Raw genomic sequence first — 576,716 nt, 5'->3', positions numbered from 1 at the left:
CACCTTCTCTTATTTTTTGGTAGTAGCTAGAGATGTCAAATCCAACAGCTTCTTCACTGATTGTATGTGGCCACTGTGATGACACAATTTCCAGTTTCACACATCCAGGAATGGAAATGAGAATGGTGATACCATCAAGTCATATCTGCAAAGGAGTTCCCACGATGTTCCTAAATTCTAGGGAAGATATTCTCTCTATTTAACTATTGATACAACATAAGTGCTTTTCCTCACTGAATCAGCAAGAGCAATGGAAAAAAATTAGTCATCCTCCTCCACACAATAAGCCAACATGTACTTCAAGACAGTCATCAAATAATCTTCTTCTCCCAAGTGAACAATCAAAATATGTATTTGCATAGCTAATATCACAAACTGTCTAGGCAAACAGACAGAGATGTTCTCCTGTGACTACTATTAACTTTGTAGCTCATGGTTTAGGCTACTGTTTTGGAGTGAAGCAAAAACATCTTTAGAGGCTTCTACTGGTCAATCAACACTTAAGATGTTTTTTTTAAACTGTTCCTAGTAATTGGACTCCTTTAAGTATTTATGGAGGCAAAATTTTAAGGTTTAAAATAATAAGCAGTATAGATATCCATTCATCAAACATTCATTGAACACCAAAGTAAGTATGTTGTGTTGAACAGCACAACATCCAACATTTTGCTAAATTTTTAGGAGGTTGCCAAAAAAAAAAGTTAAAGAAATAGCTGCCATTAAGAAGTTTAAAGAAAGTATAAAGTTGTACTGAGAGCTTTTCATGAACTGGGCACAAAATCAATATTACAAAGATAAAATTTCTTTGAGGGCCTGAGTGACAGTACAGTGGGTAAGGCATTTGTCTTGCATGTGGCTGACCTGGGTTCGAATCAGGCATCCTCTATTGTACCCTGAGCAGAATAATTGCTGAGTGCAGAGCCAAGAATAACCCCTGAGCATCACCCAGTTGTGACTCAAAAAGCAAAGAAAAAAAAGAAAATTCTTTAAGAAGATCATGATCTGGAGGGGAGTACAACAGGCTTGTATGTCCAATAGAGTCTTGTAAGTGCTATGAAAGATGTTTTTGGAACTGGGCACTCTGGTGGCAAAGAATACCACTACCTAAAGCTTCTTTTGTGTTTGAGCAGAGCCTTGAAGAAAGAGTAATACTTGCCTTAATAAAAGGAAAACACCTAAAAACATTGAGGGGGTTCAGTTCTCTAGATTGAGAAAACTTATGGGGTAACTGAGCATATGGGCTGAGCACATGGAGAGCATGCTTGGAGTATGGGAGGCCAAGGTTCAATACCCAGTACCAATTGGTCTCCCAAAGGCATGGAGGAATCCTCAAGCACAGAGCAAAGAGCAGCCCTCCAACACCAACAGGTGTGGGGGGAAAAATCCCTAAATATATAAATATTTTATCAGAAAAAATAGTGAATGGCATTTCAACAATGGCAGAAGTGTAGACAAAGGCAACAGGGTAAAGAGAGATCATACATATTCTAGAAACTACAGGGAAGTTGCCTGAAAAAGACTGGGTGTTTTAGTCCTTGAATATCTTTGGGGAGCCACTGAAAGATTTCAAGCAGAGAAATGACCTGATCAGACTTGCAATTTAGAAAAAGCACTCTGAAAGTTGTGAGAGAAGCAGTGAGATTATAAAGGGTCCAAATAAGAATTAATAATGGAAGTCTCAAGACAATAAGGAATGGAAAAGAGAGAATGCAGAAGACATGGTCTGAAAATGGAGAAAAATGAAAAGTTCGGGCTACAGTGTGCCCATTTCAGAAGTCTGAGCAAAGTTGATCTATTTAGCCCACTTCTTGGGAGATTTATATTAATTAAATATCCATGGATCTCCCATTGACAGAGAGAATTTCAAATATTTCAGACACTCTAAATATAAATTACTTAAAGTGCTAAAACCAAGTATTTTTCCCAGTTTTTTTTATCAGAATACATCTTTCCAATAACAGAGGAAGTTGATGAGAAAATCAGCATTTTTACCCTCTCCAGGTTTCTAATATATAAAGGGCTTTTCCTATAGTTCTTCCTAACAAAGATACAAGAACAATTCTCCAGACAAAAATTAAATAAAGATTAAAACTATAGTAGAACAAAATAAATTTCAATAAATAAATACTTACATATAGTATAAATAAGTAGATAGATTCATGACAGGAAACATTTGGAATCCCTTGCTTAGATCAGTCAGCGAGTCTAACGAAGATCAGCTTCTGGAGAAGCTTCCAGATACTGTACAAAGTGCTTGACATTGTAGGTTGGGTTCTCTGAGAACAGCCTCTGAGTTTTGTTTGGAACTCATTACAATTTTTTCAGAGACTAAGGCATTGAAAGGGAAGGAGACAACGTTTGGACAAAGAAAGATGCCACCACCTGTTGTATATGCCTGGCATACAAAGCGATGGTCAATCTGGCAGAGATGACTGGGGCAAGCATCATCCATTCAAGTGGCCTGGGTATGGACACATGGCCTGTTTTTATATATAAGTCCCACTGGTATGGGTTGCCTTGGGGAGGGTGTGATTTCTATGGAAACAGTTCTTAGTAGCTGAGGCAGACCTTTAATACATGGTAACCCTCAATGACAGCAAGCATATCCTTCTTTAAAACATGTTCCTTGCAAAGTATGAGATTAATACCCAAGAATAGCTGAGATCAGCACCAGGAGGATTACTCCATAACTTAGAGGCCAGCCGGGTATCCTAGAGGAAAGGGCAGTTCAGATAGAGAAGGGAGCACCAAATAAAGGATGTTTGGAGGATCCTCCCAGGAGGGGAGATGCATGTCGAAAGTAGACTATGGACTGAACATGTTTGCCACTCAATGCCTCTTTTGCAGACCACAACACCCAAAAGGAGAGAGAGAACACAGGGGATTGCCCTGCCACAGAGACAGGGGGGATGGGGGGATGGGGGTGGGAGGGATATTATCCATGGTGGTGGAAAATGGGCACTGGTGGAGGGATGGGTATCTGATCATTGTATAATTGAAACCCAAGCACAAAAAATTGTAAATCTACAACTGTAAAAAAAAAAATTAAAATTAAAAAAAAAAAACATGTTCCTTGTTCCTCATATCTCCCACCCTGAACACAAGTGACTGGATGAAGCTCAAACACAGAAGCAAATTCTTTTCCTGCTTGGGGCAGAACTGTGTCTAGTTTGCTCCAACCACAAGACGAGACCTCCTTCCTACAGAAGTGCTACTTCTGGAACTATAACAATTCCAGGATGAAATTTGAGGAGAGAGTTTGGGGGCAGTGGGCACATCTGGCAGTGTTCAGTGATATCTTCTGGATTTGCACTCAGAGATCACACCAGGTGAGGCTTGGGGTAACATAAGTGGTGCCAGGTCAGCTGCATACAAGACAAGAGACCTACCTGCTGTACTATCCCTCTGGCCCCATCAAAATGGAATTTTAAATCATTTATTCATAAGATACTAGCTTTCACTGAAAGAAGAAAAGTGGAAGAAATCAACACTAATACAAGGACATTTCTCTCTTACCGTTTTGTACATGTGGAGGAAGTCACAGAATTAATAAATCACACAAAGCAATCACGTGGCCTCAGAACAAACAACACTAGAACTTACTCTAGATCATTCCTACAGTGGAGGAGAAAACTGTGACTTGTTTTCTTACCCAGTCAGGTATCGCTTCACCTGAGGCACATTTGCCAACACATTTCAATTCTATTTGCTCGAGTATCTAAAATCGAAGAGTATTCTATCAGGAAAACCACTGTGTAGAAATTATGGCATAAGGGGCAGGATGGCAGGAGAGATTATATTATAATACAGTAGAATGACTTAAAGAATGGCTCACCAGATTTTTTTTCAACATCATGGCAGAGCAAGGGGCAAAAAGAGCAGGAAGACCTTTAATTGTGATTTCTGTAACTTGTACTACATGTGTTCATAAATTCCTCATCTCCAGGATTTATCTCTATGGTTAAAAGTTATTGATTTAGATCCCATAAATTTGTAATGTAGTTGTAGTGTGTTACTCTGGCTGAAAAAATATTTGACAATGATGTTTTCCCCCTGAAAAGCATAAAATATTCTTGAGAAAGGGCTAATATTCTCCAAGCCCATCTTCAAATTCCAGGTCCAGCAACTGCTTCCATCATGTCAATAATCCATGACCACAGAGCAATGCTAACTTGCATTTTTAAAATTAATTGACCTATTGTTGATAGATATGTCATATTGTACAAATAGTTTGGAAAATAGCAAAATGGGATTTAATTCAACAATTCATTTTTCACCTATTTGAATGTAGTTTTCTGCTCCTCTTTCACAAGACAGTTTATTACAGTCACATTGTAACTTCTCCCTAAAGGAGATTGTATATTCTTGTTAGCCTAGATGTCATGCTGTGACAGCCACCTGGGTCCATTCAGCCTTAAGAAAAATCAGATTTGGATTGGAGAAATAGTGCAAAGATTAAAGAATTTGCCTTATGGTACAGCAATGGTTTGAATACCAGGACAGACTATGGTCCCCTGGCATCTTTGGGTGTGGCCTCTGAGTACAGAGCCAGGAGTGATCCTGAGCACAGAGACAGGAAAACAGAGTCCCTGAGCACCATCAAGAAGAAAAAATCATATTAGAGCAATAACACTGATGTGAGAGAAAAAAGCAAGAGAAAGGAGAGTAAAGAAAGAAAAAATCTTGGGGCTGGAGCGATAGCACAGAGGGTAGGGCGTTTGCCTTGCATGTGGTCAATCCAGGTCCGATTCCCAGCATCCCATATGGTCCCCCAAGCACCACCAGGAGTAATTTCTGAGTTCATAAACCAGGAGTAACCCCTGTGTAATGCCGGGTGTGACCCAACAAACAAAAACAAAAACAAAAAACAAGAAAAAAAATCAGAAATGGGAAAATGCTAATATCCAAACTGAATGTAACCTCACATTTGCCCCACCCCAAACATCTGAAGGGTCACTATGTCACATGTGTTTCCTACAGACACTTCTTTTAAAAGTTTATTTATGTCTAATTACATTGATCTTGTTTATGGAAAAGAATATGCTTAATTACTATCATCTTAGGCCAGAGAGCTCAACAGGTTGAGTGCGTGCTTTGCATGTCAGGGGCTTGGGTTCAGTTTCCAGTGCCCCATAGTTCCCTGAGCACAGCATAAAGCTAGGAGTAGCCCTTGAGTATCTCTGGATGTACCCCCTCCAAAGGGAAAAAATCAGTTCTCATCTTAATAACTTAAATAATATTCCAACACATCAAGTTAAACGCTTTGGTTTGGGGACACATGTGCCTGAGGAATGACTGCTTGGCTAGCGTTAGTTTTTGTGTTATTGAGAAAGAATCTTGGTTTTAAACTTGTCTTCGGTCACAATTGCCACAGGAAGAGCACACAGCCCCACCCCTCCCCCCAACCCTGGACACAGGGGCCAGGAACCTCCACTGTCCTCCCCCAAACCCAGAAACCTCCACTGCCACTTTTACCAGAAAAGGGATCCTGTGAGGCACCTCCTTCCTCTTATTGTTCTCTTCCAAAACAATTTCTCCTGCGAGCACGTCTGCAGAGCCTAAATCACACATGTGTGCCCTGGCTTGGAGGAAGCTGGGAAAGTGCACTGGAGGATGCTGTGTTGAGCAGGCCAGACCTCGGCTTCGGGGAATTCTTCAAACATATCGAGGGTCTTCCAAGGGGAGCTAAGTGACCACAAAAGCCGGACCTGAAATGCAGCCAAAGACAGAACGCAAAACTAGTACATTCAATTACCTACAATGACAGTTCAATTTCACCAGTTGGGGAAATGGGGGGAATATTGGTAATCCGGGAGGAACTGAAGAGGAGTCACTTGAGCGCTCTTACTGACATCTGTCCTTACACTTCAGACTGCTCCAGATGGCAGGAAGTCCCTGCCTAGGCCTCTCGTTGGGCCTTTCTCCAGGGGCTCACCCTCAACTATGTACAGGGCACATTGCCAGGGCCCAGGAAAGTCGACTCACCTACACAGCTCCATGACCATTTAAAAACTGAACTGATACACAAAAGGGAAAAGAGCAGAGTTTTGGGGCTTGTTACTATGCATATGCTAATTATTAAACAGAGGGAAACATTAAAATTGAGTTATAAAACAACTAAATAAAAATAAAGTACCCGACAGCTTCTTTACATGACATTTTTACACAAGAATTAACAGTGTGTTCTTTGTAAAGCTTCGAACAAAAATAAAAAGAAGAAAAAAACGGAGTTAGTTTTATTCTGTAAAAACTACAGTCCCTCATAACTAGTCTGGTGCTTGATTGATAAAGTTCAATTTCAATCGTTCTTTTTGTTCCGGCAAACCACAGAAAGAGGGTTAGGGGGAGATTGATGTCTCCTCCCTCCAACAGAAAGTGGCATATGCAAAAGCTTTAGCATTCTCTTTGTTCGACTCTGGATCAGATTTCATAAAAAAGCCCTTTAAATTCCTTTTGCTTTCCACTCCTCCCTGCGTGTGTGTGCCTGTAGGGATGCTTGCGTTCCTAAGGCACACCCTTCCACACCCTTCAGCTTTGAACCTGTTCTTAACTTTTTCCATCCTGTCGCTGTTTCGTTTACATTCCCCCCCAAACAGAACCACAATAAAGAATGTTAATTAATTAACTTTTGAAAAATTCTGTCTAATGCTTAGAATTGGAATGGTCAAAACAGAACGTGAAGCAGGAAAATGAAAGCAACTATTATGATTTTTAAACTCTGAATCACCGAGGGTAAAACAAGAGTCACTGTCCCTATAAAATGGCAAGCGAGGGGCTGGAGCAATAGCACAGTGGGTGGGGCGTTTGCCTTGTAACACGGCCGAGCCGGGTTTGATTCCCAGCATCCCATATGGTCCCCTGAGCACCACCAGGAGTGGTTCCTGAGTGCAAAGCCAGGAGTAACCAACTCCTGAGCATCGCTGGGTATGACCCAAAAAGGAAAAAAAAAAGGCAAGCGAGTGGTTCATGATATTTTCAGATTAGATTAATGAATTGGTGGGATGTACTTTGAGATCCTTTGTTTAAAGAGAAATGTCATAAAGATAAAGGTCTGGAGCGATAGCACAGTGGGTAGGGAATTTGTCTTGAATGTGACTGACCCATCCCTCTTGGGGAGCCTGGCAAGCTACCGAGAGTATCCCACATGCATGGCAGAGCCTGGAAAGCTCCCCCTGGCATATTAGATATGCCCAAAATAGTAACAACAAGTCTCACAATGGAGACATTACTGGTGCCCGCTTGAGCAAATCGATGAACAATGGGAGGATAGTGCTACAGTCATAAAGATATATAAATAAAGCAATTTGGAAAGAGTCCCACATAAGTCCATTCTGTTTGAATCCAATGATACAAGTAAAAAGTGAGAGGAATGTCCAAAATATGCTTTATGTTAGGAGAAAGATGTTAGATGAATTAAACAATTACCTGGGTGCTAGAGAAATAACATAGAGAGTAAGGGACTTGCCTTGAATATATTGGATGCTGGTTATATGCAGCTCTCCAGTGATCGCCCAAGGATCAGCAGGAGTGAGCACTGAGCACAGCACCAAGAGTAATCCCTGAGTTGGGCCGGGTGTAGCCACAAAGCAAAACAAGAAAATATCTATGTATTTAAAAGTTAAGTTTTTTTCCTGCAAAGATATTCCCCTTTATTAAGTGATCACTAACCCTTATAAAGGCCCTCCCGTTGATCGTCGATTTGCTCGAGCGGGCCCAGTAACGTCTCCATTGGAGACTTTGTTGTTACTGTGTCTGGCATATCGAATACTCTCGGTAGCTTGCCGGGCTCTCCGAGAGGGGCGGAGGAATCGAACTCGGGTCGGCCATGTTGGCCGCTTGTAAGGCGAACGCCCTACCAGCTGTGCTATCACTCCAGCCCTTATACTGTTTGTGTAATCCACCTTCCTAGAATCATCCACTTCTATCATGAAAGTTAAAAAACAATTAAGATACTAGTATGTTATTTGAAGGTATTCTCAAAATGGAATTTTCATCTACTTCCACTAAGTTCCGGTTGAGAACAATAGGACCAGAAATTAGCCAAATAGTTGGTTAAGGCTTAACATAGTTTCATCTTTCAGCTAAATGGTATTTTAACTGGTTACTCAGAGTCCTGCTCCTGTAAATCATCTCCTCAATCGAAGAGACTAATGAACAAATAAGCAGATATTGCCATGACTCTGGAAGTGCTGTCCCATTATGTGAGAGGATGTTTATGTGCAGTCAATAATATCCATACTTTTCTATGGAATGAAACATTTGAGGTACCTCAGATGATTCCTTAAGGCTTTGACAAGTCTTAAGAGGCATGCCTTGGATTTTGCCAATGCAAAGGTTAAGATTTTTGCCTTGGTTTTCTTCAATGCTTCAACATTAATAGTTAACCACATTAACCTAAAGTTAGTAGAATCGGAAGGAATTTTCTCCAGTTGCATTGTTCCTAAGTTAATCAGCCCACCTTTGAAGTGCAAATGCAACCATGATCCATCTTATCTTGATTAGCCATGTTATTAAATGCCCACTGTCTACTTCTTTGATTCAAATCTTACTCTTGGCCACTGCCGTGCTCCTTCACTAGAGAGAAGATCTAGAAAGAGAAAGAAGGGAAATCAAATTTATAAATTGTTCTTTATCATCATTGTTCGGGAAAATCATTTTGATGAGAACGCTTTTGAATTATAAATATATTTTGAAGGTTATGTATGAATTGGCATTCTTGTTCTTGTTTCAAAATAAAAATCACATGGAAAACTAACGTGGTATTTTTTTACAAATATCCATTAAGAAAATCCATTAACATTTTCAAAGCATATCTTCATGATTTCATTAGATTCTCCTAAATTCTCCTAAGATGTATAAGTCAGTTGATTTTTATTTTCACTTTAACATCATTATTTAATATCTAAATTTTTAGATGAAGAAACTGAGAGCAAAGATGTTGAATGATGCTGAGGAATATATAGTCATGGTTAATTTGAGACTAGCCACCAGGTCTTCTAATTTATGGTACCAGTACTTTCCACTTGACCATCTGCCTCTGCTCTCTGGTCATTCACATGGTTATTGCAAAATTCTTACCTGTGGTTTCCTACTTCACAATTTGATGTGTTCCAATAATACAGTGGCAAAACTGGGACAATACACCATCCCATTAGAACATTAATGCCTATGTTTCCTGCCAATTCCCAAGAACCTAGGCTTACCCCAGAAGAAATGAGTATATTTCTTTAATATAAAACGTGTTTCACAGAATGATAGTCTCTCAAGAAAGTTTCAAGGAAAAAAAAACCCCAAGGTCAAATAAGTTTGGGAAACACAACATATCATATATCCCCCTCAGAGATTCACAATGTACATTTGCATATTAAAGACTTTAAGAAATTCTGCAGGAAGAAAACTGCTTAAAATTGTTCCACTGAGAATTCATCAACCTTCCTTGACTTTGAAACCCTTTTATTCCATAACAGATATTAACACCCAAAACTTGAACTCACCAAAGCATGTTATGAAGATGACTGTTACAGGGAACTATATGAAGTTTCAATTTGAGGGTGTAGGACCATCATTGCTGCTCTGAGACAGGGGGTTACTCTGAATGTAAGATAGAAACTGAAGATATCAGTCTGGGCCCAACATTGGCAATAGGTATTGGGATATACAAAGTGGAGTCAGGCATTGAAAGTAAGGTCCGGAACAATAAGAAACAGAAGTGAAACTAGGAACATTGAGATGAGACCAGGATGATAGGACTGAGGACACAAGAGGGTAACGGGGGAAAAAAATACAGTCAATTTAGAGACTTGTTCTGATTTACTCATTCTTCTTCCTCAAATCCTGCTACTGTAGAACCAAATTAACAGTAGGAAGTAGAAATATAGCTGAGAGCAGAGGTGGACCCAAGCATTGATGGCAACTATAAAAACACAGAGAAGAGTTGCATTAGCATGAACTGTGAGAAGCCACTTGTTTCTAGCTGTCTTTCTCAGGAGAGGATGAAAGCAAGACACCGCCTTTATAACCTCTGTGCTCCCTAATAGTCAGAAGGCAATCCAGAGTACCACCCATAGTGGGACACTTTGGGGATGAAAGGGTCACTGCTAAAGATGAGGAAAAAACAACAAATACCAAAATGATACTGGCTACACCAACACACGTATATTCATCTATCCACTTCCTTCTTTCTGAGAGAGGAAACTTGGCATTAGAAAAGAATAGGGAGGGGCTAGATCCATAGCACAGCACGTAGGGTGTTTGCCTTGCATGCAGCTGATCAGGGTTCGATTCTGAGCATCCCATGTGGTCCCCTGAACATCATCAGGGGTAATTCCTGAGTGCATGAACCAGGAGTAAATCCTGTGCAATGCCGGGAGTAACCCAAAAAGCAAATAAATAAATAAATGTAAAGAATAGGGGGAAAAAAGTAGATATGTACTGAGAATGTGAGCTATAATGGGATCAACTTTACTTTTTATGTTCTTTAAAATCTTTTATTTTTTTAAATTTAATTTTATTTTTATAAAGTTGTTCACAATAACGTAATATTCAAATAACGTTCCCACCACCATTACACCTTCCCACCACCATATTTTAAATGTTTCCACCCTGAACCCCAAATCATGCACCCAAAGCAGGACCAAATAATTTATCTTGTATTGATTGTTATGAATAAGAAGCTACAAATGATCCAAAAAATTTCCTTTAGAGGAAAGTGTGAAGATTGTTGCATTTCACTGTGAAGCCATTAAGCCCTTGTATAAAAGATTTCTGACATGTTGTTAAAATTTGAGCTTTGTGTGCTCATATGTATATAAGCACATATGAGGAAATATATATACATATATATATATATATATATATATATATATATATATATATAACCTCCCTGAGATTGGTTACTTCTACTTTACACCCCATCAAGTGTGGTGTGCTACTCTTGGTACATCAGTGGTGTAGAGTATGAGATATGAGTGAGTCTGGATCATGACCATTCATGAGCTTATGTAATGCCTTGAGGCAGCTGAAGGGCATGACTGCCAGGTCGGAAGCACAGGGAGATGGGGGAAGGTCGCTCATCTCTGACTGTGTGAGCCTGCAGATTTCAGTCACAAGTCCCACATTCCTGGGTTTTCCAACAGAATCACCCATGGATGAGGCTTATCTGAGCCTATGGAGATCGGCCGTGAGCATGGTGGTGATTGAGTTCTGGTTTAAGTGGAGGTTTTCAACTTTCAGGGCTCTGTTGTGGCAGGGAGAGGAACTCACCCACCCCCCATAAATAAATAAATAAAGTGGAGTTGATGGCTCCACTTTATTTATTTATTTATTTATTTATTTTTAATGTAGGGGTATTGCTATTTATTCAGCTATTGATCAAGCTGATTGAATTGTGCATGAACTCCACCTTACTTTTTTCCCCTTTTTTTAAATACATTTATTTATTGAATCACCGTGAAAGCAGCTACAAAGTTTTTGGGTTTAAGTCTCAGTCATACAATGATGAAATACCCTTCCCTTCACCAGTGCCCATTCTCCACCATCAAAAACCCAGTATACCCCCCCATCCCACACCCTCCCACTACCTGTGGGGCAGGTGGTTTCCACATTACTCTCTCTCCACTTTGATTTCATTCAATATTTCAACCCCAGAGTCACCATTATTATTTGGGATTTTACCCCAACACTCAGATCTGCCAAAAAGGCAACCATAGACCATTTGTTTTCTATTGCTGGTTATGAATAACACATGATGACACACGGCTGCAGTAGTGGCCACACGACTTTAGAATTCCGAGATTTTAACAATTAAATCTGGGGGGATTTCTACCCAAACCTGCTGGGTTCCGAGATTTGTTCCTGAGACTCTGGGATCATGACTATTAAGCAGCTTGATCAGGAGACAGAGAGGTCATTCGTGGGCAATGGATCCACTTTAAATAAATCTTTTAAGGTTGGAGAAACAGTGCATGGTTAAAGTCTTGCCTGCCTGTTTTGCTTGTGGTTGACACAAATTGAACCCCAACACCACATATTCTCCTCCAAATATTTTCAGGGATGATCCCTGAGCACAGAGCCAAGAATGAACTCTCAGCACCAACTCTCATTTGGTTTGGCCCCCAAATGAGACTTAACCAAAAGGATTGAAATAGGTTGTTTAAGCAAAATGTTTTCATGGCACCATTTGACAAACCTGCCCAAATAATCTGTGATATAGGAAGCACCGGGCTTGGAATTGTGGATGTTGGGGAACAACACTTTTTCATTCCCACAGGAAGCAAATTTATTTATTCCAGTAAATACAGGGCCTAAGGAAATCTCAGATGGTCAAGCAAGACAATGATTACAAATTGTCACAAATAAGGGTCACAAATGAGTTAAGAACCAGGGACAGTATAAAGTGGACAAACCTAGACTGGAACTTTTGGAATTTGGTGACATTTGAACTAGGCTATGAAAAACAAGGGGATCATTAGCAGGTTTGAAGTACAAGGAAGGGAAGCTGATGCTTTCCAAGTAACACACCAGCACCAAGAGGAGTGCATTTGAGGTACCAATAGTTCAACTGAAAGTAAGTAATACAGGGTTTAGGAAAAGAAATTAAGCGAGAAAAAGCAGCAGAAGGGGCAGCCTGCATGTGGATTTCTGATACCAGAAATCAAGTGGAAATAATTAATTCAGGAATTTGGCCAATGTTTTGACTCTGTTGCAGCCCTCTGTGACAACCATTGCATAGATGTCAATGCTGGATATTTTGGAAATCTTGGGGCCAGCTCAGCTCTGTCATGGGGTTAAACCCAGAGAGCTGAAGAACTGGGAAACAGGTAGGTTAAAAATAAATACGAAGCATCTTATCACATCTGAATTAAGCACCTACATTAGTTTTCTATTGCTTCTCTAAAACACTGCTGAAGCTTTAGAGGCTTAAAACAACAGTAATGGATTATCTAGCATTTCCGTAGGTTAGAAGCCCAAGGAAAGTATGTGCAAAAAGCAAGGGTTGGCAGGACTAAACTGTTCTTTCTCCAGAGTCTGTGGATAAGGCCTGTTCCCTTATTTTTCCTAGCTTCAAGGGTCCACTTCTGTTTCTGGGCGCCCTCAACTTTTAAAGCAGTGGAGGTTGCTGAGCACCTTCCCTCCTGCTTTCCTCTGGGTCTCTCTCTTCAGCATTTATGCAGAGCTGAATCATGGGAGCAAGCTTTTCCTTATCTTCAGGTTAGCCCAACTTCTCTCTCCTTTGTCATGTAACAAATACTTCATGGGGTCCTGAAACTAGGACAGGGACTTTGTCAGGGAGAAGGACACTCTTCTGCCTTCCACAGCTACAGAGGGGTCAGGATCTTTCATGATAGTTATTCGCTCCACAATCATTGTTGCACCTAACAATAATGTGCTAAAGATTTCTGAAACCTGTGGCTGGAGTGATAGCACAGCGGGTAGGGCATTTGCCTTGCACGCAGTCAACCAGTATTCGATTCCCAGCATCCCATATGTTCTCCCAAGCACCACCAAGAGTAATTCCTGAGTGCAAAGCCAGCAGTAACCCCTGAGCATCACCAGGTATGACCGGAAAAGAAAAAAAATTCTGAAACCTGAGGGGTGATCAGGGTATTGTCTACAAAAGTGCTTAAGATAAAACAGGAAACTTTGTTTCTAAAATTTGGGGGTCACAGGAAATTCCTCCCCCCCCCGCCCCGCCCTCTGTGGTTGGCCTTCTCTCCCCTTCTCCAGAAACCTTCCCTCCATCCCCTGATCAACTTTTCTCTCTTCTCCAAGCCCTGGGCCTGCCAAAATACTCCCTCCCAATCCTCACTGGAAATGGAAAATTCCTGTTACTTTATTATTAAAAGCAATTTGGCTTGTTTTGTCTGAGCCTTTCCCATCCAGGATATGTCCTGGACCTTTCCTTTCATTACCAAAAAGATCCATCAGCATCTTTACAGACAAATTCTGTGTCGGCAGTCTTTTTCAGTTCTTTTTAAGAGCAATAATTTCTTCTCCCTATGTGCTATTAGAGAAGACTTTGATACCTATTTTAGAAAGAACATTCCCTTTTCATTACCGGTGAGCAACTTTTTGCTACATAGAGACTAATTGGACAGTGGTTTGCAAAGAAATTAAACCAACAGGCATACTTTCTTTCACCTGGGATATTGAAATCAAGCTAACTCTAGGAAGCAGGAGATTGAGGTGCTGATTCTTGTGCCTCAACTGATCTGATGTCTTTGGGCAAGGTCCGGTCTCTCTTTGCTATCCTTGTTTTAAGTATAAAAGAGGAAAGTGAAATTTATTGTCTTTCTCCCAATTTTAGGATAATTCACAAGGCAGTGACCAGGGGTTACTCCTGGTGGTACTTTGGGAAGACTTGTGGTCCTGGGGACTAAACCTAGGAGTCCGACATGCAAAGCAAGTACTCCAGTCAGTAGAAGTAGCTCCCTGGCTTTAAATTTCATCTTTTCTTATGGTGGAATGAAAAGCTAGAAATTTGTTGAATATCAAGTTCCACTTTTATGAGTTAGAGAGTTAGTCAGGGAACTCGTTCAAAGGGCTGCCACATAGGTTTTGCATGGAGAGGGCTGGGTTTGATCCCTGCCACCACATAGTCCCCTGAGCCACACCAGGAGAAAACCCTGAATAACAAGTTGAGAGTAACCCCTGAATACTGTCATGTATGTTTACTATCTCACCCCCCCAAATAAGAAATTAAAAACATATGAAATAAAAAAAATAAAAGATAAATTGAAAGACAAGAAAAACCATATGAAATCTTGTATTGCTACAATAGGAATAGGACTAGAGGGGGCCAACCAAAATGAACTAAGTCAAAATAGAAAGACAAGTATCTGAATGCTCTCATTTATTTGTAGCAGAAAAATAAGCAAGGAAATAACAATGGTCAATGAGACCAAATTCTTAGACTTTGACAACAGAGTTGAGATTACCAAGGGGACTGAGAGGGTGTGGGGAAAACTGGAAGGGTCTCACGGTTCGAGGTCATGGGAAGGGCATCTTGGTAGTGGATGTGGTATAGTTACATTATGTTCCCCAAGCATAAATATTCACACTCTTGTGAACCAATGTTACAGCTATATAAGTGAATGAACATAAATATCTCAATAAAATTCTAGTTCTCTAGAAGCTACACTTTGTACTTTCTTGATGGGCAGTGTAGGTCCTTGGAGACATCAGCTTTAAGTGAACTGGGTATTGTTCTGCCTGTGGACCCCTTCACAAACTTAGAGGATTTTGATGAAACGATGAAGCTGGAGTTGTATATTAAAGACATACTTCCTAGTGCCTCAGGGATCTCTGATCACACTGTAAATACCTCATTGAATTAGTGGAGTTTATATTTGTAGCCTGGGGAGTTTATTTGATATAATAAGCAAACCAGAGTCACAGGAGGTTTTGAAACTCTTAGAAATTCTACTACTGTGATATCTGGCTTAATCTGCTGGGATTACAATCAATTTGAGGACCCTGAGCTTTTAAAAAATTTTTTTTGAAAGGGTTGTTGGGCTGACAGCCAAACTGTGGAAGCCACAGTGAAAGACCAAAGAGAAATATGACAAGCATCAGTGTTTTAAAAGAAAAATTAATCTAAGAGTTAGGTCTGGGGTAGAATAAGATAGTGGGCTATAGGCGGCAGGAAAACCAATTAAGAGACTGTTGTAAAAGTTCGGGCATAATAAAAATGTAACAGGATGCTAGATGAGACTTTTCCTGTTGTCTCAGAGTTTCCGCCTTCGAAACACCAGAGCTGAGGACAATAGGCTGTAGGAACCCACACATTCTAAAGACAGTTGCTAAACACATTTATGCAGGATTTGCTGACTGGTTCTTTGTCCATTTTGTGAGGTTACCCTCCTCTGTCAGGGAAGCTAGTGAGTCACTGAGAAGAGACTAGGATTTGGCAAAATGTTAGGGTTTTTCTCTTTTCCCAATGTACATATTCTGTGGAGGAAAGGGAAGAGAGGCTGATGTCTGACTCTCCCCAAAAGACGAGGCGGAACAAACAGACCAGCAGTGGGAGAGCTTGTCCTCCAAGAATCTGACAGGAAAAGGGTGGTGAATTTCCTATAAGCCACATGGACAATATGGCGGTAGCTGGACATCAGGGATGAGTGTTGGGTCAGAGCAGTGATTTCTTGAGAGAACAGAGGAGTGGTAGACCCTTGTGACAGAGAGGTAGTAAAGAGGTGAGAGTCTCAGAAGAGCCCATGAAAGTGCTCCATGTGAAAAAGGCCAGGTTTAAACAGTTGCTAGAACCAAGGTCATTTAACAGTATCAACAGAGGGACTGGATAGCACAGTGGGTAGTGCGTTTGTCTTGCATGCGGCTGACTGGGCATCCCATATGTTCCCCTGAGCACCGCCAGAAGTGATTCCTGAGTGCAGAGCCAGGAGTAACCCCTGTGTATCGCGGGGTATGACCCAAAAAGAAAAAAAAATAAATATGAAGAGGGAATTGAGTAAAATACAAGGAACAGCCGTATCAGCACCTCTACTCCCTGTCACTCCAGATGTAGCTCCCCCTTAAGGGAGCCAGAATCAATTGTCAAAGAAAGCAGCAAAGTCCAACAGATCAGTGGTCATGGTCTAACTCTCCCCACCAATCTGCTGTCGACTTTCTGGTGGAGGGCATAAGGTTTAACCTGAACGAGGAATACACATTTTGATTTAGATTGTGCTATATATTTTTTTAATTCTCAAATACAAAAAAGCTGACAATGTTGTCTAATTTGCTAAAGGAACAGGAAAGTACACATCTGCCTGAAACATAATCCAGGGGCAGGAAAGGGAGATCAGCCAGAAAGCATTTGAAGGCTATGAAACTTAAATAAAAAGTGATTTCCGGTTTGCATCTCATAGAGTTGGGTTCCTATAATAAAGTAATATGACAGCAATAATAAACAACAATGTAATAAGAGCAATAACAATAACCATTTGTTAATGTTGGCACGGTATGCCAGACTCTCTTAGGTACTAAAGATGCATTGTTTCATGTAATCCTTATAATAATCTTGTGAGGAACATATTATTGAATTTAACCTCGTTTAACACATGCCTAGACTGAAGGCACAGCAGCATTTAAATAATTTGCCACACAATACACTTAATAAGTCGCCAATTTCTGACCCCATAAACCACTTAGGACTAGAATAAAACAATAGCTATAAATGAGAAAAGTAAAAGCATTTAATAAATCAAATACCTGTGTTGAGCATCCTAATCCAAGAATAACATCATTGACAAAAAATAATTATATAATTTATGCACATGGATCAATTTATATACACTTCAATGATCACATCCCCTACACAAAGCATTTGTTGTTAAATATAAAAGGCGCAAGTGTATATCTAAAATAACTAATAACTTTCGTTGTGTGTGTGGGTCACTTTGCTGTTGGTTTTTATTTGAAGAAATGTTGTCTGACCATTTTGAAATTATTTCTCTGGAATACAACCAACATTTAATCAGTCATTTGTGTCTTATAGAGGATTTTACTATGCTTAACATAAATGATGGAAGAGACTGATCTCACTCTCATTGTTTTAATGATGATGTAGCTGCTTAAAACAAACACCTCAATTTAGGAGTAACTTCTGCACTGCAAACTCTGTGAAGAAGGATTTTTTGTTTCTTTTTGGGTCACACCCAGCGATGATCAGGGGTTACTCCTGACTCTGCACTCAAGAATTACTCCTGGCAATGCTCAGGGTACCATGAGATGCTGGGAATCGAACCTGGTTTGGTCATGTGCAAGGCAAACCCACTGTGCTATTGCTCCAGCCCCACGTGAAGAAGGATCTTATCTCTTCACTGTGCTAACACTCCTCTGTTCAAAAGGTAAGCATGTGGCACGTTGTTTATTAACCACAAACAATTTTATTGAGTATCTACTAGGCTCTAAGCACTGGGAAGAATGTTATATGTACATGACAGAGCAAACTTCTAATATGTGTTCACAGCCCTAGCCACAGTTTCTCTGACTTTTCTTTCTCTGAGGGGAATTAGACTTTTGCGCCATGCCTGGATATTTGTGACACAGAAATGAATGCCTGGGAGAGAGAGAAACAGAACTAATAAGGTGGAAGATTTGGAGAGAGAAAGAAAGCGTAGCCCTAAGAAGGCAAGATTTGGGGGAGAAATTTGTAGGGGTGAGTATTTTAGGGAATGTGGTTGTAGATCACAAACAGAACTGTCTTTGTTGTGCCCTGAGAAACTCAAGTAAAGGATACGATTTACCTCTAACTGCTTTCTAGCTTCTGTTTCTTCTCCAAGATAGGGGCATACGGGGTCCAGATTACATATATATTATTTCTAATCCTTAAGACTCCCTGCCAATGGAGGCATTATTTTCTTTAATTTCCAGGTGAAGAAAGAGCTTTAAAGCAGATAAGTAATTCTCTCAGGGTTTCACCACTAAAGCTAGGATTTGAATCCAGTTCTGCTGGACCCAAAGCTTGCTCTCTTTCTACAATGCTGTACCACGTCTCCATAACCATCTGTTGAACTGAGCTGAGTCTCAAGGCTTCCCTTGTGAGGGACCTCTATTTATTCTGGTATCACACATAAATGGGAAAGGCTTATTTCTGATATTTGATTCAGAAGAGAAGAGCTTAAATAGGAGTCCAGACGCAGGCCTGCTTGCTGTACTAAGCTTGCCTGTGGGCTTGATGGTTCATTTTAAAGTCCTATCATTCTGCACCCAGGAAATTGCATTGTTTACCTTAAAGGTTCAGCTAAACTGTTGCTAAAATTACTCTGCAGCCGTTTGTGTTTCTGGAAATCCGTTTTCTGACCAGGTCACTATCTGATGCAAGAAGTAAGGAGTAAAAGGTTCTTCAAACTATCAAGTTACCCCCGACCTTTCAATTGCCATCTAGAAGGCAAAATCATATGCACTTGTTTTGGTGAATTATCACCCTAAATAGCTTGGAAAAATGTTCTCATCTGCTGTCACCATAGAAACTGTTATAAATTTCCTTACAAATACCTCAGAAACAGGACTACCTATCCCCATGGAAATGGATAGTGGGCACAATGGACAGCCAAGGGAAAAAATGGCTGTCTGACAGGAAATAATAGAACCTTTTCAAAGAAATCTCATCATGATCCAAGTGCTAATGTTGAGTGTCTTTAGAGGGAGGAAAGGGTATAAAGTGGCTTTGAATAGTTTGTAGATGCCACTTTCCAAACTTGAATAAACTTTTTCTCTCATGGAGGGAACATTGTACTAGAGGATTTTTGGCAGAGTGGTTTTATTTACATTCAGAGGACACGTGCCACTGAGCCACTATGGACCAGACCAGCATTGCGTAAAAATGTCCTGACAAAAAGAATAACCAGTCTGCTATGCCAAAATTCAGGGTATTATTCTTCAAGGTGAATCATACTGTATTTCAAAATGTCAAGTAGAGTTAGTAATTTTCATCTTTTTGATTAACACTTGATACCTTTTTTAAAAAAAAAATTACAAGAAATAACTGGAACATTGAGCATCTGCTGAGAAACTGTGTGCTCTTAGCAAATTTCTCAGCCTCACCCAGCCTCAGTTTCCTCATGGCAGAAATAACTAAAACAACAAAACACACAACACTGTCTTCAGTATTTAGCAAGCACAGGATGACAAATATTAGAAAGTATTATAAAAAATGTAATGACTGGCCATATTTTCTTATTATTACATACTACTATTTTTTATGGTGATCTTTCCTTTGTACCTATAGACAATATCTGATCTTAAACAATTGAAAAGTGTGAAGGGTAAAGAAAACATAGATATGAAAGGCAGAGTCCATGCATTTTTCTGCATGACTCAGACAGCTCCGGTATAGGTGGAGGTTTTCAAGTACCACGGGCACCTTTCTTGCAGTACTTCCTCCTGAAACTTGAAAAGAAAGTCTGTTTTCATAAGACCTTGGGCCTGATTTCCAGTGGGAAAAAGGGCTGGAGAAATTTGGCTTCATTTTCAAGTATCTTTGCACTTTTCCCAATTGCACAGAACCTCCGAGCTTCCCCAGATTACCTCGTTTCAATGACATCGAATCTTTCAAAGGGAATGTAATAATTCCACAGAGAACTTAGCATTTCTGACAGCCTACCTCCCCCTGTCCTCAGTGCTTCATAAATTATGCTGCCTCTGAGTGTGAGCCGGGCAGCACCATTTTCCTGGCCTTTCGTGATTCATGGTTTCTCTTAACTATGTCAGTGCCTCGTCAGCAAAGCTGCTCCTTTTGGACAGAGTGTGATGTGAGCTGTTTCTTGGAGGGCAGTTTGCTAATTATGTCCTGATTTTGTATACTGATTTAAAAAAAAACCAATTTCAAGGTAACTAATAACTCTTAACTTTAAGAATCACTTCCAAATTCAGAAAACATTGCTATTTAATTAACAATCTGCACTCTGAAATACACTCTGACCTGCGAAGCCACTCTAATGGGAATATTCTGTTGTCATTCAAATTAACTAACAAACCAGAAGACTGGCACTGTTCTCTGGTCAGATATGGAGAGGCCATAATTAAAAGAAAGTGAAACTAAAAACAAGTATCAGATCAAGAGATCAACATAGTGTGTATGTCCAAGGAGCCGTCTTCTCTGATTTCCTCTGCTAGAGTTTTTTCCTCTGGTTTGTTGCCCCCCAGAACTCCAAACGCAACCCCTTTGGCATAGGACTGAGCAATCTGAGGGGGTGATTTAATAATCGGGACATAAAGGAAACAAGATGAAGTCTCTTTAAATAACCTGCCTGTAGAAAACCTTCTGTAGGGATCTATTATCATGACAAACTCAAGAATAAAAAAAAAAATCCATTCTTATGAGTGGTTTGTCTTTCCCCAGCCTTTCTGATTTCTGAAAGGTCTTCTGAGACTCAGGCTCTTTCTGAGTTAGGAAACTTCTTTCGTTCTGCTTCGGTAAAACTGGTGGAAGTTTTACCAGGAGGCCTTTCCAGTGTTTCCTCTTGCCTGTCTACTTGGGGATGGTTTGCTGTTGCCAGGATGTGCCTCTGGACTCCGGAAATGCAGAACGTGGAGGATGCAGGTGGGAATAAAAGAATGAAAGTATGTGTACTATGGTTGGAAAAAAGTTTTACAAGACTTGGGAAAGGAAATGAAGCCAAAAGGGAAAGAAAAAGAGAGCAAACGTAGCAGCAGTTCTGTGATGTATTGACAACACAGTGTTTGAGAAGTAAGTCTTGAAATTATTTCTGAAATTACCTCTTAGATAAAAGGATATTTTTTTTGGACAGCATGCATCTGACATCGAACCTTCTGAATTTCAGCTTGGGAGAAAAACTTTGGGAATGATTAATATGCTTACATAGTTGCTGCTACTAAGTTCTACTTTTGCTACTAACTTTCACCTGACCTCTGAGGGTCACACACAGGAATCCCAAGTCCAATCTCCTGCTAAGACTTCTCCACTGCCCTAACTCCTTGCTTTATTCTGTGTGTATTTTTAGGCTTTTAAGACCTTACAGGTAATAAAGGTGCAGATATTATTCCCCTGTAGGAGGGTTTAGAACCAGGCTCAGATCACAGGGTTAAGAGCCATTATGGATGATGCAGGTTAGTGATGGAGCAGGGATGTGACTCAGTGGTAGAGCACAACATTCCTTAAATGTGTGAGGCACTGAGGTTAATCTCAGCACCACAAAAGAAATAATAGTATGAATGATGATATGTTTGTTTTGGATTGCTTTTATTTGCAGCAGGAGTGAGGTGATGAAGGTGTACTGACAGTACGTTATTTAAACACAGTGTTGACATCATGTTCTGATGTACAAACATGAATGTATATAAAAGAATTTAAAAAGAGACATTTAGGTTTGCCTTTTTCTTGAGTTTTATTGGTGTTAGTTTAGTTTAAATTCTGTTTTGAAAGAATCACTATTTGTAATTGTAATTTTTAAAATATGCATATGAACAGGATTATTGAATGTATGTCAAAATGCTAATAATAATTTATCTTTGGGTGTCTGGAATACAACTAAGAGTTACTTCTCTAAGTATTTTTATATTTTCCTCAAAACAAAAAATCAGGATTTTTTATTTCTAAAACAGAAAATAGGCTTGGAAAGAAAGTACAGAGAATAGGGTGCTTGCTTTGCATGTGATTTATCATGGTTTGATTCCTGGAATTGTGTGTAGTCTCCCAAGCACTGCTACGAGCACAGATTCATGAGTAAGCTCTGGGCACTGCTGGGTATAGTAAGAAGGAAAGAAAGAAAGAAAGAAAGAAAGAAAGAAAGAAAGAAAGAAAGAAAGAAAGAGAAGGAAATAAAGAAGGGAAGAGAAGACAGAAAGAAAAAAGGAAGGAAGGAAGGAAGGAAGGAAGGAAGGAAGGAGATAAGATCAAAAATGAAATTTACAACACCTAAAACAATTGTGCTGAAAAAAATTCCCAATACTGCTGAAAGAATTGGATGGGCGAAAAAAGCTACATAAATAAAGACAAACATGTAGATACAATAAATATTGTCGAGTTGTCAATTATTGTCAAATATTCTATGAGTTCAATGCAAATCCAGTCAAAATACCATAAGGGCATTTTTGTAAAACTTGATACATTGCTTCTGATATTTATGTTAAAAAAAACAAATCAAAGGATCTACATTACCAAAACAATTAGAAAAAGAAAAAAAGGATGAAGTTGGAAGACATGTCTTCCATGTTCTGGATTATCCAAAACGGAGTAGCACTATAGCACTGTCCTCCCGTTGTTCATCAGTTTGCTTAAACGGGCACCAGTAAGGTCTCCACTGTGAGACTTGTTGTTACTGTTTTTGGTATATTGAATTCGTAATGGGTAGCTTGCCAGGCTCTGCCCTGCAGTCAGGATACTCTTGGTAGCTTGCCAGGCTCTATGAGACGGGCGGAGGAATTGAACCCAGGTCAGCCACGTGCAAGGCAAACGTCCTACCCGCTATGCTATTGCTCCGGCCCTACAAAAATGGAGAAGTATTGACAAAAAGAATAGACAGATAAAACAAAGAAATACAATAGAGAAGTCTAGAAATAGACTCAAATTGATAGGTTTAGATGATTTTCAACAATAGTTCCAAACAAATTCAATGAAATTGAAAGCATAATTTTGTTCAGAAAATTTTCTGGGCAATTAAAAACCCCATATGTTAAAAATAAACCAAAAATGAAAGAAAGAAACTTGATCCCTCTCTTTTATTAAATGTGGAAAAGTTAACTTAAGGGGCTGGAGCAATAGCACAGTGGGTAGGGCATTTGCCGTGCATATGGCCGACCCAGCTTCGATTCCCAGCATTCCATATGGTCCCCCAAGCACCACCAGGAGTAATTCCTGAGTGCAGGGCCGGGAATAACTCCTGTGCATCACCGGGTGTGACCCAAAAGAGCAAAAGAAAAATTAACTTAAGATGCATCAGAGACGTAAATGCAAAACAAAGTGTATGAAGTTCTTAGAAGAACGTAAAGAAAAAAAAATTTTGTTCTTTGTTTTCCAACACCTGTACCTGACTAGTGTACACTTGCTACCACCTATGTTCCCAGTTTCCCTCCTGAGCCCTTGCCTGTCTTTGTGGCAGGTATTCTCTCTCTCTCTCTCTCTCTCTCTCTCTCTCTCTCTCTCTCTCTCTCTCTCTCTCTCTCTCCTTCTGTTTAGGTTCAGCCTTGGGAGGTTGGAAAATTATGGGAATACAGGAATTTATGCATTTCTTCGAAGATCTCTTGTTTCATGTCATAAAGATTCTCAAAGTAACCTCTGATGATCCTTCAAATTTCTGTGGTTTCTGTTGTGATGCCTCCTCTTTCATTTCTGATTCAGTTTATTAGTGTTCTCTCTCTGTCTCTCTCTGTCTCTCTCTCTCTCTCTGAGTCTTGCTAGTGGTTTATTGACTTTTTTTCAAAGAACCAGCTCTTGGCTTCATTGATTATTTGGATTTTTTTTTTGGCTTCCAACTTGTTGTTAATTTCTGCTCCTGCCTGGTCCAGGCTCCCTTTCTTGGTCATTTTCTAAGATCTTAAGCTGTGAGTCAAGTTATTTATGTGGGCCCTTTCTTCTATAGAAGAAAATCTTGATGAGGACTAAGCAAAGGTATCTTGGACTGGGCAGAAAAAACACTAATTACAAAGGGAAAATATTGATTTTTTTTGCTGTATTAAAATTTAAAAAGCATTTCTTATCAAAAGACACTGTTAATGAAAAGTTAAACATTTTATTTTTTTTCTTTTTTTGTAGTAGTACTGCTATTTATTCAGCCACTGATTAGCTCATTGAATTGTGCATGAACTCCACCTTACTTTTTTTTTCTTTTTCCATTTTTTATAATTTTATTTATTGAATCACCATGAGAGCAGTTACAAAGCTTTTGGGTCTAAGTCTCGGTCATACAATGAAACACCCATACCTTCACCAGTGCCCATTCTCCACCACCAAAAATCCCAGTATACCCCCATCCCACACCCTCCCCCTGCCTGTGGGGCAGATGATTTCTACATTACTCTCTCTCTACTTTGATCACATTCACTATTTCGACACCAGACCCACCATTATTTAAGATTTTACCCCAACACTCAGATCTGCTGAAAAGGCAACAATAGACAATTTGTGTTCTATTGCTGGTTATGAATAACATATGATGTCGTGTGGCTGCAGTAGGGCCATGTGGTTTTGAAGTTCTGAAATTTTAACACTTAAATCTGGAGGGATTTCTGCCAAAAGCCACTGGGTTTAGAGATCTGCTCCTGAGTCTCTGGGATCATGGCCGTTGAGCAGCTTGATGAGGAGCCAAAGAGGCCATTCGTGAGCGATGACTTGGGGTCTCATTGGGGTGGGGAAGACAGGCCCGGCTCCACCTCCCCCCCATCCCGTGAGACCCAACAAGTTTCGTCACTGCGGGTCCAAGCCTGACTGTCCAATGGCCTCTGGAGGATGACAGCCACCAATTCGCCAAGAGGGAGCAGGCGGGGGGGGACAGCACCCATTCCCCCCTGGGGTGGCCCGGCGACAGTAACCTACTGCGGGGTCCGGACACATTTCTGACAAAAGCCACTGGGTTTTGAGATTTGTTTCTGAGTCTCTGGGATCAAGGCCGTTGAGCAGCTTGATGAGGAGCCAGAGAGGCCGTTTGTGGGCGATGACTTGGGGTCTTGTTAGGGTGGGGAGGACAGGCCCGGCTCCACCTCACCCCCCCCACATCCCATGAGACCCAACAAGTTTCGTCACTGCGGGCCCAAGCCTGACTGTCCAATGGCCTCTGGAGGATGACAGCCACCAAGTCGCCAAGAGGGAGCAGGCAGAGGGACAGCACCCATTCCCCCCTGGAGTGGCCCGGTGACAGTAACCTACTGCGGGGTCCCGACACATTTCTGACAAAAGCCGCTGGGTTTCGAGATCTGTTTCTGAGTCTCTGGGATCAAGGCTGTTGAGCAGCTTGATGAGGAGCCAGAGAGGCCATTTGCGGGCGATGACTTGGGGTCTCGTTAGGATGGGGAGGACAGGCCCGGCTCCACCTCCCCCCCCCATCCCGTGAGACCCAACAAGTTTCGTCACTGCGGGCCCAAGTCTGACTGTCCAATGGCCTCTGGAGGATGACAGCCACCAAGTCGCCAAGAGGGAGCACGCGGAGGGACAACACCCTTTCCTCCCTAACGTGGCCCGGCGACAGTAACGTACTGTGGAGTCCGGATTCATTTCTGTCAAACACCACTGGGTTTTGAGATTTGTTTCTGAGTCTCTGGGATCATGGCCGTTAAGCAGCTTGATCAGGAGCCAGAGAGGCCATTCGTGAGCGATGACTTGGGGTCTTATTGGGGTGGAGAGGACAAGCCCGGCTCCACCCTCATCCCGTGAGGCCCTGTGTGTCTCGTCACTGGGGACCCAAATGTGACTATCCAGTGGCCTCAGACGGATGGCGGCCACTGGGCCACCAGGAGGAACAGGTCAAGGCACGAAACCTATTCCCACCTGGGTTGGCCCAGCACCGGTAGCCTACTGCAGAGACCAGACACATTTCTACCAAAAGCCACTGGGTTCTGAGATTCGTTTCTGAGTCTCTGGGATCATGTCCACTAAGCAGTTCAATCAGGAACCAAAGAGGCCTTGCCTCCAATTATATAGCTGAGCCAGAGGTGGTTTGTGGGTGTGTTTCCCACATACCTAACTTTTGACCGTTTACTTTCTTGGTAAACTTTGCCCCAAGTTTTTGGGGTCTGGCCAAAGGCACAGCAGCACTTTGGGGGTATCTGGAAGTCTGAAGGCGCCATGAGGCTGCTGATGCACTCGCCTCACAGGTACAGATTGACCTGCTGGCGGCACCATACCCCCAGAAAAGTTAAACATTTTAGAGTGTGAGACAAAATATTCTTAATACATATTGGGCAAAAAGGTATATCTAGATCACATAAAGCACTTCTACAACTTAAGAAGTCACATAACATCCTAAAAATGGATAAAATACTTGTCACAAAGAAATATGTAGTCAATAAGAACATTAAAATACACTCTAGATTATTTTTTTGTAGGAGTACTGCTATTTATTCAGCCACTGATTAGCTGATTGAATTGGGCATGAACTCCACCTTACTTTTTTTTCATAATTTTATTTATTCATTTTTTTCTTCTTATATTTATTCATTGAATCACTGTGGGAAAAGTTACTAAGCTTTCAGGTTTAAGACTCGGTCATACAATGATCAAATACCTCTCCCTTCACCAGTACTCATTTTTCACCACCAAGAACCCCAATATACCCCCCTCCCACCCCTCCCAATGCCTGTGAGGCAGATGATTTCCACTTAACTCTTCTCTACATTGATTACATTCATTATTTCAACAAAAGATGCACCACTATTGTTTAGAATTTACCCCCCAACAATCAGAATTGCTGAAGAGGCATTGTGAAATGTTTTTTTTTCTATAGCTGGTTATGAGAATTATATAATCTCGCATGGCTGCAATAGCGGCCCCATGATTTTGGATTTCTGCAAAGAGCCAGATAATTATGAGATTGGTTTCTGTGTGTCTGGAGCCATGGCCATGCCAGAGAGCCGCTTGTAGGGGGCATCTTTTGACTTCGGTAGGGTGTTAAGGATGAGCCGGTACCGTCACTCTTCCCATGAGACTGCAGTTGCCCTGTCACCACCAGCTCATAGCTGGCTTTCCAATAAGCTCTGAGGCGGTGGCCACCTTGCTGAGGGGGTGGGGGGGTGAGGACAAAGGATGTGGAAGGGAGCAACACCCATTCCCTCCCGGGGAAGCAACACACCGTAGTTTAACGCATGGTCCATTCACTTTTCTGCCGCAAGCTGCCGAGCTCTGGATTAAGTCCTTTTGCCTCTGGAGCCATGGCCGTGCTGGAGAGCCACTCGTGCGGGGGCAACTCATGACCTTGGTAGGGCGTGAAGGACGAGCCAGTACTGTCCCCCTTCCCATGAGGCTGCAGTTGCCCCGTCACCACCAGTTCATACCTGGATTTCCAATAAGCTCTGAGGCAGAGGCCACCTTGCTATCAGGGTGGAAAAAGGCAGAAGGGAACAACACTCTTTCCCACCTGGGGAAGCATGGCACCATAGTTTAACACATGGTCCATTCACTTTTCTGCCACAAGCTGCCAGGCTCTGGATTAAGTCCTTTTGCCTCTGGAGCCATGGCCTTGCTGGAGAGCCACTTGTGGGGGGCAACTCATGGCCTCGGAAGAGAGTGAAGGACGAGCCAGTACTGCCCCCCTTCCCATGAGACTGCAATTGCCCCGTCACTGTCGGCTCAACCTGGTTTTCCAATAAGCTCTGAGGTGGCAGCCACCTTGCTGCCGGGGGGGGCGGGGGGGGGGATTGGGGGGGAAGGTGGAAGGGAGCAACACTCTTTCCTTCCTGGGGAGGCATGGCGCCATAGTTTAACGCATGGTTCATTCACTTTTCTGCCGCAAGCTGCTGGGCTCTGGATTAAGCCCTTTTGCCTCTGGAGCCATGGCTGAGCCACTCATGGGGGGCAACTCATGACCTCGGTAGGGCATGAAGGATGAGCGGGTACCGCCCTCCCTCCCATGAGACTGCAGTTGCCCCTTCACCACTGACTCATACCTGGCTTTCCAATAAGCTCTGAGGCGGCGGCCACCTTGTATGTGGTCCAGATGAATTTCTGCTAAAAGTCACCGGGTTTTGAGATCCGTTTCTAAGTCTCTGGGATCATGAACGTTAATCAGCCTGATCAGGAGCCAGAGAGGCTGTTTGTAGGCTGCGACTCGGGGTCTCACTGGGATGGGGAGGAAAGGGCTGGTTCCACCCCCATCTGGTGAGGCCCCGCGTGTCTTATCACTGCAGGCCCAAACCTGACTGTTCGGTGGCCTCTGGAGGATGGCAGTCACCGGGCCGCCAAGGGGAACAGGCCAAGGCACGAAACCTCTTCCCACCTGGAGTGGCCCAGCTCCAGTAACCTACTGCAGGAACAGAATGAATTTCTGCCAAAAGCCTTTGGTTTCTGAGATTCATTTCTGAGTCTCTGGGATCATGGTCGTTAAGCAGTTCGATCAGGAACCAGAGAGGCCATGCCTCTAATTATATAGCTGAGTCAGAGGTGGTTTGTGGATGTGTCTCCCACATACCTAACTTTTGGCTATTTACTTTCTTGGTAAACTTTGCCCCAAGTTTTTGGGGTCTGGCCAAAGGCACAGCAGCAATTTTGGGGTATCTGAAAGTCTGACAGTGCCATCAGGCTGCTGATGCACTCGCCTCACAGGTACAGATTGACCTACTGGTGGCACAATACCCCCTACACTCTACATTATTAATCATTATATGCAAATCATTTATGTAGCACCATATATCCTTTAAAGTGATTTAAAATTTTCAAGATTGGCAATGCACAATACTGGTAAGGCTCTAGAATAACAGTAATTCTAAAAGAAATTACTAGTGAGAGCTACAGACACTCTGAAAAATTGCATGCTATCTCTTTTAGAATCATTTATATATTTACTCTATGATCTGGAAATTCCAGTTATAAATGCTTATTCAAGAGAAATGTTTAATATGTTCATAAATGACGTTAGCTATATTCATAAGAGCTTTAATTATTACAGTTTTTAAAATGTGGGCTTGAGAGAATACAGAGGTAAGGCATTATCTTTCACATAGCTGACCTGGGTTTGATCCCTGGAACCCCATTGGTCCCCTGAGAACCATCAGGAAGGATCCCTGAACAAAGTCAGGTGTAAGTCCTGAGAATAGCTGGGTATGCACAAAAACAGAACAAACAAACGTTATAACAAATTAATTAATATAAAACTGGAAATAATCTAGATAAGAGTTTTTTCTTGGTTAGACCCTAAACTACCCATCCTTAGTCATCCTACATAAGTCACTTCACCCTTTTCACCCTCTGACTTATACTCACAGACATACAAGTGTCTATCATTTGCATTCATACCTTTGATACAGGGCACTTTCATCCATCAAAATTCCCTTCTCCACTGTTGTTTGAGCCTGTCCTCCCAATTCAGTCAAAGTTCTCCAAGGTTTTTTTCCTCCTTGATCCTCTTTTCAAAGCAAGTTTGACATTTGCTTTCCCTTAAGGAACCAAGCGACGAGAGAGTAAATCTTCCTGTAAATGAGAATTGCAGAGATACTTCAAAGGACTAGTGAGCTTGCTTGAGTTTGATACCTAGCACCACATGATACCCCAAGAATGCTGGGAATGACCCTTGAGCAACATGCCAGAGGTAACCATTGAACACCTTCAGATGAGGTCCAAGTTCCTCCTTTACAACATTCCAGATAAATAAAATCTAGAAATGGATCTATGCTGCATTTTAATCCCTTCTATCCATGTTCAGTCCCCCACCATCTTACAAACTTTTCTTTATATCCTTAGTACCCACTCTTAAATCAACACACAGTAGGTACTAATGAAAATTAGTTAAGTATATGCCAGAACTTATCCTATTTTGCGCCCAATTCTGAAATATGTACTTATCATTGACCTCTATTTCCAAATGCAGGTAAGTTTCATATAGCATTGGCAATGGAATACTTTGCCTGGCATGACCCCCTACCCACTAATCATTGCCTGTGGGAAGATGAGTAAATACTACTGTGATGTTATTAGTCAATGTTTGTACTGTGCCAATTACCACAAGTTCTTACTGTATTTTACCAGTCGCGCTTATCCTTTCAATTCTTTAATGATTTACATGCTAGTGGAAGATCCTTAAGTAGACAAACGAGAGAGGGGGAAAAAGCACCCTAAAACCAAAAACAAAAACTGTGCATTTTGCTTTTTTTGCTTTTCATAGTAATCTGAGCATGTGGGTCTCAGTTGATTGTAACCTACAAGTGTCCAGAAGCAGAAATATCTTTAGGAGCAGATGCTTTTTAAAAAAAGAGTTTCAAAAAAGGGTTTTTGTTATTGTAGGGTCGTCCAGGGTATTGTATGTGATTCAGCAGTCAAAAGAAGCCAGAAGCATTCCAAAATTGTGACTAGCCTACATTTCTTCACACATTGCCAAATATCCCTTGAGACTCAGTCACCCCCAGGTGAGAACTATTGCCCTAAAAGTGAAGACAAATATTCATGAAATCAGAATTTGGTTCCCATTCAAGCTCTATCATAGGAAGTTCCAGGGTAAGTTATTACCTACTTTTGTTCAGTTTCATAATCTATAAAATGTGAGTTGTTGGGAAATTGTGAAAGGAATTTTTAAAAAGTAATCTTAATAAATCCAATGATTACTGTCTTTAGTTGAAAATAAAGCATACACATCTGACACACCCTAGGTTGTGTGATTCCATGGGATCACTTTTAGTTGTCTTTGAGTTACTTTCTATTTTTGCAATTTATAGAAAATTGAAAATGTAATTCTTGATGATGAAAATTCAAAATGTCTGGGGTAATGCAATTATTTGCCAGTTAATATCAGTCTATCTTTCTTGTTTTTGTCTTTATTTTAAAATTCATTGCAGCATATTTTCTTTGACCACGTGTGATACTGTGAACTCTCCTTTGAATCCCAATAAATAAATATTTTACATGGTTTTAAAAAAGAAGTGATTGCTTCTACAGTGATTTACTCATTCTTGTAGAGAAGAAAACAGGAGACACTTGCCTGAAGCCATCAAGAGCAGTTTGTAATGTGCAAATGGCTCCAGTCAATCCACTCCTTCCTTGATTCCTTGTCATTATTACAGTTTTTGTATGCATTCATCAAATAAATGAAGGAAATGAAGTGAGTGCTTGGGAAGCAATGATACTGTCTAAAATGCTGCTCAATTCTTCTGGATTTCTTGTTTTAACTGTAGAAATTAGCCAGTTCAAATGTTAATTTATGCTGTGTAATGCCTAACCCGGTTGGTGACAATATGTGGAAAAGGATTCCTGACATCCAGCAGGGACCCAACTGCCTCATCATTTGCAAAGCCAAAAATGTACTTCATAGGTTAATTGCTAGAAGTCATATTTCCCATAAAAGTCATTATTTATAAAAACCAGTTTTATTGTTAATATTCTCCTAACATCTCATATCTACCTATTTACTGAAATGAAAGGGTTCCAACAAGATTCTGTAGCTAAAAGGGTTTTAGGAATATGAAAAATTTTGCTGAAACTCCAAAAAGCACTGATCTGTGATCTAAGAGAATTTGACTTGACTTCCATTCTTCTGCCCCTATTTTGTGAGTAAGTTGGGACATCTTTTTGACTCTCGCTTCCTCTGTCTGTAGGTGCTTGGCCTAGAATGCCTTACAAGGTTCTCTGATATAATTATTTCTCTGAGTGTTCTCTTGAGAACTATGTAGAAGCTATATTTTTCTAAGGGACAGGAGAAAAATAATAATAATTTAAAAAAACCTTGTTCCCTAAGTCTGCACTCCTCCCACCTCATGATGCCATTTGTTCCTTTTGACTGGGCCCTACTTTCTCTCCTTGGTCCCATAAGAAGTGCCATTTGGGACCTGATTTTCAGTCTCAGCTCTCTGGTCAGGACCAGCCTTGGCAAAACTCCTTCTCTTTTACCTTTTGTTCCATGAGACTAAATATTTTTTTGAGAACATACTCATGCTATAGACAAAAGGAACTTTGATTTGGGGGAGGTCCATGATTTTCAAAGGGATTTCTCCTTTATTGCTTTCTTCTCCTCGTCCAGCATCTGTTTCTCTCTCATAGTAACAGGTCTCTTCTTTTAGTTCTAAGGGCTAGGTCAACAGCAATAGGAGGACTTGATAAGTGTCTCGGCCCTGTGCAAAGGCAATTCCCCCACAGCCAAGATGTCAGGCAGTTTCTCTTTGGAGGCAGCTTCCACTGAGGAAGAGCTAGTGCTGCAAAGGAAGTGTGTGAGTTTTCACAACACCACAAGAACAATGAAGAAAAAGGTTAAAGGGTGGAAAGGTTTGCGGTGGTGTGCCCACGCGAGCAGGTAGGATACAGTGGTGGCGTTCGGTGGTCTGGAGCTGCCTCCTCAGGCTCTTCCCAACAACAGGCAACCAGGAAATCAGCAGCAGGCGTACGCTCCAGGGTCGTCCCATCTCGCCCTTTCCACCGCAGGCATAGTCGTCGTTAAGGCTGTAGTCGTGGTCATCAGAGTTCCATCATCCAAGTCTCCTCGCAGACCTCAAAGTCTACAAAGTCTCAGTTCTCCTCCTCATCTTCAGCATCTCCTCGTCAACCTTCTTGTCCTCAACATCTAGTCTTCAGCATCTTTTCCTCACTCTAAATCCTCGCTCGGTGTCTTCTCTTTCCCCAAGTCTTTGTCTTCCCCTTCAGTCTCCTGCCTCTGTCTTCCTCAATCTCTCTCTCTCTCTCTCTCTCTCTCTCTCTCTCTCTCTCTCTCTTTCTCTCTCTGTCTCCTGGTCTCTAGTCTGCTGCCCTTGTCTTCCTTTTATCTGTTGTCTTTCTCTTTTTAGTCTTTTGCCTCTATCTTCCTCAGTAGCTGTTTTCAGACTCCTCCCATCTTCATTCTCTGTCTCCCATCTTCAGGCTCTCTCTCTATCTCTACAACTCCTCTATTAGCCCCTTACACTACAGTTATATAGGAATCATGCAGGGTGGGGATACAAAGGTGGGATTGAACATTAACAAATCAACAAAGAGAGGTAAAGGCTATTCCTTCTCAAGGACAAAAATATCATCTAAGGAGATTACTCAAGATTACTAGGAGATCTGCCCAAGGGCGGGATTTCATCCAGGGTGTATTGCATTCTCTTCAGCTAGTAATCCATTTAAGCAGTCATAGTAAATTTACTTCTTATAATATTTTGTATGGGCACAGTAAGAGATACATTACGCTTAAAGTTTGGTTCTTCCTGAGACATCTCATTGTATGCTCCAGACCACAGTCCTCAGGCCAGGTTAGTCTTCCTAACCCCAGCAGGGTCCTTATTCAGTCACCTCTTTTTGGGGTAATGGCAGAATTTGTCCATGACCATGTTCTTATCTTAGAGTTAAGTATCATGGTGCCTGGCCTGACCCATTTTAATACCAGGGTAGCTCACAACTTGCCCTGGGTCCATCAGTCCCTCATCGGGACCCTGCTCTTGGAGTCTAGGAACTAAGGGCAACTGAGGCTTAAGTCAAGTAAATATGGATGCCCAGAAGTAAACATTATTTTGGAGTCAGTTAACTCCCTTGTTACATAGCATAGCATCAATTATCTTCCTGTGTCTATACAAAAGACATTGCTAAATAAACCATACAAATGATATAAAGGAAAGGGAAAAACAATATAGGATTATTAGTTGTGCCTCAGTTGCACTGTTGTAGGAGTGGTTCAATAAATTCTAAGCTCCTTGCGGGAGCAGCAAGGACAATCCAGTGTTATCCAATAGAGGTGGACTGCTGTCTGGTTAAGGTGAATTTGGGGTAGGTTACTAATTCATTCCTCTTCGCTCAGCTGTTAATTTGGTTTAAATAGGAGCTACTTGCAGATTTTTATTTAAAATCCACAGCCTGACTGAGACCTGGGGGTGGCAAGATTCAAAGACAATTTTTATTGCTAAGTTATTAGTCCTCTGAAATAAGGGAAATTTGATGTTTAATATTTAAACAGTTTCTATTTTGCTGAATTCTTTGATATCTGAATGTTAACTGTGTAAGGACTGAAGGTCCATTTCTAGACATTTTTCTAGACATTTTTCTAGACATTCAAAGCACTGCAGGAATTTATTTGTAATGTTCTACAGTGAAAAACTACGACCATTTCTTGCAGCGGTGGTCATTGCCAGCAGATAGATCCATTAGGAATAAAATAAGGAAACATCTTATATTTTGATACATTTCAATTTCTCCATTATATTAGATTGTTCTTTCTTTGAAGACAGGAATATATTCCTTACATCTTTAAAAGTTTGCTTATTTATTTATTTATTTATTTGGAGTTTTCAAAAGATAAAGTTTAATGTGTAAGACTTAACTTCAACTTCTGTAATACTAAATCTCCTTATACTTAAATAGACATATGTAAACACATACATATGCAGTGCCTGTTTCATAGATTGATAATATTTTATCCAGGTTTTCAATAAATATTTTTTAATCTTTTAGCATATGACGAGCATTATTCATGGAATTGGGTGATACATGGAAAAGGTGATACTACTATCAAGCATTCTTGTTGGAGAGACTAAGTATAAACAAATAACTAAATAAATTTTACTGTGTCATTGTAATGGTCAGTTAAACTTCTCTCATTTCTTTTCCCACCTCACTCTTAAAATTTTTTTTCATTCCTCATTATCTTCTGTAGTAGTCTAAATACTATATAAACAGAGTTTAAATAATAATGATTAATGGCTTGTTCTGATACAACCCCTGCCCATAGATTCACATTTTTTAATGTTTTAAACATAAAATTTTATTTTTTTAAATTTAAGAAACAATTATTTGACACAGGGAACTTGTGTTATTTCTGGGCAAAAATAACACTCCAAGTATTTTCATTCCCTTTTTCTTTGGTTTGAGGCTTAGGTGTCATTGGAAAAAACAGGTACGATGTGTCCAGGAACAGCTCTGACTGGGGCTTCTTTCTCCACACACTTTTTATTTTTATTTTGGGTGGGGTACAGGAACTATTCCTGGCACTGTGCTCAGGAGTGACCTCTGGCCATACTCGAGAGATCATGTGTGATACTGGGGATTTGAATAAAAGATGGCCGCATGCTAGGCAAGTATCTTAACCCCTCTTCTGTCCCCCTGGGCCCCTCTCCATGCACTTTAAAGATTGTCTTTCAGGACATTCCTCCTTGCATGGAGCAGATGCCTCTCTTAATCAAAATATTCCAGGGTATGAAGCTGTCACATGATGCTTTAAAGGACTAGGCAATTATTGAACAATAGCAAGTACAATTACCCTGTGGCCAAACAACCCACTTGTCTTAATCTTTTAATAATAAACATAATTCCTACAAGTTTGTCCCACACCCTTGTAAGAAAATGAATTCACAGGCTTCTTATGGGGTGCAGTACTAATTTTTAGGTACAACAAAAAATGTATTTCTATGAATGGAAGCTCAATCCCAGGTGTGACCCAAAAAGCAAAGTAAAAAACTGTAGCACTGTCCTGTTGTTCATCGATTTGCTCGAGTGGGCCCAGTAACATCTCCATTGTGAGACTTGCTTTCAAATTCATTCATGAATGCTAACTGTAAATTAAACCATAGATTTAAAGTCACCATTAAAACATCCCCCCCCAATAAATTATATCCATTTATATGGACAAAGAAGTCTAATATGGTGGAAAGACCTAAACTTTGTTCTCTAGTCTTTGGTTTGACATTCAATAAGTCATTTGACCAGTTAGTCATAGTTTATTTAAGTTTATTTCTACTTTACGTAGAAACAAATAGATCTGGATTAATGGGGGTTATAGGAATATACTCTCATGACTGTAAGTGATAGTCATATACACTTTTTTTGTGGGTGAAGATGTATTTGAAATGCCTGCGTCAAATAGAATAGGCAGAGAATTATGTAGAAGGGAAATGATATAAAGAAAAGCAACAACATGGGGCTGGAGCGATAGCACAGCAGATAGGGCATTTGCCTTGCACACAGTCAACTGGGTTCAATTCCCAGCATCCCATATAGTCCCCCGAGCACCGCCAGGAGTAATTCCTGAGTGCATGAGCCAGGAGTAACCCCTGTGTATCGCCAGGTGTGACCCAAAAAGCAAAGTAAAAAACTGTAGCACTGTCCTCCCGTTGTTCATCGGTTTGCTCAAGCGGGCCCAGTAACATCTCCATTGTGAGACTTTGTTGTTACTGTGTTTGGCATATCAAATATGTCACAGGTAGCTTGCCAGACTTTGCCGTGCAGGCGAGATACTCTCAGTAGCTTGCCGGGCTCTCTAAGAGGCGCAAAGTAAAAACCAAAAAACAAAAAAAACAGTTGAAGGGAGTGGTGTAAGAAAAAAAGAGAGAGTTCCTTGGTCTTAGGTCTAGTTCTAAATCCAGCCAATGAACTGTACATTGGATTTTTTTCCTAGGATGGCTCCTTTTAATCTCACAAAATTCCTGTTGGGTGGATTTCGATTCCTGGCAATGAGTTGAGCTTAAGTTAAAACTTTAATACCACAATTGAAAGTAAATGTAAAACTCATTATGTAAAACTCACTAGATTTTGTTATACTAAAAAGTTGTCAACTGGGGCTGGAGCAATAGCACAGTGGGTAGGGTGTTTGCCTTGCACGCAGCCAACCCGGGTTCGATTCCCAGCATCCCATACAGTCCCCTGAGCACCGCCAGGGGTAATTCCTGAGTGCAGAGCCAGGAGTAACCCCTGTGCATTGCCGGGTGTGACCCAAAAAGCAAAAAAAACAAAAACAAAAACAAATAAAAAGTTGTCAACTATCTCTTATAGCTATCAAGATGAAACTCCAGATTGGTTTTTCCAACTGTAAAATGCATATGAATAAAAAAATTGGCAGATTTTGAAGCACAAATATAAGTTATTTGCTTTGAAAATTTACTTCAACAATATGAAGTGTTTTTCTTCTAACTGAACTTGCTCTCTTGGGTTTTCACCATGTGAAGGAGCGGGTTCAGATTCTAAAGAAGGTTCACAGTATTTTGGAAATGACAGAAAATTTAGATTCAGATCTAGAAAGAAGTTCTGACTACTCTCAGTATGAGCTCTGTGAGTTCGGTGACATTATTTAACCTGTCTTATCCTCTGTTTCCTCCGCTATAGGTTGAAAATAATAATATTCCCCTTTCAGTCTGTTGCAAGGAATAAATGTCATAGTTTATAGAAAGAATTTAACACACAAGGGAAAGAGGGCTCCTATCTTTTCCTTAGCTTAGCATGTGAATCTTTTTTTTTTCACAGCATACCACATAATGCCACTCCAAATTCATAAGCAAGAGATAAACGCTTGAAGGGAATAAAACTTTATTTTGACTTCTTGATCAAGTCAACCAGAATTTTTTTTTATATTATCAAAAAGAAGAGCTTATGTCAGAGCTTGAGATATGGAACTGGAGAGATAGTACAGGGTGTTGGACTCTTGCCTTGCACTTGGCCAACCTGGGTTAGACACCTAACATCCCATACAGTCTCCTGAGCTTGTCAGCAGTGATCCCTGAGCACAGAGCCAGGAGTAAGCTATGAGCACTGTTGGGTGTGGCCCCAAACCCAAAATCAACAACAACAGAAAAGAACTGGTGCTGTTTTCTATAGAAGTGTGCTTACAGAGAGGTGTGGGGGATGGTAACTGTTAGGGGTCCTTTGGGCACTGGTAGAAGAAAATGGTACTCTTGTAGTAGGTGTGTGTTAGAATGATGTATGCATGAAAAGTGTAACGAACAGTATTGTAAATCCAGCTACATCAATAAAAATGATAATTTTTTAAAAAGTATTTTTTCAAAGAGCTCATAGAAATAAAAAAATACCCCAACAACTAAACACATGAGGAACATATGGGCTGGAGAGGCAGCATGGTGGGTTGGGTTCTGCTTCTCATATGGCTAATCTGTGTTCAATTCCCATCACCACTTATTGTGCCCTGAACACTGCTAGAAGTTATTCCTGATTAAGTCCTGGACATGGTTAGGTACACACCCCCCACCACACACACACACTCACACCACACATCTCCTAAAAAAGAATATATATAGGGGTTTAAATCGGACTTTGGCAGAAAAAAAGCAACACAGGAATTGATAAGAGCACCACTCATATTTCCTTGAATTCCAATATGCATATTTTTGTCAACAAATTACTTTCTCAATACAATGACATCTGATGACAATACATGTCCAAACTAGTGTGTGCCTGTGTCTACATGTACTAACAGGACACAGATGATAGAGTAGCTTTTCTCATTACATGAATTCAAGATTGACTTGTTAAGCATATCTGTTCATTTACATGAAGAAAGCTAGCATGCTTCACATACCAGGCATACTGTTTCAATGTTCAGTAATAAAACCTATTAAGCTCCATAAGTTATTATTTCACTTAAAAGAGGAATACTCTTGACAAGGGAGCCCTATGAGAAATGGACTACATGATATCACAGGAAATGATTTCTGGAGGACGAACCAAATCATTTCAGACATCTCCAGTCCTGTTAGTCCACAAAACACTATTGGAAAACATGTGTGTTCATTAAAATGTCTCATCTCTTATGTGACAGACACAGCCAATAATCTCCTAGAAGTCAGCCTAGGATTCAGCATGCATGTTTTCAAGGGAGAGCACAAAAAGCAAGGAGAGCAAAAGAATCAGCACTGTTAGCTCCCTCCATGAATAATTATTCTTCAGGTAGGCTGATGGAAAACATGTGAGACTCATAGCATACTTTTCAAAAGGGCAAGACCCAGTCTCTCTCCATCCATCCATGTCTAGTTTTGGTGCCAGGTCCAGATAACCTTAAAGTGGATATAAAATTTAGGGAGAGATATTTCTATTCTAAAAAAAAAAGAACTTTATTTTAAATAGATCAAAATATCAGCCATACTCTAGTATATTACATTCTTATATTAATATTCTTCCATGGCTATGGCAGATCAGAACTCCCCAAAGAATAAGAACAATGCACTTCTGTTTATGTTATTATTCATATGCGTTGCACATGCCAATTCAACATTGTAAGAGAAGTACCAACAATGACAAATCAAGTTTAAGCAGGTTATTTAAATTGGGAAACTTGATTGCAGAACAAAATTTACAAACCACAATCCACCAATCCATAGTTTGTACCAACCTCTGCCTATTTAAGGTCAATTTAGAAAAGTTGTCAAGCAACTACTCCAAACTTAACCCCCTTTTCTATTTTGCTATTTGATTAACATTTAACTAAGTACATTTATAATATGAGCATTATGACTCTCTGAAAAAGCGCTCCCTCCTCAGCCCTCAAAAAAACCCCTCACTAATTTAGGTTAAAAACAAAGTAATGGCAGTAAAAGTGTCTTTAAGTTTTGCAATAATCCTTCCAGTACTTTTGCATCCCAAAAGGCTCCAGATGTGACCAGCCACTGCAAAATGGTAAGTTGTTTATCAGCATTCTACACTGGGAACTGGCACCTGTAATTTTACTCTTATTTTGCATCAGCATTATTAAAACACCTAAAAAATGACCAAGTGAAGGTTTTGTGTAATCACACATACAGCTTCAGGGTGGAACACTGTCTGTCTTCGGGAAGGGCCTGTGGTTCCAGCAAGCAGCTTCCCTCTCTGCCCTCTGTTGCTGCTAAGAACCTCCTTCTACAGGGAGTTTGTGCTGGTAGCCCAGGCTGAAAAATCAGGCTGAAATGTTGTTCTTGCCGTCATAAAGACCTGGTTGTTGATCACTCTTGATAATACAAATAATCACAATCCTTTCCTTTTATTCTCCCCCCCTCCCGCCTTTCTTTCCCCTGCTGCTTTGATAGCTGCTAGGAGGCCCCTGGCACAGAGAAAGGTAGCCTGAGAAACACTTAAGAAAGAAATGAATTTGAATCCTATGATGCCGATTAGCCAGTTTGTTAAGCCATCCATGGCACTTTACCCTTCCCTCCTCCTTTGAACTGTGGGCTCTGTTACATCCTGCCTCAGGTTTTCCCAGCTGCCTGCTTCAGCCTGCCCCAAGCCTGCCAGTGGTTTAGAAACATGACAAACTACCTTTTGCTGCTGGCACTTTAACAACACGGATTCTTGGAACTTCACTTTTGCTTGACTGCTAATTTCTAACCCTATATGGCAACAGACTGCAATTTGGTATTGATGTAAAAATCAACCCAGGCTAGAAGTTGGCCTTAAAAAAAAAAAGTTTCTTTTCTTTGTTCCTGGAAAATGATTTCTCACTCGGGCTGAAAACAGGTCATTTAAAAAAAGTCTTCTGCAAGGTCTTTGCATTCATCTGAAAGGGAGACAAAGGGAGAAACAGAGGGGGAAATGGTTCTTGACTCTCCTGGGTTTGCAGAATGAGTCAATCCTGATGAAGTTGAGCTAGGAAAGATAGTTGACGGTTAGTACAAGTCGTGATTGTATTCTCTCTGGAGTTAGAATATCACACATTTTTCCTTTTAGTTTAACTTGGGTTTTCACTAATTTTGCATGCATTACCTTTTGGTGGGCCGTTCAGCAAATATTGATCCCAGGAAATGACCACAAGACCTAGAGTAGTGTAGGGAAGGTCAGACAGAAACTTTCATTGCTGCTTGCTGCACAGAAGCACCCTAAAGCTAGAGTGCTAAACCGAAAAGCCATCTTTATTTCCTTGAGTTCGTTGTTAAATAGCTTTCCGAGTGGGTGATGGTCAAATGTTTATATCCATCCCAGTGACTTACTATAAAACAAATCTTACAGCCAGCACTTCGCCCATTGCTCAATGTTAGGGGAGTCTTGTAACAAACAGGCAAGGATGTGAAATGCGTAGGTGTGTGGGAAGGAAGAAAGATGTGGAGCGGATACATTCCTCCTCTAATGGAAGTCACCTCATGCATGACCAGCCAGAGGAGAGTGGCCACAGGGTCCCTGTGACAGCTGATGGCATCATATCTGCACCTTTCATAACTGATGGTTATGAAAAGCAGGAAGCATTCCTTTTCTCAACAGCAGGCAGATGAACCCTTTTCTTGTATAAGTCACTTCATTTTTCTTTTTTTTCTTTTGCTTTTTGGGGGCCACAATCAGCAGTGCTCAGGGCCTACTCCTAGTTCTGTGCTCAGGAGTGAGCCCTGGCTGTGCTCAGGGAATATATATGGTTCCTCGGATCAAATCAGTGTCTTGGCCTAGGCAGCCACATTCACGGCAAGTGCCTTACCTTCTGTACTGTCTCTCAGACCCAAGACTCTTTCAAAGACTTCCATCAAAAGTCTCAAAAGATAAGTTCTTCAAGGAGAAGTAGAGTACTTATAAGTAATAGTAATTATTTTCAAGAAACAAAGTAAGACTTTCAAGCTGGTACCAGATCCTTCTGAATTAGACACAGATGAAAAGACCCAACCTTGTCCATTATAAACTCTCAGAGTGTCTCTTGGGAACAAAAAGAAGTCTAGAGAGAACCAGTATCTCCCCCTGAATCAATCAGAAGCCCTTGGAGGAGTCATAGAACCACCTGTCTCTAATTAATCTCTTCCATTCTATTCCCTCGGCACTTACACACTCGTAATTATATTTATGATTATAATTGTATTATATTACAGTTCAGATCCCCTTACAATAAATACCATCATAATGAAAACCTCACTATTATTAAAAATGATGCCCTGGTCTTAGTCAATAACTTATTTTAAGAGTATTAAATGCAATAAAATTCTAGTGAAATAAAATAATCTGATGTTCCTTCAATTGCATTGTGATGGAATTTGACTCTTACTATAACTTTATCTTATGAAAGTGCAAAGATTTTTGACTAGGTCATGAGCTCCTTAACCAAAAAATCCTTAACAAAAATTGTCATACAAAATAGATGCTCAGTAAACACCAGAGGAAGTGAAGTGTTTACAGTGGGTGTGAGATGAAACCTTGTTTCCCCAATAGACAGCAAAGGCACATCTAGAACTGTTGAATTACAGTTAGCATAGCCTTCATCTCATCCTTCATCGCCATATTTATCATTATTTGAAGGAATTAAGAGTGAAGCTGTAAGTTATCTTATGAAATCTTTTAGTCTCTTTTATCTTTCTCTAAAAGTGATAGCAGCTTAATATCAATCAAGTAATACAGAAGAGCTTTTTGTGCTAACAGAGGGCATTTGCATTGGCATAAACTGCCTAGTAGTCTTCATGCCTGGGACACTCATGGTTTCTTGTGTCTGTAGCTATACTAGTGAGAGAAGTTTTTATTAAGAGTGGGAAAACAACTCTACACGAATACTGCTGGCTCACATTACTCAAGATATTATGCACAGATGATGGTGCATATTGTTATGTTTTCCAAAAATATTCATTTAAGAAAATAGAGCCACAGAGTCTACCACCGAAGAAAACATTTTAAATTTGAAAAGTTAAAAAAGTGGGAGAAGCAAAAAATGAATTAGCTTTTCCCAAGTGTGAGTAGGATCACTGAAATAAGGGAGCAATATGTATAGTAGTACTTCTTCCTCTACTTGATTAGAAAACATAATAGTGGAGAACAATGGAGTTGGGGGACTTGAGTGCTGACCTCCAGAAGGATATTTTTCTGGGTATATGAGGCATATACTCATGAAGAAAAGTACTATATCAAAATGGAAGAAATACACACATGAGTTAAATACTTCACAACCATTTCTTTCATTGTTGGAGGTGGCAAAAACATCAAAATAAAGAGGAGCATGTTTCTAATTAATATTAATGATTCACTTTAATATGCAAACTGAAGTGATTTGAAGAGCAAAGAACTGCAATTAGAATTCTGAATTTTTTTGCACCAGCAATCTATATAGAGTTAAATTGATATCACACAATTATGTTTTTCTGCCACCAGGTATAGGTATTTGGAAAAGGAAGAATCATTAGTAGTCATGGTTATACCAGTGGTTACATCAGCTGGAGAATATATTAATGATCATTGAATTGTACATATTGAAATGGTGATTTCATGACATGTGAAGTACATATCACTATCAATATATCACTACCAATATTAGGGCTAGAGTGATAGCACAGTGGTAGGGCATTTGCCTTGCACGTGTCCGATCCGAGCGACCCAGGTTCAATTCCTCTGCCCCCCTCGGAGAGCCCGGCAAGCTACTGAGAGTATCTTGCTCTCACGGCAAAGCCTGGAAAGCTACCCATGACGTATTCAATATGCCAAACACAGTAGCAATAAGTCTCACAATGGGGAAGTTATTGGGCCCTCTCCAGCAAATTGATGAACAACGGGAGGACAGTGACAGTGGTGTATATGTATATATATAGAAAGAGAGCAAGAGAGAGAGAGAGCAAGAGAGAGAGAGAGACAGAGAGAGAGAGAGATTGGAGGGGGGCAAAGTTGTCCAAGGATAGGGATACTGACTTTTTCCACAGATTCCAGAGAAGAAAACCTGACTGATCCTGAGATACTTTTGTTCTAAAAATCAATTAGTTAACCAATAAATAATGTAATTTGTCTGAGTTCAAGTGTGTGTATTACTCAGATTCTTGACACTGTCTAAAAAACAATCCATTTCCTTACCTGTAGAGGCAAATACAACCTTTGCGTTAGTGTACAGGTTCAAGACTAGAGTCAGATCTGCAAACAGAGGAGTAAGAGAACTCCAGCGTTTTAAAAAAAGATGTATGAAAAAGAAACCACCTGGTTCTTGGGCCACAGAGAGGGCTCCATAGCCTGAAGCACATGCTTTGCATGCAGGAAGGCTGGGATCCATCCCCAGCACCCAGCACCCCGTGCCCCATCCCCCATGCAATGCTGGGGTGACCCACAATCACAGGATATAGCCCCTGAGAAATACTGGAGTGGTTCAGAAACAAACAAACAAACAATCAAACAAACAAGCCAACTGACTGTGAGCATGAAATAGGGTCAAGTGGGAATTTGATTCCTACAAGCGCATTTCGCAGGTGGCAGTTTGAACCAATGAACCTTGCCCCCAATCATTACCACTAAAATTATCTACCCTCAAATTCGACATTTACTCAGAAAGGTTGTGCATATGTTGCATATCAGGGAGATGGAATATTCATGAGCAAACTGTGCCTGAGCTGAGAACTTAACTGTACAAACTTAACATGAAGTAGTATTAGAGGAAGCTGACTTTGCTATAAATAAAGGTATTTATGTTGTTGTTTTGTTCTTGGGGGCATGCCTGGTGGTGCTCAGGGGCCACTCATGGATATGTGCTCAGAGGATTTTGAACTGAAAATGTGGTTATAGGCACATGCTAGACAAGCACCTTAACCTTTGTACTATCTTTCCAGTCACTGAAATAAAGGTATTCTTTCCTGAACACTTGGTAGAAGCCTGCAGGTGCCAACTAATCAAATCTTTAAAAACACTGCAGGTAGGTATCATTTTTCCCATTTTAAAGAAACAGAAACTCTGGAAAGTTTAATTCCTATAACACATGCTGCTAGGAAATGTTAGAACTAGAATTCAAAATTAATACATCATTAAAGCAGTAGACCTCCTACTACAGAAAAGTACCTCCCAAACAACAGAAAACAGTTCCTGTCTAGACAGGTAGACAAAGCTGAATAATCAATAATGACCCACAAAAAGATGAAACATAATCTAATAGGGAAGAATGGTATAAGTCTAGGAAGAATAAGTTAGGGCAATACCCATTATCAATAAAAAATGATGGGGGTCTGAGATAAAGGAAAACTATGAAGGTTAAGGTCAAAATTAGATTATAGAGTTGTTGATAATATTATTAAATAGAAGTTATCCTTCTATACTAGCTTACATTTCACTGAAGCTGATGTCTAATATCTAGCTCAAAATATGTATGTGTCTGGTATTGGGCAAGGGAGAGGGGTCAAAGCAGACTAAAAGTCCAGCAGAAAACAAAGAAGAGGAATTGCATCAACAATTCTTTAAAGAAAAATAAATAACTTCTAGAGAACATTTTATTTATTTTTAAATTTTTTTGGCTTATTGGGTCACACCCAGCAATGCTCAGGGATTACTCCTGGCTCTGCACTCAGGAATTACTCCTGGTGGTGCTCTGGGGACCACATGGAATTTCAGGGATCAAACCTGGGTCAGTCGTGAGCAAGGCGAATGCCCTATCCATGTACTAACACTGTGGCCCCACTGGAGAGCATTTTAAAGCTCATCTCTCCTATCTTGTGATTGCGGAACCTTAGGCAAGCTGCATACCCTGTATGAGCCTCTGTGTCCTTATTAGCAAAACAGGAATGATGGAACTAGTCATAGATAGTTCATAGGACAATTTTGAGTATTAAAGCAAAACACACATGGCACATAATATTTTGTTCAGTAGTATTGAATCTTTCTGGGGGAGGGCTGAGTGCAGTAGTCCACACACTGGGATCCATAAAGCAGAGACATGGGGACCACATTCAGGCATGTGGAGCAGTGCCAAGAATAAAACACTTGAATTCTCTGACTTCAAGACTTAACAGGCAGGAGCTTTTGCCCTGAAGTTACCTCCAGACTCCAACTTAAAGACAAACAAACAAACACAGTTGTCTGTTGACAAATTAATATTTGACATCCATTTCTATCAAAATTGTATTTTTATTCAACATGTCCATATACCTCCCACCCCCCCCCCCTTTTTTTTTAGTCCAGTTCTAGGAATTGAACCCAGGACCTCAAACATGGAAGCTCTCTCCTCCCACTGCACCACATCAGTCCTGAAATCCCTCTCACTCATGCCAGTTTTAAATCACACTGGCCTCATTAGAAGAGAAAATATGTTGAAGAAGAGAAAATTCTTGAAAAAGAAAGATAATACTCATGCAAACTACAGCCTGAAGCATTTTGGTACAACTTGGGAATTTTGTAGGTTGTTCATGAAATAATCTCAAAATTAAATTAAGGCTCCTAACATTATTATTCTAGTTGATAATTTTTCTCAAATTTGAAGATTTTATAATTACCTATTCAAAGACATTATGATTCGGGCTCTGAAATTCTTTCGTATTTGTAAGCTTGAACAGAAAGAAAGGCACTGGGGGCTTCAGATAAATAATAAATGGATAGGGCTCTAGAAGATGTTTGAATAACACCGTCTTTAAAGGACATGCATTAGAACAAGAACAGTGCATTTAGGAGATGGGGTATTTGCACTGCAGAAAGGCGCCCTCACTTCCCAGATAATCTGATCTATTTGGAGGGAGCTGTACCTGGTTGTGCTGAGGGGTTACTCCCAGAACATCTGCTCTATTGGCCATGTCAATCACTTCCCAGAGCTTTGTACACAATTCATAAGCAGCAATGATCACATGCATACTTTGTTGGTTTTTGCTTTGATTTAGTTTGGCTTATAAGGCATCAAATAAGAATTTTTTTCTAAGGACATATAACCTCAAATTATGTCTTATCTGCTCAAAATATTTTCCACTAACTTTTAGCAAACTGTTCCCATTGTTAACATGAAAGTGGATTTTTCTTCACTAGTGGATTCTTCAGAATTGTTTAACAGGTTTGTATACAAAACCAAGAAAGTTAAGAAATTAGCATTTATTGTATAGTTCAAGGAGATGGGTCTGGGTCTCTCTCCAATTTCCAGGTCTTTCTTTTTACCTGTGTACTATGTCATTCATCCTGTCCCTCAATGCCTGGGCCAGTATATGTCCTGTCCCTCACCACTTGCTCACCTCCAATTTATGATGGCCTGGTGTTGTCACTATGTCTTTCTATATCCAGTGGACACTTTCCTAATCTGGGCCTACTTAGGACTATACTCCAGTGATTTCCTGGTGTCCCAGTTCTCGTTGAGTCTCTAACCACAGTCATACATGGTTGGGTGAGAGCCCTGTGCTATGTACCTGCCACTGGGCCTCTCTCTGACTATACTCCAGCAATTCCCTAACATCTCAGCTTTCCTTAGCCTCCAGCCTCGGGCATGTGGGTGAGATCCCTGTGCTCTTCCCGGCCATCTGTCTGTACAAAAGCCCTGACTGATTCTTCTGTCTGTCCAGGCCTAGGAGCCCTAATTCATTTTGTGTTTGTCCCAGTATTGAACCCTACCTGATTCTGCAGTTAACCTGGACATATATGAGTGTGTAAAGAGAGAAAGAGAACCTTGCTAGAAAGTGGAAGCAGGTCAAGGGTGTGGAGGAGAGGGAGGGGCATTCCTTTTACTTTTATCTGCTACTTTCTCCCACCCCCAACTCTCCTATAATGTTTTGACTGGATATTCTTTCAGTGGACAAGATTTAAACTGACCAACTAAATTAACTAGTTCACCCGGCACTCCACCCTTCCACCACCAGTGCCACCCTCCACTACACACCAACTCTTCACTGACTTTGCAGGCTTGCTTCTTTCTCCATTTCCAGCATTTTTTACTCTTTCCCTCCCCACCAGTTCTGTTCTGCCTCCACAGACAGCAGACTAGTGCAAACCACAGTTCTTTTCCACTCTGGGTCTCAAGTCTGTGATTTCCTTCCTGGAATGCCGCCTTGCCCAACTCTGCCGTCTGGCTGGCTGCTACCATGGCCATTTTCTCTAGAAAGTCTTCCTAGACTTCCCTCCTTCGAAGCTGGGTGGAGTAACTCTTCAGCATACAGCTAGAAACCAGTGTTTTCCTAAAAAACAGTCTATACCCGAATATCACACCACCACTGAGTTAAAATGTATGTTTTCTTCACCTTCTAAATATCTTAGCGTATAAGCTCTCTAAGGTCACATTCTGGGACTTGCTCATCATTACAACCCCAACCTCTAGTCCATTGTGGTCCACACAAAAAACCCTAGTAATCATTGTAAAGATGAATCTGAATCTACACACTCAAACTCAACAATATTATCTCTCAATGTTTAGCTTTTATATAAAAAGTTTTGTGATTGGGAAACTTATAAAGGACAAGAAGAAAATTAGCAGATGCTTATTACATGTTTTTAATATAAACTATAAAAATGTATGTAACTTACTGCAAAAATGCTATTTATCAGCTGGCATGAGAATGTTATTTATCACTTTCCTTTGTAGGAAAAGTCTCCTTTTGCTATAAACGCCTGGATGAGCCTGCTGTGGTCTAAGGCAAGGATTCAGCTGGGTTCAGGCTTTGCACCAAGAAAGACTCAGTCCAATAGAGGAGAAAATCATTGTTTATTTTAATGTAATAAAATATACAATAAATGGTAAGATTTTTGAGCAAGATTTAAGAGGTAAGGCATGGAGAAAATGTTAAAGCAAAGAAGTTGTGAGTGCATATCAATCAAGGGATTTGGGAGGATGTACCATTGGGGCTTGATTGTTTTCTATGTGATGTGTGATGAAACTCTTTTGCCCGTCCTATCTCCTCAATGTTCAGGAGGACCTATTTTGATAATGCTCTTACATAAAAAGTTTTGTGATTGGGAAACTTTAAAGGACAAGAGGAAAATCAGCAGATGGCTATTACATGTTTCTAACTTTCCCTCTTCCTGAGTTGTCCTATGGACGTCCAAGTAAGTGCATCTCCTCAGAGCTTATACTATGAAAATCTGGTTGTCTTTAGATCTTGTCTCTCTTTCCTTCCTTGAGAGGCCCGATTAGCAAAGATCAGCTGGCTCACTAGCTCCCACCTTGAGGAGACAAACCTGGGCTGTCATACATCCAAACTGGGAGTGGAACCTTTAATCCTCAGCCTAGCTTTATCTCCATTAGCCTTGTCATTTCACACAAATCAATGAACAAATCAATAACTATAAAATTAAGCTCTATGAATGTCAAATGAGTATGAGGATAATTAGAGACAGGATTGTTATTCATGGCTCCACCTACCTCTTCTGTCCCAGGGTTACTCTGAAGAGTTATTTTGTGCTATACCCATTTAACGAAGCTACGTTTGGTAAAAGGGACTATGCATCGAGCAAGAGTAAAAGATTGAAAAGGGGACCAGGGCAGTAGTATGACAAATGGAGCATTGGCTTTGTTGTTGGCCTATGTTTTATTCCCAACATCCATTTGGTTCCCCAAGCACTCCCAGGAGTAATTCCTGCATGCAGAGTCAGGAGTAAATGTTGAGTATTTCCAGGTGTGGCCCTCCCCAGCCCTCCAAAAAGACTGAAGGGGTAGGTAGAGATTGGTGGTAAGGTTAGCACTAGGTATGTACAAAGAAAATGAAGGAAACAAAGTCTGCTAGCTGATCTATTGGTTTAACAGATAGACTTCGACAGAGAAGTGCTCCTGAGGAGAGAGGGCTCGGAAGAGCATATGAGCTAAGAAGTTGTATAAAGCCTTTCTTGGTTTCCTTTCCCAAAACCTTAGTAAATTCATATGACTGATTAATAATTTTAAGTTTTAGTAGATACTTTCCCACACCATCAATGTTTAAGAGACTTGAGGGTAACTGTAAATACTGTATGGAAATCTTGGTGAGGGGACGAATTTGTAAGAGTATTTATTCCATGATTCTTTTTGGTTCTCAGATGGCAGAAAATGAGTGCTCAAAGTTCCCTGCTTTTCAGTTTGTCCTGAAGACTTTTTCCCCCCAGGAGTTCTGATCATTCTTACTCTAGACTTTGTATTGTGCAATTTCAGAATCAAGATTGCTCTCCTTCCCACACCTAGCTGGGTGGCAGCTAACAGAGCTCAGATATTGGAGACCCTTTAGGGATAGGAAATAGTTACTCTGGAAATATTGCTTGCTAAGGGAAAAATGAAGCTAATATCTTTTTCCTAACCTGGAGTCCACTGCCCATGCTTTTGCCATATTTAACCTAGATTTTCCACATTCAAAATCCTCTAAAAAAATGAATAAAGTAAACACTAATACATGGTGAGAATTTATGATCCATTATTTTGCTAAATACTTGTTTGAACTAACCTGGTCATGTATTTTCATAGGTATATATCAAGGAGACAATAGGCTAAAGAATGTTACCTGATTATGGGTTATTTGGAATATTGCCTGAATTCTACATTACAGCCATAAAGATTTGCAGTCAGATTATTTGAGGTGTAAAGAGTGATCTTTTTTAGAGTGAGTTTAAACTACTGGCTTGATTTATAGACATTCTTGAGAACCTAGTTCAAGTAACAAATCAGGGGATTAGTATGTTGGGGGTTTTGGGGGATCAGGGCAGCTATTGTTTATTTAAAAACTTTCAAGTAATATAGACTATGAATCTTAAATATCATATAGAAACCCACTCCCAGGATTTTAGTCAATTTAGTATGCTACTTGGGAAATAGGAAGTGGTTCACAGAGGAGAGCTACCTCTTCCTCCTGAATGATTTGAAACCATATCTTTAGGGCAGAAGAGATGATGGAAAAGTTTGTTGTGTTTGTTCATGGGTTTTCTTTAGTCAATAGAAATCAACATGGGTGACTTCAGACTGCAATGATATGCCCAGATATAAAACAATATAAATTTAAGGACCCAAGGAATAGAATAGTGTAAGACAAGGTAAGACACTTGCCTTGCATGTGGCAGACCCAGGTTCAATTTATGGAATCCCATTTGGTCCTCCAAGTACCACCAGAAGTGATTTCTAAGTACTGAACCAGAAATAACCCCTGAGCATTGCTGATAAAAAACAAAAACAAACAAAAAGAACCAAAACCCAATATGAGTTTAAATTATAAACATATCTAAAGCCATCAAGTTAGTACATATAAGACAGAAAGACAGGGAACACTTTGGTCCTGCTAATTTCCTTGGCATCATTTGACAAAGGACAAATTGATCATGTAACTTACATAATGTTATGTTTATGACTTCATTGAATACCACTGCTTATTTTAATTTCAAATCTATTTCACTGTGGAGGCTCCTGAGCAGTGCTCAGAAGGTCTGTGGTTCCCTCACAAGGATTCTGGGTCAATTTCTTTGAAGTTTACTGTCACGGTACAAGGATGCAGTGCTGCTCCAACCCTATAATGCCAAGTATTTGGGGTCCTACAAGACCACCTCTGACTGAGTTTGGGAACCCTCTAAAACTACACCATAAAATGTTTAAGGGACCATGTGGTGCTGGGCAAAACACTGCGGTTTGCAACATGCCCCTTAATCCCTGTACTGTCTCTCAAGCGGGATTAACACTATTTAGAAAGTAATTGACATGTATATTTAAGGCACATCTAAGAATGTTAGAAAAATATTTTACTTTTCAAGGATAGTAAGACCATAAAAGGGTTAAAAGACTTAAAAGTGGGACCCAGGAGAGAGCTCAAAAAGCTACTGTGCATGCTTTGCCTCCAGGAGGGCTGGGCTCAGATCCCTGAGCAGCACAACAGAAGTAGCCCTGTGCACCTGAGTGTGTCCCCAAAAGAAATCAACCAACACAAACAACAACCTCCAAAGTGGAAAAACAATATTAAAACATAGGTAAAGTAAAAATCAGGTGGGCTTTTGCTTAGGAAAAAAATTAAAAAAATAAATAGCTTTTGTTACAAAACAGGACAGTGGGTCCTAAATGAATTCACTTATGCCAAGACACACATCACCAAACTGAGACTTACAGTTTTGGCTCTCCCAGAAATGGAATCTTTAATCAGTCAGTCAGGAATTTCCCCATCAGCATTCATTAGGTAACATGCCTAAGAGACTCCTCCAGTCCCCTAAAGGAAAATAACCTTAAGATAACCATCCACTTAATTTTTCCCTCCAGCTGTTTAAAACATTTTTAAATAATTGCTTAGGTAATATGGTTATAATACCATTAAAGTTTGTGGTATTGATGTGTAAAGTCCTGGAATCCACTACCACCAAAGAGCCTATATGTCTCCGCATTTTTTGCCTACCACATCCTCCTAGTTCCTGCTCTCTATTGCCTATAAAATCTTTTGCCCAGGGACAGAAACCCTGGACTTATCTATGCAGAGAGAAAAGATATCTAAACCACTAGATACAACACCACCCAAACCATGAATAAATTCAGAAATACATCTGCCAAATAATCTGGTTGAGGGTGGAAAAGAACCTGGTGTCATTGGTGAAAAAATGGGACCCTGGGTTGGCAGAAATGGATGTGGGAACACTGTATGCCTGAAACTCTACTGAAACAACTTTGTAAATCATGGTGTCTAAATGAAAATATTTAAAAAGAAAATTAAAAAGTAAAGTTGCTTGCTTTTCATAGTTCTTCTGAGAATGTATCTATAAAAAATCGGAGAGAGCCCATTTCATGAATTGTTGCATAAAATCAATAAGGTCATTAAAATAAAACTGGTTTAATTATGATTTTTTAATTAATAAATTGCAATTCATTGGCAATTTTGTTTAGTATTATCAAAATACTTTAAATTTTTAAGGACAAGGAATATCATGCATCTGGGATAAAAATAAAACATGACTTACTATCGAAAAGTGGCTTAATGAAAGGTTATTTGTTTTTATTTTAAAATCTTAAAGCACATAGTAGCATTGCCTTGAATAAACATTGTTATTAACCTTCAGCTGTAAAGTAATTTTCAATAATGAGAAGCATAATGCCAAAGAATATCTCCTAATGCAAATAAGAATGTTTGGTGAAACGGCATAAAAGGTGAGACTTCTTCACTGAAACTGGCCAAAAGAAGATGCAAATTAAGAACTTACCCAAAATAATGCAGAAACCCATTTTACTAGAAGTAAAGCAAACTGAAGTCTTCTACATCCAAAGTCTCACACCAGTGATTTAATTGGAAAGGTCTTTCCTTATAAACAGGATTAATTCCAATTAATGGAAAATTCAAATTTAGGTTTTAAACACAAACAGAATGCTATCATTCCATAGCATATTATTTGCACAGCACCTTCCTGATGACATTTTATGAAAGACAAAGGTTCATTAAGTTTGCTAATTCTCCACTTTATAGATTGAAAAGACTAAAGCATAAAGCATTTAGAAGACAAACCACTGCAAATTTCCAGAAAAGCTAAAGAATTTTCTCCTCTTTGTTTTTTGTTCGTGATAACCCAACCCCCTGAAAAAAATTAAAAGTAAGTCTTACATAGCCCAAATTTAAAAAGGGAAATCTTTGTATGGATCTACAAGAGTAATCCAGAAGAAATGTGGACCTGGAATTAAGAAATACATATTTCAAATTTAAAAGGCTTAAATTCCCTTCCCTTGGACCTTTCAAAGAAAGCATGAACACAAAATTCAGCCTTATTCATAAGAAAAACATCTTGACACAAACTTCCTTGGGTTTATAGTTTCAGACATCATCTTCGCTGGAACTTTGAAGACATTTAGCATCCTTGGAGAAGTCAAGTTCATGCTATTGTTGACATCACCAGTCATAATGTGACCAAGCAAAATAGGGCTCCTTTATAGAGGTCTGCCCTCAAGTTATACAGCTAGCTCAACCCCTGACCTGCAGTACCAGGACTGAGATCTCAATTAGAAAAAAGCCCAGAGCCCAGCAGGTAGGAGCAAAAGGCTGTGTGACAAACTTGCAGGGAAAAAGACCTGCTGAGATTTTCTATGAGCAACCCGGAATCCATTGTTGTGTTTATGTGTGTACTGTATGGGGGGGTGTGTGTGCGTGGGGGTGGGGGGTGAGTTGTTGCTACTTAATTTACTGAGAAGCTTCTGCTCTTGGTCAATAAAGGCTAGGGCAGGGTAAGAAGACCAAAACATTGATAGATGAGAAAAGAGAACCCAGGTCGCAGATTTTGCTACCATACTCCATGCCAGAGAGGTCAGATTTTGTTCAGAAGGTGTTTGAAAGCTGATGCAGATTAATAGAGATGAATTTGAGAAGGACTATGCTGGTTGGCTCTACTGCAGAGTAAGCAAGAACAGCCTGCTTCATCATAGTAGTAGCCCCAGGCTCAAAGTAACAGAGCAGGGGCTCAATATTGGATGACTGGAAGAGTGAACAAATGAGTGACTAACTGAACCATTTGAATGATGTAGAAAGAGCCTGGAAAATTGTCCACTTTGCTCAAGGTTGCCAATACATCTTAATCATAGACCATTGCGATTTATTTATGTGTAAAAGAAAGCAATGCCTCCTTCTTAGCACTAAATATGTGTTTTGGATGCTCTCATCACAGTAGAGGAGACAGAAATAGACAATGAAGTAAACTATTAACAAATTGTAGTTGGTATCAAGAAACCATGGGCCAAAATGGAGACTTATTTTAGAGAATATAATTGAGGAAAATATTCCTGAAAGAGTGCTATTTAGCCTGAGCCTCCACGGAAGAGAGAGAACTTATCCTTGGTTATGAAGAACACAGGGGAAAATTTCACAGGAATAAGAATTAATACAAAGACTGGTCCCACTCCCTTTCTCAAACTGCAAGGAGATCAGCATGGAACTCAATGGTTAGGCAAATGTGAGTAGGAACCAGCCCATTCATCCAAAGAGACCAGGGATTGGCAATTTTTGGCAATTTCATCCCAGCACACCCCTTCTATTTCCATCAGAAAGAATAAAAGTAATCCAAGAGGTTTAATGAAATAAAGGAGCAAGTAGAAATATTTTAATAAAGGAGCAAGGGGAATTTCAGAGTAGGTGTATTCTAAACCTTCCCCAGAGCGATTGCCAGTTTAGAAACACGAAAGGCAAGGAGGGCAGTTACTAAAGATAAAGAGTCTTAGCTGATCAGAGCAGATGCAGAACAGTCAGTTTCCTGAGCTATCAGTCTTCCTCCCCAGGAAAGGTTTCAGTTCCCTGTATCTTAGAAAGAATAGATTTTGCTTTTGATTTTTCCTTCAAAAGAGACCAGCTTCAAATAAGATGGACAAAGGGCAAGGATAAAAGAAACATACAACAAGGTGGCAATCATTGGTCATTGGTGAGAAGGGGTGAAGTGTGGGGAGGTAGAGAGGCAAACTGGTAAAGAAAGAAGGTAGATAGATAGATAGATAGATAGATAGATAGATAGATAGATAGATATTGCCCTTGGCTTATCCTCATAGAGACTGAATTTATTCATTGTAGGAGTCAGTGGCCTAGAATGAAGACAGTTTTTTTTTAACTTCCTTGAAAGCAATGTTATGTTTGTCTGTTTTTCCTTCTTACTAAGGCATACCTACATATGAAGTGCCCTTTGCAATGGGAAGACTATGCATTTCTTTTATTCTCTTTGATAATTCCCGATGAACTTTTTTGAGATTTTCGCCTGTAGCTCTGTAGTTCCATAATTTGTCTGGAAGAAACATTTTGTAGCTAAAAGCAGATGGGATCTCAGTAGTAGGAGGAAGAAGTGTTTATCCCCTATGAACTGGGAAATTCTGTGAGCCGAAAAACTGGTGGTCTGTTGGTACCTCTGATTGTCACTGTCGGGAGGGGGCTCTCTCCTGAAGCTTATTCACAATCTGCAGAATACACAAGAGGTAAATCCATTTGACCTTGGAAAATTCACTATGTGGGTTTAAAAAGAAAAACTCTTTGTTTTCAAGGTTAACCACCATTAACAGATCATAAGCTCTGGAGAATTGGCTCAAAGGGCTAGTTGCTCTGCATGCAAGAGACCTGGGTTGTAGCCCCTGCACTGTTTGGTTCCCTAAGACCCCAAGCACTGTGACTGAAGTATACTCTCTGAATACCGTGGGCTGTGATCCCCAAAACAAATCAACACACACACACACACACACACACACACACACACACACACAAAGAGGATCATAAAATTAATTGATGGGTTTGGCAATTTTTAAATAGAAATAAAATAAAATAGAAAAGAATAGAGTTCCTTGCCTAAGGTAAGGGTTGAATATCATTCCATGAAACTAATTTCAAGTGAGTAAATATATATATGCTAACTGTCACCATGTCAAATGCATTGCTTATTTTGGAAAGTCATCAAAGAGGTTTGAAAAAATACTGATCACTGAGTTTTTATCTCCCGTTCCCACTCAGAAGTAGGAAAAAAGGTTAAAACTGCACAATCAACACTACTCAGCATCCTCAATTTCAAATGGTCTATTTTGGGAGTTTTTATGTCCATCTCCCCCTCCTCTTTTACTTCCTTCTCCTTCTCTCACTCTGGTTCCTCCTCTGTTTCCTAGGCTGCTCACCCTTAGCCTCAGTGTTTAGACCAAACAGTATTAGAACTTCAAGGGGACCAATCATGCAACAATAAACCCCTGATTTACCAAGTGGGAGAAAGATAGCAGGAAGTGCTTTCTAAAATAATATTCCATACACCAAACACAATTTAAGATTCTTGGGTTCCATTATCTGTTAAATGTGCTGAAAACCAGATAAGTTTAGTATTTAAATGTCTGTCACATTTTCAGTATTGGATGAATAAGAAGTCTTTCCCTCTTTAGGTTCTCAGGGTGCTCAAAACAATTTTTCCAAGTCAGCACTTGGTCTCTGGGAAGGTTGGCTGTGCTAAGGATGTGTACAGAACACAGACACAGTGAAATGAAAACAAATCAATACATCAATGGAGTGGAAGGTATTTATATCATTCTCAGGTCAAGTGCATTTTATGGCCCAGGGCCAAGGGTCTAAGATACTGAAACTGTGAATCCCCCAGGAAACTAGTTCTAACATATTCATACTCAAAACAACAAAAGTGCTATATATAAAAATAGCAACAAGATTTAGGCAGGGATTCCCAATCCCAAGACAAATTGAAAGTGGAGAAATGTATGTTTCTGAACTCTAGCCTGCCTCTACCATCCCCTTATTTAAAACCTGGGGACAATCCTCACATTGGCTATATTCATTCTCAGCCTCTTCTCACATGACCAGAAATTTCTGCGAGCATATGAAATGATTGGCACTTTAACTCAAGTGGTTTCTCACTAATGTGTTCCTAATACATATGCATATATAAGACATATAAATAACTGTTCTTTTAAAGAAATTTCCAACACCTTTAATTTCAAAACTGAGATTATCAGGCACTGAGGGGAGAGGGGAAGGAAGAGGAGATGGACTGGAAGTGACATATCGATGGTGGTAAAGGGTCTTGGAATTTACCTTGTGGAGATACTTCACTTTTTACATCAAAACCATACATGTTAAACTGTTGTACCACATTACCTAAACTACAATAAAAAAATGAAATAAAATAAAAGAAATTTCCAACAAGACCAAGGACCTGACAGAATCTTAATATAGCTCCTTCTGTGGGTCACCAGCAGTAGGGGGTGGGTGGAAACGGGAAGAGGAGCTAGCAGAATCTGTCCTTTCTCCAGAGAACCCCATCCTCAGCTGAAGACTTTCTGATCTGGATCTGAACTCTTTCCTTTGAGACAGAGAAAGAGACTGTACTGAAGCTTGCCTGAAAAATTGGAATTGACAGAACTCAGAACTCCCCTTTTAGATACTATCTATGTCCCCCACTTTTACAATATGTTGATCATGGAAAAGGAGCAAGCAAGGCTGAGGGTGAGAGTGTTTATTTACTTTGAGGATCTGACTCAGATGACTATGGGGACTAGTAAGTCTAAAACCTACAGGGTAGAGATCCCGGGAACGGTTGGTTACGTTATGAAGCTGTTGGCACAGACTTCCTTCCTGCTCAGGAAAGGTCAACCTTCTGTTCCATTCAACCTCACTGGTTAACCACATTATGGAGGGTAGTTAGCTTTATTCAAAAGTCTACCAGTTTTGAAAAAAGTTTATTCAAACATCCTCCTGGAAATATCCAGAACATCTGACCAAATGTTGGAACACACTGACTTAGCATTCACTGCTGAAATCAGGGGACAGTCCTCACATTCGTTATATGTCCCCTAACAAACCAATTAGAATCAAACTACTTTCAAATCTGGTACTTTATAAAAGTCCCCAGATTTATTTTTTTTATTCTTGTACATTTTAAGTTATTCAATAATGTAAAGGTTATTTATGATTGTGATTCCTTCTTATTTGATATACAGTAGCAGAATATTTGGGGGAGTAGTTTATTTTCAAAGTGTTTCCAATTTTGGGTTTTTCAAAACCACAGTTTAATCCCCTAAATCACCTTGTCACCTGAGCTGCACCTGGATGACCTGGGAAGTCCTTGGTATCTCATGACTTGAGCAATGCTTCATTCTCCAGCCCTCACATTGAATCGATGGCTTGATTGACTGAGAATCACCAAGAGGACTCCAGCATCATTTAGCACTCCTTGGGAAGCCCACTCTGCCCCAAATTAAGAACATCAGGCACGGAAAGGGAGTACAGAGTCTAAGGCTTGTCGGGCATACAGCTGACCCAGATCTCCAGCTTCATATGGTTTGTGAGCATTGCCTGGTGTAGTCTTAGAAGCCCCAATACTTCTTGGGTGATGCAGATAATCCCCTATAGTGTGGAACTCAAGCAACACTGCATCTTCAGTTCCTTGCTTTGAACCACCGTCCAATTAACTAAGAATTACTGGGAAGGGCCCTCAAAACTCCTAAGCACTGCTTGAGAGAACCCCCATAAATTAAGAATATAAAAGAACTCTGGTTCACAATGGATTATATGTTTAATTCTTTTTTTTTTATATAAGTGTACCTAATTCGTGGCAGAGCCTAGCAAACTACCGGTGGCATATTTGACATGCCCAAAACAGTAACAATAACAGATCTCATTTCTTTGACCCTAAAAGAGCCTCCAATATGGCAGAGTTGGGAAAGATGAGTAAGGAGAGGCTGCTAAAATCTCAGGGCTGGGAAAAAAGTAGGCATGGTCTTTTGTGTGGCCGTCGGCCCCTCAAGTGGCTGCAGTTATGTTCCCTACTCCCAGTACTCTCGACTCACATCTCAGTCTTTTTTTTTAAATTTTTTTTGAAGCATGTTAATTTTTTTTTGGCTTTTTGGGTCACACCTGGCGATGCTCAGGGGTTACTCCTGGCTCTGTTCTCAGGAATCACCCATGGCAGTGTTCAGGGGACCATATGGGATGCTGGGAATCGAACCCAGGTTGGCCACATGCAAGGCAAACACCCTACCCGCTGTGCTATCGCTCCAGCCCCTCACATCCCAGTCTTTATCACCTAATTCTGTGGGAAAAGTCCTGGCTGTCTCAACCACAATATGACAAAAATCTACCAGCCTACTCCAATTCCATCAAAAGATCAGTACGCAAAGAAGCTGTACAAGCCCAGTATAAAAGAGCACCTCCTCCGACGCTTCAATAGATGCCTGTCATAAGCCACAGAATAATTCCTGAGAGGAAAGACATATTCTAGAAGGGGAGAAGGGTGACCACCATCGACCAACCGTATTCAGAATCCTTTCCCGCAATAAGAGGGAACAGTGCGAGTGAATTCCAAGATTTTACCTCTAGACAACCACAACAACATGGGGAAATAGCGCAAACCTCCAATACGAGAAGACGACGAATAAAAGGAGTCTCGAATCCTCAACAGGGGTTACCCACAAATATGTTCTTTCCAATAAAGAATTCTGAGATGAAATGCTGAGGATGTTCAAGGAACTACTCAAGAATAAGTGGAGCAGACATCCAGAAAATTAAAGGAAGAAATGAAAGAAGCAGTGGAATGGATAGTCGAGAAAATGCAGGAAGAAACAAGAGCAGAAATAAACAAGCTACAAAAAAGAAGTGTCACAAGTATGGATGATTCTCAAAAATTAGAAATTGAGCTCCCATTTGATCCAGCAATACCACTCCTGGGAATATATCCCAGAGAGGCAAAAAAGTATAGTCGAAGTGACATCTGCAATTGTCTGTTTATTGCAGCACTCTTTACAATAGCCAGAATCTGGAAAAAACCTGAGTGCCCGAGAAGAGATGACTGGTTAAAGAAACTTTGTACATTTACACAATGGAGTACTATGTAGCTGTTAGAAAAGATGAAGTCACGAAATTTACATACAAGTGGTACTACATGGAAAGTATTATGTTAAGCGAAATGACTCAGAAAAAATGGGATAGACATAGAAAGATTGCATTCATCTGGGGAACATGAACACCCAAGAATGGCTGAGATTAGTACCAGGAATTTTACTCCATGACTTGGAGGCCAACCACACATACTAGGGGAAAAGGGAGCTCAGATGGAGAGGGGAACACCAAATAAAGGTGTTGGGAGGATCCTCCCAGGATGGGAGAAACATGCTGAAAGTAGACTATAGACCAAACATGATTGCCACTCAATGTTTCTTTTGCAAACCACAACACCCAAAAGGAGAGAGAGAACAGAGGGGAATGCCCTGTCATAGAGACAGGGTTGGATGGGGGGGTTGGGGGGGGGTGGGAGGGATACTGGGATTCGTGGTGGTGGGAAATGGGCACTGGTGGAGGGATAGGTGTTTGATCATTGTATAATTGAAACCCAAGCACAAAAATGTGTAAGTCTGCAACTGTACCTCATGATGTCTCACTATTAAAAATTTTTTAATTAAAAAAAAGAAGTGTCACAAATAAAGGATTTGGTAGATGAAATTAAAAACTCAGTAGGTGCCCTTACTAGTAGAATTACTGCAGCCAAAGACAGGATCAGTGAGCTTGAATATGAGGAACAGAAATCGTATAGGGAACAACAAACAATGGGAAAAGATGTCAAAATAGCTCTAAGGCAAATCAGAGACCTAGGGGATGACACCAAGAGGAAAAACATTAGAATCATCGGAGTACCAGAAGGACAGGGAGACAACCTCAATGAAAAAGCCACAGTGAAAGAAATTATTGCTGAAAAGTTCCCAGAGTTAAAGAATGCAGACATACAGATCCAAGGAGCCAGAAGGGTGCCAGCTAAAAGAGACCCTAATAAAAACACTCCAAGGCATATCATAGTCAGAATGGTGGATGCCATGGATAGAGACAAAATACTGCAAGCAGCAAGGTCAAAGAAGGAAATCACATACAAAGGAGCGCCCCTTAGATTTACAGAGGAAACCCTTTATAGACTCAAAACCAAACCTAAAAGAAGGATTAAAGGGGCTCCTGTAAGATAAGAAGGAAAGCACTTATAGGCACAACCAATCCCTACAGAAAGATAGCACAAAACTCCATGACAGTAATGTCTCTCAATGTCAATGGTCTAAATGCACCATTTAAGAGACACACAGTGGCAAAGTGGATCCAGAAACTGAAACCAACATTCTGCTGTCTACAAGAAACTCGTCTGAACAGTCAGAGCAAACACAGACTCAAAGTTAAAGATGGAAAACAATCCTGCAAGCAAACAACTTCCTCAGAAAAGCTGGGGTGGCCACACTAGTATTCTACAACATAGATTTCAGGTTGAAAAAGAATAGAAGGGACAGCGAAGACCATTTTCTATTTATCAAGGGATATGTACAACAGGAAGAAATCACACTCTTAAATGTATATGTACCTAATGAGGGACCAGCTAAATACTTAAAACAAGTGCTAACGATTTTAAGGAGGACATTGCTAGCAACACAATAGTAGCTGGAGACTTCAACATCGCCTTATCCTTCTGGATAGATCAACACGAAAAAAACTCAGCTAGGAAACATGGCTTTGAAGGAAGAAATAGAAGAGAGAGGACTAATAGACCTACATAGGGCTTTATATCTCAAAAAGAAAGAATACACATTCTTTTCCAGTGCACACACAACATTTTCCAAAATAGATGACATGCTAGGCACAAAACATTCCTCAATAGAGTCAGAAGATAGAAGTAGTATCAACTATCTTTTCAGACCACGGTGTGCTGTAAAAGTGAATCACACAAAGACACCGAAAAACAAATTAAAACCTGGAAATTAAACAACTCAATGTTGGACAACGAGTGGGTCAGGAAAGAAGTCAAGGACGAAATCAAAAGATAACTGGAAACAAATGAGAATGAAGACATGAGCTACCAGAACCTATGGGATGCAGCTAAAGCCCTGTTAAGAGGAAAATTTATAGCTTTGCAAACATTCCTAAGGAATAAAGGGCCTACATAGATAACTTGCCCTCAGAGTTCAAGATCTTAGAAAAGGAACCCAAATTTGGCCGAAGGAAAGAAATAATAAAACTTAGAGCAGAAATTAATGACATGAAAACCCCAAAAAACAAACTGAAAGGTCAATGAAACCAAAAGCTGGTTCTTTGAGAAAATAAACAAGATTGATAAACCACTAGCAAGACTCACAAAGAGAGAGAGAACTCTAATAAACCGAATCAGAAATGAAAAAGGGGGCATCACAACAGAAACCAATGAAATTCAAAAGATTATCAGAGACTACTTTAAAAGTCTGTATGCCATGAAACAAGAGAAACTAGAAGAAATGAATAAATTCCTGGATTCTTATAATCTCCAAAGATTGAACCAAGAAGATTTGGGATACCTGAATAGATCCATTCATATAAAGGAAATTGAAACTGTAATCAAAGTCTTCCCAAAAACAAAAGTCCAGGACAGATAAATTCACTAGTGAATTCTTAAACATTTAAAGAAGACTTGTTGCCAGTTCTACTTAAGCTTTTCCAGGAAATTGAAGAAACAGAAACTCTCCCAGACAGCTTCTATGAGGCACATATCTCCCTAATATTAAAAGCAAACAAAGACACCACCAACAAAGAAAACTATTGGCCAATATCTCTGATGAACACGAATGCATAGATCCTCAACAAAATATTAGCAAATAGAATCCAACAACTCATCAAAAGGATCATACACCACGACCAAGTGGGATTCATCCCAGGCATGCAAGGATGGCTTAACACTCGGAAATCAATTAACATAATCCATCATATCAACAAAAGTAAAGATAAAAACCATATAATCATATCAATAGACACAGAGAAAGCGTTTGACAAGATACAGCACACGTTTATGATGAAAACTCTCCCCAAAATGGGTTTTGAAGGAACTTTCCTAAAGATAGTCAAAGCCATCTATGACAAACCCATGACAAGCATTATCCTCAATGGGGAAATACTAAGGGCCTTTCCTCTTGTCCCTTTCCTCAGGGACAAGACAAGGATGCCCAAATCACCACTTCTGTTCAATATAGTACTGGAAGTACTATATATCCAGATTGAAAAGGAAGAAATCAAGCTCTCACTATTCACAGATGATATGATACTATATCTCGAGAATCCTAAATCCTCTACCAAGAAACTCCTACAAACAATAGACCTGTATGGTAAAGTCGCAGGCTATAAAATTAATTCCCAAAACTCCATGGCCTTCCTATATGCAAATAATGAGACAGAGAAAAGTGACATGAAAAAAACAATCCCGTTCACAATTGTGCCTCAGAAAAATCAAATAATTAGGAATTAGCCTAACTAAAGAGGTAAAGGACCTCTACAATGAAAACTACAAAACACTACTCCATGAAATAAAAGAGGACACAAGGAAACATATCCCCTGCTCATGGATAGGCATATTTGATCACTTGAACACTTGACATCCAATTACTCATCAATTTGCTCGAGCAGGTGCCAGTAATGTCTCCATTTGTCCCTGTCGAGTACTAGTGTAGCCTAATGGCATCTGCTCAGTCTAGGAATACAAATAGCCTCAAACCGATCATTCAGGGTCTTTACAAAGAAGTCTGACCATCTCGTAGGTAGGCAGCTATGCGATCTTTTGATGTCCCGTGGAATCCAGTCAGTAATGGCTGTAGTCCAGCAGTCATCTCCAAATCGCATTACATGTCCAGTTCATCTGATTTTCGATGCCTTGGCAAACGAGACAGCGTCCCTGATTTTTGAGCATTGACGGAGGTCAGAACTCCAGATTCTTTCTCTCATTTGAATGAAGCGTGATACTCCAAGCATAGCTCTTTTGATTCCTCTTTGAGAGACCCGAATAGCATTCTCATCCTGTTTTTGTAGGGCCCAGGTCTCTGAGGCGTATGTTAATGCAGGAAAAACAGTGGAATCGAAGAGATGTGCCCAGAGCCGGAGGTTCTTCGTCCTCTTAGGTATTTCTTCGATGCTCTTGAAGGCATTCCAAGCCACTCTCTTCCTCCTGCACAACTCAGATGCCAGGTCGTCTGTCATGTTAACTTCTCGACCTAGGTACACATAACTGTTGCATTCGGAGAAGTTTGTTCCGTTGAGAGTTGAATGGAATGTCAGGAACGAGACCATTTCTCATAAACATTATCTTCATGAGATTTAGCTGTAGTCCAATCTTTCCACACTGACAGTTGAAGTTGGCCAGCATTTGTGCCACTTGGCTGATGTTTGGTGTTATTAGAACAATGTCATCAGCAAAATGGAGGTGGTGTAATTGCTGACCATATATCGTCACTCCCATTCCTTTCCATTCCAGTTGTTGCATGACATTTTAGAGGGTTGCACTGAAGAGTTTCGGTGAAATGGTATCACCCATCCAAACCCCTCTCTTGATATCAATGATCACCTCCCTGTAGAATGGTGAGATTCTGGTAGTGAATCTGCAATACAGCTCACAGAGGATTATGATATACTGAGTTTGAACGTCCTGTTTGGCTAGGGCTTTGATGACCACTTCAGTCTCAACAGAATCAAAGGTCTTTTTTAAATCAATGAACGTTAGACAGAGCGGCATCTTGAACTCCCGAGAAACCTCAATGCGCTTGGTTATTGTGTAGATATGGTCGATTGTGCTGAATCCTTTTCAGAAACTGGCTTGCTCTCATGGTTGTTCTTCATCTAGTGTTCTGCCAATCCTATTCAGGATGACTCGAGTGAACAGCTTGTAGACGACAGACAACAGACAGATCAGGCTATAGTTGCCAATGTCGTGGATGTCTTCCTTCTTGTACAGCAGTACAGTACTGCTGGTTTTCCACTGGGATAGAACCTTGCATTCAAACAGGTAGCATGTGAAGAGCCGAGCCAGTGTATTGATGAGTATTGACAGTAGGTTCTTTAGGTGTTCAGGTCTGACATTGTCTGGGCTGGGTGCTGTTTGCTTCTTTACCAATGAAATGGGGTGTAGGATTTTGGAAGGGAGAACCTTGGGAATGACATATCTATCCTGCAGAATTTGATATGTAGGCAGGTGGACGTGGCTATCAATGAGATCTGAGTAGAAGTCATGTATAATCTTCTCCATTGCCCTTTTGGAAGATGTAATAGATCCATCAGGATGTCGGAGGGCAGTCATCTTGGTCTTGTAGTAGGCGAAGGACAGGCAGGCATTGCGAATGCTTTTCCCAGCTTCTGCCACATCTGCCAGCACTGCTGTTCTTCTCTCTTTGAGGTCTTCTTTTATCACTTCTCTACACTGCTTTGTTACCTCGAACATTCCCTTGCTCTTGCCTGAGGCTTGCGCCAAGCCACATTGGTGAATGAGCTCGAGAGTTTTCGAAGATAGGCATCTTTTTGTGGCTATCTCTCTCTCGGTGTTCTTAGCACAATCATGGAGGTGCTGAACCAGTCTATCCTATTCCTTGACAATGTTGTCAGTGATGTTATCTTCCCATATTGCCACAATAGAGCCAAAGAGCTCCCAGTTGGTGGTCGTTCTGGGAGTTGTCTTCTTAAACTTTGCAGTCCTTTCTCCACATTCTGTGAAGTAGAATTTGCATAAAGGAGACAGTGGTCTGATCCCGTTTGGAATTTTGGGATAACAGCAACATGAGTCAGGTGAGACTGTAGATTGAATATAATGTGGTCACTTTCATTGTGGAACCATCCACGAGGAGACTCCCGTGTCCACCGTTTAGATTCAGCCTTTTGGAACTGTGAGTTACCATGGATGGTCTTGGTCAACATGATGAATTCAGACAGTCTCTCACCCTGTTTATTCCTTTCTAGGCCATGGGTCCTGATGTGGATTTTTTCAACTGATATTCTCGGTCCTATCTTGGCATTAAAATCACCGACAATGATCTTGTAGAAGGTGTGGTCTTTTTTATAGAACTTCTCCATCTCCATGTAGAACTTTTCAGTTTCTCCTTCATCATAATGGTATGTTGGTGCGTAGACAGTAAATATAGAAACTGCCGGCAGTGAGCCACATCTATTCAAGTGTAATCGTCTGATTTGGGTTGTTAGGCATTTGAATGAATCAATGCTCATGGCTAAGTTCTTGTTGACAAGGACACTGACACCACCAATGCCTCTTCTGTCGCATGTTCCTAGGAACAGTTCTTCTCCAGTGTCGAAAACAGTGTGATGTGATTGATGCCTTCTCGTCTCGGCCAGACCAATGATTTCGTACTTGATCTTTCGTGCTTGCACCATCAGGTCCTCGATGGATGCATCAGATGCCAGTGTACATGCATTGAAAGTACAGACAGTCATTTTTGTCCTTCTTCATTTTGGCAGCTCCGCCCCTCTCAGAGAGCCCGGCAAGCTACCTAGAGTATCTCGCCCGCACGGCAGAGCCTGGCAAGCTACCCATGATTGTATTCGATATGCCAAACACAGTAACAACAAGTCTCATGATGGAGATGTTACTGGGCCCGCTCGAGCAAATCGATGAATAACAGGAGGAGCGTGACCGTAACCGTGAATTCAGCCATGAGATTTTATCAGCCTCTCCTTTCTCATCCTTCTTAATGCTGCCGTATTGGTGGCTCTTTTAGGGTCAGGGGAATGAGAGCCATTGTATTTACTGGTTTTGGCATATCGAATACACCACGGATAGCTTGCCAGGCTCTGCCGTGTGGCAGGATACTCTCGGTAACTTGCTAGGCTCTCTGATAAAGATAGAGGCTCTTAGGGTAGCTTCTGATCACCCTTGCAGGTGTTCTAATGGTTCAAACCATATTTGAATCCCATTAAATATGGTGCGGTAATCTCGTATTAAGTGATTTATGATGTGTCATGTGGCCGCAAAGCATCCTGGAGCATGGCAGCTGCTGGGTAGTGGAGGTAGTGGAGGTCTGTCGGGCTGCTGGGAGCAGGCAGAGGATTCCTGTTCTTGGGTCCATTGAGCCTGGAGTCCAAGGTCACAGAATTCTGCTTCTCTGGTTCTGTGAGGCTTCACTTGTGCATGAGTCTTGGCCCAAGTGTTCCTAAGGAAGAATTAACATTGATAAAATGGCAATACTCCCAAAAGCATTATACAGATATAATGCGATCCCTATAAGGATACCCATGAAATTTTTCAAAGAAATAGATTAAGCACTCTTGAAATTCATATGGAACAACAAACGCCCACAAATAGTTAAAGCAATTCTTGGGGAAAAGATGTGGGGAGGCATTACCCTCCCCAACCTCAAACTCTACTACAAAGCCTTAATAATTAAAACAGCATGGTACTGGACCAAAGGCAGGACTGCAGACCAATGGAACAGGGTGGAATATCCATACACACAACCCCAAATATATGAACATCTAATCTTTGATAAGGAAGAAAGAAATGTGAAGTGGAACAAGGAAAACCTCTTCAACAAATGGTGCTGGCATAACTGGACAACCACATGCAAAAAAAAGGGCTTAGACCTCGACCTAACACCATGCACAAAAGTCAGACCAAAATGGATTAACGATCTCAACATTAGGCCCAAATCCATAAAGTACATTGAAGTCAAGGTCGGCAAAACCCTCCACGATATTGAGGCTAATGGTATCTTCAAAGACGACACTCCACTGACCATCCAAGTGGAAACAGAGATAAATAAATGGGACTATCTTAAATTAAGAAACTTCTGCACCTCAAACGATACAGTGACTGAATACAAAGACAATCTACATATTGGGAAAGGATATTCACCCAATACACACCTGACAAGGAGTTGATATCAAGGATATACAAAGTACTAGTTGAACTTCACAAGAAAAAAACATCCAACCCCATCAAAAAATGGGGTGATGAAATGAACAGAAACTTTCTCAAAGAAGAAATCCAAATGGCTCTAAGGCACATGAGAAAATGCTCTACATCACTAATCGTCAGGGATATGCAGATCAAAACAACAATGAGATAGCATCTCACACCACAGAGACTGGCCCACATCCAAAAGAACAAAAGCAACCAGTGCTGGTGCAGATGTTGCGAGAAAGGGACTCTCCTTCACTGTTGCTAGAAATGCCAACTGGTTCAGCCCTTTTGGAAAACAGTATGGACGAGTCTCAAAAAATTAGAAATTGAGCTCCCATTTGATCCAGCAATACCACTCCTGGGGATACATCCCAGAGAGGCAAAAATGTACAGTCGAAATGACATCTGCACTTCTATGTTCATTGCTTCACTGCTCACAATAGCCAAAATCTGGAAAAAATGTCCCAGAGTGTCCCAGAACAAATGACTGGTTAAAGAAACTTTGGTACATCTACACAATGGAGTATTATGCAGCTGTTAGAAAAGATGATCACTTGATCACTTGATATCTTGTTACTCATCGATTTGCTTGAGCAGGCGCCAGTAATGTCTCCATTCATCCCTGTTGTAAGCTAGCATAGCTCAATGGCATCTGCTCATTCTAAGACATGAAGAGCCTCAAATCGATCGTTCAGGGTCTTGAAGAAGTCTGACCATCTCGTAGGTGGGCGGCCTTGCGATCTTTTGACGTCCTGTGAAATCCAGTTGGTAATGGCTCTAGTCCAGCGGTCATCTCTAAATCTCATTACATGTCCAGCCCATCTGATTTTTGATGCCTTGACAAACTAGACAGCGTCCCTGATTCTTGATGGTCAATGGGGGTCGGAACTCCGGATTCTTTCTCTCACTTGAGTGAAGCATGATACTCCAAGCTTAGCTCTTTCGATTTCTCTTTGGGAGACCCGAATAGTGTTCTAATCCTGTTTTCATAGGGTCCTGGTCTCTAAGGCATATGTTAATGCAGGAAGAACAGTGGAATCGAAGTGATGAGCCCAGAGCTGGAGGTTTTTCATCCTCTTAGCTATTTCTTCGACACTCTTGAAGGCGTTCCAAGCCGCTCTCTTCCTCCTGCACAACTCAGGTGTCAGGTGATTCGTCATGTTGACTTCTCGACCTAGGTACACATAACTGTTGCATTCGAAGATGGTCATTCTGTTGAGATTGAATAGAACATCAGGAACAAGACTATTTCTCATGATCATTATCTTTGTGAGATTCAGCTGTAATCCAACCTTTCCACAGTCACGATCAAAGTCGGTCAGCATTTGTGCCACTTGGCTGATGTTTGGTGTTATTAGAACGATGTCATCAGCAAAGCAGAGGTGATGTAATTGCCGACCATCTATCTTCACTCCCATTCCTTCCCATTCCAGTCATTGCATGACGTTCTCGAGGGTGGCACTAAAGAGTTTCGGTGAAATGGTATCACCATACCGAACCCCTCTCTTGATGTCGATGATTACTTCCTTGTAGAATTGTTAGATCCTTGTAGTGTACCATAATATAACTCAATGAGGATCCTGATGTATTGAGTTTGAATGCCCTGTTTGGCTAGGGCTTTTTGATGACCACTTCTGTCTCAACAGAATCAAAGGCCTTCTTTAAATCAATGAATGTTAGACAGAGCGGCATCTTGAACTCCTGAGAAACCTCAATGAGCTTGGTTATCGTGTGTATATGGTCGATGGTGCTGAATCCTTTTTGGAACCTGGCTTGCTTGCATGGTTGTTCTTCATCTAGTGTTCTGCCAATCCTATTCAGGATGACTCGAGTGAACAGCTTTTATATGACAGACAATATGCAGATTGGGCCATCGTTGCCAATGTTGTGGATGTCTCCCTTCTTGTATACAGTCCTGCTGGTTTTCCATTGGGACAGAACCTGGCATTTAGACAGGTAGCGTGTGAAGAGCTGAGCCAGTGTGTTGATGAGTATTGACGATAGGTTCTTCAGGTGTTCAATCTGACCTTGTTTTGAGCCAGGGGCTCTTCATTTCTTTACCGATGCAATGGAGTGTCAGATTTTGGAAGGGAGAACATTGGGAACAACATATTCATCCTGTGGAACTTGGTATGTGGGCAAGTGGACTTGACTATTAAAGAGATCTGAGTAGAAGTCATGAATAATCTTCTCCAGCTTCTTGAAGGGCAGCTGTAATTGTGAGTTACCATGGATTGCTTTGGTCGACATGATGAACTCAGACAATCTCTCACCTTGTTTGTTCCATTCTAGGCCATGGGTCCCTATGTGGATTTCTTCAACTGATATTCTCGGTCCTATCTTGGCATTAAAATTACTGACAATGATCTTGTAGAAGGTGTGGTCTTCTTTATAGGACTTCTCCAACTCCATGTAGAACTTCTTAATTTATCCTTCACCATAATTGGATGTTGGTGCATAGACAACGAAGATAGAAACTTCCGGCAGTGAGCCAATCAAGTGTAATTGTCCGATTTGGGTTGTTAGGCATTTGAATGAATCAATGCTCATGACTAAGTTCTTGTTGACAAGGACACTGACACCACCGATGCCTCTTTTGTCACATGTTCCAAGGAACAGTTCTTCTCCAGTGTTGAAAATGGCATGAAGTGATTGATGCCTTCTCGTCTTGGTCAGACCAATGATGTCGTACTTGATCTTTCATGCTTGTACCATCAGGACCTCGATGGATGTATCAGATGCCAGTGTATGTGCATTGAAAGTACAGACAGACAGTCATTTTTGTCTTTCTTCATTTTGGCAGCCTAGTTCAGCCCTGAGATTTTATCATCCTCTCCTTCCACATCCTTCTCAACGCTGCCGTATTCAGGGTAAGGAGAACGAGACCCAGAGTATTTACAGGATTTGGCATATCAAATACACCACGAACAGCTTGTCAGGCTTTGCTGTGTGGGTGAGATATTCTCGGTAGCTTGAAAACACAAATAAACTTTACAGGTGTTCCTATTCAGGCATATGTGCTGGTATGATACTCTCAGTAGCTGCTGGGTTCTCTGAGAGTGAGAATTAGAGAATAAGAAGTCGCGTGGCTGCCAATGAGGCCGTGTGCTTCCAGGAGCTTGGTGTTATAGTCTCTGGGTCCTGTCCGTTGATGGGCTTACACGGCAGTTGGTGGGTGTAACTATCTAGGTACTGGAAGGCCCAGTCCCGAACCGTGCAGGCTTGGGATCTCAGCCGCGGGTCTCACATACCTGGGTTCCTCTGCCAATTTCTTTATGCGTGAGGCTCATCCAAGCATGTGGAGAGTGGTCTCAGCATGGCTTTGGCTGGGTCCCGGAGGTCTTCAGCTGTCGGGCCCTGGTGAGGACAGTCAGGCACGGGGGTAGGAGACTCTGCTTTGTTCTCTTCCAGGAGCTTGGTGTTATAGTCTCTGGATCCTATAAAAGATGAAGTCATGAAATTTACATACAAGTGGTACTACATGGAAAGTATCATGCTAAGTGAAATGAGTTAGAAAGAGAGGGACAGACATAGAAAGATTGCATTCATCTGTGGAATATAAAGTAACAAAATAGGAGACTGACACCCAAGAATAGTCAAGATAAGTACCAGGAGGTTCACTCCATGGCTTGGAGGCCAGCCGCACATGCCAGGGGAAAAGGCAGCTCAGATAGAGAAGGGAGCACCAAGTAAAGAGTGTTGGATGGATCCTCCCAGGATAAGAGATGCATGCTGAATGTAGACTATAGACTGAACATGATTGCCACTCAATGCCTCCTTTGCAAACCATAGCACCCAAAAGGAGAGAGAGAACAAAAGGCAATGCCCTACCACAGAGGCGGGGTGGGATGGGGATTGGGCAGGTGGGAGGGATACTGGGATTATGGGTGTTGGAGAATGGCACTGATGGAGGGATGGGTACTCGATCATTGTATAACTGAAACCCAAGCACAAAAATCTGTAAGTCTACAACTGTACCTCATGGTGTTTCACTAATAAAAATTTTTTAAAAATAAAGTAAAAATTAAAAAATATAAAATTACTATTATACCTTAAAAAATAAATAAAATCTCAGGGCTGGGACGAATGGAGACATTACCAGCACCCACTCAAGTAAATCAATGAACAATGAGATGACTGTGATATAGTGATGAAAGTACCTAATTAACAGTGAAAAAAAATGCCATATCATCAATGAAAAAAGATTAAATATATACATATTTTAATTTTCTTTCACAATAAGAGCATAAAAGATGCTATCATAGATAATAAATTATCATAAAATAATATAATAATATTTAATAATAATAGCATTATGTCTAATCACTGTATCACTGTCATCTTGTTGTTCATGAATTGACTCGAGCAGGCACCAGTAGATCTCCTTTGTCCTAGCCCTGAGATTTTAGAAAGTGTCACATTCAAGACTCTTTCAGGGTAAGGAGAATGAGATCCATCATTGCTACTGGTTTTTAGCATATTGAATATGCCATGGGGAGTTTGCCAGACTCTGCCGTGTGAGCAGGATACTTTTGGTAGCCTGCCAGGTTCTCCAGAGTAAGAACTAGATAATAAGATGTGGATTATGTCTAATACCATTAAAAAAAAAAAACAAAATAATTATGAGGAGTGCCACTCACACATTGCAGATTTCTTTATGTTTAGCTGGAACGATAACACAGCAGGTAGGGTGTTTACCTTGAAAGCGGCCAGCATGACCCGAGTTCAATTCCTCCACCCCTCTTGGAGAGCCCGGCAAGCTGCTAAGAGTATCTCGCCCACAAGGCAAAGCCTAGCAAGCTACCTGTGATGTATTTGATATGCCAAACACAGTAACAACAAAGTCTCACAATGGAGACTTTACTGGGCCCGCTTGAGCAAATCGATGAACAACGGGAGGACTGTGACAGTAATAGTGATAGCTTAATAGATGACAGAATTTTCATATCTACTTAAATTTAACTTATGCTATACTTTGGTGAAAGTATTTGAAGAACACCCAGTGACTCATACAAACATACATATATCACATAAACACTACATGTATTTCTAGCTAAGTTTATGTATATAGAAAAAACAAACTTGAGCAGGAAAACTTGTGCCACATGTTGAGAACCACTCGTCTTATAAAACTATCCCATCAGAGAGTGAGAGGTCACAGGTTCTGTGCTCTACTGGTTAACCAGCTGTGAAGCCATGTATAAGTCACCATTCAGAAATGCAGCCTTTCATCTTAACAGAGAAAGAAAGAAACTTTTGAATACCTACTATGTGTCCTGCGCAGCACAGATATCATTCAGTCATCTCTTTTTAACAGTCTGCAACATGAGCAGTTGTATGGAGGTAAATGTTTAATAATCTGGGAGAAACTGGTATTGGTCCAAAATGCTCTCATGGATGTGACTTACATTGGAGAATTGAATATCAAGGCCCCGAATTTAAATTCACCATTTGATTTAATATATTGTCTGTGTAGACCAGTGCACAACCTGCTTACTTCATCCTAATGAAGGATGGTCATTGGATGCGTGATGCTGACCCAGGCTCATGCTTTTCCTATAAACCTCTCTGCTGAATTAATAGAACTTTTACTTAATGAATGTTGTAAAATATATTCAGTAAAATGTGGTTGAATAGAATGTGGTTTTCTGTTTTCACCTTTTTATTTCCCATTCCTCCACCCCAAGGCACATGGGAAGTAAGCAGGAAGGAGTGTATGTCTCCTGAGACCAGAGCCAGTAAGGAAGAGAGAGGAAGTCCAAGAGTGCTGCAGGGGCACACCCAGAAGCAGAAGGGACGGGTTCTGGTTAGCCACTCCTACGAGGGAGTGTTTTAGAATTAACTTGCTGGTTTAAGATTTGTAGTATTTAAAATCTGTAGATTGAATATGCTGGTTTAAGGTTTGCAGTACTAACCCATTCTGATGACACAAAACCTTCCACCAAGGTCAATTTTAAGCTACCAACTTGTTATCTGCACAAAGAACTGGGATGTGATGGACATAGTTGACCTCCAATGACAAAATTCCTGTGACCCTTTCTGTTTATAGTAGAAAGAAGAAAACAAGGTGTCTGAGATTTGAGGACTTGACTGGGAGCATTCAGCACAAATATACTCTGGTAAACTAAACTAAATTTTATATTATACTTGTATAAACTGTGTAAATTCAGTCACATAAAAAAATTATCTGTGAATAAATTAACCATATGTAAGTGATAGAAAAAGGTCCAGACAGCTCCACACCAAATGATGGATGCAGATTTATTTGAGGGAAAGGAATAAAATAGAAATAAAGAACTTTAATTTTTCTCTTTACATATCAGCATTATTTTGTCTCTGTACTATGAGCCTATAATTGTGCATTCCTTTTATAATTTCAGATAAAACATTTTCTAAAGAAGGGCCAGAAAGATAGTACAAAGATTAAGGCATTTGCCTTGTACCTACTGCCAACTCAGGTTCAATCCCCAGCATTCCATATCCCAGCATCACAAACACTGCGAGGAGTAATTTCTGAGCACAAAACCAGGAATAACCCCTGAGCATTGATGAGTGTGGTCCAAAAACAAAAAAGAAGCAAAAAAAAGTATTCCCAAAGAGATTTAGTAATATCCTAAATTATTCAAAGTTTTAATTAAATTAATTAATTTTGGTTTTGAGGGGAGACTTATTCCTGGCTCTGATAGCATGGCTCAGGGGACCATATGGGGTATCCAGTATTGAACCCAGACTGGCAGTGTGTAAGACAAGTGTCCTACCCACTGTACTACCCTTTATACCCTGATTCAAAGTTTTTAGTAGTAGACTTCTGAGTGGGTCAACATGTGTCCAAAAAGAAGAGAAACAGAGAAAGAAACAGGAAAGGGTTGAGGGAGAGAGAAAGAGAGGAAGAGAGAGATAGTGCCTCTTGTAGGGGTCTTAGAGATACTTTTTTCAAATAATTTCTCCCAGTGGCTAAACTTAAAGTATCAAACATAAAATGTCTTACATTCTCCGGCTAATTTGAAAGACTGCTAACTTTTTTAATAGACTAATTTTAAAAAAATGAAAAAGAAAATTACTTCCATGAGTTTCTTAGATAAACCAAAGTTCAGTTCTTAGTTTCTCCTTACTTTCTGAACCACTTAGCTCAATTGTCTAAATCTAAGATCAGCATAAAACAAGCTTCAAATTATTGATCTTTCATTTAGTGTGTGCATGTGTGTGTGCGTGCATGTTTGTGTGCGTGTGTGTGTGTGTGCTGTTGGTGATCTAGATTAAAGGAAGGAAGAAAAGAAAGGCATCTATCCAGAGAGTTTTCTTAGAGTATTTTTTCTAATTTGATTTTTCCACATTATTAATGATAAACTTGAACTGACGTATTCTTTCTCTAAGGGTAATTCTCATCAATGACAACAAAAATTACTTTAATTAGACAGTTGTCTTTTTTATCCTTACCACAAAACTTTAAAGAATAGGAAAATTAATTAAGGAAAGAGGAAATGTTTTTGTAGTGGGAGTCACCAAATTTGGGTGGAGTTTCTGAAATGCTTTAGTGGACCAGAACTTTCTGCGTATGAATCTGGGCTTCATTATTCACTAGTCTTGCTTCCTAGAACAAATTTCTCAACCTCTTACATGCTAAATTTATCCAACCATAAAATAGGATTGTGTGAATGTAGGATTATTATATAGACATGTAGATAAAGTAACTGGTACAGAGCCTGCTGCAGAGTAACTGCAATAAATGGATTATGAAATGATCAAATAATGAATTAGCAAATAACGAATTAGATAATTGAATAATACATATGTAGTATTAAGAGGATAAAGTAATTTGGGCAGCAAGAAGGGGTAGACGTGAGGTAAATTCTCTAAACTGAGATTTATTTATTTATTCATTTATTTGAAGGTGGGCCACACTGGCTAGTGCTCAGGGGTATTTGAATGTACTCCTGATTCTGTGCTGAGGGGTTGCTTTCAGTGGTATGACCATACAATGTAAGGGATCAATTTGGAGCTGGTCATCTGATAGGCAAGCATCTTAATCCCTGTAATATCCTTCTGCTCCTAAATTGAGACACATTTAAATACATGTTAACTTCATCAATATCTTTTAATTTAAGCATCTACAGTTTTTATTTTCTCTCAGCCATTGAAAGTTAGAGCCCACCAGTTTCTGAAAACGGGTGACTTAGCAATCGGCTTATGAGAAACGAAACTGAGAGGTACAGAAGGGGTGTGGAAAGAAGGCTCACTATTTGCTGAGGACAGACGAATGATATAATACATTTTTCTAGTGCACACCTATGGGCCAAAGAGACAGGAGAATATGGGTGTGAGTATGGCTTCTCACATCCTTTCATTCAGAAAACATCCCAGTGGACAACCTAGGGAAGTTGGTCCTTACCTTCTGGAGTATGGACAGGGCATGTTAATGTCTTTTGTGCCTCACTCATCAATATAAATTGCTATTGATAAGGAATTAGATGACTAAAGACAGTTCTCTGGAACTCTCAATTCAAATTGAGGGCATTTACACTGGGAAGAATGGAATGCATGAGGAGCAGAGCCAACAGACAGCAGGCAGAGAGATTAGTTTCTGTCATCAGTCATCGCTGACACTGGGCAATTCTAAGATTGTTGTGATGGTCAAGGAAAAAGCCTTAGAGGAGAAAATGAATCTTTTGGAAAGACGGGAGGTTGCTTAATCTGGAAGACAGAGGAGGGGTTTGAAGGAGAATAGGACTGGAGTGATGGGTAAGAAAGATTACTTAGAGAGGATTTTGCACCAACTGTAGCAAAGAGAGAAGGGAAAATGAGCTTGAAATAAATTGAAGTACAACTTGACACTGGTGATAGTGAGCATGGTGAAGACAGTTGTTCCGAAGATTAAAAAAGTATCACGGATCACATTAAACCTTACTGTTTACAAATTACTTTCCTATCATCCTTTCACTAATTTTGTCCCATGATGCCCTGGGGGACTTCAAGGTGAGAAGCACATCCTCAGAGTTCACTAAGTAAATTTAGTTTAAAAGCTGTCAATAGTAGAACTGGGAGATTAAAGTGGAGGAATGTCAAATTGTCAAACATTAAGTAATAAAACCATTTACTATCTATTGCAACTTCAAAAAAATGTTTTGTTGTTTTGGGGTCCACTCAGGAGGGGAGTATGTGTATTCAGGGCTTACTCCTGGTTCTGTGTTTACTACTCCTGGCAGTGCTTAGGGAACCATATGTGGTACAAGGCAAGTACCCTATCTGTTGTACTATCTCTCCAACCCCTAAATATTATTTTTAGTAGGAGCCACAGCCAGTGGTGATTGGGATAATGATGCAGCCTGACTGTGCTAAAGGGTCATCAGGGCGATATGCTGAGGTACTTGGAGGGCCAGATGATGCTAAGGATGAAACTCAGGGCCTCAATCATATTAGACATGTGATCTGTCAGTTGAACTATCTGTCAAGTGTCTGAGAAAACAAATTGTTTCTTGAGGCCCTTGAATTGACCATCCCCCAAGGAGTCCATTTATATCCATCAGATTTAAACTTCATATTCCAGGTAATAACAGTGAATACTCCAACTCACTCCAAATAGTTACCCACTCTAGGTGTACTGGCCATTTCCTTGCCCCTGCTAAACAATGTTGTAAAATACTTGAAAACCTAAATTTAAATAGAGACTGTGATAGCAGGTATAAAGGATTAAAATATCAATGGAAAGGACAACTGCAAGCAAAAACATTGTAGAGTTGGCAAATATCACATTTGAACATCAATTCTCTGAAGGAATTTAGCAAAATTTCTCCCATTCTAACTCAAAAATTAATTTTTATATATTGTCCTTGAGATTTGGATTGGGAATGGAAAGGAGAAAAACGTTAAAAGTGTGAAGATTTTATATGAATTAATCAAGCAAGAGTTCTGACACTGGGGAATGAAGATTAAACTTTATAGTTTAAAAACTCAAGGATGGTAGTTTTTCTCATGAGTGTACCTTACATCAAAAATATTTCTACTGATATATATGTTTCATTTGCAACAGTCCTGTGAGAAGCTAATCATCATGACATCTCAATGAGGAGGTACAAAGAGGCCAAACAATTTATAGAAAAGTCAAAGAGGAGTTAAAATTAGAACAAGATGGCCCCAGTTGTAGCGTTATCTGTATTCTATACACAAAGATAATTTCACTTTCTATCTATTAATGTTAAAGCCATGGCAGACAAGACATTTAAGTCTGAGGGACTCTTTTTAAAAAGCTGCTTTTATCAAATGGCTTTTAGTATTTAAAAAACAAAGCCAAAAAAAAATAAAAAACAAAGCCAAAAAATAATAATGGTACTGGAACAATAATACAGCAGGTAGGGCTTTTTATTTTTTTTGCATGCAGCCAACCTGGGTTGGATCCCCTGTGTTCCATATGGTCCTCTGAGCACTGCCAGGAATAATTCCTAAGTGTTAGTCTTGGGAAAATGGTGGTTTCATAAAACTATGACCCTCTGATTTGTGGCCAGAAGTGTATTGATACAGTTATTGCTTATAGCTTGATTTGCAAAATAAGATACAAACCTAGGGCTTGCACATAGGTTCATCTACAGTGGTCTTTCCCGGGACCTGTATAATCAAAAATATTCCACAGAACTATAATAAGGACTAGCAAGCACACCTCATAGGATCTTAAAGAGCTTACTTTGTAAACACTTTCTATTCCAAATCCAGTAGCCAAGTTTTTCCCAGAGAATAATCTAAAAAGAAATGTGTGAGCAAATGAACCTATAGACTCTGCCAGCCTTCATTGAATTCAAGCACCAGCTAACTTAGGAAAGAGTTCAGAATACCAGATTCTGTGATTAGAAGTTGAGTTGCATATCCCATAGAGTGAGCAAACTTTTCATTTATGTCATACAAAATCAAGTTGGTAGACTTGACATAAAAGGAATGCCAGTAGTAATTCATTTTGTGCTAGACTTTAAGGCCCTTGAGGATATGATAATTTTTCTCCCCTGCACGTTGGTATAATACTCCCACTTGCTTGGTCTGTGGTAGATAGTCTTTTTGTATATTTGATCAACAGTTATTAGACACCTCCTATGTGGTTAACCAGATTGAAAAAGCATAGCATAAGATGGAGTTTTTGCTGAAAATGTCACAGTAGAATTCAGTTAATGAGAACTACCTAAAAACATGTGCAAAGCATAATATTACAAAAGGAAACTATGCATCTAAGTACTAAGAGAGGTCAGCAAGATTATAGAACCAGAAATCTGAAAGAGAAATCATTGTCTCTGGCCTCTTGAAGCTTTTCAAATATCCGATTCCTTCAGTCTTCCTCTGAGTGTAAAATACCAAATGAAACAGAATTTGTTTACACTCAGAGATGTTGAGACATTCTCACTTCTGAAAAATGAAGTAGACATGATTTTTTCTGTACTTTCTACTAAATACAAAGAAAAGTCCTGCGCACAATGTAGAAAACCTAAGAAGACCCTGAAAGGCAAAGAGAGGGAGGAGTGAAAAAAGACCTCAGGATCCACAGAACAATATGGTAGTATTGCTGCCGTGGTTTCCTTTTTCTGTCCTTGTCCAAGGTTTGCCATCCAGAAAATCCAGCATCTCAGAAGAGCCAAAGAACACAGACACAGATGAAAAAATTTTGCTCCAGCAAAATCCTATTCTCTCTAAACAAAGGGCAAGGGAAAACAAAGCTTTAAGGCAACTATTCTACGCTGAACAAACTCTAAGGAAAAACTCTCCCTCCTCCCCCATGCACACCCCTATAAAAATCAAATGGGATCCTACACTCTCGTCCTGAGGCTGTAATGAGTCACCCAAGCATGCATGCCAGGGCAGCACTGCACCGGAGTAGATACAGCAGGGAACTGCACTTCCGTCCACACTGCTTGGTGACTGGGCGCTACGGTTTTCTAACAAGTTGTCCTGCTTCGGTGGTTGAAAACACACAAGATCCCTCTGTATTATTTCTTGCTCTGCCTAGAAGCTATAATTTCCTCAAAATAAATTTGATGAATATTAAAGAAATCTGGACATTATTAATGCTTACATTTCCTGTATGGGGGGGTGGGTGGGGAATTATTCCTAAATTAATCCTAAACAATCATTCAAAAGCTTGAAGTGGGTATTGGTTTCCCCTTGCTCATGCTAATAAACTGCCACAAACTTGGTAATTCAAAGCAACAGAAAGGCATCATCTCCTTGCTCTGAAGGTCAGAACTCTGAAATCAGCATCACTGGGAGAGAAGCAAATCACAAGCAACCTGTGGTGATCTTGTGGGTAAGTCCCTCCCATTTTCAAATCTCTGCCTCATCTTCACAGTACCTTTGGTACCGTTTACTCTAAGTACTTTATCCTCTTCCTGTCTTTTATAATGATATTCATGGCGATATTTTAAATCTACCTGATACATTTCATTTGAGGATTCAACAGGGTCCCCTGGAAGACACAGACCCAAGAGTTCCTTGAATTTTCTTGGGCTAGCTGAGGATGGACAGGGTTTAAATGCAAAAACCAGTGAATTCTCACCCAGATTTACTATGTAAATTCAGTTTTCAGTCAGCCAAGTTTATTGGACTGGGTAATATGCAAATTAGGGCAAAAGTCTAACAGCCTTTGGCTGAGTTTCAATCCTGGGTTGGCCTTGTTTCAGGCGTTCCTTGAAGAGCCCTCATGTCAGTGTCCATAAGGCCATCCAGGCAGGACATATTAGCCCTCCACATCCTCCTGATTCTCAGTTTAATTCTGACTAGGATGCCTCTTTTTCTGTTTTTTCCTTATTTTTTTTTTCATTCCTTGCCACCTTAATCAAAGCCACAAGATTCCTCGAGCTTGATCACCAGCATTGTCCTGTATGGCCACATATATCCATGTGGCTTGGCAATTTTAAATCCTGAATCTCATAAAAAGTGAATAAGGATACAGCCGGAAGAGAAGGGCCACATGGAGGGCGGGACCCACAGCTCCTGGAGAAAAAGAAAAAAACAGGTTCCAAAAAGAGCCGAGATCATCGGGAAGTTCCAGATGGGGTAGGTACCGCATCCCGCCTCCCCCAGATGGAACCCCGGTGAACAGAAGCCTCTACAAGCACAGCTCGAGTATGCGGGAACTAGGACTTTTCCTCAAAACCGCATAAGCGGCCGCGCGACACCTCTCTATATACAAAGTGATCAATGGGAAGTAAACCACCCAACGTTTTTCCCTGAAAATCAGAGTTAAGTTTGGAGCACGGCCACAGCCCCAGAAATACAAGGACTTAATGCAGAACCCAGCAGCTTGGAACAGAAAAGTGAACGGACTATGCGTTAACCCAGGCCATCATGTCTGCCCGGAGGGGAAAGGGTGTTGCCTATTCGCCCTCTCTTCTATGGAAAGAAGGATGGCACCGCATGGGAGCCTTGTGGACAGCAGGTATGAGCCAGGGGTGTGGGGGCGACTAAAACCTCATGGGAAGGGGGGTGTTCCGGTCTGTCCTTCACTCCCTACCGAGGTCACTAGTTGCCCCCCGTGAGTGGCTCTCCAGCACAGCCACGGCCCCAGAAGCACAAGGACTTAATGCAGAACCCGGCAGCTTGGAGCAGAAAAGTGAACGGACTATGCATTAATCCAGGCCATCATGTCTGTCCGGAGGGGAAAGAGTGTTGCCCCATTCGCCCTCTCCTCTCTGGAAAGAAAGATGGCGGCCGCATGGGAGCCTTGTGGACAGCAGGTATGAGCCGGGGGTGTGGGGGCGACTAAAACCTCATGGGAAGGGGGGCGTTTCGGTCCGTCCTTCACGCCCTACCGAGGCCACCAGTTGCCCCCCACGAGCGGCTCTCCAGCACGGCCATGACTCCAGAGCACAGAAACCAATTTCTTAACTATCTGCCTTTCAGTAGAAATACTTCCAGGGTCAATAAGTAAAATAGCAGAAATCCAAAACCAACATTTAATTCTTGAACCCAGCTGTAGAAAGCAAATCACTTCACAATGCTTTTTCAGCATGTTTGATTTGGGGGGGGGGGTAAACTCTAAATAATAGTGGTGAATCTTTTAATGAAACAATGAATCTAATCAAAGGAGATAGAGTGTTAACTAGAATTCATCTGCCTCACAGGGTCTGGGAGGGGTGGGGGGTGGGGTCTTATTGGGGTTCTTCATGGTAAAAAATAAGTATTGGTAAAGGGAAATGTGTTTGATATTTGCATGACTGAGACCTAAACCTGAAAGCTTTGTAACCTTTCCCACAGTGATTCAATAAATAAATAAATTAAAAAAAAAATAAAAGCAATAGAATTTCGGGCACAAAAAAAAAAACTAAAAAAAAAAGTGAATAAGATCCAGCTCTTATTGGATGTCTCAAGAACCACAACCAATTGTGGGAACATCTCAACCAGTTGTGTGCAATCCCTTTTCATTATGGAAACAACAAAGGGAAGAGAAGAGGGAAAAAACCCAAAATTCAAATGGAAGGGGTACTGAAATATTGAGATTTCTGCTTACTTGAAATATCAGTATTATAATTTTGAGTATAGTACTAGCTGTGAGTTATGTATAGCCTTTATTATACAAAAATGTTTCTTCACCCCTTTTCATTGAGTTTAGGTCATTAATTGAAGCTAAATCTTGTCAAATGCTCTCTCAACACCTATTGATATTAAATGACTCTTGCCTATCCTTTTCATAATATAATAGATACATTGATTTATATGTGTTGAACCATCTTTGTGTGCCTGCAATAAGCCCTTTTTGGTATTAATGTATGATCCTTTTTGATGATGCATTGTTTGATTTGATCTGCTACTATTTTGTTGAGAATTTTTGCATCTATTTTACCAAAAATAAAGGCATTTATTTTTTAAAAAAAAGTCACAAGATTCTTTTTCCATATAAGGTTATATTTGCAGGATTAAGAATTAAGGTTTGATACCTGATTTTTCAGAATAAAATATTATTCTGCCTACCACAATGTGCTAAGTTATGTGTTGTGTGGATGTGGTGCACATATTTAACAAATTTACAATTTACAGAACACCAAGGGTGCTTTGTTTTGTTTTTATTAACTATGAAACTAGCAAGGATATTAATTGCAAAAACAGTTGGGAGGGTGTAAAGGGCATCTATGATGTGGTCAGCACAGCAGCAGGGACAAAGGGAGATGTTGCAAAGGGCTGGTATGTAACATTTGGAATCCCTCTTTATTTATTTTTAGACGGAATTAAAACTGGATTACTAATTTGTGGATTTTTTGCATTCTTTACTTCCCTGCATAGTTTCTGTCTCTAGTTCTCTGTCCTCAACAAAGATATATTTTTCATCTTTTTGGTCCAGAAAGGAGATTTCTCAAGTTGGAGGAGGAAATCTTGGGAAAGAGTATGAAATGGATGTTGTATATAATTCAGTGAGCCTGTTCTGCCCAGGGTGGCTGACACAGAGAGGGATGTGAAATATTTTAAAGTTTCTCTGAACTGTGAACTCATATGAATTGTATAATTTAAAGCACCACTTGGGAATTGGAGTTCATGAGTCCTGGTCTTCCCCCTCCCCCCCAGATAAAATCCTGAAAATTCCAGGAACTAAATTGTAATACACAATATCAAATTTCTCACCTCCTCCAGGAATGTTATGTACTTTTATGTTCTGAACAACAGCACTTGGTAGGGGGCATACCCAGCTGTGCTCAGGGGCTACACACTTTGAGATGCTTAGGAATTCCTCTCAGTGGTATTCTGGGATCCCTGTGATACTGGGGCTAGAACCTAGGTCTCCTGCATATTAATCATGCCCACTAGCTATGTGAGCTACCTCCCCCCACTCCCCATATTAGAACTCTTAACTTGTCAATATGGAACAGGAAGAATGATTTCTCAATAATTGTGCATTTGGAAATGCAAGGGCAAATGCCTTTTTCTATGCTTATTGGTCATTTGTATATTTCCTTTTTGATGAATTGTCTGTTCATGTCCTTTGCCCTCTTTTTTATTAGAATATGCATATTTCCTTATTCAATTTGTTAGAACTATTTGTATTTCCAGGATATTTTGCTTTAGTCTGTAAAATGCTGCAATTAAGTTTGCCAACACATTGCCAAAGGTTCTTGGGTGTGTGCAACAGAAAACAAATAGCTTCTTGCAGCAGAAAGTGGATGTCTTGATGCTTGTCTGTTGCCAAGGTTTCCACTACCAAGGCAAGAAAAAGTGTTCCAGTGCTTTCTGTCTGATCGTCACAGTCCAGATTGAATAGGGGCATACAGGAGAAGAAGAAGGAATGTATGCAACTCAGAAGTCTCATAAACACTAGAAGCCTGTTTTGCTCCAAAGAAGAATCTAAAATTTGAGTTTCCAAAGAGTGTTGGAAAATAATTCCCCTGCTTCTTGCCTGATTGCACTTATAAAAGCTAAACAGTTAAAGGCTAATTAAAAGAAGCCAAAGATTCTTCATCTGGTCCTGTGGGGAAAGCAGTGAATGTTTTGAAGGCATGCACGGTAGACCATAGAATCAGTGGAAAGTTCAGGACACTGAACTTTGATAACAGAGCAAGCAGAGGACTCTGTCCATTCTGACGCAGGCGCTGAAAGCCGCTCAGGATACCTCAGTTCCCAGTGACCCTGGAGATTTGATGCCTCTGCCAAAATGTACGGTTTTGTCCCTGATGCAGCACCCAGAGCCCGTCTGGTTTCTGTGCCTTTGTCAGTCTTTAGCCCACTGGTCAGGGAGCCAAGGAGTAAATATAAGACCTTTCCTCTCCTGCAGTGGAAAGTGACACTGTGTCTCACCTGAGTCTGTGAAGAACTTTCCAACTAGAGGAGGGTGGGGGTGGGGTATCTTAATATCAGTTTCTTGTAAAACTTTTCATTAATTTACAGTGCTTTTAACTTTACAGGTAATTAAGTTTTGGGATGAGAATAATTAGAACCTTTCTTCCTTGATGATTTCTGATCTTAGCACCTCTGCTGGAAGTGACATCTACCCCCACTCCTTGCTTCTCATACCCTCAGACCCTCTGGGTAGATACCCCTGCAACCTGCACCCACACCAGCCTACATTTTTCCTCTTCAAAGATTTTCCCTTCCCATGCTACATGAAAAGTATCATGCTAAGCGAAATGAGTCAGAAAGATAGGGATAGACATAGAAAGACTGCATTCATCTGAGGAACATGAAGTAACAAAATAGGAGACTAACACCCAAGAATGGCCGAGATTAGTACCAGGAATTTTACTCCATGGCTTGGAGTCAAACCACAAGTGCTAGGGGAAAGGGGAGCTCAGACAGAGAAGGGAACACAAAATAAAGGTGTTGGGAGGATCCTCCCAGGATCCTCCCAGGATGGGAGAAGCATGCTGAAAGTAGACTATAGACCAAACATGATTGTCACCCATTGCCTCTTTTGCAAACCACAACACCCAATAAGAGAGAGAGAACCAAAGGGAATGCCCAGCCACAGAGGCAGGGTGGGATGGGGGAGGTGGAAGGGATACTAGGATCGGATCCGTTGGTGGTGGGAAATGGGCACTGGTGGAGGGATGGGTATTTTATCATTGTATAGTTGAAACCCAAGCACAAAAATTTGTAAGTCTGCACCTGTACCTCATGATGTCTCACTAATTAAAAAAAAATTTCCCTGCCCATGTCAAGGGCACTGCAGACTAACCTTCCATCTGTGGGCCCTTTTGTCCCCCGACCCTCCTCCTCTATGAGCTAGGTCCTTGACCCTGAGGCATGCATGCCCTGCTCTGTGGCTGATTACCCAGCTGACCTCAGCACCTTCTAGCCCTCTCAAAAGGTTGGTCACTCTGCCCCTGCAGGCTTGGTTTTTTGTTTTTGTTTTTGTTTTTGACCACACCCACAGTGCTCGGTTCTTATTCCAGGCTCTGTGATAAGCCTTCATTCCTGAGGAGCTCAGAAGCCCATATGGGATGCTGATTGTCGTATCCAGGTAAGCTGCAAGTATCATACCCACTGAATTATCTTCCTGGCCTTAGCAGGTGAATTTTTTTTAACTTATTCATCAATATGCATTCTTGTGACTCAGGAGTCCTCTAACTCTCATGCTGCTATAGGTATATTTTTATTACTCAGTTATTTTTAGTTGGCCTCGTGGAATTAAAATTCTTAACATTTCCATATCTTAGCCATTAAATTTTAAGAAAACAGCAGCAACAAAAAAGTCTTGTGGGTCTTTTTTACACAGTTGACACTTAAGTTCTCCTTTTCTGTACAGAGGGGTACGACTCCTCAGGGCACCTCAAATATTTATTCCTGGTCTTTGAGGAGCTTAGTGATCTTGGCCCCTTTTAGTTACATGATTCAAGGCTTTTCTACACATGCTGAAAGGACCCGGCTAGTTTAGCTTCTGGCTGTTATAAGGCGCACTAGTGTATTTCCCCCAAATTCCAAACGCTGACTCCCTGTAACAGCCACCTCTAGGTTATACTGTGCGGGAGAGGGAGTAAGTCAAGGGGGTTGAAACACTTGTGTCCCATCCTCCCCACCTAGCAGCCCTGGGGCACATCTTGGGAGCTCTGCCTGGACCAGGGCTTGGATGGTGCATTCAAGGTGGATGGGTCAAGGGCTTGGGGCCACAGTTGTTAAGGGTGATGGAAGGAACAGGACCAGAAAGGTGGGGGATTTGGAATGTTTAGGCCGTTGAATGTTTAGGCAGCAGCTCAGCAGGAGTCTAGAGCAGAGAGATCTGAAATGGGCTGGAAGAAACATGACTGGTGTCCTAAGACCAAGGGACTGGGATATGGACCAAAGAGCCCTGATAGCTGGACCCCACAGCACTCAGGTGAAGAGGCACTGCTCTTCTACTATTGATTGTGCTCAGGGGTCACTCCTGTCAATGCTCAGGGGACTGTGTGGCACTAGGGATTGAACCAGTCAAGGCAAATGCTTTATTTTATTTTAATTTTTGTTTGCTTGGGAGCCACACCTGGCAGTGCTCAGGGCTGGGAGCTGGCTCTGTGCTCAGGGATCACTCCTGATGGGGTTCATGAGGCCATACGTGATGCTGGGGATCATATCTAGGTGGACCATATGCAAAGCAAGTGTCCTACCCTTGGTACTATCTTTCGGGCTTGAGGCAAGCACCTTAACTCTTGTGCTATCTCTCTGGATTGAGATTTGATATTTAATGAGGAAACACGCAAAGGACTGAGATAAAGGAATGAGAAAGACACTAACCAGGAGGGAAGCTGTGAAGTGTGGGGACTGTAACTCCAGCCTGCCTGGGTTTAGATCTCCTTCCTGTCCTGTCATGTCTCTCACTTCTGTCAAGTTCCTGGGCCTCTCTGTGCTGTGGTTTTCTCATCAGTACATAAGAATAAAACCGCCTAGTTCCATACACGTAACTGACACATGTCACGTGTTTTGAATGGTGTTCTAAATATTAGTGATGGCTGTTAATCACCTAAAGAACAGGCGGTAGTCATCCAAGCAGAGGAAGCCACGGAGTGGTCTTGTGTGTTTGTGTGTGTATGTATATGTGTGTGTATGTGTGTATGTGTGCGTGCATGTGTGTGTGTGTATGTTTGACCACATCTGGCAATGCTCAGGAATTACTCTTAGCTTTGTGCACAGGGATCACTCCTGGCAGTGGTTGGGGAACTGTATGTGGTTTTGGGTATTGAACCAGGGTTGGCTATACGCAAGTTAAGCACTTTAACCCCCAGACCATCTCTCCAGCCCCTAAAATGATTCATTATCTTCAGTTTTCTCTGAATAAAGTCACGATTTGTCATTGGTCTGGGATGAGGTTAATGACAGATGGAAGTCACTTAGTAGAAAAGAGAAGAAATGAACCATGTAAATTCTTGCAAGTGCCACCTGGAAAGGGGTTGTTCCTTTTTGGGCAAACTGATATGTGCAGCTCCTGTAGCCTACAGCAGCCCAGAATCTCTGGATTTCCTGGGACCTGGGCCAAGGTGAGGAAGGGAGTCCAGATAACTTCACCATAGGCTGGCTCCTCTGAACCTTTAGGGAGTGCCCAAGCCACAAGAGGGATCGTGCATTTATGACCACAGGCCTGTGGAGAGTGGGTCTGCAGGATAAATGAGAGTGTTATGAAATAGTAAAGTACAGACCATATTTAGTAAGTCATGGATTCTGCTGTACCAAAAAAAATTTAAAAAGCAATTTATGGGACCAGGAAGGATACAGGGTTAAGGCATTTGCCTTGTATTCTGCTTACTCTTGCTCAATCCCAGGCACCACAAATGGTCCCTGAGCACCATCAGGGCTTATCTCTAAGCACAGAATGCTACTTGAGCACCACAAGAGTGTGGCCCTATCCCTACCCCCAAATAATAATAATATCTCTTTGTAATTATCAGTAATGGAGACTGTTATTAGAGAAGATGGTGCTGCACCACGCATGGTGTTATGTGTGTATCTGAAGGCCATGGGTTGGTGGCCTCAATTAGCCTCAGAAGCACCTCCTAAACTACTTTGTAGATATGTAGGGTTAATGCAAATGCCTTAACCTCAAGCTCTGCCCTAGGGCTGCTAGGTCAGGAGGATGTGCCACAACTGTTTCAACCCCCTTGACTTACTCCTTCTCTGGCACTGCTTAACCTAGAGGTGGGCCGTTACAGTATTTGGGCAGTCAGTATTTGGACTTTGGGGGAAATACATAAATACTCCTAGTATTCCATGGAGTAGGACGCCTAATGGTTGGGCCCTGCCAGGAATCAAACTCTGGGCCTCTCACATATTAGGCATGTGCTCTGCCTCTTTAGATACTTTCCTCCTCTTCTCCCGCCCCTCTCCCCCAACAACTCCCTTTCAGAGCTTGAACTTCTAAAGAGAAATCACCAAAAATACTTTGTAATTTCTCTCCAAGAGGAAATGCTGCATTTGTGGCAGAATAGAAATATGTGATATCTGTAGCCATCCTTGGTGAGCTGACATCAGCATGAAATGTGCTTCCCCCAGGCAGCCTTGGTTCTGGTTCTCCAAGGACTTTGATTCACTCTGGGGAGACTCTCTCTGGGAGAGGACAAAGTTCCTTCCAGCTTCTGGGATCACAAAGCCCTTTTCAACAAGATCCCTGAGGCCCAGCCCCTAAAAAAACGATATGATAAATTCACCATCAAAACAATCTCACATGGTCCCTCAGAGACCATTATGCTGCAAACAAAGGTAACATGATACTCCAATAAATATTTCTTCTGTGAAGTCATTAGGGCATTCCCCCCACAAGAAACTGTATTCTTCAAATTTAATATAATTTCATAGTTCCCCTAAATCATTCATGGGTATATAGACAACTTTCAAGTATCCCACATCCTGTCATTTAAATAAGAATGATTATTAAAGTTTAGGCTGAGTCTAAAATGCAAAAGCGTTTTACTGTTTTTATTATTAAAAATGCCATAATGAAATATTTTAAAACCTTATAGCAATTATCTTTTCATTGCACAAACCTGCATTGTCAACCATGCCACATTAAAATGCTAAATCACTATTTTAATATCAAATTACAGAGAAAGACAGAGACAGCTAAAAGTCATCTTCTGTGCAGTGCATTTCCCTGCCAGGTTCTGTATACGTGATCTGTCATGATTGAAAGGTGCTACATTATCCAGGAAACTCCTAAGATTTTGGAGGTCCCAGAGTTGAAATGACAAGGCCTAGGGAACATGGGCTTCATTATCATTTTTGTTTTGTTTTGTTTTGGGGCCACACTCAGCAGTGTTCAGGGAATTCTCCTGGCTTTGTATTCAGGACTGACCCATGACTGTGCTCAGAGGACAATATGTGGAGCTGGGGATCAAACCAGGGTTGCCCACATGAGAAACAAATACTTTATCTTCTGTAGCATCTCTCCTTGCCTGCTTCATCACTAAAAATTTTCAGAAAATTAACTATATTTTCTGAGTTCCCAAACCCAAGTCTTCCAGTCAACCATGGGAGTAGACAAAGCCCAGCAGCTAGTCTTGTAAGAATAAAATAGTGGAAGATGTAAGTTTGAGGCATCCGTCTTGTGCTTTCTCTTCCCTGTCATAAAGAATTCCCTCTGGAAGAGAAAGAATAAAATTTAAGCAGGCCAGAGTGATAGTACGGGGGTTGGGGCATTTACCTTGTATGTGACTCATCTGGGTTCAATCCCTTGTCCCCAGAGCCACCAGGTGTGATCTCTGAGTACAGAGGTAGGAATAAGTCCTGAGCACAGCTAGGGGTGAGTTCCCATCCATTCACCCCAAATAATAGAACTTAAGAGCAGCTTTTGGTGGCCCTGGGGCAAGTGTTAATGAGAAAGAGGTTTGATTTGCTGCTGAGAGGATCTTTAAGATCTGCCCTCTCAATAAATTCTGCTTGTTCTCACAATATTATCTACAAACTAACTACATGTCTTAATCAGACTCAAGAATAATTACATAGAGGACTTCGACCAAAGACTTTGGCTCATTAATTTTTATTTTTAATATATTTTGTGATGAATGAATTGTATTTGACCAATTGCTTTTGAGAAATTATCTTGACAAGCTCATACTCAGCCAAGGACTGACTTACTTTAAACCCTTAAAACCATGCAGTTCTATTTATTGTCTCTGCTTTTAAAATGCACACATTATCATCAAAACTGAAAATCATCTGGTTAATACCAACATAATCTGCTTAGGCTATATTACAAACACATTAGAGTATTAATGAGGATTTTTAGTCAGGACTAAGTTATCTTATGGGTAGTTAATAAATACTTGACTAACAGGGTTGTACTGGTGGTGTTACATAAACAAACCAAGTCAGTCTTAAGGGAAAGAAATCGAAAGCTTATAATCTAAAATAAATGTCTTTGATTAAGATTGACTTATCATGAAGTGACTTCAACCTCTCCTCCCCAACCTCCACTTTCCAACCCACTTCCAATGTAACATCTGTGTTTCATTTTTGGGTATCTTGGGTTTGATTCCTCAGGAAGCAAAAAGAGGCAGATAGCATGTACAGAATTTACAAACTGGAATTATATGGGAAAACTACCTTTGCAAGTGGGCAAGGAAAGCAGAATGAAGTAGGACAAGAAGGTCAACTGTGACCTAGTCACAATGAGGTGTCAGCCAATCTCACAGGGAGACTAAAGGCTGTAAGATCTCCAAACTGAAGTAAGGAATCCAGGAATGAGGACCACTCATCACCCTGTCATTAAATGAGGGCAACTTCAAAAGAAAGTAATGCAATTTGGGGAATGACACCCCCTGGAGCTACCATCCCTTAACTAACTGGGGAAATAAATGTCTCGTCCTGAGGACGGAATCTGGAGTACGGAGGGGCAGCCACACAGCATAAGATGCTGGGTTCACCATGTGGAACAGCTTCCTCTTAAGTTTAAATTTTCTTTCTGACTTTCGTCTTTGTTATCCGTCTAACCATTTTTCCTTACCCAAGGTAGTGGAATAGAAATCTGAAGATTTCTAAAAATTGCCTTGGGCGATTTTTAACAGTCTGTCACATTTAATTTCCAGCATATTTATCCTTTTAAACAATTTTAAATAATTCACTACAAAGTGAAATCTGGCATAAGTCCTATCTGTCTTTTACTCCCTGAATTACTGAAGAAGCCAAGACAACAGATTTCAAGGCAGTTTCTAGGACCTGATTGGGGACTGGTACTATAACTAAGGAACAGGGAAGTGGCTGTCTTTTTTTCTTATTTTAAGGATGAAAACTTGAGTGATTAGCTCAGCAAATAAGTACCAACCTATTCTCTTTATAAGAGAATAACCCTGAAATGGTGTGCTGTTGTTTTTAATTTTTTTTTTAAAAAGTGCTTTTTAAAAATAGGAGCTAAATGTTTCTCAGAAATTGAGATTTTTACAATATCTGCCCAGTAACTGTGAGCCTCTCCTTCCACTAATATAAATATCTAGCTGCCACTCCAAACACTGTCCTCAAAGTTCTCACAAAGAAACACAGGGGATATTAAATTATCATGAAATTAAATTAAATTATCACTTTGCAATCCTACCAATAAGGCTGAGAAGGCACTTCTGTTAGGAATTCTTGCTTGCAGATCCTTTTGCTCTATGGATGAGAACTCCATTTTGGCAGTAGCACTTCCAAAAGTGAAATTGTAGATTAAATGAACACATTGGTAACCTAAAGACTCTAAGGACCTAAATGAAATTCAGTTGGTTTTAAGATTAATAAATCTCTGGGTTTTGAATGATTATGATTGCCTAAAATGGATTTATATTGTGTATATCAGTGATTCCACAACAAAATGTAAAGCTTCTTGAAATCATAAGATTTTGGAGGGTGGAAGGTGACTAGTAATTAGAATATTTTGATGTTAGAAACTTTTAAATAGATAAAGAAATACCCTGAGGTTCAGAGATCACCAAGGGTTCTGGGAAAGCAGTTGTGGTGCCAGGGATAAAACCCAGTGGCATGTCCTCCATTCTGAGCCTTATCACTAACTCATCATATACTAATTTATTTTGTTCTCTACCAGACATCAAAATGAGGACCTGAAAGATGAAAAGCACATGATCTACTGCTAAACTACTTCTCCAGCCTGAAACATCTATTTTCTGAATGAGCAGACCATAGTCAACACATCACTGATTTCTTGATGCAAGAGCAAGGGGCCACCAGCACATCTCATCTCTTCGGCACCCACTAAATGCAAGAACTTATAGGATATCGCAATGATGGTCACAGTTCAGAAAAAAACCAACGAGAGTTCAGGTTTCTAATCATATGAAAAAGAAAAACAAGGCAAGAAAACTACGTAGTGCTCAGTTTTCCTCTTTTACACCGATAAGATTTCTTAAGCAAGTCTGGTTGGGTGAAGAGGAAGTTCCTCCAAGAGTCACCCCTAAGGTCTTTGGGGCCACAAAGAGCCTGTGCAGCTGATACAATGACACAGTCCCAAGAACAAACTCAACGAGCATTCTGGTGACTGCCCAGGAAAGTGCATATCCTCAGGCGAGAGTACCTCACTGTGGATAGCCACAAGAACATGACGTTTGGTGTCAGCCGCACATTATGTAGCGTTCAGGTTCTCACTGGGATCTATTTTCATGGATCAGGTGGCAATTGATAGATACAGAAGGTTTATTGCACAGATACCACACAGTATGGTTGACACCAAGAAGCCTGCTGAGAGACCTCAGGTATCTTTGGGTAATCTTCACACTGGAATATTTGGGATAAATCCCTTAAGGATGGGGCTACTGAAAAGATGACAGAATTTCTCCCATCTCACCTCCTTCACCTAAAGAGTTAGTTAAAACACAGATGGCAGGACCTCACCCCCCGGGTTTCTGGTTCAGCGTGTTTGGAGGAAACCCGAATTGGCATTTCTAGCAGGTTCCTAACTAATGTGGATGGATCTCATATTGAACCCTCTGGCATAAAGGGAAGAGGCTCTTTCCCTTCTGCCTTTGGTCTTCCCATTTTTTCAAGTGCCTGATCTGGTGTGGCTGACGAGATGTGAGTGAACATGTTCAGGTGAATGATTCAAGTGTGCTGAGAGGAGTCAACAGGCTGAGAGGCAGCATGGAGTGGGGAACACAGGCAATTACCTCAAGAGAACCAATTTGCTCTTCTACTTTGTAAATGATGCAGCGAAGCTGTATAACTGCCCCTCTTATCAGAGAGGTGTCTGATTCTGTCTGCACAAACTTGTGTTCCCCCACTTCCCCCCACTTCAGTCTTACATTTCTGGTTGCCTTTGAATCAGAGCGTTGTGTTTCCGGGTCACAGGGGTGAGTGTGGCAAATATTCCTTTGACAAATGTCCAAAGCTGCATCAAGCAGAGCTCTTCCCTAGGAAATGTATCAAATGTGACTGGTGGAGAAAGTTCTCCTTCATTTCTGATCACAGGGTCGTAAGAAAGTGATTAAGAGCTGCCTTATCCTCTAACAAGCAGGTGTCAGAGAACGAAAAAAACCAAAGTGTAAGAGAAGATGTAGAAGTGAGCTGTGTCAGCAGTAAACCTCTGCTTTAAGCCATTTAGGGACAAGATCTTTGGGTTATACAACAATTCCTGCAGTGCTGTTCTCTCCATTAACTCCTAAAGCCCACTCCTCCTGCCTCTCCTCCCATGCCCTCTATTCTGTTTGTTCATTAAAGTTGGATTTCTATCATACTCCTGGAAGTATTTCTCTTGTGATCCAACCAGCAAGGTAGATGTTGGAAAAAGCATCCAGGAAATGTTCTTGGACCTTATGTCTCCTTAAGAAAAAGTAAGATCCTGGTGGCAAGATAAAAAGTGAGAGGCCACTAGAATAGAATGAGGCATTCTATGCAAATAATATAGGACCTGAAGCAAGCTATTCTGTGGGTTTAAGCTCCTGGATCCTCCTCCCTACCTGAGGAGTTTCTGAGTTTCACAGAGGGTCTGTTTTATTCTCCACTGATTCTTAGCTAATCAATGCTCTCTAGATTGTCTGTGACTTTTTACAGCAATTTAAAACTGCCTATTTTGAGAGTACTTGGGGGGTGTGTTGCCAGGGACCTTGCACATGCTAGGGTGCAATCTTTGGGGCCCCTGTTTCATTTTGTTTTAAAAAACAATTTTAGTTGGGAAGTGGGGGATACTGGGGATATTGGTGGTGGAAAATGTGCATTGGTGGAGAGATGGGTGTTCACAATCATTGTATGACTGAAACTCAAACATGAAAACTTTGTAACTATATCTCAAGGTGATCCAATAAAAATAAAAGTTAAAGAAAAAAGTCAAATAAACAGTTTTAGTGCTGAGGACCCCACACATACCCAACTCCATCATGAGGCTCCCTGAGTGCTCTCCTTGTACATGTATTCTATCTCTGAGCACATCCCCAAGCTCTTCTAGTTCAAGTCCCAGGAGACCAGTGAATTCTACTGATGGCATGATTAGGGAGTCATCTGTCCCAGCAATTTATGCACCAGCCAAGCTAAGCTTTTTGGAAGAAGTAGCTTCTTTGTTGATATTAGGGTCCCAGCTAAACAACAGTAACAGGAGCTTAGAGAGTTAGGGACAAGGGATACATTTCAGTGTGTTCATTATAAGGAGTGTGTACTCCAGAATGCCAGGCATAGTATGCAAAAATTCATAGTATGTAATATGAAACATTACATAAATACATTCACCCCAGAAACATTCATGTGCATCAGACAGATGGGTATGGAGAAGATGTAAGTCAAGGACTTGGTGACATGATCTGTGCTAGTAGTTCGAGGTCTCTCACAGCCACAGCAAACCTGTCGGCTGCTTCCTAGGTAACCCTCTTCCTAATGAGGGATACTGCATTTCACTAAAGAATCATTTCCACAGCACCATAATCACAGTCTGTGTCTAAGAAACAATAGCCACAACTTCCTAAGGTTTTACATAATTGTTGCACCTCCCACCTCTTAAAAAAAAACTGTCATGGGGCTAGAGAAAGTACAGGAGATTGCACATAGCTCAGCCAACCCAGGTTTGATTCCCAGTGACACATATGATTCCCCCAAGCCCTGCCCGAAGTGATCCCTGAGCACAGAGTCAGGAACACAACCTGAGCACCTCCAAGAGTAGCACAAACCTCTCCCCCCACATTTGCCATAAAATGTGCAACAATTATGCAGTGAAATACAATAATTGTCACATCCTCTTCTCTTTCCACTGTCTCCTCAAAGAAACCCTGGAGTCATATAGACCTAGCGTAGCAATCTAGTAAGTGACCCTGGGCACATTTCTGAGCTTCTGAAGCCTCAGTTTCCTCATTTAAAGATGTCACCACCTTCTCTCATAAGAGTGAGAGCAAATATGACAATGAATGAGAAACAGCCTTGCTCCAGACACAAAATCCCCTCTGAATGCTAGTTATTATAGTATGCCATCATCATCATCATCATCATCATCATCATTTTTATTATAGTACTTTCAAGGTGACTGTAATATAACTCCAGGGACATATTTGCGAACAAAGCTTATCTTTCAACCTGTTTGCATATACTTGTTGCTTTTTCTAACATGTCACAAATGAAAGAAAAATCCAAATGTATTAAACCGTACAGTATTTGATCCAAACAGAATACTGCTTTGTACACTTTAGAAAAAATAAATTTTAAAAAATTTAGGCATTGTGGTTTTCAATACTGTTCATGATAGGTTTCATGCACAACATAATTTCTTATCACACCCTCCCTCAGAGTGCCCACTTCCCTCCGCCATTGACCCAGTACCCCTACCTATTGTAATCTCCCTATAACTAGTCCCTCTCCATGGCAAGCTTTCTATGGAAGACAGGTTATCAGCTTAATTTAGAAAAAATATAAATTAAAAACAATTTTTTATAAATTAAAATTTTTTTGGACCACACCCAGTGATGCTCAGGGTTACTCCTGGGTTTTTACTTATGAGTTATTTCTGATGGTGTTCAAGGACCATATGGGATGCTGGAGATAAATCCTGGGTCAGTTGCAAGTGAGACAAGCTCTCTACCCACTGTACTATCTATACAGCCCAGAATATATTTTTTTTAAAGAGAAGAAAGGTCTGGAGAGAATACAGGGTTATGGTACTTGTGTTGAAGATAGTTGACCCTGATTTGATCCTGACACTGCATGTTTTTCCAAGCACTGTCAGGAGTGATTCCTAAACACAGAGCTAGGAGTAGCTCCTGAGCACATTGACAAATTAAAAAGAGAGGAAGGAAGGAAGGAAGGAAGGAAGGAAGGAAGGAAGGAAGGAAGGAAGGAAGGAGGGAGGGAGGGAGGGAGGGAGAGAGGGAAGGAGGGAGGGAAGAAATTCTATAACTTGTAAAAACTGTCTTCTTGTAAGACACTGCATTATAAAAATAGATTACTACTGTTAACTGAAGTATTCATGCAACCACAATAATAAACAACGAGAAAAAGATACCTAGAAATATTTTTATTCTGTAATATAAAATATGCCCTTATATAAAATTACTGGTTTTATCCTATATGCCTCTGGCATATAGAATAAGTTTACTTGGAAGAGATAAGAAAAGGTAGGGTGTGGTTTAAATATAATATATAATTTCAAAATGCATTTTTATATTTGGCCAAGCTGTTTCATTACATATGCAGGAGAGGGAAGAGCAGTATTCTTCAGACTCGAAAAAATTAATCCATTTTCTTGGCATGGGTAACCAATGTTATGTTTAAAACATACATATATAATGTGAGACCCATTATCTAATAAAAGTCATGAAATCTAGCTAGTTCACTTTTTAAATTATAATAACTGGAAGTTGATCAAAGAAAATTACTTCCATTTTTATTACATTGTTTCTATTTTTATAGACAAAATTTAAAATGCATGACAAAAATCCAATATACAGTAATTGAAACATACAGTCTGACCTCACATTGCTCTGATAAATCTGTTCATTTCTGGCCATTTTCAGTGTTGCTATAGTGAACAGTGTTGACAAGTGGATGAAAAAAGCTTATAAATGGAATTCTGATCACAGATAAAACTGAACATAAACTATCTCCCAACATTTCTGCATGTTGGGAGGCCTGGTTTGTGCCACAGATGGCCATCTCCCAATAATACATAAAACATTTTTTGTCGGAGCTCGGCACACATTGTTGAATACACAGGTCATTTGAACAGAACAATAATTCAATTCACTTAATAATGACCTCACAGAGGAACAAACAGAGACACAGGATGATGCTGTTAGAAGAATAAAATTATAGTAGAGTTTGGAAAATGAAATTCTTAAAAAGCCACCATGTTCTCTTGTCAAAATAGCACTGAAATGTATTCAGTGTTTAGCGACCAGGCAGGCTCACTGGGTTTATTTTAGTCTCTTGAATTTTAGTGCCGTGTGTCTGTGTCTTGATTCTTCCCTCCCTAGGCTGGTAGCTTTCCTGGGAAGGTCAGTGATACCGACTGAGCCCTCTCTTGGCTTATGGGCTGAGCTCATTAATGAAGAAGACTGTTGTTCGTCATTTCCTCTTCTCTAATAGCTGAGATGGCAGTCCATGAAGAGTAACTGCAGAAAGTTTCAGAAGGACACATGGGAATCATTTAACCAGACCAATAAAATCATCTATTTATGAAAGTAATAGTTGTTACAGCCCCAACTATCAAGGCCATATTTCTCTAGAATAATGTTCAGGTTTAGTACCAATTTTGTTTTTAGCTTATAAAGCCCAGGATTTTTTCACTGGTCAAAATGAAGGGACACAGAAAAAATCAAAATAGAGAGTAATCTTGGGGTCAGAGCAGTAGCTCAGCGAGTAGGCATTTGCCTTGCACACGGCCGACCCTGGCACCCCGTATGGTCCCCTGAGCACCGCCAGGTATAATTTCTGATGAAAGAATCAGGAATAACCCCTGAGCATCACCGGGCATGACCCAAAAAGCACTGTCACTGTCACTGTCCTCCCACTGCTCATCGATTTGTTCGAGCGGACCCAGTAACGTTTCCATTGTGAGACTTGTTACTGTGTTTGACATATCGAATACGTCTCGGGGAGCTTGCCAGGCTTTGCCGTGCAGGCGAGATACGCTCGGTAGCTTGCCAGGCTCTTCGAGAGGGGCAGAGGAATCGGCTGTGTTGGCCACTTGCCAGGCGAACGCCCTATCCGCTGTGCTTCAACCCCCCCCCCAAAAAAAAAGAATAGAGAGTAACCTATGAACTATCTAGGTGATTGATAATAAGATAGCTGGATGTTTGGGCACCACTGAGAGACATGAGATCAGATCCCACTTACCGAGAATGTTTAGAGAATAGTTATGCTTATTTCTTTAATTTGAAACTAAGCTTAAATGAGTTCTAAAATTAGACACTTTAATTGTCACAGTTTTAGATATTAGTACCATGTTCTTTTTTTGTCATCATTTACTATAGCTCAGTGGGTAGGGCGTTTGCCTTTCACGCGGCCAACCCTGGTTGGATTCCTCTGTCCCTCTCAGAGAGCCTGGCAAGCTACCGAGAGTATCCCGTCCACACGGTAGAACCTGGCAAGCTCCCCATGGTGTATTCAATATGCCAAAAACAGTAACAAGTCTCGCAATGGAGACTTTACTGGCGCCCACTCAAGCAAATCGATGAACAACAGGAGGACAGGGCTACAGTGCTACATTTACTATAAAAATGCAATAAACATCAGAAACTTTAAATATATTTTGGCTTAACATATTTTATTTAAAAAATCTTTTGAGAACTGGTCTACAGAACTGATCTTACCAGAGAATGGGGCATAGGTAGGAAAGTGGTTGTGGTGGGACTCTCAGGTGGAGGTTGCAGTGTTTCAACATTGTGTGCATGAAACCCTGTTATTGATAGTATCATGATGTCTAAATTTTTTAGGTACTTTTTATTTCTAAAAAGATCTTTAATTTTTAGGATCCAAATCATCAAACCTGCAGATTAGAGGGATTTAAAAAAAAAAGAAAAAGAAATGAAGGCAGTCTATTCAAATCACTATTATTTGATGAGGAGAACAAAGAGAAAATTTGCGTAGAAATTTTGTTAACAATTATGTCATATTTTAATCACATTATTTTTTTCCTCCTATCACCCACTTTTGAAGAATATGAAATCTACTTTCCTACAGAGCAGTGCTTTTATGCTTGGAAAAGATCTTTATGGGAACTAACCCATTAGCTATTTTCCGTACCTGCCTCATCAATATCAGCTGGAATACCTTGTAATAGTGGCAATTTATTAAACTCTACTATAAAAGCAAGAGAAAGAACATATACACTGTTTTCTTTTCCATGAAAATAGTGGTGAGGGGAAGGGTGTTTGGGGGAATTAGGGTATATGGAAGAAAGACACAAGGGCAAAGTTCATTTCTCAGTCCACATATATGAGATTTGAAGATTGAAGGTGAGTTGTCTATAATCCAAACAAGACATCCTTTTTTTCTTCCCCACTTGCTCCTTTTTCACCCATCAATCTCCCAAAAGATGCTATGCTTGCCTCTCAAAGAATCTACTTCAAAAGAGCAGGGAAACACTGAAGGTACATACATACATACATACATAAAAAAGAGGCAAGTAATTTTGGGGCCACATCGCTCTTAGAGAAATGGAGATGAGGAAGTAGAAATCAGGAAAGGTTTCTGCAAAGAACTTCAGAGTGTGCCAGTGAATCGCACCCTTTACTATAACAAAACTTTTTCTGTGATACACAGAAAGTTGCATCTCAGTGCTCTGTGAGGTAGTGACAGAAGGGAGTTCCCTTCCTCATACTACTGTCTCTTCCCAGAACCTTCTGCAGCTAGCTTCCCATTCTAGTGACAACAGCTGCGCTCCTCCGTTATCCTGCCTGGGGGAGGCCCCAGATCTTCTTGAGAGAAAAGGGAGGGAGGGAGGAGAAGGATGAGGGGAACAGAAAGCCACTCTCCTCTCTGGAAGGGGGAGCAGGTGGAGGAAAAAAGCATCCAATGCTATGGAGAATCTGCAGTAGTGGAATAGGCAGGGCACTTGCTGTGCAAGGAACTATTAAAGAGCAATTTACATGGGTCGTTAACGCAGGTGATCCTCACAACCACCCTAAGAGGAAGCCCTATTTATAGCCCCATTTTACAGATGAGACACAGAAAGGCTAATTAACTTGCCTAAGGCCGCACAGCTACTTAATTGGCAGAGTCAGGACTTGGCAGAGTTAGCCCATACACAGCCAGACTCCAGTACCCCAGTTGTTGAATGGTTCACCTCTCAGGCTGCACATTAGAATCACTTGGAGAGCTCTTAAATAATACTGTTATCTGGGCCTCCATTGCAGAAGTTCTGACTAAGGCGTCTGTCGTGAGCCCGGACTTGAGCGCTTCTTCCGCTTCTCCAGGTGACGTTAGGGTCTGCCAGGATGGGTTTCTCTCTCCTTTGCCACCTTACCGTTCCACGCCTCTCCTCTCTTACTCGGGCTCTTCTGCCCCAGTCTTAGGTCCTAATGCTTTCCTTTTTCCTTCCCGTACCAAATAGTCTTGCTGGCGGCTTTAAATATGGATCACAAATTATTGGCGTTTCTCTCTTTCGAAGGGTCTAGACCAGGGACTGGCTTCAAACAGATGAAATTTGGTGGAAGTGATTGTGAGTTTCAAGACTGAAGCCTAAGAGACATCGCCACTTGCTCTGAGAACTGTGAACCACTATTATGGGACAGTTCCTAAATATCCATTCACAGAGCATCATAACTGCTATCATAAAAACTCTCAAACAGGGGTCCAAGAGCTAGTGTAGAGGGTAAGGCACTTGCCCTCCATGCTGCCAACCCTGGATCAATCCCCAGCATTATGTATAGTCCCTCAGCACCACCAGGAGTGACCCTTGAGCACAGAGCCAGGAGTAAGTCATAAGCACTGGCGGGTGTGGCCTCAAAGCCCAAAAAAAAGCAAAAACGAACTTTCAAACAAAGACATCAAGGGCACTTCATGGCAAGGAACTGTGGACTTCAGCCAACTGCCAGAGAAGAACAGAGGCCTTCCAGCAAATACCCATTGAGTGAGCCAAATTGGGAGTGACTCTTCCAGCCCCAGTCAATCCTGTTCCTGACTCCAGCCAGGCTGACATCTTGAATGTCACCTCATAGGAGACCCTGAGCTGGATCCATATTGCTAAGCTGCTCCCAGATTTCAGACCCTCAGAAACTGTGTGATATAATAAATATTCATTGTTTGACACTGATAAGTGGTAAGACAGTTCGTTAGGTAGCAGCAGATGACTAATCGGCCCTCTTCATCCCTGCTGTACCTGCAGGACCTCCTCACATTGACTTGGAAACAGGAAGTTGACATTTCCAAGGTGCAATAGAAAAGTGTGTGCCATGCCAAGGTGGGATTCTGACTGTATTTACCCATGGAACATAGCCCCATACATATTTATATATGTACATCTATGTATGAAAATGCATAGGGAAAGTTTGGCGGGAACCGACAATGTTGCTAATAGGGGTTCAGCAAAAGCAGGAGACAGAGTGGGCATCAAGCATGAGGGCGGAAGCCAAGGAGAGTTTTTCTTTCTGTTCTGTAGACTGCTGTATCCTGTGGAGATTTCACGCAGAGACTCTCTCTGTGCCTTACCTGAGTAGATAAACATATGTTGGGGCTGGAGAGATAACTTGGAGGACTGAGCTCATGCTTTGCATGCAGAGGGCCTGGATTCTCTTCCCAACACAGTATGATCCCTTGAGCACAACCAGGGGGCTACCCTCGACCTCAGACAGGAATGGCCCATCCCCTTCCGGCACCACCAAGTGTTCTTCAACCCACCCCAATGAAATAATAAAAAGTGTAGAAAAGTGAGTGAAGTTTAAAAACAAGAGGCCAATCCTACGTGAGGCTGGATACTGAATGTCCATTATGGATGCAGTGGCATGCAAAGCCTGTCCCGAGGGCCTTCACACTAGTCACAACACTGAATTGTAGTCATCATGATGAAAAATGGAAGAACTATGGATCTTGGAGTGTGATCCTCACATATGTTTGAATTTTGGCTCTAACACTTCCAGTTTGGCTACTCATTCTGAGTCTCTTTTCTCATGAGAATTAAAGAAGTGAAATATGGAAAAGAGGGGTCAGAGAGAGAGCACAGGGGGTTGGGCACTTGCCTTGCACACAGCTGACCTGATCTTGATCCCCGGCATCGTATATGGTCCCCAGAGCCTACCAAAAGTAATACCTGAGTACAGAGCCCTGAGCACAGTCAGGTGTGGCCCTAAAACAAACAAATAAATAGACAAAGAGAAAAATAAAATTAAAATGGAAATATTAGACCAGAGAGATAGTACAGGGGCTTGTATGCAGCTGACCTTGACTTGATACTGACATTTATATGGTTCCCTGAGCACTGCCAGAGGTGACCCAGCACAGAACTGGGAGTAGTCCCTGAATACCACCAGGTGTTGACTCCAAACATACAACCTCCAAAGGAACAAACCAGGGGCTAGGGAGTAGCTCAAATGGTAGATCACCTGCCTAGAATGTCCAAGGCCTTGCATTTGTCTATGGGTACCACATGCCCTCTGAGCACAGCTGAGTGGTGGATGGTTCACGCACCAAATCATTAGGTCCACTTCACAAACCGGTACACTGTAAGGAGTAGACCCTCTTTAAAAAAAAAATTCAACATATCAATGTTATTGGGATAGGATTAACGACTTGTATCTATAGTTATAGAAATGGCCTCAGTAGGCCTTCAACGTAGAAATCACAGATATTTCTCTGTTCACTTTCTTTGGATGGGGGTGGGGGGTACACTTGGCAGTGCTTGGGGGATATTCCTGAATCTGTGTTCAACAATGACCCTGCTGGTTCTCAGGGGACTATAAGTGGTCCTGGGGATCAAACTGGGATCGGCTGCATATAAGGCAAGTCTCTTAAACCCTGTACTATCTCTCCAGCACCACCCCACCCGCTGTACTTTTTAATGAACCAAAAACAGAATAGAAAATGAATTTTTTTGTGCCTCTTTTGCAGACCACAACACCCAAAAGGAGAGAGAGAACACAGGGGATTGCCCTGCCACAGAGACGGGGGGATGGGGGGATGGGGGTGGGAGGGATATTGTCCATGGTGGTGGAAAATGGGCACTGGTGGAGGGATGGGTATCTGATCATTGTATAATTGAAACCAAAGCACAAAAAATTGTAAATCTACAACTTTAAAAAAAATAAAATAAAATAAAGGGGAAAAAAAAAAGAAAATGAATTTTTTTGGTCTCAGAAACAACATGTTTTTATAAGAAAATTGAAAAGCTACTGTTTATAATCTCCTATACATATGTAACAAATTAATATGTATTTGAAGGTCTTCCAGTCTATCATCTGCTGCTGTAGTGTCATATCACCGTCACCAATATTTTGGATCCTTCTTTTTTCATATGATTGACTGACAGGGATACTTTGTCTCTCGCATGTTTGAGTCCTACAAATGGGATCAAAAGCTGAACTATGACCCTTGCCTTTGATATATATATAGAGAGAGATAGTTATCAACTTTTGTGATATTGAGTTCATTTTTAATATCATGGAGTCACTTGTGAATCAATACCTGTCCAATACTTGTCTAATAACTGTTCCTACCTGACCGTTATTAAAAGCAAAGAAAAAATCAGCCCTATTTCCTTAACTCTTCTCAGAGATCACTCCAAGGCAAAGTTATTCCTCACAATTAACAAAAACAAAACATGCATTTGTGGTATAAGTCTTTTATTTACTAGAAATTAAGTATAGCTTCCCCTCAATATTTTATGAAGAAAACTTTCAAACATACTGAAAAGTTAGCATAACAGCATAGTGAAGACATACATTTTGCTTTCAGTCTATTGTTTATTTTGGCTCTATTTATTTGATCACATATCTAATCATTCTTCCATCAGTCTATCAATTTCTCTTATTTCAAAATAACAGACATTAGTGAACTTTCCCCCTTAAAAGAATTCATCATTTTCTTAAGGGTTTTAATAAAGATAATAGTGAGGTAAAATAGAGCATTAACTATTTAAATGATCTGTAAACATAACTATTTAAATGATGATTAAACATACAGTCCTGTGCCATAAGGCATATTGATGTTGTTGCTATCTCTGCCTTCCATCTTCAGAGCTTTCCATTTCCCCCAGCTGAGCCCATTAGACACCATATATCCACTTTCCTCTCCTTGCCAGCCTTTGACACCACCACTGTGCTCTATTCTAGGTCTCTATGAATTTGATTATTCATGGTTCCCCTGTATTGGGATCATACAATATTCTTCCTTTTGTCCCCAGCTTGCTTCATTTGGATTAATGCCTTCAAGCATCTTTCACATTGCAACATGTGCCAAAATTTCCTTTCTTTTAAAAGTTGAACAATATTCCATTGTACATACACAGCATACTTTATTTCTTCATCTTTGCCCTTCTTGCTTGCCTCTACTACTTTCCTATTGAAAAGCATTCTTCTATAAACCTGGGTGTACAACTATCTCTTCAAATCACTGCTTTCACTTACTTTGGGTATATTCCCAGAAGGGGAATTGCTAAATCATATGGTAATTCTGTGTTTAATTCTTTGAGGACTTTGGTTTCCTTTAGACATAAAATTTATACACAGTGAAATAAATACACACATCTTCATCTACTGTTTGATGGGTCATGACAAATGCATGCTCTACTAGATATTTTTGTCTCTTGTTTTACGTCCTCAATATATGAAAGATTTTTTCATTTAGCACCTGACACTTTTCTGTGACCAGTATCATGATGTAAAGAGTCAGGACTGAGGTCACACCATCTGTACATATCTCACAGTTCTCAATTATTGCAAAATAATTGCCACCACACTTTGCTACTAACTATAAATAGTTAACCTTTGTAAGAAATAACTACAATCCTTCAATGGGAGGTTTAATTTAATTTTTTAATTCTTTGGTGTTTGAGTCACATGCAGCAGTGCTCAGGGCTTATTCCAGACCCTGTACTCAGGGATCACTCCTGACAGTGCTCCAGGGATCATATGTGATGTTGGGAATTGAACCCAGGTCAGTTATATGCTAGGTAAGCACTTTAACCTTTGTAATATCTTTCAGGCACTGTTGAATTCAGTTTTTAAGCCCTTACCCATTACCAGGGATAAAATGCTTTTCCCCTATATCTATCATGTATTTTCTGGAATCTATCCGGAGGATCTTTCTAAGCAGGGAGTTGATCAAAGTTTATCTTGAAAATCATTTTTTATAATCTTGAAAACAACAGTAGACATACATTATATTATATATAATAATTTTGCTCTCAGATTAGCAAAGGTGCTATCAACCTCATCGTGAAAGGTAGAGAGAAACAGTCATTCTCTAATATTGTAGGTGGCATTAAAGAATATGGCTATTTGCAATAGCTGGTAATACTTTCAAAAAATCACTTTATTTCCCTCCTACCCAGGAGTTTCACTTCCAGGAATTTTTCTTTCAGAGATGTTTGTACAAGTGCACTAAGATATATTTATACTTGGTTGTTCATTGCCACATGGCTTGTAGTAGCAAAAAATTGAAAACAACCCAAATATCAGCCAGTAGGTAACTGCTAAAGATAAATCCTGATATACCCACATTTAACTGCTATAACTTGCTTTACCAGCTTGGACACAAATAAGGTTACATCTTTTTTATTTTTTCAAATGACATTAGGCCTGAGCATCCATGTGCGGATTAGTGCCAGAGGAAGTCCCAGCCTGTCTTCTTTCTTAAAGCCTCTTCCCTCCCCTGAATTATCCAAGCACCCTGAGGCTTTCCTCTTTACAAAGTGGCCAGTCCTTCTTCAAAATACCTCGTGGAGAAAGAACTAGGGAATCTGATTAGTCTATTTAAAGCCTTATTTTCAGTGTCTGTTGCTTCTGTTTGCCATAATTTGGCTGTTGAAAACCACAGAGTAACAAATAGGATCTAGCATTTAAAGTAAAGAATTTAAAAAATAAAAACCTGTATGCTTGAGACTTTGTTTAGAAAACAAAAAAGTAAAGGTTATTTTTTTGTCATGAGTTATCTTTGAAAACACAGGTATAACAAAAGGGAGCTTATTCTCTAATTGCAGCAATGCTCTCATTTTTAGAATTAAACAAAGAAGAAATCAAGTTGATTTGGGGAGGGAAATAATTTCCTTATAAAATTATCAGATAGCAAATTTTGACACCTTCCTCTCTCAATGACTCTTAAAGCCAAATAATATAAAGGTCATTTAAAAGAAAAAGTTTCATAAGTTTTCCTAAAAGCCTCTCTTAATCCTTTGATATTCAAATAACTCTCTCTTGAAGAACTTATTTTCATCATTCTTGTTGTTTTTCTCATCTTTGACTGTTAACTGGTCTAAAATTGTCAATTACTCATTTGCTTATGGAATTACAAGTTCTCAAAATCACTTTCAAAGGCTTCATAAAGTCCCACATCTTTTGCAAGATTAGCAATTTTACATGGCAACTGAAATGTGTTTTATATACATTGTATTGTTGAATCTTTACTACATTTACAATCAGCAAAATTGACTGGCTGGGTAGAGATAGAATCAACATTGAGTTGAGACGGCTATTTGACTGAGGACTAATTCATTAGTGGATATTTTCTTGTTATGACCAATTTTGGCTTCCTTATGCAACTAAGTAACTACCGGAGTTCAGATCATGATATTCATTATAATGAATAGTTGGATACAAGGCACTTCTGTAGCATGCAGCACTAAAAAGGAATAATGTGTGTTGAAGTAGAGAAACATTCCAATGCATTGTTTAATAATAAAATAAATTATAAGACTATGAATCATATAGCCATGTTTCTATTCACAATCACACAATCACAAATCATCCTGTTATTCGTCTATTGCCTCGAGCAGGCCCCAGTAACGTCTCCTTCATCCTAGCCCTCAGATTATATTCAAGGCTCTTTAGGAGAATGAGACCCATCATTGTTACTGGTATTTGGCATATTGGGTACGCCACGGGGAGTTTGCCAGACTCTGCCGTGTGTTTCTATTAAATATAATTAATATTAGTATATGCATGATAATACACGAGGAAATAAAACATAACACAGTACACTTTAAACTATTAGCAATTCTTCCTTATAGGTGTATGGAAAGTGAGGTAGTCTTACTTTGGGTAAGTACATTTTGCAGTTTAAAGTGAGAAAAAGCAAATGTAGAAGATTTCAAGCTTGGCGCTTTACCTTGCATGCAGCTGACCCAGGTTTGATCGCCAGCAACCAATATGGTCCCCTGAACACTGCCAGGAATGATCTCTGAGCACAGATACATGAATAAATCCTGTGCACTTCCAGGCGGGGCCCAAAAAGAAAAAGAAAAAAATTAAAGATTTCAAACTAGTGTTACTGAGGTAGGGCAAAGGAGAGGAGGAAATAAAAGAAAAAGGAAAGGAAAGGAAAATATGCTGTGGTGATACTAATCAGAGTTTTCCTAAAATAAGTTTTTAAGTAGACCTTTTTTTTAATTGAATCATCCTGAGATACAGTTACAAAGTTTTCATGTTCGAGATTCAGCCTTAAAATGATCAAACACCTATCCCTCCACCTATGCACACTTTCCGCCACTAGTGTCCCCAGTATATCCCCATTCCAATCCTCACCCTGCCTCCATGGCAGGCAATTTCCCCAATACTCTCTCTCTCTACCTTTGGGCATTATGTTTTGCTCCAATTTTCCTGCTATCATTCAAGCCCGTGTGCCTGGGCAGATCTAGATCATACATTGTCCAAGATTCGTTTTGAATATCATGGGTGCTGCAGTTGTATGCTTCTAGAATCCTAGATGGTAAATGGTTGGGTTCCAGAAACATTTCTGTATGCACTAATCCATTTTGGGATTCAAGTGGGTGGCTCTGGACCAGGATTGTTGGTGCACTAAGATGGCGCCCGGAGGCACACTGTAGGTGTGACAGCCAGGCCGACAAGCAGGTGAGTAGCAGGGGAAGGACAGCCCTGTGTCTCTGCCACCCTGCGGCATGTAGATTTAGTCCTGGAACCCGCATACCTGGGTCTTGCTTGTGGAAGCTCTTGGTCACCAGGATTCCATCTGGAGTAGGTGGGGAGACTGCACCTGCTCCATCTGGGGTGCCCTGGTGAAATTGGTTCAACATGGGTTCCGGAGAGATCTTGGGCTCTGTAGTGTCTTCTGGGACTTGCTGCTGTGTCTCTGGCTTTTGATCTCTTTTGAGATTTATTTGTGGGTCCCTGAAGCAAGGCCAGTAATAGAGTTTACAAGGTGGTGCTGGAGTTGGTTCATGGGGGTGACTACCAGTGCTTCCATGTGTATTGGAAAGTGGAGGGAGGGAGCTCACTCCAACTCTGAGAAAGCCTGGAGATTTCAGTAACAAAACCCGCATACCTGAATTTTCAGCAGATTATATCTTAGTGAGATCTGTCCTGAGACAGTTGAGTCAGCCTCAGGATATAGCGGTGATTTTGGATCATGGGAGCAAGCAGCTTCTGGGGGCTCTGCTTGGGTGAGCACAGGTCACTCTGCCCCCCTCCGATTTACCCCAGTTTGTTCAGCCATGCCCGGGTCCGAAATTAATTGTGGCTTTTGAGCTCTTTCCAGATTTATCTATGGGTCCCTAAAATAAGACCCATAAATAAGCTTGTATAGTTGAACTGGAGGTGGTTTGTGGGCATGGCTCCCACATACCTAACTTTTGGCAGTTTAATTTCTTGGTAAACTTGGTCTCAAGTTGTTGGGGTCCGGCCAAAGGCACAGAGGCAATTTTGGGGTGCCAGGAAGCCTGAAGGCACCATCAGGCTGCTGATGCACTGGGCCCGCAGGTACATATTGACCTGTTGTCGGCATCATACCCCCAAATAGGCCCTTTTGGAAGGCATATAATAAGATTCTTCAATGCAAAACTCTTTTAAATTTTGTTTTATTTTTTGTTTGGGGGCCACACCCGGCAGTGCTGGGGTATTCCTGACTCTATGTTTGGGAATCGCCACTGGAGGTGCTGGGGGACTATGTACGGTATCAAGGATCAAACCAGGAAGGCCACATGCAAGGCAAGAGCCTAAATGCTTGCTCTATCTCTCCATCTCCAGCCCCCAAATCTGTTTTTTTTAAAGAATACTCCAGAGCTTATTCTTGAAATCAAGCCTGAAACACATGCTGAGAATCTGCTATTTTTAAGGGACTCTGTTGTGTTTAGTGTTCATGGGCATACAAGAATCAATGTTCATGAGAATACAAGGATCAAGGAAGTTGCTAAAAGCACCTTCTTTAAAATAGTCTAGTCGAGAAGACAAGAAGCGCCTCATTAAATAAGGATGACACTTGATCATCAATGACTAAAGTAGGAGAAAGATGATCTTTCTCCTCCAAATGTGAAAAAGAGGAGAAACTCACTGATATGTCATGTCTTTGTCCCCACAGTTTACTCTGTGTCCAAGAATTAGCTGATTTTCATCATAAGTATAAGATATTAAAGTAGAGGAAAATATAGCCCATTAACCCCCATGAAAAAGGAAATTATCATATGGGCTCAAAGCCCAGTTTATGTCTATATCCACATTTTATAAGACATTTTGGGGACTTCTGATACTTTTAAACTTTAGGGAATACTAATGAAATGGCCAGCAATGGTCTTTGTATTTATTTTTTAGTCTTCCCCATTTTATGAATGATAAACCTGAGACCGACTCAAAGTTACACTGTTGTAAGGACAGAATTAGGATTTGACCCAGCACTGGGACTTTAATGTAGCCTTGCCTAAGTGCTTAATTTTCATTATGTACTTTTTCCTTCTTGCAGATTACAGGTTAATTATCACCTAATACACGTGGAAGGAAGAGATGTTTGGCATGATACTAATCAATGTGTATATTTACTGCTAAGTTTACCCCAGGAGGAAAAAGAAAACCAGCTGTGTGAATGGAATTTGGAGAAAGGTAATATCTTCTGGCAAACAGCAGCACCATCCATGAAATCTCTATAGTCTTCCTGAATAGGAGGTTGCCAAGATTTCTGCCGACTAGGTCTTCCTTTCCACGCCTGGAAATAATCCCTTTAGGGCAGAGTTGAAGCACATTAACAGAGTAACACTTTCTCTTCTGTCTCTATTCTGCCCAAGCAGTGGATAATCAGAGGTACTTCCGGTTCTAAATTCAGCTGCCACACAAACAACTTAAAATTTTGCTGTTGAGATCCCTCAATTACAGACTCACTTTGTGGGTCTTATTCAATATCTCGGATAAAAGTGCTTTATATGGGCTATAAACATAACACACAGTGATAACATAGCATGCCATAATATTTACCACTTGATTATACCAACTTGTTCTTCAGAACTCCTTGCAATACTTGGAAAGCAGGATCTAATTATTATTAGATTTGGCTTGCAGTCGTATACTTTTAAAACCTACATTTTTTAAAAAGAGAAATATTATTTGATCTTTTAGGAAAGAGTTGTTGCAATGTTTACTCTTGTGTATTTGATTTGCAAAATAGAAATCTAAAATCAAGAAAAAATGGTTTGAGATTTCCACTTCCTTGCTGCAGAGTGAAAACAAACCGAGTCTTCCAGCCACTCTTGGGGTAGTACATAAAATGCAAAAAATTTTCCTTTATCAAGGAAAATGTGTGGGAGTCACTACCTTGAAAACTTTCTATAAAGTAGTCTCCACATCCCAAATAAAAGGAAAATAATTTACAGATAGTGAGTTACGCATCCTTTCTTTCCTTTTACTCTGGAAATGTGAGGACTTGGCATTGTCCATGACAATGACTCAAGGACAAACTAAAAAAAAACCAACAACTACTCCCTGTGCCCCACCAAATCCAGTTGTGCTGAGGCAAGCATCAGAATCTCAAACACTACTTCAGAATAAATCACTTAACCAGCCTATGGGTCCACCTGATATTCACATCTAAGCAGATTCTTATGGTTCTTGTCTCTGATTGTTGCATCTGTAATAAATCCCGTGAAGAGATAATAACTTTGAAAAAAACATCCCTGAAAAGAAAGTCAGCTGCTAAGGGTAGGGCTGAAAAGTTACGGCATTATTAATTTGCTTGATTATTTTTAGATAATCACATGATTGTATTTAGATTATATTGAGATTATGATTAGATGCATGATGATGAAGTCCTCTTGATAAACTTCCAAATTTGAAAATTCCCTGTGTACAATTTTCTGCAGACCGAGACTTCTTTGAAGAGAGATACCAAGATAACTTCTGCTTTCACTTGTCTGTTAGGGGTTAGGGGTGGGAGAGAGAAACTATTGTAGCAGTGTGATCTTTTACCAGGCAGGCACCTTTGGAAGCCAAATGTACTGTGTAACTGCTAAGGTCTGAGGTTGTTATTTGGGAACAAAAGCTCTCCTGGATCAGTGAAGTGGTTGCTTTCTCCTACCTCTTGCTTTTAAAAACTCATCTATAGTTGACCTTGTTGTTCACCGCTTTGCAGCTGAGAAAGGGCTGACAACTTTCAGATGAGAGGTCCACAGAGTAATCACAATAATCTCACAGTTTTACAAACCACAAAACTAAGGCGGTGCCCCCAAGCAGATAGCACAAGACTGTTGACCCCACTATCATTAATACTTGGCTGAGTTGATGCCATTTTGATATCCGACCCCCCCCGCCCCCTTGTTCCTGGTAATGTCATTAGTCCTGGTCCATTCTAACCAGTGTACCGAAAGTTGAATCACTTATTATTCTATACATGCCTTTTACTGGTAGTTGGTGGAGCTCAGAATGCCTTGTCCGGGGTTTAATTGTGATGACACATGGCAAGATGTCAAGCATCTCTGGAGGTCGAAGATGTTTGGCCTGTTGCCATTCGAGAGACAGCCTCTGATTTTCATTTGGCCTTCATAGGAATGGGGGGGAAAAATTCTAACCAGTGCTAGATCTAACTCTTAGTAGTTATGGAAAGAAAGATGAATGCTTATACAGTTAGACTGGGAAGACTCTTTGCTGCCTCAGAGGAACTCATGCAACGTTCATTTCCAGACCTGGAAAAGATCCATTTTTGGGGAATCACTTTGTTTAAGCCTTGTTGCCTTGAGTCAAGGAAAGTGAGTTACTCTTTATGAAGCACAAACAGTGCCAGAAAGACATCATTAAAATGTTAATTTAATTTGGCCGGTTGAGGTAAGAATGCAGACAGTTTGGTTCATCTAAAAATGACTGGGATTAATGATACAGTTTTTGATCTGAAATAATTCTGCTCCTGAGCATGAGTTCTGAGGTGAGGAGATAGCCCAAAGGAAGACTCACCTGCGTTGCTGTAGGTTCGAGACCAAGGTATAAAATGTGCTTTCTTCAGAATTGTTGGTATTATACTTTTGACAAATGTTACATTCACTTTTAAGAAGAAGGTCAAAGCTAAAATTTATTTGGATAATGAGTTTAATTTTGTGATCATGGGTTTTTCATTTGTTCTTCATTTCCCTGCCAATTCCTTTGAACCAGAAAGAAAGATGTAAACTCTAAGGCCTTATTTCACAAATCACCAGCAGATCCACTGGAGGACCCAAAACTTTGCAGGCCCAAACATCGCAAGAGTATCCTTTATCTATTTGCCAAGATAAAAATCTCAATTTATGACTTAGGACTGTTAAATGTAAGCCACATTTCAGCGAGTGTTGGAAAGGAAGACGGTGCTTACAGAATCCCCCACCTCTGCATGGCTGCATGGAACTGTACCTGAGGTCCTACTGAAAAGGAGTTTGGTGGTCTGAGCCTCTCTAGGAGACATTTTCCCACATTAGAAAACCAGCACAGGAGTTCCTGCAATTCCCTACAAAGGACAATTGCAGTTCTGCCCAAAACCAGAACTGGAGTGTGGAGGGGATAACTGGAGGAGAAGCTAGAAGAGTAACCACAGGGAGACTTCATCTTAAACAAAACCTCTGCCTAGATTAGGAAAAGATGTGGGGATGGGGAGAAAATTTCATGTGGGCTCTTTAATTTTGTCCACATATGCTGTTATCTGAAAACAACATCTAAAGACCTCCTTGCTTCCACTTCTTTCACTATCCATGTTCTAGCTTGATGAGAATACTAGAAGCATTGTGAACTATTCTGCAACAAGAAATCCAGCACCTGGGGCTACAAATGTGCACGCCTACATCTCAATTAGATTTCCATAGGAACTGTACTTGTGTCTTCCTTTCCCTTTCCCTGAGTAAGTTTATCTTCTTTAACTGTATCTTACCTGTCCCTTAATCCCAACAAAGTTCCCTTCCTACAGGAAACCTGTGTAATGCAAGCACATATCTTCAGCTCTGTTTACTCATACTCATCTAATAGGGCAGTTAATACCTGATCACAGACACTGAGTCCCAGAATTCCCTTTTACTGTTCTACTGGACTAACTATAGATATAAGCAAGCACTTACATGAAAGAGAACATCCAGTCAGAAGTCATGGGGTGTGGCCCTGGTACAAGACAGGTCAGACATGTAAACTTCTCATCAGTTGTCTGTGCTTCTGTCTGTATTGTAGGACCTGGAGAATGGTGTTATAAACACCTAAATAGTCCTTAGCAGAAAAAGTTCCCCATTTCTGAATAAACACGAGAAGTTCCTTTCTTGACCAATAGAGATGCGCACATCCACTAATAATTCCACTTCATTCAAATCTGACTTTAATCCTGCACAATAAATCAAGATTATCTTTTCACCCTCACTTGTGGGGGTTAGTTGCATCAATAGGCCAGACCCTCAAAAGTGCTGTAAAGGCATTTCATTTGGGCATTAGAAGGAAAAAGGAGCCAAGGGGAAGGACTCCTTCAGTTCCCCTGGCTGCATGCAGAGCTCCTTGGGCAGCCCCAAGGGGAGAAGACATTGTTTCTGGTACATCTCAAGTAACTAAATAGGCAAGAAAAACCCCAACGTTCATCCCAGCTCAGAACTTCCCACTCCTGTAACTGGGCTCTCGGTTACCTTTCCACACAAAGATGCCTTTAAGGGTGCTTCAGCAGTCCTCCACACTGGGAATTTAGGTCTGTCAGTCTCCTGAAAAAGGCCATAAAACTGCAGGGGTCATTGGTGGGAAAGGCGGGAAATTACAACTGCAGGATTCCTGGAAGTCAGCCTCAAAGCCTCGCTGGATGTGATATGGGCCTTGGCCTGGACAGGGATGGGGAACAATAAAGCGGAAGGAATTGAAGTCAATTAGCTGCTGGATCATATGAACTGGACAGGAGAAGGGGCACTCAGGCTGTTGGGGCCTGATCCTTTGATTCTTGGCCCTGCTCTTGCCCCAGCCTGGGCTTTGTGCGCGTGTTGGAGGTGGGGGTGGGGGTCCTAGAGTCAAGAGGGAGGAGAAAAGCAAGTCAGGCGGCCTGCTGTGTGCAGACACCCAAGTTGTGGCTGTGTGTGCAACTGCGTGTGTACATCAGCATATTTCTAGTTAGTTATTAAGGACAAATCCTAAGGTCTTAGGGATTGATTACGATGGGCAGAAAACAGGAAATCATCTCAGAAGGTGAACCGGACCCCTTTGCAAAAGAGACCTGAGGAAAACCAAAGGCACTGATAGTGGGAGCTGAGGAGAGAGAGGGGTGGGGGAGCCAGTGGGTGGACCTGACTGATTTGGGGGGTGGGGAGGGGGAGAAGTTCGAGTGGGGGAGAGCAATAGGGTAATGGAGCTGAGAATAGAGAGGCCCTCACGGCCACCTGTCCAGCAGTCCTACTCTTGCCAGTGGGAGGGCCTGCTGGACCCGGCTTGAGAGCTTCCGAAAATATCCTTGGGTCTGATGCAAGATCACTTTGTGATGGCACTGCATTGCGATGTGATGACAGGAGAACCTGGTACCAGGCAACCGGGGCCATTTATATCCTCACGAGCTTGGGTCTGAGGGAGGCCGGGGGAGCCCCCCAACTCCCCGACGAGAATGGGTGAGTTGGATGTGGAAGAGTTTCCCCTCAAAGGGAACACTTTGAGGTGCCCTCAAAGAAGGTAACTCTCTCAGCAGCCACAGCGGCTCTACCAAGCAGAGGGGCTCTGCTCCATTTCTTCAAAAGGAAGAAAAAAAAGTGGCACTTGCAAGTACGCACAGCAGGCCCTTTGGGCGGAGGTGATGGAGTTGAGTCTGGGAGGTGAGAGGAGACAAGTCTGATCTGAAAATCCACCAAAGGGCAGCTTTTTGGGTGATGAGCAGCCAGTTTGGGCCCAGGTCTTCTCAGGAGAAGATTTGCTTAGCTCTGGGCAAGCCCTGGTTTTGCAGAATGTTATGAACCTGGGTCTGAATGCAACCTTGCAGAATGCCACTCTCCACTCCCGCTCCCACCCAGGGGTCTTGGTAACCCCCCCAGGGTGAAAGATAGATCTGAGGAGAAAGGTTTTTAGGTTTTTACATTTTTACCCCCTTTCCTAAGGGTCAACCAAGTCTCCTATCGTCCCCACCCCCAATGCTCCAAGTGTTCAAAACTAAAAGCCACAGCATCTTTTCAGCAAGTAATCAACACAAGTTGAAAGGCACATGCTGTTGCATTTCTGATCAGATTGTATGTTAAGCAGGAAAATACAACCCCCCCCTTTTTTTTTTTTTTTGGCAAAATGCATGTCTGTTTTAAAAAGCCACCAGGCAGTGCCTCTCACTTTGTCTTGGCAGGGCACAACCATCAGACGAAGTGGGAGGAAGAAACATTAACTTCAACAGCTGTTTCTTGACCCCGGCTGTCAGTCTTCCCAAGAATAAATTTTGGAGAGTCCTATTTGAAACAAAGAGGGAGTTTTGGGGGAGAGAAAAGTTGGTTGATTCCAGGGCGGCCGCCCAAAGAAACCGGGAACAAGATGTTTGCAGTTACCACGCAGCCTGCAAGCCTCTGTCGGTTGCAGGGAAGGAGCAAAGTAACTTGAAAGCTCCCCTCTCGGCGCCCTGTGCCTGCAGCTTCCCCCCCTAACGCGCGCCCAGATCCTGCGCCGGTGGTAAGAGCCGTAGCTCGACTACAGTAATTCCCCAGCTCGGGCGGCTTGAAACTGCTCGGGCTGAATAGCATTTGCTGTTCCGTCCTGCGGCCGCCTCCCGCCGCCGCTGCCGCGCTCCCTGCAAAGCAGCTCTCATTATCCCGGAAGTTGTGCTGACACAGTCTCGCTGCCACCAGAAGTTTGTCAACATCAAACTTCTCCTGTGTGGGGTACGATCACCTTCCACGAGTATTTAATCGAGCCAACAAGCAAACAAACAAACCCAAATAAACCTGCCCGTGATGTCATGGTCCTCTCCCCCCCCACCCACCCACTTTTTTTTTTTTTTTTTTTTTTTTGCTTTCCTGGGAAGGCTGGGGCTGTTAGGAATGTGCTTGTGGGCGCGAAGAGTGCCTATGGGTTTCTGGGGGGCGATAAGGGTCGGCTCCGGGGTGGACAGCGGGGATCGGAGGCCGGAGGGGTCGTGCGGGCCGTCGGGGAGGGGCGGTGGGAGCCGGGGAGGGGGGCCAGCGAGTGGATCTTGCAGCCTCTGGGCTTGCAGCTGGTTTGGAGGGTGCTCGGGTTGGGGCTCAGGGTGCTTGGAGTCTCCTGATCCCCCTGCAAAGGTTACCTGGACGCTCGAGGGCCGGGGCGGAAGCGGGGGGCGCCGCAAAGCCCAGGCTGGGGCGCGGGATGGAGGTGGGGGGTGGGTGGGCGGGGTGGTGCTGCCTACACCGCCCGTCTACAGCCTCCTCTCTGGGATCTCGGAATAAAGGGCATTGGGGTCATAAAATGTATTTGGAGGCTTCGACGGCTGCAGAAAGGAGAGGCCATCCGTGGGGCCGGGGCAGGGAGGCGGCACCGTCGCTGCCTGTCCTGAGTGTCCAGCTGCCTCGACGAGACCATCTGGTCTCAACTTAACCGACTCCTCTCCCGAAGTCAGAGCTCCGGGCGTAGTTCAAGTTGCAGCGCCCCAGTGGAGGTGTTTGCGGTTTCCAGTTGCTCCCCCGCTGAGATGCTGCAGGCGCCGCCCCCACCCCTGCCCCCACCCAGGTCCCCGCCCGGGCGCCCGGGGACTCGGATTAACCCCTCTGCTCCCAGATCCTGATCGGGACGCGTTCGCTCTGGTTCACCCCGTGCTTGGGAAGACCAGGCCCGACTTGCAGCTTTGTGATCCTAAGACATTCCTAAGTGGGGCCGTTTTGAGCGGCCACAGGTTTTCAGGGACGGCTTGGAACTTCTGACCCTGCTAGGAACTTTTGGGTCTAGCTTGTAAGGCCCCTTTCAGACCCCGAGATCAGAGGGTTGGAGGCGGTTTCCCCCAGGTAATGTCAAGTCTGGTGTAGGCAGCCGCTGGGGTCAGTAGCCCTAAAGCGAGACCGCCCAGCAGCTGCGACCTCGAGCGGGAAAGCTGCTCACTTGTGGACGCACAGGCCAATCTGTCTTCTTCAGAAGGAAGTCAGGGTGAATAAATATCTCCGAAGAGAACATTACAGATCAGTTTACTAGGATATTGTGGGGGTTGGGAAGGCAGATTTTACCCTTTTAGGGAGACTGGTATGCCATTCACTTTTCTTGTGGGTTGGCTGTTAAGAACCTTGTTTGCTATCTCCATTAATGTATCTCATAACAAGAAGATGCTTTCTTCTATTTTTCAAACTGCCCGAAACAGGAAAATAGTTCATCCCAAGGGGCCAGCTTACCTTAAACAGAAAACAAAACAAAAAGCCAAGTACAGAACCTAACGAAAATGCAACTGATGTGTTTCTCAGCAACTGGAAGCTACTTTGGACAGACGAATCAAATGGATTCAAATGCAGTTAGAGCATAAAGTCCTTAAAACACACACACACACACACACACACACACACACACACACACACAACCCCCCCCCCCACACACACACACGAAGAAATGTGTTTTCTTGAAAGTTTAGCTACTCAGTGAAGTGAATTTTTCTCCTGGCCAAGCCTCAAAAATTGCCCTGAAATTACTAACTTCTTTGGCTGGTATTTGAATTTTAATTAATTTTCTTTATAATCAACAACGTACAACTCAACCTGTTTACTTCAGCGTGGCTGTGAATGGAGCAGGACTTATGGAGGGTTCCATTTCTAATCCCACGCGCATGAATTATTTGCGCTGGTTGTTAATCTGTCATAGTGTAAAAGTCTGATTTACAAAGGCTGGAGAACCGAGCAAGTTCTTGTACGGTTTCTTATTTACAAATACAACTATTTTGCATTTCTGTCCACAGTTTCCTACGTGCACAAGGATGAATTTCAGTTTTCAGCTTCTAGTCCCCGAATGGGAGCAGGAAGCATGAGGAAACAATTTCTTTTTACAGTGATGTGAGCTCTTTGCTCATCTGGATTTAGTTACTTCATAAGGTAAATATCACTAAATGTGCACTGGGATCTTTGGGGAACTAAGGTGCTGGACGGGTGAAAATAGTCTACTGTGCAATGCTAAAGAATGTCAAACAAGGAATTCATTTGCAGAGCTAATTGGGTCAACTATGGTATTGTTTAAAGTGGAGGTTAATTTGAATATTACAAAGAGTATTTTCAGTTTACTCTTGTTATGTTTAAGTTATTTTAGGCACTATGATTTTTAGAATTTTACCCCAGGAATTCAATTAAAATGATCCTTCTCAAAAATATATACCCTCCAATGAATAATGTCTGGTAATGAAAACACAGGTTTTGAATTTCATGCTAATTACATTTTTAAACAATGAAGTTCTTGTAATTATTTTTATTTAAAGGCAAAATATCTATATAGATAATGGCTAAAGCTAACCAAACTGCTTTAAAAAATTAATGAATATTAATGAAGTTCATGAATAGCACAATACTGCCCCTTCCTGCCTCAGGAAAACAAATGTATTGACTTCATTCTCCTAAAATAACAACCTTAGTTATTGATAGTTAGAATAATTTTATTGCTGAAAAGATTATACAGAATGCACTTTTTTGCAATTCATAACATTTGGCTGGCTCTGTTTACTAGATTTAAAACTCATTGCTAAAACCAAGCACTTTTTAATTTTGCTACATATCTGAATGCTATTTCTTTTTATTAATTTGCCATCTCAAGATATTTTGTTATCATCTTTACAAGTCCCATCCTATTTTAGTATCTAACATGGATGACTCAGGATTTTCAGGCCTTCATTTATATTTGGTATGTGGATAATGGCATCATTAGTCAGCTCTTCCATTCATCTAAATTTGTCTAAACACACTGGAAGCTGCCCATGAAATTTTCCAATGAAAGTGATAAATGGATGTCAATCAAGTGGCCCCACCCAGCTAACCTTATTTGTATGATGTGCAAATGTTTGTGTATATATCTTCCATAAAGATAGGCTATTTTTTGATCTGGACATCTGCCTGCCAAGGCAAGTTTCCCAGGCATATCAGTGATTGACATTAGACTAAATCTGTAAAATTTAATACCAAATGAATGACAAAAGGAAGGAAAGACTATATAAAATTAAATAGTGGCAGATCCATTTCCTTAAGATAAATACTTCTTGATGCTCTAAATTTTAACATGCAATAGTTTTTCCTTCAAATTAATTTGTAATGAGGAAGGTAAATCATTCCAAGGAAGCTAGCAAATTTGGGTCAAAATGAAAGCAGGGCTGAGAGAAAAAGAGAAAAAGATGTTCCTGTTTCCCATCGGACTGGTTGGGCTTTTCTCTTAAAACATATACTTACCCTATATGTGTTTGTAATTAAACACACACTATCTTATGCTATGGTGTACTATACTATATTATATTATACTATACTATACTCTGGTGTCCTACTTCTGTTTTCCTTCTTTGTTTTTAATAACCAGTCCAGTCTCCAGCGCAATATATTTGCTAGGTGAAAGTGCTTATTAGAACTTGATGCCAATTTTAATCTGAGATTACTTTGACTTTACTTGAAATCTACTGATGATTTAAAGCCTGTAACATGTTTTCACATGTTTAGGAGAGTGTTACTGCGGTAAAAAAAAAAATCTCTGTTAGGGATATTATAATGAGTTTATATGTTTGACCAAAAAAAGTACAGTATGCTAAGATAAGACAGTACAATTTCTAAAATCTGAAATGGGTTTGTAAACCCTAGACAATAATTGTAGTTTTATGGATAAAATTTATTTTGAACATTTTAATACTGTGTTGAAGTGTAGGGTTTTTTCCCCTAAGGTTGTTAGGGAATTTCTTTGTCTATAAGGAATATTTTTAAAAAGTACATCATTGGAAGTTATTTTATTTGGAAATGCTTTGGAGTGAAGCTAATCTTTATACCTAGCACCACAGATTGTGATTTTATTTACATTATCCATGGCAAGATGTTTCATTTTACCCCTGGGACCCAAGGAATTTGCAGTGACTTTTTAAAAGAGGAATGTGGAAAGTAGCTGGAGTTCATTGTCAGTGCGGGAATTTGGTCAATAATGCTCGAAATGTATGATTTTCATTGGATAGTCCACGGACTGTGTGCTGGTCCCCAGGTTGTAAAAAGCAGTGTAAACCACTGCTCTAATCTGCCCACTCTTTTCCCTCTTGTGACCCCCTTTTTGCCTGAGAAACGCAACAAGGGCCACCATTGCTAGGCACACCTTTGTTTCTTACCCCAAGATTTCAAATTTTTGGTCGTGGTGTGTTCACGACATTTTTACAGTCGCCAGATTTGTTGTGACCCATGCCTTCAATGACTCAACTTCACCTGGGGGTGTCTCAAGCCACGGTTCAGAAAACTGGGTTCTAAAAGCTTTTACTCTGCTCAAAATTCACTGGGGTTAAATGTTTAGAATGTCTTTTGATTGTGGCTGTATTCACAGTGAACATGACAATTACATCCAGCATTAACTCTGTTTGGGGGCTCTCTGGGGCTTTCTTTCCCAAATGTCCTGTCTGTCTATGAAGGTACTAAGGAGAGTTTTCTAACTGCCTGTTCTACAAACTAAACTTTCTTTCAAAAGCCCAGCCCAGGCATTGTGTTTTGTTTACACATGAAAACAAAGAATCCTGAATTGGAGGGTGGCGGGAGTGGGAGGTGGGTATTTGACTCTTTATGATTTCGCACACAAAACATTATGTTTTTTAAATATATAGTTTTATATCGAAGGGCCAACTGCCTTTTTTTCTTAAGCAAAAAAAATTTAAAAATCCATGGTTTTAGGTAATAAACATTACAAACCCAGCTCATAAGTACTATTGGGAATTAGATATGGAAAGGTTCAAGCTGTTCTGACTTTAATTTTCAGATATGTAACATATGTGATGACCACCCACCTCGTGGTTAAATAGCGTGCTTGCTTTCCTACACTGCCTGAGCCCACTCCACTCTGGAGATTTAAGTTAGGCATAAATCTCTGTGCACGGAACCCTGGTGTGGGAATTCTGGATGCCCAAGGTGCTCTTGTCACCTGGTTGAAGGTTCTTCTCTATTTCAAAGGCTTCTCCTGGGCCATCCTCTCTAATTCAGCCCCAACTGAGCCTGCTGAAGCACCCCCAAGTCAGCGGTTGAATGGCTCTATCACACCCTCAGCCTCATATCCAAGGTCTTTAAGGCTAAAATTAGCCAAATCTGTACTCCCCCGGCCTCCCAAAGGGCTATATTTAGCGAAAAGATTTTCAAGGCAGAAGTAAGTTCTAGAAAAGGCCTAGAAGCTGAAACTGCGTTCAGGTTGTTGAAGAATCCATAAACCAGGCCCACAAGGGGCTTTATCTTTTATGGTCACCGGAGGGCTTAGAAAGGAATTCCTAACCGCCTTAAAAAAAAAATCCTTGCTGCTTCCTTCTTTAGAATCTTCCTGTAATAAGGGCATGAAGACACATTTGGGAAGATGTGGGGAAATGACAAGGATGGATGCCTCTCCCACCATTCCAAGTAGAAGACTGGAGGACAGCGGCTGAAGGGGACAGAGACCCGGTCCAGACACTTGACAATTGCCAGGCAGTGAGCCAAGTGGTGGGCCAAGCTCTGGGCATAGCTCCAGAGGCCGGGCCCAGGGCACTCTGTGGTTTCAAGCTGGCACAAAAAGAACACTCCTGCCGGCAGGAAGCCGACTTGAACAGATTGGGAAAGAGCAAAACAGGCTGCCCAGGAGGCTGTCTCCCCAGCCTACAGTTCCAGTTGTCAGCAGCAACCCGGGTAGAGGAACTAGTTTCCTGCTGCCTGTGCGCAGGCGGAAGTGGAGCCAAGCAGAGCACTGAGGTGAGATGGAGCAGAGGCTGGGCAGATCCCCCGCAACAAGGAGAAACTGGCTGCCAGGGTTCCCTGGACAGTTTGCTCTGGGCTTGTGCCCTCCTGGTACTTTGTACTTTCCTGTTTAACTTCTTTGTTCCGGAATTTATCGGGAAAAAAATTCTTGGAGACTATACAAGCTCCTCCTACTTAGCCTGGAAAATTAAGAAAAGAAAAACTGAAGAATGACCAGTTTTGCTTTGTAGACTCTGTTTTGTTAGTTTGTTTGGGGACTGACCATGTGCTCAGGTGTCATTCCTGGTGGGGCTCAGGGCACCATTGGAAGTGCGGGAGATCAAACCTGGGTGTGTCTCGAGCAAGACAATTGCTTTACTAACTGTCCTATTTTTCCGGCCCAAGAGTCATGTTCAACTTTTTCTTTGGGTGCTGGAAATCAAATCCAGTGCTTCACAGATGCAAGGGATGTGTTCTAGGGCTATGTTCCTGGCTCTAACTCACAGTTTTGAGAAATCCTGCAGCCCTCTCTTAAAGGTCAAATATTGGGAAGTCAGTCCCACTTCCCTACTCCCAGAAAAAAGCATAAAGTTCTGGGTTGTCGAGAATTCTGGACTAGGGGAACTCAGGCATTGTATTGGGCCCAGATAGAGAATTAGGGTTTGGATTTGCAGAATTCCAAATAGGCTTCAACTTGAAAGTTGAAGATAATAGTTTGTGACTCATAAATTAACAGAAAGAAAAAATAAAGAGAAACAAAATGAAAATGAACATTTCCCTCCCTCCTTTCTCTTTTTATAGCTGTGGCAGTAAATCTCAGTAGTCACCTCAGGATATGAACCAGACTCTTAAGCAGTGGGGAGGTGGGGAGAAGAGAAGGGAATGGGTTCAGGAATTTGATATTTCAACCTGTGGTACAAGTGATTATCATATATTCTGAATTTTGGGAGCTTTGACCACATAGCAAGAATATTATTCTTATTTTTGGAAGCATTATAGTTGTTTTTTGGTTGTTGTTGTGTTTTGATTTTGGGTCCCACCAATGATGTTCAGAGGTTACTCCTGGCTCTGCACAGAATTACTCCTGGCAGTGCTCGGGGAACCAGATGGGATGCTGGGAATGGAACCCGGATCAGTTGTGTGCAAAGCAAATGTCCTACCTGCTCTACTTTATCTCTGGTGCCACATTATAGTTGTTTTGTGGTACAGTTCCCTTCTTAGTTGTCTTCTCAAGGGCAGAGTTAACTCACTGACAGTTGTCAATGAAGGGAGGTGACATCTTTGAATCTGTTCATTAGTAATTACAGCAGCAAAAAATTGTGCCACCCAGCTTTTCAGTGCTTAGTTGCTTATCCCCATTTTATAGATGGAAAAATTTGGTCATTGAAAGTTCAGACAACAACCCAATGTTAAGATAAGTGGCAACCTAGAGACATCATATAGCACCTGTATCTAATTACTGATCTGGGCAGATTAATAAAGCATATGCAATTTAAAGTTAGAGAGCTAGTACAATGTGTAAGGCAGTAGGCTTTTGTGCAGCTAACCTGGGTTTGATCCTCAGCATCCCATATGGTTTCCTAACCTGACCAGGAGTGATATCTGAGCACAGATAGTAGCCTAGAGGTAGCTCAGAATTTCTCCCCTCCCAAAATAATTTAGTTTTCTTGATACTTTGAAAGATTTATTTTTCTTGTGATTAAAAGTTTTCTTATTGGGGCTGGAATTATAATACAGTGGGTTAGGCATTTGCATTGCACATAGCTGACCCAGGTTCAATCCACGGCATCCCATATGGTTCCCCCAAGCACTGCCAGGAGTAATTCCTGAGCGCAGAGCCAGGAGTAACCCTGGAGAATCACTGGGTGTGACCCCAAAAAGCAAATAATAATAAATAAAATGAAATAAAGTAAATAAATAAAAGGGGGCCTGGAGTGATAGCACAGCGGGCAGGGCGTTTGCCTTGCACGCTGTCGACCCAGGTTTGATTCCCAGCATCCCATATGGTCCCCTGAGCACCGCCACGAGTAATTCCTGAGTGCAAAGTCAGGAGTAACCCCTGAGCATCGCAGGGTGTGACCCAAAAAGCAAAAATAAATAAATAAATAAATAAAATAAAAGTTTTCTTGTGACTAAATTGTGAACAAAACCTTCTTTAAGAAGGTTTGCAAGTTAGATATGTATATACTCTTCCCTCCATAAGAAAGAGTAATTGAAGTTTTAATACCAGCTTCATGATTATACCATATGCGATTCTGCCCATCTAGTTAACCCTGATTTTGTATATGAAAGTCACTTCTGGAGCCAGAGCGATAGTACAGTGGGTAGGGCGTTTGCCTTGCATGCGGCCAAACCGGGTTTGATCCTTAACAACCCATATCCCATATCCCATATCCCAGCACTGCCAGGAGTAATTCCTGAATGCAGAGTCAGGAGTAACCCCTGAGCATCGCTGGGTGTGACCTAAAAAGAAAAAAAGAGTCATTTCTTTGTTTCTATTCAGTGTGATGTTTGAGACCCAGTACATGGGAGAAGAAGGAACCATGAGTCCACTGCTTGTATCTACTACCAATCTGTGTTAAGTCTAGAAATGACCTTCAAACACCCAAGACAAATGGCTGAATTCAGTCAAGAAAACTACATCTAAACCTAAGTGTCCAAGAATGTATGACTGGACAATGAAACTGTGATCCATATGCACAATGGAATACTACTCAACTGTAGGAAAAGATGAAAACATAAACTTTGCTGCTCTCTGAATGGATCTGGAGAGTATCATGCTAAGTGAAGTCAGTCAGAAGGACAGATACAGAATGATCTTTCTTACAAGTGGGATATAAAGAGTCAGAGGAGGGGAATAACAAATAGCCAAAGACAATGGAGTCTAGGAATGAGTCTACAGAATTAAGTTTACCCCGGTGGAGGACAGGAGCTGAGAGGGCAGGAGACAAGTTGAAGGAGGCGCAATCTGGCAGAGGGAGTGATGTTATAACATTGAATGTATGAAACCCCATTATTATTTTTTTTTGTTAAATATTTGTGGGCATTTCTTTTTTTTTTAATAATTTTTTTTGTTTGTTTGTTTCTCTTTTTTTTACAGTTGTAGATTTACAATTTTTTGTGCTTGGGTTTCGATTATACAATGATCAGATACCCATCCCTCCACCAGTGCCCATTTTCCACCACCATGGATAATATCCCTCCCACCCCCATCCCCCCATCCCCCCCACCTCTGTGGCAGGGCAATCCCCTGTGTTCTCTCTCTCCTTTTGGGTGTTGTGGTCTGCAAAAGAGGCATTGAGTGGCCAACATGTTCAGTCCATAGTCTACTTTCGACATGCATCTCCCCTCCTGGGAGGATCCTCCAAACACCCTTTATTTGGTGCTCCCTTCTCTATCTGAACTGCCCTTTCCTCTAGGATACCCGGCTGGCCTCTAAGTTATGGAGTAATCCTCCTGGTGCTGATCTCAGCTGTTCTTGGGTATTAATCTCATACTTTGTTACTTTATATCCCCCAGATGAATGCAATCTTTCTATGTCTATCCCTCTCTTTCTGACTCATTTCGCTTAGCATGATACTTTCCATGTAGTACCACTTGTATGTAAATTTTATGACTTCATCTTTTTTAACTGCTACATAGTACTCCATTGTGTAAATGTACCAAACTAGTCATCTGTTGTTAGACACTCAGGTTTTTTCCAGATTCTGGCTATTGTAAAGAGTGCTGCAATGAACAAACAAGTGCAGATGTCACTTCGACTATACATTTTTGCCTCTCTGGGATATATTCCCAGGAGTGGTATTGCTGGGTCAAATGGGAGCTCAATTTCTAATTTTTTGAGAATCGTCCATACTGTTTTCCAGAAGGGCTGAACCAGTCGACATTCCCACCAACAGTGAAGGAGTGTCCCTTTCTCGCCACATCCACGCCAGCATCGGTTGCTTTTGCTCTTTTGAATGTGGGCCAGTCTCTGAGGTGTGAGATGGTATCTCATTGTGGTTTTGATCTGCATCTCCCTGATGATTAATGATGTAGAGCATTTTCTCATGTGCTTTTTTGCCATTCGATTTCTTCTTTGAGAAAGTTTCTGTTCATTTCATTGCCCCATTTTTGGATGGGGTTGGATGTTTTCTTCTTGTGGAGTTTAACCAGTATTTTGTATATCCTGGATATCAACCCCTTGTCAGATGTGTATTCGGTGAATATCCTTTCCCATTCTGTAGACTGTCTTTGTATTTTGGTCACTGTTTCTTTGGAGGTGCAGAAGCTTCTTAGTTTAAGATAGTCCCATTTATCTATCTCTGTTTTCACTTGCTCGGCCAGTGGCGTGGTATCTTTGAAGATACCATTAGCTTCAATGTCATGGAGGGTTTTGCCAACTTTATCTTCAATGTACCTTATGGTTTCTGGTCTGATGTTGAGGTCTTTAATCCATTTTGATCTTACTTTTGTACATGGTGTTAGGCAGAGTTCTGAGCCTAATTTTTTGCATGTAGCCGTCCAGTGATGCCAACACAATTTATTAAAGAGGCTTTCCTTACTCCACTTCACATTACTTGCACCTTTATCAAAGATTAGATGATCATATGATTGAGGGGAGATGTCAGTGTAATGAAACCCCATTATTAACGGTATTGTAAATTGTGGTACCTAAGAAAAATGATAATAAAGAATTTTTTCAATTAAAAAAATCTAAGGAAAATTTCTTATAGCAGCTCTAAAGCCACATGACCCCTGAGGATCTTTGAAGTCCAGTCTACTTGATTACATCTTTGTTCTGTTAAGACTAAAAATGAGTCATCTTCACCTGAGTTCTCTCCCTCTGACATATGCCCTGCACTTTCAAACATGCCTTTCTACATGTTGTTCTCAGTGCTGGGATGCACTTTCCATTTCTACTTGGAATATTCCAAATCATTCTTCCCAACCACATTTAGAGAATCATGGTTGTGTGCAGTCCTTCTTTCCCACTTCTTCAGGGAGGCTTACTGGTCATTGCACTCCCACAGAATAGTGACTCCTCAGTTTTGTGATCTTTCCAAGATATTACATTGAGCTGTTTTGTCTTGTGTACTCTTCTAGGTGAAGGCGAACATGTCTTTGGATGTCAGGTATCTTCCAGTCGAGGGAGGGCTCATTTGAAATGCTCATAGATGGTTATTAAATGAGAGTTTTCAGTGTTGCAGATTTCTTTTTTAAATTAAATGGAGTTTGGTTGTTCAAAGTCATTTGATTGGTTTTCAGTGGATAAAACTACTTCTTGGTCACTGTGATGGAAGAAGTGAACTCAGAGAACTGATCCTGCCTTTATGCATCAATATTTTCTTCTCTTCTATGAAAGCAGAAGTGAGGCTTGATAATCTGACCTCAGGGTTAATAAAACTAACATCAGCAGCAGAAACAACAGCTGTATGTGCATTTGAGGGATGGGAACCCAGAGTAGGTAACTTTGGTTTAGCATCCTAGCAGAGTGTGAAGTGAAAGATGATCTTGAGATCAATAATGTCTGATTTTCAAGTTTTAGTTGTCCCCTAGTTTGAATTACTCCCAAACTTTGTATAAAAGTTCTACTAATTATCACAGCATTAGGCTAGTGGGCTTGGGGAGGAGTGGTAAGTCAAGTACTCTTTTCATCATTTTACTTTGTTTTTGCTTTTTTAAAACTAGTATTAATATTCAATTTCCCTCTACTTTATTGCCTTTAATTTTTATTGAGATATCATAGTTTACAGTACTACTGAAGTCATTTTACAGTTGCCTCTTTTTGTGTTCGCAGCCACCTCCCCGTACTCCACCCCCCATCTATATTTAATATCCCCCCACCATTATCCACAGTTCCCCTGCCTGTCCTCTCTTGTCGTCTCCTCAGCTTCAAGTTTCTGCATTTGTCTTTGGCTGAGACCATATCTTGGCAAGAAAAAAGAGTGTCCAAGAGTTCCATATGGTGACTCAGGAAGAATGAGTATAGATACCGGGTGCTATGTAGTGTCCTCCCTTCTTCATTTCTGCTTGACCCAGCACAACACACTCTATCTCCCTGTTGCAACTATATAAGTATTGTTTGATTGATTTTTAGTGCTGGGGCTAAAACTCGAGGTCTTCTTTATACATGTTATACATGTATATATTCTACCTCTGGATCATATCTCTGGCACTTTGTTTTGTTCCTGTGCAGAGGTCAGAGGGGCCAAGGTTCACTCTTGGAAGTTGATTCTCCACCAACCAGGCTGGTGGTTCAATAGAGAGTCAGAGGATGAGGAGCTCTTTGTTCCTTATGGTGCCAGGGCACACTGGGACCACCTAAATGTTCTGGGAAGCAGGGGCTGGCCACCAGGGTTACACGCATGCTGGGAGGAAGGTCCTTATTTTTGATGTGTTCTTTCTGCTCTTTCTTATAAAGACTTTGCATCTTTTGTTCCCTTTGTTTTTTAAAAAATAAAACTAATATTTAATATAGATACCTAGATGCCATCATATAAGAATATCTTCAAAGTATATATGTACGTATAGGTACTGAGACCCAGGTGGCTTTATGGGAGAGAGAAGAAATCAGATCATTGTAACTGAATGGGATATCAGGAAAGCTGCTGTAGCCAAATACCACAGACTAGGGGACATCATGACCAAAATCTACTGTCTACATTTTATGTAGGTGAGAAGTCCAAAATCAGGGTGTCATTCATAGATACATAAGTATGCACACATATATACACATGTATTTCTCCTAACATTCTCATTTTATTTTTTAATTTTTAAAAATAAATGTTATTAGATCACCGTGAGAGGCAGTTACAAATTTTAACAATTATGTTTCAGTCATCCATGATTGAGCACCCATCCCTCCACCAGTGCATATTTTCCACCACCGTTGTTCCCAGTGTCCCTCCTGCCACCCCCACCTCATTCCACCCCCTGCCTCTGTGGCAGGTACATTCCTTATTACTCTCTCTAATTTTGGGTGTTATGATTTGCAATACAGATACTAAGAGGCCATCATATTTGGTCTCTAGTCTGTTTTCAGCACATATCTTCCATCCCGAGTGATCCTTCCAATCATTTACTTAGTTGTCCCTTCTCCATCCCAATTGCATTCTGCCCCCAGCATTTGGGGCCAGCTTCCAAAACGTGGAAGCTTCCTCCTGACCTTTATCTCCACGGTACCTAGGTGTTAGTTTCATATGCTACTTTATATTCCACAAGTGAGTGTGGTCATTCTATGTCTGTCCCTCTCTTTCTGACTAATTTCACTTAGCATGACACTCTCCATGTCCATGCACTTATATGCAAATTTCATGATTTCATCTCTTCTAACAGCTGCATAGTATTCCATTGTGTAGATGTTCTAGAGTTTCTTTAACCAGTCGTCTGTTCTCTGGTACTTGAGCTGGTTCCAGATTCTGGCTATTGTGAACAGTGCTGAAATAAACATACAAGTGCAGATGTCATTTCTACTGTGTTTTTTTTTTTTGCACTTCTGGGATATATTCCCAGGAGTGGTATTGCTGGGTCATATGGGAGCTCAATTTCTAGTTTTTAGAGGAATGTCTATATTGTTTTCCAAAAAGCCTGGACCAGTCAGCATTCCCACCAAAAATAAATGAGAGTCCTTTTCTTCCCATATCCGCCCCAGCACTGGTTGTTCTTGTACTTATTGATGTGTGCCAGTTTCTGTGGTGTAAGATGATATCTCATTGTTGTTTTAATTTGCATGTCCCTGATGATTAACGATATAGAGCATTTTTTCATGTACCTTTTGGTCATTTGAATTTCTTTTTTGAGGAAGTTTCTGTTCATTTCTTCTCCCCATTTTTTGATGGGCTTGCAGGTGTTGTTCCCTTTGCATAGAGTTCTTCCATTCCCTTTCTGCAAAATTAATTCCTTCTAATCTTTAATTGAGTTGTCATTTTCCAGGGAAGCTTCCTCTGACTGTCCCAACTAGGCCATTCTACTCTTGTCCTAAGATAGCCCCTCTCTCCTTAGTAGTAAGTATCATAGTTATAAGTTTTACATTTACCTGTAAGATTCTTATACTAATCGCTGTTTCCCCTGTGGTTATAAATGCCCCAAGGGGGGAAAGGCCTTGTTTGTTTTTATATCACTATAGCCCCAGCTCCTAGCTGAGTGGTAGACAAAAGAGGATCTCAATAAATATTTGTTCAGTGAAATCAAGTGAAGAAAGATTTCAGTGTAGGCTGAATCAGAAGCAGACATGAAAAAATAACTGAACTTTTCCTTCCTCCTCTCTACACACAGACATTAGAGGTAGGCCACCCTGAATAAGAGGCAGCAAATAACTTGAGTTGCACCTATTCACTGGGACCTGTGAACAAAACTACTTTAAATCTTAAGGATGCATATGAGAAAAGTTGCTCTCAAGGAATCTTCTTTTATGTTTATGTTAATGCTCATGTTAATGATGATGATAATGGAAAGGTGATGATTATAATCAACTGAGCATCTACTATGTACCAAATAAAGAATACTGTAAGCACCTAATGTTTATCAGTCGACTTAATTTTCACATAATCTATGAGATATGCATTTTGCACCCATAATTTATAGCTGAAGAAATAGGAACTACAGAAAAGTCAAACTTCTTATTCAAGATTTTTCATCAGAAAACTAGGATTCAACTAGAGGTTATAGTCTGGATGACTTTTAAAACTAATTTTTTAAAATATTATGTACTTATTTTTGGACTTGGGCCACATATAGAGGTGCTCAGGGCTTACTCCTGACTCTGTGCTCACTCCTGGCAAGGCTCTGGCACTACCAGATGTAGTACTAGAATTCAATCAAGCTTGACTGCATATAAGGCAAGTGATTTTAAGTAGTTTTATTATCTTCCTGGTCCCCTATTAAAAAAATTTTTTTTAATTGAACCACAGTGAGATACACAGTTCTAAAGCTGTTCACGATTAGATTTCAGTTGTATAATTTCTAACACCCATCCCTTCACCAGTATACATTTCCCACCACCAGTGTCCTCAGTTTCCCTGCCAACCCCCCCCCCCCCCTTTCACCTCCGGCACTATTTTTGAATATAATGATAGCAATGAAAGTTAGGATGAAATTAATCTGAAATACTCAACTATTCAAATATCTCAAGCCCTAGTATCTTCCTCTCTGGCCATACCTCTTTCCAAATCTCTTTCATTTCTAGCCCCCAAAGTGTCAGAGCATCAACTTCCTTTCTATCGTCTTCTTGCAGCCCCACTTCAGTCCTTAGGATTTACAAAGGCTAGATTTCCTCACAAGTCTCTTTTGTTGCATCTAGCAATGAAATCTCATGCCATGATCAACATACTCGACTCATGCACAATTTGATCCTTATACGACTCTTATGGAGTTGTTATGAGGATTAAATGAGTCAGAGCACTCACTCTCTAAGAACAATGCCCAACACATACACAGTACTATAGTTTTTATTTACCTCTGAGTAGCTAAGCACAGGTGGATAAAATCTTGTTTGTGCTTAGTCAACATGAGGTAGATCCTTAATGTTTCTGCCTGCCAATCATGGTAAGGTAAGGCCAATCATGTTACTTGGCAAAATTAAGCTTATATAGGTAGAGTTTACTTACAAAATTATTTTGACTGATTGATAATTTATAATATTATAGAATTTCAGAGATAAAGCTTCATAGCTCTTTGTCTGTATATTATTCCTGCCACCAAAGTTTTTATGCTATCCCACCACCCCAAAATACCCCTCTATTGTTGCTACCACCCCTTCCTTCCCCTTCCCCTGGTAACCAGCTTAGTTTTCTCACAGTCTAAGAGTTACTTCTATTTTCCCTAATTATTAATTAATTATTTATTAGTGCTGCTTTAATTATTCATATTCTACGTAGAAGTGAAGCCTTCCTGCATTTGTCTTTCACTTTACTTATATTGTTTAGCATATTCACCTCAACATCCATTTATCTTTTTCATCTCAAAAGGCATAATTTGATATTTTTTGGGGGGTGAGCGGGGGCTCTGGGGCTATACTTGGTGGTGCTTAAGGGCTATTCCTTAGTTCAGTTCTCAGGAGTTACTTCTGGCAGACTTAGATAACATATAGTACTGGGGATTGAACCAGACTTGTAGAGAGAGCAAGCACGTACTCAGTCCTTCGGGCTATCTCCCTGGCCCTAACTTTATTTTTTAAGTGAAATAATGGTATTCTATTGAGTATATATGTTGTGTGTATGTATATGCATGCACAAATATACTTTATTCTTTATTTAGTCATCTATCAAAAGGAATGTAGGTTGATTCTGCTTTGGCTGTTATGACTGTTCCTGCTATGCATAGAGGGGTTGCAAATATTCTTTCAAAATTAATGTTTTTATATCTTTTAAATATATGCCTAGCTATAGACTTGCTGGGTCAAACAGTGTGTGTATATGCATATATATGTGTATATCCATATATATATGAGTGTGTGTGTGTGTGTGTGTGTGTGTGTGTGCACGCGAGAAGCAAGGTAGTTTTTATTGAAACTTATAAAGACGTGAGGGGAGAGAAAGAAAGAAAGGCTGTGTTCAAAAAAGAGCACAGGCTTCTCCAGAGTGGAAAAAGTGAAGATACAGAGAAAAGCAAGTGAAACACAAATTCAAGGTAGAACACAGGCTTGAGGAGCAAGGTCCACGGGGGCCAGAGAAATGTAAAGTAGGTAAGGTGCTTGCCTTGCATGGACCAACTCAGGTTTGATCTTTACCATCCCATATGGTCCTTTGAGCACCGCCAGGAGTGATTCCTGTATGTAGAGCCAGGGGTAACTTCCCTGGCTAACGAAAGAAAGAAAGAAAGAAAGAAAGAAAGAAAGAAAGAAAGAAAGAAAGAAAGAAAGAGAGGAGAAAAGCAAGCCCCAAATGACTTTTGGGAGGAGCTTTTATATTTTTCTAAATTTTTTTCTAGACATTTGCATACACAAAACTTAATCTGGGCCTTATCACAGGAAAGCCTTGCATTCTTGGTGGTATTCTCAAGTCTCATCTCTTACACTACTGATGGTCTTTCCATAAACTCATAGACTCTTGTGTAGCTTCTCCTTTTCTGAGGGATCCACCTTTTTCTGAGTGATGCTTTGGGTTTCTGCATCTGAGTGGGAATTAGAGTGATATTAGCCTCATAGAGTATATTTGGAAGTGTTCCCTTTCTCTTTGATATTTTGGAAGAGTTTGAATAGTATACTTACTAGTTCATCTTTGAAAATTTTGTACAATTCTCTGATGAAGTCTTCAGGTACTAGCCTCCATATATTTTTAAGGTAAGGTAAGGTAAGGTAAAGGCCCTCCCATTGATCGTCGATTTGCTCGAGCGGGCCCAGTAACGTCTCCATTGGAGACTTTGTTGTTACTGTGTCTGGCATATCGAATACTCTCGGAATCATTCTAAATCTCTACTCTTCACAAGTGTTTTATTGAAATACTAATACTATTGCCATTGGCAAATGACCCTGGCAATGGGCATCTCTTGTTGCTTACTCAGCATCTATTCTCTTTTTATTCTAATATTATATTCCCCATTTGCCATTCTAATTCATGTAGATAATCACATTCTCTTGGCCGTAGAATAAGATTTAGGGTAAGCTTTTGGCCCAGTAGGAACCAATCAAAATCTTTCCTAGAACCCAAGAGTCATGACGATAAAAATGAAACTTTTTTGTACTAGAGGATGTTGCTGGTAAGGAGAGTAAAAATATGGAAATATGGGAACATGGACAGAGCCTGTCTAGAAGTGAAATAGAATCAAGATGACAACAGAGCTTAAAGGCAGAAATGACAGATGTGGTTACTATTACTTGAGTATTTCGTCCCAGCTGTATTGTTGACAATACATACCTTTTAAATTATGTGAACAAAAACAGTTTCCCTTTTGGTTAACTTAGACTAATTTCTACAATTTGCAGTTGACAAAATCCTGATGGCTATGCTCTATCAGTCCTGACTGAAAAATCTACTAAGAGTAATAGCAGAAAAAAGAGGACAATAAATTGCTCTTCTCATGACTGTTTCATGAGTATGTTCCTCTTTATCAAACCATTTCTTCACAGCTCAGAGAATAAATATAACTCTCTAATTAAAGGTTCTCATATATCCCATAGCCCCCATGTTAGCTTCATTAGTGTCTTTCAGACTTTATCTCATATTTTATTCCTCTTTCTCCTCTATCTTCAACTGTTCTATTTCTTTGAGTACTTTACTCTTACCCCAAAATGTACTCATTTCAATATCCTTCTGTAACAGGTCCCATAAGAATCTTTTCTTTTCACCAAAAATATTCATTGAGTTTTTTTTCCTTTTTTTACATTATTCTCTCTACTTCTTACTTTCCATTTTCTTATTTGTTTACTGTTTTACATTCCACCCCTCTGGGTCAATGGTGATTTCATATTGGCAAACTCAATGATGCTATTCATCTATAGCTAATTGGACTTCTGTTTCACATTTAACACGATCTCCTTTTTACCTCAAAGGTTCTGAGATGAAATACTCCTCACTCCCAGTCCCTGTAAAACTTCTTTAGCCTCTCATTTTCAGTCCTCGTATATATTCTTCTTCTTCTGGGTACTACTTTTCTAATGCTACACACTCTCCTTAAGTGATCTACTGCCCCATGGGTTTCATTTGAGTAATATACACATGACATCGCAATCTAATCCAGTACTTAGATCTGGAAATTCAAATCTTTTCTGTACAATTACATCTTGATATTCTAAAGGTATATAAAATTCAGCTTAAAAAAAAAAGCAAAAAACAAGAACTATGGTCATAGTCAGTTCTGCTTTCTCTTGCTACATTCTCTGTCTCAGTTTAGTGCCAGAGGTGAAAGCCAAAGCCATAAACATTATTTTCAGTTTTCTCTTCTGATACTCTGTATCGTTCCAAGCAGTAGGGCGTTCGCCTTACAAGCGGCCAACATGGCCGGCCCGAGTTCGATTCCTCCGCCCCTCTCGGAGAGCCCGGCAAGCTACCGAGAGTATTCGATATGCCAGACACAGTAACAACAAAGTCTCCAATGGAGACGTTACTGGGCCCGCTCGAGCAAATCGATGATCAACGGGAGGGCCTTTACCTTTACCTTCTGATACTCACCTCTAAACACCCTGTTGGTCTTTCAAAATATTTATTGAGTTGATTCATCTTCGTTGCAGAGACTGACGGTCGCCCACTGCCAGTGTCACCTGCTCAGCATTTCCCTGTCCTTTTTCCTTCAGACAAAATCCCAATCTTACTTATTCTCATGTGATTCTGAAAAGACATGGGCTTGCGGGGAAAACCCCAACCCAGCTCCAAGAAGTGAGTTTTGATTTGTTTACTCTAATGTGGTCAACCATAATCATTCTTGTCAGGGAATAAATAAGAAATGTTTAGCTATCTGCACATAAGTATCTGATGTATATGAGAGACACAGACATTAGTTGTTGTCAGAGAACTAAAGCAAACAAAAGGAATTATTGGGTAAAAGAGAGAGGAAAACCTGCAGATATCCAGGAACAGTAAGTCTAGTTTTTATATTTTTATAAATTGATTACCTGGCATCTTTTGTTCATTCTTTTGCCACGTTTTTCAGAATCCTTTAATCTTTCCACCTTCCACTCGTTCAGATATCATGTTTCCTGTACAACCTCTCTAATCAAACCCCTACTACTGCCACTCACTCGAAACCCCCTTTTGTTTAAGCCATGCCCGCACAGCACTGTATACTAGAAGCTGCATTGCTCTGTCTCTTGTGGAGAGTGCATAGAGGAAAGCTCCACAATGTTCTTATTTAATTTTTTGTTTTGTTTTGTTTTGGGAGGCTACACCCAGCGGTGCTCAGTGCTTACTTCTGGCTCTGCACTCAGGGATCATTCCTGGCAGGGATTGGGGAACCATGTGGGGTACCAGAGATCGAACTCAGTTTGGTTACATGCAAGGCAAGTGTCCTACCTGCTGTACTATCTCTACAGCTACATAGTCCATGGTTTAGGAAGTAAAATATGCAGTATGTACTAAATGTAGACCTGATTAAATATGGGGGATTTTTATTTATTTATTTATTTATTTTTATTTTTTTATTAGTGAAACACCATGAGGTACAGTTGTAGATTTACAATTTTTTGTGCTTGGGTTTCGATTATACAATGATCAAATACCCATCCCTCCACCAGTGCCCATTTTCCACCACCATGGATAATATCCCCCCCACCCCCATCCCCCCACCCCCCACCCCCTGCCTCTGTGGCAGGGCAATCCCCTGTGTTCTCTCTCTCCTTTTGGGTGTTGTGGTCTGCAAAAGAGGCATTGAGTGGCAAACATGTTCAGTCCATAGTCTACTTTCGACATGCATCTCCCCTCCTGGGAGGATCCTCTAAACATCCTTTATTTGGTGCTCCCTTCTCTATCTGAGCTGCCCTTTCCCTTAGAATGCCCGGCTGGCCACTAAGCTATGGAGTAATCCTCCTGGTGCTGATCTCAGCTATTCTTGGGTATTAATCTCATATTTTGTTACTTTATATCCATATGGGGGATTTTTAAAAGGCTCATCTATTGCCTCTGATTCACTATGGATAAGGAACTTTGCTACTCTGCCATCCTAGTACCTGGATTATTTCATAGACGTCATATCTGAAATATCTGATTATTAAGGGTTGAGACTCCTGAATAACCAAGTGGGTCTCACTTAGAAATCCACACAACTAGATATGTTTTTATATAGCTATTTATTCATTGTACTTAAAACTTTCATAAGAGCATTGTCAATGGCTGCATTCATTAATTTCCTACTGTTTGATTTTTAAAAATTTTGCAATTACGGAATATTTTTCTTTATTTTGTTGTTATTTCTTGTGGTTGATGCAAAGTCTGTGGTCGCATGTTTGGTTGTAGCGCATCAGAGAACACATGCTTGTTGTGGCTCCGAGAACCCCACTGGTAGTCCCATCAGGATTACCCTTAGCATGTGCAGTGGGGCTGGAATTGAACTTGAGACTTCAAGTCTATAGAGCAAAGCAGTCCACACCTGAACCACACCTGTTGTTATTTGTTTAGGGTTTATTTTAAAGTGGGCTCTCCTGAAATACATGAGGAATAGGATACTGCTGGAGCTATGATGAGGTGTTGAGAGCCACGAACACTTAGGTGGCCACACAGTGCCAAGTGATTGAACTCAGGGCCCTGAGGATGCATGCTCCAGTCCTTTGAGCTATCTCCACAGTCAAACAAAATGGTCAGATTTCAATTATTTATATATTTTCATTAAGAAAATTTTGTCCTCACAGGAAGCAGAATTTTCTGCACAGTCACCTTAAAGCCACAATTTTCTTTTTCTCACATATATGGCCAGCTAATGGCATCTATCATCTTCAATTTAAAGATCAGCACAAAATTTAGACAGTTTCAAAGCTTCCTGGTAAGGGGGAAAAAGAGACAAATTGAAATTTGTCAAACTAGTCTTGTGACCTTGAGCAAATAACAGACTCTTTCTGGGTCTTTGTTTTCTCTGTGTCATGAAGAAGCAGGACTTTAAGATCTTTGCAATTCTATCATTGTACAAGTTTCCCCATAACTGTGGTCAACTGCTATGTACTATAAATCATTTTGACCCCTAATTATAACTGATTATGTCTTGAACAGGATCAGATTAATTTGAACAATATTTTCCTGAAAGAAATCATATACTTAAGAATAAGAAGGAGCTATGGAAATGATTCCATCAGTCCCCATCCTGTCTGATTGGGGCCATCTGGTCCCATCTAACCTGCTGGGTGCTGTGGTAGTAACTGCAGAGGCAGCACTCACCTATGCACTTGAAACGTCTCCCTTCTTCATTGTAAATGTTTTATGATTATCTACCATGTCCCCAGATCGTCTTAATCCATCTGGTCTTTTAAAACAAAATGCCACAAATGTATTCTTCTTCTTCCTCCTCCTCCTCCTCTTCCTCCTCCTTCTCCTCCTTTTCTTTCTCCTCCTTCACTCCCTCTCCCTCCCCCTCCCCCACAGCTGTTTTCATGGGATATTCCTGGCTCTTTCCCCATGGATCACTCCTGGTGTTGCTCAGAGGATCATAGGTGGTGCTGGGGATTTGAACTAGGTCAGCCTTATATGTAAGACAAATGCCCTACCCCTTGTATTATCTTTCTGGTATCCTAATCCCTTCTTAAATACCACGTCTCTTAACCTTCACTTGGGACATTGGAATTTCAACTTATGAATCCAGGAGATCATGAATATCTAATTTAAAGCATCTGATAATGCTTCAGGTATTCCTTCTTTGCACTCCATCAACAATGCACCTGTTGCACATTGACACCCCAAAACTGGTGGTGCAGTGCCTCTCTGCCTATGCTATCTGGCTTTTCAGACTTCTCCCCTTACTATGTTATGCTTCACCTCACCCTCAAACAATGCGTGGATATACAATCCTTTGAGCCCTCTCTTTCTCTCACTAGCCCGCCAATTCCCTAGGACTATATTTATCTCTTGCCCACTCTGGGCACTCCACTTCAGCAGTGCCCTTCCAACTTCCTCAACACCCACTGCAATTCTAATTATACCAGGTGTACTTGAACATTTATTTATATGCCAAATACTGCACAGCATCAATTCAAATATAGAACAGCTGTGTAGGGAAACAAAAAAAAAAATCAACTTGTGAAGAAATCAGCAAGGTGAATGTATACTTTTTACAATAAAAAGTATGTATCTAACTATACTGTAACCCAACAAAGCAAAGGCCGCTGACCAATTCTATACTATCCTTGAGAATAATGGGAAAACGGAGATACCTGTCAGTTTGCTCATTTGATGGCAAAAGTATTACATATGTTATCTTAAAGGTCTTATAATAGGAAAGGCTGCAGATAGGTGTGAGGTAACAAATATTCTTCCTCTTGTGTAGAGTGTGTTCTAGTTTAGGTTGGAGATGGAATACAATGATTATAGATGAAAAAAATGTGACCCTGAGGATTTAGATGGATTTTTATTGTATTTTTTCAAGAGTAAATAAGTACATCATATTTCAAAACAACATGCTTTTAATGCTAATGTAAACCATAGAGGCCTTTTTTTCATATTTTATTCCCAATAGATTGCTTTGCAAGATTTTAATGTGAATGGTTATATTTAGGACTTAGAATGAAGTATTAGCACTAGAAGGACTCTTAGAGATCACTCATTCGGTAAGTGAAGAAATTGAGGCCTGAAGGGATAGAATCACTTTTCCAAAGCTCTGGTGACTGAACCCGATCTTGGGCCTGGTTTTCAAGGTCAAGCTACTTTCCCAGTGATTTTCAAAGTTTCAGGGAGATTCAGCAGTCTCTGAAGACTCATGAGGACTACCTGAGGAAGGAAGAGCTAATTGTTTCTCACCTTCATCTAGAATCACACTATTTCTGAGTGCCTTTTAACTGGGGTCTACATTAAATTTTGAATTAGAGCAAATGATCCTGTTCTAAAATGTGTAGGTCTTTAAAAATTCAGCAACCATTCCTTATCTATCCAAATGGTTATTGAAATATTTCCTTGTGCAGCAGCTATGTGATATGAGGACACAACTTGCATCTCACATGTTTTTATTGAAAGTGCTCTTTTAGCAAATGCACTGTTACTGTTTCTATAGCTAACAATGCAGATGCAGATAAAACTAAATAGAATCCTCTTTTTCTCTCCTCACAATCAACAACCATCTCCTTGACTTTGCCAGCAGGCCACTTTATGATTTCAAAAATGAAGAGAGCTATTTGATGGTAAAAATTATGAAATGAAATTAAAAACCAAGCAAACTTAGGTTTCTATGAACTCAACCCACACCTAACCTAGTTGAGGTCTGTTGTATTGTTTATAAATGGCTAGAAGCCTATCAGATTCATACTCATATGTAGTAGAAACATTTATTTCTTCTCAAGAATTTCTTTCCAAAGAAAATAAATGTTGATTGATATAATAACAGTACACATTTTCCTCGGGTCGGCCGTGTTGGCCGCATGCAAGGCAAACGCCCTACCCGCTGTGCTATAGTCCAATTCCTCTGCCCCTCTCGGAGAGCCCGGCAAGTTACTGAGAGTATCTCGCCCGCACGGTAAAGTCTGGCAAGTTCCCCGTGACGTATTCGATATGCCAAACACAGTAACAAGTCTCACAATGTTACTGCGTTCGCTCGAGCAAATTGATGAACAATGGGAAGACAGTGACAGTGACAGTGAGACATTTTTCTATTCTTGCATGTTACTTTCCTCCCCTCTCCTTTGAGCCACTTGATGTGGCACTGGGGGGATCGAATTAAGGTTTTCCCTCTGGAAAGCCTGCAAATTAGTGCTTTGGACCATCTCTCTGACCCCCTCATTCCTTTTATCCCTAGTTTTGGATATAGAACCTAGGAAGGACCTCATACATGCATTGCATGGTGCTATTAATAGTAGGATTCTCCTTTGACCCCATTGTCTTCTTGGGGTCACAAGATGGTCTATATTTTAGTCCCTGCGAACTTCCTGACATTCTACTTAAATGATATTTGCAAAGTTAATTCAGACCTTTTGTGCCTAAAATTTTTCATCAATTGTTTCATTTCCCTTAACTCTCAAAAGTATTTGAATACTGAAATACATTTGAATAGACTGTTAAAAAATTCTAAGCATGAAAAATGTTTAAATGAATTGTTTTCCTTATTAAGACAAATATTATTGAACACAGAAATTTGCAAACATTTTGGATTTCAGTTATGAGATCACCCTCATCCCCACTTCATTAGCACAATGAGTTCGATGGGGAGGAAAGGATTTTTAAAACATAGAACATGAATTTTCCTTTAAAAGAACAGCTTTGAAAAACTTTCACAAAAGACTGTCTTAACTATAATTCCACTCTCTGGGTACTTTAATAGGTGTATAGCTTCAATCTCTAGCTCCAGTGAGGTGGTTGCAATATTAAAATCAAAGACATGTGCGAAACTCTGGCATTTATGTTTTTAAACTAATCCAGCAGGAGGAGAAAAAGTGATTAGAAATGAGTCAGTTCCCAATAGAAGACAGATATGCTATTTCTAGACTCTACCATTACCACTGAAAAAACAAATTGCTTTCATCTTGTTTTTGGATATTTCCACTAGTTCTAGAGAATGGTTGTTTTGTATAACGTTGCTTTCTTGAAACTGCAGACTTTTGGATCTCCAGATCAATTTTTTTAAACAATAGATGAATGTGCTTTAGAGAGAAAAGATGAGTGTTTCTCTGTATATAAATAATTAGATCAGCAACCCATTGTACATTTAGTAAGTATTATAAAGTGCTTACTATGTAGCCTGTACTATGCTAGACAAAAACAACTAATATAGTTTTTTTTGCTGTGGATAGGCTTGTACTGTGGTTCCAATAGTGCTGAAGTAATAATGGTAAGAAAATTTACTACGTGTCCCAGGAGAAGTGATGGTTCTAAATATCGTCCTTGTGTCCTTTTGGTATTTTGCAAATTGTTTTAAAGTCATTTCTACCTATATGTAACTTAGAGTAGCAATCATTATGAGTATGGCAGATATAAAAATTGTTTTTGAATTCTATCAATTTCAAGGTACTATTTTTAAAATATGAGATCGGGGCAGGGGTGCTGTCTAGGTTAAAAACTGAAGGAAACTCAGAACTGTTCCAGTGACTTTATGTTCTCTATGGTATTGTGGAAATAATATAGACTTTGATGTAAGTCCATGTTCTTCCAGTTATTAATTGAAAAAGCAGTAACAAGTCACTTAGTTTTCCTGTCTAGGTACTCTATGTATAAACAGAGCTAAAAATATATGCCTTAGGAGGTTGTCATGAGAATCAATTGAAGTAATACAAGTGAAAGAGCACTCTGAAAAATTTGAAGTCCAATAAAAAATTACTTTTTTATAGCACACAACAATGTCCATCCATCAAGATAGAAACAATATTGCTGTAGTCATAGTTCAGATGAAGGATGTTTATCAATTTTATTAGAACTGAAGAAAGACTAATATTATTAGTCTTCACAGTTAAGATTACCATGTAGCTAATTAATATTTTAAAGTGAAAATTATCTTATATCACGAAAAGGATGATACTTCTTTCCCTTGAGTAATTTACCAATTATTTAATGTACCTAAAACTGGATTAATACTCTAACAATAGTTGCTAAATAGAATCATCTATATGATAATAGAATAATGAAAACTTAAGTTCTAAGTGGGAAAGAATTTTATTGGTTGGGGTGTTTTTGCTTGCAAATTTCCGGAGTCAATAAACAGTGGTGAAAGTCAAAAGGATATTACTGCTTGTCTAATTAGAGTCCAGTGATAGAAAATCTCAGAGCTGTTCTGTGGCTCAACCATGTTAGGGCTCTGGGTTGGCATCTTTGACATTATCTTCATCTTTTATTTGCTATTGCCTCAGGGGAAGTCACAAGATGTATGTTTTAGCTCCAAGCATCCAGACTTAACATCAATATATCAGATAGGAAGAATAGAAAGAGCAGTCTAAGAAAATGTACTATAAAACATATCTCTTTCTGTCAAAAAGCTGTATATTACCCAGAAAGCCTCTAAAGATTCTCTTATTTACTTGATTGGCCAATAGTGGGTCACATGGTCACCAAAAGAAGCTGAGAAAATAATTATCCAGCAATAGAGGTCATTATACTAACAGGGCATTAAAGTAATCATGCTCTATTTCCTGGATAGGAACATTATTATTAAAACCCTAAACAAAATTCAGGTTTTAATAATTAGGATGAAGAACAGTGAAGAAAAACTATTAAATATTCCTTTATGTTGTCCCTCTGAGATAGTTTAAATGTGCATTATATATGTAGTTAATGAGCTGGAGCTTATATAAGAAAAGAAAATATTGTTCCTTGTCTCTTAAAGAGACTAAAAACCATAACCTGAGTTGTAAGTTTCTGGTAATGAAAGGCCACCAGGGCAGCTAATAGGATATTTTATAGTATAGCAAAAAGAAAAAAGCTTAGACTAAAACTCAGTTGACTCTTCTGTAAAGCATATCTACTCCGATATAGTGGTCACTTTTCCTCTTGTGAAATACTGATCCTCTAAAATGGTTATTTTAATATTTTAAGCAACTATTCATATTTATCCAAGTATGAGTTCTCTGATTAATTACAAGTTATATACTTCTGTCAAACCATCAACCTCTTCTCTTAAGACATTTTGCTTCCTACTTCAGGTTTTGAAAAGATAAACAGGAAATTAACAACCAACTCTGATAGCTAACTCAAATGAAGGCTATTGTAATTTCTCTCTTTTTGTATTTTATCTCATTGATAGCTGATTTTACATCATTTCCTGTCTTATTTAAGAAAGCTCCAAGTTGTGACAAATTGCTTTCTTTTTTCTTTTAGTTTTTTTTCAAACAAATGCCATCTCTTAACTCCTACTGGATTTATCTAGAAACAAAACATCTCATGATTTTACTAAATATTCTCAGAATTTCAGAAGCCTAGAAAGGTAACGACTATGTGCTATGTGTGTAAGTTCAGACTTTAAAATCCTTCTAAATTCTGAAGAGTGATCAGTCCTAGTGATCAGCTTATTTCTTTTGACATATAAAATTTTAAATCTTGCTTTTTTACTTCCTCAATAATAAATTACAATAATATTTTGTCCTACTAGCTATCAGATGCGATGAGCCCATTAGCAACAACAACAACAACAACAACAAAAAACCCAAAGAATAAATTCATATGATTACAATTTCTTCCCTCCCTGTCCTCCTCCCATTCAGCTACAACAACTCTCAGTCTGGTTTCAGATATTAGTAAGTAATGGAATAATACACAGGAAATGAATAGCCCCTCCTCTCCCCTGTAAATCAGAAAAGTCATTTACAGGAGCTGAGTGAATGGAGGGAGAGGTATGTAGCAAGGGAATTGAACCTTAATGGCCCCTCAAGAGCTATAACTGTCTATCTCTCTGCCAGTTGCATGCTCTCTCCCTCTCCCTTGCCCTCTCCCTCTCCTTCTTCTCCCTCTCTCTCCCCCGCTCCTCCTTCTCTTTCTCTCTTTCAGGTTTTTCTCAGTCATTCTCTTTTTTTCAATCTCTCTCTCTCTCAATCTCCCTCCAGTTTGCAGTTCTCTCAGGCTGAGTGCTTAGAGTTATCTTACTGTGAAATGGTTTTAAAACGTTGAACATTGAATGAAAAGTTTTTTTAAGTGTCTTAGTCACACCTTAGAGTCAACTTTATTTTTTTTGACCAGTGGTGATTGGTCCTTCCCAGAAGTCTTTGGGTTTTTTGTTTCTGTTTTTGTAGTTTATTTTTTATATCTGCATGGTTTTCTGCAAGATATGAAAGGTGTGGTTTCACAAAAGAATTTAGTCATGAAAAATCAAGACCAGTAATTGTTAATCAGTTCATTAATAATTAGTAAATTAGGCAATTGAAATATTACTTTGGAATATATATTTATTTTATTGAGAAATGGCCACTGTGACATAATAAGAATTTTCAGAACTTCAAGCAAGATCATGAATAGCTCTATATAGTTCTGAAGCAAGATACATGAAGAGTTATCATCTTTTTAAAGATCTACTTTCCTAATTTCTGCAACTTTCTTTCATTTTATTTTATGCTGACTTAAACTCTACCATTCTAAGATACCAATAGGTGGCCTACATCATCTAAACTTTTATAGTACATTGGAATTACCCAGGAAAATAAACAAACAAAAAAATTCTGATGCTTGATTCCTCCCAGAAATTCTATCATTGCTCTGACCCAGAATCAAGATTTTAAAGACTTCCCAGACAGATTATTGTAATGTGCAACCAAAATTTAGAGCCACTAATCTAGTCCCAACATTCTCTATTCTGTACCAGCTTGAAGTCAAGTAACATTTTGGTGCCATTTTTTTTATGTACAGAGATTTTAATTCTTTGACCACTAATACTTCCTTTTAAAATTTCTGCCATATCTGAATAACCAAAGGCCAATATAGTTAATTTTTCCACTTATTGCTAACATTATCAGTCAGAATTCTCCAGAAAGAATTCTACAGAACATACACATAGAGACAAATGCAGAAAATTGTGATCTGTCAGAGTAAATATGGAAGGCATTAACAGTTTTCTCCTCAAGTGATGTCTTGAGTTCCCTTGGTCAAAACTAGTTGAAAGTAAGAGGCCAAAGGACTTTGGACTATGCAAAACCATATTTCTTCATGTACAGCTTCTCAGAACAAGAATAGGATAGAGAAGGGCAGGGCAGATTTGAAGAGTCACAGAACATATGGTATAACCATGTAAACCAGATAGCTAATGATATTTAATTGTGTTTTGGATGTTGCATAAGGTCTACCACATTGATGTTGGAGGGAGTAGCATGGTTAGATAAGGTAAAGAAAGAGTATTAGCCTGAAAGAAGATAGGAGATACGTGTGAGAAGAGAGTAGAAATAAGAGAGGTAAATAGGATGTAAAAAGCTGTAAAATCAGGATGAAAAAATATGTTTGGTGGGAACCCACTTTGTGAAGGACTATACAAGTTTGGTAGCTGTGACAGAGATATAAAATAACAGCAGCTGAAACCCAGTCAAACATTTCTATACTAGGGGCTGGAGTGATAGTACAGTGGGTAGTGCATTTGTCTTGCACGTGGCCAACCCAGGTTCGGTTCCCAGCATCCCATGTGGTCCCCTGAGCACCACCAGGAATAATTCCTGAGTGCAGAGCCAGGAGTAACCCCTATGCATCACCGGGTGTGACGCAAAAAGCAAAAAAAATAAATAAATTCTAGACTAAAGATGGAATTAGTGGTTTGCACTATGAAGTTATCAGAGGCCCAAACTCCTTTTGGAAGGGGGTGGGGGATAGGGAGGTTTGGACCACACCCAGTGGTGCTCAGGTCTTACTCCTGTCTCTGTGCTCAGGATCACTCGTGGTGCTGCTTGGGGCGCTGGAGATCAAACACAGCTCAGCTGTGTGCAAGGCAAGAGCCTTACCCGCTGAATTGTTGCAACCCCCACCCCAAACTCTTTTTATCTGTTGTTTTCCTTTATTGTACATGGTTTCACCACAACTAACCATGTGACCACAAGTCAGTTAGTTGTACTATATCCATATTCTAGGTTGCAAGATGATACACTCTGTGGGCCACACCCAGCAGTGCTCAGGAGCCATTATTCCTGGTTCTCTGCTCAGGAGCTATTCCTAGTTCTGTGCTTAGGAATGAGCACTGGCATTGCTTGGAGGAATGTATGTGGTTCTAGGGATAGAACTGAGGTCAACTGCATGCAAGACAAGTGCCTTACCCCTATTCTATCTCTCTGGTTCCCTAACAACACACTCTTTCCCTTAAAGAATGTAACTGAGGAATTGCAGAAGTCACTTCTATCCCCATCTTATCTATCATCAGAAATCAGTTGCAAGGCTACACCTTGTAGCCTTTTATATGAGAGGCTAAGTGCTGTGCTAAAGTTTGGAGCTTCTTTTATGAAGAAGAAAGAGAGAATAAATGGAGGAAGCATGGCATTCTTTGTCATGAGCATCTTCTTGTCTTTCCGATGGCATGTTGGGAAGAACCAAAAGATGATGGTTTCACATGGAGGGTAAAATTGATAGAAGAGGAAACAGAACTCTGTGTTTAGAGAGAAAGAGTTCACTGTTTGAGATATTGGAGTAGAGGTTCACCATGATGAGTCAGGAAGTGATAGATAAGAGTTTCAGAGAAAGGAAATTCGGGGCCATTTGATGACAGTCTGACATGTCTGGTTCAGAAGGCTATTGTCACTGATCCTGCATTTCGGATGTGGTTGTTTTCCCCGTATCATGTAATTCATAGCTAAAATAAAAATGGAAAGTATTTCACATTCTGATCTCTGGATGGGTTTAGGAAAAAATAGTTTTTACAATATAGAATTGCAAAAATGGTGCTGGATGAGGAATTTGCACTTTTCTTTCAAATACAAGCTACTGCTAGTGGACATAGAACATGGCTAAAGTGATTTATGGCCATCCCTGTGTATTCAGCTGCATTCTATGACCTTTCTTCTGCAGTGTCCTCTTTCTCTGATAAAATCGCTCTATTCTATGTCAAGTCCTTTTAATTCTTTTTTTTTCAGAATCAAATATGAAACAATTTCCAATGCATTCTACTCTAGCTTTCTGTGCTCATTGTTTATTCCCTGAAGACTGAATAATACATTTAGAAATTGAAAAATTGCAGGCTGATGCTCTGGACACAGTACTTCTAACTTTTTGTCCAGAATTTCTTTCTGTCATTAGATGAACCTTTTTCCCCTTTCTTTCTACACTAAAAAAGTTAAGACTTTTTTCTTTTATCTTGCCTCTTGGCCATACCTAGAAACACTTGGGGCTTCCTTCTGATTTGCACATGAGATGCCAGGAATAGAACTAGGGTAAGCAGCACGCAAATCAAGTGCCTAAATCCCAGATCTGTTTCTCCCAGCCACCAACTTTAAGATTTTAAGTTAATCACTTGGGCGGGCCTGTAATTACTTATTTATATTTAATTTGACACATGAAAGGATAAATTTATATATGAGCGAGCAACAGTGGTAGTGAAATAATTATGCATAAAAGTAATATTAGAGAAAAGTGGAGGAGAGGCGTGTATAAAAGGACTTTAGAACTTTGGCACTGATGAATCTGTCCATCCATCCATCACTCGCTGACAATTTTTTTCAGTGTCAATCTATTTAGGACACACTAGGATTCAGAGATTATTATAATATATTATATATTTCCTGTCCTTGAAGAATTTTTTAATTTTTTTTTTAAATTTTATCTGTCCTTGAAGAATTTATAAGTCAAATTCAGCGAAGACTCAGTTTTGAGGCATGGTGGGGAGAAAGATAGGGAGAGTACTAACTATCACACAAATCACATATTTACACATGTAGGCTTATAATGATTGAAATTTATGTCATGGTTCTATAGAAGACAGGCATAAAAAACTGGATTCCCACATTGGTGGTTATAATAGAAATTCACATAAGAGAGAAGCTAATTCTTCCTGGGATGGGTGAAGAAAATTCCCTAAGGAGCCCAAGTGTCGACTGAATCTTCGCTGAGAATCAAGAGCTCTCCAGGAAGTTGGAAAAATGCTAAGAAAAATATGTGCACAAAATGTGGAGGTGTGAGGAGTGGGATCCCCCCCAGGCAATGTTGAATGGGGGTACCATGTCCCCCTGTGTAATATAACCTCCCTTCAACTAAGAGGGAAAGGAACATCTGAACCAGGAGGAGTGAAGCAGCAAGCCATGTGAATATCTGGAGGAAGAGAATTAGGCAGAAGGAATAGCAAGGTCAAATCTCTCTGTCTACTGTGAAAGCTCTGGAAACCCTAAGATAACAAAAAGACAGGGACTTAAGAATTAAATCCCCATGTTTATATGAAGGAGCACCGAGCCAAAGAAGTACAGATCATCTCATGTATAATTTCAAACCTTTAGCCTGTTATCTAAAAGTATTTGAGTTAGACGTGCCAGACTAGGATCCCCTTTTAAAGATCACTATGGGACCAGGGTTTTGGACCACAAGGACTAAGCTATTTTCTGCTATCACTAAAAGCCAGCAATTTTTAAAATTTGAAGTAGCCAAGTCAGTTCTCACACTAAAGTCAACAGAAAGTAATTCTTGTCTTCTTGGTAATCCAGAATCATTCATTTCATTTATCAGATGCTCAGAATCTGTATTCCACTACCAGACTTGGGTGGTACATATGGAAACCCTTCTGCAAATTATACAATGGGAGTGGAAAAGTGGAATGCCAGGTAAATTTAGTTGATCAGTTAAACCTCACCCCATTGAAAAGGTATCCAATCAGAGGGTCGGGGTGATAGTACAGCTGGGAGGGCATTTGTCTTGCATGTGACTAACCCAAGTTCCATCCCTGGCACCCCATATGATCCCTTGAGTCTACCAGGAGTGATCCTTGAGCACTACCAGGTATGTCCAAAAACAAAGGAGAAAGGAGAGGAGAAGGAGAAGGAGTGAGAGTTCAGTCAGAATAGATTATAGGATGGCTGGGGGTGGGACCTAACAGCAGATACAAGGAAGTCTCGAGCCAGTATTTCCCTCTCTTGGCATTCTCTCTGTTTATACTCTCTTCTCCCCTACTACTCTCTCCTTGCACACTTTCTGCATATCCCCAGGCAGACTGCAGGGGTCAGGCAGGGCACTTGTGGGCCTGGACAGATGGCTGAGTACAAGCAAGGACAGATACTGAGCACAGGAGTTTCATCCATGCTCACCATGCCAGGGCTGGAAAGTTTGGAAAACCAGGACAGGACTACAGGGGTTGTCCTGCTGGGGTACTGTTGAGAGAGACCCAGGAACAGGTACAGAGCACAGGCATCTCGCCCAGCAGGCTGGAAACTAAGGAAAGCCAGGATAGGATATCAGCAAACCATTGAGGAACTGTCCAGAAAAAGCCCAGGGAAACACTTTCAGACAAGAAAGCACGCATAGGCTAGAGAGTGATACAAGGTGACCATCATACACCGGAGACAAGTAGACTCTGTGTGTGTGTGTGGGGGGGGGGGTACAAGGAGAGGCTGGGAGGTCGTGCATGAAAATGGGGCAGCACTAGGGATAGGATGAGTGACATCATTCATGGGTAAAGAGAGGGCTGGGCATTTGGGAAGGAACCCAGACCCATCTACTTAAACTGTACAGTAAACTCTAACTTTTAACCTTTCGAGTTTTGTATGCAGATCTTCCATACAATTCTCAAGAACCCACAAGCACAGGAAAATCCACTTTTATGCTAACACAAATAAGCAAGAGGAGTGAAAGTGGGCCTGTGTCTGGCTGCTGCTGACTGCGCTAGCTGAGTGTATAACACACACCAGAGATGAAAATGAAGCCAGAATATGGAATGAGATCATTAGTGTCTATACCATCCTGGTGCTTGTTGTAGTCAGACCACACACATTTAATGCATTGAACCCACCTTGAAATGCCCCCTCGGTCCCAAGAGAATTAAGTACTAGGAAAAATAAAGGAAGGGGAGGATGCTGAGTGATCCATAATGCTGTCAATGTCACAATCCATCCTGAATAACAAAATAAAGTTAATAGAGAAAATTCTTTAGTGCTTGTTCAGCTGCCTGCCACCCAACTCTGTGGCAGAAAAGCAAGGAGGAAATAGATATATCATTATAGAATGTATCAATAATAAATTACAGAAATGTCTTATATATAAGAAGTAGTTTCCTGCATGATCTGAAGCATTAATCTTTAGGTCTGTTTATTTGACCATTCAATGGCCTTCCCCTCCCCCTCAGTAGACCAGTCTTAAATCCTTTCTCTTCTAAGACTCTTAATTGTTTAATAATTAAATTAATTTGAGTAAAATATATTGAAGATAGGAATTTTAAAATTCCAAGAAAATGGAAGAGGAGCAAAAAATTTTCTACTTTTCAACAAATAAAAATTGCCTTGGAATAAACTCTAAATCTATAGCATCTATAAAGGGACATCTCTGGAAGTCAAATGTTCTCTCTGAATATTTATTTTATTTTTCAGCTCAGAGAATTTCATGGTGTAAGAGCAGAATATTTTCTTTCCTAATTGATGTGCCATTTAGCTCTTAAAAAATATTTTCTAAACTCTCTTTTGAGCACTCAGGCAGCCTAGTGAGAGAGTAAAAAACTAACACAATTAATTCAACAGCTATCAAATATTTCTTTAGAGGTAAAAAAAAATAAATAACCCTAAGCTGTTGCAGAGTAGACCGGGTCAGGCTAGAAATGGAAATGAGGGACAGATCCAGTACCTGCCCTCAGGAAGCAGAGGAGGAAACGTTTAAATTCAGGATACTTGGGCTGGGAATATAGCTCAGTAGGAGCGTGAGGTCTCAGTGAGGACACGAACCCAACCTCCCATCGTCAAAAATGTTCTTCTGCACTGCATTTTGTTCTGAGACACCCGTTCATCATCTGAGACACCGTACCATAATAATGATGAGGGCTCTAGTGGGGAGGAGAGGGAAGGGAAAAAGGAGAGAAACTAAAAGCTCAGGCAGAACACACCCAGTGCGCTAAGGCTTCAAAGGAGAGAAAGCTACTTAAGGCTTAGAGACAGCAGAGAAGGCCTTGAGGAAAAGGCTTACTTAGGTTCATCTTAAGGGTTGGGCAGGGTTTTGATAGGTCAGAGCTGGGTGACAAAGCAATTCAGATCAGTGGGGAATGAGATGAGTTTCTCCAGGGAGGGTGTATAAATATGGGGAAGAGTGGGGCTAAGACTGGAAGTTGGACTGCTGTCCTGGGGTCTCTAGGCTTAGATGTCGGTCTGAGGAGCCTGGGATGCATTCACTCAGCAGTGGGACTCCATCCATGTCACTGTGACATGATGTGACATGACAGGGCTCTGTGTCTGCTCTGATGCCCCACGCTTTTGTACTCACTCACATTCGCCTGATGAAAGGGTGAGAGGCTGGGTCTCTAGCCTGACCCTCTGGGCTGGGAGGTTGGTTCTGGGAGATTTACTTGGAAGGCAAAGCATAATAGGGCTCTAGGGATCCTGTGTGTCTCCCTCCCCCTGTTCCACTAGAGACCATCTAACTGCTGAGTCCAGCCTCTCTGTCTTGGCTATTTAGTTATAACGTGCTCCTGAATATTTTCCAAAGTGAGAAGAAAAAAAATCCTTATCCACAAATACTTGTTAAGTGACTCCTAGATGAATTACGGCTATACGGGTGGCAGCTAGCAGCTGCCTCAGCCAGAAGTCAAAGGTTTCCACTCATGCCAGAACAGGACACTGCTGAAGCTAGTGCGCCCGTCTGCAAGCTTGCCTTTGCAACAGTGCACTGTTATATAAGCTCTTCTCAGCAAAAATTCTCAAGGTCTAATTTAGGAAAGGTAGAAACAGCGTTAAGTACTTAGAGAGGTTGAAAAGAAATCCTTCCTGAGATACAGAAATTCGAGAGAAACTTTCTCTAACCTGTATAATGATGCAAACCATGTAACATGTGATATATTCAGCACATGCAGACATTTTTTAGATAACAGTGACCAGCTGTAGTTTGTCTGGGAAGCGAAAATCCTCAACAATAACAATGCGTGCAGAGACAATATTTTGAGGTAGGGTGAAAGACTTTGTTTTATCCCCCTATTGCAAATCTGCATTTTGGAGATATTCATGATGCAACTATTTGAGTTTCAATTTATTTAAAATAAGGCAGACATTTCAGAGGGAGCTTGAATCTAGACCAGGATGGAGCTTTCATGATTCCTCTTATAGTTTTTTTAATGTTTCTTTCTTACACCTGTTGTAAAACTAATGTTTTTAGTGACTTTGGGATTACTGAGATTCTCAAAACCTTCAACTTGATGTTCAGAATAATAACTACTCTCTTTTTGTTCTCCTAGTTTTTCGATTTTCATAATATTTAATTAAAATACGCTTAATTCAATTAATTAAAGTACTAGAATCACAAGTCTAATTAACCCCAAACAGGCTTGGGAACAAATACAACTGGCTCTGAGTGAGTAAACCACAGCAGAACTCTGAAAGCAGAATCCTTGGGAATATCTGAGAGGAGTTACTGCCCTCAAGTGCTCAGTGTATTGTGCATCTCAGTGAATTTGGTTTTCAAAGGGAATGGAAAACATCTGTGAATCCCGCAAGATGGGTCAGTGGGAGTAGTTGAGATGCTCTGTATGAAGTTAGTTAACAGTTAGCTTGTGTGCATTGAAGATCCTTTGACTTTTTTTTTTTTGCAGTGTCAAGGATGGAACCCAGGACCTCAGATTTGTAAGACAAGTGCACTACCACTGAACTGGCCTAATTTATATGCATCTAGGACACACACACACACACACACACACACACACACACACACACACCATACACAAATACCCATACCTCAAAGCAAAAATAATTTTAGCAGGTGTGGATAAAGGGGATATTGGTTCAGGCCCTGATATGTTCTTTCATTTATTTGTCCACTGATAATCTTGAGTGTTCTACTCTCAGTGTCCATTTATGCCATAAAATCAATATAGCCAAACTCAGCAATTGCTAAATTAAAAAATATATTGCAGTTAAATATCACTTACGTTTTTAGGCTTATGTAAGAATTAGTGAACATAAGAGGTTTATCACAGCCTAGATAGATTTTAGCCTCTTCTATCATACCCTCCCCCATTTTGGGAAAGTGTTTGTCCATAATTTATACTGTGTTTAGTCTTCATCAGAAGCATAACTACCATCTTGAAGGGGTTGACATTGGCCAAATTTGAAACAATCCAAGCATGTCAATGATGGCAATTGATTAAACACATCACATATTTAAAAATAGATCATAATTGGGTACAAGTAGGAAATAATTTAAAGGATAAAAGAAAGGAAAGCTTGCCTTTTGGTGGAAAATATCAGCCAATCAAAACACTAAAGGAATAATAGAGTAAATTATTGTTTCACAATCACTGTAGTAATTAAAATTGCTCGATTTGCTCGAACGGGCCCAGTAACGTCTCCATTGGAGACTTTGTTGTTACTGTGTCTGGCATATTGAATACTCTCAGTAGCTTGCCGGGCTCTCCGAGAGGGGCGGAGGAATCGAACTTGGGTCGGCCATGTTGGCCGCTTGTAAGGCGAACGCCCTACCACTGTACTATATGCCATCTAAAACCATTATGGGTGCTAAAACCATTGGGTAAGAGACAGTTCAATGGGCTGAGCACATGCTTTGCACGCTGTAGGTCCAGGTTACTACTACATGATCCCCAAAGCACTGCTGAGCATTCCCAAACCCTGAGTCAGGATTATCCATTCCTGAACACCACTGGGTATGGCCACAAATAAATAAAAATTTAGGGAATGAAATATTCACAAAATTTTATTTCATAGATTTCTGTTTCCTACGGGTTGGAGCGATAGCACAGCGGTGGGCGTTTGCCTTGCATGCAGCCGGCCATGCAGAGCCAGGTTTGGTTCCTCTGCCCCTCTAGGAGAGCCCAGCAAGCTATGGAGAGTATCTCATCTGCATGACAAAGCCTGGCAAGCTACCTGTGTATTGGATATGCCAAACACAGTAACAACAAGTCTCACGATGTAGATGTTACTGGGCCCGCTGGAGCAACTCGATGAACAACGGGAGGACAGTGACAGTGACAGTGACCACATTCATGACGAGATCACACTTAATGTCACCCTGAAGCACACATCGAGATCATGATGTACCCCGTGTCATATATTGAGAGTTCCTGCATCTCCCTCCAAGTCTCAGTTTAACCTGAACCTAATCATGAGAAAGTAATCAATCCAAATTGAGAAGCACCTGTAAAACAAAACATCATAATCAACAAAATATATATATAGTATTATTTCATCTGAAAGAGAAAGTCTGAAAATTAATTTAGGTTAATAGAGACGATTGAGGAATTTTTGAATGTGTATCTAATAGTCAGGGGCTGGAGCGATAGCACAGCAGGTAGGGCATTTGCCTTGCACATGGCGACCTGGGTTTGATTCCTCCGTCCCTCTCAGAGAGTGCAGCAAGCTACCAAGAGTATCCCGCCTGCATTGCAGAGCTTGGCAAGCTCCCCATGGCATATTCGATATGCCAAAAACAGTAACAACAAGTCTCACAATGGAGACATTACTAGTGCCCATTTGAGCAAATTGATGAACAATGGGAGGACAGTGCTATCTAATAGTCTAATAGCATATAATAAATAACATTGTTATAATGTTAAATTTCAAGTCACATCTATTCTTAGGGGTAAAACATGAGAAAAGTTATGATTACATGTTCATGTATGTTTATATAAAAGCATACACAAATGTGTGTACGCATATGGAAGTAAATATATCCATGTTCTGAAAGAAGTAAAGGAATGTCACAAAATGTTATTGATTGGGCAAATATTAGGTGGGTGTTCCCTGTACTATTCTTGGAAACTTTCCGTGTGTGTGTGTAATTTTTCAAAAATAAAAGTTCAGGGGCCAGAGTGATAGTACAGTAGGTAGGGCACTTGCTTTACATGTGACAGACCTGGTTTTGATCCCTGGCATCCCATATGGTCCCCCATGAACTGCCAGGAGTAATTGCTGAGTGCAGAGCCAGGAATTACTCCTGTTTTTGTCAGGTGGGACCCCAAAACCAATACATAAATAAATATAATAAAAGCTGAGTAAAAGAAAGATATTCTGTTAATATAGATCCTACTCTCCCTCATTAGCTGTTTTACCTGTCTGTGCATTCAGTGAGACTGCAAAATTGTCTTCTGTTATTTAGAAATAGGCCTTTTTAGGAATGTGCCACCACCCATAGCAGTTCTGAGAATTTCCTCTTATGGAATTTGACAGTAGCAACCTCAACAATTTTAAGTTGATATTTGTATAATTAAAAAAAATTGGTGCTAGCAGAGGACATAGTGAAGATCAAAGCTTCTTTTAGATAGGGTCCCCATTTAACTGTTAGTCATCAGGATTCCCTATGCAATATTTCAACATGGGGGGGTTCATCGATGAGAAGGATATGGAATGTCAGCAGGCCACAAAGCTGATGTGTATATGTGTGTGTAGGGGTGGAGTGGCGGGGGTGAGGGGAGAGAGGACAGGGCAAAGAGACCAAAAAAATTGATATGAGACTTGCCCCCTCCCCCCAAAAAAAAGAAATCAAATGGATGTCCATCTTAGGATATGTCACCACTGACTGGATTAAAAGTCTCAAGTTCAATATAAGATCAAATGAGACAAGTAGTTGCTTAGGGGCCTGGAGAGATAGTACAGAGTAAGACACTACCTTGCATGTGGCCAACACAGATTCTCTCCCCAGCGCCAAATACGGTTCCCAGAACCCTGCTAGAAGTGATCCCTGAGTGCAGAGCCAGGAGCATGATCTGAGCACCTATGGATGTGGTCCCTGAAGTTAACCACTCCCAACTCTCCAAAAAAAGAGTTTGCTTGGTAAGTTTTAGGTTTTTTTTTGTTTGTTTTTGGGGTCACACCTGGTGGTGCACAGGGGTTACTCCTGGTTCTGTAATCAGGAATTACTCCTGGCGGTGCTCGGGGGAACATATGGGATGCTGGGAATTGAACCCAGGTCGGTCCCATGCAAGGCAAGAGCTCTACCTGCTGTGCTATTGCTCCAGCCTTGGTAAGTTTTAGTTTTTTGATGGAAATATCAGAGAGCAAGAGAAATAGGGATTTTCCTATTTTCCTGTTTCTGTAATCCACCAAAAGAATCTCTAGGAGTAACTGCAATGACTAGAGTCCCTGCTATGGAAAACTTTCAGCCAATAAGAAAAAGTGTAGGGACTGAAGCGATAGCACAGCGGGTAGGGCATTTGCCATGCACGTGACTGACCCGGGTTCAATTCATAGCATCCCATATAGTCCCCTGAGCACCGCCAGGAATAAATCCTGAGTGCAAAGTCAGGAGTAACCCCTGTGCATCGCCCGGTATGACCCCCCAAAAAAGTGTAGGTATTTTTTAACACTCATAACCAGTCCTGTCAGTTCACTCAGTACCTTGTACCCTAGAATCAAGGGTAGGAAAGAGAGTTCTCACATTGAAGGAGGCTGTCAAAGAACAATGAAAACTCTAAGCTCAGAAAATTTACAGAGACAAGCAGAGGAGGATTGAGGTACTCTAGACGTTACTGGGCCCGCTCGAGCAAATCAATGATCAACGGGAGGGCCTGAATGGAATGAATGGATGGATTTGAGGGGTGGTTGGGTCATGCCCAATGCGCTTGGAAGTCACCCCTAATAGTGTTCAGAAGATCATAAGAAGTTTGATCAGGGTTGACTGAAGTGAGTGCATGCAAGGCAAGTGACTTATCTCCTACATTAGCTCTCCAGCCCCTGATTCTCTCTCCCACCCCCTCTCTGTCCCTCGCTTTTATTTTGACTAGCATCTAGGCAGAGATAGGAGGTTAAGGCCCTCCTCTCTGCAGTGTAGAGGTCTGGAAGTGCTGAGCATCACATGGTGCTTGGGGTGACAAGAGTTTAGCTACTTGAGTTAAGCCCTAGTAACTTTCTTGTTTTTAAAATTTCCTTTGGTGGCAGTAAAAGAGAAGGAATTGGTGACAAATCCTATTGAAGAGCCAAGTCCCCAGCTATATTGGTTGTACCCCACAGTCATAGGATCAAAGCAGTAAGTACTGTCAACATTCTCACTGCTGCTATAAGAGAAGAGTTCTATTTGTTTGAGATTTTAGTAGCTTAGAGAGTAAGATTTTCAGAAAAAAATTAAGTCAGAATTAAGAGAAAAGTAAAATCCAAAAAGCTAGAGTAAACTGGCCATTGAATTAATGAGCATTGAAGCTAATGCTCTGTCTAGTTGGTTGTACTTGGAATTTCTGACTCCAGAATTGGGTCCTACAGAAATCAAACATTCTAAGGAATATGAAGCATCACTTGATCACTTGACTTCCCGTTAATGTCGATTTGCTTGATTGGGTGCCAGTAACGTCTCCATTTGTCCCTGTCGCATGCTAGTGTAGCCCAATGGTGTCTGTTCGCTCTAGGAACACGAAGAGCCTCAAACCGATCATTCATGATCTTGATGAAGAAGTCTGACCATCTGGTAGGTGGGCGGCCTCGCGGTCTTTTGACACCCCGTGGAATCCAGTCGGTAACAGCTCTAGTCCAGCGGTCGTCTTTAAATCTCATTACATCACCAGTCCATCTGATTTTTGGCACCTTGGCAAATGAGACAGCGTCCCTGATTTTTGATTGTTGACAGAGGTCAAAACTCTGGATTCCTTCTCTCATTTGAGTGAAACATGATATTCCAAGCATAGCTCTTTCAATTCCTCTTTGGGAGACCCGAATAGTGTTCTCATCCTGTTTGCATAGGGCCCAGGTCTCTGAGGCATATGTTAATGCAGGAAGAACAGTGAAATCAAAGAGATGTTCCCAGAGCCGGAGGTTCTTCGTCCTCTTAGCTATTTCTTCGACTCTCTTGAAGGCGTTCCAAGCCGCTCTCTTCCTCCTACACAGCTTGGGTGCCAGGTCATTTGTCATGTTGACTTCTCAACCTAGGTAAACATAGCTGCTGCATTCGGAGATGGTCGTTCCATTGAGAGCGAATGGGGCGTCAGGAACAAGGCTGTTTCTCATAAACATTGTCTTCGTAAGATTCAGCTGTAGTCCTACCTTTCCACACTCATGGTTGAAGTCGGCCAGCATTTGTGCTGCTTGGCTAATGTTTGTTGTTATTAAAACAATGTCATCAGCAAAGCGGAGGTGGTGTAGTTGCCGACCATATATCTTCACTCCCATTCCTTCCCATTCCAGTTGTCGCATGATGTTCTCGAGGGTGGCACTGAAGAGTTTTGGTGAAATGGTACCCCGCCGAACCCCTCTCTTGACATCAATGATTACTTCTTTGTAGAATGGTGAGATCCTGGTAGTGAATCCATAATACTGCTCACAGAGGATCTTGATGTATTGAGCTTGAATGCCCTGATTGGTTAGGGCTTCAATGACCGCTTCCATCTCAACAGAATCAAAGGCCTTCTTTAAATCAATGAACGCTAGTCAGAGCAGCATCTTGAACTCCCGAGAAACCTCAACGAGCTTGATTATCGTGTGGATATGGTCGATGGTGCTGAATCCTTTGCGGTACCTGGCTTGCTCGCATGGTTGTCCTTCATCTAGTGTTCTGCCAATCCTATTCAGGATGATTCGAGTGAACAACTTGTAGATGACAGACAACAGGCAGATCAGGCAATATTTGCCAATGTCATGGATGTCTTCCTTCTTGAACAGTAGTACAGTCCTGCTGGTTTTCCATTGGAATGGAACCTTGCATTCAGACAGGTAGCGTGTGAAGAGTCGAGCCAGTATATTGATGAGTAGTGACGGCAGGTTCTTCAGGTGTTCAGGTCTGACCTTGTCTGGGCTGCTGTTCATTTCTTTACTGACGAAATGGCATGTTGGATTTTGGAAGGGAGAACACTGGGAACGACATATCCATCCTGTGGAATTTGCTATGTCAGCAAGTGGACATGGCTATCAAAGAGATTTGAGTAGAAGTCATGAATGATCTTCTCCATTGCCGTTCTGGAAGATGTGATAGATCCATCAGGACATTGGAGGGCAGTCATCTTGTTCTTGTAGTTGACGAAGGACAGGCGGGCGTTATGAATACTTTTCCCGGCTTCTGCCGCGTCTACCAGCACTTCTGCTCTTCTCTCTTTGAGGTCTTCCTTGATTGCATCTCAGCACTGCTTTTTGAGCTCAGATGTTCGCTTGCAGTTGCCTGAGGCATGCGCCAAACCACGTTGGCAAATAAGCTCAAGAGTTTTCGAAGACAGGCGTTTTTTTTTTTTGTGGCTATCTCTCTCTTGGTGTTTCTCGCACAAGCTATCCGTTGTGTATTCGATATGCCAAAACCAGTAATTACAATGGGTCTCATTCCCCTGACCCTGAGGGCTTCACAAATATGGCAACATTGAGAAGGATGAGAAAGGAGAGGCTGATAAAATCTCAAGGCCGAACTAGGCTGCCACAATGAAGGAATACAAAAATGAGCGTCTGCATTTTCAATGCACATATGCTAGCATCAGATGCATCCATCGAGGACCTGGTGGTATAAGCGTGAAAGATCAAGTACGACATCATTGGTCTGACCAAGACAAGAAGGGACCAATCTCATCATGCTGTTTTCGAAGAATTGTTCCTCGGAACATGTGATAAAAGAGGTGTCGGAGGCGTCGGTGTCCTTGTCAACACAAACTTGGCCATGAGCATTGATACATTTGAATGCCTAACAACTGGAATCAGACGTTTACATTTGAATAGATGTGGCTCACTGCCAGCAGTTTCTATGAAGCATCAATATAAATAAATAAATAAATAAAGGAATAAAGGAATAAATAAAGGAATTCTCTCAATATTGCAATATACACAGAACAATAGTGTCTACATTTTCAAGTACTTGGTATGGGCTGAATATTTTATCTCATCTTCTCCAATTTTATGAACTAGATGTTACTGTTCCTGTGTTACTAATATTAGAGAAATGAAATACAGGGATTTTAAATAATCTTCCCAGAGCAGAGCTAGACTTTGAAACCAGACAAACTGGCCACATTCTCTTAACTACTGATTTTTGCTAGAATATTATTAAACCATTCCAATACTCTTTTGGAAGACTCTACTAGCATGGTAAAAAAATTTTTTTTCAAAACAACAACAAATAAACCAGTGGCAAATCTCGGCATGTACCATGTTCCCAATTTTGGAGGTTGTGGTTTTGGGGCAATAGCCAGTGGTGCTAAGGAATTCCTCCTGACTCTGTGCTCAGAGGTCACTCCTGACAGGGTTGGGGGCCCATCAGGGTACAGTATTCAACCAGAGTGAGCTGTGTGCAAGGCCGGTGCCTCACCCACTACACTATTTCTCCAATCCTGTTTACAGACACAGAGAGACAGTGTGCAACCTGTACAAGGTTGAGAGAAAGGAAGGTTACATACACAATATTAAGTGCTTCTCCTGGGAATATATCCCAGAGATGCAAAAAGGTATAGTCGAAGTGATATCTGCAATTGTTTGTTCATTGCAGCACTCTTTACAATAGCCACAATCTGGAAAAAACCTGAGTGCCCAAGAGCAGATGACTGGTTAAAGAAACTTTGGTACATTTACACAATGGAGTACTATGTAGCTGTTAGAAAAGATGAAGTTATGAAATTTACATACAAGTGGTACTACATGGAAAGTATCATGTTAAGCGAAATGAGTCAGAAAGAGCGGGATAGACACAGAAAGATTGCGTTCATCTGGGGAACATAAAGCAACAAAAAGGGAGACTAACACCCAGGAATGGCTGAGATTAGTACCAGGAATTTTGCTCCATGACTTGAAGGCCAGCCACACGTGCTCGGTGAAAAAGAAGCTCAGATAGAGAAGAGAGCACCAAATAAAGGGTGTTGTGAGGACCCTCCCAGGGTGGGAGAAGCATGCTAAAAGTAGTCTATAGACCAAACATGATTGCCACTCAATGCCTCTCTTGCAAAACACAGTACCCAAAAGAAGAGAGAGAGAACAAGGGGGAATACCCTGCCACAGAGGCAGGGTGGGATGGGGGGAATGGGGGTGAGGGGGATGCTGGGACCCATGGTGGTGGATGATGGCCACTGGTGGAGGGATGGGTACTTGATCATTGTATAACTGAAACCAAAGCACAAAATTTGTAAGTCTATAACTGTACCTCATGGTGTTTCACTAATAAAAAAAAATTATTAAGTGCTTACCTCTCAGTGATGGTTACCCAGTATTTTTTTTTTCACTTTCTTCTTCCTATTTTTATGGGATTCAAATTCTTTTCTGTTTTAAAATGTAGTCTTTTATAGCAAAACGAGATATGATATATATAAAAGAAAATATTCTGAAGGATTGAAATAACAATTTCAAATATTCAGTCGTCCCTATCCTTCATGAACACACAGCTTTCTCAATTGTTGCCATATATATTCCATCCCACATTCTTTCTTTTTAATTTTACTCTGGCATCCCTCATTATTTTTTAATAAACCTTTCAATCCACTCACTTAAAAAATTTAGCTTCCTAAGTAATATCTGTGAAATCAGCTTTTTGCAAGTCAATTAATTTTTTTAAATATGCAAATAAAAGTAAGTATACAACTGCTAGAATCTTTTTAGCTACCACAATCTAAATGTCTCACTTTAGCAAAATATATGCTCCTCCTGGGCTGGAACGATAGCACAGCGGTAGGGTGTTTGCCTTGCATGCAGCCAGCCCGGCCGAGCTGGGTTCGATTTCTCTGCCCTTCTCGGAGAGCTTGGCAAGCTACCGAGAGTATCTTGCCTGCACGGCAAAGCCTGGCAAGCTACCCATGACATATTCAATATTCCAAACACAGTAACAACAAGTCTCACGATGGAGACGTTACGGGGCCCGCTTGAGCAAATCGATGAATAACGGGAGGACCATGACCGTGATGCTCCTGCTATTTCTGGGTTCAGAAATTTAAAGGTCCTCAAATAGGAAGCGGATCCTGGAGCTACTCAGGCAGGAAGAGGCCTGGAAACAAACTTTTTCAATGGACTCCCTAAAGATTCTTGTGCAGCCTACTGAAGTGTAAGAGCACTTTTAATGGATTCCCCAAGCAGATGTAAAATCGTCAAGGTTTCAATATTAAATCAGAGGTAATCTGAGAATTTAGTAAGACAATCAGGAGGAAGTCCCTACTGTATCAGGCCACTCCAGAGGTCAGCTCCTGTGGAGTATTTAAGAGACACAGATGACAGTGGAGGGGAAAAGCTAACTAGTGAAAAATAGATGAAATTCCCACTTTCTTTTGTTTCCAAGAATGGCCAACCCCCAGAGAGTAGCTTTGCTGTCTTGTTGGAGCCACAGTTCTTATTGCTGATAAACCTTATCAGAGAATGGATTATGCTCCCTGGCTGTGACAGTTTGGGTTGAGGTTAAGAGATAGAAAGCCGACGAAAAGCCAAAAGTTCAAAAAGGAGGTTGTTACATCTGAAAAGCAACAGAACCCAGTGTGAGGAGGGAGTCAGGGAAGAGCTGGGTATGGTGGACAAAGAAGAAGTTGACAAAGCAGTGGGAATCATAGGTCCAAGCAGAACTTTTTTTGGTCTGAGGAAGAGAGTGGGTTGGGAGGGGTTCTGCATACCCGACAGTGTTCAGGGTTTACTTCTGGCTCCTGTGCTCAGGGATTACTCCTGGTACTTCTCATGGAGCTATATGCAGTACCAAGGAGAGAAGCAGGGCTGGCCACATGCAAAGCAAGTACCTTACTTCTATACTATTTCTCCAGTACCCTCCCTTTCCCTCAAAGCTGATCTTTCTTACTCGGACATCTATGTACTACCAAACTAATGTTTCAAGTGCTAAATAAAAAACAAATTCAACTTTGTCTCTGGAGTAGCCGCCAAAGGAAGAATTTCTCTGTAGGGAAGGACTAGTCTTTGTGGAAAAGATGCTTTGATAAGCCTACTGCAGGATAAAAGACATTTCTCTAGCTTGGTTTCAAGCTGGAGAAACCAGCTTCTCTATAGAATCACAAGCCTAAGCTGGGAAGCCCTGGAGATGGTGGGGGTGGGGTAGTATCTGAGGAAGGGCCTCTCTTGTGACTTCCAGTTGTAGGAGCCACTTGGAACTTGGACAAGGTGCTTCAGGGGGTGTTTGGTAAGGCTGGCAGTGAGCTATGTAACCTTTTCCCACAATTTGCCTATAAAGTCATACATATTCTGAACTGTAAATATGAAAAGACTCCTGGAAGCTAGTAAGGGAATAACTGACAATAGAATCAGTGATAAGGTACAGATGGAGGCCATGGCTATGTGGTTATACAGTTAAACCAGACTTTGCAGGGCATGTGACCAGGATAGACAACGGGAGTGGCTTTGTTTTAAAATATCACAGAGGTTTGTGGACAAAGCAGGTTTATGAAAGTCCAGGAAACATACCAAATGTGACCCAAGATATCTTCAAAATAGAGGTGGGTTAGAAAGAGAATCATCTTAATCACTTAATCACTTAACTTCCCGTTAGTCGTCGATTTGCTCGAGCGGGCGCCAGTAACGTCTCCATTTGTCCCTGTCGCGTGCTAGTGTAGCCCAATGGCATCTCTTCGCTCCGGGAACATGGAGGGCCTCAAACCGATCATTCATGACCTTGACAAAGAAGTCTGACCATCTGGTAGGTGGGCGGCCACGCGGTCTCTTGACATCCCGTGGAATCCAATCAGTAACAGCTCTAGTCCAACGGTCGTCTTTAAATCTCATTACGTGACCAGCCCATCTGATTTTCGACACCTTGGCAAATGAGACAGCGTCCCTGATCCTTGATCGTCGACGGATGTCAGAACTCCGGATTCGTTTTCTCATTTGAGTGAAACGTGATATTCCAAGCATAGCTCTTTCTATTCTTCTTTGGGAGACCTGAATGGCGTTCTCATCTTGTTTGCGTAGGGCCCAGGTCTCTGAGGCATATGTTAATGCAGGAAGAACAGTGGAATCAAAGAGATGTGCCCGGAGCCGGAGGTTCTTCGTCCTCTTAGCTATTTCTTCGACGTTCTTGAAGGCGTTCCAAGCCGCTCTCTTACTCCTGCACAGCTCGGGTGCCAGGTCATTTGTCATGTTGACCTCTCGACCTAGGTAGACATAGCTGTTGCATTCGGAGATGGTCGTTCCATTGAGAGCGAATGGGGCATCAGGAACAAGGCTGTTTCTCATAAACATTGTCTTCGTAAGATTCAGCTGTAGTCCTACCTTTCCACACTCACGGTCAAAGTCGGCCAGCATTTGTGCCGCTTGGCTGATGTTTGGTGTTATTAAAACAATGTCATCAGCAAAGCGGAGGTGGTGTAGTTGCCGACCATCTATCTTCACTCCCATTCCTTCCCATTCCAGTCGTCGCATGATGTTCTCGAGGGTGGCACTGAAGAGTTTTGGTGAAATGGTATCACCCTGCCGCACCCCTCTCTTGACATCAACGATCACTTCTTTGTAGAATGGTGAGATCCTGGTAGTGAATCCGCAATACAGCTCACGGAGGATCCTGATGTATTGGGCTTGAATGCCCTGATTGGCTAGGGCTTCAATGACCGCTTCCGTCTCAACAGAATCAAAGGCCTTCTTTAAATCAATGAACGTTAAGCAGAGCGGCATCTTGAACTCCCGAGAAACCTCAATGAGCTTGGTTACCGTGTGGATATGGTCGATGGTGCTGAATCCTTTGCGGAACCCTGCTTGCTCGCATGGTTGTCCTTCATCTAGTGTTCTGCCAATCCTATTCAGGATGACTCGAGTGATAGCCATGTCCACTTGCCGACGTACCAAATTCCACAGGATGGGTATGTCGTTCCCAACGTTCTCCCTTCCGAAATCCGACACGCCATTTCGTCAGTAAAGAAGCAAACAGCACCCGGCCCAGACAAGGTCAGACCTGAACACCTGAAGAACCTGCCGTCAGTACTCATCAATACACTGGCTCGGCTCTTCACTCGCTACCTGTCTGAATGCAAGGTTCCATCTCAATGGAAAACCAGCAGGACCGTACTACTGTTCAAGAAGGGAGACATCCATGACATTGGCAACTATCGCCCAATCTGCCTATTGTCTGTCATCTACAAACTATTCACTCGAGAATCATCTATGTCGGAAATATTTGGGGGTAAAGTCCTCTCTGGGACAAAGGCTATGTCCTCCCTGGGTTACTGCCAGGAGCAGTGGTATGAGGGAGTTTGTAAGATGTTACTACCAAAAGGATGCCAAAGAAGAAATTTTCCCTTAAGATATGAAAATATCTAAGCAAACGGAGTTGTGTTCTCTGGTGATACCCAAAATATGCATAAATGAATACAAAACAACATATAGAGACACCTCTTCTGGGACAATATAGTAATCATGCTGCAATTTGAAGAGTCTGGTAAAGATAACTAAGGAAAAACATAGAGGAGGAATGAAATAGCCCCTAATCTGTGACCTGGAAGTGATTTCTGTCACAGAGTATCAAGAGGTCCTCAGTACTTGGTATTTTGGTTTAACTATTTCATATGCATTTTCCAAATGACTTCTATTTTGGCGGCGATAGAGAGTGTGACGGGAGGCTCCAAAGCAGAACTCAAGGACTCAAGGGCAACTCCCATTGCCGTGATCCTCAGTAAAAACCCGATTGGTTCATTGGTGGTGGAGAATGGGCACTGGTGAAGGGATGGGTACTTGATCATTGTATGACTGAAACGTAAGCACAAAAGTTTGTAAGTCCGTAACTGTACCCCCACGGTGATTCATTAAAAATAAATTAACAAACAAACAAACCAACAAACCTGATGGTTTAGAACTGGATTTGGTAACGCAATGCTGCCTACTACCTCCCCCAAACCCCCCCCCCCGCCCCCCAACATGACTGCCCCTGCCTATGCCTGTGCGGGAGACCAAAGGAATGTGTAGTGATGAGACTCACACTTGGGCCGTGCTTGCAAGGCTTGTTCTCCAGTCCTTTGAGCTATCTTCCCAGCCCATGTCTTGGATTTATTTAAGTCTGTTACTTCTCTGAAATTGTGAAATGTGAACCTTGTCTTTATTGTTGACTTCCTCTAAACATATATCATTTTGCATATTTTTGGGCTCGGGTGCCACACGGGTGCTTAGGGCTCACTTGTGGCTGTGTACTTACTTGACAGGCTCAAGAAATCACAAGCGGTGCAGGGGTGGAACCTAGGTGGGAGGGGGACATGTGCAAAGCAACCATCTTTCACATTGTACTTTTGCTTCAGCCTTATTCCATTTTTAATATGAGTGGGTCTCATAAATTTCATCCTGTATATTCTTTGGGCTCCCACTTCCCTTGTTTTTCACTTTCAGCCTTTGAAAAACTAATGCCTGTAGCATAACATTGGTTTGTCCTTGCTCCTCCCTCAGGACTCCCCCACAGTGCTCCCAAGGAACACCCAATTTCATCAGGCACTCCTAATCCTATATTGCTTTTCTCTTTCCTTATGCTCTTTGCATGGTTTAGTAATGTCCTTTTTGTATAGATACAGGAAGATAGTTTATGCTATGCTCTTATAACATGGGAATTAATTGACTCCAAATAATATTTACTTCTGGGCATCCATCATATTTATTTAAGTCTCAATTGCCTTTGATTCCTAACACCCCCCAAAACAAGGTCCCAGTGAGGGACTTGGATAGACTCACAGCAAGCTCTAAACTACCCTGGAACCGAAAAGGGACAAGCTAAGTGCTATAAGAAAAATAATGTTTTTATTATTATTTTTCATAACAAATTCTGTCATGAGCCAAAAAGAAGTAACTGAATAAGGACCCTGCTGGGGTTAGGAAAGACTAACCTGACCTGAGAACTAAAGTCTGAGATGTATATCAAGATGTCCCCAGGAAGAGCCACTCTTTAATCTTGAGATATATATATATATATTACTGTGTTCATAAATATTAGTATTCAATATGATAGTTTAAATGGAAGAGTGGCTAAGGAAAGGAGAAAGAAATACACCTTTAGATGGAATCCCACCCTTGAGCAGATGGAATCCCACCCTCTAGCAGATGGAATTTCACCACTAGCAGATCTTCTAGTAATCTGGAGTGCTGAACCCCCATATGAGATTTTTGTCCCGAATTAATCCCCTAGAACTTCCTATGAAGGAGTGGCTTATATCCATTTATCGTTATGATAATGTTCAACCCACCTATGTATACCCCCACCCTTCACGATATCTATATAACTAAGAGAGAAGTAAGGATGAAAATAAATGGTCACTAATTACCAACCAGCCTGTGGCCCTGTTCCCTTGTTCACCTGTCACCTTCGACTGGCCTGGGAAGGAGATTCTCCATCACTGAATGCACACATCTCACACCCACATTGTTTGAACTCACAAATGCTCAGGTACTGGAGAGGTACTGCAGGGGTAAAGGTAAAGAAAGCCTTGCAGTCTCTCAACTCATGTTCAGTCCCTGACACTGCATATGGTTTTCCTTAAGCCAGTAACAGCCCCTGAACTCTGCTGAGTGTGGCCCAACAAACTCCATCCCCCACCCCATATGCATGTTTAAACTAGGGTAGTTTGTCAGCCAGGCCTTGCTTAGAAAAAAAAAAAAAGCGAAGAGATGCTTTGAGTATTCTGTGGACTGGGTTACTCAGAACATGGAGTCTCAGCATGGCTAAGGTCACACACTGTCAGATGCTTAAGAAAACTAACTGCACCTTTCCAAGTCTAAATGACACAGATGTCAAGGAAGATAGGAGATGATATCAAGTTTGTCATAATTCAATATACAAGCATTTATCTCCCCTAATTTCTTACCCCTCAACACTGCCCTGTTCCCCTCCCCCCAGGGAAAAGTGTTAGTGTGGTGCTCAGTCTTGTGCTCAGTCTCAACTGGCCAAGATAAGTGTGAGGCAGAAGGAAAACCAAAAGGGAACTCTTGCTGCATTCAAATCTGCTGTCAGGTCATTCTGCGACTCTGACCAAATTATGTTTTAGGATGTCACATGTTGCTATGGGTTAGCTGGAACCCAGCCTGCAGGTTTCAGGAACAGTTTCCTCTATCTTGCTAACGCAGCCACAGATACAGATTCACACCAAGCTAGTCCATGAACATTTCCACCCACTGGGCCCTGTGTCCATGGAGGTATAAAGTATGTTGGGTATGGAATGGCCATAAGGAAGGTGGGGCTTGTGCTGGCAACTAAACATTCAGCAGGGAGGGGAGGAAGTATTGATGGTTTGAGGAGGAGTCTTCATTTTTTTCCAATGAGTAACCCCTTTGGGTCTGAGGGAAGAAAAGTTGGGTGATGGGTTTGGACCACACCCAGCGATGCTCAGGGCTTACTCCTGGCTCTGTGCTCAGGAACCACTCATGCTGGTACTCAGGCAACCATACACAGTGTCAGAAATTGAACCTGGGTTGGTTACATGCAAGGCAAGTGCCTGACTTTCTGTATTCTCTCCCTGGACTTTACCTGCAAAATGTTTATGCCACCCTGTATATGTAAGTTTATAACATAGGTATACAAATCAAATATTTACCGACAAAAAGTCATAAAGAGATTGATTTCAAAGCACATTGAAAATATTTGTGACCTCCCACATTTATTTGCACAACTTCACTGGGGTCATGATATGAAGTTGTAGAAGAGAGGCTTTAGAGCAGCTCAAACTGGGCTGGGTTCACGTTGCTGAGGATGTGCCCAACGTTCTGGGGCAGCATGTGGATGAACACAATGAGGTATTCTGGGGCAGCTTTTGTTCATCCACGTGTCTCCCCAGAGCACCCACAGTTGGGGGCAGCTCTCAGAACCTCTGGGCACTTCTACTATACACCAGTTGAGTTTTGTACTCACCAAGAATCAGACTGTTTGTGACTTAACTAGTTTCATGACAGTTCAAGCCATTATTTTTATTAATACATTAAATTAAACATTTTATTAATACATTTTAATTAAACATTTTATTAATACATTAAACACGTGAAATATGAATACAATAAAAGACATGTTTCTGTGAAAACTTGGATGAATCTTTTGAAAAGATTCAATAAAAGTAAGTTGTCAGGCAATGGTTAGAGGGGAAGACAATTATAAAATCTGGAAGGATTCTCTAGTTATTTTATTCAGCCGGTATCTTTGAAACTTTTCATGTCTTCTAAAAGAAATGATAACTAGGAAGAATAACCATTGTACAGTGGGTGGGGTTTATGCAAGGAAAATGTGGCAGAACAAACTTTCAAAGGAAAAACGCTGAACCTAATTTCAAAAGCTGGGTAAAATAGTCATTTTATTTTTAAAAATTTATTATACTTTAGTTAAAATGATTACAACTGTGTTTGCATTTGTAGTAAAGATGGAAACATTTACTACTTATGTTAATTTCCAGAGCTATAGTTTAATTTATATGTTAGAAGTGATTTTAATTTGCAGTAATAATTTGTCAATATCTTTCATTAATCAACTAACTTCGTGTTATCAGTGGGTCCTCCCAGAAGTCGGGGGACACCAAGCTACACATGGCAGTGCTTGGAGGGATTGAAACTGGGATGCTGAGCATGACCTGAGGATGTCAGCATACTTCATCTCCTTAAGCTGTCTGTGCTTAGTAAGAGGATCTCGGTGGAATATCCTCTCTATCACTGTTCTGTTGGACTATATTCTAACACTACACAGATTAGGAATTTCTGCTGTTTTTTCCTTGAGGCATAGAACAGCAGTGTTTCGAAAAGAAGGAATTTCTAAAGTTCTTGGATCTTTCAAGTCTCCTTTAATTCCAGCTTGTGCATGACTCAAAAAGTCAGGTCATGATTATTGGTTAAAAGGGACACCCAATCCCATATAAAAACCCAATTTATAAAGTTCCTATATATCAGATTAAAATTAAGATTTTTTTTCTTTTTGGGTCACACCCAGCGGTGCACAAGGATTACTCCTGGCTCTACACTCAGGAATTACTCCTGGCGGCACTCAGGGGACCATATGGGATGCTGGGAATCGAACCCGGGTCGGCCGCATGCAAGGCAAACGCCCTACCCACTGTGCTATCACTCCAGCCCTAAAATTAAGATTTTTAATAGTCATTATAGAATCTGAATTCTTTCCATTTTTTCCATGAAGACTTCATTATTTTATAGTGCATAGTTTAACATTGCATTAGTTCCAATTTACAAATAGAAGGGTAGCCCTGTTTCAGAAGATCTTTTTCTGGAATAAACCTCCAGAAGACCTTATCTGTAGCTCCTCTCTTTTGGATGATGTGGATCTTTCCCATGGAGCCTGGTTTGGTGCAGTGGCTCATTTTAAGACATTCTGTTTTCTCTGCTTTTTTGCTGGAATGAATCACTTGTTTGAGCCTTTACTCTATCCTCATTTGCTAGATGTCTCCAGCATTCTCACTGGGCTTCAGCTCATTCCAGTTCCTCTATAAAGCCTATGAATGACTCTTGAAGGTTGTTTTATTTTAACATACAGAACCCAGATATCTATCTACAAAAGCTTTAGCACCTCAAGGCAATTTGGTTTCTTCAACGTATCTTTCTCCATCAGTAGGCCTCTGACAAGAGTGTCAAACAACTCTAGACCCTTCCTAATCCTTTCCAATGACCTGTTACAGATTAAATATGGTGCACTGATACACATTATCTTGGCTCTACAGAATGTCTTTGACCAGTGTCTCTTCAAATTGAATTTTAGGACAATTATAGCTCTACAGACACTTCTGGAGCATTATAGAAACCCAGGGAACAGAGATAGCTACTCTAACCAAAGGAAGGCTTCTCTTCTGTGGCCCCTGCAGTCTGAATTTCTGCTTTTGTTCTGAAATAGTTCCTTTATCTAGAGCCCCTTATATAGTTACATTAATAAGCTGATATATTTGTAGAAGTTGAGCAAAAAAAGAAAAAAAGAGGGAGAGGAGAGGCATCAAAATTTATCAAAATATATTTAGGCTCTTCTTTTAATAACTGCTTTGCTGAAATATAATTTACATATGATAAAATTCAGTCTTAAAAAGACATACATGTAGTTGTGCCACCATCAAAAGTATATAATTCTAAATGATTTTGTCACCTCCAAAAGAATCCCCAAACTCACTAGCATCCACTTTCCATGCTCTATTCCCCCCTCAACTCTTAAGTAACCACTAATCTACTGTCTGTTTTTAAGGATTTGCCATTCTGGACATTTCGTATCTATATTCGTATGTATAATGTATGGTCTTTGGGATTTGATTTATTTTACATTATATTATTTTCAAAAAATAAAAAAGATTGCCTTAATACTTAATATTTAAAAAAAAAAAAAAGATGTCTGGTTCTTACTCTTGGAGAACCTAGCAAGCTACCGAGAGCATCCTGCCCACACACAGAGTCTGGCAAGCTCCCTGTGGCGTATTCAATATGCCGAAACCCAATAACAATGATGGGTCTCATTCCCCTGTCCCTGAAAGAGCCTCCAATGTGGCACTTGCTAAAATCTCAGGACTAGGACGAATGGAGACGTTACTGGTGCCTGCTTGAGGAAATCGATGAACAATGGGATGACAGTGATACAGAGTTACAGTGAATATTTTCAAGGTTTATTTATGTTGTCTATGTATAGTACAGTTGAATAATATTATTCTGTGTGACTATATGACTAATATTTATCCATGTATCTGTTGATGGATATTTTGGTTATTATCATCTATATACTGGCTATTGTAAATAGATTTGTTGTAAACATTTCTGTACAAGTTTTTATTGAACAGATGTTTTCAATTTTTCTTAGGTGAATGCCTAGAAATAGAGTTACTGGGTCATATAGTAACTTATTGAGAAATTTCCAAGCTATTTTCCACAGTAGTTACATGAAGGGTCCAATTTATCTGCATCTTCTGCAGCACTGTCCTCCTGTTGTTCAAATGGGCACCAGTAATGTCTCCATTGTGAGACTTGTTATTGTTTTTGGCATATTGAATATGCCACAGTAGCTTGTCAGGCTCTGCCGTGCGGGCAGGACACTCTTGGTAGCTTTTCAGGCTCTCCGAGAGGGATAGAGGAATCAAACCCAGGTCAGCCAGGTGTAAAGCAAACGCCCTACCTGCTGTGCTATCGCTCCAGCCCCATCTTCTCCTACACTTATTATTTGGGATGGGGAGCCTTTGTGCCATACTCATCTGGACTTAGGTCTTACTGCTATCTCTGTGCTCTGGGATCACTCTTGGCATTTCTTTGGGGACCATATGTCATGCTTTGATCTAAACAGGGTCAGCAGCATGCAAGTTAAGTGCCTTAATCCTTGTACTAGCTCTTTGGCCCCTGTGCGTACCTCTGACCCCTCCAAAACATCACTACTAATATATTGTGGTTAATTACACTTATTGAAAACATCACGATCATGATCACGATCATCCTGTTGTTCGTCGATTGCCTTGAGCAGGCACCAGTAACGTCTCCTTCTTCCTAGCCCTGAGATTTTAAAAGAGCCATTTCAGTGCTCTTTCAGGATTAGGAGAATGAGCCCCATCATTGTTACTGGTTTTTGGCATATTGAGTACGACACGGGAAGTTTGCCAGACTCTGCCATGCAGGCAGAATAATTTCGGTTACCTGCCAGGTTCTCCAAAGTAAAAACGAGATAAGATGTTGCCCGGCCACACTTCCGGAAGCTGGGTTTTATAGTCTCCGGGCCTTGGCCGTTGATGGGACCACCTGGCGCTGGCAGCAGCTGGTGGGTGTAATGCCTACCTGCTGGAAGATGGGGGATCTGGGTGGAGAAATCCCAGTCCCGATCCAAGCAGGCTTGGAGATCTCAGCCCTGGGACCTTCATGCCTGGGTGCCTCTGCTGGTTCCTTCATGCATGAGGCTTGTCCAGACATGTGGAGAGTGGTCTCAGCATGGCTGTGGCTGGTTCTGGAGGTCTTCAGCTGCTGGGGCTCTGCTGGCGGGGGGGTGGGGGGCAGAGGGAAACTCAACCCCCCCCCTCCAAGGAGCCCTGGTGGGGACAGCCAGGTGCAGGGGCAGGAGACTCTGCCATTGAAAACATAAACCACCAATTAACACACATTTTGCATCTTACATATATCCTCTTAAAATTAAAAAATTGTTATTAATAAATTTATAAAAATGAACAAAACACATTTATAGTTACTGTAATGCTTTGTTAAATGCCATAAGCTTACCTTGTTTGTTTCCAAGAAAATCTGTAAGTGAAACTGCACAGGTCAAATCTGAATCTTCTTAAACCTAAGTTTATATATGCATGTATGTATATCTAAAAAGTATGCTACACATGCCCAATATACATATTATCCTGTTGTTTCTGTTACTCTGCTTACCACTAAGTCATACAATTTGTAAAAGCTCTTCATACATTTATATTTTCTTAATTCTGGACCTTTGTCAAATATAAGAAAACAAAACCAGTGTTTGGTTAAGTTACTTGGGGTGATTTGTTATGTGAAGCCATAAAATCCTAAATGAATTTTATAGGATTTTCTGAGGATCATGTAGGATAATGCATAAAAAGTTCTTAAAACACTGAGCCTTACAATCACTAGGTCTTAAACGTATTACTAGTAAATGATTACAAATCCCTACTATATAAGGACAATGTGGATTATGAAGTGGGGTCAGCTTTGTGACACACAGCCTATGTGATTATACAGGTCCCTGCACTTCGTTGAATGCATCACTGAGATCATCAAAAAAATTTTTTTGAGAAAGGGAGGGGAATAGGGGGCCAAACCCTATGGTACTCCAGGTTTACTTTTCGGCTCTATATGCAAAGATCATTCTTAATGGGCTCAGGAAATACTACTGGCAGGGCTCAGGATGTTGTGTCAGGGATCAAATCCAAGTTGGTTACATGCAAAACAAGTGCTTTACCTGTTATAATGTCACTCTGGTCCAAAACTCTATTTAAATTGTGAACAAGAAGTTAATGTTTTTGTTGAACTAACACCTACACAGAAGATAGCAAACTCTGTGATGAGAAACAGAAAATTCTTTTTACTGAGAATAACAACTGATGTCTCTAAGAATCATCATGTTACTCAGAAAACATTAGTTTTTGTTAAAATACACAAATTAAAAGACTGAGAAATATACATAATTTTAAGAAATATCTTACCAAACATGAGGTAAATAAATGAAGTTTGACACTTAACAGGCGAGCTTTAAGTATTTGAAAAAATTATTTACAACAGCCACGTACCTGATAAATAATAGGATGTTAATATATTTTATAATATTGAGGAAAAGAGAAATGGCAGTCTAAAAATTAAAAACTCAGCAATTATTAGGATTTTGGGCATCTATATTGCTAAAGTTTGAGGCATTGTGAAATATATGTTTTCCACTTTTGCTGAAAAATAATTGCCATGTATGACTCTATCCATTTATAGCATATAGCATGATGATTTTTATTTGCATTTGAACTTCCAGGATAAGACTGGGGATGTGCTTCAATGATAGAGTTTATGCCTTACTTGTTCCAGGTTCTAGGTTCAGCATCAGTAACAAACAAACAAAAATCCAACAACAAATAAAAAGCCTAGATCTTTTCCCTTGGCAGCTTCTGTGTACATCCCTTGGCAGTACTACTGTAGTCATCATTTCATGTACCTATAATATGGATGTTTTCACTCTTTGACAACCTCCCTCCCTTTCTTCTTCCTCCCAACCCTGCATCTGATGACCACAATTCTGTTGTCTCTTTCTATAGTTTTTTTTCCATTTTATTTTTAGATTTCACATGTAAGTGAGATCACACAATACTTGTCCTTGTCTGATTTATTTTGATTTAGCATAATGCCTTGAAATTTCATCTCTGTTGTAGCAAATGGTAGACTTTCTTCATTTCTGTGGCTGTGTAATAATCACTGATGTAAGTATATAAACATGGACACTTAGGTTGTTTCTATGTCTGAACTAAATGTTTTGAAATATCTATATTTTCTCCAGTGATCATTGGTATGGTGTATAGAAATGAGCTGTGAAAAGCTGAACAAAGTGTTTAATACTTCTGGAATCTAGTTTCTCTTTCTATAATATGAAGAGGATATATAATTGGGAAGTCCATGCAGAGGAACAGAGTCATAGTTGTGTCTTATATAAGGTACAATAGGTATCCTTTTCCCCATTCTTCATTCAATGATGTTTTGCATACCTACTATATGCAATTCCTTTTTTTATTTTTAAATTTTTTAATATTTTTTTCATAATTTTATTTATTTATTTATTTTTTCTTCTTACATTTATTTATTGAATCACTGTGGGAAAAATTAAAAAGCTTTCAGGTTTAAGTCTCGGTCATACAATGATCAAACACCTTTCCCTTCACCAGTACTCATTTTTCACCACCAAGAACCCCAATATACTCCCCCTTCCACCCTCCCCTCCCAATGCCTGTGAGGCAGATGATTTCTACTTAACTTTTCTCTACATTGATTACAGTCATTATTTTGCCCAGGCATGAAACCTATTCCCACCTGGAATGTCCCGGCGCCATTAACCTACTGCAAGAACAGGATGAATTTCTGCCAAAAGCCTTTGGGTTCTGAGATTCGTTTCTGAGTCTCTGGAATCATGGCCGTTAAGCAGTTCAATCAGGAACCAGAGAGGCAATGCTTCCAATTATATAGCTGAGCTGGAGGTGGTTTGTGGGTATGTCTCCCACATACCTGACTTTTGGCCATTTACTTTCTTGGTAAACTTTGCCCCAAGTTTTTGGGGTCTGGCCAAAGACACAGCAGCAATTTTGGAGTATCTGATAGTCTGACGGTGCCATCAGACTGCTGATGCACTCGCCTCACAGGTACAGATTGACCTGCTGGCGACACCATACCCCCTATACGCAATTCTAAGTACTGTGATATTTAGCTGATCAAGTATCCTTGTTTTTGAAGATTATGTTCTAGGGGCTGGCAAAGAGATGTGATGTATGCTGAGACCACTTTGGGTTGAAATAGTATTGTACTGTAGCACTGTCCTCCCATTGTCCATCGATTTGCTTGAGTAGGCACCAATAATGTCTCCATTGTGAGACTTGTTGTTACTGTTTTTTTTTAATGTAGGAGTACTTCTATTTATTCAGCCACTGATTAGCTGATTGAATTGGGTATGAACTCCACCTTACTTTTTTCATAATTTTATTTATTTATTTTTCTTATATTTATTTAATGAATCACTGTGGGAAAAATTAAAAAGCTTTCAGGTTTGTCTCGGTCATACAATGATCAAACACCTTTCCCTTCACCAGTACTCATTTTCCACCACCAAGAACCCCAATATACCCCCCTCCCACCCCTCCCAATGCCTGTGAGGCAGATGATTTCTACTTAACTCTTCTCTACATTGATTACATTCATTATTTCGACAAAAGATGCACCATTATTGTTTAGAATTCCCCCCCTCATACTGTTTTTGGCATATTGAATACCTCACAGGTAGCTTGCCCGACTTTGGCGTGTAGGCACGATACTCTCAGTAGATTGCTGGGCTCTCCAAGAGGGGCGGAGGAATCAAAACCGGGTGGGCCCCGTGCAAGCCAAACGCCCTACCTGCTGTGCTATTGCTCCAGCCCTGAAATAGTATTAGGGGAGATAAATGAGTTGGGTGCTTCTTTATTTAAATGGGTGGTCAGGTGGCTGGTGTAGTGGTCCAGCAGGTCAATCTTTAACAACCTATAGGGTCCCCCAAGCACTGCCAAGAGTAAGCCCTGAGTACCTCCAGGTGTGATCCAAAAAAAAAAAAAAAACAAAAAAATGGATGGTCAGGGAAAAGTTATGAAGGTGACATGTGAGTTGATAACTTAACTAAAGGATTTAAATGCAGATGTTGAAAGAGGATCACACACTAGAGTATTCTTGGCAGAAGGCACAAGAACAAAGGCTCATAGAGAGGAAAAAATTGGGTTTGGAGGGAGACACAAGAAATCATTATTATTAGAGCATAAGAATAAATGAAAAGTGTTAGCTGTGAAAGCAGAAGGATGGTGACATTGGAGAGGGTTTTGAGCACCACCAACAGGAGTTTGAATTTCATTCTGCTTCAGGGTGAGGACTTTGGAGGATTTTAAGCTGGGGTAATAGTTAATCTGATTGATTGTTTATAGAGATTTCTCTACCTGGAATCTTTGGAGAAATCAAATGAGAAGAAGGTGGTGATGACTGCGAAAGGGGGATGGGTGAAGGGGTGCAGGAATAATATGGGGATTTGACCATGTTCTTTTCCCTGTTGCGTTGTTGGGAATTGGTGAGAAGTAGTTGGATTTAAAGTTGTATTTTGGAGATGGAACTGACGTGGTATACTGCTGAGAATATTTGGTTCTTTATTTTACCCTGAGGGAAAAAATTAAGACATGTTCACTGCAGAAACTTGAGAAATTCAGGAAAGTGTTCAACAGGCTAAATCATTTAATATGCAAGCCTAGAAAAACCTTGTTTTTGGCTGGAGAGAGAGCGGGTAGGGTACTTGAGCATTTCCTATAATATTTGATCTTTTTCTAGCCATCACACACCCTTCTTTTTGTCTTTTTTAATAGTTAACATTTTCTCTTATTTCCTTTCCTTTTCTTTCTTTGCTCTCTTTTATTTTCCCCTCCCTCCTTTACTTTTTGTTCCTTCCTTCCTTTATTCCTCCCTCTATTCCTCTCTCTCTGCCCTCTGGCCATCCCTGGTAGGTGCCACACCTGACTCCATGTCCATGGTTTGTTCCTGGCAGTGTTCAAGGGGTCATTCAGTACCAGGATCATATCTAAGTCTCCAGCAAATTAAGCATGTGCTCTAGTCCTCTGAGCTGTCTCTTCAGCTCCTGATGGTTCTTCTTTATATCTATTTTGATTTATAGAAACACTAGCATGCACTAAATTTTTTCCTTTTGCTGTTTACTATTTCCCTTAGATATACAATTTAAAGATTCTACATCTTTAATTTGAAGATTCTAAATTCAGGATCTATTTTTGAACTCACCAACAACTCTCTTCATGAGAACTTTAAGATTTAATCTAACTTTGACTTTCATCCATTCTTCTTACCTTTCCAGGAAGCAAATGTCTAAATTGCATTGTTTCATCATAGTTTTAACTGTCTTCTACTGCAGAGCTGATCTATCTGCTAATTATTCTTTTAAAAGGTAGGAAACTTGTGAAATCTTAGTTTAAGGCCAGCATCGCCTCACAAATACTGTTGTAAGCAGAGAGATAAGGGGTCCCAGGTATTAAATATTGGGAGAAGAACATTGTCTGGAACCTAAACTAGTCCAAGGTCATGTTAACCTTCAAGACACAAATCTTGGAATTCCAGCCTGAAAAACCTTTGAGATGCAGAATCCCAAGCCCAGAGCCTGGCTGGACTACTGGTAGAAGAAGTTCCACTGCTGCAAAGAACAAAGGTCATGTTAAGAATATAAAAAGATGTTCTGTCTAGAGAGAACAAAAGGGAATGCCCTGCCACAGAGGCAGGGTGGGATGTGGGGGATGAGGGGGTTGGGGGGGATACTGGGATTAGTGGAGGTGGAGAATGGGCACTGGTGGAGGGATGGAACTTGATCATTGTACAATGGAAACCCAAGCACAAAAATTTGTAAGTCTACAACTGTACCTCATGGTGTTTTACTAATAAAAAAGTAAAATAAAAATAAATAAAGAAAAGAAAAGAAAAAAGAAAAAAAGAAAATGAGCAGTGGGAAAAAAAAAGAATATAAAAAGAGAGCTGGAGTAATATGCAGTGGGTAGAGCACTTGCCTTTCCATGGACCAGGCTTGGATCCTAGCTGCCCTCAGAGAAGCCAGAAGTCTTCTGGGCATTCATAGCCTGGAGTAAGTCCTGTGGGCTCCTGGGGTGGCCCAATAAATAAAACAAAAAGAATAACAAAAGGAGACCATGAGGAACTCCCCTGTTTTGTTTACTGTCCCTGCCCCAAGAAATGGACTTTCTGAGTCGGTTTGGGAAAACTGTATATAAATTAACTTGGCAGAGTTGAAAAGATGCACATTCACCCACATCTCTGGGTGTGTAATTTCTTAATTGAGGATGCATTTCCCCATTCTGGGGTAATAATCCTCAGATTTCTGCTTCTGCCTCTCTCCTTCCCATGTCACATAAAACCACTCTTCTCTTTGGCTGGTGTTAGTCACGTCTCCATGGGCAACATATACACTGATAACATAAAATTAGGAAAGAGGAGGAAGACTAAGTTTTATTTATTTATTTTTTTGTTTTTTGGATCACACCCCGTGATGCATAGGAGTTACTCCTGGCTCTGCACTCAGGAATTACTCCTGGCGGTGCTCAGGGAACCATATTGGATGCTGGGAATCGAACCCGGGTCAGCCATGTGCAAGGCAAATGCCCTACCCGCTGTGCTATTGCTCCAGCCCCAAGACTGAGTTTTAAATCTGAGAATGCATATATAGGTATATGGAAGTGTGTTTATAACAGTTTCTATTTCAATTTTATATTATATTTGTAATTTGGGGGCAGCAACTGTAGGTATTTTGTGAGATTTTGAATGTCCGAGTGTGATAGTATAACAAAACAAATACTATTTTTTGTTTTTGCATGACCAGAAATTGTATACAATTTTAAGAAAGAAAAAGTCTCATTAAAAAAATATTTGGGGGGCTCTGAGTGATAGTACAGCGAGAAAGTAGTTTGCCTTACATGTGGCCGAACATCCCATATGGTACCCCAAGCCCCGCCAGGAATAATTCCTGATTGCAGAGCCAAGTATAATCCATGAGAATCACCAGGTGTGACGCAAATATATATATAGATAGATAGATAGATAGATAGATAGATAGATATAGATATATAGATATATAGATATTGATATATATATAGAAGATACTAGTTAGTAGTAGTGATGTCCATGGACCCCATGGTTGACTTATGTGAAACGGTGAAGAGAAAGACGGTCACTCTCTCCCCATCCGCCCCTATCATCCATCCAGGACCCAGGGTTACTGGCTTCTTGTCTCGCCTCCTGAAAAAGAATTTCAAGAGTAGACGAGCAGTGAAGTAAAACAGATTTTCCTTAGAGGTTTTGAAGGGAAGGAGGAAAAGAAAGTAGGAGAGAGTGGAGAATAACGTGCTCGAGAGAACCCGGGCTTCTCCAAGGGGCAGAGAGAACCCCTACACACATCCCAGCATTAGCCATGAAAGCATAAAAGTGTGTAAACTCAAAAAGACCGCTGCGGTCTATATCTCCCCACCGCCCACATTTGGTATTCGGTAGTCCCACGCCGGTTCCCCCACCCTGGGAGGTCGATGACGATGGGCAGGCGAAGGAAGGAAAGGAGGGCCAGGCTGGTTGGTGTCAGTTGCAGTTATTCCATTCCCATCTCCTTTCTCCTCTGATTATCCTCCTGCTTCTTTTCCCCCCATGCTACTTCATTCTTCTCCTCAATCCCCCTTCATTCTCCTTCTGGCTCTGGAATCTGGATCTGTATCCCCTTTCTCCTTCTCCTTCTGGAGTCTGGATCCTGATCCCGATTCCCTTTCTCCTCTTGCTCTGGAGTCTGGATCCCCCAGCCCATTCTTACAGTCTAGTTAAATCCCAAAGCATGAGGGGTTGGGGTAATAACTACACGTAGGTGTGGTCACAATCAATAGGGGTAAAGTTCTTTCCCTCAGAGAAAGCAGCTTCTAGAACAGATACTCTCTCAGCAGGACAGCCCACCCTAGAACGAAATCCCATGGGTGTGTTTCTCCTCTCCTTGTCCAACAAACATATAAGCATACATAATATAAATCATTTTGTATGGATACAGTAAGAAATATCTTAAAGTTGATAGAATTGCTCTCCTAGGGCCATCTCGATCTCAGACTACAGTGCTCAGGCTAGATAGTCTTTCCTATCCCTAGCAGTGTCCTAGTCTTGTTGTTACCTTTGGATCATGACAGCTTTTGTCTATGACCAAGGTCTTAACTTACAGTTAAGAATCGTGGAACTTTGGCCTGGCCCATTTCAATGCCAGGGAAGCTCACCACTTGCCCTGGGTCCATTCAGTCCCTCGTCGGGACCCTGCTTTTGGGGTGTTATTAGGAACTAAGGGCAACTGAGGCTTAAGTCGAGAAAGCAGATGCCCGGGAGTGAATAATATTCAGAGCCAATTAAATTCTATGTTACAAAGCATAATGTTAATGGTCTTCCTGTATCTATACAAAAAGGGCATTGCATTCAAGTATTCAAAAGACAAAAGGAGAGGGGAATGACAATATTAACTTACAATACAATTTCAGTGTCCTAGAAGGATCTGACCTTACAAATTAACAGATTCTGATTAGGGGGAAAAGCTGGTTAACTGGTTGGGGAAGAGAGCATAGAGAATTGGTTACAGATAAATAAAGGAATGGGAGTGACTCCGGAGCACTGTGATGGGTGTAACCTGATAAACCTAAACTCCTTGTGGCAAGGGAGAAAGAACAAAACAATGTCATCCTACATGAAAGTACACATCTCAAGATGGGAGATGCGGGTGACATATGTGCTCAGGCACTGCTTATGCTCAGCCATGTAGGCAGAAGCAGCACAGGGGCTTGGGCAGCGTATGCGTGCTCTCCTTTGTTAAAATTTCTAGGGTTTCTCCAACCTGACCCATGTGGGTCTTCTATCTAGGTAAAAGTCTGTTGCTAAGAAGGTGGCCTAGTGGGGTAAGGATGGGAGTGGCCATGGTCTTCTTTGAAATTCCTTTCCTGGCCTTTTGTTCCTGCTGGAGCTTCTGTCAGAGGGGGGTCCAACCTTCTCTGGATCTGTTGCTGGAGCCAGATGAGGGTCTTATCAGGCCTTAGTTCCTGTTTTCTGCAAGGTTGGCCTTGGAAACTTCAGGGGTATTACTTCCCAGGAAATTTACTGCCATTGCCTTGGGAGCACTGGCCCCCTATCTGCCTGCCTGTCTACATCAATAGTGAGTAGTAGTGAGAATAATGATAATAATAATGATAATGGTGACTGTGTTATGCCTCAGTTGCAGTTGGTGCTCCTTGTACAATTAAGGTAACATGGTGTGCCTTATGCTTAACTTAATTTTAAGGTTATAATAAAAGAAAAATCTGTAGGAATGTAGTACATTATCATACTTAAAGCAGTCAATTAAATTAGTCTCCTGATACAAGCATCTATATAAACTCATTTATCACACAAGTTAGCTTGGTTTGACCTTTCTACCCCTTTTTAGGTAAGGATGGTAACAATTTCTCAGTAGCAAAATTATTGATTTTATTTTGACAGTGTGATTTTCCTTCTTTTTTGCACTTCTATTACTTTCTTAGAGACTGGACTCTCATTTCCACTTTGGAAAAAAATTAAAAGTTTGAAAGATATTGGAAGCTATATATTATAATATATATAATTATATATTAATGTCCATACCTAAACATCCACACCTAAACAGTTTATGAGGTATTAAGGTCAATGAGTATTTCCTTTATTAATAAAAAAAAGTTTTGATTATCTGTTGAAATTTGACATGTTCTTCAAGTTAATGACAATCTTTTTTTTTTTGGTCTTGAATTATACTATCCCATGAATGCTATTATCTTTTCCCTAATTTTAATACTGATTCTTTTATGTTTAATGATAATCTGTCTTGTGCAATATTGACAGTGATCAGCTAGGTAGAGAATATTGAAAAGACTTCTAAAGAATTGTGGGAAAAACACCTGAAAAAAGTAAGATACTTACAACAGAAAATGAAGAGGAGAAAGGGAGTAATAATGTGAAATCTTAGAATGAGTATTGGATTAACTTGGTTTCAATTTAAAATAAGCTATAAATGTAGGACCTGTGTAAACCTCAAGGAAACCTCAGAACAAAAATACAAAGAAGAAGTAAACAAGAAGAGGAAAAATAGAACCAAATGCCACAAAAAGAAAAACACATAGCAAAATGTATTAAACAGTCTTATTGAAATGGTGTTACTAAATGTGAATGGCCTGAGCTCACCAATCAAGACACACACAGTGGGTGGGTTGACAAGAAGATACCAACTTTCTTACATCTATAAGATATTTATTTGAGATTTACATCTCAAATAAGCATACGTTTAAAGTAAAAGAATGGAAAACAATTCTTCAAGCAAAAGGCAACCTTAAGAAGGCATGGGCAACCATACTTATTTCAGATAAAATAGACTTAATGCTAAAAACAATAAGAAGAAATAAGGATATCATTTTATAATGATCAAAGGATCAATCCACCAGTAAAATATGATAATGGTGACTGTGTTCATTTACCAAATGAAGACACATACAAATATAAATGTAGTTGGAGAGAAAAAGAGGAAATGTGCCTGTCTTGGAGGCAGGGGGTGGGAAGAGAAGGGAATGGAGGGAGGGATACTGGGAACATTGGTGGTGGAGAATAGGCACTGGTGGAGGGATGGGTATTCAAACACTGTTTGACTAAAACACAATCTTGAAGGTTTGTAAGTCTGTGACTGTATCTTGCAGTGATTCATTAAAATAAAAAATAAAAATAAATAAAAATGTAATTGAGATCAGAGTGATAGTACAGTGGGTAGGATACTTGTCTTGCTCACACCAACCATGGCTTACTCATAAATATCCCATATGCTCCCCTGAGTCACACCAGGAGTGATACCTGAGCACAGAGCCAGGAGTAATTTCTGAGTGCCTCTAGGTGTGGCCCCCCAAAATGTGCGTATATATATATTTATTTATAATATTTGAGATGGGCTGGAGCGATAGCACAGTGGGTAGGGCGTTCGCCTTACAAGCGGCCAACATGGCCGACCCGAGTTTGATTCCTCCGCCCCTCTCGGAGAGCCCAGCAAGCTACCGAGAGTATTCGATATGCCAGACACAGTAACAACAAAGTCTCCAATGGAGACGTTACTGGGCCCGCTCGAGCAAATCGACGATCAACGGGAGGGCCTTTACTTTTACTTTTAATATTTGAGATTTACATCTCAAATAAGTATACGTTTAAAGTAAAATAAAAGAATGGAAAACAATATAATATTTATATATTTAATATTTTAAGACTTAATTGATATATATCAATTAAGTCTTAAAATATTAAAAGAATAATAACATTGATAACAATAGTATGCAGGGAATTACTATCTTTTACTCTTATCAATAGAGAAATCAGACAGAAAATCAACAATATTAAATGAGGAATTAAACCAGATAAATTTGATATATATATATACATGAGCCTGTATGTCTCATACAAAGTTGAATATTCATTCTTCTTAAGTGAAAATGAAACATTCTTGAGGTTATACCACACGTTGGAGGGACAAAACAAATGTTAATAGAGTCACAAAAATTGAAATCATATCAAGTATCCTTTCTAGTCACAATGGTCACTGTCACTGTCACTGTCCTCCCATTGTTCATTGATTTGCTTGAGTGGGCCCAGTAATGTCTTCACTGTGAGACTTGTTGTTACTGTGTTTGGCATATCGAGTATGTCATGGGTAGCTTGCCAGGCTTTGCCGTGCGGGCAAGATACTCTTGGTAGCTTGCTGGGCTCTCCAAGGGGGCGGAGGAATCAACCCCGGGTTGCCCGTGTAGGCCACGTGCAAGGTAAATGTCCAACCGCTGTGCTACCAGGAAAAAATAACTCAAATATACGAAGATTACACAACATGCTACTTAACAGAAATGGGGTCAAAGAAGAAATCTCAAGAAAAATTACAAAATATCTTCAAATAAACAAAAATATGCCAAGCACATAACAACAAGTCTCACAACGGAGATGTTACTGGGCCCGTTTGAGCAAATCGATGAACATCGGGAGGACAGTGCTACAGTGCTACAGATGGGCACAGTTATAAGAATTTTATTTTTTTTGTGTCACACCCAGTGTTGCTTAGGGGGTACTCCTGGCTCTGCACTCAGGAATCACTCCTGGTGGTGCACAGGGGACCATATGGGATGCTGGGAATAAAACCCAGGTTGGCCACATGCAAGGCAAATGCTATCACTCCAGCCCCATCTATAAGAATTCTTGGGATGCAGTAAAAGCAGTTCTAAGGGGGAAAGTCATAGCACTTTAGACTTATGTCATGAAAAAGAAAAAATTCTCAAATCAACGATCTAACCTTTACTTCAGTGGTTTGAGAAAGGAGAAAGATCTAGACAAAACCCAAGAAATAATGAATAAAATAATTCAAATGAAAGTAGAAAGGAAATGAATTAGAAATCTAAAAGACCATACAAAAACTCAATGAAACCAAGAGCTAGTTCTTTGAAAGGACTTAAAAAAAAAAAGATTTACAAAACTTTTGTTCTGTGTTAGGCCCAACTGGTTGCTGTAGAAATGAGATTGTTCATGAAACCATGGAATGTGGTGCTGATCCTTGTCAGATGCTACTTAGGACACAAAGCTATAACCATAAAGAACGTTGCTGATGGCACCTCAGACTGCCCCCACAGCCATGCCCTGGTGGCTGGAATTGATCACTATCCCTGCAAAGTGACAGCTGCCACGGGCAAGAAGAAAATCACCAAAAGGTTCAAGATCAAGTCTTCTGTGAAAGTTTATAAGTATAGTCACCTCATGCTCAAAAGGTATACTGTGGACATCCTCTTGGACAAAATCATCCTCAACAAGGATGTCTTCAGAGACCCAGCTCTTTAATACAAAACCCAGGAGAGATACAACACCAGCAAGAACAAACGGTTCTTCCAGAGGCTGTGGTTTTAAATGTTGCTTCCATCAAAACAAAAAACAAACAAACAAAAAAAAACTTATGTTAACAAAAGAAAAATAAAGAGACAACTCTGACCAAAAAAAACATAAATAAGAAAGAAGTGTCAGTGACACTCCAGAAACTCAAAAGATCATAAGAGGCCACTGTGAACATCTATCTGCAATAAACTGGAAAAATTACAAGAAATGAACAAATTCTCAGAAATATACAACCTTTAAAGATAGAATCAGGAGGAAGTAGAAAATCAGAGCCAATTGCAAGTAAGAAAATTGAGAGAGCAATAAAATATATCCTTCAAACAGAAGCCGAAGACCAAAAGATTTTACTGAAATCTACAAAATCTAAGAGGATCAATTACAGATCATTTAAAAAGATCTTCCAGAAAATTGAAGAGGGGCTTCTACTAGGCAGATTTTTGTCAGGTAAATATTACCTTGTTATAAAATCAGACAAAGATATCACATAAAAGAAAACCACAGACAAATATCCCTGATGAATTTTAATGCAAAAGCCCCTAACAAAATCTTAGAAAAGCTAACACAATAATATATTAAAAGGATTATAAAAAATGGTCAGTTGAGTTATAATTTAATTTAAGGAATGTAAGAATGGTTCGACTACACAAACAAAGAAATATACTACACCAACCATAAGAAAGATAAAAATCATATAATCTTGGACTGGAGCAATAGTATAGCATGTGGGACATTTGCCTTGCACACGGCCAACCTGTATTTGATACCCAGCATCCCATATGGTCCCCTGAGCACCAACAGGAGTAATTCCTGAGTATAAAGCCAGGAGTAAGCCCTGACCATCCCCAGCTGTGGCCCCCCCCAAAAATAAACAAAAAACATGCAATCTCATCAATAGCTCTGAAGAGGGCACTTGCCAATATTCAGTATCCATTTATGATTTTTAAAAACCTCAATAAAATTAAGATTGTGGAACATTCCCAAATGTGATTATAAAACCATAAAAACAAACTTAGAGCTAAAATCAACATTAACTAAAATACTGAAAGATTTTCCCCTTAATTTTGGGCTGGAGCGATAGCACAGCAGGCAAGGTGTTTGCCTTGCATGAAGCCGACCTGGGTTTGATTTCTCCTCCCCTCTCGGAGAGCCCAGCAAGCTACGGAGAGTATCCTGCCTGCATGGCATAGCCTGTCAAGCTCCCTGTGGTGTAATCGATATGCCAAAAACTGTAACAAATTTCACAGTGGAGACTGGTGCCCACTTGAGTAAATTAATGAACAACAGGAGGACAGTGCTACAGTGCTTGGATACAAGACAAGGTTGCCTGCTCTCAGCATTATTATTCAAAACAGTATTGGAAGGTCTAGCCAGAGCTATGGGAAAATAGGCAGGAAAAAAATAAATACAAATTAGTTGAGAACTTGTACTTTTAAATTGAGCTTATTGAAATATAGTGGAGTAAAGTGTGGAGTAAAGTTCAAAAAAATTCTGAAACAATTCAGAAAAGAAACAAAACTGTGTGGGGGCTGGAGTGATAGTACAGCTGGGAGGGCATTTGCCTTTCACGCAGCCGACCTGGGTTTGATCCCTGGCATTCCATATGGTCCCCTGAGCACTGCGAGTACTAATTCCAGAGTGCAGAGCAAGGACTTACCGCTGAGCATTGCTGGGTGTGACCCCCCCCAAAAAAGGAAAAAAATACTGTGTCTATTTATAGATGATGCAATACTAACATAGGAAACTTTAGTGCTGTCACAAAATAAACTACAAAGAACACAGAATCATTACAGTAATATGGTAAGTTACAAAATCACCACACAAAAATATGTTGTGTTTCAGTAGTGAATAATGAAAGTGGGAAAAAATCAAGAAAAGCAACCCATTTACAATTTCTTAAAAAAGAATTACGTACCTATAAACAAACTTAAAAAAATAATGTAGGAGTACTGCTATTTGTTCTGCCATTGATTAAGCTGATTGAATTGGGCATGAACTCCACATTACTTTTTAATTTTATTATATCACCATGAGATAGAGTTACAAAGCTTTCATGTTTGAGATTCAGCCATACAATGATGGAACACCCATCCCTCCACCAGTGCACATTTTCCACCACCATTGTCCCAACTATTACCCCCTCTCACATACGTACACATTGCAGTCCTCACCCTGCCTCTATGGTAGACAATTTCCCCAATATTCTCTCTCTCTAATTTGAGGCATTAATTTTGCTCAAATTTTCTCACCACCATTCAAGCCTACCTGCCAGGGGCAGACACTAGATAATATATTTTTCCATAGCTCATTTTGAATATCACAAGAGCTCACGCAGGCATGAATATAATGTAAATTTATAGATTGTAAATGGTTGGGTTCCAGAGACATCTCTGTATGGCACTAATCCATTTTGGGATTCAATTTGGAGTCTCTGGGCCAGGGATGTTTGTGCACTAAGATTGTGCCTGGAGGCTAATTGTGGGCATAGCAGCCAGTCTTCTGGGTGGGCTGGGACCCGGGGAGGGACAGTCCAGGTCCTCTGCCACCATGAGGCCTGGAAATGTAGTCCTAGAACCCACATACCTGGGCCTTGCTTGTGGAAACTCTTGGTCACTGGAATTCCATCTGGAGTAGGCAGGGAGACTGCACCTGATCCATCTGGGGTGTTCCAGTGATATTGGCTCGGTATGGGGCCCAGAGAGATCTCCAGCACTGTGGTGTCTTCCAGGACTTGCTGCTATGTCTCTGGACCAGGGCTGTTGGTGCACTAAGATCCACATTACAAAATTTTCAGCAGATTCTATCTTGGTGAGGTCCATCCTGAGATGGTGGAGTCAGGCTTGGGGTATGGCGGCAATTTTGGATTGTAGAAGCAAGTGGCTGCCGGAGACTCTGGCCAACCTGTCCTCTCCAACTTACTTCAGACCGTTCAGCCATGTAGGGGTCTGAGCTTAACTGTGACTTTTGATCTCTTTCGAGATTTGTTTAGGGGTCTCTGAGGCAAGGCCAATAGTAGAGCTTACAGGGTGGTGCTGAGTTGGTTCATGGGGGTGAATGCCAGTACTTCGATGTGTATTGGGAAATGGAGGAGGTAGCCCATTCCAACATTGAGTGAGCTTATATAGCTGAGCCGGAGGTGGTTTGTGGGTGTGACCCCCACATACCTAACTTTTGTCTGTTTAATTTCTCGGTAAACTTGTTCTCAAGTTGTTGGGGTCTAGTCAAAGGCACAGTGACAATTTTGGGGTATCAAGAAGCCCGAAGGCAACATCAGGCTGCTAATGCACTCTCCCCGAGGTACAGGTTGACCTGTTGGCAGCACCATACCCCCATCTATAAACAAACTTTAAGAACGAGGTGTGACAAAAATAAAAAACTCTAAGATGTTAAAAGAACAAATATACATAAACAATAGAAAGATAATCCATGTTTATGGGTTAGAAGAATTAACATTATTAAGGTGAGCATCTTACCAAAACAATTTACTAATTTAACACAATTGCTATCAATATTTCAGTGACATTCTTGTAGGAAATAGAACAATAATGATTAAAATTTGTATTGAACTACCAAAGATTTCCAAATAATCAAAATATTCTCAAGAATTAAATAAGAAGAGACAGTATGCCCCCAAATTAAAACTCTCTAACATCTGACTCCATAATTTGAAGAAAACATAGGCAAAACCCTCAATGACATCAAAGCTAAAGACATCTTCAAAGATGAAACACCACTGATCAAACAAATGGAAGCAAAGATAAACAAATGGGAATACACTAAACTAAGAAGTTTTTGCACCTCCAAAAAGGTGATCAAGATACAAAGACAGCCCATGTAATGGGAAAGATTATTTACACAATAACCATCTGATAAGAGATTAATGTCAAAGATATATAAGTCACTGTAAAATTTTACAAGAAAAAAAATCCAATGCCATCATAAAATAGGGAGAAGAAATGAACAGAAACAGGGGAAAACATAGGCAAAACATGTCTCAATATTACTTTAGTGATGTCATTAGGGACTTCACTCCAACAGCAAGGGTGAAAAAAGCAAAAATAAATAATTGGGATTGCATCATACTAAAATCTTGCACAAAGAAGTTATCAGTAAAACAAACCCCACTTGATCACTTGACTTCCCGTTAATCGTCGATTTGCTCGAGCAGGCGCCACTAACGTCTCCATTTGTCCCTGTCGCGTGCTAGTGTAGCCCACTGTAATCTATACATTCTAGGAACACGAAGAGCCTCAAACTGATCATTCAGGATCATGATGAAGAAGTCTGACCATCTGGTAGGTGGGAGGCCACGCGCAATTAACCCCACTTAATTGAAGAAAATATTGGCACATCATGTATTTAATAAGCATCTTATATCCAAGCAATACAAATAATTTATAAAACACAAAACCAAATAACTAACTCTATTTAAAAAACATGTAAAAGAGGAGCTGGAGCAATAGCACAGCAGGTAGGGCATTTACCTTGCACTTGGCCAACCCGGGTTCGATTCCCAGCATCCCAAAAGGTCCCCCTGAGTACCTTCAGGAGTGATTCCTGAATTTAGAGCCAGGAGTAACCCCTGAGCATTGCTGGATGTGACCCAAAAAGAAAAAAAATGTAGAAGAGATGAATATTTTCAAAAGAAGATAGCAACTATATGAAAAATAATATTCACCCGCACTTATTATCAGGAAAATTTAATTTGCACTTAGTATCAGGAAAATACAAATTAAACTAATAATAAGATGTCACTTTATACATATAAAAATGGCCCATATGAAAAAGTCCAGAAACATCTAGCACTGGTCAATATATAAAGAAAAGGGAAGTTTCATACATTATTGGTGAGACTGCAAAGTAGTCCACCCTCTATGGAAAGTAGTATAAAGATTTCTCAAAATATTAATGATAGATCTACTGTATAAACCAACAATTCAACTCTTAGGTATAAATCCAAACAATATCAAAATAGACTCCTATGTTCATTAAACACTATTTCAATAGTCAAGATATATAAAGCCCCCAGATGTCCAATGAAGATTAAGTAAAGGGGGTGTGACACGTATAAGCAATGGGCTACTGCTCAGACAGAAGATAAAATCTTGCCATTTGTAAGAAAATGGAGGGAGTTGTAGGACATAATGCTAAGCAATTTTTTTTTACTTATTTTAAGTAGGATGGAGTGAGTGATAGAAGAGTGGGGAGGGCCTTGCACGCAGTTGACCCAGGTTCGATTCCTCCGCCCCTCTCGGAGAGCCCGGCAAGCTACTGAGAGTATTCCGCCCGCATGGCAGAACCTGGCAAGCTCCCTGTGGCATATTTAATATGCCAAAAACAGTAACTACAAGTCTCACAATGGAGATGTTACTGATGCCTGCTCAAACAAATCCATGCACAATGGGAGAACATTGCTATTTTAAGTGAAAAAAAGAAAGATAAATACTGAGTGATCTCAACTCATATGTGGACTATAAAGAAATGAAGCAAAGAAGCAGACAAAATGAGTAAAAAAAAAAACCAACCCTTAGATTTAGACCACATAACTGAGGTCACCAGAGGATAAAGCAGTCGGGGGCACAACGTGTGGAGCTGGTTCAACATGCAATGGTGAAGGAACAATTTTGGCACTTTAGTGGTGGCTGTGGTGTGAAAGCTTTCTTTTGAGAAGCTACGCAAAAGCACTCCTGAATCATATACAATAATGTAAGCTAAGTAAAGGATGAGTACTTAAAAATAATCCATGTAAAATAATGTTTAAAATTTAAATACCAGCTCTTCTAATCACTTAATCACTTAATCACTTAACTTCCCGTTAGTCGTCGATTTGCTCGAGCGGGCGCCAGTAACGTCTCCATTTGTCCCTGTCGCGTGCTAGTGTAGTCCAATGGCATCTGTTCGCTCCGGGAACATGAAGGGCCTCAAACCGATCGTTCATGATCTTGACGAAGAAGTCTGACCATCTGGTAGGTGGGCGGCCACGCGGTCTTTTGACATCCCGTGGAATCCAGTCGGTAACAGCTCTAGTCCAGCGATCATCTTTAAATCTCATTACGTGACCAGCCCATCTGATTTTCGACACCTTGGCAAATGAGACAGCGTCCCTGATTCTTGATCCTCGACGGATGTCAGAACTCCGGATTCTTTCTCTCATTTGAGTGAAACGTGATATTCCAAGCATAGCTCTTTCTATTCTTCTTTGAGAGACCTGAATAGCGTTCTCATCCTGTTTGCGTAGGGCCCAGGTCTCTGAGGCATATGTTAATGCAGGAAGAACAGTGGAATCAAAGAGATGTGCCCGGAGCCGGAGGTTCTTCGTCCTCTTAGCTATTTCTTCGACGTTCTTGAAGGCATTCCAAGCCGCTATCTTCCTCCTGCGCAGCTCGGGTGCCAGGTCATTTGTCATGTTGACCTCTTAGAAGAATGAGCTCTCCTAATACATTAGCATTTCTCTTACACTCATACCTGTGAGTTACCAAAGCCAAGGTTAAATTAATCAGGTAGCTTATTCTGATAGAATCAAAATGGAGTCTACTTGACTAATCAAGTTAATTGTTTTCCAGTAATTGAGGATATATTTAATCCAAAGTGGTTTTAAATTTTGAAACTTCTTTCTCAGGCCAGATAGACAGTAGTAAAGACCTTCCATGCACCTGACTCCAGTTAGATCCCTGGGACCACTATGGTTCTCTGAGCACAGACAGGGTCACCCCTCAGCACAAAGCTAAGAGTAGACCCAGAGTACTGCCAGGATGACCCAAATTGCTCACCCCCCACTGAATAAAACAAAACTTACTCCTCTTCTAACTACTAAGATAGTATCATTCTACTAAAAATTATAGAAGATGTACATAAGAGGAAAGGAGAAAATGAAAATTATCTGTGATGTCACACACACGTAATTATTAACATTTAGTACATACCGAGTCTTTTCATTTTAAACAACATTGGTATTTTGGTGAAGAGTCCTAGCTGCAAGCTACAGAAAGAGCTATCACTTCTGTTTGAAAAGAGGAATTTATTGAAGATATTTGATAACTCAGAAATTTGCAGGAAGGTAGAGAACCTGTCTTAGAAATGCATAGCAATAGAAATGACAAAGAGAGGTTGATAAACCAGAAGCAGAAGCAAGATAACACTCAGTACCCCAAGTCACTCTGGTAAGACTCCCATTCGGCCTCCATAAAGACCTCTCAGAGCTTCTAGCACTTCTTCATGGCCAGCCCTCACTCCTATGTGGGCTCTGCAGGTTTTGCTACCCTGGAAATTGTGCTGCCATCCTGGATGGGGTGGGGTTTCCACTATTCTTGCTTGTGTGGGTCATTGTCTGCTATTCCAAGTCCTGGGTCATTGTCTGCTATTCCAAGTCCTGTGTGTCTGGGTTTATTGGAGTCTAGGACACATACCTGTTTTAATGGTCAAGGAACAGTAACAGTAAGGTTCTTAGTCCCACCTCTGTAAGGGTAGGAGGTCCTTCCGTGCGCACGGTGGGAATTTTCCCAAACTTGGGAAGAGAGTTTAGATGCTGAGCAGCCAAAATCCCACATGATGTCTGCCACAGTGAGCTCATACAGCTTTATATAGCTCTGTATCCTGCTTTTCCCTCAAACATTAAATCATGACTATTTTCCTAAACCATGAACTCTTTTCTAAAAAGAAGATTTCCAGTGACTCTGTAATAACAGTCTCAATTCGGTCAGTAAATAACATGAAGTGGTATCAGCAGTCTGGCAGCACAAGAGTTGAAAAATATCGATCTTGATGGTCCTACAGGGGTTTCAGAATTGTTTTCCTAGCTTCAGTTAGCACTCAGCAGGGAGGAGTCAGCCTCTGAACTCAAACCTTCTTGTCTGGGGGCACCGTCTCAGATGGACTGGATAACCTGAGCGAAGCAGGCAGGTTGGGAAAGGGCAGGTTCGGAAGATACCTCTGTCTCCCAAGGCTCCGGCAGGGAGTGGGGGCACATATTCAGCTGCAGGAACTGGATCAAAGCTCAGCCAACAGCAAAGGAACTCTGTATCTGACCTGGTTGGAGTGCAGTTGAGAGTCTGCCAGCGTTAGGGTCTGACATCAAAGGAAGAATCCCGAAGCTCTCTGGTATTGAGATAGCTGCCAGCCCTTGCCCTGAGGTTCAGGAGCAAGTTGGGTGTTGGAAGATAGGAACAGGGTGGACTTTTGTTCTGAAAGACTTCATAAAAGATGATTTAAGTGATGGGTACTTTATGCATGTGAAGCTTATGTATAAGACCACGGAATGGGCTGGGAGTGAATGAGATTTTCTGGTATAATAACCAAAGCAGATATTTCCCCCCACTCTGTGAGCATCCAGACAGTGGATGAGCATCCAGGTTCTGTTTCTATAAGCCATTCCTGACTAAGGTTGGACCCAGAGGAGTTTGGGTGTAGGAAAAGTTGAATAACTGTTGCAGAGCCATCGAGGTAGTAGAGAGATCCAGGTGCTTGCCTTGCATGAAGTATATCTAGGTTCACCCTGGTTCCACATATGGTTTCTTGAGCACTGCCAGGACTGACTCCTGAGCACAGTGCCAAGAGTAAACCCATATATGGTTTTCTGAGTACTTCCAGGAGTAATCCCTGAGTATAATGCCTCTGTCCAATAGTTGAGTGTCCTCATCTTCAGGTTGTGTCATATTTGCCCTCAACCATTGGATGGAGCTACCTTTTAAAAATAGATGTGTTTTTGCACTCTGAACACCTGACCCTAAGCCTACCCCCAAATCCTCCCTAACTAAAAGGAACCATTCCAGATCAATCCCAGGGATACTTTAGGGGCTGGAACCAGACTGTGCAGTTAAGCTTGATGAAGAGTCTTCACGACTGTGTAAGAAGTCAGACTAGAGAGGGGGGCACAGATACTGCAAAGAAGGAATTGAAGGATTATATAAATTACTTCTCTGCTTTATACTCTGACTTTCTGAGGTCAGGGACATTTCATCCTTTAGTCCTCCCTGGGACACTAATGAAAGATTAGATCTCTTCCTGTTCACTTTCTATGTTCACTTTCTATACGATGTTCCCCATTGACACTCTGAACTGTTCTCATAGGATTAGAGCTGCCCTGTCCCAGGTTCCAGGGTTCTATGACTTGGCCTTGGAGAGGCTTTAGCTTTTAGTGGTTAAATGGTGAAGCTTCAGCATAGCAGTGCAGACCCAAAGCCATGCATGCAGTAGAACACTCCCCCATCCCCCCCCCACCTCATAGCAGAGTGGGTTGACTGGAGTAGCAATTGTCATTCTACTTCACAGAACTGTGTTTTAATTCATGGAAATGTGTGCCACAGGAGGATTGGTCACAGAATGTGGGATGGCATGCTTTGTATTGACTGGTGGGAGAGAATACTGCCTTAGCTCTAATGAAATGACTTGATGTTACATAGCACAACTTCGTCCATACAGGACACATGGATTGTTGCCCAGGATAGATGCAAACCCTGCACAGCCTCTGTCCAATAGTTGAGTGTCCTCATCTTAGGTTGTGTCATATTTGCCCGCAACCATTGGATGGACCTACCTTTTAAAAATAGATGTGTTTTTGCACTCTCAAAACTACTTATTTTCTTACTCTTTGTCACAGCCAGCCTAGTTTAAGCTGACGGTAAAAAGAGGTTTTGGAGGTTTTCCACCACAAGGTTATTTAAAGTTCTTTGAGCTGCCGCCAGACCTTCATTTAGCATTTTAATAAACTTCCTGGGCCAAGGAGTAATTTTCCTGTATCCTCTTTGTCCTCAGCATGAAGTAATAGTACAAAAGAGGGTCATCATTTTTAGGCCAGTCATCTGCATTAATTATAAAATTATCCTTATGAATAACCAGAGAGAATGTCTGGAATAGAGAAAAGGGGGAACAGGCTTCTCTCTTTGGAAAACATTAAAAAGTAGGGGCTTGGGAGGGGCCCACAGACACATCAAGGATTTTAGAAAGTGCCAACCGAAATATTTTTTCACACAGATAGCTAGAAAGGGCATTAAAAGAAACTGCACAGAGAGTCAAGTTAAAGTAAGATAAGTACAATTAAATTGCCTAAACATTTGCTTACTTGTGGCCTCCTTATCTGCAGCCTCCTTGAAGGTGAAAGGACCCACAGACTCCCCTGTTTACATGGTGATATGGGAATCAGCTTCCAAGACAGCTCCTTGTGAAGATCCCCAGAGGATTTTTTGGAACTGCATCCCTGGGTACAGTGTGATGTCACTTTTCAGTGTTTCTAGGCATTGGGCCAAAACTCAGTTTCAGGAAAATAATTGCAAAAATGTTTAAATAATTTGCATGAGGCTTGTGAAAGCAATGGAGAAGCTGCCTGCTCCATTCCCAAAGGAGACTTCAAGACACAATCAATGTTAGGCCGCAAAACACTGTTTAGACAGAATAATTATCAGCCCTTTCCCTCCGCTTTCATTATTAAACTGAGGCGTATTCCCTCTGAGGGTTTCACCTGGCATATGGAAAGACTGCTGTTGCTAAGTCCCCTTTATGGATGCTCAAATAGGCTCAGCAAATTCTGAGTTTACTAAATTGGTTCATTCATGGACGTTATTTGACATGAAGTTGCTTCTATGTCATGATTAGCGGTTTTGTTCCCATTCATGTTACAATCAAGTATGATGGAGTTATATAGGATGGCTTCAAACGAGGTGGAGTATTCTCGAGAATGTCTCCCGATGCTGAGTTCATTTCCTTCTTTGTTGACTCCTGAAAACAGTTCAAAGAACCCTAAGTGGCAGGATTATCAAAACAACATACAGAAGGATGCAGTGGGTGGAATCCTATTAAGACAAAGAAGCAAAACGGTGTTAAAATCATGTTACAGCTATCAATGGCCAAATTACAGTATACTTATTTCTTTAGGGAACTACTTTGAGTATTGTTTGAATTGAATCAGAGTTATTTTTACAGAGATTCTTGAAATGCCATTATCTGATTTAAAGAGACATGGCTATTTTTCATATTGTAGTTTATTGATTTTGATAGTTCAGAAATGAAAACAATGAACAAGTATCACTGCTACAGTGCTCACAAATACAATTTTGCTTCCCTCCCACCCATACAGCCTTTTCAAATCCATTCTGTGGACCCGGCCTTTTTTTTTTTTTTTTGCTTTTTTGGGTCACACCTGGCGATGCACAGGGGTTACTCCTGGCTTTGCACTCAGGAATTACCCCTGGTGGTGCTCAGGGAACCATATGGGATTCTGGGAATCAAACCCGGGTTGGCCGTGTGCAAGGCAAACGCCCTACCTGCTGAGCTGTTGCTCTAGCCCTGGAATGCTGCCTTTTGAGATGGAATTATTTTATGCATATGTGAATAGTATATAATAATATTATGCAAATTATTGTTATGTGCATAATAATATGTAAATAATATATACATGCAAGTTCTTCGCTAACTACATGTCTACTTGACACTTTTAATCTGTTTTAAAAAATTTGGTTGAGGTCCTGTGATTTACAATACAGTTATTGGTGGTTCCCCTTGCACATCATTTCATCACCATATTCATCACCAGTATACCCACCTTCCTTCCCGAGGATCCCAATGCCTCTTCCTCTCACCTTTCTCCCAGCAAACTCAATTGTATGGATGTCTTCCCTTTGTGTTGCCTTTGGCCCTTTGTTGCTACCTTACTGTGTGTCTTTAGATCCTATATATCAGTGAGATCATTCTGTATCTCTTTCTTTCTGACTGACTTCAGTCTGCACGATATCCTCTAGTTCCATTCCATTCATGTTGTTGCAAATTGCATGGTTTTGCTCTTAGACTTGCGTAGTAGTCCAACTTCTTGATCCATTCATCTGTAGTTGGGCATTTTGTTTGTTACCATATCTTGGCTATTGTACTAAGAGTGGGAGTAAACATATTTGTGCATTTATCTTTTTGAATTAATGTTTTGTATTTTGAGAATAGATACTAAGAAGTGGTATTGCTGGGGCCAGAGTGATAGTACAGCAGGTAGGGTATTTGCCTTCCATGCAGCCAACCTGGGTTCAATCCTTGGCATCCCATATGGCCTCCCAAGCACTGTCAGGAGTAATTCCTGAGTGCAGAGCCAGGAGTAACTCCTGAGCATCACCAGGTGTGACCAAAAATGCCCCAAAAAAGGTGGTATTTCTGAGATGTATAAGAGTTCTATTCATATTTTTTGAAAGATCTCCCTCCATTTTGCTTTTCATTGAAGCTAATGTGTCAGCAGTGTATGAGGATTCCTTTCTCATAGATACTTTTAATCTTAAAGATACTGTTGTTAGTAGTTAATGCTTAGTTTTATATTATAGTTAAAATTTAAAACATTGAAGTTTAAGTGTCTTTTGCTACTTTGGGCATTCAGTGGGAAATTGGGATAATTAGCTTTTTCTCTAATCTGTCTTCTCTTCCCAGTTCTCAGAAACTGAGACTTCTGACCCTTCTAGAGTTGGGATGTGTGAATAGGAGAAAAAGGACACAGAAAGAGGCAAAAGTTTACTGTACTGGTCTGCCCATAAGCTGGCATTGTCATTCTTCAGATTTGGTTATTATCTTTCTTTCATGATCTTGATGTTTTTCTACCCATCTTCATTTTTGTCTTACTTTTTTTTTGTGATTCTCTCATCATTGGGGAATCACTCACCTGGAAATTTCTTGGTAAAAATGTATTTTCTCCAGAGGGTCAGTTCAGTTGCTTCTATTACCTCCTAAATATTTATCAGTAAATTTGTACCTCTTTGCTTGAGTTTCATCCTTCCAAGTGGTCCTTCTGGGCAAGACTGTAGACAACTGCTTTCTGACTGATTCATGGCTTAGTATACAACTCAGGACACAAATCTTTTGCCAGTTATAATTATTTTCCTCTACTCCGTGGCTGGAGCTGGAGCGATAGCACAGCGGGTAGGGCGTCTGCCTTGCACGCAGCCAACATGGCCGACCCGAGTTCGATTCCTCCGCCCCTCTCGGAGAGCCCGGCAAGCTACCGAGAGTATTCGATATGCCAGACACAGTAACACCAAAGTCTCCAATGGAGACGTTACTGGGCCCGCTCGAGCAAATCGATGATCAACGGGAGGGCCTTACTCCGTGGCTATAGGCAACTAGAGAGAGCATATAGTTTCCTCCACCAGCGTCAGACATGCAGAAGCCATTGTGTAAAGCCAGAAATTGTGGCTTGCGACCCCATATGGGGTCATGTAACCAAATATGGGGGAAGGGGTTAAAATTGTTTGGCAACAATAAAAGGTTTCTGAAGGTGTGGCAATCCAAAATGAATTTAAAATCAGCCATTCTATGAATCTTGAGGTGTTTCTGGCTGTGCCAAACTCTGTTGGCATTTCTCCTGAGAAAAGAGGTCGCTAGCCAAAGGGGAAAAAAAGCCCTGTTTTAGGGAACACAGGACACATTTTGGATGCTCCCAGCAAGAGTCCTCTCACATTTTAAATAAAGAAGTATCTTCTACTCTATTCCACAGTTAAAGGAGTTAAATTCTCAGCACTCTTCTAAGATAGCTACATGCATATGAATGTCCTTGTTTTATATCTTATCACTTGTATCACTTGTCATCCCATTGCTCATTGATCTGCTCAAGCAGGTGCCAGTAATGTCTCCATTCATTCCTGTCGCAAGCTAGTGTAGCCCAATGGCATCTGCTCACTCCAGGAACACGAAGAGCCTCAAACTGTTCATTCAAGGTCTTGATGAAGAAGTCTGACCATCTCGTAGGTGGGCAATCAGGCGTTCTTTTGATGTCCCATGGAATCCAGTCAGTAACAGCTCTAGTCCAGTGGTCATTTCTGAATTACATGTCCAACCCATCTGATTTTCGACACCTTGGCAAAGGAGACAGCATCCCTGATTCTCGATCTTCAACCGATGGAGGTCAAAACTCCGGATTCCTTCTCATTTGGGTGAAACGTGATATTCTGAGCATAGCCCTTTTGATTCCTCTTTGGGTGACCCAAATAGTGTTCTCATCCTGTTTTCGTAGGGCCCAGGTCTCTCAGGCGTATGTTAATACAGGAAGAACAGTGGTGTCAAAAAGATGTGCCCTGAGCCGGAAGTTCTTCATCCTCTTAACAACTTCTTGATGCTCTTGAAGGCATTCCACGCCGCTCTCTTCCTCCTATGCAGTTCTAGCACAAAGTCATTCCTCATACTGAGTCTCAACCCAGGTACACATAGCTGCTGCATTTGGAGATGTTCGTTCCATTGAGAGCAAATGGAACGTCAGGGACTAGTTCGTTGAACAAGTGAATGATCATTGTCTTGATGAGATTCAGCTGCAGTCCGACCTTTCCACACTCACGGTCAAAGTCAGCTAACATTTGTGCTGCTTGGCTACTGTTTGGTGTTATTAGGATGATGTCATCAGTGAAGTGGAAGTGGTGTAGTTGCCAACCATCTATCTTCACTCCCATTCCTTCCCATTCTAGCTGTCGCATGATGCTCTCGAGGGTGGCACTAAAGAGTTTTAGTGAAATGGTATCACCCTGCCAAACCCCTTTCTTGACATGGATGATCACTTCTTTGTATAATGGTGAGATCCTGGTAGTGAATCTGTAATACGGCTCACAGAGGATCCTGATGCATTGAGTTTGAACGCCCCTGTTCGGCTAGGGTTTCGATAACCACTTCTGTCTCAACAGAATCAAAGGCCTTCTTTAAATTAATGAACGTTAGACAGAACGGCATCTTGAACTCCTGAGAAACCTCAATGAGCTTGGTTATTGTGTGGATATGGTTGATCGTGCTGAATCCTTTTTGGGACCCAGCTTGCTCTCATGGTTTTCCTTTGTCTAGTGTTCTGCCAATCCTATTCAGGATGACTCGACTGAATAACTTGTAGACGATGGACAACAGGCAGATAGGGCTATAGTTGCTGATGTCGTGGATGTCTCTCTTCTTGTACAACATAACAGTCCTACTGGTTTTCCATTGGGACAGAACCTTGCATTCAGACAAGTAGTGTGTGAAGAGCCGAGCCATTGTATTGACAAGTACTGGTGGCAGATGTTCGGGTCTAACCTTGTCTGGACCAGGTGCTTGTATGCTTCTTTACCAATGAAATGATGTTGGATTTTGGAAGGAAGAATGCTGAGAATGACATACTATCCTGCAGAATTTGTTATGTGGGCAGGTGGACATGGTTATCAAAGAGATCCAAGTAGAAGTCATGAATAACCTTTTCCATTGCCCTTCTGGAAAATATGATACATCCATCAGGACGTCAGTGGGCAGTCAGCTTGGCTTATAGTTGGCGAAGTACACACAGGCATTGCAAATATTTTTCCTGACTTCTGCTGCATTGGCCAACACTACTGCCCTTCTCTCTTTGAGGTCTTCCTTTATAACGTCTTTGCATAGCTTTTTGAGCTCAGACATTACCTTTTGATTGCCTGAGGCTTGCGCCAAACCACGTTGGTGAATGAGCTCGAGAATTTCTGAAGACAGGTGTCTTTTTGTGGCTTTCTTTCTCTTGGAATTCCTCACACAATCATGGAGGTACTGAACCAGTAGATTGTATTCCGCATTGATGTTGTTGTCAATGACGGCATCTTTCCATATTGCCGCAATAGTGCCAAAGAGCTCCCAGTTGGTGGTCATTCTGGGAGTTCTCTTCTTAAACTTTGCAGCCCTTTCTCCCCTTTCTCTCCTCTGTGAAGTAGAATTTCACATGAAGGAGATGGTGGTCTGATCCCATTTGGAATTTTGGGACAACAGTGAAATTGATCAGGCAAAACTGTTGATTGAATATAATGTAGTCAATTTTGTTGTGGAACTGTTCACCGGGAGACTCCCATGTCCAACGTTTAGATTCGGTCTTCTGGAACTGCGAGTTACCATGGATGGTCTTTGTTAACATGATGAAACCAGAAAGTCTGTCACCCTGTTCATTCCAATCTAGGCCATGGGTCCCGATGGGGAGTTCTTCGGGCGACCTTCTCGCTCCTATCTTGGTGTTAAAATCACCGACAATGACCTTGTAGAAGGCGTGGTCTTCTTTATAGAACTTCTCCAGCTCCATATAGAACTTCTCAATTTCTTCTTCGTCATAGTTGGATGTTAGTGTGCAGGCAACAAAGATAGAAACTTCTGGCAATGAGCCACATCTATTCAAACATAAGCATCCGATTTGGGTTGATAGGCATTCAAACGAATCAGTGTTCATGGCCAAGTTTGTATTGACGAGGACACCAACACCACCGTTGCCTCTACCGTTGCATGTTCCAAGAAACAGGTCTTCTCCAGTGTTGAAAACGGCATGATGTGATTAATGCCTTCTCATTTTGGTCAGTCTAATGATGCCTTACTTGATCTTCTGCGCTTGCACCATCAGGTCCTTGATGGATGCTTCCAATGCCAGCTTATGTGCATTGAAAGTGCAGTCATTATACTTCTTCATTTTGGCAGCCTATTTTAGCCCTGAGATTTTAGCAGCCTCTTCTTGCTCGTTCCTCTCAACACTGCCATACTGGAGGCTCTTCCAGGGTCAGGGGAATGAAACTTATCTTTGTTACTGTTTTTTGACATATCAAATATACCATGGGTAGCTTGCCAGGCTCTGCTGTGCGGTTGGCACGTTGGTTTGCTCTTCGTCGGTTGGAACTATTGCAATCCCCTCTCTATGATAAGGTGGTGAACCATAGAAGGGGTTTATATCTTATACAAGAGTTAAATCAAAATGGGTCATAGGCCAGAATGTTATGAGTAAAAACAATAAAACTGACTCTTATACAGCATGATATACAGCAAGGAGGGCATTGCTTTGCATTCAACACACCCAACTTTAATCCCCGAAAACCCACATGGTCCCATGAACCTGCCAAGAGTGATCCCTATGTGTATATAGATCCAGGAGTCAGCCCTATGTGACTCCAAAACCAAAACCGAAACCAAACAAACAAACAAAAACTACAAAACTCTTAGAAGAAGATGTAGGAGCAAATATTTTTGTGACCTTGGACTAAATAAAGGCCTTTGTTTCTTCTTATTTTTGTTTCTATTTCCTTTTTCTTGTTTTTTTAGGGATCAAACTCAGGTTCTCACTTTTGTAAGGCAAGTGTCCTACCACTGAATTATGTTGGTGGACCTGGATAAAGATTTCTTAGATGTGATACCAAAAACATAAATAACCAAAGTAAAAATTAGAATCAACTGGACTTATTAAAAATTGGAATTTTTGTGTTCCAAAGGACACAATCAAGAAAGTAAAAGGACAAATATCTATAGGAAATATGAAAAACTCAGAGCAACAAAACACATCCTAACGACAAACAGAGGGTCTGAGTAGATTCTCCAACAAGTATACTCAAAAGACTAAAAATAGCAGTTGCCCATTAGCAATCAGGAAATGAAATTAACAAAGAACAAGGATGAAGACAAGTGGTGGTGGGGATGTAGAGAACTCAAAACCTTCATCCACTACTGGTGTAAATGAAAAGGGTACAGTCACTTTGGGAAACTTTTTGACAGTTCCGCACAAAGTTAATTATAAAGTTGCTATGTGATCCAGAAGTTCTGTTTCCAGGAAAATTTGTACATGAATTTTCATTATACTATTATTTAGAATAGCTAAAAAGTGGGGGAGTAAACGTTAGACACATAATTAATAAACAAAATATTCCATGTGCGTTAAATGGAATATTATTCAGGAAAAAATCCAGACAAGATTCATACCACAACATGGAAAAACCTTGAAAATAGTATGCCAAGTTAAAGAAAGGAGTCAAATTATAGTATAGTCTCATTTGTATAATATCCCATATAAGCAACTTCATAGAAAAAGTAGATTAATTTTTTTGTAGGACCATTTTATGTTTGGATTCTTTATAGCTGATACATAAAAATAAATTGAGGAGCTGGAGCAATAGCACGGTGGGCAGGGCGTTTGCCTTGCATGTGGCCAACCCAGGTTCGATTCCCAGCATCCCATACGGTCCCTGTGCACCACGGGGAGTGATTCGTGTGCATTGCCAGGTGTGACCCTCCTCCCAAAAAAGCTAAATAAATAAATAAATTGATTATTTTTTGTATGCTGGTCTTTTATAGTTTGTTTTTCAGTTTTGTTTTTGGGACTACACCTACCAATGCTCGGGGATTACTCCTGGTCCTGCACTCAGGGATCATTCTGGTGGATCATATGGAGTGCTGGGGACTGAACCCAGTACAGCTGCGTGCAAGGCACATTTACTATATCTCTATATTACCTCTCTGGTCCCTGTATGTTGGTCTTGCATCCTTCAACTTTGTTTAATTTACTAGGTTTTGACAGATTCTGTAGGATTTTCTGCGTACAGGATAATTTCATCTGCAATAAATACATTTTTATTTTTTCTTTTCTTATTTAGTTTTTAAAACAATTTCTTTGCTTGCTTAACCTTGAACTAGAACCTCTAGTACTATGTGCAGTAGAACAAACATTAGACACCCTGGATTTGTTCCTGATAATAGGTGAAATGTTTAGCTTGTAACCATAAAATATGATTTTATTATAGACTTTTGTAGACGCTTTTCATATACTTGAAACTTATTTTCTTCTATTTAATACTTGCATTAGATTGTGCATGGGTGTGGGGTGGTCTTTTTGTTTGTTTGTTTTTGTTTTGACACCCCCAGCAGAGCTTACTCCTAGCTCTATGTATTTTTTGCCCTTTAGTTTTATAATTGACTTTCATATCTTAAACCAACTTTCCATTCCTATAATAAGATTTACTTGGTAATAGTGCATAGAGATTTTAATATATTGCTGCACTTGGTTTGATAGCTTTTTGATAAGGATATTTTGCATAGAAAATGATAAGACTTTTATATTTGAGATACTTCTTTTCAGTATGTTTCTCTATTTAGCCTTGATAACATTCTCATCCCTTAACTCAGAGCTTCACATTGTTAGTCTATGGATTAAATACCATTATTTGTTTTATATCACTTGATGGAATGTAGGTTGTTGGCCCAAAATTACAGAATTGGTCAATGCTAGATTCAGGATCTGAACCCAACTTGCTGCTTCCAGAGCTATGTTCTTAGTCACTTTTACAGTCTGGCAAGAAGAGCATGTGGATGTGCTTGAAAGGTAAACATTAGAAGAAAAAAAGAAATCATAGGTTACGTTTTTTGGATTGAGTACCTTGGTGGATAGTGGTGTAATTCACCAAGACAGAAATATCAGAGAAGCTATAATCTAGGGATGAGTGTACCTTTGATGGAGATGATATTGAAAAGATAATTGCTTGTTCTGGCTTAGAGGTGTTAAAGTTTTAAATATTTCAAATAGATTATCAAGTAGACATTTTAATGTTTGATGCTAGGATTTAGAAGTTAGGTGAAGGCAAGAGAGTGTAATCTAAGATTCACTGGTAAAGAGCTAGTATTTAAAGTCTGAGTTCTAGATAAGACATATCTCAAAAAAGAAAAGAAAAGGGTCTATGTTGAATTTCTGTTGTACTTAGCTGGAGAAAAGATGCTAGTAAATGAATTTTTAAAAGAAGAAAGCAAAGAGCCATGTGTTAAAAGTTGTAAAGTTTGGTGTCTTGGAAACAGGGAACAGCTATCCCAAAATAAAATTTATTTTTCAAAAAATCCATGCTATTCTTCATTGATTGTAGGTGCCACTTTTATCACATCTCCTCCATATTTACCCAGGTTTATGTCCAGATTTTTCCACTCTACTTGTCTCTTCTGCCCTAAGCACAAGAAAGGGGGTGTTTCAATCACAACCTTACTGTAAACTGCAATTTTCAAGATGTACTGGCTCCAGTCATGTATTTTTTTTCCAGTTTGCTCTAATTGTCCATCATTCACTATTTTCAATGCCATTGCAGTGGCATTGTTTACACAACCATTTAGGGGAATGGTGGTCAGACCTCACCCGGAAAAGGGCAGGATTCTCTTCAGTTCAGGGTTTTCCCTATATCCTCAGCAAAGATTTATAGTTTTCTTCCTGGAGGTCTAGTCTGCTTGCTCATAAGTTTGCTTCTATATATTTTATGGTTCTCATTGCTAACGTATATCAGCTTCTTTTTATTGCTCTTCCTAATTGATTATTGCAGAGTTTATTAGAGTTCTTTGTTGTAACCCACAGACACCAACTCTGATCAACCAAAGCCAAAGGGGCCTGAAAGAAAACAAATAGAGTTGCTTATCTGGCTGACGAGAGACTGAAGAACCAGAATGCTTTTTTAATAATGAGAGAAAAGGCTTAATAAATTTATTTGCAGAACAAAATATAAGTGTAGTAAAGAGGTATAAAATGGGAGCATATTGCTATCTTTATTTTATAAGTAACTCCTAAAATTGAGAAACACTCTATGCCCAAAAGGTAATTGTACAAAGGACAAAATTAAACAATTTCAAAGGTTAAAAAAAAGCAGTTAACAAATATGTAAAAAAATTAGCCTCACTGGCAATAAAATCTATCATGTAATTGCCTTTTTATCTATCAGATAAATTTTGGGGGGAGCAGAGATGTGTTGTTTTATAAGTATTTATTCCAAGGATATAGGAGAATTTTATTTCAACTCACGTAAAATAATATAATAAGTGTAAAGTCTTTAAAGATGTTTCCACTAATTACACTCATTAGTTGACTTAATAGTCAATTAATACTTCAAATATCAATTGGCACTTTTAAGTTTCTATCTTTTGGCAGTGATTATAAATTTGGAGTGAATTTCATGTGAAAATCACTGTCACTGTCACTGTCCTCTCATTGTTCATCAATTTGCTCGAGCGGGCCCAGTAACATTGTGAGACTTGTTACTGTGTTTGACATATCAAATATGTCAAGGTAGCTTGCCAGGCATTGCCATGCAGGCGAGATACTCTCGGTAGCTTGCCGGGCTCTTTGAGAGGGGCAGAGGAATTGAAAATATGTTTAGTAAGTAAAACAGGACAGCATTCACTAAAATAGTAAAATAGTGAAAAGTTGAAATTGCCTCACATATGAAAAATGGTTCAATATATTATAATACAGGTACTTGGTAGAGAACTTGAGATGTGAGCCATATAGCCAAAATAATAACTAGATTACAAATGTTAATACATGGAGAAAAAAATTACACACTTGTCTGGAAGGAAACACACTGTAGAGTTTTTGTTATCGTTGCTTCCTAGGATTTAGCTGATGTTTCTTCTACTTTTCTGAAATTTCTATAGTAAGTGCATCTTACCTCCATAAAATAATAAAAATGGTTTAAATTTCCAGAGTGGCCCATGTCTACTTTGCTTTTTTAATTCTTTTCCCCTAAAGGTAAGATCTCAAATATTAATTTCCCCATGTTTCCTATTCTCTTCCTCTGATTGTCTCTGTATGCCATCTCCAGTGCTTTCCCTTCCCTAAGCTAACTTCTGTGGAATCCTGCCGCACAGTCAATTTCCCCCACTCTCTAGTATCTTCAATCTCTTCCTCCTCATTGGCTCCTTTCCCTGGAGCAACAATATACACAGGTCTCATCTTTCTTGAAATAATCATTACTTGACCCTGTTCCCTTTAATACTCACAGTTCTTTTTCTCACCTCTCCTTTTCTTTCATTATCACTCCCCACTCCCCCACCTCTATCTAAAAATCCATCCTGGAAGGCCACTATCATCCTTCTAACTTGTATATACTAAAATAGGAGAGCTAGAAAATTCTCCTTCACAGGTCACGCTGGGTCAGCTTAAAGATTCTGGCACTGCCATTTGCAGGCTGTGTCACTTTTGGCTTTGGCGATCTCTCTGCAATTTGATTTTCTTTGTAAAATGGGTATAATTTTGAAAATCCACCATAAAGTTGTAAGAAATAAATGTATTGATGCCTATGATACTTATATTCCTGTTCAGCTCATAAAATCATTTTTCAAAAAGAGGACTTTTAAAATTTATAATGATCCACAGTTAAAGATTTTACTGATGTGAGGAGCCTTGCTTAGGCAGTGGCCTAGAGGCCAATTCCTCAATCCCAGCTCATTCCTCTTTTCTGTATTTCCTCTTAAATTCTTTTCTAAGTTCTCCTCCTCTACGACCTTTTTTGGTAAAATTTGTGATATTGATCATTTCCTCCTTGAAATCTTATTTAGCATGCACTCCATTCCTCATTGTTTGTTAGTTTATCTGCCTCTTGTATTTTCTCTAATATACAATCCTAGCCTTATGCTTCTCTCCTGGCTTGCTCTCTCTCTCTCTCTCTCTCTCTCTCTCTCTCTTTCTCTTTCTCTCCCCCCTTAGTCTTATTGAATCTTAGCTTCACCTATTTTCCCCACATGGCAATTCCTTGCCCTGACCAAGATTGTACCCTTGTACAATTAAAGGGGAAACCTTATGTATTCTGATATCTTCACATGCTATGGGCTCTGGTGTTAAGCAATGCATGTCTGTGTGTTGATGTTCTATGATTCTGGTGCTAGTCTCTCCTTAGCATTTGGACAATGAGGCAGTCTGCATGTTGGAAATGTCACTTTGGATGTTCCATCATTATCTCTAATTTATATGTAGAAAGTGATGATTTACCTAACCTCACAGACTAGTAACTCTCCAGTCAGACCCCTGTGTCGTAAAACTCAGGATCAGATATGCCCACCTATCTTATCATTCATGCTTAAGTGGCTTGTCAGGTGATTGATTTCTTTTCTAATACCAGCACAAACATACATAGAAAACTGATTGCAATGATATGAGCAGAGAGAATGCTCGTTGCAATAGCATGAGGTGAGTTGGAATCTAGAATAATGCTTGGCTGGGTAACACAAGGGAACTCTTCATGGGTCAGAAGCTAGCTACTTCTGAGGTCAAATTCAAAAAGTGAGGAAGAAATATACCTAGGCAGTAAAGCAAGATATTGGTGCTGGAGACATTAAAAACAGGTCAGAAACAGAATAAGGCTGACCAAATACTCCAACTATGAAAGAATTTATGCCTAGTACTGAAAGTTACTGCTTACTTAGCATGGAATGGTTGCATAATCCCACTGACAATATCTTTTTTTGTTGTTGTTAAATAGTGGTAATACTGGTTTACAACACTGTAAGCATTTTAGGTGTACAGCTTCACTTCTCAACAACTGCCACCTCACCATCCTTTCCTCCTCCCCCGACACACACACCAAACCTTTGATTACCAACCACCAACAACCAATTGATGCCTTCTGACTATTGTATCTTCCTACCCTCATTTTTCTTTGGCAACCACGATTCTGTAGTCAGAGTCGTTTGATGGTTTGATTTGCTTGCTTGCTTTGTTGTTTTGCAGTCCACCTATACAAGTGAAATCATACCTGTTTTTCTTCTTCTGACTTATTTCACATAATCCCTCAAATTCACTACATGTTGCCAAAAATGATAATGTTTCACCTTTTTAACCAAATAGCAGTCCACTGTTTATATAAAACACATCTTCTTCATCCATTCATATGTAAATGTCCGCCTGGCATTGGTTCCCTATCTCAGTTATTCACAATGCACACTGAGATGCATATACCTTTTAGAATCGATGTTTTCATATTCTTTAAATAAATATGCAGAGCGTAATTGCTGGGATTTATGGTGGATCGATTTTTAAATATTTTTATGAACTCCATAATGTTCTTCAAAGTGAGTAAACCAGGTTACATTACCACTAACTGTGCATGAGTGCTTCTTCTCTTTCATTTTCTCTCCAACACTTACTGTTTCTTTTCTTTTGGATAACAGCCATCCTAAGAGCTGTGAGATGAAATCTCATTGTAGTTCTGATTTGCATTTTCCTAAACATAAGCAACAAGGAACATTTTTTTACGACAGACAGTTGTTGATTTATGTCTTCTTCGGTGAAATGTCTATTTAGATCCTTGGTTCATTTTTAGTTTAAAGTTTGTAAGAATTTATTACAATTGCAGATAGAACACTAGACAACAATCAAGATAGCAAATCAAATTAATTTTTTATTATTTTGATGAATAATTGATATACATAGTTAAATGTTGTTCTAGAATATCTTAATTCTCTGTCTCTCACTTTTTTTTTTGGTCGGGGGTGGTGTTTGGACCACAGCTGGCGCTGCTCAGGTTCACTGTTAGCTGTGCTCAGGGATCATTCCTGGCAGAGCTCAGAGAACCATTTATAGTACAGGAATTGAACCAGGATCAGTTACATGCAAGGCAAGTACATTAGGCCCTATACTATCCTTACGGATCTTTAATTAATTTTAGTGGAATTCTACTCCACTTTAACTCTGAGACTTTACTTTGTCAAATTAAAAGAACATTAATAATTTATGAAATATCATAGTTTAGAAAGTTATGATAGTATTAAAATTTGTGGTTTTAAGATACAAAATTAGTACACTCAACCACTACCAAAATGCCCACAGTCCTCCTCCACTCTCCTATATCCCTTCTAGTCTGGTCTTTCTTTCTTTCCTCTTCCTCTCACCATTTATTTAGTTGGTATATTTAAAAAATCAGTTTGTGTGTGTGTTCTCTTACTTAGTTGTATGAGTTGTTTGCGTATTTTGGATATTAACCTGTGATCTGATAGATGGATCTTCTCCCATTCAGCAAGCTGATTTTATATTTTAATGATGGTTTCTTTTATTGGGCTGGAGTAATAGCACAGTGGTAGGGTGTTTGCCTTGCCCGCAGCCAGCCTGGCCAACCTGGATTTGATTCCTCCACCCCTTTCAGAGAGCCCAGCAAGCTACGGAGAGTATCTCGCCCACATGGCAAAGCCTGGCAAGCTACCTGTGACGTATTCAATATGCCAAACACAGTAACAAGAAGTCTCAAAATGGAGACATTACTGGGCCCGCTTGAGCAAATCGATGAACAATAGGAGGACAGTTTTTGTTTGTTTTCTTTTGTTATCCAGAGCCTTTTAATTTTATGTATTTCTATTTATTTATGTTTTCATTTATTGCCTTTGATGTTGGAGATGAAGCCACAAAGACTTCACTAAGCCAGATGTCAAAGAGCTTATCACTTATATTTTCTTCTATGTGTTTTATGACTTTCAGATCTTATATTTAAGTCTTTAATCAAGTTTGAATTTTTGCACATAGTGTAAGATGGCTTGGTTTCATTCTTCTACATGTAACTGTCCTGTTTCCAAGCACTACTATTGAAAATACTTATTCTGTTTGTTTGTTTTCTGCATGATATACTTTTGGCTAGTTAGTGTTAAATCAGTTGTTCCTATACATCTGGGTTTATTTCTGTTGCTCTCAAATTCATTTCATTTTGTCAAATGTCTGGCTTTTGTTTGTTGGGGTTTGTTTGTTTGTTTGTTTGTGGTTATCTTCAAATTATAGGATTTTCCTTTTCTGTTTTCATAAAAAATGCCTGGAGCGATAGCACAGCGGTGGGGCGTTCGCCTTACAAGCGGCCAACATGGCCGACCCGAGTTCGATTCCTCCGCCCCTCTCGGAGAGCCCGGCAAGCTACCGAGAGCATTCGATATGCCAGACACAGTAACAACAAAGTCTCCAATGGAGACGTTACTGGGCCCGCTCGAGCAAATCAATGATCAACGGGAGGGCCTTTACCTTTTACCTTATAAAAAATGCCATGAGATCTTAATAGAGACTTTATTCAATCTGTATATTGCACTAGGTAAAAGTGCTTTAGGTAAGACTAATTTAACAGTGTTGATTTATCTAATTTATGAGTATAGAATATTTTCCCAGTTCTTTAATTCTTCAGTGTTTTTCAACAGTGTTTTAGAGTTCAGTGATAAATCTGATCACAGAGATAAACATATTCTTAGCTTTTTTCCTTTTTTTATCATAGCACTATTTTTTTCTTTATTTTTCATTCTACTAGTTCTTTGCATATATAAATGGGACAGATTTGTATATTGATTTTATAATCTGGAGCTTTATAATTTATTATTTCCAGTTGTTTTTGGGTCTTCAGAGTTTTCTATGCATAATATCATTCCTCCCTTACTTATATAGTGAGACCTTAACTTATTTTCATTTATTTTTCTTTTATTTCTTTTTCTTGATTAATACTCTGGTCAGATTTCTAAGATTATTTTAAATAATATCAATGAGACCCACTACCATTATTTTAATTTACTCCCTTCATGATCGTGTGACCTATTAAATTTCTTTACTTCTAATCTATCTCCCCCACACCTGACATTAAATTAATATTTCTGTTTTGAGCATCTGTTTAGTCAATTTAGAATCTCATAACATTGCCCTCAGCTGGTTTGCGTATAAGCAACAGACTCTTACTTATCTAAGTTCCCTAGTTTAGGAATTTCATGATCAAGATGCTGGTAGACTTGGTGTTTGGTGAAAACTTTCTTCTGGGTTCACAGAGAGCATCCAGGGGTCATATACTAGAGAAAATATGTCACCCAAACTGTATATTTAAGTGGATGAGGGTACTGTGTTCATTGAGGCTTTGTCTTTGATATTTGCTTTTTGTACTTTGCTATTTTTACTGTTCTCTAGGTTGTTTTTTCCCCCTATTTCTCTTTCTCCAAAGCAGGATGTATCAATACAGGCATGGCATATGATAAGTGCTTGTGGAAAACAAGATCAGGATCTTTTGAGTGATCAAGTCATATAGAAGAAGTAAGTATTGGGATCCAGGATAGATGCTTGTCTAAAAAAGGTCTCCCAAGGCTTCTCACATGAGTTCCAAAAGGCAAAGCCCTGGAAGAACCATCAAGGTATTCAAAGGGAAGCAAAAAGAGCCAGTTGAGAAAAGAATGTGAGCAAAAGTGGAAAGTAGGAGGGTTAGGCCTTTATGAGACTCCAGCATCCCAACAGCTGCTGTCACAACAGTTTGCTGTCACAGTAAGACATGCAAAGACTTTCAAGATTAATGACTCCTAAGTCTGCACCTCCTCATAAAGCAAGACTCAGAAACTTCTGGGGCTTTTTGTGCAGTTCTTTATGCTCTCTCTCTCTCTCTCTGTCTTTCCATGGCATAAGTGGAGAAACAAGATCAGGATCTTTTGAATGATCATGAGTTGTATGGAAGAAGTAGTATTATTATTGTCCAGGTGATGCTTTGTTAGATGCTTTCCTTTAACCAGGTTCTTTTAGTGTTGGGTGTTTCTGGCCAAACTGTGGACTTGGATGGAAGCCAAAGAGTTCAGGGTGACTCCTGGTAAGAGAGAAAGTGTTGCACAAGGAAAAATCGGTGGCTAATGTTATTTACTACATCTTGGATCTTCTACTGGTAATTTGTCATTATCAGACATCTAAATATCTAATATTTCAATACTAGAACTTCTTTTGAGGTCACAGTTCTTTGAGGTGATAGTTCTAAAGGATAAGAAAGTATTTCAAGATAAGAACAGAGATTGGAAGAAACACATACATGAACTTATGCTTGTAAGAAAACTTTGATATATATGTATGGATATGATACATACATATGTTCATACACTATTAACTGTATAAATGTCAACTTACTAAACCTTTAAAAGGACAACAGAGAGAGATGGTGAGAAAGCTCAGTGGAAAAGGTTGTATGCTCTGGATGCTGTAGGCCCAGGTTCAGTCCACCACTGCTTGGTTACCTGAGCACCACCAGGTGTGGTTCCAGAACAAAACAAAGGCAAAAATCAAAGACAATATAGATTTTTTTTAAAAAAAAAAAAAAGATCATTTCAATGGCACTGAAATAACTAAGGGTGGTGGCAGCTTTTTTTTCCCTTGTGAGAACAGGTCAAATATATTAGAGTTTTTCAACTTGCAAAGGGATTGAATTGTGGCTTTTACATCAAGAGCAATAGGCAGACTAAGACAAGTGCCACAGTCCATCTGACACCATGGGGCAGCTGCTTCAAGTGGCACTTGAAGTGTTAGGAAGCTCATATCAAACTCCAGAAAGGTAGATTAAAATAGCCACATTCAGCAATAAGTCAGAGCTATACTATTACGTGGATTCTGCAGATAAAAAATATAAATATGCTTGGTAAAGACTTATAAATATAGACCAATGATTCATATCTGGAAAGTTAGAGATACTTGAAAATATATTCCCCAGTGAAATTTTGAGATCATAGGAGGAATAAAGATGACTCCTGGCTCTGTGCTCAGAGATAGCTCCTGGTGGACTCAGGGGACCATATGGGGATGTCAGGGACCCAGCTCAGGTCGGCTGCATGCAAGGCAAGCACCCTACCCTTGTACAATGGCTCTTGCCCAAAGCTGATGTTTTAGAATAGGCAACTAGAGCTTAAAGTGGTATGCATTTTTGACATTGAAGTTGTAACCTAATTTCCCACTAGCTTCATTTGTCATTTTGAGACAAAAATGCAGTTTAGACTAGGTATGCTACCTCTTTTGTTTTAGTGAAGAATGCTTGAAAAGATACAGATACTTCTTTATGCCTTTATGATTGGTTGAGGGAAGATGAGGCCATGTGCTCAGTAATTGAAAAGTTGTGTTTAAATAGAATGTGAGAATTGCCTGGTGAGAATTTGTTAAAGATGCAGATCCCAAGGTACACACAAACACACACACACACACACACACACACACACACACACACACCTTGAGAGTCTGAAGTGAGAGCTATAAATCTATCTTTTTAAGTCTGTTCACAAAGGATTCAGATGAAGTTACTGGTAAGACCACGGCTTGAGAAATATTGGAAATAGAAGATTTTCTTTAGCATTTTTGCTCGTCAATAGAAGAAACCATATCCTCTCTTAAGCACTTGCCATCTGCCAATGATTAAATAAGCAAAACTATAGAGGTTAAAGAGTCCAGAGCTGTGCAGTGCACAACCTGCACTCATGCATATGGCCTTGTTTTCTTCCAGGTTTTCAATTTATTAAAAAAAATTATTTTTATTTTGGGCCATACCCAGTGATGCTCAGGGCTTACTCCTGTCTCTGCTCTCAGGGATCACTCCTGGCAGGCTCAGGGGATCATATGGGATGCTAGGGATCAAACCCAGGTCTGTTGCATGCAAAGCAAGTACACTACCCACTGAATTATCACTCTAGTCATCTCAAGTTTTCAGTTTAAAGCTTAAGTGTCCTTTGTGCCTAAGAGTACCAGAGAACAAGCACATCTGTCCTTGGCAGGAAGCCTTGGCAGGAGGCATCCAATTCCCTTTTCACCCTTTATATCATAATTGATTTCTGGCCAAAGTAGGACAGGAGGAGAGATTCCTTGATGAAGCAAGGGGTCGGTCAACAGAGAGGTAGATTTAGTTTCTAAATGGAAAAAAATCTAGTAATAGGCATTATAAATAGTAACAGTTTATACTAAGCATTTGCAAATAAAGTAATAACAAGACTGCAGTTGGTATTTATTTTTTAAAATAATACTGGTAATAAACCTCAACTCTGAGTCACAAAACAAGTTGCCATTTTCACTTGACATTTTGGAGTGACATTTTGTTATTTCTTGGTGAAATTTTCCATGTACAAAATGGCAACCTTTAGGGCAGTTTCTAATACCATATGTTCTAGGTACTATATGAGCAACTAACAGTTTACATTTCTAGATGCAATTATTTTTTCTTACAATGAATGTTTCATCATCATCTCATACACTGTCTTTTTGTTCTGCATTTTTTCCTTCAATTCCATGTTCCTCCCCTTCCCACAGTGACACACATTATAAGCCATGTGGCAGTTTTCAAACACCGTCACTCAAGTTCCATCCACTTTTCTTCATCCCTTCAATCGTCACCTTACCATCTGCCATAATCCCATGCATGGATTCCTGTGTACAGCTCCTCTTGTTGTCTCTGCCTCAAGTTTCTTTCTAATCTATTTGGAACATTGCAGACTAAACAATTTTCTAAAGGAATTTTTGGGCAGTCTTTCCTTGTTCAAGAATCCAGAGACCCAATCCGTTGCCACTCATCCACCTCACTTCTTTTATTTTCTCAAGTGCTATTGATTTTAGCAGCATTCACTATGCAAATAATTTTCTCATGAGTTTAATTTCTTTGCACAAGTGCTCTACCTATGAAGATTTTTTACACACACACACACACACACACACACACACACACACACACCTTTATAATATCCCTGTCCACGGTGATTGCATAACTTGAAGGAAGATCACAGTCATTGTAAAAGATGTGAAATAGCATAGTCTAATATCAGGCATTCACTAGGGAGATCTGTTTGGAACCCAGAATCAGGAACAGTTTAAAAGGACTGGTAGGGGGTAGGAGAAAGAGTATAGTTGCAACTGACAGATTCAATCCCCGACACCCCATATGGTTTCCTTAGCCCCGATGGCAGCGATCCCTGAATGCAGAACCAGAAGTCATCCCTGAGCACTGCTGGGTATGGCCCCAAAACCAAAACAACCCAGTTAAAATGAAAGGACTGAGTGGATAACAGTTGCTTGCACTCAGTGCTGGACCTATAGCATCAATGTCTGGTAATTGTTGGAGTAGTAATTGTAGTCACTCCTTTATTTCAGAATTACCAATGATTCCTCAAAACTCTTGGGATAGACATTACACGTCCATTTAGCTCAAAACTTTTCATGATCTGGCTCTATCTACCTCTTTTGCTTCATTATCTACCATTTCCCCACATGCAGTTTTTGCTACTGTTAGATTGTTACCTCCTCTTTTTCCATAATATTCATGGTTTTTATATAATATATATCACTGTATCACTGTGTCACTGTCGTCCCATTGTTCATTGATTTGCTCGAGTGGGCACCAGTAAAGTCTCCATTCGTCCCAGTCCTGAGATTTTAGCAGCCTCTCCTTACTCGTCCTTCCCAACACTGCATATTAGAGGCTCTTTCAGGGTCAGGGAAATGAGGTCAGTTATTGTTATTGTTTTTGGCATATCGAATATGCCACGGGTAGCTTGCCAGACTCTGCAAGAGGGAGGTATATAAGAGAATACAAGCAAGTAAGTTAAAGCCAAACACATCTGTGCTACTTTAGGTACATCAGTGAACTAGACTATAAGAGGTCTCGTGGCCTCAAATCGCACTTCCAGGAGCATTGTTTTATAGTCTCTGGATCTTGGACATTGATGAGATTTCATGGCACCGAGGGCAGTTTGTGGATGTGACTGCCAAGCTACTGGAAAATGGGGGATCTGGGTGGAGGAAGCCCAGTCCTGATCTGAGCAGGTTTGGAGATCTCAGCCACGTGTCCTGTATACCTGCTTATATGTGTTATTTATTTTACTACTTATTTTCTATGTCAGGCCTTCTCTTTCCTTCTAGACTGTAAGCCTCATGAGGCCAGATCACCCTGGTGAGTCTTTTTCTTGACTGTAGGTTTTACCACCAAATCACATACTTGTATTTGTTGCCCAAATAACATTTCACTAAGGTTATCAATAAGATCTACTTGTATGAATGAGAACATTTCCCTTTTTTCCTTCGTTATTCATTTTAGATCAAACTCATTGTAGAATGCAATTGTTTTTTGCACCTTTTAGAAACTATATCCCTTCAAATGGAGTGTTGACATGATTTTTAGCACATACTTTGTGTGTGAAACAGTAAATGAAGTTAACACACATACACTTTTCATGAAAATTGCTATTGTTAAGGATATAACTGAGGGCAAAAAAAACGAGAACCCACATACATTTTAAAGTATAATTATATGCACGGTAATCATTAAGTAGATTTATATTTAATTTGAGAATAAGTTGTTTCTTCAAATTTGGTTGACATCTGGTACAATGTTGTTCAAAGTCTGGTCTAAGAATTAGGAACCCCTAGTGCCTATCTTTAATTGGAAGGTCTGGTTCCCACCACTAACACCTTTCTCATTAAAATCCCCAGAGGATGGGAACCCAGAACTTGCATTTTAACAAGCTTCACACTTGATTTTTAATACAGAAAAGTTTCACATTCACCTACCCAGAATTAAAATAAATGCTCTATTGAAATCATTTTGTATAGACAACGGTCTGATTTTAGAGCATATTCTTTTTTTTTAATTAATTAATTAATTAATTAATTTATTGAATCACTGTGGGAAAGGTTACAAAGCTTTCAGGTTTAGGTCTCAGTCATGCAAATATCAAACACATTTCCCTTTACCAATACTTATTTTTTACCATGAAGAACCCCAATAAAACCCCACCCCCCACCCCAACCCGTCCCTGTGAGGCAGATGAATTCTAGTTAACACTCTATCTGCTTTGATTAGATTCATTGTTTCAATAAAAGATTCACCACTATTCCATTGTTATTTAGAGTTTACAACCCCCCCAAATCAGACATGCTGAAAAAGCATTGTGAAGTGATTTGCTTTCTACAGCTGGGTTCAAGAATTAAATGTTGGTTTTGGATTTCTGCTATTTTACCTATTGAGCCTGGAAGTATTTCTACTGAAAGTCAGATAGTTAAGAAATTGGTTTCTGTGTTCTGGAGTCGTGGCCGTGCTGGAGAGCCGCTAGCGGGGGGACCGGTGGCCTCGGTAGGGCGTGAAGGGCGAAGCGAAACGCCCTCCTTCCCATGAGGTCTTAGTCGCCCCCACACTCCCGGCTCATACCTGCTGTCCACAAGGCTCCCATGTGGCCGCCATCTTTCTTTCCAGAGAGGAGAGGGCGAATGGGGCAACACCCTTTCCCCTCCGGCAGACTTGATGGCCTGGATCAACGCATAGTTCGTTCACTTTTCTGCTCCAAGCTGCTGGGTTCTGCATTAAGTCCTTGTGCTTCTGGGGCCGTGGCTGTGCTGGAGAGCCGCTCGTGGGGGGCGACTGGTGACCTCGGTAGGGCGTGAAGGACGGACCGGAACGCCCCCCTTCCCATGAGGTTTTAGTCGCCCCCACACCCCTGGCTCATACCTGCTGTCCACAAGGCTCCCATGTGGCCGCCATCTTTCTTTCCAGAGAAGAGAGGGCGAATGGGGCAACACCCTTTCCCCTCCGGCAGACTTGATGGCCTGGATCAACGCATAGTCCTTTCACTTTTCTGCTCCAAGCTGCTGGGTTCTGCATTAAGTCCTTGTGCTTCTGGGGCCGTGGCTGTGCTGGAGAGCCGCTCGTGGGGGGCGACTGGTGACCTCGGTAGGGCGTGAAGGACGGACCGGAACGCCCCCCTTCCCATGAGGTTTTAGTCGCCCCCACACCCCTGGCTCATACCTGCTGTCCACAAGGCTCCCATGTGGCCGCCCTCTTTCTTTCCAGAGGGAGGAGGGCGGAAGGGAGCAACACCCTTTCCCCTCCGGGCAGACATGATGGCCTGGATTAACGCATAGTCCTTTCACTTTTCTGCTCCAAGCTGCTGGGTTCTGCATTAAGTCCTTGTGCTTCTGGGGCCGTGGCTGTGCTGGAGAGCCGCTCGTGGGGGGCAACTGGTGACCTCGGTAGGGCGTGAAGGACGGACCGGAACGCCCCCCTTCTCGTGAGGTTTTAGTCGCCCCCACACACCCGGCTCATACCTGCTGTCCACAAGGCTCCCATGTGGCCGCCATCCTTCTTTCCAGAGAAGAGAGGGCGAATGGGGCAACACCCTGTCCCCTCTGGGCAGAAATGATGGCCTGGATCAACGCATTGTCCATTCACTTTTCTGCTCTAAGCTGCTGGGTTCTGCATTAAGTCCTTGTGCTTCTGGGGCTGTGGCTGTGCTGGAGAGCCGCTCGTGGGGGGCGACTGGTGACCTCGGTAGGGCGTGAAGGACGGACCAGAACGCCCCCCTTCCCATGAGGTTTTAGTCGCCCCCACAGCCCTGGCTCATACCTGCTGTCCACAAGGCTCCCATGCGGCCGCCATCCTTCTTTCCAGAGAAGAGAGGGCGAATGGGGCAACACCCTTTCCCCTCCGGCAGACTTGATGGCCTGGATCAACGCATAGTCCGTTCACTTTTCTGCTCCAAGCTGCTGGGTTCTGCATTAAGTCCTTGTGCTTCTGGGGCCGTGGCTGTGCTGGAGAGCTGCTCGTGGGGGGCGACTGGTGACCTCGGTAGGGCGTGAAGGACGGACCGGAACGCCCCCCTTCCCATGAGGTTTTAGTCGCCCCCACACACCCGGCTCATACCTGCTGTCCACAAGGCTCCCATGTGGCCGCCCTCTTTCTTTCCAGAGGGAGGAGGGCGGAAGGGAGCAACACCCTTTCCCCTCCGGGCAGACATGATGGCCTGGATTAACGCATAGTCCTTTCACTTTTCTGCTCCAAGCTGCTGGGTTCTGCATTAAGTCCTTGTGCTTCTGGGGCTGTGGCTGTGCTGGAGAGCCGCTCGTGGGGGGCAACTGGTGACCTCGGTAGGGCGTGAAGGACGGACCGGAACGCCCCCCTTCCCATGAGGTTTTAGTCGCCCCCACACCCCCGGCTCATACCTGCTGTCCACAAGGCTCCCATGTGGCCGCCATCCTTCTTTCCAGAGAAGAGAGGACGAATGTGGCAACACCCTTTCCCCTCCAGCAGACTTGATGGCCTGGATTAACGCATAGTCCTTTCACTTTTCTGCTCCAAGCTGCCGGGTTCTGCATTAAGTCCTTGTGCTTCTGGGACTGTGGCCGTGCTGGGGAGCCGCTCGTGGGGGGCAACTGTTGACCTCGGTAGGGCGTGAAGGACGGACCGGAACGCCCCCCTTCTCGTGAGGTTTTAGTCGCCCCCACACCCCCGGCTCATACCTGCTGTCCACAAGGCTCCCATGCGGCCGCCATCCTTCTTTCCAGAGAAGAGAGGGCGAATGGGGCAACACCCTTTCCCCTCTGGGCAGAAATGATGGCCTGGGTTAACGCATTGTCCGTTCACTTTTCTGCTCTAAGCTGCTGGGTTCTTCATTAAGTCCTTGTGTTTCTGGGGCTGTGGCCGTGCTCCAAACTTAACTCTGATTTTCAGGGAGAAAGATTGGGTGGTTTACTTCTCATTGATCACTTTGTATATAGAGAGATGTTGCGCGGCCGCATAAGCGGCCGCGCGGTTTTGAGAAAAAGTCCTCGTTCCCGCATACTCGAGCTGAGTTTGTAGAGGCTTCTGGTCACCGGGGTTCCATCTGGGGGAGGCGGGATGCGGCACCTACTCCATCTGGAACTTGCCGGTGATCTCGGCTCTTTTTGGAACCTGTTTTTTTTTTTTTCCTCCAGGATCTGTGGTTCCCGCACCCTCCATGTGGTCCTTCTAGAGCATATTCTTATTACTGGGAATTTTTTAGCTAAAGATGTATTAAATTAAGGGTTACTTTGAATATAAGATTGATGGACAAGATAAAAAAATCTCTGATATGATTAGAATTACATCTGTAGCTAAGGTTTTATGCTTCTCTTGCAATATTGAGGGTATTTTCTCAGCAAAGAAACTTTAGAAAAGTCCCAATAGAAGATGTAGTTACCTAAGTAGTTTTTTTACAGCAATTTGAAATTTTCAAAATATATCTTTTTAGATATGGGAAATGTACATTCTTAAGTCTTTGGATGTGTTGCTAACTACATTAGTTAGTTCCATAAACTATTCAAACATTAAGACAATCTCTATTATATGGTCATACCAGCAGCAAAGAAAGGTTCTCAGTGTTATAAACTCCTTCCAGAGCTGGGAATACAGCTCAGTGGTAAAGGGCATGCTTTCATGCATTAGATTCAATCCCCAGCAATACAAAAATAAAGAAATTGATTAAATAATAAGTGATTATAATAATAATAAACTCTCCTTTAAGGTAACCTGCTTGAACTACAATAATTGAACACCTCAGACTGGCTTATACAATAGACTTTTATTTTCTCACAGTCCGTGATCATGGTTTCAGTACATCTGGTTTTGGTGAGTCTTTCGTCCTGACATACAGACTACTACTTCTTTTTTGCATCATCACATGGCTTTTCTTCTGTTTTCACTGTGGGGCATGTATGAAGAATAGGTATGAAGAGTAGCGGTGCCATATTCTCTTCATGTGAGAGTGCTGGTCAGTCCAAGTAGATTAGAGATCTCCCTATGACCCTACTTAATTGTAATTCCTACCAAAAGGCTCTGTCTCCAAATATAGCACACTAGGTGGTAAGGACTCCAATATATGAGTTTGCAGGCAGATGGGGCATAATCCAACCTATAAAAGGGGTGTTTTCAATGCCATTAACTTTGTTTAGTCTTTCAAGTCTATACACTGACAAATCCGTTCATTTCTAAGGGATTTTTCTTTCAAATTGAGCCAAACACCAATTCTCAGTGACTACAGCACTTTACTGGGTTGAGCTATAGTACTGAACTAATTTGGTTATTAATGCAAAGTTAGGTAGCTGAAGGGAAAGTATAGAAACATCTGTAGACCTGTCAGAGGTTTTGTTTTGCAGATTTCTTCATAGTGAACCACACTAGAAGAATAACGCTAGAAAAATGGTCTTTCTATGGTCCAAGTTCCTAATTAATCTGCCTCAGAGACTTTGAGCATGGTAATATTTACTTATGAGAAAGCCTCATGGCCGACCCGAGTTCGATTCCTCCACTCGTCTCAGAGAGCCTGGCAAGCTACCGAGAGTATCTCGCCCGCGCGGCAAAGCCTGGCAAGCTACCCGTGACGAATTCAATATGCCAAACTCAGTAACAAGTGTCACAATGGAAATATTATTGGGCCTGCTCAAGCAAATTGATGAACAATGGGAGGACAGTGACAGTGACAGGATAACTGGACTAGCATCTGCCATCAGAAGACTGTGATAAGCTATGCTTATAAAGGGAGTCATGTTTTTTCATTCCTGCCCATCCACTGCTCTGAGACAGGAGTTTACTGCAAGAGTTCTGTTTTTAAAATTTCTAATGACATGGTGATAGCTTAGGTACCAGGAGATGATGGCTCCTCATGGACAGGCATATATTCAATTTAAGCTGCTTTGAATTTTTACTAGTCTTATCATCATTCATTAACCTTTGGGAACAATTTAGGTTTCTCTTCATTTGGCTTAGTCTCTCACTGTCCTAAGTTAGATTTTGAAATATCAGATTTGATATTAGGATTAATGAGCATCTTTAAAATAAGATGCTACAGGGGCTGGAGAAATAGTGCAGCATATAGGACATTTGCCTTGCATGCCTCCAACCCAAGTTCAATTCCATATGGTCCTCCATGCACCACTAGGGTTGATTCCTGAAAGCAGAGCCAGTAGTAACCCCTGAACACTACAAAGTGTGGCCCCAAAGGCAAAATTATTTAATCAATTAAACAAGATGCTATAATTGGATTCCTTGGCTATCTGTTTCAGGAAGAAAGATTTAATCTCACGCCCAAGTAGCTGCCTCTAATTCTTTGCGGTGTCACCACAGCTCCTAACAAGCAACCTATATATAATGGAGAACTTGCAGGGTTTTTTTTTTTATAAATTTTTATTAGTGAGAAACCATGAGGTACAGTTGTAGACTTACAAATTTTTGTGCTTGGGTTTTAATTACACAACGATCAAACATCCATCCCTCTACCAGTGCCAGTGCCCGTCTCCCATCACCACAGATCCCAGTATCCCTCCCACCTCCCATCCCCCACCATCCCACTCTGCCTCTGTGGCAGGGCATTCCCTTTTGTTCTTTCTCTCTCTCTCTCTCTCTCTCTCTCTCTCTCTCTCTCTCTCTCTCTCTCTCTCTCTCTCTCTCTCTCTCTGTCTCTCTCATTGGGTGTTGTGGTTTGCAGAAGAGGCAATAGGTGACAATCATGTTTGGTCTATAGTCTACTTTCAGCATGCTTCTCCCATCCTGGGAGGATTCTCCCAACACCCTTTATTTGGTGCTCCCTTCTCTATCTGAGCTCCCTTTTCCCCTAGCATGTGTGGTTGGCCTCCAAGCCATGGAGTAAAATTCTGCAGGTGTTTTTTAAATAAGAAAATATTTTGAATGAATAATTGGCCTTAAGTTGTAATGCATGAATCAATGTACCATGTGATATGAGACTAGAGGAGACTTTTTTTTATATTTTTAAAAGATTTTTTTACTGAATCACTGTGAGATAGACCCTTACAAAGGTGTTTATAATTAGGTTTCAATCATAGTGCTCCAACACCCATCCCTCCATCAGGGTACATTTCCCAGCACCAGTGTTTTCCGTTTCCCTCCCAACACCCCCAAACCGCATCCAGCCTACACACACACACACACACACACACACACACACACACACACACACACACCCCTTTCAGGCACTGTGGTTTGCCATACAGATACTGAAAGGTTGTTGTGTATTGTAGGATAACACTGTTTCATCCCTCCTCCATAGCCTCAGGTAGTTTAGGGTTATTGGGTTGCTCCCATCACAGTGCTCCTGTTCCTCTGTCTTTATTTGTAACTTCTTCCTTTGTGCTCTGTTGACTTGTAAATATTGTTTTCTCTTCTCCCTAAATCCTCTGCATAGTTTATTCAGAGCAATGTCCTTTTTTGTATGGACACAAGAAGACAGTATATGCTATGGTTTTGTAACATGACTCTCAACGATATTTTCCTCCTGGCCATCTGTTCTCTCGACCTAAGCTTCAGCTGCCCTTACTTCCTAGTGCTCCCAAAAGCAGGGTCCCGACGAGAGACTGGACAGAACCAGGGCAAGCAGTAAGCTATGTGCTACCCTGGCATTGAGATGGGCCTGGCCAAAGTGCCATAATGCTTAACTGTAAGTTAAGAGCTTGGTCATGGACAAATGTTGTTGTGATCCAAAAAGTAATAACTAGACTCGAACCCTGCTAGGGTTAAAAATGATTAATCTGGCCTGGGCGCTATAGTCTGAGTCTGCGGCAAGATGTTCCCAGGAGAGCTGCCCTACAAGTCTCAGTGTAAGTCTTACTGTGTCCATACAAAAATAACTAGTATTAAGATGTTGATAGAGTTATTGGACTGAGGAAAGGAAAAAAACACCTTAGGAGGTATTTTGCCCTTTCACAGTCAGAAAGGGCTTTAGAATACCTCTTAGGTGGTGTTTCCTTCGAACCTGGTGGGTCCTCAGGAAGGGCTTTCTTATGTTGATCTTGCTACCTGACTGGGTGCAGTGTCCTACCAGAGTGCTCAGGAGTTGGAGAGACAAGAGGGTTGGAGGGATGAGAGTGGCAAGATAGATCACAGAGAAGGCTAGCAAGGGGGACAGAGAGAGAAGAATGTAGAGGAAGAATGCAGAAGCAAGCACATGGAGAGAGAGAGAACCCAGGCTGCGAGATGGAGGGTGGAGAGATGAGCAGGAGAGACAGAAGGAGACGGGAATGAGGGGAGTGTGAGACTAGAACGGGAGGGTCAGAGAGACTGGGGCTGGCTTGTGGGGAGAATGGAATAAACGGCAACGAATCAATCAACCATCTTGGCCCTCATTTCCTCTGCTGCTATCTGCGTGACCCAGGCCACCCCGGCTGGGGGAGTGGCCCGGGGCCCACCCCGAACACGGGCAGTGAGGGGGAGAGCTGTCAGGCCTCTCTGTGGCCTCCCGTCGAAGAATTTATACAGTGTATGTACCTTTACCTACTTTTAACACTCTGTTCTTGTCCATCATAATCATTTCTAAATATTGTCATATTGTTCCCTTTTCTATCTTACCTACCATCCTCCCACACATACACTTGTGGTATTTTCCAACAATTGGCCAGTTCTCACAGTCCCTTTTTTCCCTGACATATTAGTCTTCTACTGTATATATTTATATAACACAACTTAATGCTGTCATTCTATATCTGTTCCTCTCCTTCTGATTCAGCATTTCACTCAGCGTGATCCTCTCCATGTCCCTCCGTTTATAGGCAAATTTCATGACTTCATTTTCCCTAACAGCTATGTAGTATTCCATTGTGTAGATGTATTATCGTTTCTTTATCAATTCTTCTGTTCTTGGGCTCTCGGGTTATTTCCAGATTCTGGCTAATGTGAATAGTGCTGCAATGAACGTAAGGGTGCAAATGATGTTTCTTCTCTGTGTTTTTGGGCCCCCAGGGAATATTCCCGGAAGTGGTACTGCTGGGTCAAATGGGAGCTCAATTTCTAGTTTTTTGAGAAACGTCTATATTATTTTCCAAAAAGACTGGCCCACTCAGCATTCCCACCATCAATGAATGAGAGTTCCTTTCTCCCGGCATCCATCTCCTTTCGTTGGTCATTTTCTAAGATCTTAAGCTGTGAAGTCAAGTTATTTATGTGGGCCCTTTCGTCCTCTCTGATAAACGTTTGAAAAGTTATAAACTTTTATTTTTATTTTATTTATTTATTTATTTATTTGCTTTTGGGTCATACTCAGCGATGCACAAGGGTTACTCCTGGCTCATGTACTCAGGAATTAATCCTGGAGGTGCTTGGGGGACCATGTGGGATGCTGGGAATCGAACCTGGGTCGGCCGCATGCAAGGCAAACGCCCTACACACTGTGCTATCGCTCCAGCCCAGAGTTATAAACTTTTAGAGGATACCTTCTTATGTATGGGTCCAGAGGCCAAAGCCATAATGAAATAAAAAGGATAAAGTGACATCTGACTGCAGCTGTGTCCAAGGATTAGTAATAATCCCTAAGGAAAGGATTCCCACTATGCCACAGCTTTTGCATTTAAGGAGCCAGACTCCAATATAAAGAATATTGAAGGTGTTACTGTGACACTGTGAAGGTTTTGCTGCAGAAAACAGCACATGAGGCAGGGCAACTTCCTTTCTGAGGGGCAGAGAGAGCACCCCAGAGAAGGCTTTGGGGCCCACAGGAGTTTGTGGATATGATAGATACACAGAGATTATTGAGTGTGCAGGTAGCAGAGCACTGATTCTTTATTATATTTGAAATCTCCCCAGGGACTCCCAGAGTGACTTGAGGTAGAAGGAAATATTGGCAAGGTGCTAATATTTGATAGTTATGAACATTGATGGTGCCCTAAAAATCACATGGAAGAGGCCTGAGGACACTCAGTTTATGATTCTGAAAGATTCCAGGATCTGAGCTAATGATTAGCATCCAAAACAATAACTTTCTACTTGCATCCCTATCCTGAATTCCTCTTTCCTTTTCTTTCTCTATTCACAGAGACATTAAAATCTCATCGCAAAAATAATACTATGTTAGACATCAAAGGGGAGTGTCAAAAGATAATTTTAACCCCCAACAATCGTTATAATTTTTATTCCAAACTAATAGTTGTTGAGGAATCACTAAGAAACTTATTTTTTTAATAAAAGAAGTGTTTTGGAAAGGTTGGTCATATATGACTTGCTAAGTATTTAATTCAAGATCCAGGGAGCTATAAAATTTTATTAAAATCTGTTAGATCAAAAATTACTTAAATTTTCACAGTGTCAAACAGTATCAAAAATGAGGGTGTTCACTGAACATTAAATAATTTCTTTATATAATGTGGAGCTAGGGGCTGGAGCAATAACGCAGGGGGTAAGGCATTTGCCTTGCCCGTGCCCGATCCGGGTTAGAAACCCAGCATCCCATATGGTCCCCCGAGCACCTCCAGGAGTAATTCCTGAGTGCAGAGCCAGGAGTTTCCCCTGTGCACCACCAGGTGTGATCCAAAAAGCAAATAAATAAATAAATAAAATGTGGAGTTAGAAATTCAGAAAGGTATATACTTGAGCAAATAGATTGGCAACTATTAAAATCTAAGTGAAGCTCAATTTTAGCACTAATGATATATTGAGCTCCACGAACAACAAAATGCCATAGTACCCATCAAAAGAATTTTTGCTGGGTCTGGAGAGATAGTACAGATAGTGAGATACTTGCCTTGCATGCTGCCAAGCATGGTTTGATTCCCAGCACCACTTATAGTTCCTAGAGCATCACCAGAAATGATCCCTGAGTACAGAACCAAGAGTCATTCCTGATGTATGAGACTAATACCCAGGGAAAGTAGAAACAAGGGCCATTAGTAGTGGTCTACAGATGGAAGCTTGGCACAGTGATGAGGCCGGGGAGGAAGGGCAGTTAGGATGGAGAAGGAACCACTATGACAATGATAGTTGAAAATGATCACTGTGGACAAGAATTGAGTATTGGAAGTAGAAAGTGGTAAAGGGACAAACATGATAACATTTTAGTGCCTGTGTTACAAACCTTAATGCCAAGAGCAAGTGAGCAAGGGAGAGAGAGAGGGGGGGGGTGGGAGGGAGAGAGAGAGAGGGAGCATTGGTGGTGGAAAATATACCCTGGTGAAGGGATGGTTGTTGGAAAATTGTATGACTGAAACCCAATCCTGGAGGTCTCCAGGACCAGCCACCACCATGCTGAGACCACTCTCCGCACACCTGAAGGTACTGGCAGAGGGACAAAGCCACGCGGGTTCCGGGGCCGAGACCTCCAAGCCTACTCGAATTGGAGTCGAGCATCTTCCACCCAGATCCTCCAAATTCCAGTAGGCGGGGGTCACACCCACCACCTGGCCCCCTGGCGCCGTGTAATCCCATCAGCGGCCAAGACTCAGAGACTATAAAATCCAGATCCCGGACGAGAACAGTGCAGTCTCTGCCCCCGCGCCTCGGTGTTCCTTCCCGGAGTCCCTTGGAGGGGAGCGGGTTGAGCTTTCCTCCCCGCCCCGGCCAGGGCTACGGCAGCCGGAGACCTCCAGGACCAGCCACCACCATGCTGAGACCACTCTCCGCACACCTGAAGGTACTGGCAGAGGGACAAAGCCACGCGGGTTCCGGGGCCGAGACCTCCAAGCCTACTCGAATTGGAGTCGAGCATCTTCCACCCAGATCCTCCAAATTCCAGTAGGCGGGGGTCACACCCACCACCTGGCCCCCTGGCGCCGTGTAATCCCATCAGCGGCCAAGACTCAGAGACTATAAAATCCAGATCCCGGAACCGCGCGGCCGCATTCGCGTTCGCGGCCGCGCGACATCTTATCAGAACTTTCCTTTATGACATCTTATTATCTCATTCCTACTTTGGACAAACTTGCAGGCTATCGAATGTAGCCTGCCCGCAGGGCAGAGTCTGGCAAACTCCCCGTGGCCTACCAAATATGCCAAATACCAGTAACAATGATGGGTCTCATTCTCCTAAAGAGCCGTGAATATAATCTCAGGGCTAGGATGAAAGAGACGTTACTGGGGCCTGCTCGAGGCAATCGACGATTAACAGGATGATGAAATGAAATGAAATGAAACCCAATCATGAGCTACTTTGTAACTGTATCTCACAGTGATTCAATATAAAAAATTTTAAAAAATTTAAAAAGAGTTAGCCCTGAGTACAGCTGAGTGTGAAACCAAAACACAAACAGAACTATTAACTGACATCAATAAATAGCACATAGGTGTCTAAGCATATACATGTGATCACATACATGTATATACACATCTCTGTGGACATATATATTTGTACACACAGGAATAAACACATTTATATTTTTTGTAATAGCACTTAATCTTGTTAAGCCTGATCGAAGGTACATTTTTCTAAAGAGGATTGACCTTTGCTTCTGCCAGATGCCTTGGAGGCCTTACTGAGCCAGGAGTTTTGGCATGAGCTTTCTTAGACCACACAAATTATTATGAATATCAAGCCCATGTGTGGGCATGTTTGTGCTTGTGAATCCAACAGATGCATTTTTGCTCTTCTGCTCTGGCACCATTATAAGGCCAGTGAAAGACAGCTCTCTGTAATGTCTCCTTTTTCCAGAAGAGATGTTTGTTTTTTTTTTTAATCCTCCCACTATAGCCTTTCTAAGATCATGGCTAATGTTTGTGACGCCTCCATTCTGTCTGTGCTGTGGGTTCAAGGGTTCTTATCTTGTCTCTTATGTTGTCATTCATCTTAAAGTCTCTGTTCCTCTTATTGGCAAATCCTCCAGAGAAACCTTGCATTTCTTTCTACTCCTGGTTTTGTCCTCTCTTTACCCTTTGGTTACTGTGAATTCCTTTGTTATGCAGGGACGTTTAAATTGAAAACAAAAAAATTGCATCTCGCAAAAGGAATAAGCAGATATATAGATGTCAATCTTACACTATGTAAGAAAAGGTATGCTTACACAGAGCTTGCACAAGGCTATACCTTGAGATCTGGCCACAGGCAAGGATTCTAACTCTTTTTTATAGCAGTGAATGTGAATGTTGTGTTAGTTTGTAAGTCATTTTTAGCTGGGTATAGAATTCTTGGTGATAGGTAATTTTGCCGTGGTCTTTAAAAATATCACGTTTACTTCTGCATCATATTTATAGTATATCCTGGCAATCCTCACCTTACACCTTTATAAGCAATCTTTTCTCTCTTTGCTAATCGTAAAGAGTTATTCTTTGACTTTGTTTTTGTTTGAGAGCTATTCTCTTCAATACTCAGCTCAGGCACTGTGATCTGTGATATTCAGTGCTCAAGCCAAGCAACGTGGTGCTGGAATCCAGTGGTGCTTGTGGGGTTAAGAAATGCTGGAAGGAGTCACTATGGTAATGTTAGTTGGAAATTATCATTCTGGATAAGAACTGTGTGCTGAAAGTAGGTAAAGGAACAAACAAAAGGAGAGAGAGAGAGACAGAGACAGAGACAGGGACAGAGACAGAGACAGAGAAGAAAAGTGCCTGCCATAGAGGCAGACTAGGGGTGGGGGGTGGGGTGTCGGGAGGAGAACTGGGAACATTGATGGTGGGAAGTGCACTCTGGTGGTGGGATGGGTGTTGGGACATTGTATGACTGAAATCAGATCATGAACAGGTTTATAACTGTGTATCCCATGGTGACTCAATAAATAAATAAACAAAACAATAACCCCCCCCCCAAAAAAAAGAAATGCTGGAGATCAAACTTAGGCTTTCATAGATGGGGCAGTTTCCCTACCACCTTTTTACACAGAACTTACTCCAAAGTTAAACAAACTTTTTAATTTGGCAAGTGGAATTTGTGCTGACTATTTCACCGAGTATATAACTCTAAGCAGGTCTTTCTGTATAAATAAGAAAATTCAAGTCTTTAATTTGCTGAGATAAGCAAACCACAGTGACTTGTTTCACAGCTTTATTTCAGTTTAACACTTCTAGAGAGTACATACAGTGGACCATATATTGTTCTAAACATTTTGCATTAATGAATATTTATGAGAAACAGTCTTGTTCCTGGTGTACCCTTTACTCTCAATGGAATGACCATCTCCGAATGGAACAGTTATGTGTCCCTAGGTCGAGAAGTCAACATGACGAATGACCTGGCACCTGAGTTGCACAGGAGGAAGAGAGCTGCTTGGAACGCCTTCAAGAACGTCGAAGAAATAGCTAAGAGGATGAGGAACCTCTGGCTCTGGGCAAATCTCTTCGATTCCACTGTTCTTCCTGCATTAACATATGCCTCAGAGACCTGGCCCTACAAAAACAGAATGAGAATGCTATTCGGGTCTCCCAAAGAGGAATCAAAAGAGCTGTTTGGCGTATCACGTTTCACTCAAATGAGAGAAAGAATCGGGAGTTCCGACCTCCATTGATGATCAAGAATCAGGGATGCTGTCTCATTTGCTAAGCCATCGAAAATCAGATGGGCTGGACACATAATGAGATTTGGAGACGACCGCTGGACTAGAGCCATTATCAACTGGATTCCACAATACGTCAAAAGAACATGTGGCCGCACACCTACAAGATGGTCATACTTCTTTGTCAGGACCATGAACGATCAGTTTGAGGCTTTTCATGTTCCTAGAATGAACAGATGCCATTGGGCTACACTAGCACGTGGAAGGGATGAATGGAGATGTTACTGACTCCCACTTGAGCAAATCAATGAGTTACAGGAAGTCAAGTGATGAAGTGATTTTGCATTAAACCAAATATAGCTTCTATTAGGGGGTATGGTGCCACCAGCAGATCAATCTGTACCTGTAATGCGAGTGCATCAGCAGCATGATGGCGCTTTCAGACTTCCAGATACCCCAAAATTTCTGCTGTGCCATTGGCCAGACCCCAAAAACTTGGAGCAAAGTTTACTAAGAAAGTAAATGGCCAAAAGTTAGGTATGTGGGAGACACACCCACAAACCACCTCCGACTCAGCTATATAATTGGAGGCATGGCCTCTCTGGTTCCTGATCAAACTGCTTAATGGCCATGATACCAGAGATTCAGAGACAAATCTCAGAGCCCAGTGGCTTTTGGCAGAGATGCATCCAGTCCTCACAATGGGTTACCTGCACTGGACTACCTCAGTGGGGAAAGGGTGCTGTTCCTCCGCTTGTTCCCCCTTGGTGTTTCGCTGGCTGCCATCTTTCAGAGGCTATTGGACAGTCAGGTTTAGGCCCACAGTGAAAAGACATGTAGGTCCTCATGGGATGGGGGTAGAGCTGGCCCTTTCCTTCCCGCCCAACGAGACCCCGAGTCGCCATCCACGAATGGCTTCTCTGGCTCCTGATCAAGCTGCTTAATGGCCATGATCCCAGAGGCTCAGGAACAAATCTGGGAACCCAGCAGGTTTGGGCAGAAATCCTTCCAGATTTAATTGTTAAAATTTCGGAATTCCAAAATGGTGCAGCCACAGTAGTGGCTGCACGACATCATATGTTATTCATAATCAGCAATAGAAAACAAATTGTCCAATGTTGCCTTTTTGGCAGATCTGAGTGTTGGGGTAAAATCCCAAATAATAATGAAGGGTCTGGTGTCGAAATATTGAATGCAATAAAAATAGAGAGAGAGTAATGTGGAAATTATCTATCCCAAAGGTAGGGGGAGGGTCTGCGATGGGTATTTTTTCTTTTTTTTTAATTTTATTGAATTACCATGAGATATAGTAACAAGCTTTCATGTTTGACTTAAAATCACACAATGATCACATACCCATCCCTCCACCAGTGCACATTCCCCACCACCAATATCCCCAATATACAACCCCTTTCCCATCCTCCCACTGCCTCCATGGCAGACAATATTCCCCATACTATCTCTCTACTTTTGTTTTGTTTTGTTTTTCCTTAAATTTTTATTAGTGAAACACCATGTGGTACAGTTGTAGACTTACAAATCTTTGTGCTTGGGTTTCAGTTATACAGTGATCAAGTACCCATCCCTCCACCAGTGCCCATTCTCCACCACCACCAGTTCCAGTATCCCTCTCACCCCCCATTCCCCACATCCCACCCTACCTCTGTGGCAGGGCATTCCCTTTTGTTATCTCTCTCCTTTTGAGTGCTGTGGTTTGCAAAAGAGACATTGAGTGGCAATCTTGTTCAGTCTATAGTCTACTCTCATCACGCATTTCCCATCCTGAGAGGAACTTCCCAACACCCTTTATTTGGTGCTCCCTTCTCTATCTGAGCTCCCTTTTCCCCTAGCATGTGTTTGGCTGGCTTCCAAGCCATGGAGCAAACCTCCTGGTACTAATGTTGGCCACTCTTTGGTGTTAGTCTCCTATTTTGTTACTTTATGTTCCCCAGATGAATGCAATCTTTCTATGTCTGTCCCTCACTTTCTGACTCATTTCACTTAGCATGATACTTTCCATATAGTACCACTTGTATATGACTTCATCTTTTCTAACAGCTGCATAGTACTCCATTGTGTAGATGTACCAAAGTTTCTTTAACCAGTCATCTGTTCTTGGGCACTCAGTTTTTTTCCAGATTCTAGCTGTTGTAAAGAGTGCTGCAATGAACAGACAAGTACAGGTGTCACTTTGACTATAATTTTTTGCCTCTGTGGGATATATTCCCAGGAGTGGTATTGCTGGGTCAAATGGGACTCAATCGTCCATACTGTTTTCCAAAATGGCTGAACCAGTCGGCATTCCCACCAGCAGTGAAGGAGAGTCCCTTTCTCACCACATCTGTGCCAACACTGGTTGCTTTTGGTCTTTTGGATGTGGCCCAGTCTCTGTGATGTGAAATGATATCTCATTGTTGTTTTGATCTGCATCTCCCTGATGATTAATGATGCAGAGCATTTTCTCATGTGCCTTTTAGTCATTCGGATTTCTTCTTCGAGAAAGTTTCTGTTTATTTTGTCACCCCATTATTTGAAGGGGTTGGTTGTTTTCTTCTTGTGGAGTTCAACTAGTACCTGGCATATCCTTGATATCAACCCCTTGTCAGATGGGTATTGGGCAAATATCCTTTCCCATTCTGTAGACTGTCTTTGTATTTTGGTTTCTGTTTCTTTTGAGGTGCAGAAGCTTCTTAGTTTAAGATAGTCCCATTTGGGGGTTTTTTGGTGGTGGAAAATGGGCACTGGTGTAGGTACTGGTGTTTTATTGTATGACTGATATTTAAACCCTGAAAGCTTTGTAACTACTCTCACGGTGAATTAGTAAATAAAATTATAAAAAAGGGGAAAAAAAACCTAATATAGCTCCTATTATGTTATATTATTCTTCCAACTTTCAAGATTAGTAATTTGAGCCACAAGTAAGCTGTCCAAGATCTCACAACTACTATTTTTCTAAAGTTCAAGTGCAGGTATGAGCCAGCGGTGACGGGGCAACTGCAGTCTCATGGGAAGGGGGCAGGGATGGTACAGGCTCATCCTTCACACCATACCAAGGTCACAAGTTGCCCCCCACGAGCAGCTTTCCAGCACAGTCATGGTTCCAGAGGCAAAAGGACTTAGTCCAGAGCCCGACAGCTTGCGGCAGAAAAGTGAATGGTCCATGCGTTAAACTATGGCGCCATGCCTCCCTGGGAGGGAAAGGGTGTTGCTCCCTTCTCCTTTTTCTCCCCCAGCAGCAAGGTGGCCGCCACCTCAGAGCTTATAGAAAAGCCAGATATGAGCCAGTGGTGATGGGGCAACTGCAGTCATGGGAAGGGGGGCGGTACCAGCTCGTCCTTCACGCCCTACCGAGGTCATGAGTTGCCCCCCAAGTGGCTCTCCAGCATGGCCATAACACCAGACCCACAGAAACCAATCTTGTAATTATCTGGCTCTTTGCAAAAATTCAAAATCATTATATGATTCTCATAACCAGCTATAGAAAACAAAGTATTTCACAATGCCTTTTCAGGAATTCTGATTTTTTTTTGGGGGGGGGATTCTAAACAATAATGGTGCATCTTTTGTCTAAATAATGAATGTAATCAATGTAGATAAAAGTCAAGTAGAAATCATCTGCCTCACAGGCATTGGGAGGGTTGGGAGGGTGGGTATATTGAGGTTCTTGGTGGTGAAAAATGAGTACTGGTGAAGAGAAAGGTGTTTGATCATTGTATGACCGAGACTTAAACCTGAAAGCTTTATAACTTTTCCCACAGTGATTCAATAAATAAATATAAGAAGAGAAAAATAAATAAAATTATGGAAAAAAGTAAGGTGGAGTTCATGCCCAATTCAATTAGCTAATCAGTGGCTGAATAAATAGCAGTCACTTTATCACTTGACTTCCTGTTAGTCATCGATTTGCTCAAGCGGGTGCCAGTAACGTCTCCATTTGTCCCTGTCGCATGCTAGTGTAGTCCAATGGTGTCTGTTCGCTCTAGGAACACGAGGTAAAGGCCCTCCCGTTGATCGTCGATTTGCTCGAGCGGGCCCAGTAACGTCTCCATTGGAGACTTTGTTGTTACTGTGTCTGGCATATCGAATACTCTCGGTAGCTTGCCGGGCTCTCCGAGAGGGGCGGAGGAATCGAACTCGGGTCGGCCATGTTGGCCGCGTGTAAGGCGAACGCCCTACCCGCTGTGCTATCGCTCCAGCCCAGCGATAGGAACACGAAGAGCCTCAAACAGATCATTCAGGATCTTGATGAAGAAGTCTGACCATCGGGTAGGGGGGTGGCCACGCGGTCTTTTGACATCCTGTGGAATCCAGTCAGTAACAGCTCTAGTCCAGCGGTCTTCTTTAAATCTCATTATGTGACCAGCCCATCTGATTTTTGATGCCTTGGCAAATGAGACAGCATCCCTGATTCTTGATCGTCGACGGAGGTCAAAACTCCAGATTCTTTCTCTCATTTGAGTGAAACGTGATATTCCAAGCATAGCTCTTTCAATTCCTCTTTGGGAGACCCAAATAGTGTTCTCATCCTGTTTGTGTAGTGTCCAGGTCTCTGAGGCATATATTAATGCAGGAAGAACAGTGGAATCAAAGAGATGTGGCTGGAGCCGGAGGTTCTTCCTCCTCTTAGCTATTTCTTCGACGTTCTTGAAGGCGTTCCAAGTTGCTCTCTTCCTTCTGCGCAGCTCGGGTGCCAGGTCATTCGTCATGTTGACTTCTCGACCTAGGTACACATAGCTGTTGCATTCGGAGATGGTCGTTCCGTTGAGAGCGAATGGGGCGTCAGAAACGAGGCTGTTTCTCATAAACATTGTCTTTGTAAGATTCAGCTGTAGTCCGACCTTTCCACACTCATGGTTGAAGTTGGCCAGCATTTGTGCCACTTGGCTAATGTTTGGTGTTATTAAAACAATGTCATCAGCAAAGCGGAGGTGGTGTAGTTGCCGATCATCTATCTTCACTCCCATTCCTTCCCATTTCAGTCGTTGCATGATGTTCGCGAGGGTGACACTGAAGAGTTTCGGTGAAATGGTATCACCCTGCCGAACCCCTCTCTTGACATCAATGATTACTTCTTTGTAGAATGGTCAGATCCTGGTAGTGAATCCGCAATACAGCTCATGGAGGATCTTGATGTATTGGGCTTGAATGCCCTGACTGGCTAGGGCTTTAATGACTGCTTCCGTCTCAACATAATCAAAGGCCTTCTTTAAATCAATGAATGTTAGACAAAGTGGCATCTAGAACTCCCGAGAAACCTCAATGAGCTTGGCTATCATGTGGATATGGTCGATAGTGCTGAATCATTTGTGGAACCTGGCTTGCTCGCATGGTTGTCCTTCATCTAGTGTTCTGCCAATCCTATTCAGGATGACTCCAGTGAACAACTTGTAGATGACAGACAACGGGCAGATCAGGTGATAGTTGCCAATGTCATGGATGTCTCCCTTCTTGAACAGTAGTACGGTCCTGCTGGTTTTCCATTGGGATGGAACGTTGCATTCAGACAGGTAGCGTGTGAAGAGCCGAGCCAGTGTATTGATGAGTACTGACGGCAGGTTCTTCAGGTGTTCAGGTCTGATCTTGTCTGGGCCAGGTGCTCTTCGTTTCTTTACTGACGAAATGGCGTGTCGGATTTCGGAAGGGAGAACATTGGGAACGATATATCCATCCTGTGGAATTTGGTATGTCGGCAAGTGGACATGGCTATCAAAGAGATTTGAGTAGAAGGCATGGATAAACTTCTCCATTGCCCTTCTGGAGGATGTGATAGATCTATCAGGACATTGGAGGGCAGTCATCTTGGTCTTGTAGTTGGCGAAGGACAGGCGGGCTTTTTGAATACTTTTCCTGGCTTCTGCTGCATCTACCAGCACTTCTGCTCTTCTCTCTTTGAGGTCTTCCTTGATCGCACCTCTGCACTGCTTTGGGAGCTCGGACGTTTGCTTGTGGCTGCCTGAGGCATGCGCCAAACCACGTTGGCGAATGAGCTCAAGAGTTTTCGAAGACAGGCGTTTTTTTGTGGCTATCTCTCTCTTGGCGTTCCTTGTACAATCATGGCAGTATTCCTACAGAAATAAATAAATAAATAAATAAATAAATAAATAAAATAAAGTTCAAGCGCAGTCATTGTGACTCCAGAGCTAGATTTTAATCCCTAAAAATCCTCTGGCCAGAGAGCTAGTACAGAAAATAGGAACTTGCCTTACCTGAGTCCTTACTTGAGGATTGCCTTACTGACACCATGAGCACTGCTGGGAGTGACAGGGCCAGCATTTTGCCATCAAGTACCAACAGGTGAGTCCTCAGAACTAAATTAAAATAGAACCCTGCCTCTTAGTTATTTATTTGGAGTAAATGTTTGCAGAATTTTTTATTTTGTAGTAGTAGGGTTTAACTTGCCACCTGAGTAAATTTAAATGGCTCATTGAATTTATTAGATGATTCATGAATTGGGCAGCATCCTATCAAGCAAGTAGAAAGGTACCCCCCAAAGGTCTGAAAAAGGGGAACAGGTGTTTTAGTCAATGCTTTAATCAAGAAATCATAAACAAACAATGAAAAAGATTATTTGAGGTGTAGGTAACCTACCTCTGGGGAGTAAGATTTTGTGTGGCAGCTTATTTTATTTTCCTTTATAGGATGGAAAGCATTATCTCATGGGTGCTGACCGGGAAATTCTTCAACAACTGGTTTAAGATTATGTTCCTTGGGGAGGCTGTAGCCAAGTTAACTATTACATTTTAGTTGATTTAGCACAAGTAATTCCATATTGGTCCTCTCCTTCCCTCCCTTCATATCTCCTTCTCTGTCCTCTGACTCCCAGTAGAATTTGAGCACCTGGAGTCACTCCTGGTCGTGCTGGAGGCCATGAGAATTATACTATACCTGGTGGTACTCAGGGAACCAGTTGGTGCGAGGAATTAAACTAAGTGATATACTACTTGAACTCTATCCTAAACCCCCAGTCATTTCTTTAAAAAATATGAATTTTTAGCTTATTTCAAATGTAAAATTACTGGAAAAGGATATCCTGGATCTGGATTTTAGACTTTCTTCATTGTGACAATTTATTTCTCAGTCCGACTAGTTGAAGGGATGCCTTAATTAACAATATTTATGGTTGTGTTTGTAAAAGTATTTCTGAGTGAGATTACTTTAAAAAAAATAAGGGCTATATCCATCAATACTGATGAGAAGTGAGAGGAAGCATTTGTCTTCAGAGATCAACCTTAAGGCCTAGCACATGCTGGGCATGGTATCCCTACTAAATAACTCTACTATGTAGTAGCGCTAGAGTTCTCTTCTCTGATAGAACCTATGAACTACTAGATAAAGCCTGTGAACTCAGTGAAGTACACCACATTGTTCAATGGAGTTGGATCCCATCCAATCTGTTAAAGATCTGCACAGAATAAGAAGGCAGGGGAAGAATTCATCCCTTTTGTTTTCTGCCTGTCTGAGCTGAGACACAGAAGTCCTCCTCCCCTTGGACTGGAATTTGCACCATCAGCTCCCCTGCGTCTCAGGCCTTCACATTGAGACTGTAATTATACCACTGGTTCTGGGATCTCTAACTTGCAAAAACAGATTCTGGAACTTCCCAGACTCTACAATCCATGAGCCAATTCCTCATAAATCTCTTCCTAGTGATAGGTAGATTGATTCTGTTTTCCTGGAAAACACTATCTTATATGATCAGATTCTAATATTTCTGAATCTCTATCCTTTATTATTAAGGGCATGTAATAAAATGTATAATTATCACAATGGTTCCTGACTGGATTTAAACATTTCCAAGGGATTCCCAAATAGATAACTTTATAAAAGAAGAGCTTGAATGATCCGGGGCTAAAAAATGTAGTGCACAGGTTAGTGTATTTGCATTGCCTGCATTCAACCCCTGTTCAATCCTGGGTACCAAATACGGTTACCTGACCACCTCAAGGAATGGTCTCTGAGATTCAACAGGCATAGCCCCCACACAAACAACAAACAAAAACAAGGGGAAAAAGTTTTGAATTTTTTTCCATGTAAAGAGAAGTTTAAACTTGAATGAAGAGTGAACAGAGGTATTAACATGTGAAATCACCAAAGCAACAGTCAAAACTGTTAGTCCATCAACTGTTAGTCCAGTAGTTGTCAATATGTAGATCCCAAGAGCAGTCTCAGTGTAGTTTGGGGCTTATTGAAAAGATGTTTGAGGACTTCTTCCAGATTTACTCAATCACTGACTCTGGGGGTAGAGCCCAGGAATGTTTTCACAATCTTTCAGGTTATTCTGATGTGTCCAAATATGAGGAGTATCACTATCATCTATTTAGGATTGAGTTTATTACAAACACCGTTTTTTATAGAGTGGGAGGTTTTCTTCCACATGGCCAGAGAAATTTTCCATGTCTCATAAAGTATTAACCTTCCTGGCTTTTAATTGTCTCTCCAGCTAAAATGAGGATGATAGATTTCTTCTCAACTTCTTCCTGTTATGTTGTAACATGTATATATTTCCCTTTTAAACACCTGTTCTTTTGTTTTGAGTTTTTAAGAAGTCCTTGTTATTTAACTTAAGGGAAAGTAAAGTCTTTGGAAGTTCACTCTTGTATTTTATATAAGAAGATAAAAGCATCTTAATCTCTTTTGCGTTTCTATTTAAGCCTTCCTAAGCCATCATTGAATTTGATGAGTTCTTGGTATGGCATATTGAAGATATAATGCTTTACTATATACCTTTCCTTTTTTTTCTATTTTTGCTTTTTGGGTCACACCCGGATATGCACAGGGTTACTCCTGGCTCATGCACTCAGGAATTACTCCTGGCGGTGCTCAGGGGACCATATGAGATGCTGGGAATCGAACCTGGGTCGAACCTGGCATTAGCCCTACCTGCTGTGCTATTGCTCCGGCCCCAATATATACCTTTCCTTTACTATAAGCAATAAAAGTAAGTTATGCACAAGCTACTCTTAAAAGGTTTATGAATATTTTAACTAATTGTCAAAATAATTGTCAAAATAGTTTCTTTACAGTTATTTCTTCATTCCTATGTAAAATGGCTTGATGTTTCTGTTGTTGTTGTTGTTGTTGTTTTAGCATTTATTTATCACCCTGTGCCTGGCACTGTGCTCATTGCTGAGAATACAAGGATGAGCAAGGCTGACCTAGTTTCTGAACCATGGAGCTTAAAAGTTGGAGAAGATATAGACAAGAACACGTAGGATTATAATGCTGCATGATCAAGTGTTATGATAGGTGAAAAAATTTTAAGGTGCTTTTGGAACTATTCTCAGTACAAATGCAACATAACTCCTGTCTGAGTGATTTATTGCTCTTGATTATAAAATATGCCAACAAGATAGAAACTAGCTCCCACACATCTTTCAGAAGGCAGCTCAGACTGTCATGTCCTCAGAGTCTCCAGGAGTCTTCCCTTTCATCCCACTACCTTGCACCCCACACTGAAACTTGGGTTCTTCCTACATGCTTCATTGAACTATATATTTCTATTACAATACTTCTCCCACTACATTTTATTATTCAAATATCTGTTCCTTAGATTTTGGAAGGCAAGGATTCAATTTTATCTGTCTTTGCAATTCAAACATAGGCTTAGCACCAGTATCCTTTTGTGCTCTTGTATTGCACGCTTGGGGCTAGTCTTTCAACTATGGATAAGTGCTATGATTTTTTTAAATCACCCAAAGGGCACTTGCCTTGCACACAGCTGACCTGGATTGAATCCCCAGCACCATGTATGGTTCCCTGAGCATCAGTATGAATGATTCCTGAGTGAAGCTCCAAGAATAAGCTCTGAGTGCTGTCTGGTGTCTCCCTTTTCCCCACGAAATTATTATTTTTTTAAAATGAAACCTTTTTTTTTTTTTGGTTTGTTTTTAGGTCGTACCTGGAAATCCTCCAAAATTACTCCCAGCTCAATACATGAAGCCCACTCCTAACTGTACTCTGAAGACCATGCTGTGCTGGGTAATGAACAAGGACCTATTGTGTGCACACCATGTACTCCCCACTTGAGTCATCTTCCTAGGCTTCTTATAGGCGGTAACATTTCATCTAAAACACAAAGGATTAAAAGGAGTTAGCTGACACACAGATAGAAGAAAGGCAATTACAGCTCATGCCATATTGGTAACTTTCAGTTTTTTAAGGACAGGGGATTTGGGTCATGCCCTATAATATACAATGGCTACTCATGCTTCTATGCTCAGGGGTCATATATGCCATGATCAGGGAAGCACATGCAGTGCAGGGAACTGAACTGGGTTCAATTATATGCAAGACAAACATCTTTCTTCTACTATCTCTCCAGTCCATTCTAGTAGCTCTTTACCCTACACAATAAGAAAAAGACTTCACATTATGGCTCATTACATATGTACATTCTTATACATGTCTGCTCTAACCTTGGATTTTCAAAATAATTATTATTCTCCAAACCCTAGAATGGACACATATTTTCTATTTTAGCTTCTTCTTTTTCATGTATGCATGTATTAGAAATGAGCATATATATAGAAATGTACATATATGTGCATATAAATATGGTCTGAGTTAAAGCCACAAGAGGATGTTACTCCTAATCTAATAATTCTGTACAAAATCATAATTTTTGAGCACATCAGAATACAGGTCCTAAGATAGCTAGTTGTAAGTAAATTTCAAATGCTGACAAGTCCCTCTGATGACAAATAAAATACATAAATTGTTTCATCTTTGTCAGAATATGAGAGAAAGAAGGGCATATTATAAGAGAAGAAGAAAGCAAATGAAATTTCAGCAAATTCTAATAGGCCATGCTTAGAATCTTAGAAAGATCTAGGCAATTAGAGGAACATGAACATACAAGGCAGGTATTTTCCATGAGTCTACTAATTTTCTATGAGTAAAGAAAAAATTATGCATGAAAATTACAAGAAAGGTCCAGAAAGTAACACAAAAGTCTGAGTCCTTGCTTCACATTCTGAAACCTGGCTCCATCCATGGCACATGATCCCCCATGCACTGAGCTAGGAATAATCCCAAACACCTCCACCTGTGCCCAGCATTCCCCTCCCCAAGCATACCCAAAAGACAAGAATACACGCAACTTGAACTAGCCCCCTTGAGAATTGCAGTTGTATGGGAACTGCCAGTGCCCTGGGGTGGACAGAGGACCTGAACAAGTTGACATGTGAACAAGATGGAAAGTAGCGGGAATAAAACATGCTTGTGTTTTGCTTTTTTCTCTGTCCATAGCAAATGCACAGGAAATTCATTCGTGCCCATTCAGGATCCTTTACTGACAGATAGACACAGAGATCTGCAATGAAAAATGGATCATGACCCTTGCTCATGCCCAGGAACCCTCAAAGGCGGAGTTTGGCTGTTACATAGAGTAAAGAGCAGGAAATGATCTGTGCTCTTTTTTTTATTGGCATGGAACTTGAAGGTGAAAAAAACATTATTTTCTGTGATTATCTATAATCATGCTTAGAATCCATAAAGCATTCTCCTGCCCCTCCTTTTATTTTTCTTTTTGGGTCACACCCGGTGATGCACGGGGGTTACTCCTGGCTCATGCACTCAGGAATTACTCCTGCTGGTGCTTGTGGGAACATATGGAATGCTGGGAATTGAACTCGGGTTGACTGCGTGCAAGACAAACACCCTACCCACTGTGCTATTGCTCCAGTCCCTGACGTGTGCTCTTGACTAGTGAACTATAACTATAATCTTCTGGCCAGCACAGGTTAGTTTTCCTGTGGTATTAAATAAAGATGTATCAAAAGATAGGCTCAGAGAGAAAGTACAGTAAGCACTGCCTTGTAAGCAGCTAACCTAAATTGATTTCTGGCACCACAGATAGATGGTCCCTCAGCACTGCCAGGAGTGATCCTTGGTGCAGAGTGAAATATTAGTCCCGAGCACAGCAGGGTGCAGCTCCCAAATAAACAAAGAAAGATGCCAACCCAGTTTCTTCCTATCTTACTTCAGAATTGAATAGTTGGGCTGAAGATTACATTTCTAAAGCATAAGGTAATTCTTTATCTGGTACCAGTAGGGGTAGGGTGGGTCTTCTGTGCGCAATCCAATCCCTGGGTCTCTGGCGGTTGGTGGTAGCAGACAGGGCAGGGTAGGGTGGGACTCCTGATTTTAATACCTTCATCACCTGTGGTTGGTGGGAGTAAGCAGAGAATCTCTGTCCCTGGGTCCGTTGAGCCTGGAGTCCAAGGTCTCAGAGTTCCGCTTGTCTTGTTCTGTGGGGCTTCAGTCGTGCATGAGTCTCGACCCAAGCATCCAGAAAGTATCCTGGAGCGTGGCAGTGGCTGGGTAGTGGAAACCTCCACTACTTCTATTACCTCCACTACCTCCACTACCCAGCTGCCACCACACTCCAGGATGCTTTCCAGACCGCGCGGAAAGCGGTCGCGTGACACATTATAAGACACTTAATATCCATCTTCCAGAATTGCCGAACCATATTTGATAGGGTTCAAATGTGGTTTGAACCATGGGAACACCTACAAGGGCAATTAGAGGCCAAAAGCCTCTATCCCTCCTGGAGAGCCTGGCAAGCTACCAAGAGTATTCCGCCTGCACGGCAGAGCCTCGCAAGCTATCCGTTGTGTATTCTATATGCCAAAACCAGTAATTACAATGGGTCTCATTCCCCTGACCCTGAAGGCGTCACCAATACGGCAGCATTGAGAAGGATGAGGAAGAAGAGGCTGATAAAATCTCAAGACCGAACTAGGCTGCCAAAACGAAGGAAGAAAAAAAGTGATTGTTTCTTTCAATGTATGTACGTAGAATCAGATGCATCCATCGAGGACCTGATGGTACAAACGCGAATGATCAAGTACGACATCATTGGTCTGACCGAGACAAGAAGGCATCAATCACAACACGCCATTTTCGACACTGGAGAAGAATTATTCCTCGGAACATGCTATAAAAGAGGCATCGAAGGCGTCGGTGTCCTTGTCAACACGAACTTGGTCATGAGCATTAATTCATTCAAATGCCTAACAACCCAAATTGGACGTTTACACTTGAATAGATGTGGCTCACTGCCTGCAGTTTCTATCTTCGTTGTCTACGCACCAATATCCAATTATGATGGAGAAATTGAGAAGTTCTACATGGAGCTGGAGAAGTTCTATAAAGAAGACCACACCTTTTACAAGATCATTGTTGGTGATTTTAATGCCAAGATAGGACTGAGAAGATCAGCCAAAGAACTCCACATTAGGACCCATGGCCTAGAATGGAATAAACAGGGTGAGAGACTGTCTGAGTTCATCATGTTGACCAAGACCATCCATGGTAACTCACAGTTCCAGAAGGCCGAATCTAAACATTGGACATGGGAGTCTCCCAGTGGACGATTCCACAACAAAATAAACCACATCATATTCAATTGACGGTTTTGCCTGACCAATGTTGCTGTTGTCCCAAAATTTCAAACGGAATTGGACCACTGTCTCCTTCGTGCAAAAATTCTACTTCACAGAGCGAGGAGAAAGGGCTGCGAACTTTAAGAAGAGAACTCCCAGAACGACCACCAACTGGGAGCTCTTTGGCACTATTGTGGCAACATGGCAAGATGCCATTGTTGACAACATTGACGAGGAATATGATTGACTGGCTCAGCACCTCCATGATTGTGCGAGGGATGCCAAGAGAGAGATAGCCACAAAAAAACGCCTGTCTTAGAAAACTCCTGAGCTTATTCGCCAACGTGGTTTGGCGCAGGCCTCAGGCAACCGCAAGTGAACGTCCAAGCTCACAAAGCAGTGCAGTGATGCGATCAAGGAAGACCTCAAAGAGAGAAGAGCAGAAGTGCTCATAATGTGGCAGAAGCCGGGAAAAGTATCTGTAACGCCCGCCTGTCCTTCGCCAACTATAAGACCAAGATGACTGCCCTCCAACGTCCTGATGGATCTATCACATCTTCCAGAAAGGCAATGGAGAAGATTATCCATGACTTCTACTCAGATCTCTTTGATAGCCATGTCCACCTGCCCACATACCAAATTCCACAGGATGGATATGTCATTCCCAAAGTTCTCCTTTCTGAAATCCTACACAACATTTCGTTGGTTAAGAAACAAACAGCACCCGGCCCAGACAAGATCAGACCTGAACACCTGAAGAACCTGCCGTTAGCACTCATCAATACGCTGGCTCGGCTCTTCACACGCAACCTGTCTGAAAGCAAGGTTCCATCCCAATGGAAAACCAGCAGGACTATACTACTGTACAAGAAGGGAGACATCCACGACATTGGCAACTATCGCCCAATCTGCCTATTGTCTGTCATCTACAAACTATTCACTCGAGTCATCCTGAATAGGATTGGCAGAACACTAGATGAAGGACAACCATACGAGCAAGCCGGGTTTGAAAAGGATTCAGCACCATTGACCATATCCACACAATAACCAAGCTCATTGAGGTTTCTCGGGAATTCAAGATGCCGCTCTGTCTAAGGTTCATTGATTTAAAGAAGGCCTTTGATTATGTTGAGACGGAAGCAGTCATTGAAGCCTTAGCAAATCAGGGCATTCAAACTCAATACATCAGGATCCTCCATGAGCTGTATTATGGATTCACTACCAGGATCTGACCATTCTACAAAGAAGTAATCATTGATGTCAAGAGAGGGGTTCGGCAGGGTGTTACCATTTCACCAAAACTCTTCAGTGCCACCCTCGAGAACATCATGCAACAACTGGAATGGGAAGAAATGGGAGTGAAGATGGATGGTCGGCAACTACACCACCTCCGCTTTGCTGATGACATTGTTCTAATAATACCAAACATTAGCCAAGCGGCACAAATGCTGGCCAACTTCGACCATGAGTGTGGAAAGGTCGGACTACAGCTGAATCTTACGAAGACAATGTTTATGAGAAACAGCCTCATTCCTGATGCCCCATTTGCTCTCAAGGGAACAACCATCTCCAAATGCAACAGCTATGTGTACCTAGGTCGAGAAGTCAACATGACGAATGACCTGGCACCTGAGTTGTGCAGGAGGAAGAGAGCAGCTTGGAACACATTCAAGAGTGTCAAAGATGATGAAGAACCTCCGGCTCCGGGCACATCTCTTTGATTCCACTGTTCTTGCTGCATTAACATACGTCTCAGAGACCTGGGCCCTACGCAAACAGGATGAGAGTGCTATTCGGGTCTCCCAAAGAGGAATCAGAAGAGCTATGCTTTGAGTATCACGTTTCACTCAAGTGAGAGAAAGAATCCAGAGTTCCGACCTCCATCGATGATCAAGAATTAGGGATGTTGTCTCGTTTACCAAGGCGTCAAAAAACAGATGGGCTGGACACGTAATGAGATTTGGAGATGACCGCTGGACTGGAGTCATTACTGACTGGATTCCACGGGACCATGTGGCCGCCCACCTACCAGATGGTCAGACTTCTTCATCAAGATCCTGAACAATCGGTTTGAGGCTCTTCGTGTTCCTAGAACGAACAGATGCCACTGGGCTACACTAGCACGCAACAGTGACAAATGGAGACGTTACTGGCGCCCGCTTGAGCAAATCGATGATTAACAGGAAGTCAAGTGATCAAGCTAATTCTTATCTGATTCTTTAAGAAAAAGATTTATATTTTTTTATGCTCAGAACAGAATGGAAAGTTTGTCTACCCAATCGATGGAGGAGGAGAAATACTGAGAAAGTTCTGTTTCTGATGCTCAGGTTTTTAGAACTACAGACAGGAAAACTAAGCACCACCCACCTCTACTATGAGCACCAGGTAATATTTGGATCAGGGTAAGCCTGAAGGGAAGGCAAGAATGAAGATAAAGACCATCTAAGGAGCAGGAATGAATGACCTGCTCAAAGTTGAGACTGGAGTAGGTATCTTGAGGAAACCACTATTACTCTAAGTGTGACATTAACTGCCTGGTAGCAACAGTGCCAAGTAGCGAGTCCCACCCATTGGAGGGATTTGAATTCTGTAATACAAAGAAACTAGGGAAACCCAAATCAAGTTCAACTTTCACCTAGACTTAACAGTATATGCCAGTAAGCTGAACAAAAGATAAACTTTCTCATTAGGATATATAAATATTTACTTCAATTTATACAAGTTTGAGAAATGCAAAAAGCAAGAAAAAAATTTATTGACAGGATAAAATAGTCAACATAATAAGACCTAATGATGATGCTGTGCTTGGTAGAGTTTACAAAAAAAAACTAATTTGCTAAAAGATATAATATTACAATAATTTTATAAATAACAGGGTATTTCAACACAAGGGTTAAAAGTTCTTTTTGAATCAAATAGGAAAGGGCAGAGAGATAATACATGTTATTATTAAGGTAAGATGCTTGCCTTGCATCCTGACTACCCAAATTCCACCTCTGGAACCCAAGAGCTATCAGGGATAACTCTACAGCAGAATCCCAAGAATAGTCCCTGTCCACTTCCAGGTTGGTCCCCAAACAAAACAAACAAAAAGAATGAAATAGAAATGCCAGGGAAAAACATTCCTTAATTGGACTTATAATAAGTTAGATAGTTGAATGATATTGAAGTTATTTCCAAATTATTAAAAGAAAAGTATAAAGATTAAAAAAAAAGCCATAGAAGTATGGCTCAGTGACTTAAAGGGCCTGTCTTGTAAGTGTGAGGTTATGAGTTGCATCCCTAGTGCTCCACAAGTGCAGAGCATAAACAAGTACAGAGAATAGGCTCAGTGGTTTTGCTGGCTGGGATCCCTGGTGCCACAACAGAGCATGTGATCTCTGGTGCACAGCCAGGTGTGTGCAAGTACTGCAACTAAAGTGTGCAGCCCAGCAAGCAAAGAAGAAATAGACCGGAAGCAACTGGGAGCAAGGATTAATGTATCCATGTACATGTGTGGTGCAAAGGTAGGAGTGTAGCTAAGTTGCGAAACTACAGAGTCAATAACACTAAGAACATGAGATCTAAATTTCAGCAACAAAAGTTTAAAATGTGCCTGCCAAGGTAGCAAGCTGGTAGCAGAGGGTGAGTGGCAGAGAACCTCTGGGAACACTGGTGGAGGGAAGAAAGCACTGATGATGGAATTGGTGCGGGAACATAGTATGTCTAAAACCCAACTATGAGTAACTTTTTAAATTATTGTGCTTCAATAAAAACTTTTAGAAGACTCTAGTAGTATTGCAGATAATCATTTATGAAGGCATAAACAAGTTTATTTATTCAGTGTCTTAACTTTCCAGAGTGAGACTTCCACACGTCATTGACCTAGCCTCAGCCTACCTATATGGACTCAAGGGCAGTTGCTGATGGAGGAATGAACTAAAGAGGATTATGTACAAACAGATCTATATTATATGCTGTTACCAATTACAGTTGCTTGGGTGTTAAAGTCATTGATTCCGAAGTACAACGAAGAGAAATCCTACAGAAGAGAATATCCTTCCAATGATAAAGTATTAAGTAATGCATCCCCCCACCCTTTCATTTTAAATAAAAAAATGAACTCCATTAAAGTTTGACTTTGATTCATGATTTGTTGTTTGGTCAGAGTATCATTATAAACAGGATTTGAGAAAGAGATTTATAGATGGGTCTCTTGGCCTAGGCTCAGATTGTGATTTTATTTGTACTTCAGATGATCACCAAAGATCCGGAGACCAGAGGTGAACAAGACCCTAAGGATAATGATCTATTTCTCCAATCACCTATAATTAGATTAGATACATCATCCCTTGTTAGTAGAGATGAATTAGTTCAACAGGATTCCTCTCACTAAGGCTAATTTAATTAATGACCACAGTTGACCTGGCTCCATAATTGTTACAGTGGTGATGGAAGGGGCCCAATAAGCCAACTGAGCAAGATGACTGTATTGGACCTTGGTCACTGAAGAAGCTCTGATTTCTTTATCTAGTAGACACCAATATTAAATTGGTGTTTTTGTCCACCATGCTTTTGCGAGCACCATCACTGTTGAGTCATTGAATATCCTCTAAGTCCTCATAGATTACTATTTTTTAATGAGAAAGAAACACACATTATAGAGAAATAAGTAAGGAAATCTGGTTGAGCATATAAAATTTCTGTCTTATTGCATATTCTATCACCAGAAAGAATAACTTTACTTATACAATATGAACAGTCTATTTTCAGTTACAACTTCAGCTAGGAGGAAAAAAAGTCATAAAAGGTTTTGCCATGATCCAATAGTATTGTCAGAATTAGGATGATATACAATCATTTCCCCCCAATAAATGAATCATGTAAGCAAGGATTGTGAACAGGCAAAAAAGAATTTCACAATTTTTCACTCTTGAATAAAGATAGAGTCATTCCTCTTCTTGTTACGTGAAATCGCCTCTCTTTCTCCTTGACACCCCAGATTCCTTAACAAAGGATAAATAACCCAGGTCTTCTATAGTTTTCTTTAGAATGTACTGCTATGTAAATACACCAAACCTATACCATTAAATGCTTTTTCCCTTGCTAAAAAGACAAAGGTTCCCATAAATATGCTTAGTGCCACTCATGTAATATTAAAATTCAATAAACTAAAGTTTATTCATCTTACTTTGAACTGAATAAACTTCCAAATTGATTTTAGAAGATGAATAAAAATTGCACAAGAGACATAACAGCAGTTGTATTGGGATAAGAAATGGATGCTTCTACTAGGCAATTTCTGTCTCTTCCCAACTAAAAGTGGGTCACAAAGGAGATTACAGTCTTTGCTGAAATAACTGATTTTGGTTATCCAGGGAAAATAAGAATTCTGTGTATGATGGAGGCAAAGAAGGGTATGAACTAGAAGATTCTTTGGGATACCTCTATACTTATCCAGAGTTTATAAGAAAGCCTAGAATCTCTTTTGTTTGGTTGGTTTTTTTGGTCTCACCCGGCATGCTCAGATCTTATTCCTGTTTCTGTTCTCAGGGATCTCTCCTGTAGTTGCTCAGGGAACTATATGTGGTACCAGGAATGGAACCAGGGTTTGCTGTATGCAAGGTAAGTGTCTTACCACTGCACTATTTCTTGGGCCCCAGATGCCTTTAATCTTATATGAGGCAGCATTGTTCCACTAAGTAAATAACTTTTTGTTTGTTTTATTTGGGGGCCACATCCAGCTGTGTTTGGGGCTTACCTCCTAGCTCAGAGCTCAGAGATGACTTCTGGTGGTGCTCGTGGGACTAAATGGGGTACAGGAGCTCAAACCCAGGTCAGCTGTGGCCAAAGCTAGTGCCCTGTATGCTGTAATATCTCCCCAAGCCAAGGAAAATAACTTTTTTCCCCATTTTTTATAATTTTATTTATTGAATCACCATGAGAGCAGTTACCAAGTTTTCGGGTCTAAGTCTTGGTCATACAATGAAAGACCCTTACCTTCACCAGTGCCCATTCTCCACCACCAAAAATCCCAGTATACCCCCATCCCACACCCTCACCCTACCTCTGGGTAAATAACTTTAATGAGCTGAATGTAAGAGAAATCTGGAATGGGTGGGATAGGATACACCAAAATGTCAAGTTGCAACTTTTGGAGGTAAGAATGGGAAAAGTGTGAGGGCTTAAAATCATGGGATGAAGTCAAACATTTATTATTTATTTGGCCATTGGACATCTAAGTTCTCCTTCTACATGGATGGAAATTCTTCGTGGTAGAGAGTCTTCGTGGACATCAGACTCCTAATCTTTCTGAAGGTCAGATTAACCAGGCACCACCCACGGGGCCAGAACGATAGTATAGTGAGTAGGGCGTTTGCCTTGCATGCAGCTGACCCGGGTTCGACCATCGGCATTCCGGTATTCTGTATGGTTCCCCCAAGCACCGCCAAAAGTAATTCCTGAGTGTAAAGCTAGGAGTAACCCCTGCACATCACTGTGTGTGACCTAAAAAGCAAAAGCTAAACAAAACAAAACAAAAAACAGGTACCCCCCTCATCCCAAACTCAGTAGTAAGAGCGTGAGAATGAAACTTTGGTTTGGCCAATCAGACTTGGGAATTTGACACTGAAGTGAATCATTTAAATGGGTAAGGGCAATAAGAATGTGTTTTCAGAAATCAGGAAATGTAGCATGGTGTCTCCCAGTATCTATTTTTGGTGGGGTCAGCAGAGGTACCCCAACCAAACCTGGGTGTGACCTTGCCATGTTTCCTACTGTCTTATTGCCCTTGGTTACAGCCTGTATTTTTTTTTTAGCCTGGTTCTTCATTCTTCCTGTTGATTCTGTGAGCTATTTGATAGTCTGCCAATAAATTCCTATCCTGCTAAAATTAGTCTGTCAGCTCCTATTGCTTGTGACCAAGAAGTTTATCTTTATGATGCTTTGCTCAAATTGGTTTGGACATAGTTACTGAAAAGTAGTTGTTGAATGGTGAAGTGATTATTATCATTTTATTTTTGTCAGGGTAGTGGTGGGAAAGAGGGTTTGGGGCCACATACAACAGTGATCAGGATTTACATCTGGCTCTGTGTCCAGGGGTCACATCTGGGGATGCTCAGGTAACCATATGTCATGCTAGGGATAGAACCAGGGCTGGCCACACGCAAGGCAAGTACCCTAATCTCTTTACTATCTCTCCAGCCCCAGTGGCTATCACTTTTTACATTTTGCCCAAGTATGTTTCCTATGGGATTGTATCTCTGATTTTATTTAATGTAAGACAGAAGGAGATTTCTTTTATGAACTATTAATAAAAGTTTTCTGGAATGTATATGTCCTTTTAGTCATCAATGAAACACCAGGCAGGAGGCCTCTAGCACAATCACACAGAGGCTGGGGAAGCAAACACAGGATTGAAATCCCTAAACCCATCCTAAAACAAATCCCTCCTCCTCAGGGAAGGTCAGCTTGTGATTCAGCCTGGTATTTGTTCACTGAGCCTTATCCACAGTGAAACCCGAGGTGGCAAGCCTCCCAAAGGCTTTACTAGGCCCTAAAAGCTTATGTGGAAGCCTCAGGATGCGAGGATGCGCTGAGAAGGCTAAAGGGAACTGTTGGCACCAGGATTTGAGGCTTGAACATTTTTTGTGTTCTAGGAATATGAGTGTGTTGTGAACATTTTTAATACTCTTCCTTCTTCCACAGGACAAATGTTAATCTGTTTTTCAAGGTTTTAAGAATTTTCTGTTTTTAATTTTGTATCTTATTACCTTTAACAGAAAGTTTTATTTATGATAAATTAACAGTTTACGTGTTCTTTTCTGAATACTACTGGCTTCTTAGAAAAGATTATTAATGTACTGCTGTATTTGTAGATTGTGGGAATGTAGGAAAAACTTTCCAAAGTGTATCTACAATGGTTAAAGGTTTGTGAAATGAGCTGATTATAATTGAAAATATTATTATTGGGTAATGCTTGCCAAGTGTCAAAGGAATAATGATATTACATGTAATTTACATATAAGCCACATATTATCTACCTGTAATTCATTCGGAGTTCTTTTTACTGGCCTTATCATTTCGTACTCAGAATAGCAATCCATAATAGAGTTTCAAAAGCATCTAGGAAATTTTCCATCTTGCATGCATATAACATTTAAATTTAACTTTCATGTGGTTTTTAGGTATTATGCTTAGAAAAACATTATGCAGTTCTGTGGTTGTTTTGCTATTAAAGCATTCTTAACTAATTTCCATATCAATAGAGTCTATGGCTTGTTGTAATGTAAATAACCCCTAAAAATACAGTAAACCCGTGTTCCACTCTTTAGTAAACAGCTCTATCAGTGACTTTTCAAAGGTTTGGGGAGGCTTATCTAACATTATCAATATCAGTGCCTGCCACTTTATGTGCATATCTTTTTTCTTGGAAAATCTTTGGTTGATTTAACCTTTAACTTTCCTCCAACAATTAGATCTACAAATCTCATAACATGCTCAGGCTCAAGTGTTTTTCTTATTTGCCTGGGATTTTGCAGAATAAAAAACTACTTTATGGGAGGGGCAGAGCTTGTCTTGCTCAGTGGACTTTCTGAACCTAGCACAGGACCTGGTATATACTAGATTTTTTTTTTAATGAATTGGTGAAAAAAATGAATAATAAATGGCTTGGCAGTTTCTGTTTTCCATATAAAGAGCCAATAGACCTACCATTATTAATATTATGTGCCAATTTGGTCAGGAGACTCTGATGAAACTCTATTTCCAGATATGACCTTGAGGATGTTTCTTGGAAAAGGTTAGCATTTGAATACATAGGTTTAGCTCTTATCTTCATCCATCCAAATCCACTGACGGCTCAAATAGAACAAAAGGTATGGCAAGGAAAAATTTATTTATTTTTATTTTTTCAAATGTATTGTTTTTATTAGATCTGGGACATACACCATCTTCTTGGCTATCAACCACCTACTGACCTGCCCTATTCCTGGGCCTTTGGACTTACAATAATGCATTCCCTATTTCTAAATCTTTTGTTTTGTTTTCTTTTCAGGTTTGGGGGCCATACCCAGATTTACTCAGGGCTTATTCCTGGCTCTGAATCTGAATTCCTCCCGATAGTACTCTGAGGACCATGGGTATTGTGAAGGATGGAACCTGGGTCAGCCATATGCAAGACAAGCACTTCACTTCCTTATACTGTCTTCTCCATCCCCAGCCTTTGGATTTGGATCAGAACTCGATCACTGATGTTCTCGTGCCTCAGTCTTTCAGGCAGCAAATTGTGGGACTTCTTTGCCTCCATAATTATGTAATTGGTATTGGTGGGAGAAGGGGGGAAACAATGGAGGTAACAACCTTGAGGGAAGAATATTATTACCTTCCTACTTAAGGAATAGTCTTACCTCTCTATAGACCCCCCCAGATAAGTGTCCGGGAAGTTAAAGCTGGGGAAAGTCTGGATAGGCCCTCCATGGTGTGGAAACCTGAGCGAAGGTTGAGACTGAATTTCCTTTTCCTACAAAGAGTAATTCCTCTCTTCTGCCTGAGTCCACAGTTCCCTGAGAACCTAGCCTTGTCATCTACGCTGGCAGAAAACAACCAAACAAAAAACAAGCAAACAAACAAACAAACAAACAAAACCAACTCAGCAAAAGGCAAATAATGAAGTAAAATAGTTTCATTTAAAGAAATTTACTTGGATAAATGTGAAGGGGGTTGGAAGAGAGAGAGAGGGTGGAGAGTGAGATAGAGAGAGAGAAAGAGAGAGAGGGACAGAGAGAGAGAGAGAGAGAGAGAGGAGAGAGAGAGAGAGTTTCATGGTCAGAGAGTAGCCAGCTTCTCTACAATGCAGAGGGCAGAGGGTGAATTACAGTTTAAGGGGAATGTATGCTTTTCAAGGGGTTGAGAGAACTTTGAGTAACTTTTTGGAGGATTTATATAGATTTATTGTCCTGATCATCTCTGCCTGTCACTCATAAAGGTTAATCAGGATCATGTCACAGGAGAAGAGCTGGGCCTTTTCATGATCTTCTTTTGTATTCTTTTATTTTTTTTTTAAATTCTTTTTAGTGAATCACTGTGAGTTACAGTTACAGACTTACAACTTTTGTGCTTATGTTTCAGTCATATAATGATTGAATACCCATCTCTACACCAGTGCCCATTCTCCCCCACCAATATTTTCTTTGGTATTCTTATCACAGCTTTGTTTGTCTTAAAACTTTTTGAGGGGTATAACTTCCTTAAGTGTTGCCTCATTTTCTGCATCTCCAAAGAGATTGGTCTTTATACTTCTGGGCTACCTTAGGAATACTTACAAGACAACTTTATACCACATCTTGTTTTTAATACTTTCTAAAAAACTCATTGCCAGCACTCCTTTAACTACCTGTCTGAAACAAGCAAATAATCAAACCCTCATAATAATAATCATTCTCTCTCTCTATGCATTCCATTGGTTCTGTTTCTCTACAGAACCTTGACAGATTGACAGATACTCACCTGTTTGAAACACAATTTTCCTTTCTGTTCCTGTTTACTTAGATTGATGATTTTCCTCATTTCTTTTTTTTAATTATTAGTGAAACACCATAGGTACCATAAGTTGTAGACTTACAAATTTTTGTGCTTGGGTTTCAGTTATACAGTGATCAAGTACCCATCCCTCCACCAGTGCCCATTTTCCACCACCACGAGTCCCAGTATCCCTCCCACTCCCCATCTCCCCCATCCCACTCTGCCTCTGTGGCAGGGCATTCCCTTTTGTTCTCTCTCTCCTTTTGGGTGTTGTGGCTTGCAAAAGAGGCTTTGAGTGGCAATCATGTTTGGTCTATAGTCTACTTTGAGCATGCTTCTCTGATCCTGGGAGGATCCTCCCAACACCCTTTATTTGGTGCTCCCTTATCTATCTGAGTTCCCTTTTCCCCTAGCATGTGTGGCTGGCCTCCAAGCCATAGAGCAAACCTCCTGGTACTAATATCAGCCACTCTTGGGTGTTAGTCTCCTATTTTGTTACTTTATGTTCCCCAGATGAATACAATCTTTCTATGTCTGTCCCTCTCTTTCTGACTCATTTCGGTAAGCATGTACTTTCCATATAGTACCACTTGTATGTAAATTTCATGACTTCATCTTTTCTAACAGCTACATAGTATTCCATTGTGTAAATGTACCAAAGTATGGACGATTCTCAAAAAAATTAGAAATTGAGCTCCCATTTGACCCAGCAATACCATTCCTGGGAATATATCCGAGAGAGGCAAAAAAGTATAGACGAAGTGACATCTGCACTTGTTTGTTCATTGCAGCACTCTTTACAATAGCCAGAATCTGGAAAAAACCTGAGTGCCTGATTTTCCTCATTTCTCATGTTCTCCTAGATCCAAAATGTTGATTCTGGATAATGTCTTTCCCCATTTCTTTCCCTCTCTCCATCTTTTTCCTTTCTCCTTCTCTCTTTCCTCTTTCTCCTCTCTTTCCATCTCTCTCTCATTCTCTCTTCTCTCTCTTTCTCAGTCCCTCTCTCACCTCTCTATTCCTCTCTCACTCCTTACATATCTCCAGATCTGTTTGCCTCCTTCTGAATGTTCTTTTCTGTGAGAAAAAGCCATGATTCTGGAAAACCTAATTTTCCTTTTCCTGCAGAGTAATTTCTTGCTTCAGTCTGAGTCTGTAGCTTCCTAAGAATTCAGGTGCTAGGGACCATTTCCATGTTGTGAAAAGTAAGTGGATTCCAGCTTAATAGCTGCCTGCTAGAACTCATGAGACATTGATCTGTGCATGTAGGTGCTTATAACCAATTGTACAAGCCCTGACCTGACCCAGACACTTCTTGGGAGACTGTGGGAAGTTGAGCAAAACTGGAAGCACTCTGGGCTTGAGGTTAACTTCTTTGCTCCAGGCATCATCCAAGTTACCTGCAACACAACTAAAAATGATAATAATTTTTTTTTTAAATTGAATCACCGTTGGATAAACCACTACAAAGCTGTTAATGATTGGGTTTCAGTCCTACAGTGTTCCAACACCTATCCCTCCACCAAACCTGCAACACAATTTGAGAGTCACCTGGAGAACCCCCTTTTAGGTGGGAGCCACTTCTCTTACCTGCACCTCTTCTCTCTGGCACTTTCCTACTAAATACAAAGGCAACTATTTCCACCACACTGCCAGTACATCTTTTTCTCAGGCTCTCCTTCCAGTTAATGCAAATTAGTACTTGGGACTCAATCCTTTCTCTCTCCTCTGGGACAATGGTTTCTCAATTATCTCTTTTCTTTTCCTTCTTGTACTATAGATTGGATCAAGTCACACCCACTTAAAAAGTGCAAACCAAAGGACTCTTCCATGGCTCTGATGTTCTGCCATGTGTTGGACTATCTTCTTTTCATGGAAAAAGTCTGAGCGATAACACTTCTTGCTCTCTGTTCATTTCCCCACCCCACCCTCCATTTTAATTAAATGTTGTAGTGGGCCACCACTGGTAGTGTTCTTTGTAGTCAGGAAGGTGGCACACTCAGCGATGCTCACGTGCTTCTCCTGATGGTGCTCCAGGGACCATGTGGGATGCTTGGGATCGAACCTGGATTGGTCACTTACAAGGTGTGAGATCAGCCTGCTGTAATACCTCCTCAGCCCTACTTAGTAGTCAGAGTTCTGAGACTACCAGAGTTATTCCAGGCAGTGCTTGGGGCTGGAACAGGACGTGTGGTGCTGGAAATCTGAACCCAGGGCCTTGCTCATTCCATCTTTATGATCCCTCACTTATTATTTTATGGAATATCCATATATTAGAAACAGACAGCACTACTACAACATCAATCTTCTTAATTTCTAAATCAGTCGGTCACTTTTCAGTATCATTTTGCGGATTTTTTTTTTTTTTGATTGTTGTTCTTTCTCATACTGTTAACCTTTCTCTATTTTACTTCTATTCCATGGGCCCTCTCCCTTAATTTTATTAGAGTTCTTGTGGGTTGGGATGCGTGGTTTTTTTTGTTTGTTTGTTTGTTTGTTTGGGGGCACATCTGATCTGGCTCAGGATTTACTCTTGTGTCTGTTTTTGTTTGCTTGTTTTGGGATCACACCCAGCTATACTGGGAGTTACTCCTGGCTCTGCACTCTGGAATTACTCCTGATGGTGCTCTGGAAACCATATGGGATGCTGAAAAAATACCCTACCTGCTGTACTATGGCTCCAACCCCTAATCCTGTCTGTTGCTCAAGGGTCACTCCTGGCCATTCTAGGTAGAGGGGACAGTACAGGGGGCCAGGGATGGAACCTACATAGACCACATGCAAGGCAAACACCTTGCCCTCTGTATGCTATCTGGTCCCCATGCACTGACTGTTTCTTAAATATTAATCACAAAAATTCTACCCTCAGGTATTTACTTTTCTCTCTATGTGCTCTGCCTGGAACTTCTGTAGCCATCACTGTTCCACTACCTACATATCAGTGACACTCAAATGCTGGGAATGACTTTTTTCTGGGAAGCTAGAATCTAAACTCAATTGCGAAAGGAAAAAAATAGAGTAGAACTAAAATTACCTTCAGAAAAAAATCCACTAAAATACTGTATACATGTTTTAGAATATATATACTATCAATCAAGAAACCCTCCACAGCCAGGTTTCTTCTGTTATTGGAACAGAAGGTTGTTTCTTTAGCAGAACACCAGATGAATTTGTTGGCTTGCATATAGGGGCTATGTTATAAGAGAAATGTTTTTGTTTTTGCCAGGCACATATAGCAAAGCTAATGTGAGTTAAGTGAATGTAGATCACTCCATTTATATATATTTTCAGTCTGACCTTTTCTATGAGCTCTGAACTTCAACATCAAATTCCTTAATGGCTGTCACTTTTTAATATGCCAATGCAGATGGTTTTGGTTAGATTTCGAAGAGCAGAAAAGATAACTCATATTCTACCTAAAAGATACAGTTATCTGACAAGGGCAAAGCTCAGATACAGAATGTATTTTTATATCATCTGGGCTGATGTTCTTATTCTGGCCAGATGTCCTTTAGCATTTGACAGACTCCTCACTCTGCCCGACTAAAGCCAAAGGCAGCTTCAGATTGGTGGAAACTCTAGGCAATGCATCATATAAGCCAGTAACCTCCAGCTAAATAGCCTTATTTAGACTACTGGAATTTATAAGCATCTAGGAAGGCATTGCAATTCTTTATCAGTCATATTAAGTGCTGTACTTCACCCATTGGCTATTACCTCACTCCACAGATCAGCCTCATGAGGCCATCATGACCAATCAGCCAAGCAAAATCCCATTGACCAGATTGGACATCTGACTATTACAATTAGGGTGGATATTGTGTATATTAAGAGATGAATCTATATGATAATAAACTTCTCCTCCTCTTTATCACTCACACCAAGCAGCATAAATAATTAAAAGCATCATACTATGAAGCAGTCAAATATTACATTAAAAATGGAACAATACTACTGAACTGTGGCCTATTTCACTTCACATTCAGCATTCTAACAACATGTAATTACAATGGTCTGGACAGCTTTCCTGGTGTCGTCTTTCTTCCCTATCACCATTCACCATTCATGTCCTGCAACATGCCTTTTAATGTTCTTTGGGTAGCTATAGAAAAGGCTGTTTCTTTGCATCCTTCTATTTCTACACTTTTGTACAGGAGACCCTTAATTTGAAGCCAACTGAACCAGGCAGGCACATTCCCCATGGCCCGTTCTGAGTTGCAGAAGGTAGGAAACTGCACATTTGGAATGTCCCATTGTCATCTTTTGCTGGCCTCATAGTTTAGTTTTTCTCCCTTTGAAGTTGACCTCTTTCCTTCCATTGTTAGTCCCTTTACAGAACAACAGGATATAATTTATATCCAGATAACATTCCTTTCATTGTGTCAGATACATAGAGTAAAGAAAAGATTATAAATAATTTGCTCCCATCTAAAAATCACAAAAATCCACTCTAATTTTTAAATCAAGATAGAATCTGTATTTGATTGTAAAAAGAAACATATAAACAGCATAGTATTTTTTCTTAAATTCCAAATATCAAAAAATTATGGAGAAGTCACTTATAATTCCTTTATCTAAAGACAGACAAGACTAATTTTTGGTTATAAGCTTTATAAATTTTCCTTTATAAATTTGTAAATTCAATCATATTTGAACATACTGTTTTATAACTGGTCATCTGTCTATGTTAGCAAACATATATTTTTTATCTGATTTTGTTAATTATTGCATTATTCTACTGCCTCAATGAACCAATCTCATAAATTTGAAAATGCTTGTTTTGAGGTTTGTTTTGTTGTTTTTTGTTCTCCACAACCCAGAATATCTGGGATTATTATTAATTCCATTTTACAGAAATAAAGATTCTGAGGGTCACCAAAGGTAAGTGGATGCTTCAAATTTACATAACAAGTGGCAGAAAATAAACCTTGTTCTATGATGTCATTCCAAATACGTTCCCTTTCTAGTGAGACTCTTGAATCTCTAATGAGATAATGGAAGTGAGGGGCTGTTCAAGTGCATGTTATTGTTATTAATCGTCTTTAATTCGAAGGCAGTCATTGCTTCAGGAACAACTTCAGATTTGGTGTGAATCTAGGACAGCTTTTTGAATTATTTCTGCACAAATGTTGGCAGGCTGCAATCTAAACTCTTAATGAAAAATTTTGTTAGAACACACCAATATTAATATGCAGTTGAATCCTACAGTAAGAACCGGTTTCTAATTAGTAAAAGAAATAATACAGCATTTATTCAGATCATTATTGAACAAGAACATTCAGCTTCTATTAGCATCATGGCAGACCTCAGGTATGTACATTGATCTTGTTATACTCCTGATCTTTTCTTTGCTGTTTGATGAGCAGAAAGTCTAGTAAGAGAGTATCTTGTTATACAGTTTTAAGGAGTCTAACTTGAGCACAGAGTATTCAAACCAACAATCTGAAGAACTTCGTATATTTTGTGATTCTTTGTTCTTTATCCAGTGCTTTCTAAATCAATGGATTTGGAATACAGGTTGCTGAAAATATAGTGGTTGGTTCTTCCACATAGTCTAAAAGTATTTGTGTTACAAAGAAATTGCAAATGATTTACTAATGATCTTCTTTCTTATTGACCTATTCTCTAGTCTTACCCCACCTTTCACCATTATCCATGCGAAGACCCTTTGTTTGGAGCACATACTTGGCATGAGGAATGGGTTCAATTCCTGCTACCATATGGTTCCCCAGTGCTGTCATGGTGATCCTGATGATCCCCAGCACTGCTGGATCTTTGCATCAACATTGAGTTCTCTGGGCCCTATTTGGGAAGTCCAAACAAAATATACACCACACACACACACACACACACACACACACACACACACACACACGGCCCTTTGATCAAGATTTTGGTTTACTCAGCAATAGTCTTCACATGCTTCCAAAGACCCTGAACTGTCTTTCCTTTCAGAGGTCATAGATAAATCAGTGATAATTTAGTTCCATTAGGGTTTTTGTGTACAAATCATCAGGCCTTTATTAAAATTTATTTTAATAAAAATATTTTATAGGTCACTGTCACTGTCCTCCCGTTGTTCATCAATTTTCTCGAGCGGGCCCAGTAACGTCTCTATAAAAGAAAATATACAAATGTAAAAATTAACATGTTAAGGAATTCACTTTTCCCATGTGTTGTAAAAAAATTAGACAAAATGTGAAAAAATTGGCTTTTCCTAGGTAAAATGGGAGTTAATTAAAACCATTACCTTGTGGTATAGAAACACATGATCTATTAACAGCCTATAATTTATAAAGAACTGCATAATAGCTCAAAAATTATGAAGGCAAATCTGATAATCCCGAAGGATATGTAATAGACATGCAAAGTTTTTCTACATTCCCCCCAAATGAAAGAACATAAGGTCCTTCCAACCAATTCCAGTGGAAAAAACCCAAGCATCCTGAGTAATATCAGATCATTGCCAGAGTGATCCTTTTAGAACATCGAGTTCCCCTGACAAATTTGAAACGCAAGTTATAGTTTCAAAATGTCCTCAAATGCTTGAAAGATAAAAATGCCCAACCAAGAATATTAGAAAACAAAGATAGAACACATATCAAGAGTCACTAAATATTACAACCCTTATTCAGATAGATCAAGTTCAATTATTTCCTGAAACATGCTATACCCTTCACAGTTAAAATTAAACCCTCATAAGATTCTTAAAACAACAAACACGGCTCTATGATATCATAGTTTTACATTGTTAGTCGTAGCATTCCACAGTTACAATTCTACAATTAAATTTCTCTTTTGCTATGAAGATTTTTATAACAACAACAGAAAAAGATTTTTATAATTGATTTTCAGTAACCTTCAAAAATTTTCTAAAACATTTTGTAAGGAAACAGATTATTATAGAACTGTAGGTTGTCATTAAAAATGACAGGGTTTCATTAATTCCATATAAATATTTGAATCCTTGAGTGTCATGTCACAGTCCCTAAGTTTACAATACTAAAATAACTTGAGCCTACTAATACTAATCAGATGAAACATATTATCTTTTATAAATGTTTAATTACATACAAAAATAAAGTTCAGCAACAAAAATTTTTCTACAATATAGACTCACTAAGTAAGACAAGCTCTAAGTTAAAGAATATGATCAACATAGAAGCATAATAGTTTCCTCCCTCCCTCCTTCCCTTCCTTCCTTGCTCAGGTGTTACTCATGGTGGCACTGGGGGAAACATATTAACTAGAATCAGTTGAACGCAAAGCAGATGTTTTAACCCTTGTGCCATGTCACCATTGCCTACACTGATATTTATATGGAGTGAAAAAAAATCTATGTTTATGTTTACTCTGGGTATTTGTTTAAAGAAAATGAAAGTTTATGCCCCACAAAAATACTTGCACATAACTTTTAAAAGCAGCTTCATTTGTAGTAGCTAAAAGCTAAAGATAACTAAGTGTCTTCCTAGAGGAATGAATTGCAAGTCGTCTTATGTCCACACAATGGATTACTACTTGGCAATAAAAAAGCTCATTTCTGATCAAAGCAAGAGCATCATGGGTTTCAAAAACATGCTGAGTAAAAGAAGCTGTTCACATGCTTATGATATTTTGTCATGTTCTAGAATTGACAAAACTAATACAGTTACTAATCTAAAGTACATAATGGTTACTATGTGTCTTAGGGTAGGGGAAATGATGAATTTAAAGGGATATATGATCAGTATGGCGTGCCATGGAAATTTCTCTATTTTGATTGTTGTAATGGATACATGGTGTATATTTTTATAAAAATATATTGAATTAGGGGCTGGAGCAATAGCATAGCGGGCAGGGCGTTTGCCTTGCACACAGCTGACCCAGGTTCAATTCCCAGTATCCCATATGGTCCCCTGAGCACCACCAGGAGTAAGTCCTGAGTGCACAGCTAGGAGTAACCCCTGAGCATCGCCAGGTGTGACCCAAAAAAAGCAAAAAAAAAAATTTGAATTATAGGGGAAATGAGAGCACTTAATTATATCCGCAAAATGTTGATTATTTAAAAAGTTCACAAAAATATATATGTAATACAGGTATAAGCCCCATGGTGTTTTCGATATGCCAAAAACAGTAACAACAAGTCTCACAATGGAGATGTTACTGGAGCCCTCTCGAGCAGATCGATGAACAATAGGAGGACAGTGCAATGCTAATACAGGTATGCAAACAGTACCAATAAGAAGTAACATGACCGACAGCTTGAATAATCTAGCTAAATAGTTTTCTAATTTCCATTATTCTTTTTTAGTTGGGAGAGTTTCTCCCAACCAAGGTTAAGTGGGTCTGAGGGTTACTCTTGAGCAATGCTTGACCAACAGAAGCATATAGTTTAGTTCTAGGCCCCTGAATTTGGCACCTTTAAGGACCAGCAGTGCTGGGGCTGCCAGGGCGGTACATGGTCACATTCAGGAGACACGAGGTATTGGGGATTGAACTAAGGGCCTAGTACATGCAAAACATGCATCCCTAAATGATGAGCTATCTTCCTGGACTCCTCTCCTTTGATTATTGAATGTGAACAGTTTGGATATAAGCAGAAAGAATACACTCGAGTAATATCAACTGACAAGAGCAAAACACAACACATTTACTATATAACTTGAAAGTTATGTCTCTTCATTGACCACTCATGTTCCACTCTATCTAAAGGCATGTAGAATCAATATGTCCCATGATCATCTGAACAAGACACAATTAAGCTGCATGACAATTGTTGGTGATAAAAGTAGCGACTTACATAAAGGAAAATATTGTAAAACAGTTTGTGTGTTTGTATTTTGAATTCCTTACTCACTCCCCACCACCTTCTGTCCCCCATTTCACATATATTTTTTTAAAAAAGTCAAAGACTTAATGTCTATGAGAGCCTGTGGGAAACAAGGATATACAGTGTGTTCTAGGCAAACAAGTCTCTGAGGAAGAATAAAAGGCTGGTTAGGGAAGTGGAAGGAGAATCAGGACTTTTTAGAAGAGATCAATATGTCCAAAGGAGACAGAAATAAAATAAAATAGGAAATTGAATGATTAGTAAATCAGTACCCTGAGTTTCAGTCATCATATCTAAGATGGGATCCCAGGGGCTAGAGCACACGCCTTGCATGAGGCCTGGGTTTATCCCTATCACCACATGGTCCCCTGAGCACCACCAGGAGTGACACCCAAACAAGGAGTCAGAAGCTGAGAATTGCTGAGTGCAGCCTCCAAAGGAGCGAACAGGACACTATCTCATGTGCCTATCAGATTATAAAACTACATTATTTTAAAAAATTTTGTTATTGAATCACCATGAGATAGAGGTACAAAGCTTTCATATTTGAGTTTCAGTCATACAATGATCGAATACCCATCCCCCCACCAGTGCACATTTTCCACCACCAATGTCCCCGGTATCCCCCCCCACCCCATCCCATCCTTCCTCCTTCCTCTATGGCAGACAATTTCCCCTATACTCTCTCTCTACTTATAAAACTACATTATAAAGAGATTCTGGCTTTTAGTAAGAATCTTCCTTTCTTCTGTTTCATTCAGTCAACAAATACTTGTTCCAAGGAGTACCTCTGCTAGATGGTGAGCATTCAGTGCTGACAAACCTACCAAGTTGTCAGCAGTGTTTGAGGTCCAGGGCCATTTTTTGCCATGGGTGATAGGATGGAAGTTCACAGATGTTACCTGATTCATTTCTTCTGGTTTCTTTGGTTTCGGTGAGTGAATTATAAAAGTTAAAATCTTCTCAAATGCAGAGAATAATTTTTAAAATTGTAGGTTAATTTGCATGATTACAATAGCATGATTACAAATTACAACTTTTGTAGTTTTGATGTACGAAGTGACTGCACCTTCACCACCACCCAAGTGCCCAAGACCCTCCACCACTGTATTTATGTCTCCTCTAGTCTAATTTTTTAAAGTTATCATGTTTTTGTTTGTTTGTTTTGGTGCATGGCAAGAAATTCTGAAATGCAAAATATGATTTAAAGCAATGCATTTTTTATTTTTCCGCCAAGGTATGGGGTTACTCCCAGCTTTGTGCTTTGGATTCTCCCCAAGGTGTTTGGGGGAACCGCACGTAGGGTGTCAGGAATTAACCTGGGTTTCCAGCAGGCAAAGCAGGTGCTCAACACTGAACTATTTCTTCCCCCCTCAAATGAAGCATTTTTGAGAAGGCCTCCCTCCCCAAGGCTGGGGATCATTAGGGCCACACCCTGTAGTGCTGGGTGAGGGTATGTGGTATCAGGGATTAAACTGATTAAACTGATATCTCATGCATACCAGATTGCCCTCTCTAACTTTTGAGCTATCTCTCTGGCCTTTGAAATGCATTCTTTTTTCTTTTGTTTGCTTTTTGGGTCACACCCAGCCATGCTCAGGGGTTACTCCTGGCTCATGTTCTTAGGAATTACTCCTAGAGGTGCTGGGGGGGGGGGGCATAAGGGGTGCTGGGAATTGAACCCGGGTCTGCCGCTTGCAAGACAACTGCTCCACCTGCTATTCTATCACTCCAGCCCCTCATTCTTATCCTTATAGGAAAAGGTTTTTTGGCGGGGGCTTGTTAGGGGTGGAGAAGCTTCTAGTCAGTGCTCTCCCTGGCACAGATACTGATTACCAACTGAGCCTTGGTCAGTGCTAGAGACTTATGATTTAATGCTGCTGGGAGCCCAGCACTGCTGGGGATTACCAGGGCACCTCAGGACCTGACAGAAAATGCGGGGTTTCTCCAGAGCCACACAGAACACTGCTGTGGGCTGGTGCATGCATTGCTGGAGATCCTCCTCAATCCTCTTCATGTTACTCCTGTGCTAGGTCTCTGCACCCCCCTCCAAACTCTCCATTTTTTAAGGTAACCATTTCAAGCTGAGGGAGTTTGTATGAAACTGCTCAGAACTTGCCCGTCCTTTTAAGAAAATCAAAAGGATATTTTTTAATTGGCAGCTCTCCAATATCTTTACATCTGTATTTGGATAAACACAGTAGTGGAAATTCATCCTTATTAGCAGTAGCTTTGTTAAAAACGGAGTTTTAAGCCGGTTCATATGCAGTAAAATCTATCTTGTTAGGAGTTTTGACAAAACAGAGGTGTAATCTTTGACTCAATGAGCTATTGAATAGCTCTCTTCTCTCCTCTTCCCATTTCCCTCCATCCTGCTTTTTTAGCATTTCTTTTGCTCTCTCCTGGCTCAGAGCTCAGGGATCACTCCTGGTGGGGCTCTGGGGACCCTCTGCAGTACTCAAACCGGGGGCCAGCTGTGTGCAAAGCCATTGCCCTACACGCTGTGCTCTCTCTGGCTCCTCGGGACCCTTTTAAATCTACTGCCTCTGCTGGCCATCACGTTTTTATTGGGGTGGGGGGACACACCTAGCTGTCCTCAGGGCCTTAGTCCCGGCTCTGCGCTCAGGGTCACTCATGGTGGGACTTGAGGGACCATAGGGGATCAAACTACATGCAAGGCAAGTTCCCAGCCCACTGTACTAATGCTCGGGCCCCTGGTCATCACGCTTGTCCCTTTAAAAGACCGTTTTGTTTTGAAATAGTTACAGAACAGGCAATCACAAACATAGTCTCCTGTACTTATCACCTGGCTTTCTCCAATGGTGACATCTTACGTAACTGTCACAAGATCAAAACCATGCCCTATATATTTATTGGAAGCCAGGTTTTCCTTTCGCTTCTTCACCCGTGTTTACTCCTTTCTTTTTACACAAATTGAATTCTGTTGTGTTAAGAGGAGCAGATGCTAGTTTTCCCTCAGATGTCTACTGTTGCATTTTCGGTATTTCAGTTCAATCCCCCCCACACTCTGAAATCTCTCTTCTTTTCTTTAGCCCACCGTTCCCCCCGCTTAATTCTGCGGTTTGATTTTGTTTTCCTGAGATATAAACCACAGATGGCACTACTGTCAGCTCTCAAAGTCTTCACTTTTCCTTCCCTCCTGGTTCTGAAGCATTAAAGGGGCTAGTCGTGCAGGCGCGCTTGATGGTGCTGTGGAGGGATGCTCTGGAGGTACGCCACAGCCTGTCCTTTTGCGCCGCCCTTTCACCACTGGGCACCCTCTTATTTTCCAGATTATTTGCCTCTTTGTTGGAGGCGGGCGGAGGATATGCAGAGAACCTTAGAAACCGCCGGCACCTTGGGACCCGCGTTCTCATTTGCTCTCCGCACCCGGCTCCTTTGTGCCAGGAGCACGGGCGAGCAAAGCCGCCCTCGGGTTCTCCCGGCCCGGGAGGGAAGGGGCGGGGCCTCGGCCGCCTTCGCCGCTGGGTGCGGGGTAGGTCACGCCCCGCCCGGCCCGGTGCGGATCCCGCGCGCGCCCGCGACCCACGACGTCAGCAGCAGGCGCGAGCTCGAAGCGCGGGAGCGCGGGCGGCGCAGTGCGCATGCTCCGGGCCGGAGCGTAGGGCCGCCAGGGGGCGGAGCCCCTGCCAGGGATGAGCTCCGCCCCTCCACCGCCGAGCCCCGCCCCTCCGGCACTGGCCCCGCCCCTCTCCCAGGCCCCACCCCTCCTCCTCTAGACCCCGCCCGTCAGCCGCGCCACCGCCCCTCAGCCGCGCCGCGGGGCCCCGCACTCCGCCCCGGGGCCGCGGTCGGGGGTGGCGGCCCGGCCCTGTCGCAGCCTTCTCTCCCCGCTCCCCTCCCCCCCCCCCCTCCGCTCCCCGTCGCTCCGCCCTCACGGGGCCGTGCGGCGGGGTGTGGGGCCGAGCGGAGTGGGGTGAGTATTCCCACTCTTTGCTGGCCGCCTGCCGCCGCCTCTGCTTCCCGCACGGTCCTCACCCTGCTCGGGGGCTGGGCGGCGCGGAGGGGGGCGGCGGGGCGGGAGAGAAAGCCCAGCCTGGAACAAAAGGCGGGGAAGCCCAGCTCCCGCCGCGGAAATCCAGGCCCGGTGGTGGCCTGGGGGCGCTGGAGCCGCGCAAGGGGGCGGGCGGGCTAGAGAGGCGCACCCCCTCCCCAGCCCCCAGCCTCCTCCCAGCCCGCCCCCCCCGCCGTCGTGCGCTCCCACCCTCGGTCCGGCTCCGCGCGCCCTGCGTGCGGGCTGACCCGCACTCCCCGCCGACGACGGCGCGGCTCGCACCCGGGAGCCTGGCTCGTTCCTGCCGCGTGCTCAGAGCCTGCACGCGGCTGGCAGGGCTTTGTCCTGCTAACCTTGAGACAAAGGCTTTGAAAGGACTCCCGATCTCGGCGGCCACGGCCCGCTTAACTCCAAGGGGTTTCAGATTTATGAAGTACTAGTAGGCATGGCCTAATATTTATGGCCAGTTCTCTCCCGGGTAGCCTGCCCACTTATGTGAAAATCATGGGTGGGAGGCGTGTGGGAAACTGATTTATAGAAACATACTTTGATTGTGGCAGAATGATATACATCTTGGAAGAGGGACAGGCATAGCTACCTTTGTACAAGAAAGTCAAATCTAACGTGCCCACGTGGGGATTACTTCATTAGGGGACCAGAACTTTCTCTTGGTATTGAATTTAGGGCAGACTCCACAGTTAACCCCAGTCTGTACCCCTCACTCCTCTTACCCTCCCCCCCCCCAGTAGAATTGCAAATTGTTTCTTACTGGGGTTAAAAATACTGGTTGTGGCTTGAATGTCCTATTTTCAAGATTGTTGAGACATTCACCAGTTTGCTCCTTTATTCAGGAACTTTTTGCGACAGATTCACTTTGAATAAATCATTTCATAGTCAAAAAGCATTACAATATGGGGGGTGGCCTTCATACTAATGAGTGACAAAAACTAAGGCTTGTGTATTTCAGGATTGCGAAACATCCTGTGTAGTTAGTTCTCTAATATTGAGCTGCATTTTGTATTCTACCCCAGGTAGAAGCTTTTTCTTTCTGAAAGGTCAAGGGTCAAATATAGAAAAAGAGGAAACAGAGAAAAGGAAACCTTAACCAAGAAAAAAGAAATGTTGAGTAATGAGAAATGCAAGTTAAAGTATAGCAACTTGCAGATTTATATTTTGTTATTACTGATATTTTAATTGAGGAAAGTAATGGAAATAGTTCTGTTTTTATTTTCTGAATTATTTTAGAAAGCATACCAATTCTAAAGGATTCATTTGGATAAAGAAGGTTTCAAAATTATTCCCCTTTTTCTTGCTTCTCTCCTTCAATTTCTCCCTTTTTAGAATAAAGTTAACTGGGATTTTGTTATCCTGTGGGAGAATCCAATTGGGTATAACGTTCTGCTCTGTGACTTCTAACTTGATAACATTTTGTAGTGGATATACATTGCTGAGAAAGATACACAGCTACTTAGAAAAATAAGTAGGGTAAAGTTTATATCAGTAGACTGCTTGAGTCTGGGCTTGGTTGAAGCCTCCAGATGTGTTTGGATACAGAGGGTATGTTTGAATCATAAACATAATCAGAATCCTAACAACAACAAAGAGTTATAGAGATTGGGCTGATGATTTTATTTATGGAAAGGAAAAGTTCTTCATGGGCCAAGAAGGCTGGGTATAGAACAACTTGAGAGCCAGAGAAAGCTTGGACAGTAAACCCTAAAAACGTTCACATCAGTGGTGTTTCTCTGGGGTATTTTGTTTGTTTTTATTTGTTAAAACTAGACAGAACCAGAGGCTTCACTAATATACTTGGCTTAATCACTTAGACTTATAGGCCCCTGTAGGAGTTCTGTAGGAGTTCTTATTGGGATGATACAAATTTAACTCTGAAGTTAAGGTTGCATGACAGTTGTGTTACAGCTTTAAGAGAAAACTTTTATTATCCTTTTTGAGCTCAAGAACCTACAGTGATTTAATAGTCACTTTTATTCTTAATTTTTTAAAATAATTTTTAAGGCACTGTGATTTACAAAGTTATTTATAGTCGAGTTTTAGTCATGCAACTTTCCAGCACCAATCCCTCCACTGTAGCATTGTCTGTCCTCCCATTGTTCATCCATTTGCTCAAGCGGGCACCACTAACGTTTCATTGTGAGACTTATTACTGTTTTTGGCATATTGAATACGCCACAGGGAGCTTGCCCCCCATTGATTTTTCTCCTTCCTTGTCCTTCTTATACTCAGAAGTCAAGGGTGATCTAGGTATCCCCCTTTAATATCTTGTATTCCCACATCCAGTTATTCTGTATACTACAGATAAGTGAGACACAGGTCCTTCTAACTTACTTCATTTAACATGTTATTTTCCAATTCCATCTAAGTTGCAGTGAGTTGTATGATTTCATCATTCCTTGCAGCTGCCTAGTATTCCATTGTGTAATATATTTAAATATCCTATGTATAATATATAGCACTGCACTGTATAGCACTATCTTCCCACTGTTCATCGATTTGCTTGAGTGGGCACCAGTAATGTCTCCATTGTGAGACTTGTTACTGTTTTTGGCATATCGAATATGTCATGGGTAGTTTGCCAGGCTTTGCTGTGCGGGCGTGATACTCTCAGTAGCTTGCTGGGCTTTCCGAAAGGGGTGGAGAAATCGAACCGGGTCGGCCTGGATCAGCCTGAACTGACTGCGTGCAAGGCAAGTGCCCTACCTGCTGTGCTATTGCTCCAGCCCATATATATATAATGTATATGTAGACATTCATAATCCATTCGTCTGTCATCGGACACCCAGATTGATTTCGTATCTTAGCTATTGTGCTAAGTGCTACAATGAATAACAGTGTGAATCTGTCCTTTTAGAATGAATGTTTTGTGTCCTGAGACTACATAACCAGAAGTGGAATTGCTGAGCCAGATGGTAGCTCAGTTCTTCCTTTATTGAGAACTATCCATACTATTTTCCATTCAACAGGGGTTGAATCAGACAACATGACCCCTTCAGTGGATGAGAGTTCCTTTTTCATCACATCCTCATCAACACAAGAATATGATCTCTCATTGTCATCTTTAAAAAAAATTCATTCATTTATTTTTATTGAATCACCATGAAATAGGGTTGCAAAGTTGTTCATGATTATGTTCCAATCACACAGTATTCTAACTAACACCTGTCTCTTCACCAGTATACATTTCCCACCACCAATATCCCCACTTTCCCTCTGGTCACCCCCCTGCTCAGCCTGTGTCTATGTCATCTTAATGTGAATTTTCCCAATAATGAGTGATAATGATCACTTTTTCGTGTGCCTTTTGGCCCTCGGTCTGTCTTCTTCAAGAGAAGTGTCTGTTCCTTTCTGCTTTCTTTTTTTTTTTGTAAGGTTTTTGGGTTTTGTTGTTGCTCTCTATGAGCACTTTATGTATTCTGGATATTAACCCCTTTATCTAATGTGTTGAGAATATTTTCTCCCTTTAAGTTAGGTTTCTTTTAGATTTAGCCCTTGTTTCTTTTGCCATGCAGAGACTCTTTTAATTTTATGAAGTTTCATTTGTTTATTTTTGACTTGATTTCCTTTTGCCAATTGCATCATATTATTGAAGATACCTTTGATGTCCAAATTTTAGAGTGGTTAACCTATGTTCTCTTCATTGTACTTTATAGATTCTGGTTTGATCTCAAGGCCTTTCATCCACTTTGTTTTAGGTTTTTTTGTTTGTTTTTATTGTTGGTTTTGGGCCACACCTGGCAATGCTCAGACATTACTCCTGGCTCTGCTTTCAGGAGTTAACTGGCAGTGCTCAAGTGGACTATATGGCACACTGGGGATTGAACCTGGGTGGGTTGGTCACTTGCAAGGCAAGTGCCCTACCCACTGTAGTATTGCTTCGGCCTTGTTTGATCCTCTGTGAATTGACTTTTTTTTTTTTTTTTGCTTTTTTTGGGTCACACCCGGCAATGCACAGGGGTTACTCCTGGCTCTGTACTCAGGAATTACCCCTGGTGGTGCTCAGGGGACCATATAGGATGCTGGGAATCGAACCCGGGTCGGCCACGTGCAAGGCAAACGCCCTACCTGCTGTGCTATTGCTCCATCCCCTTACTTGACTTTTTTGTAAGGTGTAAGATATAGATCCAGCCTTAATTTTTTACACAGGGTTATCTAGATTTCCCAGCACCATTTTTTGAAGAGGCTATATTTACTCTATTTTATATTCCTTGCCCCTTCATTGAAAATTAATTGACCAGGGTTATAGGGACTTGTCTTTGGTTAATTTGATTTTGACCCATTGGACAAAGAGTTTATCCTTATTTTAATACCATGTTTTTTGATGACTGTAGCTTTATAGCATAGTTTCAAATTAGGTAATGCACTACCTTCCAGTTTCTTATTTCTCAGTATGGCTTTAGCTATTTGGGGTGTTTTATTATTTTATACAAACTTTTTTACTATTTTAAGTCCTTGAAGATGTTTGACTCTGGATGGATATTGTGTTGAATCTATATATTAATTTAGGTAGGATGTTCATTTTGATAATATTAATTCTTCCAATACATAAGCTTGGAATATTTTTTCATTTTCTAAGGTCTTATATATGTGTCTTAAGCAGCTTAAGTTTTTTTTTTTTTTCCCTTTATTTTATTTTATTTTTTTTAAAGTTGTAGATTTACAATTTTTTGTGCTTTGGTTTCAATTATACAATGATCAGATACCCATCCCTCCACCAGTGCCCATTTTCCACCACCATGGATAATATCCCTCCCACCCCCATCCCCCCATCCCCCCGTCTCTGTGGCAGGGCAATCCCCTGTGTTCTCTCTCTCTCTCCTTTTGGGTGTTGTGGTCTGCAAAAGAGGCATTGAGTGGCAAACATGTTCAGTCCATAGTCTACTTTCGACATGCATCTCCCCTCCTGGGAGGATCCTCCAAACATCCTTTATTTGGTGCTCCCTTCTCTATCTGAATAGCCCTTTCCTCTAGGATACCCGGCTGGCCTCTAAGTTATGGAGTAATCCTCCTGGTGCTGATCTCAGCTATTCTTGGGTATTAATCTCATACTTTGTTACTTTATATCCCCCAGATGAATGCAATCTTTCTATGTCTATCCCTCTCTTTCTGACTCATTTCGCTTAGCATGATACTTTCCATATTGTACCACTTGTATGTAAATTTCATGACTTCATCTTTTCTAAGAGCTACATAGTACTCCATTGTGTAGATGTACCAAAGTTTCTTTAACCAGTCATCTGTTCTTGGGCATTCAGGTTTCTTCCAGTTTCTGGCTATTGTAAAGAGGGCTGCAATGAACAAACAAGTGCAGATGTCACTTCGACTATACATTTTTGCCTCTCTGGGATATATTCCCAGGAGTGGTATTGCTGGGTCAAATGGGAGCTCAATTTCTAATTTTTTGAGAATCGTCCATACTGTTTTCCAGAAGGGCTGAACCAGTGGACATTCCCACCAACAGTGAAGGAGTGTCCCTTTCTCGCCACATCCACGCCAGCATCGGTTGCTTTTGTTCTTTTGAATTTGGGCCAGTCTCTGAGGTGTGAGATGGTATCTCATTGTGGTTTTGATCTGCATCTCCCTGATGATTAATGATGTAGAGCATTTTCTCATGTGCTTTTTTGCCATTCGGATTTCTTCTTTGAGAAAGTTTCTGTTCATTTCATTGCCCCATTTTTGGATGGGGTTGGATGTTTTCTTCTTGTGGAGTTTAACCAGTATTTTGTATATCCTGGATATCAACCCCTTGTCAGATGTGTATTCGGTGAATATCCTTTCCCATTCTGTAGACTGTCTTTGTATTTTGGTCACTGTTTCTTTGGAGGTGCAGAAGCTTCTTAGTTTAAGATAGTCCCATTTATCTATCTCTGTTTTCACTTGCTCGGCCAGTGGCGTGGCATCTTTGAAGATACCATTAAAGCAGCTTAAGTTTTTATTGGACAGATCTTGAACCTCTTTTGTGAAGTTGACTCCTAGATACTTGATGTTTTTGGAACTTTGGAACTTTTAAAAAAATGGGGTGGACTCTTTGATTACTTTCTCCTCTAATTCATTATTTGCATATAAAAATGTGATTATTTTGTGTGTGTGTGCCTTGAGTTTGTAGCCAGCCACTTTGTTGTACTAGTTTATTGTTCTCAGAACTTTTTACCCACCAATCTTAGTAATAAGGCTGTTTAAAAGTTGTTTCCCATTTTCTCTCATGCCTCAGATTTTTCTGTTATTTTTCTAACTACAATCACATATTTTCTCTGCTTTGTTTTAACCTAGATTCACTGTATGCGCCTTCTCGGCTCTATCCCTCCACTCTTTTTTTTTTCAGAGTCCCCTTTTTTTTCTTTAAATTATAGCTTTCAGTATCCTTTTACAATGCAAGGGTTATCTGAAATTTCACTCTTCTGGTTCTAGACTTACTTAGACCAAAGAACACATTTAACAACTATGTTACCTTGGATAAATTACTTAACCTCTCTGTTCCAGTTTCCTCTTTGGTATAAAAACAAAGAAAATCATATTATCTACCTCATAGTGTTGCTATGAGGATTAGCAACTTAGTGCAATTCTTTATATATGCTATTATAATTATTTAAATCCATAGCTATGGTTGTCCAATTTATCACTAATTTTTACTGTCATTATTTTTCATTATTTTTTCAGTTTGAATGTCTTGTAAATTTGATTACAAATCATTGATGACAAAGACCACAGACTTTAAAATTTTTATTATATTTCAAATGATTCTGGGCACTCAGTATATATTTTTATTACTAATAAGTTTTCTTTCTATATTCCATTTTATATTCCTAAGGTTTAAAAAATCGGTGTCCTCTTTTGTTCAAATGTTTTGAGTTAGTTTATATACCCTATGTGATATAAAATAAAAATAGGCATCGTGAAAATATAAAGAAGATTGAATTGAAAGATGATGGTAGGGTGTGTTAACAGTGCATGCAAAGAGAAGAGATAAAGAGAAGAGAGGTGCCTGTCATAGAGGCAGGCTGGGAAAGGGCGTATTGGGGGGTGCGGGGAGGCGCGGGGAGATAACTTTGGACTTTGATGCTAGAAAACTACATTGGTGGAGGGATGGGTTATGGAACATTGTATGACTGAAACCTAATCATGAACAGCTTTGTAATGCTCTATCTCATGGGGAGTCAATAAAAATTAAAATTAATAATAATAATAATATCAGAATGGTACCTCCTCCTCCGCCTGAAGCAGCACGTCATTGAATCTTATTTTTCATGATTTACTTCAACTCTCCAAGCCCTCTTATTCTTACCTACCATTAAAAAATACTTAAGTTTTCTATTTCTAGGTTCTATATTTGCAAGAATTCTTCCATATTTTTGGTGTGCCTTTTCAAAAAAATAATTTTTTATTATAAATACTGTGATTTACAAAGTTGTGCTTTGTAGAGTTGTTTCAAGCATTTGGTGTTCCAACACCTTGGTGTGCCTTTTTTCCCCACACATTTTAATAGTTCAAATTTCAAAATTTAGTTATTCAGGAACTAAGTTAAATTCTTTCAGATTCTCTTATGTTTTGGGAGTCTTCAGAATATCCAGGAAAATGCTCACATTCTTTCCTGTGTGAATAGTTGAATACACAGTAGAGATACACGGTAGAGTGATAGAATGTTGTTGGTGTTGACTGAATCACTGAAAAAATGTGTGGAAATGTTAAGGCATATTTATTTAACCTAGTCTTTTTTGTTTTTAAATTTTTTTATTTTATAAAGTAGTTCACAGTGAGCTGGAGTAGGGCACAGCGGGTAGGGCATTTGCCTTCCCTGCAGCTGACCCGGCTGACCCGAATTTGATTCCTCTGCCCCTCTTGGAGAGCTCGGCAAGCTACCGAGACTGTCTTGCCCACATGGCAAAGCCTGGCAAGCTACCCGTATTTGATACGCCAAACACAGTAACAACAAAGTCTCACAATGGAGACGTTACTGGGCCCGCTCGAGCAAATCGATGAACAATGGGAGGACAGTGCTACAGTGCTCGTGCTACAGTTCACAGTATTTGATGATATTTAATATTCAAACACCAATCCCATCACCATTACATCTTCCCACCACCGTATTTCAGGTGTTTCCATCCCAAACCCCAGTCCCTACCCCAGTGCAGAACCGAGCTAATATATTTTGTATTGTTTGTTATGAAAAACTGCTGAAAGTAAAGGCCCTCCCGTTGATCATCGATTTGCTTCAGCGGGCCCAGTAACGTCTCCATTGGAGACTTTGTTGTTACTGTGTCTGGCATATCGAATACTCTCGGTAGCTTGCCAGGCTCTCCGAGAGGGGTGGAGGAATCGAACTCGGGTCAGCCATGTTGGCTGCGTGCAAGGCAGACGCCCTACCCGTTGTGCTATCGCTCAGTATCCTTAGAGGAAAGGGTGTGAAAATTGTATTTCACCCAGGGACTATTAAGCCCTTCTATAAGAGATCACATGTTGTAAAAGGTTATACATACATATATATATATGTATATATATATATACATATATATATCTGTTAAAAAAAGTGTTTATTATTTTCTCTCGGGCTGGAGCGATAGCACAGCGGTAGGGCGTTCGCCTTACAAGCGGCCAACATGGCCGACCCGAGTTCGATTCCTCCGCCCCTCTCGGAGAGCCCGGCAAGCTACCGAGAGTATTCGATATGCCAGACACAGTAACAACAAAGTCTCCAATGGAGACGTTACTGGGCCCGCTCGAGCAAATCGACGATCAACGGGAGGGCCTTTACCTTTACCTTTTATTTTCTCTCTAAGATTGGTTGCCTCCTACTTTGAACACTGTCAGATTCGGTGCTGTAATCTTGGAGGATCGGTGGAGTGTGTGGTTTGAAGAACTGCGCAGCTGCAAATGTGGCAGCACGGTCCAGGAATAGATTCACTAGTGGGTGATGCTCGGCCTGAGCATGTGGAGAACGCCGTGAGCATGTTGGTGGCTGGGTTCTGGAGGTTGTCGGCTGATGGGGTTGGGACCGTTGGGGCAGGGAGGGCTCTCACCTATCCCCATCCAGGGTTTACCAAGTGAAACAGCCTGGCATGGGGTCCGGTGGCATGGTTGTGGTGAGTGTCATCTTAATCTAGTCTTTAATGAAGACTTTGCAAGAAGAAAAAGGAATTCTTTTCTTCCACTACAAAAATGTTTAATAACTTTTTATTCAAAAATTGTGATCCTTGGTAATAAATTTAAAAAACCTATTGCTCTGTCATCTGTATTCATACTAATACTGAATTGGATGCTTCTGATGTAATGCCAGTCCTTTTTGTAACTTCTTATTTGTTAAATATCTTTAGCCAAGGTCATATACTACTGTTTCCTGGATGACCTGATTAGCATATGTGCTGACAACAGTTCTACTAGTCACAGTATTCAAAGGCCAGCTAGAGAGTTTGAGCTGGTGGATCAGCTCAAATCTTCACCATTAGTGGAAAAGTTTCTTTTATGTGCTTGCAGAGAAGTCTTATTTTATGTTAAAGGAAAAAAAAAAGATAATCTTCTTATAAAAGTAATGACACCAGTATCAAAAAGATTGGATGTACAAAGCTTTTTTTTTGGGGGGGGGGAATGGGAAAATAGCCAATTAGTGAATAGACTTGAAAAATTAGCTGAAGAAAGGTACAATAATAAGGTAGAGATATGTAGAATAAATTCATTTGAATGCTTAAATTTTACTCATTACAACTTTAATTTTTGTAGTGTGCTTAATTCCGTTATAGGTGCTAACAGCATTCCTTGCAAGGACACAGCTGAGGCTAGCTCGATCTTTGTCCTTTTGTAGGTCAATGTCTTTTTCACCTGCATCTTTTTCTTTTTTCTTTTTCTTTCTTTAAGACATGCAGCTAGCCTACCTCCGGGTCTAGGTTCCTTTCTAACAGTTTTCTCAGAAACACAGTAAATCCTGTCATTGGAGGTAAAGCTTGGCAGATGCTAAAAAGCAAAGGCCCAGATTAGGGGCCTAAGTCTCTTTGACCCCCACAGAAAGTCATTCAAATGTGAGTCAGAAATAAAATACAGTGAAAAGCGAATAGAGAACATATACATTTTAGACTCAACATACAGGGCCCAAGGTATAGTACACTTGCATGCTGTCGGCTCAGGGTCAGTTCCTGGCACCCAGTATGTTCCCCTGAGCCCTGCCAGGGGTAAAGTCCAACCTTCTTCCACCAATCCCCATATAAAAGAATCAGCATGTAGGCATAAGCTCAGGAGTAGCTTTGTTTCTGAATAGAGCAGTACTAAAATTCAAAGTACACACTTAGTGTCAGAGTGAGGGCGTGCTTCAGAGAGAGTTACTGCTAAGTAAGATGGTTGAACATTGTCATAACAATAAACAGAAGCAAAGAAGTAGCTTGTTAAGAGCAATAGTACACACTCAGTTGCAGTGTGGGTGTGCTTGGAGAGTAGTGCCATTTCTACACAAATGTCTAGGTTACATAGGTATAGAACTGGGATAAATTAGTAAGAATTTGAATGTTCATGATTTATTCGTCGATTGCCTCGAGCAGGCCCCAGTAGCATCTCCTTCGTCCTAGCCCTGAGATTTTTTTAAAAAGTGCTATATTCAAGGCTCTTTCAGCATTAGGAGAATGAGACCCATCATTGTTACTGGTATTTGGCATATTGGGTACGCTACGGGGAGTTTGCCAGACTCTGTTGTGTGGGCAGGTTACATTCAGTAGTCTGCCAGTTTGTTCAAAGTAGGAATGAGATAATAAGATGTCCCCGGTGAGGACAGCCAGCCAGGCACGGGGGGCAGGAGACTCTGCGCTGTTCTCTTCTGGGAGCTGGGTTTTATAGTCTCTGGGTACATGGCGCCAGGGGGCCAGTTGGTGGGTGTGACCCCCGCCTACTGGAATTTGGAGGATCTGGGTGGAGGATGCTTAGCCCCAATCTGAGTAGGCTTGGAGATCTCAGTCCCAGGACCCACATGCCTTTGTTCCTCTGCCGGTACCTTCATGTTTGCGGAGAGTAGTCTCAGCATGGTGGTGGCTGGTTCTGGAGGTCTTCGGCTGCCGGAGCCCTGGTCGGGGCAGGGAGGGAAACTCAACCCGCTCCCATCCAAGGGGCCCCGGTGAGGACAGCCAGTCGCTGGGGCAGGAGACTCTGCTCATGTTCATGATATTTCAAAGAAAAGGGAGAACTTTGGGGTTGTTTGATTTTCAGTAGTTAAGGTGCTAGCCAAATTCTAACCACTTTCTAAGAATTTACCCCTAATTCCAAGCATGCCTGTTACATGAGCAGCTTTCCCATTCTCTCTGTGATAGTGCTTCACTTTCTCAAGCTGCATGGACTGGCTTTTTTTTCAATATATAAATATATACATATATATTATTAGAGTTTTGGTGATAAGGTTAAAGTAGCATTCAAGTTTCTGTATTGAAACACAAAGTTACGGCTCCCCCCGTGAATAAAGTGCATGCCATGACCCCACTCACCATCCCTATGTCCATTCTGGTCCTACATTCCTTCCCTTCTCACCCCTTTCCCCGTTATTTGTTAACTGAAAGTTATGGCTTTAGCGTGCACTGTTATGTCCCTCAGCACCACTTGTGCTGCAGACCCTCTACCTCAGTTCCTGCGTTACTTCCTGGCAGCCTGTTTGTTTCCGCCCCACCTTCCCCTAAATTTGTCACTCTAGGCCTGGTATTCTATTATTATTATTGATTTACATTAATGGACTACATTTTTTGTTTGTTTGTGGGCCATTCCCAGAGGAGGTTGGGGCTTACAGTTGGCTCTGTGCTCAGGTGACTCTTGAGGGGATGGGGGACTATTTATGGTGCTGGGGATCAAACCTGGGTCAGGCACGTGCAAGGCAACTGCCCTGCCTGCTGTCCTGTCACCCTATCCCCGAGGGACAGTATGTCAGTATAGCCCTGTGTTGCTATTGGTAGTTGGTTTTTTGTTAGAAGAGGGATGTGTGTAGGAATGGTGTTTAGAACCTGGATTGAGTGATCAAGTTCTTTATCTGCCTCACTACACTTAGATGTCATGAATTCTTCCCCTCAAGGTTAAGTTGAAAGGCAGGTTGATGGGGATAATGACATTTATAGAGGAAGTAATCTTTTCTATGTTCAGGAGAGAGCTTCCTTTTCTATTGTATTTCATTTTACTGTACTGTGTCTATAATGAAGGGAAATTTTCAGTGACTTGAAATAGTTAATTTTATTTTTGAGTTTTTTCTTGGTGGGAGGAAGGACAGGTGGTAATGTACTGAGCTTGCATCCCATCCCCTCAGTTACCTCTTGTCAATTTTACGTCACAGTAAGCAGTGCTCCTTTTGGCTCTTTCTAGTTCCCATCATGAGTGTTATATATGGGAGGGCCTGCCTTGAAGGAGAGTTACAAATGGATGTTGGAAGCCATAGTACAGGACACAGCTCAGGCTCATTTTTTTTGAAAGAAATGTAGAGGGTAGGGAGAATATGATGCCTATTTACCTGACTCCTAACTGGATTTCCTGCTGCAGGGGTAATAGGAGGCATCAACCTTCAGTTCATGTCTACATACCATGTACTTCATTTCAACTGGGAAATGGAACGTGTCAGTGGCAGGCAAGCAGGGACCACTGATCTTGCTGGTCAGTTGCTTGATGCTTCCTTCTGTCCTTTATTGACTGGCCAACAAATGGAAAAAAGAAATAGCTTCCTTGTGCTATTTATTGCTGTGTGTCCCCCTAATCCTTGTTGCCGGCTTCTTGGGATTTGGGCCTTTCCTCATCCTCTCAAAAACGATTCATCTTTGGTCTCAATTTTCTAGACTGATTTCTCCTCAACAGTACCTTTGGTGCTAATTATAAATGCTTATTTTTTGCGATCTTCAGAATCACGTGATCTTCTTGGCTGATGCCTGGGATACCATATTTAAACTTTGCATCCTGGGTGCTTCTTTGCTCTCTGTAATTTGACGCTCATTTCCAAAGGACCTCTAGGCTAATTAAACTAAATGAATTCAAGTCAAATTATTGTCAAGGTAAAGGATTGGCTTTACCTCCCTAGTTAGTAACTGCATGCTTTCTTAAGAAAAGAGTAAATTGAGTGATAGCACAGCGGGTAGGGCGTCTGCCTTGCACGTAGCCAACATGGCTGACCCGAGTTCGATTCCTCTGCCCCCCTCGGAGAGCCCGGCAAGCTACCGAGAGTATTCGATATGCCAAACACAGTAACAACAAAGTCTCCAATGGAGACGTTACTGGGCCCGCTTGAGCAAATCGATGATCAACGGGAGGGCCTTTACTTTACTTTACTTTTAAAGTTGTTTCTATGAAGGACACTTGAATAGGAAACTGCCTACTTTTACTAGTAAAAAAATGATAAACATAAGCATAGTAAAGTCTGTGATTATCATACTTTTTTTGGGTTGTGAGGTGGACTTGGACCACACCTGTACTCCTCAGGAACTATTCCTGGCTCTGTGCTCAGGGAACCATCTGTAGTGTCAGGGATTGAAATAGGGTTGGCGGGATGTGAAGCAAGTACTTTAAGCCTACTACTATCTCTTGGCCCCCATTATCATACTTTTCTAATTAATCCTACATTATGGGGGAAATAATTGTTTGAGGTGTTTTAGTCTCAATATGACTCATGTACACACTAACATAGCTTCAACAAAAGAAATGTCTAACTGACCTCCTCTGTGTCAAAAAAAACAACCCTCACAAAACCTTAAACACACAGTCAATTTTCCATATTTTAGACATCAAAAATGTGGAACATAGTATTGGAAAACTTGTTTTTAAATAAGAATCATTGAAACAATGATGCTATTTAGTGTTAGAATTCACTGGGGCAGCTTTTCTGAAAAGATGTATTTTTAATAGCGGCAGAATAAGCAGCACACTGTTTAGTTCTGAGGGCACACCTATGTTTTAGAAGTATCTGCTTGGTGGGAAAAAAATTATCCTATCTTTCCAATCTTTAGCTTCGTGGGAAGCAGCTTTAAAAATGTCTGAGGTTTGCCAGGAGTGATTCCGCACACAGATGGGTATGGCCTAAACTTCTACTACCCTCCAACAAAAATGTTCTGGGGCCAAGGATATAGTAGGACCTAAATGTATGAAGTGCTTCGTCTGATCCCCTGCACTGCAAAATAAAACCAAAGCAAAAAGCCCCCAAGCACAAAAAAACCCCAGATGGTTCTGATTGTTTGAGCTTAAAAAAAAAAAAAAGAAAGTGTGGTCTCTGCGTCCACATCACAACCTGCAACATGTATTTTCTCTCTGACTCATTACATTTTTTGTAAAAAACTATTTTACCTTGAAAAGAGAAAGAAAAATTGAACAGCTGTTCACTAAGGTGAGACTCAAACAAAATAGATGTATTAACAGCTCATACTTTATGATGTGAAAAGGTCTCTGAGTCATTTCCAACTTATAATTATAAGAATTAAGAAATTCATTGTTTACCATGAGAATTGGAATAAGTCTTTCGATTAAGAGTTCATTTGTGTTCTGTTGTCATCTCTAGTCTAAATTTAAGATAGTTGAAGCCTGGAAATAGTTCACCTGTCTAAGGCTTTTCATTTGAAAAACAGGATTATTCTTGCCATCATTGCTTAATAAGGCTTAATTGTGGTTATTTCCATATTTGACCGTAATTTCAGCCATCTCATAAGGAGTTCAACGATTCTAATTTCTGTTTCTACTATTTTCTGAACTCAGAAGAATTGTAAGAGTGTATAAAAATGTATTATATTTTAATTTTTGGCTCACTGAAAGAATCTTGTGCAGAGGCAATAATTATTCATTGATATTTCATTATCATGCTTTATGATGATTTGAATGAAGATGGATATCCTTTTAAATATAGTATAGCTCCTAATTTTGTAATCAAGCTATAAGTGTTTGTATCATTGTATGTAACATCCCTCAGCAAAAGCCCATCTTACATAATTTTAAACATATTCAACCAAATATTAATTAGTGCTTTGATGTTCAGTCATCTTGCTAGTGGCACGGTGCTGTTAATTAGATAAACTATGGCTATTGAGTGCAATTTTATGTTTCGAGTAGCATTTTGAATAGTTCAGTAAACCTCAAGTAACTGGAGGGCTTAGGGAATGGAGTGTTTTTACTGAGTTCAATTTTCTTATTAAGTGAGGGCTTGTTTGGAATCTTATTAAAAATTCCAAAGTAAGTTAGTATTCTTTATGAATTCGATTCAGTTTTTTCCCTTTGATTTAGTATTTCTTAGTAAATGCCAGGGCCATCATGCAGTTGGAAAAATTATTTCTCTGCTGCATTTTGTCCTCCCTTACTAGTTCTGAATCATCTACCTGAGTCACCAAATGTCTGTAGTTATTTATGTATTGTTGTTTTAGAATCAATTTTCCGACCAGCTCTCTTTGTTTCCCCCTATGTTCCTGACTAATCTCACAATGCCTCCTGAGTTTCTTTACTTGGGTATTCCATTGGCATTTCAAACTCAAACTCAGTGTGGTTAAACTAAACCCACAGCAGCCTTGACCCTGTTCTTCCTCCAGGATTCTGTTCCACTGGCGCACAACACTACCTGAGGGGGAAAAAACTGAGAATCCTTAAATCACGTCTCTTTCAGCTCTTCCTCATATACCAAGATCTGTCAGTCGTAATAAGCAAACCATCAAAACGTTTGTCTATACAATTCCTCGCTCTTCTGCCCTTCTGCCAATCTTTGTCTCAGTTTAGCATCATTCAGTCTCCCCTGGATTATGTAAGATCCTTTTAGACAGTCTTCATCCCTTTAAGCAAGATCTGTCATCTTCTTTGGAAGCCAGAGAGCAAATCTGAGGAGTTACTTCCACTTTCAAAACCCTTTAGAGCTTTCAGGAGACGACCAGTGGGGGTTTATCAGCTTTGGTTCCCCATTCTCCCTCTCTACCTCTGTTATTTCTGTCATTCCTCCGCTCCTTAGTTACTTTCAAGGCCTGCTCTGGGGTTCAGACATTTACACATTCTATTTTCCTCACCTCCCTGCTCTTGCTACATTAGTGTGTATTCTTCCTTTTAATGCCTTCGTTTATTTTGTTTTTGGCGGCCACACCCAGCTGTGTTTAGGGCTTATTCCTGACTCTGTGCTTAGGGTTTACTTACTCTTGGCTCTGTGCTCAGGGATCATTCCTGTCAGTGCTTGGGGGACTCTATGGGGTGCCAGGGATCGAACTCAGACTGACCATGTGCAAGTATCCTACCTACTGTACCATCTCTCTGGACCTGTAGTGTCTTTTTAGATCTCATTTTCCCAACTTGTGCCAGCACTGAAGCACTAGAAACAGAATAAGACTCCCTTATTTAGTTTAGTTCACTTTTCTTGCACTGAACTTGAGTTTGAAATACACATAGGTTGCATTTACTTAAATTTGTCAACCATGTGACAGATACCTCGGAAGTCCCTGTTGTTTGTTATTTCTTTATACTTGCTTTCCTATACTTGGTGCTTTTCCTTCCCAAACCTGTTGTCCTGCAGTTCTCTCATCCAGTTAGATTCTCCATTGTGATCTTAGTGGTCCACATTTATAGTAAACAAATTTAACTGAACTCCATGCATTATTTCCTTTAACGACATTCTGCGGAGTAAGATGTTTCTGTGAAAAGAAATCTTTGATTGAAAGAGTTGGGAGAGAGTCCTAGTTCAGTGACTTCGAATGCCTGCCTTGCAAACATGAGGTTTCAAGTTTGGAACTTTGTACCACTGCATATGCTGAGCACTCTCCTAAGTTAACTCTGCTGCTATGCCTGGCAGCTCCGACTGTGTGTGATCCCTGGCTTTGAAAGTGACTTTTAACCATACCACAGCCAGTTGTGTATGAGCAACAAAACAAAATGATTCCACCTCTGTTGAATAGCACAACTAAAAGATGTCTGAGCACCAGAGTGTGACCCTTGGCAAGCACGTGTGTGAGCACTACAGGGACTCCTGCCAAGCACCAGAATCAGATGTGTGACACTGCCAGACAGGTGTGTAATCAGCCATAGCAGCAACAATGCAGGGAAGGGAGGGAGAAAAGAAGAGGCAGAAGCCCTGAATTAGCAGTTTCCCCGCAATGTGCATTGTGAGTGTTATAGTTCTCCACATGCATTGTGAATGTCTGGTTGGTTTGGTGAGGGGATCAGCTGTGCATCAGTTTTCACATGTAAATATTACATAGTGTTAGCTCTTCATATTGCTTCTCAGTAAGCTTTAAAGGAGACACAGCTTTCCCCCCCACCCCCCCTTTTTCTTTTGTGGGGTGTGAGGGCACACCTGGCAGTGATCAAGGCTTACTTCTGGCTCTGCGCTCAGTGATCGCTCCTGACAGTGCTCAGGGGACTGTATGGGGTGCTCAGGATCCAACCTGGGTTGGCTGTATGTAAGGAAAGTGCCCTGTACATGCTACTGTCTCTGGCAGCTGAGACTTGGCATTAAAAAAAAAAGTTAAGAGCCTTTTAGTGGTAGCTGCTTTTTCTTCTCCAGGGCTCAGGATATGTAGTTTGTTTTCAGACCCTGTACATTTTTGAGCCTTTTGGGATATCATGTCCAACCTCATGTCCTGCTCGTCTGATGCTCATTAAATTCAGTTCTGTCAGATGAAGCAGGGTAGGTGGTTTTCACATGTTGTCTTGGTCTGTAATGGAAACTGCCTTTAGCACCATCTAGAGAAAGAATCCAAGGGAGTATTCTGGCTCATTGGGAGCACACACATTGACTTATTAGCAGTTGTTCTCCATAGGTTTGGCATTGGGCTGGAGCCATAGCACAGTGGGTAGGGCATTTGCCTTGCATGCGGCCAAACTGGGTTCGATTCCTCCGCTCCTCTCGGAGAGCCTGGCAAGCTACCGAGAGTATCTTGCCTGCACGGCAAAGTCTGGCAAGCTACCCTTTGACATATCCGATATGCCAAAAGCAGTAACAACAAGTCTCACCATGGAGACGTTACTGGTGCCCACTCCAGCAAATCAATGAACCATGGGAGGACAGTGCTACAGTGCTACAGGCTTGGCATTAGAAACCAGGATCACCATTTCTGTGCTATTCCATCTTCTACCTATTATTTACAAATCTTAGGATATTCTAAGTGACTTTGGCAACCATGTGGAAAGCAGCAAGTGTTTGAAACCTTAAAGTTATTTAATTATATTTTTGTTTGTTGTTTTTTTGGGGACGCATTTTAAGCTGTGCTCAGGGTTTACTCATAATTCTGTGCTCAGAGGTCACTCCTGGAGGGGCATGGGGACCATATACAGTGTCTGGGATTGAATGTGGGTAGGCTCATAGAAGGCAAGCACCTTACCTGCTGTGCTATCTCTCTGGCCCCTAAACCTTGTTTAGTTTTGAGCCTTAGTGACCTTCACTCCAAGCTATTTTATATTCTCAATCCTCAACCATGGCTGAGACCTTATCAAATTCTAAAACTCAGTCTTCCTAATTTTGCACTTCCCTTCTCTCACTCAGATGGCCTAAACCCTTTATGATTCTAGTAGCACTGTCCTGTAGCACTGCCCTCCCTTTGTTCATTGATTTGCTGGAGTGGACACCACTAACGTCTCCATTGTGAGACTTGTTGTTACTGTTTTTGGCATATCGAATATGCCAGAGAGAGCTAGCCAGGCTCTGCCTTGCGGGTGGGATACTGTCGGTAACCTGCAGGGCTTTCTGAGAGGGACGGAGGAATCGAACCTGGGTCAGCAGCATGCAAGGCAAACGCCCTACCTGCTGTGCGATTGCTCCAGCCCTCTGATTCTAGTATTCCTTGATATTGCCCTATTTTCTCAGTCCCCTTTTTTCCTTTTCAGCCTTCTGAGTTAATCTGAGACTAGCATGTCTGTTTCCTTCTCTACCCCATTCTGAATCACCCAGCTAAATCTCAACTTTTCATGCTTAGTCAATGTACTCTCCTATGCCATTTTGTTTTGGGATTTTCGATCACTTCTGTCAGTGCTCAAAGCTTAACTCCTGGCTTTGTGCTCAGGGATCACTTCTGACAGTGCTCAGAGGACCATATTTAATACTGGGGATTAAACAGGGGTTGACTGCATGCAGGGCTAGCTCTTTTTCCCCTATACCATCTCTCTGGCCCCCCAATCTCTTCTGGGCCTCACAGATGGAGGTGTATGTATTGCTGAAGTCGCCTGCAGTGCCTTGCAGAATGCTGCACTCCAAACTCAGATTCTCCCATTATATATGTGACCTTCATTTATATCTGTTCTTTTTAAAATGTGGTTCTCTCACTCTTTCCAACAACAGTTCCATGACTCTGCCAGGGACCACTCCTGGCAGGCTCGAGGGACCATCTGGGGTGCAAGGGATTGAACCTGGGTAGGCCACGTGCAAAGCAAGTACCTGCTGTATGATCACTATGGCCCCTATCTTGTCTTTCTCTGCATCAGAATTTGTGATCATTGGACTTCATGTCCCTTAATTTTGGTGCCATTTGAAAAACTCTCTGTTTTATTTATTTATTTTTGGTTTGGGGCCATAGCCAGCAGTGCTGAAAGGCTACTTACTACTGACCCTCTCCATGGGTGCTGCTCCTGGTGGTGCTGGGGGACTCTACTGCAGTGTGGACATTGCCGAGCATGTGCTCTGGTGCATTGAGTTTTCTCTCTGGCTCTCCTTTAAATTTCATATTCAACCTCATATCAGCTGTAAGGGGGCTACCGTATTGCTCAAATCCAGCAGTTGTATCTCCCAGCTCCTTTTGCACGTTGCTTCATTAGCTGCCTCTTTTCTTTGGTATTTTCAACTTTTCCATCTCTGCCAGAACCTTTGCTCAATTTAAACATGTATTTGACTATCTTCCTCTCTTAGGAATAACAGTATCCTCCCTTAAGTCTGTGCTCCTTCTGTTACCAATTTGTATTTACTTCCAAGCAAGCTTTTTTTTTCTTTTAAAGTAGTCTATAAAGTTTTCATGATTTCCTCACTTCTGTTATCTTCTTAGCCCACAGGAACCTGGCTTCTCTACCTGGTTGTCAAAACTGCTTACTGGGCATCAATGACTATTTCATTTTCTAGTTCCATGGGTGTTTTCAATCCTTTAATCCTTTCAATTCTTAGCAGACCTCTCTATTGTTGGGATGTTTCTGGTTTATTTAGTAGTTATTCAGTACTCCCACTAAACTTTCTCTCTGGGCACAAGATCTCCTAATACTTAACACTTTATTTTCTAGTTCTGCAATTCATTCTTCTTTCTCTATAGGATATGTTGGTATTCTGAATGTACTGCTTTCTACTATGAATAGGGGTTCTTAACATATTGCTAATGACTCTGTAAAGATCTTCTGAAAATTATAGAATCTCTTTTTCCACTTCCCCTTGGATAGGCATGTACATAGAGAGTTTAATGTAGGTGCTGCGTAGCTCAATGGTAGTCTGCTTAGCGTGTACAAAGCCCTGGATTAAATTGCTGGCACCCAAATCATGGCCCCTTACATACACAGATTAGTGTAAACTTTCATGCTCCACTAAATGCACACTGATATTCATTGTCACAGTTTCATTTGATTCTTTTATACAAATAGTTTCCAAGTTTCCTAAGTCATTTTTACATAACTTTATGGGGAGAGGCAGTTGGAAAAAAAAGAAAAAGGAAGATATGACTTTCTTTTGCTACTGTCTCCTTGCTCGGGGCTCACTCCTGATGATGCTTGGAGACCATATTTAGTTTTGGGGATTGAACTGGGGTCAGCCAATTACAAGGCAAGCACCTTAACCTCTGTACTGTCTCTCCCGCCCCAAGATGCATTATCTTTCTGTTCTCTTTCATTGCTTTGGATCATCACATCCTTGTAGCCTCTGACTCAGATCACTGAAGCAGCTTCTAACTCTTCTCTGCCTTGAGGCTTGGGCCTGTCACAATTGACTTCTTTGGAAAACCAGTTATTTAATATTATAACCTCTTCAGCTCCAGGGGCTGGTTTTATATTTCCTGTGGATACAGTCCCGACTCTTTCTTGGCACACCAGCTCGCATCTTTGAAAAAGTGCCTAAGGTATTATATGGTGTATACCTACCATGATTTGCATATCTCCATTATTGTATATACTATAAAACATATGTACAACTTGTTGTATGTACTCTTACAGTGCTATCAGTCAAGTTGAGAGTTGAACAGTTAATTGACTAAGCTGATTTAAGCTAGTTAAAAAAAATACATGCATCCTTGAGATACTTTGTTTCATTTTATTTAAAGTAAAATAGTTTAATTAAGAGAAATATATGGAGAGTCAGAGAGAGAAAGTACACATCACTGGTTGTGATAAGACAAAGAATGCTGAAACATTTTATTTCAACATAATACCTGTAAAGCTATCTATTTGCCCTCAACAGAAAAAAAAAGTATGGCCAAGGTATTTTCTTTTCTTATGTGTATCGAATTGGAGAAGTCATGCTTTTCATTTCTTTTTCCAAACAAATTTTATTGATTTGTCATTAGTTTTCAGTTATCAGTCTTGGTTAAAATGAATCCAAAATGTTGTGTTTGAATTTTTTTTTATTAAAAAAATTTTTAATAGTGAGACATCATGAGGTACAGTTGCAGACTTACACATTTTTGTGCTTGGGTTTCAATTATACAATGATCAAATACCCATCCCTCCACCAGTGCCCATTTCCCACCACCGCGGATTCCAGTATCCCTCCCACCCCCCCATTCCCCCCATTCCACCCTGCCTCTGTGGCAGGGCATTCCCTTTTGTTCTCTCTCTCTTATTGGGTGTTGTGGTTTGCAAAAGAGGCAATGGGTGACAATCATGTTTGGTCTAGAGTCTACTTTCCGCATGCTTCTCCCATCCTGGGAGGATCCTCCCAGCACCTTTATTTGGTGTTCCCTTCTTTATCTGAGCTCCCTTTTCCCCTAGTATGTGTGGTTGGCCTCCAAGCCATGGGGCAAAATTCCTGGTACTAATCTCGATCATTCTTGGGTGTTAGTCTCCTATTTTGTTACTTTATGTTCCCCAGATGAATGCAATCTTTCTATGTCTATCCCTTTCTTTCTGAGTCATTTCGCTTAACATGATACTTTTCATGTAGTACCACTTGTATGTAAATTTCGTAACTTTGTCTTTTCTAACAGCTACATAGTATTCCATTGTGTAAATGTACCAAAGTTTCTTTAACCAGTCATCTGTTCTCAGGCACTCAGGGTTTTTCCAGATTCTGGCTATTGTAAAGAATGCTGCAATGAATAAACAAGTGCAGATGTCACTTTGACTATACTTTTTTGCCTCTCTGGGATATATTCCCAGGAGTGGTATTGCTGGATCAAATGGGAGCTCAATTTCTAATTTTTTAAGAATCGTCCGTACTGTTTTCCAAAAGGGCTGAACCAGTTCACATTCCCACCAACAGTGAAGGAGTGTCCCTTTCTCACCGTATCCGCGCCAGCACCTGTTGCTTTTGTTCTTGTGGATATGGGCCAGTGTCTGTGGTGTGAAATGATATCTCATTGTGGTTTTGATCTGTATCTCCCTGATGATTAATGATGTGGAGCATTTTCTCATGTGCCTTTTAGCCATTCGGATTTCTTCTTTGTGAAAGTTTCTATTCATTTCATCTCCCCATTTTTTGATGAGGTTGAATGTTTTCTTTTTTGGAGTTCAACCAGTATTTTGTATATCCTTGACATTAACCCCTTATTGGATGTGTATTTGGCGAATATCCTTTCCCATTCTGTAGGCTGTCTTTGTTGTATTTTGGTCACTGTTTCTTTTGAGGTGCAGAAGCTTCTTAGTTCAAGATAGTCCCATTTGTCTATCTCTGTTTTCACTTGGTTGGCCAGCGTTGTGATATCTTTGAAGACACCATTAGCTTCTATGTCATGGAGAGTTTTACCAACTTTTTCCTCAATGTACCTTATGGATTCCGGTCTGATGTTGAGGTCTTTAATCCACTTAGATCTTACTTTTGTACATGGAGTTAGGCAGAGATCTGAGCCCATTTTTTTGCATGTAGCTGTCCAGTTTTGCAAGCACAATTTGTTAAAGAGGCTTTCCCTGCTCCACTTCACTTTCCTTGCCCGGTTATTGAAGATAAGATGTTCGTGTACTTTGGGGGAGATGTCAGTATATTCAACTCTGTTCCATTGGTCTACAGCTCTGCCTTTGTTCCAGTAACATGCTGTTTTAATTATTACTGCTTTCTAGTAGAGTTTGAAGTTAGGGAGGTTGATTCCTCCCATTTTCTTTTTCCCAAGAATTGCTTTAGCTATTCGCGGGGGCTTATTGTTCCATATAAATTTCAGGAGTGTTTGCTCCACTTCTTTGAAGAATGTCATGGGTATCTAATAGGGATTGCATTGAATTTATACAGTGCTTTGGGAAGTATTGCCATTTTGACAATGTTAAATTCTCCTGATCCATGAACAGGGGATATTTTTCCATTTCCTCGTATCCTCTTTTATTGCCTGAAGTAATGTTTTGTAGTTCTCTTTGTACAGGTCCTTTACTTCGTTAGTTAAGGTGATTCCTAGGTACTTGATTTTCTGGGGCACAATTGTAAATGGGATTGTTTTCTTCATGTCACTTTCTTCTCTTTCACTATTTGCATATAGGAAAGCCATGGTCTTTTGGGTATTGATTTTATAGCCTGCAACTTTACTATACAAGCCTATTATTTCTAGAAGTTTCTTGGTAGAGGTTTTAGGATTCTCTAAGTATAGTATCATATCATCTGCGAATAGTGAGAGCTTGATTTTTTCCTTTCCTACTTGGATGCTGCTAATATCTTTTTCTCGCCTAATCACTATTGCAAGTACTTCCAGTACTATATTGAACAGCAGTGGAGAGAGTGGACATTCTTGTCTCGTCCCTGATCTTAGAAGGAAGGCTTTCAATTTTTCGCCATTGAGAACGATGCTTTCTGTAGGCTTGTGGTAGATGGCTTTAACTATATTGAGGAAAGTCCCCTCTATTCCCATTTAGGCTAGGGTTTTTAACATAAATGGTGCTGGATCTTGTCAAATGCTTTCTCTGCATCTATTGATATGATCATATAATTTTTATCTTTTCTTTTGTTGATATGGTGGATTATGTTGATTGATTTCCGAGTGTTAAACCAGCCTTGCATCCCCGGGATGAATCCTACTTGGTCATGGTGTATGATCTTTTTGATGAGTAGTTGAATTCTATTTGCTAGTGTTTCATTGAGAATCTTCGCATCCGTGTTCATCAGGGATATCGGCCTGTAGTTTTCTTTTCTTGTGGTGTCTTTGTTTCCTTTTGGTATTAGAGAGATATGGGCTTCATAGAAACTGTTTGGGAGAGTTTCCGTTTTTTCAGTTTCCTGGAAAAGCTTGAGAAGGACTGGAAGTAGGTCCTCTTTAAATATTTGGAAAAATTCGCTAGTGAATCCATTTGGACCTGGGCTTTTGTTTTTGGCAAGACTTTTGATTATAGTTTCTATTTCGTTGATGTTAATAGGTCTATTCAGATACTCCAGATCTTCTTGATTCAGCTTTGGGAGATTATAGAAGTCCAGGAATTTGTGCATTTCCTCTAGGTTCTCTTGTTTCGTGGCATACAGCCTTTCAAAGTAGCCTCTGATGATCTTTTGAATTTCTTTAGTTTCTGTTGTGATATCCCCCTTCTCATTTCTGATTTGCTTTATTAGGGTTCTCTCTCTGTTTCTTTGTGAGTGTTGCTAGTGGCTTATCTATCTTGTTTATTTTCTCGAAGAATCAGCTCTTGGTTTCATTGATCTTTCGATTGTTTCTTTGGTTTCCATGTCATTGATTTCTGCTCTAAGTTTTATGATCTCTTTCCTTCTGCCTGATTTAGGCTTTTTCTGTTGATCCTTTTCTAAGATCTTGAGTTGTGAGGTCAAGTTGTTTATGTGCATCCTTTCTACAGACCTAAGATATGCTTGCAGAGCTATAAATTTTCCTCTTAATACGGCTTTCGCTGCATCCCATAGGTTGTGGTAGCTCGTGTCTTCATTCTCATTTGTTTCCAGGTATCTCTTGATTTCGTCCTTGACTTTGTTCCTGACCCACTCTTTGTTCAGCATTGAGTTGTTTAATTTCCAAGTGTTTGATTTGGTTCTCTGTGTCTGTGTGTGATTCACTTCTATTCTCAGTGCATCATGGTCTGAAAAGATGGCTGGTACTATTTCTATCTTCCTGATTCTTTTGAGATATGTTTTGTGTCCTAGCACATGGTCTATTTTGGAAAATGTTCCTTGCGCATTGGAGAAGAATGTGTATTCTTTCTTTTTGGGGTGTAAAGCCCTGTATAGGTCTATAAGACCTCTCTCTTCTATTTCTTCTTTCAAAGCCAGTGATTCCTTGCTGGGTTTTGTTCTTATTGATCTGTCCAGAGGTGATAGGGCGATGTTGAAGTCTACAGGTACTATTGTGTTGCTTGCAGTGTCCTCCTTAAAATCTTTTAGCAGTTGTTTTAAATATTTAGCTGTTCCCTCATTAGGTGCGTATACATTTAAGAGTGTGATTTCTTCCTGTTGTACATATTCCTTGACGAAGAGAAAATAGCCTTCACTGTCCTTTCTAGTCTTTTTCAAGGTGAAATTAATGTTGTCGGATACTAGTATGGCCACCCCAGCTTTTTTGCAGGAGCTGTTTGCTTGCAGGATGGTTTTCCATCCTTTGACTTTGAGTCTGTGTTTGCTCTGAGTGTTGAGATGAGTTTCTTGTAGGCAGCAGAATGTTGGTTTCTGTCTCTGTATCCATTTTGCCACTCTGTGTCTCTTTAATGGTGAATTTAGACCGTTGACATTGAGAGAGAGTATGGTTATGGGGTTTTGTATCATCTTTCTGTGCGGGTGTGTTGTGGTTGTAGGGTTTGTCTTGTCTTATAGTAGCCCCTTTAGCCCTTGTTTTAGGTTTGGTTTTGACTTGATGACTTCATATCTGAATTCTTTGTCAGAGAGGGCCCTATGGTGGCTAGCACCTACTGAGGCTTCTGGTCTTGTTTCCTGGTCGTCTCCCTGTGGCGGGGATTTGCGTTGTTTCTTCATGTTGTTATGTAGGTGTAGGGGTTAGATTTCTTGGTTTGAGTAAACTACTTGTGGCCACGCAGGCCCAAAATTAAGCCACGCCCACTTTTTAAAAGCCATGCCCACTTCTAAAGTGGCCACAATGCCATGGATACCTGGTGTGTGTCCGGGGAGTAAAGAGAGGCAGAGAGGCTCAGATCTGTTTTGTCTCCCGGTGTCCGGGGGACGCCTCAGGGCTTGCACAGTGAAATCCAAGTCCTGGGTTCGAGAAGCGGCGGGATAACTGACCTGGGTGGGTGGGGAAAAGAGACCCCCTCGCCTTCGGCGGCGGAAAGGGAGAGGCAGAGGGGCTCAGATCTGCTTTGTCTCCTGGCATCCAGGGGACGCCTCGGGGCTTGCATGGTGAAATCCAAGTCCCGGGTTTGAGAAGTGGCGGGAAAACTGACCTGGGTGGGTGGGGAGAAGAGACCAGCTCGGCTGGGGCGGTGGAAAGGGAGAGGCAGAGATGCTCAGATCGACGCCTCGGGGCTTGCACCTAAATTTTTTTTAATACTTAGATTTTATTTTTACTTAAATGAAAGTTTGGGTATAAATAATTTAAATGAAAGGACTCAAGTCAACTTTTGCAGCAATTTTGAATGCCAAATTCTAGATTTGTATAATTTTCCCCATCATTGATGTCTTCAGTTGTCTTGTTTCTATATAGTTTAAAATAAAACAATATATATATTTAAATTTGGAGGGATTTTGGAGCTACACACTGGTGGTGATAAGGGGCTATTTCTGGTTCTGTGCTCAAGTGTGGTGCTTGGGATTTGAACTGGGGTTTGCAGATAGATGCAAAGTTTTTTATGGTGGCTTACCATTGCCATAGAAATATTACTTATATCACTTGTAATCCTGTTGAATATCGATTTGCTCAAGTGGGTGCCAGTAATATCTCCATTTGTCCCTGTCGTGTGCTAGTGTAGCCCATTGGCTCTGCTCGCTCCAGGAATAAACCGTTCATTCAGAGTTTTGACGAAGCCTGACCATCTAGTAGGTAGGTGGCCACACATCCTTTTGATGTCCTGTGGAATCCAGTTGATAACAGCTCTAGTCCAGTAGTCATCTCTAAATCGCATTACGTCGTCTGGCCCACCCTGATTTTTGACACCTTGGCAAACGAGGCAGCATCCCTGATTCTTGATTGTAGCCGGAGATCAGAACTGCAGATTCCTTCTCTCACTTGAGTGAAACGTGATATTCTAAGCATAGCTCTTTCAATTCCTCACCATAGAAATAACACTGTCACTGTCACTATCCTCTTGGTGCTCATCGATTTACTCGAGTGGGCCCAGTAATGTCTCCATTGTGAGACTTGTTGTTACTGTGTTTGGTGTATTGAATACGTCAGGGGTAGCTTGCCAGGCCTTGCCTTGCAGGCGTGATACTCTTGGTAGCTTGCTGGGCTCTCCGAGAGGGGCGGAGGAACTGAACCAGGTTTGGCCGGGCCAGCTGCGTGCAAGGCAAACGCCGTTACGCTATCGCTCCAGCCAGAAATAACTCTATTATTATTTATATTTTTTAGTTTGGTTTATGTAGTATTTAATTAAGATACATACTGTGTATTTTGTGATCATACTAGTTCACAGCCAGTGAGAGCAGGAGTGCTTCGTGATCAGTATGCTGCAGCTATTAGTTCTTTTATCTGGCAGAGATGGAAGTTGGCTGTGAGTTTCTACTATAATTATTTTTACCTCTTATCTTTCTCCTTTCATTTAATGTATAAACAAGAACCGCATACTTATTTCTTAGTTTTGTGTATCATTTATCTCTGCATAGTGCTATACTTTATAGATACTCAGTATTATTTATCAGATAAATGATCAAATTCCTATGTATATTAAAAATTTGAATAATCATAAAGAATGCAAGCTTTGGAATCAATTAGTTGAGCTAGATCATTGACCCTGGAGAAAACAGAATGGGGTTTGAAACCTTTCTAGTTTTGCATTCTTACACATTTCTTGTTTTCAATTGAGGAGTAGAGGATCACAATAACCTTTGGGTTGTGTGAGGATTAAATGGGAATGTAAAGTGTCTAGCACAGTGCTTGACATAGCAAGCAGTCGATAAGTGTTAATTGTCCTGATGATGCTTATCACTAATGAGGAGAATGTGGGAATTCACTAGTTCTAACTTTTCTCATCAAGAGATTTGAACCACATAATCTGCACGTGTACTCTCAGTCCTAAAATTCTCTTCTTATAAATAGTGTTTCATGTTTGGTCATATTTATATGACAAATATATGAATATTCTTGATTTGCCAAAGTTGTAGATTATCAATAAAGTAGGTAATTAATTAGGTGATCATAACCTTGCACCTTTATAAACAAATTCTTTGAGGCTGTAAAACATTTGTTGTCCTGGAAATGCTGACTGGTTCAGCACTTTTGGAAAACAATATGGATGATTCTCAAAACCTTAGAAATTGAGTTCCCATTTGACCCAGCAGTACCACTCCTGAGAATATATCCTGGAGAGGCAAAAAAGTACAGTCGAAGTGATATCTGCACTTGTATATTCATTTCTGCACTGTTCACAATAGCCAAAATCTGGAAAAAACCTGAGTGCCCGAGAACAGATGACTGGTTAAAGAAACTTTGGTACATCTACACAATGGAGTACTATGCAGCTGTTAGAAAAGATGAAATCATGAAATTTACATACAGGTGATACTACGTGGAAAGTATCATGCTAAGTGAAATGAGTCAGAAAGAGGGACAGACATAGAAAGATTGCACGCTTCTGTGGAATATAAAGTAACAGAAGGGGAGACAAACACCCAAGAATAGTTGAGATAAGTACCAGGAGGTTTGCTCAATGGCTTGGAAGCTGGCAACGTATGCTAGGAGAAAAGACAGCTCTGATAGAGAAGGGAACACCAAGTAAAAGTTGTTTAGAGGATGTGCTCGGGATGGGAGATGCGTGCCGAAAGTAGACTATAGACCGAACACAATGACCACCCATACCTCTATTGCAAACCACAACATCCTAAAGGAAAGAGAGAGCAAACAGGAATGCCCTGCCACAGAGGTGGGGTGGGGTGCGGTGGGGAAGATGGGGTTTGGGGGGTAATACTAGGTAGGGTTAATGGGATCATTGGTGGTGGAGAATGGGCACTGATGGAGGGATAGGTACTCGATCATTGAATAACTGAAACCCAACCACAAATGTTTGTATGTCTACATCAGTACCTCAAGGTGTTTCACTAATACCAATTAAATAAAAAAAAATAAATAAATTTAAGAAAAGAAAAAAGAAAAACATTTATTGTCAAGTCAGATTCTAATAATGTGTGAAAAATAGCTCAGCTCCTCTAAGGCTGTCAGAATATGTAAGAGCGAAGGTCAGAGGTAGAGAAATTCTGAGGAGGTTGTTTGGAAGCATTAGTTAAGGAGAAGGAAGATAAAACTAAGCTCCACAAACTAAGCATTTGGATAAACTAAATTTTTTTTTTGCGAAAATCCCATTAAAATATAACTAAAGATTTATGCTGTACTCATTATCACTTTTATTATTATAAAAAGATAGATGTGTATTTGTTACATATCTAGGTCTTAGGTTTTCAAGTTGCTCACATTTTCTTCCTGAGGGAGCAGAGAGATAGGGGGTAAGGCACGTGACTGGCTTCTGCTTGGTGACCCAGGTAACTGCACCGCAGTGTCTGAGCTGTATTGAGAGCAGCACTGCATTGAATCCTCTGGGCTCACATTGAACTGCTGGCCTAGTTGGCTGTGAATTGCCTGGAAGGGTCCCTGGACCTCCTGAGCATTGCTTGGAAGCCATTCCCCAGTCCCCCAAAAATGGGGACAGGGAAAAATACCTCTTTAAAACAATGAATCTGAGGCTATTTCCCACTTTATCACAGATTTTCATTTGTTGAAAGTGATAAGTGCATTAGCAGAATTCCTTTCATTATACATCCTACGTTAATGCTCATACTTTGTTTCTATGCTGCAGCTCTCATTTAATATGGAAGAAGATGAATTCTTTGGAGAAAAAACATTCCAATATCATTGTGCAGAATTTATTAAACATTCACAGCAGATAGGTGATGGTTGGGAATGGAGAACTTCAAAGGTAAGAATAGTTTTTATCTTATTTCATGGAGGTTTTTTTCTTTCTGACATTTGTAATGGAGATGAACATTTGAAAGCTAACTTGATTTAATACAAGACTAAAATTGAACAATATTTTAAAACAGATGTCCATTTTATTACTGCAACTATATTTAATCATTATAATTAAGTTTATTAGGTACTATCTAGAAAAATTCTTAGGTGACCTGCTTTAATTTAATAGATAAGAATGCTTAGCATATTACTTATCTGAATATAAACAGATGCATCTGTGGTGTTTCAAACCATTTGTTTATATTATTAATTTTCTTAGGAAGTTACTTTTGCCCAGAGAGTAAAATGATAACAAAAATCTTTGATAACGTAATTAAACACTCACAAAATCTGAAAAATTGAGAACTATGTTAATTGGGAGCTTCTTAACAATATAAATACTGTAGTACTGTAGAATCGTCCTCCCATTGTTTATTGATTTGCTTGAGTGGGCACCCGTAACGTCTCATAACAAATTGTGAGACTTGTTGTTACTGTTTTTGGCATATCGAATACGTCATGGGTAGCTTGCCAGGCTTTTCGGTGTGGGCGAGATACTCTCGGTAGCTTGCCAGGCTCTCCAAGAGGGGTGGAGGAATCGAATGTGGGTCGCTGTGTACAAGGCAAACACCCTACCAGCTGTGCTGTCGTCCAGTCCAATATAAGTACATTACTAAATATAATTTTCTTGGTTTTTGTTCAGTAATAATAATATAAAGAGTATGTACTTACTTGTTTTCTCACATACATTTAGTAAGGTTCATGGCCAAAAAAATTTCTGAGTTCCTTGAAATCCATTTCTTAGTAGTTTTTCTCCGTTTGACATCTGATTCCTGAAGAAGTGAGGAATCCTGAATTCTCTACTGATTGATTTTGTTGCCTGTACATATCTGAAAACTTGAAGGTTTCTGTACAGATTCTTATGTTTCAGAACCTAGCTGGGAAGTATAGTTCTTGATCCCATCCAGAGTGTCAGTGGAGAGAGAAGCCACAATTTCCTGTTAGTTTATATGCTGACTTTAAGAGGTGAATGCATAGAATGGTCAAGAAATGTAGGTAGGGTTCTTTTGTTTCTTTTCTTTTTTTTTTTTGCTTTTGGGGTTACATCCTGTGATACTCAGGGGTTACTCCTGGCTCTGCACTCAGGAATTATGCCTGGCAGTGCTTGGGGGACCATATGGGATGCCGGGAATTGAATCTGGGTAAGCTGTGTGAAAGAGAAATGCCCTACCTCCTCTACTTTTTCTCTATTCCTTATTTTTATACATATTAAAAAATATTTTATTACATGACTGAATATTATATCACAGTTTATTTTCTTTCATGTAATTTTTTTCTGTTCTTATAATTGGTCTTACATTCATTAATGACATGTAATTTACTTGGGTGGATTGAAAGTTATTTTTCCAAAGGATATTTAAATGTTTTCCTTTCTGGTTTTTTTTTTTTTTTTTTTTTTTTGGTAAACACATTTCACACTTTCCTGTTGCAATTCTCTGTCTAGATTTTGTTCAAACCCATATGACTTCTTGGGAGATGTTAACAGTTTTGAAAGATAAATGACTACCTAAATCACTCATTTTCTGTGGAAAGTATTATTCTATCATGCTTTATTTATTTTTCTGATATTTTCTAAGCTTTTCTTCTATTATACTTTGCCAGATTTTGTTATGGCATGCTATCTCTATGAAAATAGGATATGTCTGGAGAGATAGTGCCAGGGGTTAAGGCACTTTTCTTGCATGTGGCTGACCCCAGTTCAGTCTCCAGCACTGCACATTTTCCCTCAAGGATGCCGGGAGTGATTCCTGTGCACAGAGCCTGAAATAGCCCTTGAGCTTTGTGAGGTATAGCCCCAGGCCTCTCTGGTAAGGTTCATTTCTTACGGTTACCAGTGCAGCTCCACTCATTAAAGTAGTGGTTACATGGTTCATAACCTCCTAGTTTCATGCCATAAGATAACTGGACCTTACTAACATCTTTTATTAATTGAGTTTCTTTGCATTTAACCTGAGTATTGATATATCAAAGACTTGCTAAATCTGATCTATTAATTTGGCAACCAATCACCTTTCTGAATCCTCACTTTAGGTTTCATAATATTTTGATGATTTCTTTTGTGTGTTCCAAAGTGGAAGTTATCTACAAATAAAGTTTTTTTGTTGCTTTATTTGTATTATTTCTACTGTTTCATGAATGAATTAGAAAACTTAAGTAATAATCAAAGCACGTCTGATTGTCTTTAATATCGCTTAAATATTAATGTTTCTTATAATGATTGAATAAAATATCTATGATTTAGTCATTGACTATAGATTCTAAATTATTTTGACTTGTAATATTAGTATGGTTATGCCATGAGGACCCTCTCTTTTTACAAAGTTTTTTTTTCCAGAAAAAAATGATCTTTTATCTAAAGCTACATGTAACTTAGACTTATGACTTAGATTTACATATGACTTACATATGACTTAGATTTCTATTACCTATTCAGTGACCTAAGAAAATATGAGAGGAAAATGTAGTGAGGGAGATAAGAGAGAAAGAAGAGAAGAGAGAGAGACAGAGAGAGAGAGAGAGAGAGAAAGAGAAGAAGAGAGAGAGTGAGTTTGTTGGGGGGGGGCAGGATGTTGGGGGACATCTCCCTGAGGGAATTTATATCTTTAAAAAATTTCTTCATTGAATTCCTTGAATTCAGTGTGATACCCTCAAAACTGTTTTTCAGGATTTGTTTTCCTTCTTGAACTTGTCTTTACTTCAGGGATGTTCGAATAGTGAAGTCTATTTTCATGTTTGCTGATACTGCCTGCCAATTTAGGAAAATTCCTGCCCTTTGCCCTGAGAATTGTACCTCAGATCAAGGCCAGTTCTCTTTAATGTGGTGGTGAGCCCACAGATAGTATCAAAGCAAAACACCATTCAAAGAAAATTTTTGTCCTTAGAGCTAGAGAACCAAATGCTAATGCCTTATGGAAACCAGGCTTGGTCATGGTAATTGTAATGGGTCACACTGCCAGAGACACAATCCTTTGGGGACCGTGTTCTGACTCCCCTGCCTGGAGTGCTTGGCCTGTTTCTGGGTTGAAGGGATGGCCCATAGGTTACCAAAATGTTATAAGAAGAGTTGGGAGTTCCGGTGCGATAGTACAGTGGGTAGGGCATTTTCCTTGCATGCGGCTCACCCGGATTCGATCTCCGGCATCCCATATGGTCCCCCAAGCACTGCCAGGAGTGCAAAGCCAGGAGTAACCCCTGAGCATTGCTGGGTGTGACCAGAAAGAAAAAAAAAAAGAAGAGTTGGTTTGGCTGGAGAAATCTCTAAATTTTCAAGTGTTGGCAACTAATTTAAAAGGGACTCTCTCAAGCCAATCCCCACTCTCCCAACACACTCATACATACATATACTCAGTGAGGATCAAATCCATCATAGTAGTGATGTATAATATAATCTGTGGGCTTTGGGTGGTGAGTCTATGATTTCTGGAACCAAGTAAATGTATGGAATGACTGTGGTTTCTCGCCTAGCCCTGCCTCAGTGCCTGCTGTCAATCTGAATCAGTTAAAGGGATGTTAGGCAAAGCCAGTCTGTCCTTTGAATTTTAGATATTACTATTGTTCTTAATTTGTACAATTCTGTGACTCTTTTGTGGAAGAAATTATGAATTACTCATAATTATTTAATTCAAACCTTCTACCAATATTCTGTTCACTGTTTCTAGGGGATTTTGGAGTTAATTGTTTAACTTTAAAAGTTCTAGAAAATTTTTTTAATAATTACTTTTAAAAGGGGGGATGGGGGGATGGGGGTGGGAGGGATATTATCCATGGTGGTGGAGAATGGGCACTGGTGGAGGGATGGGTATCTGATCATTGTATAATTGAAACCAAAGCACAAAAAATTGTAAATCTACAACTTTAAAAAAAAAAATAAAATAAAGGGAAAAAAAATAATTACTTTTAAAATTTGAGGTATATTTGACTCAGAATTATCTGCTAATTGCAAAAGAATTATATGCATAGGGCAGGAGTGATAGTACAGGGTTTAAAGCCCTTCCCTTGCTCATGTTTACCCAGAATACATTCCTGGCACTGTATAAGTACAGATACAGGAATAAGCCCTGGGCACCATGTGGTCCCCAAACCAAAATAAATAAAGTCCCTCTTTAAAAATCTTCATATAATGTACAGTTGTGTAAGTTTTGGTATATCTTTTGACTTGTAAACCTTTACTGCAATCAAGAGTCAACAGATTTACATCATCAAGAGATTTTTTTTCTTTTTTCTTTTGCCTTTTGCTGGAGCGATAGCACAGCGGGTAGGGCGTTCGCCTTACAAGCGGCCAACATGGCCGACCCGAGTTCGATTCCTCCGCCCCTCTCGGAGAGCCCGGCAAGCTACCGAGAGTATTCGATATGCCAGACACAGTAACAACAAAGTCTCCAATGGAGACGTTACTGGGCCCGCTCGAGCAAATCGACGATCAACGGGAGGGCCTTTACCTTTACCTTACCTTTTCTTTTGCCTTTGGGTCCCACTCAGCAGTACTCAGGTTTTACTCCCAACTCTGTGCTCAGGATCACTCCAGGGTGGCCTCAGGGAGCCACGTGGGATGCTGGGACCAAATCTAGGTTTGCTGCATGCAACGCATGTGCCCTACTCACCGTACTCTCTCTAGCCCCAAGAGATTCTTATCCCTTCTTTTGTAATGCTTCCTTCTGCCTTTCTTTGACCACTGATTTTTTTTTTCAAATTAAATCACCATGATATATATAATTACAAAGTTGTTTATGATTGGATTTTGGTCCAACACTTGTTTCTTTACCAGTGTACATTTCCCACAACCAGTGTTCCCAGTTTCCCTTTTTCTACCTCTGACCCCCAGTCTGCCTCTATGGCAGGCATCTCTCTCTCTCTCTCTCTCTCTCTCTCTCTCTCTCTCTCTCTCTCTCTCTCTCTCTTCCCTTTTGGGCATTATGGTTTACAGTACAGGTACTGAAAGGTTATCATATATATCCCTCTACCTACATTAAGCATTTAATTCTTGTCCAGAGTGATTTCTAGCTATCATTGTCAATCAAAGTGGTCCCTTCTCTATCCTAACTGAGATGGATGAACTAATGGATATCCTAATGAGAGGGGTGGAGAGCCCCACCAGTTGTGACTAACCACTGATTTTTTCTTAAAGTATATTGTTTTTTCCCCCTACAAATAAGATTCTTTTTAAAAGAGTATAGATATTATCAGTTTTGCCTTCAGGTTTGTTCAGAAGTCACGTTGACACAATTTTTTTTTCATTTTTAAATAATCACATTTTGATATTAATACCTAAAAGAATTGTAGAAATGGGGACCAGAGCGATAGTACAGCAGGTAGGGCATTTGCTGTGCATGCAGCTGACCCCAGGTTTAATCCCTGCCATCCCATATGGTTGCCCAAGCACTGGCAGGAGTGATTCCTCAGTGCAGAGTCAGGAGTAACCCTTGAACATCGCCGGGTGTGACCCAGAAAAGCAAAAAAAAAAAAAAAAAAAAAAAAAAAAAAGAATTGTAGAAATACTTTTCAGTGGGTTTAGATATTATTGGCAGTCCAGTGATTACTCCAATGTTTCTCATATATCTAAATTCTTAAGAAGGAAGTACAATTCCTTTGAGAGTCATCATTATGTAATAAGAGGATCTGTCAGATATTAAAGATAGCAGTAAAGAATATGATGTGCTTTGATAGATTTCATGGCAATTTCAGTTACAGTTTTTGAGCATTTATTTTACCACTTATGAGGCTAGACAAGTTATTTAATGTCTCTAAACTTCATTTTATCTAGAAAATGAAAATAACAGTAATACCCACTTTACTTGATTATCATGGCTAGAGCGATAGCACAGTGGTAGGGCATTTGCCTTGCACGCAGCTGACCTGGCAAACCGGAGTTCTACTCCTCTGCCCCTCTTGGAGAGCCCGGCAAGCTACCGAGAGTATCTTTCCTAAGTCTCACAATGGAGACGTTACTGGGCCTGCTTGAGCAAATCAATGAACAACGGAAGGATAGTGCTAGTGCTAGTATATGGTTATCGTATAGACTTATATGCAAAGAAATTACCACTTTCTGGCACATGAGGTAATTATGACATATTATCATTATAATTTTTAATTGTCTGCAATTTTTAGTCTCTTTTCTTGTAGAAATACTGTTTTAAATGAAACTGCGGTTATGGTCTAAAGCCTATTTAGCCCCAAATGACTTGCACTAGTCTGCAGTGCATTGTTCTGAGTTTTCTAGAATAAGAATGGGGAATAGAAAATGAGAAGGGAAAAAGAGCAATAGAAATATAGAAATATAAGATTTTCATACTCTGTTTTCAAAAGAGGTTTTAACAAAATACTTGCCACCTTTCTTTAATATCCTGCAGTTTCATCAATATTTAACACTAGCTACCTCTGCAGTGGTTTTAGAACATTTTACCTGAATTATTTTGACAGTCTAAACATTTGGGGGGGGGCAAGGGGCATAACTGGCAGTGTTCAGGACTTACTCCTGGCTCTGTGTTCAGGGATCACTCTTGGCAGTACTTAGGGGACCATATGTGGTGCCCAGACCAAACCTGGATCAGCAGCATGCTAGGCAGCCTTACCCTCTGTACTATTGCTCCAGCCTCTTAAAAGCTCCCTTTGATATTTACTTACTATGTGATAATTTCTTCTTGAGTTCAGTTTTTTTTGAGTTCAGTTTTTTTTGAGTTCACCCAAAAGGAGAGAGAGAACAAAAGGGAATGCCCTGCCACAGAGGCAGGGTGGGATGGGGGGGTGGGGGTGGGAGGGATATTATCCATGGTGGTGGAAAATGGGCACCGGTGGAGGGATGGGTATTTGATCATTGTATAATCGAAATCTGTCCTACCTTGCACAGAACAACACAGAACCTCTTAACAGTTTTTTGTTTTGAGCTTCACGCTTGGACTTTCCGATAGCTCTCCAGTGTTATTGTTCTCTCTAAAGCTTATTCCCAAACAAATTCCTTTTCATTCCTTCTCTAAATTTCTAACCAGAAAGGAAAAACTCAAACTGTCCTATCATCAGCTGATGAAGGAAGGTCATGGCTTGGAATCAGATAAGCATTTTTTGTTGGGGCTGGAGTTTGAGCCATACCTTGAGACTGGATCAGGAATTTCTCTGTGCTCTATGCTGGTGGTTGCTCCTAGTAGTTCTTGGGGGACCAATGGTGTCAGGGATAGAATAAGCATTTTAAAGAACTCACTGCAATAACTCATAAGAGCTTGTGTTGCTTAAAATTCTGGTACGTAAAATTTGAAGACTTGATAATGACAACAATCGTATTTATAAGCTAAAATTTTGATGCAGATCTAGATACTGGTCTTGATCATGCTTTGATTATTAAAAGCTAATTTGTCCTCAAATTTATTTTAAATGAGTCTAGATAACTTTAATTACATTAATTAAATTAATCAATTTAATACATGTACAAATTATTTAAATACTTAATTCTTACTGAGCTTTTAACTTCTTTTCTCTAGTTAAGTTAGCTTTATATAGCCACTTAACATTTTTTATATAAGGAGCCAGAGAGATAATATAGAGAGCTGGAGCATTTGCCTTGCATGTAGTGGACCTGGTTAGATCTTTGGCACCACATGTGGTCCCCTGACCACTGAGCCAGGAATAAACCCTGGGCACAGCTGGGTGTTAGCCTCTGATATCTTAATGTGCATTTATTTTTTTTCAAGTTTCTTAATTTCATCATTTGTGAAAAAGTATGTATGTGTACACGTGCATATGTGCTGCGGTTAGTAATTCAAACTTGGTCAGTGTCTTGGTGGTCTTATTAGTCCAAGGTTAAATTCCAGGCTATATGACATCCACTGGTTGTTTTCAAAAAGAATCAGCAAAGAAAATATGTATCAACAGGAAATAGCAAACTCGTGTTAAAGATTTTTATAAGATTTGCAACTGAAAGGAAAATTTGTGGCAGAAAGTCTCGGTGGTTAAGATTTTGACCTTGATCCTCCCAGGAGGGGAGATGCATGTTGAAAGTAGACTATGGACTGAACATGTTTGCCACTCAATGCCTCTTTTGCAGACCACAACACCCAAAAGGAGAGAGAGAACAAAAGGGAATGCCCTGCCACAGAGGCAGGGTGGGATGGGGGGGTAGGGGTGGGAGGGATATTATCCATGGTGGTGGAAAATGGGCACCGGTGGAGGGATGGGTATTTGATCATTGTATAATCGAAACCCAAGCACAAAAATTTGTAAATCTACAGCTGTACCTCATGGTATTTCACTAATAAAAATTAAAAAAAAAAAAGATTTTGACCTTGGCCTAAGTCTTTGTACCTTTGGGCCAGTCATCTTTTTCTCTTTTAGAGATTTATTTTCTGCATCTACAAAATGGGTACTTAACATGCAGCCTTTTTTTTTTCCTTTTTAAAAAGATATTTGAAAGACCTTTTTATTCTAAACAGAAAGGATCTGGAATGACAATAAAAAAACAAGATTGCACCACTGAATATTGAGATATGACTGTAGCAGCCTTGTATTTGAAACTAAGAAGGAAACAGCTGTGTTCAAAAATAGCTAAAGATGTGGTCCAAAAATGAAGACTTATTTTTTTTAAAACTGCCACATTCCCTTTAGAGCCCGTTCATGTTCATCTCCTAAAGCATCCTCCCAATTCAACACATGTTCTGCTTTGCTTTAGGATAAAGTGGCAAACACACTGTTCTACTGACATCACAGGGCTGTTACCAATAAAACTAGACTTCAGACTAACTGCTGGACTTCAGCTTCATTTTCTTACAGGTGATCATCCTTAACTGGGAGAGTCGTTGCCATGGCAACCTCTAAATCATGCTCACATTGTTTTGCTAAAGCTGGGTCCATGACAACCTCCGGTCGGTCAAAAGCTGGCATGACACTGAGCTCCAAATTAGGATCTTCATTTTGTGTTCAAGCCACAGTTTGAAAGGAAGGGCCTTTTCAAGTTGTAGCTACTTTTGGCAGATGTGTCATAGTACCAAAGATTCTTCTTTTGGTGGAGGGAAACAATATATTTACTTTAATTCTACATTTTTTGAGGGGTGTCCACTTCTGGCCGTGCTCAGAGTCTGCTCTAGGTTCTGTGCTCAGGGACCACTCCTGATAGTACTCCGGGGACCATCTGTGATGCCAAGGATTGGACTGGGGTTGGCACATTCAAGGCAGACATCTTATCCCCTGGCTAATTATCTTATCTCTCTGGCCATTTTTCTTATTCTTAATTGAAATCTTAATTTTTATGGGGGGTAGGATGAAGGAACAGGCATACCTGGCCATGCTCAGAGGTTACTCCTGGCTCTGTGCTCAGTAATAACTTCTAGAGGTGCAAGGGGACCATTTGGGATCCTGGAGATTGAACTGGGATCAGCTGTTTGCAAGATAAATGCCCTACCTGGTGCATTATTGCTCTAACCCTAAAATCTTAATATTTTTGATATCACTTTTGCCATGCTAGAGATGTTTTTACATAATATATCAGATCTTTACACTAGTTATGCATATTTCATCTTAAGTAATTCTTGATATTATATCGACTTTTATAATGAAACAATGAGCTAGGATATAATATTCTTCTCTCAGTCTAAAAAATTTCTCTAACTTACTTGTATCTCATGTATAGAATTTGCTAAGTGCTCAGTTGATATAGACATGAGGTGATAGACCTCAGCTCCTAAGGTATTACATATTCCCTGAAGTCATTAGTCACTTGGCATTTCATCACTGTAATGCATTAGTACCACTATCACCAACCAGTAAAATTGTGAACTTAACTTGTAGTTCTCCTTGGGCAGCCTATAACATTTCATTTAAAACTGTCTTTGTGCTTTATTGACTGAGCCCATGTAGATAATTATAACAATAATGTTTTTATTCATATAAGGATAATGTTCATTATTCAATATGATAATGTTCATATTCGCAATATAATAATAATATACCCTTGAAAATACATAGAGTTGGGGCCAGAGAGATAACACAGCAGGTAGAGAACTTGCCTTGCATGCTGCCAAACTTGATTCCCAGTATTCCATATGGTTTCCAGAATTCCAACAGGAATGATCACTGAGCACAGAGCCAGGAGTAACCCTTGAGCACCACTTGATAGGATCCAAACAAACAAGCACATAGAGTACCATTTATTTATTTATTTATTTGTTTGGGATATAAAATATATAAATTGGTTTATATAACATACACTTATAGGTATTTATGGGTCAACCTAGATATTATAGTAACAAAATATATGTTCACATTTTAAAAGTCTAGAAAAAGTAATTGAGAAATTTCAGGTAACCTAAGAACATCATATTTTGACTATATATTCATAATGACTATATTTGAAAGGTGTCACGGTCACGGTTACGGTCCTCCTGTTGTTCATCGATTTGCTCGAGCGGGCCCAGTAATGTCTCCATCATGAGACTTGTTGTTACTGTGTTTGGCATATCGAATATGTCATGGGTAGCTTGAAAGGTGTATAGTAGTAAAAAGAAATATTGCAGCTTACTGATAATAGCTGACTTATTAGTGACTCTTGATTTTTTATATTTGAAATATTTTTCTGTTTTACAATAAGTACTTACATTTCTATCAACAGAAAACCCTTTACAAATAAGATGAAAATGGAACAGTGTGGGACTGGATAGTACAATGGATAGCTTTGTCCACTACAGTGTTCAGATTGTATTCTATAAATAGTCTTGCACAAAAAAAGAAGTTGTATCTATTAAAGGGATAACTGAATCTAGGCCTGGAGTGAAGAATTAATCAAAATGAGCTTGGATTATTTTATTGACCAGAATGTAAGGAAGTTATCAGAGAAATCCAAGATTAATGGTTAGCTGGATCTTGTCACAAAAACATGAACTAATATCTGATTGAAGATGAGGCAATTGGGACATTAAAATAGCAATAGATGCATTCTTTTCTTTTTTTAAATTAAAGAACTATGATTTAATGTTACTGATAGTTGAGTTTTAAGCATATAATATTTTAAGAACAGTCCCACCACCTGTATCAGCTTCTCTCCACCAGTGTTCCCATTCCCTCCCCTCCCCAACCCCCTCCTCATCCCCACCTGTCGACTTGACAGACACTTTACAGTTTCAGTGGTTACAGCTTAAATCTCATGTTTTCAGTTTTGTTGAGTCTGTGTTTTGGATATAAGGCTACACCCTTCACTTTAATCACCAATATAACTGAAGCCCTGATTCTCGTTAACTCACTACTTCTCATTCTCTTCTCATGTTTTTTGATTTCTTTTTTTTTTCTTTTTGGGTCACGCCTGGCATTGCACAGGGGTTACTCCTGGATCCTGCACTCAGGAATTACTCCTGGCAGTACTCGGGGGACCATATGGGATGATGGAAATCGAACCCGAGTCAGCTGCGGGCAAGGAAAATGCCCTACCCACTGTGCTATCGCTCCAGCCCCTCCCCATGATTTCTTTTCTTCGCTGTCTTCTTGTCTCTAAACATTGGGGTCAAGAATGATCTAGGCATCCCCCTTTTACTACAATTTTTCATTCAGTATTCTATGTACCATTCTCACTGATGTGCATTTGCATTTAAAAAATGTATTAAGGGGGTATGGTGCGCCAGCAGGTCAATCTGTACCTGTGAGGCGAGTGCATCAGCAACCTGATGGCGCTTTCAGACTTCCAGATTCCCCAAAATTGCTGCTGTGCCTTTGGTTAGACCCCAAACACTTGGGGCAAAGTTTACCAAGAAACTAAACGGCCAAAAGTTAGGCATGTGGGAGACACACCCACAAACCACCTCAGGCTCAACTATATAATTGGAGGCATGGCCTCTCTGGTTCCTGATCGAACTGCTTAACGACCATGATCCCAGAAACTTAGAAACAAATCTCAAAACCCAGCGCATCTTGGCAGAAATGCATCCTGTTCCTGCAGTAGGTTACCGGTGCTGGGCCGCCCCAGGTGGGAATAGGTTTCGTGCCTTGTCCTGTTCCCCCTGGCGGCCTGGTGGCCATCATCCTCCAGAGTCCACTGGACAGTCAGGTTTAGGCCCACAGTGACGAGACACGCAGAGCCTCACGGGTTGGGGGTGGAGCCAGCCCTTTCCTCCCTGTTCCAACGAGACCTTGAGTTGCTGCCCACGAACGGCCTCTATGGCTCGTGATCAAGCTGCTTAATGGCCATGATCCCAGATACTCAGAAACAAATCTCGGAACCCAGTGGCTTTTGGCAGAAATGCATCCAGACCGTGCAGTAGGTTACTGTCACCAGGCCACCCCAGGGGGAAAGGGTGCTGTCCCTCTGCCTGCTTTCCCTAGGTGGGTTGGTGGCCCACCATCCTCCAGAGGCCATTGGACAGTCATGTTTGGGTCCGCAGTGATGAGACACATGGGGCCTCACGGGATGGGGTGGAGTTGGCCTTTTCCTCCCTTTCCCAACGAGACCCCATGTCACCGCCCACTAGCGGCCTCTCTGGCTCCTGATCAAACCACTTAATGTCCATGATCTCAGAGACTCAGAAACAAATCTCAGAACCCAGCAGCTTTTGGCAGAAATGCGTCTGGCCCCTGCTATATATTACCGGCGCTGGCCCACCCCAGGTGGGTATAGGTTTTGTGCCTTGGTCTGTTCCCCTGGTGGCTTGGTGGCTGCCATCCTCCAGAGTCCACTGGACGGTCTAGTTTGGACCTGCAGTGATGAGACACGTGGGGCCTCACAATATTGGGGTGGAGCCGGCCCTTTCCTCCCCGTCCCAACAAGACCTCGAGTTGCTGTCCATGAATGGCCTCTCTGGCTCCTGATCAAGCTGCTTAAGGTCCATGATCCCAGAGACTCAGGAACAAATCTTGGAACCCAGCAGGTTTTGGCAAGAAATCCCTCCAGATTTAATTGTTAAAATTTTGGAATTTCAAAATCGCATGGCCACTACTGATTCTATGCGATATCATATGTTATTCATAACCAACAATAGAAAATTAATTGTCTACTGTTGCCTTTTTGGCAGATCTGAGTGTTGGGTAAAATCCCAAATAATAATGGTGGGTCTGGTGTCAAAATATTGAATGTAATCAAAGTAGAGAGAGAGTAATGTGTAAATCATCTGCCCCACAGTTTGGGGAAAGGTGTGGAATGGGGGTATACTGGGGTTTTTGTTGGTGGAGAATGGGCACTGGTGAAGGTACGGGTGTTTCATTGTATGACTAAGACTTAAACCTGAAAGCTTTGTAACTGTTTTCATGGTGATTCAATAAATAAAATTATAAAAAATTAAAAAAAGTTAGGTGGGGTTCATGCCCAATTTAATCAGTCTAATCAGTGGCTGAATAAATAGCAGTACTCCTACATAAAAAAAAAATGTATTGAATGTAGATCCATGAGTTCACTGTATTATATAGAGAAAAAAGAATATGAGAGTGTAACAGAACAGTTTCCAATTTAAATTTGTTGAACTTCATTGTTGTATCTAGAATATCATCTCCTTGACCTAGAAGATTTTGAGTGCTTCGAATTTATCTTATTGATTACTACAAAAAGGTTTTTTTTGGGGGGGGCGGGCAGGGCAGGGCTGGGCTTAAAACAGTTTTTTTGAGTAGGTAGCAATTAGTTTGTGAACTGACACCACATAGGCTATACTTTAAGGTTGCATTACTGTAGATTAAAAGAAATTCAAGAGATATAAGCTTTATGTGATTTGTGGATTATTTGAATGCTGACCCAAACAAATCAACAAAGTTCTTTCTGGAGAAAAATATGGATATTTGATTATGGACTAAGGTGTAAAATGGCACCAATTTTCTAAGTAAAGAAACATAGTTTTTTAACAGAAATTTTGCTTAAAATAAAATTTTACAAACTGATTTTTAAGTGAATATTAAATATGAGTAATATATTCATAGGTGTAGTTTAGGTACAGTTTGCTCTAATTTTATGTAATTTTATGTAATCCATTTTCTGAATTTATCATTTGTGTATTATTTTATAACAATCAAATAGTTATTTTATAACAATCAAATAGCCCCTTCTCTGTTCCCCATTCCCAATTAATTTTTATATTTTTATTTAAATATAGTTAATTGCATTAACTATATTTATATAGGGCTGGAGTGATAGCACAGCGGGTAGGGCGTTTGCCTTGCACGCAGCCAACATGGCCGACCCGAGTTAGATTCCTCCGCCCCTCTCGGAGAGCCCGGCAAGCTACCGAGAGTATCTCGCCTGCACGGCAGAGCCTGGCAAGCTCCCTGTGACATATTCAATATGCCAAACACAGTAACAACAAAGTCTCCAATGGAGACGTTACTGGGCCCGCTTGAGCAAATCGATGATCAACGGGGAGGGCCTTTACTTTACTTTACTTTTAATTGTATTTTAAAGTTAACATAATAACACACTAGGGATTATTTGATTACTTCCTTTATAGATTGGGAACTACTTCTTGAAAGTGCTTGTTTCAGGGCGGAGTGATAGTACAGCGAGTAGGGCATTTGCTTTGCATGCTGCTGCTGCCAACCCAGGTTTGATCCTTGGCCTCCCATATGGTCCCCCAAGCACCACCATGAGTGATCCGTGAGCACAGAGCCAAGAATAAATCCTGAGTGCAGCTGGGTGTGGTCTAAAAGCCAATTAAAAAATAAAACAAGCACTTATTTACTAATTTATATAAGGTTAGAAATTTTAAATCTTATATATTTTTAGAAATTTAGACTGATTTTTTTATCTTTTCAGTAATCTTTCTAGTTGTTAAACTCACATTGCTTCTCTTAAAAAACATTTTACAATTATGCTAAATACATCCAATTTGTGTTTTTAAAATAGATTCTAAAAGATTTCCATATTTTACTTTACTCTTTCTTTCAACACTCTGGGTAGAAAGCCCACCATCATACCATGCTTTTCCATCAGCTCTGCTGTCTACTGAATATTGGACTTCATTTATTTTCACAGTTAGCTTTTAAATTTTGTATTATTTATTTAGTTTTAGTGGATCCAGGTAGTTTTTTTCTTATCTTTTTCTTTTTTTAATATAATGTAGGAATACTGCTATTTATTCAGCCATTGATAAAACTGGTTGAATTGGGCATGAGCTCCAAATTACTCTTTTAAAAAAATTTTTAATTTTATAAGTTAGTTCACAATGTTTGATTGCATTCAATACTCAAACACCAGTCCCACCACCATTACACCTTCTCACAACCAAATTTGGGATGTTTCCATCCCAAACCCCAATCCCTGTCTCAAAACACAACCGAAATAATATATTTTGCATTGTCTGTTATGAAGAACTGCTGAACATGCTTACAAAAAAGTGTTCTTATAGGAAACAGTGTGAAGATTGTTTTATTTTGGCAGGAACCATTAAGATATTCTATAGGATATCACTAACATGTTGTTAAAGTTTGGGTGATGTGAGCTTTGATATATATATGTATATATATCTGAAAATATGTACATATGCATATATATTTCCCTCTATGATTTGTTGCCTACTATCTGAACCCCATCAAATGTGTTGTGGTAGTTGTGGAGAATGGGTAGCACTGTCCTCCCGTTGTTCATTGATTTGTTTGAGCGGGCACGCAGTAATGCTCCATTGTGAGATTTGTTGTTACTGTTTTTGGCATATTGAATAAAACCACAGGAAGCATGCCAGGCTCTGTAGTGAGGGTGGGATAATCTTGGTAGCTTGCCGGGCTCTCCGAGAGGGGCAGAGGAATCAAACCTGGGTTGGCCATGTGCAGGGCAAACACCCTATCTGCTGTGCTATCGCTCCAGCCCAAAGAATAGGTAGCACTGTAGCAGTGTCCTCTCATTGAACATTGTTTTGCACAAGCGGGCCCAGTAATGTCTCCATTGTGAAACTTCTTGTTACTGTGTTTGGCATATTGACTAAGTCACAGGTAGCTTGCCAGGCTTTGCCGTGTGGGCAAGATACTCGCGGGAGCTTGCCAGGTTCTGCAAGAGGTGCGGAGGAATCGAACCTAACTCGGCCAGACCGGCTGCATGCAAGGCAAACGCCCTACTGCTGTGCTATCATTCCAGCCCAGAGAATAGGAAGGGAGTGTTTTTTTTTAAATTTTTGTTAGTAAAACACCATGAGGTACAGTTGTAGACTTACAAAGTTTTGTGCTTGGGTTTCAATTATACAATGATCAAATACCCATCCCTCCACCAGTGCCCATTTTCCACCACCACGGATCCCAGTATCCCTCCCACCCCCCATTCCCCCCATTCCACCCTGCCTCCGTGGCAGGGCATTCCCTTTTGTTCTCTCTCTCCTTTTGGCTATTGTGGTCTGCAACAGAGGCACTGAGTGACAATCATGTTGGTCTATAGTCTACTTTCAGCATGCTTCTCCCAACCTGGGAGGATCCTCCCAACACCCTTTATTTGGTGCTCCCTTCTCTATCTGAGCTGCCCTTTCCCCTAGCATGAGTGACTGGCCTCCAATCCATGGAGTAAACCTCCTGGTACTAATCTCGGCTATTCTTGGGTGTTCATCTCCTATTTTGTTACTTTATGTTCCACAGAGGAATGCAGTCTTTCAATGTCTGTCCCTCTCTTTCTGACTCATTTTGCTTAGCATGATACTTTGCATGTAGTACCACTTGTATGTAAATTTCATGACTTCATCTTTTCTAACAGCTACATAGTACTCCATTGTGTAGATGTACCAAAGTTTCTTTAACCAGTCTTCTGTTCTTGGACATTCAGGTTTTTTCCAGATTTTGGCTATTGTAAAGAGTGCTGCAACGAATAAACAAGTGCAGATGTCACTTCGACTATACTTTTTTGCCTCTCTGGGATATATTCCCAGCACTGGTAGCAATGATTTGTTTATCCGTGGCTTTTTCACTGGGATTGTTTCTCTGACCTTCTGTTACTTCCAGTGATTCTAATGTTGTTCCTCTTGAAATCATCTCCTAGGACTCTGATTCGCTTTAGAGCTATTTTGAGGTCTCTTGCCATTGTTTGTTATGACCTGTAGGCTTCCTGCAACTGATCTTCCAGCTCACTGATTCTGTCCAGCTATAGCCATTCTACTGTTGAGGGCACACACTGAGTTTTTTATTTCATCTACTGAATCCTTTATTCGTGATACTTCTGTGCATAGCTTTTCAATTTCTGCTCCCATTTCTTCCTGTAATTTCTCGATTGTCCGATCCATTTTTTTCCATGTCCTCCTTTAATTTGTCGTGTAACTGTGTCACTGTTTCTTTGAGTTCATTGAACATCTTCATTAGTTCATATCTGAATTCTTCATCAGAGAGGTCCCTTAGGCAAGAAACATCTGATGAGGCTTCTGGACTCTTTTCATTGTCTTCTCCTCGTGGTGGGGATTTGCGTTTTTTTCTTCATGTTGGTGTGGTGGTATGGAGACTGAGAGTTACACATGATTGCTGGGTATGATTAATTTACCTGTGGACCAAAATTAGGCCAAGCTCACTTCTGCGGAGTCCACACCCAATTCTGAAAAGGCCATGCCCCCTCAGGTACCTAGTGTCTGTGGGGGTGGGGGGGGGTACAACCTGAGGGATGGAGAAATCAGGCGTAGCACTGGGACAAACAGGTAGAGACTCAGGGATGATGGGCAGCCCAGGGTCCTAGAGGACGCCTGGGGTGCGTAGGCAGGGAGATTGAAGTCCCTGATTCGAATAAAGTCTGACCTGAGGGATGGAGAAGATCAGGCGTAGTGTTGGGGACCAACAAGAAGAGGCTCAGGGATGGTGGGCAGCCCAGGGTCCCAGAGATTGCCTGGGGCGCATGGGCAGGGAAAGCAAAGTCCTGGGTTCGAATAAAGACTGACCTGAGGGATGGAGAAGATCAAGCGCAGAGTTAGGGACCAACAGGAAGAGGCCCAGGGATGGTGGGCAGCCCAGGGTCCTAGAGGAGCCTGGGGCACATAGGCAGGGAGAGCAAAGTCCCGGGTTCGAATCGGATCCAGGTAGTTTTGTTGAACAAAATTTACTTAGAAAGACCGAGGGGAAAGAAAGAGGAATACATTCAAGGAATAACATGGTTTCTCTAGAGTGGAAAAGCTGAAAGAGGGATTCGTATTCAAGAGAGGGCACTCTCTTGAAAGAGCAAGCAGTTACCTTTTTTTTTTTCGTAGGAGTCCTGCTATTTATTCAGCCACTGATTAGCTGATTGAATTGGGCATGAACTCCACCTTAATTTTTTTTCTTTTTATATTTATTTGTTGAATCACTGTGGGAAAAGTTACTAAGCTTTCAGGTTTAAGTCTCAGTCATACAATGATCAAACACCTTTCCCTTCACCAATACTCATTTTTCACCACCAAGAACCCCAGTATACACCCCCTCCGACCCCTCCCAATGCCTGTGAGGCAGATGATTTCTACTTAACTCTTCTCTACATTGATTACATTCATTATTTCGACAAAAGATGCACCATTATTGTTTAGAATTCCCCCCAAATAACCAGAATTGCTGAAAAGGCATTGTGAAATACTTTGTTTTCTATAGCTGGTTATGAGAATCATATAATGTCACGCAGCCACGATTTTGGATTTCTGCAAAGAGCCAGATAATTACGAGATTGGTTTCTGTGTGTCTGGTGTTATGGCCATGCCGGAGAGCTGCTTGTGGGGGGTAACTCGTGACCTCGGTAGGGCATGAAGGACAAGCTGGTACCACCCTCCTTCCCATAAGACTGCAGTTGCCCCATCACCGCTGGCTCATACCTGGCTTTCCAATAAACTCTGAGGTAGCGGCCACTTTGCTGCCAGGGGGGACAAAGGCGGAAGGGAGCTGCACCCTTTCCCTCCTGGGGGAGGCATGGTGCCGTAGTTTAACACATGGTCTATTCACTTTTCTGCTGCAAGCTGCTGGGTTCTGGATTAAGTCCTTTTGCCTCTGGAGCCATGGCCATGCCAGAGAGCCGCTTGTGGGGGGGTAACTCGTGACCTCGGTGTGGCGTGAAGGACGAGCCGGTATCGCCCCCCTTCCCATGAGAACGCAGTTGCCCCATCACCACCAGCCTATACCTGGCTTTCCAATAAGCTCTGAGCTGGTGACCACCTTGTATGCAGTCCAGATGCATTTCTGCCAAAAGACTCTGGGTTTCAAGATTTGTTTCTGAGTCTCCTTTATCATGGCTATCAATCAGCTTGATCAGGAGCCAGTGAGGCCGTTTGTAGGCAGCGACTTGGGGTCTCACTGGGATGGGCTCCACCCCCATGTGGTGAGGCCCCATGTGTCTAGTCACTGCAGGCCCAAAACTGACTGTCCAGTGGTCTCTGGAGGATGGTGGTCACCAGACCGCCAGGGGCAACAGGCCAAGGCACAAAACCTATTCCCACCTGGAGTGACCCAGTGCCAGTAACCTACTGCAGGAACAGGACGCATTTCTGCCAAAAGCCTTTGGGTTCCGAGATTTGTGTCTGAGACTCTGGGATCATGGCCATTGAGCAGTTCGATCAGGAACCAGAGAGGCCATGCCTCCAATTATATAGCTGAGCCGGAGGTGGTTTGTGGGTGTGTCTCCCACATACCTAACTTTTGGCCGTTTACTTTCTTGTAAATTTTGCCCCAAGTTTTTGGAGTCTGGCCAAAGGCACAGCAGCAATTTTGGGGTATCCGAAAGTCTGACGTTGCCATCAGGCTGCTGATGCACTCGCCTCACAGGTACAGATTGACCTGATGGCGGCACCATAGCCCCTGCAGTTACCTTTTTTTAATGTCTAGTTAAAAAAAATTAAGTACACACAAAAGTATGAATTCCCATTTACTTGTTGTATAGTTTCCACTCTTATTATTAAACATAATTTATTATATTAATATTGACTTAATCGGGTAGGTCATTTGCCTTGCACACGGCCGACCCGGGTTCAATTCCTCCGCCCCTCTTGGAGAGCTTGGCAAGCTACTGAGAATATCCCGCGCGCGTGAAAGAGTCTGGCAAGCTCTCCGAGGCATATTCAATATGCCAAAAAAACAGTAACAACAAGTCTCACAATGGAGGCATTACTGGTGCCCGCTCAAGCAAATTGATGAACAACAGGAGGACAGTGCTACAGGGCTGCAGTACTACAATATTTACTTAATAAAATGCCAAAATTAAGAATACCACTTCTACCATTTTTGTCTAAAAATAAAAGTTTAATGATGAGATTCACTCCCTTGCACTGCATAAGACCTGAGCACAGTCAGGTGTGATCCCCCAAAAACCAAACAGACAAAAAATTAAAAAAAAAATCTCCCCAATTAGTCAAGGTAATTCTGAGAAAAAAATAAGATGGGTGGAATTGCATTCCATGACCCTAACCTGTACTATACAGCAGTAGTAATCAAAAGATTGTAGTGCTGAAATAGACTCTTACACCACTGGAATTGAAATGAGATCCCCAAAGTAAAACTACATATGTATGATAGTTAATTTATAACATGGGATCCCTCTAGATAGTACTAGGGGCCATAGAGTGCTTCCTTGCATATGGCTGACCTAGGTTCGATACCTGGCACCCTGTACTTTCCCCAAAATGCCACCAGGAGTAATCCTTGAATGCAGAGCCAGAAGTAAGCACAGCTGGTATGGCTTCCCAAACGTACAGACAAAAAACCCCCCAAAAACAATAAAAAAGAAAAATAATAAACATTAACACTCTTGTAGACATGTTACCTCAATAATTATTATTTTTAAAGCAAGGAGCATTGGTGAGTAATAAAGCCACACATAAGCACTAGCTCATATGTTTATGATTTAGTTTCTCTGTAGTTCATAACAGGTAAGAAATCATATATTTGTATTACATATACTATAAAATACTGGTGATCTTGGATTGGAGTGATAGCACAGTGGGTAGGGCGTTTGCCTTGCATGCAGCCAACATGGCTGACCTGAGTTCGATTCCTCTGCCCCCCTCTTGGAGAGCCCGGCAAGCTACCGAGAGTATCTCACCAGCATGCCAAAGCCTGGCAAGCTACCTGTGACATATTCGATATGTCAAACACATTAACAACAATGTCTCATGATGGAGATGTTACTGGGCCCGCTCGAGAAAATCCATGAACAACAGGAGGACAGTCACAGTGTGACTGGTGATCTTATTAAATAGTTTTCTTGCGGAGATGTTGTGACATCTTCTTTTAGAAGAACTGGTATTATAAGACTAGAAAATCCCAAAATCATGCAGTCCCAATGAAGAGACAAATTACCTAATAAATATCTCAGCAGAGCACCTTGAAATTATCAGTATCAGAAAACTACGAGAGTTTGATAAAATGTCACAGTCAGGGAGAGCCTTAAGCAGACATGTTGAATAAACACAATGTTCTGTTCTGGATGAGATCCTGGAATAGAAAAAGGACATGAAGCAAACAAAACAAAACAAAAAACACCAAGAAAATCTGACTTGAAAATAAACTCTAGTAGAAATTTGTCAGTATTGGTTAATTGTGAAAAATGTGACCTACTTATAGAAGATTTTAACAATGGCAAAATCTGGGTGTGAGGTGAATGGGGATTCACTGCACCATTTTAATTTTTTAGGTAAACTAAATGTTGTTCTAAAATAAGTTATTTTTATTGTTAGTTTTATTTCATACACTATGGTTTAGAATCCTATTTAATGGTAGGGTTTCATATATGACATTCTAGCACCATACCTTACACCAGTGTCCACTTCCCTCCACCATTTTTTTTGTGTCTCAGTCCTGTTCTTCTACCTCCATCCCCTTTTTTGGGCAAGCTTCCTGCAGAAGACCAGCTCTCAGTTTCTGTTGTCTTTGGGCATTTGCCACTCCTCTACTATGTTTCTTTATATCTCACATGTGAGAGAGCTTCTGTGTAAAGCACTCTTTCTGACCTCCCTCCTTCCTTTTCTCTTTCCTTTCCTCCCTCCCTCCTTCCTTCTTTCCTTCCTTCCTTCTGTGTCAGGGATCTAACTCAGGGCATCAAACATACAAAGCATATATATGCTCTGTCACTGAGCTTTATCCTGTCCTCATATAATTTATATTTTTTTGTAGGATATGCCAAACACATTGACAACAATGCTATTTATTCAGCCACTGATTAGCTGATTGAATTGTGCATGAACTCCACCTTACTTTTTTTTTCCATTTTTTATAATTTTATTTCTTGAATCACTGTGAGAGCAGTTACAAAGCTTTCGGGTCTAAGTCTTGGTCATACAATGAAACACCCGTACCTTCACCGGTGCCCAACAACCCCAGTATACCCCCATTCCACACCCTCCCCCTACCTGTGGGGCAGATGATTTCCATATTACTCTCTACTTTGATCACATTCAATATTTTGACACCAGACCCACCATTATTTGAGATTTTACCCCAACAATTAGATCTGCTGAAAAGGCAATAGTAGACAATTTGTTTTCTATTGCTCGTTATAAATAACATATGATGTTGCGTGGCAGCAGTAGTGGCCGTGCGATTTTGAAATTCCAGAATTTTAACACTTAAATCTGGAGGGATTTCTGCCAAAACCTGCTGGGTTCTGAGATTTTCTCCTGAGTCTCTGGGATCATGGCCGTTAAGCAGCTTAATCGGGAGCCAGAAAGGCCATTCGTGAGCGATGACTTGGGGTCTCGTTGGGGTGGGGAGGACAGGACCGGCTTCACCCTATCCTGTGAGGCCTTGCGTATCTCGTCACTGAGGGCCCAAACCTGACTGTCCAGTGGCCTCTGGAGGATGGCGGTCACTGGGCCGCCAGGGGGAACAGGCCAAGGCACGAAACCTATTCCCACCTGGATTGGCCCAGCACCGGTAACCTACTGCAGGGACCGGACACATTTCTGCCAAAAGCCACTGGATTTCGAGATTTGTTTCTGAGTCTCTGGGGTCATGGCCATTAAGCAGTTCAATCAGGAACCAGAGAGGCCATGCCTCCAATTATATAGCTGAGCCTGAGGTGGTTTGTGGGTGTGTCTCCCACATACCTAACTTTTGGCCATTTACTTTCTTGGTAAATTTTGCCCCAAATTTTTGGGGTCTGTCCAAAGGCACAGCAGCAATTTTGGAGTATCTGGAAGTCTGAAGGTGCCATCAGGCTGCTGATGCACTCACCTCGCAGGTACAGATTGACCTGCCGGCCCCTATAATTTATATTTTAAAAGCACTTATCTGCCTACTTTTGTGATATTTAGACATTTCAAAGGTGTTTTGAATACTTCCTTGGCAGGGGAGATACCATGGTCACTAAGGTGGTTTTCCCAGGGTGAGACTTATCCATTACACTCCAGATATGCTGACTCTTGCAATTTTAAATCCCAAATGTGGGAAACTCGACTGCAGAATTTGTAGCAGTGCGGGACTGCATTTGTGCTGTCCCCCTGGGGGGAAAAAAAAAACAAAAAAGCAAAAGGTGTTTTGTAATTGAAAATGAAGTCTAGAGTTTCAGTTACCTAGAGTTTTATTCATTCGGCAACCACTCTGCAAGCACGTGCATCCAGCGGATGTTTATTCATACTTTCAGAAGAAGCAGGAAGGGTAGGTTTTTTTGTGTTGCTGTTTTTATTTTTGGCTGACACCTGGTGGTATTCAGGGCTTACTCCTGATTCTGTGCTTAGGGGATCACTCCTGGCGGGGCACAGAGGACCATATTGGGTGCTGAGGATTGCGAACCCGGGTTGGCTACGTGAAAGGCAAATGCCCTACCCGCCCCACTATCTCTCCGACCTACAAGGAGGGTGTTTTTGAGGAACTGTGGGATTGTTTCTCATTTATGTCTGTCTGATGCAGATAAGAGTTCATTCAGTGCATTTTCACTCACTGGTGGAAACTTGTCTTGTGTGATTGGTTGAATTTCAATCCATGGTGGTCTTTGTCTTGCTTCAGAGCCAGGAGATTGTCTGAGCACCTCTTAAGGCAGGTGTACTTGGGACCTGGGACCTGAACCTCTGCTTCCTTTACAGACTCAAGAAGGCTACATTTTCCAGTATGTGCAGTTTTATATTTGACTTTTTGTATTGTTTATCAGCAGAAAGATGACATGTCTGCATAAAAAAATTCAGTTTATTTGTACACAGGTGCCTGGAGTCTTTACATGATTAAATAAACGAATAGATACTTTCTTACATGAAAAGTCACATTCATGAGAGTTAACACATGAATACATTTGCTGGTTTAAAATACTTTTGCTTAACCTTCAGTTTATTTTGTAAAATAAAATTACATTTTATTTATTTATAAAATATAAATAAAATTGTATTTGTCTAATTGGTATTCCCTTTTAAGGGAAGTTATGAACATGTTACTATTAGCTTTAGCATACTACTGTACTTGTTTTAATCATCTGCTGTGAGTTAATAAAATATAATTTCTGATCCCAAATGTCACTAGATAAAGATGAAATATATTGAATTCATGCAGTCTCCTGATTAGACTAAAGTAGATTTGTTTTTTAGTTTATCTTTGGAGATTAAGAGAAAAATGCACTAAAAGCAGCATGCTGTGTTTTTGCAATAAACATTGAATCATTGTCAGTTACGCTAAATTTTTCATTCATAATTTATTGTGTGTTATGATTTGTTACTTAAGTATATGCAAATATCAAGCAATCATTTCAAGAAAAGGTTGTATCACTGTGAATTAGGTGTCAGGACATCATTTTAAAAGATTATCAAGAGTATTTGAGAAAAGAAAGCTTTAATACTTTATAAATTAAAATTTAGTTTAATGATGTAACTATCTCAGGGTGATTCAATAAAATTTAAAAAAACTAAGTTTAATGATAGTAATTGTATATATTTAACAATTAAATCACCCTCTTGGCTAATGGTAACATTTGAGGTTACTGGGTAGGCTGTCAGGCTATATTTTGAAAAGGCTTTTTGGGAGTTTTCTTTACATTGATGAATTTGTCAAACCTGGATTATGACCCTGAGGTTCAGGGTAATGGGATGGAGTTGTTTCTCAAAAAGGAGCTCTACATTAAGCAATGAAAAGGGATATGTGTGTGTTTATATATACATAAGTACATATGTATGTATATATAAGAATTCAGTTCATTAATATATAATAAATAGAATTATCAAATGAACTGGAATGCTCCTATGAGCGTGATGACTCATTAGTTTTATAGATGGGCAAATCACAAAGTTGTGAGTGCAGAATAAGTATAAATTATTATGTGTTAGTGTATAATGGCATAATGTAACAGTGGCATCATATATCTTGCTCTGTAGTAAGGGTAGTCTTGCCTTTGACTCCAAGTTGTAATAATGTGTAGGGTAAACAGGTTTGAACAATGTGATGAGCACTGCAAGTGTATCTTACTTCAAAGATAGGATTTTTTTCTTTTCAAAGTTTCAGTGACCAATGTCCTTTTGGTTGTGATTGGGTTATAGTCAAATCTTGCAGACTGGGGAATCAATTATTTACCCATCTTCTCTGATCTGTTGTATCACTGTATCAATGTCCTCCTGTTGTTCATCAATTTGCTCGAGCTGGCACCAGTAATGTCTCCATTGTGAGACTTGTTACTGTTTTTGGCATATCGAATGTATCACAGGTAGCTTGCCAGGCTCTGCCTTTTGGGTGGGATACTCTCGGTAGCTTGCCAGGCTCTCCAAGAGAAACAGAGGAATTGAACCTGGGTCGGCCACGTGCAAGAATAACGCCCTCCCAATGTACTGTCACTCCAGCTCTGATCTGTTATGAGTTAATTTTTTTTGAGGGGGCACACCCAGTGGTGCTCAGGAATCACTCCTGGTGAGCTTGGGGTATCAAATGGGGTACTGAGGTTTGAACCCTGGCCTCCAGCATGCAAGGCAAGTATCTTACCCACTGTACTATCTCTCTAGCTCTGTCATGAATTAATTTTATGCTTGAATTAGAAATTTTATTCATAAAATTATATGCTTATATGCGTATATTCCTTATTCTCAAAGCTTTGAAAATGGCCTTCAACAAGACAGCATTATTGTCATAATGAATATATACAAAAGTAGAGAAAAAAAGTCATTGAAAAAGTTCAAGGGCTGGAGAGAGGACTCAAAAGGTTGGAGCGTGTTTTGCATGCAGAAGGCCCTAGACTCTGTCTCTAGTACTCCCTTGAACTCCACCAGAAGTGACCTTGAACACTGAGTCAGCGGTAGTCCCTTTAGGATTGCTGGGTGTGTCACCTTCTTTGGGCCACACCTTGCCTTACTCAGGGATTAGTCCTGACTCTACTTAGCAATTACTCCTGATGGATTTCAGGGTCTACTTGGGACTCAGGAGAAGTGAACATGGGTCTGCCGTGTCCAAGGCAAATGCCCCTACTGATTAATTTTTAAAAGTCTTAGCACATTAATATTATAGTGTTTATTTTTTAATAGTGGATGCTTTGATGAATTCCCCTTTTATTATGTAGGCTTTTGTTTTTAGGTACTTTCATTACATAGCTAGTGTTCATTTGCTAATTAGAATCTTAAGGATGCTCATTTGGATTTATAAAATTGGAATGGAATTAATGTATTTACAACACTGTCTTCCCTTTTATGAAGGAGTTTAAGAGGTGTTCACTTGAAATATAGTTTTTTAGGTGTGTTTTATGCAATCAGTATTGATCCCTGAGCCAGCCAGGAGTGTGCCCTGAGCACCATAGTGTATGGACCAATTCCTTAGTCCCTAACTCCCCATTCTCTCAAATTTGTTCACCTCTGCGGAGTCTACCCTCATTTTTCATTGCTATTATCTTTGTTCAGTTCTTTATTTCTCTCCCTGTCTCTAATTTTGCCCTCTGTCCATCTACCCTTTACCCTGGCAAAATGATCTTATAAACATAATTCTAAAATCCTTTACTGATTCTCTATTGTTACAAGCATAGTTCAGACTCCTTAATTAATCATGCACAGTTCTTGCCCAAAAAAGATGTGCTCTTTGAATTTGACTTCTTTCTCTCAATGTGACATTTATGCCTAGTTTCGTGATTGGTGGTTGGTCTGAGCTTATGGACAGACACCCGGAGCATGAACATGGAGGAAGTCTCCTCTGGAAGGACCTATGTGTGGGTCATGCACAGTGAAAGGTCAGGCAGCTGTAATCTTTCCTAAGCTTTTCTTTTCTTTTATGTCCTCTGGATGTTCTCAGCACAGTTGGCTGCCCAGGAAGTATGAGGGGACGGTTTCCCTCGGCCTGAGGCCGGTAAGAGCCAGGTTGTTTGTGAAGTTCAAGCTCCTCAGTGGGACTCTTGCAGAGCTTGGATTCTGTAGCTCCCTGCCACCTTACCTATTCATTCTGTTCTTGCTGGGTTGCTTTTTCCTGCTGTGAGTGTTCCCTCAGCTGGGCTGTATATGATTACTACTTTACAGGCCCGCAGGATGGCCTCTTTTCTTTTTGCTCATATTTTCTTATAGCTATGCATTTTATATTCAAAGGTTGGCCACAACGATTGGGGAAAATGATCTACTGTGGCTCTAGTGTGCCATGACATTATAAATCAACATAATCTGCCATGACTTGTATGTTTTCTTTCTGTGGCCACAAAACCAAGTTTTTCTTATCGTTCTTTTCTTGTCTATAAATTTGCATGTTCTTCAAGTTTGATTAATTTGACCATCTACTCATATGCTTATTTGTGGGTTTTTTTGGGGGAGTGGGTATCTTATTTTTGTGATGTTGTATCATTAAATCTTCTGCCCATAATTATCTCGTATATTTTCAAGATTAAATTTAAGCATGTTGTCTTCAGATATACAACCCTGACCCCCATATTTGTCTCTGGTGACCATCCTCTATATTTCCTTGGGAGTGACATATTATTCTTGTTGTTGTTGTTGTTGTTGTTTGGGGACCATGCATGGTGATACCCAGGGGTCACTTCTAGACTTACACTCAGGAATTACTCCTGGTGGTGCTCGGAGGACCATATGGGATGCCAGCGATTAAACCTGAGTGAGCTGTGTGCAAGGCAAGGGTCCTACACACTGTCCTATTGCTCTGGCCCTGATATGTAGTTCTAAGGGGTGATGGAATATATGCTTGACTGATTCTCCACAGTAGTTGAAGCTTCTTAACTGGAGGGATTTTGTTTCTGTATCCTTAGTGCTCAGCATAGTGTACACTCTAAAAAAGGTATTTGTTAAATTGAATTGAGATCATATAAACTGTTCTGCCAGTGTTTTTACTTGTGTAAATACATCTTACTATATTTCATTTTATTGTATAATAAATCATTTTAAATAAGTGGGTCATTGGCTAGTATTAAAAATTCTATTTGTTTTAGAAGAATTTTCATTAAACAGTAAAATTCCTTTTTTCAGTGGAGTGAGCCACTAGGTCTAGTATTATTATGTAAAGTTACTGATGACCTCTAACTTATAGCCGCTATATTCCACTTGACAGAAATGCTTATTCTTTATTTTTGTCCTCATATTTCATCACTTATTTGTTTATTTTATTTTTATTGCTTTACCTTTGGAATATAATACTGTAGAATATGATGAGTGCAACATCGTTCGTATAAGTCTTATTACATCTACTACCAAAATTTTGGTGCTATCTCATTATCAAAATAGCCCTTCTACCCATCCCTCCCTGACCCAGACCCTTCCCTTTAAGTGATCAACATAGTTGTCACAGTGTTTTAAAGTTAGTTTTATTGTTTTTTTTTGTTTTGTTTAGTGGGATTTTTTTTTTTATGGCCATACCCATCCATGTTCAGGGCTTATTCCTAGCTCTGCACTCAGGGCTAACTCCTGTTTTGTTCGGGGGACCATATAGGGTCCCAGGGATTGAATCCAGATCAATCTCATGCAACACAAGTGCCTTACCTGCTGCGCTGTCTCTTTGGCCCCAGTTTTATTTATTTTTTCATTTGTTTGATTGGCTATGTTAATATATTCATTTCCTGACTTTTTTCCATTTAGTACAATCACCTCAAATTCTATCCATCTTTCAACATTGTAAAGGCCATATCCAGCAAACCCAGAGCTAACAACATGAGAAAAGATGGAAAACCTTTCTCCTAAAATAGGTCAAGACAAGGATTTCCACTCTTCACTGCTATTATTTAACGTAATATTGGAAGTTCTCATCACAGCAAATAGTCAAGAAAGAGAAATCAAACCGGTTAAAAAAAAAGAAATCAAACTATCACTCTTTGAAAATGACATGATATTGTACTTAGAAAATCCTAAAAACTCTACTAAAAGCCTAGAAACAATAAACTTAAATGGTAAAGTAGTAGACTACAAAATCGATGCTCAGAAATCTGTTACAGCCTTATGCATAAATAACAATGTAGAACAAAAATAAATAAAAAATCTACTCCAATTATGGTCATGCTAAAAGCCTTAAATACCTAGCAATTAATTTCAAAAAACATCTGATTTATTTAGTGAAAATTATAATTTACTTCTGAAAGAATTGAATACAGAAATGGAAGCATATTCCTTGTTCATGGACTGTAAGAATTGACATTGTTTAAATGACCAAAATTTACAGATGCAATGCAATTCCCATAAAAATTCCCTGGTATTTTTCATGTTCATAGAATAAATACTTCAAAAGTTTCTATAGAACCATAAAACTCCCAGAAAAGCCAAAGCAGTCCTGAGGAAAAAGAAGATGGGAAGCTTTGCATTTCCATATTTTAATCTCTACCACAAAGCCATGGTAATTAAAACCATAAGGTACTGGAACAAAGACAGACTTGCATACAATGGATTAGAATTCAGAGCCACCCTCAGTGATAAACCCTTAGATGTCTGGACAGTTAACTTATGATAGAGACAAGGTACATGAAGTGAAGCCCAGAGAGCCTCTTCAACAAATGGTATTGGAAAACTGGACAACTACATGCAAAACAAAGAAATTATATCCACCATATACTAAGACCTTGATATCAAATCTGTTTCTATTAAATATATGATGAAAACATAAGTAGGATTCTCAAAAGAATCCTAATGATATGATTCTATTGGCAAAGAACACAGTGGCAACAATAAGTAAATGGGATTACACCAAACTAAAAAGCTTCAGTACTTTGAAATAAAAGGGGTCTAAAGTAAAAAGAATCACACTTGTGCCAGAGACATAGTTCAGTGGGCTGAGTGTATGTCTTCCATGCTGAAGGTTTGAGTTCAATTTCTGGCTGCCTGGTCCCTTGAACTCCTCCAAGAGTGACCCCTGAGCATAAACTTGAGGGTATTCCTAAGCACTAATAGACACTCAAATGAGTAGGAGAGAATATTTGTACATTGTACTAAGGACAAGCCTGGCAAGCTACCGAGAGTATCTCGCCCGCACAGCAGAGCCTGGCAAGCTACCCGTGATGTATTCGATATGCCAAACACAGTAACAACAAAGTCTCCGATAGAGACGTTACTGGGCCCGCTCGAGAAAATCGATGAACAACGGGAGGACAGTGATGGTGACAGTGACAGTGACTAAGGACAAATATCTAAATTACATAAAACGCTCTTGAATCTCAAAAGCATTCCCAGTAAAACCACATAATCCCAATAAAATTGGGGAGAGATGTCTCAAAAATGACACAGCGGTAGCCAACAGGCATATGAAAAAACATTCACCATTACTGATTGTCAGGGAAATGCAAATCAAAATGGCAATGAGAAGTCACCTCACAGCAGGGAGAATGATCAACATGAGGAAACAAAAGTGCTGGTGGGGATGTGGTGAAATGCAGTCACTGTAGTGGGAGTGTTGCTTCCTTCATCCTCTACACGAAATGATTTGGAAAATTCTGAGAAAATTAAGAGAAAGTCTTTTCTATGACCCTCTAATTCTGTTCTTGATATTTACCTCCAGAACACAAAAACATTTATCCAAAAGGACATTTGCACACTAATTCCTCTTACAGCACTTTTTTTTTTTTACAATAGCCAAATCTGGAAAAAGCCCAATTGCTCAACAGCAGGTGAGTGGTTAAAGTAATTGTGATTTATATACACAATGGAATACTACTCAGTTGAGAGGAAAGATGAAATCTTGCACTTTGCTGCTATCTGTGTGGAACTAGAGAAAGTCATGTTAAGGGAAGTGAGTCAGAAGGAAAATGACAAATATCAAGTGATCTTACACATGTGAAATATAAAGAAACAAAGCAAGAGATTAGACAATCCCCAGTGGAAACAAACCTGAGATAAGGCCAAAAGGATTGTGATCTGAGGGTACTCAGGGGAGTGGAATGAGCTGAGGATGTCAAGAGGTGCCAGCGAATTGGTTTTGGGTTAGGTTTGCTCTTTAAGCCCATGTTCTCCCTTGCACATATATTTTTCTTGCTTGTCTCTCTGTTTCTTTATTTGCTTATTTCCACTCTGGAGAACACTTTGTTCTTTCTTGAATACATACTTCTCTCTTTCTCTCCCCTCATATCTTTCTAAATAAGTTTCAATTAAATATATCTATCTTAAAAAATGGGTTTGGCTTAATGGTGGCGAGATCTTGACACTGGTATTAAGCATGGTGCATTTGTTGTTCTACATGTATAAAATAATAATACTAGCACTATTGTTTTAAAAAAATTGAGTGCATATGTACCACTGTTTATTTATCATATAATTAACTGATGGACATTAATGTCATTTCCACATTTTGGCTATTGTGAATAATGCTGTTACGAGCATAAGAGGTACAAATAATCTTTTGAATTAATGTTTTCAGATTCTTTGGATAAGTGCCTGGACATAGTACAGCTGAACCATATGGGATTTCTATGTTTAGTTTTTTAAAAGAAATCTCCCTTCCATTTTCTATAGAGACTGCAAATTTACTTCTCTACCATCAGTGTATCAGGTTTCCTTTCTCTCCATTTCTCACCGACACTTATCTCTAATCTCTTGATATAGACCAGAGTTTTCTGACCTTCTCCTTACCATCCAAACTCGTTTCCCCCTGCACTATTAGTTGACCCTTCACCCTTCAGTCTTGTGCTGTGCACACCTTACGCCTTTCTCCCCTTTTACATGACTTTTACTTTTGAGCCCTTTAGACTGTCCTGGGACCATATGACCTCCAGTTGATAAAGGCTGATACAGACCATCCATATATACTTAGATAAGAGAATTACTCATTGTGATTTTCATTTGTGTTTTCCTAAGAATAGGTGCTTAACGTTTTTAATGTATCTGGCCATTTGTATGCTTCTTTGAAAAGATGTCTAGACAAAGGTAGTGATAATTTTTTCCCCTTTATATACTTCCTTCATTTGGTGTTCTTATTCATTTGCATCTTATGTTACTCTTCATTTCTTTTTATTCTCCTTCACTATTTTTTTTGTTTGTTTGTTTTGGAGCCTCACTCAGCTATGGTCAGGGGTTATTCCTGGACATGCACTCAAAGGCAAATGCATTCAAAGGCAAGTGCCCTGTGAACTGGCTCACCCCGCATGGAGAGTGCACAGAGGTCCCATCTGGGAACAGGTGTCTGAGAAATTTTTATGGCTATATGATCTCTTTTGGTATTTATTTGAATCTCTGGAACAAGGCTAGTAGATGAGCTTGCATAGCAGCAGTGGTGACTTGTGGGGCTTCTGGAAGTAGAGGGAGGTTCAGGGAGGTCACCCATCCCAACTTGAAGAAGGCCTGCTTTTTCAGACACAGAACCTGCTTCCTGAGGTTTTTAGCAGATTTGAAAACACTATGAGAAATTTTAAGAATTCCAATGCTTTTTGTTTTGGATGGGGTGGGGGAATATCCCATAATTGATGGATTAGGATTCATGAAAATACCATAAAATTTACATAAAAAGTTAATAAGTATCATTCAGATAGCTTCTTCAGGGCAGTCTTTTTAATAAAACTTGAATTTATGTAAAAATGATTTTTTGGTAATGATATAGTAGAATTTAATGCATACTTTATATTTTAAAATAACCATATAACTGTGTTGATGAAGACATTTTTAATCTATTGCTGCTGAAGTGAGCACTTGAGAGAGACTTTTTTTTTAATCTTGTTTCTAAATTGCAGCCAGGTCTGCAATCTGATATTTGGAGTCCAGTGAATAACTTGCTAGCCACTGGGGCCAGAAAACTTCCTCCTGGTTTGACAAACCATTTAGGAGAATTGGGATTATCCACCTCATCCCAGTATGAACAGTATGAGGCTCTGCAGAGAGGAGATGCAGGATCCGAATGAGTGATGAGATTCACTGTCCTCCCAAAGCCTCTTCCCTGGCTCTTAACAAATACCTGGTGAAGAGTATAGTGTGCCATTCAGTGTGCTGGGTTGCATTTTATTTCTTGGTTGAACATTTGCTTAGCAGTGGACCTGCAGGACTAAAAAGAGTCCAGAAGGATTGTGGGTGTGAGGAGAAAAGACACTGGATTTACTATGGACACTTCAGCATGTAGTTAGGCTTCACCTGTATTCTCTTGTTCTGCTCAAGAACATTATCAGCCGAGAGGTAAAGGGGCCTCTGCAATGTTAGAGTCCTGATGATGATTACCTATATCAGGTAAATATCCTCGGAGAAGTGGTCCTTGCAGGATCCTCTGATCTATCATCACCTTGTGAGAGACTAGCAACACTGCCTGCCTATAGAGGGACATTGACAGCCAGTCATTGTTAAGCAACAGCAAACCACATGGAGAGAACTGTGATTGTATCCAGACTCTGCAATTTACTACCCACTTCCAAATCTCAAACCATAGGCTCCTGGAAGAAATAGGGGCAAGAGATTTATTTCTCTGAGCGAGACCACGCTTTGGTTTCTCCATTCCAAGTTGCAGAGGGTGTGGGTTGAACTAGAATAAGAAAGGAATTTCAAATTGATTTTGAGAGTGAAGTCTTTAAAATGACAAAAATTGTACAAAGCTCGAGGCTTAATTATCTGGAGGCTAGATATCCAATAACTGAAATAATCTACAGTTGTAGGCTGAGTCCAGATTGTTGTATAAAAATCTCTAACATATCAGTTAGGTTCTTGTGTAATAAATCATTCAAAAACTTCTCATCTTAAAACAATAGTTAGTCATTTATTTTTTCTCAGACCTCAACACATTAGCTGGGCAATTCTGCTCAGTTGTAATAAGCTCAGTTGAGGGCTAAGGATTTGCCTCTGCATCTATAATCAGCTGATGGCTGGTGGGAAATGACTGGTTGAAGATGGACTCAGTTGGGATAATTCTGCTTGATTACAGGTTCCAAGTGATTAGTTTGAGGTTGTTCTCCAGCGTGGTGGTATGGGTCCAAAGGACAGAAGTAGAAATGCTCAAGAATTTTTCAAACCTCTCCTTGAGTTTTTTGGGGAGCCAACTTCTAAATCACTGTGCAAAGGTACTACCAGACGGCAGGGATTTAGGGAGGTATGAAAATTGGAGTACTTCATGTAAGCAGTCTCCACACTTGCCAGATGGGAAAGGGGATACATGCAGGAGAATTAAGGGGAGTTTTGAAATAAATAAAAATCTTTCATGTACTTTGGGGACTGTAGACCTTCTTATAAACATGTTGCAATTGACTTGAATTACATAGGCTCCTAAGACAGATTATTTATTATAGTATTTTTTCTTTTTTTTACTTTTATTCTACGCAGCTTTTCATATACATTTAACATTTAAAAAATATTCCTGCTTTTAAACCATAATGCCCATAAGTAGAAAGAGTAAGAGGGAAACTGTCTGCCATGAGGCAGGGGGAGGGGTGGACAGAGTGGTGGTGGTAGATATACTGGGGACATTGGTGGTGGAAAATGTACACTGGTGGAAGGATGGGTGTTCTAACATTGTATGACTGAAACTCAAACATGAAAGCTTTGTAAGTGTGACTCACTGTGATTCAATAAAAAAATGAAAAGATATATTCTTGCTTTCAAATTTTGGGGATCCACTGATACGCATATATACTCTAAATAATAGATTGTAACATGGATAAAAAGGGGCAATGGACTTTTGTCAAATATATGCATTGTAATGCAAGTTAAGTTTTAAAGTTAGGTGCTTGGCTGCTTTAAGTGAGTAATAATTTTTTTTAGCAATAAATTTTTCTTGCAAAAATGAAGTCCATTTTTCAAAGCACTATGTTATTCATATAGGATACTCATTTAATTTCATCTCCACAATATCTCTATACTCCTTATGAGTTAACTATTATTCTTTCTCTTTTAGGTGAGTCATATAGTCTTGGAGTAGTTAAATGGCTTATACAAAGTTGCATAGTCTTTAAGTAAAAGGCATGGGAAGATCAAGTTGGAACTAAAAACTATGCTTCCAAAGACTATGGTCCTAACTTCTAATCTGTAGTTTAATATTTGAATTCACCCAGTTAGAATCTGAGGATTAACTTGCTCCATATCACAACACAGAGTACTAACCACTATACAATAATGCTAAACTCCCTGGGACCCATAACCTGCTCTATATAGACCCACACTTTTGTGCCAACACAATGGAACTGAAATACATGCATATATGGATATATATATACATAATATATATATCCTTTTTTCCCCACTAATAAACGTTTGTTGTTATCAAATGAAATGGAAAGATAGCAGTTGACTAAATATTTAGTAAGAATCTGAGGACTAAGCATATCTAAATTTGCTCTGAGGAAAAAGATTTGCTTTTACTTAGTGCTTTTTATATTGTATAAATGCTCCAAATACAGATATTTGATTATAATGGCACATACAATTTATTAAAAATTATATTTATAGAATAAGAAACATTTACAATTAGGAGTTTGACTAAGAAGAACTGATATGTTCTCATGAGTTTTTCAAGTTATCAGTATCCATCTATATTATCTTATTTAGGGTGTTAAATTTGATACGAATCTTATATACTAATTGCCTTTAACAGCTGCTGTAGATATTTATCACAAAATGTCATCAAAAAGACAGATTTAATATATTAGTTTAGTACACATAGTGATTTAAAGATTAGAATATGTTAAATAAACTGTGTCAGAAATTATAAATAAACTAAAATGAGTAAAATTATCCTTAAATTGCTAGACAAGTCTTCACATTTAATGTTACATTAATGAGTTTTGTACAGAGACTGTTTAGAATAAAATCCTTTTTCATCAGATGTTGCACATATGTTTTCACTGTTTGTTTTTCTTCAAAGTAAAACTTAATGAAACAGCTAATAAAACCCAATTTTACTCCTGATTCTTGAAAGAAGCAAGTCCTTGAAGTGCACCCACTGTTTATTCTTTTGCACTGGTTTTTGCTACTTTTCAGCATGTAAATTTTCCAGTAATGGAAAACAGTCAAAGCCATAAACCTTTTCTTCCAAGTCCTATAAACCCAGTGTTTATTTCTTATTTGTAGAGCAATTGCACAATGGAGACATGCTCTAAACACATATGGAGAAGTTTGGTCTTAGATCTTCATATTCACCTCCTGCTGGCATAGGAAGAGTGTAGTGTGTGTGCATCCAAATGGGTCTTTATTATGTAATTAACCAAGCATAAGAAGAGGGGTTTTAACTGTCTTAAAACTAGGAGAGGTTTTAAAGTGGAAAACATCCCTATAAGACACCCAGGCCCTTTTCTTCTCATGAACCTGAAATTGTGTGAGACTGGGAAATAGCTTATTAAAAGGGGCTAACTTGCATGAATTAGAAATCTCTAGATGGCAAATGTGTGTGTCCTGCAGGCTCACCCTGCACAGCTACCATTTCTGTCTTCCTGCTTCTTTTTGGAGTGGATTGCTTACGCTGCAATAGTGTGGAAGTAAATATTTGGATTGGTGTAAGAGAGACAGTGCTACTCCAGTGTGTGCTTAGATTTGCACCAGTGCTAGGGGATAAGTACAGGAACTGAAAATGAGTGGCTAGAAACTTGGAAGCAATTTGACAGAGTAATTTTATATCTATTAAATTTAGCTTAAAAATGATGTTCGTCACAGGGGAGGGTATGCATATGCTGTGGGAGGAGGCTAGAAATCTCTGCATCTTCCTCTCAGTTTGGCTGTGAATCTAAACTAAAAAAAAAGAAACAACAACAACAACAAAAAAAAAGTCAAGCCCAAAAAAGTCGCTTAAAAGGATTGGAACTTGAATTTTGTAAGCTTTAGTTTTTAAATTTTATCTTTATCTAGTAATTCATTTTTAGTATTTTTCACAAAAGTATGTCTATGACAGATTGGAAATAAAAATCCTGATCTTTCACCACAGATGGTTTGAAAAGCATTTGGTCTAGGATGAGATTTTCAAATGTTGATTTATGTCCCTTTGCCCCATTATATAACACTAGGCATTAAAATCTGAATAAAGAGGAAAACCATTGCTTATAATTCCAGGATCCTAATAATTCAGGCTGCTTGATGACATTGAATGTTTAATGAGCTTAGGGTTGAATAGTTAGAACTTAGCATAGGAATATTCTATGCTTTTCTATGTGTTTTGTGATATTCTCTGTGTTTCCAGAAAGAGCAGGTTCATGAGCTAGTGCATGGAAGTGAGCAAGGAGTGGAAATTGCTCCTTCCTTTCCTCCCTCCCTTTCTCCCTCTCTCTCTCTGCCCTTCCTCCCCTCCTCTCTTCCTCCCATTCTCCCCTTCTCGCCTCCTCCCCTCCTCCCCTCCTCCCTTCCTCCCTCTTGTTCTCCCTCTCTTCCTCCTCATTCCCAACATCCCCTCTTCTGGGTCAGTAGGCTATTGTAAAATTTAATTTTCAACATCGGGGCAGGATTTGGGGTGGAAGAAAGGGAACAAAGAAAGTTGCCTTAGGTGCTTTGGAGCACATTTGTGGGGTTAGAAATCTTGTACCACTTTGGAGCATTAGGTGGGCCTTGACAGCAAAGTGGAGTGCTGGAAGGGAGATACCCTGGGCCTGGCAGTCAAGAAACAGACGGATGAAACTTGTCCAGACAATTTTCCAAAGACAATGCTGAGTTTGTGAGAGATGGGGGAGCAAGTTGGAGAAACTGTAAGTCTCTTAATAACGATGTCATGGGCTACCACTGTGTAAGGCAAGAGCCCTAACCAATGTACTATCCCCTTACATCTGCTTTTTGCTTGATGTGAAGAAACTGGATTGGAATAGAAGCTTTCCACTGTTCATATTGCAGGCTGTAGTTGTCCAAAGAAAAGTGGATGCAAGTTTGTCAAAAGTTTATGAGCTTGGGTTGTGTAGATGGGGCAACAAGTTGGAATGCATGCTTTGTATGCAGGAAGCCGAACTTTAATCCTTGGCCCCCAAAGAGTGACCCCTGAGTACTATGGGTGTGCCCCTGAAAGTCACAATTCAGTGAAAAAGTAGAAAGATTTTATTGAACAATAAAGGAGAATTGTAACTTTTTATTACATAATTCTTACTTTGAAGATAGGTTGAAAGAGCATTCTTGGCTTGAAAAAAAAATAGCTTAATTAGGTAAATGAATAAACTGAATAGAAAATTTCCAGGACTTCATGATTATAATGCATTTACATGTATTGATAAAACTTATGGGTTCAAGGCAAAACTTCAGCCTTGGAAAATGCGTTAAAAACTTCACGTGTGCGCTGGAGAAACAGGATAGACATTTGCCTTCCACACAGCCAACTCTGCTTCCACAGAGTTTCCTGAGCCCTATAGTAGTGGCCCCTGACCTCAGAGCTAGGAATAAACCTTGAGAACTGTTTGTGGTGTTGTGGTGCCCCCCCCACCCCCAGTTTTTTCCACTTGTGGTATTTTGTTAATGTCATGGTTTGATTAGTAACAAATGATTATTAAGACAAGTAGAGCAACATGTATATTTAAAGAAAAGTTATATCATTGAAGTGCATGATTTCATTTTTTTTCCACAATTTATTTATGTACTACCATAACAAATTTTCATATTGTGTTTGTTAATTCCATACGAAGATTTGTTTGATTTACTGAATGGTGGTACTTTTGAATTACAATACAGATTTAAATTATCCAAATTCTGGCTACTGATGAGAAGGGAGTTCCCATCATTTAGAGAAAAGTGGTAAATACTCTTCTATATAGAGATGAAAAGCAGATTAGACTGGGGCTGAGTATAAGAATGGGGATTGGCTGTAATAATTACACAATGAAATGAGAATGTATTCATGTTTTTCATAGTTTCATATACATGGGGCTAGAGCGATAGCATAGCGGGTAGGGTTTTTGCCTTGCATGCAGCTGACCTAGGCTGACCCCAGTTCAACTTCTCCGCCCCTCTCAGAGAGCCCGGCAAACTGCCGAGAGTATCATGTCCACAAAGCAAAGCCTGGCAAGCTACCCATGATGTATTTGATATGCCAATCACAGTAACAACAAGTTTCACAATAGAGACATAATTGGTGCCCACTTGAACAAATCGATGAACAATGGGAGGACAGTGCTACAGTGCAGACAGTGCTACAGTTTCATACATGTGCCTGCAGATTCCTCCAGTTTACTGTTAAAATTTTTGTATATCATGATATTAAAAAGGCTAGGAACTACTGAACTGAATCATATGGTAATCTGGTAGGCCAAGGCAAGAATGTTAATTTTTGACAGGTCTTAATAGATGAAATAAGATTTTTTTTAAATTTAGTAAAAAGCAAAGACTGGCAGAGGGTTAAGTTTCAGGAAATGTATTTAACAACTAGATGTATGTAATGGGACAGAACTTGCTGTGTCTATGTCTTACTGGTGTGTGTGTGTGTGTGTGTGTGTGTGTGTGTGTGTGTGCTGGTGGCCCTGGTGTTGGTGGTGCTGGTGGGGTTGACTGACTGGGAAGGGTAGAAATGAACGAGATGAGCCAGACTGAGCTAAGCCAAAGAGTTGTATTTGAACAACTGGGGCCTCTGAATTATGTAGAAAAATTAAGGCCTGATAGAAATAGATTTTCTTACTTGGCTCTAACTCTTTTCTGAGAATTGATTGGAACTAGTATCTCTTAAATAAGAAATCTAGTTTCTGGGAAAAGCACTCGTTAGCAATTCCCTGACTAATAATCCTACATTGTGGCTGGGGTATTGCTTGTATCTCACTTTAGTTACTTGGGTGAAACCCTTGGAACATGATCTTGAAAGGTTACCGGAATAGATACACTGTGATAGACATGATATATGTAGCTGTGTTTAGAATATGGTGGCCAGATGTAGCTGAAATCTAAATGAATGAAATTTACTTATAGTTTCATTCAAATGAAATATAAAAATAAGATTAAGGGCTGAAGATATAGTAGTACAGCAGGTATGGCACTTGCCTTGCACAGAACCAGCCCAGGTTTAGTGCCTGGTACTGCCTAAAATCTCCTGAACCCTGCCAGAAGTGGTCCCTGAGCACAGAGCCTGGAGTAAATCCTGATCACCACTGAATCTGGCCAAACCTCCCCCCCCCCAGTAATAAAAATTAAAAATAGAACTAAAAATAAAATTAAAATTTTGGTTCTGCACTATATATGGCTACTACCCACTATTTTACATAGTACAAGAATGTTTCTGTCATCAAGTTGGTTTTGCTGGACTTTCTCACTGTATTCTCCAAGTTAGCTATTCAGGGAATTGAGAGCTCATTTTCTATTGACTTCTAACTTCTCAGCTTGCCTTGTTTCAGGAGTTGGATTCACTTATTCTGTTCTCCCTCATATTACAAAAGGTTGCAATACCAGAGAATAATAAATTTTTGTGGTGCTGGTTAATACAATATTTCTTAAATAGTCGATGAGTATTCGATATGCCAAACACAGTAACAACAAAGTCTCCAATGGAGACGTTACTGGGCCCGCTCGAGCAAATCGACGATCAACGGGAGGGCCTTTACCTTTACCTTTTACCTTAAATAGTCAATTTTTTTTTCTTTTCCTTTTTGAGTCACACCTGGCAAAGCTTAGAAGCTGTTCTCAGGTCTGTGCTGAGTGACCGTTGGCAGTGCTTGGTGGTGCTGGAGATTGACTGCATGCTTACCCACTATACTGTTTCTCTGACCCCAATAGTTAAAATTTTCTTAAAAGACTGTTCTACAGCACTGTTGACTTTGTTTTACTTTATCTGACAAGTGTAACAATTACACTTTTAGGAAATTCATACTTGACATCTTGTCACACTTCGGTTCCTGTTGAACTTTAAGGCATCAATAGCTCTTGTGACTCAAAAGCATGCATCTCTATTCAGCGAGTACCTGTATTTGTGTCGTTGACTTCTGGACCTAAATTTAGGAGTTTGTTTCATTTTCTGTGAATATCAGTTCATTTGCCTATTAGGACTGAGGTTTTTTTCCAGTTTTGATTTGATCACCCAATATATCCAACTTTGATGAGCCTGCTTTAGAAGGTTGCCTTAAAAGAAATAATAGTGTTGGAGTAATATTTTAGGGAAACACATACAGGTCCCCCAAACCTCCGAGCAGCGGCTGTCCTAAGAAGAGATAACTGCACGATATTCCCATTCTTGCGACCATACAAAAGTGAAGAGAGCCAAAAAACACAGTGGGAATTAAACGAAGTAGGGTTAAGTTTTCATTAAAGGCTGTGCGGTGCATTCACCACTCCTGGTTCCCCTGGCAACCAGGCTCCCTCGCATGCTAATGACATTATAATGAGAAAAAAACACATGCAAATGTGGTAAATAGTAATTAGAGGCAGAGCCTTACATGGAGTACTGAACTCCACCTTGGGAAGGTCTGGTTGTGCTGGGGAAGGGTTTGTACGGAGGACAAAGAAAGAGGGCGTGAACATTGGGTTAAGCCGAGTCTGCCCTAGAGCACACGCCAGCACTGGCCTCTTGCGGGTACCTATTGTTTCTCCATCAGGATTTAGCTCAAGTCAGAAGTCATGCAGTTGTGCATCCAAATAATTCTACCTGTTGGCATCACTGTATGGAAAGAAACTTAGCTGTATTTGCCTTAGGTTGGAAACAGTTGTAGCAGCCTGTCTCCTTGAATGCCCTCTCTGCCCGCACTGGGCAGGACTGGGCCCGCCCATACACATATGGGGCCAGGGTATATAGCCAGAACCTGTCTTTAAGAGAGAAGACTTAATTCTGTGTTGTTTCAATCAGACAGGTAGGACGAATGAGGAACTATGTTTGCTTAATGGAAGGTGTGATTGATTAATAATGTTGCCAGTGGCACTGGAAAAGTGTCTGAAGCCTCTCTCTCTCTCTCTCTTTCTCTCTCTCTTTCTCTCTCTCTCTCTCTCGCTCACACACACACACACACAGACACACACACTTACTATAGAGTCACAATAGTAAGTCAGGAATCTGTGCTGTATTTCATTCTCTCCCTTTATTTCATTGTTAGGCTTTTGTTTTCCTTTCCATTAACAATTGTCTGTCTTTATTTTCTTCTTAGAAACAGTTTGAAATGTGTTATGGTATCTGTTTCACATTATCTCAAATTTTAGCTTTATCTTTTTGGTGTTGGCTGAGCCATAGATACCCAATTAAAAATTACCAGAAATGCCCGCTGGGACTCATACAGTTACCCTCTTCTCCCCCCACTCCCCACATTAAAAAAGAGATCACAAGAAATGTAGTTGCACTTTAGTAAAAATTTACATTAGTGCTATTATTGTAAGTGCAAGTAATATAGACATATATGTTAAAACATTTAAGTCTGTTTTAGCATCCTCTTATCCCCCTTGGATTCGTAATCTAAGCTTCTCAGAGAAAATTGGTGTTAATGGTTTGTGAAGTAAACTTCAAAATCTCTTCCAATATTATATATTATGCTATACATGTATTTATAATATATATTTTAATGTACCCCATCCTAACTTTAATCCATTAATAGCACTGTCCTCCTGTTGTTCGTCAATTTGCTCGAGCCGGCACCAGTAATGTCTCCATTGTGAGACTTGTTACTATTTTTGGCATATCGAATTCTGGTTATGCCACTGGGAGCTTGCCAGGCTCTGCCGTGAGGGCAGGATACTCTTACTAGCTTGCTGGGCTCTCTGAGAGGGATGGAGGAATCGAACCCGGGTCAGCCGTGTGCAAGGCAAACGCAGTACCCGCTGTGTTATTGCTCTAGCCCTAATCCATTAATAAGTCCTAATAATTCTGTTGTCAAAATACACATAATTAGCCATAAAAAATAATTGACACCTGATGTTTATTTATTGTGGTGAGCCAATTCAGATGCATGTGTATGTGTGTGTGTGTATGTGTGTGTGTGCATATATTAATTCAACTAATACTTAGAATCTCCCTTTGTGGAAGTTTATGAAAAGGAAGAAGAGGTCCAAAAGGTTCAGATACTTGACCTAGATGATAAGCTAAATTTATATTTATCCTAGAAAGTCTGATTGGAAGCTCATTACCACCCTATCCTATTTACTCTGAGGATAACAGATATGCATGTTTTCTTTTCCAATATAATTGGAATGAGTCATTTCATATGATTATTCTTCAAGTAGTTTTAAATTTTAATAGTTAGGATTACTCACATACCTCTGCCAGATTGATTTTTTCCAATTGTTTTATTAAACTTTGGCTTAGGGGCATCATAATTTAAGTAGCCTTATATTTATGGGTACTTAACTTGCTGTAACAAAAATGTTTTTTTTTTAAGTTTTATTAGTGAGACACTATGAGGTACAGTTGTAGACTTACAAATTTTTGTGCTTGGGTTTCAATTATACAATGATCAAATACCCATCCCTCCACCAGTGCCAATTTCCCACTACCACGGATCCCAGTATCCCTCCCACCCCCCCATCCTCCCCCATCCCACCCTGCCTCTGTGGCAGGGCATTCCCTTTTGTACTCTCTCTCCTTTTGGCTGTTGTGGTTTGCAAAAGAGGCAATGAGTGGCAATCATGTTCAGTCTATAGTCTACTTTCAGCATGCTTCTCCCATCCTGGTGAGAATGGGAGACCCTTTATTTGGTGCTCCCTTCTCTATCTGAGCTGCCATTTCCCCTAGCATGTGTGGCTGGCCTCCAAGCCATGGAGCAAAATTCCTGGTACTAATCTTGGTCATTCTTGTAACAAAAATGTTTTAATAAATAGCTATGCAAAGCAACTTTTATGTAAACTTGTATATTTCTATAATAGATTGTTCAAAATATGATTTCCAAGTGAGATAACATGCTCATTTTATATTTTATGGATACTACAAAATTAACACAGTGATCTGCCCGGTATCTGGACAGTGACATCTCAGTTTCCTTTTTGTTCCTTCTTTGCTTTACCTACTTGTTCCTCTTCATCTCCCACAGCTAAAAAGTCTGCCCAGGGTGACTCTTTGGACTTATGTTCTCCGATTAGGTTCACGCCACAGGAAATCTTATCAGCTTCTTGGCTTTAAATACTATATGTTCATGGATGACACTTGAATTTGTGCTTTTAGTGCTTGTCATTTTCCTTGAACTTTTAGCCTTTTGTATTGAGCAGTTTAACCAAAATTCCATTTAAATGTTAACTAGATATGAAAAGGTTGAGTTTTACTAAACTTTATTCTGTTTTACCCCTTGCTAACCTACTCTCGCCCATGTTTAACTATTTCAGAAAACACTAGCTTCCAGTTGCTCAGGGCAAGAAGCTTAAGTTCTCCTTGATTCTACCTCTCCTCATCCTATCTTTAATCTATTAATAAGTCCTAATAATTCTGTTGTCAGGCTGGAGCGATACCACAGTGGGTAGGGCATTTGCCTTGCACGCAGCCAACATGGCTGACCCGAGTTCGATTCCTCCGCCCCTCTCGGAGAGCCGGGCAAGCTACCAAGTGTATCTTGCCCACACAGCAAAGCCTGGCAAGCTACCTGTGACGTATTCAATGTGCCAAACACAGTAACAACAAGTCTCACGATGGAGACGTTACTGGGCCTGCTCGAGTAAATCGATGAACAACGGGAGGACAGTGACAGTGACAGTGACAATTCTGTTGTCAAAATATTTATCATCAGCTATTTCATACCCCCTCCTCTTGGCTCTCCTTTTCAATGGTTGCCATCATTTTTTCATTTGGTTTACTCTAGTAGCATCCTAATTAGTGTTTATTCAGAACGTGGTCTCTAAAGAGCAGCTTGAGGGGCTGGAGCAATAGCACAGCGGGTAGGGCGTTTGCCTTGCACGCGGCCGACCCGGGTTCAATTCCCAGCATCCCATGTGGTCTCCTGAGCACCGCCAGGAGTAACTCCTGAGTACAGAGCTAGGAGTAATTCCTGTGCATTTCCGGGTGTGACACAAAAAGCAAAAAAAAAAAAATAGCAGCTTGAGTGATCAGGTAGAAATATTAGTCCCATCCTGTGAGTTTCTCAAAGCCTTTCAGTGACTTCTAATTTTAGTCAGCACAATTCATAGCTTTAACCATAACCTCCAACACCTACATGGTTCTCACTTCATTCCTCCTTAGTGTATCTTCTCTCATTCTCCTGCTCCCTCTGGACACCTGCCATTCTACTTCTCAGCTGTTTCTACCATGGGGTCTTAGCATTTCCCATTCCCTCTGTCCTTAGGTAACTTTATGGCTTATTGTCTTACTTGCTCCAGATCATCTCCTGTCTTATTGGCGAGGTCCTTCTATATGCCTATCCCGTGTAAAGTGAAATCTTCTTTGCCTTTTCACTCTCAGTCTCCTTACCCTACTTTATTTATGTATCTATTTATTTTCATTTTAGAGCCTCTCATGGTGGTGCTCAGGGCTTACTTCTGGCTCTTTGCTCACTTCCGACAGTGGTCAGGAAACCATGTGTTGTGCTGATGATCCAACTCCAGTGGACTGCATGGAAGGCAAGTGCCTTACCTGCTGTCCAGCCATGTCATTTATTTATTTTTATAAATAAATAATGCCCCCACGCCTGGCTGTCCTCGCCGGGGCCCCTTGGAGGGGAGCGGGTTGAGTTTTCCTCCCTGCCCGGACCAGGGCTCCGGCAGCCGAAGACCTCCAGAACCAGCCACCACCATGCTGAGACCACTCTCCGCACACGTGAAGGTACCGGTAGAGGAACAAAGGCATGCGGGTCCCGGGGCTGAGATCTCCAAGCCTACTTGGTTCGGGGCTGAGCATCCTCCACCCAGATCCTCCAGATTCCAGTAGGCGGGGGTCACACCCACCAACTGGCCCCCTGACGCCATGTAATCACATCAACAGCCAAGACTCAGAGACTATAAAACCCAGCTCCCGGAAGAGAACAGTGCAGAGTCTCCTATCATATATAAAGTTCCAAAATATAACTGAGACTATTTCTAAACTCTATATTCTGATCCCCAGTGTGTTTTTGTGGCAGACCTCCACTACCGACACTACCTCCACTACCCAGCCGCCGCCACACTCCAGGACGCTTTCCAGACCCACGCAGCCGCTTTGCGGCCGCGTGACACATTATATGACACTAAATACCCATCTTCCGGAATTGCTGTACCATATTTGATAGGGTTCAAATATGGTAATACCTACGAGGGCGATTTGAGGTCGCCCCAAAAGCTTCTATCCCTCTTGGAAAGCCTGGCAAGCTACCGAGAGTATTCCACCCGCACGTAAGAGCCTGGCAAGCTATCCATTGTGTATTCAATATGCCAAAACCAGTAATTACAATGGGTCTCATTCACCTGACCTGAAGGCTTCACCAACATGGCATATTAAGAAGGATGAGAAAGGAGAGGCCAATAAAATCTCAATGCCGAACTAGGCTACCACAATGAAGGAAGACAAATACGATCGTCTGTACTTTCAATGCACGTACGCTAGCATCAGATGCATCCATTGAGGACCTGATGGTACAAGCGTGACAGATCAAGTATGACATCATTGATCTGACCGAGACAAGAAGGCACCAATTTCATCATGCCGTTTTCGACACTGGAGAAGAATTGTTCCTCAGAACATGTGATAAAAGAGGTGTCAGAGGCGTCGGTGTCCTTGTCAACACAAACTTGGCCATGAGCATTGATTCATTCGAATGCCTAACAACCCGAATCAGACGTTTACATTTGAATAGATGTGGCTCACTGCCGGCAGTTTCTATCTTCGTTGTCTACGCACCAACGTCTAATTATGATGAAGGAGAAATTGAGAAGTTCTACATGGAGCTGGAGAATTTCTATAAAAAAGACCACACCTTCTACAAGATCATTGTGGGTGATTTTAATGCCAAGATAGGACCGAGAAGATCAACTGAAGAATTTCACATCAGACCCATGGCCTAGAATGGAACGAACAGGGTGAGAGACTGTCTGAGTTCATCATGTCGACCAAGATCATCCATGGTAACTCGCAGTTCCAGAAGGCAGAATCTAAACGTTGGACATGGGAGTGTCCCCGTGGACGATTCCACAACGAAATAAGCCACATCATATTCAATCAATGGTTTTGTCTGACCGATGTTGCTGTTGTCCCAAAATTCCAAACGGGATTGGACCACCGTCTCCTTCGTACAAAATTCTACTTCACAGAGTAGGGAGAAAGGGCTGAAAAGTTTAAGAAGAGAACTCCCAGAATGACCACCAACTGGGAGCTCTTTGGCACTATTGCTGCAACATGGGAAGATGCCATTGTTGACAACATTGACGAGGAATACGATTGACTGGTTCAGCACCTCCGTGATTGTGCGAGGAATGCCAAGAGAGAGATAGCCACAAAAAACGCCTGTCTTCGAAACTCTTGAGCTTATTCGCCAACGTGGTTTGGCGCATGCCTCAGGCAACCACAAGCGAACATCCGAGCTCGCAAAGCAGTGCAGAGATACGATCAAGGAAGATCTCAAAGAGAGAAGAGCAGAAGTGCTGGTAGATGCGGCAGAAGCCGGGAAAAGTATTTGTAACGCCCACCTGTCCTTCGCCAACTACAAGACCAAGATGACTGCCCTCCGATGTCCTGATGGATCTATCACATCCTCCAGAATGGCAATGGAGAAGATTATCCATGACTTCTACTCAAATCTCTTCGATAGCCATGTCCACTTGCCGACATACCAAATTCCACAGGATGGATATGTTGTTCCCAATTTTCTCCCTTCCGAAATCCGACACGCCATTTCGTCAGTAAAGAAATGAACAGCACCCGGCCCAGACAAGGGCAGACCTGAACACTGAAGAATCTGCCGTCAGTACTCATCAACACACTGGCTCGGCTCTTCACATGCTACCTGTCTGAATGCAAGGTTCCATCCCAGTGGAAAACCAGCAGGACTGTACTACTGTTCAAGAAGTGAGACATCCATGACATTGGCAACTATGGCCCGATCTGCCTATTGTCTGTCATCTACAAGTTGTTCACTTGAGTCATCCTAAATAGGATTGGCAGAACACTAGAGGAAGGACAACCATGCGAGCAAGCCGTGTTCTGCAAAGGATTCAGCACCATTGACCATATCCACACAATAATCAAGCTCATTGAGGTTTCTCGGGAGTTCAAGACGCCACTCTGTCTAACGTTCATTGATTTAAAGAAGGCCTTTGATTCTGTTGAGATGGAAGCGGTCATTGAAGCCCTAGCCAATTGGGGCATTCAAGCTCAATACATCAAGATCCTCTGTGAGCTGTATTGCGGATTCACTACCACGATCTGACCATTCTACAAAGAAGTAATCATTGATGTCAAGAGAGGGGTTCGGCAGGGTGATACCATTTCACCGAAACTCTTCAGTGCCACCCTCGAGAACATCATGCGACCACTGGAATAGGAAGGAATGAGAGTGAAGTTAGGTGGTCGGCAACTACACCACCTCCGCTTTGCTGATGACATTGTTTTAATAATGCCAAACATCAGCCAAGTGGCACAAATGCTGGCCGACTTTGACCGTGAGTGTGGAAAGGTTGGACTACAGCTGAATCTTACGAAGACAATGTTTATGAGAAGCAGCCTTGTTCCTGACGCCCCATTCACTCTCAACGGAATGACCATCTCCAAATGCAGCAGCTATGTGTACCTAGGTCGAGAAGTCAACATGACAAATAACCTGGCACCCGAGCTACGCAGGAGGAAGAGAGCAGCTTGGAACAACTTCAAGAGCGTCGAAGAAATAACTAAGAGGACGAAAAACCTCTGGCTCTGGGCACATCTCTTTGATTCCACTGTTCTTCCTGCATTAACATATGCCTCAGAGACCTGGGCCCTACGCAAACAGGATGAGAACGCTCTTCGGGTCTCCCAAAGAGGAATTGAAAGAGTTATGCTTGGAATATCACGTTTCACTCAAATGAGTGAAAGAATCTGAAGTTCGACCTCCATCAATGATCAAGAATCAGGGATGCTGTCTCGTTTGCCAAGGTGTCAAAACTCAGATGGGCTGGTCACGTAATGAGATTTAAAGATGACCGCTGGACTAGAGCTGTTACCTACTGGATTCCACGGGATGTCAAAAGACCACGTGGCCGCCCACCTACCAGATGGTCAGACTTCTTCATCAAGATCATGAACGATAGGTTTGAGGCTCTTCATGTTCCTAGAGTGAACAGACGCTATTGGGCTACACTAGCACGCGACAGGGACAAATGGGGACGTTACTGGCACCCGCTCGAGCAAATCGACGATTAACGGGAAATCAAGTGATCAAGTGATATTCTGGTCCCCAGTGTGTTTTTTTCTTTGTAATGTTGAAAATGTTGAATACATTTAATTTATTAGCAGTGCTTTTTAACTGATCTTTTTTTTGTTGAGTTTTGTTTTTTTATCCACACCTGGTGCTGCTCAGTGTGCTTAGCTCTGCCCTCAGGGATTACTCCTGGCAAAGCTCAGGGAACCATATGGGTCACTGGAGATTAAACCTGGGTTGTACATGTGCAACGCAAACTCCCTACTCACTGTACCATCACTGCTGCTCCTCATTAATTGATTTTTGATATGATAGCTGACTGCTGATTTTTCTTTCCTTATTTAAAAGTTAGTGATTTCTGGAGCTGAAGCAATAGTGCAGTGGATAGGGTGATTGCCTTGTATGCACTTGGCCCACATCGGTTCAACCTATGGCATCCCATATGGTTCCCTTAGCCTGCAAAGAGCAATCCCTGAGCACAGAGTCAGTAGTAACCCCTGAGCACCGCTGAACATAGCCCCCAAACAGAAACAAACAAAGAAAAAAACCTTAATAACTCAATTGCATTTTCGTTTTGGGAAAAATTTTAGAGTCACTGTGAGCTTTGTAGTATCATGCTATCCTCTATGTTAAAGCTACTTGAGAAGTTCCATATAGTTTTACAAAATGATCCCACCAGTTTAGTTTCTGACCAATAGTGAACGCAGGTTTTTCACATACCTTTTCTAGTGCTTAGTTTCTAGTTGTTCTTTTTGATGTTAGCTATTCTCACAGATATAAAGTACTATCTCACTGTGGTTTTGATTTTTATTTCCTTGTTCACTAGTGATGATGAATATCTTTTCATTAGCTTGTCATTAATGTGTATGTTCTCTTTGGAAAAGTGACTGTTTGAATATCCAGTTACTTTTTCCCTTGGTTGGGTTGTTTTTCATGTTAAATTGTATAAGTTACAGATATGTTATACTTTAACTCCTATTCTGTGTATGATGTGTACAGATAGAAGTTAAATATCTTCTCAAATTCAGTAAGCCATCTGTTCATTTTTTTTCTATGCAAAAGCTTTTAAATTCAATCAAGATCCAGTTATTTATTCTCTTTCCCCTTGTAGTTCGGGTTGAGTCCCTGAAGATATCTCTAATACTCATTCATACCATAGTTCATTTCTGGTTTTTCTCCGTGTGCTTTATGATTTTGGGTCTAAATCCAAGTCATTAAATCCATTTTGAATGATTTTTATATGCAGATTAGGAGTAGTTAATTTTCACTTTTGTTGAAAAGATGTTTAGTTCTCCGTTGTATAATCTTGGATCTTTTCTCATTAGTTAATTATTAGTAAATGTGGGGGTTTATGTCTAGCCTTTCAGATCTGTTTGATCCATGTGCCTGCTTTTAGTCTAATGCTGTTCCACTGTAATTACTTATGCTTTGTATGTAATTTGAAGTGAAGTAACATGTTATTCCCACCTTTTTCTTACTTTAGGATTGCTTTAGCATTTGAGTTTTCTTTAAAAAAAAAATGGTGGAGGTGGGGGGAGGAAGGTTTCCTTCTAAATGGTGCCTTGGGACCATTTCTGGCAATAACTGATGGTTGGCCAACCAGACTGGCAGTTCAATGGTGAGGTACTTGTTCAGGCCCAGCAGTGCTGGAGACCATCAGAGTCACCATAGTGGTGACCAAAGGCTGCCAGGGCCACTTCAGGCTGTTTTCAGGAGACCTGTGGTGTCAGGGATCAAAGCCAGGTTGGGTGCATGAACAGCTGTACTATTTCCAGGCTCTTATTGGAGTTTTATTTTTTAAAATGATTTTATATATTTTAGGATTTTGTTTAATTTCCTTAAAATGTATCATTAGAGAGGCCAGGGATACTGTGCAAATGGTAGGGTGTATATATAACATTTGTAAAACCCTGGGCTCCATCTCTAGATCTGCATGGTCTGTTTTCACTGGTGTGAGATGATTTCTTGTTCTGATTAATTTGTATTTTTTTGATAATGATTTACATGAACTCTTTTTCATACACCTTCTGACTATGCATATGTATGTCCTCTTCAGGAAATCTCTATTTATCCCTCCTTCATGTTTTTCAATGTGATTATTGTTTTGTTGTTGTTGTTGAACTTTGAGCTTTATATATCTTGTAGATTAGCACTTTATCTTATGTGTGCATGTAAATATTTCTCCCATTCTCTAGGGTGTCTTTTAATTTTAGCCTGCTTCTTCTGTCATGCAAAATTTTTCAGTTTGATATAGTCCCTCTTGTTTATTTTGTTTTTTGATGTTTGCCAGTGGAGTCAGATCATTGAAGACACCTGTTGTCTGAGTTCAGCCTAAGCTTTTCTCAAAGTATTTTTATAGATTCTAGTCCAATTTTGGAGTCTTTAGCTCATTTTGAATTAAGATATGGTTCCTGTTTTAATTTTATGTACGTTTTGGGGCCACAACTGGTGATGTTCAAGATTTATTCCTGACTTTACACTCAGAAATTATTTCCAGTGCTTCTCAGAGAACCATATGGGATGCTGGAGATTGAACCTGGGTTGGCTGTGTGCAAGGCGAACGCCTTATTCACTATTGCTATTTCTTCAACCTGGTTCCTGTTTTAATGTTTGCCTGTGTGTACTCAAGTTTTCTTATGCGATTTGTTGAGTCTTTCTTTACTCTACTCCATATACCCAGCTCCTTTGTCATAGATTAATTGTTAGTAATATGATGATTTATCTCAGGGTTCTCCTTTCTATTATATTTGTCTATGAGTCTATCTTGATTTCAGTACTACAATGTTTTGATTGTGTAATTTTATCATATAATTTGAAAATCTGGGAATGCAATACCTTCCATGTTCTCATTTCTCAGAATTGTGTTGATAGTTAAGTTTTATGATTCTATACATATATTAGTTGCCCTGTTCTAAATCCTTCAAGAATGTCATGAGTATTTTCATGGGAATTGCATTGAATCCGTATAATGCTTTAGGTGGGATGACCATTTTAACAATGGTAATTCTTCCACTATGTGTACATGTAATATTTTTCCATTTCCTTATTCCTCCTCAATTTATGTCAGTAATGATTTACAATTTTCGGTATGTTAGCCATTCACATACATTATTAAGTTGATTCATAGGTACCTGATGTTTTAGACTATTTTAAGTAGAGTTGTCTTTTTAATTTCTTTCTCTTCTAAGTTAATTACTTACAAATAAGAATGAAGCATATTTTGTATATTAATTCTCTAGCCTGTTACTTTGCTGGCTTGGTTTATCTCTAGGAGTTTTTTTAGTGGAGCCATTAGTATTTTCTGTATATTTTATCATGTCATCTGCAAATAATGGTAGTTTAACTGTGTTTTCAATTTTATTTTTTTTTAATTCTTTTTGTTGCCTGGATTGATATGGCAAGAACTATAAAAATTATATTGAATAATAGTTAGGAAAATGGGTATCTTTGCATTGTGCTTGATCTTAGAGAGAAGATTCTTTGGTTTTTCATCATTGAGCATGATGTTGGCTATGGTTTGCAGTAAAATGTCTACATTAAAAGATGGAATGGAAAATATGCTAATAGTAGATGAATATTTATGAAATCTCAACAGAAATAAGATCTACTCAGACATTACCAAATGCAAATTTTAGAACTGAAAAAAAAATACAGTATCTGAAACTTAAAATTCTCTAAACTTAACAGAATGGGGATAATAAGGAAAGAATCAGTCAATTTGAAAATAAAGGGTTCCCATTATTATTATTATATAATGTGGGCCATGCTCCACATTTTATGTTATTTTACATATTTACTAGTTCTAAGTGACATTTCTTTTCCTTTTATAAAAATCCCTTATCTATTTCTTAGAGGGCTGGTTTGGTGGTGATGAATTTCCTTTAATTATTGTTTGCCTGAAAAGCTTTTTGTTTTCCATTTTTAAATCTGAGTGATATTCTAGCTGAGTAGAGAATTCTTGGTTGGAGGTCTTTTCCATTCACACTTTTAAAATATCATGGTATTCAGTTCTTGGTACCTATTCTCAAAACACAAAAACATGAACTTAAACGGTATGTGCACATTTATGTCAGCACTTAGTACAATAACAAGATATGGAAACAACCCAAATATACAACTACAGATGAATTGATCAAGGAGTTGTGATAAATGCACACAATGGAATACTGTGTAGCTCTAAGAAAGAACAAAGTCATGAATTTGTCATGACATGGATAGTGTCAGAGGATAACATACTGAATGTAGTCAATTAAGGAAAGGGATAGATTCAGAATTATCTCATTCATATGTAGGACTTAAAGAAACCCAGCAAAGGTAGCAACAAAGTGCCAAAGAAAATACAATGAGAGAACTGATCCATAAAGCTGAGTTTGATGTGGGAGGATTGAAAGGAAGGGACATTATAATCTTTGTGGGAGCAAGGTGGGTATACTGGTGATGAGTTTGGTGTTGGAATAAGTACATGGGAAGCCATCATTAATACTATTGTAATGAGATCTCAGTACCTTAATCAGTAAAATGAATAAAATGCCATGGTATTGCCTTCTGGCCTATAGAGTTTCTTTTTTGAAAAATATGATAGTCTTATTGTGATTCCCTTAAATAACACTTTGCTTTTCTCTTACTGCTTTTATGATCCTGTAAAGACAGAGGTCTTTGATTTTGCCAGTTTTAATTGTAATGTGTTTTGGTTGTGGGCCATTTTAAGTTAATTTTGTTGGAACTTTTTGAGCCTATCAGATCTGGATATCCAACTCCTTTTTTTACTGAAGAAATTCTGTTTTTTTTTTTCTCCAAATAAGAATTCTTTGCCTTTCACTCTCTTCTAGAATCCTAAGATATGAATATTGTTCCTTTTGATGATGGTTCTTATTGCTCTTCATTGTTTTCAATTTACTTGTTTTTTGATGATTTTCTGTTTTTTCTTTTTTCTTTTTGTTTCAACAGTGCTTAGGGTCTGCTCTTGGCTCAGTTCCCTGGTCTCACTCATGTCAGTCCTCTGGGTACTGCATGAGAAGGATCTGCTCTAGTCCATCGCGCCATCTCAGGACCCCATTTGCTTATCTTTTCGAATGGTTTCTACTAATTTACCTTTGAGCTCACTGATTTGATTTTCAGTTTCCTTCCTTCTGCAGTTTAGACCTTCATTTTTCATCTCAGTTCATGTATATTTTTAACTTTATGATTGTTTGAACTTTTCTTCAAACTTTCATACTTTCTCTGCCTTAGTTGAAGTTCTATTCCATTGACCTCATTTCCATCTGAATCATAAAGATTGTTGAAGTCTATTCAGGTAGCTTGCATAGCTCCTTTGTATGATACGTTCTTTTCAGGCTATTTTTTTCTTGACCTTCTAAATGGTGCTCAGGTCTGGGGACCTGCTTCTGGCTATTCTAAACCTACTGAGTTGATGGTTTGGTGATGATTTCCTGCTAGGATTTGAAGATCTGGGCTGCCCAACCATCTGTGGATTACCCAGGTCACAGTTATGGGTAATGGTAATGCTCAGGGGGCATGTGTGCCAGGATTGAAGTGGGAACTCTGTGGGGGTAGTGATTTAAACAAAACTGGGGTTCAAGATAGCGAGTATGCAGGCAGATGTGCTCTGGGTTCAAGAAGCATTAACCAAGGATTCCAGACTGCCAATGCCCACCAGTTAATAGGCTGCTCTGGTCCCACACACCGGACTTGAGGCCTGGAGTATTGTTACTCTGGAAGAAGACTGGGACTTCAATACCAGCCTGTGGCAGAGCTCATCGTCTAGGGCTGACAGGGACTAGAGTAGGCTGTGGGATCCCTGACTAGCTGGTTATGCTTTGGGAGGCTTGCTCTGCTCTGGTTTGGACTAGCAGCAGTTATATATGCACTGTGCATGGGATAGGTTTATGGTACTTTGTTAGGGGTATCGGTGTGGAGCCATCTTCTGCAGTCTGTCCCCGGGGTTTGTTACGGAGATTGTGATCCAGTGATGCCCACTAGCAAGGTTGCTTGAGGTTTCCCAGGTGGCACCTGCCTGTGATTCAGACCCCTGTTTGTCTGTGGTTCTCACCTCTCATTCTAGGGTTGTCAATGCAGGATCATAAGATTCAGGTGCCAGGTGGTTGGTGCAGCGTCCCCTCGCTTCTTTCCCATGGTAAAGTTCTGCACTGAGAAATCTCTTTCGATTGCACTCACTGATATACAGTTGGGCATCTTTCTTGGCTACAGTGCTTGTCTGCAGTCTGTCTGGGTGTTCTCTGTCTCTTACTGTGATTTGTTGTGGTTTTAGGTTGGTTCCTATGTTGATCGTGCCAAGTTTTGATATAGATATGCTGTGATTGTGGGAAGAGAAAAATACAAGTTCTCCCTATTTCAGTCAACTTCACTCCTGTCCTGACATTTTTTTTTAAATGCTAATCTTGTTCTCACCACTTTCTGAAATACTCTTACTTATTTTACATTTTTGTATGTTGGTTCTTCTATATTATTTGAGCAAACAATAAAATCATCAACCATTTTGTTTTCTTTACAAGAATTTCACCAAGCAATGAGTTGGGACTCTTATTGGACTCACTGTGCGTTTATTTTGCTTCATAGATCTCTGTTGTGCCCTGCTTGTACCCAGTATTTGAAAACCCAACTTAATTTTATTTTTTGATTTGGTTTCATAGTGGTTTAAGAGACAAGGAGAAATCCAGTCTCTGTTAGTCACTCTCTGTTAATTCAATCATTGTTTATAAATCAAAGAAACACTTTGAAAAATATGAGAATTTTGGATAAATACAACTGTGTCCCTATTATAGGAAGTGTAAATTTGATGAATAAAAATTTTATAGTAAGGCATTATTAGGCACGATCAGCTAAACTGTGTGTTTTTAGAGCCAAGATTGGGAGCGCAGCAGTAGGAGAACATGATTAACTTAGGGAAGTGAGGAGCAGATGTTAAGTAAAGGCTCCCTGGTGCCTTGTGCCGTGTGGTGAGGTGATTTGCTGCTGCTCTTTCTGCTTTTGTCTTGTGTTGGCCTCACTCTCACACAGGTCCTGTCTTGATGCAGAAGCAACAGACTGGCTTCTTCTGAGACTTGCCGATGTCAAGTCATGGCAGCAGGAGTCCTGAAGGCAGATACTAAAGGAGAGGGAATCAGTTTAAGAGCTTTCAACATGCATAGGCTTGGAATAGAAATGATGATGAGGGCAGAGATTGTGACTCATTCTGGGAAATATGTCAAGAAACTTCTGTTACATTAATAAAAAAAAATGGAGAGGGTGATTGAGTGTTTAGCATTCTCCCACCCTCTTTCCTCCCATTCCGTCCTCTTTGCTGACAGTGTGAGTTTGCCATGTGTGTGATATTGATCCAAGTAATGGGTGGGTGTGGGAGGCTCTTTTTGGAAAGTGGCATGACCCCAGTAAAGTCTCAAAGTGTCCAAGGCCCCAAAGCAGTGATAGTGATACTGTGACCTTTCTTTAAAAGAAGATACTTTCTCTTACCCTCTGCCCCCATTCTTGGTCAAAGCCTATTGAATCTCTAACATAGCCATGGGAATCAGGCCCTGCTTCTTCAAGCTATAACAGCTACTGAAGCATCACTACTTTGCCAGCTGCCTCGTGACAGGATAGGAGCTGCGGGTGACCTTTCTCCCACCTCGTCCTGCCTCTTCACTTGCTGCTGCATATCCAGGTTGAATGGTATTCCCCCATATAATATGAATTTTTTTCTTTTTTGATTTTTGGGCCATACCCAGCAGTGCTCAGGGCTTACTCCTGGCTCTTAACTAAGGGATTGCTGGCAGTGCTTAGGGGACTATAGGTGGTGCTAGAGATTGAACCCCAGCTGGCCACATGAAAGGCAAGCACCCTGTTGTATTATCATTCCAGCCTATATATATATATACATATATACATATATACACATATATATACATATATATTTATAAAAACTAAGGTCTTTTACTAAAACTGTAAAAGGGGTCAATAAGATGGTACCGGCATTAAGAGCATGCCTTGTGCAGCCAGAGAGATAATGGCCTATTTGGGTTCTATCCTCAAATTCCCATATAGTCTCCTGAACACCGCCAGGAGTAATTCCTGGGTGCAGAGCAGGAATAACCACTGAGCATCACTGGGTGTGATCCTTTCAAAGCTAAATAAAACAAGAGCATGTCTTGTATGCAGCTAAACCCGGTTTGATCCCTGGTGCCACTTGGTCCCTTGAGCATTGTAGTGTGAAACACTGGAGGGCCTCCAAGTGTCCCTGGATGTGGTCCTGGAGGTCCTCTCTCACCCACCCACTCCAGCACTGCCAGGCTGCCTGACCCGAAGGGCCCGTGAAGCATATGTTCCAGCCTTTGCACTGGTCAGTAGGCTGGTTGGCTGAGAATTGCTGGGCATCCTCAGTATTGCTTGAGAACCCTGACAAAATAAATAGACAAAACTGTGAAAGAACAAAAACCCAAACCAAAATATTTAGAGGGTCTTTGTCTTTGCGTTATGATGAGATCATGCTGAATATGTGTGTGTGTCCTAAATGCATTATGTCTGGCCTTGTCATTAAAAAAAAAATCGGAGGGAGTGTTGGACACAGAGATGCATAGGGACAAAGGACACATGAAGACGGGGCAGAGAGTATAGTGGCACCTCTATGAATTGGCAAAAGTCAGGACCTAAACAAGACAAGGAAGGATTCTGCTAGTGTGCGGAGAACTTGGCCCTATCGACACCTCGATTCTTGACATCTCACCTCTGATCCAGGACTCTGAGAGGTTACTTTTCTGTTGTGTTGAGACACATGTTTTGTGATACTTCACGTGGCACTTATGCTTAGAAGGCCTTTCTCTCCTGCCTTTTCCCTTTCCCTACTCCCACAGTAGGATTCTTCTCCAAGTGAAATGGATTCAGTTCTGGTTTCTTCATTGCACTAAAACTTAGATCACTATCACTGTCACTGTCCTCCTGTTGTTCATCAATTTGCTCGAATGGGCCCAGGAACATTGTGAGACTTGTTACTGTGTCTGGCATATCGAATACGTCACGGGGAGCTTGCCAGGCTTTGCCGTGCTGGCGAGATACTCTCGGTAGCTTGCCGGGCTCTCCGAGAGGGGCAGAGGAATTGAACTTGGGTCGGCCATGTTGGGCACGTGCAAGGCAAATGCCCTACCCGCTGTGCTATTGCTCCAGCCCAAAACTTAGATAAATTTATAAAATCTGTGTAATGGGTTGCAAAGGTAGTGCTTTGTAATTAAAGTGACAACATGTTCCTTGGTAACTTACTACAACAGACTACCAAATTACTGCTTTTAATTGAATGAAGATAAAATGACTATAATATAAATTAATATCTTCTTTTAAATAATTTTTATAACAAATGTTATTAAAAAAAACCCTGTGCGGCTTAAGATTTGAAGTTTTTATTTGCTTTTTGATTTTTATTTTGTTTTGTTTTTAGCTCACATCCAGTGATGCTCAGTGATTACTCCTGACTCTGAGCTCAGAAATCTCTCCTGGTGGTGCTTAGGGGACCATATGAGGTGCTGGGGATTAAACCTGGGTCGTCTGCATGCAAAGAAAGCATGCTACCTTCTGTATTATCTCTTTTGTCCCAAGATTGGAAGTATTTAAAATCCAGAAATAGTAATAGAGAGGGTGAGATCTTGGGCTTTCTGTATGTTTTTTAAATCTGTGATATTGGGAAAATAATGGTAAACTGTTAAAAATATTTCAGATAGACCCAACACAATATGGTAACATTTTTGTTGTTGTTGTTTTGGTAACTCCAGATGGTGTTCAGGGGTTACTTCTGACTCTGCACTCCTGAATCACTCCTGGTGAACTTGGGATCAAACCCGTGTTGGCAGCACACAAAGCAAGCACCTTACACAGAGTACTATTTCTCTTGCCCCAATATGGTCACATCTTCACAAAGTGGAAGTGAAAATAAAACAGAAAAATTGTAATTCTACAACAGGCCCACCAAACCCATTGCAGTTAACTTGGGCACTCACTGCCCATTCTTCAGGCACAGATAAGCAAGAAGGCTTTGTGAGTCAAAATCAAGTGGTTTGAAAAGTCTCAGGTTACACCAGGAGGTCCCTTATCTAGAACGGAAATTTGAAAATTCAGAATAGACAAGTTGGAAAACCTGAAAACAAAACATTACTAAAAATCAAAAGAGGAAAAGTAATGAATAAATTCCCTTCCACAAAAATTCTTACTGAGAAACCTTCTGTTGTAGAGATAGCTGCTTAAAGCACTAGTAAGGAAAATGTACTTTGTTTTCCAGGGGGATTGTGGGATGGGGGGTTAGCTTGACATACCTGGTGGTGCTCAGGGTTTACTCCTGGCTCTGTGCTCAGGGATCATTACTGGCAGGCTCTGGGGACCATGTGGGGTGCAAGGGATCAAATCCTGGACAGCTACATGCCAAACAAGCCCTGTACCCGCATACAATCTCTCTAGCTCTCCAGAGCTCATTTATTTTAAAGTTTAGATGCTTTGGGTCCAAGAAAGGGAAGGCATTTATTTAGACTGTAACCACAGTCACTGTCACTATCCTCCCAATCGATTTACTCAAGTGGGCCCAGTAACGTCTCCATTGTGAGGCTTGTTGTTACTGTGTTTGGCATATCGAATATGTCACGGGTAGCTTCCAGGCGGGGAGATACTCTCGGTAGCTTCCCAGACTCTTCTCTCCGAGAAGGGTGGAGGAATTGAACCCGGGTCGGTCAGGTCAGCTGCATGCAAGGCAAACGCCCTACCACTGTGCTATCTCTATGGCTCCCCATTCTCTAAAAAACTTGTGTGAAGTAAGCATGCTGTTTAGGCACTTATAGACACATTCATGTATGCTTCCTTTAAATAGCCTCACCTTACTGGTCCTGGTAATTTTCTCTCCCCCTGACAAGCTGCTAATTTTCTGTCACTTTTCCTTGCTTGAGGCCTCTCCCTGTGTGGTGCTTTGTCCTGATTCAGGAAATGCGAAGAACAGTGTTTTCTGTTCTTTGATGAGTTGGAAACGGACTGGAGAGAAAAGTAAGGGAGATTTGTGAGGCCTGAGAATTCTGACAAGAAACGGGAGCAGGAATGTCCTAAGAAACTGATCTTCTCAAAGAGAGGAACACAGTGCTCAAGTAAAGGTTGTGCCTTTATTGAATGGAACTGAAAATGAAAATGCCCTAAGTGGCATGAAACAATGTTCATTTGGAATCAAAGTGAAGACATGCTGTAATTTAGTAGTGACCTAGGGAAAAAAAGTATTTGCTTTGTTTGGTTTAGCAATTAAAGGGTCACTTCAAAAGAACAGTATTTAACTTTGTATGCTATAACATTTCATGGTCATTGAATCATCCTGATTTTTGGTGATAGAAAGAAAACTTTAGTGAATGTTTATCACCTAGTTTCCCCAAAAAACAGCACCCTTTCTTTTATGAGTTGGTCTTTTTCTTGATTTTTTTTACTAGGAAAAACAGCACACAGTCACTGTGAAAGTAATAATACAGGCCGGAAATCTGACTTAGTGGTAGAGTGCATGCCTTGTATATGTGAGGCTCTGAATTTAATACCTGATACCTTCCTCCAAAAAATGTATAATAACACAAACGTGTAAAATACAAATGAAAAGATTTCTTGTCCTCTTCCAAATTCTGTAGTTGACTTTCTAAGCACATGTAAAAATATATGTCCCTCTGTAATATAAATAATATTCATAATATCAATATAACATAAATTTAAATATCATTTTATAGCTTAGCTTTTCCTCTTTTTTCCCTTTGTTTTCATGCTGTTGTTTCTGTGAGTCTGTTGGGGGAAGGTCACACATACATGGGAATGGTTCTTAGACAGGAGTGGTATTTTCCAGGGGGGTCAAAAATGGATTGTGTTTGTGCTCTCAGTTTGGGTGCTCAGGTAGGATGGTTACCCCATAGTGGTGTGATGGAGGACACACTTTATTGTGGTTCTTAGGAGTCACAGGCGTGCACTTGGGCATTCGGTACTGGGGATTGAACACACAGGCTCTCTGATCTCATGGCAGTACAGATACTCTACCAGATGCATGCCTGGGACCCCTGTAACTTTATTTTCTACCTAACTTTAGATCAATGGCTATCATACTTTGTGAGCGTATACAGAATAATCTTATTATTCCTGATTCCTATGTAGTATTCCATTGTTTCCATTGTTTGTATAATTTAAATTTGTCTAATATAAACTTCTACTGGTGAAAATAACTTCTTATTTATTCTCTCTCCTTAGTTATTCTCATGGTAATTCCACAAACTTTAGACAGTATATTTTACTTCTAATTCTTGGATGATAACTGTTGATTCCTACTAAAAAAGATGAGGAATTTGGTGTCTTTATACAATCTTCCATATTCCTTCCTGTTTCTCCTTCTGAACTAGAAATTAATTATACCATCATTTTTATATCTTCAAGATTTATAATATTTGAATTCTGTTCAGTAAATATAATTAGTCCTCTGTGCTTCATTTGTTGGCTACTTAGAAATTAAAACCTAAAAAAAAAAATGTGTGGTAAGTATGCTCATGCACACAAGAGTCACTGTAGGACAGAGTATTATTTTAGGATGCAAATGTAACCCTATGACACAGCACTACTGTGAAGATTCTCTTTTAGTTTCATACATGACCACAGTCGGAAAGTTCTTTTGGGGCCTGAGCCATAGGACAGTGGGTAGGGCGCTTGCCCTGCATGTGGCTGACTTGGGTTTGGTTCCCGGCATCCTGTATGGTCCCCTACACCTGCCCAAGAGTATTCCCTGAGTGCAGAGCTAGGAGTCAGCCCTGAGCACTGCTGGATGTTCCCCACCCCCCACCCCCCAACCACCACTACCCAAGTAGTCTTTTTAAAATGTAGAGCCAGAGAACCTGTAATCAAAGGCCCATAGGTGTGAGCTTATTGTAGATTTAATCCCAACTAGTGATCAGTTGCGGGCCCAGCAACATTATGAGACTTGTTACTGTGTTTGGCATATCAAATATGTCACGGGTAGCTTGCCAGGCTTTGCCGTGCGGGCGAGTTACTGGGCCCGCTTGAGCAAATCGATGAACAACAGGCGGACAGTGGCAGTGACAGTGACAGTGATCAATTGAATTCAGCAGGCATTCTGGCAGATAGAAGCAGTGTTACACAGATAAAGCAATATTCATAGGTCATCTTGTCCAAATGATTAAGCAAAGGGGTGTCTGTCTCTAATGGGCAGAACATATCTGGAAAGATGATTTACTTATTTCCCTGAAAGTCAGGTGTACTTTCCTCAGCTTTCCTCGGTAAGTCATTATTATCTCAGTTGTTTCTTCACCTCTCTCCCTCAAAAAGTTCTAAGGTATGAGTGAAATTCTAAATTAACAGATATGTGTAGTAAACCCACAAATACTACAAGACCAGGGGAAATTTTGAGGCAAGCAAAGTTTTTTTCAAAGTTAAACTGTATCATATTTTTGCTTTTACATTTGGGTTTCTGGTTTTCTTGTTTTAAATTTTTACCAAAGTGAACCAAAGGTCAGCAATTGCCCATGAATTAGTCTACTGCAATCTGGAAACAACCTGATTGCCCAAGAGCAGACAAGTGGGTAAAGAAACTGGCACATCTACACATTGCAATACTACTTAGCTGTTAGGAAAAATGGAGTCATGAAATTTGCCTATAAATTGATGACTTTAAGAGTATCATGCTGAGTGAAATGAGTCAGAAAGAAAGGGACATATATAGAATGACTTCACTCATTTGTGGTGTATAAAATATATAGTATATGCATGGCCAGGGAAAACAGGGTCTAGGAGGACTGATCAATGGTTAGAATCAACTACAAGTGTGTGTGTGTGTGTGTGTGTGTGTGTGTGTGTGTGTGTGTGTGTGGCGGAGGTAGATAAGATAGAGAAGGGACCGTGATTACAATAATAGCTGGGAATGATCATGCTGGAGAAGAGCTGAGTGTTACAAGTAGGTGAAGGTATATACTGGATAGCCTTTCACTATCTGTACTGCAAAGCACAATACCCAAAAGAGGTGAGAGAAGGAGAGAGAAAGAGAGAGTGAGGGAGGGACGGAGGGAGGGAGAGATAGATAGAGAGAGTGAGAGAGAGAGACAGAGAGAGAGAGAGAGAAATGCCTGCTATAGAGGCAGTCAGGAGGAGGTGGAGGGGTGATGGGGACACTGGACGGGGAAATGTACACTGGTGGTGGGATGGGTGTTGAAACACTGCATGACTGAAACCTAATTATTAACAGCTTTGTACAGCTCTAAAAAAAAAAAAGAATTCGTCTGCTGCCTCTGGGAAGGCTTGATACTGACTCACGCATCAGGGTCACCATGGCCAGGATCACACATGTATTTGGAAGGTGTAAGAGGATGAGAAATTGAAACCAAAGTTAGTAAGAGTGGGTGGTGTAGGGAGTGGACATGAGGTTGAGACACATGAGCATATTAAGAATTGATTCTGGAGGATCTCCAAATTCTTAACAAAGACTTTCCTTTATCATTTAAGTTTGGCTATTTGTTTTTTAGTGGACAGATATTAATTTAGTATCTGACCGACTGAGTGCATAGTGCATACTTGGTTTTAAAGTTTCAGCTTTAATTTTCTTCTCCTCACCACCCCCACCCTCTCCTTCCTGCCTCCTTTTTAAGATCAGTCTGCTTTGGAGAGAATCTTGTACTATTGGTTTGATCTTTTATAGAGGGAAAGAACAATCACTTAATTTCTGTGGTCTAGGCTTGGCCTGTCTTCAGGACTCACCGACTCTGCAAGTCATGTTTTGATAAGTGCCTGCAGTGACCTTGAAACTTCCTCTTGTCTTAGTTTCTACCTTACGGTCTTGTCAAACCTTTCTGCAGCTGATCATTCTGGGCAGTTAACTTGAGTTTAAGTCCTGTATGCAAAGCTTTATTCCAAAGTACAGCTGAGGTCCTTAGATAATTGCCACCCAATTTTTTTTTAGAGAGCAGTGTTTTTCTAGAGATGATTGTTAAAAGCTTATTAAAATTCAGCAACAGAAGCCCTATAATTATTTGGGTAGCTGGATTTCAACAGGCATAACATAGCTCTCTGGGTGGCATAGTCCATGACAGCTTGTAAGGAAGCAGATCCAAACATGTTCTGTTGCAAAATCCTTAGATCTCCGTCCAATATGCAGTCATCGCTAAACTTGAAAACTTGATTGTCTCTCTGGGGTGCTGAGGCCTTCAGGACATTTCCTCCCTAGAAGTTCAAGATTGGAATCTGTTGTATCAATGTGATGGCCTAGAGGTGTATGTGCAAAGGACAATCAACTGAAGGATTTAACACAAAGTATTATTTATTCATAGGTACAAAAAGTTCTGTACACTAAACATTTAAATTTCTTCTAAGTTCTTCCATGCATCTCACCTCAACCTGCTTGGGTGTCCTTCTAAATATATTTAGAGTACACACAAACATAGGAAATTAAACCTAAACAGATGAGAACATAATGTACATATACACATATTGCTCTGCCTTCTTTGCGGTTGCGTGCCTACTGATACTTGGAGCTAGGGCCACTCATGGCAATGTTCAGCTCAGTACTTGGGCCCAGGGGCCACTTTTGGCAGTTTTAGGGTGAGGGCACATGTAGTGCTGAGGGTTTTTCATGCGAGCACATGATGCCCTGCTCAGCATATTTAAAAATTAATGATTTACCTTGCTTCTTATTTTCTTATTTCATATCAAAATTTGCTCATTGTTTAAGACTATGTAGCATTTCGTTATTTGGTTATACCACAATTTATTCCACTAATCCTTCCTGATAGGCACTTAAGATTACTTCCAAAATTGTGTTATTAAGAGAGTACTTTCATATTTATCATAGCATCATTTTTATTTTGTATATGTGCAACTGGATGTATAATAAGAATTCCTGAAAGTAGCATTTCTGGGTCAAAGGTGTGTGCATTTTTAATTTGGATAATTTTTGCCAAATTGCTCTCCAGAAAGGAAATGCTCATTTAAACTCCTGTGCCCCTGGCGATGTATGAGAGTGCTCACCTGTTTGTCTACACAGTATATTTAACACTATTTTTTTTTTGCTCTTTGCCAATCTGATAGGTAAAACTGGAATCACATCATTTTAATTTGCATTTTTTATGTGTAACATTAAATTATTTTATTTAGCAATAACTGTGTAATGCCTCTTTTAATGAGGAATTATATATTTTACTCATTTGCCTAGGAACTACTTATTCGGTCCTACTGATTTGTTGGAACTGTTAATATACTGAGGAAACTAAAGTTATCTATTGATAAAATTAGTCTATGATGTGAACTACAAACTTCCCTTGGTATTTTGATAGTTTTCTCTTTTGTTTTCTTTTGTGTCTTATTTTTTTAATTTTGTTTTTGTTTTGGGGGCACACAGAGTCTCCTACCTCTGTGTTCAAAGATCACTCCTGCAAGTGCTCAGGGGACCACAAGTAATAGCAGTGGTCGAACCAAAGTCCCCTGCCTACAAGGCAAGTGCTTTACCCCTGTGCTGTCTCACCAGCCCTAATTATATTTTATTTTGTTAGAAGGTGAAGGGCATTCTATTTAGAAAACTGGGATAATTTTGACTGTGAGGAGGTATTCTCTTTTGCAGTCATGGTGTTTGATTACTGGACCTGGACATTTCCTATTAGTTTCTTTTGTGCTCTGATAGAGGGATGGTCTCTGCTTTGTGGCTAGGCAGAGAGGGTCCTGGTGGAGGCGTGTAGTAAGACATGGGATAGAGACAGTTTTAAGTTAGAAGATCAATGGCAGTTCAGAGTACTGGGTCAAGACTGAGCAGGCCCCAGAGCAGGGTTGACCACTCATAAATCAGTTCCAGCACAGTCGCAGCTCCAAGATGAGCACTTCCAGAGGCTACATTAGAATAAAGGAACAAGAACTCTGAGTGAGAGCTGGTGAATTTGTGATCTTTTTCTCCAACTGTAGATGACCCAGTTGACCCCGTTCTCAAGAATCCAAAAGAACTCCCCGTGAATTCAGTCTAGATGGGTTCTCAGCCCTGACAATGGCATTGGATGAGTTTGACTTCCCTGGTCTGAGGTGGGATCTCTGCAGTGGCATTCTGGAAACTTCCCAAGTGATTGTGATCTGCACCTTGGCATGAGAACCCATGTTTTACACAATCCGTTTGAGTCAGAGATTGCAGTGCGTACTGCCACAGTGCTTCCAATGGTGAGCATGAATCACACTGCATCCCTTCAATGCAGTTCTGATTGAGGAATTCTGAGGTGGGGCTTGCAATTCTGCCTGTTTAACAAGCTTCCCAGCGACTCTGAGATCGATACTCCCCAGACCATACTCGAGTGGCTAGAGCTTGTTACTCAGAGCAAAAAGTGCTGGCTTACATCAGTTCCGGAACGTCAGTAAGCTTGTTTCTGCCCTGATCTTATTCTCTGGCAGAGTTTGCTTAGTGTGGTAAAAACAACACTGGGGTCAAGAGACCTGCTTTCCACTTCCAGCACTGCCCTAATTAGCTGGAAGACGGGGCTCTTTAAAGTCCTTTAGTCCTTTACCCTCTTATCTCTAAAACAAGAGGGTTGACCTGGAAAATGGTGAGGTTCCCTTTGTTCTCACCTCCTCCAGGGCTGTTCCAGAGTGTTTTCAGAGTGTGTTTCAGAGTGTTTTTAGGTTTTTATGTGGAAATGTAATGGAGATGTGGCAGTTAGGATCTCAGGCGTGCCTTTCTTCCCGCAGGACTCCTGTCTGGGCCTGAATTTTAGATTTACTGAGGGAGAGGGGTCATAAAAATAGCATCTCTTAAGGATGTATAAAGTTCATGGTAAATTGTAAGCTTTCAGAAGGACAAAAAGAATGGTGCAGGCTAGAGCCATGTCCTCCCCCTACTGTGGGGGGTGGGGAATTGAGTTAAACCTCCTTTATGGCCACCTGGGGCTTCAACTAGGACTGGGTTCATGTGTCATGCCTTCACATGTGCCTGTCTAACAACAATGAAGAAAGCAATATGTTTTTCTACTGCAACTTAAAACAATGTAGGAGAAAGGCCAGCTTCCGTGGAAGTAAATGCTTGAAGAACATGTGGAGCCACACCTTTTTCTATCTTTAGCGGTTTTCTTTCCCCAATTTTTTGGGGGGAGTTCACTCCTGATGGTGCTCAGGAGACCATATGCGGTTCTGGGAATCCAACCAGGGTTGGCCTCATGCGAGACAGGTACTTTAAGATAACCTTGACCTATCTCTCCGGCCCTCTACATTTTATTAAAAAGAAAAAAAAACTAATCCAGACTTTTAAGAGATGGATACTGAAAAGAAAATTACCATGACTAAAATATAGTTTGTGCATTTCCCTAAATACATTAATGAAAGTATCAGAAATGACTACATAGAAATTAAAGTTTCTTAGTTACATGTAATATTTGAAATGACATTTCTCTCTATTTCAACTCATTAGGAAAGAGATCATGTAAATCATTTGTATTTAATACACTAAGTGCAGAGTTCCCTGCCCCTGCACCTGGCTCTCTTTACTGGGGCCCCTTGGAGGGGGGCGGGTTGAGTTTCCCTCCTTGTCCCAAGAAGACCTCCAGAACCCAGCCACAGCCTTCCTTGCTCAAGGCCACTCTTCACACGCTCGGAGGAGCTTCACACATGAAGGAACTGGCAGAGGAACTGAGGTGTGCGGGACCTAGGGCTGAGATCTCCAAGCCTGCTCAGATCGGTACTGGGCCTCTTCCACCCAGATCCCCCATTTTCCAGTAACTTGGCAGTCACACCCACAAATTGCCCCTGGCGCCATGTAATCCCATCAGTGGCAAAGATCCAGAGACTATAAACCAAACTTCCGGAAGTAGAGTATAAGCAACCTCTGATGGTTTAGTTCTCCCTCTCAGAGAACCCAGCAAGCTACAGAGAGTATTTTGTCTACATGGCAGAGCCTGGCAAGTTCCCTGTGGTATATTCAATATTCCAAAAACAGTAACAATAATGGGTCTCATTTCCCTGGCCCTGAGAGAGCCTCCAGTGCGGCACCGTTGGGAAGAATGAGTAAAGAGAGGCTGCTAAAATCTCAGGGCTACGATGAATGGAGATGTTACTGGTGCCCGCTCGAGCAAATCGATGAATAACGGGAGGACAGTGTGATACCATAAAGCGCACAAGAATTTTTTCTCAACCTCTGTTTGATGTCAGAGGAAGTGTATTTTGCATTGTAATTAGAATTTTGCTAATGGTAACTTTCCTTCAGAAGAGATTGTATGACTAGTGTCCAGATATAGAAAAATATGAAATATAACAGTCATCTTTATTTGGTGAATTATATCCAGTGAACACATTTAACCCTACCAAATATCCCAAGAGTTTGGTTCATTTTTTTCCTACTGACAGATTATTTTAAGATGCAGACAGCTGTTATTTTATCTCACAAACACATGATAGTGTAGTTTTCATGTATTTGGCAATTTTTTAGTTTGTTTTGGGGCCATACTTGGCTATGCTCAGGGATTATACCCAGCTCTGCACTCAGGAATTACTCCTGGCAGTGCTCAGGGAACCATCTGGGGATCAAACCTAGGTCACCCATGTGCAAGACAAGAACCTTATCCACTGTTTTATCACTCTGATCCCATATTCATCAAATATTTTATGTAATCAGGGATTGGAGATATAGTACAGCAGGTATGGTTTTTACTGGGCTTGATTCCCGGTACTACATACGGTTCCCTGAGCTTCACTTGGAGCCGTCATTGGCCCATTTAGAATCATTTGCCCATCAAACAGTCTGAAGCCAGACGCCCTGATTCCCACATTCACCAGTTTAGAGTCCTCCTATGGTCATCCCTGAACTAGGATACCTCAACTTTACTGAGAGGGGATAAGAGAATGATTCCTAGAGGAAAATTAGCTACTATTCCAAAAGGAGGAGTGAATACTTGATGTAAATAGCAAAAACTATCAATACATGCATCTTTCTTATTTTAAGTAAATTTACTTTGTCTAACTGTAAATATCTCTGGGCAAAAGATTATCAGAGGATATATATTGTGGTTGAATGTATATAGCAGGAATTTACAACACTTCACATACAAAATATGTAATCCTAATGCAATGTGGTAAGGGATAGGATAGCTTGCCATGTAGGCAAGAGTAATATTGAAAATATTTGGCAACTTGTGACAGTGGCAAGAGGAGTTGGATTGGGCTAATCAAAATGGGTGCTGAATACATCAAACCAATAGGTGCCCTGTAAAGGTATATCGCACAGTTTTGAAAGGAGAAGTTGGAAATCTTGCAAAGGCCACAGGGAAACCCCCCCCCCCCCCTTGTTTTATCTGACTTCTAGTAGCTGGGGGCAATCCCTGTTATTCTTTTATTCTAAAAGCACTGCTAGAATCTCTGTTTTTTTTTCTCCCTCTTCCCTCTGTGCTTGTGTCTCTAGCCATTTTTATCTCCTCTTATAAAGATATTAGGTACAATGGTTGGAGTCACCTCATCTTGATTCACATCTGTAGAGAACCTGTTGACAGGTAGTCACATTTAAAGTTTCTGGGTGAACAAGAATCTCAGGGTATCAGTATTTAAACCAAAAATTGAAGCTCTTACAAATTGGCATGATACAAGTTAAAGCATATTCAGTATGAAATCCCTTGCAAACATTTTTTCTTCCTTTTTATTTAAAACATGATTTTTTAATCTTTGTAAAATATTGAGCTGAATGAAATTTTTCAGCAGGAGTACTGTTCTATATTTACTACTGCATCTGATCAAGTCACCACTTTCTCCCCTAAATTATTATTATATTAATTTGATTAAATTATGAATGTCACAGTGACAATTTGGCAGAAGATGAATATTCATTGACTTAGAATGTTTGCACACAAAGCATTACATTTTTGCACATGACTTTTTTTGAATTCAGATAGATTTTTAATATAAGGGTCACTGTGAGCCGTGCCCGAAGAGCCTGGAGGCCACTCCCGGCCATGCTTGGTCTATGCTGAGTATTAAGCACGGTGCTTGAGTTGGCATGTGGGGTTGGCACTGATGATGCTTGGGGTCCAGGGGGCCACAGCCAGTCATGCTTAGAGGTGGACAGATGATACAGGAATCAAACACAGTACTTCTATTGTGCTAGACTCTACCAGAGAGATTTACCAAAACTCAAGTATGATTTTACCTTTATGAAATGGGGTTGACCACAGAAATAGATGAACAGCATCCAATAGAATATTTTAAGAGTGAATGAGGAGTGAGGAGCAGAGGATGTGACTCGGTGCTGGAGCTCTTATTTCCATTGTATAAGGCCCTGGCTTCAATCTTGTGCACCCCTCAAAAATAAAAGGAAACAAGAGGAATACAAATAGGAATGATTTGGAAATCATATTTTCAAAGGCACATTTGGTAGCAGTTGTCTAAACTGCTTGAAGAACTTCTCTGTGGACAAGGTTCAGAGGAAAGAGTTTGAGCAATATTAGACATACCTTTCTCAGTCTATTCCTCAGTACAAAGGCATCATGTACCTAAATGGGAGTGACTGGTTCTCAAATGCCCAGTCATTTGCAGCACAATCATGTCCTGGTACATTTTAGTGGAGATTTTGCCTTGAGCATGAAATGGAAAAGAAAACCTCTTCCAGCTCCAGAAGCTGCTGCAAGTCCTTCTAAAGTGCTGTCTCAGAAGGGCATGAAAATATTTGTTATGCGACAAGAAATTTCCATACATTTGAATACTTTCTAAAAGTTGCCATGAAGTCCCAACAAGAAGCTCAAGTCAGTTGAGAACAAGGCTCAGAATTTTTTTCCTGGGGGTTGAGGCATGTGGTGATGTTCAGGGATGCTGGTTTGACTCAGATCACTCCTGGTGGGGCCTAGGGGACGATATATGGTGTCGAGGACTGAACATAATGTGCCACGTGGAAGGCAGGTGCCTTATCCACTGGATTATCTTTCCAGCCTCCAGAGTTCAGATTTTACATCTCTCTGTGTTTTGCTGAAATCCCAGCAATAAAAATGATGTGAAAATTCACAAAAAACAAAAGAGAGAAATATTTGCTCTGTGCCTTAAGTGCTGTGGACTGCTGGAAGGGAAAAGGGGGAAGATTTAGTTTAAGAGAAGGGGAGGCATTAATAAATTAGAATGGCGAAAGATTATATTTTCCATTTATTGGTCACCCACTATGTGCAGAGGACATGGAATTGTTTTGATCACATCATCTCAATTAATGCACTTAAATTCTTTTGCTTTTTTCTATTTTGAGAAGCTGTGGATCTGAAAACAGTGTGCTCTTAAAATAACATTTCCCCCCTTGTATTATTTGGTGCAGGACTGTTCTGATGGCTACATGTGCAAAACACATTTTCAAACCAAGTCATCACCTTTGGAAACATTTGCCTCTGGGCAGGCATGTCTTCCCATGGAGGTGAGTGGTGTCTTATTCTTCTTGGCAGTCATTGTGGAGTATAATTTTTTAAAATTAAACATACATTAAAAATAATAACTGATGTTAGATACTGGGTCTGATGGAGTGGGGAGAAGATGGATCATTTGTCAGGAGGCATTTCTAGCTACAATACTGAAAGCAACTAGCAAGGCTGCGATCTTGAAGCCGAGATCTTCTCTGCATCTCCCGGTGGTAGTGAGACTTCACTCTTTTTTTCTGCTGTATCTTTAGACCACAGATGTCCTCTGCTACCTATTGATTTTCCTCTGGTATAGTCCTCCCAGGATGATACAGCCCTCTCCCTAGAGTGCTTAATCCAAGATTGGGGACTTCATTAACTCATCTGTCTTTAACTCTTTTCCCTTCTGTCCTTTAAAACATACTGGATCTGGGTTTCATTCTTTAGGGTGCTCTAACCTTGATTTGAAAATCTTGCTAGATTAAATTTTAATAAGGCTTAGTGGTTTTTCTGGGGTATATTCCCTTTTCTTTAATCAAAACGCAAATTGCCTGAGTGTGTTTATTCTGGATAACATTATTTTGTTTGCTTTGGAGACTACACCCAGTAATGCTCAGAACTTACTCCTGCTTCTTTGCTCAGGGATCACTCCTGGTAGAGCTCAGGGAGCAATATCCAGTTTTGGGGATCAAACGGGGATTGGGGGGCTGGAGTGATAGCACAGCGGGTAGGGTGTTTGCCTTGCACACGGCCGACCCGGGTTCGATTCCCAGCATCCCATATGGTCCCCTGAGCACTGCCAGGAGTGATTCCTGAGTGCAGAGCCAGGAGTAACCCCTGTGCATCGCTGGATATGACCCAAAAAGCAAAAAAAAAAAAAATGGGGATTGGGAAACTCCTTAAGTCTGGCCCTTGTGAATATTTAAAAGACATATCTATTGTAAAAATAAACAATAGAGAAATATATTAAAAAGAATTTAAGAAAATGAGATTTCCTTCAGGTGAAGGTAACTATTATTAATATTTTAGTAGGTATCCTTCTGCAGATTTTTATTACACACAATGGTATATCCTTTTGCAGTGAACAAGTTTGTCAAGATGACTTTTCATATCAGTAAATAAAGAATTCCATAGCTCTTTCAGTATCTGTGTTGCATTCTATCCTATTGATGAGTCATATTATATTGATTTTATTTTGAAATAAAATACTTGCATCTGAAAGTAGAATTGCTAGAGACCTAATTGATTCAATAGAGAGGAGGAAGGGATTGATGCTTATAATCCTGAGAAAGTAGGGAAAAAAAGACATTCTTGTGACATTTTTCTGAAGGTAAAGCCCTTTCTCAAGACTAGTTAAGACAGACACATTTGATAGTCCAGCTCCCTTCTCTGCCTGTGTATATCTCTGGCCAGCATGTAACTCTGACCAGTGTAATCTGGTTTATAAGTTACTCTCAAGAGCACTGTGTATGGTAGTAAGTTTAGTGCCTCTGGGGTAGGTGGCTGCTTCATGGTTTGAATAACCAACATAAAATGTGAAGTCAAGCAAGTTAGAAAACTTTCCAACAAGTTGACTTTAAAATCTACTATTATACTTAAAAATTGAATCATTATATACTTTTACAAAGTATACTAATTTAAAAATGTTCATGATTTGGAGATGATTGACCAGTTTTGCCTAACAAACATGGCAAAGATGTAAAAAGCACCAAAGTGTAATTATTGGGGTCAGGGAGATAGTTTAGCTATCTAGCGTGCCTGCCTTGCATGCACAAGGACCCAATTTAGATTCTTTGTACCACACGGCTCCCATGTATTACTGGATATGGCCCTGTTAATTCCCCAAGTTCTGTTAGCTGTGGCCCTGGTGACCCCTGGCACTGCTGGACCCAAGTGCCACTGCGTTGTCTGTCTGAGCATTGACCAGTATTGCTCATCTGGCTATCACCAGAAGTGGCCTGGGGTTCCTGAGAGCTGCTTGGGAGCTTCATCCTACCAACACCAAAAAAAAAAAAAAAAAAAAAAAAGAGTAAAATTAAAAAACAGAAAGTGATGTTGATGGTATGAGGGAATTGACACTCTTTGGTTGATGTCTTAATTCCACAAAATTTAAATATGCACATACTGTGAACAATTTATTGCAATTCTAGAAGTTTAATTTCATGCAATGGTTCAAACATTTTCCAGTTAATCTCAAACATATAAAAGGGCTGGAAGAATTTTGTTCTAAATATCCATATACTCATTATCTAGTTTCTACCATTAACATTTTGCGGTTGTTTATTACATAAATCTCTCTCTCTCTCTGTTAATCTATCCAGTCCATCATTTTTTTTTTTTTACTGCAGCACTTATACATTGGGTTGGAGCGATAGCACAGCAGGTAGGGCATTTGCCTTGCATGAGGTCAACCCGGCCTAACCGGGTTCGATTCCTCTGCTCCTCTAGGAAAGCCTGGCAAGCTACCGAGAGTATCTCGCCCGCACGGCAAAGCCTGGCAAGCTATCCATGATGTATTCGATCTGCCAAACACAGTAACAACAAGTCTTACAATGGAGACCTTACTGGGCCCGCTCAAGCAAATCGATGAACAATGGGAGGACAGTGCTACAGTGCTACTTACACATTACAGAAAATTGCAGGTAAATACTCAAAAATTATCAGAAATGCACACAAACATTCACCTAAAAGTATAATAATTTCATTAGCATTGATTTTAGGAAGAAATGAAAACAGCTCAAATGTACAATTGCCGTGCATTAGTTCATCATGCCACATCTCTAGCTAGATATTTTGATTCAGTGGGTATGGAGGGGGCCTACAAATTTGCACTTTAAGAACCACTGCACTGGTGTGTCAGGGGATGCTTAGCCTGTTTAAGATGCTGAGAGAGCTAGTTACTATAATTTATGACAGAGTCTGTATTGAAGCCATCTTGGATATGTTTAGGTTAGGGTTCACCAGAAGCAGTTCTTGAGAAGCAAAGTCCTGTGTCAGTGACTTCACAGATATGGAAGGAAGGGAGTAATGGAAGTAGAACAGCACAAGGGAGATAAGCTAAGGATAAATCTGGTCTTTGCTAGACACAGACTTTAGTCTCATCTGCTGTGAAGCTCTGGAACAGAAACTGCTGCCAAGTAAGACTCACTTTATGTCATGGATTGGCCTTTTGAACATTCTTGGTGATAATCACTGATGTGTCGGTCACTCTTTGTAGTAGCAGTGGACAGAGCTTCCGAAGCACGGTGACCCCAGTGTTGCTGAGCGAGACCGCCAACTGGTATTATTTGGTGCAGGACTGTTCTCATGGCTGCATGTTCAAAACATACTTTGACATTCAAAGTAGAACCAGGGCATCATCTTTGGAAACATCTGCCCTGGGCAGCCATGGAGCTGAGTGGTGTCCTATCATTCTTGTAAGATTCTCTGGCAAGCAACAGAATCTAAGTTGGAAGTTGACACACTGGATCCACGGGGCCTTGGATGGGGCACTCACGGCATCCATCACAGAGAATAACCTAAAACCTCAAAAGTGGAATCTGCGGGGAAAACCATGTACAAAGTCTACATTTAGAGTAAAAGGGAGTGTCTTGATGTGGCATCACCAAACTTTTAGAAATAAGAGCTCTTGATCTGAGTTGACAGCAAGCTCAAGATAACACAAATAATGCCGTGGGTGCTAGAAAGACAAACTGGACTCTAGGCTGATAGAGTCAAGTTAGTCTTTTTAGCTTTTCATTAAAGCATAAATGAATCCTTGATATGCTTTCAGAACCCCTGGGCATCTGTGAAAGGCTTTTAGGAAGTCAAAAGTAATTTTATAATAATATTGATATTATTTGCATTTTTTCCCTCTCTCATTCTCAAGCTTTCTAATGGCTTTCTGATGAGCAGTATTGCAACAGATTGAATGCAGAAATAGTTACAAGAATCCAGCTCTCCTCTGCTCCATCAAAAGATTTTTTTGAAATGTAAAACAATGGCACTTTTTATACTAATGTGTGTTGTTTGGGGAAATTTTTTTATATCATGGCAATTTACTATTAAGTTATATCTTTAAATGAATTAATAAGTAAACCTATTTTTTCAAAAACAAATATGTGGGGATTGAGAAGGTGAGGAAGCACTTTTCAAGCCCATGTTCAGTGGCAGCATCAGCCAGCCTGGCCAGTAGTACTGTGTTGGGCCTGAGGATGTGGTACCGCCTGGCCCCACCATGACCGCTGCGCTTAGCAGCTTCCAGCAGGGCTACGGCAGTGAAGCTTCTGGTGCAGAGGATTGAACCCCAGCAGGTGACTATAAGGCCCATATTCTAAGCCTGTCCTAGTTCCCCAGCCCCCCCCCCGTTTTCAATTTTATATTTTTCAAGTTTAATACAGTGGTTGCCAATAGATACAACTCTCCTAAAAGCTTATTGGGGTTCTCAGTGAATTTTAAAAGAATAATGGGGGTCTAGGGACAGATATAGAAGGACTGCATTCATTTGTGGAGTATAAAATAACATAACACGAGACCAACACCCAAGGACAGTAGATATAAGGGTCAGGAAGATTGCTCCATTGTTGGAGGTCCACCTCATGAGTGGACAGGGAGAGGACAGCTGGAATAGAGAAGGGATCACTAAGAAAATGATGGTTGGAGGAATCGGTCAGGATGGGAGATATGTGCCGAAAGTAGATAAAGGTCTAAAGATGATAACCTCTCAGTATATGCTTTGCAAACAATAATCCCCCAAAGTAGAGAGAAAGTATGGGGAATATTGTCTGCCATGGAGGCAGGGTAGGATGGGAAAGGGGGGGCTATGCTGGGGATATTGGTGGTGGGGAATGTGCACTGGTGGAGGGATGGGTGTTTGATCATTGTGTGATAATAATTCAAACATGAAAGTTTGTAACTATATCTCATGGTGAATCAATAATTTTTTTTAAAAAAGTGAAAAGTTTAAAAAAATAAAGAACATAAAGTATTAAAAAAAGAATTATGGGGTCTCGAGAGCAAATTATTTGTGAATCACTGATCTAGATGCAAGACATATTCCATTCTTGCATATGAAGAATACTGACAATGAGGGTATATAATTAATTAATACACAAATAATCATTAAAAATAAATCATGAATATAATTCATCCAGGCAGGGAAGCCAGTTAAGGGCCATAGTTGGATGGAAAAGTGTATTACTATCAGGAATATTTGAGGTTCCTGATAATGTTCAATTAAATGGAACACCCAGGGAGGTTAGTATCTTCTGATAGCTAAAAGACTTTCCTGCAGGAAAGAGTAGACTGAGCCCTTCTTTTTCATTTTGTTACTTGATATCAGAGGCTAGAACTGTTTCCAGTTTATGGAAATTTTTCTGCCCAAAGTTCTCTTAATGTTTAGGAGTACGACCAACAGTTGTGAGCCTCTTCCCTTTCTGTGAAGATAGGTCGCCCTAGTGCATAAGCTTCTCTCCAGAGAGGCGTCACTGACTGAAATGCTTACTTGTGAAAAACACCAGGCCAATGATGAGTGAGTGAAATGGACCCCAGGAGAGAGAGAAAGCTTCATCAGAGGGGCAGTGATATAAAACTCTAGGAGGAATTTTCCAGAGAAGGCCAGGAACTGGATTTTTGTGAGTTGGTTCCATTTTTTAAAATTGCATACATGTGTATGTGCATGCAGGCCAAGTAGATTGTATTACTGCTGCAAATGATCCTCAGGCCACCAGTTCATAACCTGTCTTCTAAACTACTGCAAGGACCCCCGTATCATACAGAAACCGATCTGAGGGACCTCCAAATTGTTTTGGAATTTAAAGCTTGATAGTTTTCTATCTGTATATCGTATTTCCTAGTTAGATATTCAAGGGGAGCCTGGCAATCTACCGAGAGTATCTAGCCCACACAGCAAAGCCTGGCAAGCTCCCCATTACGTATTTGATATGCCAAACACAGTAACAACAATTCTCACAATGGAGACGTTACTGGGGCTGCTCGAGCAAATCCATGAACAACTGGAGGACAGTGACAGTGACAAAGAGAAAACCTCAGCGAATAGTTGTTTCAGAAATTGTTTTTGTTTGGGCCATGTATGATGTTGGAAGTAGATTTACTTTCTTGTTTTAAGTAGAACTGACAGGTTTGATTGTAGCAGGATTGTTGTATTCTGAGTTTTATCTACAGTAACATGCAGCTATTAAAAGATTTTAAAGTCAAAGCAAAGTCTAATAAAATATGTAAGTAAATATTTGTAAAAATCATCACTACTACCTTTAAATTTTAACAAAATTTTATATTTGTGGGGTCACCTACCCGGTGATGCTCAGGAGTTACTCCTGGATTTGCACTCAGAATCATTCCTGGCAGTGCTCAGTGTACCATATGGGGTGCTGGGAATGGAACCTGGGTTGGCTGCATGCCAGGCAAGCACCCTGCTCTCAGTGCTATCTATCCAGCCCCTCTACCTTTAAACTTTAAAATATAATTTAAAGGACTAGGTAAAAGAATGAGATATATTGAAATGTATTGAATTTTTATGGGTCTTTGTGCTGATTTGGGGATGAGTAATTGTTTACAGATTATTGATAACAGGTTTCAATAAGTTTTGATTAAGTTTATTGATAATTTTTCTGTTGTTAACATTAAACCACTATTAATAAAAGAAAGCAATTACATAAATATTCAATATAGGTATTGCTTATTAATGATAAATAGTAAAAATTACTAATAAATGGTTGGAGGGATACTTGAAACTATTTTCTATAGAACTAGTTTCCTAACTAACTTGACTTATATTTTGTTATCTCTGACTTCTTTATTTATAAAATACTGAATCATTTTTGTAGAAACCAGAGATGACAAGATGTATCTTTTGATTATTTCAATCCCCATACCATACCATGCTTTTTTTTTCTAATGCTATTGCAGTTTGGGTTCTTCCAATTCTGAAGTTAGGTTACTGTAGTTCCTTCTTTTTCTTTTTGAAGTGTTATCCAAAGTAGATATTGAACATATTTTATTTATGCATTTGCTATCTATGTTACTTTAAAGCCTCAGGTTGGACCTTCAGATTATATTTTTTATAAAACTATGAAAATGATAGTCCTAAAAATAGCAATGGTATGTTACTGAAGAGAAAAGAACTATTGTCTTAGAGCCTTGAAGCCCACTAACAGATTTTTCTTAGATCAGGGTGGGTAGAATATTACAGAGATCCCTCAACAAAAAACAACCTATAATAAAATCCCTGAAGCATAATAGCTAAGCATCAGTAATAGGAGATGATTTCAGTTGCCAAAGAAACATATCAGAGAATGAAGATCTTCTGAAGTAACCAAGGCTTTGAATATACTCATTTAGCCTAAGGATTTTATGAAGGCTTCTGGGATGAGTTCTATTGTGTATGTCCAAAATAAACTCATATGTCAGTATGTTGTGTTTCTTTCTTTTAAATAGTAGAATAGATGAGTAAGCCATAATTCTCAGCTACTGGTAACAGTTTCTTTGTAAGACTACTGATATTTTTAGCTGAGGTGGAGACATGTTGATAAATATAAATGATGAGTAATAAGTGTGATTTCATCTGTATTTGAAAATGTAATTATTAAGGCAATGTTAAAATATCACACATTATATTTAATGTGTGTAGTTACAAATAGTAGCACTGATAGTGGTTACTCAGGTTTTACAGACTAGTATGATAAATCTAATGTGGATAAACAGATTTTCAAATAAAATAACTATTAGTACGTAAAAATCCATTACCACTTTTGTATATTCATATCATAAGGTACTACAAAAAATTAAATTTTAATTAACTTAAATTTTAAAATTAAATGTAAGTTTTAATTCTGTTTAATCAAACATATAAATAAATACTGTAAATTTGTGTATGTTTGAGAGGAGAGGAACATAGGACATTCAAAATATCCAATCGTGTCTGATTTATATTTGCAGGGTTGAAATATTGCAGATTATTGTATTTAGACATAGTACTTCTTATGCAAATGATTTCTTTAACTTTTATGGAGAATTATTTGTTTACTTATTCTTAGAATTCATTAGAATCAACATATAGAGAGGTGCACCGAAACAATTTAGTTTCTAATGAAATTTTTGGGGTCTTAAAGCAATTTAGTGTTAATTTAAGACTTAGGTCTTCAATTACTTCTTAGTAAAACTGAGGAGAAAAGAAAACAAACAAAAAAGAGTTGCAGGTCCAAACTCAACTTTAACAAATGTTAAAGTAACTTCAAACAATAGTTGTTCTGCTGTAAAGTCATAAAAACAGGCAGGACAATGTTCCACATTCTCTTGAATTCGCTGAGTTCTAATGCCTTACAGGATTCACCACCACCGAAAGTGCAAAATCCCTCTGATACTGTATAGAACCCTTTCACACTATGGGTCTCTTCCAGCTCCCTACTCTGATGCTCCAGTTCTGAAGTCTAACTAGAAAGGTTGGCGTTGGATTTGGTTTTGTCTGTTCTATTTCTTTATGTACACATGGGAGTGAAGTTATCCAATATTTGTCTTTCATCTTGTTAATGGTAATCATCTCTTATAGCAGAGTAGTACTCCATAGTGTATACATACCCTATCTTCTTTGTCCAGTCATCTATTATTAGATACTTGCATTATTTTCTTATCCTGGGCTACTGTAAATAATGCTACAGTGAACACAGAACTATATACATCCATTCTAAACAGTGTTTTAAAGTATTATTTAGGCAGATACGTAGAAGTAGAATTCGTTATCAAACTTGGAACTATTTTTAGCATTATGAGAAATCTCAATACTCATTATCAAAGAGAATGTACTAATTACAGTGATTAGATCTTGGGCCTTTCATGAGAGAGGCAAGACCAGTTTATACTCCCACTAACAACATACAAGGATTCCTTTACCTCTAAAACCTAGCCAACACTTTTTATTTCTAGTCTTTTTAATGCAGGCCATTCTCAGAAATGTGAGGTATATCTCACTGTGATTTTGATTTGCATTATCCTGATAGTAATGATGCAATTTTTTTATGGACCAATTAGCTGTCTCTGCCTTCTTTGGAGAAGTGATGTTCACTTTATCTCTGTTCGAACCCCCTTCCCTCCCCTCCCTTTTCTTCTTCTCCCCTCTCTTCATCTCTCCTCTCTTCTTTTTTCCCTACCAAGCATAATCAGGAAGCACAGTGATTCACAATTAGATTGTTGGTCAACAGGGTCCAAGGAAGTGTTGCTCCTCAGTACTAGGGTTATATCTGTCAGTATTAGAAGAAGCTTGGGATTCTGGGAATAGAACCAGAGTAGGGGGATTGATGGAACTGGAGTTTGTTATGAACAAGGCATTGACCTTATGTCCTGGACTATCTCTCCCACTTATCTGCCCAGTTTTCATTTATTTATTTTTTTAATTTTTATTAGTGAAACACCATGAGGTACAGTTGTAGACTTACAAATTTTTGTGCTTGGGTTTCAGTTATACAATGATGGAGTACCCATCCCTCCACCAGTGCCCATTCTCTATCACAACTGATGCAGTATTCCTTCCACCCCCCCCCCATCCTTCCTCCCACCCTGCTTCTGTGGCAGTCTGCCCAGTTTTTAAAAACGGAGTTATTTGCTTTGTTGGTGTTGAGTTACATCCATTCTTTTAAAATATTTTAGATTCTAGCTAATCTTTTATGAGATAACATATCATTGTAATATATTCCAAGCAATTTGTTTCTCTCCCTATATGGAGTTCTCAGTGACTTAAAAAAAATCAAAGTAGATAGGACTGAAGGGATAATACAGCCTGGAAGGTCCTTGTCTTACATGCTGCCAACATGGGTTTGACCTCTGGCATTCCTTATGGTCCTCTGACGACCTCTCCAGGAGTGATTCCTGAGTGCAGAGCAAGATTAATTCCTGAGCATCTCAAGGTATTGCCCCAAAACAAAAATGAGCAAAAGCAAACAAGAAAAAAATCAGAGGTGAAGAAATGGTTTCACTTGCATTTATTTTAAATTTGATTATAAAACCAAAACATTCTGACAGAAATCCTCCATTAAAAAAGAATGTTTTTCAAAACTTATATAAGGTTTTGAAACCATTGCTAAATCCATTAAATGTATTTTTAAGTAGCATTATGGAAAGCATCTCAAATAAAAAGTGGAAGAATTGGAGCAGTAAAATAATGTACTAATTGTCATTCCTTAAAAGCAATTGACTTCCTTTAGACCTTTATACCTGGTCATAAGCTTCTACACTGAAAGCTTCTTACAGGAATTTACACACAGCGGGTAGGGCGTTCGCCTTACAAGCGGCCAACATGGCCGACCCGAGTTCGATTCCTCCACCCCTCTCGGAGAGCCCGGCAAGCTACCGAGAGTATTCGATATGCCAGACACAGTAACAACAAAGTCTCCAATGGAGATGTTACTGGGCCCGCTCGAGCAAATCGACGATCAACTGGAGGGCCTTTACCTTTACCTTTACCTTTACCTATTCTTTGAAGTAGACATGTGCTGCTAGAAATTAACTTAATCATGATTTTAAAAGAACATGTCAATATTGGCACTATATGTAAGTTCTGATATAACCCAGTTCTGAGTCAAACAATGGAAGGGCTGGAGATATATTACAGTGTGTAAGGTATTTATCTTGCACACAGTCTGATTCATCCCCATTACCGTATATGGTCCCCTGAGCACTTCCAGGAGAAAGATCAGCATAGCTGGGTATAACCCCCCCCCCCACCTCCCCCCAAAATAGAAGAACAACAATCAAAACCACCACCAACAGAAAAATCCAATAATGTGATAACTCACTTTGGATGTGGTAAAAAAAAATATTACTGAATATGCACAATAATGTAGATCAACATTACTTCCCTCACCCCAAAAGATAAAGTAAAGGCCCTCCCGTTGATCATCGATTTGCTCGAGTGGGCCCAGTAACGTCTCCATTGGAGACTTTGTTGTTACTGTGTCTGGCATATCCAATACGTCATGGGGAGCTTGCCAGGCTTTGCCGTGCGGGCGAGATACTCTCAGTAGCTTGCCAGGCTCTCCGAGAGGGGCAGAGGAATCGAACTCGGGTCGGCTATGTTGGCTGCGTGCAAGGTAAACGCCCTACCGCTGTGCTATCGCTGGTACTGGAATAAAAACAGACCCCTAACTAATAAAACACAGTTGAATATCTTGACACACACCCTCAAATATTTAATCTTTGATAAGGGAGCAAGAAATGTGAATTAGAGCAAGGAAAGCCTCTTTAACAAGTGGTACTGGGAAAATTGGACAACCACATTAAAAAATAAAATAAAAAAGGACTCAGACCTCTATCCAATGCTATACACAAAAAATCAACAGATCAACATCAGACCAGAATCCATAAGATAAAAGGAAGAAAATGTAGGCAAAATCCTCTATTATATTGAAGCTAAAGGTATCTTCAAAGGGGAAGCGCCACTGACCAAGCAAGTGGAAGCAAACGTAAACAAATGGGAATGCTTTAGACCAAGAAGCTTTTGTACCTCAAAAGAAACAGTGATACAACGATACAGAATACCAAGATACAAAGAATGCCTACCGAATGGGAAAGGTTATCACTCAATACTCTTCTGATAAAAGGTTAATAAAAGACACTGTTAGAACTTTACAAGAAAAACAAAAATCTAACCCCATAAAAAAATATTCATTTCTTCTCAAAATGAACAGAAACTTTCTCCAAAAAGAAATTTGAAAGGCCAAAAAGCACATGAAAAAATGCCTTGCCTGGTGCCTGACATATAAATGACAGAAATTGGGGCTCAAGTAATAGTACAGTGGGTAGGGCATTTGCCTTACACACAACTGACCTGGGCTCAATCTGGCATGGCATATGACCCACTGAACATAGCCAGGAGTGATCCTTGAGCACAGAGCCAGAAATAAGCCCTGAGCACGATCAGGCGTGCCCCCCAAAAACAATTAAAAGGAAGTGCCTGAAATGAATATAACATTTTGGGTTGAAACTTTCTAAGAGTTCCTTCACCCAAATATTTTGCCAATTAAATGAAAAGCCAATAGTGTTAGAATAAATACTTAGTCATTATAATTTATTGTTACTTATTAAATGGTATTTATTAAATGCAGTGACTAAAGTATTACTTTATTTCTGTATTTATATGCCTCAGGGTGAATTATAATAATAATTTCATTTTAAAGTAGATGGAAATAGACAAGTTCTATACTGTGTTAGTTTTCAAAGTGAAAAGCTAAAAGTAAAGACTAAGTGGGAGGTATCAAAGTGTTTTAGCAGTATTGACTTTGATTGCATAAATGGGATATAAGAACTTCAATAATGCCCTTCCATATGGTACTTGCAGATTTGCTGTTCAGAGGTATTCTTTGTTCATAACCAACTGTTAGTCTAATGTATTTGTGAGAGAAGATTGAATATATATGCATTGAGAGAAATAACATCCAGTTCTAGTTGACTTCAAGGAGTTCAGAATCAAGATTACAGTTTCCTGTTTTTGCCGTGGTTCAGAATAGATTGAAAGGAGTAGGAAGGCTGTCAAGCTGGTAATGCAACAGAAAGAACATCTGGATGGGTGCCTGGAATAATACTTTCTTAGGCCAGTCGGTCAGGAGACACAGCAGACCGAATTATTAAATCTGGTCTCTATATGCTGTTGTTTGAGTCTATTTTGTTTTGAAGGACAGGAAAAGTAGTTGTGATCAGAAAGTGACAAAACTCTTTAGACAAGGTAGTTAAAATGACCATTGACTAATCTGAAGTGACTGAGATTATTAAATGATCTCTATCCAACAATTCATGAAATAGTTCACCTTTAGCCCCCTTTAGGTTTGTTAGATGTGAAACAAAAAGGATAATGATGTATTATCCTAAAGTTCTCCTATTTATAACTTCTGTAATGTAAGTTATATCACATTAAAATGTAATATTTTCAATGGAACATGCTCTGTGGACTCTTTTCCTCTCAAGACTATGAATGACTTAAGTTCTTTTTATTTTTCTTGCCTTCTCATTTAATCTTGATCTTTCCCTTCTGGTATATCCATAATACCTGAGTTTCGTGGCTATGCCTTTTGCCATGCATATTTTACCATTTCCCTGTGCTCTTCTATGATTCTTTTTTCATTCATTTACTACTTATTTTTTAATAAATAACTTTCAGTACTGTTAGCTACTTTGTCACTTTCTCCAATTCCAACACATTTTGGGGTGGCTTCCACCAAAATTAAGCTGCACAAATTGTTTCAAGTTATTGCTTACCTTGTAATCACAACACCTAGTGTCTTCATCCTCCTTAACCACATTTTAACATTTATTATTATTGACTAAGCCCTTCCTTCTTTAAATTCTCTTTATCTTTTGTCTCTGTGAGACTGCCTACAATGAATTCTTTTTATTTCTTTTGCTAAAAGGTCTTTTTTATTTTTAGTCTGTAATGGTATTTCCAATATCTTTCCTAAAACTGTGTCTTTGGGACTTGTTGGAGGTAATCCACACAAACCAAGGTTGAATCCAGAGGGTAAAAGTAAGACTGAAAAGAAGGGACCATTTTAAGAGTCATGGCTATAGAATCTAAACAGAGAATATTGGGTGGTTACTCAGATAGCGCTCAGGTACTTACACCTACACCTGTCCACATTGACAGCAGGCATCCTCCTAAATCACACTAACTTAAAAACACACTGTACAGGGGTTAAGACACTTGCCTTGCACACAGCTGACATTTCAAATCCTGACACTATGTTCACCCGAGCACCTCCAGAAAGTGCTCTGGGTATAGATCCAGGAATAAGTCCTGAGCACAGCCAATGTGGCTCAAAAACATTTTTTAAAAAATCAAAACAAAACAAAGCAAAAAGCCCAGCCAGACAAAAACAATCCGTGTGGTTGGAATATGGCAGTGAGAAACTTGAGGTCTGGAAATCTATTCCATTTGTCTCTGAGTGCCTTATGACACCCCTGGACAATTGTAGTTTCTACATGGATTCTTTTTTTTTTTTTTTCGGAATCCAGCTTGTTCACATGGTTGTCCTTCATCTAGTGTTCTGCTAATCCTATTCAGGATGACTCGAGTGAAGTTTGTAAATGACAGACAATAGGCAGATTGGGCGATAGTTGCCAATGTCGTGGATGTCTCCCTTCTTCTATAGTAGTACAGTCCTGCTGGTTTTCCATTGGGATGGAACCTTGCATTCAGACAGGTAGCTTGTGAAGAGCCGAGCCAATGTATTGATGAGTACTGATGGTAAGTTCTTCAGGTGTTCAGGTCTGATCTTGTCTGGGCCAGGTGCTCTTTGTTTCTTTACCAACGAGATGGCATGTTGGATTTCGGAAGGGAGAACATTGGGAACAACATATCCATCATGTGGTATGTGGTATGTGGGCAAGTGGACGTGGCTATTAAAGAGATCTGAGTAGAAGTCATGAATAATCTTCTCCATTGCCCTTCTGGAAGATGTGATAGATCCATCATGATGTCGGAGGGCAGTCATCTTGGTTTTGTAGTTGGAGAAGGACAGGCGGGCATTACGAATGCTTTTCCCAGCTTCTGCCGCATCTACCAGTACTGCTGCTCTCCTGTTTTTGAGGTCATCCTTGATGGCTTCTCTGCACTGTTTTGCCAGTTCTGATGTTCGCTTGTGGTTGCCTGAGGCATGTGCCAAGCCACGTTGGTGAATAAGTTCAAGAGTGTTCGAAGAAAGGCGGTTTTTTGTGGTTATCTCTCTCTTGGCATTCCTCGCACAATCATGGAGGTGCTGAATCATTCGATCATATTCCTCATCAATGTTGTCAATGACGGCATCTTCCCATGTTGCTGCAACAGAGCCAAAGAGCTCCCAGTTGGTGGTCGTTCTGGGAGTCCTCTTCTTAAACCTTGCATTCTTTTCTCCTCGTTCTGTGAGGTAGAACTTTGCATGAAGAAGACGGTCGTCTGATCCCTTTTGGAATTTCCTAATTCGTTCCTAGAACGAACAGATACCATTGGGCTATGCTAGCACGCAACCGGGATGAATGGAGACGTTACTGGCACCTGCTCGAGTAAATCAATGAATAACGGGGATTAAGTGATTAAGTGATAAGTGACATTGATTCTAAATACCTCAGAGGAAGAGACATGTAGTGTTGTTGGACACTCTTAAATGAGATACCATCTTCCAAGTGTATTTCATCTAGTTACGTCCATTTGATGACACAGGGTATTGATATTAACCTCACAGAAGGTGACCCATGTCTTTTCTCCCACATTATACCATGTGTTCCTGGGGATGTACATGATGGTGAGTGTAGAAAGTAATGATGGAAGTCAAGGGGGAGAGGGTCCTCACTGTAAAAAGGTGACTTTTTTTCTTTTGGACAGAGTGTTGAGTTATGATTTTAGTTAAAATTTCTGTTTATGCACCAAGAAGTGCAGTTCAAACATTGGTTCAGAAACCTATATGGAATGAAGGGTTTGAAGTTAGAGAGACAGAGAATTAGATGCAATGAAGGGTTTGAAGTTAGAGATGAGACTGCCGTGCGATTAGGTAGGGAAAAGTCATGAGATTGCCTCCGCCACTTTGGAGTGTGCAGGATCTCTCTCATAGTTTATGGCGTAAGGTACTTGACTTTCAGACAGGTTTAAGGGGTTAAATAGAAGTTATGTGAATGTGTAGCTATGCAAACCGTTGGGGCTGTAATGTATATGTTTTCTCCTAGTCCTAATCCGCTCATTCCCCGTTTTAGTCTCTTGCTGGTGAGTGGGTATCTGGTGAGGCTTTCTGGGTGGTCTACGGCTATTGAAGGTACATTTGGACCAGGTACCTGGGGGTTATTTATAGCTTTGCACGGGGGTTTGGGAGTCGCTGAGCAGAGGGGAAGCCATAGTTTCTAATATTATAGCCCCCGTAATTATCACTGCTTCCTTGACTGAAGGATACATTGTTTATTTTTTCTTTGTGGCACCTTCTCAGGGAATCCACATGAGTGATACACCGGCAAAATTATTGTAAAGGGCACCCAAATTTTACCCATAAAAAAGCTTTTTGTGAAAATATCCAGTGCCACATTATTACTGTACAAGAAGCATTTTATATAATGAGAGACAGACAGAGAGAGAGAGAGAGAGAGAGAGAGAGAGAGGGGGAGAGGGGAGAAAAATAGGGGAGAGAGGGGGGACAGAGGGGGAACAGAGAGGGGAGAAGGAGGAGAGAGAATATAAAGAGAGAGGGGGGGAGAATATCCTTGGCTGAAATCTACTATTTAAAGATGCTACAAGATATTTTACCATGAAATTGCAATTGCTGTTTATCCCCCAAAAGTGTCATACTTGACAGAAGTTCTTTCTCAAGAAAAGTTTATTCCGCTTTGACACTGGAACTTTAACATAAAATGATTGGTAGCTTAGCTTAGTATTCTTTAAAAAAAATAATAAACAAATGAATGTTTCAGGAAACCTGTGATAGACCGAATCAGGTGGAACTGATTTAATGTTATGGATAATTACATAATTAGTGCTGTAAAAAATAAACCATACTATCTACTTGATGGACTGGAGCTGCTGTGAAGGAGGTATGTAATTATACAATCAGCATCCTCCTCCTATGTTGATTCGAGGTAATCCTTTTCTGCCTGGTCTGGGAAGGGGCTTCCTGTCTTGTGTTTCCTGATGTTATTTAAGTGAGCAAAGCAGAGTGTTGAGATGCCAGTGCTTGATCCAGGTCTGTGTAAGAACATCCTCTGAGGCCAGTGGCTTCCAAACTATTTTTCATATAAACCCACAAAAAGAAATACATTTCACATCAGGGTCTTTTCTACTCTGAACACACACATACCTGATTCTAAGGCTGATAAAGCAATTTTTACTCTTTTTGAGCTGCTATACTTTGTCAATATATCTGCCCTCTATTTTTTTTTCTGCTCTGTAAGACTCATCAGTTGATTTCTAAGCTTACTAATAGTTCATGATTCACATTTGGAAAATACTGCATGTATCTTTGGTGATTGCTAATGAAGGAGAAAGGGATTGGAAGAGTCACATAATGCCACTGCCATGAGCTCTGGGTAGAGAGTGCTATGGTATGGTTGAAAGAGCAAGGACTTTAGAGTGGGAAATTTGGTTTTAAATCTCTCCTTTCCCTCTTTATAACTATGTCCTTGAAACATGTCACTAAACCTCTTTGAGCTTCAAATCCCTCATCTGTAAGTAAACCTGGGCCACAAAAATCATAAGGGAGTTGGAAGATGGGAAACTGGGGCTGTGTGTAAGAGGGATTGGTGTCCGCACTAAATGATGAAATGGAAGAAAATATCTGGTTAGTAGTCTGAATGTAGAACATGTATTGGTATAGGCACTTCATAAATTTTATATTTCTTTCCCCACTTCTTTTTCTATGTCAAACTACTCAACTGGAGAAGCATTTGGTAATAATCATCCCTGACTCACAGGGTGGTTAGGATCAAAAATAAAGATCACGTGAGCCAAGGATTAGCATCTTCATTTTTATTAGTGCAACTGAAGGTGCTTTACTGTTTCAGAACAAGTATTTTTGCCAGTGGGACAGGAAGTCCTAACAAGTGAGGTGATAACACTGAAAACTTGCAGTTCTGAAATTCTGTGTTTTCACTGTTACTGGCAAGGTAACATCAGAAATCTCTTTTGAGATACAGTGACATTGCATATTGGAGCACTGCTGTCCACTCTGCCAACGGATGATTTATAGTGCCTGCTAAAAATTATGGTACATCTGCGTGCTGAAAATAGGTAAAGGAACAAACATGATAACCTCTCAGTATCTGTATTGCAAACCATAAATGCCCAAATTGGGGGGAGGTAGGGAGGGAGAGAGGAAGAGAGGGGGTGAAGAAAGAGGAAGAGAGGAAGGGAAAGAGGGAGAGGGAGAGGGAGGGAGGGAAAGAGGGAAAGAGCCTGCCTTAGAGACAGATTGAGGCAGGGGGTAGTGGGAGGGAAACTGAGGACATTGGTGGTGGGAAATGTACACCGGTGGTGGGATGGGTGTTGGAACACTGTATTGCTGAAACTGGACCATGAACAGCTTTGTAACTCTGTATCTTTCAGTGATTCAGTTAAAAACTCCGTATATGGTACACACTTGAAGTTGTTCCTAATTGTGTTCGATGTAGAATTTAAAGAAACTTAAAAATTATTTCACAGAGGATTTTACTTCATCAATGCCTAGGAAATGAACATCAGAAAGCAACTAATTATTTAGTGTCTAATATTTTAATCAAGTTTTCTTTTCCTTAACTGGAATACAATGTAACAATTGGATTGTGAGACACAAAAGCTATAACCTCCATCTCTCAGCTTGACTCTCAGAGGGTGGGAGAATTTTTATTATTACATGTCCATACAAACCAACTCCTTTTCTTTCAACGTATTATGGCTTTTGCTACTTCCAAACTAGTTCATGACTTAGAAAATGTGATTGCCTCACTCGTTTTAAGAAATTCCTTGGTTTTGATACTGTCTAGTGCTCCTCTCTTTCATTCATCTTTTCTCTAGGATTCTACTGATACAGGGATTATTTAGTGTTAACCTGACTCCTGTTAGCGGTGGGACAGAACCATAAATCAGCCATGGCAAATATGACAGCTACAAAGCATCTTTTTCCATCTCTCTCAATTGCCACTGTATATTCAATCTCTGCCTGTTCCAAAACGTTGCCGTTTCACTTCAGGCATATGTTGGTTGATTACACTTAATTTCTGTGCCATTGCTGTTTCCAGTTCCCCAGTTCCTGCGTTAGGAAAGACCAAACACTTTGTGATCAGATAGCACTTAAGGATTTATAGGAGAAGGGGGCTGGCTCCTTTAAGACAGAAGCACTTTTTCTCTGCCAGAAACCTCATTGTAAATCTGAAGGGCTTAACCAAAAAGGGCTTCAATGTAAATTGAATATTGATAGAGAAGAGAGGTTAATTGGCCTTAGTAACTTGGTTGCTAAGGAAGCATTTTCCTGATTGGGAGGAAACTCTCCTGGGTGTGCTGCAGCTTCTTGTGGACCTAAGATGCTTTGTTTTATCTCTTGCTTTTTGCTTCTGAGTTGGAAGAGTAGAAAGCTATCAGAGGAATGAAAAGCTGTGGGAAGCAGATGGTAGCTCTCTCTTAGCTACAGAAAAAGAGAGCTAAATACTGACTAGCAACGAACCAGTGCCAGCAAGGACTCTTTGTTTAAGGCAGACAGTTGGAAAGAACCATGAGGGCAAGATGTAAAGAGCATACATAGAAGGGCACTGGGAGGCTAGGCTAGGGTTTTCTTTTTTTTATTCCAGTGCCTGAAACGCATGTTAGCGAACAGAATTACAGGATATTTTAAATGGAGATCTAATACCCTTTCTATATAAGGTTTTCTATATGGTTAAGTTTAATAAGAGAAATTTGGTTTGTCTTTAATTATGTTTTGAATTCTAATTTGTTCTCTAATTTTTGAATATTTCGAATTTGTTGACTTAAAATTATTTTAATAAAGAATGTTTAGTATAAGTTTATTACTTAGCGATAATAAATAACTTTGGAGTAAATAAAATACACACTCTTCATTGAATATTTTTTTAAATCAAAAATGGTCTTTGGATATTGATTGTATGTACTATTTTTTATCAAACTTGAATTTATTAAATATTATTTTTTTCAACTAAAAGATGTCTGACCAATATCAGGGAGTTAGTGTTAGCATTTTGCTTGTTTTCATTCTGCTTAACTCGGATATCTTTGAGTATTTGTTAAGTATCAGGTAATGTTACTAACATGATTAAAACACTCCTAGGAATCAGCGACATTGCAAAAGAATTTGGACAATAAAAATATTTTTGCTGACCACTTTAAGGTCTGCATTCAATATTATAAATGTTATACATTTTACTGAGTATTATTTAGCTTCCTTCCTTCCTTCCTTCCTTCCTTCCTTCCTTCCTTCCTTCCTTCCTCCCTCCCTCCCTCCCTCCCTCCCTTCCTCCCTCTCTTCCTCCCTCCTTCCCTTCCTCCCTCCCTCTTTCCCTCTCTCCATCTCTTTCTTTCTCTCCTTCCTTCCTTCCTTCCTTCCTTCCTTCCTTCCTTCCTTCCTCCCTCCCTCCCTCCCTCCCTCCCTCCCTTCCTCCCTCCCTCCCTCCCTCCCTTCCTCCTTCCCTCCCTCCATCCCTCTTTCCCTCTCTCCATCTCTTTTTTTCTCTCCTTCCTTCCTCCCTCCCTCCCTTCCTCCCTCCCTTCCTCCCTCCCTTCCTCCCTTCCTCCCTCTCTTTCTCCTTCCCTCCCTCCATCCCTCTTTCCCTCTCTCCATCTTTCTTTCTCTCCTTCCTTCCTTCCTTCCTTCCTTCCTTCCTTCCTTCCTTCCTTCCTCCCTCCCTCCCTCCCTCCCTCTCTTCCTCCCTCCCTCCCTCCCTCCCTTCCTCCTTCCCTCCCTCCATCCCTCTTTCCCTCTCTCCATCTCCTTCCTTCCTTCCTTCCTTCCTTCCTTCCTTCCTTCCTTCCTTCCTGTTTTTTCCCCCTTCAGGGGTGCCAGATATTAAAAACAGACATGGGAAGTATGTGCTCCCCCACTGAGTTATATGTGTGGGGGGGTATATCCAGCTCCTACTTTTTTTAATGGAAATTTTTGATTACCAAGTTATTTTTAACAGTGGATCTTTTTTATTGTCATCAATTTAAAATCAACCATTGAAATTTCTTGGCCATAACCCTGGGCTGTCACTGGAAGAGACCCAAGTCCTCCTTGGTGAATGCCCTGGGATTTAACTTTGGTTTTCATGATCTTATTCAGTGGATATGGCAGGAGGATCTCAGAGGAAAAGCAAATTCGGGAGATCCTTTTGAGGGCCTCTCATTCTGATATTCTCAGAGAAGCGAGTTACCTACACCAGAACTTAGTAAAATGTATGGGTGGTGATCGACAGTGAATACTCGGAAGACTATATAGATAGTCAAGTGCAAACCATGAACAGAATAATACACTAAATGGGAAATTCGCTCAATACTATATACCCATTTACTAAATATATGAAGTCCTCAGTGGTTTTTCTTCTTTATGAATGCACAGTTATATTCTTTAAAAAAATGTATGTGTGTGTGTATACTAAATCCACATTTTCAGCTTTATCTGCTGCCTAATTCTGATCTTGCTCCCCAATACATTGGTTTAGGCTTTTTATATCCTTTGTTATTAAATTTTGTTTCAAAGGTTTGAGTTAAAAGAAACAAAAAAGATCTTCAGGAAGAAAAAGCACCACACATGCAGTTCAGTATTTCAAAGTAAATATTTTATAGATTTTGAGTAAAATAATGAACAAGTGAGAGGAATGAGAATTTTCAATAATTCATAATAATTAGTGACTGTTTGGATGTCACGTTTATTTTAACTTAGTATTAATTACAGAAGGCTGTTATTTATTTATTCATTTATTTATTTATTTATTAGCTGTGGAAGAGACTGCATGAGATTTAAAATAAAATGTTAGAACCCAACTGCTTCTATTAAGATGAAGCTCAGCGAGTAAACTCATTAAGTAAGGACCCTAGGCAGTTCTCCAGTGCAGGCACAGAAAGCTCTGGATTGCAGACATGTTTGCATCACCGTCATGAGTGACCTTGAAAGAAACCAGCACTTCATAAAGCAAAATCCTCTCAGTGGCACTTCGTTCTGATTTGATTGATGCTTTAGTAAAAGCTGTAAGATTTTCTTTTCTTTATAGTGTGGGACATATACTCCTTATACTTCATAGATTTTGCACTTGTCTGGAATATTTTGTTGGCAGTTTCTTATGGGTTCTGATCTTTCAGTGACTTCAGTACAAGTAAGCAGTGAAATCTCTTTCTTTTGATCAATTATTATTAGGGAGTATGGTCTTGGTGCGTTGGGATTATGGTTGTTAAGAGTGGAAAAATACTGACTTTCAGACTTAAGTATAATAGTCATTTTTCACTATTGTAATCTTTCCAACATTTCAGCTGGACAAAGATTCTTTAATGTTGAGGTTTTGTGATTTATATTATACAAAGGATATGCATTCCTATCTATCCACTGTCCACTAGGCTTTCTTGGATTGATTATTCCGCTCCTTTTAGTCCTTCAGTGTGCTGCAGATGTTTTTAGAATACATTTTTATATCCAAAGAAGACACCGGAAATCTTAGAAGATAAAATGATCATTCTGTCTCTTTGGAATTACTTGCTCATTTCCCACATAAGAAGTTATAAGTAAGGATCATAGAAAGGCACAAATCTTTCATTCATCTGCTTTGACATAACTATAGGAACACCAGATGGAAACTTTTCAACATTTTGGCTCTGGAAAGTGTGTAAAAGCTCTACTGGGGCCCTTCAGGCCAGGTGTTTATGGATTAACACATGCATTGCCCTTGAGTGGAGATGGGACTAATATCAGATGCAACCTGGTACATTGACAGCCTTCTCTCTGCAAGGATGCTGGATCAGCTAGTGATCTGAACCTCAGTGCCTTACTTGCCCCTAAGTGGAATCTGAACTCACATTTCTGACCTATCTCTGCTCGTCTCACAGAATTTGTCACTTCGCTTATCCCAGCTTCGCTTTGCCTTGTACCTTGCCTTATACTTCTTTTGTTTCTAATCTCATCTTTGTTTCTGGATTTAAATTCTTGGTCCCTCTTTCTTTATTTCACAATTTTTTTGGGTACTTTATTGCTCTATCCATATGAAGGCAACTATTTTAATTTCTTGATGTATTTTAAATCCTTACTCCTAAACTTGTATCTTAGGAGATAAAGAGGGTAAAATCAGACTGATCTTTTTCTAGTGCATTGATTGCATTAGTTTATAGCAATCTTTTTTCTATATGAAATCAATTTTTCCTGGAGTCCAGTGAAGTACTTTATGTGAGAAGTTTTGTAGAAGGTAGTTAAAATATTAAGACAGTAATTCAGGAACCCTAAACACCTATGATCTTATATCTCCTGATTTGTGGATCCAGAAATATCTTGGTAAATAAGCTTTTAGCCTGGCTGAGGGTTTTTTCCTTTACCTTCAATTACTTGATTAATGTCATTTCTTATGGTAGTTTCTTGAAGACCCTCTTGAGAGTCTTTACATGTTTGGTTTATTCTAAAACCCTTTTATAATATATTTTCTAGTGGATGAACTTCCAGATTTTTTTCTTTCAGAATTGTAAATGTATGAAGACAAGAAATTTCTCATCATTCTATCTCAACAGTTAGATATGGCGAATTCCATTTTTTAAAAAACCAAGCTCCAGAAGTGGTTAGAACACTGAATTTCAAGAAGTAGAAAGTTAATCACAGAGTAAAGAAGACTGAGGAGACTGAGGCTTTGGTAAATAGAGATAGAGTTGTAAATTTTTCCAGAGTCATCGTCAGAGTATTCTAAAAAAATTACCTTTTAAACTAGGCCAATAAACAATTATAACAAGGAGTTGAAATAAATTCATTGTATCAGATATAGAACTGTAGTAAGTACACAGTAAAATTTTAAGAATAGAGCTGTCATATGACTCAACAATTATATTTCTTGTATTTACTCCAGAACACAAAAATTTTCACTCAAAAGGACATATGCACAGCCTTTTTCATTGTAGCACTCAGCATAATAGCTAGGATTTGGAATCAGCCTAGGTATCTGATAATGGATGAGTGGAAAATGGTGTGGTATACGCAATCGAATATTGTACAGCTTCAAGAAAAGATGAAATCATTTAGTTCATTGCAACTTGGATGAAACTGAACGATACACTATCATATTAAACAAAGCAAGTTAGAAGCAGAAAGATGAGTACAGGATGATCTCACTTCTTTGTGTTATATGTAATAACTGGATGATCCAAACTACAATATCCAGACTTAAAAAAATGTGCCTGTTAAGATGGCAGACTAGGGGATGGGAGAGAAATTGGGGATATTGGTGGAGGGAAGTTGGCACTGGTAATAAAATTGGTGTTGGAACTTTATATGTTTGAAACTCAACCATGAATAACTTTGTAAATCATGATGCCTTAATATAAAATTTAATAAACAACAGAGAAACTCTACAAGCTAGTTTAAAAACTTAGTAAGAAAATGGAACCAGTATTTTATAAAGGTTTTTCTAATTCCCCTAATATTCAAAACCCACATTAAAGAACTATTGTATTTATTTCTAATTGCTTTCTATTAGGCCTTCAAGTAATTTCAGTTTTTGTGAATTGATTGTTGATTAATTACAGTGTGCATTTTAAAGTAATTATAAATTAGAATGGATACTGTTGAATTAAAATAAAAGTTTAATAATTTTAAACAGATGTGACAATAGATGGGGAATAAAAAATATTTAAAGTATTCTGAACAGGACAGGGAAATAGCTCAAAGAGTACCTGGAGACCTCCAGTTTGATTCCCAGCATTGTATGGCCCTTGGGTATTACTTTTGAACTCTCTCCTCTTACCCACGCCCCAAGTTCTTAACTGAGCCATTATGAATTGAGTATAAGACTTTTCAATTAATATTTTTAACCAAATAATAATTTCCCACCATTGACCAATTTATTTCTCAACCTGCATTGGATAACTACAATGTCCTACTTAGAATAGAGAAAAAAATAATCAAGAGATTATCTCTACTTCCCAAAATGCTTAAAGGCCATATATTTTATAAATAATTGAGTGAATTATACAAAGAGAAAAATTTTTATTATATTACTAATATTAATAGCCAATTATAATTTATAATATGAAAGAATGAAATAAATATAAAAGTGGTTATAGAATTAAAACCACAGAAAAAAACAATAGGCATAAACTAGTAATAGCTCTAGGGATAAAACAAAAATAAAAAAACATGTGCATATTATAATTCCATTTTGCATGTGTCTGAGTGATTTTGTTTTAAGTATGGTTTTAGTTATATAGGCTACCTAATAAACCCCTGAAAAAGTTAGTGACTTTTAACAATGTCGGACTAGAGTTTTGTGAAGGCTCAACTGAGGTGGTCATTCAAGATGGTTTTAACTGGTGTATTTGTCACATCAATTGGAATGACAGGACTAGTTGGGGTTAATGGGGCATCTTTCTCCCTCCTGCTTCATGTCTTTTCTCTGTGACAATATTGGGTTTTCTCTAGTGTTGATCTTTCAGTTATTTTAATTCTTAGCTCATGACCCTCTCCCTGAGAACACATATTCTGAGAAACCCAGAGTATAGCTAACTGCCATCTCATAATCTAGCTTTGGAATTAGGCAGCATTTCTCCTTGTACATTCTCTTGGTTAAAGGCAAGTCTCTGAGACAACGCATATTCAAAGGCAGGAAGTGGTACAAGGACACATATACACTTAGAAGGTATGTTTAGTTATCAGGGGAAGATGGAAAAGAAGAAAGCTATTTTTTAGAGATTAGTTACTATCATGTGAAATTTAAGTTTATATCAATATACCCTAATAATTAAATTTCATGTAAATATGTTAAATAACAATATTTTATAGATGAAATATATTTTCACTTATAGTCTAGTAAGAATTTTAGTTGTATTGAGAAAAAGAAATATTTTTAAAATAATTGCCTGATGATTTCATTTCGACTTATGTTTCATATGTACTGTGTACAAAAGCATTGCCATATTTGGGGAGAAGCAGAATTATAAGACTTTGCCTTAGCAGATGTAGTACTCAAGCAAATGTTGGTTTTTGAGACAAGTGTTAGATACCAAGTCAAATAAAAATTAGAGTACTGACATAATTTTCCAAGAATGGGGGAGTTAAGCATAGTCTGCAGTTACTTAGGAATCTTCAGATTAGATTAGAAACTAAACTAAAGACTGAAGGGTGGATGAAATTTTGGGTAAATGAGACGCCTCAGGATGATGCAACTTGAGGACAAAGAAAAACTTAATATGTTAAAAGGTACAGTTTAATAATGGACATTATTTGCGGAGTCGAGGGGATCTGTCACAAATAAACAGAATAGACCCATTTAAGATATCGATATATTGGGGGAGTTTTTATATAGATGGCTTCTGTTGTTTTTCCCTGTTAAGTGCTATTTTTTAATACTGATTAGGTACTTCTGTTTACTTTCAACTCATTCATTTGTAAAATATTTACTGAGCTCATACTACTTAAGATATTTTTTAGTAAACTGGAGATATAATGGTGAATTTTATGATCAAATACCCTTCCTTGGGAATTTTTTTCTAACTAGTAAGTATGTCAGATGGACAGATTATCAAAGTGCCTTGACACCCTCCTTCACCCTACCTATCCTCACATGAACACATCAGTGACTTGAGTGCTTCCAGGATGAAAAAAATGGTTGGGGCTGACTCATTCTTATGGTCATACTAAAGAGTTTATTTGTTCATTCTATCTTTTTACCCAAAGTAAACATATAACTTCTGTTTCCCCAGGCATATTTCTTCATTTTTAATTTTAATTCTAAAACTTTCCACCTATCCTGTAAATCAGTTTCTTTTTGCTTAACTTACCTCTTAAGTCACTTTATATTGTTTAAAGCCAATAAAACTTAAAGCAGTTTTATATGACTATCTCTCTTCCTAAGGAATTTGAAGTATATTATGTTAATAGTAATGTTTTTAACAGAGAGTGAGCTGTTTTTAATACAATTTGGAAGTAGAATTGGTAATGATTACATATAGATTAGCCAATTAAAAACCCTGTTAAAATAGCCAGGCACATAGGAGTGAAGGAATAGATTTTGGTGATTACTGGAGTAGAAATAAACAGTGGAGAGGAGCGGGGCTGAATGAGAGAGAGGTGTCCCCTCTGAGAGTGAGCACCTTCCTTAATTTTCTGCCCTTGGTACCTTTTATATCTGTTGCTTATTTTGGTCTGGAGCATGACATTCAAAGGAAAAATCAAATATCTTGATGCATGATATCTAGATAGCATAATTTAATCAAATATCTGTCCTCCCATTATTCATCAATTTGCTCGAACGGGCCCAGTAACGTCTCCGTCATGAGACTTGTTGTTACTGTGCTTGGCATATCGAATACATCACGGGTAGCTTGTCAGGCTCTGCCGTGGGGGCGAGATACTCTCGGTAGCTTGCCGGGCTCTCCGAGAGGGGCGGAGGAATCGAACTCGGGTCAGCCATGTTGGCTGCATGCAAGGCAAACGCCCTACCACTGTGCTATCGCTCTAGCCCAATCAAATATCTAGATAGCATAATCATAATACTAACTATACCATACCTGCTACTATGTGAGTGCTGTTCTAGCTTCTCAGCTTTCATGGCTTAAGAGTATCCAGGTGGGTAAATTTTATTATCTCCACTCTCTCATTGCATAACTTGAAGGAAACTCAGTCACATAATAAATTTTATTATCTCTACTTTCTTATTGCATAACTGGAAGGAAGCTTAGGTCAAAAGATGAAGGGTGTAAGAATAAAAGCATTTAGAGATCAGAATTCTATAAATAGAGTCAGAAGAATTAGTACCAATTCTATACAGTCTCTTTCAGAAAACAGAAGAAGGAATGCTGCATTAATTTTCTTGTATAGCTGTAGATATATATATAAGTTGGGCCAGAGCGATAGCATAGCGGGTAGGGCATTGGCCTTGCACCTGGCCAACCTGGGTTTGATTCCTCCACCCCTAACTGAGAGTCCAGCAAGCTACAGAGAGTATCCCACCCACCTGGCAGAACCTGGCAAGCTACCTGTGATGTATTCGATATGCCAAAAACAGTAACAAGTCTCACAATGGAGATGTTCCTGGTACCCGCTCCAGCAAATTGATGAACAACGGGAGGACAGTGCTACAGTGTTATTTATTACTATACTGGTTTCAAAACCATACAAATGTGGAACAAGTAAAGAAAACTACAGCTATAAATTTCATGAGGAGTTTAGAATGCTTCTAAAAACCCTTAATTTATATTAATTGATAGAATTCAGCATTATTAAAGAAGATATACTATAGTCTAATATTGTTTATTTCAGGGATTCTAACCTAGTTTACTAGTACAAAAATCAATCATTTTAATCAGTCATATTAACACACTAAAGAAGAAAACAGTCACGTGATCACATTAATCAATGCAGAAAAAGCTTTTGACAAAAATCAACACCTATTCATGATACACACTCAGAGAAATGTGAAGAGGGAATCCTATTAAATATTATAAAGAAAAACTATAGCTACAATAATAGTGAATGGTGAAAGAATTAATTATTTCCTCCTATAATTGGGAAGAAGTCAAGATTATTTTCTGTCACTATTCTCATTTAGATGAAGTTAGAAGTTCTAGCCAGTGCAATAGGCCAGAAAAGCAAGTAAAAGAGATATAAATGGTAATGAGAGAAATAAAACTGTCTCTGCAGATAATGTGACATAATTTTTTCATGTTGCATTGTGGAGAATCAATTAAGAAAACCCTAGAACTAATAAATTAGTTGATCAAGCTCACAAGGTAAACTTAAAAAAATCATTTATATTTTTATCAATTAGCAATGAATGTATGGACAGTGACATTTAAAATTTAACTTGAAATTGCTTCAAAGAAACTGAAAATAATTGTAAGCCTAATAAATTTCTTACAGGAACTGTAAGATGAGGGGCACAAAACTCTGATGAAATCAACTGAAGGAAATCTAAACAAATGGGGAGTAACTGGGTTCATGAATAAGAGGATTTCACATAGGAATGACATCAGTTCTTCATAAACTGATGGATTTATACAATTCAGGGCTTACTCCTGGCTCTACACTCAAGGATCACTTCTGGCAGTGCTCCGAGAACCATATGGGGTGCAATGGATCAAACCTGAACCAGACATATAAAAGGCAAGCACCCTACCTGCTGTACTATCGCTCCAGCCCCTAAAATTTCAGCAAGATTTAGTCTGGATGTAGATATTATCTTAAACTTTGTCTGAAAAGACAAAGAAATTAGGGTAGCTAGAAACAGTTTTTAAAGAACAATAAATGAGAGAAATCAGTCTATCTGATTTTAGAACATATAACCACAGTCATCAGGATTAACTGGGATTTTAATGGGGCGAGAGACATACAGACACACATGAATAGAATAGAGAATTCAGACACTGATTGCACAATATTTGTGTCTAACTGATTTTTGACAGAAATGCAAAATCTCTTCTATTGATTAAAATAGCTGTTTCAAGAAATGGGGAGGAATCACTTAGGTAACCACAGGCTAGTAACACCTCACCTGTTACTTAAATTTAATACTTTACACCCATGTGGAATCTTATCATCTCATTCCTACTTTGGACAAACTAGCAGGCTATCGAATGTAACCTGCCCACACGGCAGAGTCTGGCAAACTCCCTGTGGCGTATACCCAATATGCCAAATACCAGTACCAATGAAGGGTCTCTTTCTCCTAACTCTGAAAGAGCCTTGAATATGGCATTTTTTTTAAAAAGTCTCAGGGCTAGGACGAAGGAGACGTTACTGGGGCCTGCTCGAGGCAATCGACACCCATGTTAACTCAAAATAGATCATGGACTTAAAGATAAAATATTAAAATTTTAAGAAGAAAATAATAATCCTTGGGATGTAGGGGTGCACAAAGAGTTCTCGACTTGATTACAAAATCATGGTCCAGATGAAAAAAATTAATAACTTGGACTTAATACTTTTGCTTTGCAAGAGGATTGGTTAAGTGGATGAAAATCTCAGGGTAGACATCCTTCAGCGTAAAAGTCTCAGGGTAAATTATTTTTTTTTTAACAAAGTCTGCTGTTGAAAATATAAAGAAATCTTAGCACTTAAAAACAACCCAACAGAGAGGAGGGGGAGATAGATTAGTGGATAGGGTGCTTGCCTTGCACACAGCTAACCTGGGTTCAATCCCTGACAACTCAAATGGTACCCCAAGTACCACCAGAGTGGTTTCTGAGTGCAGAGTCAGGAATAAGACATGACTATATGGCTTGGTGTGCTCCCTCCCCACCCCCAATACAAGGCAAGAAAATGGCCCAATAGAAAATAAGAAAAGGACATGAAAAGTCACTAAAAATCATATGTATATTTAAAAAAGGTAAAGGTAAAGGCCCTCCCGTTGATCGTCGATTTGCTCGAGCGGGCCCAGTAACGTCTCCATTGGAGACTTTGTTGTTACTGTGTCTGGCATATCGAATACTCTCGGTAGCTTGCCGGGCTCTCTGAGAGGGGCGGGGGAATCGAACTCGGGTCGGCCATGTTGGCCGCTTGTAAGGCAAACGCCCTACCACTGTGCTATCGCTCCAGCCCCAGTAAAGGCCCTCCCGTTGATCGTCGATTTGCTCGAGCGGGCCCAGTAACGTCTCCATTGGAGACTTTGTTGTTACTGTGTTTGGCATATTGAATACAGCCCTGGAGCGATAGCACAGTGGGTAGGGCGTTCGCCTTACAAGCGGCCAACATGGCCGACCCGAGTTCGATTCCTCCGCCCCTCTCAGAGAGCCCGGCAAGCTACTGAGAGTATTCGATATGTCGATATGCCATATGTATATTATGATATAAAAATGTGTTCAGTATTATTACCCTTAAGAGATATGCATGCTAAAACTATAGTGGTTTTGTACCCCAGGAGGCTAGAATAAAAATAATTTTAAGTTATAATACCAAATTATAATAAGAATGCAGAGAAAGAGACCCATTCATATAAGGCTAGTTGGAATGTAAGTGGCATTATCACTCTGGAAAATGTTGGTCAGTGTTTTAACAACCTAAGCATACAACTACCATGTGACCCAGAACTTATGGTCAAGGCCTTTGTCCCTGAGAAATAAAAACTTGTGTTTATATAAAAACTTAATTTTTATAGCATCTATATTTATAATAGTGAAAATAAAAATAATCTATATAAATAATTCAGGAACTGGAGCAATAGCACAGAGGGTAGGGCATTTGCCTTGCATACGGCCAACCCAGGTTCGATGGTTCGATTCCCAGAATCATATAGTCCCCCAAGCACCTCCAGGAGTAATTCCTGAGTGCAGAGCCACGAGTAACCCCTGGGCATCTCCGGGTGTTAACCCAAAAAGAAAAAAAAATAATTCATTTTAATGGCTGAATTCATTGTGAAATGTCCTTAACATAATTACTATTCAAAATATAAAAGCAAATGTTCCCAAATTTATTTGGCTGCTTACTGCTTCTTCAGAAACTCTCAGTTATCCAGTGCCCCACATACCTTCTCTGAGCAGTCAAACAGAAAATGTCCCACAGTTGCACTTAGGCTACTACTGCTGGGCTGGATTCTTTTAGCATCCCCTGGGGCGGGGAGGGTATCATCACAGTCTTTGGTAAAAACCCATATAAAGGAATAAAATAATTACACACATGCACACCTGAATATATCACCAGAGAACAATACTGAAGAAATAAAGCCTATTTCAAAAGGATATCTAATGTATGACATTGTTAAAATGATAAAAATTGGAGATTGCAGAACAAATTACTAGTGTTTGGGGTTAGAAGAACATGAGGATGGAAGAGAGGGGAGAGTGGCTTTAAAATGGCAACAGGGGATCTTTGCAATAATACAAATACTCTATCTTTGTGGTATCTTTGCTGTATCTTTGCTTTAATTTTACAGTGTAGTTTTGTAAGATGTGTGCATTGGTGTGAATTGGCTAACAAATATAATTTCTGTATTTTTTCTTATAACATGTTTGTTGTGAGTATATATAGTCATATCAAGACTATGCATTTAATTTTAAAAATGAGATTTTATATTAAATCCAGTAACAAGTACAAAGAAGATGCTCCTTCATTCAGGTCCTTAATACAGGTAATTTTGATAACCTCTTAGAAAAATCCAGTGTTGGGATGTATGAACAAAGATGCAATGTTTGACTACCTCTTAAAATTGTAGAGCTTTTTATAAAATTAAAAAAAATGTGTGATGTGAATATCTAAATGGTTTCATTTTGGACAACATAAACAAATCAAGTGGAGCAATTTTAGCAGTTTAGGGCATTTGAGGGAGGGAGAAATGTCTGGGCAGGCTGTCCTTTGTAAGGTCAGAGTCAGTTCCTCACCGGTACTTCAGCGCTTTAAAACTTTTTTTCTTCCTCCAATGCAGTGGCTTCCATAACTCTAATGAAGACAAAATTTGCCAATCGAGTAGAGTTAAAAGGCCACTTAGCAGTGATGATTTGAGTATATAGTTTTACTTGAAGTTAAGAATTGGATTTTTCGAGGGCTGGGGTGATAGCACAGCGGGTAGGTCATTTGCCATGCACCCAGCCCAATCAGGTTCTATTCCCAGCATCCCATATGGTTCCCTGAGCACTGCCAGAAGTAATTCCTGAGAGCAAATCCAGGAGTAATCCCTGAGCATCGCCAAGTGTGACCCCAAAAGAAAAAATAAATAAAAATAAAAGAATTGGATTTTTCCATTTACATGGTTACCACACGTTGGGTGGGTGAGGTGGGGAGGTGCAGAGAGAAGACATAGAATTTAATGTTGCTGTTAGAATAGTTTCCCTAAAATGTTTCCGTAAATATTTTTTCTTTAAGAGACAGAAAATCTCAGGAGCCAGCTGTTGATGAAGTACTGTCTAGAATTTGAGGAGACCTGTTTTCCCCCATCTTTTTGTAATGTGGAAAAAATTAACTTGAATTTTATCTGATACTTGTAGATTGCAATGAAAGCTTCTCAAAAAGCATTTTCAGTTGGATTAGTGCTGACTTAAGGTCATTTGGTTAATACATAGTCAGAGAGCTGTAGAAACCACATTACAAGACCAGGGTTAATTAGTACCAGTAAAATCATATTACAGTGAATATAATACTAAAAAGCTTTCTGAATAATAAGACTGTTGCCCTGACAGAATGTTGGAAAACATATGTTTCTGATTTTCTTCTTGAAAAGAGAAAATATATTTATAATAAAATACGCATATTCATACATAAAATGGAATAAGGAATTTTTTGTAGAAATACTACTATTTTGGTTTAATAGCATCTGTATTTGAGGATGGGCTTGAATATTTTTCCTTTGGGTTTGGATTAATATTAATGTATCCTCAAAATTTAATATATGATAATAGCATTCAATCAATGAAAAAAAAGAATGATTGTTTTAAAATATTATTATATATAAAATAGGTAAAAAATTGCAAAAGCATTATTGGATATCGTCACTTGTATCACTTGTCATCCCATTAACCTTCGATTTGCTCGAGCGGGCGCCAGTAACTTTTCCATTTGTCCCTGTGGTGTGCTACTGTAGCCAAGTGGCATCTGCTTGCGCCAGGAACACGAAGTGCCTCAAAGCATTTGTTCAGGGTTTTGACGAAGAAAGCTGACCATCTTGTAGGTGGGCGGCCGCACGTTCTTTTTTATTTTTATTTTTATTAGTGAAACACCATGAGGTACGTTATAGACTTACAAATATTTGTGCTTGGTTTTCAATTATACAATGATCGAGTAGCCATCCCTCCACCAGTGCACATTCTCCACCACCACTGATCCCAGTATCCCTCCCACGCCCCCATCCCTCCATCCCTCCCTGCCTCTTTGGCAGGGCATTCCCTTTTGTTCTCTCTCTCCTTTTGGGTGCTGAGGTTTGCAAAAGAGAGTAGCAGACATGTTCGGTCTATAGTCTACTTTCAGCATGCATCTCCCTTCCTGGTAGGATCCTTCCAACACCCTTTGTTTGGTGCTCCCTTCTCTATCTGAGCTGCCTTTTCCCCTAGCATGTGCGGCTGGCCTCCAAGCCATGGAGTAAACCTCCTGGTACTTATCTCGGCAATTCTTGGGTGTTAGTCTCCTATTTTGTTATTATGTTCCCCAGATGAATGAGATCTTTCTATGTCTGTCTCTCTCTTTCTGGCACATTTCACTTAGCATGATACTTTCCATGTAGTACCACTTGTATGTAAATTTCATGACTTCATCTTTTCTAACAGCTACATGGTACTCCATTGTGTAGATGTACCAAAGTTTTTTTAACCAGTCATCTGTTCTCAAGCACTGAGGTTTTTTCCAGATTCTGGCTATTATAAACAGTGCTGCAATGAATAAACAAGTGCAGATGTCACTTCGACTAGACTTTTTTGCCTCTCTGGGATATATTCCCAGGACTGGTATTGCTGGGTCAAATGGGAGCTCAACTTCTAATGTTTTGAGAATTGTCCATACTGTTTTCCAAAAGGGCTGAACCAGTCAGCATTCCCACCAGCAGTGAAGGAGGGTCCTTTTCTTGCCACATCTGCACCAGCACCGGGTGCTTTTGTTCTTTTGGATGTGGGCCAGACTCTGTGGTGTGAGATGATATCTCATTGTTGTTTTTATCTGCATCTTCCTGATGATTAATGATATAGAGCATTTTCTCATGTGCCTTTTTGCTATTCGGATTTCTTCTCTGAGAAAGTTTCTGTTCATTTCGTTGTCCCATTTTTTGATGGGGTTGAATGTTTTCTTCTTGTGGAGTTCAACCACTACTTTATATATCCTTGATATTGACCCCTTGTCCGATGTGTATTGGGCAAATATCCTTTCCCATTCTGTAGACTGTTTCTGTATTTTGGTCACTGTTTCTTTGAGGTGCAGAAGCATCTTAGTTTAAGTATGATATTTTCCATATAGTACCACTTGTATGTAAATTTCATGACTTACTTACTGGCTATTGTAAACATTTGTCTATCTCTGTTTTCACTTGCTTGGCCATTGGAATGACATCTTTGAAGATACCATTAGCTTCAATGTCATGGATAGTTTTACCAACTTTGTCTTCAGTGTACCTTATGGATTCCAGTCTAATAGTGAGGTCTTTAATACATTTTGATTTTACTTCTGTACATGGTGTTTGGTAGAGATCTGAGACCATTTTTTTTTTGCATGTAGCTGTCCAGTTTTTTAGCACAATTTGTTAAAGAGGCTTTCCTTGATCCACTTCACTTTTCTTGCTCCCTTATCAAATATGAGATGATCATATATTGGGGGTGCGGGGAGACGTCAGTATATTCAACTCTGTTCCATTGGTCTTCAGCTCTGCCTTTGTTCCAGTACCATGCTGTTTTAATTATTACTGCTTTGTAGTAGAGTTTGAAGTTAGGGACGTTGATTCCTCCCGTTTTCTTTTTTCCCAAGAATTGCTTTAGCTATTTGTGGGGGCTTATTGTTTCATATGAATTTCAGGAGTTTGTTCCATTTCTTTGAAGAATGTCATGGGTATCCTTATAGGGATTGCATTGAATTTGTACAATGCTTTGGAAAGTATTGCCATTTTGACAATGTTAATTCTCCCAGTCCATGAACAGGGGATATCTTTCCATTTCCTCGTGTCCTCTTTTATGTCATGAAGTAGTGTTTTGTAGTTCTCTTTGTACAGGTCCTTTACTTCCTTAGTTAAGCTGATTCTTAGGTACTTGATTTTTCTGGGGCTCAATTGTGAACGGGAATGTTTTTTTTCATGTCACTTTCTTCTCTCATTATTTGCGTATAGGAAAGCCATGGATTTTTGGGTATAATATTATAGCCTGTAACTTTACTATACAAGTCTATTGTTTCTAGGAGTTTCTTGGTAGAGATTATAGGGTTCTCTAAATATAGTATCATATCATCTGCAAATAGTGAGAGCTTTATTTCTTCCTTTCCTACCCGAATACTCTTAATATCTTTTTTTTTGCCTAATCACTATTCCAAGTACTTCCAGCACTATATTGAACAGCAGTGGAGAGAGTGGGCATCCTTGTCTCATCCCTGATATTAGAGGGAAGGCTCTCAGTTTTTCCCCATTGAGGATAATTCTTGCCATAGGCTTGTGGTAGATGGCTTTAACTATATTGAGGAAAGTACCCTCTATCCCAATTTTGGCAAGGGTTTTCATCATAAATGGGTGCTGGATCTTGTGAAATGCTTTATCTGCATCTATTGGTATGATCATATGGTTTTTATCTTTTCTTTTGTTGATATGATGGATTATGTTGATTGATTTCCGAATGGTAAACCATCCTTGCATCCCTGGGTTGAATCCCACTTGGTCATGGTGTATGATCTTTTTGATGAGTTGTTGAATTCTATTTGCTAGTATTTTGTTGAGAATCTTCGCATCATTGTTCTTCCGAGATATAGGCCTGTAGTTTTTTGGGGCTTTTTTGTGGTATTTTTGTTTCCTTTTGGTATTAGAGAGATATGAACAGCATAAAAAATGTTTGGGAGAGTTTCTATTTCTTTATTTCCTGGAAAAGCTTGAGAAGAACTGGCAAAAGTTCCTCTTTAAATGTTTGGAAAAATTCACTAGTGAATCCATCTGGGACTGGGCTTTTGTGTTTGGGAAGATTTTTCTATTACAGTTTCAATTTCCTTGATGTTAGTGAGTCTCTTCAGGTATTCTAAATCTTCTTGATTCAGCCTTGGGAGATTATAGGAATCCAGGAATTTATCCATTTTTTTCTAGGTTCTTTTTATTTCATGGCATACAGACTTTCAAAGTAGTCTCTGATGATCTTTTGAATTTCTTTGGTTTCTGTTGTGATATCCCTCTTCTCATTTCTGATTCGGTTTATTAGGGTTCCCTCTCTCTCTCTCTTTCTTTGTGAGTGTTGCTAGTGGTTTATCTATCTTGTTTATTTTCTCGAAGAACAAGCTCTTGCTTTCATTGTTCTTTCGGATTGTTTTTTGGGTTTCCGTGTCGTTGACTTCTCTTCTCAGTTTTATGATCTCTTTCCTTCTGCCTGGTTTGGGCTCCTTTTCTTGGTCCTTTTCTAAGCTCTTGAGCTGTGAAGTAAATTTGTTTATATGGGTCCTTTCTTCTTTCCTGAGAAATGCTTGCAGAGCTATAAATTTTCCCCTTAAGACGGGTTTAGCTGCATCCCATAGGTTCTGGTAGCTCATATCTTCATTCTCATTGTTTCCATGTATCCTTTGATTTTGTCCTTGACTACCTTCCTGACCCACTCACTAATTGTTCAACATTGAGTTGTTTAATTTCCAGGTGTTTGATTTGGTTCTCCATGTCTGTGTGTGATTCACTTCTGTTCTCTGTGCATTATGGTATGAAAAGATTGTTGATACTCTTTCTATCTTCCTGATTCTATTGAGGTATTTTTTGTGTCCTAGAACATGGTCTATTTTGGAAAATGTTCCATGTGCACTGGAAAAGAAGGTGTATTCTTTCTTTTGGGGGTGTAAAGCCCTGTATAGGTCTATAAGCCCTCTCTGTTCTGTTTCTTTCTTCAAAGCCAATGTTTCCTTGCTGAGTTTTTGTTCTTGTTGATCTATCCAGAGGTGTTAAGGCAATGTTGAAGTCTCCAGCTATTATTGTGTCGCTTGTAATGTCCTCCTTAAAATCTGTTAGCAGTTGTTTTAAATATTTAGCTGTTCCCTCATTAGGTGCATATACATTTAAGAGTTTGATTTCTTCCTGTTGAAAGTATCCCTTGATTAATAGGAAAATGACCTTTGCTGTCCCTTTTAATTTTTTTCAACCTGAAATTTATGTTGTCGGATACGAGTATGGCCACCTCAGCTTTTTTGAGGGGGCTGTTTGCTTGCAGGATTGTTTTCCATCCTTTATCGTTGATTCTGTGTTTGCTCTGACTGTTCAGATGAGTTTCTTGTTGGCAGCAGAATGTTGAGTTCTGTCTCTGAATCCATTTTGCCACTCTGTGTCTCTTAATTGGTAGATTTAGACCATTGATGTTGAGAGAGATTATGGTTTTGGGGTTTTGTGTAATCTTTCTGTAAGGGTCTGTTGTGCTTGTAGGGTTTGTCTTGTCTTATAGTAGTCCTTTTAGCACTTCTTTTAGGTTTGTTTTTGAGTCTGTGAAGTTCCTCAGCTGCTGTTTATCTAGAAAATAGTGTACCGTTCCTTCGAGTTTGAATGAGAATTTATCCAGATAGAGTATTCTTGGTTCAACGTTCATTTCAGTGATTTTTTTCACTATATCCCACCATTGCCTTTAGGCTTGGAGGGTTTCCTCTGATAGGTCTGCTGTGAATCTAAGGGGTGCTCCTTTTGTATGTGATTTTCTTCTTTGACCTTGCTGCTTGCAGTATTGTGTCTCTATCGGTGGCATCCATCATTCTAACTATTATATGTCTTGGAGTGGTTTTGTTAGGGTCTCTTTTAGCTGGCACCCTTCTAACTCCTTGATTCTGAATGGTTGCATTGTCCAGCTTTGGGAATTTTTCAGCAGTGATTTATTTGACCGTAGCTTTTTTTTTCTTTTTTTATTAGTGAAAAACCATGAGGTACAGTTATAGACTTACAAATTTTGTGCTTGGGTTTCAGTTATACAATGATCAAGTACCCATACCTCCACCAGTGCCCATCATCCACCACCACGGGTCCCAGCATCCCCCCCACCCCCCATTCCCCCCCTGTCCCACCCTGCCTCTGTGGCAGGGTCTTCCCCCTTGTTCTCTCTCTCTTCTTTTGGGTACTGTGTTTTGCAAGAGAGGCATTGAGTGGCAATCATGTTTGGTCTGTAGACTACTTTTAGCATGCTCCTCCCACCCTGGGAGGGTCCTCACAACACCCTTTATTTGGTGCTCTCTTCTCTATCTGAGCTTCCTTTTCACCTAGCACGTGTGGCTGGCCTTCAAGTCATGGAACAAAATTCCTGGTACTAATCTCAGCCATTCCTGGGTGTTAGTCTCCCTTTTTGTTGCTTTATGTTCCCCCAGATGAATGCAATCTATCACTGGAGTAACAGAAGGTCAGAGAAACAATCCCATTAAAAAAGCTATGGTCATCCATAGTCCGTAGCTTTTTTAATGGGATTGTTTCTCTGACCTTCTGTTACTCCAGAGATTCTAATGTTGTTCCTCTTGGAATCATCTCCTAGGATGCTGATTCACCTCAAGCTATTTTGAGGTCTCTTGCCATTGTTTGTAGTTGCCTGTTGGCTTGGTGCAGCTGATCTTCCAGCTCACTGATTTTGTCTTCATCCCTGGCCATTCTACTGTTGAGGGCACAGACTGAGTTTTTCATTTCAACTACGGAATCTTAAATTCCTGACATTTCTCTGCCTAGCTTTCCAATTTCTGCTCTTATTTCTTCCCATAATTTCTCAATTGTTTTTCTCATGTTACTGGATATCTGTCTGACTGTTTCATTGAGTTCATTGAACATCTTCATTACTTCATATCTGAATTCTTTTCAGAGAGGTCTTTTAGGTGAGTAGCACCTACTGAGGCTTCTGGACTCTTTTCATTGTCCTCCCCACATGGTATGAATTTGCGTTGTTTCTTCATGTTGGTGTGTAGGTATGGGGATTAAGATGTTACACTAGATTTCTTAGAATGACTAAACTACCTGAGGCCACATGAGCATTGGCAGGCCCAAATTAGGCCATGGCCACTTCTGCAGAACCCACAACCACTTTTGAAAAGGCCATGCCCCTATGGGTACCTGGTGTGTGTGTGTGGGGTACCAGCTGGGATGGGAAGAAGACCAGCACAGCGTTGGGGACAAACAGGAAGAGGCTCAGGGAGGGTGGGCAACCCAGGGTCCTAGAGGACGCCTGGGGCGCTTTCACGGAGGGAGCCAAGTCCCGGGTTCGAATACTGGTGAATTAACTGATCTGGAGGGGAAGAAGACCAGCACAGCGTTGGGGTCAAACAGGACGAGGCTCAGGGAGGGTGGGTGACCCAGAGTCCTAGAGGATGCCTAGGGCACTTGAACGGAGAAAGCCAAATCCCGGGTTCAAATATTGACAGATTAACTGATCTGGGAGGGGAAGAAGACCAGCACAGTGTTGGGGACGAACAGAAAGAGGCTCAGGGATGGTGGGCGACCCAGGGTCCTAGAGCGGCCACGCGTCCTTTTGATGTCCGTGGAATGCAGTCAGTAATAGCTCTAGTCCAACCGTCATCTCTAAATCGCATTATGTGTCTGGTACATCTGATTTTTGACGCCTTGGTAAAAGAGACAGCATCCCTGATTCGGAAACATCGGTGGAGATTGGAATACTCGATTCCTTCTCTTATTTGAGTGAAATGTGATATTCCAAGCATAGCTCTTTGAATTCCTCTTTGGGATACCCAATTAGCATTCTTGTCCTATTTTCGTCGGGCCCAGGTCTCTGAGGCATATGTTAGTGCAGGAAGAATGGTGGAGTCGAAAAGATGTGCCCAGTGTCAGAGGTTCTTCATCCTCTTAACAACTTCTTCGATGCTCTTGAAGGCGTTCCATGCAACTCTTCCTCTTGCGCAGCTCTGGTGCCAAGTCATTCCTCACGTTGAGTTCTCAACCAAGGTGCACACAGCTGCTGCATTCGGAGATTTTCGTTCCATTGAGAGAAAATGGAACGAAAAATAGTTCATTTTTTATGAACATTGTCTTGATGAGATTCAGCTGCAGTCCAAACTTTCCACACTACGGTCAAAGTCGGCCAGCATTTGTGCCACTTGGCTAATGTTTGGTGTTTTTATAACAATGTCATCAGCGAAGCGGAGGTGGTGTAGTTGCCGACTGTCTATCTTCACTCCCATTCCTTTCCATTCCAGTCATCCCATGACATTCTCGAGGGTGGCACTGAAGAGTTTTGGTGAAATGGTATCACCCTGCTGAACCCCTCTCTGACGTCGATGATCACTTCCTTATAGAATGGTGAGATCCTGGTGGTGAATCCATAATACAACTCGCGGAGGATCCTGATATACTGAGTTTGAAAGCCACATTTGGTTAGGGCTTCGATGACTGCTTCAGTCTCAACAGAATCAAAGGCCTTCTTTAAGTCAATGAACATTAGACAGCAGCATCTTGAACTGCCTAGAAGCCCCAGTGAGCTTGGTCACCATGTGGATATGGTCGATTGTGCTGAATCCTTTTAAGAACCTGGCTTGCTCACATGATAGTCCTTCGTCTAGTGTTCTGTCTATTTTATTCAGGATAGATTGAGTGAACAACTTATAGACGATGGAGAGCAGACTGATTGGGCCATAGTTGCCTATGTCGTGGATGTCTCCCTTCTTGTACAGTAGTACAGTCCTGCTGGTTTTTCGTTGGGACGGAAACTTGCATTCAGACAGGTAGAGTGTGAAGAGCCAAGCCAGTGTATTGACGAGTACTGGCAGCAGATTCTTCAGGTGTTCGGGTCTGACCTTGTCTGGGCCAGGTGCTTTTCGCTTCTGTACCATCGAAACGGTATGTCAGATTTCAGAAGGGAGACTGTTGGGAACAACATATCCATCCTGTGGAATTTGGTATGTGGGCAGGTGGACGTGGCTATCAAAGAGATCCGAGTAGAAGTCATTGATATCTTCTCCATTGCCCTTCTGGAAGATGTGATAGATCCATCAGGACATCAGAGGGCAGTCACCTTGAAGGTCTTGTAGTTGGCAAAGGACAGGAGGGTTTTGCAAATACTTTTCCCGGCTTCTGCTGCATTGGCCAACACTGCTGCTCTTCTCTCTTTGAGGTCTTCCTTTATCACTTCTCTGCACAGCTTTGTGAGCTCAGACGTTAGCTTGTGATTGCCAAACCACATTGGTGAATGAGCTCGAGAGTTTTCAAAGACAGGCTTCTTTTTGTGGCTTTCCCACTCTTGCCATTCCTTTCACAGTCATGGGGTGCTAAACCAGTCGATTTTATTCCTTGTTGATGTCAAAATTGGAAATCATAGCCATATCATATGGTTCCCCATATGATAAATCAAAATGTTAGTATAAATACAAGCATTAAAGTGAGACTAGAGCAATAGGACAGTGAGTAGGACACTTACTTTGCACAAAGCAACCTGGGTTCGGTCCCCAACATGGCATGTGGTTCTCTGAACTCACCCAGAGTGATTGCTGAGCACAGAGCCAGCTGAAAGCCCTAAGTATTGCTGGATATAACCCCCAAACAAACATAAAAACAGGTTAACAAGTATAAAAGCACTGCAGGAAAATTTAAGCGTGTATCATGAGGTAATAATAGGAAGGTTTTCTAAACATGGCACTAATAACAAGATACATAACAAGCCATCCCAAACTCAGTGACCTAAAACAGTAATGGTGTATTACTTTCAAGAGTCTGTAGATTGGTTGAGCCGTTCTTCCATGGTCTCATCTGAATTCATTTATGAGACTGCTTTTATCTGGTGGGTTAGCTAGAGCTAAAGTCTTTAAAGACCTTAACCTAGCCTTCCGATTAGTGTCCTATGCAGTGGACTAGCATCAGCTTTCTTACATGATGGATGGTCTCCACGAATGTGAAGGCAAATAAAATGAGAGAAGTTGACATTGGTAGTGAGATTGGTATTAGAATACTGTGTGCCTAAGGGCTGGAGCGATAGCACAGCAGGTCTGGCATTTGCCTTGCACGCAGCCAACATGACTGACCCGAGTTTGATTCCTCCACCCCTCTTGGAGAACCCGGCAAGTAACTGAGAGTATCTTGCCCGCACAGCAAAGCCAGGCAAGCTACCTGTGACGTATTCTATATGCCAAACACAGACACAGTTGTCACAATGGAGACGTTACTGGGCCTGCTCGAGAAAGTCGATGAACAACGGGAGGACAGTGACAGTGTGCCTAAGACTCATCTATCTATTACTTTGTACACCATGGATCTTTACTTAAATAAAAAACATTTTTAAATGAAGGAGAGAACAAAAAAGTATGTGAAGGCAGAAGCTATAAGGTTTCTGAACAACCTCAGAACTAATGGTCACTTCTGCCACATTTTACTAGTCAACATATTACAAAGTCAGCTAGATACAAGGAGATCAGCACAGCAATTCACATTGCAAAGGAATATAGAAACAATATTTTTGGCAACCATTACTGTAATGATTTCCCTCAATTTTTTTTGTTATCATACTTTGAAAACAGGAACCTAACTGATTTGAGCAAAGTTTTAGATAAATCTATAAATCTATGAACATTTGCTGTTTCCTTATCGGAAATTTAAGAAGAAAGCCATCTTACTTAAATACAATTTAATCCCATTTAGATTTGGATTGTGTGTTAATTTCACTCTCTGAACTTGCCAACCATAGTTTTACTATCCTAGCTTAGAAATGTAATAACTTTATTAAATGTAATGGCTTTAAGCAATTTGATTATTGTGATCTGCGATATCTCTTCATGTTTCTTATGCTTTAGGTTTAATAAGCTACAATAGTTGAGTGGGTTTACAGCTTCAAAATATTTGGTTGCCTCTCCTATTCCTCTTCTTTGGAGACTCTAATTTCATATGTATTGAGTGACTTGAAGAGGTGTCTCATGTCACTGCACTCTTACTAGTTCCTTTCCTTTCCATTTTTTCCCTTTTCTTTTGAAGGCAGGGGATCTTTTTTTTTTTCCCCCTTTATTTTATTTTATTTTTTTTAAAGTTGTAGATTTACAATTTTTTGTGCTTTGGTTTCAATCATACAATGATCAGATACCCATCCCTCCACCAGTGCCCATTTTCCACCACCATGGATAATATCCCTCCCACCCCCATCCCCCCACCCCCCCTGTCTCTGTGGCAGGGCAATCCCCTGTGTTCTCTCTCTCCGTTTGGGTGTTGTGGTCTGCAAAAGAGGCATTGAGTGGCAAACATGTTCAGTCCATAGTCTACTTTCGACATGCATCTCCCCTCCTGGGAGGATCCTCCAAACATCCTTTATTTGGTGCTCCCTTCTTTATCTGAACTGCCCTTTCCTCTAGGATACCCGGCTGGCCTCTAAGTTATGGAGTAATCCTCCTGGTGCTGATCTCAGCTATTCTTGGGTATTAATCTCATACTTTGTTACTTTATATCCCCCAGATGAATGCAATCTTTCTATGTCTATCCCTCTCTTTCTGACTCATTTCGCTTAGCATGATACTTTCCATATTGTACCACTTGTATGTAAATTTCATGACTTCATCTTTTCTAACAGCTACATAGTACTCCATTGCGTAGATGTACCAAAGTTTCTTTAACCAGTCATCTGTTTTTGGGCATTCAGGTTTCTTCCAGTTTCTGGCTATTGTAAAGAGTGCTGCAATGAACAAACAAGTGCAGATGTCACTTCGACTATACATTTTTGCCTCTCTGGGATATATTCCCAGGAGTGGTATTGCTGGGTCAAATGGGAGCTCAATTTCTAATTTTTTGAGAATCGTCCATACTGTTTTCCAGAAGGGCTGAACCAGTGGACATTCCCACCAACAGTGAAGGAGTGTCCCTTTCTCGCCACATCCACGCCAGCATTGGTTGCTTTTGTTCTTTTGAATGTGGGCCAGTCTCTGAGGTGTGAGATGGTATCTCATTGTGGTTTTGATCTGCATCTCCCTGATGATTAATGATGTAGAGCATTTTCTCATGTGCTTTTTTGCCATTCGGATTTCTTCTTTGCGAAAGTTTCTGTTCATTTCATTGCCCCATTTTTGGATGGGGTTGGATGTTTTCTTCTTGTGGAGTTTAACCAGTATTTTGTATATCCTGGATATCAACCCCTTGTCAGATGTGTATTCGGTGAATATCCTTTCTCATTCTGTAGACTGTCTTTGTATTTTGGTCACTGTTTCTTTGGAGGTGCAGAAGCTTCTTAGTTTAAGATAGTCCCATTTATCTATCTCTGTTTTCACTTGCTCGGCCAGTGGCGTGGCATCTTTGAAGATACCATTAGCTTCAATGTCATGGAGGGTTTTGCCAACTTTATCTTCAATGTACCTTATGGTTTCTGGTCTGATGTTGAGGTCTTTAATCCATTTTGATCTTACTTTTGTACATGGTGTTAGGCAGAGTTCTGAGCCTATTTTTTTGCATGTAGCCGTCCAGTGATGCCAACACAATTTATTAAAGAGGCTTTCCTTACTCCACTTCACATTACTTGCACCTTTATCAAAGATTAGATGAGCATATGATTGAGGAGAGATGTCAGTGTATTCAACCCTGTTCCATTGGTCTGCAGTTCTGGAAGGCAGGGGATCTTACCTGAGACTGGGAGAAAGGAGGAGTGAGAAATTAGTGTGGTTGTGGGTTGTTTCTTCTTTGTGGTGCCAGAATGTGAACTCAGGACCTACCTCATGACATGAGGCTATGACTTTTCTAGTGAGCTAAATTCCTACTTTTCATGCTTTTTAAATTACCTTTCTGTTTTGTTTTAGTTATTTTCTGTCTTCACACTCAAGAATCTTTTTTTTTCTAAAATGTCCTTCAATCTATTTTAAGATACAGTTTTCATTTCTAGAAGTGTTGTCCATTTATCTTTACTCTCTACTTACAATTTAACTTTTCCTCTTGTGTTGGTAGGAACTCTACTATTCCCAGCACTATAATAGCACCAGCTGTTGTCTCTTTTACTTTGAGTTGGTTCTTTTCTGGACTTGCCTTATTTTGTAATGTATGCCAATAAGTGGTTAAAGATTTGAGGAACTTCTTTTCTGTGCACTTCTCTCTCCGATTCATTGCTCTACAAGCCTTACCTGTCTAATTCATTTAGACAGGATTCTAAATAAAAACTGGATTTTCATTTCTCTCTTCTTAACTAAGGAAATCTTGTGTGCTCTGCCTGGATTTTGCTCCCTGAACTATGACCAGAAAACTCTCTCAACAGTAAACTGGGGCAGGCTTAGGACTAACTTTGTTTCCTGTATTTCAGAGCTCACTATTATTTGTTGTCTTATGTTCAGTGTCTTGAAAATTTTTTTTTCCTTTGGCGTTTGAGCCACACTCAGCTGTGCTCAGAGCTTATAGGCTTACTCCTGACTCTGTGCTCAGGGATCTCTCCTGGCAGGGCTCAGTGAACCTTAGGGGCACTGAGGATTGAACTTAGGTTGGCTGCAAGCAAGGCAAATGCCTTACCCATTGTACTCTCTAACTTCATAAAAAAAATCATTCTTTCATATATTTTAGCCATATTTTCCTTGCTTCTGCACAAAGATAAATGTCTTCCATAATACTTCCTTTTGTATGCAAACAGAGGTCTTTGGAATTCTAATTATTTTAGATGGTAAATGACATGTATATTTTACTACGTTGAAATAAATAACGATGTTGTAAAGGACATTGTAAACAAAGTTGAAAGGCACATGACAAATTGGAAAAGTATTTCCAGTTATTATGTTCTATTAAGGATCCAATATATAATCAAGTCCTGTAAATTTTTTTTAAAAAATATTGAAAAATCCAAAACTAAAAATGAGAAAAGATTTTTATTTCCTTTCTTTAAAGGAGCATTTGACAAAAATTAAATTAAAAATGGCAAAAAGAACATTAGATTTTTTTCCATTGCTATTGAAAGAGATATTAATTGAAATGACTAAGATATATCATTTTTCAACTGTTATGTTGTAAAAAAGAAACAAAATGATGATATGCATGGGTGACAATGAAGATTCCAACACAATTAGGGAGAATGTAAATTGCCACCCTCTTTCTGGAATGAAATCTCATTTGGTACATGAAAATTTTATAAGTTGCTTAGTGATTGCAAATCTAGAAAGTTATCCTAACAAAACACCCCATAAATTTGTAAAGAAACATTTATTATAAGAGTATAGCAACTTAAAATAACTTGGAGATAATAGTAACTAATAGTCAGGAATACTACACACACGTGAACGTCCACACATACCTACACAACTGTTTGACTGGGAGGTAGGATTATAGGTGATTTTTATTTTTTAGATTCTGTTCTTACATTTAAAAATATCTTTCACTGAGAACTTATTTTTAGTAGGAAGCTTACCAGAGGGAATGGAAGTCAGGGAATAAGAAGCGAGTAGAGACAATACTGAAATAATGGTGCAGAGAAGTGGGTCCTTTGGGGGCGGTGTGGTCTGGAATCTGTTATGTAAGAAACCTTATTATTGATGGTATTAGAAATCATGGTGCTCCTCAATGTCTCTTTTGCAGACCACAACACCCAAAAGGAGAGAGAGAACAAAAGGGAATGCCCTGCCACAGAGGCAGGGTGGGATGGGGGGGATGGGGGTGGGAGGGATATTATCCATGGTGGTGGAAAATGGGCACTGGTGGAGGGATGGGTATTTGATCATTGTATAACCGAAACCCAAGCACAAAAATTTGTAAATCTACAACTGTACCTCATGGTGTTTCACTAATAAAAATTAAAAAAAAAAAAAGAAATCATGGTGCTTAAAATTTAAAAAAATAAAATACTGTTTGAAAAATAACAAGCATGTTTGCTTTTATAGGCAAAAAAATGCTTTTTTACAATATTCTTAAATGGAAGATAATAGAAGTGAAACCTTCACAGAGAAGCCTGAGAAGGTTCTGAGAAATTAGTTGTGAAAAAAGAGAGGAATCCCAGAATTTGTCAGCTGGAAGTTCTGTGTGGTCAAAAAAGCAGGACCCCAAGTGGAGCCCTGGCTCTTGCCTTTAAGAGTGGAGTGATCCCAGGCAAGACCAAAAGTTTTTAATGCCATTATTTTTGGTGGAGACTGATATAATTATAATATTTATATCACAAGTAGTATAAATGCTCAGCAAAGGGTATTTTTTAAAATTATTTTAAACATAAAAAAGAAGGAGGATGGTTTTTACCAGGCTTAAAATTGATTTGGATGAGGAGATGAATTTATTATTAATGTGGTACAATTAGCAAATACTAATTATCTCTGTATGAGAGCTGCCATCTTTAAGTTGAGTGCAATTTTTGTTAAAATGTGATCTTTGATTAAGAGAATCATGGAATATTTTTCATTTCACTTTTATCTGGGTGGTATTTATACTTGCAGCCAATAGTTCTTGCTTTGTTCATTGTTTCATAGCCCAACCTTGCTGCCGCTGGATGCTTTTTCGAACTGGGGCAGGATGGTTTGGGGCAGGAGAACATATACTACTGGACAAGTCTTTGTGGCAAGTGACTTTGTGTCTTTCCTAATGGGGTACTCTCAGCCATGTCTGTTTCTAAGCACGCTTTCATGCCAAGAAAAGTCTGACCCTGAAAAACATGTGGAACCATGTGTTTATGAAAAGGATGTCTTAACAGAAAAGTTAATAGACCCTAATGATCCTGACTATTCAGATTAAAATATTTCTTTATGCTTATGTACCCTGATGTTGAACCAGCTCAGACTACAAATGCACTAAGTCTCTCAGCTTCTTTCCTTTGCCTTCAATGTAGTCTAATATTGAAGAATTAAGTCTTACTGTGAAGACACCTTTTATTACCAAAGATATTGCTAATCTTCCTAATGAAAACACTTGTGTATCAGCTATTACACGGGTATAATTTTATAGTCAAATACTTGTAGAGCACCAGTTTTACAGTCTGTCTGGATTTGGAATATTTTTATGCACTGTGAGAAAAGCAGGTGCACTCACACATCTATTTCTAAGATTTGTCTATTTTTTCAGATGATTTGGGTTTGAAATTTCTGCAGATGTCAATTTCAGCCACTTTTGCTATTAGTAGAGCAGCTTAAAATTTGGTTCTTATAAGTCTAATTTCATGTTTATTTTAGGACAACATAGACTTTGAAACTGATTTTATCTCTCAGATATGTTTCCTGTGGCATGATTTAAAGTTAGTGTTAACTCAAAACAGAACCCTCCCCACTGTTGGAATATTGCTATTTCAATACTTCACAATCTCCTGCAGACCGGTGGTATCAACACTGCTTTGCAATTTCTTTTGCTGCCCTCCAGCCCTCTGGCTTCACCTCCATTATTATATTTCCTTGATGAGTACCCATGCCAGCTCTGAGGCATTCAAGGGAGGGATCCTTAGGTTGTGGGCTAAGGAGGCTGGCTTTATTATTGAAGTCTCCAGAGTAGCCCATGGGACTCATTCTACCCAAATGTTACAAAGTTTGTTTGCTGATGTTAGCCTTCTAAAGTGAAAATTTCTGTGAATACATCATGTAGACTAATACTCTTAGCAGAAGAAATAAGTAATTAGGAGTTCTACATATTTTCATAGTCTCACATTCTGTTCCCTCATTATTATTTTTGTAAAATCATCGTATCAAATACTAACTTATTTTTAAATGCTGGCATTCATGTTTATTTTAATGCCTTTTCCTTAAAACCTACAAAGAAATATTTACAAAAAGATACCTATGGATTATCTACAAGGAAATAGTTTCTGAGTTATTTCAAGAGTAAGGCAGATTACCAACATTTACATAGTAGTTGTAATATGCATTATTTACATAGTATGTACTTTTCTGAGCAATAATATAGCCTATTTTTAAATTTAGCAAAAGCAAGTCCTTTCAAAGTTATGCCAATTATATCTAACATATCTTAAATTTACATATTTTACAGAATTTGTAGTCAATCTTGACTTTTATGTCAAGAAATTTTTTTCTTGAAATTTTTGTATAAATACAAAGTATTATTATTGCTATTATAATGGCTAATAACCTTTATTTCTACAAATATTAGTATTAACATTTGAATATACCTTCTACTTCCAAATCCAAACATTCCTGAATAAAGATCAAAGGTCACCGAGCTTGGATGATTCAGTCGTAAAATATCAGAGTACTTAGTAAGTCTTTTATCACAGTTGCTTAAATTTTTGTGAAAGGGTTTATCAAAAGGTCTGGGACTATCTTAAATTATAGTACGATATTTTTTCAAAGAAGTCTCAATAGCACTTACAATAGATTCATATTTCAAGAATTTGAACTTTAATGACAAAGATAGCCATGTTTAAAAACTATACCCAAAATATGAATTACTTTCATCATGTAACATACATTTCAGTCATTTCCCCTCTAGATTATGTCCGTTTAATAGTGGGATAGTGTGTACTGTAGCAGATTTTATTTAACAGTTATTTATTATTGCTCACAAAACCACAGCATTTGTGCCAGTTTGGGTGTTTTTTTTTTGGTTTTGTTTTGCTTTTTGGGTCACACCTGATGATGCACAGGGGTTACTCCTGCCGCTGCACTCAGGAATTATTTATTCCTGGCAGAGCTCAGGGGACCATATAGGATGCTGGGAATCGAACCCGCATTGGCAGCGTGCAGGGCAAACACCCTACCTGCTGTGCTATCACTCCAGCCCCCAGGTTGGGTGTTTATCATACCCAGTTCATAGTGGAGTAGCCATTAGAGAAAAGTGGCTTAGAGAACTGAAGAACAAGAAGGAAAAGAGTACATGTGTCTTTATCGTGTGTATATGTTTGTGGCAGGCAGTGAGGGGGTGAGGCGAGGATTTGGACCACGCCTTTCAATTTTCAGGGTTTTTTCCTGCCTCTATGCTGAAGGGTTTCTCCTAGAGATGCTCAGGGGATCATATGTGATATCTAATAGTTACAACAACAACAACAGAAATAAGGAAGCTACATGAGAAAGAATAAATTGCATCGTGAATTTGGCTGTAGTCTGCATTGTCTCATTCAACATGCTCAAGAAAATTATCTTTCATCCCAGGATCCCAAAGGCTAAGAACAGGTAAAGGTGTTAATAACTTTAAGTTTAGGTTAATTAATCCATTTTGAGAACCAAGAACGAAGCAGTTAAGTCTTTCTATAGGTTTGATATTTTTAAAATATAAAGAAATAAAATGATGTTAATAGGGAACTTATCTTTTACTAAACTCATATTTTTCTTTTTAAATATTAATACTAGTTTCTTTTAGTTTTGAATTATATGGTGCAAATGAAGGGATCGTGTTTAGACTTCCATACTTGTTTTAATCTAAAGACAAAGCTTTTAGCTAGTGGGACCAATAAGAAATTTTCAGGTCACTCAGAATTGAATAAGATTTATTTAGACTGTGCTAAGTCAGTTGCAAGAACAATATGAGTTCACAAGTACTGAGGAGATAGTTCTCCTTTAAATGATTCCCAGTAAGTCAGCCTCACCAAATTGCATGGACCTTTGTCCAGCTCACCCACCACATATAAACTTGTTGACAGCATTGAAGTAAAATAGAAAAATGAACCTTATAAGAGCAATAAAGCCGTATTACATCTTTAATTTAATTTAATTTGGATTTAACTAGGGAATTGAATTCACATGAACCATGAACCCCAAACCAGACCAAACTGCACTTACTCATAGATTTTTTTCATCAAAAGAAAAAGAAAAAAATACCAGAGTGACTCAAACTACAACCTTACCTAGGTTCATATTTTTCCAAATTACTCATTTATAAAAAAAAAAAGCCAGGAAAATCTAAATATGTAAGTCAAGCCTGAATCTATTATTATATTGGAAAAACCTTTAGCTCCCTAGAGAAAAGAAGATACCCTGTTCTCTGTATTGTGGTAATTTAATAATTGAAAAACACATTGATTAATAAAATTAATAAATCACTCCAAAGCAATGATTGTATATTAAACAATTTCAGTTAACTTGTGATTTATTTGAAGAGTATTGTATAATTATTAATTAATAAATACCATAATTTGCTTTATATGTAGCTTAATCAGAAATAAGTTTATTAAACATATATTTAATTACTTTTTTTAATATGCTTTTAAAAGAAATGTAATAGCATTTTTGTGTATGGAACACATTTAATTTATAATAACTGAGCCAACATCAAATTAATAGTGACAATATAGTCAATATCCAAATGTTTTGCATTGTGTATGTCAGCCTGTGCCTCTTGTTCAGAAAATAGTTATGTAGCTCTTTTAAAGTCAATAATGGCAATCATAAACAAGATAATCCTATCAGCACAAGTCAGTCTTACTCTGCATAAATTAATTTAGCACAGTATAACACTTAATAAATTATCATTTATCATAAATACACTTTTTACATGTGCATATTAAAGTTCCTTAACATTTGCTATCTTGGTTTTTCTGTGGGACTAAGGTACAAGACACTCATTTCAAATATGAAAAGCAGCATAATCAGTCTTTTGAAGCCCACTGCAATCAATATCTATGCAAATAGGGTGGTTATGGAATTTACACTGCTTTGTCAATCCATCACTAGTCAAGTTCCACTAATACATTTGTTCTGTTTAAAGAGACAAGGACTTCCTTTTTTCTAAGTATTTGTTATATGAATAAGTACCATTGCTTCATCAGAATGGCCCTCTTTCCCACGACCTCTTCTCTGCATACTTAGTCTACATCGTGAGTCAGTCCAGGCTGCCAGTATCTCTCTTGGTGGCCATAGTTGGGAGTGGGGACTTCCAAATTGCTCCCCAAGGTCATCTTCTTGTCCTGTCCTTGGTGCTTAATTCCTGGAAGAAGGAAGAAGACTTTGTGATTTAACACTGATTAAACCAGTATCTCTGGGGTACTGTCTACCTACTGACAGAGAGCCTGTGAAGAACAATAAAGGGTTCTGTCTTTTGCCTTTGTCATATCAACTTCTTGTTTACGGCATGATGAGGACAAGGAATAAATACTAATTAACCAAATAGCTTAAAAGAAGGTGAGGCTAGAGCCTGGACTATCTTGGGACAGACAGAAGTGGCGGGTTTCCAACATTTTGGTGGTAGGAGTGGTGAAATGGTATTACAAGTATAAAGAAATATAAACCACAATACCAAATAAATATATATATAGGTGATCTACTTCCACCAGAAAAAATTAAAAAGATGAGACAGATGATTAATTCATTTTGATACTATAATTGGGGCACAAAGTTTATTCCCATTGCATAGAATAATTGGCTACAACAAAGAAATGTAATAAGAAGTCTTTAATTATAAACTGAGAAAAATAAAAATGACTGAATATAAGCAAGGGTGAGAAAGACTAGTGATTTTTTTTTTTGTGGGGATGGTTCTGGGAGACATGGGTTTTGGGCCACACCCATTGGTACTCAGAGTTTACTCCTGGCTCTGGGCTCAGGAATCACTCTTAGCAGGGCTTGTGGGGAAATAGGATCGAACCCAGGTTGGCCACATGCAAGGCCAACAGGTATACCTTACCTGCTGTACTATCTCTCTGGCCACTAGATTTTTTTTAAGTTAGGGGCCACTACACCAAGCTGTGTTCTGGCGTGTCGTATCACTCCTAGCAAGGCTTGTGGGACTGTGCAGTGCTGGGGATGAAACTCAGGACTTTGCTCATGCTAGGCATGTACTCTACCACGTGAGCTGCCTCCCTGACCCCAGGAAAGCCTGGGCTAACGGCACTTCCAGTGGGACAGCAAAACAGGTAGAAGCTAAAAGATTTTATGGCAGAAAAAAAAATGATAGGTTAAAAAAAATTAAAACTGAAAAATAAAAAGTAAAACTGGCGGCCTTTTTTCCTCTGGAAAGAAAGATAGCAGCCGCTTCGGAGCTTTGTGGAAAGCCAGGTATGAGCCCGTCGTGATGGGGCGACTGAAACCTCATGAGGATGGGGGCGTTCCCGACTCGTCCTTCACGCCCTACCGAGGTCACGAGTTGCCCCCCAGGAGCGTCTCTCCGGCACAGCCATGGCTCCAGAGCACAGAAACCAATCTCATAATTATCTGACTCTCAGCAGAAATACTTCCAGGGTTAATAAGTAAAATACCAGAAATCCAAAATCACGTGGCCGTGATACATCATTTGATTCTTGTGACCAGCTGTAGAAAACAAATTATTTCACAGTGCCTTTTCAGCATGTCTGATTTGGGAGTGTAAACTCTAAATAATAATGGTGCATCTTTTGTCGAAACAATGAATCTAATCAAAGTAGATAGAGTGTTAACTAGAATTCATCTGCCTCACAGGCATTGGGAGGGTGGGGGGGGGGGGCTATAGGGGTTCTTCGTCATGAAAAATAAGTATTGGTAAAGGGAAATGTGTTTGATATTTGCATGACCAAGACTTAAACCTGAAAGCTTTGTAACTTTTCCCACAGTGATTCAATAAATTAATTAATTAATTAAAAAATAAATAAATAAAATTATGGAGAATAAAAAAAAAGTAAAACTGGCTTTTGGTGGGAAGGCAACTCCCAAGAAGTTCTTAGGAGACAAGGAGGCTACTCCCAGAGGCTACTCCTGGCAGTACTTGGCCATCTGGAGCGGGTGGTTCAATGCTAAGGCCCGAGAATGCAGAGTTGTGGTGCTGGGCACCTCAGTCTATCCCAGTGGTGCTGGGGGAGCATCATGCACTAGAACCTGTGTCCTGACCCTTGCCTATGCTCCTGCTCTCAACCTAGATTTTCTCCAGTGTGTACCATGACCGTATGAGTCTCCAGAACTGCTGAAGAAGCTAGTGCCTAAGGCTGTCTTGGGGGCGTTGTGGGTGGTGAGAGGGAGTTACTAATCCTCTGTTCTCTGTATCAGACCACATCTGCTGGAGCACACCAGGTTCTATTCTGAAACTTCTTGGGTTTTGTTTTGGGGCCACACCTGGCAGTGCTCAACTACATTCTTGGGGACTGTAGGGGGTGCTAGGGTGCTGGGATTGAACCTGGGTTGGCTGCTTGCAAGGCTAGTACCCTGCCCACTAGACTATCTCACCAGCCCTGTATTCTGAAACTTTTAAGAAGTATTCAGGAAGGCTTGCACCTTATAGGTGTGTCTGCTTCATGATGTGGAAGCTGAACTTTTAATTTTCTTTAAGTTAAAACAGGTTTTTATTTAGAAGTTTTGAGGAGAGGGAGAAGATGAGTGAGGGGGAAAGGAAGAGACAGGGAGAGGGAAGAGAGAGGAGACAGAGAGGGAGAGAGAGATGGGGGGTAGAGAGTGAGAGAGAGAGAAATGTGCTCAAGAGAGAATTCCGGCTTCTCGGGGGCAAGAGAGAGAGAGAGAGAGAGAGAGAGAGAGAGAGAGAGAGAGAGAGAGAGAGGGAGAGGGAGAGAGAGAGAGAGAGACCCAGTACACATCCCGGAGTTAAAGGATGAAAGCACACATCTCAACATCTCAAGAGGGGAAATGTGGGTGACACTTGTTCACAAACCACATATACTTTGGCAAATGGAAGCTGAACATTTTTCATTGAAAGTTTAAGTGATAAAGGTAAAAAATGTGATGCTGCTTTACAAAAATTGAAAACATATCATCAAATTCCATATGTGAATTAGGAATGAAGTTCCTAAATTGTGGATGACAAGAGAATAAATGCACATAGTGTTTTTCTCCTGGGGACAGGTAGAGTTAAGAAAGATCTGCAAAATGACTGGATTCTGACTTGGGTATTTTCAGTACTTGATTTCCATCCTCAAATCCTCATGATTAGTAGCTGAGCTTCTCCATTACCTCTGTGTTCCAAAAAAGTCGAAGGGAGACTATGCGATGAGTAGGTAAACTTCCTTTTTAAGAAACCTTCCCAAACCTTCCAGTAACACTTCCTCTTGCACATTTTGGCTACAACTTAGTCTTAAACTTGTCAGCTTAGGGGCAGAATAGAATCAGTTGGTAGAAGTTATGAGGAAAATTTTATTAAACGTAGAGAAAATTTTTTCTTTTCATTTTGATTTTTGGGCCTCACCTGACTGTGCTTAGGGGACCATTCATAGTGTGGAGATAGAACCAGGGTTGGCCACATGCAAAGCAACATATCTCCTCCAGACCACAAGGAATTCTTTAAGAACTTAACCTAAAAAGGACAAATTGTTTGTCCTTTTGGTACCTTTACTGGTATCTCTGGTACCTCTCCTATTAAACATTTAAGAACAATATAGAAATTACAACAAGGTAGTTTTAGGGGGAAACCTAATTTGTACACTTTAATCTAGTAGTATGTTGTGCCAAGACACTTTTAATACTTGTGCAGGGGCTGTGCTGGGTTTGAGTCTGATTAAATTTTTCTATAAAGAATTTTGATATAACTTGATTTCTATTTACTACACAACAGTCATGACAAGGGTTCCTTATAGTGAATACATAGTACACAAATTTGTTTTCATATTCAGAAGCCAGCATATGCTTTACATGAATAGCACTAGTGAAATAGAATTCTCTGCACACATAATGACTTCACACACTTTTAGCAGTCTTTTTAATACATGAAGTCTATGAATTTTTTTATTGATTCATTTGCTACAGAAAAGTATTGACAAATTGATTCAACTGAATTTTACTTAATATAGCCATAAAACATGCATATTAGGATTTGTGGTACATGAAAGATATAGTTTCAACGTGTGTATTGGGTTTTTAGTTATGATTCTGAAATTAAAATGTTTTACATAGACAAGTTGGGAATTTTATGATTTTTAGCCTTTAGGAGACTGAACATGTTCTAAACCTTATAGGTGCCCACTCTTGCTGACATACATAATATTAAGAAGTTATGTATAAGGGACTGGAGCAATAGCACAGCAGGTAGGGCGTTTGCCTTGCACGTAGCCGACCTGCATTTGATTCCCAGCATCCCATATGGTCCCCTGAGTACTGCTAGGGTTAATACCTGAGTGCAGAGCCAGGAGTAACCCCTGTGCATCACCAGGTGTGACCCAAAAAGCAAAAAAATAAATAAATAAATATAAGCTTCCTACTTCTGGGAATATATCCCAGAAAAAAAAAGTTAAGATATAAGCTGCCCACTTCTGGGAATATATCCCAGAGATACAAAAAAGTATAGTAGAAATGACATCTGCACTTATATGTCCATTGCAGCACTGTTTACAATAGCCAAAGTCTGGAAAAAACCCGAGTGCCCCAGAATAGATGACTGGTTAAAGAAACCCTGGTACATCTACACAATGGAATACTATGCAGCTGTTAGAAAAGATGAAGTCATGAAATTTTTATATAGGTGGATCAACATGGAAAGTATCGACATGGAAATTATCATGTTAACTGAAATGAGTCAGAACGAGAGGGACAGACATAGAAAGATTGCACTCATTTGTGGAATATAAAGTAACAGAATGGGAGACTAACACCCAAGAATAGTAGACATAAATACCAGGAGGATTACTCCACAGCTTAGAAGCTGGCCTCACATGCTGGGGGAAAAGGCAGCTCAGATAGAGAAGGGACCATCAAGTAAAGGGTGCTTGGAAGACCTGCCTGGGATGGGAGATAGGGGCTGTACCTCTGTTGCAAACCACAACACCCAAAAGGAGAGAGAGAGAGAGAGAGAGAGAGAGAGAGAGAGAGAGAGAGAGAGAGAGAGAGAGAGAATGCCCTGTCACAGAGGTGGGGCGGGGTAGAGGGGACGGGGTGGAGGTAGTGGGAGGGATGCTGGGACCATTGGTGGTGGAAAATGGGCACTGGTGGAGGGATGGGTACTTGGTCATCGTATGACTGAAATGCATGCACGAAAGTTTGTAAGTCTGTAACTGTACCTCACAGTATTTCACTAATAAAAAATTTTAAAAAATTAAAAAAAGAATACAGTTATAAAATTATTAGGTTGTGCTTTGTTATAGACGTAAATGAATTTCTCGTCACATAAAATACAGGCACACATAACATGCATATATATATTATATATATATATATATATAAAAGGTAAAGGCCCTCCCGTTGATCGTCGATTTGCTCGAGCGGGCCCAGTAACGTCTCCATTGGAGACTTTGTTGTTACTGTGTCTGGCATATCGAATACTCTCGGTAGCTTGCCGGGCTATATATCACTGTATCACTGGCTTCCTGTTGTTCATCAATTGCCTCAAGCAGGCCCCAGTAACGTCTCCTTCATTCTAGCCCTGAGATTTTAAAAAGTGCCACATTCGAGGCTCTTTCAAGGTCAGGAAAATGAGACCCATAATTGTGCTGGTTTTTGGCATATTGAATACACCACGGGGAGTTTGCCAGACTCTGCTGTGTGGGCAGGATACTTCTAGTAGGCTGCCAGGCTCTCCAGAGTAATAACTAGATAATAAGATGTCCGGGAGCTGGGTTTTATAGTCTCTGCATCTTGGCCATTGATGGGATTACACAGCTCAGGGGGCAGTTGTTGGGTGTAATGCTTACACACTGGAAGATGGGGGATCTGGGTGGAGGAGGCCCCAGTCCCAATCCGAGCAGGCTTTGAGATCTACGCCCCGGATCCCACACACCTGGGTTCCTCGGCCGATCCTTCACGCGTGAGGCTCGTCCCAACGTGTGGAGAGTGGTCTTAAGTATGTCTGTGCCTTATATATATACATATATATCCTTTTAAAAAATTGTTTATTTTATATAGATGTCCCTGTGAGACAGAGCATCTCCTTGTGTTAGTCCCTCCAAAGAGAATTGCCTCTACTGAAACGCTTAATTACCAGTGTAAATGATCAATTACACCCGCATGCAGTCCTCTACCTCACACCCCCTCAGATGTGCTATAAGAATGCTAATAGGTCTGCATTAAACGGGCTGTTTTGACCATCTAAAAAAATTATTTCTTTTAAATTTAAAATAAATTTAATAAATTAATTTAAATTAAAACAATTAAATTGTATTATACACATATATCGTTGTTTAATATATATGTGTGTGTGCACATACATATATATATATCTTTGTTTAAAATTACCTACCCCCAGAGCAATATTAACTGACCAAGTTCTATTTTGACTGCTATATTGAAGTTAGCTGAAGACCCTTGGCAGAATGAGTTACAATGATTTAAAACTACATTTCTTTCTTAAACAATATTGTTTTGTAAATATACTTTTAAAAGACGAATATGAGAAAGTATAGCAATAGAAACTTGCTGGTTTAAAGGTGAGATATAAGGAGAGATATAAGGTAAACCAACATTGAAATTTTGTGACATTATTATGAATCATCACAAAAAAAAGTTCTTTTTGTATGATTATTTTCTAGGAGAAAACATCTGGAATAGACAGAAATTCTTTTAAATGTATTTCTTGCCTCAAATGTCTAGTATTTATTGCTGTTGTAGGTACTTTGAAATAATTGTGACATACATGAGTTGACTTTATGATTAGGTTATATGTACTATGTTGTTAGGTCCGGAAATGACCAAGTTATTATGATGAAAATCTAAATAATATCAGTGTTGGGTATAACACACCAGGACACCTGAAACCTGGTAAGTGGCCATATAGGAAATATTCATAATCTAATTTAGAATGATACTTCATTACAGAAATGTTCATAAACTGTTCAGTAGTTTGCTTCACTGGTATTGGCTTAATAGGATAAACTGAGCACAGGAAAGAATGCAAGAAGCACAACCTTTATATGTTTCCACTTTGTAACAAACCATGTCATAAGTTTCTTGCATTCCTTCAGCGCTCCATGTGGATAAAGCTAAATGAAAATCACATTTTCTGAATACTTTTCTTCCATGTCCCAGAATACCTTTTCCAGACATTGTCTGACTGCCAGCTCATTTACAGCTCTGAAACCTTGTTGTGTCATATCAGAATAGAGCATTAGATAATTTAAAGTGAAATAAATCCGTATATGATGAAGATCTGCTGCGTAGTCTTTGGGGATGGAAGGGAGCCCCGTGCCGGTCCCCGTGTTTAAGTGTACATTTCAGGCGAGGATGCCCTCTGAACAGAAGAGGACGTATTCATGAGCTGAAAATCCGAAAACAAATCTAATGATTTGACAGCCCTGCTTCAGCATTTTCCGAGGTTGCCCTGCGCTGGGTGACAGTCAGAATAAGCCTGGGAATATCCTTGTGTGCTCTGACCTTCTGTGTCCTCCACTGTGCCTAGCTGCTCGTGGCCGGTACCTCACAGGGAGGCTCCCCCACTGGCCATCAGATGCTCATGATCATAGTTAAGCCGAGGAGTGGACGGTAACGGGCAGGAATCCTGCTGTCCTGCCTCTACCCTTGCTCCTGTTCAGATGGAATGGTCTTAAGAAGAAATAACTCCAAGCTCTGCAGAACAGTTGAAAGATACTATTTTAACATCGTCACGGCTGATTTCATCAGAATTCTTCATACCTAACAGTTCCGAAGAGAATATATATTTTCACAGATTATTTGAGAATAACCAAAAGCAGATCCAAATAGACTGACTGTTTGTCCTATTTGGCTTCTTCTGACTAGACGAGTGCTTTTAATATTACAGTATTTTTATGGATAATCAAGAATGTGCATGAAACCTTAATTTCCAGCACAGAAGGATAATTGCTCAGTGATCATTTACTTTCTTTAAAACATAACTGAATATCAACTAAGCCAGAAACTAAGAAAAAAAGAGCTATTTTTAAACATGACATTGAAATGGTATATGAAATCAGGCAGCATGTGAAAAACACACTCACCTTGGGGTTTTTTTGGTTGTTTGTTTGTTTGTTTGTTTGTTTTTGTAGTCCTGCTTTATTTATTTCTCAGGAACTTGGTATGGTCCTAGGAAGGAGCTAGTTCACCTGTTTAATCAGACCTTGACAATACCTTGTGGATCACTAGTATTCTGGTGGTGTTGTCCGTTGGTTGGTTTGCTTGCCAGTTATCCAACTTAGGATCTCACACACGTAAGGCATGCACTCTGCATGCCCAGCCCTCACCGGTGGTTTGAACCCTTTCCTAAGAAGTTTGGAAGGAGAAGTGACCCTGTTGAGTGATTTGCTTAGTAACAGGAAGCTCCAACAGCCACACCCCTTAATTATACAGATTCACAGCTCTTTCCACTTAAAACTCTGGTGTACTATTGTTCTTTGTTTCAACCAGGAGTGTGGGCTGTTATTTAATATGTTTGAGATGAAAGCGGTTTTATGGTAGAGTTTAAAAGCCTAGAAAACATGATTTATTAGGAAAGGGACTGATCTTAGCTAGTGATGCCTCTGTAGGACTTTGGTTAATCATGCTCATGTATCAGTGCTAAATCATTTAAAAAAAAACACACACAGCAACTTTGATTGTCACGAGATGTATCACAGCTTCTATGCACATCTATGCTACGGCAACTGAACTATATAGTGTGTGAAAAAACATTCCCCAACCCCATCCTATTTTCTTACCGCGCTTTCTGTGAGCAAGCAGAAGACCCTTTAAAGGAAGAAAAGTGGAAGAAAATAGAGAAAGTAATAAAGGGCAATTTGAGTAGTGAGTGCGGTGCCGTGTATCCTTGGGACCCTTCTCCAACTTTGTGTGGTAGCATGCAGTATAGAAAAGGTTCTTTCAGCAAGTGTTTAGGAAAATATGTTCCAAAAGATCTGCATAACATTAGTGTAACCAAGTGTTCCTCTCTGTGGCTTCCTGTTTTGGAATTAAATGCCTTCAGGGTACTCAGAATAACTCTGTTTAGAAACACAAGAAGAATTTAACCTCTTCTGTTCCTAATCAGTTTTTGTTAAAGCAATGGATTAATTCTAAAACTACTTTGTTTCTCAGCTGTCTTAGCAGAAACATAAAATTGTTGCTACGTAATGTAAATTGTTTAGAAAATAAAGGAATAAAATAAGAATAATCCAGGCAGGAATGATTATCATTAAAATTGTAGGATCAGTTTTGTTGGCTTTATAAACAATTTTCACAGACCATTCTGGGTTTTTTTTATTTTCTTTTTTATTTTCTCTCACACCATCTTTTGCAGATAGTACTATCTGCAAAAAGAAAAGAAAAAGAGCTTAGTGAGAAATTCTACTCTGGTTTTTTACAGGAGGTACATATAAGAAGAGAAGCAGAATCTGTTTTCCTTTTTGTGGTGTTATTGTTCAATATTTTTTAAATTGCTGCTGTAAAGCCAGCAGAGGGAGCACCAAACAGTATTTTTGTTTAGTGTAACACTTAATAATTTATTTAATTCTTTTTCTCCATTTTCATTTAAAAACATACCTAGAAGTAATCGTTTATTGATTATTCATTTTCACTAGCACGTTTTAACATTCTATATGTGTCTGATTGTTCTTTGGAATTAAAAGACTTGGTTCTTACAGTTCAGTTGCACATACGCCCATTAAATTCCTAATGTATATGACTCGCTAAGTGATAGAGTTAAAGGTGAACCCTCTAGAGTCTTTGTCCTTCAGGAATTTAATTTAATTGGACAGAAAGAATTATAAAGAGTCTTCTATTTACTAGATGGGAGAATCAGTGGAGGTATTATTGAGAAGGTGATATTTGAATTGGACCTTGAAGGAGAGGTTTCCTAAAATGGAAATTCCAGACTGGAGCGAACAGCATAAATGCAGGGTGTATTTGGGGAAAAGAAATTATAGGGTTGAGGCTGATGGAACTTGGGTGTATAGAGATGTACTGGGAGGTGTGATTGGAAAACTAAGGTGGAGTTATAATAGAGCACCTTGAAATCTATGCTAAGGATTCTTGGTTTTATTCTATTAGCAAAGGAGGAAAATTGCAGACCATTAAGAGGAAACAGATATTTTAATAAACTTTCATTCTAGGTCAGAAGGCTGGAGAATAGAAAGATTAAAGTCTGACTTCTTGGTAGTAGATCACCTGAAATATTATACTGGAATATTATAGCTGTCTGAATATAATCATAATGGTAATAATAATTTGATCATCATAATGATCCTACAGTGTGTTTTCATGTATACATATCATTATATCTATTTTGTGTTTGTGTGCTTATATATACATATATTTAACGATATGTGTGTGCATATTTTTTCACACCAGGTAGAGTATACTATTTCTAAATTGTTTATGCATGTATATGTGTCCTTCAGACTTATCCTCTGATTTGGAGATGTGTACAAATATACGTTAGGTAATGTGTACAGGGTCTCAAAGCAAGCTCAGAACAAAGCTGATGTTCCAATCCTAGATCTTTTTACGCCAGTTTTGATTCTACTGTGCTACTTTAGCATGTGGTGATCTGGAGTGGGTAGGGAGGCTGGGATATGAGGAGGGCTGTCATAGAGGTATGAGAGATGTGGGAAGTACAAGGGCACAATAGAAGTTGAAGATAGTGAGTCAATGGGATATGTCAGAAACTAAATGGAAACTGGGAAGTCTTGAAGTGAAACCAAACCTGGGGGAATCAGTCTTGTTTAGGGGAAGGAAAGGAAGAGCTTGAGGTACCATTGACTGACAGAATCAGGAGAGTGCCTCATCCATCCATCACCCAGTAAGATTTGCATGGCTGCTATAGGCAGGCTCTGGAGGTCCTGCCCACGGTGTAAAGAAGGTGCCTGAGTACAGCCAGCTGTTTCAGGGAACAGCGCTGAGCACTGCCTGAGCACTGGGGATAGGGGTTAAGTGCCAGGATCTGATTTTAATTCACTGCCCCAAAGACCCTATAAGCTCCTTGGGCCCAAGCACCAGCCAGCTGGGCTGGAGCAGGGAAGGACAGACCAAGTATCCTTTCCCCTACAGCTGCCCCTTCCCCAGAACACATGGGACTTGGTCTGTGGGACCTAGGGGAGATCTTTGATTTCTTTACTCAGGAGATCAAATGTCCTAAATGTGTGAAGAACCTTCACTGTATCCAAAAACACAGATGTACTGGCACTTCACAACCCTGTTTATAAAAAGTTAAAGTATCCCAGAGTGTTACCCTTCGAGGTAAAATCTACGAACAGGCTGTTGGAAAGATGGTACAGTGGGTTGACTAAAGGTTTTTGCATGTAGGAAGCCCAGTTTGATCTCTGATACTGATACTCTGATACTCTGATACTCTGATACTCTGATACTGCAGGGTCCTTGAGATATCACTGGCGTGACCCCAGAACTCAGAGCCAGAAGTAATGCCTGAGCCCTGTCAGATATGACCCCCTACCCCCAATAACCAGAAGAAGAAAATTTAAAAATTCTATGAACTGTACATTGATACCCAGATGAGTTGTTGTTTGTGGATCAAACAAACATTTTACTTCTAAGAGAATATATCCTTGAAACTTTGATTTATCTTTAGTACTAATTTTTATTTGATTTCATAATAGAAAAAATGTTATTTAATTAAGCTTATTATTTCTTACTGTAGAAATCTAAAAATGCAAAAATGAAATTTTATAACAGATAATCAGAAATATATTTCTTTCCCTTTCTATTTCCACCTTCCTCCCTTTCTTTTTACCTTCCTTTTGATCCATTGATAATACTATGCTTATTATTTTCTATAACAATTATATTTACTTCAGTTTATAAAAAAAGAAGAAAAAAACTAAAGCTACCTAAAGAAAAAGGACTGTAGAGCTTATAAATAAGTGCTCATTCACTATAAGAAATAGTATATATTTTTGGAAATTTCCTCTAAGCTTAAGAAGAGAGACTTGGAAAAATATGAGGTGACAGTTAAGGATTTTAGACAAGTTTAATTTGGATCACATGCACTAATTGTCTCTAAAAGATATGCATATCTCCCCTGTATTCCTGCCCTTCCCCCTACTTTTTATTATAAGTTATTTTCACTTGTTTGAGCTTGGTAGTTTACATTCTGTTTTCGAATTAAGTCCTATATTTATTTTAATTCTAGGGATTTGGGTTTTTGGGGGGGGGGGGGAGTGCACACTCAGCAATGCTTAGGAGTTACTCTGCACTCAGGAATTACTCCTGATGGGGCTCAGGGGACCATTTGGGATGCCTACTATCAAACCCAGGTAGGCTGGGCTGCATGCAAGACAAATGCCCTACCCACTGTACTCCCTCTCCAGCCCCTTAATTCTAGTTTTGTATTTAGCTGGGATGTAATGAGCTGAAATTTAGTTCTTACTGTGGGTTTTTTTTTTCAGGCTTCATTTTTCCATTTTGGATTTTATTTAGATTTTTGTTTCAGTTGTCTATTTTCCATCATTAGAATTCTTAAGGAAAATTTCATAGATGGCTGTTTCACAGTGCAAATGTCTTCTATTATCTTGCCTGGTATAAAAATCTTGTCTAGGCAGACTGCTCTTGGCCAAGCTTTATTTTCAGTACTTTGTGGATACTGGCCCCTGTCCTCTACTGACTATAGCTGCTGGGGAGAAATTTGAGACTGGCCTCGTTGTTCTGTATTTCTTGCTGAAGTTCCTTTTTTATTCTCTTTTCTCTTCCTTTCTTTAGGTTCTTGCATTTTGGTAACCTCAGTTCATCTTTAATGTTATAAGCCTGTGAGAAAATGAATTTAAAAGAATCTTCATTTTATAGTACGTCCTGAAATAAAATATAGATAGACTGGTCACATTATTTTTTTTAATGAACCCATACAACGAATAGGTGAAAACACCTGTGGCCGACTGAGATTTTTAAGAATGGCCCCAAGTTAGAAACTACAGAGCAATGATCCATAGGTTTTTCTACAACGGAAAGGGAAAAATAGAAAACAAAACCCAACAACAAAATATGAGTAAAGTCAAAAGAAATACTGCAACAGCGCTTATAAATAAGTGCTCATTCACTATAAGAAGTAGTATATATTTTTGGAAATTTCCTCTAAACTTAAGAAGAGAGACTGGGAAAAATATGAGGTGACAGTTAAGGTTTTTAGACAAGTTTAATTTGGATCACATGCACTAATTGTCTCTAAAAGATATGCATATCTCCCCTGTATTCCTGCCCTTCCCCCTACTTTTTATTATAAATTATTTTCACTTGTTTGAGCTTGGTAATTTACATTCTGTTTTCGAATTAAGTCCTATATTTATTTTAATTCTAGGGATTTGTTTTTTTGGGGGGGGGTGCGAGTGCACACTCAGCAATGCTTAGGAGTTACTTTGCACTCAGGAATTACTCCTGATGGGGCTCAGGGGACCCCATCTACTATTACTACTACTCACAATGTAGGATCAATGTTTGCTATGTGCGTGCATGCGTGCGTGGGTGCGTGTGTGTGTGTGTGTGTGTGTGTGTGTGTGTGTGTGTATCACCAGATTGACACTATAAAGAAAAGTGGATAAAGGACAGATAGGGGCTTCTCACAAATGGAAAAATTCAGGAGGAGAGTAGATTCCTAGTCAGGTGAACTTTTAAGAAATCTGAAGCGATAGTACAGCAGGTAGGGCATTTGCTTTGCATGTGGCAGACCCGGGTTCAATCCCTTGCATCCCATATGGTCCCCCAAGCACCGCCAGGAATAATTCCTGAACACATAGTCAGGAGTAACCCCTGAGCATCGCTAGGTGTGACCCAAAAAAGCAAAAAGAAAAAAAAATAGAAAGAAAGAAATCAGAAGGAAGCTGGGGATAGTTGAACACACCACTGATCATGTGCTTTACATGTAGGAGGGCCCCAGTTCAATCCCCATCATTCTGAACACCTCCAGAGTGATACCTGAGCACAACCTGGACTAGCACCCAACCACTGAATGTGTCTCAAAAACAAAACTAAAGCAAAGAAACAAAAGACAAAAATCAAAAATTTTCCTGTTTTTAACACAGGATGACTCATGTGTAGTTAGTTTATATTGGATTAAGTAAACATGAAGATCCCTTCAAGCTGAAATCTATAATTCTGGAATGATACATGTTATCCTTATTGTTAGATGGTTTTCACCTGATAGTTCCATGAAAGTTGTCTCATATATAATGTTGCTTATCATAGTGCACTCGGAGAGCCCGGCAAGCTACCGAGAGTATTCGATATGCCAGACACAGTAACAACAAAGTCTCCAATGCAGACGTTACTGGGCCCGCTCGAGCAAATCGATGATCAACGGGAGGGCCTTTACTTACTTACTTACTATCATAGTGCACAAATCAGAATTTTTTCTTTACTGGCCTTGAATGACATTTGCCTTGCATGTGGCTGATCCTGCCGACCCGGGTTCAATTCCTCTGCCCCTCTTGGAGAGCCCAGCAAGCTACTGAGAGTATCTTGCTCGCACAGCAAAGCCTGGCAAGCTACCCGTGACGTATTGGATATGCCAAACACAGTAACAACAAGTCCCACAATGGAGATGTTACTGGACCCGTTCGAGCAACTCGATGAACAATGGAAGGACAGACAGACAGACAGGCCTTGAAAACAAATATTTATTTAATAAAAATTAGAATGAAAATTTTAATTAGCTTTTATTATTCAAAATCAATTTTTTTTGCCTCCCAAACAAACACTACTTAATGCAGGGATCCACTCCAGCAGTAGTGGTTGGACCAATGGTGAAGAAGCCTCCAGGTCTGCACTCAAGGGGTTATGTGGTGCTGGGGATCAAATGTGAAGTCTTAGGAATACAAGACATACAATCTACTCCTTTTAGCCATCTTTCTGGCTCCTAACTAATGCACTTTTATTATTTGAATATAATATCTAATTCTTTTATGGCATAACTACACCTGAATATCATTTTGCAAAATTCAATCTTTGTTAATTTTACTAAACTATACAGAATTATTCATTTTACATCCTGATTTCTATGAGCTGCAAAGAATTTTGTTCACTGGGTACATGGTATACTAACAAATGTATGGAAAAAAATTTAAAAATGAGATGCTTAAAAATTATTGTCAATAAGAGATGATAAAATTGTGGCACAACACACATAGCATATATGTAGGTTGAATGTTAGTAACAGATTCTTTTTATTGTGTTAATTTACATGGAAATTTGACTATTTTCTTAAGGATTTGGGAGCTAGAACCCAGGGCTGCACCTCATGTTTTGCATGTAATAGGCTCAGGTTCTATCCCTGGCACTGCTGAGTCCCCAGAGCACCAATGCAAGCAACCCTCAAGCACCAAGACAGGAAACCTCCTAAGCACAGATCAGTATGCCCCTCCCCCACCAGGAGGGTCCATATTCAAATTGAGAGAATGTTTTATATACTGGTTAACAAAAAAACCTTTTCTTTGGAGAACCATATTGTGTAAGTGGCTAGTGATATTAAAATTGATATCAACCTTTGGATATCGGTGTATTTATTTTTTAATTTTTTGTAGATATAGTATATTCCAAGTACATTTTAGAGTGTCTTTCAAAGTAATTTTGAACTATTTCCATTTGAGAAGTAAGGTGCTAGGTTTGTAGTTATTAATCCAAATATGGTAGCATAGCTTATTTTATTGATCTTTCTATGATTTTCAAAATTAGGAGTGAGAAAAGTCTCAGACACAGTTTGTTGACATATTGCAATCCATATGTGTGCTTTCCTGATAAGGAAGGTATAGCATATACCATCCCTCCAGAACATTTAGCACCAGATTTATGATTTTTCTAATTTGGTTTGTAGCTTGCCAAAGAGCATGTGAGTGCATATTTGATCAGAAGCATATTTTGCCTTGAATCCGATGAAGAATACTTAATGAGTCAATGCCAAGAAGCAATGCAGAGAAGACAGAGAATAGCAGACTAAGAAGGCTTTAAAATGCCTTAATGTGAAATGTAATAAGAGATAAAGTAATAGTACATAAAAAGACAATTTTTCAGTTTTTCCTTGACTATCTCCTTAATAAAAATATCCACTATAACTATTGAGAATGATATTTATGTGATGCATTTTGCATTTTTTTTCAATGCTGTGAGGACTTATTTCAAGAATATTTGTGCTCATTCTCTCCCGGGGGCTGAGAAAGACGTTAGTTATACCTTAGAGGCACCAATAGCTCTGCTCTCTCTAGGAAGCTTTTCTGTTACAGTGAGTGCTAGAGACTAATTCAAATTAAATTTTAGTTTTTGCTAGATAGAGGGGAAAATGTATATTTGTTTTGCCTTGTGCTACTTGCTTTATCAAGAAGGTTATAAAATTTACTTGGTAATTTGGCTATTTATGTTTCTTTCTCTATAAATTGCTTAAGCTTGTTCTTTGTCCCTCATATTATTAAGGTTTTCACTGCTTTACTGGTTTATGAGAGCCTTAATTTGTTAAGGATGTTAGCACTTTGTTGTATATGTCGCAGATATTTTACCTAACATTTTCTATTTTAAATTTGTTTGCATTGTTTTTGACATTCATAATTTCGAATAATCATAGTGAAATCAAGCAAACATCTAGTCTAAGATTTCTTTCTTTGTTAGGATTTGAAAATCCTGCTCCCACCCCACAGAATATAAAATTTTCTTTCTTTGGGAACTGTGATGTAGGAGGAAATAATCAGGCAAAGCTTTCATATTGCTGAGTTTAAATAAATTATAAGGAATCACTTTCATTGAATTATATGATTTTTCTTTATAATGGCTCATTTACATATGACTGTCTTACCTCAGCCGGGGGAGGGCTCGGACCGAGTGAAGTATTCTCCAGTGCTCAGCTTTTCTTATTGCTGATATCTCTCCACTGGGGAAGATGTGGATAAAGGTGAAGGAGGGAGGGGTGGGATATGTTTCCCATAACACTCTCTTATCCTTTTCTCCACCCTGAAGAGCACTTCTACATGCAGAATTTACAATGTGCACAATTATTTGGTTTCTAGGCTAGCCCACAATAGCAGTAATAGTTTCACTTGCTTTTCATTGTATGCTATTTCCGACTGTGTTTTGAGTTAATTGTGGTTTTATGGGTAGCTTAGAAATCAGAACAAAATGATTTTAAGCTAAAAACAGGTCACAAATAAACTCTGGAAACATAGCCCACTTGCAGGAGGTGGCCTGTTGTTTTCTTGACAATTCCAGATCAGGAATGGTTTCTTTTGTAACGGATGGAGCTAATGAAATCTCAGTGATTTCTTTACTATAGTCAAGATATGAAAACAACCTGTGTCTATAGTGGATGCATGGATAAAGAAAATGTGTTTTATATCTATATACATAATATATTTACATATTGTATTGTATATGTATGATTTATTTAGGGACAAAAAATTCTTTATATTTGTAATAAGGAAAAGTGATATGCATGACATCATATCAGTAACAGTATTGTAAACCAAAGGGGAAAAAAACAAAGTAAAAAAAAGTGCCTATCTGAGTTTCAGGCTGGGGGATGAGAAGAAAACTGTGGACATTGGTGAAGGGAAGTGAGCATTGGTGAAGGGAAAGGTGATAGAACATTGTACTCCTGGAACTAACTCATGAGTAATTTTGTAACTGTAATTCACATTCACTCAATAAATCATATGTAAAGCAAACAAGAGAATTCTGCCATTTGCACAATATGGATAAAACTTAAGGACATCCAGTCTTCCAGTGAAATAAGTCAGAGATAAATAAATTCTGGATGATTTTTTTATCATGTGGAATCTAAACAAAAGATTGAAGTCAGGAATGGAGAGAAGATAAGTGCTTACTAGGGTCTGATGAAAAGAGGGGAGGGGCGCTAGCGGTTCTCCAGCACGGCCACGGCCCCAGAAGCACAAGGACTTAATGCAGAACCCGGCAGCTTGGAGCAGAAAAGTGAACGGACTATGCGTTAATCCAGGCCATCAGGTCTGTCCGGAGGGGAAAGGGTGTTGCCCCAGTCGCCTTCTCCTCTCTGGAAAGAAAGATGGCGGCCGCATGGGAGCCTTGTGGACAGCAGGTATGAGCCGGGGGACTGGGGACGACTAAAACCTCATGGGAAGGGGGGCGTTTTGGTCCGCCCTTCATGCCCTACCGAGGCCACCAGTTGCCCCCCACTAGCGGCTCTCCAGCACGGCCACAACTCCAGAGCACAGAAACCAATTTCTTAACTATCTGACTTTCAGTATAAATACTTCCAGGGTCAATAAGTAAAATAGCAGAAATCCAAAACCAACATTTAATTCTTGAACCCAGCTGTAGAAAGCAAATCACTTCACAATGCTTTTTCAGCATGTCTGATTGGGGGGGGGGGGGTAAACTCTAAATAATAGTGGTGAATCTTTTATTGAAACAATGAATCTAATCAAAGCAGATAGAGTGTTAACTAGAATTCATCTGCCCCACAGGGACTGGGAGGGGTGGGGGGGGGGGCGGGGTTTTATTGGGGTTCTTCATGGTAAAAAATAAGTATTGGTAAAGGGAAATGTGTTTGATATTTGCATGACTGAGACCTAAACCTGAAAGCTTTGTAACCTTTCCCACGGTGATCCAATAAAATTAAAAAAAAAAAAAAAGAAAAGAAAAGAGGGGAGGGCAAAAGCATTCTAGCATCTACTAAAACATATGGTAACTATAGTTAGCAATTCCATGTTGTATATTTACAGTTTTCTGAAAGAGTAGATTTTAAATGTCCTTAACATACACATATAAGGTGTAAGTATATGGAGGAATGGCTGTATTAACTAACTTAATTTTGAAAAATGTTTAGATATGTATAGAAATAATCACATTGTACACTTTAAATTTATGCAACATAATCTGTTAATTATATCTCAGTTAAACTGGGAAAAATATAAAAATTCATGATATTGTAAGAAAAAAATATTTAAATAAGTGACTTCATTAACTAATAAAAGAAGCATGACTAATACTTTTCCCCTTATTATCTAATAAATAATGTCACAGAACATGTAGATCTTTCATACTTGGACGTTGTTTAGAAGAAACCGACTATGTAAAACTTTAAGAGACAATTTGGGGACAATCTAGAAATTTTGAACATGAATTGAGCATTAATTGGCCAGTGTTGATTTAATTAAATTAGTGTTAATTATTTTAGGTGTGATAATTGTAATGGATTTGTATTAGATATGGTACCTATGGATTGCTTTAGGAAAACAAAGTATTGATAAGGGCAGGTGAGTGGTGGATGAGACAATATTGGACATGGTTGCTGTTTTGTATAGGAAAGGCTTAAGGGAATTTGGAATTCTTTACATTAGTTTTATACTTTTGTATGTCATGAAAGATTTTCAGAATAAACAGTATTAAATAGAGATAACCGCCTATATGGCACCATTCATCCTTTGGTTTAAGGTTGTTTAATTAGCCATTAAATGGTGGAATTAGGATTAAAGAAATTCATTCTATTCTAACTTTTATTGATTTTTATGACATCACATATCATATTTTAGATACATTTCTCTCCATATAACCTGCTCCACGATCCTTGACAAATTATCTTCCATATTTCCTTCCGTCTTGTGTCTAGCACCAAATTTGGTAATGAAGTGGGCACACAGGGCAGCAAAGGATAGCGTTTTCCATGGCAAGGTGGATAAAGTTGGGATGTTGCACAATCAACATTTATAGGTTAAATGCGTAATGCTGCCTTGGAGGAAATCAGAGAGTAGGGGCTCCACTTTATTAAAAGTTTTATTTCAAAGTAAAATGAAACACAGCATTATTAGAAAGCATCATATTGGTATTGTGGGAATTTTTAAAATGGCATTTATTTGTACCTTTCTTAGGTTACTTGAATATAACTTTTTGAGTGCTACTTCTGACTTCTTTTAGTTCGGATGAGAAAAATTGTTTTTTCCTCCTGTATCCAATCAATTGTACAAGCAATAGCATTTCAAAGTCAATTTCTAAAATTAATAGCAGATATTTGTATTTAATACATCAAGTGCTATTGTTAGAATCACAATACCTCACCTGTTTGTTCATTCATTACTTCATTATGTATTTTCATTAACTTTGCAAATTTATTATGTATTCCCACTGAAGATAAAAAGATAATTAAGGTTTAGTCATTACCCTCATACCACTCATACTTATCTGTTAACAGATAAGTATCTGTGCTTGAATGTGCTAATTGTTATAATAGTGGCATATGTAAAGGATGTTAGGAATACTAAGAGAAAAGTATTGATTAGGGACTAGAATCAGGCGTAGATACAGTTTTCACCGAGAAGAAGTTAGAAGAATATATAGGTATTGGTCAATTTTTCAATTATATTAATATTGGTAAATGTGAGAACCTTAGACTTCTTCCTTTTGGCTTCCTATAGATGGATAGATAGATTGATTGATTGATTGATAGATAGACAGATACAAGTACATATATACATTTATTTATTGTGCTGTCTTTTATCTTTGTCCTACCTGTCTTTACTTTTTTTTGTCCTGAATGACATCAGGTTTAGCTTAGATGATAGGCTTGACTTTGAGCTCTCTACTCTTGGTCTCATCTGTCACTGTACTTCATCTGTCACTGTAACTACTTCTCTCCATGATCTATTGCAGCTTCATGCAAGAGGAGTTTCCCTCACATCATGATCTGTCGAGGTATACAGAATCCAATCAAGATGCTATTGTCTTCCAGCCCATTTTGTTTTCCTGAGATTGAGAACCAGTTAAAAAGAAAAAAAAGAGGAAGGAGGAAGAGGAGGAGGAGGAGGAGAAGGAAGGGGAGGGGGAGGAGGAGAAGGAAGGGGAGGGGGAGGAGAGGGAGGAGGAGGAGGAGGAGGAAGATCAATGTCCTGTGATAGGGATAGACATCAGGGTTGTAATAAGTTTGAATGTAATAAGGTTTGGGAGGGCTGAACTGTGGGATCCTTTGTTCTTTAGCCAAATGGGACCCATAAACGGTTTATAGGAGGTCCATGACTGCAGGTCTGTACTGTAGAAAGATGTTCGTGTCATGAGTGGACATAAAGAGAAAATATTTTGGTCAGGGAAAACAGATAAAGGGAAGAGATGGATTGAGCCAGACAATATGATGGAGAAGAAGAAATAGAAAAATCACTGAGATGAAACTAATATGATTTGGGAACTAATTTGAAATTGATTATGAGGGAAATAAAAATATTGGAGATGAAATATCAAGGTTTCTGTTTTTGGTGATTGGGTTGTAATTAACATAAAATTAATTATTCTGTAATGACTATTAATTGCTGTTTTCTTCATTGAGGTAGACTCCATGAGGTCAGGACTTTGCCTTTCTTGCTTAATTCTATATTTCCTAGGAGTTGGGAGTGGCCAACTACTGATATGCACAGCCAATATCTATTGACGCGGTAATTTCATTAATTTAATCAACTTTTAATGACTTTCAGTCACTATTCTAGATGGATTTTAATGTCTTTAAGGTATGAAATACACGAGAATGAGCATGAGAAGAGATAATAATTTGGCCACATTAAATTGGTGTCAAAGTATGTCCAAATGGAGATAAGAATCTATCTACACTTCAAAAGAGTGATCTTGTTAAGAGATTCAAATTTGATTGTCAGTGAAATGTGTAGCCATGGAAAAGTGGAGATTAATGTAAAGTGTAAGTAAAATGAGGCATAATATTGTCTGATGGTAGAATTCTGAGGGTACAAATATTTAAGAGGTATACAGCAAAAGAAGACTTCTTTATAGTAAGTAAAAAGGATGCTCAGGCCTTTAGGAGGAAAATCAAAGGATAAGGTCATCCTAAAAGGGAAATGAGAGTTTCAAATAAAAGTGAATATTTCCAAATTTTGAATCCTTTGGAAGAAATCTCTGAGGGCAGGAATTTCAGAAATAGTCTTTCTTTAACTTTACTGGAATTTATGGCTTTGATTTAATTTCCTTTAATTTAACCAGAATCTATGGCTGATCTTTTTAATTGATGGTCAAATTACATTTCTTTTCTAAACTGTGGAGTTTCTGCCACCTTATATCTATGAAATCTTTATGAAATTCTTTTAATACTTGTATTGTTGATAATTGCTATGACTCTAGCTGTTGCATAATTAGAAACTTCAGTATGGAAAAAAAATTGTTTTAAAAGAGGTTCTACCCGGTCGGGATGGGAGCTGTGTGTTGAAAGTAGATAAAAGACCAAACATGATAACCTCTCAATGTCTGTATTGCAAACCATAATGTCCAAAAGTAGAGAGAGAGTATGGGGAATATTGTCTGCCATGCAGGCAGGGGGAGGGTGGAAAAGGGGGGTACACTGGGGATATTGTTGGTGGGGAATGTGCACTGGTGGAGGGTTTGATCATTGTGTGATTGTAACCCAAACATGAAAGCTTGTAACTATCTCACGGTGATTCAATAAAATTTTTAAAAAAGAGGCTCTACTTCTATTTTTTATTTGAAAATTTTAAAACAAAATCCCCCATCATTTTTTATTGTTGTTGCTGCAAAGATTAGAAATCACACATGCTTTGTTTTGGTGCTTACAAACACTGGTGGTGGTACATCAGAGATGAGATATTGCACACACTTGGGTGATCCTGGGAATTACATATAGCAAAGGCACTGGGCAACTGGGCATATGAGGTGGTGCTGAGGACTGAACTCAAACTTGAGCTTTCACCAACATGGAAAGGAAAATTTTTTGCCACTGAATTAACATTAGACATCTGGAAGTTTCTACTTTTATCTCTTTGCTTATTGTTAATTTAAGGTCATGCCCAACTATACTCGGGGCTTACTCCTGGCTCTGTGCTCAGGGACTAACCCTGATGGGGCACAGGGAACCTTATAGGGTTCCAGGAATGAAACAAGGTAAACAAGTACCCTAATTGCTGTTCTGTTGCTCTAGTCACTGGAATTTCTTACTTTTAAATAAAGTCTGTGTTTTAAACTAATTTTCCTCTTCAGATTTCCATGGTTCATGGTTTCTTTCACTTGAATACATTTTACTTTTTAATTGTGATAACATTTTAAAGCAATTAAAAGACAAATAATTTCTAGTTATTAGAGATGATTATTAATGCACCAGGATATTCTTATAATGTTTGTCCTGTACTAGTATGTGGCAGAAGCAATAATTTATAAGGCTTTATGAATTACTGTGATTTTTTTAAAAACAATAATGAAGATTGTATTCTTTCTTCTCCACAGATTTTTTTTCAGAAAAAGAAATTATTTTAGCAATAGACTAGCTCCTTTAAATTCAACTAGTTAGAATAAACTAAGAGACACACCTATCTACACTCATAAAAAGAGTTCTTTAGAAATAGAAACAAGGAACTGCTCAGCTCTGAAAATACATTACACTGTGTGTGTGTATCCCATGAAAATTTTTTTTATAGCTCTGAAAATTTGTTTTATAGCTACTATAGTTTTATAGTAGTTCCACAGGCTACTACTCATTGAGTAAGAAAGATTTCTTTTAAATAGATCCCGTAAATATTATACAATACTCACACTAGTATTCGATGCCTGACTTGTTGAAATCATATCCAAATCTTGATTCTTTAGATTCCTTACCAATTGTTGTATATTTATAAACTAGATTTATTTATTGATAGGTTTTCGGCCAGTTGTCATGAAACTCTTCCATAATGCTCTAGTCTGCCCAGGTTTCATTATCCCAGCATGAAGTTTCAAAATCAAGGGGTGAGGTGTCAGGGGCAGTAGCCATAGAATAAGTAGCATGAATGTCTCTTTTGGAGTAATCAGGCAGGGAGGAACTACAGAAAGAGCATTTGGGTTTTTGATTTAGGCAATTATTACCTGAAATGAATATATGTATATAATCTGATGATGGGAAATTTTTCTAATTGCTTTTTTCCTGCAGTTGGTGAGAGAGTTTGATTTTGATGATGGATAAAAAAAGAAATGAAAAAGAATCCTTGTTGGTTTTTCTCTCTTTGTTTTGTTTTTATGAACCCCATCCATTTTCTCAAACAAATGAAAGTCTTTGGTGATATTTAACTCTCTTTTCCAGACATTTTTCCCTCTCAAGACTGAGCAGAAGCCTAAGCATTTGGGTTAATGTAACTCAACTAAATATATAGAACTAAGGCAATAAAGTGGCTTAACTGGTCAAGTGGCCTGGACAAACCGGATAACAGGAGTATTATCCTCACATTTAGGTTTAAAGCGTTGTAATATTTCTGGCAGGGCGATCCATAATTATAGACCTGAGTTTATATGAAATTCTTATAATCTGTGTTTATAAGTCTTCAAAATATGAAATGATAAATTACATTGATCAAAATGGGTTTCAATACCATAACACAGGTCGGAACTAAAGGTTAAATCTTTCTAGAGCCTTTTATGTTAAGGACTCCTCTCCCTAGTTCTTCTATATAGCAGAACATGGTATAAAAGAATTTTTAATTTGGGGTTCATGAGAAGTTTTGAGGTTCCCCTGAAAAGCTTCAATCCTGTTTTACTGTGAACAGAAAGCTCTGAAAAGGTAACGTGGAACTTAACTGTCTCTTCACATTTGTTCTCATTTGTCTGCTCATAGTAAAACATAAACAGGGTAGGACCTTTATAAAGCTGGAAATTAGACTAAGATTCCTTAGACGCTGTATATTTTTTTTATTGGGGCTGGAGTGATAGTACAGCAGGTAGGGTGTTTGCCTTGCACATAACTGACCTGGGTTCAATTCCCAGCATCCCATATGGTTCCTCTGAGCACTGCCAGGACTAATTCCTGAGTGCATGAGCCAGGAGTCACCCCTGTGCATTGCTGGGTGTGACCCAAAAAGCAAAAAAAAAATTATTTTAATATGGAAAAATGTCACAAATATTGATACAATTCTAGAATTAAAACTGATCAGATAACCAAACTTCAATATTAAAATTAATAAGCATAAAATCAATTTATGTGAAAATTATTATATCTGATTGCAAGATTAAGCCCTGGTCTGATAATTTATTAAGCTCTTTGTTGCTTTACTAAGTTGTTGCTGGTCAGTATGGTCTGGGCCCATCAGTCGACTTGGTGCTGGCCCGGCAGGTAGGCATGGCTGACGGGGTTCCAGTCATTTATGGGGGAGGCTGCTCTGAAAAACACCAGAGTTGTCAGCTTGGGCACCTAAGTGCCAGAATATTTTTGAAGCAGTGGAATTGAGTCCTTGGCGTGGCTGCAGTGGTGGGGTGTGGGTACGACTGCTGGATTATTCAGCTGGTCAGAAGCTGGATATTTTTGCTTTATTTTAAGATTGAATTTTATAATTAAGTTGAAAGTTAAGTTTACAGAATCTATTCCTATTTTAAACTGCTTGATAAAATTAAAGTAAATAATGGAATTAAAAATAGACTGTTTCGTGACCAAAATACAAAGACAGTCTACAGAATGGGAAAGGATATTCGCCGAATACACATCTGACAAGGGGTTGATATCCAGGATATACAAAATACTGGTTAAACTCCACAAGAAGAAAACATCCAACCCCATCCAAAAATGGGGCAATGAAATGAACAGAAACTTTCTCAAAGAAGAAATCCGAATGGCAAAAAAGCACATGAGAAAATGCTCTACATCATTAATCATCAGGGAGATGCAGATCAAAACCACAATGAGATACCATCTCACACCTCAGAGACTAGCCCACATTCAAAAGAACAAAAGCAACCGATGCTGGCGTGGATGTGGCGAGAAAGGGACACTCCTTCACTGTTGGTGGGAATGTCCACTGGTTCAGCCCTTCTGGAAAACAGTATGGACGATTCTCAAAAAATTAGAAATTGAGCTCCCATTTGACCCAGCAATACCACTCCTGGGAATATATCCCAGAGAGGCAAAAATGTATAGTCGAAGTGACATCTGCACTTGTTTGTTCATTGCAGCACTCTTTACAATAGCCAGATACTGGAAGAAACCTGAGTGCCCAAGAACAGATGACTGGTTAAAGAAACTTTGGTACATCTACACAATGGAGTACTATGTAGCTCTTAGAAAAGATGAAGTCATGAAATTTACATACAAGTGGTACAATATGGAAAGTATCATGCTAAGCGAAATGAGTCAGAAAGAGAGGGATAGACATAGAAAGATTGCATTCATCTGGGGGATATAAAGTAACAAAGTATGAGATTAATACCCAAGAATAGCTGAGATCAGCACCAGGAGGATTACTCCATAACTTAGAGGCCAGCCGGGTATCCTAGAGGAAAGGGCAGTTCAGATAGAGAAGGGAGCACCAAATAAAGGATGTTTGGAGGATCCTCCCAGGAGGGGAGATGCATGTCGAAAGTAGACTATGGACTGAACATGTTTGCCACTCAATGCCTCTTTTGCAGACCACAACACCCAAAAGGAGAGAGAGAACACAGGGGATTGCCCTGCCACAGAGACAGGGGGGATGGGGGGATGGGGGTGGGAGGGATATTATCCATGGTGGTGGAAAATGGGCACTGGTGGAGGGATGGGTATCTGATCATTGTATAATTGAAACCAAAACACAAAAAATTGTAAATCTACAACTTAAAAAAAAATACAATAAAGGGAGAAAAAAAAAGAAAAAAAATAGACTGTTTCAGGTAAGTGACATAGAAAACATATGTTGCATACAGGAGATCCAGTTTACATCTCCAGCACTGCATGGTTCCCTGAATACTACTTGGAGTAATGCTTGAGCTGGGAGTAACCCCAAATCACCACCGGATGTAGCCCCAACTAAATGAACAAACCATTTATATCGAAGGATCCTTTTAAAAAACTATATCTGTCATATAGAAATGTTTAAGAAAGCACTATCAATAAAAAATTTTACTACTGAAATCTTGAAATTTGCTTAGGTAGGAACAGAATTTGAAGCTATGTAATGAGGGTTGAAATTAGAGTAGGATATAGGAAATGATAGCCTGCAATTAATTTTTCACTATCGAAGCCTGCCATGTTTGAATGGTTTCTTGAAGTACTATATTTGATTTTCTCATTGTTTTTACAGTATTATTTGCCATATCTAAAACATTGAACTAACAAAAGTTACCATTGATATTCGGTTGGATAATTTTTTTAACTTTTTTTTTAATTGAATCACTATGAGATATATGCTTACAAAGCTGTTTATAATTGGATTTCAGTCATACAGTATTCCAACACTCATCCCTCCACCAGTGTAGATTTCCCAGCACCAGTGTCCCCAGATTCCCTCCCATCACCCCCCACCCACCACTCCCTGCCTATGGGTACTTCCCCGCCCCCCGTCTCTCTGTCTCTGTCTCTCTCTGTCTCTGTCTCTCTCCCCCCCCCTCATTTGGGCATTGTGATATGCAGTATTAATACTGAAAGGTTATCAAGAATATCCCTTTACCTACTTTTAACCCTCAGATCTTGTCCAGCATGATCATTCCCAGCTATTATTGTCCCAACCATACTGGACTCTTCTCTATCTTACCTACCCTCAGCCCCCCACACACTTGTGGTTAGTTCCAACCACTGACCAGTCCTCCTAACCCCTGTTTTCCCTGGCCATGGATATTAGAAGAAAGTTGAATGACAAAAAGGCACATAAAAAATGCTCTTCATCACTAATAATCAGGGAGATGCAGATTAAAACAACAATGAGATATCGTCTCACATCACAGAGACTGGCACACATCCAAAAGAACAAAAGCAACCACTGTTGCTGTTGGTGTGGATGTGGGGAGAAAGGGACTCTCCTTCACTGTTGGTAGGCATGCTGACTGGTCCGCCTTTTTGAAAAACAGTAAGGACGTTTCTCAGAAAACTATAAATTGATCTCCCATTTGACCCAGCAATACCACTTCTGGGAATATACTCTGGAGGCCCAAACACACACAGCAGAAACACCATCTGCAATTCTATGTTCATTGCAGCTCTATTCACCATAGTCAGAATCTGGAAGCAACATGTGTGCACGAGAAAAGATGAATGGATAAAGAAACTATGGCACATCTACACAATGGAATATTATGCACCTGTCAGGAAAAATGGAGTCATGAAATTTGCCTATAAATGAAAGAACATGGAGAGTATCATGCTGAGAAAAATGAAAATGAGAGGGATAGGTTCAGAATGACTGCATTCATTTGTGATAGATAAAAAATATATAGTAGATTGGATAAATTTGATGTGGTATATTTACACGATTGAATACTGTTTAACCATTTTGAAAGAAAAGAAAAAAGGATAACTGACTGCAGAAATATGATAGGGTTTAAGGCACTCTACTTGCATACAGCCACTTGGCAGTTTAGTTTAATATGTGACACCATATCTAGTTCCCCTGAAGCACCACCAAGACTAATCCCTGAACACTGCTGGGGGTGTTTCCCCTACCAGAAACATTTTTTAAAACTTTCCCCTACCAGAAAAATTTTTTGTAAAAAAGAGATGGAGTTTTGTCATTCAAAAAAAAAAAAAAAGAATGGCCCATGAGGGAATTATGCAAATAAAAGAAAGTCAGAAAAGAAAATACATTATTGGATGATTTCTCCTATGTGTGCCATCTAAGGAAATAAATTTATGATCAGATACAAAAAAATTAAAAGACAAACCAGAGGCCCAAGTGATAGTATAGCAGGTAGGTCTTTAGCCTATCCGGTTGGATCTCCAGCACCCCATATGATACCCTGAACCTGCCAGGAATAATCCCTGAGCACAGCTGAGTGTGCCTCCCCTCCCCCCCAAAAAAGTACAATAAACTTTAATAATAGAATTAAGGTTACTTGAGGAAATGGTGGTTAGGAAATGTGGAACCCAGGTTAGGAGGAGCATAAAAATAGTAAAATACATTTTCTAAAAACAGAACACAACCATTACTAATTAAGCCAATTAGGGAAATTGTCCTTAAGGATTTTACTTCCATGTGCCCCTTACTTAAAATATCTGTGGGTGTGCAGGTATGTTTCCTGCCTATCACCCTTCTACTCTCATCATCCTAATTTGGAAGGGGCCATAACATTAAGAGGTAATGTGAACTCGTCATTTAAAAAACATCTGTTACAATAATACTCCAAAAGATAAAAGAAAAAAATTCAAACTGAGAGAAATGGCTATAGTTTTTAATAAATTTCGCTTTCTATAGAATAAAGGTAAAGGCCCTCCCGTTGATCATTGATTTGCTCGAGCGGGCCCAGTAACGTCTCCATTGGAGACTTTGTTGTTACTGTGTCTGGCATATCGAATACTCTCGGTAGCTTGCCGGGCTCTCCGAGAGGGGCGGAGGAATCGAACTCGGGTCGGCCATGTTGGCCGCTTGTAAGGCGAACGCCCTACCCGCTGTGCTATATAAGCTATAGTGATAGTACAGCGGGCAGGGTGTTTGCCTTGCACACAGCCAACCCAGGTTTGATTCCCACGATCCCATATGGTCCCCTGACACCGCCAAGAGTAATTCCTGAGTGCAAACCCCTGTGCATCACCGGGTGTGACCCAAAAAGCAAAAATAAATGAATAATAATAAATTATTAAATAATAAATAAATAAAATGGAAAATAATGAAATTGAGGGCTGAGGAGATAGTATAGAGGTTAAAGAGCTTGCCTTGCATGCAGTATTCTGAGCCCTTCCAGGGGAGGTCCTTGAGCACAGAGCCAAGAGTAATCATTGACGGAAGTATGGCGCCGCCAGCGGGTCACCTGTGAGGTGAGTGCATCAGCAGCCTGATGGCACCGTCAGACTTTCAGATACCTCAAAATTGCTGCTGTGCCTTTGGCCAGACCCCAAAAATTTACCAAGAAAGTAAATGACCAAAAGTTAGGTATGTGGGAGACACACCCACAAACCACCTCCGGCTCAGCTATATAATTGGAGGCATGGCCTCTCTGGTTCCTGATCGAACTGCTTAATGGCCATGATCCCAGAGTCTCAGAAACAAATCTCGGAACTCAAAGGCTTTTGACAGAAATGCATCCTGTTCCTGCAGTAGGTAACTGGTGCTGGGCCACTCCAGGTGGGAATAGGTTTCGTGCTTTGGCCTGTTCCCCTTGGCGGCCCGGTGTCTACCATCCTCCAGAGGACACTGGACAGTCAGGTTTGGGCCTGCAGTGACGAGACATGCGGGGCCTCACCAGATGGGAGTGGAACCGGCCCTTTCCTCCCCATCCCAGGGAGACCCCGAGTTGCTGCCTACAAATGACCTCTCTGGCTCCCGATCAAGCTAATAAATGGCCATGATCCCAGAGACTCAGAAACAAATCTCGAAACCCAGCGGCCTTTGGCAGAAATGCATCTGGACTGCATACAAGGTGGCCACCACCTCAGGGCTTATTGGGAAAGCCAGGTATGAGCCAGCGGTGACAGAGCAACTACAGTCTCATAGGAAGGGAGGTGGTACTGGCTTGTCCTTCACACCCTACCAAGGTCACAAGTTGCCCCCCACAAGCGGCTCCCGGCACAGCCATGGCTCCAGAGGCAAAAGGACTTAATCCAGAGGCGGGAAGCTTGCGGCAGAAAAGTGAATGGACCATGCATTAAACTAGGGCACCATGCCTCCCTGGGAGAGAAAGGCGTTGCTCCCTTCACCCCTCCCCGACCCCTGGCAGCAAGGTGGCCGCCACTTCAGAGCTTATTGGAAAGCCAGGTATGAGTTAGCCGTGACAGGGCAACTGCAGTCTCATGGGAAGGGGGTGAGGTGATACCTGCTCCTCCTTCACGCCCTACCAAGGTCACGAGTTGCCCCCCACAAGCGGCTCTCTGGCATGGCCATGGCTTCAGCGGCAAAAGGACTTAATCCAGAGCCTGGCAGCTTGCAGCAGAAAAATGAATGGACCATGAGTTAAACTACCGCACCATGCCTCCCCGGGAGGGAAAGGGTGTTGCCCCCTTCTGCCTTTTTTCCGCCCGGCAGCAAGGTGGCCGCCAGCTCAGAGCTTATAGGAAAGCCAGGTATGAGCCAGCGGTGACGGGGCAACTGCAGTCTCATGGGAAGGGGGGGCGGTACCAGCTTGTCTTTCATGCCCTACCGAGGTCACGAGTTGCCCCCCATGAGCGGCTCTCCAGCACAGCCATAACACCAGACGCACAGACACCAATCTTGTAAATATCTGGCTCTTTGCAGAAATCCAAGATCGCGAGGTCGCTATTGCGGCTACACGAAATTATATGATTCTCATAACCAGCTATAGAAAACGAAGAATTTCACAATGCCTTATCAGCAATTCTGATTGTTGGGGGGGAAATTATAAACAATAATGGTGCATCTTTTGTCGAAACAATGAATGTAATCAATATAAAGAAGAGTTAAATGGAAATCATCTGCCTCACAGGCATTGGGAGGGGATGGAGAGGGGTATATTGGGGTTCTAAGTGATGAAAATGAGTACTGGTGAAGGGAGAGGTGTTTGATAAATGTATGACTGAGACTTAAACCTGAAAGCTTAGTAACTTTTCCCACAGTGATTCAATAAATAAATATAAGAAGAAAAAATAAATAAAATTATGAAAAAAGAGAGTAAGGTGGAGTTCATGCACAATTCAATCAGCTAATCAGTGGCTAAATAAATAGCAGTACTCCTACACAAAAAAAAAAGGAGAGAAAAAGAGAGCAAAAGGGAATGCCCTGCCACAGAGGTAGGGTGGAGGGGATGGGGTGGAGGTGGTAGGAGGGATGCTGGGATCATTGGTCGTGGAAAATGGATACTGGTGGAGAGATGGGTACTCTACCATTGTATGACTGAAACGCAAGCACTAAAGTTTCTAAGTCTGTAACCATACCTCATGGTGATTCACTAATAAAAAAAAATTTTTAAAAAAAGAGTAATATTGAGCACTGCTGAGTGTGACCTCCCACCAAAAAAGTTGAAAAATGAATTTATGAAATTTATAGTTCCCAGTAACTTTCTTTTTTGCTAGTTTTGGAGATCATGTAAAAGTGGTTTTATAAAAGGAGTGCAGTTAAACTCAGACAAGATACATAAGAAGCCCATCAAAATAGAATCATGAAAGATCCAAGTTGTCTTCAGCAGTGTGTTAGATTCTCCACCACCACATGGCACTGGTTTTGCCTCCATACCCTGTCACTTTCATCTACATAAAAAAGCAAACAAACAAAAAACACCTTAATTTGGGCCTAGAGTTGGTAGGGTGTTTGACCTGCACCCAGCCAACCTGGGCTCACTCCCCAATATCTCATGTGGTCCTCCAATCCCTTTCCGGAGTGATCCCTAAATGCAGAATCAGGAATAACCTCTGAACACTGCCAGGTGGTGTGCCCCCCCCAAAATAACAAAAAAAGACACCTTTATTTGTTTTTAAATATTATAAAATTCAGTGACTATTAAGTTTGTGTTACCTGAGGGAATTCATTACATGTATTTGGGGGGATGAAAAAGAGACCTTTTATTTCCATTTGCCTGGAGTTTCTAATCATTCATGGATGCTGAAATTTTCAAATGCACTTCAGCATTGATTTTAAAATCATGTGGCTTTATTCAGTGGTGAATTCGGCTGATTTTTTAAAATGTTGATTTAACTTTGCATATTTGTGGTAAATCCTACTTATTTGTGTCTTAATATTCTTATATTTTGCTTAATTTGGTTAACTGCCATTTTGTTAGATAATTATGTGTCTATGTTCATGAGGTATGTTGTCTTGTACTTTATTTGTCTTGTTAACTAGATAATATTTTGTCTTTGAACATGAGAAGTGTTTATATCTTTCTATTTTTGAAAGATTTTGTGTAGAATTGGCATTATTTCTATATTGAATATTTTAGAATTTTTATTAGTGAAGTCATCTGGGCCTGGCATTTTCTTTGTGAGTAGTTTTGGAGCAATAGCTACTTTAAAAAAAAAAAGATAGAAAGTTTTGGAGCAATAGCTACTTTTTTAAAAAAAGATTGGTTTTTGTGCTAACTTTGGTATCTTACTATTTCATAGAATGTGTCCAAAACATCTGAATTGTAAACTTTTGGGTGTGAAATTATTCATATCTTTTCCTTTTCTTTTGGGGAGAGTGGGCATGAGGGGATTTGACCATGTCTAGCTGTGCTCAGGGCTTCTTCCTGACTCTGCTCAGGGATGGATCACTCCTTACGATGCCTGGGGGGACTGCAATAAGCCTGGTTCAGCCTCATGCGAGGCAAGAGCCTTACTCCCTGTACAGTCTCTCAGGTCTCATTAATAACTTTATTTATTATGCTTTGATGTTATTGGACCTCTAGTGATAATAACTTTTTCATTATTGGTTTTCAGGATTTTCTATTTTTAAGTTTTCTTAATCAATGTCAATGTTGTGTGGATTTTATTGATGAATAATGTCAAAAAAGTTGTGTGAGTTTTTATTGATTCAAGAGTAAATTTTTGGCTTACTTTTCTTTGGTTTGTTTACTTTTGTTTATTTGGGGGAGGCAGGTTTCCTGGCAGTGCTCAGGGGACCCTGTAGAGCCTGGAATCAAATTCATGGCTCACACATGCAAAGGATGCATGTGCTCCAAACTTTTGAATGATCTTTCCATTCCTACAATTCTGTTTGTTTTAGATCTGCTCTGTTTTAGTTCTATTTTACTATTTTGAGGTTTTTATTCTTTTTTAATATAAATAATTAGTTATAGTTTTCCCTTGAATCACTGACTTTGCCTCATCTCATTTACTTAATTTTGTTGTATCTGATCATTAAATATGAAACATTGTATAATTACTTTTATAATTTTTAAAAATTAAACTCATAGATTAGTTAGAAAATGTATTGTTTGATTGAAAATATTCAAGGTTTCCCCTAAATGCCCTATCATCAATAATTTCTAATTTAATTTTATTTTGGTGAGAGATACTATATATGATTTCAATCCTTTTAATTTATTGAGACTTTTTTATGGGCAGGCAGATGGTCTGCTGTTGTTAATGTGCCATGTGTACCTGAAAAAGAATTAAGATTTTGCAGTTTAGGGTGTAACTGTTCTATATTCATAAAAATGAATTAACTCATAAATTCTCTTTTGACTAAAATTTTATTTATTTTTTTATCAGCTTCTGAGATGAAGTTCCCAAGTCTTCCTTTATGTTTTTAGGTTTTTCTTTCTTTTAAATCTGTCAGTGTTCATATAATTTTAAACTGTCATTAGTTAATACATATTTATCATTGATGTTTGTCCAAAAAGGTGACTTCTCATGATTATGAAGAATTTCTCTGTCTCTGATGATATTCTTTAAGTTGACTAGTTTATTTTATCTGATCTTAATAAATTTATCATATATTTACTCCAGCCTTCAAGGTTAATATTTACATGATCATTTTCTGACTTACTTGTCTCATGGAGACAAAGATTGCTTTGTTTTTTAAGTCATTCTAATAATCTCTGCCTTTTAATTGAAGTGTTTTGTGCATTAACATTTAATATAGTATATGTGACTTATATATCTATTGTTTTATTCTTAGTCAGCGTATCCTATTTCTCTTCTGAAATTCCCTATAGTTTCCTTTACTAAACATCCCTTTAATACTGACTTTGAAACCTTATTTGATATTTATGACATCAAGGTCATCCTTTCTATGTGTGTTAGATTGAGTAACATTCTATTATTTGTTGAATAATTTTTGAGTTATTTTGAATAATATACATGTTATATTTTGAAGAGTCTGGATTTTTCACACATTCTAAAAAGTGTCTGTGTGTGTGTATATATATATATATATATTAGCAATCTTCATGAACTTAATTGGACTCAAATTGCAAACTGTTATCCCTATAGTAAGCATATCTTAGATCTCATTTCAGTTCAGTTCTTTTTCAGGGTGGGGGTTGGGGATGGGAGAGGTGATAGGGGCTGCACCCAGTGGTGCTGCAGGGCTACTTTTGTGTTGAGAAGTAACCTCTGGTAGGGCTTTGGCGATGTTCTGCTCTGTGAGATCAAATCAGGGTTGACTGCATGCAAAGCCCATGCCTTATCCCTCTAATATCTCTGAGGCAGCCTAAATTTAGTTCTTTAAACAAGGGCTGCCTTCATTTTGTCTAATGCATGTGCGATTCATGGTCACTAAGAGTCAAAGGCTAAGTTAAAAACATAATTGGTTTTCTTTGGTTTCATTTTTTTGGGCTTTCTCTTTGCTACCCAGCAGTAGCTAGTAGCTCCAGTTGTACTGCTCCCCTGGTGTTCTAATCATAAAAATGGCAGAACTTTTGACTACTTACTCTTTTTTTTTTGCTTTTTGGGTCACACCTGGTGATGCACAGGGGTTACTCCTGGCTCTGCACTCAGGAGTTACTCCTGGCGGTGCTCAGGGGACCATATGGGATGCTGGAGATCAAACCCGGGTTGGCCGCGTGCAAGGCAAATGCCCTACCTGCTATGCTATCTCTCCAGCCCATTGACTCTCTACTCTTGCCCTACCCACCTCACCCCAAACAACCATTACTGCAGTTGTCTATAGGGAACAACTACCAAAAAAGGAAAAAATGGCCTTCTCCAAGATTTTGACTCCTTCAGGGCAGAGTCTAGTTGAAGTCTCCAAAGCCCTCAGTTAGAATACCCATCTATATTTGTATATTCTATTTAGTTTTGTTTGTTTTTGTTTGGTAAGGGCATTTTTGGCTCTGGGCTCAGGGATCATTCCTCACAGTGCTCGGGAAATTGTATGTGGTGCTAGGAGTTGAACCCAAGTCAGCCATGTGCAAGACAGTCAATAACCTTTCCCACTGTACTATCTCTCCACATCCCTGTACATGTTATTTGTTAGAAGAGTGGTCTGTTAGGCACTCAGTTGTTCCTTACTTCATTACTCAGCATTCTCTAGTTTTCTAAAGCTGCCTTTCTCTTAGTATTCAGTATCTCCTTTTTCATAGACTCATTTTATTTAACCTACAGATAAACCCAAACTTGCATATATATCATTTTTTTAAATTGAGGTGGGAGTGGTTTACAAGAGTTTAAATGTTTATCTTTCAATGTTTCCATACCACATCCATCAATGAAGGGCTGATACCCATCCATTAATGTCCATTGAAATGTCTATAGAAACTTCTCTATCAATCCTCAGCCCCTATTCTTTGCAGCTTCAGTTCAGTCATCAGATTCCAAGGATGTTTTTCCACACTGGATGTTATCTATCCCCCAATTTCATATATAGATATCACACCCAAATAAGTGTGATGATTGAGTGTGTTTCTCCTCATCCATGCTTAATGTGGCACCCATGCAGTTCCATGCAGGTTGCAGCAGGCAGGATTTCACGTTTTTTATACGTGTACCTGCCCAAGTTTTTGCTTTTCTCCTACTGCTTTTAGGAGTCTCTTTCTCTTACTCTTAACATTTTAATTATAATATGCCTTATTTTTGCATGTGTATTTGTTTGAGCTTCGTGGATCTTGCTGGAGGTCTCCCTCTTCACTTTTCTCCCTTACCTCTATCTGTGCAACCCCCTTGAGACAAATGTTATTCTTGACCCATATATCTCTTTTGTCTTCTGATTTTTTTAAAAGTCCTCTGTTCTTGTATGTTGATTTCCTCTGGCTTATCTTCCAATTCATAGATTTCATCTTCATCTTTTTCCATGCTGCTACTAAACTATTGTAGTGGTTTTTGGTCCACTGTACTTTGTATCTCAGTGATTTCTGCTTGGATTTTTCTCATACTTTGTTACTTTCTATGTCCTTATTAGAGTTCTGATCTGTTGATTTCTTCATGTCATTAGATATTGTTAAGATCATTGTTTCTAAGTCTTCACCGGAGAATTTAGAAAATTTGGTGTGCTTGAGCTATTTTTGGTGCTTTTATCTTCATCCATGTATTTGGGTAAGAATCTTCATTTCACATTGGTTTTCCCTTTGTTATATTTGTTCTTCTATATAATTTATTATAAGAGTCATGTATTATTTATATTTGCATCTCCTTACTACAAATTCATATCTTTCTTTAACATTTTTTTCTGTGCTTTTTTGAAATTTTTCTTTTAAAAGACACCAGTGACAACTGAAACACCAATTTAAAAATATTTCTGATCTTTATTTTTTTCTATGAAATCCAGAGCTGTTCACCATAAACTATTTAAAACTTTTTCTTCTGTTGTTTTTGTGTCATTTTCATTTCTTTATTTTTTCTTCTTTATCTGTGAAGTTCTCATTGCTAGTGCCCCCATTCCATCTCTAAAGTCTGGGATTCCTCACAAAGTTTACTTGGCTATATCTTCTTTTTTTTCCATTAAAAATTCCATTTACAATGGTTGTTCTGGTTAGTCCTTTATGTTGATGGTTCAATTCCCAAGTATATTTTATCTTTAAAGTTATACATATGCATATAAAATTCTTTAAAGTTATACATATGAATATTTAATTAGCAAGGCCATACCTCTTGCTAATTGTGATTTTAAGTAATTTGTGTGACTGAAGTCTTTGGATCTAATTTGGGTAAAATAGTAAGACTTTATCCCTAAAGTCTCTTATCACACTGCCATGTATAATTTATATGTCGATACGCATATATGTAGTTAATTCTCAAATCATAGAAACTATGACTGAAGTCATTTTTGCCCTACATATTTAGTGGCCTGTGAGTTCCAGATTTCAAAAATGAGCATCTTCAAAATGGTAGCTGCTTCTGGGATCTGAGAGACATTATAGTGGGTGATACAATTGCTTGGCACTTGGCAGACCAAGTGAGTTGATCATTGGCACCAAATATTGCCCTCTGAGTTCTGCTAGACATGATCTGTGAGTACAGTGCTGGGAGAAAGCCCAGAGCACTGCTGAGTGTGACCACATCAAACAAAACCAGAGCAAAAAAAATAAAGATAGTATTTATTATTGATGTCCCTTTTACTTTTAATGACCCAATTATTTTTTCACAGGAATCCAGGCTCAGAACTTAGACATTATCTAAATAAAAAGGTAAAAAGGTAAAGGCCTTCCCGTTGTTCATCGATTTGCTCGAGCAGGCCCAGTAACGTCTCCATTGGAGACTTTGTTGTTACTGTGTCTGGCATATCGAATATGTCACGGGGAGCTTGGAGGCTCTGCCGTGCGGGCGAGATACTCTCGGTAGCTTGCTGGGCTCTTTTGTCCCTTCCATCTAATAGTAATTTGCCTAGCAGAACACTATCTAGAATACCTTTCTCATCTGTTTCTTTTCCCAATACTACTCCCAACCTTTTAGTTTGTTTTTAATCTTATGACATCTCTTGAGGATCTTTCTATGAAAAATCAGGTACTTAAAATGGATCAAGTTGGAATTTTGGACTTGTTGGGGTTGGGATTTTTGGATTTTCTTTTTTTCTTTTTTTGACTTCATAATGATGAAAAGCACCAGACATTTAGTAGAAATCATTTCAATTTAGATTTTGATCTGCTCTTAGGCCTGCAATCACAGTGTTATACCCTCTTGTGATGCAAGGCTGCGGCCACAGTTGGAGCTTTTAGTCACACAGTCGTGCATGTGAATAATCATTCTGTTTTACATCTGTACTACTATTGAAACTACTATTGCAGTATTCAGTAAAATATATGATACACTCAACACTTTATTTAAAATAGACTTTGTGTTAGATCAGTGTTTCTCAAAAGGAGCAGTACCACTTCCAAGGAAGAGTTGGAATGATCCTGGGGAGTGGTGTATCCTGGGGTAAAAATGAGAGTTGGTTTCTGTTTGTTCTCTCTTGCTGTTATGGTGGTTGTTGTTGTTGTTGTTGTGCCACAGCAAGAGGTTGGGCTCAGGATTTCCTCCTGGCTCTTTACTCAGAATTTAGTCCTGGCTATGCTCAGGGGACCACATGGGGTGAGAGGGATCAAACGCAGGTCAGCCTTATACAAGGCAAACGCCCGACCTGCTGTGCTCCAGCCCCTGTATTCTACTGAAGGAGGAAGACTTCCGGGGTTGATTGATTTGCTTTCTGAAGAGGAGGTGGTATGTCAAGTAAATTTGGAAACTTCTGTCTTAGATGATTTGCCCAATTGTAGGCTAATGTAAGTGTTCTGAAGACATTTGAGGTAGAGTAGGATCATCTGTGGTGTTTGATGGATTGTTTTTACCTCATATTTTTCAACACAAGAAAAAAATCTGTTTTTAAATAGACTTCTAATTAATACCATATGTTCCCTATAATCTGACTTGAGACTAACAATTCTATCCTATTTAAAATATCTTCTACATTACTATGTTCTTGAAAAATAAGACAACATGTTAAATAGGTCATGAACTGTGTTTCTTTCACCTTGGTGCTTGCCATTATTTCTGCTGGTAATAAACCATGTGTCATTTCTACCATTTGGAATAGTTCATTATTCAGGATAAATGACCTCTTTCTTTTATAACTGACACTTCCTGTATTATTTCAGTACTTTGTCAAGACTAAAGTGTTCATCTAATCCCATGAACATTGTATACTTCTCATACAGCCATAATCCCAGATTGCTGTGGGTTGTAGTCACTGTGGATATGATTTCTATTACAAGGCTTCCTTACCTTATAAGTCTTCATTATTTTTCGTTAAAAATAATTCCTTAGTACAGCGTCTTAGGCATAGTAGGCGTATTAAGTAATGTTTACTAAGTTGATAAATGTCTGTGATTGTTTATTCCATAATTAGTATTAGAAGAAAGTTTGCAGGTTCTAGTGCACCATATTCAAGTATGTATGAACATGGCATCTAATGCACCGTGAACCCTATCATCACCAAAGCAACAACAAAAACAAAGAGAAAGAAAAGGGAGAAAATGAATTTAAAATATATATTAAAAAGAATAATTAGGATTATTGGTTCGAATTTCTGAGCCAGGTAAAATAGGGAGGCTAATAAGGTAATTATGCACATGTTAATTTAATCAGATCACCAGTTATAAAATACTGAGATAGTTATTGATACTTGTATTTAGTTTACCTTTTGAGTTGTCAGATTGGAGGGTTTTTTTTCAGAGTGAGTTTTATTTTATATTTTGAAGGCATTTTGAAGGTGTCTAGTTCTAATACTTTAATAAATCAAGTGACAAAAAGTATTAAGATAAATAAAATCATTCTAGGAATGATAGTTGCCATCCAAAATAAGCCCAGTTCTCAGAGAGTTGAATATACTAATGTAATAATGAAATTTCATTGTTCAGGAAATTAGGTCAAACTGATACGGTTTATCAGTGAAGATCTTCTAAGGGAGAAGAACTCAAAGGCAAAATTTAATAAGGAGAGAGGTTTGTGTTCTAATTGTGAAGGAATGGGTTCAGCAGATTTAAGAGATAAAGATGATCAGCTCGGTTATGGTTATAAAAGAGAGACGTGATTTATCCCTATCAGAGGAGCCGTGATCTATCTTTGAATATTGATAACCATTCCTTATCAGATTCTTCCTGTTGTTTTATATGTTTCATTTATGTCTATAGTCTCCGCTTTTCTTCTCTACCTTATCTTGTCATATCTAAGTTTGGGGGATTAGAGTTTATCAATAATGTAATTATAGGGACCAAGAAATAGTACACTGATTAGGGTGAATGTCATATACCCAAACTGGGTTCAATTTCTGGTACCACAAAATCTCCCAAGCATTGCAGGTCTTTCCAATATTGCTATGTGTAGCTAGGGAGTCCCCAACACTATTGGGATTGCCCAAGTATCCAGTGCACCGCAAGACCCGAGCCACATGACATCCGTGGGCCCTTGCATCATACTGCTGGCCCAGTTAGCAGAGAATTGCCAGATATATATATATATACATATATATATAATACATATATATGGTGTATTAGCTTTTTATTGTGTCTTATCTCTTTACTTTTATTCCCCTTCTTTTCTTTCCCCTCCTTTTTTAATTTTCTTTTTTTTCCCTTTCAGATTTCTTGGTATGGCACTTAGGTAGGAATTTATTCCTTGCCTTTTGTTCAAAGAGATCAACTTTGTCTGATCATGTTCTTCTGTCTATGCTCAAGACTAACAGCTAGTTCAGTGGCACCAAAAAACTGCATTTCGACAGTCCTTGTATATTGGTCTGTTTTAGAATGCTGAGTTTAGGGAGTTTTTGATCAAGTAAATTCTGTATTATGTTACATTCCCCGTGATACCTAGGAAGTCTAAAGATATCAGCACTCCCAAAGATATTAACATGCCCAAAGATATCAACATATCTAGTGAAACAATAGCCATACAAAGTGGAATATTGTAAGAAGCCTCAGGTAAGAATTTCCCACCAAGTGCCAAGTTCAATGAACAATTATTTTTTTAATTTCAGAGCTTTATGGATTTCAGCCCTGTGGATCAGGGATTGGGCACTGTTCTTAGAGTTTTGCTGAGATCAGCAGCTGTTCTCTTTATCCCTGTGGCATGTCCTGACTTTGTGTCTCCCATGTGTACTGGACACTCCCAGACTCTGAGAACATTGGATGGTAGCAAGGGTGTGCGCCTCTGGAGTATGAGATAGCCCTGCAATTGAGGGCGTTCATACTCCCAAAGCAATCCTCAATTAGTAACAGGTGGGAATTGGTGAAATCCAGATCCCAACTTTGAAGTTTCCCTTAAGACAGCTCAAATGTTTTAGGTACAGTGTTTCAGACAATCCCCGTGGAAAGAAGTTCTGGTTGTCTACAGCGAGTGTCTGCTTACCAGTGTACACTAGATTGATTTCTTTCCCATTCTACCTCCCATCTGCACTCCCTTGCTGGTGCTCCTGCAGCAGTTACTGATCGATGACTTGCATTCTGATTCTTGTCTCAATCTGCTCTGAGATTATGCTCCAAACAGAGCCTGGATCTTTGAAAACTGAGTTCTTGCAGACATTTGAGTGGTTGTTAACACCGTTTTTCATCTTTTAAATTTTCCTACAGTTAAAGGATTTTATTGGAATTAGAGAACAAGGTGTGAATTAGTAAGTATCTCTGATCATGTTTAGATGCTTTCCTGGCCTGCCCACTGCTGTTGCAGTTTCTGGTTACCAACTCCTGTCAGCCCAGTGGGTTTAAAAATTGTAGCTAAGATTTTGTCAGTTTACGTGTTAATCCTTTTAAGCACTTGTCCCCATTCTCAGAGAAAATGCATATTCTCCTGGCTTGAAGACCTGTAAGACCCAAAGAACTTGATCCCTTGCTGAAAGTGTGATTTGTTCTGAGGAAGTCTGTCTTGGACTCCCCTATTTCATCACATTGATGATGAGGCCAACTCTAACCCTTTGTGTTTACTTGCTTGCAGCTGATTTGTATGTGTTTAAAAAAAGGAAGTTTTTGACACAACTTTCAATCCATAAAAAAAGTGATATTCACTTATAGAGAAACTGAAATCATTAATTATGTTGTAGCTCCTTATCTATTTTATGATACACATATTGCTGTGGGTATAGTGCTCTACAACATCTGCTCAATAGTCCGTTATAGCCACACAAGAATGTTTTTACATGAATGCAATAAAGTAGCAGATGCTTCCTAACGACAACTTCCCAATTCATTTAGGAAACAAGTCAGTTCTGGATTTGGTTTTACCTCCAAGGGTGGCAACTGTGCAGACAAATGATTCCAAAGAGGTTAGAATTGACAGATCAGCTCACTCTGTATCACTCTGCATAATTTTAGGGATGCCGAAATTCTTAGTCTAAAGTCTTACCTAATAGTGCTTTAATAAAATTTGCATTGTTTTCTACTCTGCAAAGAATTCTCTAGGATTGAAAGTAACCAGGAAATAAATGAATTCAAAGTTACCAGTGTAAGCTTCTTTTGTACTCTTCTTTAAAAACTTCTGTTGAATATTGATTTAGCATTAGCATTACAAATATAAAAAGTTGTTGCTCTCCCAGGCTCAGTAATAGAGAGACACAGGGACCTAGCAACTGGATGGAAAGTATCATTCCTTTTGGGAGCCATGGATCCAAGTAATCACTTAGTGGCGAAAAGGGCAGGGTTTGCAAATGTGAGGCCTTGAGTCTGGTCCCTGGTGTAGACTCCTTGTGCCAAGTATGGTCCTAGTCATTTTCTTGTCTAGAACCCATATGGTGTGGATAGCCAAGTATGTCAGTGTCACAGCCAAAGTGGATGACCTCCAATGAGTGTCACTTCTCCCTCTGAGTGTGACCCCATTGAGCACCGTGCAATCAGTGAATTAAAGTCTGCAACCCCTGGTGAGCATGAACACAGAGTATGTGATACCACAACCAGCAGGCAAGACAACAGTGCAGGCGAGAGCAGAAAACAAAACACAGAACCCAAGAGGCAGTGGGGACATGCATGTGGCCTTTGCCTGGCCAGAGCTGACCTTTTCCTCAGTACAAGGGGACATCACAGTCAGGGTGTGTGATGTGGAATGCTGAACTGCTACTCCCCAACCCTTACTCTGCATGGAGCTTGCACCTGTTGAAGCTCCCTGTTCAGGAGAAAGGAAACTTGGTAGGATAGACACATCTAACCTGTAATAATTTCTATCAGCTTATTTATCAGCTCCTTTTCTTCAAATTAGAACAGCTGAGTTTGGGAATTTTGTGCCACAAAAGGAAAAAGAAAGCCATGAATAGGTAGTGGTAGAGGATGCCTGAGATCAGTTTTGCGATGGAGTAGAACAGTTGTCTGCAGTCAGCATGTAGTTTCAAGGGCAATGCATGAACCTCAGCGCCTTGTAAGACAATCCACTGAGATGTGGAAAATAACATTAGAACTGCTATTTATATTTATTTATTTTTAAATCAAGCTAATATTTAAACATGAGCTCATGCTGGGTTTTCATGCAGTTCATTTGTCACAAGACCAGGTGAGGTGTGTGTTACCCAAGAAAAAGAAGAAAGCAGAGCAGAGCAGATGCCAGGGAGGAGCCAACAGCGGTTGGTGCTTCTCCCGCATTTGCTGCTTGCGCATTGGGCTTGGGGTTTGTACCAGTAAAATGTCTCTCTATTTGGGTGGACACAACTCTTTTTCATCAGACTAGGGGCTTTAAAGAGTCATACAAAGAATCACTAAGAAAATACTTAAAAGGCAATGCCTTTATATAAAAATAATAATGCAATCCTATCTTTAAAAAAAGAATTGGCTCTCAGGATTACTCCATAGCTTAGAGGCCGGCCTCACGTGCTGGGAGAAAAGGCAGCTCAGACAGAGAAGGGACCACCGAGTAAAGGGTGCTTGGAAGACCTGCTTGGGATAGGAGATACGGGCTGAAAGTAGACATAGACTGAACATGATGGCCACTTAATACCTCTGTTGCAAACCACAACACCCAAAAGGAGAGAGAGAGAGAGAGAGAGAGAGAGAGAGAGAGAGAGAGAGAGAGAGAGAAAGAGAATGCCCTACCACAGAGGTGGGATAGGGTGGAGGGGACAGGGTAGGGTTAGTGGGAGGGATGCTGGGACCATTGGTGGTGGAAAATGAGCACTGGTGGAGAGATGGGTACTCAATCATTGTATGGCTGAAACGCAAGCACGAAAGTTTGTAAACCTGTAACTGTACCTCACAGTGATTCAGTAATAAAATTTTTTTTTTAAAAAATTGGCTCTCTGTTCCATGTTGACAGGACCACATGTCAAGTTGAGTATTCCTCGGTATGGGTCCAGGTCCCTGCGCACTTTTGGAAGACCCTATCAACCCTCCAAAGTTAGCTCTTCAAAATTGAAATTTAGATTAATTCTATTAGTGATGACCATTTGTGCATACCTTTTGTATGATGACAGCAGGCAGCTCTCTATATTGATTAGAGCTCATAGAGAAGCACACAGAATATGAATACAGACGTTTTACAAATGAAAGAGATAAAATGTGTGTATTATGATTTACTGAGCACATCCAGTGATCTACTTCTTCCACATGGATCTGATTTTCTTTACAGCTACTGAAACCAGTTATGGTCACATAGCAAAAACGGGGGAATCTTCTTCGAAATGCTATATAACAATATTTAAATTCAAAGAAAACCCAACCCTGTGGGATATTTAAATTGTTCTAATCAAAATATTACTGGCAAAAAATATTATCACCCTAAAGAAAGAAAATAACTGTATTTTCTGTAAGATTTTGGGTTTTTGGATTGATTTACACATTTGGATCCCAGAGCTTTTTGTCTAAGAACATAGCGATAGCACAGCGGGTAGGGCGTTCACCTTACAAGTGGCCAACATGGCCGACCCGAGTTCGATTCCTCCGCCCCTCTCGGAGTGCCCGGCAAGCTACCGAGAGTATTCGATATGCCAGACACAGTAACAACAAAGTCTCCAATGGAGACGTTACTGGGCCCGCTCGAGCAAATCGACGATCAACGGGAGGGCCTTTACCTTTACCTTTATTTCTAGAGAAAGGAAGTCACATCTGGCTCTTTGGAGTTAATTTTGAATTAGCTGCTGCCCCTAACTATTGAGAGAGAAACAGGACCTGGGCATTTGGTGTCCAAATAGCTGGCACTGTCAGAGCTGGGAGCATAGACTACGGAGTCACCATCCTAGTGAAGACAGTGCTGTGTCCCTCATGGCATGGGGGACCATTTTGAGAGCTAGCCTTTCCTTAGGGTTACTTTCAAATCAACACTGCTGTAGTTTGTCCAGCACCAACCAGTGGCCTGGACTACTGAGTGTAAATTGGGAAGATACACAAGCAGGTGGTGAGAGCAGGGGCCCAGCCATTGTTCTTTGGTGCTCAGAGCAGGAGTCCAGGGGAAAAGCCACTTCTGTCAGTGCCCAGTTGATCCACTAAGTAAAATATTACTTAGAAAATAATTTTCCTTTAAACTTTTATTTGTTTTGTTTTGTTTGCTTTTTGGGTCACACCTGGCAATGTACAGGGGTTACTTCTGGCTCATGCACTCAGGAATTACCCCTGGTGGTGCTCAGGGAACCATATGGGATGCTGGGAATCAAACCTGGGTTGGCTGCATGCAAGGCGAACACCCTACCATGCAAGGCAAATGCCCTAATGACTGTGCTCTCACTCCAGCCCCCTAGGTTTTTAACTTTTAAATATTCTTCCTCACTCCTTTGGTTTGGGGGAACGTACGCAGTGATGCTCAGGCTCGGATCAATTCTCACTTTGCTCAGGTGATAGATCGTATGTGGTGCTAGGGATTGACCTAAGGTTTGCCATGTGCAAAGCAAGTGCCTTCCTGGCTGTACTATTTTACCAGCCCTAAGATTTTTTTTGTAAGCTCTCTTTTCTTTTCTTTCTTATTTTTTTATTATTTTTAGTGAAACATCATGAGGTACAGTTGTAGACTTACAGATTTTTGCGCTTGGGTTTCAGTTATACAACGATTGAGTGCCCATCCCTCCTCCAGTGCCCATTCCCCCCTCCAATGCTCCCGGAATCCATCCCACCCCACCCCTGTGGCAGGGCATTCCCCTATGTTCTCTCTCTCCTTTTGGGTGCTGTGGTTTGCAAAAGAGGCATTGAGTGGCAATCATGTTTGGTCTATAGTCTACTTTCAGCATGCATCTCTCATGCTGGGAGGATCCTCCCAATACCCTTTATTTAGTACTCCCTTCTCTATCTGAGTCAAGCCCTAAGATTTTAAATATCAATGTTTTTATAGTATACATAGTATTAATAATATATATGTAAATGCTGCACATCCATCAAAAGACCTGCCCTCTAGACATTACATTCCAAAGGATGTATGTGCCATAACAGACATCTTTCTCTGAACCCATAGACCAACTACGATCTCAAGAGGCAGCCTTATGCTCTTTTTGGGGGGACATGAGGCAGAGAGAGGGTGTCACTCACCAGTGATACTCAGAGGTTGCTCCTGATTCTGCATTCAAAAATTATAAAATTATTCTTGGCAGTGCTCAGGGGACCATCTGGGATGCTAGAGATCTAACCCAGGTGGACTCTGTGCAAAATAAGTGCTCTACCCACTGTACTATCTCTCATCAACCTTACATTCTTAGAGAACTTGCAACACTGCAATCTGATAATTACATATGCATTGATTTATTTTCTTCCCATCCTCCTTCAAACAAACTCTTTGAGAACAAAGACCAAGAATGCTTTGTTAACTAGCTATTCAAGTGGCACCCCTGGCCTCACCCACAGTGGGTCCTCCATGATTGTTAGTTAAAACAAATGTATATGTGCTTTTCCACAGCCAGGCTCACTTTTTCATGGATATGCTCGGAGCTGAGAAAGAATCCTATTAGGGAGTTCTCAAGTAGAAACTGTTCCTGAGAGCAGGAGGTCACAGAATGGACAAAACACATTGTTGTGCAAGATTTTAGTGAGCTGTGCAGTTAGAAGGAAGCTAGAATTAGAGGTGACAGAGGTGATGAATTCTAGGTGATAAGATTATCTGGTGAACCTGGACCAAATTGTGTTTTGTTTGTGTGTGTGCATTTGTACCTGTATATATGTATATCATATGAAATATATTCCTGAAGAATGTAGATTCCCTAAAAATATGTCTGGGTGAATGTTGTGATCACTGAACTAAAACTAAACCTTGGGAAATGGTGACCAGAATATTAAAACTGTCATTGCCACAAATAGTGTGTGTTTGAAAGAGCTGAAACAAAAAAAAGTTTAAAATCTCACATACCAAATATATAGAGGAAGTAATGTTGTATAAACTCTGGGAGCTCTATGCATTTTTCCTAGTAGTGTTTATTATGATAATTTTATCATTATGTATGTGATTGTTTTCTTCCTCACCAACTCCCTTTCGACTGCAGAATCAATTGTTACTCTCCCCTTTTCCCAGATGCGAGGACCGGGCTTAAAACAAGAGTTGGATAACTATGGTCTGCTGCCTATTTTTGTATCGCCCACAAGCTTATGTTTTTACATTCTTATATAAACTTTTGAAAAAGAATCCAAAGAACAGTACTTCACGAGACAATAAAATTATATGAAATTAAAATGTTAGTGTTCATATACAAGATTTATTGGAACAAAGCCACACATTTATTTACATATCCTCTGTGATTTTTTGTCCTACAGTGGCAAAGTTGAATGGTTATGAGAGACACCTCTGGTATACGGTCACAGTCCTCCCGTTGTTCATCAATTTGCTCAGCGGGCCCAGTAACGTCTCCATCATGAGACTTGTTGTTACTGTGTTTGGCATATCGAATACGTCACGGGTAGCTTGCCAGGCTCTGCCGGGAGGGTGAGATACTCTCGGTAGCTTGCCGGGCTCTCCGAGAGGGGCAGAGGAATCGAACTTGGGTCGGTCATGTTAGCCGCTTGTAAGGCAAACGCCCTACCGCTGTGCTATCGCTCCAGCTGGAGTACCTCTGGTATACAGAACCTAAAAAGTTACAGTCTGTCAGTTAAGAATAGTCACCTTAGTTTAGACCAGTGATTCTCAACCTTTTTGGCCCCCTACTGACTTTGTTTCCTTCCTGTGGTTCTCTGTCTGAATGGTTGGTCCCCTTATTCCAAGCTATGCCCTATCCCCATTTGCATGATTTTCACCTGCAACCCCTTGGAATATTGAGGCCTCCACTAGAGAAATGCTGGTCTAGAACATAGGAGATATCCTATAACAATTGATGAATGAATAGATGAGTTCAGCAGCATGTTTAACCACTGTTACATAGGTTCTTCTGCTTTTTCTTGTTTCATGCATATTTAAAAAGGAAATAGTAAAAGAAGGCAAGGAAGGTAACTGAGACACAAGGAAGGGATTAAGTGATTCATCCACCCAGTGAGTGCAATGCCAGGAGTAGAAGGGAGGTATAAACCCAAATTCTCTGCCTTTTGCTACACTCTGCTTTTCTAATATCTGGGTGTTTGTATCTGAGATTTCGAATGGACTCAAGTGAAAGATCAAGAACTTTAATCCTACTCTCATTGCTGCAGAAATTGTGGTATTATTTTCTTTTTCTTTTTTTAATTGAGTCACCATGAATTAAAAAGTTATGCATGATTGAGTTCTAGGCGTACAATATAACAACACCAATCCCTTCACCAGCGTCTGCTACCCTGTACCAGCATCCCCAGTTTCCCTCCCATCCCAGCCTGCCTCCATGGCAGATACTATTTTTTTTTTCCTCTTTAGGCACTGTGGTTGACAGTACTATTATGGAGAGGGTATCGGCATGTCTCTTGAGTCAGTCTTTCAGTCCCCTTTCTCCTCAGGGTCAACAATTCCCTCTGCCCTTGTCAGAGAGTCCCTCTTTCAGTTCTCTCTCCCCTACCTTGCAGTGGTGAGTTTCCTACTAAAGGCCAAATCTCATATTCTTCATTTCTCTTGCCTCCAGGTCCTTGATCATATGGGGAGAATTACCATATTTAAAAGTACCAATCAGGCCTGAACAAGAGTAGAGCAGATAGGGTACTTGTCTTGCATGTGGCTGTGTTGGGTTCCATCCCCAGCACCACTTATCGTCCCCGGAGGCTGCCAGGAGTAATCCCTGAGTGCAGTGCCAGAGGTAAGCCCCTGACCACTGCTGGTGTGGACCCAAAACCTAATTAAATAAATAAAAGCAACAACTCCGTCTTCGCCTGGCTAATGCCCAGTGCCTGGCACAGGATAGGTACTTAGGGAACTGTTTAAGGAGTTCTCCTTTTTGAAAGCCACTAGGCAAACAAATAAAGCCCTATTCACATCCCCAGAATGCCGTGAGCCTGGCGGACAGGGAACTGCTGGTCGGCTGGAAAGCGCCCATGGAACAGCCATTCTGCAGACTCCGAAACAGAAGGCTCCTTGTGTCCCCAGCACCCGTGGTTGTAAGATTCACGGACGCTGCAGCTCCTGCACTGCTTGCCTTTTGCTCTATTTCTCAAGACCTCCTTATCGTGTTCACTCTTTGGCAGTGGAATTTACTCATTTCTGGATTTGAGTAGAGACGTTTATTCATCTGCTGGAGGAATTTGCAGTTTATTCATCAAGACATTTAAAAATCTCACTTGTTTAAATTAGAGTAGTGCTATCTCTTACTTTAGAAAATGACTTCAGCCAAACTTCAGCCTATTGGATTCAATTATCATCATTCTTTTAAGGCTCCAAATTTATCATCCCCTCAGGAAATTTAATGTAACATCCAAGAGAGAGAGGGGGAAAAAAAAAGAAAAGTGAAGAAAGAAAATTCGCCAAATGGAGACACGGGTTCTTTATTAAGGTCCTGCTTAATACTTATAAATATATAATAAAATGAAATGAAAGGAGGCTTTAAGATGGATTATAGGAATTGGCCAGCCAAAGTCTAAAGGCTGTAGCTTGTTTTTGTAAACAAAGCTTGACTGGAATGAATGTACCCGAGACTGTCTTTTTCCATGTGACCAGAAACCTGTGGACAAATTCCAAGAATTACTTACTGGCCCTTTAAGAATAAAAAAGTTTGCAGAACTCTGGAATTAGGACTATAAGAAAAATGAGAAGAACTGGGATTGTAATACGAGAAGAGAACTCTGAAGACAATAAGTTTCTTCATATTTTGTAGAGAATATTATATAAAAGATGATGACTCTTGATTCTTAATTTTCTGCAAGGATAAACTGAACAGAAACTTTTTTACCCTGTGGCAGAGGACAAATTTTTTGGCTTTGGAGTTAAAACATAGAGTGACTTAGAAAGCAAGTCTTACACATTGGAGGTCACATGGTACAGAACTCTTCTTTTGGGAACCCTAATTCTACTATTACAGATTCCCTTTAATTAGAGTCATCAACCATCAGCTGCCAACTATAGTAATTATAAAAGAGTGACATATTAAACTAATAGTAGCATTTCGTAATTTATTTAAAAAAAAACTTTAATTGGGTGCATAGGGGTAGTAGCTCAGTGGCAAAACTGTAGATTTAAAGTTTACCTTGTAAACCTGAGGCCAGCGAAGCCTCTAGTTAAGTCCCTTTTCTCGGCCCTTATGCCCGAGTGCCACCCCAGTACTCTGCAGTGTATGTGAGTACTGCAACTCAACTGTGTGACCCCTGACCAGCACTGTAACTAACTTTGTCACCTCTGGCCATTCTAGCAACAACAATAACAAAAGGCAGAGGATTTAGAAAAGGAGAAGGAGAAGGAGAAGAAGAAGAAGGTTGAAGTCTTGGTGCTTAGTGCTACTCCTGAAGGCAGTGTAGTAAGAGCAGTTACAGAAAGTAAACTGGCTATGACATCAGTTTTTGTCTTGCTGACTGGGCTTTCCTCATGCTGTAATCCCACAGATTACCTCAAAAAGTCATCCCTTCACATATACATGAGAAAAGTTTCCTAGATTGGTCCAAGATCAATAATATCACCTGGAATGCTATATAAATAAAGTGGATTCTTTTGGGGAGGTGGGGAGTGTTTGTGTTGTATTTGGTGGTGCTTCGGTGCTATTCCTTTCTCTGTGCTCAGGAATCAGTCCTTAGGGCACAATATAGAGCTGGGGATGGGGCTCAAACCCAGATCTCCTGCATGCAAAGCATGTGTTTAGTCCTTTGACCTAACTATCTGGACCCACAAAGTGCATTTTTTTTTTTTGGTTCACATTCCCTAGCCCACATGATGGTATAGATTTTGCAGAGGAAAGAAGCCCAGGGTGGGAGCCTTAGGTTTGTTCCCTGACTCCATTTCTTACCTGCTGGTTGACCTTGGGAAGACATGCAAATGATATAATGTCCATAAGTGAGCTGAAAAAACTAAAGCCTTGAAACAGTACACTGGTCCTTCCAGTGGGACATGTAATGAGTAACTTTATATAGGTACATTTGATTGATTTCTAAGCTCAGGATTTAGGTGAAAAGCATTCTTTTCTCTTTTCCTAATGGGAATCACAACTGAGTTCCAGAAGGAATTTCTGATTCCTTATCTTGCCAAATCTCTGGTTTTCAGAAGCTTAAGAATCTTTTAAAAATACGTGAGAAAAACCAGAGTTTTCTTTATAAAAGCCCTTATGAGCCCTTCTGATTTTTTCCCTAGGAAAACAATGTCTTTTATATGTGGTTCTGATGTAAGAACTAATTGTCATTGGCATCCATGAGGTACTATTAAGCATCATTGCTGTTCCCTCCTGGCATGGAATCCAGAGACAGCGTCTTTGGCAGTCCTTGTACTCAGCCAGTTTGCTCGCTGGCCAGCTCAGGACTCAAGCTGACTTGCTGTCTCCTGTATAGTCCTAAAGGAAACAGGGCTGAAGAAGCACAGTGGAGCCAGCTGTAAACATCCAGAAAACTGCCAGATGTGCTTTGGCAGCTTTCTGCGTCTCCTCCCTCCTGTCTTGCCCTTGAGCATGCCAGGCTGCAGAGGAGGATTGAATCCTGCACAGGAGACAGATTTTCCCTCTCAGTGGGAACCCACATTGGCCATGCTGATGCTAATTCACTTCCTTCTGAGGCAGAAGAGAGAGCAAAGAAAGGCGCCTTCACTACAACCCTCCCTTCAAAAAAATCAGTGGTGGCAGTAATTAAGGGAGAAAAAGTGTGTTTCTCACTCTGATACCATCTCCTTCATTGGGTCCAGCTTGGTGACCACCTTCATTTCAGTGTCACAGTGCTGTCAGACAAATGCCTGCTTGATGCTGAGTCTACCCTTCTACACCATATTCGACATTTGCAGTTTCTGTGAGAAGGGCAGTCACTTACTAAAAGCCACGGGTGCTGTGATAAAAAGGAATCATTCTGGGACATGAGACTGAAAAGACCACTTCATTGTACTGTGCCATTGCTCAGAGCCCCGCATAGATGATTTCAATAGTTCGCGTATTTTGAGGGTCTTTTCTATGACAAAGATAGTTGGAAATGATCACTCTGGATAAGAACTGCGTGCTGAAAACAGGTAAAGAAACAAACATGATAACCTCTAAGTACTTGTATTTGCAAACCACAATACGCCAAAATGTGTTGGGGGAGAGAGAGAGACAGAGGCAGACACGCACACACACACATGCACACACGCACACACACACACACAGAGAGAGAGAGAGAGAGAGAGAGAGAGAGAAATTGGACATTGCCTGCCATAGAGACAGGCTGGGGGGAGGATGACAGGAGGGAAACTTGGGACACTGGTGCTGGGAAATGTACCCTGGTGGAGGGATGGATGTTAGAACACTATGTGATTGAAACCAGATCATGATCAGCTTTGTAACTCTGTATCTTGAGGTGACTCAATAAAAAAATAAAAATTAAGAAAAAATAGTTTGCATATAGCGTTTTAATAATTAAACTTTTCTTTCTTGAGGAATCGATTTTTTCCCCAATGCTTTGTTGAAAGGCTTCATCCGTATTTATCACTTCTGAAAATATTAAATGGCTATTGGCTCAGGGAAAACAGATTTTGCTGCATAGCCCATCGGATAACTTACTTATGTGGCCACTCCTGAGATCAACTAAAGTCTGTCACTTACCAGCCCAGCCCCTTCTGTCACTCAGACAGAATTCTTGGCTATGATTCTAGCCTGTTAACATCATGTTGGAATTAAAGACCCAAGCTGGTAGAAGAGGAACAAATGCAGACTTTTTTCCTCAAGGGACATTATGAATAAAACCTGTTACTTATGTTTATTCAGTACTAGTAATAGAGATTTTTAGTGATAGAAGAAAAGTCCCCCCCCCCTTCAATTACTTTACCCTGTAGGCTAAATAGAGATATGGATCTCATTTTCAAAACCCAATGCACCATTTGGGTTAGCTTTCAATAAAATATCTGTGAAGTGTCTTCAGCATGATCCCTATTTAATGGGATTTAGTTGTAAAGCTTAATTCATATCAGATTTTCTAAATGAGAGATCACTGTCAACTTATTGTTAATTGAATTCAATAAAATCAAGGTTTCTATAATTAATGTGAGCCACTTAATCTATTAGCTTCTTGAATGAATATAATTTTCTAAATACAGGTATTTTTCTCATTTAATGAAACAGCAACATTTTGAGGAAAATAGATGTACATGTGACTTCTTATCCTAGTAAGTTTTAGTATCAAATTAAACATGACCAAATTCTTTTTAAAGAAATAATAATGAAAGATGTTAGCAAACTTACTCAGAATGTTAACTATTAAAGTTTTGTTGTGTGAAACATCAGTTCAAATTTAGCATAGCAATACTTAAGAAGTGGCACGTGGATGAAAACAAGCAGTGATTTCAGTGTCAGAAGACATGAGTCCCTTGTGTCTCTGACTACCAGCAGTGGTGGAATGGGGTCAGCCATCAGCCTTTCTGATCCTCGTTGCTATCTTCAAGGGTAGTGTTGTTGGGCTTGATGAAATGATTCAGGCTGCTTTCTCAATTAGAGTTCTGCGATTCTGTGTAGATAACATGGTATCAGAAAACTTAAAAAAATTTTTTTGAGAATTTAAAATATTCCTAAAAGTAGACAAAACAAGCACCTGTGGACCCATCGGGCAGCCCCAGTAATCATCACACCATGGACTGCTGGCAGCCTCCACATCTCTCACCTTTGACTCCTCCAGGTGGGTGTCACTGTAAAGCAAATCCCAGTTCTTGGCCTCTTCTGATTCACATAAACCCTCTGCTCTCCCCAGCACCAACTGAGGACTTTAAACTTCGGATACATTTTTATTAAACTTCAAATTACTTATTTCTTGATTTTTTAAGAGAGAGAGAGAGAGAGAGAGAGAGAGAGAACCTGGCTGCCACTCCAGGGATTGGATTCTTTGCCTCTCACTTCACTGAGTAGGCCTGAGAGTGCTGTGCTGTGGGGCCTGCAGAGCTCCATCTGGCAATGCAGGAGGAAGGAACAAGTGGCTGAAACTCTGTGGCCCAGGGCTGGACCAACAGCACAGAGGGTAGGGCATCTGCCTTGGATGCAGCCAACCGGGTTTGATTCCCAGCATCCCCTGAGCATCACCAGGAGTAATTCCTGAATGCAGAGCCAGGAGTAACCTCTGTGCATCGCCGGGTGTGACCCCCCCCCCAAAACAAACAAACAAACAAAAAAAACTCTGGCCCTCTTTTTTTAATTTTTTTATAAAAGTGTTTTAGATTACTGAAAGTTCAGATTGAATAATAAGGAAGAATCAGAAAAATCCCATGTACTCTTTACCTAATGACCCTAATGGAAACGGTTTGCAAAGTTATAGCATTATATCGTAACCAGGCTGTTGGCATTGATACAATGCACTAATCTTATTCGTATTTCTCATTTTACTCGCACTCATTTCTGCATGTGTATTTTGTTTTATACAGCTTCATTGCTTTAGAACAGTTTCACCACCACAGAGATTTCTCTTTTGGTGAGGTGGGGTGCTCAGGGCTTACTCCTGGCTCTAAGGTCAGCCTGGCAAAGCTCAGGGTGCCAGAGATTGAACCTGGGTCAGCCACACACAAGGCAATCTCCCTACTGTTGTGCTATTGCTCCAGCCTCTCCACAAAGATTTCTTATATTGTCTTTTAATGCTCAACTCCTTCCGCACAACCTAATCCTGATCCCTAGTCTTCATTTCTACAATTTCATCAGCTAGAAAATATTATAAAATGAAATTGTGTAGCCTATACCCTTTTGGTATTGACTTGTCACTTGTATAATTCCTGGGAGAAACACCCATGTTCTGTGTATCCATCCTTTGCCCCTTTTACTGCTAGGTAGCATGGCCTGGATGAGCCAGTTTGTCTAACCACTGATCTGTTGAAGAACATCTGAACTGATAGAAGCTTTTAACTATTCTCAGTAAAACTATAAACATTCATGAACACTTTACTTCTCTAGGATAAATCCCCAAGAGTATAATTCCTGGGCTGGGTGGTAATTATATGTTTAGTTTTATAAGAAACTGCCTTATTATTTTCCACAGAGACTTACCACTTTATATTCCAAGCAATAAATGTATGCATGATCTTGTTTCTGTGTATCTTCACCAACATTTGATGGTGTCACTGTTATTTGCTTTTGACAGTTCTTATAGATGTATAGTGATGTGTTATTTTAATTTTCATTTACCTACTAGCTAATGATGCTGAACATATTTTTCAAATGTTTTTTGCCATTTGTATGTCATCTCTGAACTTTTGCATTTTTATTTCTCTATTTAATTCTTTTCTACTCTGAGGTTGGGGTTGCCAGTAAATTGCCCATGAAATTTATTGCAGTTTACTCTTCAATAAAAATAAAATAAAATAAAATAAAATTAGAAGAACTGCTACCAAAATAGAGAACATTGCTTATAAGAGTTCTCAGCACTGTGCTAGAATCTCTCGGAATACAAAGATGAATGTGACCAGAAGCTTAATTCTGAATTTCTAAGATTATCTGTTACTTTTAATTGGAAAGAGAAAAGAAAAAATAGAGAGAGGGAAGACTAAGTTTCTTAATCGCATATTTTCAAGGAATGATACCTTTTTGAAATCAGGAGGTGACCATGAGTGATGGAAGACTCCTAGAACACACGGGTCAAGGATTCAAATTCAATTTATGAGTTATTTTCAATATGCATAGAGTTTGTATAACTCAATTAAAAATGCAAACTAAATTTCAGATATATAGACAAGATATAAGAATAGACAAATACAGAAAAATACAAATTACCAATAAGCGTATGAATGGATATTTCATTTTCACTCTTCTTTTGGGGAGGTCACACCTGGCAATGCACAGGAGTTACTCCTGGCTCTGCACTCAGGAATTACTCCTGACAGTGCTCAGGGGACCATGTGGGATACTGGGAATCGAACCATGGTCGCCCGCGTGAAAGGCAAATGCCTTATCCGCCGAGCTATTGCTCCAGCCTCTCACTTTCACTCTTAACTAGAAATTAGAACCAAAATTTGACAAGTGAAAATTTATCAGATAGGTAAAAATTGAAAACAACGTATGTCAGTATTTATGGGATATTGGAAAGGGATCTCCCCAGATATTTCTGCTGGTAGTATTGATACAGCCTTTCCTAAAGACAGAGAGGAATTATCCAATGAAACTTATAATACACATCCTTTGATAAGGTACTCCATTATTAGGATTCGGTACCATAGACAAATATGTAAGGATATATGAGCTAAGATATTCTTTGTAGCATTGAGTGTAAAAGCCAAGTTTTATAATCAACTAACAACATAGCATTGAAAAAAAAAAAAGCAGAGTACAGAGAAGCCATAAAATAAGCAGAATCTACAGCCCTGACATGGCAGAACACTGTAGGAAATCCAAGACTAAAGAAATCCAATGTAGGAACATATGATTATAGCATGATTTAATTGCCAGCGAGGTGTGAGTGGGTGAATGGATGGGAAGATTTGTGTTTGTAGGCCAAAAAAATTTCTAGTCTGGAAAAATACAGTGACCTAATTTGTAAAAAGTTACAAATTTGTAATTTGTAAAATGTTACATATCTGAGGTGAAGAAATGCTTAGCATGAGGGAAATGGGACTTCTGATTTTTTGGCATTTGTTCAGTGCTTGCAGTGATAATAATAACATTTATCATTTACTTTTTATTTAAATAAACATTACTTTTTAATAATTAATTGAATCTTACTGTTACTTGGTTTTGATTTGGGGGCCATACCTGCAGTGTTTGGGGACTTTTCCTGGCTCTGTGCTTAGAAGGTGTTCCTAGCAGTGATCTGGGACCATATCACGCCCTCATAGAAAGGTCCTCCCTCATGGAAAGCATGTACTTTTCACCAAGATATAATGATTTTATCATGTTTTGAAAAGAAGTTAAAAAGCTAACCCGATCCCATGTGATCACAAAGTGTGTGCTTAGATAGTTGTATAAAAAGAAGATACGGTAGCTTTGCTTAAAGAAAATTTAAATAGAGCAACAGAAAAACCTCATTTTTGTTCCTGTTGTCCTCTTCTGTACCTAGAATATTTATTCCAGTGGTTTCTCCCTGGTTAATTCATTTTGTTTAATTGATAGTGTTTACTGGAGTATAGTGAAAAACTATTTTGTAAATATCTCCAGTTGTGATTTAGCGAGTGTAATATCTCCCCCAATGAATCGGCTGTGAGTGGGGAATTAGTAAAGGAGATACAGATCTGAAGAGTAGTCTGTCTGTGGCTTTACTTATCTCTACAAGAAACCTTATTTCATATTGATAAAATTTGAAATCTGTCCTGTAGCCCTTTCCAATTGTTTGTTGTTGTTGTTACTGTTTTAATGAGGTAGAAAAAAAAAACAGACCCAGCCAGCCCAACTCTCTTTTTCTAGTAAATTAATTTTAAAGCAGATTCTTCAACCCAAATAAAAAGGTGAGGGTGGATGGAGCCATATTCTGACTCAACATGTCCAGTTTATTGCTTCTAAACAGTCAGAGACTCCATACACATTGAAAACAGCAAACAAACAGACAGATCAACCCAGAAAAAATGATCAGGTGAAGTAGTAAGCTAGCCATCACCTTCCTTGCTTATAAACCCCCATTTAAATCTACATTTAATATTTGCCAACACTACTCTATTACAAATTAAGATTTATGGAACTGTGGCAAAGATTGCACAATAATAAGGAAAACAGATTCATCGCAGGTTTTTGAAATGTACCTAACAAACTCAACGTCTTGCAAAATAACTTTCTTATTCAAAATGGAACTGGGAATTGTTCAGTGCACAATGAATCATCTTTTGGCAAGTACAATAGAATCTTTAGGGACATTTCACAGTCTCCTGTTCAGTTGTAAGGATGTTTTTAGCTTTCATAGGTAGGAAAGAAGGTAGCTTGTATAGCCATCATATTGTTGCTAAAATTGTACAGTAAAGATTTTTCAGGGTTGCTATTGCAATAGATCTGCTTTTTTCCCCTTTCTCTTCCTGTTTCTTTACTGAGAGCTGCTTTGTTTCTCAAAAAAAAAAAATCTGGAATTACTTAATGCTAATGTTTTCTGGTTTTACTATTTAGCCAGTACTCAAATGTTCAACATTAATGTAGGAAACTCCCTTTTCCTTACCTCATAGCCTTATATTTATTTAACTGTTATTTTGCAGAAGAAAAGCCTCTTCTTTCCCTCTCCTCTCCCTCAGAGTATTGCTTTAATTTTTTTTGTCACACATAAATTATTTTGCTTTCCCTTTTTTTCAGGAGGCTTCCGAGCTGCCCTTGGATGATTCTGAAGTGACCGAGACTCCAGCAGCCATGGACGTGATTAAATATGAGTATCATGTCCTATATTCCTGTAGCTACCAAGCACCGGTGCTTTACTTTAGGGCAAGCTTTTTAGGTAAGTCCCTGTGAAGCTCACTCTAAACATTTAGATGGAATGCAGAAATCATGTTTGTAAAATCATCCTTGAAGAAGCAACAGAGTTAAAAAATACGAAAGCTTTGGGTGAGGTAAGGTCTTACCAGTAAATTTTCTCATGTTTTAGAAAGAGTATTGAGACTTCTGAGTGAATGATATCATCCCAGCCTGAAGTCTGATCTTCAGATTCTTGGCCTCCTGCCCAACATTGACTAAGCCCCCCTGGCCCTTTTTCTTTACTTTAAACAAGTAGGAACAACTTAAAACTACCAGTGTTTATCTGTTTCTAACTTTACAGTAAAAATTTTTTTTTGCTATTTCAAGCGATCCCTTTAACCCAGAAGCCTCCCATACCTTCTCCGGCAAACGCTAATAATGATTTCAAGAACTGTTTGTCAGTTCATGTAAGCTAGACTTAAAAATAGTACTAACATTTCCTTCGGATCTCTATACATCTCCAATGCCTTAGTTCCTGCGATGCTGTTACTCAACTCATTCCCCTTGCCAAGGTGGAACACGCCGTCTCTGAGGAGGCCTTTGCTAATAAAGCTTCTTTAATCAGCAGGCACATGGAGTTTTCCCTCTACTGCACAGCCCTGACGGTTCCCCTTTAAGTCTTCCTCCTAAACCAGGTCTCCGTGGGGACACCCTGTGGCCCTGGGCACAGGGACGGGGCACCGTCTCCCCAGACCCTGAGTTCATTTCTCCCATGCTGCCAGGCCTTTTCAGCCACGTTTTGCATTTTGAACAGCCTTCTAACTTTTTTTCTGGATAGCTAAGACATCTGAATTTAGCCCGTGATATTTTATTTTTAATTAAAAAGTAGCTTAAGCTGCTCTGAATGTGTATTTGGTAGATTTAATCACTTGCTGCCTTATATTGTTTAATGGTCTCTAATTTTGCAGTGTTGGCGGTTTAACAAGCACTTAGGATTTAAAACACAAGAACAAATTCTCATAGACTCCCTGGTGAGAAGATTTTAATCTGAGGTGCAGTTCCTAAGAACTGACAATTTGGGGTAAATTTTCAATATGGGATGTGGGGAATTGAGGACACAGATAGTTCACAAATTCACAAACTCTTGCTTCAGATTTATTCTTATGATTATTATGGGCCATTAGAACACTCACTTTATTGTGGTTCCCTTTGGTTTGGAGCCCAGAGGTTAAAGGAGGTTTAGTTTCTGTCAGTGAGCCCCATTAGACTGAAAAAGTATATATTTATTTACCAGAGGGGAGAAAAATGTCTTCCTTGGTTTGGGTTGGCAAAGGCCCCACCTCAGAGCCCCTTCTTCATTCAAAGACATGTGGAGCTTCAGGTAGAGGAAATAGGACACCACATCTCCAATACTGTACTTTCATATAATTAGTATTCACCATAAGCAGTTAATCACCAGAGAAGAGCTCCCAGAGACAAAACAAGTTGTTTAGCTTGTCAGCATTAGGGAATCGGAGGTGTTGAAACATGACTGCTTCTCGCTGGAAGTGGGTCTTGCCGAGACCGGTGGATGAGCTCATATGTATGCTCTGCTCTTGTGTGCCAACAGCTCCCCTTACAGTACGGCACAGTAATTGTTCCTGCAAGTCCAATTATATTTTAATGAAATATGTACACTTTCTATAATCCTTTCTTCACGATGCTTTGCTTTTCCTTAAAACAAACAAACAAGCAAAACAGTCCAAACTGAACAAGCATCCTTGGATTCTAGTTATATGTTTTTTTAATCCTTTTTTTTTATTATTAGAGGAACACCCAAACAAGTCATTGATTGTGTGTGTGTGTGGGGGGGGGGGGAGGGCAAGCATTCCTATTCACTTCTCATCCCCATTTTGTGTTGAAAAAAATGATTATTAGGAAGTTTTAATTTCAGAATTCATTTAGTGATTGTTCAAGTATGTTAAACTATCAAATTTAAGTTTTGTAAAATCTATTGAATGCTTTTCTGTAACAAAATATAAAAAATAATTTTTTTGTCATATAGAAAACTTCTCTTTTCTATATAAAATAACCTAGTAGATATTCTAAAACTATATTTTCCTTTACTCTAAAATTAGCATTTTTTATTGTCCCCTAATTGGTTCTCTCTTTTTGTGATATCTGATTATTCTGGAACTCTTCATCTATTTTTTTAATGAGAGCTTTATTACTGTGTTGAATGGATTCCTAACTCTTCTTCTTACTCCAGGTCCAGATTTTTCTCTTTTTCAAAGAGTGTTTCGACCTAAATAGAGGTTAACTATAAAAATTCTTGCCTGAGGTCTCTCTTTTCTTTCTCTTCCTCTCTCCTTAAAAGAAATTTTTTTTGGTATTTCTTCAAAAATAGTTCTCTTAGTCTTGCTTTTGACAAATACTTAGAATTTTTTACATTTATTAAAAAAAATTATTTTTCTGCTTTGCTCTGAGTTTTTTCCCCTATATCTCTTCTTTTCCCTACCTAATTAAAGCAAGTAGTAAGCAATTCCCATTTAAATTGGCACTTCCTCTTTTAATTCATTTAGATCCTAAGAGAAATATTTTTTCTGTTTCTAGAAATGTAAATTCATTGCCAAGCCATTTATTCTCACTCTTTTGCATTGTTTTGTCCAGCATATAAGCTACTGTCTAAGACTCAGCCAACATGGCATTTGCACTTGTCACTTCCAAGTCATATATCACATCAGATCAAAAGCACATCATGGGACAGCATCACACCACATATCATATCACAAGTTACATATATCATATAAAAAATTGTACTTAACAAGATTATGTGTTTACTCACTCTTGGGAGGAAGGCAGTTAATAGTCCCCGAAACTTTCTGGCTGTTTGTGAATTTATTACATCTATGACATGCATATATGATTTATCTTCTTCATTTTGATACCCACAGTCTCAACTATGGTATAATATCAACATCTACTTGAAGAATTAACCAATTCTGAGTAGAGGCCCAAGAAAGAAACATTGGAATGTCCCTAACTGGAACTTCTCTGATGGTGATCAGGAAGGAAGTTAGACTATTGTCTCCCAGAGACATAGGACCCAAGCTCCTGATAAACCTTCCAAATGTGACATTTCTCAGAGACTGAGAAGTAGTTGACTAAAGCAATGGGAAGTCCTTGGGGACTGTAAGGTGGGCATCCAAATGACTTTGCAGCAACCCCCAGTTCTGGAAATCAAAGGAAACAGTTTGTTTTCCTTTGATCCTGGAGACAGACTGTCATGTTGAAATAGCACTTTACTTTGGAGTGTCTCTTGTTTTTACTTGGATCTTTAGGTGCTCAGTCACCTAAAAGAGTAAATTGCATTCAAGACTAGAAATAAGTCTGGATGAAGTGAAGACATAAAGAAACTATGAATAATTTACCCATTGTTCTTTTTAAAACTCCTCCCCCTACTCTTGGCTATCTGGGGTTTGGGAGAGGAGCTTGTACATGGTTGGTACCTTTTTGCAACCCAACACTTTTGTCAAGTTTGGATGGCAAACTTTTTGGAGTGACTCGTAGTTTATGAAGTCCACATTTATAGAGTGACTTGTAGTTTATGAAGTCTATTCTCAGAAAACAGTGACAACTTCAAGTGCCCACTGTTTCCCACTCCCTCTATTCATTATTTTTGAAGCAGAATGTGTTACAGTAACACATTCTGTAGCACCTGTGAAGCTGGCAAAATGATGTCTGTATATAAAAAGGTAAAGGCCCTCCCGTTGATCATCGATTTGCTCGAGCGGGCCCAGTAACGTCTCCATTGGAGACTTTGTTGTTACTGTGTTTGGTATATCGAATACTCTTGATAGCTTGCCGGGCTCTTCCAGAGGGGCAGAGGAATCGAACTCGGGTCGGCCATGTTGGCCGCTTATAAGGCGAATGCCCTACTGCTGTGCTATCGCTCCAGCCGTCTGTATATAAACCACCACTTATACTTGTCATTTGGGGAAAGCACTATCCAGCTCCACTCCTCCATGTGACCCATGTGTGCATGTTTATGACAATAAAGTTTTGCAGACCCTACAGGAAATTGGGATTGAAGATCATCTTGATGTGGCTGGAAAGATAGTACAAATGATAGGATGCTTGCTTTATCTGCCTATGATCTCTGGCACCACAAATGGTCCTCCAAGATCACCAAGAATGATCCCTGAGTGCAAAGCCAGGAATAAGCCCTGAGCACAACTGGTATGCTTCCCCAACTCTTCATCCCCACAAAAAAAATCACCTTGTCAAAGAAATACTGATATTAAACCAAGCGTTTCTACCTATCATTCCATCACCTTTCATGCCTCATCTTTCTCTTTTTTTGGGGGGGGAGGGGAGAGACTTGCCAAAAACTGGTAACAAATGCTCAAAATGTAGTGGGAAATGTAAGCATAAAAGCAATGGCTTATCTAGATCCTAAGTTTACATATTGTCCCTATTGTTTCTAGAGATTTCCGGATTTGTTTCAGCTTGAATTTTGATTTATTTCTTCTTTGTCTTTCTTCCTTTGTTCTCAATCACTATTGAAAAATAGACTGAGTGGTTCTTTTCATTTTCAAAACATTTAATTCTGTGTCTGACATATGGGTTCTTCTTGGAAACCATTTTGACATATTTCTTTAATTAGTCAGAAGAACTGCTTTTGAATAAGAAAGGAAACATTTCTTCCATGCCACAACTGAATCCCTGATCTTTATGGAGAGCTATTCTATTATTAGTCATAAGAGTAAGGGTACAGGTTAAAAATATAACCCAAATAGTTAATGTGGAAGATTTATTCATTTATAATACAGATGGAGGACACTTATGGAGAAACAGGGCAAAAGAAGTAGGCAAAAAAAAAATTCCTTCATGAAGACTGCATGAATCAAACCAAGATAAAATCTAGCATAAAGGGAGAAAGGTGGAAAGCTGGGAATGAGATCAGTGTGCCAATCATCAAGGGGAGAAGGAGAAGGCTTGTTCAGGCTTGAATCACGATGAAGTCTTTGGAGTACAGAGGAGAGAATGATCAGAAAATATGAAAGATGGAAGTGGTAGAAGTTAGAGAATAAAAACAAAATACCCAGAATTGTCCAACAACATGCTGGAAGTATCAGGTTAGTGTTTTAGAAGAAGATGATGGGAAATCAAGGGAAAGGGAAGATGGCAGAATGTGGCTAGAGAGAACGTGGCCTATTTGTGGGGAAAGGCCAGTTTGGAGAAGGGGTTGCCTTAAGATAAATAGTGGAAGACATAATTGAAAAGAGATGTTGAGGCCAAATTGTGGGAGAGATAGTAGATAGGAAGGGACAGCAAGATAAGGAGAGAAAGAAGAAATCCAGGACTGGCTCAGTGGTAGAGCACCTGCCTTACATGTATCAGGTCCTGGGTTCAATCTCCATCATTTTACACACAAATATACACACACAACACACATATACACACATATACATGTATACTCACACACAAGTACACACACACATACACACAAGCACACACACAGAGTCACAGAAGGAGAGGGTGAGGGAGAGAGAAGAGGAGGAGAAAAGAAAAAAATTTATGAAAGAATAAAATTTTAATCAAATGAATTGGTCCTGTTTGTATCAATAAATTTATACAATAGAGATAATGAACTAGACTGTTGAAAAACTCAAGTATACAGGTTTTGTGACAAAAATCTGAAAGAATAAAATTTTAATCAAATGAATTGGTCCTGTTTGTATTAGCAGTAAATTTATACAATAGAGTTAATGAACTAAACTGTTGAAAAACTCAAGTATACAGGTTTTGTGGGCTGAAGCGATAGCACAGCGGGTAGGCGTTTGCCTTGCACGCAGCCAACATGGCCAACTCGAGCTCTATTCTTCCACCCCTCTCGGAGAGCCCGGCAAGCTACCGAGAGTATCTCGCCCACATGGCAAAGCCTGGCAAGCTACCCATGACGTATCTGATACGCCAAACACAGTAACAACAAAGTCTCATAATGGAGACGTTTACTGGACCCACTCGAGAAAATCGATGAACAACAGGACAGGACAGGACAGGACAGGACAGGACAGGACAGGACAGGTTTTGTGACAAAAATCTCCAGGCTCTCACAGAGTCAGGGATGGACTCCACCCCCCTGCCCCAATCTCCTTGTTCTTCTGGGAGACTTGCAGTCACACCCATGAACTACCTCTGGTGCCATATAAGCTCATTAACCAGCCATGATCAAGAGATTCATAAATAAATCTCAGAAGAGATCAACAAGCTTCAAAGATGCTTCTAGACCCCCAAATCACCATCCAGTTAAAAATTCAACCTTATTCAAAATTTTAGAATTTCTAGAGCGACATCTCAACTCTACACCACTGATATACTAGGAGTAGCACACCACATTGGATGGGATGTAAAGTAGAAGGCAACCAATCCAGATTAAGAAAATATTAACACACAAAGGCTTAACCTGTAACAACATGTTAGTAATCTATTATACAAGGGCTTATTGGCTCCAGGGTGAGAGAGAATAATCTTCACACACTTACTTTAAAGGAAAGCTTTTCTGATCATTTTTAGAGAATTATTCATGACAAGTAATATAAAATAAATTATTTACAGCCTGCTATTGGGGCAGGCTTGGTTGGTGGTTGGGAAAATTGGAAATAATGGTGGCAGGAAGATTCAATGGTAGTGGGATTGGTGTTTGAATATTAAATATAATAAATATCATGAATAACTTTAAAAAGGAGAGAAAATGAGCTAACATGAATACATTTATTTTTCCTGAGAAAAATTGTCATTGACAATACAGTGAGAATTCTGGCAGCTTGTTGGAAAGGAAAAGAATAAGGTGACTTAGAGAGTACTAAAGAGTGAGCAAAATTGAACCTAGTTATTACACAAAGTAGAAAATAGAAAATGACTTGATAATTTAATTTAGTCTTATTTGATTATAGAGAATCTTTAAGAAAGCTCACATATAATGCTCATATTTATGTGAGTAGTTGGTAAATCTAGCCAGAGTTATAATAATAAAATGGAACATGAATTTTTGGTGAATTAAAGAGATTGGGGGAATTAAAATGAAATTTGAAGAGCAAACAGTGGAAGTTATTACAAAAAGTAATGGAAAATTATTTAAGTGATACAAATATATTCAAGCTGAAAGTCCAAATAATAGTGGAAATGTAATGAAAATTATTTGTTGAACCATGTAAATGTTTGAAACTTTGTGGGGAATTAGGGAAGAGACAGGTTGCTAACTTAGAACATATGATGGGAATAAAATCTCATTGGAAAATGAAACCCTGATTTTTAAAATATATTAAAGAAAAAGTGATAAAGAAATATGAGATTAAATTGAAGGGGTCAGCTAATTACCAAAAAAAATTATAACCTGTTTTAGTTAAAACCACATCATATTCACCCTAAATAAGTAAATAAGTAAAGAAAAACATTTCTCTGCTTACTGCTGGCAAAATGAGACTGTTCTAAACATCCCTTGAATATACTTAACTACCTACTTCGTGTGTTTGTGTGTGTGTGTGTGTGTGTGTGTGTGTGTGTGTGTGTGTGTGTGTACATGCAGGTGCAAGGCATAAAGCAATATGCTAAAAAAATCGCTACCCAACTTGAAGCTAGTTTAATGATTTGTTCCTCCTTTAAAGTATAGCAGGTAGTGAATTTGCCTTGCATGCAGCTGACCCAGTTTCATCTCTGGCATCGCATTAGGACCCCTGAGCACCGTCAAGAGTGATTCCTAATTGAAGAGCCAAAAGTAACCCCTAGAACTGTCAGGGGTACCCAAAAACAACAATAACAAGAAAAATAAAGACCCAATTCAGGGAGCCAGAGAGATAGTACAGGGATTAAAGCTCTTGTTTGCATGAGGCTGACCCCAGTCCCTGGCACTGCTCAGACACTCCTATACACTGAACTTGAAGTGGCCTTTGAGCACTTCCAGATTTAACCCCAAAGCTCCCAAAATTAATAGTCAAAAGTGCAGAGTTCTTTAAGTCAAACATTAGGTGCTTTGCTGAGAAGGCATAGACCAATGATTTTTACCTAGTGATCCACAGAATGGGACTGGTTTGCAGAAATTTTGATATCCCTCTCCCCCACCGAAGTTATTGTTGCCTAGTATATAGTACATATCATGTGAGCAAAATTTATATTTTTCAATATTAGTTTGAAAAGCCAACACATAAAATGCTATTTAAAATAATGATCTCTCTGACAATTGGAAATATTATTGCACATGACATGAAAATATTTCTTGCATGTACACATAAATAAAAGAAATCAGAAATGCATGATACTCTCAAAGAACTTATAGTCTAATGAAGGAAATAAGTCAGGTTTAAAATCAGTGCAACCATGAGAAACTGCTCTACATCACTAATCATCAGAGAGATGCAGATCAAAACCACAATGAGATATCATTTCACACCATAGAGACTGGCCCACATCCACAAGAACAAAAGCAACCAATGCTGGCGCGGATGTGGCGAGAAAGGGACCCTCCTTCACTGCTGGTGGGAATGCCGGCTGGTCCAACCCTTTTGGAAAACAGTATGGACGACTCTCAAAAAATTAGAATTTGATCTGCCATTTGACCCAGCTATAGCACTCCTGGGAATATATCCCAGAGAGGCAAAAAGGTATAGTCGAAGTGACATCTGCAATTGTTTGTTCATTGCAGCACTCTTTACAATAGCCAGAATCTGGAAAAAACCTGAGTGCCCAAGAGCAGATGACTGGTTAAAGAAACTTTGGTACATTTACACAATGGAGTACTATGTAGCTGTTAGAAAAGATGAAGTTATGAAATTTACATACAAGTGATACTACATGGAAAGTATGTTAAGCGAAATGAGTCAGAAAGAGCGGGATAGACACAGAAAGATTGCATTCATCTGGGGAACATAAAGCAACAAAAAGGGAGACTAACACCCAGGAATGGCTGAGATTAGTACCAGGAATTTTGCTCCATGACTGGAAGGCCAGCCACACGTGCTAGGTGAAAGGGAAGCTCAGATAGAGAAGAGAGCACCAAATAAAGGGTGTTGTGAGGACCCTCCCAGGGTGTGAGAAGCATGCTAAAAGTAGTCTATAGACCAAACATGATTGCCACTCAATTCCTCTCTTGCAAAACACAGTACCCAAAAGAAGAGAGAGAGAACAAGGGGGAATACCCTGCCACAGAGGCAGGATGGGACGGGGGGGGGGGGGATTGGGGGGGGGATGCTGGGCCCCGTGGTGATGGATGACGGGCAATGGTGGAGGGATGGGCACTTGATCATTGTATAACTGAAACCCAAGCATAAAATTTGTAAGTCTATAACTGTACCTCATGGTGTTTCACTAATAAAAAAAGAAAAATAAATAAATAAATAAAATAAAATCAGTGCAACACGGCCACAGCCCCAGAAGCACAAGGACTTAATGCAGAAAACCAGCAGCTTGGAGCAGAAAAGCGAATGGACTATGCATTAAATGGCACCATCATGCGTGCCCGGAGGGGAAAGGGTGTTGCCCCATTCGCCCTCTCCTCTCTGGAAAGAAAGATGGCAGCCGCACGGGAGCCTTGTGGACAGCAGGTATGAGCCGGGGGTCGGGGGCGACAAAAACCTCATGGGAAGGGGGGCGTTCCGGCCCGTCCTTCATGCCCTACCGAGGTCACCAGTTGCCCCCCACGAGCGGCTCTCCGGCACGGCCACGACTCCAGAGCACAGAAAGCAATCTCTTAATTATCTGACTTTTAGTAGAAATACTTCCAGGGTTACTAAGTAAAATAGCAGAAATCCAACATTTAATTCTTGAACCCAGCTGTAGAAAGCAAATCATTTCACAACGCTTTTTTAGCATGTCTGATTGGGGGGGGGGGGTGAACTCTAAATAATAATGGTGCATCTTTTATCGAAACAATGAATCTAGTCAAAGTAGATAGAGTGTTAACTAGAACTCATCTGCCTCACAGGAATTGGGAGGGGTGGGAGGTGGGGTTTTATTGGGGTTCGTGGTAAAAAATAAGTATTGGTAAAGGGAAATGTGTTTGATATTTACATGACTGAGACCTAAACCTGAAAGCTCTGTAACTTTTCCCACAGTCATTCAATAAATAAATAAATTATAGGGGAAAAAAAAGAAATTGTGGTAAATAAACACAATGGAATATTATGCAGCTGTGAGAAACGGCATTTTGCAGTAACTTGGGTAGATTTGAAAGGTGTTATGCTAAGTGAAAAGAGTCAGAAAGTAAAAGATAAATACCAGATGTTCTTGTTCATGTGAAGACTGTCAAGAAACAAAGAAGGAGATTAAAAATCCCTTGTGTAAACAAATAATAAAACATTAACAATAAAAATGGGAATGAAGAAGGGTAGAAGAGGGCGAGGGGGTTAGAACTATTAGACAATGATGGAAAGATCTTGAAACATTAGTGGAAGAATTGGTATAGTATCTCAGCTACTGTAAAAAAAATGAGTCCAATAACATTGTAAACTATTATATCTCAATAAAAATTAATTAAAATGCATAAAAAATAAAAATTAAAAAATTAAAATAAAAAAATTAAAATCAGTGCAACAGGGGCCAGAGCAATTGTATAGCAAGTAGGGCACTTGCTTTTCACATGATCAACCCTGGTTTGATCCACAGCACACCATCCACATATGGTCCCCCAAGCTCCTCCAGGAGTCATTCCTGAATGCAGAGCCAGGAGTAATCCTTGAGCATCGCTGGCTTTGGCCCAAAAACCAAAACCAAAAAGAGAAATTTTAGCATCAGTAGGGTGCTTCCCTTGCACTCAGCCAACCCAAGTTTAAACCAGGGCACACCATAAGGTCCCCTGAGACCTACCAGGAGTGAAACCTGAGCACAGAGCCAGATGTAAGCCCTTGGCACTGCCAGGTGTGGCTTAAAAATAAATAAATAAAATAAAATTCACTCTAACAAGAATACGTTAAAGACCCTAAGAAAAGTGAAAATTCCCACCCACCAGAAAGAAAGTAGATTGGCGTTTGGCAGGAGCTGATGTGTAAGAAATGGAGTGATGCTGGTCAAAGGGAACGTTAACACATCTCTGGTTATAAGAACTAAATAAAACAATAATCTGTGAACTAAATGAAATAATAATAGACTTCTGCACAAAAATGATGAAGAAAGAAAAATTCTGAGAGTTTAATGTGTGTCTTGGTAGCTACCGTTAATAATACTGTACTCGGATGTTACTAAAAGTACATTTTAAGTGTTTTCAACACATCTAATGTACATACACACAAAAGTAAATATGAAATAATAATTTGTCCATCATTTTCTTACTTGATCATTGTTTTTGTGATGTATAAATGCATTAAATCGCCATTTTGCTAAGCTTACACAATATGTACATGATATCACAACAAAACTGAGGGTGGAGAGGGAAAAATTAAAATAATGACCTTATTTTATTGGCCCATTTTTCCTTTCTTCTGCAGGAGGGCCTAAAACGCTGACTTATTTTGAGCTGGGATGATCAGAAAAGAGTTCTTGGTCAGATATAGAATTCACCCACAATATGGGCATGGACAGACCCAATAAGAAACTCTGGAAAGGGCTGGAGAAATAGTGCAGAGATTAAGGCACTTGCTTTGCACAGAACTGACCCCAGTTTGTTTCCCAGCACTGCATATGGTCCCCCAAGCCCCTCCAGGAGTGATCCCTGAGCACAGAACTAGGAGGAAGCCCCCAGCACCTGAACACTAAAACAAAAACAGAAACTCAGGAAAGGTAAATTTCTATATACCTTGGGTTAGGCAGAATTGGTGGAAATTGCTAGTGACAACAGCACAATAATGTAACTAATATGAATATCCTACTTTATAAAGAATTGTAGAGAGACAAGCAGTATGAGCAGTAAAAGAGTGGGGTCTGGAGTTAGAAAGCCTTGGCTTTGTTTCCTTGGTTCTGCTACTTACTGTGATCTTTGAGAAGCTATTACATTTTTTCTGTTTGTTTGTTTTGGGGACTTGGCATGTAGCAGTGCTTGCCGAATTATATTATCTGATTCTCAAAATAACAGACAGAGAGAAAGAGAGAAAAAGAGAAAGAAGGAAGAAAGAGAGAGAAAGAGAAATCGAAGAATGGGAGGGAGGGAGGGAGGGAGGGAGGGAGGGAGGGAGGAAGGAAGGAAGGAAGGAAGGAAGGAAGGAAGGAAGGAAGGAAGGAAGGAAGGAAGGAAGGAAGGGTGAATGAAAATAATTGTTATATGAAATGGACTTCATTGCACAGTTATCTATACAGTGAATCCTAATGTTTTAGGAATCATATTCTTCAAGCATGTTTAGTGATATATGATTATGGTTTAACTATAGCTTCTTCAACAAGTATTGTGAATATAGCATACCTAATGTTTTCGGAATAAAGGATTCCAATCTGCGAACCATTTTACCATTTCTTAGCAGAACTAGGGCAGTGGCTCAAAGGCTAGTGCATAAGCAGCACCCCAGCATTGCCAGGAGTGAATCCCCAACACTGCCAGGTCTCTCCACCCTCCACAGAAAGCATTTCTCAGTAAAGACGTTCAATGCAAGAATAAGATTATTTTTATGTTTCAAAAAACCAAATGCCCAAAGGGATGTAGAAAACTATGGAGTTGAAGGCCCATTTTTTCTTTTTACTGCGGGAGGCAGCAACCAAAATTTAAGAAACAAATAAATTTATTAAACTAATTGATGCCATATGTAGGTAGAGAGCATGTACCATCATTTGTATTTTTGGAAGTTCCCATTCATATTCCCAGAGATTAATAAATGAACAAAATAGCACAGATAAAATTCCAGTATTAGGGAATAGTGACTGCTACGTATGTACATGGACAATTAACGCATATTTCCAATTTAATATAGTTTCTTGCCCGGCAAGCTACCGAGAGTATTGGATATGCCAGACACAGTAACAACAAAGTCTCCAATGGAGACGTTACTGGGCCCGCTCGAGCAAATCGACGATCAACGGGAGGGCCTTATACATATACATATACATAGTTTCTTGCCAAAGCAGAAGTGAGTTTTCCCCCTTGGTGGAGCAACATCTCTGCCTTGCTGTGGAGCATGATGGTGCATTTTTATGGCCTCCGGAGCTCACATGAAGACAATATACTGGTTAATGACATTTCGCTGTGACAAGTCCACTCTTTTTCATTTTTAGTGACTATATTCAGAATAGTATTCTTAAACTTATTCTAAATAGCTTATAGTCTTTCTCATCTTCACTTTAGGAATTAGGAAGTTGTAGTGAAATCAAGCACGACAGGAGAAAGGTGACTATAAGTATGCTTGCAATCGAGTTAGGTAGAGCCAATGAAATATTTCATGCTGCTATCCGATTCATGAAAACTAATAGCCCTGAGAAATTTAATTTAGAAAGCTGCACGTTTCGAGTAATATATAGATAAATTGACATGTGGGTTATTATTCAATTGAGAGATTTTATATGAAAATGTTAAATTAAATACTAACTGGCAGTTGCTAAAGATTGTACTTTTTAATTATTCTATTTTTCACCTGATGTCTCTTCCTCTTTTGCCATTGACATTTTAGGGAGCTTCCCAAATGTGCTTTTAGGTCATATGTTATTCTTCCAGGTGATGGGAGCACATAGTAGGTACTTCATAAACACTTTTTCTTAAATAAATGGCCAAACTTGCTTTGCTCACTTTGTGAGTCACAGCTGAAATTATTTTGGCTCCAACCTCAATTTTGCTCCGACCTCAGTAGGAGGAATTTTTCTGAGCCTTTCAGCCTTTATGTGATTAATGAGATTTCTAAGCATGTTAAAATTGTTGCTACTGAGTATCTTGAGTCTGAAACTAGAGGGTTGTTGATTGAGTATGCTTATGTCTCTTCTGATTGAGGATTGAGGCCAGACAGCAAAAAATAGAGCCTCTTAGCTTTCTGACTGAAGAGACCTGGAACTGAACATGAAGGTGTTTAATAATGGGCTTTATGAATTTGACCAAGTATGTGTTTATGCCTCAATATTTTCGATATTTTAAATTGAAATTTTGAGGTTTTCTATATATATGTATATCTGTGTGTATATATATATATATTTTTTCAAGTTTCAGCCATATTTAAGCTGTATTTTTATGATGTGGGCCTTTATATGTTTGATTCGGTTTAATGATCATTGTGATTTCTGATGACCCAATTTGTTTCTGGAATCATTAGAGATGGTCATATTTGAATATATTTTGGTGTTAATTGTGTATGGCTTAGTTTTTGTGTTTTTATTTTTTCTGTTTCAAATGAGTTGGTTTAATTTCAGATGTACAGAATAAGGGATAAACCAAACACTTGAGAAAAATACAGTTTGTCAGGGTTCTGGACTAGGTCTACTGGCTTACTTTATGGCAGATTTCTTAATTCCACCAGTGGCCAGGGGCCCTTTCCCGGGGCTTTGGCTTTTAGTTCCTTGAGTTTCTTCTGCTACTCCTTCTGTTTCTGCTTGAATGCCTTCTCTTCCTCATCCATTTCCTTGGCCGGCTTCTTGTGCTGTGTCAGGGGCTTCTTCTAGCCACCTTCATGGCCGGACATGGCGCCTGCTGTTCCCCGCCTGGGCTCTGCCACAGGAAGGCTTAGTTTTGAAAATACAACTGATTAGGTACACATTTGGTGGGTTTGTATTAAAAGACTGCAAAAATAATTTTTAAGTGTCTTTGATCATCCCGCTATGACTACACAAACCAATGATGAAGGCTTAGGGGAAAGATCCCATATTGTACAGCAGGTGATTATCGTCATGCCCATTTGTGAGAGAAGAAGCTACATTATCCAGACTGTCTGGTGTAAATGGTCAGCAAAGATGGGAGAGATTCACACACTGTTGTGGAAGTAGCTTGAACAAGCATATAACGAACCATCAAATTAATACCTGTGTTTTTAAATAGCCCTGTATTCACTGGAGAATTCAATTACAATCACCCACTTTAAAAAATACTATTTTGACGGTCATGGCTCCAGAGGCATGAGGACCTAATCCAGAGCCCTGCAGCTAGTGGCAGAAAAGTGAATGGACTATGCGTTAAACTATAGCGCCATGCCTCCCCGGGAGGAAAAGGGTGTTTCTCCCTTCTGCCATCCCCCACCCTCACCCCCGGCAGCAAGGTGTGCGCTGCCTCAGAGCTTATTGGAAAGCCAGGTATGAGCTGGTGGTGACAGAGCAACTCCAGCCTCATGGGAAGGAGGCTCATCCTTCACACCCTTCCAAGGTCATGAGTTGCCCGCCACGAGCGGCTCTCCGGCACGGCCATGGCTCCAGAGGCATGAGGACTTAATCCAGAGCCAGGCAGAAAAGTGAATGGACTATGCGTTAAACTACAGTGCCATTCCTCCTCGGGAGGGAAAGGGTGTCTCTCCCCCCCTTCCCCTCCCCCCCCGCCCCGCCTGCCCCTGGCAGCAAGGTGGCCTCTGCCTCAGAGCTTATTCGAAAGCCAAGAATGAACCAATGGTGACGGGGCAACTGCAGCCTCATGGGAAGGGGAGCGGTACCGGTTCATCCTTCATGCCCTACCGAGGTCAGGAGTTGCCCCCCCCCCCGCCCCCATGAGCAGCTCTCCGGCATGGCCATGGCTCACAGAGGCACAGAAAGCAATGTCTTAATTATCTGACTCTTGGCAGAAATGCCTTCAGAGTTAATTAGTAAAATATCAGAAATCCAAAATTGCGTGGCTGCTATGGGGGCTGCGCAACATCAAATGGCTCTCATAACCAGCTGTAGAAAACAAATTATTTCACACTGCCTTTTCAGCAGTTCTGATTGTTGGGTGGAAACTCTAAACAATAATGGTGCATCTTTTGTTGAAATAATGAATATAATCAAAGTTGAGAGAGAGTTAAGTAGGAATCATCTGCCTCATAGGCATTGGGAGAGGTGGAGGGGGGTATATTGGGGTTTGTGGTGGTGAAAAAATGGTACTGGTGAAGGGAAAGGTGTTTGATCATTGTATGACCGAGACTCAAACCTGAAAGCTTTGTAACTTTTCCCACAGCGATTCAATAAATAAATATAACAAAAAATATATACTATTTTGAAATGAGCAGTTAGCATTTATCTGTTACTGTCACTGTCACTGTATTCCCGTTGTTCATCGATTTGCTCAAGTGGGTCCAGTAAACGTCTCCATTGTGACACTTGTTACTGTTTGGCATATCGAATACATCACGGGTAGCTTGCCAGGCTTTGCCGTGTGGGCGAGATACTCTCAGTAGCTTGCTGGGCTCTCCAAGAGGGGCGGAGGAATCAAACCTGGGTGGGCCTGGTCAGCCACGTGCAAGGCAAATGCCCTACTGGCTGTGTATCGTCCGGCTCTTATTTAAACATGCATTTTGTAGCATCGTGGATCATTTATATATTTTGAATTTTGGGGTGGGTGGAGGTTGAGCCACATCTGGAAGTGCTCAGGGGCTATTTCTGACTGTACCAAGGAATGATCCTGATGATGATCAGGGGACCACATTAGGTGCTGTGAATCAAACTAGAGTTGGCCATTTGCAAAACAAATTCCTTTACCGCTATCTTTCTAGCCCCCAAACTCATTTTACTTTGGTTACCAGAACATTTTTTTTAATTCCTGTATTCTAAAGTGTTAAATGTATTTCTCTAAATTTGGTGATGTCTGAAAACTTATGGCACATACCCTCAATTCTAGCATCAAATCTGATTAAAAGATTCTGTAACATTTGTTCTGGGTCTCTCCACATTGTTGCTAGGCTGCTGATTATGGCATTTTATATGAATACTTCCAGCAGAGTATGCAGGTTTTTGACAGTTGTGATATCCAAACCATTTACTCCATCCTAAGATTATTGACTGAAATTTTCTAAGGAATAAAATTAGAATCATTACTGATTAGCAGACACTAAACCCCACATTCTTCTCCAGTTCTGTAAAGCCCTTCTCTGATTCAGAGGAAATAGAGTCAAGAAAGGAATTCTTTCATTTGCCATTTATTCAGTAAATATTTGAAAGCGTTTGCAATGTGTGACTGAGGCCAAGAATAGCACAGCTGGACAGCAGCGGTGCAAGAACAGATTCAATCACTGCTGAGAGGGCAAAGAATAACAGCATGAGCACTGGATTGTGAGTTCTGAAACTTGAATTCCAGCCTCAGTCCTTCCACAAATGATTGGCATAATCTTGGCAGATGTATAGATCCAAGGCCTTGCTTGCCTTATTTATAAAATTAGTTCTTACACTTGCTTGAGTTTTTTTTAAATCCTACAACTTGATTTGTCCTAACTTTGACATCTGAAAATTATTTGAAAGGCATGTCATCTTTATATAATTTGATTAGTCCATTTACTGTTTGACATGGCAATACTTAAGATCCTTCCAATACGAACACACACACATGCGCTCATTCACACACACACATACACACACACAAACACACACACACGAACACATGCACGTTCTGAAGATATGTAGTGCTTATCTTAAGGGCAAAGTTTGGCTTTACTCTGTAAATGTGTTCAGAAAACAATATAACACAGATACTGAAGGCAGCTTGTTTTTTAACTTGTAGCTAAACATGACATTCAAATGTTAATTGGATGAATAAATCTTGTTCATTTTACAGACATGGAAATGTCAATGGAATAAAACTATTTATCATGAGATAATGGTCTCCTGCCGCCAGATAAATGCCAAGATGAAGATACTTATTGAAAATGTATCAAAATATTCTATTGCTATTTATTGAAAATAAAGGTTGAGGAAAAGTTCAAGTTTTCAGGTCAAACATGAGAAATGTCCTGTCTATGATGTTAGTATATTATTGTATCAAACACAATGTGCATGGTAAAGAAACAAAGGAAAATTCTAAGAAGTAACAAGTTAGAAATAAGTCTTTTAGCTTTTCAGCATAAGGACTATTAGAATAGTGCTTTGGGGCTAGAAGGAGACCCCTATGCTTATTAGGTTGTTATTGTCTTCTTGACACAGTCCTAGGGATGTTCACAGATACAAGTCTCAAGAAATCAGGATTTGAAAAGAAATATTATCCTCATTTTACAGGTTAATTTACAAGAAAAATAAGTTACAGTTACAGAGAATCACAACACCTGAATTCAAACTGAAGCTACACAGCCAATCAAGCTCTTTTGCACACTATGGCTTTACTTATATTCTGAATACTACTTGGGGTTGAGGGGCTAGCGAGTATGTTATTTCTCCAATATTTCTTTAGGTTTTTGTTTGTTTGCTTGTTTATTTGTTTTCTTTTGTTTTGGGGACGTACCTAAAGATGTTCGGGCTGGAGGAATAGCATAGCGGGTAGGGTGTTTGCCTTGCAAGCGGCTGACCCAGGTTCGATTCCTCTGCCCCCTCAGAGAACCCAGCAAGCTACCAAGAGTATCTCACCTGCATGACAAAGCCTGGCAAGCTACCCATGATGTATTCTATATGTCAAAAATGCTAACAAGTCTCACAATTTGTTGTGAGATGTTACTGGTGCCCGCTCGAGCAAATGGATGAACAATGGGAGGACAGTGCTCCAGTGACAGTGCTACCTAATGTTGCTCAAAGCTTACTTCTTTCTCTGCACTCAGGAATTACTCCTGGCAGTGCTCGGGGTGCCGGAGATTGAATCCAAGTCAGCTGCATGCAAGACAAGCGTCTTACCTTCTGTACTACCTCCACCTTCATCCTCCCAAGATTTCTTGTACTAAGTGATCCAACACTTCTTTGGACCTCAAGTAACACTGGATTCTACAATAGAGATCCCCTTTCTAGGGGATTTGAAAAATCTTCACTTAATTTTTATTCTCTGCTTTCTTTTATGAAATTAGCTATAATTCTCTACTCATCTTGGCCTTAGTGATCGTGCTAAAAAAATGTTAGTTGGGGCTTTTTACACCCTGGACAGGCCCATATTCTCTCTTGAACATATGTGTCTCTTTTTCTACTCTCATACTTCTAAATTTCTTTCAATAAAAAACAGTTTGCTTCACTAAAAAGAAAAATGCTATTAGGGTGATTGAGAATAGGGATGAATAATTAAAGCTGTTTAAATTGTTCTTTGTTTGCTAAAGTTTTTACTAATCTCTTAAATCCAGTGTCTCACCTTCTCCTACTCTTAACCATTCCTTTTCTGGCCAAAACCTTTGTGTAGTAATGTCCCATCCTTTTGACTGTCAGAGAAATGCAGTTTTCTTTTGGCACTTAAGTTATTGGAATATTATTGATTTAGTTATTGATATATTATTGATCTACTCGTAAGCTTCTCTAACATATTGTCTATACCTTCTGGGGGGAGGCATGGGGAGGAAGGTGTGTTTGTCTTTTCTCTGTACTCTCTCACACCCAGCAGAGTGAATGTTAGAAATTAACCAGTTTATGGGAGAGTGACAGAAACAAGCAGTTGGTCTCTGATTTAAAGGACTAGAGAAGATTTATGGCTGCTGAGACATGCGTAGTGCACCCTTGTGAATATGGAGTCTGTCTTCCTGGTCCTTTGTGTAAGCTTGAATCTATCTGTTCTCTCTAATACACATTTGGGTTTGATGTATTTTGTTAAATTCCTAGAGGCAATGAATAAGCAGATAATTTAACTTCTTGGTGGTTAACAAGAAAAGATGCTTGAATGTTTATTGTCCTCAGAAAGAAAATAGTAATACATATATCACCCTTTTTATATAAAAATAGTAAGTGTACTAGTATCACTATCACCATCATCCTGTTGTTCATCGATTTGCTCGAACGGGCACCAGTAATGTCTCCATGCGTCCCTGTCATGCGCTAGTGTAGCCCAATGGCATATTGGGGGCTCTTTCAGGTTCAGGGAAATGAGGACCATCATTGTTAGTGTTTTTGGTATATCGAGTATGCCACGGGTAGCTTGCCAGACTCTTCTGTGTGGGCAGGATACTCTTAGTTGCTTGCCGGGCTCTCCAAGAGGAATGGAGGCTTTGGGGGCTGCCGCTAATCACCTTTACAGGTGTTCCCAATCAGACATATGTGCGGGCAGGATACTCTTAGTAATCTGCTGGGTTCTCTGAGAGTGAGAACTAGAAAATAAGAGGTCGTGCGGCCGGAAATGCGTCCTCCAACTTCTGGGAGCTTGGTTTTATAGTCTCTCGGTCTTGGCCGTTCATGGGATTACATGGTACTGAGGGGAGTTGGTGGGTGTAGCTGTCTAGCTACTGGAAGATGGGGGATCTGGGTGGAAGAGGCCTAGTCCCGAATCGAGCAGTCTTGGATATCTCAGCCCTGGGTCCGCACACCTAGGTTCCTTTGCTGGTTCCTTCATGTGTGAGGCTTGTCCGAGCGTGTGGAGAGAGGTCTTAGCATGGCTGTGGTTGGGTTACAGAGGTCTTCAGCTGCTTGGGGCGGAGAGGGAAACTCAACCCGCCTCCCTCCAAGGGGCCCCGGTGAGGACAGCCAGGCACAGAGGCAGGAAACTGCCTTGTTCTCTTCCGGATGCTTGGTTTTATAGTCTCTGGATCTTAGCCGTTAATGGGGTTACATGGCAGTTGGCGGGTGTAACTGTCTAGCTACTAGAAGATGGGGTGGTGTATACTCCAGAAGTGTACTAGTAAAGTTTTTTAATAACCATAATATTCTAGGGTGATAATACAGAGATTAGGGCACACACTTAGCATGCACCCAGCCCAGATTTCATTCCCAGCCCTGCGTGTGGCCCCGATTACCACTCAGTGCAGCCCTGGATGCTCTAGATATCCCTGGTGGGGATCAGGTGCTCCCCAGCACTGCACAAGCAACATGTGTCTTCATGCTCTCACACTGAAACACTGACCCATAAGTTGAGAAAGGCCATTGCTGTCCTGGACCTCCTGAGCACCATCTGTGAGACTCCTTTCCCTGATATAGTACTCTTCTAGTTTCAGGTAGATGCCAAGCACCATAGTGTCTCCTGGAATTCTGACAGTCTTTCCCATGTGTTTTTCACAGATGGAAGACCATTGACCCTGAAGGACATTTGGGAAGGAGTCCATGAGTGCTATAAGAAGCGGCTGCAGCAGGGACCTTGGGAAACAATTACTCAACAGGTTAGAAACCATCTTCATTGTATTATGTGCAGCTTTTTCCCTCTATATCTCTTCAAGTTCTCTTTCTCCTCTCCTCTCATTTCTCAATTATAAATTTCAGCTTAAAGACAGTTTCCTTTCCAGAGCGAGACTTGAATTAGCTTCTCAGAAGCTCTCATAGTGCCCTGGAATTTTTTTTCCTTAGTGTTTTTCAATGTTATAAGTTGGCACTTTGTACTTAAAAAATAAGTTTGTCTTTTCCACCACACTATATATACTATGCGGGCAGTTTGTTCTACTCTTTACTGTATACATAGCAATTGCCTAAAAATCAAGTAATTAAATATAAAAAATAATTTGACCTATATGTTAAGAAATAGATGATTCAGCTTGTATCACCTGTAATATTTCAGAGTTTTAGTTTTAGGTGCATTTGCAAAAAAATTAACATTCGTATAATACTAGGTTTGTAACTGTGATACCAAAAAGTAGAAAATAGATCTGCAAAAGTTGATTTGAAAAAGTAGAGAAAATAGAACTGTCAATCATATAAGTCATTATTATTGCCTTACTAAAATCAGCTGTTAATTATTTTAGAAATTTAAAAATACTCATCACCTTGCAACCAATCATGGTCTCCTTAAAAATAATTTTTACTTATATAAAAAATTGTATTTTTTCCAGTTCTGTTAAACTCAGTCAAAGCATCCTTTAAAAATGACTTTCTCAGCCATTAGAATTTGTATGCCCTCTTATATGTTTGATCATATTAATGACAGTTTACCTACAAATCAACATAAGAATCCTTTTGTACTCTTAAGCAGTTCTCTGACATTGACTGTAAATGACCACTGTTTAAGATTGAGGGCAAAATTAGGTTTAGATAGATATTTTCCCACACTACCCCTCAAATTAATCCTTTTATCCCCCTTCCCAATATCACCCTCCCTATTTCAAGCCTTACAATCTTTCCTGGAACAATTAATAAAGCCTTCCACATCCCCACCTCTGAACATCTGCACCTTTTTTTTTTCATTTTTTTTATATTATCATTTTTTTATTAGTGAAACACCATGAGGTACAGTTATAGGCTTATAAATTTTTGTGCTTGAGTTTCAGTTATACAATGATCAAGTATCCATCACTCCACCGCATCTGCACCTTACTCACATCTTTTTTTTATTTAATTTTTTATTAGTGAATCACCGTGAAGTACAGTTACAGACTTACAAACTTTAGTGCTTGCATTTCAGTCATACAATGGTTGAATACCGATCCCTCCACCAGTGCCCATTTTCCACCACCAATGATCCCAGCATCCCTCCCACCACCTCCACCCTGTCCCCTCCACCCCGCCCTGCCTCTGTGGCAGGGCATTCCCTTCTGCTCGCTCTCTCTCCTTTTGGGTATTGTAGTTTGCAATAGAGGTATTAAGTGGCCATCATGTTCGGTCTATAGCCTACTTTCAGCTATAGGGCCCTCACAATTGGGCCCTCCTAGCACCCTTTACTTGGTGGTCCCTTCTCTGTCTGAGCTGCCTTTTCTCTCAGCATGCGCTTACTCACATCTTAGCCATCCTGTGCTTTCTTTACCCATGCACGAAACACTACCACTGTTCAGAGGCCTGGGACACATGATCTAAAAGCTCCTCTGGCCTTCAGTGACTGCCTTTCCCTGCTTCCAACCAGATTTTTCAAGCTTCTCTTCTCCACTATACAGACTCAGCCCGTATAAACAGGGCTGTTCGTTTCCCCCTTTGTCCTTGGAATTCTTTCCAGATTAATTATTTTCCTTTTGTTCTGTTGACTATTTAACTACTTGTTCTCCCGTGTGTTCTTTTCTCTGAAATCACAAAAGTGACCCTGTATGAAATCCCTGCTTCTGTAGGGCTGACATGGGTGGTGGCTATCATGGGGGGGGGGGGGGGGGGGGAACGGGCAGCAATCTGCTGCTTAAACAGGCAAGTCAACCCTAGAATGGGGCCTGGAACATTTTATTTATGACAAGTTTTAAGGTGAGTGCTAATAAAGTTTTCAGCTTCCAGGTTTTATCAGTGACCACAAACTGCCCCCAAGTGTATATTGTTGTGGATACAGGATGCAAGAAAATATTTGGCTGTAGGGATCAAAGAAGAGAGTATGAGAGATAGTGCAGTATGTAGGTCCTTTGCCTCCCCATGTGGCTGATCTGGGCTAAAACCCTGGTATCCTAAAGGTCTCCCAAGCCCACATGGACTAAGACCACACTGCCTAGTGTGCCCCCAACTCCCAAAAAAGGGTCAAATGCTATAAATAGTGAAAGTGAGCATCTCAAAACATCCACATTTGACGGTAGTGATTCTTTGTCTTTATGTCTCCTCATACGTGTTTTGCATTATGCTCCTGAGCCCAATTATTGTCAGTGATCTCTATAAGACAGTTACGCCATTCCTGGTAGCCTTGTGTCATTTTGGGTTTGAAGTCCGCAGTCCATGTTTCTCTCTTCTGACTCATAAAACAGAGTAAGATTTTTAACTCAGTTAGGGCTGGAGCGATAGCACAGCGGTAGGGCGTTTGCCTTACACGCGGCCAACATGGCCGACCCGAGTTCGATTCCTCCACCCCTCTCTGAGAGCCCAGCAAGCTACCAAGAGTATCTCGCCACATGGCAGAGCCTGGCAAGCCACCCGTGATGTATTTGATATGCCAGACACAGTAACAACAAAATCTCCAATGGAGACGTTACTGGGCCCACTCGAGCAAATCCATGAACAACGGGAGGGCCTTTACCTTTTTTACCTTTATGTTTTCTTAGCTTCCCAACATAATGTCACCCACAGATTTCATCCCCCATCACACTCTTAGGAGTATGATAGAAGGCCTCAGTTGCTAAGCAAGCTCAATAAACCAATCTGTCCATTGTTTTTAATAGAATTTACTAGTCTCAATTTATAAGCATTTTAAGTGTTTCAGCCCTAATATTAATAGACCACTTTTCCCCTACCTATCATAGTAGGAAAGATCAAATTCAGTTATAATAAGCATATCTATTTCTAACATCAAATGTGGGTGCTACTTGATTGGAGGAATAATTGATAAAATTAAATGATTGAACAGCTGTAGCATTTAAATGTTCCTTTAGAATTTGTCATACAGGGATTGACCTGTACACCGGTATCCCTCTTTGATAATAAACCTTAATCTTTTAAGGTTTATAAAAATCGCTCATCACAGTGGATATCCAGGCATTAAAGATCCAATAAGTGAATCTTATTTTTGCAACTGTACTAGTTAGCATTTGAAATTCATCAGTAATATTTCCTTTAGAGGGCTTGCCTCATCCCCAGTTGATTTATGGGCTGGTATTTATGCATTCTTCTTTGCTTGAGATATTTGAGAGGAAGAATCTTTCTTTTAATAAGTCTCCATGTAGAGAAAAACTAGGGTATACTTAACTGGCTGGAGTGATAGCTCAGCGAGTCGGGCATTTGCCTTGCATGTGGCCGACCTGGCCAACCCAAGTTCGATTCCTCCACCCCTCTCGGAGAGCCTACAAGCTACCGAGAGTATCTAGCCCAAACGGCAAAGCCTAGCAAACTACCAGTGACGTATTCAATATGGCAAACACAGTAACAAGTTTCACAATGTTATTGGACCCACTCGAGCACATCGATGAACAACGGAAGGACAGTGACAGTGACTTAACTGGGTAAAGGGGAATATATGACACAGCACGAGGCAAAAATGAGCTTTTAAATGAGACTGGGTTGATAGTACAATGGGTAAGGCTCTTGCCTTTCACATGGTTTACTTGGATTAGATCCCCAGCATCTCATTTGATTGCTCTGGGTTTCCCTAGGAATGATCCTTGAGAACAGAGCCAGGAGCAAGCCCTGAGCACCACTGGGTGTGGCCAAACATATGAGAAAGTAAAGAATGAGTTGATAGAATATTGTTGACACCAAGTAGTAGGTAGGTTTTGCAGAATTTAGCTAAAGAACCATTAGCTTTCAAATGGAATATGATAATAATATCCTATCCTCCAGAGTGGCTTAAAAACAAAAGGAGCCTTTGCATAATATAAAATGCATTTCACTTCATTTTCAAGCTTGATTGTGCTCATAGTTTGTTGCTCTTCATCTTTGGTAATCACACTTTTGTACTCTCAGCATTTGTCTTGATGATAAGGACCTGTTCATGTTAGACATGAACCCTCTCTTTTAAAGACAAGCTTCTCATGAATCTCATACATTTGATTATGGTGATTACTTACCTGCTTTTGTCCAACATTACAAATGACCTAATATTTCAATCCTGCAGCCTAATAAAGAATTTCCGAAAAAAGTTAACAGATGCCGAGGTTGGATCTGCTTAGATTGGCAAAATGAATGTTGCAGTAATGATCCCTGGAAAGTGTCAGCTTTGTTTTAGGTAAAGAGCTCCTGTGATCTTGGAGTATGCCAAAGTTACAGGTTAGAAAAGTGTGCCTTCAGTTGTACTAGACTATATATATTTATATGTTTGGGTAGTAGTGGGTAAATAAGCAATTTTATTTTATCATCTATGTAAAGATTGCTTTATATTCAAGATAGCCCTTTAAAATTAGAGATTGAAAACAGAATACACTTAGAAACTCTTGGCCAATCTTATTTTATTGGAATTATATTCAAGCTGGAGTTTGAGAGACTCAAATTTGAGACAACATCATTATCCATTAATATTTAATTATGTATCCTACAAAAATGCTTGTGGCAGTCTGATTCATAATAACTCAGTGGAAACAACTTGAAAGTCCTTAAGAGTAGACATGGTAAAATGAGCTGATGTATATCCTTGTACAGAATCCTCAGTGATAAAGGGCAATGAACTGTTTAAATGTTCAACTATCAGGTTAGTGTTTCTGAACTTTTCCTGATAGCTTTTCCTCTTCTGACCTTGCTTCCTTCCAGTGACCCTCCACATACCAGATGACCTCAGTCTCATACCATGGGCCCCAGTTGTGAAATTTTCACTTGTATCCCCATGGAATATCGTGGGGTCCTTAGGGAGCCACATGACCCTTGTTTGAGAAAAATTTACTTAAAAGAATATCTGCAGAATTATTGTGAATGCAGCAAATCATTTCCAAAAGGTCCCAGCTCCCGGAAGAGAACAGTGCAGAGTCTCCTGCCCCCGTGCCTGGCTGTCCTCGCCGGGGCCCCTTGGAGGGGAGCGGGTTGAGTTTCCCTCCCTGCCCCGACCAGGGCTTCGTCAGCCAAAGACCTCCAGAACCAGCCACCACCATGCTGAGACCACTCCCAGGGCTGAGCTCTCCAAGCCTGCTCGGATCAGGGCTGAGCATCCTCCACCCAGATCCTCCAAATTCCAGTAGGCAGGGGTCACACCTACCAACTGGCCCCCTGGGGCTGTGTAATCTCCTGTAATCCCATCAACAGCCAAGACTCAGAGAATATAAAACCCAGCTCCTGAAGCACACAGCCGCATTCGCGGCCACGCGACATCTTTTTGTGACATCTTATTATCTCATTCCTACTTTGGACAAACTGGCAGGCTACCGAATGTAACCTGCCCACACGGCAGAGTCTGGCAAACTCCCCGTGGCGTACCCAATATGCCAAATACCAGTAACAATGATGGGTCTCATTCTCCTAACCCTGAAAGAGCCTTGAATATGGCACTTTTTTAAAAATCTCAGGGCTAGGACGAAGGAGACGTTACTTGGGCCTGTTCGAGGCAATCAACAAACAACAGAATGGTCGTGATCGTGATCGTGCAGCAAATCATTTCCAAAAGGTCACATAGTAACATAGTATATTATTCCATTTATCTACCTTTTTTTGAATGACAAACTATAGATAGAAGAAGGAATTTGGGATTTCCAAGAGTCAGTGGATGGGTGTGAGGAAATGTTACTTAAAAAAGTGACAAAGTCTATGGCAGTGGATGGGTTCTATATCTAACTATCCATGTCCATATCTTGTTTGTGATATTGTTTGCAAGCTAATAGATTTGGGGTAATTGGATGAAAGGTATGAAAATCTTTGTATCATTTCTTTTTATTTATTTATTTATTTTTGTTTGGAAATATATTCTGTTGTACTTGGGAATTACTGCCAACTCTGTGCCTGGGAAGGGACCATTTGGTTTAGGGGATAAAATCCTGGTCTCTTGCATGCAAATATCCTCAGTCTTTTGAGCTTTATTTCTATATATCTGTATCATTTCTTATGAGTACATGTGAATCTACAGTTATTTAAAAATGAAAGGCTTCATTTTCATAACAGGTAAGAATTCTTTTAAAAAATCTGCAGTTTTATCACAAATAAAATTTTAATAATGTCTTAATATCTTTATATAACAACTGATACTAAGGGGAATTGTTTCTTTTTCTTTGAAAAAAATTGAAATAAGTCTACACACTAATATAGTAATTTAAAAAAATCTCAAGATCTTTCATTTTTTTAAAATGTAGGAGTACTGCTATTTTTTCAGCCACTGATTAGCTGATTGAATTGGGCATGAACTCCATCTTACTTTTTTTTTTCATTTTTTAAAATTTTATTTATTGAATCACCATGAGAGCAGTTACAAAGCTTTTGGGTTTAAGTCTCAGTCATACAATGAAACACCCATACCTTCACCAGTGCCCATTCTCCACACCCAAAAACCCCAGCATACTTCCATCCCACACCCTCCCCCTACTTGTGCGGCAGATGATTTCCTCATTACTCTATCTCTACTTTGATCACATTCAATATTTTGACGCCAGACCCACCATTATTATTTCAGATTTTACCCCAACACTCAGATCTGCTGTAAAAGCAACAGTAGACAATTTGGTTTCTATTGCTGGTTATGAATAACATATGATGTCACGTGTCTGCAGTATTGGTTGTGTGATTTTGAAATTTCAAAATCTTAACAATTAAATCTGGAGGGATTTCTTGCCAAAACCTGCTGAGTTCCGAGGTTTGTTCCTGAGTCTCTTGGATATCACAGCGGTAGGGTGTTTGCCTTGCACGCAGTCAGCATGGCCGATTCAAGTTCGATTCCTCCCCCCTCTCGGAGAGCCCGGCAAGCTACCGAGAGTATCTCGCCCGCACGGCAGAGCCTGGCAAGCTCCCTGTGACGTATTCGATATGCCAAACACAGTAACAACAAAGTCTCCAATGGAGACGTTACTGGGCCCGCTCGAGCAAATCGATGATAAACGGGAGGGCCTTTACTTTTACTTTACTTTATATCTTGAGATGTATTTGGATTTGGATTTAGTTTTGGAAGTAACAGTCTTTATAGGTTTCTGGATACTTCCATCAGGAGACACATAATGTCATTATCATTTTGTTTTTTGTGTTAAGAGCCATAATGATTATTGCCTAGATCTGCTCATTCATTAGAGATGGAAAATTCTGATATTATTTATGTGCTGGACTACTGCTATTTGCCAGTTTTCTTTACTAGCTGCATTACCTGAGGGTTTTTTTAGTATAGAAAAGATAAATGTTTTATGTTCTAGTGTTCAAGGTAATGGCTTGTTTCTTTCATATCTTCTAAAAGTAATTGGAACTTTTAAAAATTGTATCTTTAGGGACTGGAGTGATAGCACAGCAGGTAGGGCATTTGCTTTGCACAGGGACAACCCGGGTTCGATCCCCAGCATCCCATATGGTCCCCCAAGCACTGCCAGGAGTAATTCCGTAATTCCTGAGCGCATGAGCCAAGAGTAACCCCTGTGCATCGCCAGGTGTGACCCAAAAAGCAAAGAAAAAAATTCTATCTTTATAAACTTATGGGTATAAACTTTTTTGTGCAGTAATTGGAAATTTTAAACATTGTATCTTTATAAATTTATGGATATAAAATTTTTTGTGCATTTCAGCTGATTCAGGGATTCTCTTTATTGCTGCCCAGTTTGCATTATCTTTGGCCAGTGAGGACTAAGTTGGTGTCTAAATTATTTTGTTATACCCAAATAGCTTTGTTGATGTTTTTGATTTGGGGTATGAAACATTGTTGCCTGGTTGTGTGCTTCCCTCCTAGACTCCAGAGTTATCCATTTTCCAAGGAGATGTTTCCTTTCTGTGGGAAATGGCAGAGCTTTGGATTCGGTGATGGATTCACAGTGTGGGTTTGACTCTGAGCACCACCTAGCTGCATGAGGTTGGGCAAGTTAAGAAAATGCTTCATCTTTTATTTTTCTACAGAGACAATAGCAGCAACTATGTAAAGTTGGAGGGATGAAAGAGGGATGAACAGAACTCACCTTGTGTCCTACCTCTCGTAAAGACATCCTTTCTGCTATCTGCCCCATACACTTTAAATAAATTTGGAAACATAGCTTTCAAGTCACTTTGTTTCCTTTTCCCAGAAGCTTGAGGAAGGTTGTCTGAATACTCATGAATGGCAAGAGGCAGATAAGTGTACACAGACTAATTATTTTGCCGTTGAAGGAGCAGGGTTAAATCTTTGTAGGGAGTGGAATGGGAGGAGCCTACACTATATATGTATATTTTGCATCTTCCAAGTACCACTGATTTTATTTTTGAAGACTTTAGACATATAAAACATGTTAAAATATAATCATATTTTAGTGAGTTTTCATTATGTTTCCATGATAAATTTAGCAAGGTGAAAATAAAATCAAAACACAACAAAAACGCCCAAATTCCAGAGATACCTTTGGTGAATAGATTGCTTTTGACTTTCAGTGATGCAGGAAGTCACTGGTTAAGGATTCTTAAATAATGAAGCTTGATATGTTGCCTGGTGATTTATAATGATGGCTGATAAACTGATGATTTAATTGTGCTTCCTCTAGTAATAATCTTAAGTGCTCCGGTGAAGTTCCAGTGATTGGCTTTCTTCTGAACTCAGTCTCCCTGGAGTCTTTAGGCATCTCTTTTACACAACATCCGATAACTGACTTTTAACTGTTCCTATTTTAAATAATACAAATCAATTAAGACACACAGCTGTTTAACAAAACTTCTCAGTGTTGGTGTCAGTCTCGGTGGGTATTTCCTGATGGCTCATAATGACATCAATTTAGTGCACCTGGTAGGATCTGTGTGAACTGGAAGTGGCTTAATTCTTAAATGACAAGAAAATTAAGAAGCCTTTATGGCTTGCTGCTGCTGCTTCAGACTCTGCCAGCTCTATTGCCAACTCCTTCATGGTGGAAATCTATTAAACAGGACTGCAGAAATCATGTGATTGTTTTCTCTCTATTTGCGGCTCATTTGTTGCTTCTTGTTTTCAAGGTATTTGTTCTGGGTGTTAATAAATCAGGTTAGTGGGGTTTGCTTAGGTTTATAGTGCCATGATAAATTGATTTACCTCTCAGTCTTTTTTTCTGTCTAAACATTCCAACATTTTAGCAGTACTCAGGGAATCTACCCTACTTGTCCTGTCTCAGGAGAGTAAAATAGGCTTTCTTGCTGTTCTCACTTTCTTTGGTATCTTAGGGCAATTATGACAGTTATTTTTTATTGTCTGTATTAATAATTATTTTTAAATTGTCAGTCTTCACCTGCGTGGCAACTTTCAATATTTATTGAATCCTGATGCTGTGAGGACTGTGTATTGTCAGAGGACTTCACATTCCATAGCAACATTTTTTTTTAATCAACCCAGAAACGTCCACTGTCACTCACAATCCATTGTACTTTTCTTGTTTCTTGTTATAAATATTTGCTCCTCAGACTTGCCTTACATTGGAAATATATGAAACGTATCTCTTCTTATTTTTAAGTTATTTTTTCAAAGTTTTTGGATTTTGTTTTTTTGGGGTTTTTTTTTTTTTTGCTCTATAGTCTTAATACTAAAATGTTATTTAGGCATTGATAGAAAATTACTTCCTCATGCAACTTTTATTTTCTGAAGTTTTCTGACTACTAACCACTAATTAAGTGACTAAATTAATCTCAGTGAAAGTGAAGCATGATTTATTATTTAAGACTTTTGCCTTATTAATTTCTAAATATTTTGTTTTATTTCATTTTAATGAAAGTTTAGAGTACATGATTAAACAAGGAATATAACCAGCATACATAGTATATTTGAATTTTGTTTCTTTAAATTGCAGTTTCTTTCATGATGTTGGTTAATAGCCTTTAGTGTGGGTCCATGGGACTGAGCAGAATATTCTTTAGTTTTTTACCATCAAAATTATACTTTTGGCTCATCACATGCCTTGAATTTCTTAAAAGGCTTTCTTTAAAGACTCTCCCAGCGTTTTATTGATCCTTGAATTTCTGTTCCTAGTAAAAGGAGCAGAATATCAATGTAAAAATAAAAATCCATTAAAATATTTAATAATTAATTTTAATATTACTCATCTTAGCACATTTCATTTTGATAATTACCTACCATCAATTTTTAATTTTTAATAAACATCTTAGTTCCAAAACTTCAAGTTTGAGGAATATTTATGTTCTCATTTTCAGCTTTTGAGCAGGAGGTTATTGGTGGGAGGATGATGGGTCAGCTGTCAGGAGCAGGTAGTGAGCTGGGAGGTAGTGAGAGGAGGCCCTGCAGACACACGGGTCCAAAGAGGTTTTGAATAAGTTTCCTAAGAGAGATGCTATTAATTCTGTGTGTTTGTAATTGTTTTTGTTTTTTTGAGGGTCCTAAGCGCATCCAGTCGTGCTTATGACCAACTCCTGTTGCTCAGGTATTACTCCCGGTGGGACTGGAGGGGACCATATGTGGTCTCAGGGGAGAGAACCCTTGAATTGACCTCAGCTGCATGCAGGGCAGGCATTCTAACCCCAGTTCTATCTCTCTGGTTCCTGTTTTGTTTTTGGTTTTGTTTTTTAAATTGTTTTTGGAACAGTAGTTGCAACACTTGTATATTCTATAATACAGTTTTTACAAGTTTTTTTTCATTCTTTCTCTTCTCTTTTTCTCCACTTTCATCTTTTGTTTCCCTTCCATTTCCACTGTTAAGTCCCTCATACTTATTTGTTGACTCTATTTTATACTTTAAAATTTGTTCAGGGACTGGAGTGATAGCATAGCGGGTAGGGCATTTGCCTTGCATGCGGCCAACCCAGGTTCTATTCCTGGCATACCATATGGTCCCCGAGCACCACCAGGAGTAATTCCTGAGTGCAGAGCCAGAAGGAACCCCTATGCATCGCCGAGTGTGACCCAAAGGGAAACAAAAGTAAAATTTGTTCAATAAATAAATAAGAGAAAAGCCTATAAAGTATTTGTGCAAGTCATTTTAATTATTTTCTATTGTGCTGCTGTTATGTTCCTTAGTATATTTATTTTTATTTCTCTCTGTCCAGTCTGAATTTCAAATATTGTACATGCATGCACTCTCATAATAATTAACTTATATTAAACGATAATTAAACTATAAACTTAGTGAATATGAAGTAAGTGATAGAAAGGAAAAGGCAATTATAACAGAAAATCTAGGTAAGGGAAGTGTCTGAACTTTTAAAACAATAAACATAAAAATGAGAAAGTCAATAAAATCCATTGCTTTCATTTCATTAAGGAAGGAGACATATTTGTCAGAACAATTTTTTCTTTATTAAAGAAACACTGCATTATATTGTATAAATTTTAGGTGTGCTTCATTAAAAACATGTGTATGTACTATTTTATATCTACAACTAAAAGTCCAATAATCTCCTCTGTTTTGATTTACACCTGCACCTTTCCTTGTGCTGTCAACTTATTGGTCTTGTAGTCCAGAAGTCTTCTTTTGTTTTTTTCATTTATCTGTTTGCTTGTTTTCTCTTTATGCCAATAAGAAATAAAATCACACCATTTATTTTTCTTCATTTGACTTATTTTACTAAGCATAATAAATATCTTCTAGGTTCATCAATGTGGTTGCAAAGGACTTTATAATTTTTTATAGCTGAATACTATCCCATTGTGTATACTGTATCTTCATCCATTCATCTGTCACCAGGCATTTACATTACCTCCATTTTTTAGCTATTGGAAATAATGCTGCAGCAAACATGGGAGTGTAGGTATTTTTTTCACATTAGTATTTTGTATATTGCAAGTAATTATTTAGTAAAGGGATAACTATTGTGAAACTTCTATTTTCAGTTTTTAAGGAGTCTCCACATTCCCTCTCATAATGACTGTATCAGTTTACATTTTCTTGTAGGGTATACACGTGTACTCTTTCCTCCACAGCCTCTCCAACACTGGCTATTTCTTGTCTTTTGGAAGATACCCATTCTCAGAGGTTTGAGGTAAAATCTCATGTTTTGATGTGTTTTCTGAAAAATAAGAGATGAGCCTCCTCCCATGTGCTTATTGGCCTTCTACATGTCTTTCCTGGAAATGTGTCTGTTTAAAGACCTCAATCCGTCTGTCCACAATGGTGCTGGAGAGGTAGTGTAGGGTAAGGTACTTGCCTTACAAGCAGCCTACCCCGGTTGGATCCCTGGCATCCCTATGGTCCCCTGAGCCCTGCCAGGAGTCATTTCTGAGTGCAAAGCCAGCAGTGTTGCTGGAGGTGAACCAAAAGAAACAAACAACAACAACAAAAAAGCATTTTTCCATTCTGCCATTTGTTTTGAAATTGTAGTCCACTCATATTAAAGGTGATTATTGATATGAAAGCTTACTACTACCATTATTGATATGAAGCCTTGTCTTATTTTTCTGTTTCCGTTTCCTTGTTCAATTTTTCTTGTCTAAGAAGACCTTTATTTCTCCATATCTGAGAGTCTAGCTGTATTTAGCATTCTTGATTGACAGTTTTTTTATGTTTAGATATTTGTCATTCCATTGTCTCAAGACTTCAAAATTTCTGATGAGAAATCTGATATAAGCCTGTTGGGAGTTTCTTCTTAGTTACCTAATTTTCTCCCCTGTTTTTGCATTCATTCTTTGTCTTGAACTCTCAATAATTTCACTACTACATATCTTGGTCTAGTCATCTTTTTCTTTACATAGCAAGGTGTTCTGTTACTTTCATACATGCACAACTAACTCACTTTGTTTTTAGTTTCCGAGGTTTTTTTAAAAATTATTTTTCTGGAAGTGCTCCAGTAACTCTATCCTCACTCAAACAGGTACCCGCCCAGCGTAGGACCCTTCCTGGGCCTGCGCAGCTTACTAGATCCCCCTGAGAACAGCCGGTTTTCACCCTTGGTCTGTGTGGGACGGGGAACTGAGGCACACCGTGCGGAAACAAACCTAAAGTGCTCCAGGAACTCTCTCCTCACTCAAACAGGTACCCACTCTGCGCAAGGGCCACTTCCTGGAACCGCGAAGTATTCTCCCACTACATATCTCATAGGAACCATAAGTTACCCTCTTAGATGGAACTTTCACTAGGTTAGCTTCACCAACAGAAACACATTAGCCAGTAATTCATTAAGCCCATCTCAATTTATTCTGCATCTCAAGCAGAATAGTAACAGTGAGCGTGAAGCTCTAAACCACACTGGTCACAAAGGTAAAGCAACACAAAAGCCCACCAAGCTTTCTTATTGAAGAGGCTAGCCCAGAAGACACCAACCGTAATGAAGTGCTAGACAATCTCTCTGACAAGGAATTCAGAAGGGAGCTACTGAGGATGCTTAGGGAGCTAAAAGAAACAATGGAAAGCAATGCCAATAAAAAACAAGAGGATTTGAGGGTAGAAATGAGGAAAATGCAAACAGAAATATCAGAACTGAAAAACCTGGTAGGCGAATTGAAAAACTCAGTGGAAGGCCTCAGAAGCAGAGTAACAGCTGCTGAGGACAGAATCAGTGAGCTCGAAGATGAAGTCCAGAGACTCTCCAGAAAAAAGCAGAAAATGGAAAAGAGACACAATTCGGGAACAGATGGCAAGAGAAGATTGTGCTGAATCTAACAGGGGTAACATAAGAATTATTGGAGTCTCAGAGGGACAGGAAGAAAACCCTGATGAAGAAGAAACTGTCAAAGACATCATTGCTACGACGTTTCCAGAGCTCAAGAAAACATGTGACCACATTTAGGAGGTCCAAAGGGTACCAGCTAGAAGAAATCCAAATAAAAACACCCCAAGACACATCCTGATCAAAATGACCAAAACCTTAGATAGAGACAAAATTCTGAAAGCAGCAAGATCAAAGAAAGAAATTTCCTACAAAGGAGGATCCTTAAGATTTATAGCTGATTTGTCTGATGAAACCCTCATGGCCCGAAAACAGTGGTGGGATATAGTGAAAAAACTCAATGAAATAAATGCCTCACCAAAAATGCTTTACCCAGCGAGACTCTCATTCATAACAGAAGGAACAACACACATTTTTACAGACAAATAACAGCTCAGGAACTTCATAGACTCAAAACCATGGTTACAAGAACAACTAAATGGGCTACTTTAAGACAAGACAGGCCCCTCAAATACACCAAATTTCAACAGAAAAAAATAAGACAAAACCCCATAACAATAATCTCTCTCAACATCAATGGGCTAAATGCACCAATTAAAATACACAGAGTGGCAGGATGGATTAGAAAATTGAGCCCAACATTCTGCTGCCTGCAAGAAACACATCTCAATAGTCAAAGCAAACACAGGCTCAGAGTCAAAGGCTGGAAAACAATCCTACAGGAAAACAACTCCCATAAAAAAGCTGGGGTAGCCATCCTAGTATCAGACACATTGACTTCAGAGTAAAGAAGGTCACAAGAGACAGTGAAAGCCATTTCTTATTGATCAAGGGATCTGTACAACAAGAAGAACTTACAATACTAAATGTATATGCACCTAATGAGGGACCAGTAAAGTACTTAAAACAACAACTCATGGACTTGGAGAAAGACATTGATAGCAACACAATACTAGTGGGAGACTTCAACACCACTTTATCACATCATGATAGATCAACCAGACTCAAGCTTAGCAAGGACATGCTTCGTCTGAGGGGGAAAAAATGGAAGAAAGGAACTTAGTCAATATATACAGGACACTTCATCCTCAAAAAGCTGAATATACATTCTTCGCAAGCGTACATGGAACATTCTCCAAGATAGACCACATGCTGAGCCACAAAACATATCTACATAAAATTAAGAAGATAGAGATTGTATCAACAATCTTCTCAGACCATAATGTGCTGAAATTAGAAGTAAATCACACACAAAAACAGAAAACTAAATCAAACACCTGGAAATTAAACAGTTCACTATTGGACAACGAGTGGCTTAGAAAGGAAATCAGAGAGGAAATCAAAAGATTCCTGGAAACGAATGAAAATGAGGACACAAGTTACCAAAACTTATGGGACACAGCAAAAGCTATGTTAAGAGGATCCTGATGTATTGAGTTTGAATGCCCTGTTTGACTAGGGCTTCAATTACCGCTTCAGTCTCAACAGAATCAAAGACGTTTAAATTGATGAACATTACTCAGAGTGGCATCCTGATCTCTCTTGAAACCTCAATGAGCTTGGGCACCGTGTGGATATGGTCGATCCTGCTGTATCCTTTTCGGAACCCAGCTTGCTCACATGGTTGTCCTTCATCTAATGTTCTGCCAATTCTATATTCAGGATGACTCGAGTGAATAACTTGTAGATGACAGAAAACAGGCAGATAGGGCTATAGTTGCCAATGTTGTGGATGTCTCCCTTCTTGTACAACAGAACGGTCCTGCTGTTTTTCCACTGGGATGGGACCTTGCATTCAGACAGGTTGCATGTGAAGAGCTGAGCCAGTTATTGATGAGTACTGGTGGCAGATTCTTTAGCTGTTCGGGTCTGACCTTGTCTGGGCCGGTTGCTGTTTGCTTCTTTACCGACGAAATGGCGTATGGAATTTCGGAAGGGAGAACGCTGGGAAAGACATATCCATCCTGCGGAATTTGGTATGTGGGCAGGTGGATGTGGCTGTTGAAGAGATCCAAGTAGAAGTTGTGGATAACCTTCTCCATTGCCCTTCTGGAAAATGTGATAGATCCATCAGGATGTCAGAGGGCAGTCATCTTGGTCTTATAGTTGGCGAAGGACAGGCGGGTTTTGCAAATACTTTTCCTGGCTTCTACCACATCAGCCAACACTGCTGCTCTTGTCTCTTTGAGGTCTTCCTTTATTGCTTCTCTGAACAGCTTTGCGAGCTCAGACATTAGCTTGTGATTGCCTAAGGCTCACGCCAAACCATGTTGGTGAATGAGCTTGGGAGTTTCTGAAGACAGGTGTCTTTTTGTGGCTTTTTCTCGGTGTTCCTTACACAATCGTAGAGGTGCTGAACCAGCCAATTGTATTCCTTGTCAATGTTGTCAGCGATGGCATCTTCCCATATTGCTGCAATAGTGCCAAAGAGCTCCCAGTTGATGATCATTCTGGGATTTCTCTTCTTAAACTTTGCAGCCCTTTCTCCCTGCTCCGTGAAGTAGAATTTCGCACAAAGGAGCTGGTGGTCTGATCCCGTTTGGAATTTTGGGACAACAGCGACATTGGTCAGGCAAAACTGTTGATTGTGTATGATGTGATCAAATTTGTTGTGGAACTGTCCACCGGGAGACATCCAATTTGGGTTGTTAGGCATTCAAATGAATCAATGGTCATGGCCAATTTTGTGTTGACGAGGACACTGATACAACAGATGCCTCTACTATTGCATGTTCTAAGATGTTACTGGCGCCCACTTGAGCAAATCGATGATCAACGGGATGACAAGATACAAGTGATACATATTTTAGGAAGAAAATTTTAGAAGTGTAAAAATTGTTCTCTTGTAAAGACTATTGTAACTTTAGGAGAGATGGAATCAGTGATGTTTAGTTGTAATTATATGACAAAATTATAGTAGTGTATGGTATGTGTGGTCCTTACTGTAAAGATCCTTACTGGCAACTTTTGTTCAAATTCAGCTTGCAGGTATATTTTGATTGTTTTGATACTTTACATATTTCCTTATCTTTGTTATGGTCCCGTCCTCTTCGTGTTGACTCATGCTCTATTTTACTTAATTCCTTTACATGTTTACTTTACTTACTTGTCACTGTCACTGTACTCCCATTGTTCATCGATTTGCTCGAGCAGGCCCAGTAACGTGTCCATTGGAGACTTTGTTGTTACTGTGCTTGGCATATCGAATACATCATGGGTAGCTTGCCAGGCTCTGCTGTGCTGGCAAGATATTTTCCTATTCCCATAAAAGAAGGAACTAAGAGTAGAGATTCTGTATGATTCTGAAAGTATACTCATTAAACTCTATGTGTGTTGTGTGTTAGTGTGTGTGTTGCTAGGGATCGAACCTAATTTGGAATATATGAATATATGAATCTCCATATATCTTGGACTACCCTGAAAGGAAACTGTTATCACCTGGGCATAACATTTTTTACACTGTTTTGATTTTTTGTTTGTTTGTTTGTTTGTTTTGCCTTGGGATGGTGAGATAGCTAAACAGGCTGAGCACATGCTTTGCATGCAGGAAGTCTGGCTTTTATCCCCAACACTGTATGGTTTCTCAAGCACAAAACTCGAAATACCTCTGTGTACTACATCCTCAGAAAAAAAGGAGCTGCTAGTTTTTAATAACTAAAATAACAATATGTGTTAATAGTTTGGGATAAGGGTACACCGACTGATGCTCAGGGGTTAAACCAGAAGTGACATAGCAGTGCCAATGGGGCCATATATTATGTGATGCTGGTTATTCAAACAAGGGTCTATTGTCTGCAAAACAAGTACCTGAACCCTGTACTATCTCTCTAGACATGTGTCAATAGTTTTATTTATTTATTTATATATTTGGGTTTTGGGCTACACCCAGCAATGTTTAGGGGTTACTCCTATCACTGCACTCAGAAATCACTCCTGGTGATCTCAGGGAACCATTTAGGATGCTGAGGATAGAACCCAGGTCAGCTGCATGTAAGGCAAGCACCTTGCCTGCTGTAGTATTTCTCCAGCTCCACATGCTAATAAATTTTAATAAAACACAGGCTATCATATAGAAAAGTATATTCAATCTCAAACAGTAAAACTTACCACTATTAACCGTCAGTATAGTTTTCTACAAATATTGTATAAATAGCTTAATGTATGTCTTGCATAATATTGATCAAACTGTACTCAAATAATAAATATGCTAATTTCTTTATTCATACCATAAAATATAAACACAAATGAGTTTATCTTATGCACATATTTAAAAATTTTGTATCATGAATACCTTTTTATGCTCTCACTGTCCACTGTCCTCCCGTTGTTCATCGATTTGCTCGAGCGGACCCAGTAATGTCTCCATTGTGAGACTCATTGTTACTGTGTTTTGGCATATAGAATACTTCACGGGCAGCTTGCCAGGCTTTGCCATGCGGGCAAGATACTCTCGGTAGTTTGCCGGGCTCTCCGAGAGGGGCGGAGGAATCGCAGAGGAATCGAACCCAGCTCAGCTGGCCAGGCACACACAAGGCAAACGCCCTACTGCTGTGCTATCGTTCCAGCCCACCTTTTTATGCTAATATTTTTAAATATATAAATATATCTAAATATATTCAAATATATCTAAATTTTCCTTTTAACAGCTACATAAAAATTTATTGTAGAACCACCATGCCATAATTGTTTTAACTATTTTATATATGAACACTGAATTTTTCCAGTTGTTCTTATTATTAAAAAGTCCCTTACTGAACATCATTATACGTGTAACATATACAGCTGTCAGTGATTTTGAGGGTATTAATTCTTAGAAGTGGAATTTTTTAGTCAATCAGTATTTTATTTTAGCTAAAAGATTAAGGAATAACTTTTATCATTGTGGATTAGAATTGTTTTAAACTGAGTGAAGAAAAAAACTTTGCAATATCACAAATTATAAGTTTAAGGAAATTGCTTCATTTTACAGAACTAGTAAATCTTGGTATAAGAATTAAAACTTAATGTTCTTTTCTCTTTCCAATAATGATTCCTTGCTATTCTAAACTACCCTACCTGATCTCAGCTTTGAAACTTCACCCAGATCTTTATAGAGGACATCTAAAAGATACTTATTAGTACTGTGATACTGTGATAAGATACTATTCCTGCTCATGGAACATGAAAGAAAAAAGAGCTGCAGAGGCTTAGATGACCAAAAGATTTAGCAAAAATATTTTGTGGCTACTATAAATAACACTTTAGCAATAAAGAAAGTGAAGGCAATAGAACAAACATTATTACAAGAGTTGAAATGTTCATGGAAAATATTGCAATAAATTATTTGTCCTATTTTAATCAAGGCATTGTGATTTAAAATACTTTTAATGATAACAGCTCTAAGAAAAGATTATATCTTATTTTTAATGTATTTTTACTGAAGTATACTAGTTTGCAATAGTATTGAGGTTATTTTATAGTTGCAAAACACCAAAGAATTCCTCCAACAATATTTCAAGATCCCTCCACTAATATCTGACACACACACACTCTACCCCAAACCCATTTAGTCTCCAGTTCTATTGATCATTTTTAATTTGGGGGAATTTTGTTTGGTTGGTTTTGGTTTTGGGTCACACCTAGTGGTGCTTAGGGATTGCTCCAAACTCTATATTTAGGAATTTCTCCTTCCAGCGCTTAATATGATCCCATCCATCATATGGGATGCTGGGGGTCAAACCAGGGTGAGCTATGTGCAAGACAAATGCCCTACCTGCTGTACTATGGTTCAAGCACCCATTTCTCAATTTTAATTTTTGTTAGCTAATCCTTTGTCTATGTTAGAAAAAGTATACTAATCCCTCTACCAAGCAGTATGTGAAAATACCAGTTTATTTAAAATATTGGTTACGCTGGTCATAATTGTTCTTAAAGTGTAACAATTGCATGCCAACCAGGCTTCTGATTGGAGCACATATTAAACAATAGAACAGCAAAAGTTATTGATGAGTTCCTGAAATGAAGGTTTTCTATGCAGTTAATTGGCATATACCTTTTTGACACTGGGGAAGTTGGCAGAATTAAAGGGCCTGATTTTCATTCTTGCCAAGACCAGGAATTGTTTATGCTGGACAAAGGCATCTTGCAGGAATACCTGCCAGTGGCTTAAGGCAGTTCGAAAGCATCATTAATTTTGTGCAAATGATTGAGCAGAATACTTGAAAAACCTTACGTCCTGCTTCTTAAAGCCTGGGAGGCAGAATCTTGGATTACAGTGTTTTTGGAAGCTTCAGTTACTGTTCATCTGTCTCAACCTGCCCACATGGCAGAGTCTGGCAAACTCCCTGTGGCGTACCCAATATGCCAAATACCAGTAACAATGATGGGTCTCATTCTCCTAACCCTGAAAGAGCCCTGAATATGGCACTTTTTTAAAAATCTCAGGGCTAGGACGAAGGAGACGTTACGGGGGCCTGCTCGAGGCAATCGACGAACAACAGGATGGTCGTGATCGTGATCGTGTCTCAAGCAGAGAACAGTCTAATGTGAAATATTTGATATTCTAAACCTGTATCTGAATGGGCCTGGCCAGGATGAAGTAACCCTTAACATATACCCCCATCCACCCCAAAGAGTTAAAAAGGTAACATTTCACTTTCCAAATATACTCAGCCTGGGTCCTGAAGAACAGCTACCCAAAATGACAGAATTGGTTTAGACAAGTTCTGGTTGAATTGTTCTGCCTCAGTATAACGAAGAACAATGCAAAGGTCACCACATAAAGATGGATGCTTGCTTCTGTTTTTTATCACAGGAAACAAATACTCATTTTCAAATACTCTGTGAAATCAGGAATTTTAAAGTATGGCACTTGAATCAACTGTAGCATATAACATTCTAAGATTGGAATTTAGGGACTGGAGAGATACTAAAGGAGGTAAGATGCTTACTTTGCATGCAACTCACCCTGATTGGATCCCTGTCACTACATTTGGTCCCCTGAGCATTACTAGAAGTGATACCCTCAGCATAGTGCCAGGAGTGGACTAAAAACAAAAACAGAAAACGATTAAAGCTTTTTTTGTCTGAACATTATTCCAGTGACAATAACTAACATTTTGGGAGCATTTTCCATGTGGTAGGTATTTTTTAAGTACGTTTCACTCTTGTTTAACTTTCTGAACACCCTTCTATTCTCTACATTTTAAGGAACCAGAAACCTAGGCACAAAGACATCGAATAACATGCAAAAGGTCAAATCTGAACAAAAATGATGACCTTGAATTTGGTTCATGAATCCAGGAAAGCTCAAAAACTAATTTTTTTATCCATTAATTTCTTTCACTATGCTAATCTTATGCTTAAGTTGTCATATTAAAGAGGTATTAGAGTAGGTTGGAGTCTTTCTTTTCTAGGTTGGAGTCTTTTAAAGGACACAAACCCCTTTGAGAATCTGACAATAACATTGAAAGTTTTTCTGAGACACAGAATTTTGCCACTCTAATCAGAAACTCCTCAACAAGACACCCAAATCTTTTGAAACCTGAAGTGCCTCTAATGGATTAAAATTTAACATTCATTTCACCCTTCTTCCAGGCAGTTTGTCTGTACTGCAAACATTGAAAAACAAAAGCCCAGTCTTCTATAATAGCACTGTCCTCCCGTTGTTCATCAATTTGCTCGAGCGAACCCAGTATTCTGTATCACTTTTAGATAGAGACCTGAATTTGATCTTGGCTCATCATATCTGAAGCATCTGTGTAGGGTTTGTACAGTGGAAGAATATGCAGGAATTCGTTGTTGGAAGTATGAAAGGTCTACCTCATGTAATTCTCTGAGTGATTCGGTCACAGAGCACAAGTGCTTGGTCAAAGCAGTCACCAAATTAGAAGGGTCTCTAGGGAAGCAGAAGCAGTTACTTCACTGGTGTTACTTTCAGCTGAGCGTAGAGGTGGTCAGAGTAGAGGCAGGTTTCTGATTGTGGCATTGGGGCATTATTCTGTAAAGGCAAATGCTCAGTCTAAGAAGAGGCTGATGGAGTCCAGCTTTCTGACATCACTGTCACTGTCACTGTCACTGTCCTACCGTTGTTCATTGATTTGCTCAAGCAGGCCCAGTAATGTCTCCATTGTGAGACTTGTTGTTACTGTGTTTGGCATTGGTAGCTTGTCAGGCTCTCCTCTCTGAGAGGGGCAGAAGAATAGAACCCGGGTTGGTCAGGTCGGCCGCCGTGCACAACGCAAATGCCCTACCGCTGTGCTATTGTTCCAGCCCAGCTTTCTGGCATAGCTTTGGGAATAACTACTGAGCTTTGGGAATTATTACTGAAAAGTCATCTAAAAAATTTCTTTTCTATCTTTCCAATAAGTTCTACAACTACCCGTGGTAGATTCTGATTTTGCATTTCACTTTAATATGCATTTCACTTTGATGCAGTAATATATCGCTGGACCAACCATTTTTTTTCTAATAGATTAGGAGTTTGACTCTGAAGTTGGAAACATTTATGTTCTCATCTATATTCTTCTACTTATTAGCAGTAAAGATGAGTTATTTGTCCTTTCACCTTTATCATTCACAAAATGAGATATTAGTTCCCATATTAGGGCTATTAAAAAGGTTACAACATTGAGTTGTTTTGAGAATTGTCTCAGTTAATGCATGTGATAAAATTAATATAATGCTTGTCACATAGTTGATTATAAGACTGTGAGCTATTATCATTAACCCACAACTACTATAAAATGAGTAGATCTAATTTCTGTTCTATACAAAGTATAACACTACATTGGTCAGTTGAAGAATAGTTTATCTGTCGTTTTCCTACAATATATTCACAAACTCACATTTAAGGTTTACTGAGGAAAAAAGTTAATATAGTCAGTGGTTATCAAATTTCCTTTCTCAGGGGAAGAAACTTCAAATTTATTTGGCATGTTATTTAGTGGCCAGGGATTGACAGTACATGGGAGAACAGTCCCAAGACTACAAGAGCAGAAATAGTTCATCTGGGCTATGAGAATCCTCTTCATAGTGTTTCTCTGTGAGATGGCATCACGAGAAATGGCATTTCACAATCCACAGTTGTACTAGGTCTTTCTTAAATGTTCCCAATTAAAATTACTTCTATCTTAATATATTACCATTTCATGTACTATGTCACTTGAAGTTATTTATGAGCTAGTATGGGTTTCATACTGGACTCAGGAAAGCCCATATGTGAGTGGAATGGTTCTTTGTATTTGGGGTGCATGAGAGATTGGGGCTGCGGTGAAGAAGGCACATATTTGAAAGAGGCCAAATGAATAAGGATTCTCAAAGTTCTCCAACTTGTTCAATCATAGTATTACACTTTTTTTGTTTGAGGGTTCCATAAACACTTTTTGCCAAAAATTTTCTACTGCTTTAAAACAATTGAAAATATTTGAGCTAAACGATTGTAGTATAGATATTCCCGTGATTGCTAGATTAAAGTGAGGCAACTTGCATTGCTTTGTTTTTTGGCTGTGATCTATAGTATTGAAGCATGTTAGATCTACCTTTTGAGGGAGTTTAGCAGGAATATACAAGACTGTATTTTTATTATGACATATTGCTCAGGAAAAAAATAATTTTGCTCTTAATTGAGATCATTGGGTGAGGCCTTCCTCTGCACTTACTAGTTTTTGAAGCACTGTCCACTGTTCACTGTCCTCCCGTTGTTCATTGATTTACTCGAGCAGGCCCATTAACGTCCCCATTTTGAGACTTGTTGTTACTGTGTTTGGCATGTTGAATACTCTCGGTAGCTTGCCAGGCTCACCGCGAGAGGTGGAGGAATCGAACCCAGCTTGGCCGGGCTGGCTGCGTGCAAGGCAAACGCCCTACCACTGTGCTATCGCTCCAGCCCAACTGAATAAAAATGCATTCTTGAATTTCATGATGCCGAATATCCTTGAATATACCAAAGTTCATTCTTGCAAACCAAAGCAGCTTCTAACAACTAATTACATGGCTTAGAGAAAGATGATCAAGGTGTTTAAATCAGTTCTCCATTCTAGCACTAGGTAGGTAAATCACTTAGAGGCAGAAAACTCCCTTTGGAAACTAAGAGTTTACTGTTCTACACCATTGCCTGATACCTACATCAGTGACATTGGTGTCTGCCTTGCTCTTTGAAAATTTAGGGAATTCTTCGGCTAAGATGGAAAGTTGGACTCAAACTCCCTGATGGTTGTCCTCCGGGCCACACTGTTATTTGTTGAAAGTCCCCTTCTTCCTTGCCACTACACAATCTTTGGCTAATCTCATCTGATATTCTCTTGGACTCTAGTAACAGTTTGCTATGTAACCCTGGTATGGGTCCCCCCCAGTTCCAGTGGTACTTGGTACTTGGTACTTGTTATTTGAGAATGACCTTCCTGATGTACAACTTCAACTTACCCTTGCCTGGATTGACTTTGCTTGGTTCCTTACATTAATTAAACATTCCCTCTTTAATTCTGGCCTACCAACATTATCACCAAGTTTAACAGGCACTATCTAACCATCCCGAACAAGGGTTCAATCCCCAGGCCCACATAGTTTCTTCACTCAGGTTGGACAGAAATGAAAGAAGTCTGAAATACCAACCAGTCACCCCAAGATGAGAAGTTTTTCAAATCAGTCTAAGGAAGTGATGACTTTCCAGTTAGTGGTTTGGAAATAAAATAAGGGATGCCTTATTTTATCTTCACCCCACTGTCTTTATTTATCCAGTGACTTTTCCAGCCTTACTGTAATAAGAACAACCTCTGCTGAGCCTGAGTGCTCTGATAACTCTTGCCAAGGGCTGGAGTTTAGCAGGAAGTAAAGTTCACTTCCTGTAGTTCCCAAATCTGAATCCATAAGTCTAAGTATTGCTTTCATTTAGAATCATTATAAAGAAAAGCATCTGTTATGTTTTAATTGGAAAAATATTGCCCTAGAATAATTTGTAGTACATTTGGATAATTGAAGACATAGTCGTAACTCCTATTTTGCTTGACTTTTCTGAATAGTAAATATCCCTATTTTTTCAGTGACAAATTAATGGCTAATATGACCTTTCACTAAGGGAACATAAGGCCCCCTAAACATTACTAAATTCAATTTGTATATTCAGCTCTCATGTTCAATATGTTATATAGATAGATTTCTCATAGTATTTTCTGCAAGTGTTTCAGTTGAAAGTGGACTGGGCGCATTTGCTGCCCGAGCCCATGTGCTGCTTACGCCCATGTGGCCAAGCACATGTGGTTCCCGAGCACATGTGTCGCCCGCATCTCCCCTCTTGAGATGTGTACTTTCATGCTTTCGTGTCTAACTGTACTCTCTCACTCCCTCTCCCTCCCTCCATACTAAAAATCCTCCAAATAAAATCTATTTACTTCAAAAAAAAGAAAGTGGACTGGTTCCTCTGATCAATTATCTCAACCACAGGGCATTTTCAATTCTAAATGCTAATATTGATACCATTTTAAAAGGAAACATGGTAAGTGTTAGAAATTTGGGGGATAATTTTTACTAGTATTAAGATAAAGCAACACAAGGACCAGAGAGATTGCTAAAGCTAGGTGCATGCTTTGCATACAGGAGGCCGGGTTCAATCCCCAGCCCCACATAGTCCAAGAGCTAGGAGAAACTCCCAAGTATTGCAAGAAGTAAGGGAAGGTAGAGGAAGAGCATAAGGGAAGCAAGAAGGAAGATAAAAACAAAACCTAGATGAGACGGAAGGAAGGAGGGCGGCAGGGAGTAAAGTAAGAAACAGAACAATAGAAAAACACCAATCATTTCACCAGTATTAACTAAAGAGCTTTTTATAGATGAATATTTGCTGATTTTTTTCAAACATAAGAACAAATTATTTCATGGTAGAATTTGTGTATTTATGAGAGAATATCTGATGTTTCTTATTGATTAACAAATTCCATATGTCCTATTAACTAGAATGTGAGTCAGTAAGAATTCTAAGGTGGGCCAGAGAGATAGTATAGGGATTAGGTGCTTGCCTTACATGCAGTCAACCCTGTTTTGATCTATGCACCACATATGGACCCCTGAGCAATTCCAAAAGTGATTCCTGAACACAGAGGCAGAAGTAAGCCCTAACCACCACTGGCTGTAGCCCAAAATCAAAACAAAGGAAGGGAAAAGAATTAGAAATGGAATATAGGATAATTCTTAGAAAAGAAAATGGAGTGGAAAGAAGGTTTTATGTTTCATTGTAATTGATTTGTTTATTTTTAATATGAAGAAGGCTTCATTATTTAAGAACTGATAGAAAGGGCTGGATGGATAGTACAGGGCATAACCACTTACTAACACAAGGCTGACCCTCGTTTGATCATTGACATGGTATGTAGCCCCTAGAGCACTACCAGGAATAACCCTTAGGCACATAGCCAGGAGTAAGTCCTTAGCACTGCCAAGTGTGGCCCAAACCCAGTCCCCCTCCTCCCACCACCACCACCATCACCACCACCCAAACAAAAATGAAAATGATAGGAAAGAGTCAGAAGAGAGGAAAGATTTAGGTGGGAGAGAGTTGAAAGAATAAAGTCCCAGAAGATGTGGGGGTGGTGAAAGAACCTTCTTCCATTGTAACAGAAGTTATAGAGAACAAAATATGGTTATAGATTCAGATGTATTTTTACTTTGGCAAGAAAGGATATTTTATGGTTTCTATTTTTTTCATGAAGTTGGAAGTGAGCTCATTTGTTCACTAAGGAGAATTTCGGAGTTTTAGAGAGAATAAAGAAGTCACTTCCATGAGGATAGACTACTAGATTAGAGAAATTTGTCAGTTCAAGTCGAAGTCATAGAGGGGCCTGTTGAGGACTATCAAGCTCTGTATCTCCTCAAGCAGTATTCAGCAATCCAAATGCAAGTACCAAATAAAGCCAGTCATAGTTGCGTTTTTGCCTGATATTAAGGTAGTAAAGCAACAGACAGGTAGTGGAAAATATTGGTAAGAAAGTGAATGAAGTTACAAAGAATACATTTTATGTTTAAACAGGACTCTAGTTCTGTCACCGGTATAGCACATATGGTCCCCAAAACACTATCAGGAGTACAGGGGCCAGAAGTAATCCCTGAGCACTAGCCAGATGTGACCCAAGCCTCTCCTCTTAAAAAAAAAATCCAAATCTTTAATATATATAAACATACCAAGATTAAACATATATAGATTTAATAAGGAAGCAACAAGGTTTGCTCATAGAAAATGACAACTAAAGGTTCCCATGAAGTCAAGGAACTGATTATTTGAAGCAGTTGACTAAGAATCTAAAAAGATAAGAAAATATGTGGTAATAATAAAAAATTAAATAATTTTATTTTGAGAATGGTTTTAGCAGATGGATGACTCTAGGTGGTGAAATTGTCCTCCCTAACTGTAGGAGCTCTTAAATGAAGTGAAAGCCAAGAAAGCCTAGGCCAGAGTGTTGCCTGGTCAAAAGGCATCTTCAATTTTAGTGGGACTTGTGCTGAAGAAAAGATGAAACCAAATGCTAAGATCTCAGATCAGTTCATCCCAGCAATGAGGAGGGAAGTATAAGGATGCAAGACAGGCACCTTAAACCCTATACTGTCTCTCCAGCTCTGGATTGCCTACCTTTTTTTTCCTTACTGCTTTGTAAGAGTTTTGATCTAGTTTGGGTGTGAGTCTATTGGTGAGGATATGCATAGGAAATAGTTTCTCATGTCAGTCTGGCTTTTGATTTCCTTACTGACATTTTTGATAACCCATAGTTTGTCACGACGATCACGACGATCACAAACATCCTGTTATTCGTCGATTGCCTCAAGCAGGCCCCCGTAACGTCTCCTTCATCCTAGCTCTGAGATTTTTTTAAAAAGTGCCATATTCAAGGCTCTTTCAGGGTTAGGAGAATGAGACCCATCATTGTTATTGGTATTTGGCATATTGGGTACGCCATGGGGAGTTTGCCAGACTCTGCCATGTGGGCAGGTTACATTCGGTAGTCTGCCAGTTTGTCCAAAGTAGGAATGAGATAATAAGATGTCACTTCCGGGAGCTGGGTTTTATAGTCTCTGAGTCTTGGCTGTTGATGGGATTACACGGCACCAGAGGGCCAGTTGGTGGGTGTGACCCCTACCTACTGGAATTTGGAGGATCTGGGTGGAGGATGCTCAGCCCCAATCCGAGTAGGCTTGGAGATCTCAGTCCCGGGACCCGTGTGCCTTTGTCCCTCTGCCAGTAACTTCATGCGTGTGGAGAGTGGTCTCAGCATAGTTTGTCATGTTAATTTATTCTCATTTATGAGGTTTTTCTTCTTTGAACTTTGTTATAGCCTATTTGAGATAATTATCTATCCAAGATCATGAAAACAACTAAGTACTCTTTAGTCCAATAGAACTTTTTATGAAGATACTATGTGTGTATTTATACTATATATGTACTATCCAATGCAATAGTCATAACTACATGAGCTTTCAAGCTTCTAGAGGTATATCTAGTGTGACTTGAGGAACTGAGTTTTTTAACTGTCTTTAATTTCAGTAAATTTACATTGCCACATGTACCTGTTTATTGTGCTACTGGCAGTTTTGTTATCTAAAGTCTAGATCTTACCTTTCAGATTATTTCTGTGAGCCTCTCAGAGCTGGTTTTTCTTTATGATGAGAACTTAAATTTTATTTTTTTCTAGTATTCATGCCCAATTGACATAGCACCATTTACTCTAATGATTGTCTTTTTCATATTGCTCTGTCACTATCCTTACTAAAAAGTTTCATCATATACATGAGTCTGTCTCTGAATTCTCTTTTCTGTTCATTTATCTAGTTTTATGTCAGTACTTCCCTGTCTTTATTACTGTAGGTTTATGCTTAGTCTTGATAAACAGTAGAAAAGGTTGCCTATATAGTACAAGTTGAGAATGAAAGTTAGGATGAGAATGAATGTAAGAAAAGAAAAAAAAGAAAAGAAGAGGAGAAAAGAAAAGAAGAGAAAAGAGTTGCCTAATATATTCTTATTTTTGTTAAAAATTCTTTTTTTTTTTTTTACTTTTTGGGTCACACCTGGCGATGCACAGGGATTACTCCTGGCTCTGGACTCAGGAATTACCTGGTGGTGCTCAGGGGACCATATGGGATGCTGGGAATCGAACCCAGGTGGGCCGCGTGCAAGGCAAATGCCCTACCCGCTGTGCTATTGCTCCAGCCCCTTGTTAGCAATTCTTGACTCTTAAAATTTTCATTTAAATTTTTTGACTGACAATTTCTACAGAATTATGTTGGAACTTTTATAAATTGAAAAAATATAAATAGTAATCTGATGAATGGAAATATTTTCAATATTGACTTTTCCAATCTGTAAATTTATATTATTGTATGCCATTACTTTAAATTTTTTTTCGGTGTTCTGCTTATTTATCTGGCATATCTTTCAATTTTATCTTTGGGCCAAATCCAGGACTTCTCAGGATTTTAATCCTGGCTCTATTCTCAAGGATCACTTCTGGTGACACCCAGTGGACCAAATGCATTGCCAGGAATTAAACTGAAGTCAGCTGCATGCAAAACAAACACCTTTATACTATCTATGGTTCCATATCTGGCATGGCATCTGCTGAATTGTCTTAGCTTATGCTTTGTCTATGGTCTTCAGTACATTGTTGTATAGAAGTGATAATTCTATATCACTTTTTGTTGTTCACAATTTCAGAAAACAAACTTCTTATTTTAAGTATGAGGTTTGCATTAGATTTTGTTTTAGGTATTCTTTTTCTGGTTAAGGTAGTTTTTGCCTATTCCTAATTTACTGTTTTTTTTTTTAAGAATTTTTAGGGATAATCAAATGTGCAATTTATATCTTTTGAGATGACGAGATTATTTTTCTTTTTTAGTCTTCTAATATGGTAAACTACATCTTTGAGTTTCAAATAATTAAATCAACCTTGCATTTCTTGGGGAGGGGGGGTCTTGTTTTTAAAACACTGTCCTTTTAATGTTGCTTGGTGTAGTTTGCAGATATTTGTATTTTCATGCATCACAAAATCACAAATCATCCTGTTAATCGTCGATTACCTTGAGCAGTCCCCAGTAACGTCTCCTTCATCCTAGCCCTGAGATTATATTCAAGGCTCTTTAGGAGAATGAGACCCATCATTGTTACTGGTATTTGGCATATTGGATACGCCACGGGGAGTTTGCCAGACTCTGCCGTGTGGGCAGGCTACATTTCATGCATATTCATAAGAAAAATTGGATTGTAATTTTTCTTAAAATGTCTTAAGTTTTATATGTCAGGAATATGTTGGGGATGGACGAAAACATCATGTGCTCCTCTGAGTTGTTCAGAGATTGAGCAAATAAAAAAGCATCAGACTGGTACCAAAAAATAAGAAGAAATGTATAAACACCATTTATACCTCCTATACACATGGTAGAACTAATGCATCTCCCTGGTTTTCAGATATAGTTTAAAAACGGAATCAAGAAAAGCACAGTCAAGAAGAAAAATTCCTGCTATAGGGGCAGGCAGTTTGGGAGCAGGAGTGGGATTGAGGGTGGGAGGGAAATTGGGACCATTGGTGGTCCCAAATGTACACTGGTGAAAGGATGGGTGTTGGAACATTGTATGACTGAAACCCAACCAGGAGCAACTTTGTAACTATGTATTTTACTGAATCACTGTGATTCAAATAAAATTAAAACTGAAAACAGTATCAGTTACCAAAGGTATACAGATTTTAAGTTTGCACTTCCTGGTTGAAAACCCTTTTTTAACAGAAGTCTATGTCTGCTAACCCCTGTATCTTGACTGTGTGGGTTGTTTCTGCTGTCTGTTTTCCCCTTTGGGTTTTGGTCTTCTTTTCATATGCATATGCATATGCATAGATGTAAAATATAGACATGAATGTATATATTAGTTTCTTATTACCATTGTTTTCACATTTAAAAAATGAATAAGTAAAACCACCTAGGGAGAACCTAAGACTCTGTGAGAGAGTATTTGTCTCCAGAGAGGATTTATTTCTGCTCCAGACAAGCAGCTGGTTTAAGACAACTAGCAATTTTTGATCACATTGATCCAGCTAAGAATTGAGATGTTTCCAAGTTTGACCTCAGTTGATGTAGGACAGGCCTGTTTCTGGCAGTCTGACTTGTGAATGTAGGTCTTTTGAACATCCCCCAGGTGCTCACTGTGCAAACAAGGGCCCCTGAGCTTTCAGAATCAGCTCTGGTAACAGACATGGCAGCTCCACTTGTTAGACTCACGTTCCTGGCTTCCCTCTTGTGCTAGTGCTTCTACAATCATATGTGTTTGTTTGTTTCCCACTTTTTTGATGCCTACAAACTATCCCCCCTAACCCCCACCCCCAGCATAGAACTTACATGGGCAGGGGCTTTTGCAGAATATTGGGGCTTTGGAGAAATTGGGAGAAATACTTGGAATTGGCTGTGAGAGGGATAACACCTTTGCCACCTCCGGTCACAGGTTTTTTCATCTTTGTAAGAGTTATGAGGAAAACAGCCCTGGTGCTGTGAGATTTTAGTAGAACAAGAGTTAAAGCTGTGGGATATAGAGGGACAAAATGAGAACAGACAGTATTGAACAATGCCAGACCCTTGGCACTGAAATACAAAGACAAGTACCAAAGCATGGGGAAAGAAAAGCAGAATACTGGTGACAGAGACAGTGGTAGAGAATTTATGATGGTTCGGTATAGTAATTTCATATATTGGTACTGTAAACTATGGGCTAGAGCGATAGCACAGCAGATAAGGCATTTGCCTTACACATGGCCGACCCGGGTTCAATTCCTCCACCACTCTTGGAGAGCCTGGCAAGCTACCCACCCGCACGGCAGAGCCTGGCAGGCTACCTGTGGCGTATTTGATATGCCAAAAACGGTAACAACAAGTCTCACAATTTGTTGCGAGATGTTACTGGTGCCCGCTCAAGCAAATCTATGAACAACGGGAGGACAGTGCTACAGTGCTATTGTAAACTGTAACATTTTTATAAACTATAATAATATTGATTTTAAAAATAAAAAAATAGAATTTTATCTAGTTCTCCCTTTCCTCTCTCTCCTATATATAAACATACAACACAAACATACATACACACATACACACATAAGTTAAAGTGATATTTCCCAACATGGGCTATACTTGGAAGCCCCAAGCCAACCCCCCACCCTACCCCAAGCCCTCAACCACCCTGGACCGGTGAAAGGTAGATTTCCAGGGGTGGAAGGCCCAATAAATTTGGGGACCTCTGAATTAAAGAATACATGATGAGAAGCCACGGAAGTGGGAGTCTGCAGGATGGGGGTCTTTACTCTTTCCTTTAGGATGAGATTGGTTGAACTACAAGACATCCATGTTTCCATGTAATTTGAAAATCTAGGATTCTATTAAATCAGCTGTGCTTCTATTTAGGTTAATTTAGAAGTTTAATTAGAATTTAAAATTTCTTTTATAAAGATAAGAAGGCTTATCATAAAGAAAACTTCCGGGTTTTAATTTCAGCATAATAACTCCCAGTTGTAAGACACTTTCTTTCCATAGTGCACAACAAAACTGTAACATCGTAAGCCCAGGGAGAGCTGGTTGCAATATTATCTGCTAAAAATTTACATTTTTGTGAATTATTTCAGAGTTTACATTTACATTGACTCATATCATGTACTATATTGTGATTTTAATACTTCTTATGTATAATGTATAAATTCTGGATTGCTTTTGCCCTTGAAATAAATGCTTCATTCATCCATTCATTCTTTTTGCCCTTCCTTATCCCTGGACTCTGTTTACCAATTTTGTCTTCATGCCAACCTTTCACTGTGTTCTCTAGAATTCCTCTTCCCAGAGAAATGCTTTCATACTCTGCCATTCCACTAAAGTTTTCTTTCAGCCAGTATCTTTACCTGAATCTTGGTTCTACTGAAAGAATCTTACTTCCCCTTCAGCCTTTTCTTCCCTGCCCATCTCAAACTCAAGATTTCTTCATTTGTATAAAATCTCCAGCCTCACTGAGTCCAGGGCAAATTCAACACGACCTTGCCTGGTTATTCTCCTGGATTAGTCTCTTCCTCATATATATTCTCCATATTCCCACTAGCCTCTCTTTGTCTCACTTTGAAACACACCTGCATGTGTTTCAACATTCCTGGAGAGAAATCACACAGTCACTTTATCAGAGCTTACTTCAAATGGATGACTGCGATCTCAAAAAAACATGTAGACCCCCCTCCCCCCACCCCCTTTCTATGCAGTCTTCTTTCAAATTCCCTTTGCCACTGCTCAGAACAAGATTTCAGACCTTTCCCTCTCCTGCCTCCCCAACTCAGATCCCACTTGAGAGCAGTTATAAGCAAGAGAGTGTCATCTCTTCTTATCAGGCACCAGTGCAGGAGCGTTTGGCATCTGTGTCCAGGTACTTTGCTCCTGTTTTCTTGGGGAAAATGGACCTGACTTTTTCCAACATTAACCCCTGCTTTGTGCCCTGGATCCTAAATAATTTCTTACTCCAGAGTGTGACTCCTGCAGTCACTCCCTTTTCTCTGACTCATTATGTCTCCATGCCATGGGATCCTTTCCCTTGCTGTGCCAACACTTTCATTTTCCTCTATCTTGGGATACTGTCCCCTCAGAGATGGTGTGCCTTCACAGATAGGTACGAGCAAGTGACTTGAGTATTAAAAAGATATGCAGGCTCATTTATAAAATAGAGTGATGCAAATTCAGACTCCCCTGAGCTGCCATTTTTTAACCTTTCGTATTAGTAAAGATGTAAAAGTTCGAAACCATTGGATTGAGAAAAGGTTCGAAAACACTGGATTCAGTAGAGTAAGAGGGTATGAGTAACATTGTACTGTTCTGTTGGAATAAAACAGGTACTATCGGGGCTGGAATGATAGCACAGAGGGTAGGGCATTTACCTTGCACGCGACCAACCCGGGTTCGATTCCCAGCATCCCATATGGTCCCCTGAGCACCGCCAGAAGTAATTCCTGAGTACACGCGTCAGGAGTAACCCCTGTACATCTCCAGGTGTGACCTCCCCCAAAAAAAAGTACTATCTAGGTTCATTTGATAGTATATAGAAAAAACAAGGGCTGGAGCAATAGTACAGCAGGGAGGATGTTTGCCTTGCACACAGCAGACATGGGTTCGATCCCCAACATCCCATATGATCCCCCAAGCACTGCCAGAAGTACTTCCTGACTGCAGAGCCAGTAGAAACCCCTGAGCATTGCTGGGTGTGACCCCCCCCCCAAAAAAAACCGAAAAAACAGTGCATCATTTGCCGTTTCTCTAGTAACCTTATTTCTCAAATGTATTCTGTGCATCTTAAATCTATTTGGGATAAAGTATTTCCAGAGCTTCAAGTTGTGATCTCTTCCTAAGTGATTCTATACCATTTTAGGTCATGAGGTCTTCTGTTTTATAAGCCAGTAACGCTAAAGTTAAAATTTCAACCCAGGGCATATGGTGCCGCCAGCAGGTCAATCTTACCTGTGAGGCAAGTGCATCAGCAGCCTGATGGCGCCTTCAGACTTCCAGATACCCCAATATTGCTGCTGTGCCTTTGGCCAGACCCCAAAAACTTGGGGAAAAGTTTACCAAGAAAGTAAACAGCCAAAAGTTATGTATGTGGGAGACACACCCACACACCACCTTGGGCTCAGTTATATAATTGGAGGCATGGCCTCTCTGGTTCCTGATTGAACTTCTTAACGGCCATGATCCCAGAGACTCAGAAACAAATCTCAAAACCCAGCAGCTTTTGGCAGAAATGCGTCCAGTCTCTGCAGTAGATTACCGGCACTGGGCCAACCCAGGTGGGAATAGGTTTCGTGCCTTGCCCTGTTCCTCCTGGTGGCTCAGTGGCCGCCATCCTCAGAGGCCACTGGACAGTCAGGTTTGGGATCGCAGTGATGAGACACGCGAGGCCTCACAGGATGGGGGTGGAGCCGGCCCTTTCCTCTCCACCCCAACAAGACCCCGAGTTGCCACCCACAAACAGCCTCTATGGCTCCTGATCAAGATGCTTAATGGCCATATCCCAGAGACTCAGAAACAAGTCTCGAAACCCAGTGGCTTTTGGCAGAAATGTGTCTGGACCCCGCAGTAGGTAACTGTCACTAGGCCACCCCAGAGGGGGAAAGGGTGTTGTCCCTCTGCCTGCTCCTCCTAGGCGACTTGGTGGCCGCCATCTCCAGAGGCCACTGGACAGTCAGGTTTGGGCCCTCAGTGATGAGACACGTGAGGCCTCATGGGATAGGGTTGGAGCCAGCCCTTTCCTCCCCACCCCATCGAGACCCCAAGTCGCCGTCCATGAACGGCCTTTCTGGCCCCTGATCAAGCTGCTTTACGGCCATGATCCCAGAGACTCGAGAACAAATCTCAGAACCCAGCAGGTTTTGGCAGAAATCCCTCCAGATTTAAGTGTTAAAATTTAGGAATTTCAAAATCGCGCAGCCACTACTGCGGCCACACAACATCATATGTTATTCATAACCAGCAATAGAAAACAAAATCGTATACTGTTGCCTTTCCAGTGGATCTGAGTGTTGGGGTAAAATCCCAAATAATAATGGTGAGTCTGGTGTCAAAATATTGAATGTGATCAAAGTAGAGAGAGAGTAATGTGGAAATCATCTGCCCCACAAGTAAGGGGAAGGTGTGGGATGGGGGTATACTGGGATTTTTGGTGGTGGAGAATGGGCACTGGTGAAGGTATGGGTGTTTCATTGTATGACCGAGATTTAAACCCGAAAGCTTTGTAACTGCTCTCACAGTGATTCAATAAATAAAATTATAAAAAATGAAAGAAAAAAAAGTAAGGCGGAGTTCATGCCCAATTCAATCAGTGGCTGAATAAATAACAGTACTCCTACATAAAAAAATAAATAAATAAAATTTTAACCCAGAGATTCCTGTGCAATGCATGTGTAATAGTTTGATGGCATCTCAAACATAGCACTGTAGCACTGTCTTCCCATTGTTCATCAATTTGTTCAAGCAGGCACCAGTAATGTTTCCATTGTGAGGCTTGTTGTGGTTTTTGGCATATTGAATATGCTATGGTAGCTTGCCAAGGTTTGCCATGCTGGCGGGATACTCTTGGTAGCTTGCCAGGCTCTCCAAGAGGGATGGAGGAATTGAACCCAGGATGGCCGTGTGCAAGACAAATGCCCTACTGGCTGTGCTATGGCTGCAGCACAAACATAGAACAGCTCAAATATGATAGATCTTCCCCAAATATACTCTCCCTCTCATCAGGCCTTTTTGTTTGTTTGTTTCAATGAGTGATTCCACTTTTCTCTTAGTTTTTCAAGTCAAAAAAAATATTAGTAATATATTTTATTTCACTTGGTCCTGAGATTTTTGCCTCTGTTCCCTGCCCCTTCCTTGGTTTTATTTCTTTTTTAAACTTAATTCAAATATCCTGGCCTTGTTTCTCAGTCTCTGATGTCTAATTTAGACTTTCCTATAGGTTTGAAAGTTTGAAACAAGTTATTATTTTTCAGACTTAGAGTTTGGTTCTTCCTGACCATGGTCTTTGCTAGTTCTGTCTCCCTACCCTCATTGCTTCCAAGCACCTCTCCCAGTTCTACTGATGGCTTTCCTTCCTCTGGCTACTGCCTTGTTTCACATGCTTGAACAATAATAACCAGACTCCTAAGAGGCTGATAAGGAAAACTAAGACTGTCAGTGTATTAACTTATGACTTATAACTACTAAATAAATGGAAAAGCTAGTGTAGCTGTTTAGCACTGATGATTATTGAAAGCTAATGTTTAATGAGAATATTATCTGGTGAACCTAGAAGCACAGTGAGAATAGTTTGATGATTTTGAAGGCAACGTCTAACCTGTTGGAGCCAACTCATCGTACATATTGCTGCCAACTGGACTAATGACTTTATCATCTGCTCTACTCTCTTTGTGAGTACATCTTTGTCCTCCCCATTAAATCAGTGCTTAGCACAAGGATGAATACTTGCAGAATTTTCTGTCCTGGATTGTGCTATGTGAGCAGTGCCAAAATCTGCTCTCGCACTTCTGTTTCCATCTGATCTCTGCTCTGTATTGTTGACAACATTCTTTCTAAATAAGTGAATGACACATTTTTTTGAAACCAGAGTTGCACTGTTTTTACCTTGGGGTTAAAGATGGTCTTTTAGTAGCATTTGAATATATTCCACCTCAGACGTTTGGAATTGATTTCACCAGTTTATTCATGACATTTACTCTGTGTCACCTCTGCGTACCAAGCAACTCACTGGCCAGATTGTGTGTCCTATAGCTAGAAAAATATATTATCTGCTCATGCCTATGGCCCATCATGTGGTAATCTTTATGTACCTCTTTAAAATATATAGATATTAGGATAAGAAAGAGAATGTATTTCTAAAATTAGAAACATGTTTCTAGAATTAGAAATAATATACTTCTAAAATGACAACATGTTTCTAAAATCTGATCTTGAAGAATACAGAATTACTACAAATGAATATGCCACAAGATTTGAGGGCAATGTGAATCTACTTGGCTATTTTTTATAGGTAAAACTAGAATGAAAAGAATGGGCAAGATAATGAGCTAAATGTGGAATATTTTGTAAGCTTGATAGGAGTAATTTTGTAGACACAGATGAAGACTACTAATTTACAAAAGATTTGCAGTTGCATTGTTTTTGCAACAATTATAATTGGGTTCTAATTATAATTACTATTATGATTAGACTAATGGGATGTTTTTTTAATTATGAGGAAAAAATTATTCAAGACCTGTTCTTATTCTTCATGTGTAAAAGAATCTGAGTAATAACATATCACTACCTACATGTGCCAGTACCCAAAGAACATCATTCGTCACCTGGAACCAGAGATAATTGCTCAGACCAACCTATGCTTACCCACTGCCTTCTAGAGAAGAGCGTGTCTTGAAGAAGGAACCCTCGTCAAATAGCTGGGAGTACTCCTCCAAGTTCCAAATGTAAATTGCTACACATGTAATTTTCTTCTGGCCACAGAGGACAAGGACTCTATATGTTTCATTCTCCACCACATGCCCAGTTCTCATTAAGGATTTATTTACTATAGAGTCTGAATAATGCCATGATATATTCCAGAACTTTAATTTCTTATTTATTTTTGTGTAGCAAATTACCCCCAAATTTAATAGCTTTAAAAAAAACACAGTTCACAGTTATTTTCCAGTCCCTCTAGGCCAGAGACTTCAGTGAAGCTTTGCCAGATCCTCTGGTCCTGCACTTCTTGGGAAGGCATCATCTTAAGGCTCAGCTATGAAGAGTTTACTTTCTAACTTATGCTGGGATTCCTGGCCGGACCCAGTTCCTTACACACTGTGGGACGGAAGCTTTCATTCAGCTCCTTGCCAGTGAGCCTCTTGTAGTGGCTATCTCACAACATGGCTGCCCTCTCCATCAGAGGGAGGAAATGAGAGAGTGCAAGAGTTAAGTGTGTTAAATTAGGAGTTACATTCTTTTGTAGCTTAATTGTACAAGTGACATCCCATCATTCTGACCATATCCTATTCATTCAAAGCAAGTCATGACATTCATAAAGTTCAGCCCACCTACAGGGAGATACACATACAAGTGATAAGGATTTTTGAGCCATTTTGAAACACCACCTATCAAACATGAACCTTTTAAAAGATGATATTCTGGAAAAGACTATTAATATTTAGATAGATTTTGTAAAAAAAAATTCAAATAAATGTCCTATTTGTTAAGAAACCTTACTGCATCATTTTCCTGAAATAAAATAACTAACATTAAATGCGGATAATGCAGCACCTGAATCAACTATAGTTTGAAAGTATTTCCAGATTATTACATGGTAATAAATAATGATCGTCTGAGAGTACAGAGACCAAAATGCAAGGGAGTGTATTGCAGAAGGCTTAATCAATGTTTAGCTATGATGGAATGTAAAATCGAAAAGCCAAGGATAGAAATCAAATTGCCTTTCTGCAGAAATATCCTCAACAATTGAAAAACTGCTCTATAAAACTAAAGAACAGCTTGATGATTTAGAAAATAGAAACTGCAGAAATATTCTGTAGATCCTAGTTGTGTCGCCACTGCTTATTAGCTTGTCTGTTTGAGAGTAAAGAGGAAGGGCAACAAAAAAGAAATTCAAATTAGTGAATTTTTTGCTCTGGCCCTGAGCCACACTGGCTTAGGACTATTAACTCTAAGTATATCCTGGACTAAAAATAAATCTTCTGCTCTTTTATTTTCAAGTAACTTTTCTTCCTCACATCCAAACCAGAACACAGATATAGATGTAAGTAATTTATACCCAGACTTACTTGATGGATTCTTTAATGAATGGAGTTTGATGTTCTGATATGGAAAAATTATTCATCACATCCACAGAAATATTTATTATTTTAAAATAACATAAGTTAGTCACCTCAGCCGTGTGTGACTCCCAGAATGCTAATTGGAAATGTATAGAACAGGAGATCAATGACAGACTGGCAACACTTCAGCAAAAGCCACTTGCCCTATGACCAGGAAATGTCTGGGCTTAGCAATAGATTATTCTAATGTGCCTAGCCAATAAAATTCATTCTATTAGGATTTTTCATTAGATTTATTTGAGTTTAAAATTCTAAGGTTTCCCTTTGTACTTGAAACCCATTTCATAGAAGCAAAAACGCTTACCCCTTTGGGAAGAATGCTTAGACCTATTAGTGAAATTGGAAAGGTCATGAACTTTACAGCTAGACATCTGTCTCTGCCTGGACCCTTGCTGGTGCTCATGACCCTGAGTAAGTTACCTTAATTCCAAGGAAAATCCGTGCCCTATATAGAAATTGAAGTGACCGTGATGACAATCATCATCGTAGCTAACATCTGCTAAGCACTTGTTATGTCTAAGAACTGTGTGACTCCTTCTAGTAATCCAGTGAGAGGTAAATACAGTTCTTATCCCATACATATGTGCTCTATCCACCATCCATCTTCCCCTTCCACTTTCCCTTCCTGCCTGTTTCCCCGGTTCTGCTGCGAGCATGCACGCATGCGCACACACAGAGACACAGACACAGACGCGTGCGCTTGCACACACGCGCGCGCACACACACACACACACACACACACACTTTCAACTTGTCCATTAGTAGTGATCTTCAGCCTTTTCAGATGTGCATGACTCTATTTCAAAGCTTTTGGCTAGATTCTGACTCTTCTCGTAGCAAAATAATCAAGTTCTTTGTGAAAGCTTGCAGCCTCACAGATTATTAGGAGCTGTTTCTGCTTCGTGTACTACATGTTTCTTTTCTGCTGCTGATTCTAAATGCTTTTCTCTCTCCGTTTCTAATAGTTCTCATTTATACTGACTTCTTTGAGGGGTAGCTAACTTTAAATTCATGCCTTATTTTTATCTTTGAAGAGATACAGGAGGGGGGAGAGAGAGGGGAGAGAGAGAGAGAGAGAGAGAGAGAGAGTAGTATGTGCACATGCATGCAGGGAGAATACAGACTCTTAATACAGCCTCTTAATTGCTTTTATTATGAGTTCAGTAGTATTTGGTGCACCGACCAGGAAAGAATAGTGAAAATAGACACATCTTCATATCTGCGGCTATTTTTACTTGAATCCAGATTCTATGTTTTTTTCTAATATGTAGTTAACAATCTGAATGACACATTCTTTATGGTAGCACAATAATCCCGTCCATTACATCACTTAATTTATGAGAGTGTTAACACCAAAATCGATAAACATTATTTCTGAAATGTCAAGAGTGTTAATGGTGTGATTAAAAAAGAAAAAGATTCTAAAATCTCTCCACACATATCCCTTTGATATACTGTTGTTGAGGTGCACCTATCCAAAGCTGTGATATCGAAGCCTTAAATCATTAAGACTCCTTCAACTTTAAAAATGTGTGTCGGAAGCTATTTTTAGCCACACGAATCTTTTGTGCCATATTGTGGAATTCTGTTAGCAGAGAGAGGGAGAGACTCTACGTCTCAGAGAAGATTGTCTCAGGTTGTTTTGAGACATATCAACAGTTGCTAAGAAACCATCGCTAATGCTTCTGGGAAATTCTGTAATAATTCACTCAGAAATTGGGAGAAATTTTTATAGAGCAAAGCTTCTTAGACAAGGAAAGCATATGAAGGATGATATTAGGGAACAGTTTTAAACTGGAAAAAGTATTTTAAAGTTTCCTAGAAGATTGAGTTTAAATGGGGTTTCTTAGCTCCATATAATCGCCTCTTACAGAATCCTGGAAGCTTTCATTTACATCTGATTTTAGAACAAGAAGCATTTTAAAATCTGGTCACATTTCAGTTTATTTTCCATGATTGATGCTTTAAAATGGAGATTAGCACTTCTTTTCACACAGAGAATTAATTAGCATGCTGGGATGGTGCTTTCACTGATTCCCATCTCTTTGAGAGAAAAGGCTATATTAATAGTAAACATTTAATAGGCACTGACTGTTTACTAGGTTCTCCAGAGACAGAACCTTGGCATGTAATGGACTTATAACTCAAATAGTCCACTATGATCAGCCAGGGCATTAGAGTGAAAGACATTCACCAGACTCTCTTGTGGAGGTTCTTCACTGGGGAAGTCAAGTTAGCAGCCCAACATTGATTTGATCACCAGCCCTGTGAGGACTCTTGATTAATTCCTTGCAACACTTCCATCTTCTGTTAGGTATAGTCCACCTAGTCAGAGAGAAGGCTTGACCCCCACGGGAGTATCACTTTTAGATAAGCTGATTTCGGCCAGACTCTTGGATCTATATGCTTTATGACTTCTGGTCTTATGATGAGAACCTGGGGAAACTATAGCAGTAGTTCATATTTTATTTTTTTCCTCTCATTCACAAACATAATATATAGGCATTAATTATGAGCATGAAGTTAGGATTAGAACATAGTTAAAATACAGTCCTTGTCTTCGGATTCTGGTAAGGAAATAGTTTTGTGAACCCAGCAATTGCAAAATAGTAAGACGTACCATGACACTATCTTTAAGTTGGCAGGGAAGGAATAGAGCACTTTTCCTGCCAGAAAGATTGAGCAAAGGTCTCATAGATGGAAAAATCCTCCAGCTAAAGAGGAATACATTGGTCATACTCATGGAGAAGGGGGTTAGAGTGAATGAGCACTGTGGGCAGAATCCAAAAGGCAGGTCCAGAGAACAGGCCCCAGGCAGCCATAGTGCTGGTGTCTGGTAGCTTAAGAGGGCAAAGCGATAGAACATAACAGGGGTACAGAGCCCCTAGCATAGAATTCTTGTTCTTCCAACATATGCAGTGGTTTCTTGAACTTCTTTTGAAATACTGCAATTTCCTCCTTCCTCCCAACCCCCAGTTAAAAATCCACTACACTGAGCCAATAATAGTGGGGAGAACGAAGACGGAATATTATTAGGAGAAAAAATAGATGTCTTGGTGAAGTTGCTGGAGTTGAGGAAACACACAGTCCCAGCTTCTCCCCAACACATTCCTCTCATATTCTCCTCTCATATTCTCATATTCTCACAGAGGGGTCTCTCTCTGTGTCCCCCTCTCCACATCATGCTCTTTCACATAGACCTTGGCTTCTGTTTGCACTGTACAGGAACACTTTCCCACCTGGTGAAGCAATCCTTTCTGAACAAGTGTGCCTAGCCCCCATGGCACCTCTGCATTTCTCTAATTAGGATACAGCTGGATACTGTCCAAGGATTTCTCTCTCCTATTTAAGTGGAGCCTCTTTCTCAGCAGAGGCCATATTCTGTCCTGTGTAACATGCAAAAGCAGCAGGTGACCATTATAAGTAAGATCTAATATTCATTGACATGAACTGATCTGATTCAGTCCTTGGATGCAGGGTGGGGCGTGACACATGTATCTTTTCTGCCTGCCACTTGCAAAGCAGGTGCCAAGCACAACAATAATTTGCAAAATGCTCAGATGTCAGATGATCCCAAGAACAAGGCCATTCAGACACTTGCCTTGGTGTCTGTTCCTGCTGGGATTTTTCCAACAGCAGAGAAGCTAACAGTCAAGGCAGCATCCGGTTACTTCATAGGATTCAGAATCTACAATGTAGAAATGGCTCAAAAAGACCTGATGCTGGCAATAAGATGATACAAAGGCAGGCAAAACATAGATACAAAGAAATAAACATGATTACAGCAGCAAACAACCACTAATTGCCCAATGAATGACTTGGACTTTTTAATGGCTAGAGCAGAGGTTTTCAAACTACAAAGAGGAGCTTACTGCCTCCTTTTCAGAAAAAAAAAAATCTCTTTGTGCTCCCCTGTAAATCTACTTTCTTTAAGAAAACAAACAGAGCATCCTCCACCCCCTTTTCACCGGAAGTCATCAGTACCCCCAGAGATGGTTCCAGAGCTGCCCAGGGGACTGAAGTGCCCATTTGGGAAAGGCTATGCCATAGGAATATAGAGGAGCCACAGGGAACTGGTAGGCTGAGGTAGAGTCGGCAAACTCAGTGTTAATTTTGAATCTGAAGCCCCGACTTTGCATTCCCATCAGAATAGTCACCAAAGAAATGTTCCATTTTAGTGAATATGTTAGCCGAGAAGCTTGTATCTGAGCTACATTAAAGGTCATGCTTGAAGTAGGCCAAATGTGATATTGATTAGTGCGTTTTTTCTCTGTGTTAGAGAAACAGAAACTGTTGGAGAAAATGTCCATGATGATTTGACTAGTACCCTTTTCCCAGTGTTATAGAAAGATCAGCAGCATTCTGGATGATTTTGTGCTTGCTTTAGCTGGATCGCCACCTAGCCAGACAAATTGTTAGTTACTACTAACTCCTTAGGACACATGATTGTGTTGAGTATGTTTTTTGGTATGTAGGTTAAGATTCCTTGCATAAACAGAGGAAAATTCAGAATTATTACTATTGTCCCCAGTAGTAATAAAGAATTATTAATTCTGTGTTTTGTAATTTCTGTATGGAGATACAGAATTATTAATACCTTTAAGCTATCTGACACAGTTTTTCCTCTGATACGCACAGTGGGGTATTATTAATGATTTCTTTACACTCTCCCAACTTTAAACGAGAGCTATTTCCATAGATAAGAAAGGATGTAACATAATGTTTAAGAACTTTGATGTAGTATCCAGCTACTGAGTTTCAAATATTGACTTTTCTAAACTAGTTGTGTAACTCAGAAGACACTACTGATTTCTCTGCCTTAGTCTTCTCATCTGTAAGATGGTAACAATTATAGCTATCCTTGATGGAGTTATTACATGGATTATATAGAATAATTAATATAAAATGTTAAGAGTTAGTCCTGACATATTGTATGCAAATACACGATAAATAACAACTATTACTGCTAATAATTATCTTTTCTCAGGTTGGTGATAAGGAGAATATTCAGCCACCAAATTCAAAGGTAATACACTAAAAGAGGTAAAGGTAAAGACCCTCCCGTTGATCATCGATTTGCTCGAGCGGGCCCAGTAACGTCTCCATTGGAGACTTTGTTGTTACTGTGTTTGGCATATCGAATACGTCACGGGTGGCTTGCCAGGCTCTGCCGCGCGGGCGAGATACTCTCGGTAGCTTGCCGGGCTCTCCGAGAGGGGCGGAGGAATCGAACTCGGGTCGGCCATGTTGGCTGCGTGCAAGGCAAACGCCCTACCGCTGTGCTATCGCTCCAGCCGCAGGTGACTAATATAAAACATAATTTAAATAGCATATTTATATAGAGATGAATTCACATACGTGTATATTTTTTGCCATCAAACAATCATCACTCAGTGGACCATCTGGTAGTGATTCTAACTCTGTGGAAGTCTGCCATGGGGGTAAATGGCAACCCACATGGAGATTGCCTCAGGCTCTGGCAGGTAGAAGCTATTCCTCAGAATTTCAAAGGCACACAAACTGGCTTGTTGTGGAGACATGAGTGGCACTATACATGCCAGGATAACAATCAGGACATATTGTTCTTCAGGTTGCAAAGAAAATAAGCATCATGCTTAAAAAATTTAGTCACACCATGCTTGATACAGTCCTAAGAATAACATCATGATTCGTATGCCATATACTTGGTTCTAACAAGCCATTTGCTTCTGTTAAGCTTGCTAGTAGGTTAGACAATCCTGCAAAGACAGGCCGTGTAGGGCAGTTTATAAGCAACATTTGTTTACTCTGTGCGGAAATGATGGTGAGAGTAATAGATGCAGACAGAGATAGCAAATGCATTTACAGTGACTAATAGCACCAAACAAACAAGGTTGCATTCCTATACCACTCGTCTGCTGTTTTTTTTTTTTAATTATTATTTGTTTGTTTGTTTTACCTTGCCCTTTGTTGTTAGATTCAGGTATTAACACGGGAGGTTAGATCAGATAAGAATGTATCTAATCCATCCTAAGTAGATGACAAAAGCAACTTCTTTGGAATATAAAGAACCTTATTACATACTGTCCACATGTCCATGACTGAAAACCAGTGGCTCACAGTCAGAATGATGAATAACAAAGGTTGGTCTCCTTTGCTTAGTTGTACATCACTTTGGTCATATTATCAATCGCTGAGCTGAGAAAAGTTCTCCCAAATTTCACTGGATCCCCCTTGAAAGAGATAAATTTTAGCATCTCAGTGGCATCATCTTTTGCGATCAATCAGCAATAACCAGCAAATGGAGATTTAGTGTTGGTGTGTGTGGAAGGCACAGGCAGACAGCATAGCTCTGGACATAGCAGCCCGAAGAGAGTCTCTTATCTTTAAGGGTGGGACAGTAATACACAGATTACATAGAAGAATTAGTCGATAACAATACATTCCATTATAAGATCCTAAGAAATATTATAGGCAGTATATGGGAAAGTCCCAGATCCCAGAGAGAAAGTGTAAGAAGAGTTTGTTTATTGTGAAATGAAATGGTTCTAGAAGGCTTTTTCAAGGAGAGACACACAGACACACAGACCGACAGATATGGGAAAAGCCTGAGACTGTCTTTGAATATTTGGTATGTGTGAGCCATCTGAGAGCATATTAGTGGTAGGCGGGCCAGTTGAGAGGTGAGGAAATATGTTGATCAAGAATAGAAAGCAAGACAGATTAACACAAGCCTAAAATACACTTTAAATATGAACCTCAGATGAACATTTGCTGTCTTCAGCTCTGCCTATAGAGCTTAGACTACTGGCGCAGTGAAGACTCTATTCACTCTTGTCCAGGCTTGTTTGGTTCAGGCCACTCAGATAGAGATGTCTGGAGAACATAAGTTTGAGACCAGCTTGCAGGGAATGAAAGATAAAGCCAGGTAACTTGAACTTTTTTTTACAGATTTATTTTTCCCCCACTATAGTCCATATCCCCAGGCTTTCAAGTGTATGTGCACTTGAAAATGATGGGCATAATCCTCTCCAAAAGGCTCATTCTCAGATCTCTAGCTCTTAGAGGATATGGAAAAGGATCAACAGTCACAAAAGGGTTTAATTTCACTTAATAAGCAAGAAGTAATATAGAATGGTTTTGAGCAAGAGAGTAGCAGAAACCTGGTACCTGGGATGATCAGGCATATGTACAGGTGAGGGAGAGTAGAGACTGGAGCCAAGGTAACCTGGCAGGATGCTGCAAGAGGCTGAAAAAACAGTATGACCACCCCAAGTAGCACTGATTGTTTTCAAGGAGAGAACAAGGGGTGGGGTTGGAAAGAAAGTTAGGCTCTGAGGAGACGAAACAAGATTTGTGGAGAAGAGAAGCAAAGGGGAGGCAAAGTTAGAATTGGTTTTCAAAGAAATCAGCCAACTTTTATTTAAGATTCTTGCTTCATTAAAATGTTGATATTCGGGTTTTGCACACAAATGCTTCTGTTCCTGCCAGAACAAGAATGTGAACCTCCCCTGCAAGACCTGAGCCGAAACATTGAGGTGCAGCAATCCACCACCACCATCATGGGTTAATAATCAGGACATCAGGCAGTTGTAAACATTCATTACATGAATGAGGAGATTCGAATTGTTTGGATCTTTTGTTTTTTTTTGAATTATCAAACTTTATATTCTATTTTTTTCTTTTTAAAAAAGTTATGTTTTATTTGGTGCTGGAGCGATAGCACAGCGGGTAGGGCATTTGCTTTGCACGTGGCTGGCCCAGGTTCAATTTCTCTGCCCTTCTCAGAGAGCCCGGCAAGCTATGGAGAGTATCTTGCCCGCATGGCAGAGCCTGGCAAGCTCCTTGTGGCATATTTGATTTGCCAAAAACAGTAACAAGTCTCACAATGGAGACGTTACTGGTCTCCACTTGAGAAAGTCCATGAACAATGGGAGGACAGTGCTACAGTGCTACCATGCATGTTTTATTTGGGGGCCACACCTGGCAATGCTCAGGGTTTACTTCTATCTCTGTGCTCAGGGATCACTCAGGAAGGCATTGCTGAGGATTGAACCTGGCAAGGACATTACCCACAATACCGTCACTCTGGCCCCAGACTTCTAATTTAAAATTACATTCACGGAACTCAAGATTTCTTTAAATAGGGGCTGGAGTGATAGCAGAGCAGGTAGGGTGTTTCCCTTGCACACAGCCAACCTGGGTTCGATTCCCAGCATCTCATATGGTACCCGAGCACCGCCAGGAATAACTAACTCCTGAGTGCAGAGACAGGAGTAACCCCTGTGCATTGCCGAGTGTGACCCAAAAAGAAAAAAAAAATAGAGTTCCTTAAATAATTCAGGCACCTCTGTTTTTACAGGTATTTAGTTGACCAGTTTTGCTCTCAATGTCACACATTCCCATGTCAAGAGGTTCAAGTTTTGTTGGTGCTTCAGTGAAAATTAGTTTGGGGTGACTATATATATATATATATATATGTGTGTGTGTGTGTGTGTGTGTATGTGTGTGTGTGTGTATGTGTGTGTGTGAGTGTGTGTGTGTGTGTGCATGTATGTGTGTTTATGTACATATATATATTTAACCTTGTATAGTCTCCTTGGGTAACGCAAATATTTGGTGCCTATCACATTGGGATCCCCCATCTTCCAGTATATGGGCGTTACATCCACCAACTGCCCCCAGCGCCATGTAATCCCATCAACGACCAAGACCCAGAGACTATAAAACCCTGTTCCCAGAAGAGAACAGTGCAGAGTCTCCTGCCTCCATGCCTGGCTGTCCTCACCGAGGCCCCTTGGAGGAGGGTGGGTTAAGTTTCCCTCCCCACCCCGAGCAGAGCCCCAGCAGCTGAAGACCTCCAGTTTTTGCCACAGCCATGCTTAAGACCACTCTCCACACGTTTGGACGAGCCTCATGCATGAAGGAACTGGCAGAGGAACCCAGGTGTGCGGGACTCCAGGCCTGCTCGGATTGGGACTGGAGCCTCCTCCACCCAGATCCCCCATCTCCCAGTATGTAGGCATTACACCCACCAACTGCCCCCGGCACCATGTAATCCCATCAACAGCCTAGACCCAGAGACTATAAAACCCTGCCCCCGGAAACGTGCAGCATCATATTATCTAGTTCTTACTCTGGAGAACCTGGCAGGCTACCAAAAGTATCCTGCCCACAAGACAGAGTATGGCAAACTCCTCGTGGCATATTCAATATGCCAAAAACCAGTAACAATGATGGGTCTCATTCCCCTGACCCTGAAAGAGCCTCGAATGTGGCACTTTTTAAAATCTCAGGGCTAGGACGAAGGAGACATTACTGGGGCCTGCTCTAGGCAATCGATGAACAACAGGAGGACGGTGATACACATTGGGATAATGTTCGTATGTTCCTCCTGAACAGTTGGATCAGTGAGAAAGTGAGTGCTCTGGCTCTTAACACTTACCTGTTCATCACATGTGGAAGGTGAGGGACTGGGAAGAATTGTGGAAAGGAGCATCTGCTTAGAATGCTTTGCTCTCCAAGTCAGTCCAGTTGCTACAAATGGTCTTAAAACCCAACCACCTTGGTCCCGTTGTTTGACGATGAATATGGCTGTATCCATGCCACTCCTCATGGCTCCCACTCCTTACCCTCTGCTGAAGCCTCCCCTTTTCAGAGCATTTGGTGGGCTTTTACCCTTTCCCTCCCAGCGAGTGCATTATGCAGCCTCTCCCTGTCTGCGAGTGACTGGATGGCTCTCTGGCGGTCTCTGGCGGTCAAAAGTATAAACTGCTTCTAAAAGGAATAGCCAAATGCTTCAGCTCCATTAAAGTTCAGAACAAACATTTGAAGGAGTGTGCTAAAAAGTTCCTAGTAAAACTAAGTCTGATGCTTACTTCCGACAGCAGCTCAGAAAGACTTTCTTATCATTCATATGTGAAATGGAGTAGTATATTAGAGTGAGTTATCCATATATTATATAAACCTATTCTCCCTCTCAAACTTAACAATTCACTCTTTTTTCTAATGTATCTCACCTGCACGGCAGAGCCTGGCAAGCTACCCATGACGTATTCGATATGCCAAACACAGTAACAAGTCTCATGATGGAGACGTTTCTGGGCCCGCTCGAGCAAATCGATGAACAACGGGAGGCCCGTGACCGTGACCGTGATGTTCTAAGATAATTCCCAAGATACGTCTTAGAGCATATGAGCATATGTAATTGTGCCCTATGATTAAGAACTTTTCTTATATTGAACATTAAACTTATTTGCTTGTTTAATTTTGAGCCATACCTGGCAATATTCAAGGGCTTACTCCCGGCTCTGTGCTCAGGGATCACTCCTGGCAGGACTCACGGGACCATGTAGAGTGCCAGGGATTGAATCCAGGTTAACTACATGCAAGGCACATGCCCTACCCACTACCTCTTGCCTGTGAACATTAAACTTTTTAATAATCTTGGCTACAATCCTCTATTAGCGACTTGTGTCTTTTTCCTGAAGGTTAATTAGCCGTTCTGAGGTGGTATATCAAACACGGCTGGTCTGTAGGCTTCAAAGGATACGTTTCCATGCTGTGTGTTGCTAGGTACTCAAGGATTCTTTTTGCTTCCTTCCTTTTTATTCTTGGTAGCATGTGTATTACCAGTGACATAAACATCATCCATTAGGCAGTTCATCCTTCCCTAAAGTATTAGTATTCTAAACAATCCTATTACCAAAGCATTATTTTGATACTTTATTAAAAGTCTCACAGCTCTGGCATTGGTATAGGCAGACACAGCTTTACGCAATTAGGATTATAATGGAAGCTTTATTACAATGATATATAACTTGTATCATCCTAATAAAAGTTCCTGTACATAGCAATGCTTTAATAACGTTGTTTCTGTAACAGTGATTTCTTAGTAATGGAGCTTCTCTCATGGCAACTTCATTATTAGGAAATGATTTCAGTAATAGAAATGCAAATAAAGATTTTGAGAGGAGCATTTTATGCACGGCTCCATTACTGACCTGCTATCTTTTCATGCATTACTTCTAATCATTATAAACCTACCATGTAGATTAGAGTTGTGCTTATTACTGTCCTATTACATTTTAGTATTTGTGTCCTTTCAATTATTGAAATTAACTGCCTTTTTAAAATAAAATTCAAGGGTTAAAATCATTTAAATTTTAATTAAATTTTGTTTCCAAAGCTTTAAAAATGTTTCAGGAAACTCTCTCTAATTTTTATTGTATAAGCGATGGAGTGGACCGATAGCATTCTTACTGGAAAATGTGTTGCTTTGGGTGTATAGGCAGACTTCCCAACATATTTGTGAAAATGGAGAGTTTTGCTTATTTATTGATTTTTTGGGCCACACTCAGTGATGCTGAGAGCCTACTGCTGTCTCTGTGCTCAGGGTTTACACCTGGTGGGATCTCTGTATGTGATGCTAGAGATCAAACCTTGGTCATCTGCATGCAAGGCAAGCACCTTACCCATTGTACTATCATTCTGGCCTCGAGAATGTAGAGTTTTAAAGGAATTAGTTTTCAGATTAGCTCCCATAGGCACCATCTCATAAATTCCATCTGCCCGAAAAGGGACTTGTCGCTGTGATTCTCCTTTCCCACCCCCATCTTCTGCCTTTCTCCTACTGTATAAGAAAGCCGGCATACCCATCCCCTCCTTTACCACGTTACCCTGCTCCATCAGGGCACCAAATGATAGGAGCAATTTGGTATACCATTTTATTTAATCCACTGCTTTCTCCACTCCCCCTTCCTTCTTAAGCCCCAATCCATTTAACTTTTTTATATTATTGTGGTAGATTGGTTTACAATAGTGTTCACATTTTGGGGCTGGAGCTATAGCACAGCGGGTAGGGTGTTTGCCTTGCATGCGGCCGACCCGGATTCAATTCTCAGCATCCCATATGGTCCCCCCCCCACCCCGAGTACCGCCAGGAGAAATAATTCCTGAGTGCAGAGCCAGGAGTAACTCCTGTGCGTCGCCAGGTGTTACCCAAAAAGCAAAAAAAAAAAAAAAATAGTGTTCACATTCTTGTTTTTGCCTTACAAAATTACTACACTGCCACCACCACAGAAGTGCTGAAACCCTCCACTGCTGTCTTTATGTCCACTTTAGTTCATTACCACCTCCTCTCAAGACACTCCCCAAACACACTTGGTGACTTCAGCTGTGTTTTCTGAGTCCAAGGGAGTGTCTATTTTCATTGTTAAGTTCTTTCTTTTCTTTCTTAATAAACCACATATAAGTAAAATCAACCAGCTTTTTTTTTGTTTTTGTCTTTCCCTACTCTAATTTCACTTAACACAACACCCTCTAGTACGACCCAAGTTGTAGCAAATGTCAAGAATTCATCTTTGCTTATGGCATATTTAAGAGGCAGAATATAAAAATAAATAAATAAATAAATAAATTTAAAAAAAGAGGCAAAATATATAGGACATTGACTGGGGTGATATAATATACCAGGAGGTAGAGTGTTTGCCTAGCACACGGCTGATGTAGGTCAAATCTCCTGAGTAACACTGGATATGGCCCAAGCCAAAGGAAAAAAGGAAGTATATGACAGAGGTTAAATACCTCAGATTTGGGGCCAGAAAAATCTCTTTGTGGATTCATGATCTGCAACGGTCTAGCTAATCAGCATTGAAGAGATCATTTAAACTCAAATTCTAACAAAAAACTGTGCTACTTAATACCTTACTTAATTATAGTACCTTATTTTCTGCATCTTAAGAGGAGAATAATAATAATAGAAGATATCACAAGACTTACATGAATTCATATACATATAAGTAAGTTATGACCTATAGATCCTACTAAATGATAAATTAGCTGATGAGTTCTCAAAACTATTAATCCTTGGAACCTGAGTTAGTATAGAGGTGCTTGCCTTTGCATGTCCTGGTTCAGTTCCCAGAATCACATATGATTACACATATGGTCTCCCCCAGACACCTCCAGGGTCTCCTCTGAGCACACAGCCAGGAGTCACTGCCCCTGATCACCACCAGATGTGACCCGCAAAAGCCCCAAATAGAAATCTAGTTTTAAGTTTGTTCATTTATAGTTTTATTATGTATTTTTGATCCATTGAATATTACCAATAATTATAACTGCAATTCAAACATATAAATTAATGCTTAGAGCCAAATGGTGACAGAATATTTTAGAAAACAAGCTCCTTTTTCTATATTTTCTTGTTTATGATCAAGATTGGCTGGAGCGATAGCACAGCAGTAGGGCGTTTGCCTTGTGCATGGCCAGCCCAGCCGAGCCGGGTTCGATTCCTCCGCCCCTCTCAGAGAGCCCGGCAAGCTACCGAGAGTATTTCGTCTGCAGGGCAAAGCCTGGCAAGCTACCCGTGACATTTTTGATATGCCAAACACAGTAACAAGTCTCACAGTGGAGATGTTACTAGGCCCGCTCGAGCAAATTGATGAACAACGGGAGGATTGTGCTACAGTGCAGTTCTACATGGTCAAGATAAAACTTTTAACCATAGAACATTTAGGATAAAAGTCTTCGAGGTGGGCAGAATGAAATATAAATTCAAGGGAAAAATATAAAATATCCAATTCTTCATAATATATTTAAAACGAGGAGGCATTGGGGGCTGGAGCAATAGCACAGTGGGTAGCACGTTTGCCTTGCATGCAGCCAATCTGGGTTCGGTCCCCAGCATCCCACCGCCAGGAGTAATTCCTGAGTGCAGAGCCAGGAGTAATTCCTGTGCATCGCCACATGTGACCCAAAAAAAGAAAAAAAAAATGTGGAGGCATCACAGTACTGACATTTGTTTTCAGTTGAGAACTTTTAAGAGATTATTATAATAGGGTTATATTAAATTGTATGTGTATGTAGAATCATATGTACAAATTATATGTATATGCAAAATGGTGTGCAATTGTCAATATTTATAATGCACAAAAAATTGCTCCTTGTAACATGCAATGAGTATGTTAGAGGTCAACTTATGCCTAGGGGCATGTAGATATATATTTAGATATGTGAACATAAGTTTTTAAATGTATTTTTGGTTGGTTTTGGTTTGGGGGCCACACCCAATGGTGTCAGGGCTCATTCCTGGTACTCTACAGAGATCATTCCTGGCGGGGCTGGGGGATTGTGTGTGACACAAGTCGCTTTATCCACTATACTACTGCACCAACCCACGTTTTTAAATTTAGGTAGGTGTGAGCAAAACAGTTCTAAGACTTTGAAATAAAACACAGAATTCATAGGGGTAATGCTATCAGTGATTTAAAAAGATGTTTCAAACCACCTTAAGTTATGTTTTCTAAATATTTGGTATTGGAATACTTGTCAAGCTGGGAAGCTAAAGAAAGATCTAGAATTCTGAGGTTCCTCAGGCAGAAATTTCCTTAGACTCTGGGCACTATCTCAACTGCCTACCAAGACTTTTGTGAGAAGGTGGGAGGATAGTAAACCCCAGCACTACCTGGAGGGTTAGCAGAGCCTGGGAGAGAGCCTCTGAGGGGTCTGGGTTTGTCCTTGACTTGCTCATGGCCATCTGCCTCTGAAAGTGGATCCTGCCCTGGGGCAGCACATAGGAGGATTTGTGCTCCTATGGGTGCTCTGACACAGGCTTGAGACGCAATTTCACTTCTTGCTGCAAAAGACAGCTCTTTCTTCTGCCAGCAGAGACCTGGATGAATGTACCAACAAGCCTCTTTAGAGGAAAAATTGCTAGAAATAGACTATGGTCCATATTAAAGTATGTGTTGAAAAAAATATCCTTGCTTTATTTTTATTACTGATTTTATGTGTATCAGTTTGCCATGCACAATTTTTGGGTTTGTTTTATTTCATGCCATGCCTCCAGTTGAAAGTTTGGATACCTTTTTTTTTCCTGGGCAGATTTCATGTCAGCAGAGCCATAGCTGTAACTATAGTGAATATAGCATTTTCTGTGCCAGCTTTTTACACTTAACATTATTTTCCAGACCCTTACTAAGGAAAGTGGGGCATTTTAGAAGAGTGATATGATAACCGTACTGTAAAAATATTTATAAAACCTGGTGAAGAATCCAAAGAGAACATGATGTCCCATTAATGTGATTTGTTATGACCTACTTGAAGTGGCCCTTTGGGACTAAGGTACAAGCTTGTCATAAACCCCTGTGAGATAATGCAGGCCTACTCAGAAAGCACACAGCATAGGCTACTATTTCTGAAAAGTTACTAGCCCTGGGACTAGAGCGATAGCACTGCAGGTAGGGCATTTGCCTTGAATGTGGTTGACCTGGGTTCGATTCCTCCACCCCTCTTGGAGAATCCGGCAAGCTACCAAGAGTATCTCACCCGCACGGCAAAGCCTGGCAACTCCCCGTGGCATATTCGATATCCCAAAAACAGTAACAACAAGTCTTACAATTTGTTGTGAGATGTTACTGGTTCCCACTCCAGCAAATCGATGAACAACAGGAGGACAATGCTACAGCGCTACAGTGCTACTAGCACTGGTCCAGCCAGTCTGGGAAAGCACCAGGAACACAATGTGTTTATGAGTCTTAGAGTCTCCCAGGCCCACCCTGAGCCCTTTCCCTCTGCATACCCCTCTGCATCATGTTGGTAACTTCCAAGGGTCGGGCGCTATGGTCAAGTCAAACGTGGCACAAGGCCTTAGCTCTAGGCCAAGAGTCTTGATAGACTCTGTGTGATTCTTGTGTCTGTGGGAACAACTTCTAACATTAAGACTGTACTACTTACAGCAGTGAAGGACTAGTTAAACAGTTTGCATTGGTGGCAATATAAATTTATTTAATCTTCTTGGAAAGAATGAAATTGACCTTTCAGGGAAAGGGCTAGAAACGTATTACAGTGGGCAGATGCTTGCCTTGGTTGTGGCCAACCTGGGACTGACTCTGATCCCAAGTTGGCACCACATGTGGTCTTCGAGCACTGCCAAGAATGATCCCTTATCAGAGAGTCACACATTGTCCACTCCCCCACGCCAAGAGAAATATAATAGATAAAATTTTATAGGTCATATTCACAGTCACGGTCCTCCCGTTGTTCATCGATTTGCTCGAGCGGGCCCAGTAGCATCTCCATCATGAGACTTGTTGTTACTGTGTTTGGCATATCGAATACATCACGGGTAGCTTGCCAGGCTCTGCCGTGCGGGCGAGATACTCTCAGTAGCTTGCCAGGCTCTCCGAGAGGGGCGGAGGAATCGAACTTGGGTCGGCCATGTTGGCCGCTTGTAAGGCAAACGCCCTACCGCTGTGCTATCTCTCCAGCCCTACAGGTCATATTATTACCTAACAATTTTCATTATTAGATGAATAATAACAGATTTTAAAAGGTTTATTACATCTTTAAGAATTTTCTTCATTGGGTTGAATTGAGAGTTCTTTCAAAGAGTTTTCTTAAAGATAACACTGGGAAGTCAGCTTCTAGGGATAAAAGAAATTTTGCATCATCAAAGTTGGGAATGAGGAAGAAATTACATAATAGCTACAAACTGGGCTACTCTCATTAGAATTTACTTTGATAGTATCTAAAGAGAAGCATTCTGGTATTTTAAAAACTATGATGAAGATCCATGTTTTCCTTTTGCCTTACAATTTTACTTGACACCTTTGTAAAAAATAATTATACCAACAGATTGCTATTTATTTTGTGTTGCTCAAGAAAAACATTTTTGTGTGTTAGTTGCCAGACATTAATATTTGGTTATCAATAAATTAAAACATTTTTGAAAAATGTTCTTGAAAAATCCTTTAATTTTCTGACTGAATTGCTGATTCACCACTATATTAATGTAACTAAACTCTAAACCGTGACTGCTTAGTGAGTTGCTCCAAAATAGACTGAAGAATTGTCACCATTATATAATGTAGTGAGGGAGGTAGGAAAGGAGGATTAATGCTTGACAAACAGCTCCCAGTTGTTTACTTTTATAACAAAAATAGGATCAATGTAATGCCTGAAAATCGTTTCATGCTGCAGTTCTGTGTTTACTCCATGGCCTTGTCTGTGGTAGGGAGAAAGTAATTTCCTTTCTGGATCTGGACATGAGTCCCTTGTCATCCAAATGCCATGACCTTGGCCAAGCTATTCTCCAAGCAAATGTCTGTGAAGTGGGTGAGGTTGAAAAAAGGTTCTCTCTGATACCGCCACCCTCCCCCCCATCCCCAAAGCGGGGATTTTACAAGAGAAAAAGAGAAATCAAGAGTATCCTTTACTTATGAACAGGCTGTCAGGTATTTTTTTAAATGGTTATTTCCTCAAGAATAAAACATTTTAATAAAACATGGACACGGAGTATAACAAGGCTTTAAACAGAAACTTAGAGTCTTTTTGTCTTCATTTAAATCTGTTTTACTTTTCTTTTTGTGATGCTATATAAAATCTCATCAATATACAAAATCATTCTGAGCCTCAGATTTTCTCATTTTCTCTGGATGAGAGCTTTGATTAGCTTTTTTACAAGTTCTTCATTAGTAATTGGCTTGCTTTTTTGTTTTTGTTTTTGGCTGTTGTCTCTAATAAGTTTATGTTCCATCAAAGAAATTCTTTGAGGCTGGTCTGAAATCTGCTACTCAGTGTTATGTTACAAAATATGACAATTTAATAATCCTTATAAAATGCACACAACAATGCCATTAGGATTATACGTTTGGTTCTTCTTTTTGATGCTGGTGGCTGGGGTAAGGTTTCTCGGTCTTGCCATCATGCCTGACCTAGTTGTGCAGCCATTCCTGTTTAATTAATAGACATTTACATAAGCTCTTTTCCCCCCAGCAAGCTTTATAATGGTCCTGTTGGTTATCTTCTTTCACTCTGTGAAGTATCAGCAGTGCTATTTCCATTTTGCATATCAAAATACAGAGAGATTAAATTATGTACGACAAATTGATAACTGAATAACTTTGGGAACTCGGAGTTCTGGCATATTAATGGTGTTGCTTAAAGCAACAACCCATATAGACTCTATAAATATATTCACACTCCGCTCTGTAATCCAGGAGTTGGAGTTGGGACTGTCAGCAGTCACCAGGAGGGAGGCCTTTGTAGATAGATACAGGGGTAGGAGAATTATTTTCTCGGCTTCCTCTGGAGCCTTGAAAGGAATTTTTTTCCCTCTCCTGAGCAGAGAAGTTAGTCTGAGAACAATTGCTCTGATGTCTCTAATTTTTAATAAAAAGTCTGGAAATCCTGATGGCTTCTGTACAGCATGCAGATTTGGGGTGGGTGGGGGTGGATATAGAACTACTCTCCCAAACACCATTAGAACTTTATTTCTAATTAACTGGCCACAGAGTGTTAACAGATGAAGCCATCAGCAAAGCCCGGCCACACTGCCTATCCAAGAAATGAGGACACATTTGCTGATCTTCTGGACAGTTGGGCAAGGCTTTCATCTATTTCCCATGTATTTTCCCTTTAAATATTCCTACGTTTCTACTTATATCGTTACATACTTAGAAAGTGATGTGGGAAACGGTACCCAATATTTCTCTCCTCCCATCCCATTATTTCCCTTCTTACTGCGGCGCTTCCAGGGAGTATTGCTCCCACTGGGTTTCAATTCTGTGTCTTCTGTGGTTGTTGGTTACTTCCAGAGAGTACTTGGGAGCTTACCAGGATTGCCTGAACCCTTTACCACCACCACTGAAGCAAAACAAAAATACACGTGTGTTTTGTTTTCAAAATCAACCATTCTTGGGGCTGTAACAATAGCACAGCAGGTAGGGCATTTGCCTTGCATGCAGCGGACCCAGGTTTGATTCCCAGCATCCCATACCGTTGCCTGACCACCGCCAGGAGTAATTCTTGCGTGCATGAGCCAGGAGTAACCCTGTGCATCGCAGGGTGTGACCCAAAAAGCAAAATCAACCATTCTTCTCATTGTACCATTAAAGATGGAGAGTCTGATTCAGGCTTGAGGGCATGTGGGGGAGGAGTGGAGGTGTGTTGTTAATTCGGTTGCTGGGTACTTGCTATCATATGCAAAGCAGGCACCGGATCCCCTGGGCTATCTCCCCAGCTTCCAGAGGGTATTGTTTGGTTTCTTTTAAGTTAAAAATCATTAGACTTTATTTTATCTTTTCCAAACCAGTATTTTAGATACTTAAAACCATGATATTGAATTAAGATTTTAGGATAAGCTGCATAGGTGATACGTGTTTATGGGAGACTTAAGATTTGTTTCTATCTTGAAATTCTTGTCTAGGGTGTCCTGTAATTGTCAAGAAATGCTGTCTCTGTTTTGTGTGAAGAAGAGAGTATGTTTCTATTCTTTTCTTCTCAAATTAGTACTGGAAGCCACTGATGTACTTTGTATACGAATACTCCACCTTATGGAATAGGCCAGGTGAGCCAATAACAATTGATTGTGGCACAATAGGATATCCGTGTCTATGCAAGAATTGCACAAGTATTTGTTGAGTGCCTACTAGGTGAAAAGCACGGCTGGATGCAGAGATAGAAAGAGTAATTGGACTCAACGTCTCCCCTCAAGAATTTGCCGGCTAGTAGAGTAAGAGTTCTGTAAACAGTCCATTATCTATTAAGCAAGGGGTTCAGTGGGAGCATCTGATGTCTGGCTGGAATACAAGAAAGCTGAGATCAGCTCGTTCTTCAAGCCCGTCCTCTCTCGCAAACTCATACTTCTCTCTTTCCTGCCCCTCAAATCTTTCTAAATAAGTTTCAGCAAAAACCTTGCTTCACTCACACACACACACACACACACACACACACACACACACACACACAGAAGAGAGAGAAAGTGCTGAAATCTGTAAGAGAGAATGGGCATTAAGTAGTGAGCTGATGAGGAAGGGTGTTCAGGAAGAAAGAACTGAAAGTACAAAGGTCTGGAGGTAATGAAAAAAAGGTGTATTCTGCAAAGAACAAAAGAACAACAACAACAAAAAGGAACAAGTTATAACACACTGACCCTGGCATGTACCACCAGTGGATCCCACTTAAATGTGGTTTATTTAACACGAGTGGCAGCACCGGTGTCAATGAATTAATTGTAAATAACATATAGATACATATAAATTTCTTCTTTTCTAATTCTGAATAGAATCCATTAACATAACAAATCAAGAAATAACAAAGAAGAAATATTACACATTTAATGATCTAATATTACATTTTTATGTCTAAGTTAACACAAGTAAAGCTTAAATATGAATAATAATCTGGAATTTAAAATATTTTAAATAATGCAACAACTTCTCTGAGAGGAGGGATTATGTTATATGTCACTGTGCAGTTAACATTTCACCTATGCATGGATGACAACATGGTTGAATGAATGAAAGAAAAACATTAGCATCCTCAAATAATACTAAAGAGCTAATACAGGATCCAGAGTCCAGTGGATAGGGCGCTTGCCTTGCATACAGCCAACCTGGGTTTGTTCCGCAGCACTCCTTATGGTTCCCTGAGCCCACTAGGATTGATTCCTAAGCTCAGGGCCAGAAGTAAACCCTGAACACAGCCAAATATGTCCCCAAAACAAAACAAACAGACGAACTAATACAGATGAACAGGAAAACTTATAAAACTTCACTTTCACGTGGCATGAACCTCAGCTCTATTTTATTTCTCAACAGCAAATTAAATCCTTTAGCAAATCTTTTGACTCTACATTCAGAATTAACCTCATGCCTAACTTGACTCCCCTACTTTTCCCCTGTTCCCTTCTAAGCAACAGGCAGAAGAATATCCTGAAGTAAATTTCTTGGAGGGTTGCACTTTAATACTGGACTTCAAAGAGTTATTTTATTTAAGATTTATCTGTGGGTCACAGTTACATAACTTATAAACACGCGCTTAAGAGTGAGGTCTGGGGCTGGAGCAATAGCACGGCAGGTAGGGCATTTGCCTTGCACGCAGCCGACCCAGGTTCGATTCCGAGCATCCCATATGGTTCCACAGCACTGCAAGAAGTAATTCCTGAGTGTAAAGCCAGGAGTAACTCTTGTGCATCGCCAGGTGTGACCCCCCCACAAGAAAAAAAGAGCGAGGGCCAACAGAAACAGCTTATATTAGACTCTCAACTTTAGATATCAAAAATGTTTGGTTTGGGGGCTGGAGAGATAGGACAGCAGGTAGGGCATTTGCCTTGCACACAGCCGACCCGGGTTCAATTCTCAGCATCCCATATGGTCCCCCAAGCACACCAGGAGTAATTCCTGAGTGCATGAGCCAGGAGTAACCCCTGTGCATCGCCGGGTGTGACCCAAAAAAGCAAAAAACAAAAAATAAATTTAAAATTTTTGGTTAAAAATACAAATAGATGCTGGAGAGATAGTACAGTGGGTAGGACACTTGCCTAACATGTGTCTGACCCATATGTCCCCTGAGCACAGCCAGGAGTGATCTCTGAGCATGGAGACATAGGTTATTCCTGAGGACAGCCAGGTGTGTCCTGTATCCAGGGCACTAAGACAAAAGTATTAAATAAATATGTTAACTATATTTTTAAATAGAAGAAAAGGGGCTGACAGATAGGTTATGTGGTAGAACACCTGCCAGGAAAGTGTGAGATCCCAGGTTGGATATCACATGGCCCCTGAGCACCACCAGGTGTGGATCTGATGCCCCTGAGCACCACTAGGCCACGCATTGCTAAGAGTGGCCACAAGCTCCCCAGCACTGCAGGGCATGACCCCTGTAATAAATAGAATGACCAGAGAAGAAGTACAATGCGTAGGGCATTTGCCTTGCTTGCAGCCTACCCAGGGTTCCATCCCCAACATCCCATCTGATCCCCCCAACAGAAGTGTTTCCTGAGTCCAGAGCCAGGAGTAACCCCTGAGCATCACCAGGTGTGGCCCCAAAGCAAAAAATAAATAAAGAAATAAAAGGAAATACTAAAACTGTGAAACAGAAAGAAGAGACTATAAAAATGATCAGGCTCAATTAATAAATGATAAAATAGAATTTTTAGACAGGAAAGTATGTAATAATAAAGCTTAGACTAAGAAGCAAGGTTGTTTTTTTGAAAAGTACTGATAAACTTAAAATAAATTTGAAGAAATTGTATACTTATAGCAAAAAAATAAGAGAAAGATGCCAATTTTAATAGGTCAGGAAATGCAAGTAGCAAGGCCAATAAACTCATATCTAATAGAGGTGTGGTCGTATTTGCTTGAGTTTGGGGGGGTAAAGTTAACTATGTTAAATAACTCTGAGCTTTATCTGTGAATTTTTTTACTTAAAAAGTGTGTTGATAACTATTAGAAGTTAGATAACATGTAATACTCAAACCAATAAAAACAGAAAATATGAGAAAAGAATTTGTCTTGATCAAAAATAATAGCAGAGGAAAAATGAAAAAAATTGAAAACATAATTAAAAACAAAATTTTAAAAGGCTCAGAGAGATAGAACAGAGGATAGGGTGCTTGCCTTGCATGTGACTGAGCCAATTCGATGCTTGGCACTATATATGTTCCCCTGGTCACTGACAGGAATGGTCCCTGAGTGCAAAGCCAGGAGTAAGCCCTGAGCACTGCTGAGTAGGGCCCACAAACAAACTCTTTTAACCAGCCTGGAGAGACAGCTCCAAGTGCTAAGTGCATGATTTGCATACATGAGGCACAGAGGTGGTCCCTGTTACCTTGTGGTACCCTAGCACCATCAAGAGTGACCCCCAAGCAGAAGGAGCCCCTGAGAACCACCAAATTTCTTGGAGGGGTGCACTTTAATACTGGATTTCAAGAGTTATGGGGTGATCCCCAGACCAATAAATGGATAAAGGTACAGTAAATCTAAAATAAGATGGAAGAAATGAAATCAAAGTTATCTAATCACAAAGTCCATAAAAGAACTAAACACTCCATATAATTAAGATATTATACAGGTATCACTGTATCACTATATCACTGTCATCTTGTTGTTTATCGATTTCCTCGAGCAGACACCAGTAACGTCTCCTTCAACCTAGCCCTGAGATTTTAGCAAGTGCCACATTTGAGGCCCTTTCAGGGTCAGGGGAATGAGACCCATCATTGGGTTTTGGCATATCAAATACACCATGGGGAGTTTGCCAGACTCTGCTATGTGGGCAGGATACTCTGGGTATCCTGCCGGGTTCTACAAGAGTAAGAACTAGATAATAAGAGGTCACAGGGCTGCATTCATTTCTGGGAGCTGGGTTTTAGTCTCTGGGTCTTGGCCGTTGATGGGATATACAGGTTTAGTCATTTCATTTTTTCATTTCATCATCCTGTTAATCGTCGATTGCCTCGAGCAGGCCCCAGTAACGTCTCTTTCATCCTAGCCCTGAGATTATATTCACGGCTCTTTAGGAGAATGAGACCCATCATTGTTACTGGTATTTGGCATATTTGGTAGGCCACGGGGAGTTTGCCAGACTCTGCCCTGTGGGCAGGCTACATTCGGATAGCCTGCAAGTTTGTCCTGAGGTAATAAGATGTCGCACGGCCGCGAATGCGGCCGCGCGGTTCCGGGATCTGGATTTTATAGTCTCTGAGTCTTGGCCGCTGATGGGATTACACGGCGCCAGGGGGCCAGGTGGTTGGTGTGACCCCCGCCTACTGGAATTTGGAGGATCTGGGTGGAAGATGCTCGACCTCACAGGTTTAGTCAAAAAATGCAAATCCCATGCATATGCTTTTTTAGAAAATATCTGAAACGTTTGAATACGAGAAAAAGATTGAAAGTTAAATAATCTTTAAATGTTTTATTAGAGTTGCAGCCAGGAGACCCACTCCTGGTGTCCTCCAGGCTCCACCCGCTGCCCTGGAAGTGCTGGGTCGGGCCTTGTGGTGCTGAGGATGAACTCAGGACCTTTCACATACCAGGCCTGTGTTCTGCCACTTAGTCACATCTAGGCCCTGAAAACCAAAGAATGCAAATAGATAGAAAGTTGGAGTGGCTCTCTTAATACTGGATAGAAGTCTTTTTTGGCAGATAGCATAATCAGCTGTAAATATGATCACTTTAATTAAAAGTTTACTTTTCAGGGAGATACACTTTTGTTCCTTTCCTTTTCTTTTCTAAATTTCTTTTCTTTTTGTTTTGTTTTGTTTAGGAGACACATCTGGCTGTGCTCAGGGCTTACTCCTAGCTCAGAGATCACTCCTGGTGGGCTCAGGGAATCATATGGGGCCCCAGAGATGGGTCCCAGGTCAGACATATGCAAGGCAAGCACATGCAATCCACTGTACTGCCTCTCTGGACCCTAGGTACTTCTGTGCTTCCAAATGAGAGAGCTTCAGCATACAAAAATCAAAATCTAAAAAACTGCGGGTGAAATAGACAAATTCATTCACATAGGGACAATTTGATCTTCTCTTTGAAATTGATAGAACAAGCAATGCAGGATACAGAAGATACAAACAGTGAAAATAAATATTGACCTCCTTACAAAAGAAGAGTGATATATCTGACATGGAAGATTGCAGATACTTTAGGCAATCTTTTTAAGAATCTATGGAACAGTGAGAAATTAAGAACAAAACAAATACAATATATATATATATCTATATATATGTATATGGACATAATATCGATAGATGCAAAAGCTATTAAACGGTGCAAAAATACTTACAGAAGATCAACAAAAGCCATATGGAACCTAGTGATAGCTCATGCCAAAGGTCATGCCTTGTAAGCGTGCAGCCTCAAGTCGAATGCCCAGTGCCATTCCATGCTCAGCTGAATCCCATCAGCACTGTTACTTGGAGTTCCAGATGCTCCAGCAAAATTTGCTATTTCCAGCACACCACTACTGAGTGTGTGTGAGCTTCAGGCATTGCAACAACAACAAAAGGGTGGAGGGAGGACACAGGAATAAATAAAACTAAAACCAAAAGGCATACGTCAGGACCTAGTGGAAAGTTACATTCAGTAGATGTTGGTTCAGTTAAGGAAAAGCAACAGACGCCCTACCGAGGCCACGAGTTGTCCCCCAGGAGTGGCTCTCCAGCATGGCCGTAGCGCCAGAGGCACACAGACCTAATCTAGAGCCCAGCAGCTTGCGGCAGAAATATGAATGGACTATGTGTTAAACTATGGCACCATGCCTCTCCGGAAGGGGAAAGGGTGTCTGTCTTTCCACCTTTTTCCCTTCCAGCAGCATGGTGGCCACCGTGTCAGAGCTTATTGGAAAGCCAGGTATAAGCCGGCGGCAACTGGGCAACTGCAGCCTCATGGCATAGGGAACGGAACTGGCTCGTCCTTCACGCCCTACCGAGGCCACAAGTTGGCCCCCACGAGCGGCTCTCTGGCACGGCCATGGCACCATACACACAGAAACTAATCTCGTAATTATCCAGCACTTGGCAGAAAAACCTCCAGACTTAATTAGTAAAATATAAGAAATCCAAAATCGCACAGCCGCAATCGCGGCCACGCAACATCATATGGTTTTCATAACCAGTAATAGAAAACAAATTATTTCACAATGCCTTTCCAGCAGTTATGATTGTTGGAGGGAAATTCCAAACAATAATGGTACATCTCTTGTCAAAATAATGAATGTAATCAAAGTAGAGAGAGAGTTAAATAGAAATCATCAGCCTCACAGGCATAGGGAGGGGTGCGGTGGGGGGGTATATTGGGGTTCTTAGTTGTGAAAAATGAGTACTGATGAAGGGAAGGGTGTTTGATCATTGTAAGACCAATACTTAAACCTGAAATCTTTGTAACTTTTCTCACAGTGATTCAATAAATAAATTTAACAAAACAAAAAAAAATACATTACAGCATTATAGAAATCTATAGCCAAACTGAAGAACTGTTTTGGAGTTTGTTTTAGGCTACAGTCTAATTTTGTTATCTTGCTGAAATGTAAAATTATGGAGACTTTGTACTATTTTGTATTTCATGGATTATGATAATATTTTGTTAAATGATATATAGTTATACCAAAATGTTACTAGAAGATAAATCATGCCAAAAAAAAAAAGGAATTGCAGCAGGAAGCTAATGCACATGTGTGTATTTTAAAGTATGAAAGGAAATTCACCAGTGATTTCGTCTGAGTCAGAGTTTGAGATTAGCCTGCCATTATTCCTTATTTTTTTTCTGTATTTTCTAAAGTCTCTCTAAGTGTGTCTCTAATACTTTTATAAAAATACGTGTTTTCAAGTTTTAAAAATACAGATTTTTGAAAAGGTGAACATAAGACCTAAACCAGAGACTCTTTCACATGATTTCTGGTCAGTAGAGACCATTGCAGTAGAAGGCTTTGGAGGTGCTTTGCTTCTTAAAATGGGGCAAATCTTTAAACATAATCTCTTAGGATCTCTTCTCCAAAGTATCATAATCTCTTAAAATCTCTTCTCCAAAGTGTCAGTAATAAAGCTCCCCACAGAGTTTTTGGGCTAGGTAACCTGTACAAAGATGCTAGTACGGTGGCTTAAACTATAAATGCTCACTAGTAATTTCCCACTGCTTGAGAGAGTAGGCAGAGGAAGGCATCCCTAACCATTTCTAGGAAGCATGTGGAGTTGGAGGCAAATTTGATCAATCTGGAATATGAAACTGGGTGAAAGTTTAGTATGGGAAATTTTATTTGTGCCCTCCGAGACAGCCAAGAAAATTAAGGAATGAACCAAGCAACTCATCATATTTATTAGATGTAAGAATGAAGGTGCAGTATTATCATTTCCTTGTGATAGTCATATCTTCGAGTTCTGAAACCAATTCACAGTATTCATGTCAGACTTATTTTATGAGACATTTAACCATTGCTAAATTAAATTTCATAAGAGAATGTGCCTCTATAACTCCTCTGGAGTTACAGAGATAGAAATCTGACCCATCATTTCTATTTTCACAGAAAACCATTTAACAGAACTTTGTTCCAGTAGAAGTGTTTATTGAGTTGTAAGCCTAACACAGTTCATTGGCTGCATACATTTCCACACTGACATTTTTTCTCAGTGCAGATTTGCATCAGTTCATTAGTACTGACAGCAGATGGTAGCACTTTCACACAAATTTACCTTCTGAATTAATCTGAGAAATGTCACTAAAAAGAGCCTGACAGTTTTGATGTTCTTCCATTTCTGAAAATGCGGTGTTAAATAAATAAGTGTAGGGTTTGGGATTTTTTGGAACTTCAACACATAATTCCTAAAACAACTAAAGAAGGCGTTCATCTCTGATTTTGGCTTTCTGGAGGAAAAAGTAGAAAAATGCAGATAATATTTCCTGATAGCATAATCCTTAGGAAAAAAATTAAAAATTAAAAAAATTAAAAACCTCCACTATGATAAAGTGACTTTTGGAGAATATTGTCCAGAATTTTTGTCTACACTGATAAAAATGTCTCATTGTTTATAAATTCCCTACCTTACTTTGAACGCAGATTTTTTTTTGCTTTGAATTGATGAATATGAATGGAAAAAAATAGTATTATTTCAGGTCTTAGAGCTCACTTTGACTTCTCTTGCTTCTGCAGCATTAAGATATCCATGATATTAGCCACAGTTTTCACTTACAGATGCTTTGCCTTTCATTAGGGTAAGTCTTTATAAAATTATCATAAAGAAGACAAGTTTGCTAGTTGAATGAATGAGAGATGACATAAATTCTAATCACATTAGGGAAATTTTCTGGTTTTCCACATGATATAGTCATTATTATATTCTCAACGGCTTAAGGCCTTATGTTAAGTTTTCTTATATATTTCAAAAACATAGAATCATTTTTGAGTATTAAAATCACGGTCACGGTCCTCCCGTTGTTCATCAATTTGCTTGAGCGTGCCCAGTAACGTCTCCTTCATGAGGCTTGTTGTTACTGTGTTTGGCATATTCAGTACGTCACGGGTAGCTTGCCAGGCTTGACTTTTAATCTATATTTGAAAAATTAACTTGTTTAATTTATCATAGTTAGGAGAAGCTGACATATTTCAGAAAGTATTGGATAGTACCATAAAGGATAAAGGTTCCCCCAGCTTATTTGGCTTAATGTCCCCTTTTCAGGAAAAAAAATCTTTTAGGGTAGTTGAGCACCCTCATGGAAATATACTTTTATTTAAGCAAATGAACAGAAGCACCTAGTCCCCTAGTTGCAGTTGAAGCTACTATAACCCCCCAGCCCTCCTGATTCAGTCTAGCACCCCCACCCCCAGTAAAACCTACTTTGGAAAATACTGACAGAGAATTTGACCTTGTAACTAGTCATGGTTGCTTAAGACACAGAGGTGAGTAGCCGTATTAACAATATAATTAAAGGATTTAACAAGAAAGAACTTCTTGGTTCTAAATATGCTTTAACAGACATGAACATTCTAGCAGTACCAACATAAGTTCATACTGCCTTAATTTAACTTATGTGTAGCAAATTTGTTCAATAAGTTTTCATTCCCACTTCATACTGCTCTTGTCATGTATATTACCTCTCTAGATGCTATAAACCCAATAAATTTTGCTTATACAGACGTCATCTGCTATCCAAAGGTAGAACATTAGAGCCAGAGAGAAAGTCCACTGGATAAGCCGCTTGCCTTGCATATAGCTGACCTAAGTTCAATCCCCAGTTCTACCCAAAGCCCCACCAGTAGTGATCCCTGAGCACAGAATCAGAAGTAAACTCCAAGCACAACCAGGTGTAGAGCCCCAACACCACCCACAAATAAAAACAGAAACAAAAGTAGAACATTCCTTTTGGTATGATATGGTAGATTATTTGGGGGGACTAGAAGTGAAGGAAGAAAAAGTACTTCAATTTACTATTTGCCATTTATAATACCTCTCCCCTAACCCCCATGAATTTGAGTCCATCCTACAGGCTTGTTTTATTTGGTGCACACCATATTCTACTATCTTCTTGGCCTATCCCAGACTTTTAGTAGTCTTATGAACCATCTATTCTACCTTTGCATGAAGCATGGGTATCTAAATTATTTAAAGTATTGGAATATTTAAAGCTGGAGAAGCTTCTCTGGGAGATCAGTGTGAAAGTAGCCTGTACAGTCTGGGATGCCACAGGGAGAGTGAATCTTGCAGAGTAGTGGACTCTGCACAGCTAAGCTGAATCCCTGCATGTGAGGGTTTCCAATTTTGCGCGTCTAGATTCCATTTGATTAGAGCAGATAGCATAGTATCACATTAAAATATTTAGTTGCGTCTCTTTAGACTTTCCATTGGTGCATGTATGAGCTAAAATGAGCATAGGCTAAATTAAACTTTTAAAATCTGAACCCTCTCTCTATACAGTCATTTTGTTAACTCAAGATAATTCTAACTTTTTTTTCCTCTTTGCATTTCCTCTGCACATTTTCCACGCTTATATCTCTTTAGGGTCTTTTGCCTCCCACACTCTTTTTTTTTTTTTTTATTCTTTTTATTTATTTATTTATTTATTGAATCACTGTGGGAAAGGTTACAAAGCTTTCAGGTTTATGTCTCAGTCATGCAAATATCAAACACATTTCCCTTTACCAATACTTATTTTTTACCATGAAGAACCCCAATAAAACCCCACCCCCCACCCCTCCCCGTCCCTGTGTGCCTCCCACACTCTTTCTCTGCCTTCTGCATGATGTTGATCATTTTCTAAACCTTATTAATCATATCTCTGTTTAAGGAGCACATCTTCGGTCAGGCCTTTCTTTTCACCAAATCTTAATTGTCACTGCAGTGCCTCCAGAATCAAGGTCCCTGTTTTACTTCACTCATCGCATTTTTATTATTTGGATTATCTCATTTTTCATCTGCTCTGTGTTTCCAGGGGATTGTAAATTCCATGAGATCCAGGACTTTGTCTTGATCGTAGGAAGAGATACAGTGAGCTCTAATCTGTTGCTGGAGTTACATGTGGAGTGATCCATCCATATGCATTGCATAAATACGTATTAGTTGAAGGCAGAATTGAGTTAGACAGTGGGACTTACAAGAAACCTGGCAAGCCAGGCTTGGCCCCAGGTCTGTGATGGAGAGAGGGGGAAAGCAGAGGAAGGGAGTCCAGGCTCTGGCTGTGAGAATCAGCCTTGTGTGGAGTCAGGGAAGTGGTACAAGCCACAGAGTGTATGAATGTATGTTTCGCATGCATGTGTTCAGTTCCCAGTATTGCACGGTGCCCCCCAACCCCAAGTACCACTACGAATAGCCATTGTGGCCCCTGAGCACCATCATGAGTGGCCTCTGGAAGGAAAAATAAACCCGGATTATCGGCAGAGGCTTATATAGGTTGTGTCCACAGAAGCCCACTCTAGCCTCCAGCAGTGGTTCACTCGGCCCTCACTGTGCATCCACCCACATGTTCACCCCCAGTGTCACTAGTAGAGGGGAACTGTCCCTTTTATTTCTTGTGTATGTCCATCTGCATATTGAGGTGGACATGTACGTGGCGACTCTGGAGAATGGGAGCAGCAGGGATATCCACACCTGACATCGCATGGGCAGCTCTTCTCCATGAGCTAACCCCTCACCAGGGTCCAGCCAACAGGCTCACACTATTTTCTTGCTGTCAATCTATCTGTAATCTGTACCAACATTTAAATTTGGGTAAGTAAAGGCCCTCCCATTGATCATCGATTTGCTCAAGCGGGCCCAGTAACGTCTCCATTGGAGACTTTGTTGTTACTGTGTTTGGCATATCGAATACGTCACGGGTGGCTTGCCAGGCTCTGCCGTGTGGGCAAGATACTCTTGGTAGCTTGCCGGGCTCTCCGAGAGGGGTGGAGGAATCGAAATCGGGTCGGCGTCAAAAATTTGGGTATGAATTACATTAAAATCTCTATTTGGGCAGTACTCCTACATTCACACTTGATTTAAAAAAAAAAATCTCTGTTTGGGAACCAGAAAGAGAGAGAAGGGGGGATCAGGCTCTTCTTGCCCCTTTTTATTTTATTTCACAGGGTGGTTGGAGGACTAAATAGAGAGCCCGGCAAGCTACCGAGAGTATCTCACCCACACGGCAAAGCCTGGCAAGCTCCCCTTGACGTATTCGCTATGCCAAACACAGTAACAACAAAGTCTCACAATGGAGACGTTACTGGGCCTGCTCGAGAAAATCGATGAACAATGGGAGGACAGTGACAGTGATACCCGACAGTACTGAGGATTCACTCCTGGCTCAGATATCACTCCTAGTAGCGCTTAGGAGACCATTGGGGTGTCAGGGATCAAAACAGGGCCCGCTACATGCAAAGCAAGCATCCTACCCACTGTTACTGTCTCTCTGGCCCTGAGCCCCTCCCCATTCCTGACCAGACACCACACGCCCAAACACCAGTGCACGGGCCCAGAATGGTGACATATGTGAATGTCACCGTGGCTTAGACAACAGTAGTAGGTGGTTAATCTTCAGTAGAAACAATGACAATTGTTCACATGTGGCTAGAATTCTGCATAAATCTCTCACTCCAGCAAAACCTTCTAGGGCTCCCCATTGCTTGCCAGAGACACGCATATGCCTAACCTGGCAGTAGTTTGACCTGGCTCCACTGCCCCATCTTCTGTAAAGACAGCGGGGTCCCAACCATGGGGCTTCTCACCAGGAGAAACAGCCCCATGGGCTCAGGAGGCTTACACGAAGAGAAAAAGGCCCTTTCCCCGCTGGAGAAACCCGTGTGCTCTCTCCAAAGATCTCGCATTCTCTTCCCTCACATTTCTCTTAAAGAAATTTCTCTAGGTAATAGTATTTTATTTCACAGGGTCGTTGGGGGACTAAATTGAAAAACAGAGACAAGAAAAACAATGGAAATCCTTCACACCAGCCCCGCCCACAGACGCACCTTCCACTCCCTAACATGCACCCGCCCCCTGGTTGCAGTCAGTTCTGAACCGCTTGTTCACAAATGTATTGTTTTTGGGGTTTTTTTTTTTTTGAGTCATGCACGTGGCCAACCCGGGTTTGATTGCTCTGTCCCTCTCAGAGAGCCCGTCAAGCTACTAGAGTATCCTGCCCAGACTGCAAAGCCTGGCAAGCTCCCCATGCCGTATTCAATATGCCAAAAACAGTAACAACAAGTCTCACAATGGAGATGTTACTGGTGCCCGCTTGAGCAAGTCAGTGAACAACGGGAGGACAGTGCAGTGCAGTGCTACTATGATTTACAATACTGATAATGATAAGGGTTCACATATACAGCGGTCAGCACCGCCTCCCTCAGAGTGTTCCCTTCTCTCCACCACTGTCTCAGGGGCCCCCCTCCCCCTCACTGCCCTCCCTGCATTCACAAAAATTATGTTGAACAAAAAAGGAGGAGGAGGAGGACACTGAGAGATAGTGCAAAGGACTGGAGCACATGTCTTGCATATATGAGGTTCTAACACCATGTATGATGTTTGGGAACCCCTAAACATCATTGGAACCAAACAGTACCACTTCTCCATTTGGGTCCAATATGCTGGAAGTGACCCCTGGTTCCCCTGAGCATTATTTGGGAGGTGATTTCCCACTGATCCCCAAAGAGTTGATGAAATGCATTGGCTCCATGGTCCCGTTTGAAGGGCATCCTGAGGGAGACCAGAAGGCTGATAACAGACCAATGAGCAATACAAGGTGATGAAGAGAGGGCACTACTGTCATTCATCTCTGGTTAGGCTGTGTGAACAAATCCCAATGTGCACCAGCCTGGAGTTGACTGTACCAAGTGATCGATTTCCAGCTCCTCTCAGCATCTTCTCTTGTTTGGGTCATACCTCTTAATCAAAACTGAAGTCAAAATGTAGCTTCAAAACCTAGAATTTTAAATAAAATTTATAATTTTTGTTTTATTTTAAAGGAGTAAGTCAGGGGTCAGAGCATTAGTACAGCAGTAAGGTACTTGCCTTACACATGACCAACCTGGGTCCGATCTCTAGAACCCCATTTAGTTCCCTGAACCTCACCAGAGTGATTATAAGAAAATAAAAAACCAACTCTGAATGCAGAGCCAGGAGCAGGCTCTGAGCACCGCTGGGTGTGGCGTCAAGATAATAAAATAAAAGAGTAAATCAAACTTCTGTGTATTAAGTTTTTCAAAATAACTCACTGGCAATTCTGACCCAACCCTGATTCTTACAGGAACACCCAATACTCGGGCAACCATTTTTTGTACTTCATCCCTGCAAGACGAATGAATTCATGATGCCCGTGTTAAAGAATTCCCGGAAAATCAATAGGTAAGAAACACCATCAAGATACATTGACTTTTACTCTTGTTCTAAAAGTGTAAATCTTTTTTGTGACTCTAAAAACTAAGCTAAAAAAAGAAATATTGTTTGTAATAATAAGAATGGCTAACGTTTATTGATTTTTTTGCTATGTGCTCAGCCCTGTGCTAAGTATTTTAGATATATTAAGGTGTTGGGTTTTCTCACACCCCTATGAGCTAAGTACCGGTCTTTAACCCAGTTTATAGAAGAAGACTCTAAGGCAGAGGGAGCGTCAGTGACTCCACCAGGGTCAACTGTTAGATGGTTTAACTGGGAATTGAACTCAGACTTTCTTGCCTCAGACCCACCATGCACATTACCAGCACACTGTGTTCTCAACAAAGGCTGTCAATTTTAAATTTGAAAATTGAAATTAGAGTTATCAAGGGTGATCAAGGCTGGTTTTTCTGGCTTTTTTCCCTCCTTAGCGAGGGATTCCCCAGTCTCTTCAGACAATGTGCCCTCATCACACAGTGATACTGGCATCTAAATATGCTTGATTCCAAGTGGTGGGCATACAGGATGCAGCAACTGCCTGGTTTCTCATTGTACCAGTGACGTCTCCCATCCATCCCATCTATACAAAAGCTTTAGCATTGCCTGTATTTCTCTTTTCCCCAGCAATGTCAACTACATCACATCATGGCTGAGCATCGTGGGGCCAGTCGTGGGGCTCAGTCTACCTCTGAGTTATGTGGGAGCCGCCCCTCAGGATGAATGAAATGGTGATGCACAAGGTAAAAAGCGAAGTAGGCATTGGATATTTTCCTGTTACAAGATATCACAGTATCTCTGAAGCACTTGGATGTTGCTCTTATGGGTCCCACCATATATGAATTTTGCTTTCTCCTTTAATAGGTTCAACGCTGTCTTTTGGCTTTGTTTGATTTTCCAGCCAACCAGTGCCCAATCAATTAGGAGGCATTTCCTTTGCTGTAATAACGCACACACCATAAAACTGGATTTGTGTGTGTGTGGTGGTGGGCAGGCACGGGGTGGTATGTTTTGTTCTGATTTGGTTTTGACTAACCAAGCTGAAGGATTGAACATGGTAATGCAAGATTGCCTGGGGGCAGTAGTGCTGAGCTACATCTTGCAGTGCTCTGGGGACTATGTAGTCCAGAATCAAACTTTGGTCCTGGCACACACGAGGCACGGACCCCTGAACACTGCAGTGCCCAGCACATCCTCCCCAGCACGCGACTGGATGGTTTTATTTTAGAACTTACATTCTTAAATAGTCTTGATTGGTCAGTTAACCGCTTCTCTTCTCTTGTTTTGTTTCTTTTTGTTCTGTAGATTCTTCTACTGAGCCCAGGGATCTTCGAAACTCCAGCATGAAAAACACCAAGACTTTACCTGGTCTGCCCTGGCTAACTAGGACCAAAGCCTCTACAATATTTCAACTCTCCAAGATTGCGACATAGATTTTTTGTTTCCCCTTGAAGCAAATGTCTGCTGCAACTGATATACTGTATGTTTGGAAGAAATGCCTCAAAGACACAAATATAATTTTTGCTATAAATAACTGAAAATGAGTCTAACTCAATGATAGAGACACTGACATCATCAGGGTGCTTCCGGGTCATTCTTTTCTGGGCCAAGCACTTCACATCTCATTTTCTGATATGCAGGTTGGTAGAGAAATGAATTTGTGGATTCATTTTAATATAAGATGGATGAAAATTAAAATATAGGATTTACATGTCCCCAGAAGCAATGTCATCAAACACGATCTTGCTTAAGTTACTCTACCACAGTCATACCCAGGGACAATGGATTAGTCTGTGTCACTCCAAAAGCACATGCTTGTGCATGTGTGTGTAGGTAAAGAAAAAAGACAATATTTTATTATTTATGAGATCATGTTCTTTCACAAGCAAAATATTGTTTTTATTTTTTCTTTTGTTTGTTTCTGTTTGTGGGTCACATCCAGCTGTGGTTAAAGCTTATTCCTGGCTCTGTACTCACGGATCACTCCTGGTGGTGCTCAGGGGACCATATATGTAGTACTGAGGATCAAATCATTGCCAGCTGAATTCGAGGCAAGCACTTTACCTCTGTGCTATTTCTTCAACTCCTAAGCACATGTATTAAGGTAGCCCTAACATGACAACATTTTGTATTCTGGTTGACTTTTCTGTTTGTTTGTTTGTTAATTCAGTTTGTTAATTCAGATTGGGGGCTATACTCAGTAGTTGTGGGGGGATTTTTCTGACTCTCTGTTCAGGAGTGACCACTGGCGGTGCTCAGGAAACCAGATATGTGGTACTGGGGATTGAACCAGAGTTGGCAACGTGCAAGGCAAGCAATTTACTCACTACTATCTCTTCAGCTATTGTTTTTGTTTCTTAATTAATTTTTATATTGCATGGATTACATGATTATAGTAATGTTAGCACTTATGGGGTTTTTCTTTTTGCTTTTTGGGTCACACCGGGCAATGCTCAGGGGTTACTCCTGGCTCATGCACTCAGGACTTACTCCTGGCTGTACTCAGGGGACCATATGGAATGCTGGGAATCGAACCAGGGTCGGCCATGTTGACTGCATGCAAGGCAAACGCCCTACCCACTGTGCTATCGCTCCAGTCCCATAACTTATGGTTTTGATGTATGAAGTTACTGCACCTTCATCATCACCAAAGTGTGCATGGCCTTCCTCCACTGTCACTCTGTCTCCTCTGGTCCACCTTTGCCCTCTCTCCCATACCCCTACCCACATCACGAACCTCCATTCCCAACTACTTGTAATCTAAATTTTATAATTTAAGGCCAAGAGAGTTGGGTTCTTGAGTTTTTATTGTTGTTTTTCATTTTAATTTGACAGGAGTTGAACAAGGAGAAAAATTGTTTAAAGGAGATGCAAGGAGAGATTGTGAATTACCATCTGTCAATGAGAGATGGACCTTAAAGTCACTTAAGGATCTGTAACACAGTCCTCCAGGAGAAATGCTAGGACAGCAACTCCCATACCCTCCATGAGTCACACACACACACACACACACACACACACACACACACACACTTCTGGGTACGTGTCTAATCTGGATGCCCTCACCGTGGTATATATCTGTGTGGTTTTGGTTCCTAAGACAGGCCTTTTGCAGTTCTGTGCAGGGCCTCAGCAAGAGACTTGAGAGATAGTAGGGTGGTAAGGCACTTGCCTTGCATTCCCCTGACCTTGGTTCTCTCCCCAGCACTGCATGTGGTTTCCTGAACACTACCAAGAGTGACCCCTGAACACAAAGATAGGAATAGCCTCTGAGCACCCCATGGGGTGACTTAAAATCACTTCCTCCTCCCTCCCCCCCTCACCCACCCACCACCACCAAATTAGCCCCAACCAGCTAGACTTCCTTGCTCACATGTGTCCCAGCATCATCACCTGAGACCCTTGGAGAATAATTTAGACCTCATTGTTCCCAGAAGGCCTACGAAGTGGGGAGCAGATGGAGTTAGCCCAGGCCCCTGACAGTGCTTACCGGAGTCTGTAGGTCAAGGGCTGAGCTTTCGCTCAGGGAGCAGAAGTTGAGAGTAGGTTAATTCAAACTTCTAGACAAGCTAAAAGTAAATTTTAAAATGCTGAGCTGCACACATTCATGTTGGATGAGAAGCTGCCTCC

General features: G+C 40.2%; 2 protein-coding genes, 1 non-coding gene and 1 pseudogene across 4 annotated transcripts; 3 read left to right on the top strand and 1 right to left on the bottom strand.

The window, feature by feature from the left end:
* Window positions 1-185,154: 185,154 nt before the first annotated feature.
* On the top strand, window positions 185,155-185,475 carry LOC130021810 (60S ribosomal protein L27-like). The gene has a single exon (XM_056112623.1). The coding sequence runs from the start codon at window positions 185,155-185,157 to the stop codon at window positions 185,473-185,475; it is 321 nt and encodes a 106-aa protein (XP_055968598.1).
* Window positions 185,476-267,297: 81,822 nt separating this feature from the next.
* ATG10 (autophagy related 10) lies at window positions 267,298-574,837 on the top strand. Of its 2 annotated transcripts, XM_056112566.1 has the most exons (9): window positions 267,298-267,341; window positions 297,360-297,479; window positions 369,094-369,189; window positions 479,703-479,841; window positions 500,733-500,830; window positions 544,983-545,021; window positions 572,962-573,059; window positions 573,714-573,829; window positions 574,392-574,837. In XM_056112566.1, the coding sequence occupies exons 2-8, from the start codon at window positions 297,372-297,374 to the stop codon at window positions 573,811-573,813; spliced, it is 678 nt and encodes a 225-aa protein (XP_055968541.1). In that variant the 5' UTR covers window positions 267,298-267,341; window positions 297,360-297,371; the 3' UTR covers window positions 573,814-573,829; window positions 574,392-574,837. The 2 variants fall into 2 exon arrangements, with proteins under 2 accessions (XP_055968541.1, XP_055968542.1); XM_056112567.1 differs by lacking the exon at window positions 544,983-545,021 and having other exon boundaries at window positions 574,392-574,835.
* LOC130021877 (U1 spliceosomal RNA) lies at window positions 320,688-320,855 on the top strand. The gene has a single exon (XR_008792223.1). It is a non-coding gene; the product is annotated as a U1 spliceosomal RNA (small nuclear RNA).
* LOC130021768 (translation machinery-associated protein 7-like) lies at window positions 494,163-494,356 on the bottom strand (annotated as a pseudogene).
* Window positions 574,838-576,716: the final 1,879 nt, after the last annotated feature.

This window comes from Sorex fumeus, unplaced genomic scaffold, assembly GCF_029834395.1.
Source record: "Sorex fumeus unplaced genomic scaffold, SorFum_2.1 ptg000018l, whole genome shotgun sequence".
In the NCBI taxonomy this organism is placed as follows: Eukaryota; Metazoa; Chordata; class Mammalia; order Eulipotyphla; family Soricidae; genus Sorex; species Sorex fumeus.
This window is presented reverse-complemented; position numbering and strand designations above follow the sequence as displayed.

Excerpts from the sequence above, each read along its gene's own strand:
- ATG10 (XM_056112566.1), top strand. The coding sequence starts at position 297,372 with ATGGAAGAAGATGAATTCTTTGGAGAAAAAACATTCCAATATCATTGT. Across the intron at positions 545,022-572,961 it reads TTCAGCCACCAAATTCAAAG|GAACACCCAATACTCGGGCA; the intron begins GTAATACACTAA and ends TGATTCTTACAG. Across the intron at positions 573,060-573,713 it reads AATTCCCGGAAAATCAATAG|CAATGTCAACTACATCACAT; the intron begins GTAAGAAACACC and ends TCTTTTCCCCAG.
- LOC130021810 (XM_056112623.1), top strand. The coding sequence starts at position 185,155 with ATGAGATTGTTCATGAAACCATGGAATGTGGTGCTGATCCTTGTCAGA.